Source organism: Chiloscyllium plagiosum, unplaced genomic scaffold (assembly GCF_037043375.1).
Source record: "Chiloscyllium plagiosum isolate Xiang-an unplaced genomic scaffold, Cpla_swu_hap1 HiC_scaffold_26, whole genome shotgun sequence".
NCBI lineage: Eukaryota > Metazoa > Chordata > Chondrichthyes > Orectolobiformes > Hemiscylliidae > Chiloscyllium > Chiloscyllium plagiosum.
In genome coordinates, this window is record NW_028270164.1 from 51,310,000 (window position 1) to 51,859,488 (window position 549,489).

At 44.0% G+C, this 549,489-nt stretch overlaps 4 protein-coding genes across 12 annotated transcripts; all 4 read right to left on the reverse strand.

Annotated features, from left to right (window-relative positions):
- Positions 1-34,319: 34,319 nt before the first annotated feature.
- Positions 34,320-67,747, reverse strand: LOC122563314 (uncharacterized). 5 transcript variants are annotated; one of them, XM_043717031.2, is made up of 6 exons: positions 67,510-67,675; positions 50,945-51,046; positions 46,545-46,613; positions 45,793-46,455; positions 41,093-41,260; positions 34,320-36,172 (listed from the first exon to the last, which is right to left on the reverse strand). In XM_043717031.2, exons 4-6 carry the CDS (start codon positions 46,388-46,390, stop codon positions 35,943-35,945), a joined length of 996 nt encoding a protein of 331 aa, XP_043572966.2. In that variant the 5' UTR covers positions 46,391-46,455; positions 46,545-46,613; positions 50,945-51,046; positions 67,510-67,675; the 3' UTR covers positions 34,320-35,942. The 5 variants fall into 5 exon arrangements, with proteins under 5 accessions (XP_043572966.2, XP_087829846.1, XP_043572968.2 ...); XM_087973720.1 differs by lacking the exon at positions 50,945-51,046; XM_043717033.2 differs by lacking the exon at positions 46,545-46,613.
- Positions 67,748-97,427: 29,680 nt separating this feature from the next.
- Positions 97,428-240,449, reverse strand: LOC122563316 (sodium-coupled monocarboxylate transporter 1-like). Of its 3 annotated transcripts, XM_043717036.2 has the most exons (15): positions 239,073-240,449; positions 229,313-229,378; positions 228,885-228,936; positions 227,463-227,530; positions 213,720-213,874; positions 204,300-204,440; positions 203,451-203,580; positions 178,035-178,123; positions 177,798-177,907; positions 177,121-177,188; positions 174,920-175,006; positions 162,476-162,678; positions 107,382-107,485; positions 102,698-102,792; positions 97,428-98,919 (listed from the first exon to the last, which is right to left on the reverse strand). In XM_043717036.2, exons 1-15 carry the CDS (start codon positions 239,421-239,423, stop codon positions 98,809-98,811), a joined length of 1,830 nt encoding a protein of 609 aa, XP_043572971.2. In that variant the 5' UTR covers positions 239,424-240,449; the 3' UTR covers positions 97,428-98,808. The 3 variants fall into 3 exon arrangements, with proteins under 3 accessions (XP_043572971.2, XP_087829847.1, XP_043572972.2); XM_087973721.1 differs by lacking the exon at positions 107,382-107,485 and having other exon boundaries at positions 239,073-240,448; XM_043717037.2 differs by lacking the exons at positions 102,698-102,792; positions 107,382-107,485 and having other exon boundaries at positions 239,073-240,445.
- A 5,440-nt stretch (positions 240,450-245,889) lies between these two features.
- Positions 245,890-353,897, reverse strand: LOC122563315 (sodium-coupled monocarboxylate transporter 1-like). Of its 2 annotated transcripts, XM_043717034.2 has the most exons (15): positions 352,416-353,897; positions 338,806-338,871; positions 338,384-338,435; positions 336,249-336,316; positions 329,702-329,856; positions 312,944-313,084; positions 303,356-303,485; positions 298,628-298,716; positions 298,390-298,499; positions 292,954-293,021; positions 290,737-290,823; positions 263,602-263,792; positions 254,642-254,745; positions 253,051-253,145; positions 245,890-247,508 (listed from the first exon to the last, which is right to left on the reverse strand). In XM_043717034.2, the coding sequence occupies exons 1-15, from the start codon at positions 352,767-352,769 to the stop codon at positions 247,281-247,283; spliced, it is 1,938 nt and encodes a 645-aa protein (XP_043572969.1). In that variant the 5' UTR covers positions 352,770-353,897; the 3' UTR covers positions 245,890-247,280. The 2 variants fall into 2 exon arrangements, with proteins under 2 accessions (XP_043572969.1, XP_043572970.1); XM_043717035.2 differs by lacking the exon at positions 338,806-338,871.
- An 18,768-nt stretch (positions 353,898-372,665) lies between these two features.
- Positions 372,666-487,602, reverse strand: LOC122563318 (sodium-coupled monocarboxylate transporter 1). Of its 2 annotated transcripts, XM_043717040.2 has the most exons (15): positions 486,953-487,602; positions 459,942-460,007; positions 458,328-458,379; positions 454,721-454,788; positions 452,535-452,689; positions 416,769-416,909; positions 415,691-415,820; positions 406,513-406,601; positions 406,275-406,384; positions 399,341-399,408; positions 396,124-396,210; positions 387,100-387,302; positions 383,343-383,446; positions 380,366-380,460; positions 372,666-375,174 (listed from the first exon to the last, which is right to left on the reverse strand). In XM_043717040.2, the coding sequence occupies exons 1-15, from the start codon at positions 487,304-487,306 to the stop codon at positions 375,049-375,051; spliced, it is 1,848 nt and encodes a 615-aa protein (XP_043572975.2). In that variant the 5' UTR covers positions 487,307-487,602; the 3' UTR covers positions 372,666-375,048. The 2 variants fall into 2 exon arrangements, with proteins under 2 accessions (XP_043572975.2, XP_043572976.2); XM_043717041.2 differs by lacking the exons at positions 372,666-375,174; positions 380,366-380,460; positions 383,343-383,446 and adding an exon at positions 385,375-385,827.
- Between the last annotated feature and the right edge of the window lie 61,887 nt (positions 487,603-549,489).

The window sequence follows — 549,489 nt, forward strand, 5'->3', positions numbered from 1 at the left end:
AACATTAGTCAGCTGTTCAAGATCCAGGGGAATCCATATCCAGATTTTTGACATGATTAAGATGAATGGCAAAGGCATGTGATTTTGGGCTAACCCTGAATGAGGTGCTAAGAGACCATTTGGAATGTTTGATTTGATTTATTGTAGTCACGTACCGAATAAAGGTGAATAGTTTTGCTTTGTGAGCAGTACCGGCAGATCATAGCAAACATGGACACTCAGCTCATTGGGTGTTTAGACAAAATGAGGTATACAAAGTTATGGATGCAAAGGAGGTGCACAAAGCAACATCAGCGAGAGCAATATTGTTTGAAGTTAGAGAGGTTTATTCAGCAGTCTAATAACAGCAAGGAAGAAGATGTTCTTGAACCTGTTGGTGCATATGTCCATACTTCTATATCTTCTACCTGAGGGAAGAGGTTGGAAAAGAGTGTCACCAGGGTGGGAGTGGTATTTGGTGATATTGGCAACCTTTCTGCAGCAATAACAAGTATAAATGGAGTCCATGGATGGGAGGTTGGCTTTTGTGATGGTCTGGGCTGTGCACATAACTTTCTATAGTTTCTTATAGTCCTGAACAGAGCAGTTGCTGTGCCAGGCCATTATACACCTGGATAGAATGCTTTCTATAGTGCATCTGAGAAAGTTCGTGTAGGTCAGTATCAACATGCTGAATTCCCTAAGCTGCCTGAGGAAGAAGAGGCTTAGTGTCTTCTTGACAGTCGTCTCTACATGAGAGGTCCAGGACGGGTCCAGGATGTGGGAGTAAAGGTGTAACCGTGCAAAAGCGCCTACTAACTGGACTTCAAACAGGCACTGCAATTGGCTTTGTCATTAGAAAATGTGTCAAATAAAGCATGGGAGCTATAGAGCATACCATTGGAAGTGGATACCCTCACCTGTCCAACTGAGTTTAGGGAACACCATTTGAGTGTAACCAATTGCAGAGCCTCACGCAGGGGGACTCACGGTCAGCCCACAGCAAAATCCCACAAAGCCAAACCTCGGCTAAATGACTAAAGATTTCTTCAGGATCCAGGCCAGTGAGCTACTGTAGTTGCTGCTGGTATGTGGGCTGGAGACAGCAAAGGAGTTCAATGAGCGCCTGAATTGAGTAAGAGAACTCATATGCCGATATCCAGGAGAGTGCACATCCTGCTAAATATACCTACATGTGATTTGCCACAGTTAAATTGCTTAGCTGAACCAATTAAAATAAATATCTAGTTAAACGGTTTGTCTGGACTCCGACCCATAAGTTTGCGCAAGACCTTGGCCAGACTGAAAACGTACACTGGGGAGCTGTTACAGATTAAGAATACGACTTTGGTTCTGGTCTCCTATGAGAAGCAGTTGGTGGAGTTACACTGATTGTAGTAAGAGGCTCAGACCCAAGCCTATCGGGGCAGAATTGGTTGAGAAATATGCACCTTGACTGACACAACATTTTTTGATTAGAAAATAGCTGCTTGAGTGAAGTCTAATTAAATACCCAGAAGCTTTTCAAGAAGGGCTAGAGACTATCAAAAGGGCCTGGGCCACTCTACATGTTGAACAGGGAACAACTCTGTGATGTTGCAAAGCCCACCCAGTGTCATTTGCTCTACGGGCAAAGGTAGAGGCAGAAATCAGGAGGCTGAAAAATAAAAACATCATCAAACCAGTGCAGTTTGCAAAATGGGCTGCACAGTCATACCGATTGTGAAGCCTGACAGCTCAGTTCGCCTTTGTAGAGTTTAAAGCAAATGGTAAACCGCTTCTTGCAACTGGATTAATACCGAATCCTCGCATAGAGGATCTGTATGCAAAACTGGCGGAGAGTCTGTCCTTCACAAAGCTGAACATGAGCCACACTGACCTGCAATTGACTAAGTGCCACAGTTAATACTCATAAAGGTTTATACCAGTATATAAGACTGACATTTCAGGTATCATTAGCCTGTGGCATTTCCAGCATACAACTGAGAACATTTACTAGGGCTATCTAGTTTGCCATTTATCTAGAATGACATACTAATAACCAAGAAGAACAATAAAGAGTACTTGGAGAACTTAGACATAGTGTTTAAATGTTTCTCTTAGACAGGCACACACCTTCAAAGGGAAAAATGTGTGTTCCATGTGCCCCAAGTGATTTAATTAGACAACAGAGTGAATAAAAGTAGGTTACATCCGTTGGAAGATAAACACTCTCCTTCCAATTGATATCTCTGCTTTGTTTCCTTGCAGCTTTCTTTTTTAAGAATCTTTATCTCTCTATCTTTATCTCTTTAAAGCTCTTCTCTGTGCTTCTACACCTTTATTTATATCTATGCACCTCCACACCTTCACTTCACAGAATCATTTTTATATCTCCATATTTCTATTTCCATTATTTAGTCTCTAAATCATAGAAAATGTACAACACATAGGGAGGCCATTTGATATTTTGGGCAGAATCTTATAGGGGCCGAATGAAGTGGGCTTGGCATAAAACGTGACTGAATTGCACAAGGAGTCCAGTGATTCCTATCAGGAGCAATATGCTGCATCTGTTAATCAAATTCTGGGTGTTGACATGAGAGTCTTGCTGGGGAATTGCATATGAAAGGGAATTATTGCCTGCTAATGATCTTACTAACTGCACATTTCGCAACATTATTATGTAGCTTACCGTCCCACCATCTGCCATGTGCAAACATGATGCTGAGAATTCTCATCATGAAAGTCAAAACAGATACCTGGTGAGTTCAACTCACGAATGACAGCAAAAAGTTTCCATGTTAATCACCATGCAGCAGCACCTCAGGCCATGATGGAAGGGCCCCAGTCACAGACACCCCTCATTCATGGACATTGCCTTTCAGGATCCTATGGCATCTCATTTATTCACTTGCAGGATATATGGAACAGTACAGTCCAGTACAGCCTTTGGCCCACCGTGTCTGTGCCAACCATGATGTCATTCTAAACTAATCCCATCTGCCTACACATGGTTCACATCCCTGCCTATGCATGTGTCTGTCCTAAATAATATCAGCGTCAATCCTCCCTCGGTAGCACATTCTTGGCACATATCGTCCACTTTGTTTAAAAAAAACCTGCCTCACATCTTTAATCTTCAACTGATGAACCTCCATATTTTAAATTTCTGCCCTAGGAAAGCACTCCAACTATCCACCCTATCCCTGACTCTCATAATTTTATGCTCTTCTATCAGGTCACCCTTTCAGCCCTCAACACTCTAGTGAAAGCAGTTCAAGTTTGTCCTGTGACGATGCTGCTCCTTTAAAAAGGTTATATTGTCCTTGGTTTTTTTCAGAACAGTCGTAAAGAAACAGATTCCAGCGTGTCTAGTTTGGATGAGTTTTATGGCCAATTTGTTTATAATTAACAGATGCTGTCTCAGGCAAAAGGCTTTCAAGATTTATATAAAGAAAAACTTGGACAATGAATGGGGAATGGCCAGTTTTCATAGCCCAGCTTTTCTCTGTTTTGCTTTGGTTTGGTTTTAACCAGCACTCAGTATTTTAGGCTGCTGATCAAAGAAACAGAAGAAGGTGTTCTATGCTGAATCTGCCATCTCTCTCTTCTGCCAGGGGGTGTTTATGAAAATTGTTGCAGGAATTTGGAACAGCATCATTAAGTTGGTTTAGTCTGTTGGGTTTTCAAATAGGCTAAGTTATTCTATATCCTGTTCTTTTTTGTTTGGGTTTCATTTGGTACTCTGTAAATAAATTCTGTTTTGTTTAAAATTGAGAGGTTCAGATCAACTGCATCACTCCTGGAATATCCACTCTATACCTGTTCAAAACAACCAGAAAAGCTGGGGTCTGGGCTACCTTCTTGAAATGTTTTGAGGATAACTGAGGCAATAACAGATTGGGGGATATTTGTGGGATTTGTTCTATAGATCCAAATTGGGATTAGAGTTGCTAGACTCAAAGGGTGCGAGTGGAGGTGTTAGTGTCCTTTGTTCTGGGTCTTGATTTTGGTTGGTTTAAAGAGTGCTTGGGATAGCAATGGCTCTTTTAGACACTAAGAGTCTTCTGGGGGTGGAAGAAGTGACTTTGGGGGCTTTACAAAAGATGAACAAGGAAAAGCCGATGAAATAGTGTTAAAGTTTTAGATGGAGAGGAATTTGTTAAGTGCGTACAAGACAATTTTCTGATTCAGTATGTGGATGTACCTACTAGAGAAGGTGCAAAACTTGACCTACTTTTGGGAAATAAGGCAAGGCAAGTGACTGAGGTGTCAGTGGGGGAGCACTTTGGGGCCAGCGACCATAATTCTATTCGTTTTAAAATCGTGATGGAAAAGGATAGACCAGATCTAAAAGTTGAAGTTCTAAATTGCAGAAAGGCCAATTTTGACAGGATTAGGCAAGAGCTTTCGAAAGCTGATTGGAGGCAGATGTTCACAGGTAAAGGGACGACTGGAAAATGGGAAGCCTTGAGAAATGAGATAACGAGAATCCAAAGAAAGTATATTCCAGTCAGGGTGAAAGGGAAGGCTGGTAGGTATAGGGAATGCTAGATGACTAAAGAAATTGAGGGTTTGGTTAAGAAAAAAATGGAAGCATATATCAGGTATAGACAGGATAGATTGAGTGAATCCTTAGAAGAGTATAAAGGAAGTAGGAGTATACTTAAGAGGGAAATCAGGAGGGCAAAAAGGGGACATGAGATAACTTTGGCAAATAGAATTATGGAGAATCCAAAGGGTTTTTACAAATATATTAAGGACAGAAGGATAATTAGGGAGAGAATAGGGCCCCTCAAAGATCAGCAAGGCGGCCTTTGTGTGGAGCCACAGAAAATGGGGGAGATACAAAATAAATATTTTGCATCAGTATTTACTGTGGAAAAGGATATGGAAGATATAGACTGTAGGGAAATAGATGGTGACATCTTGCAAAATGTCCATATTACAGAGGAGTAGGTGCTGGATGTCTTAAAATGGTTAAAGGTGGATAAATCCCCAGGACCTGATCAGATGTACCCGAGAACTCTGTGGGAAGCTAGAGAAGTGATTGCTGGGCCTCTTGCTGAGATACTTGTATCATCGATAGTCACAGGTAAGGTGCCGGAAGACTGGAGGTTGGCAAACGTGGTGCCACTGTTTAAGAAGGGCGGTAAAGACAAGCCAGGGAACTATAGACTGGTGAGCCTGACCTCAGTGGTGGGCAAGTTGTTGGAGGTAATCCTGAGAGACAGGATGTCCATGTATTTGGAAAGGCAAGGAATGATTTGGGATAGTCAACATGGCTTTGTGTGTGGGAAACCATGTCTCACAAACTTGATTGAGATTTTTGAAGAAGTAACAAAGAAGATTGATGAAGGCAGAGCAGTAGATGTGATCTATATGGACTTCAGTAAGGCATTCAACAAGGTTTCCCATGGGAGACTGATTAGCAAGGTTAGATCTCATGGAATAAAGGGAGAACTAGCCATTTGGATACAGAACTGGCTCAAAGGTAGAAGACAGAGGGTGGTGGTGGAGAGTTGTTTTTCAGACTGGAGGCCTGTGACTAGTGGAGTGCCACAAGGATGGGTGCTGGGCCCTCTACTTTTTGTCATTTACATAAATGATTTGGATGCGAGCATAAGAGGTACAGTTAGTAAATTTGCAGATGACACCAAAATTGGAGGTGTAGTGGACAGCGAAGTGGGTTACCTCAGATCACAACAGGATCTGGACCAAATGGGCCAATGGGCTGAGAAGTAGCAGATGGAGTTTAATTCAGATAACTGCGAGGTGCTGCATTTTGGGAAAGCAAATCTTAGCAGAACTTATACACTTAATGGTTAGGTCCGAGGGAGTGTTGCTGAATAAAGAGACCTTGGAGTGCAGGTTCATAGCTCCTTGAAAGTGGAGTTGCAGGTAGATAGGATAGTGAGGAAGGCATTTGGTATGCTTTCCTTTATTGGTCAGCATATTGAGTACAGGAGTTGGGAGGTCATGTTGCGGCTATACAGGACATTGGTTAGGCCACTGTTGGAGTATTGCATGCAATTCTGGTCTCCTTCCTATCGGAAAGATGTTGTGAAACTTGAAAGGGTTCAGAAAAGATTTACAAGGATGTTGCCAGGGTTGGAGGATTTGAGCTATAGGGGGAGGCTGAACAGACTAGGGCTGTTTTCCCTGGAGCGTCGGAGGCTGAGGGGTGACCTTATAGAGGTTTACAAAATTATGAGGGGCATGGATAGGATAAATAGACAAAGTCTTTTCCCTGGGATCGGGGAGTCCAGAACTAGAGGGCATAGGTTTAGGGTGAGAGGGAAAAGATATAAAAGAGACCTAAGAGGCAACTTTTTCACGCAGAGGGTGGTATGTGCATGGAATGAGCTGCCAGAGGATGTGGTGGAGGCTGGTACAATTGCAACATTTAAGAGGCATTTGGATGGGTATATGAATAGGAAGGGTTTGGAGGGATATGGGCCGGGTGCTGGCAGGTGGGACTAGATTAGGTTGGGATATCTGGTCGGCGTGGACAGGTTGGACCGAAGGATCTGTTTCCACACTATACATCTCTATGACTCTAATTGGAGGTCAGGCTGGAGTTGGAACTGTCTCCTTCCATGAGGAAAGGAAAGATAATTACAGCAGTATCTCAGGATTTAGAATTGCTGGAAACACCATCAGAATCATTGGGGATGGCTAAAATTCAATTGAAAATGAAGCAGCTTGAGTTAGAGACAAAAGACAAGGCAAGAGAAAAAAATAAAACTGTTTAAACTATGATTAAAAGCAGAGGATAGAGAAAAAGAACAAATTGCTTTCGCAGAACATAAAGAAAAAGATGAGAATGAAAAGGAGAGAGAGGAAAGGAAGAAAGAGGGAGTCTGAACTTCAGACATTGACACTTAGATGTTGGCACTTAGATGGCCACCAGGACAGAACCCCACTGGTCCTCACCTACCACTCCACCAACCTCCATATATATTGTATCATCCGTCATCATTTCCGCCACCTCCAAACGGACCCCACCACCAGGCATATATTTCCCTCCACTCCCCTATCAGCGTTACGAAAAGACCACTCCCTCCGTGACTCCCTCGTCAGGTCCACACCCCCCACCAACCCAACCTCCACTCCCAGCACCTTCCCCTGCAAACGCAAGAAATGCAAAACTTTTACCCACACACCCTTACTTCCCTCCAAGACCCCAATGGATCCTTCCATATCTGCCACAAATTCACCTGCACCTCCACACACATCATTTACTGCCTCCGCTGCACCCGATGTGGCCTCCTCTATATTGGGGAGATGGGCCGCCTACTTGCACAACATTTCAGAGAACACCTTTGGGACACCCGGACCAACTAACCCAACCACCCTGTGGCTCAACACTTCAACTCCCCCTCCCACTCCACCAAGGACATGCAGGTCCTTGCACTCCTCCATCACCAGACCATAGCAACACGACAGCTGGAGGAAGAGCGCCTCATCTTCCGCCTAGGAACCCTCCAACCACATGGGATGAACTCAGATTTCTCCAGTTTCCTCATTTCCCCTCCCCCCCACCTTGTCTCAATCCCGACCCTCGAACTCAGCACCACCTTCCTAACCTGCAATCTTCTTCCTGACCTCTCCGTCCCCACCCCCACTCCAGCCTATCACCCTCACCTTAACCTCCTTCCACCTATCGCATTTCCAATGCCCCTCCCCCAAGTCCCTCCTCCCTACCTTTTATCTTAGCCTGCTAGGCACACTTTCCTCATTCCTGAAGAAGGGCTCGTGCCTGAAATGTCGATTCTCCTGTTCCTTGGATGCTGCCTGACCTGCTGTGCTTTTCCAGCACACATTTTCAACTTAGATGGAAAAGTCAGCTTAAAAGGACGGAGATGAAGGTTGAGGATGTGCAAACCCATGGTAGCCAAAGGCCTGTTGAGGATCTGTTTAAGAACATTCAAGTATTGCCTAAATTTGATGAGAAGGCTGTAGAAGTCTTTTTCATCTCATTTGAGCACGTGGCTAAACAAATGCAGTGGCCAGTGACCATGTGGGTGTTGCTAATCCAAATGAAACTTGTAGGTAGAAATGGTGAGGTATTTGCATCACTATCAGAGGAGGTATCTGGGGCATATGAGGACGTGTAGAAAGCCATCTTAAGTGTATATGAGCTTGTGCCAGAAGCCTGGAGGCAATGTTTCAGGAATCTAAGGAGGGATCCTGGTCAAACTTATATTGAGTTTGAAAGGATCAAACAAAGTAATTTTGATCAGTGGATAAGGGCATTAAAAATAGAGCAGATCTGTGACACTCTCAGCAGGATGATTATTTTGAAGGAGTTCAAAAATTCATTTCCTGAGGTAATGAGAACTCATGTGGAAGAGCAGTGAGTTAAAATGGCAAGGTTGGCAACTGAGATAGCTGGTGATTATGAGTTGATGCATAAATCAAAGTTTGGCTTCCAAAATCAATTTCAATCTGTGAAGGGCAGAAATTGAGGAAAAGAGAAATCTTCATGTGCAACGGAAAGGTAATCACAGTGAAGATCATAATGATAACTTACCACTACGTAAAAAGGAAACCCTTGAAGGGGAAAGAGAAGTTAAAAAAACTCAAATGTTTTCACTGCATTAAGTAGGCCACTTGAAATCACAGTGTTGGTGGGTTAGGAAAAGCACTGGGAAGCCAGATGTAAGAGAACAGGAACAGCCAGTGAATTTTGTAGGAGTGTACAGGAGTTAGTGAAATTTTTCACTAGATATGGACTATTCACAGAGATACAATCAGATCAAGGGTCAAACTTCACATCAAAATTATTCAAGGAAGTAATGGACAGTTTAGGAACAAAACAATACAAATCTACAGCATTCCATCCAGAATCACAGGGAGCACTAGAAAGATGGCATCAGACATTAAAAACCATGTTGAGGGCTTATAGTCAAGATTTTCCACATGATTCAGATAAAGGAATTCCACTTTTGCTATCAGTGAAGCACCAAATGAATGAACCAAATTCAGTCCATTTGAATTAGTTTTTGACAGCACCGCTAAAATCGATTCAGGAGAAATTGATAAGTCAGAATTCAGAGACCACATATTCAGACTGTGTCAGATTTTAGGGAATGATTAAATAGAATGGGGCAGTTGGCTAGTCAGCACTTAAAAGTATCATAGCATACAATGAAAAGGGAAGCAGACAAGAAATCAAAAACATGCAATTTTGCTATCGGGATAAAGTGTTAATATTACTTCGTTTGATAGGTGAACCTTTAAAAACAGGGTTTAGTGAACCTTATCAAGTTAAAAGGAGATTGAGTGAGGTGAACTATTTGATAAAGATTCCAGACAGAAAGAAATCTCACAGAATGTGTCATGTGACTATGCTCAAAAGGTATTTTGATCGGGAAGGAAAGCAAAAGGAGCATGTGTCATTGGTTACAACACAGAGTGAAGAACCAGTTTCAGAGAGTTATGATTTGGACATTGCCCAATTTAACTTGAGGAATGAGGAAGTTGTCAAAAATTGAGATTAGTTGAGTTTCCTTACAGGGAAAAATCGAAATGACCTAAAAGGGTTATTTCTATCGTATGGAAATATGTGGAAATAAGCTGGGAAGTATTAACTCAATCATATGTGATATAGCTGTAGGAGATGTTGTTCCGATTAAGCAACATCCTTACAGGCATAACCCTCTAAAGTTAGCACAGGTTCAAAAGGAGATTGAACGCATGTTCCAGGATGACATAATCGAGGTGAGTTACAGTGACTGGAGCTCACCCTTAGTAATAGTGCCAAAACCAGATGGTACCCAACAGTTTAGATTAGATTAGATTACTTACAGTGTGGAAACAGACCCTTCGGCCCAACAAGTCCACACCGACCCGCCGAAGTGCAACCCATTCAGACCCATTCCCCTACATTTATTCCTTCACCTAACACAACAGGCAATTTAGCATGGCCAATTCACCTAACCTGCACATTTTTGGACTGTGGGAGGAAACGGGGAGAATGTGCAAACTCCACACAGAGAGTCGCCTGAGGCGGGAATTGAACCCGGGTCTCTGGCGCTGTGAGGCAGCAGTGCTAACCACTGTGCCGCCCACTTTGTGTTTGGATAATCACAAAGTCAGCGTAGTTACAAAGACTGATGCATATCCAATTCCACATCTGCAAGACTGTGTTGAAAAGGTGAGACAAGCAACTTAAATTTTAAGTTGGATTTGCTCAGAGGATACTGACAGGCATCTTTGTCCGAAAGAGCGAAGACAATTTAAGCATTCGTAATGTCAAGTGGACTGTGTCAGTTTAAAGTCATGCTGTTTACTATGAAAAATGTACCAGCCACACTTCAAAGACTAACCAAAAAGGTCATTTGCAGATTACCCAATTGTGTCATATTATAAATGACTGGTGATTTTTAGTCACACATGGAAAGAACATTTGCAACATTATCAGTAATGTTCAATAGACTTCGGGAGGCAGGTTTAGTGATAAACCTAGCTAAAAGTGAATTTGCCAAAGCCCAAGTCACCTTCCTGGGCCATGTTATTGGACATAGACAAATGACCCCACGGAATGCAAAAACAAAGGTAATTAGGGAATTTTCCATACCATCGACAAAAAGAGCAGTACTACAATTTCTGGGATTGAATGGACTTTATTGGAAATTCATACCAAATTTTATTGGTGTGGCTGCTCCACTCACTGAATTATTAATGAAAGGCAAGAAGTTTCAGTGGACAGCAGACTGTCAGAAGGCGTTTGACAGCCTGAAAGCTATGTTAACCACTGCCCCAGTGTTAGCCACAGCTGATTATGCAGTGCCATTCAAGGTGACTATCGATGCAAATGATGTGGGTGTCAGTGCTGTGCTACTACAGGAAGATGATGAGAAGATAGAAAGACCTGTCGAGTATTTCTCCAGGAAATTGAACATTCATCAGCAGAAATATTCGACAGTTTGAGCTTGATGCTGGCATTACAGCATTTCAACATTTATGTTATCGGTAATGTATCTGAGACATTCATATACACTGATCATTACCCATTGAGGTCTGTGGAAAAATGTAAGGACAAAAATTTCAAACTGTTTAGATGGAGCTTGTTGTTACAGCCATTCACTTTGAAAATTATGCAGGTGCAGGATGAGAAAACATGATTGCCAACTTATTGTCAAGACTTGGATGAGAAACAGAAAAGTTCGGTGGCAGGAGTAAATGGACTGAAACAACATGTAGTCGTGCATGTTTGTATGTTTATGGTCGATGTAACGTACATTTGTTGTAGTGTACTAACAGTGTAAAATTAAGGGGTTTTAAAATGAAGCCATCTTTGGATATTGATGGTTCCATTTTTTTAAGGGGGAACGTATGATGCTGCTGCTCCTTTAACAAAGTTATGTTGTCCTTGTTTTTTTTTCAGAGCAGTCATAAAGACACAGTTTCTGGGGTGTCTAGTTTGGAAAGGTTTTAGGGCCGATTTTAGATTACATTACAGTGTGGAAACAGGCCCAACAAGTCCACACCGACCCGCCGAAGCGCAATCCACCCATACCCCTACATTTTCCCCTTACCTAACACTACGGGCAATTTAACTTGGCCAATTCACCTAACCTGCACATCTTTGGACTGTGGGAGGAAACCGGAGCACCCGGAGGAAACCCTAGAACTTCACCCTAGAAAGGCTTTCAAGGTTAAAAAAAAACCTTGTACAATAAAAGGGGAGTGGCAGTTCTCCCAGCTCAGCTTTTCTCTGGTTTGGTATGGTTTTAGCAAGCAGTCAGTTTTTTAGGCTACTGATCAAAGAAACTGAAGAAGGTGGTCCATGCTGAGTCTCTCTGCTATCTCTCTCTTCTGTCAGACCTTGTGTTTGATTCTTACCTTTTTTGCCAAGGGGTATTTATGGCGATTGTTGCAAGAATTTGGAACAGCATCATTAAGTTGGGATAGTCTGTTGGGTTTTCAGATGGGTTAAGTTATTCTGTATTCTGTTCTCTTTTGTTTGGGTTTCATTTGGTACTCTATTAATAAATTCTGGTTTGTTAAAAACTGAGTTTTGACCAGCTGCATCACTCATAGAATATCCATTCCATACCTGCTCAAAACAACTAGAAAAGTTAGGGTCTGGGCTACCTATTTGAAATGTTTTGAGGGGGTCCATAACAGTCCCACTTCTTCTTTATAACTAATGTGCTCCAATCCAGGCAACATCCTGGTAAACCTTTCTTGCACTCTCTCCAAAGTCTCCTCATTCTTCCTTGTGTGGCAACCAGAATTGTACACGATGTTCTAAATGTGGCCTAACTAAAATTTTATACTGTAACATGAATTGCCAACTTTTATACTCAGTGCTCTGCCCAATGAAGGCAAGCATGCCAAACGTCACCAGTGTTGCCACCTGGTGCCACTAGTGTCATCATATCCACTAGTGGAACCACTTTCACAGAACTATGGACTTGCACCCAAAATCCCTCTTTATATTAATTCTCCTAAGGATTCCTTCCTTTACTGTAAACTTTCATTTGATCGTGCAAAATGCATAGCCTCACATTTCTCTGGATTAAAATCCACCTGCCATTTTCCACTCAACTTTACAACTGATCTATATCCTTCTGCTGTCTTTGATAACCTTGCTCACTAGGCAAAACTCCACCAATTTTCATATCATCTGAAAACTTCCTAGTCAGACCACCTACATTTTCATTCAAATCATTTATATATATTTCAAACAAAAGAAGTTCCAGCACTGCTCCTTGCAGATCACCACTGGTCACAGATCTCCAATCAAAAAAGCACCACTCTAACTTATCAATTCACTGTGAATTTCATGTAATTTAATTTTCTGTATCAGCCTATCATTAAGGACCTTGTCAAATGCATTAGGAATGTTCATTTAGATAATAGCCACTGTCCTATCCTCACTAATCATCTTCTCCACTGCCTCAAAAAATTAAATTTGTGAGACAAGACATCCCCAACACAAAGGAGAAAATGAGGAATGCAAATGCTGGAGATCAGAGTCAAAAAGTGTGGCGCTGGAAAATCACAGCAGGTCAGGCAGCATCCAAGAAGCAGGAAAGTCGACATTTCATGCATTCCTGATGAACAGTTTATGCTCAAAATATTGACTTTCTTGTTCCTCGGATGCTGCTGACCTGCTGTGCTTTTCCATCCCTAACACAATGCCATGCTGACTATCCCAAAGAATTCCATTCTTTTCCAAATGTGAGTAAATCCTGTCTCTAAGAATCTTCTCCAGTAATATCCTTACTGCTGATGTAAGGCTAACCATTCTACAATTTTCTGGATTACTCCTGTTGACCTTCTTAAATAAAACAACAACACTGGCAATTCTTCAGTCTTTGGAGACCTCACCTGTGACTGAAGAGCTTACAATGATCTTTGTCAAAGCCACAGCAATTTCCTCCCTTAGTATCATGGAATCGATCCCATCAGGTTCTGGAGACTTACCTATCTTAATGTTTTTCAAAACACCCAAGACTACTCCTTCTTAGTATCAACACATCCCAAAATATCAACATTCTCTTCCCTAATCTTATTATCATCCATGTCCTTGTCCTTGGTGATTAATGATGTGAAATATTCTTTTAAGGATTTCACCCACTCACCTGGCACCTTGCCTGTCACTATTGATGACACAAATATCCCTGTAAGGGGCCCAGCAATCACTTCCCTAGCTTCCCCACAGAGTTCTAGGGTATACCTGATCAGGTTCTGAGGATTTATTCACCTTTATGTGACTTCTTTGGCTCTATATGTGTGTTTCCTCCTTTGGTCCTTCAGTGGACCTATCTTTTCCCTAGTTACTTCCTTGCTCCTAACTTGCCATTTAATTTCTCCAGTTCCTGCATAAGACTGTTGTAATTAGACTTCCTCAAATTTAGCACTTCACCCGAGGGCTAATCTTATCCATAATTGTCTTAACACCAAGAGAATTATGATTACTGTTCCCCAAATGCCAACTCACTGAAATTTCGATCAACTGGCCAAGCTCATTTCCCAATACAAGGCCTAATACTGCTCCTTGGAGAAAGTGAGGACTGCAGACAATGGAGAGTCAAAGAGTTGAAAAATGTTGACTCTCTTGCTCCTTGGATGCTGCCTAACCTGCTGTGCTTTTTCCAGCGCCACACCTTTTGACTCTAATATTGCTCCTTTCCTAATTGACCTATCTAAATACTATTTCAAGATTGCTCTTGGATGCATCTAACAAATTCTGTTCCATCAAAGTCCCTGGCAATAAGGGAGTTAATATTGGTGAAATTAAAATTACCCACATTTTCCAAGATTTGTCTATCACCTGCTGGCTATTAGGAAGGTCACACTATAAGAGTCAAAAAGTATGATGCTGGAAAAGCACAGCCAGTCAGGCAGCATCCGAGGAGCAGGAGAGTCAATGTTTCGGGCATAAGCCCTTCATCAGGAATGTGGGGGGAAAGGTGCCCAAGGGGGCTAAGAGATAATTGGAAGGGGGCTGAGCTTGGAAGGTGACAGGTAAATGAAGGTAGGGGTTGATGGTGATAGGTCAGAGTGGAGGGTGGAACAGATAAGTGGGAAGAAAAAGGACAGTTCAAGAGAGCGGTGACAAGTTGAAGGGTTGGATCTGGGATAAGGTGGGGGGGTGTGGAGATGAGGAAACTGGTGAAATCAGCATTGATCCTGTGTGGTTGGAGGGTCCCAAGGTGGAAGATGAGGTGTTCTTCCTCCAGGCAATGGATGGCTAGAATTTGGAGACCCAGGACTTGCATGTCCTTGGCGGAGTGGGAAGAGAGGTTGAAGTGTTCGGCCACAGGACAGTGGAGTTGATCGGTACATGTGGGGAGTTGCATTTGAAGGGAAATTCTTGTCAGTGGGGCAGCACTTTGGGGGCGGTGTGTACAGGTCTGTTAGTTTTAAAGTAGTGATGGAAAAGGATAGACTGGATTTAAAAGTTAAAGTTCTAAATTGGAGGAAGGCCAATTTTGATGGTATTAGGCAAAAACTTTCAAAAGTTGATTGAGGGCGGACGTTGGCAGGGAAAGGTACAGCTGGAAAATGGGAAGCCTTCAAAAATGAGATAACCAGAGTCCAGAGACAGAATGTTCCTGTTAGAGTGAAGTGCAAGGCAGGTAGGAATGCTGAATGACTAGAGAAATTGAGGTTTTGGTCAAGAAAAAGAAGGAAGCATATGTCAGGTATAGACAGCAGAGTGAATTTTTAGAAGAGTATAAAGACAGTAGCAGTATACTTAAGAGAGAAATCAGGAGGTCAAAAAGGCGACATGAGATAGCTTTGACAAATAGGGTTAATGTGAATCCAAAGGGATTCTCAAATACATTAAGGACAAAAGGGAGAGAGTAGAGCCCCTTAAATATCAGCAAGGCAGCCTACGTGAGGAATTGCAAGAGATGGGGGAAATACTAAATAAGTATTTTGCATCAGTGTTTGTTTGGAGAAGGATATGGAAGATAGAAAATGTGGGGAAATAAATAGTGACATCTTGAAAAATGTCCATATTACAGAGGAGGAGGTGCTGGACATCTTAACATACATAAAGATGAATAAATCCTCAGGACCTGATCAGGTGTACCCTAGAACTCTGTGGGGAAGCTGGGGAAGTGATTGCTGGGCCTCTTACAGGGATATTTGTATCATCAATAGCAACAGGCAAGGTTCCTGAGACTGGAGGTTGGCTAACATGGTGCCACTATTTAAGAAAGGTGCTAAGGAATAGCCAGGGCATATTGATGAGTCTGACATTGATGGTGGATAAGTTGTTGGATAGAATCCTGAGAGACAGGATTTATATGTATTTGGAAAGGCAAGGACTGATTAGGGATAATCAACATAGTTTTATGCATGGGAAATGGTGTCTCACTAATTTGATTGAAGTTTTTGAAGAAGTAACAAAGACGATTGATGAGAGCGCGGTGTACGTGATCTATATGGACTTCTGTAAAGTGTTCAATAAAATTCCTCATGGTAAACTGGTTAGGAAGGTTAGATCACAAGGAATACGGAGAACTAGCTGTTTGGATACAGAACTGGCTCAAAGGTAGAAGACAAAGGGTGGTGGTGGAAGATTGCTTTTCAGACTGGAGGCCTGTGACCAGCGGTATGCCACTAGGATCGGTGTTGGGTCCACTGCTTTTCGTCAATTATATAAATGATCTGGATGTGAACATGTGAGGTATGGTTAGTGCATTTGCAGATGACACCAAAAATGAAGGTGTAGTGGTCAGCAAACAAACTTATCTCAGAGTACAGTAGGTTCTTGATCAGATGGGCCAATAAGCTGAGGAGTGGCAGATGAAGTTTAATTTAGATATATGTGAGGTGCTGCATTTTGGGAAGGCATATCAGGGTAGGGCTTACACATTTAGTGGTAAGGGAGTGTTGGTGAACAAAGAGACCTTGGAGTGCAGGTTCATAGATCCTTGAAAGTAAAGTTGCAGGTAGATAGGATAGTGAAGAGGTGTTTGGTATGCTTGCCTTTATTAGTCATTGTGTATAGGATTTGGAAGGTCATGTTGTGGCTGTATAGGCAATTGGTTCATCCACTATTAGAATACTATGTGCAGTTCTAGTTTCCCTGCTATAGGAAGGATGCTGTGAAACTTGAAAAGGTTCAGAAAAGTTTTACAAGGATGTTGTCAGAATTGGAGGTTTTGAGATCTGGGGAGAAGCTGAATAGATTGGGGCTATTTCCCCTGGACCATCATAAGCTGAGCAGTGACCTTAAAGAGGTTTATAAAATCAAGGATACCATAAATAGACAAAGTCTATTCCTAAGAGTGAGGGAGTCCAAAACTAGACTGCATAGGTTTACATCGAGAGGGGAAAGATTTAAAAGGGACCTAAGGGTAACTTTTTCATGGAGAGGATGATACATGGAATGAGCTGCCAGACAAAGTGGTGGAGCTGGAGCAATTAAAACATTTAAAAGGCATCCAAAATGGCTATATCAATGGGAAGGGTTCAGAGGGATATGGGCCAAATGCTGGCAAATGAGACTAGAATTATTCAGGATTCTGGTCAGCATGGACAAGTTGGACCAAAGAGTCTATTTCCGTGCTGTGTATCTCTATGACTGTATGTCTCTAAGTACATCAAAGGATCCATTAATTCCATTAAACTGCTTCAACGCCAATCCCAAGGGGTACCTTACCACTCCAAAAAGGGAGAAGTATAGAACAATATTGCAGCCTTCATCCATTGCATCACTTCACTACCATACACTCCCAATGTAGTACCCATACTGACCCATGCAACCTAATGTCTTTATCCATTGTCTTGGCCCCTCATACCCTTATGTGCCTAAGATCAGAATCAAAAGAAATAGAAACAGCAGTGTGCTATTTGGTCCCTCGAGCCTGCTCCATAATTCATTAGAATCACGGCTGATCTAACATTCCTCATGTCCAATTTCCTGCCATTTCCCTGCAACTGTTGATTTACCCACTGATCAAAGATCTATCTCACAATGTACACAAAGACTCTGCCCCCAGACTTCTTTGTGGCAATAAGTTCCAAAGACTCACAACACTCTTGAAGAGCAAGTTTTTATTCATGTCAGTCTCAAATTGACACCCCTTCATTCTGGTCCTAGACATCCTCTCAGCATTTATCCTGTCACGTCCTTAAGTATCCTGTATGTTTTTAGTGAGATCACCTCTCATTCCTCTAAACTCCAATGAGTAGACTCCCAGCTGGTTTACCTTTTGCTCATAAGACAATCCTTCCAAACAGAGAACATCCTAATGAACCTTCTCTGAACTGCCTCAAATTAAATAATATCTTTCCTCTAATAAGGGGATCAAAACAGCTCACAGTACTCCGGATGTGGTCTCACCAGTTCCTTGTGCAAGCGCAGTAATTCTTCCCTACTCTTTTACTCCAATATTCTTGAATTAAGTGCCAACATTCCATTAGTCTGTCTGGCAGCTTCTGGATAGAGAAAGCAGAGTTAACAATTTGAATCCAGTGACCATTCTTCAAAACAGAACTTCTTCCGAAGAAGGGTCGCTGGACTCGAAACGTTAATTCTGTCTCCTTTCCACAGATGCTGCCAGACTTGCTACATTTCTCCAGCAATTGTTTTGTGTTCAGATCTCCAGCATCTATAGTTCTTTGTTTTATTCTGTTAGTCTTCCTGATTACCTGCTACTGCTGTGTACTGGCTTTCCATGTTACCTGCAGACATACTCCAAGTCCCTATGTGTTACAACTTTCTGAAGTTTTTCTAAAAGAAGTCAGGAATACTTGCAACTTAATTTCTATTCTCTGAATTTCCAATATATGATAATGAACTTTCAATCTTCATGCTATAGGTTCAACAGCCAAACTCCTTCTCATTAAAAACACAAAACCAAATTCAAATTTCTGTCTCCCTACAAGGTCACAATTACCATTCAACATCTGCCATTTACTGAAGTATAAGGTTTCTCCTAAGCTTGCTGAAACCAGTTCCCAGGTACTGACTTCGTTAATGGCCAGTATCTCCTACCTGTTTATACATAATGCATGCTCCCAGTGATTAACTTTCTGTGGAACTTTTTGATCAAGAACTAACCCGTAATTAACTTCCAGGTGTAGATGCACAAAACAAATCACAAGTTGTTTGTTCTTTTTTTAATACAAGCTGCTGCCCAGAGTCCAAAGATCATTTTCAGCTCACAGTTCTTAATTCACAGCTCCAAACCAGAGTTCATAAAATAAAAATAATGAAAAGTCAATAAGAGTTATAATATAAGCATATCATTTAAATAGATCTATGATCAACATTACCTCTATTTTCTAAGTGCACAGGTTATTTGCTTAAGTGTATGGCCTTTTAGATTTTGTAGGCTCACAATACAATGATTATAAAAGGCCAACTTGTGTCTGAGTGACACAGCAACTTCTAGGTGCTGCATAGCTTCATCTATTAGAGGGAACATTGCTTATAATGTCAATAACCTTTGCATCCTAAGAAATATTTGGATGTTAATTCAAACAGGACTATGGCACCAGACTATTTTGTATAGATTAGAAGAACAAAAGATGATCTCAGTGAAACGTACATGTATAACAAGTGAATTTAGTTGGAAAGTGGACACTGGGATTTTGACAAGTTTTTAATCTCTTTTCAGTTGTTGCAATCTAAGCAGCAGGCTAACTTAATGTTATGCAACCCTAAGTGTGCTGCTGAGTGACTTCACTACCTTTGGGCAGACTGTACCTCCTAAAAATAAGCAGCTGAAGAATCCATGAGTAAGAAGTGGAGTGGAAATGGCTCATTCTTCTTCTTGGTGCATGAGATAGGTACACGAGTATTCAAGATCATTGAACATACTTTTAACAGGCGTATCCTTACAAATGGGTCATTAGCCACACATTCTATTCCATTCATCACACCTCTCTCACAATTCAGACTCCACATTCATAGCCACACCACACCCTTTGTATTCCTCACACCCACAGCTCTCACCTTGCACATACTGCCAGTTTATGAACAATAACTTCTCAAATATTCTTGGATTAATAAGTATAACTATAATATTGTAGCTATTATAGAGACTTGATTGGGAGAGGTACATGATGGCAATTTAACTTTTCGGGATTTAGATGTTTTAGGCACAATAGACAAGGATGTGAAAGAAGTTGAGGTGGGGGTGCAAATACTGATTAGGAAGAATATCACAGCTGTACTGAGGGAGAATACCTTGGAGGGCTCGCCTAGCAAGGCCATATGACTATAGCTCAGGAATAGGAAGCATGTGATCACTTTGATAAGATTGTAATACAGGTCTCCAAACAACCAGCAGTTGGTAGAGGAACAAATATGTGGACAGATTATGGAAAATTTAGAAACAATAGAGTTGTTGTGGATGGTAATTTTAACTTCCCCTATATTGACAGGGACATACTTACTTCCAGGGCCTTAAGACAAGGGAAAATATGTTAGTTGTATCCAGGATATTCTTTTGAAACAATATGTAAATAGTCCTTCTAGGAAAGAGGCTGTATTAGACCTGGTTTTGGGGAATAAATCTGGCCAAACGATTGAAGTTTCAGTGGGTGAGAATTTCAGGAATAGTGACTAAATTTCTGTAAGTTTTAAGTTACTTATAGATAAGGATAAGGGTAGTCCTCTTGTGCAAATACTAAATTGGGGAAAGCTATCGACCATTATAATAGGCAGCACGGTGGCACTGCTGCCTCACAGCGCCGGAGACCCGGGTTCAATTCCCGCCTCAGGCGACTAGCTGTGTGGAGTTTGCACATTCTCCCCATGTCTGCGTGGGTTTCCTCTGGGTGCTCCGGTTTCCTCCCACAATCACAAAGATGTGCAGGTCAGGTGAATTGGCCATGCTAAATTGCCCGTAGTGTTAGGTAAGGGGTAAATGTAGGGGTATGGGTGGGTTGCGCTTCGGCGGGTCGGTGTGGACTTGTTGGGCCGAAGGGCCTGTTTCCACACTGTAATGTAATCTAATGTAATCTAATAGGCAGGAATTTGGGATTGTAGATTGGGCCACCTGTTTGTGGGTAAATTCACATTTCACATGTGGGAGTCTTTAAAGGCTAGGTAATTAGAGTTCAGGACTAACATGTTTCTGTGAAAATAAAGGATAGGGATGGCAAGATTTGGGAACCTTGAATGACGAGAAATTGAGAGCTTAGTCAAAATTTTTAAAAGAGGCATATGTAAGATTTAGGAAACTGAAGACAGACAGAGAATACAAAGATATCAGGAAAGAACTCAAACGAGGAATGAGGAGTACTAAAATGAGCATGAAATGTCTTTGGTAAACAGGATTAAGGAAAATCCCAAGGTGTTTCATACATATATAAGAAGCAAGAGGATAGCTAGGGAATGGGTAGGTCCACGCGAAGGGGGAATTTATGCATGGAGCCACTGGAAGTGGATGAGGTCCTTAATGAATACTTTAACTCACTATTCATAAAAGAGAAGGACATGATGGATGGTGAGTCTCGGATATGTTAATACTCTTGGGCATGTCAATATAAAAAAGAAGTAAGTGTTGGAGGTTTAAAGAAACATTAAGATAGACAAGTTCCCAGGACCTGAGGGGATCTCTCCCAGAATGCTGTCAAGAAACAGGTGAGGTAATTGCCGGGGCCTTGTAAGAAATCTTTGCATCCTCTTTAGTCACAGGTGACTGGAGAATAGTCAATCTTGTTCCTTTGTTGAAGAATGGTAACGGGCATAATCTGGGAAATTATAGGCCAGTGACCCTTACATCAGTGATAGACAAATTATTGGAGAAGATTCTTAAGGATAGGATGCACTCATATTTGGAAAAGTACAGACTTATTAGCAATTATGTGTGGGAAAGGTCATATCTCACAAGCTTAATTGAGTTTTTTGAGGATGTGAGAAAGATAATCAATGAGAGCAGGGCACTAAGATGTCTTTATGGACTTTAGCAAGGCCTTTGACAAGGTCCCTTGTGATAGGCTGATGCAAAAGGTGAAGTCACAAGATCTGCAGTGAGCTGGTAATATCGACACATTGTCATAAAAGACAGAGTAGCAGTGGAAGAGTATTTTTTTGACTGGAGATCTTTGACCACTGGTGTTCCACAGGGATCAGTACTGGGACATCTGATTTCTGTAATATATATGAATCATTTGGAGGAGATTGTAGGTAGCCTGATTAGTAAGTTTGCAGACAACACAAAGGCTAAGGGAGCTGTGAGCAGTGAGGAAGATTGCCAGATAATATGGTAGGATATAGACAGGCTGAAGATGTGGCAGAGAAATAGCAGATAGAGTTTCATCTGGACAAATGCAGCAAGGAAATATATAATAAATGGCAAAACCCTTAGTTGCATTAGCATACAGAGGGATCTAAGCATACATGCCCACAACTCCCTGAAAGTGGCAATACAAACAGATAAGGTGGTCAAGAAGGTGTGCTTATGTTGTAGAACAGAACGACCAAGGAGATTAGCTACATAACTTTTTGAAGCTTGTGTCACATATAGACAGGATGGTAAAAAAGGCATTTGGGATGCTTGCCTTCATTCAGTCCTTTGAGTGTAGGAGTTGGGAAGTCATGTTGAGGTTGCACAGGATATTGGTGAGGCCACTTCTGGAATATTGTGTCCAGTTCTGGTCCCCCAGTTATAGGAAGGATATTATTAAGCTGCAGAGGGTTTGGAAGAGATTTACAGGATGTTGGTAGGGATTGAAGGTTTGAGAAAGACTTGAAAGGACATTTTTTACTGGAGCGTAGGAGGTTAAGAAGCAACCTTATAGAAGTTTACAAAATAATGAGAGACATAGGTAGAGCTAATAGTAGTTCCTTTTTCCATTGGATGGGGATTTCAAGACTTGGAGGCACATTTTTAAGGTGAGAGAAAAGAGATTTTAAATAAGACATAGCAATTTTTTTACACAGAGGGTGGTTTGTGTTTAGAATGAACTTCCAGATGAAGTGGTAGATGCAAGTACAATTACAATGTTTAAAGGACGTTTGGATAAGTCCATGAATAAGAAATGTTTGGAGGGATATGGGCCAGGAGCAGGCAGGTGGTACTAGTATAGTAAGGGATTATATTTGGCATGGACTAGTTGGACCAAAGGGTCTATTTCTGCGCTTAAATACTCCATGACACGATGTTTGCCTTCATCAGTCAAGGCGTAGAGTGCGAGAATTGGTACATCATTTTGTAGCTCATGGAGTTTTAGTGAGGCCACATTTGGAATACGGTTCTGGTCACCGCACTACAAGAAGAAAGCAAGGGCTTCGAAGGGAGTGCAGAAATATTTACCAGAATGTTGCCTGGCTTGGAGGATATTGGTTACGAGGAGTGATTAGACAAACTTGGTTTGTTTTCACTTGAATGTCAAAGAATGAGGGGTGACCTAATAGACATTTATAAAATTATGACTGGCATAGATAGTTGAAATTTTTTCCCCAGGGTGGAAACGCCAATTACTAAGGGACATAGGTTTAAGATAAAAAGGGAAAAGTTTAAATGAGGTGTGAGAGGCAAGTATTTTACACAGAAGTGGTAAGTAGCTGGATTGCACTGCCAGAGGGGGTGGTGGAGGTGGATACAATAACTAATTTTAAGAGGCATCTTGACAGATACATGAATAAACAGGGAACAGACGGATATGGACCCCTAGAGGCAAATAGTTTTTAGTTTGGAATGGCATCACGTGTCAGTGCAGTCTTTATGGGCGAAAGGACCTGTTCCTGTGCTGCACTGTACTAACATCCAAACATGAACTGATGCACTCCTCTTTCTCCAGCAGAGACAGCAATGCCTAATCAACAGGACAAGCAAGTCTACCTTTCATCATCCCAGTGGAGGAGAAGGTGCTGGTTATGTCATAAGTCATGGCCAATAGTGGGATTTAAACAGTAGTTGAAGATGACATCTTGTGCCATACTCCGCACTCATTCCACAGTTCAACACTGCAGATTCAAAAAGCTAAAATTTCTTACTTTTATTTCTTCACTATACCCTTGTGCCTTTCTCCTTTCAAATCACCAAGAACTTTCACCTGTTCAAGATTGATACAGAAATGAGAAGTCTGAAAGGAGTAGGATACTGATAAAGTCAAGTAACAGGTTTTCTTCTTTAACATTAACAGCCAATAGCTCAGGTAATGACATGCGATATACATTAGAGGTTACTGCTTGTGATGAGTGACCAGGCACTCATGGATTACAGTGAGAATATTGGTGCCAGCACCCCACAGACTAGATCACAGATGAGTTCTACTGCAGAAATATGAGATAAAGTGATGGTGATGGGATGAGCTTTTGATAAAGAAGCAACAAGTGTTATGAAGATGTGGGTAAACTAAGATGTGGGAGAGTTAAAAGCTAGCGGGGGGGGAATCCAAGATGGCGGCGACCCAGCAAGTCTGAGTCTACAGTGCTCCTCCAAAGACTTGGGTAAAGTGGGTCACCCACCCCTACCACACTCACCAAATCATTTATAATAGCTGTTTAATTTAATTAGTTGTTTAATATTAAACTTAAACAATCTAATCTTTAGTAAAAATGACTAAAGGGAAGGGAGCCCGCAGCCCTCAGCAAGCAGGAACCCCTCCCCCACCCTCTCCAGCTGCAGCTGAGGCGTCCACAGCCACCCCGGGGGACTTAACTACAGTGACAAGCCTTGTGGAAATGATCTCCAAACTGGATGCGAAGATCGACGCTTTTATCGAGGAGTCCCGAAATCGATGGGACTCACTCTCGGCCGCGCTGCAGAAGCACGACCAAGACATCCAGGAAATCGAGCGCCGAGTTGGAGGGGCAGAGTTAAAGGCCGCGACCTCCGAAACTACAGCGCAGTCGGCCGTGGATCGGGTTCGGACTCTCGAACAGCGAGTCCGGACCTTAGAGAATCACATTGACGACTTCGATAATCGAGGCCGTCGAAAAAATATTCGTTTGCTGGGCCTTCCCGAATGGGAAGAGGAAGGCCAGCTTACAGCATTCCTGGAGCAGTGGCTGCCACAGCTTTTAAATCTGGAGGCTGGATCAGGCCGGGTAAGGGTGGAATGGGCCTACCGGGTCGCAATACGCGGGCCCGGCTCGAACCAGCGCCCACGCCCGGTCCTGTTCCGGCTGCAGAGCTATAAGGAGAGGCAGATATTCCTAGAAGCCTCTAGAAATCTCGGAAAAGACCCCCAAGCTATGATCTATAAAGGATCCAAGACCATGTTATTCCAGGACTTTTCCCCAGCTCTGTCCGAAAGAGGAAGGCATTCAACGAGGCGAAGAAGCGTTTAAGGGACTTAAATGTTCAGTACTCCTTATGCTACCCAGCGACGTTACGCTTTAACCATGAAGGATTCATGCATAACTTGGGATCGCCAGAAAAGGCTAAGGAATTCTTGGACTCTCTTAGATAAACTGTAAGCCATAATGGATGTTGGTTTGCCTTTCCCTCCGCTTTGGTTTATATCCCCCCCTTTTTTTTTCTCTTCTTACCTTTCTGTTTAATATTATTATGGGGGGTGGGGAGAGGGATTTGATATTCTCCCCCCCCTTGGGATTGTTTTCTTTTATTATTTTATGTATATATGAGGGATGTATGTATATGTGTGTGTGTATACGTATATATATATATGTATGTATGTATATATATAAGCTGGGGTGTTTGGTTAATGTTGGTGGGGGGAGGTAGTTACCTTATTCAATTTTACCTCTGTCTTTAGGAGCGGGGTTGTTTCTCCCTTGTTATTTTGTATTAGTATATTTAATTATTATTTGTTGAGGTTGTAATTTTATAGTTATATGTTTATATATGGTATTAACATTACCAAATATATCCAGGTGTTGGTATGGGTGGAAGTAGGGTGCTCACTGTTAACTCTAGCTTTGTATTATATCTGAATTCTCCTCATTTTATTGAGGAGCGCCTGGGTCAAGGGTGGGGCATTGGTTGGGAGAGGATATGATGGACTTTTGGAGAGGAAGTGATACCCCCTGGGAACAAGGGGGATAATCTCCACTTAGATACGTTTTATATTTTTTTTATTTAGAAATAGTTTTTTATTGTATTGTTATGAGTGTATTAGAGAGGCTTTATTTTTGTAAATTTTATATGCTCTACGCTCGGGATCTTCTGGATAGGGTTCCCCCTCCCGAGGGGTCTCGGATTTGCCCAGATGATTATGGTTAATCAGTCGGTTAAGTGGTGCACCTGGAATGTCAAGGGGAGTAATTCGCCAGTCAAAAGGAAGAAAATATTATCAAATCTTAAGAAGAAGAGTTGATATAGCTCTCCTACAGGAGACATATCTGTCGGATAAAGAACACTTGAAGTTACGACAGGGTGGATTTGATCAGGCCTTCTTTTCTTCTTTTAGCTCAAAAAGCAGGGGAGTTGTTATTCTTGTTCGGAAGAATTTCCCTTTCAAAATCCTAAAGCGGATAAAAGACGAATCTGGACGATATATTTTGATTAAAGCCCTCATAAATGGAGAGGAATATGGGATTTTAAATTTGTATTGCCCCCCGGCACACCTCTTTAAATTTATAACGGAAGCCTTTTCAAAATTGATGGCTTTTGGTGCCCGTCATACAATTATAGGGGGAGACTTTAATTGTATTATGGATCCGGAAATAGATAGGATTCCCAAGAGTACTGCAGGAGTATCTCCCAGATCTAGACAATTGGTGGATCTGAACTAAGAATTAGGATTAGTAGATGTATGGAGATGTCTTCATCCACAGGGCAGAGATTTTTCTTTCTACTCCAATCCACATAAATGTCATTCCAGAATTGATATGTTTTTTGGCTCCTCGATTTTTTAAAATTCCATATCATCCTGTAAAATAGGTAGTATAGCAATTTCCGACCACGCTGCTGTATATATGGAAACTAAGGCGAGGAACAATGGGACATCCCCTCGGCATTGGCGTATGGACCCCTTCCTAATGAAAGATAGTAAATTTGTAAAGTACTTCTCTCAAGAATTTAAAACTTTTTTAGAAATTAATTCAGGTACAGCTAGCAACCCATCAATGTGGGAGACCATCAAAGCTTGCATGCGAGGTTTGATCATCTCCTACTCAGCGACCCAGAAGAAATTGAAGGGAGAACAACAGCGTCTGCTTGAAGCTCACTTAAAAGCAGCTGAAACAGCATACACTGATAGACCTTCTATTATTAAATTGCAAAGGATTACGGCCCTTAGGACAGCTCTAAACACCACGCTTACTCAAACGGCTAAGAGGGAAATATTATTTGCAAAACAAAGGTTATATGAATATGGCGACAAACCGGGTAGATACTTAGCATTTCTTGCAAAGAAAAAAAAGGCCCCTCAGACTATTACGTCTATCAAGGAAAGTACGGGTATTTTGACTCATGATAATAAAAAGATTAATGCGATCTTTAGAGAATTTTATTCTGAGTTATATAAATCGCAGGATTGTGAAGATAGGACGAGGAGGATGCAGTCATTTTTTAAAAATTTGACCTTTCCAGGCCTAACTCCGGAACAGGTATCAGTTCTAAATGCTCCTCTAACAGTCCAAGAAATACTTGATGCAATTAGGCAACTTCAGAGTGGTAAGGCACCGGGCCCAGATGGTTTTCAAGCTGAATTCTATAAAGAATTTACAGAAATATTGGCTGGTCCACTTATGGACATGTATAACTATGCATATAGTCAGGGCTGTCTCCCGCCTTCGCTGAAAGAGGCAAATATCTCTCTTATCCTTAAAAAAGGAAAGGATCCAGAAGATTGCACATCATATAGGCCAATATCCTTGCTAAATGTAGATTTTAAAATCCTTTCTAAAACGCTAGCATTGAGACTAGAAAGGGTACTGCCACATATCATAAAGGAGGATTAGACGGGGTTTATTAAGGGCCGTAGATCATCCAATAATATTAGAAGGGTTTTGAATATGATTCAAGCCTGTCATCAGGGAAAGATACCAGGTGTAGTAGTTTCATTAGACGTGGAAAAGGCATTTGATAGGGTTGAATGGTCATATTTGTTTTACACATTGGAAAGGTTTGGCGTTGGACAGGCGTTTACCAAATGGGTCTCAACATTGTATAGTGATCCCAAAACAGTTGTGGTTACCAATGGATTAGGTTCGGATAGCTTCTGTGTGGGTAGGGGCTGCCGTCAGGGATGTCCCCTCTCGCCATTGTTATTTACGCTAATAATTGAACCACTAGCAGAAGCTATATGGGCTGATGCTAATATAACGGCCCCGAGGATTGGTACAGGTAAACATAAAATTACCCTTTATGCAGATGATGTTCTTCTATTCCTCAGTAATCCTCTGATGTCCATACCTCGCCTAATCCAAGTTATTAATACATTTAGCGCATTCTCAGGCTATAAAATTAATTTTTCAAAATCGTAGGCTATGCCAATGGGTGGCCTTGCTATGATACCTCACTTAGTGGACGGATCCCTTTTTCCCTTTCGTTGGTCCCTGGAGGGCTTCTTATATTTAGGCATTTTTATTACCCCAGTATTTGGTCAGTTGTATAAGGCTAATTTTGTGCATTTACTGGAAAGGATAAGGCAGGACCTCCAGCGATGGGGAGACCTTCCAATTTCCTGGTTGGGTAGAATAGCACTAATTAAAATGAATGTCCTGCCCCGTCTCCTATATCCTATGAGAATGGTTCCGGTGATGTTGCCGAGGATGGCTCTACGTAAATTATATGGCTGGTTGGGTTCCTTTATCTGGAATCATAGACGGCCCCTCATTAAGCTGAAGAAGCTACAGCTTCCACAGGCAAGGGGAGGATTGGACTTCCCAGATTTTAGGAAACATCAGTTAAGTTCCCTATTAAGTTACATAGCTGATTGGGTTTTGTCTGATCCACAATCAATCTGGTTGGACATCGAGGTGTCTCAAGTACAGTGGGCGGCACGGTGGCACAGTGGTTAGCACTGCTGCTTCACAGCGCCTGAGACCCGGGTTTAATTCCCGCCTCAGGCGACTAACTGTATGGAGTTTGCACATTCTCCCCGTGTCTGCGTGGGTTTCCTCCGGGTGCTCCGGTTTCCTCCCACAATCCAAAGATGTGCAGGTCAGGTGAATTGATCATGTTAAATTGCCCGTAGTGTTAGGCAATGGGTAAATATAGGGGTATGGGTGGGTTGCGCTTCGGCGGGTCGGTGTGGACCTGTTGGGCCGAAGGGCCTGTTTCCACACTGTAATGTAATCTAATCTAAAATACCCACTTATTAACCTTTTATTTTCAGACAAGAGGAAAATCATTACAGATCACTGTAAAAACCGTATAATACTAAACACAATTAAGGCTTGGAATATAATGCTGCAACATGAGGGTAATTCAAATAAAACATCCCCCATGCACCGATAGTGGGAGCATGGGGATTCCAACCGGGGTTTACAGATGCCACTTTTAAACTCTGGAGATCCAGGGGTATCTCTTGTTTTGGGGATCTATTTAAAGATGGGGTCCTGATGTCTTTTGAACAGCTGGGTCAGTAATTCGGATTACCTAATGGAGACCTCTTTCGATACTTCCAAATTCGAGATTATATACAGAAGAAGACTATGTTATTAGATAGTCTTTATAAATCAGATAGAGAAAGTAGTGTCCTACGACCAGTGGGGGTATCTTCCGTCAGTAATATTTATCATTTACTACATGATGAAGTATCGGGAGATATGGATAATCTGCTTAAAACATGGGATCAGGATTTGGGACTAGAAATCTCTATAGAAATGTGGAATGATATTTGGGAAAACGCTAGAAGAATTACTATCTGTAACAGAACCCAGGCTATCCAGCTGAAGATACTTCATAGGGCCCATATAGCACCGGTTCGACTGGCAAAATTTAAGGCAGGAGCATCTCCAATGTGTCCCAAATGCAAAATAGAGGTGGGTACTCTTGTACATTGCCTATGGACCTGTCAAAAGATCCGTAGATATTGGACTAAAGTAGCAAGTACCCTGACAGAAATTTTAGGAACGGAAATTAAAGTGGACTCTGTATCTCTCCTTTTGGGCTTTTCAAACTTTCCCTCCCTGGACATGTACGGGAAGAGACTATTTTCTATTCTTTCTTTCTGTGCAAGGAAAAATATTTTGGTGAACTGGGTGGCTGAGGGCCCCCCTGGACTTTCAAATTGGCACAGATTAATTATGGAATGTATTCCCCTTGACTTCCTTACAAATATGGTGCACCGAAAGACCAAATTATTTTATAAAATATGGCAGCCCTTCTTGAATTACATAAATACAGATATTTCGGCTATCCTAACAAGGGCTTTTATTTAATTGAGATTACAAACTTGGCTGGTCTGGGGCCCCTTAGGAGAGGAATCCCGCACGAATACGGGTTTTATTACATCTGATGTTAACACATTCTGAGCATGTAAGAGACTTAAATATACACTCTGGTTAGTTGTAGGTTAGATTAGTAGATAGTTGAGTTTTGTTTTTTTTTCTTTTTCTTTTTTTTTCTCTTGTTAAATTTTGGCTATTGTATATTTGATTTAATTGTATATCAATGTTTATATTTGAGAGTTTTGTTTATTTTTGTAAACTTGTAAAAATATTAAATTTCTAATAAAAATATCTATAAAAATAAAAAAAAAGCTAGCAGGGACAGCACCAACTGTTCTCAATAAGACACAAAGTAATATGTGCTTCAGCTACTGGAGTAGCTGATTGCCAGGAAACAAAAAACAGAACTGATTCAAATGAGGCCAATCAGTTTAAAGTATACCCTGAAAAATACCAAATTCCAATCAAGATTGAATTGAGTATATTGACAATCTTAAAAGCTAATGACACAGTCCGGTGCTCTGGGGTTTATGACCGGGGGAAAATTGAACAGTTGGGAGGAGAACTGCCAAGCCCGAGCCTGTAAACAGACTGCCTGAAAAATAGCTCTCTTAAAAGATACGTTTTTTGATCAGCAATCCCTAAGAAGAACAAAAAAAGACACAGGAAGATCCAAAAAGAACTGAAAGCTGCCTGGTTTTGAGATTAAGAAGTGTCATTTTGCAAATCTTAATTGAGAGTTTTATCAGACTAGTATTACAGAAGGGAAGGTAAAAGATAAGTTTGAATAAGGACTTGTTGTTAGTTAATTATTCTCTGGTATACTTTAAGAAATAAAGTTGTTCATTTTTACTTTAAATAATTCTTGGCCACTCAGATTTTTACAGATTACTGCACAGGATAAATCTTCTCTGTGTTGCTGGTTTTAGATTAAGCAGGAGAGTTTATCTCATGTCATAACGCAAGCAACAAAGAAAGGAAACATAGATTATGAATGCAAACTAGCAGAGAATATAAAAACAGGTAGGAAAAGGTTTTAAAAATGTATACAACGGAAATGGATGGCTAAAGTAAAGATTGGTCCCTTGCAGGATGAGAAAGGGGAATTAATATTGGGTAATGCTGAAAAGGCCGAGGCCTTGAATAATTATTTTGTGTCAGTCTTCATGGTGGAAGATGTGTCTAACATGCCAAAGAATGATGGTAAGGATACAATGGGAGGTGAGGACCTCAATTCAATTGTTGATCACTAAAGGGGTAGTGTTGAGCAAACTTGAGGGTCGAAAGATAGATAAGCCCCCTGATCCTGATGGAATGCACCCCAGGGTGTTTTAAGAAATGGCAGAAGTTATCGTAGATATGTTAATGGCAATTTACCAAAATTCACTAGACTCTGGGCAGGTCCCAGTAGACTGGAAGAGAGTGAATGTCATGCTACTGTTTAAAAAAGGGTGTCGGCAAAAGGCAGATAACTATAGGCCAGTTAGTTTAACTTCTGTAGTCAGGAAAATGCTGGAGGCTATCATTAAAGAAGAACTAATGAAACATCTGGATGGAAAGGGTTCCATCAGGCAGATGAGCATGAATTCAGGAAGAGAAGGTCATGTTTGACAAACTTACTGGAATGCTTTGAGGATGTAACAAGCACTGTGAATGGAGGGAACAGGTGGATGTTGTATACTTGGATTTCCAGAAGGCGTTTGGTAAGGTGCTGCATAAAAGATTCATCCATAAGATAACAATGCATGGAGTTATGGGGAATGTACTAGCATGGATAGAGGAGTGGTTAACCAATAGAAAGCAGAGTTGGGGTACATGGGTGTTCCTCAGATTGGAGGTCAGTGGTGAGCAGGTGCCGCAGGGGTCAGTGTTGGGCCCGCAACTGTTCATGATATATATAAATGATTTGGAAGAGGACAGTGAGTGTAACGTATCCAAATTTGCTGAGGACATTAAGTTGAATAGAAAGGAAAACTGCTGAGAATGTGGTGGGTCTGCAGAGAGATTTAGATAGGTTAAGTGAGATGGAGTACAATGTTGGTAAATGTGAGGCTATCCACTTTAGAAGTAAAAATATTTGGTCATAGTATTATTTAAATGGTAAAAGATTGCAGCATGCTGTTGTGCAGAGGGACTTAGGAGAGCTCATGCATGAATCACTAAAAGTTGATTTGCAGGTGCAACAGGTAATCAGGAAGACAAACGGAATATTGGCTTTCATTGCTAGAGGGATTGAATTTAAGAGCAAGGAGGTTCTGCTGCAATTGTACAAAGTGTTGGTGAGGCTGCACCAGGAGTACTATGCACGGTTCTGGTCTCCTTACTTGAGGAATGATATATTGGCTTTGGTGGCAGTGCAGAGGAGGTCCACCAGGTTGATTCCAGAGATGAGGGGTTTACCCTATAGGAGAGATTGAGCTCCCTGGGACTGTACTCACTAGCATTTAGAAGAATGAGATGGGATCTCACAGAAAAATATAAAATTATGAAAGGGATAGATAAGATAGAGGCAAGTGAGTTGTTTACACTAGTGGGTGAAACTAGGACTAGAGAACATGGCCTCAAGATTAGGGGGAGTAGATTTAGAACAGAGATGCGGACAAACTGCTTTCCCAGAGGGTAGTGAATGTGTGGAATTCTCTGCCCAAGAAAGCAGCTTCATTAAATATATTCAAGACACAGTTGGATGGATCTTTGCATGGTAAGGAAATTAAGGGGTATTGGGATAAAGCAGGTCGGAGGAACTGAGACAATGAATAGATCAAACATAATCGTAATGAAGGGCAGAGCAGGCTCGATGGGCCAAATGGCCTACCTCTGCTTCTATTACTATGAAACTATGATATGTATTCTGATGACAGTCAGCCTACGTATATGCCAATTTCTCAAGCTCCTCTGCTTCTGCTGTTGCCCTTCATCTGGTATTCAACATTCCACCGTAACACTGTTTAGTCTTGGCCTGTCCATTCCTTTTGCCACTGAATCCATTTCCTTCTCTGATCGTTACCTCAGAATTCTCCTAATTTTCCAGTTTGACCCTTCTGAAATCCTCTCAGCCTTTCTGACACAAGGACCAGTTACTTCCATCCTGACACATTGACCACCTCTATTTCTGACTCAAGCCCTGTATATCCAAAATTCCTATCTCTGTCTTTGTAACCTCTGGACACGACTATTTCAAAGATCCCCAGTTGGTCTTCTATCCATCGCTGAACTTTTCCTCACTCAGACTCCCCTACCCACATTCTCAACCATTGAGTTCTGATCACCCATTGTTCCTGCTCTTGCTGATTTACTTTGGCTGGCAACCCCTAACCACTTCAACTTTAAAAATCTCATCCATATGTTAAAATCCCTTCATAATTCCTGACTTGTTTTTCCCACAGCCCAACAACTCCAACAAACTCTGATTTCTGAGTCCCTCTGAGTCTGAGTTCTTTTCCAATTCTCTTCCTTTGCCCTTCAGCAAGGACGCCACCTGTTCTAGAATTTTATTCTTTACTCTCTCTCAATCCCTCTACTCCTTTGAAACTCTATGAAATCCACTTGTTTGAGTAAGCTTCTGGTTGCCATTCTTACTAACTCCCTTTTTGGTATCTACATTTTTCTAACTAAAGTTCTTTGAAACATCTTGTGATGTAATTTGACATTACAAGTGATAAATAAAAAATGGAGTGGTCTGCCACAAGAGCAATGGTGAGGGTTTTTTTTTGCTTACTGATGGTCTCATTCATCTTCTTTCAGGCAAGTTAGTCCCAGGTGATAGGATATACATCCAGCAGAATCTAAGGCTTTGAGGTTGCTTTATTATGTTGACTGACCTGATGAGATTAATTAAATATTTCCAGCACTGAATGAAAATTTGTAGTGCATTTGTTGGTATCAGTCTTCACTTCCTCCAAATTTTCTGCATCATTTATCATTCCATAGATACCAAATGACCTTTTTTGTCTTGTCTGCCCATTTATGTATAAACATGACTGATACCATAGGTTTCGAAATCATTGGGCAGTTCAATGTTTAGATCTTCTACAATTGAGATTTAGGATATGGTACTAGTTTTCTCATTCACACAATCACTCTCTTTGCTTTCAAACGTTACCAGGATTCATGCATCATTTCCTATTTGGAAAAAAAAGCATTCCTGGATAAGCGAGGTGGGTATTGAGTGTGTGCTGGTGGAGCAAATCCTGTGGGTCAATCTGCTGATAATGTTCTACAAGATGAAGTACCAGCATGAAGCAGATGGGGGAGCTAAACAGGTAATTCAAGGTAAGGTAAGCATTTTATTTCCTTCTGTGAATCATGGGAAGCAGGTGTGTTAATGTGAAATTGTTGAGGCCTCATACTGCCACAAGTGGTTGAGAAATTGGCTAAGATTGCTTCTTTTTCCCAGCCAGAAATGCCCTTCCACTCCTCATGCTCCATTTTAAAGTATACCTAATCCCACATAGTGTGTGACAATTCCTGTCAGTTAAATAATGAAGAATAGATAGGTGCAGTGAGAGTCTGTGAATCCAGATTATACAAACAGCAGATGGAAGTAGTCAGTAACACTTCCTGAGCATCAAAAGCTCAGAAAGGCCTTTGTACACTACTTGCAATAAAATTTCACACTGAAAATATTTATTCTTTGTTTGTACTTTATCCATAAAACATCTTTGTTGTTTCAAAACTTTTTTTTATTAAGAACAACCTCAAAGGCATCTCCCAATGCATTGCATAGCTAACACTCATACTTATAAATTTTATACATGTTCTTATTGCAGCATTTATTATTAATTTAGCAGAATTGAGATGCAAAAAAAGTAAAAGACTAACCAAACACAAATGCTGTGATAAATTGTGAAAAAGCTTTAACTTTGATAAGTATTCAGGTGAAAGTCATTGATAAATAATTTTATATCCTTGGATGTTTATAAAAAATAAATCTATACAACTTTAAAATAGATTGCAATAGGTTTCAGACCCCAGAGATTTGTTTAAACATTATACCTTTCAGTACAATCAACAATTTAGCCCTTATTCGATAAAAATAAGCATTGCATCAATTACCTGGCCCCTGTGAACCAGCCATATTCCTACATTGTTGCAAGTCATCATATTGTACCTGTAGTTAAGTTAATTTTGGGTAGACCTATAGGAAGTGTAGTTAGCAGGAAATTATTTTGGGAATGAATCTGCAAACAATATCAGAATTGATCAATCCAATTCAAGGCCGACTGTTTATTGTTCACTCAATCCACAATCTTCTGATGTATCAACATTCTTCCATTAATGTGTTTTTGTGACATGGTCAATTTTAATTGTTGAACCCTTGATTTCAGTTTCCTGGATCCCGAGCTCTGGAATTCCCTCCTAACATCCCTCAGCCTCTCTACCTCACTCTTCTCCTTAAAGACATTTGCTGCTCCATGTTATACTTTTTTAACAAAAGGTTTTCAGATGTTTCAGGACAGTAAAAGTAAATTGCTGTTTTGACCTTTAAGGCAGAATAGTCACTGTCTTCATCGTACAAATAGTGTTCAGGCCCAAGCTAAATTTGCTATTCTTCCTCTTAACCAAACCACCAGAGAACTAATGGGTAGCTGGTGAAGGTAACAGGTTGGCGTGGATAAATACTGCAAGCTCCCAAAAACAAGTTTTTTATGTCATGTGCACCAAGAGGTGGAGCAGTTCAGTGATCATATTTTTTAAAAAACAAATTCAAGTACTAATTGAGGACACATGTTGGTGTATTTAAGATATTACTAGTTTTCAAACGTTTTAATGTCTGATTTTCCTGCTGGAAATAAATACATTAGATTGATAAAAATTAAGACTTCCTATACCTGATTCTTAGTCATTTGAAAATTATTTCCCTTGAAACATTGCTCTAAATAATTGAATGCACAGCTTGAGAAAGAAATAATTCTGCATTTTAAGATTTTCTTAACGTCAGGTAAATAAGATTTTTTCTGTTTGATAGCTGAATTTTTCTATTTGCAAATTAGATCATGGTTGTGGTACAAGCAGAATTCGCACATTTATCTAGTTTTGCAAGGCATCTATTGGGAGTCTTGGGTACAAATATACAGAAGCCCACACAGTGCAGAATAGGTACTTAGTTTGGAAGTTTATGGAGGCTTAGGGCTGAAGTATGAAAGTCTACCTAATATTCATTCATTTTATTATCAATGAAAACCTGCACATGAAACTAGAGTGAGTCAGAGTTTGCACAGTAGGTTATAATGAGCTATATTTGTGGTTGAAATGTGTTAAAGGAAGATCCTTGATCTGTGATCTCTCTTTCTTCTGGTAAAAATTCCAGTCTGAATTGGCTGTACTTGGAAGTAAATGCAGGATAGTCACCATGAAACTCATCATCTTCTCCAAGAACACCCATGTTGGGATTATAAACACGTGATTCATCGTAAAGACCTCCTGAAATTACCAATGTGTCATCTGGAATATTGTATCTTCGCCCTGTATTAAAAAAAACAGACATTTACACAACAGAAATAGACAAAACTCTAGTGAGTTTCGCACCTTTTGTTTTTTCTCCTGGATTCATCATGAAAATCTAGAGTTTAGTCTAAGTATTGGAGACCTGAATCATCTTGTAATTTTGCCAATTAAGTGGCTATAGTGTATGACTGCTTCAGGCAGTCAACTGCATTTAAGAAGTAAATCAGTATCTCATAATATCCAAGGGACTATTGTTGCTATTTCAAGTCCAAACTGATCAGAACTTGTACTTTCAACTCTTCAAGCAGTTACACTGGTTATAAAGTTGAGGAAACACCAGATATATAACCACTAAATTATTTCTATGGAACCAAGAGGAGAAATTTCAATTAGTAGGCTATATGTTCTTGATTATTGTGTTCACAGCACTCTGATCTTCACCACCAGAAGTGCTGGTTGACACTCCAAAAAAATTCCATGAGTCAGATTGAACATGACAATTTCTCAACTTCAAAACAGAATAATGTTCCTTCAGTTAAGTCTTTACAGCAATGTTATAAATACGTTCCTAAGAAAAGAAAAGGCTGAATTTTACTACAGAAATTGGCTTGGTGTCGATTTCAGGGAGTTTCAAAAGAAGGCTTCTCACTAGGAGTTCTAGTGAGTTTTCTCATGTTATTCTCCGCAACTTGCCTCATATGCTATGTACCATTTCTCTATGGTGCCCTACTTACACTATCTTCTACTCAGAAATATATTTGCTACTGTTAGAACCACCTGGCATTCCTGGTGATAGCACTACTTTTAAAGCCAGCTGTACAGCAGATCAAGTGTTGCTTGCCATGAGCTGCCCTTCTCATTGCATTAAATAGGAAGGGGCTGAAAAAGAAAACCTTTTGAGGGCACATAGATGATACGGCTGCAAATACATGTGGATATTCATAAATGTGATGCTATTTAACATCATCACCGAACTGATTGACTGTTGGTATCTGCAGCTACAAGAAACATGCTACATAGGCTACTCATCCTTAGAGTCATACCATATTAGGTTAAAAATCACACAACACTAGGTTATAGTCCAACAGGTTTAATTGGAAGCACACTAGCTTTCGGAGCGACGCTCCTTCCGATCGTAACACAGAATTTATAGCAAAACTTTACAGTGTGATGTAACTGAAAGTTTTGCTATAAATTCTGTGTTACGATCAAGCCCTCCACTATCACCTGATGAAGGAGCGTCGCTCTGAAAGCTAGTGTGCTTCCAATTAAACCTGCTGGACTATAACCTGGTGTTGTGTGATTTTTAAACTTTGTACACCCCAGTCCAACACCGGCATCTCCAAATCATGAATACCATATTAGAGCAGTCTAAGGGGTGCTACACTTGCCCTAATGCCCAATGTAACATAACATCTTCTCATTATCCAATGTAGGACCATCAAATACTGGAAAGGCGTCAAGTTGTTGAAAACATCCATTTCTTTCAGACAGTAAAAGTGATAGAAGAGCAAAGAAAATCAGCATTTGCTTCTGGAAACAAACAGGACGGATTGTCTTTTGAGCAGCAACAAACTCACAGTCAATGAAATATTACTGTCCCAGCTCAGATCTATTGGAACCAGGTATCTATTAAGTCCTATTGGATTTCTGTTTTTATCTGGAGAGTCCTTGACACTCATCCAGCTCACTCAGAGCCAGCTCTCAGTGAACAGAACCTTTGACACTCCCATTTATTCCTATTGGATTTATTGCACCTGGCACTATATAATTCTATTATGCTGAAGATGATGATCCTCCTGCTCAATGTCTCTGACTTCCTCTTTGCAAGACTGCTGCTTCATCCACAGCTCTTCAGCATCCATCACATTCCGTTTCCTAGCTCTAATTGTGCAGAGTGCAGAATGCAAGGATTATGCAGCACACTCTATCTGGACCGTTCCACAAGGACTCTGCAGATTGATCCAAACATCATTTCAAGAACACCTATATCTGCTCTATGATGGCCCTGGTAGAAGAATGGGTGGCTTTGTATCATTGCTTAGCCTCATTCAGGGACATGTGTAACAGAGTCATCAGCAATGGTTGCACAGATTAGCCCTTTGACATGGTGAAGATTGCCCATGGCCAGGATTTTGTATCCCACACATTTGGACACTGCATGAATTTTACATACAGGGTATTATGTTTACAGATTTCTTAGACCTGTATCATGTAAAAATTCAATTAAATGCAATTACTGCTTCAAATTGCTCGCGAGTAAAGCTCACATGCTCAGACAGGATAAAATTACTAGCTCTGCCCTCTTGAGTGTGGTCACAGACAATTTCCATTTCCATTGCACATCTATGGTTTGCATGAGAATGGAAGGCAGTGTAAATCACACTTAGCACAGTGAATCGCAGGCTCAGCCTGGTATTCATGCCTCCAACCCCCCCGGCACAAACTTCATTTCTTCCTTGCACTCACTGTTGACTCCATCAATGCTGAGCTACCACACATTCTCACCCAACTCTTTGATTTATATATTTATCATATCCATATTACACTCCAGCCCTACAGCTTAGTTATGTTAACCATAGGGCAGTTGTGACTATTGATGATATATAATTATTGTCCCCTCTGCATTCCAGCATGCTACTTTCAATATCCAGAATTGACTTTCACTGATAACTCCTCCTTCACTTCCTGACCCCAGGACTGACCATGGCCCACTGCCCTGACAAAATTAGACAGACAGCCCCAACTGATAACTGAACAACCCCTGACAGATCTTTGTACAGCTCTCCGACTGACTTATCATGACTTCCTAAGTTATTTGCATTGGACTTACAGGACTATCCATGCCCCTCTCCCTGAGATATAAGAGATACCGAACCCTGAATCTGATTGTCTCAAGTGGTTGAATGACTGTGTCCAAGCTCCTGAACTGGAACTGCACACTGGTTTTGAATGATTGTGCTAGCACTGTCTCACTGTCAGTCATCTCCCTTGACCTGACTGAAGACTATCCCTTCTGAGGTATGGTTATTTGATTGCTGCACATAGTGTGTTGGCTGCATTTGTTACTGATTCCATGCTGTAGTTATAACCTTGGCATAGCAAGGTACAGTGACTTGTCCACCCTCTTGAAGGATCACAGGTGAACTCCAAGTGCAGCACTGAAGTGGAGAACCATATTGTAAGTGGTTTGGAGATGTACCATGATGTTGCAGTGAAGCTGGTACTTGTCTGGTGCCAACCTCAGGGTTGGAGTTGTGGGCAGTTCCCTGTCCAAGGAATGTGTAAGGGACTGCCATCCAAGGTGGAAACCCAGAGGAGGAAACAACAAAAAAATAAAGTTGCTAGGTTCCTGCTCTGACTTTGATGTCAGGAATAGTGTGTTCATCCAGAGCATAGGAGAATAGAAAACCATGTATAAAATAAGATGAGGTTTGATATGAACAGCACACAAATGGGCCTCTCGCTGCTCACGAGCAAGATTCTTGTTTTGCCATACAAAACTTGGTTCCAGTATTGGATTTCTTTTTCCCCCTCTGTGAAGAATCTTATTTCTTCTTATTTTGCTATATTTACTCAACTAATTCACAATTGGCCACATTAGACAGAATCTTCCTAGCCCCTGCACAAAATGGTTTATACTTTTTACCCTGATAAATTGCTCCAAACCTTGTTACTGTATTAAGGTTACTGTAAATATTAATGAGTGAATTACAAAAGCTGAGCTAAAACTTCAATTTACCAAGAAAAGGGTAATGCTTTGAAATATTAGCGTGGAATCTGTGTTTTCAATGATAATGGAGATATGCTTTTAAATACAAGCTTTTGAAAACAATTTCAAGACAATATTAATTTGATTAGAATGATGACAAAGTGATGTTGTATATTCATGCTGCATTGCTGTGGACAGGTTCAGCACTGTTAGTCTCTCCTGTAATTTCTCATGGGATTTGGTAGAGTATTATTTTCCTCCTTAATGGGTGACTGGAGACATAATTGTTATTCAGTGTATTCTATAGTATTTGGCTTACTATTGTTAGAGTTTAGTTATTAAAGTAAGGCAAACCAATAATACCTGCCAACTTTGGTATGATCTGTTACTGAAGGTTCGATCTTCTGCGTCCACCTACCCCTTTCCCATTGGTTAACACGCCCATCCTCACACTAATTTGAAAAAATCTTTATTATCTAATTGGATGTTTTTGACTTCCAGCCAAAACAACCTTTTATTGTACTGCCAATTTTTTAAATTATTAATAAACAAAGGTTTAATTTTAAAATATTTTAATGTTCTTTTGAATTTCTCTCCTGTGGCTTGCCACAATGTTGCAATTAATCTTTAATTTTGGAGACTCGAGGTCAGTCCAGGAGATATGCATGTTTCAGTGTGCTTATGGAAATTGCTGAGAGAGAACATAGCAGCAAGATCTTGGGAAAAATCTAAAACTGTCACACAAATTATAAATATATTTATTACTAAGACCCCAAAGCAATTAATTTCATTAGATGAGATTCCCTACAGTATGGAAACAAGCCCTTCGGCCCAACAAGCCCATACCAACCCTCCGAAGAGTAACCCACCCAGGCCAATTCCCCTACATTTACCTCTGACTAATGCACTTAACCTACACACCCCTGAACACTATGGACAATTTAGCATGGCCAATTCACCAAACCTACACATCTTTGGATTGTGGGGAGGAAACCAGAGCACCCAGAGGAAACCCACACAGACCGTGGGAGAATGTGCAAACTCCACACAGACAGTCGCCCAAGGCAAGGATCGAACCCGGGTTCCTGGCGCTGTGAGGCAGCAGTGCTAACCACTGAGCCACTGTGCCACCCCCTTGATTTAGTTTTATTAAGCAAAGCTGATCTACATGTTTTTCAGCTAGTTATTTCCAGTGGCTTCTGTTTGACTTGTGTTGCTATGCATACCTGGCTCCTCATTTGAAGTGGCATAGAGAGGGCGATGGGTATACTGTGCTCTCCTTCGTTTGCATTTGATGATATTATACATAATAATGGTTAGAATCACAACTCCAAGAATGGTACTTAAGCAGATGGTCAGAATTATTTCTTGTTTTCTCAGATGCATGACTGTACCTGGAAAAACAAAGTTAGAACTATTAGCATCTTCTTTATTTCGCTTTAGTTACAAATTATTAATTTATTAGGTGTTCAACAAAAAAAACTTGACTTTCATACATAATGACTCAGTAGATAAACTCTCCTCGATGATCTCCCTTTCTGCAGCTGTTATGCTATCCCTGATTAGCAATACCATTCCCCCACCTCTTTTACCTCCTTCCCTATTCCTTTTAAACATCTAAACCCCAGAACATCCAACAAACATTCTGCCCCATGATATCCAAGTCTCTGTAATGGCCACAACATCATAATTGATAGTGGTTGACATTAAACATCTTCCAAAAGGTTTAAAGGGGTAAGTCATGGCAAGAGAACTCAAACATTTTGTCTACTTCTCCTGCTTTATGTGGGAAGCCGGGCATTTTTCCAGTACTTGGGACCAGTGCAGGAAGTGTGGACAGTTGCAGCCCCTGGTAGGCCACATTTTGGAGCTGGAGCAATGGCTGGAAACACTATGGAGCATACTCGAATCTGAGAATATTGTGGATAAATCATGTTGAGAGTTGAGGGTAGGGGGGTGTAGTGATAGGGGTGGTGCTGGATTGAAGTTGGCCTCTCAGGTGAAACCAGTACCAACTAGAGTCATGTTACTATGGTTGGTTCTGCTGCACAGGGCATGGTGCGAAGAAATGTGGAAATACAATAGACCTTAGAAGATTCAATTATAGGGGAATAGACAGACATTTCTTTGGCTGCAAACGAGACTCTAGAATGGTAGATTGCCTCCATGGTGCTAGAGTCAAGGATGTCTCAGAGCAGACAGGACATCCTGAAGTGGGGGGGGGGGCGAACATCCAGGTGGTTGTGGTACACATTGGTACCAATGACACAGGTTTCAAAAAAGGCATAAAAGGTCATAAAAACAGAATATTGGAAGTTAGGAAGCAAGCTGAAAAGTAGGATCTCAAAAAAGGTAGCGATGTTAGAATTACTATCAGTGCCACATGCCAGTCAGAGTAGAAACAGCAGGGTATATCGGATCAACATGTGACTAAAAAGATGGCATAAAGGGGAGGATTCCAGATGCCTGGTGCATGAGGACCAGTTTGGGGGAAATGGGACTAGAACAATCTGTACAAGTTACCCCTGAGCAGGACCAGGACTGATGTGCCAGGGGAATATTTGCTAGAGAATGGTTGGAAGGGTTTAAACTAAACTGTGAGGGGGATGGGAACCTATGCAAGGCAGAGGAATGGGAATCAAGAACAATAACAAAACGCAGAAATAGGAATAAGGCAAGTATTATAATAGGCAGAGGAATCAAGGATTCTAACAAGAGCACAGTTTAAAAAAAAAGTTGGAATGGAACAAGGAATGTTAATAACACAATCTTGAACACATGGTGCATTCAAAATAAGATGAACTAATTGATGTAAATGAGTATGATACACATGGATTGAGGCAAGTTAGAAATAGTATCAGATGCAAAAACGACATACAAATTGGCAACAAAAAAAAAGCAAAAGATCTGAGGATTGGGAATAGCTTAGAAGTCAGCAAAGGAGGACCAAGAAATTGATTAAGATGGGGAAAATAGAGTAAGAGAGTAAGCTTGTGGGGAACAGAAGAACTGACTGTAAAAGTTTCTATAGATATGTAAACAAAGGAAGATAGATTAAAAACTGATGCAGGTCCCTTACACTGAGAAACAGGGTATTTTATGATGGGGAAACAGGCTGATGGACTAAATTCATACTTCGCTTCTGGCTTCACAAAGGAGGACACAAATAATGGGGAACTCAGGGTTCTGACATGTGTCAGCCGCCAAAACTTCTCATGGCATATCTCTGATCTATTTACAGAAGCTTCTTCACTTCATCGCTACACCTCAAGCTGCATTTATCATTGTAATCCTGCAGGACAGACACTGTTCTGCTCAGGGACACACACCCAGCTCAAAGACTGGACCAGGCTGCGTAAGGAGTAAGGACCATCTCTGGATTCTTTCACACTGTTATAGTATTCACTCACTCTACACTTGTCTGGATGCTCAAACCATTCCTGTTTTGCCCTCTCTTTTTGTGCTTTGCCCCCTTAGCCAGATATACCAGGCCCACATCACTATGGAGCTCTGAAGAATCATTCTGGACTCAAAATGTTAACACTCTCTCTCTCCCTCCAGATGCTGGCAGACTAGCTAGTTTCTACAGCATGCTGTGTGTTTGTTTCATATTACTTCTGTTTTTGCCTTGCCATTCTGTAATGGAAACATGTCATGCTTCAGTCAGGTCAAAGGGGATAGCCTTTGCTCAGTGGATCCTGGCACAATGAGTCAAGGGCATTTGTCAATACCAGTCCACAAGCTTGGGTATAGTCAGTCAGCCACTTGGGGTGGTCAGAGTCAGGATGCTTCCACGTAAGGAGCAGGATGCTGTATTGTTGGGATGCCCACACCAGGACACTTCTTGCCCAATTGGGTCTGCTTAGGAATGAGGCAAAGACAGGTATTAAGGAAGATGCAAGTGGGGTAACATAACAGCTGTTACTTTTAATGCAGGTGGGGAGGTGACGAAGCAGGAAAAACAAAGGCATGCAGGGATATTAGCATTGGGATAGGTGACAGTTAGGGAAGATGTCACATGGAATAGTTCCAGTGATAGACCATGTGCCAAGATAGGTACAGTAACAGAGTTTGACAGAAAGGTATTAGAGAGAAGATGGTGGTCCTTACTGGCAAAGTGGTAATTGACCTTCTTCCCACAGTGCTGGGCAATCCTCCAGATGGCTGATACTGTACCGACCCAGATGGCAACATTAGACTCCTTGAGGCTTAAAGATAAGAAGTAACCTGACTGAAACACTTAAGATTCTTAGGGGACTTGACAGAGTCATGTTGAGATGCTGTTTTCCATTTGTAGGAAGGCCAAAGGGCATAATGTCAAAGTGTGGGGTTGCTTGTTTATGACAAAAATGAGGGGGAATCTCTTCTCTCAAGAGTGTAGTGAATCTGTGGAATTCTTTACCACAGAGGGCAGGTCATCACTATATTTCAAAGCTGGGATGGACAGATTTTTAAATTAGTAAGGGAATTAAGGACTGTGGGGGAAAAGGCAGGGAAGTGAAGTTGAGAAATATTAGGTCTGTTGTGATCTTATTGAGTCGCAAAAGAGGTTCAAAGGGCCAAATGACCTACTTCTGCCCCTATGTCTTATGATCTACTGGGTCCCTTGATTGGCGTATTGAAGGAGTAATGGATATGTGTCAATAGAAAATGATGCATGTACCCCTAATCTGGACTCTTCTGCTGTTATGGAACACCATAGTCTCCCATGTATTGGCTCCAGGCAAATTAGGTGTGCTATATTCATTCAGTAAATGGTTGCAGAGGCTTGTATTGAGGTACATGGCTGGCGCTCAGCATATGCACCTGGATAAGCGGTCATAGAATTTCTGTATGGACTGTCTGAATTTCTCAATGAGTCAGGTTGGTGTACAGATGAGCCAAGGTCTAAGTTTTTTTTAATTCATTCAAATAAATATATGATGATCGAAACCAGATTTGTCAACTTTCACACTAGAAGGAGATTTGGTAATCATTGCGAAAAAGATGTTAAGATGAACACTAATGATGATATGGGATATATTTTCATTATAGATTACTTCATGCTTTTCCAACTTAGATATCGACCACATTCAGTTTAATACTCACGTTTCCCTTCATCCTGGGTACTGATTCAATCCTTTCAATTAATTTGATGAGGTCAGGCAAGGTTGAATACAAATGATGAACTCCATTTTTCACAACAAAATGAACATGCAGAGCAATATTTATGATCAGACTCAGTTGCTTGAATGGGTACAACATATCCATGTGTAACAATAGAAAATAAAAACTTCTGTAGATGTCCATAACAGTAGTTGTGGTTTATTTAAACAAGAGTTCTTCAATCATTCAGCATTTCTTCACTTTAGCGAAGGGCACACACCTTCTCTTCAACAAACCTGTTTACCCTTTTATTCTCAACTCTCTCTTTCTCTCTGTCTTCCACTGTTTCCACTGTCTACTTCCTCTGTCTGTGCCATAGCCTTAATCTTGAATTTCTTTCCACAGAGGAATCTAAGGCTTTCCAACACTATTGATAATAAATATTTAAATACATATGCAGCTAACTGCATTAAGCATAGTAATTAACTTTCTTTTGCCTTTTCATACTGGAGGATAATCACTGTTTTCAGAAACATTTTTTCCAAATCCTTTCAATGGGAAAAATCAAACAAAGAATTTGTCTTCTTCAATATCACAAAATTACAATAGTGCAGGAGTCATCTATTTGGCCCGTCATATTGCACCAATTCTGAGCATTTTAACTTGTGCCAATCTCCTGACTTTTCCCTGTAACCTCACACATTAGATGAAACAATGCCCTTAAGTCTTTAAATTGAAACTGCTTCCACAACACTTCCAGACAGTGCTTTCCAGAACCTATTTGTATTCACTGTGCAAAAAAAGTTGTTACTCATTCCACTGTATTTCTTTCAAATCTTACCTGAAGTTCTAGTTGTTATGATTGAATACAGTGAACCTGTATTAGGCTGAGTAACACCAGCACTAGTTGGCTGTCTATTTGTTTCAGTGGACCCTGTCTGTGTTAACTTCAGTGCAGTAGTTGCTGTTGACGTTGAGACTTGATGTGTTGCATTAATTTGACTCTCTGTAGCTGTTGAAACAAATGGCGCACTTGTCGAGGATTCAGGCACGTAGTGACTTGAAACATGAGGTGTTGTTGTTTGAAATATTGTTATCCCTGTTTTAGGAGGCTGAGAACTGTCAGGCACAGAAGGCTTCACTAATTTGGTTGACGTGGCAACAGTAATCCCAGGGGCTAAGGCAGTCATGTTGTTACTTGTTGGGCTCAGTTTCACCGTAGAAGGTGTCACTACTCCTTTCTGATTGGATTTAGTTGCGAAAACACTGTTAAAAGATCCAGTTTTATTAAGTTTTCCGGAAGAATTACCCTCATTGCTAAGGAAGTTGGTAATGGCAGAAACTTTTTGCCCTGTTGTATCAGCAGAATTCACAGCTAAGACAGCAAAACATTGAGTAAATAAAATGTAAAATATGGTAGGACGAATCCAGACCCTCATTTTGCTTCCTTTTACTGCTTTTAGTCGACAGTAGTTTGCAATTTTCTTCAATTTTCTAGTTTCTCCTGTAAAATATAAAGAATGGTTAATTGTTTATAGCCCCCAGCAATGAACTCAATGTCAAAAGATGTTACAGACAGAATACAATTGTTACCTTATAAAGGAGGATATGAAGGTATACCATTCATTGCAATTGGACTACCTTTAACAGGCCACTTTCAACCTTTAGCATAGAGATTGCAATAAAACATTATATTAAATGATAGTAAAAATAAAATTTTCATTTCAAATTAATTAAAATTGAACAGAAATTAATCTTTAATCATCAAAGAACAGAAAAGTAAGGTTTTGTTAGTATCTAAACTTGAAATATTTAAATTCTTATTGAAATTATGTCAGCCAGCTTGGTCTCTGTAGTATCTTGTGTCAAATTTCCCTTGTTCTACAGTAAAGCTAGTCTGCAAAATAAATATGCAAAACTAGTTGCACTGGAGATAGACATGATCGAATTAGCTATTGTGAGTGCCCACACAGTGTGCATTTGATTTTGCACCCCTGAAAGAACTGCCTAAAATGTACCATTGTTTTTATTTTGTGATCCTTTCCAGAGCTAATTTATGTGAATTCATCTTCAAGACAATTTGCTGTTAGAAGTGCTTTGCATGATTAGTTAATGATTATTATCCTGCACCTGTTTGAGGAGTGAAATTAAATATAATAGAGTACAAGAACACAGTCAGAATTAATCCAGAGGAAACTGAAGTCTATATGTTCCCGTGAGGGTGAAGGACAAGGTTAGCAGGAATAGGGAATCCTGGATGACAAGAGATATTGAGGCTCTCACCAGAAAAAAAGGGGGCATGGCTCAGGTACAGGCAGCTGGGATTTGGTGTATATAGAGGATACATGAATTTACTGAAGAAGGAAACATGAGGGCAAAAAGGGAGCATGTGGAGATTGGATTCACCCTAATCTTCTCAGCCAAAGAGATTCTTTAGTATATTTAAGGAAAAAAAGAATAATGAGAGAGAGAATAGGACCCCTCAAGGACCAAAGTGGACATGTATGTGTGGAACTGCAAAAGGTGGGCGAGGTCCTCAATGAATATTTCTCCTCGGTGTTTACCATTGAGAAAGACATGAAGACTTGGGAACTTGGGGAAGTTAGTAGTGACATCTTGGGGATAGTCCATATCACAGTAGAGGAGATGTTAGACGTACTAAAATGTATGAAGGTGAATAAACCTCCTGGTCCTGACCAGATATATCCAAGAACCCTGCAAAAGGCGAGGGAAGAAATTGCGGGAGCCCTGGCTGATATATTTGCATCATCGTTAGCCACGGCTGAGGTCCCAGGAGAATGGAGGGCAATGCCATTATTCAAGAAGGGCTGCAAAGAAATACCTGGGTACTATAGACCAGTAAGTCTGACATCTGTTATTTGCTAACATCTGGTAAGTTATTTGAGAAGACGGTTAAGATATAGGTGCTTTTGGAAAGACAGGGTTTCATTAGGAGTAGTCAGCATGGTTTTGTGCATGGGAGATCATGCCTCACAAATTTGTTAGGAGTTATTTGATGAAGTGACCAGGAAGGTTGATGAGGGCAGGGCAGTGGAAGTAGTCTATATGGATTTCTTTAAAGCCTTTGGTACGGTTCCATATAGTAAGCTGATCTGGAAGGTTAAACACATGGAATCCAGGGCAAGCTGACAAATTAGATACACAATCGGCTTGATTGTAGGAAGTGGAGGGTAATAGTGGAGGGATGCTTGTCGGACTGGAAGCCTATGACTAGTGGTGTGCCTCAGGGGTCGGTGTTGGGCCCATTGCTGTTTGTTATCTACATCATTGATTTGGATTTTGGAGTGCTTGGAGTTCAGGTGCACAATTCTTTGAAAGTGGAGTCACAAGTAGATAGGGCAGTGATGAAAGCTTTCGGCACACTCGCCTTCATCAGTCAGGGCATTGAGTAAAGAAGAAGGGAAGTTATGTTGCAGTTGTGCAGGATGTTGGTGAGGCTTCACTTGGAGTAGTGTGTTGAGTTTTGCAATTTGGAAGGATGCTTTAAACTAGTAAGAGTGCAGAAGAAATTTACAAGGATGTTGCCAGGACTGAAGGGGCTGAGTTATAGGGAAGAGGTTGGACAAGCTAGGACTTTTATCTTTACAGCATACGCAACTAAATGGGTAATCTTTAAAGAACTGTGGAAGATCATGAAAAGCATGGATAGGATAAATGCACTCGCTCTTTATCCCAGGGTTGGGGAATCGAGGATTAAAATGCATCAGTTTAAGGTAAGAGGAGAAAGAATAAATGGGAACCTGAGGGGCAACTTTAGTTTTTACATAGTGGGTGGTACGCATATGGAATGAGCTGCCAGCAGAAGTGGTTGAAGCAGGTATATTAACAACATTTAAAAGGCAAATGGACATATACAGAACAACCTCAGTTATCCAAATTTTGGATTATCCGAACAAGATGTCTAGGTCCTGTAAAAATTTTATTAAACTTAATAAGAGCACAGTGAGATCAGGCAGCTTGGGCTGGCGGCAGGATCAGGAACAGGATCGCCACAGGAACCCTGTTCCTACTGTTGCCGCCGCCATGGGAACACTGATCAGTCATCCAAACAAGATATTCCCCACCCGTCTTGTTCGGAGAATCGAGGTAGTTCTGTACATGGATAGGAAATATTTAGAAATATATGAGGCAAGTGCAGGGAAATGCGATGAGTGTGGATGGACATTTTGGTCACATTGGCCAGTTTAGGCCAAAGGGCCTGTCTCTATGCTGTTGGATTCCATGACTCTATCACTCTATGATGTTTGTTGTACTTGCAAAGTCTGAAGAAATCCTTCAAAGGAAGTACAATGGGAACATGCTTATATGTTCATTAAATTCTTGATCAACCACATGAGTAGAAGTAGTCTATTAGTTGCCGGATAAAATTGAATGCCCTTCAAAGCTGCTCAAAATGATTTCCCCTATTCATGACAACTTGAGGGGTTTGTTCAGCAGTGACACAGAATCATTAGACCCTTTGAGATTTGTAGACAGGTCAAACAGATTTGTGTTCTAGCACCAAAATGTTTTGGTACATTCTTCCCTTTGCTGCTATTATGTACCTTCAGGTCATCAGAGTTGCTCTGCACTGATGCCACACTAACATTGTGTACCAAGAAACACTTGTAATGGCACACAGACACATTCTCACACCAGTTAAAAAAATATATAGTTTAGTTTGATCATCAGAAAGACAAATGTCAAGAACCAGGAGGTTACCATATCACCATCTGAGTGAGGAAGCAGTTACGTCAAAAGGAAGCAGATTAATTAATGCAGGAGATGGTTTAAATTAATTTGGCATTGGGAGCATACCAGATTAGCGAGGAGATAGATGGTTGCTGAGAGACAATACGAGAAGTAGGAGTCAGCCAGAGGTCCAAGTACACAACTGAGTGACCGCACACCTCAACAGGGAGCTGATATCCTGTGAGGTGAGCGCCACTTAAACCCAGTCTGCACCTCTTAAATGAAACATATTCTTTCTAACAGCGGCTGGTGCTGGCGTGTTTGGGGGAAGAGTTTGGGTAGGATGTGGGGTGCAAATGGCTGAGAAAGGCAGGGATCATGCCAAAAGTGACCAGAGGACAGACTTTCCAAGGCAGTTTCAGTAGACAAAACTATTGCTGTTCATGCCAAGTATCAGAATGCAGTTCTGCAAATAATTCAATAACCCCATATGAATAATTAAAGTCAGTGGACCTTACAACAAATCCTTGTCTCTCATTGTTTAAATCACTCCACCATCTTTATTCACCCACTGAAATTCTCTGTCAAATGAAACTTACCATATTATTCATAGATTCACTTCACTCTTGCAGCAACGTTAAGTACGGTACATGCACGTCACAGTTTGTGTACTATCAGCTATTGAACTGTGACAGGACATATCACCAAAACAAATTGCATTATAGACCTAGGTGCATTTTAGATTAGATAGATTAGATTCCCTACAGTGTGGAAACAGGCCCTTCGGCCCAACAAGTCCACACCGACCCTCCGAAGAGTAACCCACCCCCCTCTGACTCATGCACCTAACAACTCTGGACAATTTAGCATGGCCAAATCACCTGACCTGAACAGCTTTAGAATGTGGGAGGAAACCGGAGTACCCAGAGGAAACCCACGCAGACACGGGGAAAATGTGGAAACTGCACATAGACAGTCGCCTACGGCTGGAATCGAACCTGGGACCCTGGCGCTGTGAGGCAGCAGTGCTAATCATTGAGCCACCATGCCGCCCTCTTATAAAGTAAAGTGGTCTATAATCAGAGGGAGCAGCAGTTAATGAGTTGGGAACCAAAGATCAATAAAAGCATATAATTTAGGAATGGGATTGAGTTTATTTGCCCCCTTAAGCTTTCTCTGCCATCTGGTAAGATTATGGTGGATCAGATTTCAGCCTCAGTTCCACTTCCCCTTCTATCCCTTCTCATACTCTGACTTCCTTGTCAATCAAGAATCTACGTTAAAATATTAAATTACCTCACCTCCAGGAAAGAATTCTACAGACCAAAAACCAGTGGAAAAAAATTTCCTCTTCTCAATTCCAGATGGGAGACCTTTGTTTTAAAAATGTTCTATTCTAGTAACTAAGGAAATGAGAGAGAAAACTGTAAGGTGAGTGATACTTACACACTTTGTATACTTTTATTTACAAGAGATAAACACTATATATATATGCACCAAATACAAAAATCACAGTTTCAGTCTGTTCCTTTATGTAGGAACTCTCAGTAAATTCAGTTACCCAATTCACAGCCCACTACCCACTTTCCTGGCAGAGTACTTCTTTTGTCAAATGGATCACAGTTCTTATGTCCTTGAAAGAATAGCATCTGTTGTCTTTGATGTGGATGGCAGACTGAGAAATGGTAGAGATGTCACTGCTTCAGTCTGGAAGATTCACCTGATCTAATGTTCAGGTTTGGATTTGAGCAGTGACAGGGTTCTGTAAGCAGCTCCTTCTGTTCACATTATTCATAACTGACAGTTGAAGAGAAATGCTGCTGGAAGACTCTATGAGGATAAAAGCTTTTGCTAGGAGTCATTCCCTCACTGCCACCTTTTCCACCTACTGCACCACTTCCTGAGAGTTTCCTAAAGTCTAAAGCACTCTAAGCCATCAGTCATTTCCATAAACTCAAAACAGAGAAATCAGAAACTAATCAACACCTAAACCGTATGATGATCCCTTAACTAGCACTTCAGGGAGGTGGAAGTGAGTGGGTCTTCCTGCTCCTGAACGCATCTTCAGCACATAACAAAGAAAGCCTACAAACTGCTGCAGCGAGTCTGAAAATGGCAGCATCAGAGTTGGGTCAGCATTAAAGGGCTGACATCACAACCTGTCTATTCTGAATATTTCCCTCAGTGCGTAGCACAGGTGAGAGTCTGGTACCATTTTGCTGAAACAACAGAGTCCAATTTGTGGCCTAAGCATGACAAAGTTGGTAAGCTGAAGATACAAGCCGCCATTTAGGATTATCATAAAATGGCAACACAGACTTGAATTAAGGGGACCTGTGAACACATATTGGGTGCTATTCTTTGCAGGTGTTGGGTTTTCTGTGCATTGGTTGGAAAACTGGCAAAAGCACCACATTGACTCCTTTAGGAAAGGCTATCCATTGTTAGAGGCCAGCAGCATAACTAGGGAGATAGTGATGGCTATTGGCAATGCACCCACCAGACGCCCATGATCAGCAAGGGACCAAGACATCAATGAAAGAGTGTAGGATGGGACAAGGGAGGATGTGGATAAATGGAGTTGATAGGAAAGATAGGGGTGTTATCAACAGGTCCAGATCCCAATGCTGAGTCTTTCAATCAGGCACCAAGTGTGTTTGAATGGGTGACCCCCGTATCAATTATATTTTTTCCCTACTCAACCTATTCAGAGACGTTATGACACACCTCTAGAACAGGTAAGACTTGAATCTTGGTCACCTGGCTCAGGGATAGAGACACTATTATTGTACCACACAGTCCCTTTGAAGCTTAATTGCATATGAATTGTATTTATATGCAGGTGAGAACATTAACTAGAGTTTTACTCCAACACAAAAAAAAGAGAATTAGTGACATACCAGTATTATCTCTGGATTAGTAACTCAGAACTTCAAACTAATGTCGAGAAAGGTGGGTTCAAATTCTATTATAGTAAATGATGAGATTTGAAATCCAATTTTAAAAACATTGAAACGCACAAAGGGTTCTTGTGGTACAGTGATAGTGCCCCTACCTCACAGATAACAGACTTGAGTTCAAGTCTCACCTTTTCGAGAGGTGCATCCGCAGATCTCTAAACAGATTGATATAACAATATCTTAAATGCACAAAAAAAAGAGACATTAAAATTGGTGTGGTTGAGTTGTGAAGTGCAATCTTATAAAGTTCCAATCTGTGAATAGCTGTAAGACTAAGTTAAGAATTGGCTCCAGTATCATCCTTGCCAACAGGCTCTCTGGAAATAATGACATGCTGGTCCTCCTTTAGATTTGGGAGTGCTGCCAGAGAATTGCAAGGTTGCAAATACAATATCCTACTGGTGAAAAGGAGACAGCAACTACATGCTCAACGGCCTAATGTTGCTGATAGGTAAATCTCTAAAGAGAATAAACCAGAACAAAATTAACTGCATTTGGGCAAAAAAAAGGAAATCCAGCATGGACTTGCTCAAGGTAAATTAACGTTGTCTGATATAATGGAGTTCTTTGAGATAATGGAAAGGTGGGATGGGTAAAGCACAATTGTATATGTGAATTTTCAAACATCATTTGCTAAAGTGCCACAAAATAGAATTGTTGGTATTAGCCTGTGTCCCTGACTGTGAACATTGCCACCACGTCAATGTCTTCTCCTGGATTCAACAAGTATCTGTGAAGGCAGTTACCTCTTAAATCTACTATGTCCTGACCAGGACTGAAGTCTGGAGGAACTTTTTCACTCATAGGCTAATGAATCTTTGAAATTCTCTACCCCAGAAGGCTGTAGAAGTCCAGACATTGAGAGCATTTAAGACAAAGATCAGTGAATTATCAGTTGTTATTAACGACAAAGGATTCAGAGATATATCTGAAAAGGAACCTTCCAGCTCAGTGAGCAAACCTACATCCAGAACTCAACCTGAGCTACAGATCTTCTCAAAACTCACTAATAGTGGTATACAGTCAGGAGGGACTTGCTCTGGGAGTCCTCAATATTCACTCTGGACTCCACGAAGTCTTGTGGCTTCAGGTTAAACATGGGCAAGGAAACCTCCTGCTGATTACCACGTACTGTCCTCCCTCAGCTGATGAGCTGGTACTCCTCCATGTTGAATAACACAGTGAAAGTTCTGAGGATTGCAAAGGCACAAAATGCACTCTGGGTGGGGGATTTCAGTGTCCACTATAATACTATTGATCGAGCTGGTCTGGTCCTAAAAGACATAGCTGCTAGACTTGGTCTGTGGCAATTGAGGAGGGAAACAACAAGAGGGAAAAACATACTTGACCTTATCTTACCTGATCAAAGGTTATGAGGAAACAGCAATAAATTGGATGTGAGGCATGTTGCATCAGCCATGATCCTATTGAATGGTGGAGTAGGCTTGAACAGCCTACTGCTGTTCCGATTTCTTATGGTCTTATTAATCAGAACATGGTATGGTGCTGTTTGAGGTCATTATTCTGTAAAATATGTGGCACACGTATGATGGAACTTTTGTACTAGCATACATTGTCGACCTCAACTCTGCTCATATTTTTGATAATTGATTTCTATAACTTGATCCAGTGGTGATACTGTATGCTGTTGAGGAAATCTTTACATTGGACAGAATGCAAAAGATGGAAATGTAATTAAATATTTGGAGGTTTTCTGAACACCTAGCAACAGGTTTTTCTCCCCAACCATGGCAATGTGCCATTACTGAACAGGGAATTATTTTAATGTATTAAAGTCCATGCCCACACCATCCCTAGTTCCATTACACAGGTTCTGGTCCCCTAATTTTACAGAGAAACCATTAACATTGAACTTCGAGCAAACCCCCCAATGATTCTCAAAACTTTCTGCTGGAGCAATGACTGTGCGTCTGTGGTATATTACGAGTTAAACAAACACATGCTCAACTGCAAGCAGCCATTACTGACTTAATTTACATCTCCCCAGTAGAAATTGCAGAGGGGATAATATAACAAAATGCTAATATTTTGCTAGACACTACATTCCCAGCCGAGAATATTGCACTAAAGTAAAATGATTGCAGCCACTTCCATACGATGATACAGCAGAGGACTAATCCACATTCATGGTGCCTCTGCCCACTCTTTAACATCGCTCTTCAATTGGTTCTTCTGCCCTTCTTTTTCTCCACAGCCCTGGGATTTCTCTTTGACTATTTATCCAATACACATTTGAATGTTATAATTAGATCTGTTTCTACTATCCTTTCAGGCAGAACATTTCAGATTGCAACAACTCTGTATAAAACAATGTTACCACACGTCACCTCTGGCTTACTTTGCCCAATAATTTATATTTTAGCAGTTTCAGTCAATGAAAGTATTTTCCTTTTTTATCAGTCTGTTTATGTAGAAATAAGCAAGTGAGACAGAATATTTTTGCTTGACATTAGAACAAGCATTTTATTTTAAGGTCTGGTTAACTTATTTCATTGAGATCAATTGGTAGAAATAGATTCTAATGCTAAGATTTCAAAATCTGATTTCAATGGCAATAATTCTGGGAGAACATTTTGGGGAATTGGAAAAAACTGGAGAAAGTCACGTTACACTGAAAACTGCTTTCTAATATCCACCCGTATCACGGCATGACTTTGAATTAGTTTGCAAAGACAAATATTATTCAGGTACTGGAAACTACCTGTAACGGAATGTATTGTCCTCTATAGTCACTGCAAGGTGAGTTAGTCCATGATAACCTCCTGCTTTGCTTTTCAAAACTATAAACATGAACTAGGTTCAGAATCAATGAAAGTTTGATAAGTTGACCTAGAATCACCTGGATGCAGCAACTTGAGTCTCCCTCAACCTCCTCTAAGAACATATTGAGAACCCTAGGTGTTAATTAAAGAAAATCATTGTAAGTTACAAACATTAGGTGTTCTTATCGTTGGAAAACGTATTCTTTTACACTCTTTTTGATTTTTAAACCAAAGCTGAAGTATTTAACGTTAAGTACAAACAGATTATTTGCAGTTAATTACTGTTCACTGTAAAATGATATAACTGTAATTTATTAAACACCTATGTAAATCTTATTCTGGTGTTAAAGCAAATATTATTGTGGAGCTAAACTAAAACAAAGAACTGCAGATGCTGGAAATCGGAAACAAAAACAGAAAATCATGGAGGAACAGAGGTTTGGCAGCATTTATTCCAGTTCTGAAGGATCTGCCAGATTTGCTGAGTTTCTCCAGCAATTTTTGTTTCCATTATTATTTTGGAGCTACAGGTTCTTATTGTCTTAGGGCTGACAGATTAGCTGAGTGCAGTCAACCAAATATAAGACCAACCAAACATAAGCACAAGTCTGCACAAGTAGTATTTGAATTTATTAGGAATGCATACCCAGGAATTTACTCCTCATCTCTGTCTTTAAAGCATGATCCCTTATTCTGAGATTACATTCTCTGCTCCTAGATTCTCTCACAAGGGCAAACAATTTTTTTGTATATCTACAGTAAGTCCCCTAAGAATCTCGTAAAATTGTCTTTCTTCTAAACTCCATGCGTTCAGGCTCAAATAGTTGGTGAGCAATAGGGCAGCAAATATATAGACAATTCATCGATGTGTATAGGAATAATAATATTAGGGAATTTCAACTTCCTAACATTAATTGGGATAATTATAGTATTAAGGGTTTAAGAGAGGATGGATTCTTTGAAACAGGTAGATGGTCCAACAAGGGATAGTGCATTGTTGGACCTAATTCTTGGGAACAAAATGGAATAGGTGGTCAGGGTGACAGTGGGGAAGCATTTTAATAATAGCAACCACACCACTGTGTGATTTAAGTTGGTTATGGAAAAAGGAAAAGTATTCTGTAATAAAAAAATCTGGATTTGGGAAACAAGGTTTTATTAAAATAATGTAGAATCTGACTAAAGCAGACCACAACCTTCTGGGTAAATCTACAGCAAGCCAGCTGAGGAAATTTAAAAAAAAGAAATGGAGAGACTACAGAACCAACATGTTCTATATAGTGTGAAATGTAGGAGTAACAGGCGCAAAGAATCCTGAATGTCTAAGAATATTCAGGGCCGCATAAGGAAAACAGGCTTTTAACAGGTACAAAACAGAGCAAAGCAGAGTTAACAGTGGAGTACAGAGAGTGGAGGTGAACTTAAGAAAGAAATTAAAGCAAAGAGGGGGCATGAGAAAACACTGGAGGTAAAATTAGCAAGAATCCCCAAGATATTTTGTAAGGATACTAAGGGGAAGAAGATAACCATGAAGAGTATAGAACCCATTAGGGACCAAGAGGGCATGGAGCTGGAGGATATTGTAGAATGTTAAACGAGTATTTCACAACTGTCTTCACTTGGGAGAATGAGGATCAAGGTACAGAACTTGGTCAGAAGGTCTGTGGGGTTATGAGTTCTCAGGGAGAGAGAACATAGTGGAGGTTTTGGCAGGATCAAGTGGACAAATCCCCAGGTCAGAATGTGTCATATCTCAGGCTATTGTAGAAGGTCAGGTCGGAAATTAAAGGTTCTAACCCAATTTTTTAAATTTCTGTCAGGCCACAGGGAAGGCGTCAGAGGAATGGAAAACAGGTAATGTAGTTCGACTTTTCAAGAAAAGTGATAGAGATAAACCAGGGATTACAGACCACGGAGTCTTACATCAGTAGTAGGAAAACTATTGGAGAACATTCTGAAGGAGAGAATAAATCTTCATTTGGAGAGACAAGGTATGATCAGGAAGAGAAGCTGGACAAGCTTAGGTTTTTTTTAAAGCAATGAAGATTGATGGAGAAACCTCACAGAGGTGTGTAAGATTGAGGAGCATGGACAGGGTGAATAGAAAGCAGCTTGTCAGTATGGTGTTGTCAGAGGGAGCTCATACCTAACAAATTTGTTTGAATTTTATGAGGATTATGTAGGTGAGGGTAAATTTGATGTAGTTTATATGGATTTCAGCCTTTGAGAGTTATAAAAAAGATAAAAACACATGGGATTCATGGTAACTTGGCAAGTTGGATCCAAATTTGGCTTAAGACAGGAGACAGAGGGTGATGGTAGAAGGCTGTTTGTGTGACTGGAGCCTAGTGTGCAGTGGCAAACCACAGTAATTGATGCTGGGTTCCTTTACTGTTTATGGTATATATGAACAATATAAATGAGAATGCAGGGTTGATGATAAGTTGATTTGCAGGTGGCACAAAAATTGGCTGTGTGGCAGATTGAATTTAACCCTGAAAGCTGTGATGTGATGCACTTTGGAAGAAGCAACAAGACAGGGGAATACACAAGGAAGCTCACAGAAACAGAGGGATCTTGGGGTATTTGTCCACAGATCCTTGAATGTGACTGGACAGGTTACTAGGGTAGTTAAAAAGGCATATGGGACATGCCTTTAATCAGTCCTGGCATAGATTAGAAGAGCAGGAGGTTCTGTACAGAAGTTTGGCTAGGCCGCAGCTGCAATAGTTAGTGTGCAGCTTTGGTTAACACGTAATAGGCGTGATGTGATTGCACTGGAGGGGGTGTAGTGGAGATTCACTAGGATGTTTCCTAGATGGAGCATTTAAACTATGAAGAGAAGCTGGATCAGCTTAGGTCTTCTCTTTAAAACAATGAAGGCTGATGGGAAAATCTCAGAGGTGTGTAAGATTGAGGAGCATGGACAGGATGAATAAAAAGCAGCTATTCCCCTCAACTGAAAGGTCAGTATGAGGAGGCATAATTTTAAAATGCAGGACAGGAGGTTTGAAGGAAATTTAAGGAAAAGCTTTTCCACTCGGAGGGTGTTGGAAAACTAGAATGCACTGCCAGGGCAGATAGCTGAAAGCAAGAAACCCCATAACCATACAGTATGTGGATGTTGCATAGCTTTGAATATTATTATTATGCTGGAAGGTGGGACTAGTATAGACTCAAAGGCCCTCTTCTGTGTTGTATGAATCTATGACTTTACACTCAACCTTTCATCATAAGGCAGTCCCGCAAAACTCAGGATCAGCCTCGTTAATCTTTTCTGCACTGCCATCAATGTGGGCTGACCAGCACCTTATATAGTTTTATCAAGACATCCTTAAATTTTATACACTATTCCCTTTAAAATAAAGGCTAACATTCCATATGCCTCCTCTATTACCTGCTGAACCTTATTACTGGCTTTTTGTGGTTCATAGAATCCTTACAATATGGAAGTAGGCCATTCTGCCCATAGAGTCCTCAATAACCTTCTGAAGAGTATCCCACCCAAACCCACTCCATCCCTTTAACCGTGCATTTCCATTGGCTAATCCATATAACCTTCACATCCCTGGATACTATGGACAATTTAGCTTGGGCCAATCCACCCAACCTGTACATCTTTGCTGGCTGGAGATGCATTTGTCCTTGACAGTATTAGTGAGAGTTAATATTGCACAGTCCTCCCTCCTTCACACTGAGAATAACCTCCATTGTGTTGTGTGGCACTATTAATATACTAAATGGGACATACTTCAAACAGATTTAGCAATTCAAGACTGGGCATCCATGAGGTGCAGTGGGCCATAAACACCAGTAGAATTGCACTCCAGCACAATCTGTAACCATATGTCCTGACATATCCCCCATTCAACCATTACCATCAAGCCAGGGAATTAATCCTCGTTCAATGGAGAATGCATGAGGGCATGCCAGGAGCAGCACCAGGCATACCTGAAGATGTGGTATCAATCCGGTGAAGCTACCAAACAGTTCTACCTACAAGCCAAACAGCAGAAGCAGCAAATGATAGCGAGCTAAGCAATCCTGCAACAACAGATCAGGATCTAAGCTCTGTAGTCCTGTCACATCCAGTTGTAAATGATGGTGGACAATTAAACAACTCACTGGAGGAGAAGGCTATACAAACATCCCCATCCTCAATGAAGGAGAGGCCCAGCACATCAATAAGAAGATAAGTCTGAATCTTTTGCAGCAATATTTAGCAATATGCTGAGTGGACGATCCATCTCGGCCTCCTCCAGTGGTCCCCAGCATCACAGATACCGGTCTTCAGCCAATTCGATTCATTCAACACAATATCAAGAAATGGTTGGAGACACTGAATACTGCAAAGACAATGGGCCCTGACAACATTCGGCAATAGTACTGAAGATTTGTGTTCCAAAACGTGCTACTGCCCTAGCCAAGCTGTTCCAGCACCAGTATCTACCCAACAATATGGAAAATTACCCAGGTATGTCCTGTACATAAAATGCAGGATAAATCCAACCCAACCAATTACTGCTCCATCAGTCTACTGTCATTTATCAGTAAAGTGATGGAAGGTGTCATCAACAGTGCTGTTAAGCAGCACTGCTCAGCAAAAACCCGTTCACTGATGCCCAGTTTGGGTTCCACCAGGACCATACAGCTCCTGATATCATTACAGCCTTGGTTCAAACATGGACAAAAGAATTCCAGAGAGGAGGTGAGAGTGACAGCCCTTGACAACAAGGCTGCATTCAACAGAGTATGGCATCAAGGAGCCATAGCAAAACTGAAATCAATGTGTATTAGGGGGCAAAATCTCTGGAGTTGGAGTCATACCTGACAAATAGGAAGATGGTTATGATTGTTGGAGGTTAGTCATGTCTGCAGGAGTTCCTCAGGGTAGTGTCCTAGGCCTAACCATCTTCAGTTGCTTCATCAATAACTTTCCCTCCTTCAAAAGGTCAGAAGTGGGATGTTCACCGATGATTGCACCATGTTCAGCACCATTCATGACTCATCAGATACTGAAGCAGTCCATGTTCAAATGCAAAAAGATCTGGACAATATCTAGACCTGGGCTAACAAGTGGCAAGTAACATTCGCACCACACAAATGCCAGGCTATGACCATTACCAATAAGAGACGATCTAATCATCACCTCTCAACATTCCAACGCTGCTACCATCACTGAATCCCCCACTGTCAACATCCTGAGGGTTATCATTGATCAGAAACTAAACTGGACCCACCGTATAAACACAGTGGCTGCAAAAGCAGGTCAGAGGCTAGGAATACTGCGGCGAGTAACTCACCTTACAACTCCTCAAAGCCTGTCGATCATCTACAAGGCTCATGTCAGGAGTGTGAGGAATACTCCTGACATGCCTGGATAAATGCAGCCCCAACAACGCTAAAGAAACTTGACATCATCCAGGACAAAGCAGCCCACTTGACTGGCACTACATCCACAAGCATTCACTCCCTCCATCAATGATGCTTAGTACACACTGCTATCTACAAGATGCACTGCAGAAATTCACCAAAAATCCTCAGAAAGCACCTTCCAAACCCGCAACCACCATCTAGAAGACAAGGCCAGCAAATATATGGGAACACCACCTTCAAGTTCCCGTCCAAGCCACTTACCATCCTGACTTGGAAATATATCACTGTTCCTTCACTGTTGCTGGATCAAAATCCTGGAATTCCCGCCTAATGGCACTGTGGGTCAACCCACAACAGGTGGACTGCAGCAGTTCTAGAAGGCAGCTCACCACCACCTTCTCAAGGGCAACTATGAATAAACAATAAATGCTGGCCAGTCAGCAATACCCATACCCTACAAATGAATAAACTTTTAAAAAGTGACCAACTTAATAACAGGTTGCCATCCTCTTCTCCCTTCAGTAGAAGCAAAGCCCTCAGAGACACAATTGTTTTACCTTCTTTTATTCCAGGCCCTGGAGGGAGAGAGAATGATCGCCTTCGGGTGCACAGAGACACGAGTTCACGACTTTCTCCCGAACAACAGTTTCTCAAATGAATTATATAGTAATTTTACAGGGAGGAGCATCCAGATAAGGCAACTTATTTATTAATAAGGTGACGGTTACAATCAACAAGTATCGATAGCAGAGACCAAGCTCTTAACTGTTATATAAATAGGTGTTCTTAACTTTGTTAACTGGACTCATACAATGGATACTTTTCCTCTTGTTAGCTGACCTTGCACGCTGAATGTTTTCAGTATTTTTAAATGGCTCTACATAATGAATGCTTTTCCACGTTGTTAACCTATTACCCTTGCCTCCAGCACCCCATTGTTAACTGTAAGTACTTATCTGATCTGAGTCATGCTCAGCTGAACTTCTCAGAACTTAACTCTTTCCCCATCTGCGCTCAGTTGAATCTCTTGATTCACAAAACTCAGAACTTAACCCTTTCCCTGCCTGCTTACACCCTATAAATGTTCTCAAGATTAGCTATACAGAGTAAGAAAGGGTTTGCAGATTTACTAAAGTAATACAGGTTGCCTAAGAAAGTGTGGAGTCATAAAATTCTCTCTCCAGTAGAGAAAGCCTATTGGTTAGGTACACCATTCATAGCATAAGATAAGGTGAGTAGGTAGCCTCCATAAATAACCACAAATGGTACAAATTTGAACCTACTTAATATCCTTTATTCTACACCACACCCTGATCATCCACCCAATAGCCACTTGAACATTACCCCAAGAAAATATAGAAACAGGAATGGTTCTTTGTGGAACAAAAAAATTAAGGGGACTTTGATTCTCAAAATCTCAAATTTTCAAACTTTTTCAAGATTTTAGGTATGTAACAAAGGAAAAGTTATTTTGAGAGGAAGGAGGACTATTGACCAGCAGACTTGAACTTAGTGTAATTTTCACTAGAACCAGAGGTGACAAGGAAAAAAAATGCTTCTGCAATGAGTTATGATGAAGTGGAATCTATTGCCTGGAAAATGAAGCAGATTCAAAAGGTAATTGGATAAATAATTGAAAACATTGCTGTATTCTCGGGTAGATGTGACTAATTGAACGGCTCTTCCAAATATCTAGTACAGTGCTGAAGTCTGTGTCAAAGTGTTAACATTCAACTTCTAACCCAGAGGCATGATATCTGTCACTTAGAGTTAATATTATAGCATTATCTTAGAAGCATTTCTGCTATTGATATTTTGCCTGAATTGAATCAGTCATATTAACCTGGATGAATGTCACATTAAAAAATCATTCTTTAGTCTTAGGAGTAATAAACGCTGTAGTGGGCATCTTGAGTTCAGCAACATTTCATTTCAAATCATTGTAGAGAATAGAAGAGTTGGTTTCACTTCATTTCAGGCTTGTTTTGCATCATCAAACAATTGAGCCCAGCCTGTATCAGCCGTTGCCAGGAAACTGAAGAATAAGCTGACTCAGTGTTGAGACTTTTTAATTGATGTGTCTCTCCTCAATTGGAGTACAATGAGAGTGAAAGTCTGTTCTTCCTAGGTGTCCAACTGATAGGGTACAGATGAACTAATTATTTCCAATATTTGCTTGTGCAACAGTATGGTTAGTGGTTAATTGTTTTATACAGAGAGTAAAAACAGAAAGCAGATTCTGTTTTCATTTCATCACCTCTAGATTCATTTTTTATATGTCATGCCCCATTGCTTTGCACCACAAATGTTTTGTCATTTTATGTCTCCTGCCTCCCACCCTATCACGAACCTCTCCTTTTGTTCCTCACTACGTCCACAGGTTTCCCTCCAACCCTAGCCCACTCTTTTCCTCTGTTCTTGCCTAAAACCTGGCACATCTCTTTCTCTAGTTTTGACAAATGGTCATTGACCTATTCATTCTATTTCTGTTGCCTCTGATATTGTCGAACCAGTTCAGGAACCACAGATTTGGGAAGAGCAAAGTGGGATAAAGTGGGAGGTGGGTGGAAAAAGGTGAGGTTATGCAGATGCACTAACCAAGTACTTAAAACACTGTCTAAACATGAACATATTTGCACATAGCCCACTTACTAATGACTTGGAGGAAGGAAGAGAATGTACTGTAGCCAAATTTTCAGATGTCAAATAAATAGGTAGAAAGCTGCAAGCGAGACACAAACTGTTTATGGAGTCTATGTTGATTGGGTAAGTAAGTGAGCAACAAGTTAGCAAATAGAATATAATCTGAGAAAATATGAAGAAGTTAATTTTGAAAGAGAAAACAAAAGAACAGAATATTATTTAAACACAGAAAGCTGCAACGTAAAGGGATTTGGGGATACTTGTGCACAAAACATAGAAAGCTGACACACGGGTGCAGCAGTTAATCTGGAAGGCTGACCCTTATTTCCACACGGTTGGAGTACAAGAGTAGAAAAGTCTTCCTGCCATTGTACAAGGTGCTGGTGAGTCCATTTATGTAGTACTGTCAGAAGTTTTGCTCCCCTTATTTAAAGAATGATATTATTTCATTGGAGGCAGTTCAAAAAAGGTTCGCTAGCATGATCGCTAGGGATTTTCTTATGAACAAAGGTTAAATAGTTTGGGACTCCACTTACTGAGTTTAGAAGAATGAAAGATCTCATTGAAACACTTGGGATTCCTAAGGGTTTTGGAGAAAGTAAGGACTGCAGATGCTGGAGATCAGAGTTGAGAAGTGTGGTTGTGGAAAAGCACAATTTCCAATGAAGGGCTTATGACCAAAATATCGACTCCCCTGCTCCTTGGATGCTCCCTGACCTGCTGTGCCTTTCCAGTGCCACACTTTTCAATTCTTAATGAACTTGACAGGATAAATGCCGGGAGGATATTTCCCCTCATGTGAGAGTCTCAGAAGAAAGGGTTGCCAATTCAAGACTGAGATGAGGAGGAATTATTTTTCTCAGAGGGATGAGTTTCTTTGGAATTCCATTCCACAGCCAGCTGTGGAGACAGAGTCCTCATGTACATTTAAGGTAGGGGCAGTTTCCTGATCAGCAGGAAACCGAAGCACCCGGAGGAAACTCATGCAGACATGAGAGAATGTGCAAAATCTACACATGCAGTCGTCAGAGGTTGGAATAGAATGCGGGTCCCTTGGCACTCTGAAGCAGCAGTACTAACCACAGTGGATGAGGACTCCCAAATTCCTCAGTTCTGCAGTCTTTCTTCCATCTTCTTATAACTCACTTGTAACGATCCAATTTCCAACACTGGAAAACCCTAAGCAGTGTCAAAGGTGACAACTTCCCTGATTGTGAGTGTTGATGTGATTAACAGAGACTATCCTCCTCAATCTTCTTGACCTGTGTACAATCATCAACATGGTGGACCACAGCAAACAGGCTGCAGCGGGGAGACTGAAGATGGGGATAGACACCAGGCTCACAGATACAGAGCCAACGGACTGACCATGACCTACACTCTCAACCACAAAAACAGTGTTTGGTGTCTATTCCCTAAGACTTTAAGATATGGCTGCCTACTTACTGCCACAATGTGTATGTTATGCAAGTTGCTGACACACCGAGCAGGTGAGAGATTTACGTGGCACACTGCTGTACAATAAAACGTCCACTAGCCAGACGCGGGACACTCACTAGTAAGGCAAGCTGCCTGATTGTATAACTTCATTAACAGACACAGCAAGATAAGGCAGGATGCTATGAGCAGGCCAGTAAGCACTATGTGAGTGAGCAAGCGAACAGTCCTGAGATGCAGCTGGTCCAATCTGTGAGCCTGGTATCTATCCCTGTTCCCGCTGCAGCCTTATTGGTACACACTGTAATGTATGGGTGTGCCTCCACAGTACACTGCCTGTACACATTGGAGAAGTGCCAGCATGGTTGTGATGGAATGCCTGATGCCAGTGTCAATGGAGGGGGAAAATTGGAAATTGCTGGAAAAACTCAGCATGTCTGACAGCATCTGTGGAGAGGAAACAGAGTTAAAATTTCAGGTCGAGTGACCCTTCTTCAGAACTACTTTCTCTCCACAGATGCTGACAGACCTGCTGAGTTTTTCCAGCAGTTTCTGATTTTGTTTCAGATTTCCAGCATCGACAGTTCTTAATTTTTTGGAGGAAGATTCTGAGATACTGCCCCGAGATCTTGACACCCAGTGTACAGCATGGAAGTCGACTGGGCAAGCATGGAGCTGAATCCACTGGGTACTAACTCTGGTTTCCTTTGTCAGGTCTTCCTGACATCTAACTTGTTGGGCAGGTTTGGTAAGGTGGGACACTAAATATTAATGAGGTGAGTTGTAGCTTTTTCAAGTTGTTTAACAAGTACCTAATACTCATCAATTGGCATCTTGCCATTGCCTAGCAAGATCTGTCCACACCTCTTGTGAAAAGCAGAAAAGATCAAATGAGATGATCTCACATTGAGATGGGCCTTGCACCACTTGTTGTAAGATTCTGCCATATATCTTGTTAAAAATCACACAACACCAGGTTATAGTCCAACAGGTTTAATTGGAAGCACACTGGCTTTCGGAGCGACGCTCCTTCATCAGGTGAAGCTCCGAAAGCTAGCGTGCTTCCAATTAAACCTGTTGGACTATAACCTGGTGTTGTGTGATTTTTAACTTTGTACACCCCAGTCCAACACCGGCATCTCCGAATCATGGCCATATATCTTGCCACCCTGTAAAACTGTGTCCTATGCATACATTGTACTGATGACATCCAGTGCAACCTCACGTTAAGCTGCATGCCTGACATCTGGTCTTTGATAATCTGCAAGCTACCCCTTATTTCTTTTGCCAAGCTTTTGGTCATCTAATGTCTTTCTTTGACTGTGTTGACATTTAACTAAATACAAAAATGTTGTAAGATATTTCACTGATAAACTATGTTAAAGCTATTTTTACAAAGATATTCCTTAAAAGCCCAGCAACTATATAAGCACAAAGTGGTAACCCAGCACCAACTGCAAGAATCCCACAGGCAACAAGTAACAATTGGTTTGGAAAGAAATAGGGCAGTCAGAGAATCACAAGCAGCATTCTAATAAAACCAGTTACTAATCTGCTGCACACTGTGTACAGTTCCGAATCACAACTTCCAACGACTGTAGAATAACTTTTCTACAATATGTAAAGATCATTTACACTATTTGCTGAAGAATAGATCAAATGAGATAAAATGGCTTGTGAATTCTAAAGCAGTTGCCACGGTAACTCATGTTTTTTTCTGACAATGTCATACTCTGACTGGCTCTGGGTGTGTAGTGTGGTTTGAAGACAAGCCAATTGTTTGCAATAATGCCACTCATATTACAGGTTCAAGAAACTAAAGTGCCTTCACTGATACTCAGCATTAAGGCACTTTATGGCACTCCTGAATTACAGTCTTCAGTTTCCTCATGAGAAAACCACCAAAATCATTGGCCATACAGATTGTACGTTAAGAGAGCTTAAACTCTCTTACAAAATTATTTCAACAGCAAGACACAAATCTCACAAAGTATATGGATGATTCAATTATGTATTGATTCACAGTTCAACATGCTTGAAACAAAGTTTGTTGACATAACACAATGCTTAATTCTAAGATAAAAGTTACATTAAAATTGTACGAAAATAAAAAACAGTGGACAATAATTGCACCACACACTGTGTTTTGGGTTTTCATATAACACTAGATTTACTTGCAGCTCAAAGACTTGTTTTGCTTTTCGCGTAAATCATTAACTGATTTCTGTGGTAATGATACTGCGTACAGTACAGCAAACTGTATGGAATGAAAGTGCGAGGCCTGGATAATATTCCAATAGGGTTGATGGGAACTCTGGTAACTTTCAGCAAAATCATTTTACAAACTGGCCGTCAAACCTTTCAACAAAACTGATTAACACACTATTTGGAAATATTTCCTACTCCCCTCCCCCAGGAGTTACTAGATCTGCCAACGAACGAGCCAAAACAAAAAGTCAACGCGACACAGTTGAATGCTGTAAGCCGCTGATTTTTAAAATTTGAAGTCCTTTATTCTCACATCCTCCAGGTTATTAAATACTCAGCTTAGTTCTCATGGTCACACCTTTAAAAGGTAGATAGCCAGCCAAAGGTTGCCCTTATTTTCTTGTTAATCTAAATACTGACTAGAGTTCTAATTTGAAGTAAATTCCAAAACAAGCTCACCTTAATTACAAAGTTAGTAGAGTTTCAGACAACCCTCTGGTACCCAGTTTTAGGGATTCCGTGAGTATTGAGAAGTTGTTGAAGATTAACGTACCTACGGATTAACTGTAAACTGCACCACCTGGTTTCACTGTGAGAGTGCGAACATGTTGTGCCTTCTTGTCATTTCCGGGGCATTTCATTGTTCTCATTCCCCAGAGGCTGTGACTGGGTACGACAGAGGGAGTGATAGGATTTGAACTAGTTTTACGTAAACAGGAAGGAGGGCCGTGAAATTTGATGTGTTTCACCATGACAACTGCCAAGAGCGACACACCTGAGTTGAAACGTTACACTATTTGGTAAGTCATTTTAACAACCTGGTTTCACTGGTACTTACTGGCTAGAAGAAAAGGAAATCGCATTAAAAACATATATTCACTCGACATCAACTGAATGTTAACTGAATATTTCTTGGGGCAATGAAAACTAGACAGTCAAATAGATAGTTTGGCAAGTTCAATATAAAGAACTGCATGCAAATTACAGAAAGTAGCTCGCATACAAGTCAATCATACAACACTTTGTACTAGTAACTAGTTTGTTGCTGTAAACAATAATTTATGGCTAATTTCCCATTAAAACATTTTTTTAAACTTTCACTTTTTCTCATTTTCTTTTTCTCACTGAACAGGGATGGTGTTAATACCCACTCCCACTCCAGAGATAACTGCATATTTAATTCAGTCAGAGTCATAGAGATGTATGATCAGATATTCCAACCTAATCTAGTCCCATTTGCCAGCACTTGGCCCATATCCCTCTAAACCCTTCATATTCATGTGCCTTTTAAATGCTGTATTATACCAGCCTCTACCACATCCTCTGGCTGCTCATTCCATATATGCACCACTCTCAGAATGAAAGAGTTGCCCCTTGAGTCTCTTTTGTATCTTTCCCTCTCACCTTAAACCTATGCCCTCTTGTTCTGGACTTGCCCGCCCCAGGGAAAATACCTTATCTATTTATCTTATTCATGCCCCTCATGATTTTATAAACCTCTATAAGGTTACTCTGGGGAAAACAGCCCCAGCCTATTCAGCCTCTACCTATAGCTCAAGTATTCCAACCCTGGCAACATCCTTGTAAATCTTTTCTGAACCCTTTAAAGTTTCACAACATCCTTCCGATAGGAAGTAGACCAGAATTGCATGCAATATTCCAATGTCCTATACAGCCACAGAATGATCTCCTAAATCCTATACTCGATGCTCTGACCAAATGCCTTCTCCACTATCCTATCTATCTGCAACTCTACTTTCAAGGAACTATGAACCTACACATCAAGGTCTCTTTGTTCAGCAACACTCTCCAGGACACTCCAGCAACACTCCGTCTGCCATTCCTCAGCCCATTGGCCCATCTGATCAAGAACCTGTTGTACTCTTAAATTTGTCTGGATCTTTTCTCTCCCTCTGCTCTGGGTCTAAGAGACAGGAAAGACACATAATTTTATAGATTCTCAATTAATGCTAGCTTGAGCAGTAACAACAGAGGGAAAGGGAAAGAGATATTTTCTGCCTTTTTATTGTACTTAGGTTAATTTTGGCTGTAAAATTTCAACTTTAAACTAAATGCTAGTTGTCTCATTATTTTCTGTTAAAATTCAACTATGTAAGTTGATTAGTTTAAAGGAGCAGTTTTGTTTAATTGGTGACTTCCTGCTTTCTGAACTGGATTGTTACTCTGAAACCATACAAAATTGATTGATATGGAGTTCTATGTTGTTTCATATGTTGTTCTTAGACTTTGATATTAATTTGAGGCCTCATTCACAGTCTCATGCAGAGATTAAAGGTTGAATGGCTCAACTTACAGAAATCATGGCAATATTCCCTCATTCACTTTGATTCTGATTCTGGGACCTTAATGTGTTCAAAATGGCAGCTACGATTGCCGCTGTCTTTGCCCTTTGTACATGAAGTGGCATGGGAGTTTCTAGCTGATGTAGTAAGTAGCTGGATAAAACATCTTTATTTTTGCAACTGTTGACTCGCCAACAAAACCTCACTTTGTATCATCTTGCTGCTCTGCCTACTGATAGTAGATATTCAAAACTACAATTAAAGGAATAATTCTTGAAGGTAGACCTTGCTGGCATTTAAAAATCACTTCTTTCCTAAGTGCAACTTCTAATTGTTCAATTAATGCTGTGAAACAGTAATATTTCTGTGCTGTATAGGCAATAACCATTTCTCAAACTTGAAATATTTTTATTTTCCATTTCATTAGAATCCAACTGATCCATTCATTTTCAGCCACCATGATTGTTGGTCAGCACATGATGGTATTCAATGACAGGAGAGAAATCTTGTTTGTTACTTCAGGATTATCATTTACATGGGGTTGCATTACAACCATACATTTGGTACAAGAATTTTGAAGAAGACTCATTCTGGACTGTAAATGTTAATTCTGTTTCTCTCTTCACAGGTTCTGCCAGACATACTGAGTTCCGTCAGCATTTTCTATGTTTATTTCAGCATTACAAATGATCTGAAATGAGACACAGCAATCCTTGAGGGTACATACCTTTTTTTTGTCTTCCTATGGACTTGACTTAAATTAAAACTCTTCCCATTTCCACATTCTTTAAGCTTTTTTCAAACTCTGCTGCCTGCACCCTAACTCACGACAAATTCCAGTCCAAACAGTTTCTATGCAACAAACGCTTCTTCATCCTCAGAGAGAACTGAATTGACAATTTCAATGACTTGGTTTCCACCTTAACAATGCAAACATTCACAGATGTCTGGTTCTGGTTAACCCAGTCCCTGTCTGTGGGATATTTTCAATCCTTCAGGATCCTTGAATGTCGATCCTGTCTGTTCTCACTGTCACCTAGGGTAGATCTTAATATAAGTTATATTGGTGACTATTGGTTATTGGGCTAACTTTACATTTTCACAGACTAGATTTTTCAATTAAGCCCACAATTACTACTATACTTGTGAGTTAAATGGTGAGCCATTAATATTGCTGAACAATTCACTGAGCATTGCTTCTGATGTACACTCATGTACATAAAAGCAATATCCTGCTTACAAATAAGCTTGCAAAATTCAAGCCTCTTTATGACATTTTGTAGCTATCTTGGGTATTACTGAAAATTGCATTCACTAAGAATACCATATTCCACTGATGATTTGTTACATCTGTGGGATCATCCCATCATATTCTTACTTCTAATGAAATGAGTAGTTTTTCAAAATATATCCTGCCAATGTCAATTGATTTCAAAATACACTCCATCCATCAGCTGCTTCTTTGTACCTTGGACCTTGAGCCCTCTTATTTGTTTCTCCTTCATGTTTCCATCAAGCTTGCTGTTAAATGCATCAATGCTGTACAAATTGTGACATTGAGGATTCTTACTGAATAACGGTGTAAAGAAATTCTTCTTAACTTCTTTAATTTGTGGTGGCGCTGTCATTGATGATCGCAGAACAGAAGAAGGACCACTGATTATTTTCTGTGTGTAAGCCATAGATAAAATTGTGAACTGAAATGATTTATAGGATTGCTGCATATTTTGAAAAGCAAGTAACCTGACACTCATGGCAAGCATTGTTTAAACAGGTACTTGAACAAGGAATAATTAAAGGTTAGGTTGCAGGTGAACTGGTGTCCGGGCTCTGTAGTCAGATGGACTTTGTTGGTAACAAGAAGTTGATTTGTCTATGGACTATTGACCAGTAATCAATGACAAAGATCTTTTATGTGCCAACTGCTGTGAGATTGATTGTCAAGTAACTGAACAGTTTGGGGAAGGGAAAAAGAGAGAAACAATCAGGAGTTATACCTGCTTGGAGAACTCTTTCCTTTTTTCTGCAGTAGGGCATTTTAAACCTGCAGAAAACTAATTTATCTTTCCTTCACTAATTAGTGTAAGCTATGACTTTTAATTGTTAAGTCAAAGACCTTTTATAAATGAGCCAGCGACACAAAGCCTTTTGCAAATCAGTGGAAGCATTGGGAAAAGAGTTGAGAAGACATCTTTTGATCAGCAAAAAACAAATGAACAGATCTTGTGAACAAAGGTTACTGAATAGTATTCATAGTTTTTCCTCTTACCATATGCTTTATTTTCCTGTATTGTGTAAGGTAGAGTTTTAATGAAAAATTGAGTTTTAGTTAGTTGAGTTATATGCCAATAGTTCATAATTGTTCACCTGCAGCTAAGTCTATTCACTTACAATGCATAGGATTTTTAATAAGTTCAGAAACTTGCTTTCTATCAACTTGGATCTGAAAGACTGGTAATTTGGGTAATTTCATATATTTTTAAAAATCTTTAACTTTTGTGATGACTCCAGGGTGACCTTATAGAGATTTATAAAATCATAAGGGGCGTGGATAGGGTAAATAGACAAGGTAAGTTCCCTGGGGTGGGAGAGTCCAGAACTAGAGGGCATAGGTTTAAGGTGAGAGGGGAAAATTTAAAAGGGACCTAATGGGCAAAGTTTTTGTGCAGTGGGTGATGCATGTATGGAATGAGCTGCCAGTGGAAATGGTGGAGACTGGTACAATTACAATATTTAAAAGACATCTGACGGTTATATGAATAGGATAGGTTTACAGGCCAAGTGCTAGATTAGGTTAGAATATCTAGTCAGCATGAACGAGTTGAACCGAAGATCTGTTTTCTTGCTGTACATGACTCCAGGAATATTGCGACTTGCTATCCCACTGAGGCATGACAATGTTTAGAATATATTTGAAACAGAGGTAACAAGGATTTTAGTGTGATCTCAGTAACTAAAACAGGTGAAGGAAAACATCAGGTTCTGTACTACATTTCAGAGATAGCACTAAAAATAGCAAATTTCCTGCAGGTGAGAGTGGTCTTTGGAAGTCATGAGGGAACTGGCTGATTAACTTTAGCTGGTAAGTTGGAGGTAGCATTGCTTGGCAGATCCAAAACGACAGAGATAAATGAGGTACTAGCATAAGACTTGGGTTTAGAGGAAATAGAAAGGAGCCTAAGTACTTCAAGTAGTGAGATGTTGGAACCAGATGATTTTCGGTTCTAAGAGCACAAGGAGAGAATGAAGAAATGAAAATTGGCAGGATAAGACAAAGAAAAGGAAATAGGATTGAGAAGAATGGTATTGAGAAAACCAGAATTATAACTGCAAGAGAAGATAAAGTGAGGGAATATGAATATAAGCTTAAAAGGAAGGCATTTAGATAGGAGACATCTACCAAGGCATGCACCAGATGTTGGTGCATGCCTTGGTAGAGAGAATCTGTGTCTTAATGTAAAAGCCAGTAAGGAAATACTTACATTTCCATCGGGCCTAATGAAATTTGAGGAAAAGAATGTGAAAGTATTATTTTAAATTTAGAAAATGGCTAGGCAAATTAATTGGGCAAAAGAGTACTGGACTTTGTTCTTTCTGAATAAGTTGACAAGTAAAGCACAGGAAATTGATGCCTCACCTTCACAGCAGGTTTTGCAGGATTATGACACTTTAAAGAAAACTGTATTAGCTGAAAACAATGCATATAGGCAGGTGTTCCAGAAATTAAGGAAGCAGCCAAGATAAGCCTATTTGAATTCAAAGGGTCAAGCAAAGTAATTTTGATAGGTGGATAAGATGGACCAGGCTAGACGCCCTCAAAATATTTTAAGAACATTGCCTAGACCCTAACTTTTTCTTATTTTAAAGGTGAACGTGAAGTGGGTGTTCCAGATGTGATCCAACTGGTCAAACAACTTGGCTTTAAGCAAAACACAAGTTACTTAAGCACTATAGTTACAACACGAGGAAAGGAAAGTGGAATTTAGAATAATTTAACTATTGGCAAACTTAACCGACCTGATACAGTAACTATTACAGTAACTTCCAGTATAATAACAAGCCATAAACACATGCCTTTGCACAAAGGTAAATTCAAACACACTCTTACAGGCAGGATTCCAGTCCAGGAGGGAACAACAACCAGAGAAATTTCAGAGAAAGTCAGTTAGGACTCATTCACTGAAGCTTGCAACCCTTTTGAACTCACACATCTTGTGACTGCTACAGCTAAAAAAACTGGAAGAACCTGATTTGGAGATGCTGGTGTTGGACTGGGGTTACAAAATTAAAAATCACACAACAGCAGGTTATAGCCCAACAGGTTTAATTGAAAGAACTAGCTTTCTGAGCGCTGCTCCTTCATCAGGTGGTTGTCAGGTGGAAGAACCTGAACTGGGAGAACTGGCCACTCCCCTTCCATTGCTGAACTGTCTTAAGAAAAACCTAAAAGTTCTCTAGACTCTTTTGTCCCTCTCTTCAAAACAACACCCAAGACAAAATAACTTTTTAAAGTGACAGCATCATCACACCTCCCTCTTTAACAAAAAATGAACCATCAATTTACAAAAATGGCTTCATTTTAAAACCATTAGTCTTACTGTATTAGTACACTACCATACATATACATTGCATTGACTCTAACCATGCAAACATTCACTACTATATTCTAGTTCAGTCCGTTTACTCCTGCCACCGAATGCCTCCATCTTTCTTCACCAGCAATGTGATAATGCGTCGGCAATTACACTTTCTCATCCTGCCTCGTGTATAATTCTCAAATTGAATGGCAGCATAATATGCTCCATCTAAACAGTCTTGAATTTTTGTGCTTAAATTTCTCCAAAACCTTTAATGGATTATGATCAGTATATACATTTGTCTCAGACACATTATTGGCAATATAAATGTTGGAATGCCAACACCAAACTTAAGGTCTCCTCCTCAATCATGGAATATTTCCATTGATGAATATTCAATTTCCTGGAGAAACAGCCGATAGATCTTTTTATCTTCTCATTGTCTTCCTGTAACAGCAGAGCACTGACACACATATCATTTGCATCAACAGCCACCTTGAATGGCTTTGTGTAATCAGGTGTGGCTAACATTGGGCAGTGGCTAACGCAACCTTCAGGTTGTCAAATGCCTTCTGACAGTCTGCCATCCACTGAAATTTTCTGCACTTCTGCAGTCAGTGGAGCAATCACACTGCTAAAATTTGGTATAAATATCCAATAAAACCCACCCATTCCCAGGATTTGTATTATTGCTGTCTTCATTGATAGTATGGGAAACTCGCCAATAACCTTTGTTTTCACATTCTGTGGGGCCATCTGTCCATGACCGATAACATGGTCCAGGAATGTGACTTGGGCTTTGGTGAATTCACTCTTGGCCAGGTTTATCATCAAGCTCACCTCCCAAACCCAATTGAATAATTCTGATAAGTGCTGCAAACTTTCCTTCCATGTGTGATTAAAAATCACCAGGCTGTTGATGTACACCACACAATTTGGTAATCCAGAAATGACTTTATTGTGGTTAGAGTTTGAAATGTGGCAGGTGCATTTTTCATACCAAATGGCATGACTTTAAATTGGTATAGTCCATTCGGTGTTTAAAAAAAATGAAATTGTCTTTGCTTTTCTGGATAAAAGTACATGCCAGTTCCTCGGAGGAAGTCCAACTTAGAAATGTAAGTTGCATGTCCCACCTTCTCAATACAGTCTTTCAAATATGGAATCGGATATAAATCAGACTTTGTAACTACATTGACTTTGTGATAATGTATACAATTGTTGGGTACCATCTGGTTTTGGCACTATTACGATGGGTGAGCTCCAGTCAGTGCATCTCACTTAAATTATGTTGTCTTGGAGCATGCGTTTAATCTCTTTCGAACCTGTGCCAACCTCAGAGGGTTAAGTCTATAAGAGTGTTGTTTAATTGGAAGAGCATTTCCAATGTCTACATTTGGCATAATTAAATTAGTATTTCCCAGCTTATTTCTACATATTTCCCTGTGCAATAATAATAACTCTTTCAGGTCATTTCAATTTTCCCCTCGAAGGTAAATCAATAATTTATCCCAATTTTTGAGAACTTCCTCATTGTCTAATTTAATCTGAGGAATATTCAATTCAGAATCCTCTGAATTTGGTCCAATAACACATTCTCCTTTTGCTTTCCTTCCCTATCAAATACCTTTTGAGCATTTTCACATGCCACACTCTGTGAGATTTCTTGATATCAAATAATTCACCTCACTCAATTTCCTTTGATTTGATAAGGTCCACTAAACCTTGCTTTTAGAAGTTCATCAATCACTAGAAGTAACACTATCGCTTTATCTCTGATAGCAAAATTGCAATTTTTAAAAATTCCTTGTCTGCTTCCTGTTTTATTATATGCCATAAGTGCTGTCCAGCCAACTCCCACACTCTACTTAATAATTCTCTAAAATTTAACACATAGTCCAAATATGTGGTCTTTGAACTCTGACTCACCAATTTCTCTTTAGTTAATTTCAGTGGTCCTCTCACCCATGCCCAAACACTAATTCAAATGGTCTGATTTTGTTTGAATCATTAGATTCCCTAATGGCAAGAAGTACAAATGGAATTCCTTTATCCCAATTGTCTGGATAGTCTTGACTATAAGCCGTTAACATGGTCTTTAAAGTTTGATGCCACCTTTCTAATCCTCCCTGCGATTTTGATGGTACACATTGGATTTGAATTGTTTTATTCCTAAGCTACCCATAACTTCCTTGAATAATTTTGATGTGGAATTTGACCCTTGATCTGATTGCATCTCTCTGGGTAGTCCGTATCTAGTGAAGAATTTGAGTAACTCTTTTAGCTGAGATATTGTGCAATGGAATGGCATCTGGAAATCTAGTGGACACATCCATTATTGTCAACAAATACTGATTCCCACTTTTTGTTTTAGGGAGGGGTCTTACACAATCAATTAAGACCCTTGTAAAGGTTCCTCACATGAAGGAATGGGTATTAAAGGTGCTGGTTGTATTACTCCGAGGTTTTCCAGTTACTTGGCACATATGACATTTCTGGCAAAAGTCAACTACATCCTTTTGCAGTCGAGGCCAGTAAAAATGTTTTTATATTTTGGTTTGAGTTTTTCTTACTCTCAAATGACCTCCTACTGATAATTCATGTGCTACCTGCAACACCTTTTTATAACCAACTGGTAATACATTTTGATGAACATCTGTCCATTTTACATCTGCCTGAATATGTGATGGTTTCAATTTCCTAACAAGACATCATTTTTAAGATATTAAAATTCGGGAATACACTCAAATTCTTCTTCCGTGTCCACCTTTCAATACAATTGGTTCAGTTTTTTTTATCTTTCTGTAGTATCTCAGTTAATTTCTCTGAACTAAAAATAGCCACTTTGTCCTACACCTGTTCTTGTTTTTTTTCTCAACCATTTGATCAAACATGGTCTCTGATAATTCTACTTTAACTTGCTCATCTGTATTTTTTGATTTCTCCTCCCATTTCAACTAGTGGCCTTGTAACTTTGTAATCACACAGTCAGGAAAAATCCCTGGATATACTTCCTGTAATACCTCAGTTGCCTGATTTTTCCACTGATTTTTCAACCACAGTAGGCAGCACTTCCACCTGTGATCCAGCTATATCATTACCAAGGACAAATTGTATTCCTGGAACTGAGAATTTCTCCAGTACTCCTACTACCGATTCTCCACTTTTCACTGGACACTCCAGCCTCATTCGACACAATGGAGCATTTCTCCTTCATCATGAATTCCACGTACTAGCACTTTTTCTGCTGATAGTCCTTCTGAATTACATATCTCCTTATCTCTCAATATCAAAGACTGATATGATCCTATAGCACTTAATACTGTGATGCCTGCTCCTCCTGGCCTATGCGAGTAAACCTTGCCTTTGCAAATAATTGGTTTAAGAAGAGCTGGTAATTCCTTCTTAACCAACTTCTGAGGCAGCTTTTTAGCCTCCACTGTGATTTCCTTTACCACTTTAACAAAATTCACTGGTTTTTCTTTTTTCTTATATCTGTCTTTTCAGTGCTTTTCCTAAACCACCAACACTGTGACTTCATGTGGCCTACTTTATTGCTGTGAAAACACCTGAGCTTTTTAACTTCTTTTTCTCATTCATGGATTTCTTTTTTAACGGGTGGTAAGCTATCTTTGTTATCCTCATTGAGATCTTCTTTTCCTTTACTAACTGAGGATTTCTCTTTTCCCCAGTTTCTATCCCTCACCGATTGAAATTGATGTTGGAAGCCAAACTTTGATTTGTGAATCAACTCATAATCATCTGCCATTTCAGCTGTCTAACCTTGCAGTTTTAAATCTCTGCTCTTCCACATGAGTTCTCACTTCCTCAGAGAGTGAATTTTTGAACCCTCCAAAACAATCATCTTTCTAAGAGCGTCATATTTTTAATGCCCTTATCCAACTGTTAACATTACTTTGTTTGATCCTTTCAAACTCAATATACATTTGACCAGGGTCCTTCATTAGATTCCTGAAGCTTTGTCTGTAGGCTTCTTGCACAAGCTCTTACACATTTCAGGTGGCTTTCTTCACCAGCTCATACTCCCCTAGATGCCTCCTCTGAAGTTATGTAAATACCTCACTTGGCTATACCAACCAATCTTGTTTGGATTGACAAAACCCATGTCATCAACGACCACTTCATTTGTTTAGCCACTTTCTCACCTTCTACATCCTTCTTGTCAAATTTAGGCAATGCTTGAATATATTTAAATAAATCCCCACCTGGCCTTTGACTACGATGGGTTTGCTCATTCTCACTATCCTCCTTATTAAGCCTACCTTTAACATTTATCTCCATTCTTTTAAATCAATTTCCCTGAACTTCTGAAGTTCAAATTCTCTCTCTTTCCACTTTTCTTCTCTTTTTTCTTTCCTTTTCTCTGCTTTTAATTATAATTCAGACTGTTTCAATTCGTTTTCATGTTCAAGCTGCTTCATCTGCAATTGAATTCTAGCCTTTCCAAAAAGTCAGATAGGAATCATTTTCTGAAACTTCTAACCTTCTGGTGCTCACACATCATGTAACTGCTACAACTGAAAAGAACTAGCAAAACCTGAACTGGAAGAACTGGCCACTCCCCTTCTAATGTTTAACTGTTGTAGCAGTTACATGATGTGTGAGCACCAGAAGGTTAGAAGTTTCAGAAAATGATTCCTAACTGACTTTCTCTGAAATCTCTCTTGATGTTGTTCCTTCCTGCCTATAAGAATATGTGTTTGAATTTACCTTTATGCCAAGAGGTGTGTTTATGGGATGTTACTACATGGGACCAGTTAATAAGTTAAGTTGCTATATCAGGTTAGTTAAGTTTAAAAAAAACCTTAAGGCTCTCTATACTCTTCAGCACCTCTGCCTTTACAACGTCTCATCAAAAAAAGCCCAGGACAGAATAACATTTTTAAAGTGACAACGTTGTCACAAAGGGCATTTGAAGTTGAAAAGCCATGAAGCTCTTAGCAAGGTTGTTCTCTTAGGAATTTAAAAACTCACTACCTTCCATATTAAGGAAGCATGTTGAGAACCAGATTGTTGCAACTGTTAGACCAACAATAGTGACAGTTGACGGTTATGAGCAAATGATTAAAACTAAACCTTTTTCTATCACCCTCCTAATTTTGAAAGAGATCAAAAAGGGAGTGTGAAAGGAAAGTAAGAAACTAAGGTAAAGAATGGACAGAGCAATAGCAAAGCAAAGTTTGTCATCAGAGGTCTTATTGCACAGATCACTGATGGTAGGTTAGCTGAAACTTGGTTGAAGAATGAGCATAATTCAGAAGAAATGCTTGGCATATTTTCATTAATTGAGTTCAGGAAGCAGATCCAGAGTTTAAGTGATTTACCACTTAAGCTGAGGATGAAGAGATCCTGGAGTATTATTAAATTAAAACTGAACAGTGAAGAACAGGCAGATGAACTCAGGGCATGGTTGGAAACATAGGACTGGCATATAATAGTGATTACAGAGGTGTGGCTCTGGGATGGACAGGACTGGCAGCTTAATATTCCAAGGTATAGATGCTATAGGAAGGATAGAAAGAGGGGCAAGAGGGGAGAGGAGGGGCATTTTTGAATATGGATAACATTATGGTTGTACTTAGGGAGAATATTCCTGGGAATACGTCCAGGCAAGTTATTTGGGTGGAACTGAGAAAAAAGAAAGGGATGATTACCTTATTGCGATTGTCATATAGACCAACCCGATAGTCATCAGGAAATTGAGAAACAAACTTGTAAGGAGATCTCAGTAAGAATAAAAGGGTGGTAATGATAGGGGATTTTAACTTTCCAAACATAGATTGAGACTACCATAGTGTTAAAGGTTTGGGTGGAGAGGAATTTGTTCATTGTGTACGAGAAAATTTTGTGATTCAGTATGTGGATCTATCTACTAGAGAAGCTGCAAAACTTGACCTACTCATGGGAAATAAGGCAGGGCAGGTGACTGAGGTGTCAGTGGGGGAGTACTTTGGGGCCAGCGAAGGTATTTCTATTAGTTTTAAAATCATCTTGGAAAAGCATAGACCAGATCTAAAAGTTAAACTTCTAAATTGGAGGAAGATCAACAAAGGCAGTAGAAGTATACTTAAGAGGGAAATCAGGAGGGCAAAAAGGGGACATGAGATAACTGTGGTAAATAGGGGTAAGGAGAATTGAAAGGGATTCTACAAACACATTAAGGATAAAAGAGCAACTAGGGGAAAAATAGGGCCCCTTAAAGATCAGGAAGGACGCATATGCATGGAACTGCTGGAGATGGGGGAGATACTAAATGAGTACTATGTTTACTGTGGAGAAGGATATGGAAGCTAGAGAATGTGGGGAAATAAATAGGGATAACTTGAAAAACGGCATGACCCTCTCTCACTAGCACCCTTACATACACATAAGGAATTACACCACTTCAACTGGGACAACACATCCGTCTTAGGACAAGCCAAAGAGAGACATGCACGAGATTTCCTAGAAGCATGGCAGTCCAACCAGAACTCTATCAACAAACACATCATGGGGGGTGGGGATCCAAGATGGCGGCAACCCAGCAAGTCTGAGTCTACAGTGTTCCTCCCAAGACTTGGGCAAAGTGGGTCATCCGCCCCCACCACACTCACCAAATCTTTTAAAATAGTTTTTACTCAATGTAATTAGTTGTTTGTTATTGAATTTAAACAATTTAATCTCCAGTAAAAATGACTAAAGGGAAGGGAGCCCGCAGTTCTCAGCAAGCAGGAACCCCTCCCCCACCCTCTCTAGCTGCAGCAGAGGTGTCTGCAGCTGCCCCGGGGGACTTACCCACGATGGCAAGCCTTGTGGAAATAATCTCCAAACTCGATGCGAAGATCGACGCTTTTATTGAAGAATCCCGAAGTCGATGGGACTCATTCTCGGCTGCGCTGCAAAAGCACGACTGAGATATCAAGGAAATCGAGCTGGTTGGGAGAGGATACGATGGACTTTTGGAAAGGAAGTGATACCCCCGGGAATAAGGGGGAAAATTTCCATTTAAATACGTTTTTTTAATTTAGAAATAGTTTTTTTATTATACTGATGTGAGTGTATTAGAAAGCCTTTATTTTTGTGAATTTTATATGCTCTATGCTCGGGATGTTCTGGATAGGGTTTCCCCTCCCGAGGGGTCTCGGATTTGCCCGGACGATTATGGTTGATCAGTCGGTTAAGTGGTGCACCTGGAATGTCAAGGGGAGTAATTCGCCAGTCAAAAGGAAGAAAATATTATCAAACCTCAAGAAAGAAAGGATTGATATAGCTCTCCTACAGGAGACATACTTATTGGATAAAGAACATTTGAAATTACGACAGGGTGGATTTGATCAGGCCTTTTTTTCTTCTTTTAGCTCAAAAAATGGGAGTTGTTATTTTTCTTCGGAAGAATTTCCCTTTCAAAATCCTAAATCAGTTAAAAAACGAATCTGGACGATATATTCTGATTAAAGCCCTTATAACTGGAGAGGAAAATGGGATTTTAAATTTGTATTGCCCCCCCGGCACATCCTTTTAAATTTATAATGGAAGCCTTCTCAAAATTGATGGCTCTCGGTGCTTGTCATACAATTATAGGGGGAGACTTTAATTGTATTATGGATCCGGAAATAGATAGGATTCCCAAGAGTACTGCAGGAATATCTCCCAGATGTAGACAGTTGGTAGATTTGAACAAAGAATTAGGATTAGTAGATCTATGGAGATGTCTTCATCCACCGGGCAGCGATTTTTCTTTCTACTCCAATCCACATAAATGTCACACCAGAATCGATATGTTTTTTTGCCCCCTCGATTTTTTAAAAATTCCATATCATTCTGTAAAATAGGCAGTATAGCGATTTCCGATCATGCTGCAGTATATATGGAGATCAAGGCGAGGAACAATGAGACACCCCCCCGGCATTGGCGTATGGACCCCTTCCTGATGAAAGATAGTAAATTTGTAAAGTACTACTCTCAAGAATTTAAAACTTCTTTAGAAATTAATTCGGGTACGGCTAGCAATCCATCAATGATGTGGGAGACCATCACAGCTTATGCGCGAGGTTTGATCATCTCATACTCAGCGACCCAGAAAAAATTAAAGGGAGAACAACAGCGTCTGCTCGAAGCTCACTTAAAAGCGGCTGAAACAGCATATGCTGACTGACCTTCTATTATCAAATTGCAAAGGATTACGGCCCTTAGGACAGCTCTAAACACCACGCTTACCCAAACGGCTAAGAGGGAAATATTATTTGCAAAACAAAGGTTGTATGAATTTGGCGATAAACCTGGTAGATACTTAGCATTTCTTGCAAAGAAAAAGAAGGCCCCTCAAACTATCACGTCTATCAAGGAAAGTACAGGTATTTTGACTCATGATCATAAAAGGATTAACGCAATCTTTAGAAAATTTTATTCTGAGTTATATAAATCGCAGGATTGTGAAGATAGGACGAGGAGGATGCAGTCATTTTTAAAAAATTTGACCTTTCCAGGCCTAACTCCGGAACAGGTATCGGTTCTAAATGCTCCTCTAACAGTCCAAGAAATACTTGATGCAATTAGGCAACTTCAGAGTGGTAAGGCACCGGGCCCAGATGGTTTTCAAGCTGAATTCTATAAAGAATTTACAGGAATATTGGCTGGTCGACTTATGGACATGTATAACTATTCATACAGTCAGAGCTGTCTCCCGCCTTCGCTAAAAGCGGCGAATATCTCTCTTATCCTTAAAAAAGGAAAGGACCCAGAAAGTTGTGTGTCATACAGACCAATATCCTTGCTAAATGTAGATTTTAAAATCCTCTCTAAAACGTTAGCATTGAGGCTAGAAAGGGTATTGCCACATATTATAAAGGAGGATCAGATGGGGTTTATTAAGGGCCGTAGATCATCCAATAATGTTAGAAGGGTTTTGATTGTGATTCAAGCCTGCCATCAGGGAAAGGTACCAGGAGTAGTAGTCTCATTAGTCGCGGAAAAGGCATTCGACAGGTTTGAATGGTCATATTTGTTTTGCACATTGGAAAGGTTTGGCGTTGGAAAGGTGTTTAATAAATGCGTCTCAACCCTGTATAGTGATATCAAGGCAGTTGTGATTACCAATGGGTTAGGCTCGGATAGCTTCAGTGTGGGTAGGTGCTGCCGTCAGGAATGTCCTCTCTCGCCATTGCTATTTATGCTAATAATTGAGCAACTAGCAGAAGCTATCATAACGGCCCCGAGGATTGGTACAGGTAAACATAAAATTACCCTTCATGCAGATGATGTTCTTCTATTTCTCAGTAATCCTTTGTCCGTGCCTCACTTAATCCAAGTTATTAATGTATTTTCAGGCTACAAAATTAATTTCTCAAAATCGGAGGCTATGCCAATGGGTGGCCTTGCTAGTATATCCCACTTATTGGACGGATCCCACTTTCCCCTTTCGGTGGTCCCTGGAGGGTTTTTTATATTTAGGCATTTTTATTACCCCAGTATTTGGTCAGTTATACAAGGCTAACTTTGTGCATTTACTGGAAAGGATAAGGCAGGACCTCCAGCGATAGGGAGACCTTCCAATTTCCTGGCTCGGTCGAATAGCACTAATTAAGATGAATGTCCTGCCCCGTCTCCTATACCCTATGAGAATGCTTCCGGTGATGCTGTCGAGGCTGGCACTACATAAATTATATGGCTGGTTGGGTTCCTTTATCTGGAATCATAGACGGCCCCTCATTAAGCTGAAGAAACTACAGCTTCCACAGGCAAGGGGAGGATTGGACTTCCCAGATTTTAGGAAATATCAGTTAAGTTCCATATTAAGTTACATAGCTGATTGGGTCTTGTCTGACCCACAATCAATCTGGCTGGACATCGAGGCTTCTCAAGTAAAATGCCCACTTATTAACCTTTTATTTTCAGACAAGAGGAAAATCATTACGGACCACTGTAAAAACTCTATAATACTGAACACAATTAAAGCTTGGAATATAATGCAACAAAATGAGGGCACCTCACATAAAACATCCCCCTATGCTCCGATAGTGGGAGCATGGGGATTTCAACTGGGGTTTACGGATGCCACTTTCAAACTCTGGAGATCCAGGGGTATCTCATGTTTAGGGGATCTGTTTAAAGAGGGTCTTGATGTCTTTTGAACAGCTGCGTCAGAAATTTGGATTACCTAATGGAGACCTCTTTCGATACTTCCAAATTCGAGATTACGTACAGAAGAAGACTACGTTATTAGATAGTCTTTATAAATCAGATAGAGAACATAGATTGCTACGGCCAATGGGGGTATCTTCCGTCAGCACTATTTATCATTTATTACATGATGAAGAATCGGGAGATATGGACAATCTGCTTAAAACATGGGATCAGGATTTGGGACTGGAAATCTCTATAGAAACATGGAATGACATTTGGGAAAAAGCCAGAAGAATCACCATCTGTAACAGAACTCAGGCTATTCAGCTGAAGATACTTCATAGGGCCCATATAGCACCGGACCGATTGGCAAAATTTAAGGCAGGTGCATCTCCAATGTGTCCCAGATGTAAAATAGAGGTGGGCACTTTTGTACATTGCTTATGGACCCGTCATAAGATCCGTAGATATTGGACTAAAGTAGCAAGTGCTCTGACAGAAGTCTTAGGAACGGAAATTAGAGTGGACCCTGTATCTCTCCTTTTGGGCTTTTCGAACTTACCCTCCCTGGATATACACAGGAAGAGATTATTTTCTATTCTCTCTTTCTGTGCAAGGAAAAATATTTTGGTAAACTGGGTGGCTGAGGGCCCCCCTGGACTTTCAAATTGGCACAGATTAATTATGGAATGTATTCCCCTTGACCTCCCTTCAAATATGGTGCACCAAAACACCGCATTATTCCATAAAATATGACAGCCCTTCTTGAATTATATAAATACAGATATTTCGGCCATCCTAACAAGGGCTTTTATTTAATTGAGATTACAAACCTGGCTGGTCCGGGGCCCCTTGGGAGAGGAAACCCGCACGAATATGGGTTTTGTTATGATTTGATGTTAATACATTCCGAGCATGTATCTCACTATCCAATTTCTGTGTTATCCGTCGGTTTTTTTTTCACTTATTTGAATAATGTAAGAGACTTAATTATACACTCTGGTTAGTTGCAGGTTAGATTAGTAGTTAGTTGAGTTTTTTTTTCTGTCGGTATTTTTCTTTTGTTAAATTTTGGTTATTATTTATTTAAGATTTAATTGTATATCAATGTTTATACTTGGGTTTTTTTATTTTGTAAACTTGTAAAAATATGTTAAATTTTCAATAAAAAAATCTATAAAAAAACAAACACATTGAGTTAGACCCTATCTACTACCCCGAGAAAAAGAACAGGAAATGACATCACCACAGGAAATGACAACACCAACCCAAAGAAACCCAAACATATACATAGAAAGCAGGAATCATCAGCATTGCTTCGCCCGGAGGCCCACTGAAGATGTTACCCAGTAGGGTGACGTAACGTCTGGAAATGAACCTTCCAGCTCAGCAAGCAAACCTACATCCAGAACCTCAACCTGAGCTACAAATCTTCTCAAAACTCACAGTGAAAAGTGTATAATGTCACCACACATGCTGCCATCTTAGGTACCAAGGTGCAAAAATAGCTTAGTTGCAAAGTAGTATTCAGAGAAAGGACAATGGGAGGGTGTTGTAAGATAGCTGAGAAAGTATGAGTGAATCTGCAGAGATGAATCTGGCTGTATTACATTAGCTAGACATGATGTGGACATAGAAGAGTCAGGATTAATAAAACAATATCCTTATTGGGTGAGTTTTTTTTATAGATTACAGAAAGGTGAATAAGGTCACAAAGATGGATTTGTGCCCAATACCATGATGGAAGACTCCATTTATGGGGTTGGCAGTGTTTCATTTCTTTCTAAGTTTGATCTATGAACGGGTGCTATTGACATCAAGGGTTAAGCAAAATCTACTTCTGTTTGTACTAAAGTCAGATGATGCCATTTGGTTGAAAGAATGTCCAGCTGTACTCCAGAGGCTTATGAAAAAGCTTCTTGAAGTAGCTGCTACTGAGATCATTAAAAGTGAAGGCTCTAGTTGGATTCCTATTCTCCTATTGTTTCCTATTCTATATGCTCCTAAATCTAAACAAAAAAATCATGACGTTTTTAGGAATATGTAATTTGTGTGCATTTTCAGCACAATAATTGTAACTTTACAAAACATTTTCAAGAAACAAGCAAATGTTGTATGGTAAGCAGAATGCCAATCATCTTGTGAGAAACTGAATGCAATCTTAATAAGTGAACCAATGTTAATCGCCCCCTAAGTTTTCTAGACTTTTCAAAATGGCATTTGACTAGAATTGTATGAGAAGGGAATAATAGGCAATCATTCTGTGCAAAGCCCCTTGGGGAACAGTGGCCATAATGTGATATTGACAGTGAGTAGTTAATTTTGAGACTAGGTCCTGAATCTAACTAAAGGAAACAATGTTGTTATGAGGCACACGTTAGCTATGATAAATTGAAGAACATTACTCAAAGGACAGACAGTGGATAGGCATCAGAAATGCCAATGCCGGAATGCAAGACTCCGTCAGTTGAGAGAGAGAGTTTATTTGGAGATGAGGTCAAAACCACGGAAATGGCCCAGCATGAGTAAGAGGCATGGTTGACATGTGATGTATCAAGTTGGTTTATGTGATGGTCCTGAACAAGCACGTGGACCATATGAAAGCTGCAAACTAACAAAGGGTCTGGGAGCAAAATGTGCCTGACTCCTCAACAGCCTTTCCGACAGTTCCAGAATTCATGAGTTCTCCATCTCCATCAAGTGTTGAAGATACCTTTGAATCTGAGATGGACACGGTGGACGTCACCACCTCAATGCCTTCGCCACCTGAAGAGGAGAATTAATTTCTTCAGAGATGCTTTGGGTGCAAGAGGTGAATTACTGTGCATTACATACCACCCGTATCTGAAGCAGAGTTGGGGAAACCTGACCTGGTGCTATAAGACCTGAGGAGGAGCTACAAAAAGAAAAGGAGTGCCCTAAGTCCTTGGACTGTAAGGAGGAGCAATGTAGTGATTGTAATGAGGTCAGCCAGGTGGACCTCATACAATATGAATTCCCTGAATCAGGCAGTTAATCTGTACGAATCAGGCAGTTAATCTGTACTAATCAGGGAGTCCTGGCTGACAGATATAAACAGGAGTGTTGGAGATTCTGTTCATTCTGAGAGCTTGGCACTGAGGGAGCTGGATCAGTGTCAAGGACTTTCCACATGTAAATTAATGGTGACTTGGTTAAAGGGTACCAGCTTCTGGAGTTATTTCATCTTCCTTGGGTGCTCTTTTTCTTTGTATCTATTTGTGAAGCATCTTGAAATGTTCCCATTGAAGGAGGTAAATATATAAATGCTATTGTTGTTTGTCACTTTGCAGAGAATCATCAATCTCTGGAAAGTAAATGGTAAATAAGGCTTTGGTACAGTTCTCTGAGAGCTTCACAAGTTCTGGAGTGAAGGGAGAAATGGTAAGCTGCTTTCAACTGGGGCAATGAGGAGAGGGCTGATTGAACTTCTGAAGTTTTGCTTGATCACCCTGAGACAAATTTCACAGAATTTATTTTGAATTAATCAATAGTTTTTCCTGTTTGTTGCTCTTCAAAGGTACTGCATTACGTATATTCTATGTGGTTTTGCCATTTCTCAATCCAATCATCCCATTAACCTGGTTCTCTTTTCATGGTTTCATAAAGTTATTTAAACATTGTGCTATTGGTGAAACCTTGCTCGGCTTCTGATAAGCTCAAAATCCTAAATGATACATGCACAGAACTGTCCATTGTGTCAAGAATTGCTGACGTGACCCAATTGTAAAATCTGCCCCTGAAGACGACACATCACATTTTTGTGTGGTGGAAGTGGAGCCAAACTGGGTTTTACACATGTGCAATTTATGGAGACTCCTAACCATTTAAATTACCAGTTGCCTCTTGCATCCCTCAGTGTCCACATTAAATCTGTGAACAGCTGGTCTGAACTTAGTGAATTTATTTTAATAACCAGGGTACTGATTTGAAGAGATAATATTCTCCTGTTGATATAGTTTGAAAATGGTTTAGGTTAGATATCAGGTATTTTTGAGGGGAGAGAGTTTGGGTATTCTTGATTGAGGTCAGCTACTGCTGGCAAGAGGAGGGTAAAGGTACATTTGGGATTGTTAACGTAAGAGAAATTATGTGTAAAGGCTGCATAAATGTCTTGGAATTGTAATGTTTCAAATAAATGTTAAGCTTGTTAAAAACTATCAAATAGTGTCAAATCTGTAAAGAACTGTAAAGAAGTATCAAATTTGTCAAGAATATTAAAAGCTGTTAAATATCTTATATGCGAGAGTGTTTTTGTCAATAGGGTGTAGTCTGTAATATGGGAGTCATGAACCTTTATTTTCCTCCTGTGAGCCTGAACACTAGTGGGTTGGCATGGTAAGTGAATGAAGAAAGGTGGAATTATGAGTTGGCAGGCCATGAAACTGACATAAAGGATATGGGGAGCCACTGGGGTGGATTGAGGGACAAAACACTACATAAGCGGCATGACGAACCATGGGGTATCGATGAGATTTTAGAGTGGTATGGGGAGTGTGAGTGGCTATGGGCAATGTATTGGGTGACATAGGTTGTCAAGGGTGACATATAGTGTGCGGGAGTGAGGGGTGTGTGTGTGAGGAGTGAGGGCTGGAGGAATGATTTATATTTTATTATTTTATTTTAGTTATTAGACAGTGTTGGAGAGCCAGGACAGACTCTCCTTGAGCAAAAATGATAAGAGCAGGTGACTATTTTTAAAGGTTGTATTTGCAAGCTCAGTGATCTTTTTTCCACACTTAACTAGGAAATAGAAATTATTTGATCTTTTCCAAATCTGTTGGGCTGTTTGGTTTCAAAGCATTATGTCATTGGGTACAACCATCATTGTGTTCTGGCAGTGGGCCCATTCTTGAGCTACACTGGGTTCAGGCATATGAGGCCAGATTTTCCAATGTTAAAGCAGGGCTGAATTGATTCAGATGGATGTTATAAATTGTGGCTGAGCCCATTTTTGAGATTCTCAGCTCCATTCCTGATGCTGGTAAGTTTCATTTGGCACCCACACCCATCTTGCAACGTTGCTGGTCCACATCAGAAGTGGGTATTTCAGACCTCTTGGAAGTTTCAAGGATATGGACCAATATGTTTCGTACTAGCTCAGATTTTATGAATTATGGGTGAATTATGGTTTGGAATTAGGAACCACATGACCGATATGCCCAAAAGATATTGTTGACTTCAAGCGTCATAATGAAATACTGCATCAGAAACTGTTTTTCTTGATCATCTTGTGAGGTTAAGATGACTGTTTATTAATTGTGGAAAAATTCCTGCCTCCAAGATGGAAGCCCAGACCTGAGTCACACTTATAAACTCTGGCTGTCATTCCTCTCATAAAACTTGTCAGTCTCCCCTTCTTCAGCCTTCAGCAGCTCTCTGCCCTCAAACTACCTTTTGCAAACTTGCCCTGCTAACCTCCATTCTTCATCTTCTCTCAGCATTCCATATCCATCCGATCCAAGCTCAGTTGGCATTATCATGGCTCTCAGTTTAAGTTTTGTCTGTACAGTCTTTTTAAGACTATAAGAAATAGGAACAAGAGTAGGTTGTTTGGCCTTTGAGCCTGCTCCACCATTCAACAGGAGCATGGCTGATCCAAGGACTCAGCCACTATATCTCTGTGGCAAGGAGATCCAAAGACTCAATTCTCTGAGAAAAGACATTCAACCCCATCTCAGTCTTCAATTGGTCCCCCTCAATTCTGACTGTTATTACTTTCAGATGGCATCAAACTTAAAAATATATTCACAGGATATGGGTGTTGCTTGCAAGGCTAACACTTATTGCCTATCCCTAAATTATCTTTACAATTATGTGCACTTGTTTATTTATAATTAATAATTGGTAGGGATATGTTTGTGGCTTATTATAATGACTTACAATTCATTCAAACTATGCATGAATCAAGTGGTCATGTTGGTGACTAATGACTACATATATGGTTAAATAAACTAAACAACTGTATGTGCTAAAGGTCCATTGTTAAGAAACATATTAATCAACAAAATTACACTTTTTAAAGCACCAATTGGAGTGAGTCTCTGAAAACCCAAATCCTGGCAGTGTAGCTGTCAGTAGTTTTCACATGCAGTAAAACCCCAGGCTCTACTGGGTTAACTCTGGCAGAATTCTGGGAGCTATGGTAGCATGTTACAATGCTCAAATTGTCGTTGTATTGAAGAAGACAAATCCCGAGTTTGTCCAATGCATGTAACCTCACAATCTCATTTAAACAGCATTGCTATTAGATTGTGAAGATCTTTTTCAGATATTTCCACTCTGTCAGTTCTATCCCGATAATGCTTCTTGTCAAAGGCACCCAAATAATCTGTGTTTTTGCTTGAGATTCTAATCTTTTATTTTGAATATTTAAGATGTGGAGGTGCCTGTGTTGGACAGGGGTGGACTAAGTTAAAAATCACACAACACTAGGTCATAGTCTAAAGCTTGTCCTTTCAAATAAACCTATTGGACTATAATTTGGTGTTGTGTGATTTTTAACTTCGAGTATTTACTAATCAGAGATTTAAACTTTTACATCTTCAGAATCAGTTCCTTAACTTGCATTTCCCTCTTCCACCCTCACCCACCCCTTGCCCACCATATAGACTTAATGCTGGGAACCATCCACAGAGGCAGCTTGACATCCAGCAATGCCGAATGACTTTGTTACACTTAACTCTCACCAAGGAGACTGTAGCTCTGACACAAGGCTGCAGTTGGACCAGGCAGGCAGGCTGTTTTTGGAAACATCTGTAATGGAATCCAGCCTGACTGAAACAATTGAAGAGAAAGTTAGGGGTGAAGCTAGATCAACAGACTGAAGATGTCAAGAGTTGCAACTTTTTTACCACTCTCCAAGAATACATGTTCTTAATCATTTATAATGGTACAAAGTAGTGTATTTAATTAGATATTCACCAAATTAGATATTATGCTCTAGAAATGTCATTCATGACAAAGTACCTCCTTATAGTATTGAAGTCTCCTTGAGAACTGTAATGCCTAACTTTGACTAAGTTGTGCTTCTAACAACTCTGCAGTGTTCTACAGGGTGTTCACACAATTAAACAGAATAGTAAGCTATACCCTCTGCCTAGTGTCCTCAAGTCTGCAGCCTGCACTTTGTGCCTTGCATCTTGTGTTACGCTCTTTGTGCTATTCCTGTCTACGTTTTGGGATGTTGACTATTACCAGCTTGAGCTTGGAGTAGTTTGCTGCCTCCAGGTGATTTATAATGAGAAGAGGCATTCTTCCTAAAACACTATCAGGAGCAAGTTTCATTACTAAGATAAACACTGTTACAAAGATTATGGGCATAGAGATCTTCATTCTATGAGATTCTTAGCCTTATCCACATGCAAGTCAGAATGACTGCACCAGATTGCTATGATTTCTATAATAACCCTTTCATAACTATACCTTATAAATATCTCTGCCAAAGTGCCTATTTTCCCTATTGTTAACATTGTATGCATTTATGTATATAATTACATTAACCAATCCCATGTATTTTCCCAAATCTCTCGACTGTTTGAATTTGTGAAGTTAGAGATTTCACAGTTGTTCCAAAACTCTGTTTTTAGATTTTGAATATGGTAAATCTTTGGATTGATGACTGTTGACAATCGTGCAATTAAACAAAGAACTGCAGATGCTGAAGATCTGAAATAAAGGAAGAAAGTGTTGGAGAAACTCAGCAGGTCTGGAAGCGTCTGTGGGGAGAAAAACAGAGTTTTGTTTTGAGTCTAGTGATCCTTCATCAGAACTGAAAATGGATGAGGAATCATGGTGTTTATGCTGATGTTTGGGGTTGTGGGTGAGTTGAATAGATGAACATAGTGCTCAGAGACAGAAAGAAAGAGGCAATGGGACTGCTGATGTTAAGCTGGAAGAGAACTAAATGCTGAATGGGTGCCCCCAAAGAAAAGTGGGTAGTTGAAAATGGGTTAGCTGTACAGGGCGCAACCTTACAGAATGGGACCACTATTGTGCAAGTGGGTTATGAACATAGAGGAAGATGTTCATGTTGTAAGGTTGTTAAACTGAATGTAGAGTCCTAAGCACTGTAAGGTACTTAAGTGGAAAATGAGGTGATGTTCCTTCAACTTGTGTTGAGCCTCGTTGGAGCACTGTAGCAGGTCTGAGACAGGAATGTTGGCATGGGAACCGGTAGTGTGTTGAAGTGGCAGGCAGCTGGAAACCTGGGGTCATTTTTATGGACAAAGTGTATTCAATGGCAATCAGAGGTAAATTTCCCCAATGGTTGGAGTCATATCTGGCACAAAGGAAGATGGTTTTGGTTGTTAGAGGTCAGTCATTTCAGCTCCAGAATATCATACAGGAGCTCCTCAGGCTACTATTCTCAGCCAGAGATTAGAATGCTTGTTGACATTTTCTTTATCTTCAGTATTATTCACAACTTCTTAGATATTGCATAAATCCATGCCCAAAAGCGATAGGATACAGATGGAAAGAAATATGACTTCTGTAGGGTATTGGATAAAACTTAATGGCATAATTTGCAGGAATATGTAATAGTCCAAGAACGTTAAAATGGAGATCCTGAGAGACTGGGAATCAATGTAAGTCAGTGAGTTCAGTGTTGGTGGATGAACAAGATTTGGTCTGAGATAGGGCACAGGAAGCAGAGCTTCAAATGAGCTCTAGTTTCTGAAGTTGCAATCTGGAGGATGATCAGGACAACACTGGAACAATTGTGTCTAGTTTTAACAATAGAACTGGTGAGTCACTGGTCTGAGGAAGATATGGAGATTGGGGATAATGGAAGTGGTATTAGATGACATTGATGATGGAGATGTGATAGTATCTGAAATTAGGAATGAGCAGTACTTGTCTAAAGGTATAGTTTAAAAAAAATCAACTCTGTCAAATGGATAACATGGGCTGAACAGTTGGGCTCAACTCAGGTATTGACGAGGCCAGAGAATGGAATTTGTGGATAGTGAACACAGATTGGGATTGGTGCAAAAGCCAATGCATCCATTTCTCTCCAAGATTTAAAAGGCAAGAACAATAGTATAGTTACAAATTGTTTATAGAATTAATAACTAGAAAGACAGACTTCACAAGAACTCCCTAAAGAGCCCGATATGTGATGGTAACCCACCTGAATTACATGAATACAGCTTCAATCCAAAAATGTCACCAACAGTGAGATTTGAATCCATGACCCCAGAGCATTAGCTTGGATTCTACAGTACTTGTTAAGTGACATAACCACTACATCGTCACCTCTGCAAAGACTGAGCCCAATGAGGGGCTGAAAGCCACAATCCCAAAATTAAGAGTATGATGAGACTGAGCTAACTGGCTACACACCGTGGGCAGTGCGCCTTTGCAGCTGCTGTGCCAAAAGGTTGCTAGTGAGGGGCAATGTTGGATTGGCAATATCAAAACCAGAAGTTGCTGGAAAAGCTCAACAGAGCCGGCAGCATTTGTGAAGAGAAATCAAAGTTAATCTTTCGGCTGCGATGATCCTTCCTCAGAACTGGAATTGCTAATGGTTGTCCATGTTCGTAGCAGTTTTTCAGAGATAATGTGGGCTTTGTTGGTATTTCAGCAGGCATCCCTTGAGTGGTGGGTTGTTGTGGGAACAGCACGTGGTTAGATGGGGCAGAAATCACACGAGAGATATAGGACAGGGTAGCTAATAAATGAGTCACGTTTGGTTAAAAAACAAAAACACCTCCTTGGCTTCAGGTGAAAACCTTCTAAAAATTCAATATATATGGACGTAGCCAAAAGAACATAAGATTCAACGTAGAGTTTCAGTTCAGACCAGCATGGGGGCTGTGTTGAGAAGGTCGACACAGCAGAGAAGACAGTAGGGGTGGTTACTTTGGGAGGCCAGTGGGAGCAGGATTGTGGGGGGAGATGGGAGTGTGAATGGGGCAATCACATGGGAGGAAATCACAGTATAGAGATAGGAGGTGATGGTGGCAGCGGGTGTGTGGTGGAATAACTTCACAACTTGAGGAGTGGACGGGAGAGCTTCAAACCTCAGAGAGGAAAAACCCAGAGCATGAAGATAGAGGTAAGCCCTGAGTGTGAAGTATGGGAAGGGACTGATCGGTGTGGTTCCAAGGTATGGGGAGACTGACTGGTGAAGTGAGCTTTGAACCCAAGGAAGGGGAATCAGTGGGTGGGAGTTGTGCTCTGACCCTGATAAAGGTGAAGGTGTTGATTGGTGGGAGTATGTTCCCTGGGATGAAGGGTGGATAGGGAGACTTTGTGTTGCCCCTTAGCACAGTAATCTTAAAACAGAAGCCAAATGATAGGGCTATTAGGGAGAGAGATCTGACATGTTTGACTTTATGATAGTGAAGGAACAGTGATCTATTTCCAAATCAGGATGATGTACGCCTCCGAGAGGAAATCACAACTGGTAGTAGTCCCATGCACCTGACACCCTTGTCCTTCCAGGTGCCAGGTTTGGAAAGTGTGGTATAATGGAGCCTTTGATGAGTGTTGAGTTGCTGTTTTCATCCTATACTTTTAAATTTAAGTCTACTGCAGTGATGTCTCCAATGTTGATCAGAAGGAAGGGTTGCATGCCCATTAAAATGGAGCAGGTGAAGAAAGCTGCTGGGAAAAATATTGAAAATATACAGTAAGATTTGGAGTTTTTTGTTAATATTGCTGCATTTTGTTAAGAAGCTGCATTTGATGCTGTACCCATTCATACACAAATTTAACAAACTGTGATCACTTTCACTTAAAGCAAAAAGTGCTGGAGATCACAGTGGGTCAGCAGACATCCAGGGAGAGAGAGAGAGAGAGCCAGCGAATGTTTCGAGTCTTGGTGACTCTTCATCAGAGCTGACTTGAAGTGTGGAGGGGACAGCATTTATGTAATAGTTGGGGAGGGGGTGGACTGTCTTGAACTGGGGGCGAAAGGGTGATAGTTCAGATTTAAGTGATTGGAATGTGAGAATGGCTGAACAATTGTGTGTTTAATTGCCAGACCTGCAAGTTAAAAATCTCATAACACAAGGTTACAGTCCAACAGGTTTAACTGGAAGCACTAGCTTTCGGAGCGCTGCTCCTTCATCATTAACTTTGTACACCCCAGTCCAACACCAGCATCTCCAAATCACATCTGAAAGAACAGACAGTCCCACTGGGGTGGGGGGAGGGGAGAGAAGACATGGTGACTGAGAATGTATCAAGTAAAGCTAAAAGGGAAGGAATGGGAGTTGGTTCACAATTTGAAGGTCTTGACTTCCAGAAGGTTGTAAAGTGCCTAGTCTGAATGCTTGACTGAATTGGACTAACATTGTCATCTAGAATCAACAGACAAATGTTGGCAGGAATGATAGTGATACTTTATTGATTAACCTGCCTGACTGTGCACAATCCCATGATTAGATGATGAGTAGGATTTTTTTTTGGTAAAGCATTTAACAGCCAAGACTATTGAATACTTCTGCATTGGAAACATGTTAATGAATAATTGTCTGAAAACACTGGGGACAGATCTGCCCTCAGGCCTATATAATTACCTTTGTTTAACTCCAACACATTAGTGCGACTCTCCAGTTTCTTTCCCTCCAACCAAATTGGAAATTCTAGCATGTTAGCATCCCTACAGGCTCCTTTACAATAAGATCATTTTTCGTCCTACCCTTGAGGTCCCATAAGTCTAGAGAAAGGTCACCAGACCTGAAAAGTTAACTCTGATTTCTCTTCACAGGTGCTATCAGATCTGCTGAGTTTTTTTTCCAGCAACTTCTGTCTTTGTTTCTGATTTACAGCATTCACAGTTCTTTCACTTTTTATTCAAGAATAATCAATGTTGTTCTTTTGTTTAAGAAGAGCAGCAAGGATAATCCAGAAAGTTACAGGCTGAGTGGTAGGGAAATTTATTGGAAAAAATTCTTAGAGACCGGAGTTACTTGCATTTTGAATAAAGTGAAATTATCAGGAATGGTCAGCATGGATTTGTGCAGGATGGGTGGAAGTGTTGGGGGGGTGGGAAGGGGTCTTGTCCCAGAAATTTCATTGAGTTTTTCGAGGAGCTGATAAAGATGATTGATTAGGGTCAGCCAGTGGCTGTTATGTACATGGACTTGATTAAATTGCTTGACAGTGTCCATCACAGTAGGTTAATCCAGAAGATTAAGACACATGGGATCCTCAGTGAGTTGGTAAATTGGATACAAAATTGTAAAAAGTGAGGACTGCAGATGCTGGAAATCAAAGTCAAAAAGTGTGGTGTTGGAAAGGTACAGCCGGTCAAGTAGCATCTGAGGAGCAGGAGAGTCAATGTTTGAAGCATAAACTCTTCATTCCTGATGAAGAGGAATGAAGAGTTTATGATCGAAACATTGACTCTCTTGCTCCTTGGATGCTGCCTGACCGACTGTGCTTTTCCAACACCACACTTTTCAACACCAGACCTGACCCGTCAAACATTGTTATGGCATGGGCTACCTGCTTAAAAATCCAAAGATGTGCAAGTTAGGTGAAATGGCCATGCTAAATTATCCATAGTGTTCAGGGATGTGTAGGTTAGGTGCATTAGTCAGGGGAAAATGTAGAGTAATAGGGGAATGGGTCTGGCTGGGTTATTGTTCGGAGGGGCGGTGTGGACTTGCTGGGCTGAAGGGCCTGTTTCCACACTGTCGGGATTCTAAGAAACTTTGCTATTTGTTTTAGATACGTATATAGTGAATATTCCTAGAATGAATCAGCTGGATCAACTGTCAAGTTTTAAACAAACAGAAATTATTTATAAAATTACGGAATGAAACACAACTCTGATTTCCAGCATCTGCAAACCTCACTGTCTCCTAGTGCTTGTTTATAGTTCTATTATTCTCAGTGCCTCTAAGTTCATTGCTCGTCACACCATGGGCAACTGAATGCTCCTTTGAATAAGATGTGTGACAAAAGATCATTCACTTTTTACAATGGATAATGATGTAAAGGAAGTCATTTTACACAAATGTCTAATTTTTATTGCTTTGCCAACTTTTGTTTACTTTCGCAAAAGAAGTAGCTTTGTCCAGTATGAAATATCATGTTTCAGATCCTACCTGTCATGCTGCTTGAGATTCAATCATTTCCAAGTCATCTTCTGACATCAATAGATATGAACTCACCTTAAATGCTGCGACCTGTGTACCAACATTTAGCTCATGCAAATGACCTGAACCCATTTTAACCCCATCCACTGCTTTTCTAAACCACAAAATAATGGATTTGAATATCTTTTTACACTTCAAATTCCTCCATTTCCTCATCGCACCCTCCCTCAACAGCACCCCACACCTTCATTACCACCTCACCCTACCTCAACAGTGTCTAATACCCTCATTTTGTCCTCACACTCAACAGTATCACACTTATTCTCTTAATCAACAACACCTCACACCCTCATTCTTTCCTTAACTTTCATCAACAACAGCTACACCCCCACTCCGGCTTCAACAATATCTAACAGCCTTATTTGTGGCTTTTTGTTAACTCTGCCCTTCCAGTCATTATTCCATCACCCTCTGACACTGCTTCCCAGAATTCCTCATGCTGTAAACTCTCATCCTGCATCAAGATTATTCTGAAGACCCTTTTTCTTGATATTGTCTTCACTGTACCAGTGCATTTCTTGTTCTTTTCCTCTATCTTGTTTGGTGCCAACATTTCCCACCACGCTCTGACTATTCCTGTAAGCATACCCTGTATCCCTTCTGATCAGAATCATTTTCTAATTTATGGCATGTTGGTGTGTTAGAGTTTGTATCAATCTAATTTGTGCAGTGTGAACTGGATTCATAATCTCACCACTTCTAATCTCTAGGAAGTGGCTTGATAGCACATGTATGAGTGGAAGAAAAAAATTGGTATACTTTTAATGCAATTATCAATTAAGTTACACTTTACAGTACATGAACATATTCTGTAATTCAATATAACATCAAGTAAGAAATGATGCTGAGAAAGATAGAATCTAGATAAACAGCTGGGTCGGTCTAACTTGAGAACAGAGTCAGTGGGGAATTTAGTGTGTTTGGGTGGAGAACAGGGTGGGTCTTGATGGGCACAGGGTGCAAATGGACAGAGAATAGGGTGGACGGGCAGCACAATGGGTTTGGATAGGGAGCGGGATGGTCCTTAATTTGTTACATTCTCAGCAGTAACTCTCATGAAGTCAAAGTATTGCTGGCAAATGTTGGACAAAGAGCTAGAAGCTGCACAAAGTTGTGCCAAATCTGATTAAAGTCACTCCAGAATGTAAAACTTGTCTGATTTGCAAATAACAGTCTACAGTCAATCCCCCCACTACCACCAAATATAGCATGTGGAATTTGGAATACAGTCACAGGTTCTGTTTGACTTTGTGATCTTGTCACAGTCACTTGGGGAAACAGACTGAGGGTTGTTAATGGGGGTAAAACATTAACACACTGACCCAAGCAATGCAGCCAGCATCAAAAGTTTTAAAAACACAGACATTAAAATGTTTAAAGCTTATTACCATAAAAACTGTTCAGAATAGTTTCTGCTAATTTGATTTGACTGGAAATGCAGTGAAAAAATAATTTCATTTACACTGCAGTTTGGGAAGAGGAATATTGGGAGGGGGGAGGGAAGAAATTTGTGATATTTCTAGCCCAGCAATCTTTTACACAGATATAAGCCATTGTGTTAGACATCTCCACAGCCTGATGACTTGCTCACTGTACTTCTATTGAAGAAAGCCCACATGTTAATTATACGTTTGTTGTGAATTCCAGATTTTGTTTGTCAGAATCAGGCTCCTGGTCGCTGACTGTATCCTTCCTGTCAGCTATTGCTTCCAGCTCCTCCTTGTCAATTGTGTTCTGTGGGTACAGAAATGACAATGACTAAAGGAACAACTAGAGTCAATACAACACAGTTTCTTCTACTTCTGTGTATGGTAATATCTCTACCCTGCAAATATATATAGCCAGTAGCATCCTCAGGTTCTTCCCTCAAATGATCAACCGTTACGTCAGCATAACTGACTTTTATCAACAAAGTTTTGGTGACCACTTAAAACATACCATGGAAATACTTATTTTAGTTCAGCATTCTTATGATGCGGTCATAATGTCCCTACATTTGGACCAGGATGTCTGGGTTCAAGTCTTACCTGTTCAAGAGATATGTTACAACATGGCTGAGACAGGTTGATTACAGATCCCAGATTTTTCATGCCAATACAAAGAGACCTGCGGCTACAGGTGTATGCTGTCGTTCCTTGAAAGTAGAGTTGCAGGTAGATAGTAGTGAAGAAGGCATGTGGCACGCAGGCCTTCATTAATCAGAACACTGAATATGGTAGTTGAGAGATCATGTTGCAGCTGCACAGGGCATTAATGATGCCACTTTTAGAATACTGTGTACAGTTCTAGTCATCCTGCTATCGGAACAATGTTGTGAAAGGGGAGCGGATGCAGAAAAGATTTACAAGAATATTGCCAGGACTGGAGGGTTTGAGTTATAGGGAGAGTTTGGGGCTTTTTCCCCTTGGAGCATCGGAGGCTGAGGATGACCTTATAAGGATTTATAAAATCATGTGAGACTTTGATAGAGTGAACAGCCATGGTCTTTTCCTAGGGTGGGGAAGTCCAGAACCACGTGAGTATAGGTTTAAGGTAATGGGGGGTAAGATTTAAAAAGAATCTGAGGGATAACATTTTCATGCAGGGTGGTGTATGTATGGTACAAGCTGCCAGAGGAAGTGATGGAGGTTCATACAATTAAAACGTCTAAAAGGCATTTGGATGAGCACATGAATAAGAATGGTTTAGAGGGGGCAGAGGGATTTCCAATTCACACCAGTTCAGAATTCTGTGAGCAGTTGAAAACCATTCCCAGTGCTAGTTTTCCAAGTGATCCATTGGAGTTGAGATCTGCTGTCTCAGAGTGAGAGCTACTCAAAAATATTTAGAGAATAGTGACAAGATTGGAGAAGTTTGAACTTTTCTACCTAGAAATGACAGAGGATTCTTAGTAATTAGTGAAAAATTAACTATTATGTCTACTATAGCCAGAATACTGCTTCAAACTAAAATATTTCAATAGGATAATAAGAAATCAACTCAAATTGAGAATTATTTTTCTCGAGTGCAAAACGTGTAAAATGAACATTTGGGTGGAATTAGAGTCATAGAGCATAGCTGGCATAGCTGGGGAGATTTACTGAGGATATTAATCTTCAAGAATCTTTTTGAACACAGGAATGACTGGACAATTTTGCTTGAAAAGTCAATTGAACACACCAACAGCGGCAGTGTGCAGTTATTATTGTTGTCTGCTATGGGGAATGTTATAAAGTAGTTAGTAAATCACTCTATTCAATAGTCTGTTCACTGTTTGAAACATTATCTACAATCTACATTCCCAGTTCTTCAACTGAACGTCACTCCAGACTATGGAGTAAAGGCCTATTCCAGATCATAAGGGGCACAGTTACGTGAAACCAGTGACACTAAACACAAGAGAATTTGTAATTTGGTCCAAAACGTGCATCAATGCACAAACCACAGTTGAAACAGTATTGTCATTCTCATGTATAAATCCTCAAGACCATAAGATGTAGAAGGAGAAGTAAGTCACTCAGCCCACTGAGTCTGCTTTGCTGTTCTGAGATCATGGCTGATTTAATAATCCTCAAATCCACCTTCCCACTTTATTACCGTAACACTTGATTCCCTTACTGATTAAATATCTGTTTTCAACCATGAGTATACATTTAATGACCCAGCCTCTACAGCTCTCTGTGGTAATGAAATCCATAGATTCTCTCAGGAGAAGAAATTCGTCCTCATCTGTCTTAAACAGGTGATGCCTTAATGTAAAATTATGCCCTCTGATCCCATACTCATTCACCAGGGGAAATACTCTCACCACATCTACACTGTCTAAATTCCTAAGATTCTTAGCATTTTCAATAAGGTTTCATTCTTTTACACTGTAATGAATATAAGCCCAACCTACTCAACTTCTCCTTGTAAGAAAATTCTACCATATTTGTTATTAATGTTTTTCGTAATCTACTCTAATCTACACTAATGTGGGCATCTCTGGCTGGGTCAGCATTTATTGCCCATCTCTTGCCTTTGAGAAGGAGTGTTGACGAGCTGCCTTCTTTACCTACTGCAATGCATGTGCTGCAGGTGGACCCAGAGCAGACTTCCAGGATTATAACCCAGCAACAGTGAAAGAATGCCAATATATTTACAGTTCTGGATGGTGTGTTGCTTGACCTGAAACCTGCAGTTGGTGGCGTTCGCATGAATTGGCTGTCCTTGTCCTCTTAAATGGTAGTGGTTCTGGTCGAGAGTGTGGTGCTAGAAAAGCACAGCAGGTCAGGCAGCATTCTCGGATGCTGCCTGTGCTTTTCTAGCACCACACTCTCAACTCTGATCTCCTGCATTTGCAGTCCTCACTTTCTCCCAGTAATGGTCCTAGGTTTGGAAGATGCTATCTAACTGGCCTTAGTGAATTTCTGAAGTGCATCTTGTAGATGATATACATGTTTGCTACTGAGCATCAGTGGTGGTTACTTTGTCCTTCATAGGGTTCAAGCTTCTTGAATGTTGCTTGAGTTGCAATTATCTCGGCCAGTGGGGATTAATCCATCACGTTTCTGACCTGTGCCTTGCAGATAATGGGCAGGCTTTGGAGAGTCAGGAGATGAGTTTTCGTTCCAGGATTCCTAGCATCTGACCTGCTCTCGTAACCAATGTAATTTTTTTTTAGATTAGATTAGATTACTTTACAGTGTGGAAACAGGCCCTTCGGCCCAACAAGTGCACACCGACCCGCCGAAGCGCAACACACCCAGACCCATTCCCCTACATTTACCCCTGCACCTAACATTATGGGCAATTTAGCACGGCCAATTCACCTGACCTGCACATTTTTGGACTGTGGGAGGAAACCGGAGTACCCGGAGGAAACCCACGCAGACACGGGGAGAATGTGCAAACTCCAGACAGTCAGTCGCCTGAGGCGGGAATTGAACCCGGGTCTCTGGCGCTGTGAGGCAGCAGTGCTAACCACTGTGCCACCGTGCCGCCCACCGTATGGCTAGTCTAGTTTCTGCTCAACCTATTGAACCTTCTCTGATCTGCCTCCAATCCCTTAGATGAGGGGACCAAAACTATTCACAGTATTCTAGTTGTGATCAAGTGCCTAGCACTATTTAGCAAGACCTCCATATTTTTATTTTCCATTCCCTTTGAAATATAGACTAACATTTCATTTGACTTCCCTATTACCTGCTGAACTTGGATGTGATTTTTGTGACTTATGTCACAAACTCCCAAATCTCTAGGCTGCAGCTTTCTATTACTTCCCAGCTTCCCACATTATATTCTATCTGCCAAGATTCTCCTGCACACAACAAGTCTGTATGCCATCATTTGCCTTCCCACCTATTTTTGTGTCCACCACAAACTTGGATTTCCTCATTCAAGTTATTAATATGTATTGCAAACAACTGCAGCCCTAGCACTGATCTCTGGGACACTCCACATGTTCCAGGTGCCTACCTAAAATTGCCCCCTTTATCCTAACTCTCTTTCTTAGCTAGCCCATCCTTTATCTCTTCTAATCATTGTTGAGTACCTCTGAATGAACACTTCTGTTGACATAGATGTTGTAGCATAGCGAATCCTTGTAAGTCATCAGGAGCTTCTTGTCCACCACATTCTTCTTCCCTCCTGTGGGAATTAGTAGTGGATTCAGTGCACATCAATCACATGATAAGAACAACATCTCTGAAAACCTACTGAGATTGGAGAAATGCGAGTGATGTCAGGAGCAAACATCTGATCACAATCACCATCACTAGTGGAGACCAAACAGGGCCTATGGCCATACTAATCTCAAAATGACTAATCTCGGATGCTAAGCAAACTCAGGTCTGGTTAGTACCTGGCTGGGAAACTGCCTGGGAACACCAGGTGCAGTAGGCTTTAGAAGGATCTTGTGGTGCTGTGGTAATGTCCCTACCTCAGAGACAGGAGGCCAGGGTTCAAGTCACACCTGCTCCAGAGGTGTGTGGTCACATTTTTGAAGGGTTTAATTAGAAAATATGTCGAGGCCAAAGGAGGGTTCTTGTGGTACAGTGGTAAATGTCCTTTTAGCATACAGCACCATCTTGACAACAAAACTTTCACAACGTTTGAAGTGTAAAGTCAGCCACAAGAATTGTGCTGTGATGGTCTCCCAGCCAATATAGAAAATGCATCGGCCAACACTTTGATTTTTTAATGAAATTACAGCTTCAGTTAAACTAAGTTTACATTTTCAAAAAGTCTCAGAAAATTCAGTCAATTTCAATTTATGAAGATTAAAATAACCCTGACACAAAAGCAAAATTCAGTAGATACTGAATATCTGTGATGTAAACAGAAAATAGTGGAAATCCTCCGCATCAGCTTACATCATCTATCTAGCAAGAAACAAAATTAACATTTCAGATCAAAAGCTTGTAGATTTGAAATTGACTTTTGCTCAATGTCAGTAACTAGCTTGTCCTCCACTGCATTGTTGGAGGAAACTCTAACTTGTGCTTTGTTTCGTCAGCAATACTTCGTGTCAATGTTGGAAACTGAAATGTGGACCACAAACTAATTTTTATGGGTATTCTGCTGCAAAGTGTGGTCTCACAATCACATTCCTGTGGGGATTAGCCGCAATGTGGTTCCTAACCTAATGCTCACTACAATCTATTGCAAAGTATAGTTCCCCAATCTCATTCCCCTGGCGAACTGGCACAAAGTATAGATCCACAAAGCTCATTCCCATAGAGATCAGCTACACAGTGCAGATCCCCAACCTTTTCCCTGAGGGGTCTGGTGCAAAATGTGGATTCCCAATCTTGTTCCCATGGGGATCTAGTGCAAAGTGTGGATCTACAGTCTCATTCCCAGAGGGATCAGCTGCAGCATAGGTTCCCAAAGTAATTCTCATAGAATCTGCCACAAAAATCTGGATTCCTAACCTAATTTCTGTTGGAATCTCCTGTGAAGTGTGGATGCTCAAAATTCATTCTCCTTCAGGATAGCAGCTCATATTTGGAAATGGCTGTGTAGCAGAACATCCTCTTGGCACCATCTTATTGGTTCTTGGAAATTGATGCTGAAAATGTGTTGCTGGAAAAGTGCAGCAGGTCAGGCAGGATCCAAGGAACAGGAGAATCGACGTTTCGGGCATAAGCCCTTCTTCAGGAATGAGGAAAGTGTGTCCAGCAGGCCAAGATAAAAGGTAGGGAGGAGGGACTTGGGGGAGGGGCGTTGGAATTGCGATAGGTGGAGGGAGGTCAAGGTGAGGGTGATAGGCCGGAGTGGGGTGGGGGTGGAGAGGTCAGGAAGAAGATTGCAGGTTAGGAAGGTGGTGCTGAGTTCGAGGGATTTGACTGAGACAAGGTGGGGGGAGGGGAAATGAGGAAACTGGAAAAATCTGAGTTCATCCCTTGTGGTTGGAGGGTTCCCAGGCGGATGATGAGGCGCTCTTCCTCCAACCGTCGTGTTGCCAGGGACCTGCATATCCTTGGTGGAGTGGGAGTGGGAGGGGGAGTTAAAGTGTTGGGCTATGGGGTGGTTGGGTTGGTTGGTCCGGGTGTCCCAGAGGTGTTCTCTGAAACGTTCCGCAAGTAGGCGGCCTGTCTCCCCAATATAGAGGAGGCCACATCGAGTGCAGCGGATGCAATAGATGATGTGTGTGGAGGTGCAGGTGAATTTGTGGCGGATATGGAAGTGTCTCTTGGGGCCTTGGAGGGAAGTAAGGGGGGAGGTGTGGGCCCAAGTTTTGCATTTCTTGCGGTTGCAGGGGAAGGTGCCGGGAGTGGAGGTTGGGTTAGTGGGGGGTGTGGACCTGACGAGGGAGTCACGGAGGGAGTGTACCCTCTGACAACCTCTTCTCCCGCCTCCAACACACCCCATCCACCTGGACACCCCGTGCTGGCCTCTTACCTGCCCTCGATCTCTTCATAGCCACCAGCCGCCGCGACATTAACCGCCTCAACCTCTCCACCCCTCTCACCCTCGGAACGTGCAGCCCTCCACTCCCTCTGTTCCAACCCCAACCTCACTATCAAACCAGCAGACAAGGGAGGCGCGGTAGTAGTTTGGCGCACCGACCTTTACATCGCTGAGGCTATACGCCAGCTCGCGGACACCTCCTCCTACTGCCCCCTTGACCATGACCCCACCTTCCACCACCAAACCATCGTCTCCCAGACCATCCAGAACCTCATCACCTCAGGGGATCTCCCATCCACCGCCTCTAACCTCATAGTCCCACAACCCCGCACCGCCCGTTTCTACCTCCTGCCCAAAATCCATAAACCTGACTGCCCCGGCCGACCCATTGTCTCAGCCTGCTCCTGCCCCACCGAACTCATCTCGGCATACCTCGACACGGTCCTGTCCCCCTTAGTCCAAGAACTCCCCACCTACGTTCGGGACACCACCCATGCCCTCCACTCCTCCATGATTTTCGCTTCCCCGGTCCCCAACGCCTTATCTTCACCATGGACATCCAGTCCCTGTCCACCTCCATCCCCCATCATGAAGGACTTAACCCGCTTCTTCCTTTCCCGCCGTACCAACCAGTACCCTTCCACCGACACCCTCCTTCAACTGACTGAACTGGTCCTCACCCTGAACAACTTCTCTTTCTAATCCTCCCACTTCCTCCAAACCAAAGGAGTAGCCATGGGCACCCGCATGGGCCCCAGCTATACCTGCCTCTTCATAGGATATGTGGAACAGCTACACTGGCACCACCCCCACCTTTTCCTCCGCTACATCGATGACTGTATCGGTGCTGCCTCGTGCTCCCACGAGGAGGTTGAACAGTTAATCCACTTTACCAACCTTCCACCCCGACCTCAAATTCACCTGGACCGTCTCAGACTCCTCCCTCCCCTTCCTAGACCTTTCCATTTCTATCTCGGGTGACCGAATCAACACGGACATCTACTATAAACCGACCGACTCCCACAGCTACCTAGACTACACCTCCTCCCACTCTGCCCCCTGTAAAAACGCCATCCCATATTCCCAATTCCTTCACCTCCGCCGCATCTGCTCCCAGGAGGACCAGTTCCAAAACCGTACAACCCAGATGGCCTCCTTCTTTTAGGACCGCAATTTCCTGCCAGACGTAGTCGATGATGCCCTCCACCGCATCTCTTCCACTTCCCGCTCCTCCGCCCTTGAGCCCCGCCCCTCCAACCGCCACCAGGACAGAACCCCACTGGTCCTCACCTACCATCCACCAACCTCCATGTACAACGTATCATCCGCCGTCATTTCCGCCACCTCCAAACGGACCCCACCACCAGGGATATATTTCCCTCCCCTCCCCTATCAGCATTCCGAAAAGACCACTCCCTCCGTGACTCCCTCGTCAGGTCCACACTCCCCACCAACCCAACCTCCACTCCCGGCACCTTGCCCTGCAACCGCAAGAAATGCAAAACTTGGGCCCACACCTCCCCCCTTACTTCCCTCCAAGGCCCCAAGGGACACTTCCATATCCGCCACAAATTCACCTGCACCTCCACACACATCATCTATTGCATCCGCTGCACCCGATGTGGATTCCTCTATATTGGGGAGACGGGCTGCCTACTTGCGGAACGTTTCAGAGAACACCTCTGGGACACCCGGACCAACCAATCCAACCACCCCATAGCCCAACACTTTAACTCCCCTCCCACTCCACCAAGGACATGCAGATCCTTGGACTCCTCCATCGCCAGACCATGGCAACACGACGGTTGGAGGAAGAGCGCCTCATCTTCTGCCTGGGAACCCTCCAATCACAAGGGATGAACTCAGATTTCTCCAGTTTCCTCATTTCCCCTCCCCCCACCTCATCTCAGTCAAATCCCTCGAACTCAGCACCGCCTTCCTAACCTGCAATCTTCTTCCTGACCTCTCCGCCCCCACCCCACTCCAGCCTATCACCCTCACCTTGACCTCCCTCCACCTATCGCAATTCCAACGCCCCTCCCCCAAGTCCCTCCTCCCTACCTTTTATCTTAGCCTGCTGGACACACTTTCCTCATTCCTGAAGAAGGGCTTATGCCCGAAACGTCGATTCTCCTGTTCCTTGGATCCTGCCTGACCTGCTGCGCTTTTCCAGCAACACATTTTCAGCTCTGATCTCCAGCATCTGCAGTCCTCACTTTCTCCTCTTGGAAATTGATATCAATGTTTCTTTATGGCTCTTTAAAATACTGTCACCATCTCACCAGCCTATTTAGCCCTGATAAACTCACAGAGGAAGCACCCACCTGTCAGCAAACTGACTATGAGACCAACAACCATGACAGTCAGTGTACCGATTGGGCTCAAGTAAAGGTACGAGATTGAATACAAAGTGTCTGCGATTGCTGGCCTGAAATTGAAGATGAGAAGACAATTAAAGGTTGTCACTAAAATGTTTGGTAGTACAGAACTTAAACACTGCTCAGAGAAAACTACGAATTAAAGCTTTTCTGATGACTGTAAGACAAATAGCTTCAAATTATAATTTCTGTTTAGCAATATTTAAGATTGGTGTTGAAGTATGGCAAAGATCATATGGTGTTTTATTGTGAAATAGACTGTGTTGATAAAAGGGAACTTAGATTGAGGACTGTAATTGTTCATTTACTGATATCCCAAATCCTGAAGTTGGCTCAAGTCCCAGTCAGCCTGATGGTAGAGAAGCCCAACTTCTTGCTGCCTGTACGTTTGCTAAGTGTGGACATTTTCATCCTATAACACCGTCCATGACTAAATTAGTACTCTCAGTAGGTCAATTTTGGGAACTGGAAATGTCATTTGTGGAGTGAATTCTTCAGAAGTTCTAGGATCAAATATTATCTACCATCTTCAACATTCACTGCCTCACCAATGATATATAGTGACTGTTGTACCATGTGCACATTTCACCAATTTGCCAAGGCTCCTTGCTAAAGTATCTTCCAATTTGTGATCTCTTCCACCAAAAGAAAACAGCAGCAGATTCATAGAAAAATCAACTCCTGCACATTCCTCTTTAAAACACACTCCATCCTTACTTGGAACTATATTGCCATTCCTTCAGTGTCACTAGGTCAACATTCTGGAATTCCCTTCCCAATACCACTGTGGATGTCCCTACACCATCAACGTAAGACCATAAGATACAGGATCAGAATTAGGCCATTTGGTCCATCAAGTCTGCTCTGCTATTCAATCATGGCTGATAGGATTCTCAACTCCAACCTCCTTCTTTCTCCCCATCACTCTGACTAATCAAGAACCTATTTATCTCTGTTTTAAAGACACTCAATGACTTGGCCTCCACAGCCCTCTGCGGCAATGACTTCCACAGTTTCACTACCCTCTGGTTGAAGAAATTCCTCCTCATCTCAGTTCTAAAGGGCGTCTCTTCATTCTGAGGTTGTGCCCTCGGCTCCTGGTCTTTCTTATTCGTCGAAACATCTCCTTTATATCCAAGGACTCACAGTATTCTGTAACTTTCAATAAGATTCCCTCCTCATAATTCCAAACTCCATCAAGTACTGACCCAGAGTCCTCAAACACTCCTCATATAAGAAACCCTTCATTCCCAGGATTGTTCTGGTGAGCATCGTTGGTACTCCCTCCAAGGCTGGCACATAATTCCTTAGATACGGGTCCCAATGCTGCTCTCAGTATTCCAAAAGTGGTCTGACCAGAGCCTTACCCAGCCTTAGCAGTACATCCCTACTCTTGCATTCTAGCCCTCTTGAAATGATTGCCAACACTGCACTTGCCTAACAGACAATTAAAACATGCAGTTGACCTTAAGGGAATCCTGAACTCGGCCTCCGAAATCCCTTTGTGCTTCAGATGTTTGAAGCCCAGGATCACAGGTATCTCTGTGGTGTTCAACGTTCCACAGACAGCTGCTCTTGCTGTACCCTGAGATCCACACTCTGTGCCATGCGGTGTCACATACACACTCTCGACATTTCTCTCAAACAGCATTGCAACATGCTGGCTCAGGGCTGTACCACTGCGCAGTTCCACTTCAGCCTCTGGCCATTCACTGTGCTAATAAGAAACTTTTTCTTTTCCTTTCAGGCATCAAGGCTCACAAGATGCAACAACACAGGGATACTCATGGCCTTCTGGAACATTCCTTCCCTCTCCCTCCAACCGGTCCCACAACCCCGCCTCCTGTAGTGTATTCACAATGCCTTCTAACCTTCCGCTCTCCAATGCTGAACGTTCTGTACTCAGCAAAGGTCACAGCTTTATCCCCTGCATCCCCACCTTAATGACCTTTGGGCATGACAAAGAAAGAGTCCTCTCTTCTTTCCCTCAACATTTCCATTTCTATTTCTGGGATAGACCGGCCACTAATATCTACTATAAACCCACTGACTCCCACAGCTAACTGGATTATACATCCTCGCACCCTGTTTCCTGTAAAGACACCATCACATTCTCCCAGATCCTCCGTCTCCATTACATATGTTCTAATGAGGCCAACTTCGACAAGGGAGCCTCCGAAATGTCCACCATCTTCCTCAACTGGAAGATGGTCGGCAGGATCCTCAATCGGGTCCAACCCATCTCCCGCACTTCCACCCTCTTCTCCTCTCTTCCCTCCCTTGTCCTTACCTACTATCCCACCAGCACCCACATCCAGAAGATCATCAGCCGCCATTTCTGCCATCTCCAGCCTGGTGTCACCACCAGACACATATTCCCCTCCCCTCCCCTCCCTTGTCCACATTCTGCAGGGACCATTCCCTCTGGGAAACCCTGGCACACTCTTCCTTTACTCCCAACAAACCAACCGCCCCAGCCCCATGGCAACTTCCCCTGCAACCACCTAAGGTGTAACACCTGCCTATTTGCCTTCTCTCTTCTCAGTATCCAAGGGCCCAAGCATACCTTCCAGCTGAAGCAGCTCTTTACCTGCACTTCTCACAATCTAGTCTACTACATTCACTGCTCACAGTGGTCTCCTCTACATTGGGGAAACAAAGTGCATACTGGATGACTGCTTCACAGAACATCTCTGCTCTGCCTGCAGAACAGATCCTGAGCTTCCAGTCGCCTGCCACCTTAACACCCCACCCTGTTCCCTGACGTCTCAGCCTTGCTGTAGTGCTCCAGCAAAGCTCAGTGCAAGCTGGAAGAACAACATCTCATTTTCTGTTTGGGGACTGCGCAGCCCTCCAGACTTAATAATTTTAGGGCCTGAACTACCCCATGTCCTAGCCCCCTACCACACACACTATGCCTTATCACATAGTCTGCCATTACACACTACCTATTGTTAGCCACTAACAGTCTCCATTAACAACTATTTGCCCTACCAGCCACACTGTTATTGACTCCTTTGTCTGTCTAATGGTTCTTCTCTCTCTTTGGGCTCTATGCCTATGTGTTGTTTGTTCCTTCCCCTTCCCCCTGCCTTATCCTCTGCATATAAACGAATATTTTCCTAGCTACCATCAGTTCTGAGGAAGGGTCACAGGACCTAAAACATTAACTTTGATTTCTCTTCACAGATGTTGTCAGACCTGCTGAGCTTTTTCAGCAACTTCTCTTTCTGTTACCCACCTTCAGACCTTTCAGCTTCCCCTCTACTTCCTGACTCTCTTGAAGTTCGTCATTGCGACCCAATGTGCATTTCCTCCAAAGCTTGCCAGTTTTTCAATTATATCTCAAGAGGGAGGATCCATTTCCTCCCTTAGCTTACACAAATTTTACACTTCTATTGCTCTTTCAACACAATTAACAACCCATTTATATTTTGCACTGGGCTGCCGCACCACCTGTTCCCCTTGCTCCTCCTCCATCACTTTTAAACATATACAAAAAAAATTCTAAACCTCTTCAATTCTGAAGACGTCATACTGGATTCAAAACATGAACACTGTTTTTCTCTCTCCACAGATACTGGCATAGTTGCTGAGTTTCTCCAGAATGTTTTGTTTGTTTCAGATTTCCAGTATCCGCAGCATTTTCTTTTCTCCTCAATAATACTTACTTTCTCACTTGTCAGGCAATGCTATCCCCAATTTACTCTCAATTCAATCAACCTGGGTTTTGAAAGTTCTCTTAAGAATGTTATGAACAACCCTGTCACTTGCAGAAAATCCTTTTTCATTTCTAGTGCCTTGTCTTAAATGCAGGTCAGAACCTGCAGTTTCCTTCCCTTGCTTCATTTGCTAACACCACTCCCAAGTCAAATGTTGCCTTTCTTTCAAATTGACTTCAGACAAGCCCCAAACTTTGTCTTGCCTCAATCGGGCAGCACACAGGAAATTAAGCTCTGCTATCCCTGGAGTCATCACCAAAGTTAAAGATATCAAAGTACGCAAAATTCTCCAATTTACCTTTATTTTCAATCCAGGTTAACCATGACCATGGACTATGTTCCTGTATGCTGTGGTTCTGTTCGCCGAGCTGCAAGTTTTTGTTGCAAACGTTTCATCCCCTGTCTAGGTGACATCCTCAGTGCTTGGGAGCCTCCTGTGAAGCGCTTCTGTGGTGTTTCCTCCGGCATTTATAGTGGCCTGTCCCTGCCGCTTCCGGTTGTCAGTTTCAACTGTCCGCTGTAGTGGCCGGTATATTGGGTCCAGGTCGATGTGTTTGTTGATGGAGTTTGTGGATGAGTGCCATGCTTCTAGGAATTCCCTGGCTGTTCTTTGTTTCGCTTGTCCTATAATGGTAGTGTTGTCCCAGTCAAATTCATGTTGCTTGTCGTCTGCGTGTGTGGCTACTAGGGATAGCTGGTCGTGTCGTTTCGTGGCTAGTTGATGTTCGTGGATGCGGATCGTTAGCTGTCTTCCTGTTTGTCCTATATAGTGTTTTGTGCAGTCCTTGCATGGGATTTTGTACACTACATTAGTTTTGCTCATGCTGGGTATCGGGTCCTTCGTTTTGGTGAACCAACAGCCACTCTCAGACAACATCTCACCAAAACGAAGGACCCGATACCCAGCATGAGCAAAACTAATGTAGTGTACAAAACGTTTGCAACAAAAATAGACAATAGACAATAGACAATAGGTGCAGGAGTAGGCCATTCAGCCCTTCGAGCCTGCACCGCCATTCAATATAATCATGGCTGATCATTCCTAATCAGTATCCTGTTCCTGCCTTATCTCCATAACCCTTGATTCCACTATCTTTGAGAGCTCTATCAACTCCTTCTTAAATGAATCCAGAGAGTGGGCCTCCACTGCCCCCTGTGGCAGAGCATTCCACACAGCCACCACTCTCTGACTTCCAGCTTGGCGAACAGAACCACAACCACGAGCACCCGAGCTACAAATCTTCTCACAAACTTATGTTCCTGTATTTTACTTCTGAATTACTATTTATTATAAATAAACAGATTCTAGCTATACATAAATAAAGATGAATGGTTAACATATATCTCGATTGATTAAAACTCTAACTCTCTTATAAAACATCCCTTACACACATGCAGACAGACACAAAACCAATTGATGTTATGGGAGGAGGGAAAAGCAGGGAAGGCAGTTCAATGATTCATGTTCATAGGGTTTGCTGAGATGATCATTTTGACTTGCCAGAACTTGCTGCTCCTTAAATCTTTCTTTCCAGGTTGTTTCATTGGCTTAGAGGTGACACAGAGCGACTGGTTTACACCTATAAAGTCTCTTATTTTTCAGTTTAGAGTAATAGATTACAGCAACTGGCGAGGGATAATAAATGGGTTTCTTCAGACTTTAAGTGTTCTTCACTGCACAGAAAAGAACACCACCTCCCCTTTTAGACAGCTGAGAGTTTCTGGCTATCTCATTTACATCCACAAGCTTTTCAGCTACCTGGGAGCCAATCACATAGTTGCCAACAAGCAGAAGGCCTTAGCCATCAATAACTGGTGTTCACTGCATAGATCTACCAACTATTTGATAGTCAGCTCAATCAAAATGTGTACACACTCCCTGATGCTGCTTCACTTGCATCTGAACTTCTGCCAGTGGCTGAACAAATACTGTAAACTGCACTTACAATAACTACCAGCAGCTTGCTTTTAAAAAGTACAGCAAACCTTCCATGACCACTGATTTTTAAAAATCCTTTTCTCATTTCAGTCCACAATCAAGAATACAAGAAAACAAAAAGATTTGGTCTTTATATCTCTGAAACAGAAACTGCCACCCTGCTTTTCAAATGGTACCCTGAAAGTCTTGGTGGTGGGTTTACCAGTGGAAGGCCACCTTCTATCCGGTGGACCAACAGATAGGGGAATGGATTACTCTTTGGAGGGTTGGTCATAGAGATGTACAGCATGGAAACAGACCCTTCGGTCTAACCTGTCCAGGCCGACCAGATATCCCAACCCAATCTAGTCCCAGCTGCCAGCACCCGGCCCATATCCCTCCAAACCCTTCCTATTCATATACCCATCCAAATACCTCTTAAATGTTGCAATTGTACCAGCCTTCATCACATCCTCTGGCAGCTCATTCCATACACGTACCACCCTCTGCGTGAAAAGGTTGCCCCTTAGGTCTCTTTTATATCTTTCTCCTCTCACTCTAAACCTATGCCCTCCAGTTCTGGACTCCCCGATCCCAGGGAAAAAAAATTGTCTATTTATCCTATCTATGCCCCTCATAATTTTGTAAACCTCTATAAGGTCAACCCTCAGCCTCCAACACTCCAGGGAAAACAGCCCCATCCTGTTTAGCTTCTCCCTATAGCTCAAATCCTCCAACCCTGGCAACATGCTTGTAAATCTTTTCTGAACTTTTTCAAGTTTCAGAAGGAAACAATGTTAGGCTACAGAGACATTAATACACAAGAAAGAGAATTTTAAAATTTTATTTGTTTGGGAGCCAGTGTAGGGCAGCGAGTAGGGGATGATAACTAAATGGGAAATGATGTCAGTTGAGAAACAGGCAGCAGGGTTGTGGATTATTTCAGATTAATGGAGAGTAGAATGGAAGAGACTCAACAGAATTTGTTTGGATTAAGGGAGTTTAGTGTAATTTAGCAACAGATAAGAGGGGTAAATTTGTCTGAAGCTAAGAGTTAAAAAAATAAGTTGACTTTGTGATGGTGTGATTGTGTTCAGAATCTAAACTTGGGAAAAACTATTTGGCTAGGACATCACATGGACCACAACAGCTTGAGAAGACATCTCATCACCAACTAATTAATGGCAAATGGGTATGGGTAATAAATGCTGGCATAAAGATCAACAATTCAATCCCAACACTTACATGATGAAATAAAAGATCTGGAGATTTTTCTGACACTGATGCTAATGACCATGAGAGATAAGGATCCCGGGATGGGAAGTCAGCACTGATTGGAGGAGTAAGCGAGGTGAGGATTGCAGGATGGGCAGTCAGTATCGATTAGAAAAGTAAGTGAGGAGAGGATCCTGGGATGAGCAGTCAGCACTAATTGGAGGAGTAAGCGAGGTGAGGACCCAGGACAGGCAGTCAGTAACAATTAGAGCAGTGAGCGAGGCGAGGATCCCGGGACGGGCAGTTAGTATCGTTTAGAGCGGTGAGCGAGGCGAGGATCCCGGGACGGACAGTCAGTATTGATTAGAGAAGTGAGTGAGGTGAGGATCCTGGGACGGACAGTCGGGAACAATTAGAGCAGTGAGCGAGGTGAGGATCCCGGGACGGGCAGTCAGTAACGATTAGAGCAGTGAGCGAGGTGAGGATCCCGGGACGGGCAGACAGTATCGATTAGCGCAGTAAGAGAGGTGAGGATCCCGGGACAGGCAGTCAGTATCGATTAGAGCAGTGAGCGAGGTGAGGATCTCGGGACGGACAATCAGTAACGATTAGAGGAGTGAGCGAGGTGAGGATCTCGGGACAGGCAGTCAGTAAGGATGAGAGCAGTGAGAGAGGCGAGGACCCTGGGAGGGACAGTCAGTAACGAGTAGAGGAGGAAGCGTGGTGAGGATCCGGGGACGGGCAGTCAGTATCGATTAGAGCAGTGAGCGAGGTGAGTATCCCGGGACGGGCAGTTAGTATCGATCAGAGCAGTGAGCGAGGCGAGGATCCCGGGACGGGCAGTCAGTATCGATTAGAGGAGTGAGCGAGGTGAAGATCCCGGGACAGGCAGTCAGTATCGATAAGAGCAGTGAGCGAGGCGAGGATCCTGGGACGGCCAGTCAGTATCGATGAGAGGAGCGAGCGAGGTGAGCATCCCAGGACGGGCAGTCAGTATCGATTAGAGGAGTGAGCGACGTGAGGATCCCGGGACGGGCAGTCAGTAGCGATTAGAGCAGTGAGCGAGGCAAGGATCCCGGGACAGGCAGTCAGTATCGATTACAGCATTGAGCGAGGCGAGGATCCTGGGATGGGCAGTCAGTAATGATTAGAGCAGTGAGTGAGGCGAGGATCCCGGCCGGGCAGTCAGTATCGATTAGAGCAGTGAGCGAGATGAGGATCGCGGGACGGACAATCAGTATCAATAAGAGCAGTGAGCGAGGCGAGGATCTTGGGACAGGCAGTCAGTATCGATTAGAGCAGCGAGCGAGGTGAGGATCCCAGGACAGGCAGTCAGTTACGATTAGAGGAGAGAGCGAGGCGAGGATCCCAGGACGGGTAGTCAGTAACGATTAAAGCAGTAAGTGATGCGAGAATCCCGGGAAAGGCAGTCAGTATCGATTAGAGCAGTGAGCGAGGTGAGGATCGCGGGAGGGGCAGTCAGTATCAATTAGAGCAATGAGAAATGTGAGGGTCACGGGACAGGCAGTCAGTATCGACTACAGCAGTGAGCAAGGTGAGGATCTCTGGACTTACAGTCAGTATCGATTAGAGGAGTAAGCAAGGTGAGGATCCCGTGCCAGGCAGTCGGTATCGATTCGAGCAGTGAGCGAGGTGAGATTCCCGGGACAGGCAGTCAGTATCGACAAGAGCAGTGAGCGACGCGAGTATCCTGGGATGGGCAGTCAGTATCGATTAGAGGAGTGAGCGAGGCGAAGATCCCGGGATGGGCAGTCAGTAACAATTAGAGCAGTGAGCGTAGCGAGGATCCCGGGACGGGCAGTCAGTATCGATTAGAGCAGTGAGAAATGTGAGGGTCACGGGACGGGCAGTGAGTATCGATTAGAGGAGTGAGTGAGGCGAGAATCCCGGGACGGGTAGTCAGTAACGATTCATGGAGTGAGCGAGACAGGGATCCCATGACGGTTAGTCAGTAACGATTCGAGCAGTGAGCAAGGCGAGGATCCCAGGACGGGCAGTCAGTAGCGATTAGAGCAGTGAGCGAGGCAAGGATCCCGGGACAGGCAGTCAGTATCGATTACAGCATTGAGCGCGGTGAGGATCCCGGGACGGGCAGTCAGTATCAATTAGAGCAGTGAGTGAGGCGAGGATCCTGGGATGGGCAGTCAGTAATGATTAGAGCAGTGAGTGAGGCGAGGATCCCGGCCGGGCAGTCAGTATCGATTAGAGCAGCGAGCGAGGTGAGGATCCCAGGACAGGCAGTCAGTATCGACTACAGCAGTGAGCGAGTCGAGGATCTCTGGACGTACAGTCAGTAACAATTAGAGCAGTGAGCGAGGCAAGGATCCCGGGCCAGGCAGTCAGTATCAATTAGAGCAGTGAGCGAGGCGTAGACCCCGGGACAGACAGTCAGTATCAATTAGAGCAGTGAGCGTAGCGAGGATCCCTGGACTGGCAGTCACTATCAATTAGAGCAGTGAGCGAGGTGAGAATCCCGGGACAGGCAGTCAGTATCGATTAGAGCAGTGAGCGAGGTGAGCATCCCGGGACGGGCAGTCAGTATCGATTAGAGCAGTAAATAATGCGAGGATCGCGGGACGGGCAGTCTGTATCGATTAGAGCAGTGAGCGAGGTGAGAATCCCAGGACGGGCAGTCAATATCGATTAGAGCAGTTAGAAATGTGAGGGTCACAGGACGGGCAGTCAGTATCGATTGGAGGAGCGAGCGAGGTGAGGATCTCGGGACGGGCCGTGAGTATCCATTAGAGAAGTGAGCGAGGCGAGGATCCCGGGACGGGCAGTCAGTAACGATTCGAGCCGTGAGCGAGGTTAGGATCCCGGGACCGGCAATCAGTAACAATTAGAGCAGTGAGCATAGCGAGGATCCCTGGACGAGCAGTCACTATCGATTAGAGCAGTGAGCGAGGTGAGCATCCCGGGACAGGCAGTCAGTATCGATTAGAGCAGTAAATAATGCGAGGATGCGGGTACGGGCAGTCAGTATCGATGAGAGGAGCGAGCGAGCTGAGGATCCCGGGACAGGCAGTCAGTATCGATCAGAGCAGTGAGCGAGGCAAGGATCCCAGGACGGGCAGTCAGTATCGATCAGAGCAGTGAGCGAGGCGAGGATCCCAGGACGGGCAGTCAGTATCGATTAGAGCAGTGAGCGAGGTGAGCATCCCGGGACGGGCAGTCAGTATCGATTAGAGCAGTAAATAATGCAAGGATCCCGGGACGGGCAGTCAGTATCGATTAGAGCAGTGAGCGAGGTGAGGATCCTGGGACGGGCAGTCAGTAACGATTAGAGCAGTGAGCGAGGCAAGGATCTCGGGATGGGCAGACAGTATTGATTCGAGCAGTGAGCGAGGTGAGAATCCCAGGACGGGCAGTCAGTATCGATTAGAGCAGTTAGAAATGTGAGGGTCACGGGACAGGCAGTCAGTATCGATTAGAGCAGTAAGCGAGGTGAGGATTCGGGGACTGGCTGTCAGTATCGATTAGAGCAGTAAGCGAGGTGAGGATTCGGGGACGGGATGTCAGTATCGATTAGAGTAGTGACCAAGGTGAGGTTCCCAGAACGGGCAGTCAGTCGCGCTTAGAGCAGTGAGTGAGGCGTTGATCCCGGGACGGGCAGTCAGTAACAATTAGAGCAGTGAGTGTAGCGAGGATCCCTGGAAGGGCACTCACTATCGATTAGAGCAGTGAGCGTGGTGAGAATCCCGGGACGGGCAGTCAGTATCGATTAGAGCAGTGAGCGAGGTGAGGATCCCTGGACGTGCAGTCAGTATCGATTAGAGCAGTGAGAAATATGAGTGTCACAGTACGGGCAGTCAGTATCGATCAGAGCAGTGCGCGAGGCGAGGATCCCTGGACGTGCAGTCAGTATCGATTGGAGGAGCAAGCGAGGTGAGGATCCCGGGACAGGCAGTCAGTATCGACAAGAGCAGTGAGCGAGGCAAGGATCCCGGGAAGTCAGTCATAAACGATTAGAGCAGCGAGGTGAGGATCATGGGATGGGCAGTCAGTATCGATTAGAGCAGTGAGCGAGGTGAGGATCCCAGGACAGGCAGTCAGTGTCAATTAGAACAGTGAGTGAGGTGAGGATCCCGGGATGGGCAGTCAGTAACGATTAGAACAGTGAGCGAGGTGAGGATCCCGGGATGGGCAGTCAGTAACGATTAGAGCAGTGAGCGAGGTGAGGATCCCGGGCCGGGCAGTCAGTATCGATTAGAGCAGTGAGCGAGGTGAGGATCCCGGGCCGGGCAGTCAGTATCGATTAGAGGATTGAGCGAGGTGAGGATCCCGGGACAGGCAGTCAGTGTCAATTAGAACAGTGAGTGAGGTGAGGATCCCGGGATGGGCAGTCAGTAACGATTAGAACAGTGAGCGAGGTGAGGATCCCGGGATGGGCAGTCAGTAACGATTAGAGCAGTGAGCGAGGTGAGGATCCCGGGCCGGGCAGTCAGTATCGATTAGAGCAGTGAGCGAGGTGAGGATCCCGGGCCGGGCAGTCAGTATCGATTAGAGGATTGAGCGAGGTGAGGATCCCGGGACAGGCAGTCAGTATCGAATAGAGCAGTAAATAATGCGATGATCCCAGGATGGGCAGTCAGTATCGATTAGAGCAGTGAGCGTGGTGAGAATCCCGGGGTGGGCACTCAGTATCGATTAGAGCAGTGAGCGAGGTGAGGATCCCGGGATGGGCAGTCAGTATCGATTAGAACAGTGAGCGAGGTGAGGATCCCGGGATGGGCAGTCAGTATCGATTAGAACAGTGAGCGAGGTGAGGATCCCGGGATGGGCAGTCAGTAACGATTAGAACAGTGAGCGAGTTGAGGATCCCGGGATGGGCAGTCAGTAACGATTAGAGCAGTGAGCGAGGCGAGGATCCCGGGACAGGCAGTCAGTATCGATTAGAGCAGTGAGCGAGGTGAGGATCCCGGGATGGGCAGTCAGTAACGATTAGAACAGTGAGCGAGGTGAGGATCCTGGGATGGGCAGTCAGTAACGATTAGAACAGTGAGCGAGTTGAGGATCCCGGGATGGGCAGTCAGTAACGATTAGAGCAGTGAGCATGGCGAGGATCCCGGGCCGGGCAGTCAGTATCGATTAGAGGATTGAGCGAGGTGAGGATCCCGGGACAGACAGTCAGTATCGATCAGAGCAGTGAGAGAGGCGATGATCCCGGGAGAGGCAGTCAGTAGTGATTTGAGCAGTGAGCGAAGTGAGGATCCCTGGACGTGCAGTCAGTATCGATTAGAGGAGCAAGCGAGGTGAGGATCCCGGGACAGGCAGTCAGTATCGACAAGAGCAGTGGGCGAGGCAAGGATCCCGGGAAGTCAGTAGTAAACGATTAGAGCAGCGAGGTGAGGATCACGGGATGGGCAGACAGTATCGATTAGAGCAGTGAGCGAGGTGAGGATCCCGGGATGGGCAGTCAGTAACGATTAGAGCAGTAAATAATGCGAGGATCCCGGGACAGGCAGTCAGTATCGATTAGAGCAGAGAGCGAGGCGAGGATCCTGGGATGGGCAGTCAGTAATGATTAGAGCAGTGAGTGAGGCGAGGATCCCGGCCGGGCAGTCAGTATCGATTAGAGCAATGAGCGAGGTGAGGATCGCGGGACGGACAGTCAGTATCGATTAGAGCAGTGAGCGAGGCGAGGATCTTGGGACAGGCAGTCAGTATCGATTAGAGCAGTGAGCGAGGTGAGGAACCCGGGCTGGGCAGTCAGTATCGATTAGAGCAGTAAATAATGCGAGGATCGCGGGACGGACAGTCAGTATCGATTAGAGCAGTGAGCGAGGCGAGGATCTTGGGACAGGCAGTCAGTATCGATTAGAGCAGTAAGCGAGGCGAGGATCCCGGGCCAGGCAGTCAGTATCGATTCGAGCAGTGAGCGAGGTGAGAATCCCAGGACGGGAAGTCAGTATCGATTAGAGGATTGAACGAGGCGTAGATCTCAGAACAGACAGTCAGTAACAATTAGAGCAGTGAGCGTAGCGAGGATCCCTGGACTAGCAGTCAGTATCGATTAGAGCAGTGAGCGAGGTGAGAATCCGGGGACGGGCAGTCAGTATCGATTACAGCAGTGAACGAGGTGAGGATCCCGGGACGGGCAGTCAGTAACGATTAGAGCAGTGAGCGAGGTGAGGATCCCGGGACGGGCAGTCAGTATTGATTAGAGCAGTGAGCGAGGTGAGGATCTCGGGACGGGCAGACAGTATTGATTACAGCAATGAGCGAGGTGAGGATCGCGGGACGGACAGTCAGTATCGATTAGAGCAGTGAGCGAGGCGAGGATCTTGGGACAGGCAGTCAGTATCGATTAGAGCAGTGAGCGAGGTGAGGAACCCGGGCTGGGCAGTCAGTATCGATTAGAGCAGTAAATAATGCGAGGATCCCGGGACGGGCAGTCAATATCGATTAGAGCAGTGAGCGAGGTGAGCATCCCGGGACGGGCAGTCAGTATCGATTAGAGGAGTGAGCGAGGCGAGGATCCCGGGACGGGCAGTCAGTAACGATTAGAGCAGTGAGCGAGGTGAGCATCCCGGGACGGGCAGTAAGTATCGATTAGAGGAGTGAGCGAGGAGAGGATCCCGGGACGGGCAGTCAGTACCGATGAGAGGAGCGAGCGAGGTGAGGATCCCGGGACAGGCAGTCAGTATCGATCAGAGCAGTGAGAGAGGCGATGATCCCGGGAGAGGCAGTCAGTAGTGATTTGAGCAGTGAGCGAGGTGAGGATCCCGGGACGGGCAGTCAGTATCGGTTAGAGCAGTAAGCGAGGTGAGGATTCGGGGACGGGATGTCAGTATCGATTAGAGCAGTGAATGAGGCGTTGATCCCGGGACGGGCAGTCAGTCACAATTAGAGCAGTGAGCGTAGCGAGGATCCCTGGAAGGGCACTCACTGTCGATTAGAGCAGTGAGCGTGGTGAGAATCCTGGGACGGGCAGTCAGTATCGATTAGAGCAGTGAGAAATATGAGTGTCACGGTACGGGCAGTCAGTATCGATCAGAGCAGTGCGCGAGGCGAGGATCCCTGGACGTGCAGTCAGTATCGATTGGAGGAGCAAGCGAGGTGAGGATCCCGGGACAGGCAGTCAGTATCGACAAGAGCAGTGAGCGAGGCAAGGATCCCGGGAAGTCAGTCGTAAACGATTAGAGCAGCGAGGTGAGGATCACGGGATGGGCAGTCAGTATCGATTAGAGCAGTGAGCGAGGTGAGGATCCCAGGACAGGCAGTCAGTATCAATTAGAACAGTGAGGTGAGGTGAGGATCCCGGGATGGGCAGTCAGTAACGATTAGAACAGTGAGCGAGTTGAGGATCCCGGGACGGGCAGTCAGTAATGATTAGAGCAGTGAGTGAGGCGAGGATCCTGGGATGGGCAGTCAGTAATGATTAGAGCAGTGAGTGAGGCGAGGATCCCGGCCAGGCAGTCAGTATCGATTAGAGCAATGAACGAGGTGAGGATCGCAGGACGGACAGTCAGTATCAATAAGAGCAGTGAACGAGGTGAGGATCCCAGGACAGGCAGTCAGTATCGACTACAGCAGTGAGCGAGACGAGGATCTCTGGACGTACAGTCAGTATCGATTAGAGCAGTAAGCGAGGCGAAGATCCCGGGCCAGGCAGTCAGTATCGATTCGAGCAGTGAGAAAGGTGAGGATCCCGGGACGGGCACTCAGTAACAATTACAACATTGAGCGACGCGAGGATCCCGGGACAGGCAGTCAGTATCGATAAGAGCAGTGAGCAAGGTGAGGATTCCGGGACGGGCAGTCAGTATCGATTAGAGCAGTGAGCGAGGTGAGAAATCCCGGGATGGGCAGTCAGTAATGATTAGAGCAGTGAGTGAGGCGAAGATCCCGGCCGGGCAGTCAGTATCGATTTGAGCAGTGAACGAGGCGAGGATCTCGGGACAGGCAGTCAGTATCGATTAGAGCAGTAAGCGAGGCGAGGATCCCGGGCCAGGCAGTCAGTATCGATTCGAGCAGTGAACGAGGCGAGGATCTCGGGACAGGCAGTCAGTATCGATTAGAGCAGTAAGCGAGGCGAGGATCCCGGGCCAGGCAGTCAGTATCGATTCGAGCAGTGAGCGAGGTGAGAATCCCAGGACGGGAAGTCAGTATCGATTAGAGGATTGAACGAGGCGTAGATCTCAGAACAGACAGTCAGTAACAATTAGAGCAGTGAGCGTAGCGAGGATCCCTGGACTAGCAGTCAGTATCGATTAGAGCAGTGAGCGAGGTGAGAATCCGGGGACGGGCAGTCAGTATCGATTACAGCAGTGAACGAGGTGAGGATCCCGGGACGGGCAGTCAGTAACGATTAGAGCAGTGAGCGAGGTGAGGATCCCGGGACGGGCAGTCAGTATTGATTAGAGCAGTGAGCGAGGTGAGGATCTCGGGACGGGCAGACAGTATTGATTCGAGTAGTGAGCGGGATGAGAATCCCAGGACGGGCAGTCAGTATCGATTAGAGCAGTTAGAAATGTGAGGGTCAAGGGACGGGCAGTCAGTATCGATTAGAGGAGCGAGCGAGGTGAGGATCTCGGGACAGGCCATCAGTATCCATGAGAGGAGTGAGCGAGGCAAGGATCCCGGGACGGGCAGTCAGTATCGATGAGAGGAGCGAGCGAGGTGAGGATCCCGGGGCGTGCAGTCAGTATCAATTACAGCCGTGAGCGAGATGAGGATCCCGGGATGGGGCAGTCAGTATCGATTAGAGCCGTGAGCGAGGTGAGGATCCATTAGAACAGTGAGCGAGGCGAGGATCCCGGGACGGGCAGTCACTATCGATTAGAGCAGTGAGCGAGGTGAGGATCCATTAGAACAGTGAGCGAGGCGAGGATCCCGGGACGGGCAGTCAGTATCGATGAGAGGAGCGAGCGAGGTGAGAATCCCGGAACAGGCAGTCAGCTACGATTAGAGGAGTGAGCGAGGTGAGAATCCCGGGACAGGCAGTCAGCTACGATTAGAGGAGTGAGCGAGGCGAGGATCCCGGGACCGGCAATCAGTAACGATTAGAACAGTGAGCGAGGCGAGGATCCCGGGACGGGCAGTCAGTATCGATTAGAGCAGTAAATAATGGGAGGATCCCGGGACGGGCAGTCAGTATCGATCAAAGCAGTGAGCGAGGCGAGGATCCCAGGAAGGGCAGTCAGTATCGATTAGAGCAGTGAGCGAGGCGAGGATCCCGGGACGGGCAGTCACTATCGATTAGAGCAGTAAATAATGCGAGGATCCCGGGACGGGCAGTCACTATCGATTAGAGCAGTAAATAATGCGAGGATCCCGGGACGGGCAGTCAGTATCGATTAGAGCAGTAAATAATGCGAGGATACCGGGACGGACAGTCAGTATCGATTAGAGCAGTAAATAATGCGAGGATCCCGGGACGGGCAGTCAGTATCGATTAGAGCAGTAAATAATGCGAGGATCCCGGGACGGACAGTCAGTATCGATCCGAGCAGTGAGCGAGGCGAAGATCCCGGGACGGGCAGTCAGTATCGATCAGAGCAGTGAGCGAGGTGAGCATCCCGGGACGGACAGTCAGTATCGATTAGAGCAGTGAGCAAGGTGAATATCCCGGGACGTGCAGTCAGTATCAATTACAGCAGTGAGCGAGGCATGGATTCCGAGACGGGCAGTCAGTTACGATTAGAGGAGTGAGCGAGGCGAGGATCCCAGGACGGGTAGTCAGTAACGATTAAAGCAGTAAGTGATGCGAGAATCCCGGGAAAGGCAGTCAGTATCGATTAGAGCAGTGAGCGAGGTGAGGAACGCGGGAGGGGCAGTCAGTATCAATTAGAGCAGTGAGAAATGTGAGGGTCACGGGACAGGCAGTCAGTATCGACTACAGCAGTGAGCAAGGTGAGGATCTCTGGACTTACAGTCAGTATCGATTAGAGGAGTAAGCGAGGCGAATATCCCGGGACAGGCAGTCAGTATCGACAAGAGCAGTGAGCGACGCGAGGATCCTGGGACGGGCAGTCAGTATCGATTAGAGGAGTGAGCGAGGCGAAGATCCCGGGATTGGCAGTCAGTAACAATTAGAGCAGTGAGCGTAGCGAGGATCCCGGGACGGGCAGTCAGTATCGATTAGAGCAGAGAGAAATGTGAGGGTCACGGGACGGGCAGTCAGTATCGATTAGAGGAGTGAGTGAGGCGAGAATCCCGGGATGGGCAGTCAGTAACGATTCATGGAATGAGCGAGACGAGGATCCCATGACGGTTAGTCAGTAACGATTCGAGCAGTGACTGATCCCGGGATGGGCAGTCAGTATCGATTAGAGCAGTGAGCGAGGTGAGCATCCCGGGACGGGCAGTCAGTATCGATTAGAGCAGTAAATCATGCGAGGATCCCGGGACGTGCAGTCAGTATCGATTAGAGCAGTGAGCGAGGTTAGGACCCCGGGACGGGCAGTCAGTATCGATTAGAGCAGTGAGCGAGGTTAGGACCCCGGGACGGGCAGTCAGTATCGATTAGAGCAGTGAGCGAGGTTAGGACCCCGGGACGGGCAGTCAGTATCGATTAGAGCAGTGAGCGAGGTGAGCATCCCGGGACGGGCAGTCAGTATCGATTAGAGCAGTGAGCGAGGTTAGGACCCCGGGACGGGCAGTCAGTATCGATTAGAGCAGTGAGCGAGGTTAGGACCCCGGGACGGGCAGTCAGTATCGATTAGAGCAGTGAGCGAGGTGAGCATCCCGGGACGGGCAGTCAGTATCGATTAGAGGAGTGAGCGAGGCCAGGATCCCGGGATGGACAGTCAGTAATGATCAGAGCAGTGAGCGAGGCGAGGATCCCGGGACGGGCAGTCAGTATCGACTACAGCAGTGAGCGAGGCGAGGATCTCTGGACGGGCAGTCAGTATCGATTAGAGCAGTGAGTGAGGCGTTGATCCCGGGACGGGCAGTCAGTAACAATTAGAGCAGTGAGCGTAGCGAGGATCCCTCGACTGGCAGTCACTATCGTTTAGAGCAGTGAGCGAGGTGAGGATCCCGGGATGGGCAGTCAGTAACGATTAGAGCAGTGAGCGAGGTGAGGATCCCGGGATGGGCAGTCAGTAACGATTAGAGCAGTGAGCAAGGTGAGGATCCTGGGATGGGCAGTCAGTATTGATTAGAGGAGTGAGCGAGGCCAGGATCCCGGGATGGACAGTCAGTAATGATCAGAGCAGTGAGCGAGGCGAGGATCCCGGGACGGGCAGTCAGTATCGACTACAGCAGTGAGCGAGGCGAGGATCTCTGGACGGGCAGTCAGTATCGATTAGAGCAGTGAGTGAGGCGTTGATCCCGGGACGGGCAGTCAGTAACAATTAGAGCAGTGAGCGTAGCGAGGATCCCTCGACTGGCAGTCACTATCGTTTAGAGCAGTGAGCGAGGTGAGGATCCCGGGATGGGCAGTCAGTAACGATTAGAGCAGTGAGCGAGGTGAGGATCCCGGGATGGGCAGTCAGTAACGATTAGAGCAGTGAGCAAGGTGAGGATCCTGGGATGGGCAGTCAGTATTGATTAGAGGAGTGAGCGAGGCCAGGCTCCCGGGATGGACAGTCAGTAATGATCAGAGCAGTGAGTGAGGCGTTGATCCCGGGACGGGCAGTCAGTAACAATTAGAGCAGTGAGCGTAGCGAGGATCCCTCGACTGGCAGTCACTATCGTTTAGAGCCGTGAGCGAGGTGAGGATCCCGGGATGGGCAGTCAGTAACGATTAGAGCAGTGAGCAAGGTGAGGATCCTGGGATGGGCAGTCAGTATCAATTAGAGGATTGAGCGAGGTGAGGATGCTTGGAAGGGCAGTCAGTATTGATTATAGCAGTGAGCGAGGCGAGGATCTCCCGGGACAGGCAGTCAGTATCGACTACAGCAGTAAGCGAGATGAGGATCTCTGGACGTACAGTCAGTATCGATTAGAGCAGTAAGCGAGGCGAGGATCCCGGGCCAGGCTGTCAGTATCGATTCGAGCAGTGAGCAAGGTGAGGATCCCGGGATGGGCACTCAGTAACAATTACAACATTGAGCGAGGCGAGGATCCCGGGACAGGCAGTCAGTATCGGTTAGAGCAGTGAGCGAGGTGAGAATCCCGGGATAGGCAGTCAGTATCAATTGGAGCAGTGAGTGACGTGGGGATCCCGGGACGGGCAGTCAGTAATGATTAGAGCAGTGAGTGAGGCGAAGATCCCGGCCGCGCAGTCAGTATCGATTAGAGCAGTGAGTGAGGCGAGGATCTCGGGACAGGCAGTCAGTATCGATTACAGCAGTAAGCGAGGCGAGGATCCCGGGCCAGGCAGTCAGTATCGATTAGAGCAGTGAGCAAGGTGAGGATCCCGGGACGGGCACTCAGTAACAATTACAACATTGAGCGAGGCGAGGATCCCGTGACAGGCAGTCAGTATCGGTTAGAGCAGTGAGCGAGGTGAGGATCTCAGGACAGGCAGTCAGTAACGATTAGAGCCATGAGCGAGGCGAGGATCCCAGGACGGGCAGTCAGTATCGATTAGAGCAGTGAGTGAGGTGAGAATCCCGGGACAGGCAGTCAGTATCGATTGGAGCACTGAGTGACGTGGGGATCCCGGGACGGGCAGTCAGTAATGATTAGAGCAGTGAGTGAGGCGAAGATCCCGGCCGCGCAGTCAGTATCGATTAGAGCAGTGAGTGAGGTGAAGATAGCGGGACGGACAGTCAGTATCAATAAGAGCAGTGAGTGAGGCGAGGAGCTCGGGACAGGCAGTCAGTATCGATTAGAACAGTAAGCGAGGCAAGGATCCCGGTCCAGGCAGTCAGTATCGATTCAAACAGTGAGCAAGGTGAGAATCCCAGGACGGGCAGTCAGTATCGATTAGAGGATTGAGCGAGGCGTAGATCCCAGGACAGACAGTCAGTAACAATTAGAGCAGTGAGCGTAGCGACGATCGCTGGACTGGCAGTCACTATCGATTAGAGCAGTGAGCGAGGTGAGCATCCCGGGACGGGCAGTCAGTATCGATTAGAGCAGTAAGCGAGGCGAGGATCCCGGGCCAGGCTGTCAGTATCGATTCGAGCAGTTAGAAATGTGAGGGTCACGGGACGGGCCGTCAGTATCGATTAGAGCAGTGAGCGAGGTGAGGATCCCGGGATGGGCAGACAGTATTGATTCGAGCAGTGAGTGAGGTGAGAATCCCAGGACGGGCAGTCAGTATCGATTAGAGCAGTGAACAAGGTGAGGATCCCGGGATGGGCACTCAGTAACAATTACAACATTGAGCGAGGCGAGGATCCCGGGACAGGCAGTCAGTATCGGTTAGAGCAGTGAGCGAGGTGAGAATCCCGGGATAGGCAGTCAGTATCGATTGGAGCAGTGAGTGACGTGGGGATCCCGGGACGGGCAGTCAGTAATGATTAGAGCAGTGAGTGAGGCGAAGATCCCGGCCGCGCAGTCAGTATCGATTAGAGCAGTGAGTGAGGTGAAGATCGCGGGACGGACAGTCAGTATCAATAAGAGCAGTGAGTGAGGCGAGGATCTCGGGACAGGCAGTCAGTATCGATTAGAGCAGTAAGCGAGGCGAGGATCCCGGGCCAGGCAGTCAGTATCGATTAGAGCAGCGAGCAAGGTGAGGATCCCGGGACGGGCAGTCAGGAATGATTAGAGCAGTGAGGGAGGCGAGGATCCTGGGATGGGCAGTCAGTAATGATTAGAGCAGTGAGGGAGGCGAGGATCCCGGCCGGGCAGTCAGTATCGATTAGAGCAGTGAGCGAGGCGAGGATCCCGGGACAGGCAGTCAGTAACGATTAGAGCCATGAGCGAGGCGAGGGTCTCGGGACAGGCAGTCAGTATCGACTACAGCAGTAAGCGAGATGAGGATCTCTGGACGTACAGTCAGTATCGATTAGAGCAGTAAGCGAGGCGAGGATCCCGGGCCAGGCTGTCAGTATCGATTAGAGCAGTGAGCAAGGTGAGGATCCCGGGACGGGCACTCAGTAACAATTACAACATTGAACGAGGCGAGGATCCCGGGACAGGCAGTCAGTATCGGTTAGAGCAGTGAGCGAGGTGAGGATCTCAGGACGGGCAGTCAGTAACGATTAGAGCCATGAGCGAGGCGAGCATCCCAGGACGGGCAGTCAGTATCGATTAGAGCAGTGAGCGAGGTGAGAATCCCGGGACAGGCAGTCAGTATCGATTGGAGCAGTGAGTGACGTGGGGATCCCGGGACGGGCAGTCAGTAATGATTAGAGCAGTGAGAGAGGCGAGGATCCCGGGCCAGGCAGTCAGTATCGATTAGAGCAGCGAGCAAGGTGAGGATCCCGGGACGGGCAGTCAGTATTGATTAGAGGAGTGAGCGAGGCCAGGATCCCGGGATGGACAGTCAGTAATGATCAGAGCAGTGAGTGAGGCGTTGATCCCGGGACGGGCAGTCAGTAACAATTAGAGCAGTGAGCGTAGCGAGGATCCCTCGACTGGCAGTCACTATCGTTTAGAGCCGTGAGCGAGGTGAGGATCCCGGGATGGGCAGTCAGTAACGATTAGAGCAGTGAGCAAGGTGAGGATCCTGGGATGGGCAGTCAGTATCAATTAGAGGATTGAGCGAGGTGAGGATGCTTGGAAGGGCAGTCAGTATTGATTATAGCAGTGAGCGAGGCGAGGATCCCGGGACAGGCAGTCAGTATCGACTACAGCAGTAAGCGAGATGAGGATCTCTGGACGTACAGTCAGTATCGATTAGAGCAGTAAGCGAGGCGAGGATCCCGGGCCAGGCTGTCAGTATCGATTCGAGCAGTGAGCAAGGTGAGGATCCCGGGATGGGCACTCAGTAACAATTACAACATTGAGCGAGGCGAGGATCCCGGGACAGGCAGTCAGTATCGGTTAGAGCAGTGAGCGAGGTGAGAATCCCGGGATAGGCAGTCAGTATCAATTGGAGCAGTGAGTGACGTGGGGATCCCGGGACGGGCAGTCAGTAATGATTAGAGCAGTGAGTGAGGCGAAGATCCCGGCCGCGCAGTCAGTATCGATTAGAGCAGTGAGTGAGGTGAAGATCGCGGGACGGACAGTCAGTATCAATAAGAGCAGTGAGTGAGGCGAGGATCTCGGGACAGGCAGTCAGTATCGATTACAGCAGTAAGCGAGGCGAGGATCCCGGGCCAGGCAGTCAGTATCGATTAGAGCAGTGAGCAAGGTGAGGATCCCGGGACGGGCACTCAGTAACAATTACAACATTGAGCGAGGCGAGGATCCCGTGACAGGCAGTCAGTATCGGTTAGAGCAGTGAGCGAGGTGAGGATCTCAGGACAGGCAGTCAGTAACGATTAGAGCCATGAGCGAGGCGAGGATCCCAGGACGGGCAGTCAGTATCGATTAGAGCAGTGAGTGAGGTGAGAATCCCGGGACAGGCAGTCAGTATCGATTGGAGCACTGAGTGACGTGGGGATCCCGGGACGGGCAGTCAGTAATGATTAGAGCAGTGAGTGAGGCGAAGATCCCGGCCGCGCAGTCAGTATCGATTAGAGCAGTGAGTGAGGTGAAGATAGCGGGACGGACAGTCAGTATCAATAAGAGCAGTGAGTGAGGCGAGGAGCTCGGGACAGGCAGTCAGTATCGATTAGAACAGTAAGCGAGGCAAGGATCCCGGTCCAGGCAGTCAGTATCGATTCAAACAGTGAGCAAGGTGAGAATCCCAGGACGGGCAGTCAGTATCGATTAGAGGATTGAGCGAGGCGTAGATCCCAGGACAGACAGTCAGTAACAATTAGAGCAGTGAGCGTAGCGACGATCGCTGGACTGGCAGTCACTATCGATTAGAGCAGTGAGCGAGGTGAGCATCCCGGGACGGGCAGTCAGTATCGATTAGAGCAGTAAGCGAGGCGAGGATCCCGGGCCAGGCTGTCAGTATCGATTCGAGCAGTGAGCAAGGTGAGGATCCCAGGATGGGCACTCAGTAACAATTACAACATTGAGCGAGGCGAGGATCCCGGGACAGGCAGTCAGTATCGGTTAGAGCAGTGAGCGAGGTGAGAATCCCGGGATAGGCAGTCAGTATCGATTGGAGCAGTGAGTGACGTGGGGATCCCGGGACGGGCAGTCAGTAATGATTAGAGCAGTGAGTGAGGCGAAGATCCCGGCCGCGCAGTCAGTATCGATTAGAGCAGTGAGTGAGGTGAAGATCGCGGGACGGACAGTCAGTATCAATAAGAGCAGTGAGTGAGGCGAGGATCTCGGGACAGGCAGTCAGTATCGATTAGAGCAGTAAGCGAGGCGAGGATCCCGGGCCAGGCAGTCAGTATCGATTAGAGCAGCGAGCAAGGTGAGGATCCCGGGACGGGCACTCAGTAACAATTACAACATTGAGCGAGGCGAGGATCCCGGGACAGGCAGTCAGTATCGGTTAGAGCAGTGAGCGAGGTGAGAATCCCGGGATAGGCAGTCAGTAATGATTAGAGCCATGAGCGAGGCGAGGATCCCAGGACGGGCAGTCAGTATCGATTAGAGCAGTGAGTGAGGTGAGAATCCCGGGACAGGCAGTCAGTATCGATTGGAGCAGTTAGAAATGTGAGGGTCACGGGACGGGCCGTCAGTATCGATTAGAGCAGTGAGCGAGGTGAGGATCCCGGGATGGGCAGACAGTATTGATTCGAGCAGTGAGTGAGGTGAGAATCCCAGGACGGGCAGTCAGTATCGATTAGAGCAGTTAGAAATGTGAGGGTCACGGGACGGGCAGTCAGTATCGATTAGAGGAGCGAGCGAGGTGAGGATCTCGGGACAGGCCGTCAGTATCCATTAGAGGAGTGAGCGAGACGAGGATCCCGGGACGGGCAGTCAGTAACGATTCGAACAGTTAGCGAGGTGAGGATCCCGGGACGGGCAGTCAGTAACAATTAGGTCAGTGAGAGTAGCGAGGATCCCTGGACGGGCAGTGACTATCGATTAGAGCAGTGAGCGAGGTGAGCATCCCGGGACGGGCAGTCAGTATCGATTAGAGTAGTGAGCGAGGCGAGGATTCTGGGATGGGCAGTCAGTAATGATTAGAGCAGTGAGTGAGGCGAGGATCCCGGCCGGGCAGTCAGTATCGATTAGAGCAGTGAGCGAGGCGAGGATCTCGGGACAGGCAGTCAGTATCGATTAGAGCAGTGATCGAGGTGAGCATCCCGGGACGGGCAGTCAGTATCGATTAGAGCAGTAAATAATGCGAGGATCCCGGGAGGGGCCGTCAGTATCGATTAGAGCAGTGAGCGAGGTGAGGATCCCGGGACGGGCAGACAGTATTGATTCGAGCAGTGAGCGAGGTGAGAATCCCAGGACGGGCAGTCAGTATCGATTAGAGCAGTTAGAAATGTGAGGGTCACGGGACGGGCAGTCAGTATCGATTAGAGGAGCGAGCGAGGTGAGGATCTCGGGACAGGCCGTCAGTATCCATTAGAGGAGTGAGCGAGACGAGGATCCCGGGACGGGCAGTCAGTATCGATTAGAGCCGTGAGTGAGGTGAGGATCCCGGGACCGGCAATCAGTAACGATTCGAACAGTGAACGAGGTGAGGATCCCGGGACGGGCAGTCAGTAACAATTAGATCAGTGAGAGTAGCGAGGATCCCGGGACGGGCAGTGACTATCGTTTAGAGCAGTGAGCGAGGTGAGCATCCCGGGACGGGCAGTCAGGAATGATTAGAGCAGTGAGGGAGGCGAGGATCCTGGGATGGGCAGTCAGTAATGATTAGAGCAGTGAGGGAGGCGAGGATCCCGGCCGGGCAGTCAGTATCGATTAGAGCAGTGAGCGAGGCGAGGATCCCGGGACAGGCAGTCAGTAACGATTAGAGCCATGAGCGAGGCGAGGATCCCAGGACGGGCAGTCAGTATCGATTAGAGCAGTGAGTGACGTGGGGATCCCGGGACGGGCAGTCAGTAATGATTAGAGCAGTGAGTGAGGCGAAGATCGCAGTACGGACAGTCAGTATCAATAAGAGCAGTGAGTGAGGCGAGGATCTCGGGACAGGCAGTCAGTATCGATTAGAGCAGTAAGCGAGGCGAGGATCCCGGGCCAGGCAGTCAGTATCGATTCAAACAGTGAGCAAGGTGAGAATCCCAGGACGGGCAGTCAGTATCGATTAGAGGATTGAGCGAGGCGTAGATCCCAGGACAGACAGTCAGTAACAATTAGAGCAGTGAGCGTAGCGACGATCGCTGGACTGGCAGTCACTATCGATTAGAGCAGTGAGCGAGGTGAGCATCCCGGGACGGGCAGTCAGTATTGATTAGAGCAGTAAATAATGCGAGGATCCCAGGACGGGCAGTCAGTATCGATTAGAGCAGTGAGCGAGGTGAGGATCCCGGGATGGGCAGACAGTATTGATTCGAGCAGTGAGTGAGGTGAGAATCCCAGGACGGGCAGTCAGTATCGATTAGAGCAGTTAGAAATGTGAGGGTCACGGGACAGGCAGTCAGTATCGATTAGAGGAGCGAGCGAGGTGAGGATCTCGGGACAGGCCGTCAGTATCCATTAGAGGAGTGAGCGAGACGAGGATCCTGGGACGGGCAGTCAGTAACGATTCGAACAGTTAGCGAGGTGAGGATCCCGGGACGGGCAGTCAGTAACAATTAGGTCAGTGAGAGTAGCGAGGATCCCTGGACGGGCAGTGACTATCGATTAGAGCAGTGAGCGAGGTGAGCATCCCGGGACGGGCAGTCAGTATCGATTAGAGTAGTGAGCGAGGCGAGGATTCTGGGATGGGCAGTCAGTAATGATTAGAGCAGTGAGTGAGGCGAGGATCCCGGCCGGGCAGTCAGTATCGATTAGAGCAGTGAGCGAGGCGAGGATCTCGGGACAGGCAGTCAGTATCGATTAGAGCAGTGAGCGAGGTGAGCATCCCGGGACGGGCAGTCAGTATCGATTAGAGCAGTAAATAATGCGAGGATCCCGGGAGGGGCCGTCAGTATCGATTAGAGCAGTGAGCGAGGTGAGGATCCCGGGACGGGCAGACAGTATTGATTCGAGCAGTGAGCGAGGTGAGAATCCCAGGACGGGCAGTCAGTATCGATTAGAGCAGTTAGAAATGTGAGGGTCACGGGACGGGCAGTCAGTATCGATTAGAGGAGCGAGCGAGGTGAGGATCTCGGGACAGGCCGTCAGTATCCATTAGAGGAGTGAGCGAGACGAGGATCCCGGGACGGGCAGTCAGTATCGATTAGAGCCGTGAGCGAGGTGAGGATCCCGGGACCGGCAATCAGTAACGATTCGAACAGTGAACGAGGTGAGGATCCCGGGACGGGCAGTCAGTAACAATTAGATCAGTGAGAGTAGCGAGGATCCCTGGACGGGCAGTGACTATCGTTTAGAGCAGTGAGCGAGGTAAGCATCCCGGGACGGGCAGTCAGGAATGATTAGAGCAGTGAGGGAGGCGAGGATCCTGGGATGGGCAGTCAGTAATGATTAGAGCAGTGAGGGAGGCGAGGATCCCGGCCGGGCAGTCAGTATCGATTAGAGCAGTGAGCGAGGCGAGGATCCCGGGACAGGCAGTCAGTAACGATTAGAGCCATGAGCGAGGCGAGGGTCTCGGGACAGGCAGTCAGTATCGACTACAGCAGTAAGCGAGATGAGGATCTCTGGACGTACAGTCAGTATCGATTAGAGCAGTAAGCGAGGCGAGGATCCCGGGCCAGGCTGTCAGTATCGATTAGAGCAGTGAGCAAGGTGAGGATCCCGGGACGGGCACTCAGTAACAATTACAACATTGAACGAGGCGAGGATCCCGGGACAGGCAGTCAGTATCGGTTAGAGCAGTGAGCGAGGTGAGGATCTCAGGACGGGCAGTCAGTAACGATTAGAGCCATGAGCGAGGCGAGCATCCCAGGACGGGCAGTCAGTATCGATTAGAGCAGTGAGCGAGGTGAGAATCCCGGGACAGGCAGTCAGTATCGATTGGAGCAGTGAGTGACGTGGGGATCCCGGGACGGGCAGTCAGTAATGATTAGAGCAGTGAGAGAGGCGAGGATCCCGGGCCAGGCAGTCAGTATCGATTAGAGCAGCGAGCAAGGTGAGGATCCCGGGACGGGCACTCAGTAACAATTACAACATTGAGCGAGGCGAGGATCCCGGGACAGGCAGTCAGTATCGGTTAGAGCAGTGAGCGAGGTGAGAATCCCGGGATAGGCAGTCAGTAATGATTAGAGCCATGAGCGAGGCGAGGATCCCAGGACGGGCAGTCAGTATCGATTAGAGCAGTGAGTGAGGTGAGAATCCCGGGACAGGCAGTCAGTATCGATTGGAGCAGTTAGAAATGTGAGGGTCACGGGACGGGCCGTCAGTATCGATTAGAGCAGTGAGCGAGGTGAGGATCCCGGGATGGGCAGACAGTATTGATTCGAGCAGTGAGTGAGGTGAGAATCCCAGGACGGGCAGTCAGTATCGATTAGAGCAGTTAGAAATGTGAGGGTCACGGGACGGGCAGTCAGTATCGATTAGAGGAGCGAGCGAGGTGAGGATCTCGGGACAGGCCGTCAGTATCCATTAGAGGAGTGAGCGAGACGAGGATCCCGGGACGGGCAGTCAGTAACGATTCGAACAGTTAGCGAGGTGAGGATCCCGGGACGGGCAGTCAGTAACAATTAGGTCAGTGAGAGTAGCGAGGATCCCTGGACGGGCAGTGACTATCGATTAGAGCAGTGAGCGAGGTGAGCATCCCGGGACGGGCAGTCAGTATCGATTAGAGTAGTGAGCGAGGCGAGGATTCTGGGATGGGCAGTCAGTAATGATTAGAGCAGTGAGTGAGGCGAGGATCCCGGCCGGGCAGTCAGTATCGATTAGAGCAGTGAGCGAGGCGAGGATCTCGGGACAGGCAGTCAGTATCGATTAGAGCAGTGAGCGAGGTGAGCATCCCGGGACGGGCAGTCAGTATCGATTAGAGCAGTAAATAATGCGAGGATCCCGGGAGGGGCCGTCAGTATCGATTAGAGCAGTGAGCGAGGTGAGGATCCCGGGACGGGCAGACAGTATTGATTCGAGCAGTGAGCGAGGTGAGAATCCCAGGACGGGCAGTCAGTATCGATTAGAGCAGTTAGAAATGTGAGGGTCACGGGACGGGCAGTCAGTATCGATTAGAGGAGCGAGCGAGGTGAGGATCTCGGGACAGGCCGTCAGTATCCATTAGAGGAGTGAGCGAGACGAGGATCCCGGGACGGGCAGTCAGTATCGATTAGAGCCGTGAGCGAGGTGAGGATCCCGGGACCGGCAATCAGTAACGATTCGAACAGTGAACGAGGTGAGGATCCCGGGACGGGCAGTCAGTAACAATTAGATCAGTGAGAGTAGCGAGGATCCCTGGACGGGCAGTGACTATCGTTTAGAGCAGTGAGCGAGGTAAGCATCCCGGGACGGGCAGTCAGGAATGATTAGAGCAGTGAGGGAGGCGAGGATCCTGGGATGGGCAGTCAGTAATGATTAGAGCAGTGAGGGAGGCGAGGATCCCGGCCGGGCAGTCAGTATCGATTAGAGCAGTGAGCGAGGCGAGGATCCCGGGACAGGCAGTCAGTAACGATTAGAGCCATGAGCGAGGCGAGGGTCTCGGGACAGGCAGTCAGTATCGACTACAGCAGTAAGCGAGATGAGGATCTCTGGACGTACAGTCAGTATCGATTAGAGCAGTAAGCGAGGCGAGGATCCCGGGCCAGGCTGTCAGTATCGATTAGAGCAGTGAGCAAGGTGAGGATCCCGGGACGGGCACTCAGTAACAATTACAACATTGAACGAGGCGAGGATCCCGGGACAGGCAGTCAGTATCGGTTAGAGCAGTGAGCGAGGTGAGGATCTCAGGACGGGCAGTCAGTAACGATTAGAGCCATGAGCGAGGCGAGCATCCCAGGACGGGCAGTCAGTATCGATTAGAGCAGTGAGCGAGGTGAGAATCCCGGGACAGGCAGTCAGTATCGATTGGAGCAGTGAGTGACGTGGGGATCCCGGGACGGGCAGTCAGTAATGATTAGAGCAGTGAGAGAGGCGAGGATCCCGGGCCAGGCAGTCAGTATCGATTAGAGCAGCGAGCAAGGTGAGGATCCCGGGACGGGCACTCAGTAACAATTACAACATTGAGCGAGGCGAGGATCCCGGGACAGGCAGTCAGTATCGGTTAGAGCAGTGAGCGAGGTGAGAATCCCGGGATAGGCAGTCAGTAATGATTAGAGCCATGAGCGAGGCGAGGATCCCAGGACGGGCAGTCAGTATCGATTAGAGCAGTGAGTGAGGTGAGAATCCCGGGACAGGCAGTCAGTATCGATTGGAGCAGTTAGAAATGTGAGGGTCACGGGACGGGCCGTCAGTATCGATTAGAGCAGTGAGCGAGGTGAGGATCCCGGGATGGGCAGACAGTATTGATTCGAGCAGTGAGTGAGGTGAGAATCCCAGGACGGGCAGTCAGTATCGATTAGAGCAGTTAGAAATGTGAGGGTCACGGGACGGGCAGTCAGTATCGATTAGAGGAGCGAGCGAGGTGAGGATCTCGGGACAGGCCGTCAGTATCCATTAGAGGAGTGAGCGAGACGAGGATCCCGGGACGGGCAGTCAGTAACGATTCGAACAGTTAGCGAGGTGAGGATCCCGGGACGGGCAGTCAGTAACAATTAGGTCAGTGAGAGTAGCGAGGATCCCTGGACGGGCAGTGACTATCGATTAGAGCAGTGAGCGAGGTGAGCATCCCGGGACGGGCAGTCAGTATCGATTAGAGTAGTGAGCGAGGCGAGGATTCTGGGATGGGCAGTCAGTAATGATTAGAGCAGTGAGTGAGGCGAGGATCCCGGCCGGGCAGTCAGTATCGATTAGAGCAGTGAGCGAGGCGAGGATCTCGGGACAGGCAGTCAGTATCGATTAGAGCAGTGATCGAGGTGAGCATCCCGGGACGGGCAGTCAGTATCGATTAGAGCAGTAAATAATGCGAGGATCCCGGGAGGGGCCGTCAGTATCGATTAGAGCAGTGAGCGAGGTGAGGATCCCGGGACGGGCAGACAGTATTGATTCGAGCAGTGAGCGAGGTGAGAATCCCAGGACGGGCAGTCAGTATCGATTAGAGCAGTTAGAAATGTGAGGGTCACGGGACGGGCAGTCAGTATCGATTAGAGGAGCGAGCGAGGTGAGGATCTCGGGACAGGCCGTCAGTATCCATTAGAGGAGTGAGCGAGACGAGGATCCCGGGACGGGCAGTCAGTATCGATTAGAGCCGTGAGTGAGGTGAGGATCCCGGGACCGGCAATCAGTAACGATTCGAACAGTGAACGAGGTGAGGATCCCGGGACGGGCAGTCAGTAACAATTAGATCAGTGAGAGTAGCGAGGATCCCGGGACGGGCAGTGACTATCGTTTAGAGCAGTGAGCGAGGTGAGCATCCCGGGACGGGCAGTCAGGAATGATTAGAGCAGTGAGGGAGGCGAGGATCCTGGGATGGGCAGTCAGTAATGATTAGAGCAGTGAGGGAGGCGAGGATCCCGGCCGGGCAGTCAGTATCGATTAGAGCAGTGAGCGAGGCGAGGATCCCGGGACAGGCAGTCAGTAACGATTAGAGCCATGAGCGAGGCGAGGATCCCAGGACGGGCAGTCAGTATCGATTAGAGCAGTGAGTGACGTGGGGATCCCGGGACGGGCAGTCAGTAATGATTAGAGCAGTGAGTGAGGCGAAGATCGCAGTACGGACAGTCAGTATCAATAAGAGCAGTGAGTGAGGCGAGGATCTCGGGACAGGCAGTCAGTATCGATTAGAGCAGTAAGCGAGGCGAGGATCCCGGGCCAGGCAGTCAGTATCGATTCAAACAGTGAGCAAGGTGAGAATCCCAGGACGGGCAGTCAGTATCGATTAGAGGATTGAGCGAGGCGTAGATCCCAGGACAGACAGTCAGTAACAATTAGAGCAGTGAGCGTAGCGACGATCGCTGGACTGGCAGTCACTATCGATTAGAGCAGTGAGCGAGGTGAGCATCCCGGGACGGGCAGTCAGTATTGATTAGAGCAGTAAATAATGCGAGGATCCCAGGACGGGCAGTCAGTATCGATTAGAGCAGTGAGCGAGGTGAGGATCCCGGGATGGGCAGACAGTATTGATTCGAGCAGTGAGTGAGGTGAGAATCCCAGGACGGGCAGTCAGTATCGATTCGAGCAGTTAGAAATGTGAGGGTCACGGGACGGGCAGTCAGTATCGATTAGAGGAGCGAGCGAGGTGAGGATCTCGGGACAGGCCGTCAGTATCCATTAGAGGAGTGAGCGAGACGAGGATCCTGGGACGGGCAGTCAGTAACGATTCGAACAGTTAGCGAGGTGAGGATCCCGGGACGGGCAGTCAGTAACAATTAGGTCAGTGAGAGTAGCGAGGATCCCTGGACGGGCAGTGACTATCGATTAGAGCAGTGAGCGAGGTGAGCATCCCGGGACGGGCAGTCAGTATTGATTAGAGTAGTGAGCGAGGCGAGGATTCTGGGATGGGCAGTCAGTAATGATTAGAGCAGTGAGTGAGGCGAGGATCCCGGCCGGGCAGTCAGTATCGATTAGAGCAGTGAGCGAGGCGAGGATCTCGGGACAGGCAGTCAGTATCGATTAGAGCAGTGAGCGAGGTGAGCATCCCGGGACGGGCAGTCAGTATCGATTAGAGCAGTAAATAATGCGAGGATCCCGGGAGGGGCCGTCAGTATCGATTAGAGCAGTGAGCGAGGTGAGGATCCCGGGACGGGCAGACAGTATTGATTCGAGCAGTGAGTGAGGTGAGAATCACAGGACGGGCAGTCAGTATCGATTGGAGCAGTTAGAAATGTGAGGGTCACGGGACGGGCCGTCAGTATCGATTAGAGCAGTGAGCGAGGTGAGGATCCCGGGATGGGCAGACAGTATTGATTCGAGCAGTGAGTGAGGTGAGAATCCCAGGACGGGCAGTCAGTATCGATTAGAGCAGTTAGAAATGTGAGGGTCACGGGACGGGCAGTCAGTATCGATTAGAGGAGCGAGCGAGGTGAGGATCTCGGGACAGGCCGTCAGTATCCATTAGAGGAGTGAGCGAGACGAGGATCCCGGGACGGGCAGTCAGTATCGATTAGAGACGTGAGCGAGGTGAGGATCCCGGGACCGGCAATCAGTAACGATTCGAACAGTGAACGAGGTGAGGATCCCGGGACGGGCAGTCAGTAACAATTAGATCAGTGAGAGTAGCGAGGATCCCTGGACGGGCAGTGACTATCGTTTAGAGCAGTGAGCGAGGTAAGCATCCCGGGACGGGCAGTCAGGAATGATTAGAGCAGTGAGGGAGGCGAGGATCCTGGGATGGGCAGTCAGTAATGATTAGAGCAGTGAGGGAGGCGAGGATCCCGGCCGGGCAGTCAGTATCGATTAGAGCAGTGAGCGAGGCGAGGATCCCGGGACAGGCAGTCAGTAACGATTAGAGCCATGAGCGAGGCGAGGGTCTCGGGACAGGCAGTCAGTATCGACTACAGCAGTAAGCGAGATGAGGATCTCTGGACGTACAGTCAGTATCGATTAGAGCAGTAAGCGAGGCGAGGATCCCGGGCCAGGCTGTCAGTATCGATTAGAGCAGTGAGCAAGGTGAGGATCCCGGGACGGGCACTCAGTAACAATTACAACATTGAACGAGGCGAGGATCCCGGGACAGGCAGTCAGTATCGGTTAGAGCAGTGAGCGAGGTGAGGATCTCAGGACGGGCAGTCAGTAACGATTAGAACCATGAGCGAGGCGAGCATCCCAGGACGGGCAGTCAGTATCGATTAGAGCAGTGAGCGAGGTGAGAATCCCGGGACAGGCAGTCAGTATCGATTGGAGCAGTGAGTGACGTGGGGATCCCGGGACGGGCAGTCAGTAATGATTAGAGCAGTGAGAGAGGCGAAGATCCCGGCCGGGCAGTCAGTATCGATTAGAGCAGTGAGCGAGGCGAGGATCCCGGGACAGGCAGTCAGTATCGATTAGAGCCATGAGCGAGGCGAGGATCCCAGGACGGGCAGTCAGTATCGATTAGAGCAGTGAGTGACGTGGGGATCCCGGGACGGGCAGTCAGTATCGATTAGAGCAGTGAGCGAGGTGAGCATCCCGGGACGGGCAGTCAGTATCGATTAGAGCAGTGAGCGAGGCGAGGATCCCGGGACGGGCAGTCAGTATCAATTAGAGCAGTGAGCAAAGTGAGGATCTCGGGACGGGCAGTCAGTAACGATTAGAGCAGTGAGCGAGGTGAGGATCCCGGGACGGACAGTCAGTATCGATTAGAGCAGTGAGCAAAGTGAGGATCTCGGGACGGGCAGTCAGTAACGATTAGAGCAGTGAGCGAGGTGAGGATCCCGGGACGGACAGTCAGTATCGATCAGAGGATTTAGCGAGGTGAGGATCCTGGGATGGGCCATCAGTATCGATTAGAGCAGTGAGCGAGGTGAGCATTCCGGGACGGGCAGTCAGTATCGATTAGAGCAGTGAGCGAGGTAAGAATCCCGGGACAGGCAGTGAGTTAGATGAGAGCAGTCAGCGAGGCGAGGATCCCAGGACAGGCAGTCAGTATCGATTCGAGCAGTGAGTGAGGGGAGGATCCTGGGATGGACCGTCAGTATCGATTAGAGCAGTGAGCGAGGTGAGCATTCCGGGACGGGCAGTCAGTATCGATTAGAGCAGTGAGCGAGGTGAGAATCCCGGGACGGGCAGTGAGTTAGATTAGAGCAATCAGCGAGGCGAGGATCCCGGGACAGGCAGTCAGTATCGATTAGAGCAGTGAGAAATGTGAGGGTCACGGGACGGGAGTCAGTATCGATAAGAGGATTGAGCAAGGTGAGGATCCCGGGACGGGCAGTCAGTAACAATTACAACATTGAGCGAGGCGAGGATCCCGGGACAGGCAGTCAGTATCGGTTAGAGCAGTGAGCGAGGTGAGGATCTCAGGACAGGCAGTCAGTAATGATTAGAGCCATGAGCGAGGCGAGGATCCCAGGACGGGCAGTCAGTATCGATTAGAGCAGTGAGTGAGGTGAGAATCCCGGGACAGGCAGTCAGTATCGATTGGAGCAGTGAGTGACGTGGGGATCCCGGGACGGGCAGTCAGTAATGATTAGAGCAGTGAGTGAGGCGAAGATCCCGGCCGCGCAGTCAGTATCGATTAGAGCAGTGAGTGAGGTGAAGATCGCGGGACGGACAGTCAGTATCAATAAGAGCAGTGAGTGAGGGGAGGAGCTCGGGACAGGCAGTCAGTATCGATTAGAGCAGTAAGCGAGGCGAGGATCCCGGGCCAGGCAGTCAGTATCGATTCAAACAGTGAGCAAGGTGAGAATCCCAGGACGGGCAGTCAGTATCGATTAGAGGATTGAGCGAGGCGTAGATCCCTGAACAGACAGTCAGTATCGATTAGAGCAGTGAGCGAGGTGAGGATCCCGGGACGGGCAGACAGTATTGATTCGAGCAGTGAGCGAGGTGAGAATCCCAGGACGGGCAGTCAGTATCGATTAGAGCAGTTAGAAATGTGAGGGTCACGGGACGGGCAGTCAGTATCGATTAGAGGAGCGAGCGAGGTGAGGATCTCGGGACAGGCCGTCAGTATCCATTAGAGGAGTGAGCGAGACGAGGATCCCGGGACGGGCAGTCAGTAACAATTAGGTCAGTGAGAGTAGCGAGGATCCCTGGACGGGCAGTGACTATCGATTAGAGCAGTGAGCGAGGTGAGCATCCCGGGACGGGCAGTCAGTATCGATTAGAGTAGTGAGCGAGGCGAGGATTCGGGGATGGGCAGTCAGTAATGATTAGAGCAGTGAGTGAGGCGAGGATCCCGGCCGGGCAGTCAGTATCGATTAGAGCAGTGAGCGAGGCGAGGATCTCGGGACAGGCAGTCAGTATCGATTAGAGCCATGAGCGAGGCGAGGATCCCAGGACGGGCAGTCAGTATCGATTAGAGCAGTGAGTGACGTGGGGATCCCGGGACGGGCAGTCAGTAATGATTAGAGCAGTGAGTGAGGCGAAGATCGCAGGACGGACAGTCAGTATCAATAAGAGCAGTGAGTGAGGCGAGGATCTCGGGACAGGCAGTCAGTATCGATTAGAGCAGTGAGCGAGGCGAGGGTCTCGGGACAGGCAGTCAGTATCGATTAGAGTAGTGAGCGAGGCGAGGATTCGGGGATGGGCAGTCAGTAATGATTAGAGCAGTGAGTGAGGCGAGGATCCCGGCCGGGCAGTCAGTATCGATTAGAGCAGTGAGTGACGTGGGGATCCCGGGACGGGCAGTCAGTAATGATTAGAGCAGTGAGTGAGGCGAAGATCGCAGGACGGACAGTCAGTATCAATAAGAGCAGTGAGTGAGGCGAGGATCTCGGGACAGGCAGTCAGTATCGATTAGAGCAGTGAGCGAGGCGAGGGTCTCGGGACAGGCAGTCAGTATCGACTACAGCAGTAAGCGAGATGAGGATCTCTGGACGTACAGTCAGTATCGATTAGAGCAGTAAGCGAGGCGAGGATCCCGGGCCAGGCTGTCAGTATCGATTAGAGCTGTGAGCAAGGTGAGGATCCCGGGATGGGCACTCAGTAACAATTACAACATTGAGGGAGGCGAGGATCCCGGGACAGGCAGTCAGTATCGGTTAGAGCAGTGAGCGAGGTGAGGATCTCAGGACGGGCAGTCAGTAACGATTAGAGCCATGAGCGAGGCGAGAATCCCAGGACGGGCAGTCAGTATCGATTAGAGCAGTGAGCGAGGTGAGAATCCCGGGACAGGCAGTCAGTATCGATTGGAGCAGTGAGTGACGTGGGGATCCCGGGACGGGCAGTCAGTAATGATTAGAGCAGTGAGTGAGGCGAAGATCCCGGCCGCGCAGTCAGTATTGATTAGAGCAGTGAGCGAGGTGAGGATCCCGGGACAGGCAGTCAGTATCGATTGGAGCAGTGAGTGACGTGGGGATCCCGGGACGGGCAGTCAGTATCGATTAGAGCAGTGAGTGAGGCGAGGATTCGGGGACGGGCAGTCAGTATCGATTAGAGCAGTGAGCGAGGTGAGCATCCCGGAACGGGCAATCAGTATCGATTAGAGCAGTGAGCGAGGTGAGCATCCCGGGACGGGCAGTCAGTATCGATTAGAGCAGTGAGCGAGGCGAGGATACCGGGACGGGCAGTCAGTATCAATTAGAGCAGTGAGCAAAGTGACGATCTCGGGACGGGCAGTCAGTAACGATTAGAGCAGTGAGCGAGGTGAGGATCCCGGGACGGACAGTCAGTATCGATTAGAGCAGTGAGCGAGGTGAGGATCCCGGGACGGACAGTCAGTATCGATTAGAGCAGTGAGCAAAGTGAGGATCTCGGGACGGGCAGTCAGTAACGATTAGAGCAGTGAGTGAGGTGAGGATCCCGGGACGGACAGTCAGTATCGATTAGAGCAGTGAGCAAAGTGAGGATCTCGGGACGGGCAGTCAGTAACGATTAGAGCAGTGAGCGAGGTGAGGATCCCGGGACGGACAGTCAGTATCGATCAGAGGATTTAGCGAGGTGAGGATCCTGGGATGGGCCGTCAGTATCGATTGGAGCAGTGAGCGAGGTGAGCATTCCGGGACGGGCAGTCAGTATCGATTAGAGCAGTGAGCGAGGTAAGAATCCCGGGACAGGCAGTGAGTTAGATGAGAGCAGTCAGCGAGGCGAGGATCCCAGGACAGGCAGTCAGTATCGATTCGTGCAGTGAGTGAGGGGAGGATCCTGGGATGGGCCGTCAGTATCGATTAGAGCAGTGAGCGAGGTGAGAATCCCGGGACGGGCAGTGAGTTAGATTAGAGCAGTCAGCGAGGCGAGGATCCCGGGACAGGCAGTCAGTATCGATTCGAGCAGTGAGAAATGTGAGGGTCACGGGACGGGAGTCAGTATCGATAAGAGGATTGAGTGAGGTGAGGATCCTGGGATGGGCTGTTAGTAACGATTAGAAGAGTGAGAGAGGCGAGGATCCCGGGACGTGCAGTCAGTATCGATTAGAGCAGTGAGTGAGGCAAGGATCCTGGGACAGGCAGTCAGTATCGATTAGAGCAGTGAGCGAGGCGAGGATCCCGGGACAGGCTGTCAGTATCGATTAGAGCAGTGAGCGAGGTGAGGATCCTGAGATGGGCTGTTAGTAACGATTAGAGCAGTGAGCGAGGCGAGGATCCTGGGACAGGCAGTCAGTAACGATTAGAGCTGTGAGCGAGGCGAGGATCCTGGGACAGGCAGTCAATAACGATTAGAGCAGTGAGCGAGGCGAGGATCCTGGGACAGGCAGTCAGTAACGATCAGAGCAGTGAGCGAAGCGAGGATCCCGGGACGTGCAGTCAGTATCGATTAGAGCAGTGATGAGGCGAGGATCCTGGGACGGGCAGTCAGTATTGATTAGAGGAGTGAGTGAGGTGAGGATCCTGACATGGATAGTCAGTATCGATTTGAGGAGCGAGCGAGGTGAGGATCTCGGGACGGGCCATCAGTATCGATTAGAGCAGTGAGTGAGGCCAGGATCCCGGGATGGGCAGTCAGTAAGGATTAGAGGAGTGAGTGATGCTCCTGGGATGGGCAGTCAGTAAGGATTAGAGGAGTGAGTGAGGATCCTAGGATGGGCAGTCAGTATCGATTAAAGCAGTGAGCGAGGCGAGGATCCCAGGACAGGCAGTTAGTAACGATTAGAGCAGTGAGCAAAGTGAGGATCCCGGGACGGGCACTCAGTAACGATACAACATTGAGCCAGGAGAGGATCCCGGGACAGGCAGTCCCTAACGATTAGAGCAGTGAGCAAGACAAGGATCCCGGGGCGGGCAGTCAGTACCGACTACAGCAGTGAGCGAGGTGAGGATCCTGGGAAGGGCAGTCAGTAACGATTAAAGCAGTGAGCGAGGTGAGGATCCCGGGATGGGCAGTCAGTATCGACTAGAGCAGTGAGCGAGGCAAGGATCCCGGACGGGCAGTCAGTAACGATTAGAGCAGTGAGCGAGGTGAGGATCCTGGGACAGGCAGTCAGTAACAATTCGTGAAGTGAGCGAGACGAGGATCCCATGAGTGTCAGTCAGTATCGATCAGAACAGTGAATCCCGGGATGGGCAGTCAGTAACGAATGGAGGAGTGAGTGAGGATCCTGGAATGGGCAGTCAGTATCGATTAGAGCAGTGAGCGAGGTGAGCATCCCGGGACAGGCAGTCAGTATCGATTAGAGTGAGCGTGATGTGGATCCCGGGACGGGCAGTCAGTATTGATTAGAGCAGTAAATAATGCGAGGATCCCGGGACGGGCCGTCAGTATCGATTAGAGCAGTGAGCGAGGTGAGGATCCTGGGATGGGCAGACAGTATTGATTCGAGCAGTGAGTGAGGTGAGAATCCCAGGACGGGCAGTCAGTATCGATTAGAGCAGTTAGAAATGTGAGGGTCACGGGACGGGCAGTCAGTATCGATTAGAGGAGCGAGTGAGGTGAGGATCTCGGGACAGGCCATCAGTATCCATTAGAGGAGCGAGCGAGACGAGGATCCCGGGACGGGCAGTCAGTAACGATTCGAACAGTTAGCGAGGTGAGGATCCCGGGACGGGCAGTCAGTAACAATTAGGTCAGTGAGAGTAGCGAGGATCCCTGGACGGGCAGTGACTATCGATTAGAGCAGTGAGCGAGGTGAGCATCCCGGGACGGGCAGTCAGTATCGATTAGAGTAGTGAGCGAGGCGAGGATTCTGGGATGGGCAGTCAGTAATGATTAGAGCAGTGAGTGAGGCGAGGATCCCGGCCGGGCAGTCAGTATCGATTAGAGCAGTGAGCGAGGCGAGGATCTCGGGACAGGCAGTCAGTATCGATTAGAGCAGTGAGCGAGGCGAGGGTCTCGGGACAGGCAGTCAGTATCGACTACAGCAGTAAGCGAGATGAGGATCTCTGGACGTACAGTCAGTATCGATTAGAGCAGTAAGCGAGGCGAGGATCCCGGGCCAGGCTGTCAGTATCGATTAGAGCAGTGAGCAAGGTGAGGATCCCGGGACGGGCACTCAGTAACAATTACAACATTGAGCGAGTCGAGGATCCCGGGACAGGCAGTCAGTATCAGTTAGAGCAGTGAGCGAGGTGAGGATCTCAGGACGGGCAGTCAGTAACGATTAGAGCCATGAGCGAGGCGAGGATCCCAGGACGGGCAGTCAGTATCGATTAGAGCAGTGAGCGAGGTGAGAATCCCGGGACAGGCAGTCAGTATCGATTGGAGCAGTGAGTGACGTGGGGATCCCGGGACGGGCAGTCAGTAATGATTAGAGCAGTGAGTGAGGCGAAGATCCCGGCCGCGCAGTCAGTATCGATTAGAGCAGTGAGCGAGGTGAGAATCCCGGGACAGGCAGTCAGTATCGATTGGAGCAGTGAGTGACGTGGGGATCCCGGGACGGGCAGTCAGTATCGATTAGAGCAGTGAGTGAGGCGAGGATTCGGGGACGGGCAGTCAGTATCGATTAGAGCAGTGAGCGAGGGGAGGATCCTGGGATGGGCCGTCAGTATCGATTAGAGCAGTGAGCGAGGTGAGCATTCCGGGACGGGCAGTCAGTATCGATTAGAGCAGTGAGCGAGGTGAGAATCCCGGGACGGGCAGTGAGTTAGATTAGAGCAGTCATGGAGGCAAGGATCCCGGGACAGGCAGTCAGTATCGATTAGAGCAGTGAGAAATGTGAGGGTCACGGGACGGGAGTCAGTATCGATAAGAGTATTGAGTGAGGTGAGGATCCTGGGATGGGCTGTTAGTAACGATTAGAAGAGTGAGAGAGGCGAGGATCCCGGGACGTGCAGTCAGTATCGATTAGAGCAGTGAGTGAGGCAAGGATCCCAGGACAGGCAGTCAGTATCGATTAGAGCAGTGAGCGAGGCGAGGATCCCGGGACAGGCTGTCAGTATCGATTAGAGCAGTGAGCGAGGTGAGGATCCTGAGATGGGCTGTTAGTAACGATTAGAGCAGTGAGCGAGGCGAGGATCCTGGGACAGGCAGTCAGTAACGATTAGAGCTGTGAGCGAGGCGAGGATCCTGGGACAGGCAGTCAGTAACGATTAGAGCAGTGAGCGAGGTGAGGATCCCGGGACAGGCAGTCAGTATCGATTAGAGCAGTGAGCGAGGCGAGGATCCTGGGACAGGCAGTCAGTAACGATCAGAGCAGTGAGCGAAGCGAGGATCCCGGGACGTGCAGTCAGTATCGATTAGAGCAGTGATGAGGCGAGGATCCTGGGACGGGCAGTCAGTATTGATTAGAGGAGTGAGTGAGGTGAGGATCCTGACACGGATAGTCAGTATCGATTTGAGGAGCGAGCGAGGTGAGGATCTCGGGACGATCCGTCAGTATCCATTAGAGGAGTGAGCAGGCCGAGGACCCCGCGACTGGCAGTCAGTATCGATTAGAGCAGTGAGTGAGGCCAGGATCCCGGGATGGGCAGTCAGTAAGGATTAGAGGAGTGAGTGAGGCTCCTGGGATGGGCAGTCAGTAATGATTAGAGCAGTGAGTGAGGCGAGGATCCCGGCCGGGCAGTCAGTATCGATTAGAGCAGTGAGCGAGGCGAGGATCTCGGGACAGGCAGTCAGTATCGATTAGAGCAGTGAGCGAGGCGAGGATCCCGGGACGGGCACTCAGTAACGATACAACATTGAGCCAGGAGAGGATCCCGGGACAGGCAGTCAGTAACTATTAGAGCAGTGAGCAAGGCAAGGATCCCGGGACGGGCAGTCAGTACCGACTACAGCAGTGAGCGAGGTGAGGATCCTGGGAAGGGCAGTCAGTAACGAATAAAGCAGTGAGCGAGGTGAGGATCTCGGGATGGGCAGTCAGTATCGATTAGAGCAGTGAGCGAGGCAAGGATCCCGGACGGGCAGTCAGTAACGATTAGAGCAATGAGCGAGGTGAGGATCCTGGGACAGGCAGTCAGTAACAATTCGTGGAGTGAGCGAGACGAGGATCCCATGAGTGTCAGTCAGTATCGATCAGAGCAGTGAATCCCGGGATGGGCAGTCAGTAACGAATGGAGGAGTGAGTGAGGATCTTGGAATGGGCAGTCAGTATCGATTAGAGCAGTGAGAGAGGTGAGCATCCCGGGACAGGCAGTCAGTATCGATTAGAGTGAGCGTGATGTGGATCCCGGGACGGGCAGTCAGTATCGATTAGAGCAGCGAGCATGTTGAGGATCCCGGGACGGGCAGTCAGTATCGATTAGAGCCGTGAGCGAGGTGAGGATCCCGGGACCGGCAATCAGTATCGATTGGAGCAGTGAGTGACGTGGGGATCCCGGGACGGGCAGTCAGTATCGATTAGAGCAGTGGGTGAGGCGAGGATTCGGGGACGGGCAGTCAGTATCGATTAGAGCAGTGAGCGAGGTGAGCATCCCGGGACGGGCAGTCAGTATCGATTAGAGCAGTGAGCGAGGCAAGGATCCCGGGACGGGCAGTCAGTATCGATTAGAGCAGTGAGCAAAGTGAGGATCTCGGGACGGGCAGTCAGTAACGATTAGAGCAGTGAGCGAGGTGAGGATCCCGGGACGGACAGTCAGTATCGATTAGAGCAGTGAGCAAAGTGAGGATCTCGGGACGGGCAGTCAGTAACGATTAGAGCAGTGAGCGAGGTGAGGATCCCGGGACGGACAGTCAGTATCGATCAGAGGATTTAGCGAGGTGAGGATCCTGGGATGGGCCGTCAGTATCGATTAGAGCAGTGAGCGAGGTGAGCATTCCGGGACGGGCAGTCAGTATCGATTAGAGCAGTCAGCGAGGTAAGAATCCCGGGACAGGCAGTGAGTTAGATGAGAGCAGTCAGCGAGGCGAGGATCCCAGGACAGGCAGTCAGTATCGATTCGAGCAGTGAGTGAGGGGAGGATCCTGGGATGGGCCGTCAGTATCGATTAGAGCAGTGAGCGAGGTGAGCATTCCGGGACGGGCAGTCAGTATCGATTAGAGCAGTGAGCGAGGTGAGAATCCCGGGACGGGCAGTGAGTTAGATTAGAGCAGTCAGCGAGGCGAGGATCCCGGGACAGGCAGTCAGTATCGATTAGAGCAGTGAGAAATGTCAGGGTCACGGGACGGGAGTCAGTATCGATAAGAGGATTGAGTGAGGTGAGGATCCTGGGATGGGCTGTTAGTAACGATTAGAAGAGTGAGAGAGGCGAGGATCCCGGGACGTGCAGTCAGTATCGATTAGAGCAGTGAGTGAGGCAAGGATCCCAGGACAGGCAGTCAGTATCGATCAGAGCAGTGAGCGAGGCGAGGTTCCCGGGACAGGCTGTCAGTATCGATTAGAGCAGTGAGCGAGGTGAGGATCCTGAGATGGGCTGTTAGTAACGATTAGAGCAGTGAGCGAGGCGAGGATCCTGGGACAGGCAGTCAGTAACGATTAGAGCTGTGAGCGAGGCGAGGATCCTGGGACAGGCAGTCAGTAACGATTAGAGCAGTGAGCGAGGCGAGGATCCCGGGACAGGCAGTCAGTATCGATTAGAGCAGTGAGCGAGGCGAGGATCCCAGGAGGGGCAGTCAGTAACGATCAGAGCAGTGAGCGAAGCGAGGATCCCGGGACGTGCAGTCAGTATCGATTAGAGCAGTGAGGAGGCGAGGATCCCGGGACGTGCAGTCAGTATCGATTAGAGCAGTGATGAGGCGAGGATCCCGGGACGGGCAGTCAGTATTGATTAGAGCAGTGAGTGAGGCCAGGATCCCGGGATGGGCAGTCAGTAAGGATTAGAGGAGTGAGTGAGGATCCTGGAATGGGCAGTCAGTAAGGATAAGAGGAGTGAGTGAGGATCCTAGGATGGGCAGTCAGTATCGATTAGAGCAGTGAGCGAGGCGAGGATCCCAGGACAGGCAGTTAGTAACGATTAGAGCAGTGAGCAAAGTGAGGATCCCGGGACGGGCACTCAGTAACGATACAACATTGAGCCAGGAGAGGATCCCGGGACAGGCAGTCAGTAACGATTAGAGCAGTGAGCAAGACAAGGATCCCGGGACGGGCAGTCAGTACCGACTACAGCAGTGAGCGAGGTGAGGATCCTGGGAAGGGCAGTCAGTAACGATTAGAGCAGTGAGCGAGGCAAGGATCCCGGACGGGCAGTCAGTAACGATTAGAGCAGTGAGCGAGGTGAGGATCCTGGGACAGGCAGTCAGTAACAATTCGTGGAGTGAGCGAGACGAGGATCCCATGAGTGTCAGTCAGTATCGATCAGAGCAGTGAATCCCGGGATGGGCAGTCAGTAACGAATGGAGGAGTGAGTGAGGATCCTGGAATGGGCAGTCAGTATCGATTAGAGCAGTGAGAGAGGTGAGCATCCCGGGACAGGCAGTCAGTATCGATTAGAGTGAGCGTGATGTGGATCCCGGGACGGGCAGTCAGTATCGATTAGAGCAGCGAGCATGTTGAGGATCCCGGGATGGGCAGTCAGTAACGATTAGAGCAGTAAGCGAGGTGAGGATCCCAGGACGGGCAGTCAGTAACGATTAGAGCACTGAGCGAGGTGAGCATCCTGGGACAGGCAGTCAGTATCGATTAGAGTGAGCGTGATGTGGATCCCGGGACGGGCAGTCAGTAACGATTAGAGCAGTGAGCGAGGCGAGGATCCCAGGACAGGCAGTCAGTATCGATTCGAGCAGTGAGTGAGGGGAGGATCCTGGGATGGGCCGTCAGTATCGATTAGAGCAGTGAGCGAGGTGAGCATTCCGGGACGGGCAGTCAGTATCGATTAGAGCAGTGAGCGAGGTGAGAATCCCGGGACGGGCAGTGAGTTAGATTAGAGCAGTCAGCGAGGCGAGGATCCCGGGACAGGCAGTCAGTATCGATTAGAGCAGTGAGAAATGTCAGGGTCACGGGACGGGAGTCAGTATCGATAAGAGGATTGAGTGAGGTGAGGATCCTGGGATGGGCTGTTAGTAACGATTAGAAGAGTGAGAGAGGTGAGGATCCCGGGACGTGCAGTCAGTATCGATTAGAGCAGTGAGTGAGGCAAGGATCCCAGGACAGGCAGTCAGTATCGATCAGAGCAGTGAGCGAGGCGAGGTTCCCGGGACAGGCTGTCAGTATCGATTAGAGCAGTGAGCGAGGTGAGGATCCTGAGATGGGCTGTTAGTAACGATTAGAGCAGTGAGCGAGGCGAGGATCCTGGGACAGGCAGTCAGTAACGATTAGAGCTGTGAGCGAGGCGAGGATCCTGGGACAGGCAGTCAGTAACGATTAGAGCAGTGAGCGAGGCGAGGATCCCGGGACAGGCAGTCAGTATCGATTAGAGCAGTGAGCGAGGCGAGGATCCCAGGAGGGGCAGTCAGTAACGATCAGAGCAGTGAGCGAAGCGAGGATCCCGGGACGTGCAGTCAGTATCGATTAGAGCAGTGAGGAGGCGAGGATCCCGGGACGTGCAGTCAGTATCGATTAGAGCAGTGATGAGGCGAGGATCCCGGGACGGGCAGTCAGTATTGATTAGAGCAGTGAGTGAGGCCAGGATCCCGGGATGGGCAGTCAGTAAGGATTAGAGGAGTGAGTGAGGATCCTGGGATGGGCAGTCAGTAAGGATTAGAGGAGTGAGTGAGGATCCTAGGATGGGCAGTCAGTATCGATTAGAGCAGTGAGAGAGGTGAGCATCCCGGGACAGGCAGTCAGTATCGATTAGAGTGAGCGTGATGTGGATCCCGGGACGGGCAGTCAGTATCGATTAGAGCAGCGAGCATGTTGAGGATCCCGGGATGGGCAGTCAGTAACGATTAGAGCAGTAAGCGAGGTGAGGATCCCAGGACGGGCAGTCAGTAACGATTAGAGCACTGAGCGAGGTGAGCATCCTGGGACAGGCAGTCAGTATCGATTAGAGTGAGCGTGATGTGGATCCCGGGACGGGCAGTCAGTAACGATTAGAGCAGTGAGCGAGGTGAGGATCCCGGGACGGGCAGTCAGTATCGATTAGAGCAGTGAGCGTGGTGAGGATACCAGGACAAGCAGTCTGTAACGAATAGAGCAGCGTGCATGTTGAGGATCCCGGGACGGGCAGCCAGTAACGATTAGAGCAGTAAGCAAGGTGAGAATTCAAAGTTTGTGCGAAGATTTGTAGCTCGGGTGCTCGTTGTTGTGGTTCTGTTCGCCGAGCTGGAAGTTTTTGTTGCAAACGTTTCGTCCCCTGGCTAGGCAACATCATCAGTGCTTGGGAGCCTCCTGCTTCTTTGATGTTTCCTCCGGTGTTTATAGTGGTCTGTCCCTGCCGCTTCCGGTTGTCAGTTTCAGCTGTCCGCTGTAGTGGTTGGTATATTGGGTCCAGGTCGATGTGTTTGTTGATGGAGTTTGTGGATGAATGCCATGCCTCTAGGAATTCCCTGGCTGTTCTCTGTCTGGCTTGCCCTATGATAGTAGTGTTGTCCCAGTCGAATTCATGTTGCTTGTTGTCTGCGTGTGTGGCTACTAAGGATAGCTGGTCGTGTCGTTTCTTCACGAGAGAAGAAGAAAAGGATAGCCAACTCCCATTCCGAGACGTGATGGTACAGAGAACACCAGACGGAGAATTCACTACAAGAGTATACAGGAAAGCCACACACACAGACCAAGTCCTAAACTATGAAAGTAACCACCCCAACACACACAAACGAAGCTGCATCAGGACACTGTTCAAAAGGACCACCACATACTGCAGTACACCAGGACTGCAAAAAGAGGAAGAGGAACACCTATACAAGGTATTCGCCAAAAAGGGATACCCGCGCAACTTCATCAGCAGATGCCTAAGAGAAAGACAACGGAACGAGGACATACCACAACCAAAAGGACTAGCCACACTACCATACATCAGGAGCATCTCGGAACTGACTGCCAGACTACTGCGACCCCTAGGACTCATAATGGCACACAAACCAACAGCCACGCTCAGACAACTCACCAGAACGAAGGACCCGATACCCAACATGAGCAAGACGAATGTAGTGTACAAAATACCATGCAAGGACTGCACTAAACACTGTATAGGACAAACAGGAAGACAGCTAACAATCTGCATACATGAACATCAACTAGCCACGAAACGACACGACCAGCTATCCTTAGTAGCCACACACGCAGACAACAAGCAACATGAATTCGACTGGGACAACACTACTATCATAGGGCAAGCCAGACAGAGAACAGCCAGGGAATTCCTGGAGGCATGGCATTCATCCACAAACTCCATCAACAAACACATCGACCTGGACCCAATATACCAACCACTACAGCGGACAGCTGAAACTGACAACCGGAAGCGGCAGGGACAGACCACTATAAACACCGGAGGAAACATCAAAGAAGCGCTTCGCAGGAGGCTCCCAAGCACTGATGATGTCACCTAGCCAGGGGACGAAACGTTTGCAACAAAAACTTCCAGCTCGGCGAACAGAACCACAACAAGGTGAGAATCCCAGGATGGGCAGTCAGTATCGATTAGAGCAGTGTGCAAGGCAAGGATCCCAGGACAGGCAATCAGTAACGATTAGTGCAGTAAGCAAGGCGAGGATCCCGGGACGGGATTAGAGGAATGTGCGAGCTGAGGATGCCGGGACGGGCAGTCAGTATCGACTACAGCAGTGAGCAAATCGAGGATCCCTGGACGGGCTGTCTGTATCGATTAGAGCAGTGAGCGAGGTGAGGATCTTGGGACGGGCAGTCAGTAATGATTAGAGGCATGAACGAAGCGTGGATCCCTGGACAGGCAGTCACTATCGATTAGAGCAGTGAGCGAGGTGAGGATCCCGGGACAGGCAGTCAGTATCGATTAGAGCACTAAGTGATGCGAGGATCCCTGGACAGGCAGTCAGTATCGCTTAGAGCAGTGAGCGAGGCGACGATCCCGGGATGGGCAGTCAGTAACGATTAGAGCAGTGAGCGAGGTGAGGATCCCAGGACAGGCAGTCAGTATTGACTACAGCCGTGAGCGAGGCGAGGATCTCGAGACGTACAGTCAGTATCGATTAGAGCAGTGAGCGAGGCGAGGATCCCGGGACGGGCCGTCAGTTACAATTAGAGCAGTGAGCGAGGCGAGGATCCAGGGACGGACAGTAATGTTTAAACGAGTAAGCGAGGTGAGGATTCCGGGACGGGCAATCAGTATAGGTTAGACGAATGAGCGAGGTGAGGAACCCGGGATGGGCAGTCATTATCGATTAGAGGAATGAGTGAGGTGAGGATCCCGGGACGGGCAGTCAGTATCGATTAGAGCAGTGAGCGAGGTGAGGATTCCAGGACGGGAAAACTGTATCAATTAGAGCAGTGAGCGAGGTGAGGTTTCCAGGACGGGCAGTCAGTATCGATTAGAGCAGTAAGCGAGGTGAGGATAACGGGACGAATAGTCAGTATCTCCTGGAGGCATGGTCATAGGTCCTTTTCTGCCCTGTAGATCTCTATAAGCCCATCATGTTGCAGATTGCAACCCTCGGAGTCAAAAACCTCTTCTAAACCTTCTGCCCTTACCTTAAATCTATCCCCCTGCACAGTGATCACAACACCAGAGTATTTAATTTTAATTTGCGCCCTCAACTCATCATCCTTGTCAGACTATTTGTATTAAAATAAATACAATCCAACCTTGCCAAACTCCCTCATGCCTCAAGTGACCCATAATCTGTTTGTCTTGCCAACTCACTTGCTGTCTCTTCTAATTCTGATGTGCAGTGCCAGTCTTGGACTGGTGTGGACAAAATTACAAATCACACAACAACCGTGGCTCAGCGGTTAGCACTGCTGCCTCACAGCGCCAGGGACCTGGGTTTAATTCCTGCCTCGGTCGACTGTCTGTGTGGGTTTGCTCCGGGTGCTCTGGTTTCCTCCCACAGTCCAAAGATGTGCAGGTTAGGTGAATTGGCCATGCTAAAAATTGCCTGTCGTGTTAGGTGCATTAGTCAGGGTTAAATGTAGGGGAATGGGTCTGGGTGGGTTGCTCTTTGGAGGGTTGGTGTGGACTGGTTGGGCCGAAGGGGCTTGTTTCCACACTTTACATCTAAACTAAAACTAGGATGTAGTCCCAACAGGTTTATTTGGAAGCACTAGCTTTCAGAGCACTATTCCTTCATCAGGTGGTTGTGGAGCAATATCATAAGACACAGAATTTATAGCAAAAGATTACAATATCATGCAACTGATACGATATATTGAACAAACCTAGATTGCTGTTAAGTCTTTCATCTTTTAGAATGGATTCCAGATTTCGGTTCATTAATATGTAAATCCCAGAACTCTTTTAAAATACATTCTCGAGATAACTTCAGGTTTTATATTTTTAAAAAGTGACATCTCAGCTCAGACATTGCATTAAAGGTAGGGGTTAGAGTCTGTCTGTATCCCAATCTTGAGTCGGACTGTTTCAACTTACAAAATGTTACATGGATTGACTGCCTGCAGATTGTGTGCTTTTTCAGCAGAGTAGAATGTATCTGCAAACATAATTCTGCAAATGCAAATTCATCCCATAGACTTCTATGTATGTGTGCGTGCATGTGAGTGTGTGCATGTGTGTGTTAGCGCATGTGAATGTGTGTTTGCGTGAGCGTGACGGACTATAAACCTGTGAGAGGGTGTGAGCATGGATGTGAGTGTGTGTGTGTGTGAGAGACAGGGTGTGCATGAGTGTGTATGTAATAGTGTTTTTTGCATGTGTGCATATGTATGTGTGTGTGAGAGAGTGTATAGTATAGTGGATCAAAGTTTTAAAAACTTACACAGAACTCCCCCATTTCCCTGTCTTTCTGAACCAGGTTGACCAAAAGCACAGACCAGATTTCTGTACTTAATGAGAATGACTGTTTATTACAAATCATTCGACTCTAACTATATATAAACAATTGCAAACTGTTGACATAAAGCTTTCCTAGTTAAGACTCTAACCCCCTTATAAACTCCCCTTTCCACACAGATAGAGACAGAAAAGGAACATAGTTAAATGGATCCAAAGAGTAAAGCACAAAGAACCTTACAGGACAGGAACAGGTCCTACAGCCCTCCAGGCCTACGCCGATCCAGATCCTCTATCTAAAACTGCTGCTATTTTGATATCCACCCTGTCTACACCTCTTATGACTTTGTAGGCCTCAGTCAGGTTCCCCCCCCACCAACCTCAGTCTTTCCAATGAAAATATTCCTAATCTACTCAACCTCTCCTCATAGCTAGCACCCTCCACATCAGGCAACATCCTGGTGAACTTCCTGCACCCTCTCCCAAGCATCCACATCCCTTTGGTAATATGGTGACCAGAACTGTACGCAATATTCCAAATGTAGCCAAACCAAAGTCTTATACAACTGTGACATGACCTGCCAACTCTTGCACTCAGTATCCCATCCAATGAAGGAAAGCATGCCATATGCCTTCTTTACCACTCTACTGATCTGCATTGCCACCTTCAGGGAACAATGGACCTGAACGCCCAGATCTCTCTGTACAACAATTTCCCCAGGATTTTTCCACTTACTGTATAGTTTGCTCTTGAATTGGATCTTCCAAAATGCATCACCTCACATTTGTCTGGAATGAAATCCATCTGCCATTTCTGTGCCTAACTCTCCAACATATCTACATTCTGCTGCATTCTCTGACAGTCCCCTTCAATATCCACTACTCCACCAATCTTAGTGTCATCTGCAAACTTGCTAATGAGACAACATACACCTTCCTCCAAATCATTTATGTATATCACAAACAACAGTGTGCCCAGCATGGATCCCTGTGGCACACCACTGGTCACAGGTCTCCATTTTGAGAAGCTCCCTTCCACTATTACTCTCTGTCTCCTGTTGCCCAACTAGTTCTCTATCCACCTAGCTAGTACGCCCTGGACCCCATGCGACTTCACTTTCTCCATCAGCCTACTGTGGGGAACCTTATCAAATGCCTTACTAAAGTCCATGTATATGACATCTACATTCCTTCCCTCATCAATCAACTTTGTCACTTCCTCAAAGAATTCTATTAGGTTTGTAAGACATGACCTTTCCTTGCACAAAACCATGTTGCCTATCACTGATAAGCCCATTTTCTTCCAAATGGGTATATACGCTATCCCTCAGCAGCTTCCCTACCAGTGATGTCAGGCTCACAGGTCTGTAATTACCTGGATTATCCTAGCTACCCTCTTGAACAAGGGGATAACATTAGCAATTCTCCAGTCCTCTGGGACCTCCCCTGTGTTCAAGGATGCTGCAAAGATATCTGTTAAAGCCCCAGCTATTTCCTCTGTCACTTCCCTCAGTTACCTGAGATAGCTCCCATTTGGACCTGGGGATTTGTCCACCTTAATGCCTTTTAGAATACCCAACACTTCCTCCCTCCTTATGCTGACTTGACCTTGAGTAATCAAAGATCTATCCCTAACCTTGACATCTGCCATGTCCATCTCCTCAGTGAATACTAATGCAAAGTAATCATTAAGAATCTCACCCATTTTCTCTGACTCCACGCATATCTTTCCTCATTTGTCCTTGAGTGGGCCACCCTTTCCCTTGTTACCCTCTTGCTCCTTATACAGGCTTTGGGGTTTTCCTTAACCTTGCTCGCTAAGGATATCTCATGACCCATTTTAGCCCTCTTAATTCCTTGTTTCAAATTGGTCTTACAGTCCAGATATTCTTCCAAAGCCTCAACTGTCTTCAGTCGCCTAGACCATATGTACACATCCTTTATCCTCTTATGGCAAGAAAAACTAGAAAGGCTGTTCAGTGGTCTCTGTCCATGTTGATTGCCAAAATGATCTTTGAACTAATCAGAACGCTGCTTCTCTATCTTCTTTCTCCAGATACTCTCAGCTATTTTCAGGAGACAGAGGGCTACTGGTTTCTACTTGTCACAGCTTACAGCAATTGGAATGGGGTAATAAACTGGTTATCTTCAGACCTGAGATGCCTTTCACTACAGTGGAGACAACCTTGCCTTTGTGGCAATCTGGTTGCCTATGACTATCTCATTCACATCCCCAAGCTGTTCATCTGTCTCATATCGATCACATCACTATTTGCCTTTATCATCAATAATTGGTCACTAGTTTAGACACTGGTTAGCTGCATATTGCCAGCTGAAACTTCAATCATACCTATATCCCGGCTCCAGCTTCCATTATTACTTGAACAAGCAGCTGTGTAAAAAGTATTTACAATGACTGTCAGGCTATTTGTTTTTAAAAAGTGTAACAATCCTTCGGTTTTTTAAAAAAAAGTGATTTTCCCATTTCAGTCATATCAGAATTCCCATTAAAGAAAACTAGAAAAGAATTCACAGAGCATCAGGAAGAGGTTTAAAGTAGGGTTTGGAGATGAGGGGGGAGGTGTCAGCTGTAGTGGAAATTTGGTGTATGTCTTCCGTTGCTCCTGTTAACAGTTATTATCATTCCCAGTGTGCTTAGAAACCTGGCCCTTCATGACTCTTGCTCTTCTCTTCCGATGTTAAGACTAAAAGAAATTGTACGAAAGAACCACATATGACACTAAAAATGGAAGCCTCCTTCCTACACAAAGAAGTCAGGAGAATGATAACCTAATCTGAACTAAGGAGAAAGTGAGGTCTGCAGATGCTGGAGATCAGAGCTGAAAATGTGTTGCTGGAAAAGCGCAGCAGGTCAGGCAGCATCCAGGGAACAGGAGAATCGACGTTTCGGGCATAAGCCCTTCTTCAGGAAGAAGAAGGGCTTATGCCCGAAACGTCGATTCTCCTGTTCCCTGGATGCTGCCTGACCTGCTAATCTGAACTAAGGCCAATTAAGAAGTTCAAACTGTCCGCAGGTACCTTGGACGAGTACACCACCATCAAGTGTGTGGAAGCAGCCATATTGAGGAATTCAATCCAGGTGTTCACCAACAGGGAACCCTGGATGAATCAGGACATGCAGAACCTGCTAAAAATCAGGTGTGAGGCCTTCAGATCAGGAGACCCACTCAAGTATAAGGAATCCAAGTATGGCCTTCACAGAGCCATGAAGACAGCCAAGGACCAATACCCATCCAAACTAAAGACCCAGATAGACACCTGGCAACTATGGCAAGGACTGAATGACATCAAAGGTTTTAAAAAGAGACAGTGCAAGATAGCAGACGATAACATAACCTCCCAGATCGTCTCAACGCCTTCTATGCTCGCTTTGAGCAGCATTTCAACGGAGAGGTAACACCTATTCCGACAAGTCCTAACGAACCTATCCCAACAGTCACTGCATCAGAGGTCAGATCAGTTTTCCTTCATGTGAATCCAAGGAAAATGATGGGACCAGATGGAGTACCAGGCCGTGCACTAAGAGCATGCACAGATCAACTGACAGAGGTCTCCTCGAACATCTTCAACCCCTCCCTGCAGCAGGCCACTGTCCCTGCCTGTTTCCAGAGGGGTAACATCATCCCTGTGCCTAAGAAGGCTCATGCAGCATGTCTCAATGACCACCACCCAGTGGCCCTAACTTCGGTGGTCGTGAAGTGCTTTGAAAGGCTGGTCGTGGCATTAATCAACTCCAGGCTCCCCACTACTCTTGACCCAACTTGCCTATTGGATCAACAGATCCACGTCAGATGCCATATCACTTGCATTTCATTCCTCCCTAGAATATCTTGACACCAAGAACAGCTATGTAAGAATCCTACTCATTGACTACAGTTCAGCCTTCAACACTATTATCCTCTCGAAACTAATTACTAACCTCACTGATCTTGGACGAAGCCCCACTCTCTGCAACTGGATCCTCAGTTTCCTGACTGACAGACCACAATCAGTGAAGATTGGGGACAATATTTCATCCTCACTAACACTCAACACTGGTGCCCCCCAGGGGTTCGTACTCAGCCCCCTACTGTACTCACTGTATACCCATGGCCGTGCCACTAAATACCAGACTAATGCCATTTAGAAGTTTGCTCTTGACACCACCATGTCAGTCGAATCTCAGATGGCGACCAAACAGACTACAGATGGGAGGTGGAAGACCTGGAAAAATGGTGCACTGAGAACAACCTTGCTCTCAATGCCAGCAAAACCAAGGAACCCATTGTTGACTTTAGGCAGGATGTTACTCATGCCCTCCTACACATTAACAACACAGAGGTGGTATGAGTGGAGAGTGTCAAGCTCCTGGGAGTGGTCATCCACAACAAGCTTTCTTGGACTCTTCATGTGGACGCACTGGTTACAAAGGCCCAACACTGTCTCTTCTTCCTCAGGCAGCTGAAGAAATTTAGCATGACGGTGAGTACCCTTGGCAACTTTTATAGGTGCGCCATCGAGAGCATTCTGTCTGGATGTATCACTACCTGGTATGGCAACAGTACCATTCAAGATCGAAGATGGTTACAGAGAGTGGTGAACTCGGCCCAGACAATCACAAATGCCAACCTCCCATCTACAGAATCCATCTACCAGGCCCACTGTCAAGGAAAGGCCGCAAACATTCTCAAAGATCCACCCCACACTGGCAATGTTTTTCTACAACCTCTACCACTGGGGAGAAGGTACAGAAGCCTAAACCTGCCAGTTTTGAAACAGTTTCTACCCTACTGTCGGTAGAATATTGAACGGACTCACAAACTCTTAACATTTGCTAAGACCTGTGTTTTTGTTTTTGCCATTGTTTACCTATTATTTACTTATCTATGCTATTTAACTATGTGATCTGCCTGTATTGCTTGCAAGATAAAGCTTTTCACTGTGTCTCTGTACACATGACAATAAATTCAATTCAATTCAATTCAATTCAATTCAATTCATTCATTCAAGTTCCAAGCCTGGGTCAAAGATTGTTAACATTTTTACTCATTTATCTTACCCCTCCCATCCTCCATATTCTGGATCATGGGGACAATAAATGATGTTTCTTCCAATATGAGATCAGAAATGGAAATGTTTGCTGATAATTGCACAATGTTCAGCACTATTCATGATTCCTCAGAGACTGAAACAGTCCATGACCAAATGTGACAAGATCTGGATAATATCCAGGTTTGGGCTGACAAGTGGCAAGTAACGTTCGTGCCACACAGATGCCAGGCAACGACCATCTCCAATAAGAGACAACCTAATCACCATCACTTGATGTTCAATGATGTTACCATCACTGAATCCCTCACTAGCAACATCCTGGGGGTTACCATTAACCAGAAACTCAGCTGGACTCATCACATAAACATAGTGGCTGTAAGAGTAGGTCAGAGGCTAGAAATGCTGTGGTGAATAACTCAACTTACCAAAGCTTGTCCACCATCAATGAGGAACACGTCAGGAGTGTGATGGAATACTCCACACTTGCACGGATGGTACAGCTCCAACAACACTCAAGAAGCTTGACACTATCCAGGTTGAAGCAGCCCACTTGATTGGCACCACATCCACAAACATCCACTTCCTCCATCATCGACACTCAGCAGCATCAGTGTGTACTATTTACATGATTCAATACAGAGATTCACTAAAGATCTTTAGAAAGCACCTTCCAAGACCATGGTAACTTCCATCTGGAAGGACAAGGGCAGTAGATATATGGGAGCTCCATCATCTCCAAGTTTACCTCCAAGCCATTCAACAACCTGATTTGGAAATAAATTGCCATTCTTTCACTGTTGCTGGGTCAAAATCCTGAAATTCTCTACCTAACGGTGTTGTGGGTCAACCTACAACATGTGGACTGCAACAGTTCAAGAAGGCAGCTCACCACCATCTTCTCAGGTAATAAAATGCTGGCCCTGCCAGCAATGTCCACGTCCCACGAGTGAATGAAAAAAAAGAAACCTGAATGCCAGGGGTACCCACTCACCAATATTGCCAATCTCTGCAGCACCCTCTCCCTTTACCTGAATGTGTGAAGTGTCCCCAGTCCTGACAGCCTGCCCACAGTATTAAAACAGAGCAATCTTCACCTGACCCCACATAATTGGGTAATTTCAGTGTTAGGTCACACAGGTGAAGTTGGATGGCACTTACACAGGGACGGTGGTGAATAGGTTTAACAAATTGCCTGACAATTCTGCTTTATTGGTGAAACAGCTCAAGGAGCATAAGCAAGTAAGAACATTTATTGACAATTCTCTGTGTACCAGGGCCAAATGTACAGACAAGATTTGTTGTACTTAGGCCTTTCATAATTTATTCAGTTATTTTAAGAATAAGTGAGACATGTGACCTTAATAAGGAGGAAAAAGGGGTATATCTAAGGGACGCAGACAGTAAAATAGTTAAGATAATTTAACAGAATTACAAATTCCACAGCAGAACCAAACTACAATACTGTAGGAACATGAATATCCACAAACACTTTGTTTAAGGTCTCAGTTATTTTCACTTTACCTGGAAATCAGCTCTTCTGTATGTTGTGTTCCTCCGTAGGAGCCTAGTTTCACTGATGGTGGGGTATCAGTGCCGAGATCAAGACATCCTGCTGTGCTGACGGGTAGCGGTCGAGTCTGAGTAGGTGTTGGGAGATAGACACGCTCGCCAATTCCTATCCACATTGTCAGTATGACACTGACAACAAAGCCAGATAGTGCACCCTGCAATCGAATAGACAGTCATCAGGTCAGTGGCAATGTTTAACATCAGCATTGTAAAACAGTAACAAAACTTAGCCACCAGATTCCACCTTGAGGCCATACCAAAGCACTGTACTGAGAATCATAGTCCTTCTTGATGCTCCTTTAGACAAGGCTTGTGATCTTAGGGTTTTACCCCATATTCTCAAATTCTATTTTAACCCAAAGGAAGCCAGATTTTTCACACCCTCGTGAAAGGCCAGATAGTGGGTCAGATGAACAATAGTTGTCTGCATTTCTTGGAGCCTTCCAATTGCAAATAGCATTTTAGCTGCTCCTCTGTTAGTGACACCAGCATTGCAGGCTGCAGTGGTGATACAGAAGCTGCCTGTCACTGGTCAGCTATCCCTCTCAATCCTCACAGCCTCATGCAGCCAGAGGACAGCTTCCAATGTCATTCCAGGCCGAGGCATGACAGCCTGCCTCCACCACTGACAGTGAAGGAGGAGCACAATACAAAGCATTCAAAGGATCTAAATCTGGCATTTGATGATGGTACTCGGTGATCATAGGAATTAGTGTCTGTTTGAAAACATACACCCAGCACTCCTGTATCTTGGTCCAGTGAACACACAGACCTAGCACTCATAGTATCAGGTCCTAGTGAATACACAAACACAGCACTCACCGCATCACATAAAATGAATGCACCCATCGAGTACTCAATGTAATGGTACTTGGTGATCACATGAATATCTTTATGAAATAGACCTTGAACTTCCTTTTTTATAGAACATCATGATCATGACCATGACTGTCTTGGTGTACTGATATGTTTGTGTAGGTGGCAGTTATTCAGGGCCTGTTTGACAATGAAATCTGCAATGATAGGAGGGACATTTTTGGTCTGTGGATTCACTCAGTAACTGCTCAGTGTGTATTCACTGCAATATAACAGTTGAATACTGGATATGAGTATTTCCTGGGATGTGATACAGTGAACACTGAGTATGTGCATTCCCTGGGATGTATTACAGTGAGTTCACGATATATCTATTCACTGAGATTGAGGGTGTCAGTTATTGCATCACGTTTGGGTTCTACATGCTTGTTGACAGACTTGGTCACACTGGAAAGTATTTGTCCCTAGAGTCATAGAGATGTACAGCACAGAAACAGGCCATTTGGTCCAACCCGTCCATGCCGACCAGATATCCCAACCCAATCTAGTCCTACCTGCCAGCACCAGCCCATATCCCTCCAAACCCTTCCTATTCATATACCCATCCAGATGCTTTTTAATGTTGCAATTGTACCAGCCTCCACCACATCCTCTGGCAGCTCATTCCATACATGTACCACCCTCTGCGTGACAAAGTTGCCTCTTATGTCTCTCTTATATCTTTCCCCTCTCACCCTAAACCTATGCCCTCTAGATCTGGACTCCCCCACTCAAGGGAAAAGACTTTGTATATTTAACCTATCCATGCCTCTTATGATTTTATACACCTCTATAAGGTCACCCCTCAGCCGCCGATGCTCCAGGGAAAACAGCCCCAGCCTATTCAACCTCTCCCTATAGCTCAAATCTTCCAACCCTGGCAACATCCTTGTAAATCTTTTCTGAACCCTTTCAAGTTTCACAACATCTTTCCGATAGGAAGGAGATCAGAATTGCACACAATTCCAACAATGGCCTAACCAATGTCCTGTACTCAATACTCTGACCAATAACGGAAAGCATACCAAAAGCCTTTTTCACTATCCTATCTACCTGCGACTCCACTTTCAAGGAGCTATGAACCTGCACTTCAAGGTCTCTTTGTTCAGCAACACTCCCTAGGACCGTACCATTAAGTGTATAAGTCCTGCTACAATTTGCTTTCACAAAATGCAGCATCTCGCATCTATCTGAATTAAACTCCATCTGCCACTTCTCAGTCCATTGGCCCATCTGGTCAAGATCCTGTTGTAATCTGAAGTAACCCTCTTCGCTGTCCACTACACCTCCAATTTTGGTGTCATCTGCAAACTTACTAACTGTACCTCTTATGCTCACATCCAAATCATTTATCTAAATGACAAAAAGTAGAGGACCCAACACCGATCCTTGTGGCACTCCACTGGTCACAGGCCTCCAGTCTGAAAAACAACCCTCCACCACCACCCTCTGTCTTCTACCTTTGAGCCATTTCTGTATCCAAATAGTTAGTTCTCCCTGTATCCGTGAGATCTAACCTTGCTAATCAGTCTCCCATGGGGAACCTTGTCGAACGTCTTACGGAAATCCATATAGATCGCATCTACCGCTCTGCTCTCATCAATCCTCTTTGTTACTTCTTCAAAAACCTCAATCAAGTTTGTGAGACATGATTTTCCACACACTAAGCCATGTTGACTATCCCCAATGAGTCCTTGTCTTTCCAAATACATATACATCCTGTCCCTCAGGATTCCCTCCAACAACTTGCCCACCACCGACGCCACAAGCTTTGTGCAAAGTCCTACGCATATTGTTGTTGAATTGAATTGAATTTATTGTCACGTGTACCGCGGCACAGTGAAAAGATTTGTCTTGTGAGCAATACAGGCAGATCACACAGTTAAGTAACATAGATAAGTAAATAATAGATAAACAGCAGTAAACCACGAATGCCAATTTTCTGGCAAATTTCCCAAATCATTGGAGTTTTTGTTTCATTTGTCATCAACTTCTTATAAACTGGATTGTGGAAATCCTGATTTGGGTCCTCTCCAATGAAATATGTGTAACTGACAATTTCGCACCACACTGTCTTTACCCCTGCGTTGCTAAAGCACAAATGCCAGAGTCATCCGGCATAGAAACAGGACTTTAGCCTACCATGTATATACTGACCAAGAAACCCCAAAGTACACGAATCCCATTTACCTGCACTTTGTCTAGAGCCTGCTATGCTCCGGAATTTTAAATAAAATCCAGGTGCTTCTTAAATGTTGTGATAGTACCTGCCTTCACCACCCTCTCAGACAGCATGTTCAATATTTCTACCTTCCTCTTGGTTTTTTTTTCAAATCCCCTCTGAACCACTTGCTCCTCATCTTAAACTTGTGCTCTCTGGGTCTTAGACACAGCTGCCAACCATTGGGAAGAAATTCTCACTGTCTATTCTCTATCTCTATCAGAAATTTGTATAGTTCAATTAGATTCCCCTCTCTGCTCCAAGGGACACAAATGCAGTCTTTCCAGTCCCTCCTCATAAGTGAGACTTTTCATCTCAGGCAACATTCTGATGAATCTCCTCTGCACCCTCTCTAGTGCAATCACATCCTTCTGACAGTGTGGTTACCCAGATCCAACCACTGAGGTACTGTGTCACCCACTTATTAGGATTAAATTCTATTTGCTATTGCTCAGCCCAATTTAATCAATATTAGATGGCAGCCTGAGATATCCTCCTTACTATGAACAACACCACCTATTTTCGTGTTCTCTGTAAACTTTCTAATTATACCCTCTACATTCACATTCAAATATTTAATATACATAACAAATAGCAAGGATTCCAAGTTCCTGTGGTACACTGCCGGTCAGAGGCTTCCAATTACAAAAACAGCACTCCACTATTACATTTGACCTCCTATTGGTAAGCCAGTTTTTGGATCCAGTTTGCCAACTCGCCATAGATTCCATGGGCTCTTATCTTTTGGACCAGCTTTCCAAATGGGACCTTGTCAAAGGCCTTAGTGAAGTCCATGTAAACTACATCAACTGCTCATCAATACATTTAGTCACCTTTTAAAAAATCTCAATTAAATTAATCAGACAGGATCTCTCTTGAACAAATCTCTGCTGACTATTCCAAATCCAAATCCAAATATTGATGAATCCTATCCTTCTGAATTTTTCCCAACAATTTCCCTACCACTAACATCAGCCTAACTGGTCTGTAATTCTGTGGTTTATTCCTGCTGCCCTTCTTGAACATTAGCTATCCTCCAGTCATCTGACACTTTATTTTTAAAGTATTCAACATCTCCACCAGGACCCCATTTGTCTCCTCCCTTATGCCCATTGAAATCTGGGATATATCTCATCAGGTCCTGGGCATTTTTACAACTTTATCTGTTAAAATATCTAATACATTCTCCTTATTAATTTTACTATGTTCTAGAACCTCAATATCCCAACTGAAATCCCTAGTAACAATGTCTTTCTTCCTCTGTGAATACACTGGCTCCACAAACAGGTTGCCCCTTTGGTCTCTAATAGATCCCACTTTTTTCCTGGTTATCCTCTTACTCTTAGTATACTTAATAAAAGTTTTGGGGTTTTCCTTGATCCCATCTGTCAAAAATATTTCGAGGCCCCTCATTGCCCTCCTAAGTTGCTTCACACAGTACTTTTGAAAGGCCTCCCCTGTTTTTAATGCAATATACCTGACTTATTTTTTTTATCAAACTTGTGATATCCCTTGACATCCACAGTTCATTGGACCTGCTGCCCTTAACCTTCATTCTTAAAGAAACACACTGGTCCTGAATTCTCAATATACTACTTTTAAAAGACTCCCACTTTCCAAATGTACAGTCACCTGGAAGTAACTGCTGCCCGTCTATCTTTGATAGATCCTGTCTAATGATATTGAAATCAGCCTACCCCCAACTTAGACACTTACCTCTGCACTATCCTTATCCCTTTCCATAATAACTTTGAAACTTACGGAGTTGTGGTCACTAACCCCCAAATATTCACCCACTGAAACTCAACCATTTGATTGGTTTCGTTCCTCAGGATTAGGTCTAGCACTGCTCTGTTTCTAGTTGGATTATCTACGTACTGGCATAAAATTACCTCCTGTATATACTTTAAAAATTCCATCCTGACCAATTCTTTCATATTAAGGCAATCCCAATTAATTTTAGCAAAGCAATCATAAGCTTGTTTCTCTCACACTTTTCTGTGATTTGCCGACATTTCTGCTCTTCTATTTCCCTCTAATTGCTGGGAGACCTGTAGTATGATCCCAGTAAGGTAATTACCCCTTTTTTTTTATTTCTAAGCTCTACCCAGATGGCCTCATTTGAAGACCCTTATAAGATGATGTACCTCATTACTGTAGTGATGGTCTCCTTTATCAATAATGAAATGCCTCAGCTCTCTTACTCTCCCACCAATCGCATGTGAAATTTCTATAGCCTGGAATGTTAAGCTGCCAGTCCTGTACTTCCTTCAACCATGTCTTAATAATTTCAACAATATCATATTCCCACATGTTGATCAATGTTTTAAGTTCATCAGCCTTACCAATCAAACTCCTTGCATTAAAGTAGATACTTCAATTTTCTGGACCTCCCATGTGCCTTAACCAAGCTTTTCCACCTCCTGTTCTGGCATTCCTTCTATGTATGATTGGCCCCTGCTCTCAGCTTTTCATCTACCCTGTCCCTCATCGCCCTGCCAAATTAGTTCAAAAGCTCCCCAACAGCATGAGCAAACCTCCCAGCAGAGATATTGGACCCATTCCAGTTCAGGTACAACCTGCCCAGCTTTTACAGGTCCCACCTAGCCCAGTAACTGTCTCAATGATCTAAAAATCTGAAGCCCTGCTTCCTGCACTACCTCTTAAGCCAAACATTTATCTGTCCTCTCTTTCTATTCCTATACTCAGTAGCACATGGCACTGGAAGTAATTAGGAGATGACCTCGGTTGTCTTCTTCGTCAAACTAATATCTAACTGCCTAAACTCCTGTTACAGGATCTCATTTCCTTTTTATGCATGTTACTGGTACTGACATGAACCACAACTGCTGGCTGTTCACCCTGCGCCTTCAGAATGCCCTGCAGCCTCTCTGAGACATTCCTGACCCGAGTTTCCTATCACAATAGCTCTCCCAGTTTTTTCCCTCCGCTCTTGTGCAGCAGAACCAACCGTGGTGCCACAAACCTGAGACCACCCACCCCAAACGTACCCAAAACAGTATAGCTCTTTGAAAGATGGATGACCACAGGGGACTCCTGCACTGCCTGTGTGTACTTACCAGTCTTCCTCGTAGTCACCCACTTTTCTGCCTGTGTAGCCACTCCTTGTGTGACCAGCTTACTAAACATGCTTTCTAATAAATCTCAGCATAATGAATGGTCCACAGTGAGTCCATCTGCAGCTCCAGCCAGTCCATGCAGTGAATCAGGAGCTGCATCTCAGCACACTTCCTGTATACATGGTCACCATGGACAGTGGAAGTGTCTCTGATTTCCCACATACTTCAGCAGCAGCGTTCCATGGGGGAGAATTTTCCTCCTTGAACTTTCCCAATCAAATTCAATAAACTAGGAACTAATTATTCAAACTTATCCACAACTCACCAAATTCGTAAAGCTGGTTCCTAAACTGCCAATTTTCTTGCCATGTCACTTTATAAAATCTGACATCACCTTTGGAGCTGTCTCTGGATTCAGTGATCCTCTCCACTCTTCTCCTGCTGCTGCTCTGATTGTGCTCCATCTGAGGCCCCTCCTCAGGCTTCTATCTGGAAGCTCTGTTGCCACTGTTCATCCCCAGGTTCATTGCGCTCCACTCCTCTCCTGATAATGCTCCAATTCACTACAGATAGATTTACCGCATCATCGTCAAACAATCCTCGATGCATGAGCTGATAGTTTCACATGTGAAATGAAGCGATGACTTACCTTCATCATTACTGCTTTTTGGTGTTCCTCCATTGTGTATCCTGGTTACAGTTCATAGAACATAGAGCATTACAGTGTGAAACAGGCCCTTCAGTCCTCAATGTTGTGCTGGCCTGTGAAACCAATCTGAAACCCGTCTAACCTACACTACTCCATTATCATCCATATGTTTATCCGATGACCATTTAAATACCCTTAAAGTTGGCGTGTCTACTACTGTCACAGGCAGAGTATTCCACGACTTTACTACTCTCTGAGTAAAGAACCTACCTCTGACATCTGTCCTCCATCTATCACCACTCAACTTAAAGCTATGTCCTCTCATGCAAGCCAACACCATCTGAAGAAAAAGATTCTCACTGTCCACTCTATCTAATCCCCTGATCATCCTGTATGTCTCTATTAAGTCACCTCTCAACTTTCTTCTAACAAAAACAGCCTCAAGTCCCACAGCCTTTCCTCATAAGACTTTTCCTCCATACCAGGCAACATTCTGGTAAATCTCCTCTGAACCCTTTCCAAAGCTTCCACATCCTCCCTATAATGCAGTGACCAGACCTGTATGCAATACTCCAAGTGCGGCCGCACGAGAATTTTGTACAGCTGCAACATGACCTCATGGCTCCAAAACTCAATCCCTCCACCAATAAAAGCTTGTATGTCTTCTTAAAAGCCCTACCAACCTGGGTGGCAACTTTCAGGGATCTATGTACATGGACGCCGAGATCTTTCAGCTCATCCACACTACCAGGAATCTTACCATTAGCCCAGTACTGTGTATTCCTGTTACTCTTCCAAAGTGAATCGCTTCACAATTTTCCACATTAAACTTCATTTGCCACCTCTTAGCCCAGCTCTGCAGGTTATCTATGTCCCTCTATAACCTGCAACGTCCTTTGACACTGTCCACATCTCCACTAATCTTACTATCATCTGCTAATTTACAAAGCCATCCTTCTACACTCTCACCCAGGTCATTTATAAAAATGACAAACAGCAGTGGCCCCAAACAGATCCTTGCAGCACATCACTAGTAACTGAACTCCAGGATGAACATTTCCTATTAACCACCACCCTCTTTTCCTTCAGCTAGTCAATTTCTGATCCAAACTGCTAAATTACCCTCAATCCCATGCCTCTGTATTTTCTGCAATAGCCTACCACGGTGAACCTTATTAAAGGCTTTATTGAAATCCATATACACCACATCAACCACTTTACCCTCATCTGTCTGTTTGGTCACCTTCTCAAAGAACTCAGTAAGGTTTGTGAGGCACAACCTACCCTTTATAAAATCATGTTGACTACCCCTAATCAAATTATTCCTTTCTCGATGATTATAAATCCTATCACTTTTAATTCTTTCCAACACTTTACCCACAACCGAAATAAGGCTCACTGGTCTGTAATTATCAGGGCTGTCTCTACTCCCCTTTTTGAACAAAGGGACAACACTTGCTATCCTCCAGTCTTCTGTCACTATACCTGTAGACAATGACGCTATAAAGATTAAAGCCAAAGGTTCTGCAATCTCCTCCCTAGCTTCCCAGAGGATCCTAGGACTTATCTATTTTCACACTTTCCAGAATTGTTAACACTTCCACCTTATGAACCTCAATCTCGTCTAGTCTAATAGCGTGTATCTCAGTATTCTCTTTGGCAACATTGTCTTTTTCTAGTGTGAATATTGATGAAAAATATTCATTTAGCGCCTTTCCTATCTCCTCGGACTTCATGCACAACTTCCCACTACTGTCCTTGACTGGCCCTAATCTTACTCTAGTCATTCGTTTATCCCTGACAAAACTATAGAAAGCTTTAGGGTTTTCCTTGATCCCACCTGCCAAAGACTTCTTATTTCCCCTCCAGGCTCTCTTTAGGTCTTTCCTGGCTAACTTGTAACTTTCAAGTGCCCTAAATGAGCCTTCATGTCTCAACTTTACAAAAGCCTCCTTATTCCTCTTGCCAAGAGATTCAACTTCTTTAGTAAACCATGACTCCCTCGCTCAACCACTTCCTCCCTGTCTGACAGGTACATACTTATCAAGGACACGCAGTACCTGTTCCTTGAACAAGCTCCACATTTCAATTGTGTCCATTTCCTGCAGTTTCCTTCCCCATCCTATGCATCCTAAATCTTACCTAATTGCATCATAATTGCCTTTCCCCCAGCTATAACTCTTGCCCTGTGGTATATACCTATCCTTTTCCATCGCTAAAGTAAATGTAACCGAATTGTGTTCACTATCAGCAAAGTACTCACCTACCTCCAAATCTAACATCTGGCCCGGTTCATTACCCAGTACCAAATCCAATGTGGCCTTGCCTCTTGTTGGCCTAGCTATGTACTGTGTCAGGAAACCCTCCTGCACACATTGGACAAAAACTGACCCATCTAAAGTACTCAAGCTATAACATTTCTAGTCAATATTTGGAAATTTAAAGATCCCATAACAACTACCCTGTTACTTTCACTCCTATCCAGAATCACCTTTACATTCCTTTCCCCTACATCTCTGGAACTTTTTGGAGACTCTCTGTATGAATGGATACATGGACTAGGACAACGTGAGGAGGAAGGTGAAAACTTGAGAAGAGCACGGGGACATCAGATGTCGTCTGTAAGGGTGAGGTGAAATGGGATTTGAAAAATAGCTAGCATAGTGTGGAAGCTGTTAGCTGTAGGTAAGGCTTGCAGCAGTGCTAAGTGTAGGAAAGTGAAATGAAACATATGAATGATAGGTAGGAGGGTTGACTGATAGAGATGAACCTGACAACTTGTTTCCTTTCATTCATTCATGGGATATAGATATCATTAGCAAAAACAGTGTTTACTGCTCCTCCTTAGTTGCCACAAGTTAATTAAGAGTCAGCCACATCGCTGTGGGTCTGGAATCACATGTACTCCAGACCAGGTAAAGACAGCAGAGTTTTGTCCTTAAAGGGTATTAGTAACCAAATGGGTTTTTTTATGACAACAAACAATGGTTAAGTAACATTGTTATTATTAGGCCAGCTTCTGAATCCAGATTTGTATTGGATTCAAATGTCACCGGAATATTATATTGGGGTTCTGGATTAATAGTCTAGTGACAGTACTACTACAGGCCTGCTTACCCATATAGTGAGGTCAGTATACAAACAGCACACCACTACATCCCCTTGGACAGGGCTGTAACACCTGTCAGTGAACTGTGGTTGTCTTTTCTCACTACACTTTCATTCTTTATCTGTAGGGTATGCTGTCTTCAATGTGGAAATAGAACATCTCTCATCTTTTTCACTTCCTCTTTCAAGATATCCATTACAGTATGAGAAAACCTGGGTGTATGCTCTCAGCCATCATTAGCCACTGCTTTGTTTGTTGCACTATTCAAAATGATCTTGCCACTTCCAGCAGTCACAATGAAACTTCTTTATAAGAGGTGCAGATTAGATTTAAGCAGTGCAGGATACATTTAAGTGTAGGTGAATTTAAAATATCTGTTATCAGACAACACTATTGGGCACTCTGCCGTTGTATGCCTGGCAATCTGGACTAACTGCAACATAGAGTGAGCAAGCAGCACAATGTTTGCAATATGTTCTGTATTCTCTTGACTAATGTGGGTAATTCCACATTGTGATTCTCATGCCTGTTTTTGGGTCTACCTAATTTAACCCTGAGTTAATGAATACCAACTGTATAACTCCACAAAAAACGGCATCCGATTATTTCACTATTTGAGTGCTAAACCTATAATTGCCTGTTTGAATGCCTCCAGACAAATTCCAACAATGCTAATCAACAATGAGGTCCAAAAGTGTATGTTAAATCTATTGTGAAATATAATAGTCCTGTAAAAGTTAATGTTGGAGACTGTATAAAGTTCTAGCCATACAGGCTTGGGTCTGAATAAGACAGAAAATCCTAAATCTTGTGAAGATCCAAACGTTTCTTATACTCTTAGTCTCAATGTTCAAGTAACTTCAGTATTGCTGAGAAGACACATCTTGTCAAAACTTTTTCTCTTGCTAAATCAGGACAATTCACAAGAATACCAAAGTCAAGGGAAATCAATACTTATACTGCTTGACAGAAGAATGCATATTGATTGGCAAGTGCATTCTGATTGGTAGAGGTGCTGCCGTGAACAGTACACGAGATAATGATGGTTAAAGTTAAACCATCAAGCTTTGTTTAAGTTTTAAACCAGACAAGTTGACTCTGACTGGGCCACGTATTGCTTTGAGATATGAACCAGGAAACGATTCTCACCTATTGCATTCTTTCTGTCTGAAAAGAACAGGACTCTGTATATTAATTAAATTTATCTTCCAGTGCTTGCCTCAGTTTATGGTCTGAGAGAGAAACTCAAACTAATTGTCAGCATCATTCTTTGTACAATCAGAATTATGTAACAAATGTTGTCCAATTGCAGAATCATGCCTATGTTGGACACTGCATTGTGAATTTTGGAAGCATGGGCTAGTTGGCTGCAGTCAGCAGTTTGCTTGTTGCTCTTGGGTGCCATCTACCATCTTTGGGATGTGCAGTCTACATACCTAGCATTCATACCAGTGTTGAAATTCATAAATCACATTGGCCTGTGAGAGGCCAACATATCTTTTTCAGCAATACTCAAGTGCTCTACTGCCAAACTACTATTTATCTAATTAATGTAACTCATACCTGATTGATATAATGCAAAAAAGTTATAAGTTGTTTCAGATAAGAGCCTCTTCCTGTTCAAACCCAATAGTGGTTGTATCTTGATCACTGTAAACTGAACTGGCCCTTAGAACCAGTCCAGAAAAAAGAATTGGTAGCAGCATTTTACATACAAATACACCTAAAACCAGGTATCACATTACCATGGGTACATATGAACACAGAAATGGAAGTAAACCATTTCGTTTCTCAGACCTGCTCCACTCCAATTCATTGAGATCATGACTAATCTGAAACCAAATTTCATATAAATAACCTTAACCCTGGTCTAATAAAACTCTAACCGTCAATCTCATTTTTAAAATTTACACCTGATCCAACATCAATTACCATTTATAGAAGAGAAATCCAAATTATCCCATCACGTTTTCTAATTTCACTCGAGAAAGGTTAAAATGGTTGTAAACATTAGGCCATTGTCCCTTGTCCTGACTCTCCAAGCAGCAAAAATAGTTTGTTTCTGTCTTCCCTACCTATACACATTTTGTCATGAAATCTTCAAACAAATTACTCTTTAACTTACTAAATTCTAGAGAACATAACACTATCTTGTATAATTTCACCCTTAGAATTATTTCTGAAAAATCAAAGGTGCAGTCCCTCCAAAGGTGTGGTCCCCAGAACTATTCACAATTATCCGGGTGCAGTTAAACCAAGGCTGTGTATAGGAGACGCCTGGCATATTGCTTTGTATTTTACAACTTCCCTGATTTGCTGTACATTTTATCACTGTTACTTCTTGATGTACCTGGATCTTTTGGGACTTCCATGAATTTTACTTCTTTCCTCCATTTCCCTATTTATTCTTGATCTTTCCACTTTAGTTCCAGAGGACTTGTACAACCCCTTGATGAACCCCTGATGTCTGGCAGGTACTTACAACTGAATTAGCATAACGGAATAGCATGCCTAGAAGGAATACCCCGAGCAATGGACCACCAAGAATCCCAAAAATTGTGAGAGCCGCCTGGAAAACAGAAGAGATAATAGAGGGTTGACATTTGTCTGTGACAGAGCAATGCAAAGCAGTTTTAACAGGACAAATCACTGACACCAGTGACAGTTACCAGATGTATTTTACATTCCTCTGCCTCTCAGTTTAAAATAGGTTTTAACCCTTTGGCTGCGGATGTCACCAGAATAACTAGTTACCTTTGATCCTCAGGTAAATTGTTTGCTCTGATGTCCTGCTGCAGCTCTGGAATTGGAATATTTTAGTGACATTCCCTGTTCTCTATTAAATTTTCTTCCTCCTGAAGGAACTGTCTCTAACAGTCCTGAGTATTAATTTATTGAAAGCCCTGAATCAGAAAATGTTTCTTCATAGATATGCATTTCAATGTAATGTTATAACAATTGGGATTGAACCCAACACAAACCGGCAGCAGATGGAATAAGCAGGGCTTTAACACATTCTGGGGGCAAGAATGCACACAGTTTCATGTCACCAACCAGTGTGCCAGTTTCTTAGCTCCATTCTACGCCAGTGTCAGCCTCCAGGTCTCTGCACGTGGTGAGGGACAGTTCAGCTGTATAGAAACAACCTCCAAACTGCAGACCAGGGATCAACATGCCATGTAGACTTAGAGGCCCCCTGCTCTGCTTGAAGTGCAGCAGCGGGTCTCCCATCACAAGGGTGGCCTGACTGCAGAGACCATTAGGCGAAAGTGATGACTGCAGATGTTGAAGATCAGTGTCTAGATTCGAGTGGTGCTGGGAAAGTACAGCTGGTCAGGCGACATCTGAGGAGCAGGAAAATTGACGTTTTGGGCGGGGCCTTCATCAGGAAACAGCATGATGAAGGGCTTTTGTCCGAAACGTCGATTTCCCTGCTCCTTGGATGCTGCCTGCAGAGGCCATTGCATATTTTAAACATGAAATGTTTGCAGAGAGGATGCCACCACTTTGAAGTGCTCTCTCCATCTCACTTATCTGCAATGTTATTCTGCTACTTTCAAGATGATTAACTTCCTGTTAGCCCACGAGCCTTGAGAGGCACTCATCAATGGGTGGCAAACCCACCTCCTGGGCCAGCAAATGGCCAAATCAGGGAAGATCACAATGAGTAATTATCTCCCACAATGAGTGCAATTCTGACAGCAAAGTTCAGAGGCGAAAGTGAGGACTGCAAATGCTGGAGATTAGAGTTGAGATTAGAGTGGTGCTGGAAATGCACAGCGGGTCAGGCGCATCCGAGGAGCAGGAAAATCGATGTTTTGGGCAGGAGCCTTTCATCATTCCTACCAATAAGATCGCAATAAACACAAGGTACTAAGAAGTAGCATAAAATAATTGCAAACTTCAAATCATGGGGATAAAGGTTCAAACTATTACCAGTTAGGAAATTTCTCAGCACACAGACTGTATCAACTCAAGAAGTCAGCTCACTACCACCTTAAAGGCAATGGTGGATGTACAATAAATGCTGGCCCAGCCAGTGATGCTCACATCCCATTGCTGAATCAAAAAAAACCTTAGCAAACACTAAGTTGAAGGGCCAGTAAGGGATGGGTTTAAAGTCTGACCCAGCCAGTGACACCCATATACCATTAATGTATAACAAATTCACTACTTCTGGTAAATCAGTAAGAGTCTTTTATTCAGCAGTAGGAACACAGAATATTCTCCATCCGTGCAGGAATTCGTATTTGCATGGGTCTTCTGAGGAAGAAAGTGTAATTGGAATTTGCAAACCTGGCGATATTGTCAGCCCAAAGCAGCTCAGATTGATGGAGTTAACAATTTACTTTCTATGGATGTAACAATCTTCTCAGATTTCTCAATTAAGCTTCTCATAAGGCAGACCTGTAGTCCTAAACTGGGAATCTCTGAGAACCTGACCACTGGAGACTGGCATGAGAAACGGAAACTTCACATTGGTACAGTAGGAACCTGAGATGTGAGTGATTAATGTGCATTGTTGGAAAGTACACCATGATTTCTCAGCTAATTTGTGAGCTCGCGAGAATGGCTATTTCAATTAAGAGAATGTTGTATGTGCAACGGCCAGCCATGCTGATGAAGGCTAAAATTCAGCAGAAGTGAAGTCTAGTTACATCTATAAACACAGAAGAATCCTACCTGCAGGACGCCACCCATCACAGAGGTCAATGCAGCCATTGCAATGCAGATGATTCCATACATGAAGCCTATGAAGCAAATGAATAGCTGGTGTAGAAGAGTATATCCCTGTTAAATGCAGCATATCCATGGTCACACACTGTGATTTACGATTTTCTTAATTAAATAGGCTCAATAAGAACCTCTCATGAAGACTGTCCTATACTTGGCAATTTGAAATAATTCACCAATGGTCCATTGTGAATAACAATGAAGGGTCTCATTGAGTTTCCCAGTTGGTCATCTCTAGTGAACCAGGCACATATCACTTACAAGTAAAAGCAGTTTGATGATAAGGATGGCTCAAATGTGTTCTGAAAGTTGATAGTACATAGCACAAACCACTATCAAAGCTATCAAGAGCTGATGCGTTATATCAGGCAGGAACAATTGCAAGATTACATTGATTTTCAGAATGTACAGTTTACGAGTGGAGGGAAAGTCTGAAAGACAAAGACATTTTTAAGGTTTTGAGGTCTCAGGAAAGAATGAATTTGATGCATAAATGCTGAACCTTCAGCACAGATTGGTCTTCATTTCTTACTTGAGAACTGGATCAACTCATACCAGTTCTACTTCCCACTTGGAAGTGATTTCTGCATATATCTGAACATTTGTAGCCATGAAATCACACTTACTGAGCCCCTTTGAGATCCAAGCAAGTTTCATCTCTGACAAATCGGTGAAAGGTTTGATGACGTCTGCCACTGTGACAGCAGCCAATGCATTGATGCTGGAGGAAACCGTACTGGAAAACATCAATAAAATGAGATCAGGACTTTTGATACTAAAGGAACAATATAAGAGAGAGATCAAATGGAAGGGACTTGGATGTTAACATCAAGGATTATTGAATGGAATCAGAGTTACAGTACCTCAAAGTCCCACCGTATGTAGCTGCCACAAAGAGTCCTGGAACACCAGGATAATCCCTCAGAATATCCATCACCAGGTATGGGAGCAACTAAAACACAAGAGTATAACAAACCTGATTTAGTGCACTAAGATCCATTTACAGGGAGCCTTTTCTACCCCTTATTATATGGAGAATTACGAAAGAATACCATCCACTATTCAAGCAAAATCCTACCCAGTTTGCTCAAGCAAGCTCCCGAACAAATACTGTCCAACTCAACCTTTAATTTTTTTGGAGAACAGTCCAGTCTTTGTGAAAGAAAAACTCTCTACCTCAGTCTGTCAAGTGAAAAGCCAAGGGAATGCTGTCGCTCAAGCAAAATCTAGTAAAACCTGGAAATGTCCTGAGACTTCTCCATACTCATCTCGTACACTTGTATCTTCGGTTTGGACCAGTCAGAAGGACAGAAGTGTCCCTTAAATGAGTACTGACTGGGATTCCCCAGGAATACCCCATAATTAGAGACAGACCTGCAGCTCCACCTTATTCTATAGTTATGGGATATTCCTCATGAATCATGTTTGGTACTCACTTAAGACTCTTTACAGGGAATGTCATTTGTCACATGTGAATTTGAGGGATATTTCTGGGATTGTTTTCCATTCAGAGTCTTAGGAATTTCAGTTGGCTCTGATGCGAGGTCAGTTTACTGGTATCCATTGGGGCTGGAAGTAGGAGAAGGGTAACCACAATGGGTGGGACTGGAATGTGGGGACAAGTGTGTGATTTATTTATAAATGAGATACACAGTAATATCATCTACAACAGCAACATTTAGATTTGGCTGGTTACTTTTCTGAAGGGTTTCATTGCTTTGGAAAGAAGAGGTCAGACAGCTTATCAGGAACAATGACTTAATTCAGTATTTGTCAGAGTGGAGTATTCATGGAAGATTGTTTATACTATAATGGTTTCTGACAGAAAGTATAAACATTTAAGGCCATTAGCTTACTTTTGGCTTAGAGTATGGATTGGTTTTAACTTAGAAAACTAAGACAGTTTGACAGAGCGACGAGGAGAGAAGGTGAGGTGAAGCGAGGGCTGCCGGGAAGGGTAAGTTTTCCCGCTTAAAAAGAACTTACCTTGGGAGTCGGGCCTCCATTTCGACATAGCGGCGAGGAGATAAGGTGAGGTGAAGTGAGGGCAGCTGGGAAGGTGAGGGCTTAATTTATATTTGGGCACTGGCTATACCTGAGATACTACACATGTGTTATCTCCCTCCCGCCACCCCCTCCCCTAACCGGTAGAAAAAGACTCTGTAAGGTAAGGCTTTTATTTCTTACTTATCGTTCTTTTTCATATACTTAAGTACATTGTTTGAGTTTAGTTAGTTCACATAAAGCTAAGCTTATAACAGCAGGGGACCTCAGACACATGGCATGTGCCTCTTGTTTGATGTGGGAGAAAAAGACAGATAAAGAGTAAGTAGGCAGTGCAAGTGTCCCCTGTGGTCATCACCCTCCAAAACAGGTATACCGTTTTGGATACTGTTGGGGGAGATGGCTCACCAGGAGAGGGCAGCAGTTGTTAAGATCATGGCACCGTGGCGGGCACTGCTGTTCAGAAAGGCGGGAAAAAGACTCGTAGGGCCATAGTCACAGGGGATTCTATTGTGAGAGGAGTAGATAGGCGGTTCTGTGGCCGAAAACTGGACTCCTGGATGGTATATTGCCTCCCAGGTGCACAGGTCAGGGATGTGACCGATCGGTTGCAGAGCATTCTAAAAGGGGAGGGTGAACAGCCATTCGTCTTGGTGCATATAGGCACCAACGATATAAGTAGAAGGCGAGATGAGGTCCTGAAAGAAGAATTCAGGGAGCTAGGAGAGAAGTTAAAGAGGAAGACCTCAAAGGTAGTGATCTCAGGATTACTACCAGTGCCATGTGCTAGCCAGCGTAGAAGTGAAAAAATAGGCAGGATGAAGACATGGCTTGAGAGATGGTGTAGGAAGGGGGGGTTCAGATTTGTTAGACATTGGGACCGGTTCTGGGGAAGGTGGGACTATTACAAAATGAACGGTCTACATCTGAACCAGACCGGAACCAACATCCTTGGGGAGATTTTGCTACTGCTGCTTTAAACTAATGTGCCAGGGGACTGGGAACCAGAAGAGAAAACAAGTAGGCAGCGAGGTGGAGACTGGAGACTGTAAGAATCATGAAGATAGCATTAATAAAGAGAAGAGTAGGCAGACAGCAGATAAGCGCAAAAGAACTGGTGGCCTGAAATGCATCTACTTTAATGCAAGGAATATAGTGTGTAAGGCAGATGAACTTAGGGCTTGAATTGGTGCCTGGGAGTAAGACGTTATTGCAATCACAGAGACTTGGTTGAAGGAAGGGCATGATGATTGGCAACTAAATGTTGCAGGATATAGACACTTCAGACAGGACAGGGAGGAAAGTAAAAGGGGGGTGGAGTTGCATTGCTGGTCAGGGATGATATCATGGCTGTGCTTAAGGAGGACACTATGGAGGTCATGGGTAGTGAGGCATTGTGGGTGGAGCTGAGAAATAAGAAGAGTGCAGTTACACTGTTGGGGCTGTATTACAGACCTCCCAACAGTGAACGTGAGGTAGAAGAACAAATAGGTAAACAGATTATGGAAAGATGTAGAGGCAATAGGGTAGTGGTGATGGGAGATTTTAATTTTTCCAACATTGACTGGGATACACTAAGTATCAGAGGTCTGGATGGGGTAGAGTTTGTAAGAAGCGTCCAGGAGAGTTTTCTAGAACAGTATGTCAATAGTTTGACGAGGGAAGGGGCCATATTGGACCTGGTACTGGGGAACGAGCCAGGCCAGGTGGTAGAAGTTGCGGTGGGGGATTTCTTTGGGAACAGTGACCACAATTCTGTAAGTTTTAGAATACTCGTAAATAAAGATAAGAGTGGTTCTAAGGGAAGAGTACTAAACTGGGCCAAGGCCAATTATATCAAAATTAGACAGGAGCTGGGAAATGTGGATTGGACACAGCTATTTGAAGGGAAGTCCACATTTGATATGTGATAGGCTTTCAAAGATAGGTTAAAGATAGTGCAGGATAGGCATGTCCCATTGAAGGCAAAGCATAGGAAGGGCAAGATTTGTGAACCGTGGATGACAGGAGAAATTGTACGCTAGCCAAGAGGAAAAGGGAAATGTATATAAAGTCTAGGCAGCTAAAAACAGAACAGGCCCTGGAGGAATATTGGAAGAGTAGGACAAGTCTTAAATGAGGAATCAAGCGGGCTAAAAGGAGTCATGAAATAGCTTTAGCAAGCAGAATTAAGGAGAATCCCAAAGCATTTTATTCTTATATAAGAAGCAAGCGGGTAACTAGAGAAAGGATTGGTTCACTAAAGGATAATGAAGGAAGGCTGTGTCTCGAACCTGAGAGAATGGGTGAGATTCTGAATGATTACTTTGCATCAGTGTTCACTGAGGAGAGGAACATGAATCTTGAGATCAGAGATAGAAGTTTGATTAGTCTGGACCACGTTGGCGTAAGTAAGGAAGATGTGTTGGGTAGGCTAGAGGTTATTAAGGTGGACAAATCCTCAGGACCGGATGGGATCTATCCCAAGTTGCTGAGGGAAGCAAGAGAGGAAGTAGCTGGGGCCCTGATATCTTTGTGGCATTCTTAAATACAGGTGAGGTGTCGGAGGCTGGAAGGTTGCTCATGTTGTCCCCTTTTACAAGAAGGGTAGTAGGGATATTCCGGGTAACTACAGACCAGTGAGCTTGACGTCAGTGGTGTGAAAGTTGCTGGAGTGGGTTCTGAGAAATAGGATCTATTTATATTTAGGAAAGAATGGGCTTATCAGTGATAGGCAACATGGTTTTGTGCGGGGGAAATCGTGCCTTACCAACTTAATAGAGTTCTTTGAGGAAGTGACCAAGTTGGTAGATGAAGGAAGGGCTGTTGATGTCATATACATGGACTTTAGTAAGGTGTTTGATAAGGTTCCCCATGGTAGACTAATGGAGAAAGTGAAGTCACATGGTGTGCAGGGTGTTCTAGCTAGGTGGATAAAGAACTGGTTGAGCAATAGGAGACAGAGAGTAGTAGTTGAAGGGAGTTTCTCGAAATGGAGAAAGGTGACCAGCGGTGTTCCACAGGGGTCAGTGTTGGGGCCACTGTTGTTCATAATATACATAAATGATCTGGAAGAGGGCACTGTTGGTATGATCACCAAGTTTGTAGATGACACGAAGATTGGTGGAGTAGCAGAAAACATAGGGGACTGTCAAAGAATACAAGAGGAAATAAGTAGACTGGAGAGTTGGGTAGAAAAGTGGCAGATGGATTTCAATCCAGACAAATGTGAGGTGATGCATTTAGGCAAGACTAATTCTAGAGCGAATTGAACAATGAAGGGAAGAGCCTTGGGAAAAGTTGATGGGCAGAGAAATCTGGGAGTGCAGGTCCATTGTACCCTGAAGGTTACTGCATATGTGGATAGAGTGGTGAAGAAGGCATGTAGTATGCTTGCCTTCATTGGATGGGGTGTTGAGTATAAGAGCTGGCAAGTCACGTTAAAATGGATGTTGGTTCGGCTGCATTTGGAATACTGTGTACAGTTCTGGTTGCCACATTTCCAAAAGGATGTGGACGCTTTGGAGAGGGTGCAGAGAAGGTTTACAAGGACGTTGCCTGGTATGCAAGGTGCTAGCTATGAAGAGAGGTTGAGTAGGTTAGGTTTATTTTCATTAGAAAAAAGGAGATTGAGGGGGGACCTGATTGAGGTTTACAAATCATGAAGGGTATAGACAGGTGGATAGAGACAAGCTTTTTCCCAGGGTGAAGGATTCCATAATGAGAGGTCATGCTTTCAAGGTGAGAGGTGGAAAGTTTAAGGGGGATACACCACAGCAAGTACTTCACACAGAGGGTGGTGGGCGTTTGGAACGCGTTGCCAGCAGAGGTGGTAGAGGCAGGCACGGTAGATTCATTTCAGATACATCTGGACAGATGCATGAGTAGGTGGGGAGCAGAGGGATACAGATGCTTAGGAATTGACTGACAGGTTTAGACAGTACATTTGGATCGGCGCAGGCTTGAAGGGCCAAAGGGCCTGTTCCTGGGCTGCAAATTTTCTTTTTTCTTATTAAAATATAGGGCAGTTTAGAGACTTGACTAGGGTCAGAAGCAAAATATAGTTTCTCTGCTAGAAAGAAGTTGAGAACAATTCAGGGAAAGTATAATTGTCTTGTAACAGTTCGTTAAACTTTTAGACCAGAAGTGTTTGGTTAGAAATCTGCAGAATATTTAAACGCTGAGGAATCCTATGTTTCAGTTTTAGAGTAATAATGTAAGAAGACTCCACAGTTTACTTGACAGAACTGGGATAATCAAACTTAAAGATTTGATATAGAGGGGTAATTTCCTTGGGATTTGAGTCACTGCAGTGCAGAAGTGCAGGGGGAGCTCAAGAAAGCAATTAGGAGAGCAAAAAGTGGCCATAAAAAAATGCTGACAGGCAAGGTTAAGGAGAACCCCAAGATCTTCTACAAGTATATCAAGGGGAAAAGAATAATCAGAGAAAGAGTAGAGACCACTAGCAACCAAGGAGTCAATCTATGCATGAAAATGAAGGGCATTTGTGAAATGTTAATTGAGTAACTCATATCTGTCTTTACACAGGAGAAAAATAATGCAAATGCAGAATTTCAAAAAATGGATTGTGAAGTTCTTCAGCAGACTGACATAAGAGATATTGGAGGTTGTGACAGATATGAAAGTGGACAAACCCTCAGGTTCCTGATTAAGGGCTTTTGCCTGAAACGTCGATTTTCCTGCTCTTCAGATGCTGCCTGACCTGCTGTGCTTTTCCAGCACCACTCTAATCTTGACGCTAATCTCCAGCATCTGCAGTACCCACTTCTGCCTAATGCAGATAGGTTGTATCCCAGGCTGCTGTGGGAGACAAAAGAGGAAGCAAAAGAGGGTCTGACCCAAATTTTTTAATTATCTCAGGCCTCAATGGATGTGCCAGGGAACTGGACAACAGCTAATGTGGCTCCAATTTACAATAAACCAGAGAACTACAGACCAGTGAATGTAAAATTAGCAGTAGGGAAACAATTAGGAAAAAAAATGAAGGAGAAAATTAATCTCTATTTAGAGATACAAGATTTGATAAGGGAGAGTCAGCATGGCTTTGTGAGAGGGAAGCCGTGCCTAACAAATTCGATTGGAATTTTCGAGAAGGTGACCAAGTGTGTAGATGGCAGTAGCAGGAGACAGGGGGTGGTGCTAGAAGGTTGGTTATGCAATTAAAGGTGGTGTCCCATGGCATTCCACAAGGATCACTGCTGGGATCCATTTTATTTGTGATATTCATAAATTATATAGATGAGAATGTGAGGAAATTGAAAAGTAAGTTTGCAGATGACACAAAGATTGACTGGGTGGCTGACAGTGATCAGGGAAGTCTTAAGTTTCAAGAAGACAAAGGTGGAACTGCCAGGTGGGTAGATGTGTTGCAGATGAAACCTAACTCTGATAAATGTGATAGATGATACAGTTTGGAAGAAGCAACAAAGGAATACTGAATGAAAGACAGGACAACAGCAAGTTCAGAGGGATCTTGTGGTGCTTGCCCGCAAATCCCAGTCTCTCCTTATAAGCCAACCCCTTAAACTCCAGAATCAATCTAGTAAACCTCCTCTGCACCCCCTCGAGTAACAGTACATCCTTTCTCAAGTAAGGAGACCAAAACTGCAGGGTAGGTTTATAGGGGAGTGAAGAAGGCACATGGAATGCTTGCCTTTATCCATTAAGGCACAGATTCTAAGAACATAAGAACTAGGAGCAGGGGTAGGCCATCTGACCCTTGGAACCTGCTCCACCGTTGAGTAAGATCATGGCTGATCTTTTCGTGGACTCAGATCACTTACCCGCCCTCTTACCATATCCCAATTCCTTTATTGTTCAAAGAAAATCTACCTTAGCTTTAAAAATATTTACTGAAGTAGTGTCAAATACTTCACTGGGTAAGGAATTCCTTCAATTTACAACCCTCTGGGTGAAGATATTCCTTCTCACTTCAGTCCTAAACTGCTCCCTCTAATCTGATTAGATTAGATTAGATTCCTGAGGCTATGCCCTCTTGTTCTAGTTTCACCTGCCAGTGGAAAAATCCTCATCATTTCTATCTTATCTATTCCCTTCAGAATTTTATATGTTTCTATAAGATCCCCCCTCATTTTCTGAATTCAAATGAACACAATCCCAGTCTCTCCTTATAAGCCAACCCCTTCAACTCCGGAATCAATCTAGTAAACCTCCTCTGCACCCCCTCCAGTGCCAAAACATCCTTTCTCAAGTAAGGAGACCAAAACTGCACACAATACTCCAGGTGTGGCCTCACCAGCACCTTGTACAGCTGTAACATAACCTCACTGCTTTTAAATTCAAACCCTTCAGCAATGAAAGACAAAGTTCCATGTGTCTTTCTAATTACTTGTTGTAGCTGCAGACCAACCTTCTGTGATTCATGTACAAGGATACCCAGGTCCCTTTGCATAGCAGCATACTGCAACTTTTTACCATTCACGTAATAATCCTTTTTACTTTTACTCCTACCAAAATGGATGATTTCATATTTATTAACATTGTGTTCCCTTGGCCAGACCTTTAACCACTCAAAGTATCTAGGTTCCTCTGCAAAGTTTCATAATCCTCTGAACACTTTGCTCTGCCACTCATTTTAATATAATCTGCAAACTTTGACAGACTACAGGTGGTCATCAACTCCATGTCATCTATATAAATTGTAAATAATTCCAGGCCCAACACCAATCCCTGAGACACACCACTAGGCACTGATTGCCAGCCAGAATAGCACTCATTTATCCCCACTCTAATCCTCTATCCATGCTAACACTTTACCCCAAACACCATGCATCCTTATGCAGCAGCCTCTTTTGTGGCACCTTGTTGAAGGACTTTTGAAAATCTAGGTACAACATATCCACTGGGTCCCCGTTGTCCACCTTGCTCGTGATGTCTTCACAGAATTCCAAAAGATTTGTTAAGCATGACCTGCCCTCATGAACCCATGCTGTGTCTGTCCAACAGGACAATTTCTATTGAGGTGCTTTACTATTTCTTCCTTGGTAATAGACTCAGCATCTTCCCAACCATAGAGGTTAAGCTGGTCTATAATTCCCCATCTTTTGTCTACCTCCCTTTTTAAACAGTAGCGTCACATTTGCTGTTTTCCAATCTGCCCCATAGTCCAGCAAATTTTGGAAAATCATCGCCAATGCACTTGCTATTTCTCCTGCCATCTCTTTTAGTATACTGGGATGCATTCCAGCAGGGCCAGGAGACTTGTCTACCCTTAGCTCCATTAGCTTGCCTAACACTACCTCTTCCATGATAATGATTGTTTCCAGGTCCTTACCTACCTTTGTCTCTTTGTCAATTACTGGCATGTTATTAGTGTCCTCCACTGTGAAAACCGACACAACATACCTGTTCAATGCCTCAGCCATTTCATCATATCCCATAGCTAAACGGGAGAAAGTGAAGATTGCAGATGCTGGAGATAAGAATCGAGAGTGTGGTGCTGGAAAAGCACAGCAGGTCAGGCAGCATCTGAGGAGCAGGAGAATTGACGTTTTGGGCAATAAGCCTTTCATCAGCAACGAGGCTGTGATCCGAGGAGGTGGAGAGATAAATGGGAGGGGTGGTGGGGGTGGAGCTGGGGGAAAGGTGGCTCAGTATACAATAGGTAGATGAAGGTGATAGATTGGAGAGGAGGATGGAGTGGATAGGTGGGAAGGAAGATGGATAGGTAGGACAGGTCATGGGGGCGGTGCTGAGTTGGAAGGTTGGATCTGGGATAAGGTGGGGGAGAGGGAACGAGGAAACTGGTGGAATCCACATTGATGTTGTGTGTGGAGGGTCCTGAGCAGAAGGTGAGGCGTTCTTCCTCCAGGCATCGGGTAGTTAGAGTGTGGCGATGGAGGAGGTCAAGGATATGCATGTCCTCTGTAGAGTGGGAGGGGAAGTTGAAGTGTTCAGCCACGGGGCAGTGGGGTTGATTGGTGCGGGCTTCCCAGAGATGTTTTCTGAAGTGCTCTGCGAGTAGGCACCTTGTCTCCCCAATGTAAGAGGAGACCGCACCGGGAGCCACGAATACAGTAAATGACCTGTGTGGAACTCTGAGGAATGTAGAAGGTTCCTTGGGGCCTTGGATGGAGGTAAGGGGGGAGGTGTGGGTGCAGGTTTTGCATATCTTGCGGTGGCAGGGAAAGGTGCTGGGAGGGGAGGGTGGGTTAGTGTGGGACTGTTCCACATAACTAACAAAGGGACAGGCATAGCAGGGGCCCATGGCTACGCCTTTGGTCTGGAGGAAGTGGGAGGATTTAAAGGAGAAATTATTGAGCGTGAGGACCAGTTCAGCCAAACGAATGAGAGTGCCAGTGGAGGGGTACTGGCGGGGATGCTGTGTGCTTCTTCCTTCCCACCAACCTCTGTATACATTGCATCATCCTCCGACATTTCCGTCACCTACAAACGGACCTTACCACCAGAGATATATTTCCTTCCCAACCCCTATCTGCGTTCCATAAAGACCATTCTCTCCGCCACTCTCTTGTCAGGTCCATGCCCCTTACCAACCCACCCTCCCCTCCTGGCACCTTCCCCGCCACCTCAAAAATTGCAAAACCTGTGCCCACACCTCCCCCCTCACCTCTGTCAAAGGCCCCAAAAGATCCTTCCATATCCATCAGAGTTATATCTGCATTTCCACACGTCATTTACTGTATCCGTTGCTCCCGATGCAGTCTCCTCTACAATGGGGAGACAGGATGCCTACTTGCAGAATGTTTCAGAAAACATCTTTGGGACACCTGCACCAACTAACCACACCGCCCTGTGGTTGAACACTTCAACTGCCCTTCCCAATTCACCAAGGACATGCAGGTGTTCGGCCTCCTCCATCGCCACACCCTAACCCGAAGCTTGGAGGAAGAACGCCTCATCTTCCACCTCAGGACCCTCCAACCATATGGCATCAATGAAGATTTCACCAGTTTCCTTATTTTCCCTACCCCCACCTTATCCTAGATCCAACCTTCCAATTTGGCACTGCCCTCATGACTTATCCTACCTGTCCATCTTCCTTCCCATCTATCTGCTCCACCCTCCTCTCCATCCTATCACCTTCTCCCCCACCTTCATCTACCTAGCACACTCTCAGCTACCTTCTCCCAGCCCCACCCCTCACAGCCTTCTTCCTGATGAAGGGCTTTTACCCAAAATGTCGGTTCTCCTGCTCCTCAGATGCTGCCTGACCTGCTGGGCTTTTCTAGCACCACACTCTTGACTCCCATAACTAAATGCCCCTTCTCAACCTCTAAAGGACCAGCGTTTACTTTAGCCACTCTTTTTCATTTTATATATTTATAGAAACTTTTGCTTTCTGTATTTATATTCTGTGCTAGTTTTTTCTCATGTTCTACCTTACTTTTCTTTAAGGCTCTTTTTGTGACTTTCTATTGACCTTTAAAACTTTCCCAATCTTCAACAATCTTTCAAGCTGTCTTCAGCCACTTAGTATGTTTTTTCTTTCAATTTGATAGCCTCCCTCATTTCCTTAGACATCAATGGTGGATTACCCCTTTTCTGACAGTCCTTCCTTTTCACTGGAATATACTGTTGCTGAGCACTTTGAAAAATTGATTTGAAAGTCCTCCGTTGCTCATTAACTGTCCCACCATAATATCTTTGTTTCCATTCTACTGTAGCCAAGTCCTCCCTCATTCTATTGTAGTCTCCCTTGTTTATGCATAAGACCCTAGTATTGGACTTTATCTTCATATTCTCCATCTGTATTCTAAATTCAACCAGGCTGTAATTGCTCCTTCCAAGAGGATCCCTAATCATAAAGTCATTAATTATTCCTGTCTCATTACACAGGACCAGATCTAAGATTGTTTGCTCCCACGTCAGTTCCATTACATACTATTCAAGAAAACTATCGCGGATACACTCAACAAACTCCTCCTCAAGGCTTATCCTGACTGAGCTGGTTCGACCAATCGACATGTGGATAAAAATTGCCATACCATTTTTACAGGTGTTAGTTATTTCTTTGCGTATTGAACGCCCCAATGTGTTGTTATTATTTGCCATACCATTTTTACAGGTGTTAGTTATTTCTTTGCGTATTGAACGCCCCAATGTGTTGTTATTATTTGGTGGCCTATAGACTATTTTTCTTCTTAGAATTTCTCAGTTCCACCCAAATGGATTCAATCTTATTCTCGATTGAACCTATATCATCTCTCAGCACTGTCCTTGAATATCAGAGCTATACCACGTCCCTTACCTTGCTGTCTGTCCTTCCGAATAGTCTGATACCCCTGGATATTTAACTCCCAGTCATAACCATCCTGTAATCATGTCTCTGTAATGGCTACTACATCATATTCATTCGCAATTATTCATGCCATTACCTCATCAAGCTTATTACTGATGCTATGAGCGAACCTGCTGCTTACCTTTTTATTTACCATCATACCTCCTGTCGTTTTCCCTTTCCCTTCCCCCAACTCACTAGTTTAAAGTCCTAGTGACAAACCTATTTATCCTTTTCTCTAGAACACTGGATCCAGATTGGTTCAGGTGAAGACCATCCCATCAGTACAGATCCTCCCTGAGCCATGTGTTTACTTCCCTAATTTTGTTGTCCTTAAGCAATTTGCACGTGGCTCAGGCCATAATCCAGAGATTATGACCCTTGAGGACCAGTTCTTTAATTTCATTCCCAGTGCTTGATAATCCCCAAATGGGTCCTCCATTCTACCCTTGCCTATGTTGTTAGGCCCGACGTGGACCACAACAATTGGATCTCCCCCTCTAGTATCCTTTCAAGCCAGTCAGAGATGTCCTGTATCCTGGCACTGGGCAGGCAACACACCATGCGGGACTCCCGATCCAGCTTGCAAAGGATACTACCTATCCCCCTAATTATAGAATCCCGTATAACTACCACTTGTCTTTTTGTTCCCCCCCACTTGAATGGCCTTTTGCACCATGGTGCCGTGGTCAGCTCACTCATCTTCTCCGTTACCCTTTTCCTCATCCACATAGGGAGCAGCATCTCATACCTATTGGATAAGATCAAAAGCTGAGTCTCCTCCATTCCTGAACTCAGGATCCTCCTACCATTTCAATCACACCCTGTGATTCACTAACTGAATTTGAATTACTTAATCTACCAAGTGTACTGCCTACTGAAACAAAGCGTCCAAGTAACTCTCCCCCTCCCAGATGTGCAGCAGTGTTTGAAGCTCAGATTGCAGATGATCATCTCTGAGCCGGAGTTCCTCCAGTAACCAACACTTGCTGTAGATGTGGTTACTGCCAATCACCATGGGATCAGCCGGCTCCCACATCATACAGCTACAGCATATCACCTGACCAGCCATCTCTACTTAGTTAATTACTGTATTACTTCATAAAAACTTATGAATTAAATAATTTCTAATACTTCTCTGCAATGCTCTTTTTCAAATAACCAAATGATAGATAAATATAAAAAGTAAATTTTTAACCATTCACATGATACAAATACAATAAGAGCAGGGAGGTTATGTTGGAGCCGTACAGAACTTTGGTTAGGCCACAACTGGAGGACTGCATGCAGTTTTGGTCACCATACAACAGGAAAGATGAGTTCTGAAGAACCATCATTTGACTCGAAACGTTAATTCTGCTTTCTCTCCAAGGATGTTGCAAAACCTGCTGAGTATCTTCAGCAATTCCTGTTTTTGTGAAACACTTTTCAAGTGCAAGGCAGGAGGTTTGCAGAGTACTTCAGGAAAACATGTTTTACAGAGCTGATGGTGGGTACAGAAATGCATTGTCTAGCAGGGTAGTTGAGATGGGAAACCTCACAAACTTTAAAAAAGTATTTAGATTAACAACTGCAGTGTCGTAACACTCAACGCCATGGGCCTAATGTGGGAACGTGGTCCAAGTGTAGGTAGCAGTGTAGTTTTGGCGGTAATGGGCCAGTATACTTGGTACACTCTCCACTGAATTGAACTTGGAGTGGAATATTGAAACAGATGTTAGGATCCTGATTTCCATCTGCAAAGTGGCTCAAGGCAGGTACAGCTGATAGCCCTGGACATATGAAAGTGACCACTTCCCAATAGCAACTGGTACACTACTAGGACAGAACAGGCACAAAAGGGTTGACCCCCACAAAAACTTTCATCCCAACAGTCTACTTCCTTTCACCAAAAATCAACTTCAATTCACATCAATCACCCTCTGCCAACTACACAAAATGGTAGACAGGGAATAGCCACACCTGACCCAATAGGAAGAGGGCTAACTTCAACAGGTTAAGAGGGAATCTATCCAAGGTTACAGGAAATAAGATTTGACATGGAAAGCTGTCATGCAACAATGGTCAATCCTTCTACAAGAGATGTTTCACATACAGATGAGATACATTCCAACAATATACATTCTAATCAAGGCAAAAGGCAAAGAAACCAATGCCAGATCCTGCTTTGATGACATGGGAAATAGAAGATATACTGAAACAACAAAACCAATGTAAGATATATGATGGTAACTTCTTTCAGCAAGAAACAGTCCAAATAGAATAAGTTGGGAGTTACGGTGACAGAGAGAGAATATGAGAATAGAATGACAGTTAACATAAAAGGGAATACAAAAATCTTCTACTAGCATTTACATTATAAGAAATGTAAAAAAAATAGGAGCAGGAGCAGGAGATCTCTTTGGTTCCCATTATAACCTGCCTTGTTTCTAATTATAAGGAACCGACATTTGTCTCCACTAATCTTTTCACTTCACATAACTATAGAGATAAGTACTAAAGAGCAAATTTGGTGCTCTATAAGGACCTTCTTTAAAGTTATCTCTATTTTTGATAGAGAATAAAACAAGAAAAAGATTGTTGAAAGATTTCTGCCATTTTCAAGAGTAAGTGTCCTGACACTCATTATAGCTACTGTTTACACAGCTACATATTCCAAGCAGTAATGGACGCCTGGTTTGCAGATGAGCTGGTCTGAATGATATGTACAAATGGAGTTTTGACTGGCAACAAGTAGCTGATTGCCTAGTGACCAGTCATTGATGATAGAGGCAATGTGCCTGCCAACAACTTTGTGATTGGCTCCCAGGCAGCTGAACACAGTTTGGGGCTATGAATGTTTTGGCAGAAACTGTTGGAGCTTTAAAGGAGGAGGAGCTGTTTTCACTCTGCAGTGAAAAATATTTCAAACCTGAAGACAGCCAGTTTATTTCCCCTTTCCAGTTGCTGTAAGCTCTGACATATAATAATGGTCTTTGACTTGTCAATAAATGAGAACCAGTCACCCTATGCCTCTTGGAAACAAATGAAAGTATCTGGAGAAGGCAGAATGAGAAGAAATGTTTTGATCAACTCAGGAATTACTGAACTAACTTTCCAGTCTTTCCCTCCACCCATAACTCTCTTATCTTTTCCTTGTCTGTGTCTGTCTGAAATAACTGCACACAGGCCTGTATCTCGTCACTGAGTCACCCTTTATTTATTTTTGCTTTGTGGCCAGCCAGCTTGGAGTCAGTCCCTGACTGAGGAGATTCTGAATACTCAGTTTACTTTTTTTTTTCAGAACCTCTGATGCTCCTGTTTATTTTTTTTGTTTTGTTTTCCTTAACTCCCACACTACCGCCTAACTGCGGTAATACTCTGTTTATGTTGGTCACCCAGGACTCCCTGATTGGCCCGGGTCAACAATCCCAGTCAACGAGATCCACCTGGTTGCAATCACTACACTGTCTCTATGTATGGGAGGAGTTTATAAACGGGTTAGAATTTTCACTAGTAGAGTTATATGCTGATAGTTCATAATTGCTTATTGCAATTAAAATATATTTATTTTTAGCAAATCATCATTTTTGTTAAGTGCAGAAACCTGGTCGGTGTTTTTGTTAACATGGATCTAAAGACAGGAAATTTGCAACAGATTATTCCAGCAAGGTACAGCAATGTTTGACAGCTTGAAACACTGGCAATGAGGATTTGGCTGTGATATTCATAATAAAACAGCTGAAAGTAAAACAAAAAAGGTGCTGTCTGATATTTAACACATGACACTGGTAAAGGATTTCTTGCAGTCGACAGAGTTGTCCATGACAGTCTTGAGGAAAATTTCAAAGGTCAGGTTGATTGACTTGGTCTGTAAACTGGAGGTAGATTGCCTAACAGAGGTGGAAAACAAAGATCATTAAAGTATTACATACTCAAGATTAGAGGAAATAGAACAAAGACCAAGTAGTCTGGTTAGCCAAGGGAGTCCCGGCTGACCAATACAAAAGGGGATTTAGTACTAGAATCAGGTAATATTCAGTTTCTGTTAAAGAAGCTTAAGCACAAACACAGGATGAAATAACTGGAGATGGAGTTCCAAATGAAAGACAAAGACAAAAAAAAAGATTCAAAAGAAATGAAAAAATTGAAATGAGAAAATTAGAATTGTAAAGAGATAGAGCAGACAGAGAACATGAATACCAGCTTACAATGATGCCACTGAAACAGGAGATGTCAGATACTGATGCAGATCGTGGTAGAATCTTGAGTTTTAGTTTAAAAATCAGTGAGGAAATCTTCACGTTTGCACAAGCCTAACCAAGAATGTGGACACATTCTTCATGTCATTTGTGAAAACTGCGTCACAGACGAATCAGGGAAAAGAGGACTGGACATTGTTCATGCAGAGGAAGTTAACAGGCAAGCACAGAGAAAGCAAAACACAAGTTTACAGTTCACTATTAGAGAAATTTTCACAGGATTACGAATCTGCAAAGAAAATTATATTAGCTACATATAAGTTAGTGCCCGAGGTATATAAGCAATGGTTCTGCAATTTAAAGAAACACATTTTGAATTCAAAAGGGTGAAGCAAAGTAAATTGATGAGTGAATACAAACAGTAGAAAGTGAAACCATGTATGAAGCTCTTAAAAGAATTTAATAACTTATAATCTTCAGAACCCATGACAGGGACCAACTGCTAAACAGACAGAAATAATGGCTAATGATTATGAGCTAATCCATTAGGCTAAATCTTTTCTCCATCATCCCCTTAAATTCACAAGGGATAGGAAATGGGAGAGTAAAAAAAAAAGCAAGAGTCCAATGTAAGGAGTGGATCGATGAGAATGCCCCAAGGTCTCCTCCTCAGATAAGAAGTTACTGAGGGTGGACTTGCAGAAGTCACTGTAACAAGATGGGACATGTTCACACAGAATGCTGGAATTTATGATGGACTTATTGGAAATTGTAAAAATGAGTCAAAAATAGAAACCCAAGAAGAAAAGACCACAGATCAGATTGTAGCTTTACTACAACTAAGAAATTGGAGGTTAACACTGTTGTGAGTGTGTAAGAATTACTCAGTGTACATCAGAAGTATGAAAGGTTTTGATCTAAAGGAGAGATAATCCTTTTACTTCAAAGGAAGCATCCTTGCCAATAATTATACTAAGAAATACAAGGCTACTCAAACTTGCTGGAAGATTTAATTTTCCCTCCAGAGAATTCAATGACAACCCAATGTGCTGGTAAATGGGAAGGGGACAGAGTGTACCCTTGTTCCATTGAAAAAAGTCCAATTAGAGATAGTCATAGAGATATACAGCATGGAAACAGACCCTTCGTCCAACTTGTCTATGCCAACCAGATATCCCAACCCAATCTAGTCCCACCTACCAGCACCCGGCCGATATCCCTCCAAATCCTTCCAATTCCTATACCCATCCAAATGCCTTTTATAGGTTACAATTGTACCAGCCTCTACCACTTCCTCTGGCTGCTCATTCCATGCACTTACCACCCTGTGTGTGAAAAGGTTGCCCCTTAGGTCTCTTTGATATCTTTCCCCTCTCACCCTCTAGTTCTGCGCACCCCCGCCCCAAGGAAGCGACTTTGTCTATTTATCCTATCCATGCCCCTCATGATTTTATAAACCTCTATAAGGTCACCACTCAGCCTCCGACGCTCCAGGGAAAGTCCATTGAAAAAAGTGTTGGGACTACTGATAGTTGGGACAGTTAAGGAATTACCTGTGAATGGAGTTGATTTATTTCTGGGTAATGTGACAGCAAGAATGATAATACTCATTTACTATTATCGCAGAAAGTCCAGCTGAGGCTGAAGAGATAGAAGTTGCCGTTTTTACAAGTTTTCCATTGTATGTCGGGACCAGTTCAATGGGTAAACAAAATGCATGACCACAGCTCACAGAAATATCATAAGTAGATGGTTGGATATCAGAAAATCTGATTAAGAATGACGGTAATTCAAAAGTGGTGTTTGGTAAGTTTTCATTAATTGAAGCTGAGAGAGAAGATCTAGGGTTGAGTAAGCTGGTACAGCCAACTCACAGTGAAGCTGAGGCTGAAGAAGTTCCAGAATATTATTGTATTCAAAGTGAAGTTCTCATGATGAAGTGGAGAAAAGCCTCACAGACCTGCAGATGACAAATGTTCATCACATTTTGGTACCACTCAGATATTGCAAGGAGACACTGCGAGTACCAGGTGAAATTCTGCTGGAAGGATGTGAATCTGTGGGCATCAATAAATCAGTATTTTACATGGCTAAGACTTCATAAAGGAGAAAGTGAGGTCTGCAGATGCTGGAGATCAGAGCTGAAAATGTGTTGCTGGAACAGCGCAGCAGGTCAGGCAGCATCCAGGGAACAGGAGAATCGACATTTCGGGCATAAGCCCTTCTTCAGGAATGAGGAAAGTGTGTCCAGCAGGCTAAGATAAAAGGTAGGGAGGAGGGACTTGGGGGAGGGGCGTTGGAAATGCGATAGGTGGAAAGAGGTCAAGGTGAGGGTGATAGATCAGACTGGGGTGGGGGCGGAGAGGTCAGGAAGAAGATGTTCGATGGATTTGACTGAGACAAGGTGGGGGGAGGGGAAATGAGGAAACTGGTGAAATCCGAGTTCATCCCCTGTGGTTGGAGGGTTCCTAGGCGGAAGATGAGGCGCTCCTCCTCCAACCGTCGTGTTGTTATGGTCTGGCGATGGAAGAGTCCAAAGACCTGCATATCCTTGGTGGAGTGGGAGGGGGAGTTGAAGTGTTGAGCTACAGGATGGTTGGGTTGGTTGGTCCGGGTGTCCCAGAGGTGTTCCCTGAAACGCTCCGTAAGTAGGCGGCCTGTCTCCCCAATATAGAGGAAGCCACATCGGGTGCAGCGGATGCAATAAATGATGTGTGTGGAGGTGCAGGTGAATTTGTGGCGGATATGGAAGTTTCCTTTGGGGCCTTGGAGGGAGGTGAGGGCGCAAGTCTTGCACCTCCTGCGGTTGCAGGGGATGGTGCCGGGAGTGGAGATTGGGTTGGTGGGGGGTGTGGATCTGACGAGGGAGTCACGGAGGGAGTGGTCTTTATGGAACGCTGATAGGGGAGGGGAGGGAAATATATCCTTGGTGGTGGGGTCCGTTTGGAGGTGGCGGAAATGACGGCGGATGATACGCTGTACATGGAGATTGGTGGGGTGGTAGGTGAGGACCAGTGGGGTTCTGTCCTGGTGGCGGTTGGAGGGGCGGGGCTCAAGGGCGGAGGAGCGGGAAGTGGAAGAGATGCGGTGGAGGGCATCGTCGACCACATCAGGGGGGAAATTGCGGTCCTTGAAGAAGGAGGCCATCTGGGTTGTACGTTTTTGGAACTGGTCCTCCTGGGAGCAGATGCGGCGGAGACGAAGGAATTGGGAGAATGGGATGGCGTTTTTGGTGACATCGAACAATCCTTCCGCCGCCTTCGCCTCCGTGCCTACTTCTTCAACCAAGACTCTCACCCACCCTCTGATGACCCCTTCTCCTGCCTCCAACACACCCCATCCACCTGGACACCCCGTGCTGGCCTCCTACCTGCCCTCGACCTCTTCATAGCCAACTGCCGCCGCGATATTAACCGCCACCTGAACTCCCCCACCCCTCTCACCCACTCCAACCTCTCACCCTCGGAACGCGCAGCCCTCCACTCCCTCTGTTGCAACCCCAACCTCACTATTAAACCAGCAGGCAAGGGAGGCACGGTAGTAGTTTGGCGCACCGACCTTTACACCGCTGAGGCCAAATGCCAGCTCGCGGACACCTCCTCCTACTGCCCCCTTGACCATGACCCCACCTCCTACCACCAAACCATCATCTCCCAGACCATCCAGAACCTCATCACCTCAGGGGATCTCCCATCCACCGCCTCCAACCTCATAGTCCCACAACCCCGCACCGCCCGCTTCTACCTCCTGCCCAAAATCCACAAACCTGACTGCCCCGGCCGACCCATTGTCTCAGCCTGCTCCTGTCCCACCGAACTCATCTCTGCATACCTCAACACAGTCCTGTCCCCCTTAGTCCAAGAGCTCCCCACCTACGTTCGGGACACCACCCATGCCCTCCACCTCCTCCATGATTTTCGCTTCCCCGGTCCCCAACGCCTTATCTTCACCATGGACATCCAGTCCGTGTACACCTCCATCCCCCGTACACCTCCATCCCCTATCACGAAGGACCTCTCAAAGCCCTCCGCTTCTTCCTTTCCCGCCGTACCAACCAGTACCCTTCCACTGACACCCTCCTTCGACTGACTGAACTGGTCCTCACCCTAAACAACTTCTCTTTCCAATCCTCCGACTTCCTCCCAACGAAAGGAGTAGCCATGGGCACCTGACTGGGCCCCAGCTATGCCTGCCTCTTCGTAGGATATGTGGAACAGTCCATCTTCCGCAACTACACTGGCCCCACCCCCCAACTTTTCCTCCGCAACATCAATGACTGTATCGGCGCCGCCTCGTGCTCCCACGAGGAGGTTGAACAGTTTATCCACTTCACCAACACCTTCCACCCCGACCTCAAATTCACCTGGACAGTCTCAGATTCCTCCCTCCCCTTCCTCGACCTTTTTATTTCTTTCTCAGGCGACCGAATCAACACGGACATCTACTACAAACCGACCGACTCCCATGGCTACCTGGACTACACCTCCTCCCACCATGCCCCCTGTAAAAACGCCATCCCATTCTCCCAATTCCTTCGTCTCCGCCGCATCTGCTCCCAGGAGCACCAGTTCCAAAAACTTACAACCCAGATGGCCTTCTTCTTCAAGGACCGCAATTTTCCCCCCGACGTGGTCAACGATGCCCTCCACCGCATCTCTTCCACTTCCCGCTCCTCCGCCCTTGAACCCCGCCCCTCCAACCGCCACCAGGACAGAACCCCACTGGTCCTCACCTACCACCCCACCAATCTCCATGTACAGCGTATCATCCGCCGTCATTTCCGCCACCTCCAAACGGACCCCACCACCAAGGATATATTTCCCTCCCCTCCCCTATCAGCGTTCCATAAAGACCACTCCCTCCGTGACTCCCTCATCAGATCCACACCCCCCACCAACCCAAACTCCACTCCCGGCACCATCCCCTGCAACCGCAGGAGGTGCAAGACTGGCGCCCACACCTCCCCCCTCACCTCCCTCTAAGGCCCCAAAGGAAACTTCCATATCCGTCACAAATTCACCTGCACCTCCACACACATCATCTATTGCATCTTCTGCACCCGATGTGGCCTCCTCTATATTGGGGAGACAGGCCGCCTACTTACGGAGTGTTTCAGGGAACACCTCTGGGACACCCGGACCAACCAACCCAACCACTCTGTAGCTCAACACTTCAACTTCCCCTCCCACTCCACCAAGGATATGCAGGTCTTTGGACTCCTCCATCGCCAGACCACAACAACACGACGGTTGGAGGGGGAGCGCCTCATCCTCCGCCTAGGAACGCTCCAACCACAGGGGATGAACTCAGATTTCACCAGTTTCCTCATTTCTCCTCCCCCCACCTTGTCCCAGTCAAATCCATCGAACATCTTCTTCCTGACCTCTCCGCCCCCACCCCAGTCTGACCTATCGCCCTCACCTTGACCTCTTTCAATCTATCGCATTTCCAATGCCCCTCCCCCAAGTCCCTCCTCCCTACCTTTTATCTTAGCCTGCAGGACACACTTTCCTCATTCCTGAAGAAGGGCTTATGCCCGAAATGTCGATTCTCCTGTTCTCTGGATGCTGCCTGATCTGCTGTGCTGTTCCAGCAACACATTTTCAGCTAAGACTTCATAAAGTCATAGTGTAAAACACATCATACGGTTCATAATTATTTATTTGTAGTTAGAATCTTAGCGTCAATCTGGGTCTGAAAAGAGGTAAATTAGTGAAGCTGTGAATCTTTAAAAATCTTTAACTTTGGTGCTGATCTTGGCAATAGCGGGGGGCTTGATTTCCAGAGCATTACCTCAATGACATGCAACAGATTATTAGCGACAAAGAGTACGTACAGCCACAGGATAGAACGAGGATAATTAGTGAATATATTCAGTATACTGTGGGAATGCTTCGGAAAAAGAAGCTGACAAAATATCAGTAAACATGCAGGATAGTGGCAAAGGATGCAAATTTAGAGTAGTATTAATAGTAAAGGGCATTTATTGGAAGGGCAAGAAAGAATACAGCAAAATCAATAAATCAATATTTTACATGGCCAATATTTCATAAAGTCATAGAGATGTACAGCATGGAAACAGACCCTTCGGTCCAACTTGTCCATGCCAACCAGATATCCCAACCCAATCTAGTCCCACCTACCACAACCCAGCTGATATCCCTCCAAACCCTTCCAATTCATATACCCATCCAGATGCCTTTTATAGGTTACAATTGTGCCAGTCTCCACCACTTCCTCTGGCTGGCCATTCCATGCACATACCACCCTGTGTGTGAAAAAGTTGCCCCTCTCACCCTCTAGTTCTGGGCACCCCCGCCCCAAGGAAGGGACTTTGTCTATTTATCCTATCCATGCCCCTCATGATTTTATAAACCTCTATAAGGTCATCGCTCAGCCTCCGACGCTCCAGGGAAAACAGCCCCAGCCTGTTCAGCCTCTCCCTATAGCTCAAATCCTCCAACCCTGGCAATATCCTTGTAAATCTTTTCTGAACCCATTCAAGTTTCACAACATCTTTCCGATAGGAAGGAGTCCAGAATTGCACGCAATATTCCAACAGTGGCCTAACCATTCTCCTATACAGCTGCAACATGACCTCCCAACTCCTGTACTCAATACTCTGACCAATGAAGGAAAGCATAGCAAACGCCTTCTTCACTATCCTATCTACCTGCGACTCCACTTTCAAGGAGCTATGAACCTGCACTCCAATGTCTCTTTGTTCAGCAACACTCTCTAAGACCTTACAATTAAGTGTATAAGTCTTAATGCAGCACCTCACATTTATCTGAATTAAACTCCATCTGCCACTTCTCAGCCCATCTGATAAAGATCCTATTGTAACCTCAGGTAACCTTCCACTACACCTCCAATTTTGGTGTCATCTGCAAACTTACTAACGATACCTTTTATGCTCACATCCAAATCATTTATATACATGATGAAAAGTAGTGGACCCAGCACCAATCCTTGTGGCACTCCACTGGTCATAGGCCTCCAGTCTGCAAAACAACCCTCCACCACCACCCTCAGTCTTCTACTTTTGAGCCAGTTCTGTATCCAAATGGCTAGTTCTCCCTGTATTCCATGAGATCTAACCTTGCTAATCAGTCTCCCATGTGGAACCTTGTCGACCACCTTACTGAAGTCCATTTAGATCACATCTACCACTCTATCCTCATCAATCCTCTTTATTACTTCTTTAAAAAACTCAATCAAGTTAGTGAGACATGATTTCCCACACATAAAGCCACGTTGACTATCCCTAATCAGTCCTTGCCTTTGCAAATACATGTACATCCTGTCCCTTAAAATTCCGACCAACAACCTGCCCACCACCGACGTCAGGCTCACTGGTCTATAGCTCCCTGGCTTGTCCTTACCACCTTTCTTAAACAGTGGCACCATGTTAGCCAACCTCACCTGTCACTATCGATGACACAAATATCTCAGCAAGAGTCCCAGCAATCACTTCCCTAGCTTCCCACGGAGTTCTAGGGTACACCTGATCACACCCTGGAGATTTATCCACTTTTATGCATTTCAAGATATCCAACACTTTCTCCTCTGTAATTTGGACGTTTTGCAAGGTGTCACCATCTGTTTCCCTCCAGTCTATATCTTCCATATCCTTTTCCACAGTAAATACTAATGCAAAATACTCGTTTAGGATCTCCCCCACTCAAAGGCCACCTTGCTGATCATTGAGGGTCCCTATTCTCTCCCTAGTTACCCGTTTGTCCTTAATATATTTGTAAAAACCCTTTGGATTCTCCTTAACTCTATTTGCCAAAGCTATCTCATGTCCTTTTTTTGCCCTCCTGACTTCCCTCTTAAGTATACTCCTACTGCCTTTATACTTTTCTCAGGATTCACTTGATCTATCCTGTCTATACCTGACATATGCCTCCTTCTTTTTCTGAACCAAACCCTCCATATCTTCAGTCATCCAGCATTCCCTATATCTACCAACCTTTCCTTTCACCCTAACAGGAATATACTTTCTCTGGACTCTCATTATCTCATTTCTGAAGGCTTCCCATTTTCCAGCCATCCCTTTAACTGCAAACATCTGCTGCCACTCAGCTTTTGAAAGTTCTTACCTAATACCGTCAAAATTGGCCTTTCTCCAATTTAGAACTTCAACTTCTAGATCTGGTCTTTCCTTTTCCATCACTATTTTAAAACTAATAAAATTATGGTCAAGCATACTATTCCAGTGAGATCCAACAGATCATTACGGACAAAGCCAAAGGACAGAGCTAGTGTACTTAGTGAGTACATCAATTTTTACAAATAAGATGTGGACAAAATATCAGGAAACACAAACATGGTAGTGGCATAGGCTGAAACTTTGCAATAGGATTTACAGGAAAGGTTGTCGAAGCTTAAAGTCTAAAAGTGGATAAATCACACAGCCCAAATGGCATGCATCTCCCAATACTAGGGAAACATGGGTGCAGATAGTGAAACAACTTGCCATATTCACAGAATTTTTCTCGAGACAAGTGAGGTGTCAATAGATGGAAAGTCCTAAATGTGACAATCTTGCTCAAGAAAATGTATATGTACATTCCTGATAACCTCAGACTGGCCAGCTTAACCATCAGTGCCAGCAAGACGTTAGAAACAATAAACATTGAAAAGAGTAACAGGCACTTTGGAAAGTTTGTTTTGAAGAATCTGGTTGAACCTTTTGATGACGTAACAGAGAATGTGAATGAAGAAAATGCAATGAATTTTGCTTATATGTATGTTATGAAGGCAGCTGACACAGTACCTTATCCAAGCTAAGTTACTTAATTTAATCTCATGCAATTGCGGTCAATATCAGCTTGGATCAAACAAATAGCATAATGATGGAAAGCAGCAAGTCAGGGTGGTAGACAGTGGTGTTCCCAAAAGTCAGTTCCTGTAAAACCACCTTTAAATTTTCAGCCTATGCCACTGTTTGACTTGACATCTGAATACAGAACAAAACGTCACCAAATGCTGACGGTGAAATGGCAAACCATGTGAATGGTACCAATTGACTGCAACACGACTTGCAGAATAGGCAGACTAGGCCAGAAGGAATTTAATGCAGAGAAGTGTGGGGTGATGCATTTTGTCAGAATAGATAGAGAGGGGAAGTGTACACTTACTTAGTGGTACAACTTTAAACAGAGAGCATGGGTAGAAGCGCTTTGCAAGCTATGCTGCAACTGTATTAAATAAAGCCAATAGGATCTTGAGCATCACATACAGAGGTATTGAATTAAAAAGCAGGAACAGTGATGCTGAATCTTTGATATATCTCTGGTCAGACTGCAGTTAAAGTACTATGTCCAGTTCTGGTGTCCATTTGAGAAAAAACGTTAAAGTTTTTGAGAAGTACAGAGGAGATTTACCAGAACTCTCCCAGTCTTGGGAGAGTTTAGCTACAGGGTTAAGTTGGAGAAAGTGGAATTGTCCTCCTTGGAGTAAAGTTGGAAATAGAGGTATAAAGGAGTATGAATGTTTCATAAGATGGATAATGTAAAGCTTTTACCATTAGTTGATGACACCAAGACTGGAGGACACAGTTTTAAGGGCAAGAGGTATTGTGGCAAACTGTTTAATGTACCAAGTGGTAACCATCTGGAATTCACTGCTTCAGAGGAAGATGAAATGATCAATTTCACAACAGAATTAGATGGACTCCTGACAGAGGTAACTAGTAGGATATTGAGTCATGGAGCAGGGGAATACAACTGACTGATTTGCTCTACGGAGACCTGGCATGAACGCAATGTGCCGAATGTCATTTTGAGCTGTAAGGATACTTGATAACCTCAATGCTGACAGCTTACCTGGTCTGAGGCTCTGACTTTCTTTTGAGTTAGGGGATCACATTGGTGATAAACAGCGTACATAGTGAGCCCAGTAAACACTGCGCAGATGGCTATTATCCACAGACCAACCAAATTGAAGTAGAGAGCTCTGAAATAAAGAAAATCTAAGAGTGGCAGCTTCAAGAGACAGGAAGTGAACAACTTACAATTGCTGGAAGACATCCATAAAAATAAAACAAGTCAATATAATTCTGGGGTGGGAATAAGAGTGTCAGCCCTGGACCATTAGTAAGCAGTCCACAGAGGGCAGAGCTTGTGGGAAGTCTGAGTCTGAGAATCAAGCTTATGCAACCAAATTTTCTGATCTTTAACAATCAAAGCACAATAGCAAAATATTTTTTTTCAAAATGCCCCACCGCAAAGAAAGAGTACGAAACAGATGCTGCAGTGATTGCAGTAATGAAAATCTCTGCACACTTGTAACAGTAGAAAATTCTTATTTTTGCTAAGGTGTGTTATACCTAGATTTATCACACCAGTAAATCATGATTAATATATGTGTTGATAGAGTGATTTCAATATCGGATTCTGATTGATCCAACAGTATATATCTGAATTTATAATATAAATCTTGTAGTGATTCGATTAGATTAATCCTTAGGCTGGGGTTTCCTCTGCACTGTATTACAAACAGGATGGTGTTAGGGACAATTGGAGAGGAGCTGGTGCCATGGTGAGGGAATACCTGGCAATTGTGGCTAACATGAAATGGGTTTATTTCTAGCACCCGTAACATAACCACCCCTGCACTACTTGAGCACTGCCACACACTGCAATAGCCCAGGCAACTGTAGAATTGGTACTTACAGCTTAGCCTCAAACTGGCTTCTACAAGAGAGATACCGCTGAACCTGAGACTGATTAATCCCATAAATAGCTGTCCACACAAAAGTTCCACCAACCACGATCGTCCAGAAAGTGTGTCGTCTTACTGGGCTTGGATCAAAGCTGAGAAGAGATATGGAAACAGTGTTGAGGATTCATTGTTCAGTTTGCTGCAGGCATATTGCTGGAGTAACAATGAGAGACAAGCAAAGTGCTACCATTGTGCGCACTAGCACATGCCCATGTGAGCAATGGATCTCAGCTGGCAGTATAGCACAGCGCTGAGGTAGTGCTACCTGTTCAAAAAACTATCTCTTTCATTTTGACATTTACTTGTGGCCCTAGCTACCTGTTCTGACAGTTCTGTTCACGAAATATAAATAACTTGTAGGTTACTATCCAATAAAGTCATACTTTTCAAAGTTTTACCATGTTCCAAATAGCTAATTTCGGACTCTTGAAGTGAACTCTTTTTTGAAAGGTGATGGGATAATTTACGACCACCTGAAAGGGCAGTCAGGACATCAGTTTAATGTTTCTTTTTAAAGGGATCATCCCAGACATTTCAACACTCTCCGACAGCACAGTACCATAATATCGAACTGGAATACAGGTTCAAATCTTTGCAATACATCTTGACAATGTAACACAACTTGAATATGATCAGGAAGATCCTGTGCTAATTATACCATAAAAAATTGATAATTTCCTCTCTGCTATGATCTTGTACAATATTGCTACAATTTGCCAATGTAATGACAGAGATTGTAAATTAATTATGTGTCAAATGTTGTACAAGGTAATGTTTCTAAAGGGGTTCGTGCTCATGTTAGATTAGCTGTACGCAGTCACTGATATCACACTGTATCAGACAATCCCCAGGTTGTGTAAGGGTTCTGTTCTTAAGTACATTCACAAGTCGATTTGTATACAAGTTGGAACATAATGCAGAAGATTATAAAGGAACCAATTTTACATATAGGAAATGTTTGTATGTCAGATTTTTAAAATTACACCCTGTATGAGACCATGTATACAGGATAAACAAAATTCTGCAGAGCAAAACTCCAGATGATAAGGTTGAAAGTAATTTTCTCAGCTTTTTAGATTTTTAAAATGAAGATATGCTGTTGGGTAATAGTTGTTCTTTGATGCAGTGGCTGCTCAGGCCTTGACCTTCTTTAGATTTTTTTTTCTTTTGACTTTAAAGTTTTTCTGTCTTCTTCCCACGCACACACAGACAGAAGAAGAGATCATGTTCACAAGTATTAGTGTTTGTGAGCCCTTGTCTTTTGGTTTTTGGGACTATAAACTCAGGAGATGGGACTGCAGATGCCGGAAAGTCAGAGTCGATAAAGTGTGAAGCTGGAAAATGTACAGCATGTCAAGCAGCATCAGAAGAGCAGGGGAGTCGACTTTTCATGTCTGAAACAACTGATATAACAGAAAGATCGGAAGAGCTTTGCAACTTGAAAATCAAGGGTTGATTATTTTTGAGTTGTGTAAGACAAGGTTGTTTTTTGAAGCAGGAAGAGGGAGAATTCGAGACTGAGCAGCAGCAATAATCTTTCATATTCAGGAAATTTGGCCTGACTATAGCCCTCTGACTGGTTGATTGATATAGTGTTAAAACGCTGTAAGTCTCAGGAACAGCAGAGGAGAAAAAAAATCCAGAATCCACAGTCAGAAAGCACTCATCTCTACTTGTGTGTGTGTGTGGGAAGAAGACAGAAAAGCTTTCGTAGATCAAAAGAAAAATATCTAAACAAATGAAGGCCTGAGCAGCCACTGAGTCAAAGAACTGATGAAATCACTTTCAACTTTATAGTCTGGAGTTTTGTTCTTCAGAAGTTTGTTTAACCTGTATATATTGCTTTCCCACCCACAGTATAATTTAGGCACTTTTCTTTTGTCTGTCTTGCAGAGTTGTAGAGAAGATATCCTTTTTTTCTCTCTGCTCTTGTTGCAGTTAGGTGTGCTTCAACAAATAGTTATTTCACAGATAATGACAAAACCTGCTGTGAATTGCTTTTGTCCTGAGTAGCAGTTAATCAGGCAAGTTGGTCATTTTTGTGGTCTCATTTTGATTTTATACACCTGGTCCGACCTACATGTGACTCCATTGCCACAGCAACGTGATTGACTCACAGTTGCCCACAGAAATGGCCTAGCAAGCCATTCAGTTTTACCAGTTGCTACAAAGCCTCAAAGAAATTAAACAGGATGGATCATCTGGCATCAACCTTGTCACTGGAAAAGACAATGGCAGAAACAATCCTGTCAACCCTGCAAAATCCTCCTCACTAACATCTGGAGGCTCGTGCCAAAATTGGGAGAGCTATCTCACAGACTAGTCAAGCAACTGCCTGACACTGTCTATAAGGAATGTTTCTGTAAGTCTGACTATGTCCCAGTCACCACCATCATCTGCCCTGGATATGTCCTGTCTCACTGGCAGGATAGACCTGGCACAGGTGGCAGCATAGTGGTATACAGCTGGGACAGAGTTGCTCTGGGAGTCCTCAACATTGATTCCTAATCCCATGAAGTCACATAGTTTCAGGTTTAACATGGACAAGGAAACCTCCTGCTGATTATCATGTACTGTCCTTCCTCAGCTGATGAATTGGTACTCCTCCACGTTTAACAACACTTAGCGGAAGCACTGAAGATGGCAAGAATATAAAACATACTCTAGGTGGGGGATTTCAATGTCCACCACCAGGAGTGGCTAGGCAACACTACTACTGATTGAGCTAGTTGGATCCTAAAGAACATAGTTGCTTGACTAGGTTTGTGGCAGTTAGTGAGGGAATCAACTAGAGGGAAAAACATACTTGACCTCATCCTTACCAATCTGCCAGCTACAGATGTCTCTGTCCATGACAGAATCAGTAAAAGTGAACACCCGCACAGTCCTTGTGGAGACGAAGTCCCGCCTTTACATTGAGGAAAAACCTCTTTCATGTTGTGTGGCACTATGACTATGCTACATGGGGCAGACTTTGAATAGATCTAGCAATCCAAGACTGGACATTCATGAGTAGTTGTGGGCCACCAACAGCAACAGAATTGTACTTCAGCACAATCTGTAATCTCATAACCGGGCATATCCCCCCCATTCAACCATTACCATCAAGCTAGGGGATCAACCATGGTTCAATGGAGAGTGCAGGAGGGCCAGCGAAAAGCAGCATCAGGCATACCTGAAGATGAGGTGTCAACCTGGTAAAGCCACCAACAGCACTACCTACATGCTAGGCAGTAGAGGCAGTAAGTGATAGACAGACCTAAGTAATCCCACAACTAATGGATTGGCTCTAAGCTCTGCAGTCCTGCCACATCCAGTTGTGAATATTGGTGTACAATTAAACAACTCACTGGAGGAGGAAGCTCTACAAATATCCCTATCCGTAATGATGGAAGAGGCCAGCACATCAATGCAAAACATAAGGCTAAAGCTTTCACAGCAATCTTCAGCCAGATGCGTCTTTTGGATGATTAATCTTGGTTTCCTCCAATGGTCCCCAACATTACAGATACCAGTATTCAGCCAATTTGATTCACTCCATGTGATAAAAAGAAATGGTTACAGGCACTGGATACTGCAAAGGCTACGCACGCTGACAACACTCCAGCAATAGTCCTGAAGACATGCTCCAGAACCTGCTGCTCCCTGCCAAGCTGTTCCAGTACAGTTACAACACTGGCATCTATCCTACAATATGGAAAATTGCCAAAGTAAGTCCTGTACATAAAACAAAGGTCAAGTCCAGCCCAGCCAATTGATGGAAGGTATCATCATCAGTGCTACTAAGCAGCACCTGCCCAGCAATAGCCTGCTCAGTGACAGCCAATTTGGGTTCCACCAGGGCCATTTAACTCCTGACCTTGTTACAGCTTTGATTCAAACATGGACAAAAGAGCTAAATTCCATAGGTGACAGTGACAGCCCTTGACAGCTCCAGGATATCGTTGCAGGGGTTCCTCAGGGTAGTGTCCCAGGTCTAACCATCTTCAGCTGCTTCCCTCTATCATAAGGTCAGAAGTGGGGAGGTTCGCTAATGATCGCACAATGTTCAGCACCATTCACGACTCCTCAGACACTGAGTGACTAAATGCAACAAGATCTGGACAATATCCAGGCTTGGGTTGACAACAACTCACAGAGCATTTTATAAAACGTCTCTGGGACACATGCACAAAACAACCTCAGCACCCTGTGGCCAACCACTTCAATCCCCACTCCTCCAAGGACATGTAAGTCCTCGGCCTCCTCCACCGCTAAATGAAAGCTCCCCGCCAACTGGAGGAAGAAAACCTCATCTTCCGCCTTGGCACCCTTCAACCACATGGCATCAACATCAACCTCCAGTTTTCAAATCTCCCCTCCCTTCACATCCAACCCTCCAACTCATAACCACCCTTCCTTCCCACCTATCCTCTCGACCCTCCCCACTGACCTATTACAATTAACCCCCAGCTCCAATCCCAAACCCTTATTTATCTCTCATCCCCCTTTGTCTACACATTCCTGATGAAGTGCTTATAAACGAAACGTTAACTCTCCTGCTCCTTGGATGTTGCCTGACCATATGCTGTGCCACCTTTTTCGACCCTGACTCTCCAGCATCTGCAGTCCTCACTTTCTCCTTGGGCTGACGTGTGACAAGTAACATTAGCACCACACAAATTCCAGGCTGTGATCACCACCAATAAGAAACACCGCCCTTTGACATTCAATGGTGTTACCAGCACCAAATCCCCCACTATCAACTTCCTGGGAGTTATCATTGATCAGAAACTCAACTGGGACTCATAAATACAATGGCTACAACAGCAGGCCAGAGGCTAGGAATACTCCAGCAAGTAATTCATTTCCTGACTCCCGAAGGCCTGTCCACCATCTACAAGACACAAGTCTGGTGTGTGATGGAATTCTTCCCACTTGCCTGGATGAGTGCCGCCCCAATAACACTCAAGAAACTTGGACATCATCCAGAACAAAGCAGTCCATTTATTGGCACTACCTCCACAAACATCCACTCCCTCCACCACTGACGCACAGTAACAGCAGTGTGTACTATCTGCAAGTTGAACTGCAGAAATTCAATAAAGATCATCAGACAGCAACTTCCAAGCCCACAACCACTTCCATCTAGAAGGAAAAGGGCAGAAGATATATGGGAACACCACCAGCTTTAAGTTCTGCACCATGCTACTCACTACCCTGACTTGGAAGTACATTGCCGTTCTTTCACTGTCATTGGGTCAAAATGCTGGAATTCCCTTCTTAATGACACTATGGGTCAACCCACAGCAGGTGGACTGCAGCGGTTCAAGGCACCTCACAAACACCTTCTCAAAGGCATTGAGGGACAAGCCCAGCCAGCGAGCAACACCCACACCCTACAAAATGAATAAATAAAAAAAAATCCTGAGACCTGATTCGTTCAGTATTTGTACTTTTTGATCCGAAAACCTTTTTAGCCAAATTCAAAGGTTTGGTCAAGTCAACAATTGGTCCTGTTACTCTCATCATTTTGTTGCCAGTTCCAGTTCACTGGAAAGACATTTAGTTTCTGGTGTTTATAACTTTACTTCTGGATAGTAAATACTTTTGTCATAGGGCTGCCTTAACTAAGTTACCTCTTGACAAAATTGAGTAAAGGTGCTGTCCTTTTTTTTTTAACTTACTACCAGATATTTCTTTTTATTCTTTCCTGGGACGTGGGTGTCGCTGGCTGGGTGAGCATTTATTGCCTGTCCCTAGTTGCCCTTGAGGAAGTAATGGGATCAGAGTGGTGCTGGAAAAGCATAGCAGGTCAGGCAGCATCCGAGGAGCAGGAAAATTGATGTTTCAGGCATCAGGAATAGAGGCAGGAAGCCTCCAGGGTAGAGAAATAAATGCCCCCTCCTCCGCCCCGGTTTCTCTGGCTTCCAGCATCTGCAGTCCTCACTTTTGCCTTGAGAAAGTGATGGTGAGCTTCCTTCTTGAACTGATGTAGTCCATTTGTTATAAGGAGATACACAATATCATTAGGGAGGGAATGCCAAGATTCCGACTCAGTGACACTAAAGGAACAGCAATATATTTCCAAGTCTGGATGTTGAGTGGCTTGGAGAGCAATCTATGATGGCAGCATTTCTATGTATCGGCTGTCCTCGTCTTTCAGATGGTAGTGATCATGGGTTTGGAAGGTATCATCTAAGAAGCCTTGTCCTTGATACACACAACTGCTAATGAGCATCAGTAGTGGACAGACCGTGGATGTGGTGCCAATTGGCCTCAATGGTCTCAAGCTTCTTGCATATTGTTGGAGCTGTACTCATCCAAGCAAGTAGGGAGTATTCCATCATACTCCTGAAGTGAACTGTGTAGATGTTGATAGGTTTTGGGGAGTCAGGAGGTGAGTTAGGTACTGGAAGATTACTCATCTCTGATCTGCCCTTGCAGACACAATAGTTAATTTCCTAGTCCAGTTCAGATTCTGGTCAGTGGTAATCCTACGATGTTGATACTGGGGATTTCAGTGATAGTAGTACAATTGAATGTCAAGGAGCATTGATTAGATTCTGTCTTGCTTGAGACTGCCCTTGTGTGGTGTGAATGTTACTTGTCGCTTCACAACTGAATATTAGATCTTGGTGCATTTGAGCATGGGCTGCAAGATATTGTTGCAGGGGTTCTTCAGGGTAGTGTCCTAGATCCAAGCTAATCTCGACTGCTTCAGTATCTGATGAGTTGCAATTGGTGCTGAATATTGTGCAGTGAATATCCCCATTTATGACCTTATCATGAAGGGTAGATCATTCTTGAAGCTGCTGAAAATGGCTGGGGTGAAGACGCTACCCTGATGAGCTCTTCAGTTGTCCTGGAGCCTCGATGTCTGACCTCCATCACCAAAACCATAAGTCCCCAGGGCCAGACCAGATTTATCCTAGGCTGCTCCGGGAAGCGAGAAAGGAGGTTGCTCAGCCGCTGGCAAAGATCTTTGCCTCCTCACTCTCCACGGGAGTCGTACCGGAGGATTGGAATGAGGCAAATGTTGTTCCTCTTTTCAAGAAGAATAATAGGGAAATCCCTGGCAATTACAGACCAGTCAGTCTTACGTCTCTGGCCAGCAAAGTTTTGGAATGAATTCTGAGGGATAGTATCTATGACTATTTGGCAAAGCATAGCGTGATAAAAGGCAGTCAGTATGGCTTTGTGAGGGGCAAGTCATGCCTCACAAATCTTATTGAATTCTTCGAGGAGGTGACAAGACAGGTCGACGAAGGCCGAGCAGTGGATGTGGTGTATATAGACTTCAGCAAGGCATTTGAAAAGGTTCCCCATGGTAGGCTCATTCATAAAGTGAGGAAGTATGGGATACAGGGAAATTTGGCTATCTGGATTCAGAATTGGTTGGCTGACAGAAGGCAGAGAGTGGTTGTAGATGGAAAGTATTCTGCCTGGAGGTCAGTATTGAGTGGGATCCCGTAGGGCTCTGTACTTGGGCCTCTGCTCTTCATAGTTTTTATAAATGACTTGGACAAGGAGGTTGAGGGGTGGGTTAGTAAATTTGCAGATGACACAAAGGTTGGAGATGCCGTCGATAGTATCAAGGTCTATTGCAGGCTGCAGCGCGACATAGATAGGATGCAGAGCTGGGCTGAGAAATGGCAGATGGAGTTCAACTTGGATAAATGCGAAGTGATGCATTTGGAAGGTTGAACTCGAATGCTGAATATAGGATTAAAGGCAGGATTCTTGATAGTGTGGAGGAACAGAGGGATCTGGGTGTGCAAGTTCATAGGTCCCTCAATGTTGCCACCCAAGTGGATTGGGTTGTTAAGAAAGCATATGGTATTTTGGTTTTCATTAACAGGGAGATCGAGTTTAAGAGCCGCGAGGTTTTGCTACAGCTCTACAAGTTCCTGGTGAGACCACACTTGGAATATTGTGTCCAGTTCTGGTTGCCCTACTATAGGAAAGATACAGAGGCTTTGGAGAGGGTGCAAAGAAGGTTTACCAGGATGCTGCCTGGACTGGAGGGCTTGCCTTATGAAGAAAGGTTGAAAAAGCTCGGACTTTTCTCTCTGAAGAGAAGGAGGAAGAGAGGAGACCTGATCGGGGTATACAAGATAATGAGAGGAATAGATAGAGTCAATAGCCAAAGACTTTTCCCCTGGGCAGGACTGACGGGTACAACGGGTCATAGTTTTAAGATTTTAGGGGAAAGGTTTAGAGGAGACGTCAGAGGTAGGTTCTTTATGCAGAGAGTTGTGAATGCATGGAATGCATTGCCAGTGGTGGTGGTGGAAGCAGAGTCATTAGGACATTTAAGCGACTGATGGACAGGCACAAGGAGAGCAGTGAGTTGAGGGGTACGTAGGTTGTTATTATTTTTTACATTAGGATTAAACCTCGGCACAACAGCGTGGGCCAAAGGGCCTGTTCTGTGCTGTGCTTTTCTATGTTCTATGTTCTAAAACCATCTTTCTTTGTCAAATCTGATTCCAACAAGCAGAATGTTTCTACTGATTTCCATTCCAAGTTCCTTCAAGCCAGACTTGGTTAAATGTGACCTCACCACCGGAACACAACTGTGTTGACCATGTTGAATCAAGACTATGATGAGATCAGGAGCTGAGTGCCCTTATGGATTCCAAGCTGAGCATCACTGAGCAAGTGCTGTTTGATAGCACTATTGATGACATGTTCCGTACTTTATTGATGATCAATATAGACAGTAATTGGCTGTGTTGGATTTGCCCTGCCTCATCTTTTGAATGGTGTGCTGGGCTCACCTATTGAAGATGGGGATATTTGTGAAGCCTGCTCTTCTAATGAGTTGTTTAATTGTCCACCATCATTCACAACCAAATGTGGCAGACGGCAGCATTTAGATCCAGTCGTTAGTTGTGGAATTGCTTAGCTCTGCCATCACTTGCTGCTTATGTTGTTTGGCGAGTAGCCCTATTTCGTAGCTTAACCAGGCTGACACCTTATTTTTTAGGGATGCCTAGCGCTGTTCCTGGCACGACCTCCTGAGTCTTGCAACACAATTAACTCTTTTCACTGTATCACAGTACATGTGACAATGATCAGTCAAATCAAATCATTGAACCAGAGTTTCCCAGGTTTGATGATAATGGTAGAATGGGCAATCTGGCAGGCCAGGAAATTGCAATTGTGTTGGATTGCAATTCTGCTGCTGCTGATAGCCTACATCACCTCATGGTTTCCCAGTGTTGAATTGCTAGATAAGTTCGAAGTCTGTCCCATTTAGCATGATGATAGTGCCACACAACACATAAAAATATCAGTCCAAAATCATCAAGTCCCTGTGAGAAAACCACCCTCTCTACATTGTTAACTTATTCTCAAATCCCCAAAGATAACTGTCAGAGTCTTACTCCCAGAAGTTGAGTCTTCCTCCATGATATGAAATGTTCAAGATCTGGGTAAAACTTCCATAAATTACCACACCTCGGATTATCACTGCTGCGAACCCAATGATCATAACTGTCATCTGGAACACATCAGTCCACACCACAGCTTTCAGACCACCCTAAAAACACAAAAGGCATCATGTTAAAAAATGACACGAAGCTACCTGTTATGGATCAGAGAAGACCCCCTCAAAATATTTTAAGAACATAGCCCAGACCCTAACTTTTTTTTTATTTTAAAGGTAGATTTGAGTCCGTGTTCCAGAAGTGATGAGACTGGTCAAACTACTTGATGTTAAGCAAAATACAATTTATTTAAACACTATAATTACAATTCAAACAAAAGAAAGAGAAATTAAGAAAACCTTAACTATTGGAAAACTTAACTGAAAAATAGATACAGTCCTTATTACTAATTAACTGTTTCAATATAGAAACATCCCATAAATATGCTCCTTGGCAAAAAGACAAATTCAAACACAGATTCTCACATGCAGTTTTCCAATCCAGGAGGAAAAAAAATCAAGAGACAGTTGTAGCTAGGAATCATTGACTAAAGCTGCCAACTTGTCTGAGACCCGAAACAGCTTCTGATGCTACAGCTTAAAAAAACTTAGAAAGCCTAGCCTGTGTTAGCTGGGCTCACCCATTCAGGTTACAAAAGGCCTTACACGTTGTTCACTTACAATTGGTTCTGGTAGACTGCTCAGCACCTCCTCCTTACAATTTCTTTAAAAATAAATCCAAGACAAAATAACCTTTTAAAGTGACAGCATCACCTCACACACAAACAAAGATACAAGAATCGATCACAAAAATTAACCCAGAGTAAATTTTAAGTAGAGTTTTTAAAGAAGAGAGAAATGTAGTGAGGCACAGGTGTGTAGGATGGGAATTCCAGATTTGCAGCTGAAGATATGAGCAATGGGGAGAGATTAATTTTGGAAATGTGCCAGGGACCAAATCAGCACTAACTAGCCACCAAAAAACATGGCCAACTATCACTGGTATCGATACACACAGACAAAGAGAGACAGCAGCTCAACTGGGACCATCCATCCATCCTGGGACAGGCTAAACAAAGACATGAGCGGGAATTTCTAGAGACCTGGCATTCAAACCGAAACTCCGTTAATAAACACACTGATTTGGACCCCATTTACCAACCTCTCAGAAACAGAACCGGAAATGATATCACCTACTGCAATAAACCGAGACAGATGAATAGCAAGCAAGACAGAACACCAATGCTTCCCTGAGGCTCACTGATGATGTTACCTAGCATGGTGATGAAATGTCTTGAGAACAAATCTACCAGCTCAAAAAGCAAATTCACAACTTGATCCACAACCCGAGCTACAAATCTTTTCCAAAATTTCAAACACCTACGGACACAATATGCTCAAATTAGCCTGTAGATAAGAAACCAATGCTATTCAACTGAGCGCCATCTGCCACCAACTGTATTTCTGACATGAATGTCTCAGGAAACAGGTATTACCACAATGTGTCAAATACAAACCACCTCTCAACATCCCACAAGCCAGGAGAACAGCAGAACAAAACAGAACGGCTGCAGAATGCTACGAGAAATGATAAATGATGCCCACAACCAACTCCACAAATACAAACAAGAAATTTTGCGCCAAAAAACTCTGTACACTAACGTGATTGACAAGGAATGGACAATTATGCTAGAATGAGCCATCAACACTAAACAACAGCAGACCAAGACAAAGAAAAGACTAGTCCTACAAGAAAAACTGGCTAAGCTCACACACAGCAATAACACGGACAATTCAGAGACTTGGTAAAGAACCTGTCTGACCGACCACTCACAGACACGGAGAAAGCATTCTAATATGAGAGATGAACCACAGGGACGAGGATAAAAAGGACTTCCTATAAGCACAGGAATCTACCCTGAAAAACGATGGACTTATCAACGAAACCCAGCAGGCCATCAAACAGATGGTGGCATCAGCACTAAGCAGAAAGAAACAAGGAAACACCCTCAACTCAGGGGAAAGGAAAGCACTGGGAGGACTCAGAAAAGACAGAAATATCATTATCCTACTGGCAGACAAAGGGCGCATGAACGTCATCCTGAATAGAGTACAATACAATGTAAAAGCAATCATGCTATGCTACTCGCAGATAGAAAACTGCATTATAGCATCTCTGAGGAAACTATACATGACAGGTGAAATTAACAAGATAGACTCCAAAGAATGAAATCTGAAGGATCCAACACACCCCGTTTCTGCAGACTGCCAAAGATACATAAACAAGGGGTCTCCCTCAGACCCATAGTCTCACTTCCTGGTGCACGACATACAGACTAGCAAAGGAACTGCAACGCAACTGAAACATCTGGTAGAAGACTCAACCCACTCCATCCAGGAATTCCTTAACATCAAAGACACCAAGGTAGAGGACGATGAGGTCATGGTTCCTTCGAAATGACGACCCTATTCGCATCAATAAATATCACCCTAGCCAAAGAAACACTGGCCTCACTGCTAGGCAAACCAAGGACACAAATACCTGACAGCACCAACTCCATCAGCAAGGACAGTATCCTCAAACTATAGACCTGAGCCTCACAACCCACTTCACCTTCAACAATAAGGTCTACAAACAAATCAATGGGACGCTTATGAGATCACCAATTTCAGGACTTTTAGCAGAAGCACTTAGCAGAAGTTAGAACAAATAGCCTTTCCCAGGATCTAGCCCAAGCTTTGGGTCCGCTATGGGGATGACACCTTAGTCATCATGAAACACAACAAATTAGAAGAAACCCACAAACATATAAAAAACATCCTTACCAAGAAGAAGAGAACAATAACAGACTCTTCTTCCTAGACTTCACAGTAGAATGAAGCCAATGGAGAGCTGCAGACCAATGTCAACAGGAAAGCCACACACACAGACCAGATACTCAAATACAGGAGCAATCATCCCAACACCCACAAACGAAGCTACATCAGGACATTATTTAAACGAACCACAATACACTGCAGCACCCAGGAACTAAGAGAAGCCGAGGAAAAACACCTATACAATGTATTCAGGAACAATGGGTACCCAATAAGCGCAGTTCGTTAATTCCTACTCAACAGAAACAAACAAGAAGACACAACACACCCACAGACTCTAGCCGCCCTGCCATACATCAAAGACATCTTGGAGATGACGACCAGATGACTTTGACCCCTTGGCATCATGGTAGCGCACAAACCTTTCACCACACTAAAACAGTTTCTGATGAATTTAAAGGACACTTTACCAACAACCAACAGAACAAATGTCATATACAAAATATCCTGCAATCACTGCAACAAACATTACATCGGACAAATGGGCAGGAAGAAAGCCACCAAGGTACATTGTTACAACGCGGTGGTAAACCCTTCTGCTAATTAAACCAAACCCACAGAAAAGCTCACCTCACCTGGTAATCTGTTAAAGTTATGAGTGACAGAGAACTACCCAAATTTCACTATTTAACAACAAAAAAAAATTCTTTAACTCTAAAAGTGAACATTAAACAACAACTATTTATAACTCTAAGCCTTCCTTCTCTGAAAGATTTGTTATCTACCTCCCACTCTATAATATTATACTTCCAATAAAGCCCCAATTAAATTTACAGCAACTTAATTTCAAAACCAGACAACGGCTATCTTCTCTGATGTCAATCTTCCTCTGTTTGTAGATCTCCCTGGGTCATCTTCTGTTGTAAAGATACCTTTGAGAGAGTGTGTGGTGAATAATAGTCTTTCAATAGCAGTTGGTGCTCTTTCTGGCCACTGTCCAAAATGCGTTTTTTTTATACCCCAAACATCGATCGACTCATTGGTTGCCTGTAGTCAAACCGGTACAATTCAAGTTCGATTGGGTTTTAGTATCTTGGGGCATTATTAAACTGATAGGTTAAATTCAAACTGCTGTGAAAACAACTGAGGTATCAGGGTTACAGTCAAATGTTGCATCTTTGAATTTTACAGCACTCTCTGTGGCTACCAGTCATGCCTTTTTAAAGGTGAGAGAGTGTGATGCTGGAAAAGTACAGCAGGTCAGGCGGCATCCGAGGAGCAGGAGAATCAACATTTCAGGTAAGAGCCCTTGATCAGGAATCATGAGGGGTACTTGCCAGCTTTCACTCTCTCTTAAAGGTACATACACACCTTCAAGATCATAACAACATGAGGAGCAAATAGCCACCAAAAGACATGACCAACTATCACTGGTATCCATACACACAGAAGACAGAAAACCAGTTTGACTGGAACAATACATCCATCCTGGGACAGGCTAAACAAAGACATGCACAGGAATTCCTAGAGGTCTGGTACTCAAACCGGAACTCCAATAATAAACATATAGATTTGGACCCCATTTATCAACCTCTCAGAAACAGAATCGGAAATGATACGTCCTACCACAACAAACCAAGACAGATAAAGAGCAAGCAGGGCAAAACACCAAACGCTCCACCAGAGCCTCACTGATGATGTTACTTACCATGGTGATGAAATGTCTGAGAACAAATCTACAGCTGAGCGAGCAAATTGACAACCTGATCCACCTGAGCTACAAATCTTCTCCAAAATCTCAACCAGATTTAGAAGAATGCAAATATCTCAGAGAGGTATTTGGATGGAGGAGATCACAGAGAATTAGAAGGATTGAGTGCGATATATAATGGAGTGCTGGAGCTATGCTCTTCAAGGAGCTCAGCAAAGGTAGGGAAACAGATGCTTCGTTGCGTTTGCACAAACATTACCAGCCTCCAGGAATTGTTCTTGCTTTGCTGAAAAGGAAGAAACTGGTTAAATCGTGAGTATCCACTAAGTAATTGAGGGATATTCTATTCCTAAGAACATAAAAACATTAGAAACAGGAGCAGAGGTTAGCAATTTGACCCTTCAAATGTCCCCTACCTTTCAACAAGATTATGTCTATAAAAAAACCCAGAGAATTCTGGAGAAACACAGCAGGTGTGACTGCATCTGTGGACACAGAAACAGAGTTGAACTTTTGAGTCTGATGTGACTCTTCTCTCAGACTCAAGAAACAGAAAAATGGAGCAAGGTGAGATGAAGGGAGTTAAAAAAAAATCACGAGGACAAAAAGAAACAAGTACAATAACAACAGATAGGCTGATACAAAGTGAAAAATCACACAACACCAGGTTACAGTCCAACAGGTTTAATTGGAAGCACTAGCTTTCGGAGCGACGCTCCTTCATCAGGTGGTTGTGGACAAACCCACCTGATGCAGTCCACCATCACTTGATGAAGGAGCAGCGCTCAAAAAGCTAGTGCTTCCATTTAAACCTGTTGGACTATAATCTGGTATTGTGTGAGTTTTAACTTTGTACACCCCAGTCCAATGCCGGCATCTCCAAATCAGAAAGGCTGATAATGGAGTTCTTTTATTCCTGGGCATAGTTGTCTCATGATTGCTTTAGCAGAAATTAAATACGAGGGCAGATTTAGAGTACAACAATCCACCCAAACTGGTGACACTCAGAAGGTGAATTCCTTGGATTGAGGAAGAGGGAAGCAGCAGTCAGAAGTTCCCATCAAGCACTTTAGTTAGGCAAGGATATGGCAAATGGAATATGATGTGGAATTATGTAAAGTTGAGGAGAAAGTGAGGTCTGCAGATGCTGGAGATCAGAGCTGGAAATGTGTTGCTGGAAAAGCGCAGCAGGTCAGGCAGCATCCAAGGATATGCAGGTCTTTGGACTCCTCCATCGTCAGACCACAACAAAACGACGGTTGGAGGAAGAACGCCTCATCTTCCGCCTAGGAACCCTCCAACCACAAGGGATGAACTCGGATTTCACCAGTTTCCTCATTTCCCCTCCCCCCACCCTGTCTCAGTCAAATCCATCAAATTCAGCACCGCCTTCCTAACCTGCAATCTTCTTCCCGACCTCTCCGCCCCCACCACAGTCTGACCTTTCACCCTCACCTTGACCTCTTTCCACCTATCACATTTCCGACGCCCCTCCCCCAAGTCCCTCCTCCCTACCTTTTATCTTAGCCTGCTGGACAAACTTTCCTCATTCCTGAAGAAGGGCTTATGCCCGAAACGTCGATTCTCCTGTTCCCTGGATGCTGCCTGACCTGCTGCGCTTTTCCAGCAACACATTTCCAATTATGTAAAGTTGCCCATTTTGGCAGAAGAATATAAAAGCATGTTTTTCTAAATGGTCAGGGACTGCAGAATTCTGAGATGCAGGTGTTTTGAGGTGTCTTTGTACATGGATCACTAAACTGGGCTGAACATGTACTCCTGCTCCTGATTCTTGTTTGCATGTATGTTCATATGCATTCAGAATAAAAATGAGGATTTTAATTACAAAGTGTGAGTTCACCGGGAGACATCATAATCACTTAGCATAAGGGTGATTTAGAGTCATAGAGATGTCCAGCATGGAAACAGATCCTTCGGTCCAACCTGTCCATGCCGACCAGATATCCCAACCCAATCTAGTCCCAACTGCCAGTGCCAGACCCATATCTGCCCAAACCCTTCCTATTCATATACACATCCAGATGCCTTTTAAATGTTGTAATTATACCTGCCTCCATCGCTTCATCTGGCAGCTCATTCCATACACGTACCACCCTCTGAGTGAAAAGTTGCCCCTTAGGTATCTTTTATATCTTTCCCCTCTCACCCTAAACCTATGCCCTCTAGTTCTGGACTCCCCGACCCCAGGGAAAAGACTTTGTCTATTTATCTTATCCATGCCCCTCTTGATTTTGTAAACATCTGTAAGGTCACCCCTCAGCCTCCGACGCTCCAGGGAAAACAACCAAAGCCTATCCAACTTCTCCCTATAGCTCAAATCCTCCAACCCTGGCAACATCTTTCTAAATCTTTTCTGAATGCTTTCAAGATTCACAACATGTTTCCGATAGGAAGGAGACCAGAATTGCAACAATATTCCAACAGTGGCCTAACCAATGTCCTGTACAGCTGTAACATGACCTCCCAACTCCTGTACTCAATACTCTGACCCATAAAGGGAAAGCACACCAAACGCCTTCTTCACTATCCTATCTACTTGTGACTCCACTTTCAAGGAGCTATGTACCTGCATTCCAAGGTCCCTTTGTTTAGCAACATTACCGAGGACCTTACCATTAAGTGTATAAGTCCTGCTAAGATTTGCTTTCCCAAAATGCAGCACCTCGCATTTATCTGAATTAAACTCCATCTGCCACTTCTCAGCCCATTGGCCCATCTGGTCAAGATCCTGCTGTAATCTGAGGTAACCCTCTTCGCTGTCCACTACACCTCCAATTTTGGTGTCATCTGCAAACTTACTAACTGTACCTCTTATGCTCACATTCAAATTATTTATTTAAATGATGAAAAGTAGTGGACCCAGCACTGATCCTTGTGGTACTCCACTGGTCACAGGCCTCCAGTCTGAAAAACAACCCTCCACCACCACTCTCTGTCTTCTACCTTTGAGCCAGTTCTGTATCCAAATGGCTAGTTCTCCCTGTATGCCATGAGATCTAACCTTGCTAACCAGTCTCCTGTGGGGAACCTTGTTGAGGACTGCAGATGCTGTTGAGGCAAAAGTGAGGACTGCAGATGCTGGAAACCAGAGTCCAGATCAGAGTGGTGCTGGAAAAGCACAGCAGGTCAGGCAGTATCCGAGGAGCAGGAAAATCAATGTTTTGGGCAAATGCCCTTCATCAGGAATGGAGGCAGGGAGCCTCCAGGGTGGAGAGATTAATGGGAGGGGGGGCTGGGGAGAAGATAGCAAAGAGTATAATAGGTGAATGGGGGTAGGGATAGAGGTGATAGATCAGAGGGGAGGGTGGAGCAGATGGGTGGGAAGGGAGATTGGCAGGTAGGACAGGTCATGAGGATGGTGTTGAGCTGGAAGTTTGGAACTGGGGTAAGGTGGGGGGGAGGGGAAATGAAGAAACTGATGAAGTCCACCCTCCCCTCTGACCTATCACCTCCATCCCCACCCCCATTCATCTATTGTACTCTTTGCTACCTTCCCCCAGCCTCCCTTTCTATCCTTCCTGTAGCATTTGTATCCTGGAACATTAAGCTGCCAGTCCTGTCCATCCCTGAGCCACGTTTCTGAAACCGCTATGATAACCCAGTCCCAATTCCTAACTGTGCAAGACTTCATCTGCCTTCCCTGTTAGGCCTCTTGCATTGAAATAAATGCAGTTTAATTTATCAGTCCTACCTTGTTCTCTGCTTTGTCCCTGCCTGCCCTCACTGTTTGACTCGCCTTTGTTATCAACTGTACCAGTTTCATTGGGAAAAGCTCTTCTGCAGGGATGAGATGAAGTAGGGGGAGCTGCAGATAAAGATGGAGGGCAGGTTTCGGTGGGGAGAGGGGCAGAATGATGATTGTTGAATGTAAATTAATGAGAGTTTAGGTACATATAGCAGAGTTTTAGAAGACCTGAAAATTAAAGAGGGGAGAACATTGGTGATTGGCCAAGAGTCCATGAGAACAGTCAATTCTGAAGTAAAAAATGAATGACTGAAATATGGGTGGAAGTAAGAAATAAAAAGGGAAAGGGACTCTAGTAGGAGTGGTCCACAGGCCTCATAAAACTAACTATATCGTGGAACAGAGTAAATTAAGAGCAAATAACAAAGGCAGTACATGAAACATGAGTGACTTCAATCACATGTGATTTGGGAAAGGAGCAAGTTTGTCTGTTCATGTGATTAGGAAAATCCAGTTGGCAGAGAAAGCTATGAGGAACAACTCATAAATAGTATTCAGGGTTGTTTCCTAGAACAAGGTAATGTGGAAACAATTAGAGTTTTAGATCTGGTAATATCTAACAAGGCAGATTTAACATAATGATCTGAGTGAAAGATCATCTAAGAAACAGAGATCATCACTTGGGCGAATTTAGAATCTATAGCTAATGGTGCTGCAGAGATCAATGCTGAGCCTGCGATTCTTTACAATGTACATTAATGAATTGGATGAAAAAAGTGAATGTACAATAGCCTTATCCAAGTTTGCAGATGACAAAAAAAGGTCAGACACAAAGAGTTTGCGGAGAGATATAGATAGGTTTAGTGAGTAGTAGACAAGCAGGAGGCTGGAAGAATATAGCAAGCCTGGCAGTATCAAAACATGGAGAAGGCAATGTTTTGGGTACTGTCGTTCTTCAGGGACGGAGGTGAGGTAGGGGGAGCTGCAGATATAGATGGAGGGCAGGTATCGGTGGGGAGAGAGGCAGGATGGTGAGTTACTGATAGATGAACAAAGGTGGTGGGTACAACCTGGTTGATCAATGGAATGAATCTAGTTGATAACTGGAAGGAAGAGTTGATAGGTGGGTGAAAGGGAGGAAGCAGGGCTGGGAGGGAGCCAGGGGGTGGGTGGGAATTGGAGAACTCAATGTTGAGTCCTCTGGACTGTAGGCTGCCAGGCGAAGATAAGGTGTTATTCCTCCAATTTGTTGTCTAATTCACTGTGGCAGTGGAGGAGGTCAAGGGTGGACAATCGGAAAGGGAGTGGGAAGGGGAATTGAAATGGGTGGTGACCAGGAGGTCAGGCTGGCCCTTATGAGCCTGGCTGAGATGCTTGGTGAAACATTCCCAAAGTTTATAGTTAATCTCACCGATTTAGAGATGACCACATTGGGAGCACTGGATGCAGTAAACTAGGCCATATCACCCACACTGTCTATGACCTCATCATCTCCTCCACCGCCTCCAACCTCCTAGTCCCCCAGCTCTGCACTGTCAGGTTCTCTTTGCTCCCCAAGATCCACAAGCCCAATTACCCCACCCAATTCATCATCTCCACATGTTGCTGCACCAATGAACTCATTTCTTTTTACCTCAACTCCATTCTCTCCCCCTTGATCCAGGCGCTTCCCACCTATATTCGGGACACAAGTCACGGTCTCCACCTCTTCAGAAACTTGCAGTTCCCTGGCCCCCAGTGCTTCATCTTCACTTGGATGTGCAGTCCTTATACACGTCCATACCCCACAATGATGGCCTGCAATGGTATTCTTTCTCAGTTTTTCCCTTTCCAACAGACCTATCCAGTCCCCTCCATCAATACCCTCCTCCACCTCACCGAATTAGTCCTCATTCTCAGTAACTTTTCCTTCGACTCGTCCCATTTTCTCCAAATCCAGGGTTTAGCCATGGTCACTTTCATGGCCCTGAGCCATACCTGCCTCTTTGTCAGTTAATTTGAACAGTCCATCTTCAGTACATACAGGTACTGTTCCCCAACTCTTCTGCTGGTACCTCAATGACTGCATCAGTGCTGCATCCTGCACGAAGGCTGAATTGGAGCAGTTCATCGACTACATCAACAATTTCCATCCTGCCCTCAAACTCACTTGGTCCATCCGAAAACATCCCTCCCCTTTCTTGACCAATCCATTTCCATCTCCAATGACAGTTTATGGACTGACATTTACTGTAAACCCACAGACTTCAACCCACAAACACCATCCAATAACTATCCAGACTACACGTCCTCCCAGCCTGTATCCTACAAAAACTTCATTCCGTTTCCCAATTTCTCTGTTTCCATCACATCTGCTCTGAAACGGAGACGTTCCACTCCTAAGCATCCCAGATGTCCACCTATTTTAAACAATGTTCTTTTCCCCCTTCTGTCATCCAGACAGCCCTCCACCACACTGCCTCCATTACCCGGTCCGCTGCTCTAAACCCTCCCCTGCTGCAGACATAATAAAGACAGGTACACTTGGTCCTCACTTTCTACCCCACCAGCCTCCACATCCAATATATCATCCTCAAACACTTTTGCCAACTCCAATTAGACCCCATCACCAAGAACATTTTCCTCTTCCCACCTCTCCCTGTAATCCGCAAGGACTTTTGTCACTCCTTGATTCATGCCACTCTCCCCACCAACACCATCCAATACCTTCCCCTGCAACCATAAAAAATGCAAAACTTGCTGGTACATCACCTCCCTCACCTCCATTCAGGGTCCCAAACAGTCCTTCCAGGTGAAACAAAGATTTACCTGCAACTCCTCCAATCTAGTTTACTGCATCCAGCACGTCCGATGTGGTCTTCTCTACTTCAGTCAGACCAAATGTAAACTTTGGGAATGTTTCGCTTAGCATCTCAGCCGGGCCTGTGAGGGCCAGCCTGACCTCCCAGTCACCACCCATTTCAAATACCCTCCCATTTCCTCTCCAACATGTCCATCTTCGACCTCCTCCATTGCCACAGCAAATCAAACTGCAAATTGGAGGAACGTCTCATCTTCTGCCTGGGCAGCCTACAGCCCAGAGGACCTAGCTTTGAGATCTCCAATTTCAAACAACTTTCCTACCCATCCCCCAACTCCCTTTCCAGGCCAACCTCCTCCCTTCCATTCCACCTTCCGACCCTTCCTTCCAGCCACCAACAGATTCACTCCTCCCATCGACCAATCCTCATCGTATGCATCACGTGTGTCCACCTATCACTGCCTCACCGTTCCGCCCCTCTCTACCACTCAAAACCCTTCCCCCACCCCTCTTTATCTGTAGCTCCTCCTACCCCCACCTCCATTCCTGAAGAAGGATTATACCCAAAACATTGACCTCTCCACATCCTGATGCTGCCTGGCTTGCTGTGCCTTCTGCTTGTCTAGTTTGGATTCCAGCATCTGCAGTTTTGTTGTCTCTAACCCAGGTAAAGTGAGTAGGCAGTATCATGGCAGATGGAATATAAAGTGGGAAAATGTAGGGTCATGCAATTTGGCAAGAAGAGCTGAATATTATTTAAATAGAGGAAGATAGCTGAAAGCTATACACCAGAGGGATTTGCAAGTCCTCAGTTATGAATCATGAAAAGCTAGCATTCAAATTCAGTGGTTAACAGGGAAGATAAATGGAATGTTGGCCTTTATTTGAAGAGGAATGTGGTATATATTTAGGGAGGTGTTGTCAAAACTACACAAGACCCCAGTCAAGCCTCAAATGGAATACTGTGAACAGTTTTTTGAGCACTACATCTACGGAAAGGTAAACTGGCAATGGTGTCAGTCCAAGGAAGGTTTATCTGGCTGATTTATAGGAACTGTTTTATGAGGAGATGTTGAGTTGGCTGTATACTCATTGTAATTTAGATGAATGAGAGGCAACCTTATTAAAATATACAAGATTCTTAAGGGGCTGGACTGTGTAGGCATGGAAAGGTTGTTTCCCCTTGGAAGAGCGTCTCGCATCAGAAGGGCATAATCTCAGAGTAAGAGGTCACACATCTAGGACAGAAATAAGAAAGAATTTTGTGTCTCAGAGGATATGAATCTTTGGTATTCTTTACCAGAAAGCTGTCAAGGTTGGGTTGTTAAGTATGTTGAAGGCTGAGATAGACAGATCTTTAATTATTTAGGGAATCAAGGGTTATGGGGAAAAGGCACGAAAGTAAAGTTGAGAATCATCAGCTCGGCCCCGATCTCACTGAGTTGCACTGCAGATTCCATGGACTGAACGGTCTATTTCTGCTCCTACATCCCATGATCTTATATATGATTGAAAATTTACCTTGGGATCAACTATGACACCATCATTGTAAACAGTCTGGAGCAGCTTCACTAAGTTTCCAAGCAAAGAGGTCTGTTAGGTATAAGGAACACGTTTGTATGTTTGTGTCAGGAACAAAGAAAATGTTCAGTGTGTGAGAAGATTTGTAGCTCGGGTACTCTTTGTTGTGGTTCTGTTCGCCGAGCTGGGAATTTGTGTTGCAGACGTTTCGTCCCCTGTCTAGGTGACATCCTCAGTGCTTGGGAGCCTCCTGTGAAGCGCCTCTGTGTTGTTTCCTCCGGCATTTATAAAAACCACTATAAATACTGAAAGAAACAACACAGAAGAGCTTCACAGGAGGCTCCCAAGCACTGAGGATGTCACCTAGACAGGGGACGAAACATCTGCAACACAAATTCCCAGCTTGGCGAACAGAACCACAACAAAGAAAATGTCTTTGGCAGCCTCAATGTGCATTTGTTTCTGTTTATCTATTACTGGGTAAATAGTCTGACACCTTAGAGAACTCAAGAGGGCTGGTGACACAGAGGTGGATGTCATCAGTGAATATGTAGAAACTGACATCTCGATCTTGGATGATATTGCTGAGGGGCAGGAAGTTTATGAATAATGAGAGGTATTAAGCAGATATCTTTACGAGACACTAGAGGTATTGGGGCAGGAAGGAAAAGAAACCAATACCAGCAATGCAGTGTCTCCAATCAGATAGAAAAGATCAAGAAAGATGAGAAGCTTTGTTATAATGATAGGTGATAATGAACCTGATAGAAGGAACTCAAATGGAGTTGTTGGAAAAATGGACAAGAAATTGACAGACAGCAAATCATTCATGGATTTTAGAAAGGAAAGGGAAGTTAGAAATGGCACTTTAGTTTACAAGGATGCAGGGGTAAAGAGTTTTATACGGTGGAGATAATGGCAGATTTGAAGGAATCTATAATGCCACACCTACATGAAGCCACCTGCACCAATTCACCTGCTTCAGAATCCCTGACTCCTACAAGATCCACAAAAGGTTTGTGCAAACACAGCCAAATGTATTGACTTACCTTTCTGGTCCACCTGCAGCAACAAACAAAGAGAGAGAGAGACACACACATGCACTAACATATATATATATATATAAACAGAACCAAGTTAAACTTACCAGAGTACAGTAAAGGGTGCAGATAAGACCAGTTCCAACGAGTACACCCCAGAGATCAAATCCAGTTACTGATAAAAGCAAACGTTACTCCGGCTTAGCAGAAAAATGAATTTTCTTTTACGTAGTAATAAATTAACTTATAAAACTGTAAATTAAATTTGGAATGAATCAATGCTTATGCCATAGACAGACAGAATGGTAGAGGGCATTTAAATAAATAAATAGATGAGTGGACTGATTTATTTTTGCCTTTATATTACAGAGTGATACAGAGAGATGGTTGGTGACAGTATGATAGAGGTGAGAGAAATATTAAAAGTAAAGTTAAGACATCCTGGAGAGAAAGACACAGACCTGAATGAGACAGAGTTTTACTCCACTGGGGAATGTGAAGGAATGTTAACTGCTTGCGTTATTACAAAGAAGTATTACTTAGCAATACAATTTGGAATGTGATCAACAATCATAGAATCATAGAAACCGTACAGTATGGAAACAGGACATTCAGCCCATCAAATCTGCACCAATCATCTGAACAGTATGCCCCCCACCTTTTTCCCATAACTCCAGATTTATCATGGCTAATCCACCTGACCTGCATTTCCCTGGACAGCACTGGAAAATTTAGCATGGCCAATCTATCTAACCTGCACATCTTTGGATTGTGGGAGGAAAGCAGAGCAGCTAGTAGAAGCCCACACTGACATGGGGAGAAATTCCACACAGTCACCTGAGGCTGGGAATCAAATCAGGGTCGCTGGTACTGTGAGGCAGCAGTGCTAACCAATAGGCCACTGTGCCATTCATGGCATGCAAAATAATTTACACAAAAATAACAAGCAAAATAATCTGGCAGCACTGTAGCAAATTTTGTCACATCGTGTGGCCAACAGCATATTGGAATTTCTCGTCCCAAGTCTTTGCTTTCTAAGAGCTAGAGACTACAGCAATCACTTAACATTGTGCATCATCCAACAGGAGAAGGTGATGCACAATACCAATGCTAACACTGCCATTAGAGACTTCTTGAAATGAATGTCAACCATTGGCTTCAGCACTCTGGAATGGACAACTGGTCACTATCACTTAGTGGGTTTTGTTGAGACTTTATGCTTTCTCTTATGCATTCTTCAGTCCCTTCTCTAACTAGGTATTTTTTAAACAATCTGTTCAGACATGGTGTTACACACCTCTGAAGCAGGTGGGACTTGACCCCAGGCCTCCTAGCTCAGAGGTAGGGATACCACCGCTACACCACAACAGTCTCTTCTTCTTCTAATTACCATATTCCTTAAGAAAATGCAGCTGATTAAGATTGATCACAGGGAGCTAAAGATGTTTCGCCTCAGGGCAACTACATTTGGGGCTTGACTGTACAGTAATGGTTTAATAACTGTGGAAAGAATGTTAACTTGTACTTACCCTGATTCAATGCTAGTGCAGGAGCATAAATGACAATCCCAGTGTACAGCACCTGTAAAATGATCATTAACCAATAACCTCAAGCAGAACCATGTCTGAAATAACATTAATAACTTTATCCAGTTGATGGAATTAGTGAGGTCTCTCTAGCTTACTCCTTAGGTTTAGCGCTGGAGGACGGACAGCTGAATGACAAAATAGGATTTTTCAGTTCAGTTTCTCTCTCAAAGATGTTAATTCAATTTACTGTCTCTTGGTATCTTTAACAAATGACTGATCTTTGTGAATGATAGTACCAAAAGGTGGTTTGTCAAAGATGAGAAGCTTTGGAACCTAGACTGTTTTTTTCCCTCACTAACAAATGATTTAAAACTCAAGTATGTTGGAAATATTTGGACTTTAAGTGCTGTGGAAGATTTGATACTCACTGTTTGAATGATGAAGAAAGAGGTTCCAATGTATCGAACTATTTTGGTGTACCTCATTTGTAAATACTGGAGAGAGAAAGACAGTCAATGTCAAGCAATTTATGTTTACAATAGTTCTGCATGTAATTCAGCAAAGTTAAAGCCATTGGGTTGATTTTGTTTATAACCCTTACATACTGTAGCCATAATAAAATAGAACAGAATCTGGAGCAGACTTCCTTCTTCTGTCAAATGTAACAAAGTATTGATTCAGGTTAGTGAAGAGTCATCCCATCAAACCTATTCACGAGTGGGTGAGCTTACTCCTGGCTTTACCATTTGTCAGCCTAATGAAGAAAGTAGGGACTGACCAATGACGGTGCTACAGACTGACAATTATCTCACACCAAACGCTACATTCACTCATACAACTGCACACATTCTGTCAGGAAGTAAAGAATCTCAAGATAAGGAAACTTAACTGTGGAAACCAGGAAGGAGCAGAAAACTACAACCCTGATGGATATCCTCTTTGACAACTGTGGTAGTATTGTGCAACCATATATGATTGCTGTTGTTACTCAGGAGAAAAGGAAATAAGATCTTTACACCAGATGAGCCAAGAATTAATGCCCAGTTCTGTAAATCTGTCAGCCCTTCTTTGGACCATTCTAAAATAGACCCCGTGTGTGGCTCAAAAGACAAACTGAAGGCCGTGGTGATCTACTCTGCCATGGGTAGTATTATCAGTGATGTACTCATTGTGGTTTTCTACGTTAACCCATGTCACATATACTACAGAATAGGTTCATCTGAGTTATGTACCTGGATGTTTATTAACAAATAATTACATACATTGTCACATCTCAGAACTACATATGCAGTCGAAGTTGTATGCTTCTTAGATTACTGGGATATGGGGGAGCCAGTGTGGACTGGGGAGGACAAAGTTAAAAATTACATAACACCAGGGTTTAGTCCAACAGGTTTATTTGTAAGTACTAGCTTTCAGACCGCTGATCCTTCATCAGGTAGCTGTGCAGCAGGATCATAACACATAGAATTTAAAGCACCAAATTAAAGTATCATGCAACTGAAACAATATGTTGAACAAATCATTTCAGTTGCGTGATACTGTAATCTTGTACTATAAATTGTGTCTTATGATCCTGCTCCACAGCTACCTGATGAAGGAGCAGCGCTCTAAAAACTAGTATTTACAAATAAACCTGTTAGACCTGATGTTCTTAGATTACTGTCATATTGTATACATTGTTGATTAGCTGATGAACTAACTAGCAGACTGCTTGCTTAACTGCTGAGTGACTGAATGAACAAGGAGTAAGAAGGAAACCTCTTATATGACAGCATCACATACATGTCTTAAAGATGTACTGCCTCCTTGAGATTTATGAATAATACAACAAACACCATCTTAGACCTGAGTTGCAGTAGAGTTGTAGCAGACAGCAAAATAAAATAAACAACTAGATACTGACCCAGTTTATGAGGCAGTTTTCCTTGGAACTGGGCTGTTTTAAGTGTTCTCAACTGTACAGCACAACTAATTTCATTCCCTGTTCCTTTTTTTGAAGAAACTTATGAACTGTATTTTCCCTTTGTTAATGTTTGAGAAATACATCTCAATGTATGTTGGAAAATCAAGTAGTATGTCTGATTTCAACATAATTATACAAATTGAAGAAAATTTGTTGGGAGTTGAATAATCAGTTGGGCCAAGGATTGGGAACAGGAATGAATTGCAACACATCGATTACAGTAATGCATTCTGTATAGTTGAGGGTTAGGAACTGGAAGGGATTGGCAACAGCAATCATAGAATCATATGAATTAAGTGTGGTATTGGATTGGGTACAGTTGAGAATTGAGTACAGTAATGGATTGGATAAAGTATGGATTTTTACAATAAAGGACTGACTAATCAATTGGATATAGTAACAGATTATTCATGATACTGAATTAGGTATAAAAATAGATTGGACGCAAGAAATGAATTGAGTATAGTAATGGATTGTTTACTGTAATGGATTTAGTACACTAGCACATCGGGTGTAGCAATGAATGGGTACAGTAATAATTTTTAATTGTGTATTTGGTACAGTATTTGTTTGACTACATGGTTACAATTTCAGGACAGTAATGGATTTGCTACAGTAATAGAGAAGTCAATTGTGATGACTGAAAACAAAAAATTCTGGAAATTATAGCAGGTCAGGCAGCATCTGTGGAGAGGGAGCAAGCTCACATTTCAAGTATAGATGACTCTTCACCACAGCTGATGTGAAATGTGGAGGGGGCAGCATTTATGCTGGTCCAACCCACCGTGATTTCCACCATTTTTTGTTTTCAGTACAGATTCCAGCATCTACAGTAATTTGCTCCTACATTAAAGTCAATAATTGGTTGAGTTCAATAATGCATCAAGTCCGGAAATGTATTTTGTATTATAAAGGGTTAGAGATAGTAATAAATTAGTAAAAGTACAGTTATCTATTGAGTAAAGTAATCAAAGGCTTTGAATCAATTTCAGTTAAAATTTAAGTCATACTGTAAATGTAAGTGGTAACCACAGAAGTACGAAGGAAGGTCAGAAGTATATGAACTGCACAGGTAGGAGTAGTAGGCACCAGCGTCACAAAGAACCAAAGGTGATTCTCTCATTACAGACAGATGACCGGAGGTATGTTTAACCTGAGGGTCATTGCATACAGTCAACAGACAAGTACATGGAAACAGACCCTTCGGTCCAACTTGTCCATGCCGAACAGATGTCACAAACCAATCTAGTCCCATTTGCTACATCTCAAATGAGAGGTGAGGCTGAGGAGGCAGGATGTCATAGTAACCTTAGCGGGTGTGGGATTTGAAGAAGCTACAAAATTAGTAAAATAGAGCTGGCCTTACATAAAATACAGACAACGCCTGTGATCAGCTGTGGGAGAACAGGTTTGCAGATCTGTACATATTAAGAACATTAAGGGTCTTCAGAATGGTGCAGGAAAATGATGTTGAAATTGAAGTTTAGCCATGATCTTACTGAATTGTGAAACAGACATGATAGGCTGAATGGTCTACTTCAGTGTTTCTCAACCATTCTGTATTCAACGCCCCCTTCTTATCCCTGAAATCATGCAACATCCCCAAATCACCAACCAAACAATCATCTGTTTTTGCACATAGAACTGCAATACACTGCAGTGCTGAAAATGGAAAACTTTTTGTGAAATATGTTTTATACACAACAAAAAATAAATGTTATCATTTATTACTGTCTTACTGTCCACCTACTTTTGGCTCACTCTGTATAAAATTTAGTCTGTGGTAGCAAAATAGTCAATGCGATCCTTGTGGTTCATGTTGTCTTGCTAAATCATATACATCTGGTTCAATTTTTGTCAAAAGCAATCTCAGGTCACCACACTGAACAACATCCATGCGATTGCAGGTCTTATCTTGTATTCTGGTGATGGCACTGAATCCTTTCTCAACCAAATAAGAGGTAGGAAATAGTAGTGCAAACCACTTTGCCTCTTCGCTTAATAGCGGGAAATGACATCAGGTGGCATCTTGAATCCAAAAAAGGGACTCACCCATTTGCAAAAACCAAATTTTCATTGCAGTGTCATTTTGGAGCTCTATCATTTCTTCCTGAAGGCAAATGTCCATTTCTTCTGCGCATGAGATAAAGGAGTCAGTCAGCCATGTAGGGATCTCCATCTCGATAAGATCAGCAAATCATATTTTCATATCATCCTGCAGTGCACGAATGTGAGCTGAATAGATAAGTAATTGATCATCAATAACATCCACCGCAATATTGTTTCAACTCGGGAAATGGTAAAACTCATGACGACGGATATTCCGATGAAAGAGATCAAACTTCCCAATAAAAGATGTAACAGCATTCCTTGCTTTTATGAAACGCACATTATCTCCTTGTATCTGCATGATCAGCGAATTGCACTTATCGAATATATCTGCGAGATATGCACGGTCGTGTTTTACGGTTTCGGCTTTCATTATTTCTGCATAGGAATTCGATGATAGAATCGAACATTCATGGAAACGATTGAGGCATTTTCCTTTCGAGAGCCATCTCACTTCTGTGTGTAGCAGCAATTGCAGAAATTCAGCTTCATTATCTTTACAGAGTTGGCGGAGAAGTCGTTCATTCAGAGCATGTCTCTTTATATAATTTACCACATCTATCACCACTTGTAGAGAATGGTTGAGGGCTTCACTAAGTTTCTTTGCAGCCAGATGCTGCCAATGGATAATGCAGTGTACTGTGAAAACATGTGGCACTTCTCTCTTTAATAATGAGACAAATCCCCGATGTTGGCCAGTTATAGCACGTGCGCCATCCGTAGCACAAGCAACAATGTTTTTGAGAGGAACAGACTTTTAATCAAAATAATCCTTGATGCAGTCGAAGATAGTCTTACCTTTGGTATCTGTCGGTAGGTCCAGAACAAAAAGTAGTTCTTCTCATATTTCATTTTTGTCGACGAAATATACAAACCCCCAAAATAAAGCTTGATTTCTGCATATAGTACTTTCAGCAATTTGTAAGGTGATTTCTTTCGATATCAAAAGGGAACATAATTTATCTTCAATATTTGAGGCCATTTCTTCGATGTGCCTTCTCACTGAATCGTTGCTAAGAGGAATAGGCTTGATAGTCATTAATGGTTCCTGATGTAGCACCGTTGATAATATTTCGGCAATAGCTGGAAGCACCAACGATTCATCCACGGAATGAGGTTTACCACATTTTGCAATCAGCTTCGCTATGTTGTATGATGCCACAAGGCCATCCACATTTGTGGCTCCCATCTTTGAAAAAGCAGTGGAAATCATTGGTCGCTGACTGAATTTATTCTTTAATGTTTGAAAATATGCCAAATCTTTGTCCTTTTTGTCACTGTGTTTCTTTTCCAAATGTTTAATAAGACGGGAAGGCTTCATGGCCTCATTGTAAAAACTTTGTTCACAGAGCAAGCAGTGGTAACTGCTTATTAGATGGAGATTGAATAAAGCCATATCGCAAATAGTCCATGCTATAATGCCTGCACTTTTTCTTACTCGATGTCACTCATATACCCTGATGAAATCATGGGTATTATCTTATCATGATAATTTTAAGACGCTCAGACAAGTGGCAAAATTTGATTGGCTAACTAGCTGTAATGTGCATTCATTCTGCCACCCGGTAGAATAGTTGAAAAGCTGTGTTTCGTCTTCCTAAAAGCAACACGAGTTAGGTGATATTGATCTCGGCAGTAGAATCAGTGCCAATTGCGAACGAGTTCAAATGGTTTGCCACTCACAGAGAGGACTATCAATAATAGCGCAGGAACTAATCAGAGCACACGCCTCCAATGGTTCAGGGGAAATAGTGTTATGCAAGGACATGGCAGACTTCCAAGTGATTGGTAAGCTCTTTACAAAGTCATTCAGTGCCCCCCTGCCACCCCCTTTGACTTCAACGCCCACCGAAGGAAGGCAAACGCCCCTCAGGAGGAGCTGCCACCCCGTTGAGAAACACTGGTCTACTTCTTCTCCTGATTCTTATGTTCAACAGTCTGTCCACCTCTCTATTATGTTTAATGTTTATAATGCATCTCTATCATCCCAATAGGTCAGTAGTTCCTCAGATTAAATATTTAGAATCCATTGCCTTGGTTTTCCCAACAAGCTCTGTCCCCTCACCACCAAATCCATTCCTCTATTTAGAAACTGTCTGAGGTTCAACTGGAATTTTCTCTCATTTCCACAATGTCATCTGCCTTTGCAACTGCCTCAGCTCATCTGTCACTGAAATCTCATATCTTTGTTAGAACTATTCTCATGCTGTTCTAAAGGATCTGCCACCTCCCAACTTCCATACAGGAGTTTATACAATTGTCTGTTGTCTGTATCTTAACTCACACCCACTCATCCATCTTCCATCAGCTCACTGAGCTACTTTATTGCTTCCCAATCTGGCAGTAATGCCATTTGAAATTCTTGTTTTCTGATACTTCAATGGCCTCACACCTCCCACTCTCTGGAACTCCTCCAGGCCTGCAACCATACAAGATCTCTGTACTTTTCCAATTCCAGCAACTTGAGCAACCCCAATTTTAGTTGCTCCAGTAGCAGAGACGATGTATTCAGCTACCTAGGTCCTGAGCTCTGGCATTCCCTCTCCACACCCCTCTGTCTCTTGCCTTTCCTTCCAGTCATCCTTAAAAATTATCTCTGATCTAATCATTTGGTCACCTGTTCTAACAATTAATTCTGTGGCTCAGTATCAAATTTTGTTTGGTACAACTTCTTTGAAATGCCTTGTGACTATTTTACGACAAACAGTATGTGCTGTATAGATTCAAGTTATTGTCATGAATTAGTTTCAGAATGGTCTATGTTTTATGTTTGGATAATGGTACAGTATTTGTGAATGAATTCTGTGACTAGAGAATTGAACTAATTAGGGGTCAGTTTCATAATTCTGTCCTCCTCAACTCCCATACCAGTCTGTCCCCATCTCACTGAATGATGTGATACTCACTGGGATGCAGTTAAACAAGTTCTAGGAGCTCCCCAATTCCTCCTCTAAGTGACCATTGTTCACCTACATACATAAATATTAGATGTTGACATTTATTTAACTGTTGCACTTTGGTGTTGAAAGCGCTGATTGACAAATACTACATGGCTTTGTTATTCTATGTTATTCAGATTTGTTCTGTATTTTATGTAAAGATCGATTAATGTTATAACATGGATCAGTTTTAAAGTGTTCTGTGTTTGATCTGTTTTTCTTAAAAATTGCTCTCAACAGGGAGGTTGGGCCAGGAGGATTATTGATTTGAAACAAAATCCAAAATTGCTGGAAAAACTCAGCAGGTCTGGCAGCATTGTGGGGAGAAAGCAGAGTTAATGTTTTGGATCCAGTGACCTTTCTTCAGAACAAGAACTCTGAAGAAGGGTCACTGCTTTCTCTCCATCAATTTTTTTTCTAACTTTCTGATCTTGTACGCCAGTGGTATCTATGGGAATTGACTTTGAAGAAGTTGGTTGCTGGGCCGATGTGACAGCAGTCACTGCAATTCAAAAATATTGCACTGGCTACAAAGCATTTGGAACATACTGAGTCCTGGAGGGCACTATATAAATACTTCTTTCAAAATAAAAGGAATCCTGCACATCGTTATTTAAAATATATCAAGTTATAAAGATGTGCAATTTAAAGAAATTTTGCGGACTCAAGGGTTAAAGGTAACAATATTCAATTTAGAACTCCAGATCATTTTCGTAAGGAGCTATGTCATACAGATGTCAGATCACATGGGGTTGAGACCTGATGGAAAAGGCAACATTAAAGCCCTTCTCTACCATGTTCATGTACATTGTTTCTAGGCAATAAATGGAACAGTTTGCACCAGGCTTGTGTTCAGTGTTACATGCCCTAACCAAAGTTCCCAATTAAAGAACTACAAACATTAGAACAGGTGACTACGTGTCTGGAAGACTGACTTTAAGAAGGAAAGAGAGCAGTGACAAGGTTTGGAACAGAATTTCAAAACCTGGCTTGCTGTGTTCTTTCAGCATCTGCAGTTTTTTTTGTCTCTAATGAAATATCTTTAGCAAACAGGGTTAAAGAAAATCCCAAAGCATTTTATTCATATATAAGGAGCAAGAGGGTAACTACAAAAAGGGTTGGCCCACTCAAGGAAAAAGGAGAGAAGTTATGCATGGAGTCAGATTAAGTGGGTGAGATACTTAATGAGTACTTTGCGTTGCTACTCGCATTGTTTCCAGCATGTACTAGCTACATGGACAGAGAACTGGCTGGGCAAGAGGAGACAGAGTTGTAGTGGAAGGGAGTTTCTCAAAATGGAGAACTGTGACCAGTGGTGTTCCACAGGGATCCGTGCTGGGATCACTGTTGTCTGTGATATACATAAATGATCTGGAGGAAGGTAAAGGTGGTCTGATTTGCACGTTTGCAGATGACACTAAGATTGGTGGAATAGCAGATAGTGAAGGGGACTGTCAGAGAATGCAGCAGAATATAAATAGATTGGAGAGTTGAATGGAGAATTGGCAGATGGAGTTCAATCTGGACAAATGCAAGGTGATATATTTTGGAAGATCCAATTCAAGAATGAACTATTCGTTAAATGGAAAAGCCCTGGGGAAAGATCTGGGTGTTCAGGTCCATTGTAGCCTGGAGGTGGCAACACAGGTCAATAGAGTGATCAAGAAGGCATACGGCATGCTTTCCTTCATCGGACAGGGTACTGAATACAAGAATTGGTAGGTCATATTACAGTTGTATAAGACTTTGGTTCGGCCACATGTGGAATACTGCGTACAGTTCTGGTCGCCACATTACCAAAAGGATGTGGATGCTATGGAGAGGGTGCAGAGGAGGTTCACCAGGATGTTTTTGGTTGGAGAACGAGCTATAAAGAGAGGTTGAGTATATTAGGATTGTTTACATTAGAAAGATGGAGGTTGAGCGAGGACCTGATTGAGGTCTGCAAAGTCATGAGAGGTATAGACAGGGTTGATAGCAAGAAGCTTTTACCCAGCGTGGGGGACTCAATTATTAGTGGTCACAATTTCAAGGTGAGAGGGGAAAAGTTTAAGGGAGTTATGCATAGAAAGTTCTTTACACAGAGGATGGCGGGTGCTTAGAATGAATTGCCAGCAGAGGTGGGCACGATAGCATCATTTAAGATGTATCTAGACAGATACATGAATGGGCAGGGCGCAGAGCAATACAGATCCTTGGAAAACAGGGGAAAGGTTTAGATAGAGCATCTGGATGGGCGCAACCTTGGAGAGCCGAAGAGCCTGTTCCTGTGCTGTAATTTTCTTTGTTCTTGTGGGGCCAAATGGCCTGTTTCCACACTGTATGGATTCTATGATAACTCTTCTCTGAACTCTTCTGAGCTCTGAAGAGTCATATTGGGCTCAAACCATTATGTCAGTAACAGTTGTCCAAACCAAGTCAGGGTGCAGAAGAAGCCAAAGCTGAAGGAGCACCATGATTTCAGATGATGGTATTTTTGGAGGAATGTCATAGAAGCCCTACAGCCTAGAAGCAGGCCATTTAACACATCGAATCCAGATCGAACCTCCAAAGAGCCACTCAGACCCACCTCATTCCTGTAAACCAGCATCATCCATGTCTAATCCATCCAATGCACACATCCCTAGACACTATGGGCAATTTAGCACAGTCAATTCACCTAACCCGCACATCTCTGCAGAAGGAAACAAGATCACCCAGAGAAAACCCACGCAAACACAGACAGAATTTACAAACTCGGCAGAGAGTCACCTGAAGCTGGAATTGAACGCAGGTCCCTGGTGCTTTGAGGCAGCAGTGCTAACCACTGAATGACCATCCTGCCAAGGAGGAGTTAAAGCGATAGAGAAGGTATGTCATAAAATGATTTGAGAACAATTATGAGAACTTGTGAATATGGAGTAGAAGCTAATTTAGATCAATAAACATGGGGATGATGGGTGAACAGGGCTTGTTATGAATTATAACAGAGTGCAGTTTTAGATGACATCAAGTTTATGAATGATGCAATGTAAGAGTCTAGCAAGGACAGCACTAGATTAATCAAGTATAGAGGGAATGAAGGCATGGATAAGGGTTGCAAACGAGCTGAGACAGCTGTGAAAATAATCAATGTTAGGCAATTGGTCTTGAAGACAGACGATTATGGGTTTGGAGATCAAGTTTTGTTCTTACCTCATACGCACTGGTGATATTGAGTCTGTAGAATATAGGCAGGAAGAGTTCAGCAGTGATGGTGATCACGATGGCATATGTTAAGCAGAAAATCAAGAACATGGCCCCAAACCGGTAAACCTCTGCTGGTGTCCCAATCACAGTAATTGCAGACATAAAGCTGGACGCAAGGGACAGAGCCACAGGCAATGCCCTCAGCTCTCTGTTGCCCAGCAGAAACTGGACATTGCTTTGCTGGCCTCTAGCTTTAAAAGCCTGATATATTCCAATGAGTGCAGAAATGAAAAGCATAAGCACAAACACTACATAATCCCCTGCAGTGAACTCACCCATACCAGTTCTAGAAGTCATTTCCAAATAGATTCAAAGTGGGAGCTGTACACTGCAGAGAAATGGAAGGCGTTTGAATAAAAAGTTTAAAAATAAACTTTCTAAAAGTTCTGATTATTAACACAGGTTGACATTACAAACCTTACCAACTTCCAAAAAGTTCTTAAACAAATACCAAGGGAAATTCATCAAATTGTTTTGTGCATTTTATGAAAATGCTAAAAGATGAAGGGAATTTATTACAGATATAATTGGTAGAGATTCCGAGCAAACCAAGCTGGAGCTAGAACAAAGAGACACACAGAAACCTCACCCAATGCATTGATTCTTGGCCTTTCACACAGCAAAGTTCAAAAAGATCTTTGCAATTCACCTAACAGCTGAGTGACAAGTCACCTTACCAAGAAACTGCTGCGTTCCTATTGATTGATTTCAAAAGAACTTCTGAATCTCCCAACTTGAAAAGCCAGCATTGGCTATGTTCGACAATATTTATATTTAAAAGTTAAGTGCAGCCTATTGTTTGTATCAATATGTTTTGCATTTGAATATTTGGATCTGGAATCATAACAAAAGATGTGCTGGCCTTCTCCCTCACATCTTGTCTTCTGTTAACACACTCCTTAGTTGTGTGTCCTTTGAAACTTTACAGCCTCACAGATGAGGCTTCTGTGAGTGAGTGGCTATTTTTCAGCCCTCTCCTCCTCTTCTGGAGGTGGTAGAATTCCCGTTTGTTCGAGGTGTCAACCCACTGATGCCAGTTACCATCCCACCCCTACAGCCTCATCGTCTAACTCCGCACAGACCACCTACTGGGGACAGAATTGAATATTCTCTGGCGAGAGTTGAACTGGGCCGGTGTGGAGGGGGGAGACTGGGGACAATTGTGTGATCAGGTGCGATGTGGGGTGGGGTCGAGGTCCCGCCTATTCTCGCTTCTCTCTAATTAATTACAGGCTGGGAAACCATTAACGGCCTTCATTCTGCCGCGACTAGGATTGGGCGGAGGGAGGAGTTGGCGCCAGAGGATCCTGTCAGGTTTGTTGCCGCCTTCCTCAGGGGGAAATCCAGTCAAGGCGCTGCCGGAAGTTGTCCCCTGTGTTGTCCGGGCGGTGCCCTGTCCCCCCGGGATTACTGTCCCCCTGCCTCCTTCACTGTCCGTTCACTCCTGGTGCCATGACAACCCAATCTGGGCAGTGACCATCAGTAACCAGCCGCAGCTCCTGACCTGCCGTATCCGCCATTACAGTTGTTGCTGTGTTTGGAGATTTCTTCCATTTGGAAGCGGGTCAGTGGAGATTTCCTGCAGATGCATTATATTTCCCCCAGATGGGGTTCATTTCTGTTCTGTATTATAAAGTTCCAAAGCAAAAAGAGGACTATCCTCCTGACAGGTGCATGTCAGTCTTTATCGCAGATTTCAAATCTGCGAGATAACCCATTTCTATTCCTTGTTCACCACCTTGGTCACTGTCTTTTCACGTGTTTTCATCTCACACCATTGGTCGAGAAGGAAAAGTGGAACATTTTCTTCAGTCTTATCTTCAAATTCTTCTGATCCCAGCTGCTTTTTTTCTTATTCATTCAAGGGATGCGGGAATTGCAAGCTGAGCCAACATTCATTGCTTATTCCTAACTGCCCACAGCAGAGTTGGGGGTCAATCATGTTACACTGAACAATTAAGATCCTAGAATAAAATCTAGGTTGATAGATCAAACAGTACATCGTTTATGGTTTTGACCAGGTGATCTTTCACTGAAATGTAAGCATGCATTGTTATGGATTTTGTTTTAACAGTAAAACAAGCACTGCAACTACAGGAAGGAATATGCTCTCTTTAAGTGGTTACCACAGCTAATTTTTTTGGGGGTGGCTCAGTGGTTAGCACTGCTACCTCACACCACTAGAAACCTGGGTTCAATTCCAGTCTCAGGTGACTGCCTGTGTGGAATTTGCATATTCTCCCTGTGTCTGCATGGATTTCCTCCCACAATCCAAAAATGTGCAGGTTAGGTTCAGCTATGTTTTAAGTTAAATGCATTAATTAGGGGAAATGTAAAGTAATAGGGTCAGTATGAACTTGTTGGGCCAAATGGCCTGATTCCACACTGTAAGGATTCTATGATTCCAGTAATAATATATTAAACCAAAAAGAGTTTAAAACACACTGGTGTAAAATTCCATTTATCCCAAAACATTCCTTTGCAAATCCCAAAAGCCCTCCTATACAGTACTCACACCAGTGAAAAAAAATGCTTTATTTGTCATCTGTAATGTGACTTCAATTCACAGTCTGGAAAATCTGATACTCTTTTTGGACCCTTCAAATACATGAGCTTAAATGTTCTCAGCTTAAAATAGACTGTTTGGGATTTTACCCTAACACTTCTGGTCTGGCACTATGACAAAACTACTTCTAAGGTAAAATTTATTGTTAACAAATCTAACAATCTTCTCCTTTTCTCAAATGCAATTGATTTACACATCCATCTTCATCCAAGATTTCTGCACAACGGCCCCAAACTGAAATTAAATGATTGTTTCTGTGCTATTAAAAGTGTTGTGAAGGTGTAGTTGTGTACTGTACCTTTACGAGAGAGAGAGGAAGGGTGCAAGAACTAACTGAAAGATCAGAGTGTGCTGAAATATATTTTTTAAAAACTTAGTTGAAACAAATAGCTGGAGTTCCATTGCCGTGGTACAGAAACAAATTAAAATTCAGCCAATCAGTTTAAATTATGCCACAATTGAATTTGAATTTAAATGTTTTGATGACATCAAACCAATGAAATGATCTGATGTTTTGGGGTATAAAATCAGACATTTTGAACAGTTAGGGGGAGAACAGCAAGAAGCACCAAGAAGTACAGACTGCTAGCCAAATAGCTTTCTGAAAGGTACCTGTCCATGTGAAATTTGTGCAGCAGAAGACTGAAGAAAAGATGATCCAGGAAATACAGGGGAGAATCTACAAAGGAGAATCGACAAAGCTGGCTGGTTTTTGAAATGTGATTTTTTTTTTTGTAAGTATTAATGGGTTTTCTTTCATCTGACCAGTATTGTAGAGTGGAAGTAAAAGACAGGTTTAGATTAGATTAGATTAGATTAGATTCCCTACAGTGTGTTAGGAAACAGGCCCTTCGGCCCAACAAGTCCACACTGACCCTCCGAAGAGTTACCCACCCAGTCCCATTTCCCTCTGACTAATGCACCTAACACTATGGGCAATTTAGAACGGCCAATTCACCTGACCTGCACATCTTTGGACTGTGGGAGGAAACCCACGCAGACACGGGGAGAATGTGCAAACTCCACACAGAGAATCACTGGAAGTTTAAGAGAAAGGAGTTGTAAATAATTGTTGTTTTAATGTCCTCTTTTGGACTTAAATAACATTGTCAGTTTTTACTTTAAATAGTGAGATCTGGGATGGTTCTTTGTCTCTCGAAATTTAACAGATTACAGCGTAAGGTGAACTTCTCTGTGTGACAAGTTTAAATTAGCAGAGGAGTTTATATAACAAAAGTAATTCTCAACCTCCAAAACTGGAGCTTACCTTATTCACTCATAAACTCTCCTAGTACAGACAAAATCCCATTAGTTCTGAAAAGCTATCTCTCTTAACTGTTGGAAAATAAATCACCATGGCTACAGAAATATATATAAGATGATCATTAAACCACCTTTAACACTGGAAAAACTGACATGCCATTGGTTCACAATTGAAAAACCCCAACTTAATAAATTATAGTAAGATACACACACACACCTATTTATATGTATACTTTCTTCTACTGACAGAGGTGTGATGTAGGGTAAATGATCTCTCTCTCTATATATAGTGTGAAAAGGTCACACACCCTACATCACATCTCTGCCGACAGAAGAAAGTATATCTTCAAGACATTTAATTTCTTACCAAAATTATCTTAGTATACTTATATCAGAACACAGAACAAACATGTCAACATTAAATATGTGACTAGTTTGGGGCAATCATTATTTACAAAGGCTCATGGATACCACATAAGTCACCATCCTTTATATGGGTCTTCAATAAAACATGGTTATGAAAGTGTAGGTGTGAGCTACCAAAGACTGACAAAGCATAGAATGTGCTGAACAAGGTAAAAATGTAACACTTGGTTAAAACAAATAGCTGGAGTTGCATTGCCATGGAACAAAAATAAATTCAAATTTGGCCAATCCGTTTATGCCCCAGAAATCAAAATCCAATTTAATTTAAATTTAGTGTTGTGCTGACATCAAACCAATGAAATGATCCAATGTTTTGGGTATAAAATCAGACATTTTAAACATTTGGGGGAGAACTGCCAAGCACCAACAAATAGCTGTTTGAAAGGTACCTGTCTATAAGAGAAATTGTGCAGCAGACCAAAAAGAGACCACCCAAGAAAACCCAGAGGAAAATCTACAAAGCTGACTGGTTTTGAAATGTAATTTTTTTTGTAAATCTTAATCGGGATTTTTTATCGGATCAATATGTAGTGTGGGAGGTAAAAGGTTTAAGAGAAAGCAGTTGTAAATAGTGGATTTAATGTTCTCTGTTGGACTTAAAGAATAAAATTGTTAATTTTTACTTTAAATAGTGAAATCTGGAATAGTTCTTTGCCTCTCGAAATTTCACAGATTACAGTGCAAGGTGAGCTTCTTTGTGTCAGGTTTAAATTACAAATTACCCTGTGTCATACAACACCTACTGCCACATTCTCCTTTCCAAGCACACAAACAATTTTCAGAGTTATACAGCACGGAAATAGATCCTTCAGTCCAGCTTATCCACATCTGCCAGGTATCTTAAACTGACCTTGTAATTGTACTTGCCTCTACCATATCCTCTGGTAGCTCATTCCATATGTGCACCACCCTTTGTGTAAAAAAAGTTTTAAATTAAATTGTCAAAGAATTAAGCTCCATTGAAATAATAGTAAACTCTTGTTCTAAAATCTAAGAATATCAAAGAGTTGTGATCCATGTAAATACTAGTTTTCCTCCATGTTGTTGCTGATGTATATTTCAAAATTATGTAGAGCTAGAACAAGACTTAATCTCTCCTTCTTTGTTGATATTATTCGGTTTCATTGAAAAATAACTGACATCATTCAATCTCCATCTCATCATCTTGCAGCAATCATTCTGATATTGTGGGTATCAACAGCCACTATACTCCCTGGAGTTTAGAAAACTGAGGGAAGATCTCACAGAAACCTATAAAATCCTTATAGGACTAGACCGGGTAAACATAGGAAGAATGTTCCTGATGTCTGGGGAGTTCAGAACCAGGTGTCACAGTCTAAGCATATGGAGTAGGCCATTTAGGACTGAGGTGAGGAGAAATTTGTTCACCCAGAGAGTGGTGTGCCTATGAAATTCTCTGCCACAGAAAACAATCGAGATCAAAATATCGAATATTTACAGGAAGGAGTTGGAAATTCTCCTTAGGGCTAAAGGAAATAAAGGGTATGGGACAACATCAGGGAACAGGGTCCTGAGTTGAAAGATCAGCCATGATCATATTGAATGGTGGAGCAGCCTTGAAAGGCCAAACTCCTGCTCCTATTTTCTATGCGTGAATGGTTTCATACTATTTGATACAACTAAAACTGGTGCAAATGTCAAAACACCTTGTAAGTTTTCAACAGTGCTTTGACATTCTTGCAAGCATTCAAATTTACAGCCAATTTTTACAAGTTTATTAAAGGTTCAGTGATGTTGGTCAGATTTGGGACAAACTTGCGATAAAGTCCACTCATACCAAAAAACATACTGTTGTATTTCATCCAAGGCACAGGGAAATCTGAAACCGCTTCTGGTTTTGCTTTTCTCAGTGCTGCTTGGCCTTGTCCCCCCCTAACAAGTCACCTTTGCACTGGCAAATTCACTGAGACAAATGGAAAACCAAATTGGCTTCTTATAGTTGATCAAACAATTCTGGCAAATGTCCCACATGTTCTTCCCAGGTTTACACAGAAACAAGAAAATGGATGACGGAAACAACACAATTTCAGGGACCTTCAAGTCTTTTGATTCCTTCCTCACACCCTCCAACAATATCTGGCACCTTTAATCTCTACCTCAACACCTTTATTTGTGGCTTTTTGCAAACCCTACCCTTCGCATCAGTATTCTATCACCTTCTGATCCCACTTCCCACAATTCTTCATGTTGTAAACTTTCACCTCGCTTCAAGATTATTCTGAAGAGGCTGTTTCTCAATAATGTCTTCACTGTTCCAAAGCCTTTCTCGTTCATTTTCTCCACCTTGCTTGGTGCCCACACTTCTTCATCACACTTTGACCATTCCTTAAGCAAACCCTGTATCCAATATGATCAGCCTTTTTCTGATTTATGACATGCTAGTGTATTGGAGTTCCTATCAACCTAATCTGTAAGTGTGAACTGGATTCATAAGCTCATTGCTTATTCCAACCTCTGATAAGTGTGCTAACAGCACGTGCATAAGAGTGAAAACAAACTGCTGTATTTTTAATACAATTATGAATTGACAGAAAGCACTTTACAAGTCTGAACATGTTTTGTAACTCAACATAACATCAAATAAGATATGATGCAGAACAAGACAAAAAGTGGATGAACAGCAGGGAAAGGTGGGAAGCCTGGCAGGTCTGGGTGGAGAACAGGGTGGGTAGAGAGCAGGGTGGGTCTGGATAGGAAGGCAGATGGGTCTGGATAGGGACCGGGGTAGGTCTGGGTAGAAATTTTGGAAGGATAGGGAGCACAGTGGGTCTGAGTGGAGAATGGGGTGGGTGTGGTGCGCAATGGATCTGAATAGGGACCAGGATGAGTCTGGAGGGGGGGCAGGTGGATCTGCATGGAGAATCTGAAGGGTAGGGAGTATGGTGCATTTGGATAGGAGCACGATGGGTCTGAGTGGAGACCAGAGTGGATAGGGACTAGGGTGAGTCTGGAATGGGAACAAAGTGATTCTGGATGATGAACAGGATAGGTAGGGAGTGATGTGAGTCTGGATGGGAGAATGGGTCTGGATAGGGAGCAGGGTCAGTTTAGGTGGAGAACAGAGCAGAGTAGGTTTAGATAGGAGCAGAATAGATCTGGGATGGGAGCATGGTGAGTCTGGATGGGAGCACAGTAGATCTGCAATGGGAGCAGGGTGGAATGGGTATGGGGTAGCAGGGTGGATCTGGATGGAGAGCAAGGTGGATGAGGAGCATGTTGAATCTGAATGTGAGAGGCAAGGGCCTTAAATTTATTACGTGGGGAAACATTCTCAGCAGTCACTCTCGTGAAGCCAAAGTACTACTGGCAACAGCTAGACAAAGAGCTAGAAGCTGCACAAGGTTGTGACAAGTCTGATTAAAGTCACTTCAGAATGTGAAATTTTTTTGATCTGCAAACAGCAGTCTACGGTTAATCCCTCCATTCCAAAAAAAATGTAGCTGCAAATCATAAACCAGTAATTTGGAATACAGTCACAGGTTCTCAGTTTGCCTTAGTGATCTTGTCACTGCACTTGGAGAAAGAGAATGAGGGGTGTTTATGGAAGCAGACATTGACCCAAAGAGTGCAGCTAGCATCAAAAGTTTTAAAAACACAGCCATTAAAATCCTTAAAGCTCATGACTGTAAAAAAAATCTTCAGAGCAGATTTTGTTAGTTTGATTTGACTGGAAGTGGAATGGAAAAATTAATCAATTTACACCCTTTTGCGAAGAGGAGCATTGGTGGGATGGGGATAGGTTTATGTTATTTCGAGTCCAGCAATCTTTGAAACAATGTACAGGGTAATTTTACACAGATGTTAAGCAATTATGTTCAGTATCTCCACAATCTGATGATTTGTTCACTGTACGTTAATCAAAGCAAGTCTACAGCTAACTATAAGTCTGTTGTGGATTCCTCATTCTTTTTCTCAGAATCAGGCTCCTGTTCGGTGGCTGGGGGCTCTTGGTCAGTGGATGTGGGTTCTTGGTCAGTGGATGTGGGTTCTTGGTCAGTGATTGTGGGCTCCTGGTCAGTGAACGTGGGGGTGACCTTTTCTGTGTCAGCTATTGCTTCCAGCTCCTCCTCAGCAATCGTATCTTGTTGGTCCTGAGGGGACAATGTCTAAAGGAACAACATCAAGAGTCAAAGCAGCACAAACAGCATCAATTCAGTCTTTCAGAAACAAAAGTTCCATCTAGTTTTCTGTATGGGAATCTATCCTGCAAATATGTATAGCCAATAACTTCCTCAGATTCTTCTCTCAACTGATCAACCATTATGTCAGCACAACTGATTTTTCAATGAAGTTTTGGTGACCACTTCATAGAAGCTCAAGGAAATATAAGTTTTAGTTCAGGGCTCTTATGGGGTGGTGGTAGTGACCCTACATCTGGGCCATGAGATCTGGTTTCAAGTTCCACATGTTCCAGAGGTATTGTAATGTTACGACATTACAAATATCCAGCTGTTTTACATTCCAGGTATTTCATGCCAACATTTCCACCCAAATGTTCATTTCACATGTTGTACACTCCTCATGGGGTAAAGGAATGTCACTTAGAGTTGATATTGTCGTATTGAAATGATTTGGTTTGGAGCAGTGTTCTGGCTATAGTAAACATAACTTAATTTCTCATAATTGATACATTACTTATTAAGAATCCTTTGGTCATTTCTAGGTAGAAAAGCTCAGGCTTTTTCAGTCTTATGGCTGTTCTCCAAATATCCTCGAGTATCTCACACCCTAAGACAGTTGATCTCTGACCTGGGGTCGATTGTAGTTGAAAAGTGGATAATCCACTTGAAATTTGATTTGCTCATGGAGGACACTAACTTTGTTTTTTTTTTTTATGGAAAATTTGGAAAACTAACACTGAGATTGGTTTTCAGCCACTTGCAGAATTCTGAACTGTGTCAATTGGAAAACTTTGTGTCCCCTCGTTATGCAGCTCAATACTCAGGCACAAAGATTCTCTGGTTCCTGTTTAGCCAGAAAGGGACAAACTGAAACTTACATAGCTGGGAAGATTTACTCAGGATATCAATCTTCGAGAATCTTTTTGAACACAGGACTGGCTAGAGAATTTGGCTTGAAAATGCATTTAAAACACCACCAGCAGCAGTATGGAGTATCTTGTTATAGTCTGCTATGGGGAATATTATAAAGTGATTAGTAATTCACTCTATTCATTAGTCTGTTCACTTACTGTTTGAAAATTATCTACAGTAATCATTCCCAATCCTTCAACTGAATGTCACTCCAGACTATGAAGTAAAGGCCTATTCCAGATCATATAGGGCACAGTTGCGTAAAACAAGTGACACTAAACACAAGAGAATTTGTAATTTGGTCCAAAATGTACATCAATGCACAAACCACAGTTGAAACGGTATTGTCATTCTCATGCATAAATCCTCAAGACCATAAGATGTAGAAGGAGAAGTAAGTCACTCAGCCCACTGAGTCTGCTTTGCCGTTCTATGAGATCATGGCTGATTTAATAATCCTCAAATCCACCTTCCCACCATATTACCGTAACACTTGATTCCCTTACTGATTAAATATCTGACTGTTTTCAACCATGTGTATACATTTAATGACCCAGCCTCTACAGCTCTCTATGGTAATGAATCCATAGATTCTCTGCACTCAGGAGAAGAAATTCATCCTCATCTGTCTTAAACGGGTGATGCCTTAATGTAAAATTATGCCCTCTGATCCCATACTCATTTACAAAGGGAAATAATCTCACCACATCTACACTGTCTAAATTCCTAAGAATCTTATAGATTGCAATAAGGTCACCTTTCATTCTTCTAAAACTCTAATTAATATAAGCCCAACCTATTCAACCTGTCCTCATAAGAAAATCCAACCATACTTGGTCTTCACATTTTAAAAAAAAATTACTCATCGTATATGGGTATCTCTGGCTGCTTCAGCATTTATTGCCCGTTTCTTGCTGCCCTTGAGAAGATGATGGTGATAAGCTGTCTACTTTACCCACTGCAATGCATGTGTTGTAGGTAGACACATAATGCTACTGGGGTGGACTGGCATGCAATTCTGATCTCCTACCTAACAGAAAGATGTTGTGAAACTTGAAAGGGTTCAGAAAAGATTTACAAGGATGTTGCCAGGGTTGGAGAAGCTGAGTTAAAGGGGAGGCGGAACAGGTTGGGGCTATTTTCCCTGGAGCGCTGGAGGCTGAGGGGTTACCTTATACAGGTTTACAAAATGATGAGAGGCATGGATAAGGTAAATAAACAAAGTCTTTTCCCTGGGGTCGGGGAGTCCAGAACTAGAGGGCATAGGTTTAGAGTGGGAGGGGAAAGATATTAAAGAGACGTAAAGGGCAACTTTTTCACACAAAAGGTGTTACGTGTATGGAATGAGCTGCCAGAGGAAGTGGTGGAGGCTGGTACAATTGCAACATTTAAAAGGCATTTGGATGGGTATATAAATAGGAAGGGTTTGGAGGGATATGGGCTGGGTGCTGGCAGGTGGGACTAGATTGGGTTGGGATATCTGGTCGGCATGGATTGGGTTGGACCTAAGGGTCTGTTTCCATAGTGTACATCTCTATGACTCTATAACAATGTAGAAATGGCAATATATTTACACTTCTGGATGGTGAGTGGTTTGAAGTGAAACTTGCAAATGGTGGTGTTCCCATGAATTGGCTGCCTTTGTCCTCTTAGATGGTTGTGGTCCTGGGTTTGGAAGGTGAATTTCTACATATAATAGAGTACAAGCTGTTGCCACTGAGCATCATTGATATTTGTGGATATGGTGCCAATCAAACCGGCTACTTTGCCCTGGATGGTGTCAAGCTTCTTGAAGGTATTAGAGGATTTCTAGCATCTGACCTTTTGTAACCACTCCATTTATATTCAAAGTTTGTGAGACGATTTGTAGCTCGGGTGCTCGTTGCTGTGGTTCTGTTCGCCGAGCTGGAAGCTTTTGTTGCAAACGTTTCGTCCCCTGTCTAGGTGACATCCTCAGTGCTTGGGAGCTTCCTGTGAAGCGCTTCTGTGGTGTTTCCTCCGGCATTTATAGTGGCCTGTCCCTGCCGCTTCCGGTTGTCAGTTTCAGTTGTCCGCTGTAGTGGCCGGTATATTGGGTCCAGGTCGATATGTTTGTTGATGGAGTTTGTGGATGAGTGCCATGCCTCTAGGAATTCCCTGGCTGTTCTTTGTTTGGCTTGCCCTATAATGGTAGTGTTGTCCCAGTCAAATTCATGCTGCTTGTTGTCTGCATGTGTGGCTACTAAGGATAGCTGGTCGTGTCGTTTCGTGGCTAGTTGATGTTCGTGGATGCGGATCGTTAGCTGTCTTCCTGTTTGTCCTATATAGTGTTTTGTGCAGTCCTTGCATGGGATTTTGTACACTACATTAGTTTTGCTCATGCTGGGTATCGGGTTCTTCGTTCTGATGAGTTGTTGTCTGAGTGTGGCTGTTGGCTTGTGTGATGTTATAAGTCCTAGTGGTCGCAGTAGTCTGGATGTCAATTCAGAGATGTTCTTGATGTATGGTAGTGTGGCTAGTCCTTTAGGTTGCGGCATGTCCTCGTTCCGTTGTCTTTCCCTTAGGCATCTGTTGATGAAATTGTGAGGATATCCGTTTTTGGCGAATACCTTGTATAGGTGTTCCTCTTCCTCTTTTTGCAGTTCTGGTGTGCTGCAGTGTGTTGTGGCCCTTTTGAATAGTGTCTTGATGCAACTTCGTTTGTGAGTATTGGGGTGGTTGCTTTCATAGTTCAGGACTTGGTCTGTGTGTGTGGCTTTCCTGTGTACCTTAGTGGTGAATTCTCCGTTTGGTGTTCTCTGTACCATCACGTCTAGGAATGGGAGTTGGTTGTCCTTTTCTTCCTCTCTTGTGAATCGGATTCCTGTGAGTGTGGAGTTGATGATCCGGTGTGTTTTCTCTATTTCTGTGCTTTTAATTATTACAAAGGTGTCATCCACATATCTGACCCAGAGTTGGGTTGAATTTGCGGTAAGACTGTTTGTTCTAATCTTTGCATTACTGCTTCTGCTATGAGTCCAGAGATGGGTAAGCCCATGGGTGTGCCGTTGATTTGTTCATATATTTGGTTGTTGAATGTGAAGTGTGTTGTGAGGCACAGGTCCAGTAGTTTGAGTATGCAGTCTTTGTTGATAGGTTCAATGTCCTATTGTCTGTTCTGTATGTCCAGCAGGTTGGCTATTGTTTCTCTGGCTAGGGTTTTGTCGATAGAGGTGAACAGTGCTGTTACATCAAATGAGCCCATGGTTTCTTCCTTGTTTATGTGTATATTTCTGATGACGTCCAAGAATTCCTGTGTTGATTGTATAGAGTGTCTGGATCCGCTGATCAGGTGTTTCAGTTTCTGCTGTAGTTCTTTAGCCAGTTTGTGTGATGGTGTCCCTGGTAGTGATACTATGGGTCTGAGTGGGATGTCTGGTTTGTGCACTTTAGGTAGTCCATAGAATCTGGGGGTGTTGTTGTTTTCAGTTTTCATTCTTTCTAGGTCAAACCTGGTTATCTGTCCGTTGTTTTGTAGGTTCCTCAGTGTGTTGTTTATCCTATTGGTGAGCTGTGGGGTGGGGTCAAACTCCCTCTTTTGGTAGGTGTTGGTATCTGCAAGTAGTTGTTGCACTTTTTGGATGTAGTCTGCTTTGTCCAGGATGACCGTCATTCTGCCTTTGTCTGCTGGTAGTACGATTATGTTCTTATCGTTTCTTAGTGATTTTAGTGCTTCCCTCTCCTTGGTGTTGAGGTTGAACACACTGCAGTACATCAGAACTGCAAAAAGAGGAAGAAGAACACCTATACAATGTATTCGCCAAAAACGGATACCCGCGCAATTTCATCAACAGATGCCTAAGGGAAAGACAACGGAATGAGGACATCCCGCAACCCAAAGGACTAGCCACACCACCATACATCAAGAGCATTTCCAAACTGACAGCCAGACTACTGCGACCACTAGGACTCCTAACAGCACACAAACCAACAGCCACTCTCAGACAACAACTAACCAGAACGAAGGACCCAATACCCAGCATGAGCAAAACCAATGTAGTGTACACAAGCCCATGCAAGGACTGCACAAAACCATATAGGACAAACCGGAAGACAGCTAACGATCCACATCCATGAACACAAACTAGCTACGAAACGACACAACCAGCTGTCCCTTAGTAGCCACACACGCAGATGACAAGCAACATGAATTCGACTGGGACACTACTATTCTAGGACAAGCCAAACAAAGAACAGCCAGGGAATTCCTAGAGGCATGGCACTCATCCACAGATTCAATCAATAAGCACATCGACCTGAACCCAATATACCGGTCACTGCAGCGGACAGCTGGAACTGACAACCGGAAGCGGCAGAGACAAGCCACTACAAATGCCGGAGGAAAGATCACAGAAGCGCTTCACAGGAGGCTCCCAAGCTCTGAGGATGTCACCTAGACAGGGGACGAAACATCTGCAACACAAATTCCCAGCTCGGCAAACAGAACCACAACAATATATTGTAATAATTGCAGCCACAGCACTGATCCCTGTGCTACTCCACTAGTTACAGGTTGCTATCATGAAACAACGCCTTTATCCTAATTCTCTGTCTTCGATTAATAAGCCAATCCTTTATGCTAATCATTGTCGAGTACCAGTGCACGCAGACTTCTGTTGACATAGATGTTGTAGCATAGCGAATCCTTGTAAGTCATCAGGAGCTTCTTGTCCACCATGTTCTTCTTCCCTCCTGTGGGAATCAGTAGTGGATTCAGTGCACATCAATCACATGACAAGAACAACATCTGAAAACCTACTGAGATTGGAGAAATGCGAGTGATGTCAGGACTGATTCTTCTCAGCAAACAGCTGATCACAATCACCATCACTAGTGGAGGCCAAACACGGCCTATGGCCATACTAATCTCAAAATGACTAATCTCGGATGCTAAACAAACTCAGGTCTGGTTAGTACCTGGTTGGGAAACTGCCTGGGAACACCATGTGCAGTAGGCTTTAGAAGGCTCTTGTGGTGCAGTGGTAATGTCCCTACCTCAGGCCAAGAAGCCTGGGTTCAAGTCCCACTTGCTCCAGAAGTGTGTGGTCACATATTTTGAACAGTTTAATTAGAAAATATGTAGAGGCCAAATGAGGAGTCTTGTGGCAGTGACAGTATCCCTGTCTCTGGGCCAAAATGTCCAGCTTCATTGTCCCACCTGTGCCACACACCCGTGTAAACACATGAACTGGCTGATTAAAATATCTAGAGACCAGATGTCAGTTTGATTAAACTATCTAGGGGCGTGAAAAGACTGGCAGAGTCATTCCGTCACACTGTAACAGTCAGCTAAAGGGAAGCTTTGGCAAGCTCTGACCAGGTACTTTCTGTCTTTCAGACAGTGTCATCTTACAACAAAACGTTCACAATGTTTGAAGTTTAAGGATAACCACAGGAATTGAGCTATAATGACTTTTTTAATGAAAGTAAACTAAATTTACATAAATAATGTCTCAGGTTCAGTCAATTTCAATTTGTGAAGATTAAAAAGAACCCTGCAGCAAAAGCAAAGTACAGCTGATACTGTATGTCTGAAATAAAACTAGAAAATGCTGGAAATCTTTGGTATCATCTATGGAGAGAGAAATGAAGTTAATGTTTCAAGCTGAAATAAACCTTTTCACTTGATGTCAGTAGCCAGTTTGACTCCACTGGAGTCAACTCGAGCACTTGCTTGATTTTATCAGCAATACAGTGTGTAAATGCTGAAAATTCAAAGGATGGATCCCCAAACTCATTCTTACAGAGATTCTGCTGTTAAGTGTGAACCTACAATCTCATTGCCATAGGGATCAGCTGCAGTGCAGATTCCCAGAGGGAACAGCTGCAAAGTATGGGTCCCCAAATTCCTTGCCATGGGGATGTGGTGCAAAGTGCGGATCCATAATTTCATTTCCACAGGGATTAACCACAGTGTGGATCCCCAAAACCATTCTGATGGGCATTTGCTGCAAAACATGGATCCCTAAACTCATTTTGTAGGGTCCTGCTGCACAGTGAGGATGCCAAAACGCATTCCTGTTCAGGATGGTCGGTCGCTCATATTTGGACAGAGCTGTGTAAGAGAACATGTTGTTGGCTGATTTATTTTTTATTGCACACAATTAATATTGCTTTATAGCTCTTTAAAATACTGTTACCATCTCACCAGCCTATGAAACCCTGAAACTCATAGAGGAAGCACCCACCTGTCAGAAAACTGACTATGAGACCAACAACCAAAGCAGTCAGTGTACCAATTGGGCTCAAGTAAAGATACGAGATTGAATACAAAGTGTCTGCGATTGCTGGCCTGAAATTGAAGATGAGAAGACAATTAAAGGTTGTCACTAAAATGTTTGGTAGTACAGAATTTAAACAATGCAAAAAGGAAACTGGGAATTAAAGCCTTCTGATAACTACAAGACCAATAGCTTCAAATTCTAGACTCCTTTTAGGAATGCTGAAGTTTAAGGATGGTATTGAAGTATGGCAAAGATCAAATGTGTCTTATTGCAAAGTAGATTATTGATAAAACGGAGCTTAGATTGAGGAGTATAATTGTTCATTTACTGCTGTTCCAAATCTAAAGCCTGATTCTCTGCTGCCTGCATATCTGCTAAGTTGGGATATTTTCAATTTATAACACAGTTCATGACTAAATTGGTATCCTTAATAGAAAACAATAATTTGGGGAACTGAAATGTCACTTGTAGAGTAAAATCTTATGAAGGTAAACTTTTGAGATCAGTCATTATCCACCATCTTCAAAACTCACCACCCTGCCGTTGACACAGAGTGGCTGTTCTATCATGTATACATTTCAGGAACTTGCCAAAGCTCCTTGCTAAAGTACCTTCCAATTTGTGATCTCTTCCACCTAGAAAGACAAGGGCAGCAGATGTGTGGAAAATGATCACCGACATGTTCCCCTTTAAAACACTCTCCATCCTGACTTGGAACTATATTGTCGCTGAATGAAATCCTGGAATTTCCTTCCTAATATCATTGTGGATGTCCAGCTACTACAACATAAGACCATAAAACCAGAAAGTAAAGGAGCAGAATTAGGCCATTAGCCCCATCAAGTCTGCTCCAGTTTTCAATTATGGCCGATACGTTTCTCAACGTTCATAAAAGTTCATAAGTTCATAAGATATAGGAGCAGAAATCGGCCATTTGGCCCACCAAATCTGCTCCGCCATTCTATCCTCACATCCATGTTCCTATCTTCTCTCCATATCCTTTCAACCCATGACCAATTCAATTCCTAATGCCCGAAACGTTGATTCTCCTGTTCCTCAGATGCTTCCTGATCTGTTGTGCTTTTCCAGCACCACAGTCTTGACTCCGATCTCCAGAATTTGCACTCCCCACTTTCTCCCAATTAAAAATCTGTCCAGCTCCTCCTTGAATTTACTCACTGTCCCATCATCCATTGCGATTTGGGGTAGTGAATTACAGATTCACAACCCTTAGGGAGCAATAGTTTCTCCTCAACTGTTTTAAATTTGCTATCTTTTATCCTAAGACTATGACCACTCGTCCTAGAATGCCCCACAAGGAGAAACATCCGCTCCATGTCAGTTTTATCCACACCTTTTATCATCTTCAATATATTAATGTTATCACACCTCATTCTTCTAAATTCTCCTGACTGCTCCCTGTAACTTTTGATCCCTTTACTAATAAAGAACCTGTCTGTCTGAAAGGCTCTCATTGACTTGGTCTCCATTGCCCTCTGTGGCAGAAAGTTCCAAAGATTCACCATCCTCTATGTGAAGAAATTCCTTTTCATCTCAGTTATAAGCAGCCATCCCTTCACTCAGAGGCTGTGTCCTTGGGTACTCATATCTCCTACTATTGAAAACATCTTCTCCTATGAGATAAAAACAATGACTGCAGATGCTGGAAACCAGATTCTGGATTAGTGTGCTGGAAGAGCGCAGCAGTTCAGGCAGCATCCGAGGAGCTTCGAAATCGACATTTCGGGCAAAAGCCCTTCATCAGGAATAAAGGCAGTGAGCCTGAAGCGTGGAGAGATAAGCTAGAGGAGGGTGGGGGTGGGGAGAAAGTAACATAGAATGCAATGGATGAGTGGGGGAGGGGATGAAGGTGATGGACAGGGTGGAGTGGATAGGTGGAAAAGAAGATAGGCAGGTAGGACAAGTCCGGACAAGTCATGGGGACAGTGCTGAGCTGGAAGTTTGGAACTAGGGTGAGGTGGGGGAAGGGGAAATGGGGAAACTGTTGAAGTCCACATTGATGCCCTGGGGTTGAAGTGTTCCGAGGCGGAAGATGAGGCGTTCTTCCTCCAGGCGTCTGGTGGTGAAGGAGCAGCGGTGAAGGAGGCCCAGGACCTCCATGTCCTCAGCAGAGTGGGAGGGGGAGTTGAAATGTTGGGCCACGGGGCAGTGTGGTTGATTCGTGCGGGTGTTCCGGAGATGTTCCCTAAAGCACTCTGCTAGGAGCCGCCCAGTCTCCCCAATGTAGAGGAGACCGCATCAGGAGCAACGGATACAATAAATGATATTGGTGGATGTGCAGGTAAAACTTTGATGGATGTGGAAGGCTCCTTTAGGGCCTTGGATAGAGGTGAGGGAGGAGGTGTAGGCGCAGGTTTTACAGTTCCTGCGGTGGCAGGGGAAAGTGCCAGGATGGGAGGGTGGGTTGTAGGGGGGCGTGGACCTGACCAGGTAGTCACGGAGGGAATGGTCTTTGCGGAAGGCGGAAAGGGGTGGGGAGGGAAATATATTCCTGGTGGTGGGGTCTGTTTAGAGGTGACGGAAATGTCGGTGAATGAATTGGTTTATGCGAAGGTTGGTAGGGTGGAAGGTGAGCACCAGGGACGTTCTGTCCTTGTTACGGTTGGAGGGGTGGGGTCTGAGGGCAGAGGTGCAGGATGTGGACGAGATGCACTGGAGGGCATCTTTAACCACGTGGGAAGGGAAATTGCGGTCTCTAAAGGAGGCCATCCGGTGTGTTCTGTGGTGGAATTGGTCCTTCTGGGAGCAGATACGGCGGAGGCGGAGGAATTGGGAATATGGGATGGCATGTTTGCAAGAGGTATGTCCAGTCTATTCAGGCATCTCCGTATACTGAAAGTTTCAATGAGATCCTTCTCATCCTACTAAACTCAATTAAGTACAGACCCAGAGTCATTAACCACTCCTCCATATGATCCCTCCTTCATTCCCAGGATCACTTTTATGAACCTTCTCTGGATCCCCTCTAATACCAGCATATCATTCCTTAGATATGGGAACAAAACTGTTTGCAATATTCCAAATGTTGTCTGACCGAAACCTTTTCCAGAAGTAAATCCTTGCTCTTACACTAGAGCCCTCTCAAAATAAATGCCAACATTGCATTAGCCTTCCGAACTGCCAACTGATCATGCAGTCTTAATCTTAAGAGAATCCTAAACTAGGACTCCAAACTTGCTTTGTGCTTCAGATTTCTGAAGCCTTTTCACGTTTAGAAAATAATGTTCCTACCAAAGTGCATAACCGCACACTTTTCCACACTGTGTTCCATCTGCCACTTCTGTGCCTACTCTCCTAGCCTGTCTAAGTTCCTCTACAGCCTCTCTGCCTCTATATTACCTGATCCTCCACCTATCTTTGTGTCATCTTCAAACTAAGCAACAATGCTGACAGTTCCTTTGTCATGATCATTAATGTTTAATATGAATAGTTGTGGTCCCAACACTGACATTTGCAGAACTCCACTAGTCACCGGCTGTCATCCTGAAAAAGACTCCCTTATCCTCTTCTTTCTGCCAGTCAGTCAATTCTCTATCCTTGCCCCTAATAACATGGGACCTTATCTTATTTAGCAGTCTCCTATGCAGCAAAAGCCATCTAGAAATCCAAATACATCGTGTCCACTAGCACTCCTTTGCCTAACTTGCTCATTACTCCCTCAAAGAATTCTAATAGATTTGTCAGGCATGATCTTCCCTTGGCGAAACTCTGCTGACTTTATTTTACCATGCACTTTGAAGTTCCCCACAAACAAACGTTGCCAAACTCCCCTGTGCCTTAACTGGTCTATAATGTCTTTGTCTTCCTGACTCACTTGCTGTCTCTTTTAATTTGGGCTGGGCAATTCCTCCTGCTGAACATTCTCTCTGGATTACAGCCCCCTGCTAAATCATTTTCAACCCTCTCATCAGCATCAGCAAACCTCCTCATAAGGATGCTGATCCCATTGTTGTTCAGGTCCAACCCATCTGCCTTGTACAGTCCCACCAAACTCAAAACTCTCCCTCCTGCACTACCTCTCCATTCATCTTTCTAACTTCCTATTTCTCCTCATGAATATGGGGGTTCTGAAGCAATGCACATCTTTTGGTCCTTTTTTTTAAACTTACTTCCTGGCTCCCAAAATTATACTTGCAGCACCTCACACCTATGGTCATTGGTATCAAAATGTACTTCAATCTTTTTGTCCCTCCCCCTTCAGAATGTTTTGCAGCTGTTCAGTGACATCCCTAACCCTGGCAAACAAACCACCTATGGCACCAGAGAGGAACGTACTATTTTGAGTGAGCGAGCTGACAACTCAAGACAATCAGCATCACTGAGAAGAGTCAACAAAGTGATAATCCAGAAGCAGGAAGACCAACAGTGGACCTGTGTGTGCCTCTGGAGCAATGACATTTGGGTTAAAGGGAGCAGCGAGAGCAGAAAGATCCAGAGCAAACAGAATGGAGGCAGAGCTAGTTCAACAAAACTAAATCATGACATCTCATGTGACCAATAGGTAATTGATGGATATTTCTCTCTTTTTAAAAAAAAAAATCAGAACTGTGGGTGCTGTAAATCAGAAACAAAAACAGAAGTTGCTGGAAAAGCTCAGCAAGGCTGGCAGCATCTGTGAAGAGAAATCAGAGGTAACGTTTCAGGTCTGCTGACCCTTCCTCAGAACTGCTAAGGAAGATTCACCAGACCCGAAACATTAACTCTGATTTCTCTGCACAGATGCTGCCAGCCTTGCTGAGCTTTTCCACAACTTCTGTTTTTGGTATTTCTGTTGTTGTGATTGGATATTGATTTAAATTTAGATCATAAATACAGTTTTTAAATCTCACATAGATAATCTTAAAAAGGAAAATGGAAAGCTCAGAGAGTGTATGAGAAAGCATTGGCAGGTAGAATTAAGGAAAACCCAAAGGGTTTTTTTTAAAATACATAAAGAAGAAGAGAATAACTGGGGAAAGAGAAGGTTCTATTGGGAGCAAAGAGACAATGTGTGTGGGGACGTAAAAGGTATGGGCACAGACCTCAATTAATACTTTGTTTGTTTTTATTAATGGAAAAGGATGCTGTCAATATAGATATCAGGGTGATGGAATGTGAAATATCAAAGTAAATCAATATAGGGAGGAGTACAGGTGGTTTTAGCAGTCTTCAATATGTTGGCCTACATAAGATGTTAGCAAGTTTTCTGAAGATTTGTAGTTCAGGTTGAGGTTCTGGGTGTAGGTTTGCTCACTGAGCTGGAAGGTTCATTTTCAGACGTTTTGTCACCCTACTAGGTAACATCTTCAGTGGGCCTCCGGGTAAAGCACTGTTGATAATTCCTGCTTTCTATTTATATGTTTGGGTTTCTTTGGGTTGGTGACATCATTTCCTGTGGTGATGTCATTTCCTGTCCTTTTCTCAGAGGGTGGTAGATGGGGTCTAACTCGATGTGTTTGTTGATAGAGATCTGGTTGGAATGCCATGTTTCTAGGAATTCTCGTGAGTGTTTCTGTTTGGCTTGTACCAGAATGGATGTGTTGTCCCAGCCGAATTGGTGTCCTTCCTCATCTGTATGTAAGCATACTAATGAGAGAGGGTCATATCGTTTTGTGGCTAGTTGATGTTCATATATCCTGGTGTCTAGTTTTCTGCCTGTTTGTCCAATGTAGTGTTTGTTACAGTCCTTGCACGGTATTTTGTAAATGACATTAGTTTTGCTTGTTATCTGTATAGGGTCTTTCAAGTTCATTAGCTTCCCCAACAGCCAATGGGCAACTTCAAACCAGCGTCTACCGGAAATCAACACATACGGACCAAATATTGAACTAGAGAGGCAATCACCCCAACATCCACAAATGAAGCTGCATCAGAACATTATTCCAACGAGCCACCACACACTGCAGCACAGAGGAACTACGCAGAGCAGAGGAAAATCACCTATACAGTGTATTCAAAAAGAACGGGTACCCAATGAACACAGTCCACTGATTTCTCAGCAACCAATCCAAACAAGCAGACAAAATGCAACCAGAAACCCTAGTCACTCTCCCCTAAATCAAAGGCATCTCGGAAATGACTGCTAGACTACTCAGACCCCTTGGCATCATGGTAACCCACAAACCAACCAACACACTAAAACTGAGATAGATAAATCTGAGATAGATAAATTTTTGACAAAGGTATTAAGGGATATGGGCTGAAGGCAAGTACATGTAGTTAATTAGGGGCACAGATCAGTCATGATCTTATTAAATGGTAGAATGCTCAAGGGGCCGAATGGCTCACTCCTGCTCCTATGTTTTGTAAGGTTTTTGGTAAGGTCCCTTGTGGCAGATTAGTCAACAAAACAACAGTTCATATGATTCAGAGCAAAGTTGCGCTTTGAATCCAAAACTAGGTGAATGACAGAAAGCAGAGCATGATTGAAGAGGGATGTTTCCAGTGGGTTCCACAGAGATCTGTGCTACAGCCCTTGCTGTTTGTGGTGTACATTAATGATTTGGAATTAAATGGATGGGGCAGTAGGGATTATGTAGTAAACTGCAGGATGATATCAAGGGACTGGTCAGCTGGACAGAGTTTGGGAAATGGAATTCAACCTGGAAAATTGGGAAGTAATGCACCTAGGGAAGGCGAATAAGTCCAAAGGATTACATTAAAAATGATACAACTCTGGAAAGTAATGAAGATGAAAGGGAATTTTGTGTGTACATGACTGGGCCTTGAGATAGCAGGACAGGAAGTTAAGGTATTATGAAGGCCTTTGGGATACTTGCCTTTATTAGTTGAAGTGCGGAGCATAAGAGCTGGGAGCTTATACTGGAACTTTATGCTGAAACTGTATAAAACACTGGTTAGCTTACAACTAGAGCACTGAATACAGTTCTGGTCAACAGATTATACGAAGGATGTGATTGCACTAGAAAGGGTGCAAAGGAGATCAACCTGGATACTGCCTGGGCTGGGTGGTCTGAGCTATGAAGAAAGATTGGATAAGCTGTGGTTTGTTTTCTGTTGAGCAGTGATGTTTGAGATAAGACTGATAAAGGGGTAACGATTATGAAGGGCATAGACAAGGTGAAGAGGAAATTACCTTTCTAATTATCAGAGGAGTCAATATCCAAGAGACATAAATTTAAGGAAAGAAACACAAGATTAAGATGGAAAACGAGGAGTAACTGAATGGATTTCCTGTAAGGGTGATTGAGTCATTAACTCTCGAAACATTTAAGCAATATTTCGATATTCCCATGCATTGTCATAACCTCTAGTGCTATGGGACAACAGCTGGACAATGGGATCACTGTAGTCAGATCTTCGTTCACTGGTTTAAACATGATGGGCTGACTGGCCACCTTCTATACTATGAATCAGTGAAGAGTCACTGGACATTGTGCATGCCAGCCTTTGTCAAGTAGGCAAAAATGTGTTTTATTCCTTGAACTTTAATTCCTTGTTTTTTGCATTGTTTCTCCAAGGATTCTGCCAAAGATTGAGTTGGATGTCAGAGAAGTTTTACCCCTATGTATTGACCAAAAGTACCCTCAGAGACTCCTTATCAGGGGATTTCAGAGAAATGTTCCGTCCCACGGGGGTAGCACGCAGGCAATTAAGCCCCACTCTTCCTTGACTCATCACAAATGTCAAAGTTTTTAAAATTACACAGAATTCCCTCATTTCCCTGTCTTTCTGAACCATATTGACCAACATTACAGACCAGGTTTCTGCACTTAATGAGAATGACTATTATGAATTACTAGACACTAATAAACAATTGCGAACTGTTGACATAACGCTCTACTAGTTAACACTCTAATCCCCTTATAAACTCCCCTTCTACACACGTGCAGAGAGGAAAAGGAACATAGGAGAAATGGATGGAAGGAAAAACCAGAAAGGCTGCTCTAGTCTCTGTCCACAAGATTTGCTGAAATGATCCTTGAGATGTCTTTTACTGCAGTCAACTGCGTTTGTGGCGATCCAATTGCCCGTGACTATCTCGTTCACACCCCCAAGCTGTTTAGTTGTCTCATATTAATCACATGACTATTGCCAGGCAGAGGACCCTTGCCATCGAAAACTGGCCACTAGTTTAGACACCAATTAGTTGCTTATTACTGCCTAAAACTTCATTTGTACCTATGTCCCCATTCCAGATTTTCACTGTTACTTGAACAAGCTGCTGTATAAACAGCATTTACAATGAGTATCAGGCAATTTGCTTTTAAAAAGTGCAACAACTCTTCGTATTTTAAAAGAAGTGATTTTCTGATTTCAGCCCACAATTAACAATACAGAAAACTAATAAGAATTTACAGAGCATCAAAGAGGTCTGAAATAGGGGTTGGAGTTGAGGTTGGGAGGCAATTATAGAGGGGATTTGGTGCAGTTTTCCATTGCTCCCATCATTAACAGTAATTATCATTCCTAGTGTGCTGAGAAACCTGGGCCTTTTAGAATCTTCCTCTTCTCTTCCCATATTGAGATCAATAAGACTGTTTAAAAAAAAAAAGCCACAAATTAGTCTAGGGATGGAAGCAGCCTTCCCACACAAAAAAGTCAGGAGAATATGTGTTCTTGACCAAGGTCAGAGGCTGCTAAACTAAGTTGAATATGACTGATATATGACTGATGAAACTGCTCAACAAGCAGAAGTAAGTAAGAGAATGTATTGACAATTCTGTCTGTGCCAGGTGCCAAATGTTTGGTCAAGATTTGTTGAACTTATGACTTACCCAATTGTTACATTATGCAAATTTAATAAAAAGGAAGAAGAGGAGGAAGGCAGGGAGGAAGAAAACAAATGGTAAAGGTAATTTAACAGAGTGATATAATTTCCACAGCAGAACCAAACTACAATACTGTAGGAACATGAATACCCATGAACATTTTGTTCAAGGTCACCATTCATTTCACTTTACCTAGACGTCAGGTTTGATGCGGGACGTGTTGTTACTCTTGCTGATTGTGAGGTGTTAATGTTGATATCAATGCAGCCTGCTGTGCTGAGGGGTAACGGTCGACTTTGAACAGGTAGTGGTCGATAGACATGCTCACCAATTCCTATCCACATTGTCAGTATGAAAGCGGCACTAAGGCCAGATAGTGCACCCTGCAATTAAATAGGCAGCCGTTAGGTCAGTGACAATGTTTAAAACAGTAACAAAACTCAGCCACCAGATTCCACATCAAAGCAACTGGCTGAGAACCCTTATCCCTCTTGATGTTCCACGAGTCTTGTGATCTTAGAGTTTTATCCCACATTCTCAAAACTGAATTGTAAATTCCATCTCAACCCAAAGGAAGTTAAATTTTTCACAATCGCCTGAGGGGGCAGACAATGGTTGAGTTTAACATCTCATTCAAAAGAAAGAGTTGCACTCCCACAACCCTGTCCTGCAGTGTCAGACTACAATCAGTGGGTTGATGATTTACATTGTGTTGTGGTGGGTTGTCCAACTGAAAAGCTAATTGAAAATATACCAGACTGTTATTGGCTCAGTATGTTGGTAAAGTAACTAGGAATAATCAGACATTAGATCTTGTGTTTAATATTGAGTCTAATTCGTACTTGCCCTTCATGTAGGGAGCAGGGTGAGGTCTGGAGCAGGGATAGGAACAGGAGATTTAGCAGTGGTGGGAGCAGGCATGTGGACAGGGTTTTGATAGGGGTGAGGCAGGCTGTGACTCAGAACCATGATTCAGTGGCCAGTTTAAAGATTCACCAGCACCGAAAATAGTAGGAAATTTAAAGAGCAGGAAATTTGTGCCTATGGTGAGCTTCTACCAACACAGCAAAAAACATTGTGTGAATTGTCCATCAACTCAAACAAACCCTGTCATTCCAAGATCCCATCTGTCATTGACATACCTTTTTTAGTCAGCCACCTCAAACCATTCCTCTGTCAGCATAATTTACAGATACCTTACTGAACCCTCAATCTCCCTCCCTCTGAAAGACAGTGAGTCCCCTGAAAACTCTCATGGCATTGCACAGAGGAGGATCTGGGTGGTCTCGCAGTTTGCTACATACTCCTTAAAGTTGCTATGTGCTCTTCCATAGTGATCAAAGGAAAAGGCCTTCCCACTGAAACAAATAAAACTGATTAGAGAGAGCAGGATCAACAGCTATGTGCTCACACAGAGAAACTGGATCCAGTGCTACGAGATGCTCGTTAAACTGCTCCACTCTGCTAGGGCAAATAACAAATTTTTATCTACCTTTGGATGCTTGCAAGTAGGGAAGTCATGGCTGTTGGGATCTGACAGCCACTAGAAGGAATGGAGGTTATGACTACAGATCAGTCATAAAGCAGGTGCCTAGCACTTGTGTGATATAGATCCCAGAGGGTGCAGCAAATGTGGTGAGAGAGTGCTGGTCTCTATTGTCAGACCACTGAAACAACTCCCATTGCTCTCCATAAGAGAACATAGCTCAGAATGTGAAGGACAGGACAATGACTGTATCTCGTTCCAGTGAAAACAAAAATCCAGTACTCACTGCATCAGGTCCCATTAAATACAGAAACCCAATACTCAATTGTTTCTGATCCAACTGAATATGCACACAAAGCATCTCATCCCAGTAGATACACCGAGACAGCAAAGAGCTGTGGAATCTCAAAGGGACTGAGAATGTACACATTTTGAATGATTCAGGAGAAGAGTACATGCCAACAAGACTCGCTTGTGGTGATCACAGATAAGTTGAGGGAATGATATTCCTGCTGGTTGAGGAAGACAGGTGGCTGGCAGTTTGGAGCCCTGTTGCCCAAATGTGTTCAGTTAATAGTTCTTTGGACTCTGTGAAATCCAGTCATAATGACAAAGCCGCTGGCTCTCTTGGCTAGACTCGGTTCACTTTATTATACTTGGACTTCCGAAGAGAGTTTTGGAATAGTTGGGTTTATAGTTGAATGTTGGTATGTGTATTCACTGAGACGTGATGCAGTGTGTGAATTTGCTGGGAAAGAAACAGTGAATGCTGGGTATTTACTGAGATGTGGGCTGTGAAGTCATACGGTGAGACTTATACTTATTCATGTACCAGTTTATAATACACTAAGTGCAGGGCATGCAGACACTGGGTCACGATTGCAGGGAGTGCAGGGCTTCTTCTATTCACTGGAACAGGCATATACTGAGTACACAATATATAGAACAATGAATGCTTGGCATGTGTATTCACGGGATGTCTCTGTCCATTGGGAAATTATGCACTGAGTGCAGCATGTGTATTCACTGGGACATGATGCAGTGACTGCTAAGTGTGCATATTCCCTGAGATGTGCTACAGTGAGTGCTGTGTGTATATTAATTGCAATGAGATATTTGAATGCTTGTCATATATTCCCTGGGATGTGATACAGTGAATGCTGAGTGTATGTATTCCCTGGGGATGCATTACAGTGAGTTCACGATATGTCTGTTTACTGGGATTTAGGGTTTAGGTTATTGCATCATGTTTGGGTTCTCCAGGCTTGTTGACAGATCTGGTCATACTGGAAAGTATTTGTGTCAAGCTTTGTGCAAAATCCTATGCCATATCATTGTTGGAGTCTTCCACACCAGTTACATTCCAGTTTTCTGGCAAACTGCCCAAAGCACTAGGGTTCTTGTTGCATTTACACATCAACATTCTGTAAACGTAATCTTGGAAATCCTGATTTGGGTCCTCTCCAATGCAATGTGCATAACTTCACTATCCGACAATTTGGCACCACACTACCCTTGCCCTTGTGTTGCTGCTGCATAGATGTCATACAGCATAGAAATAGGCCCATCTTCCCACCATGTATATACTGACAAATAAACCCCAAATTACACAAATCCTGCTGTGGTTCTGTTCGCCGAGCTGGAAGTTTTTGTTGCAAACGTTTCGGCCCCTGTCTAGGTGACATCCTCTGTGCTTGGGAGCCTCCTGTGAAGCACTTCTGTGGTGTTTCCTCCGGCATTTATAGTGGCCTGTCCCTGCCGCTTCCGGTTGTCAGTTTCAGCTGTCCGCTGTAGTGGCCGGTATATTGGGTCTATGTGTTTGTGATGGAGGTTGTGGATGAGTGCCATGTTTCTAGGAATTCCCTGGCTGTTCTTTGTTTGGCACACCAGAACTGCAAAAAGAGGAAGAGGAACACCTATACAAGGTATTCGCCAAAAACGGATATCCCCGCAATTTCATCAACAGATGCCTAAGGGAAAGACAACAGAACGAGGACATGCCGCAACCCAAAGGACTAGCCACACTACCATACATCAAGAACATCTCTGAACTGACAGCCAGACTACTGCGACCACTGGGACTTATAACAGCACACAAACCAACAGCCACACTCAGACAACAACTCACCAGAACGAAGGACCCGATACCCAGCATGAGCAAAACTAATGTAGTGTACAAAATCCCATGCAAGGACTGCACAAAACACTATATAGGACCAACAGGAAGACAGCTAACGATCCGCATTCATGAACACCAACTCGCCACGATACGACACGACCAGCTATCCCTAGTAGCCACACACGTAGACGACAAGCAACATGAATTCGACTGGGACAACACTACCATTATAGGGCAAGCCAAACAAAGAACAGCCAGGGAATTCCTAGAAGCATGGCACTCATCCACAAACTCCATCAACCAACACATAGACCTGGACCCAATATACCGGCCACTACAGCGGACAGCTGAAACTGACAACCGGAAGCGGCAGGGACAGGCCATTATAAATGCCGGAGGAAACACCACAGAAGCGCTTCACAGGAGGCTCCCAAGCACTGAGGATGTCACCTAGACAGGGGCCGAAACGTTTGCAACAAAAACTTCCAGCTCGGCGAACAGAACCACAGCAACGAGCACCCGAGCTACAAATCTTCTCACAAACTTTACACAAATCCCATTTACCTGTACTTGGTGTAGAGCATGTTATATACTCATCCAGACGCTTCTTACATGTTGCAAGAGTACTTGTCTCTACCACCCTCTCAGGACCCTGAGGTCTTGGGCACATCTGCCAAGGGGAAGAGATTCTCACAATCGATAGTCTGTGCCTCTCATAAATTTGTATCCCTCAATCAGACTCATCCCTCAGCCTCCTCTGCTCCAAGGAAAACAAACCCAGCCAATCCAGTCTCTCCACATAACAGACACCTTTTCACCCAGGCACATCTTGGTGAATCTCCTTGCACCGTCTCCAATGCAATCAAGTCCTTCAGAATGTGTGGTGACCAGAACTGCACACAGGATTCCCACTGTGGCTTAACCAATGTTTATAAACTTGGAACAAGACTTCCTTACTCCTGTAAGAAGAAAGTGAGGACTGCAGATGCTGGAGAGTCAGTCGCAAAGTAGGGAGCTAGAAAAGCACAGCAGGAAAGGCAGCGTCTGAAAAGCAGGAGAGTCGATGTTTTGGGCATAAGCCCTCCATCAGGAATGTGGAGGGGGATAAGGGATGAGCGATATGTAGAGGGGTGGGAGTGGGGCTAGGGGGAAGGAAGGTGGGGAGGCGGTAGATGGATGTGGGTGTTGGCCAGGCTAATTGTGAAAGGCACGGTGGACCAGATTGATGGGAAGGAAGATAGACAGATGGACAGGTCAAGAGGGCGGTGCCAAGTTGGATCTTGGATGAGGTGGAGGGAAAGGAGATTTGGAAACTAGTGAAGTCACTGTTGATACTGTGTGGTTCTAGGGACTGGAGGTAGAAGATGAGGCGTTCTTCCTCAGGCGGCTTTGCTTTGGTGGTCGAAGAGCCCATGGCTTGCATGTCCTTGGGGGTGTGAGAGGGGGAATTGAAGTAGTCCGTCACAGGACGGTGGAGTTGTTTGGTGTATGTCCCAGAGATGTTTCCTGAACTGCTTCGCGAGTTGGCATCCTGTCTCCTCAGTGTAGAGAAGACCAGATCAAGAGCAACAATGCAGCAGATGAGGTAGGTGGATGTGCAGAAAAATCTCCACTGAATGAGAAATTATCCTTTTGCGGCCTTGGATGGAGGTGAAGGGGGAAGTGGTACAGGTCTTAAACCTCATGCGGTGAGAAGAGAAGGTGCCAGTTGTGGAGGATGAGTAGGTGGGGGAGGGGGCGCGGAACTAACAAAGGAGTCATGGAGGGAATGGTCTCTGCAGAACGCAGATAGGAGTGAGGAGGGAAACATATCTTTGATGGTGGGGTCTGACTGTAGGTGGCAGAAATGGCGGAGGATAACACGCTGTGTCTAGAGATTCAAGGGGTGGAAGATGAGGACCGGGGGTTCTATTTGTTGCAGTTAGATGGTTGGAGTTCAAGGGTGGAGCTGCAGGAAGCGGAGGAGATGTGCTGGTGGGCAATGTTGAAGGGGAAATTGCAGACCTTGAAGTAGGAGGCCATCTGAGATGTCCTGGAGTGGAATTGCTCCTCCTGATTTTCCTGCACGTCCACCCACCTCATCTACTGCGTAATCTCCTCTACATCAGGTAGACAAGACATCAACTCGCTGAATAGTTCAGGAAACGTGTCTAGGACACACGCACCAAACAACTGCACAACCCTGTAGCCAACCACTTCAACTCCCCCTCCCACTCCCCCAAGGACATGTAAACCTTGGGCCGCCTCCACTGCCAAATCAAAGCCTCCCGCCAACTGGAGGAAGAATGCCTCATCTTCCACCTTGGATCCTGACAATGACAGCATTGACTTCACTAATTTCCAAATCTCCACCCCCCCCCACCTCAACCCAGACCCAACCCTTCAACTAGTCACGGCTCTCTTGGCCTGTTCTCCCTGTCCACTTTTCTTCCCACCTATCCACTCACCCTTCCCATCAACCTGTCACAATTAACCCCCACCTGCATCCAGCTATTGCCTTCCCACTTATCTCTCAGCTCTTTCCCCCTTCACATTCCAATGAAACGTTAACTCTCCCACGCTTCGGATGCTACCCGAGCTGCTGTGCTTTTCCGGCGCCACACTTTTCAACTCTTCCTTACTCTTATAGTCTACACCATGAAGACAAGCAACCCTTCTTCACTACTCTGTCTATCTGTACTGACATCTTCAGGGATCTATGAATTGTACACCAAGATCCCTATGTTTCTATATGTCTCTAGGGACCTTCCATTCATTGTATATATCCTTCCCTTATTAGAGGTCCCAAAATTTCTCATCTCACACTTGTCGGGATGAAATTTCATTTTCCAGTGCTCTTCCTAATTTACCCAGCTGATCAATATCAGACTGCAGCCTGAGACCATCCTCCTCATTATCAACACTTCCAAGTTTTGTGTTATCTGCCAATTTACTAATTATATTTTCTACATTCACATCCATGTTATTAATGTATATAGCAAACTGCAACTGTCCCAGCATCAATCCCTGTGTTAAACTACTGTTCATGAGCTATTAATCACATAAATAACCCTTCACTATCCTTGGCCACCTAAGTTAAGTCTTTTTATTAAGCTTGCCAATTTGCCATGTATCCCATGGTCTCTTTCCTTTTGAGCCAGTTTTCCATGTGGGACCTTGTCAAAACCCTCACTGAAGACCATGTAAATCACATCAATTGCACTGCGATCATCAGTGTACTTAGTCACCTTTTTCAAAAAACTCAATTAAATTAGTCAGACAAGATCTTCCCCTGCAACCGCAGGAGGTGCAAGACTTGTGCCCACACCTCCCCCCTCACCTCCCACCAAGGCCCCAAAGAAAACTTCCATATCCGCCACAGATTCACCTGCACCTCCACACATATCATCTATTGCATCCTCTGCACCCGATGTGGCCTCCTCTATATTGGGGAGACAGGCCGGCTACTTGCGGAGCGTTTCAGAGAACACCTCTGGGACACCCGGACCAACCAACCCAACCACCCTGTAGCTCAACATTTCAATTCCCCCTCCCACTCCACCAAGGATATGCGGGTCTTTGGACTCCTCCATCGTCAGACCACAACAAAACGACGGTTGGAGGAAGAACACCTCATCTTCCGGCTAGGAACCCTCCAACCACAAGGGATGAACTCTGATTTCACCAGTTTCCTCATTTCCCCTCCCCCCACCCTGTCTCAGTCAAATCCATCAAATTCAGCACCGCCTTCCTAACCTGAGATCTTCTTCCCGACCTCTCCGCCCCCACCCCAGTCTGACCTATCACCCTCACTTTGACCTCTTTCCACCTATCACATTTCCGACGCCCCTCTCCCAAGTCCCTCCTCCCTACCTTTTATCTTAGCCTGCTGGACAAACTTTCCCCATTCCTGAAGAAGGGCTTATGCCCGAAACGTCGATTCTCCTGTTCCCTGGATCCTGCTGCGCTTTTCCAGCAACACATTTCCAGCTAAGATCTCCCTCTAATAAATCCATGCTGATTATCTCTGATCAATCCCTACCTTTCTGGGTACTGATTAATCCAGTTTATCAGAATTTTTTCCAACAACATCCCTACCACTAACGTCAGATTAGGTGGTCTGTAATTAGCTAGACTATCTCTGTTATCATTCTTGAACAAAGGAACCTCGTTAGCCATCCTCCAGTTATCTGGCACTTCATCTGTTGACAGTGGAGTATTAGATATCTCGACGAGAATTTCAGCAATCTCCTCTCTTACTTCTCATAGCAGCCTGTGATTCACTTCATCAGGCCCTGGGGTTTTATGCATCTTTATGCCTGCCAAATATCTAATGCCTCTTCCTCATAAATCTTGATTGAGAACCTCAACATCCCAACTGAAATTCTGGTTACAATGTCTTTCCCTGCTGCGAATACTTATACTGAGAAATATTCACTTAAGACTACACCTACATCCACTGGTTCTATGCACAGGTTGCTACTTTGGTCTCTACACAGTCTGTTTCCCTGGTAATCCTCATACTTTTTCTGTGATTTTGCTATACATCTGCTCCTCTATCTTTCTCTGACTATTGGAGGGCTGTGGTATAATCCCAGCAAGGTAATCACCCCTTCTCCCAAGGTGGCCTTAAATAGAAAGACCCTTTGTGGATATCCTCTCTCATTACTTCAGTGATGGTTTCCTTTATCAATAATGTAATAGCCAACCTCTACTACTCCTTCACTAATCACACACAAAACTTCAAAACTCTGGAATGCTGAGCTGCCTCTCTTGTCCTTCCTTCAGCCGTGTTTCAGTGAATGCAACAGTACCATAGTTCATCCACCTTGCCAGTCAAGCTCCTTGCATTCCCTCTATATTTGATTGAGCAAGGTCCAATGTTACATCTACAGTGTACCGCATTCCCATGCCAAATCAGTTTAAAATCTCCACAGCAGCATGAGAAACCTCCTATACCAACTATTTTAGCCACGCTTTCATCTGATCGATCTTTCTATTCTACTCACTGTGACACTGGAAGTAATCTGGAGGTTACAACCTTAGTAGTCTTCCTCTTTAATCCACTACCAAGATCGTGAAATTCCTGTTGCAGGACCTCATTTTTTCTACTTGTGTCATTGATACCGACAAGTACCACAACCGCTGGGCATTCACCCTCCCTCTTCAGAATGGCCTGCAGCCCCACTGGGGCAATCCTGACTCAGGCACCAGGAAGGCAACATAACATTCAAGAGTCTCATTTCCTGCCACAGAACCACCTGTCAGTTCCCCTTACAATCAAGTTCCCAATCAATACAGGTCTCCAAGACTTTGCTCTCCCCATTGTGCAGCAACACCAAACATGGTACCACAAACCTGAAAGACCATTTACCCCAACAGAACCAACACAGTATAGCTCTTTGAAAGAGGGATGGCCTAGGTGGCCCCTGCACTGCCTGTCTGTACTTATCAGTCTTCCAAGAGGTCACCCACACTCTTCTGCCTGTGTAGTCCTTATTTGTGTGAACAACTTACTAAACTTGCCATCCACAACATTCTCAACATCATGGATGTTCCACAGTGAGTCTATCTGCAGCTCCAGCCACTCCATTCAGGGAATCAAGAGATGCATTTCAGCTTACTTCCTGTATACATGGACACTATGGACACTGAAAGTGTCCCTGCTTTCCTACATATTTCAGGAGCAGCATTCCATAGGGCCAAGTTCTCCTGCCATTGTGAACCTTACCAACTACAAGCAATAAACAAGAAATGAATTACTCAAACTTACACACAACTCACCAAATCAAATTTCTCCTCTCTTTCACTCTTTTTAACAAACTACAAACATAAGGACTTTATACTCTGCGTCCTTCCCGGCATCACTTTCTCAGTCCCAAATGTTATTTCCTAAGCAGCACAGGAAGTGTACCTGGTTTTTTATGCATTGCAGGAGTAGCATTTCACGGGCCAAGTTTACCATTTCCTCCTCTCTCCAAATACTTGGAAGTGTGTAGTAGAATAGGGTAAAGTCAACATGATTTCATCAAGGGGAGGTCATGCCTGCCATATCTATTAGAGTTCTTTGAGGAGGTAACAAGCAGGTTAGACAAAGGAGAGCCAATGGATATCATCTACTTGGACATCCAGAAGGCCTTTGTCAAAGTCCCGCACAGGAGACTGCTGAGTAAGAGCCCATGGTTTTAGAGTCAAAGTACTAGCACGGACAAAAGATTGACTGTTTAGCAGAAAGCAGAGAGTGGGGGTAAAATGGTCCTTGTCAGGATGGCAGCCAAAAACTAGTGGAATTCTGCAAGGTTGTGTTGAGACCACAACTTTTCATTTTATACGTTAATGATTTTGATGAAGGAACTGAGGGCATGCTAGCTATGTTTGCAAATGATACAAACCTAAGTGAACGGGCAGTTAGTATTGAGGATGCAGGGAGGCTGCAGAAATATTTAGACAGGTTAGGAGACTGGATAAAAAGTGGCAGATGGAATACAAAATGGGAAAGTGTGCGGTCATGCATTTTGGTAGGAAGAAACAGGCACAGACTATTTTCTAAAAGGGGAGAAAATTCAGAAATCTGAAGTCCAAAAGGACTTGGAATTACTAGTCCAGGATTCTCTTAAGGTAAACTTGCAGGTTGAGTCATTAGTTTGGAAGGCAAATACAATGCTGGAATTTATTTTGAGAGGACTAGAAGTATAAAAGCAGGGATGTAATTCCAAGGCTTTATAAAGCTATGGTCAGACCACATGTAGAATATTATGAGCAATTTTGGTCCCCACATTACGTCAGGAAGGATGTACTAGCCCTGGAGAGGGTTCACAAGAATAATCCCAAGAATGAAAGGCTTAACATATAAAAAATGTTTGAGAACTCTGGGTCTATACTTGAGGGAGATTAAAAGGATGAGGAGGGGATCTACTTGAAACTGACAGAGTATTGAAAGGCCTGAATACAGTGGATGTTGGGAAGATGTTACCATTCACAGGAGAGATTAGGACCCGGTGGCACAGCCTTTGAGTAAATGGAAGATCCTTTAGAACGGAGATGAGGAGAAACCTCTTCAGCCAGAGAGTGGTGAATCTATGGAATTTGTTACAACAGAAGGCTGTAGAGGCCAGGTCATTGAGTATATTTAAGACTGAAATCAATAGGTTCTTGATTGTTAAGGGAATCGAGGGTTACAGGGAGAAAGGGGTTGAGAAACTTATCAGCAATGATTGAATGGCAGAGTAGGTTCGATGGGCCAAATGGCTTAATTTCTGCTCCTATGTCTCATGGTCTTATGCTCCCGCTCCTGCTTCGAATAAGCCTGGATTTGGGTCCCTTCCTCATATTTATCCAGAAGCTCTGCTGCAACCATCCACCCGTAGGTTCACTCTGCTCCTCTCTCACTGCTGCTCCAACTCAATGTGCTTAATGTTTCACAACAGATAGATTTACCATAAAACCTTCAAAGCTATTCTCTATGTATGATCTGAAAGCTTCATGTGTACAATTAAGTGGTGATATGTTTTCATCATTACTGACTTGGTGTTCCACCATTATTACAGTTCTTCTGGATGTGAATAGATACGAGGATATGGACAATGTGAGAACACCATAGGTACCCCAGCTATAGCCGTGGAGGGGGTCATTAGGGCCGACTGCCTGCTCCTCTTCCGTGGTTACGTTAGAGCCCAGGTGTCCTTGGAGAAGGAGCACGCGGTCTCCACGAACACCCTGGAGTTGTTCAGGGAGAGGTGGGCGCCGCAGGGAGTAGAGTGTATTATTTCCCCCACGAACTCTATTTTGATTTAATCCCTGCCCTCCCCTTCACTGTTTGATCACACAGCATTGCCCTTTTGTGAAGGGCACTGCTTGTCACTGGCCACTCGGGTGTTTCCTTTCTTCCTGGTGGTGGAAATTGAATAAAGATTCGTGCACCTTATGTCTCTCACTGTGTCTCACACCTGCACACACACAACATGGGTGCTGGGGAAAATATAAGCACCACCGCAGTTAGGTGGTAGTGTGGGGGTAAGAAAAAAGGGGAAAAAAAAGTAAGAAAAAAATAATAAACAGGGGATTAACAGGTCCAGGCAGCGGGTGTGGAGGGGATCGTTAGGGCCGCCTGCCTGCCCCTCTTCTGAGGTCACATTAGAGCCCGGGTGTCTCTGGAGAAGGAGCATGCAGTGTCCACCAACACCCTGGAGTTGTTCAGGGAGAGGTGGGCACCGCAGGGAGTGGATTGTATTATTCCCCCCTCCAACTCTATTTTCATTTAATCTCTGTCCTCCCATTCACTATTTGATCATGCAGCATTGCCCTCCGAGAAGGACATTGCTTGTCACTGACCACTTAGGTGTTTCCTTTCTTCCTGGTGGTGGAAATTGAAGAAAGATTTGCACACCTGTTGTCTTTCACTGTGTCTCACACCTGCATACACCCACAATATGGTGCTGGGGAAAATATAAGCACCCCAGCAATTAGACAGTAGTGTAGGGGTAAAATATTAGAAAAAATATTACCAGGAGATTTACAGTCTCCTGAGTTAAGGGAGGAAAAAAAAAGAAAAAAATATATAACTGGGAGATTTTGAATCTCCTCAGTTTAGGGGACGGACTCTGAAAAAAAGAATAAACAGGATTAACAGGTCCAGGCAGCGGGCCGTGGAGGGGATCGTTATGGCTGATGCCTGCTTCTCTTCCACAGTTACATCGAAGCCTGGGTGTCTCTGGAGAAGGAGCATGAGGTGTCTGCCAATTCCCTCGAGCTGTTCAGGGAGAGGTGTGCACCGCAGGGAGTGGAGTGTTTTATTTCCCCCTCCAACTCTATTTTGATTTAATCCCTGCCCCCCACTTCACTATTTGATCATGCAGCATTGCCCTCTGAGAAGTACATTGCTTGGGTTTTTCCCTTCTTCCTGGTGGTGGAAATTGAATAAAGATTTGTACACCTGATGTCTTTCAATGTGTCTCACAACTGCACACACACTGGGGAAAGTATAAGCACTAAAAAAAAAGAGGGTTTGCAATCTTCTCAGCTCAGCAGACTGACTCTGAACTGGCTGGGCCACAGTCAGTGTGTTCCTGCTGCTGTTGATAAAAATAAACAGGGAATTAACAGGTCCAGGCAGCGGGCAGTGGAGGGGGTCATTATGGCCGATTGCCTGCTCCTCTTCCATGGTTACATCTGGCCCGAGTGTCCTTAGAAAAGGAGCACATGGTGTCTACCAACACCTTCGAGGGTTTTAGGGAGAGGTGAGCACTGCAGGGAGTGGAGTGTTTTATTTCCTCCTCCGACTCAATTTTGATTTAGTCCCTGCCCTCCCCTTTCACTTTTTGATCACGTGGCATTGCCCTTTTTCAAGAAGGTCACTGCTTGCCACTCAGGTGTTTCCTTTCTTCCTTGTGGTGGAATTTTATACACTCATTGTTCATCTACTGTGTCTTACACCTGCACACACAATATGGGTGCGAGGAAAAAATAAGCACTACTGCTTCAGGTGGTAGCGCGGGAGTTATATAAAAATAATTTAAAAAGAAAAAGAAAAAAAAAAGGGATTAACAGGTCTAGGCAGGGGGTTATGACTAATATTTGCCCCTCTTCTACTATTACATCCGGACCCGGGTGTCCCTATAGAAGGTGCATACGGCATCTACCAACACACACGAGGTTTTCGGGGAGAGGTGGAGTGTTTTATTTCTCCCTCCAATTCTATTTTGATTTAATCCCTGCCCCCTCCTTCACTTTTTCGATCACTTAGGCATTGCCCTTTGATGAGAAGGGCATTGCTTGTCATTGGCCACTTGGGTGTTTCCTTTCTTCCTGGTGGTGGAATGTCAATAAGGTTTTCTGCACTTATTGTTACTTCACTGTGTCCTATGCCTGCACGCACGTGACATAGGTACTGGGGAAAAGTAAGCACTGCTACAGTTTGGCAGTATTGGATTCCTCCTCTAATTCTATTTTAATTTAGTCCCTACCTTCCCCTTCACTTTTTCAATCATGTAGGCACTGCCCTTGAAGAGATGGGCACTGCTTGTCTTTGGCCACTCAGATGATTTTTCTTCCTGGTGGTGGAATACGAATAAAGTTTTATGCATTCACTGTTTCTTCACTGTATCCTCCATCTACATGCACACGACATGGGTGCTGGGGAGAATAAGCACTACTGCTGTTTGGCATTAGTGTGGGGGATTAATAAAAAAATAATAAACGGGGATTCTTCCTTTAATTCTATTTTGGTTTCATGTAAGCATTGCTCGCTCTGGGCTTATGCTTCTTACTGGTTCTCTGGCCACATGGCCGATTTGTCTTGTGGTGGACTTGTAATAAAGTTATTTATGCTTCATGTTTTCACTGCGTCTTACACATACATATACAGAAAATGGGTGCTGGAAATATAAGCACTTCTGCTAGAAAAAATATATAAATGGGGATTCAGAATTCTCTCACTTCAGGGTGTGACTGAGCTAACAGGCCTGTTGGCCACAGCCAGGGTGTTCCTATTGTTTTTTTTTGAGAACTGATTTCTGAGCATGCTGGCCACATAGCCAGTGTGGTACTGTTCTATTTCAGTTCTCACTAGGGAACTGTTGTTTTGTTGTTTCGCTACTGGTTTTAGCCTGCGTGTTACTTTTTCTGTTTTCTTAAGCAAGGATGATGGTGATTTTGTGGCAGAGCTTAGCCTTTGCGCTATGGTTTGTAGTGTCTGCACTTTCCTTTTTGCACGTTTTCACTTTTTGGTATTTGGACTGAGCCCGTGATATAACTGCACATTTGCAAATCATCCGTATCTCTATGAATGGGTCTGGGCCACTGTAGATGGATCAGACCTCTGCAGAGATTGAACACCTGTGTGTGAGCTGTGAGGTGTGCATTCACTGCCTTTGGGAGTGAACACTGCTTGCTGAAGTGGACTTTGTTTTGGTAACAGACTCAGCTTTTTTGAAGGTCGATTTTATCACCTACACTGTGTCTTGTGTATCCCTGGGTCTGGCAGGCCTTACATTGAGCCGGAAGGTTTGTAGGCTGTCCCGAAAGCTGTCACCCCAAGACTGGAAGGTGGGTATGCCATCCTGTGGACCGTTCAGTGAGTTAGCTGTCCCTTGAGCCGGAAGGTGTGTAGGTCATCCCAATGCCAGCCGCACCAAGAGCCAGAAGATGGATAACCATCCTGAGTTCTGTATTCCCGAGGAATGAATGGCTCAGGCTGTCCTAGATCTGGCCAGAAGGGGTTTAAGGGTGGGCCGAGAGCCCGAAGAGGCATAGGAGCAGGCTACCTTGAGCGGCCGAAAGGTGGGAGGGCGGGCCACTTGCTGGTTTACCAGGCATGTCTGTGTTATGTGTATGTATTTTTATTCAGTTGATAGGATTTGGTCTGTATGTATGTACATCTACTGTGTCCTTTCTTCGATAAATTGTGATGGGATACGTGGTTCATCCTCATTTCCCTGTGAATTGGTTGCATGCTGGGGTTTGGCCACTCCTTTTCCCTGTGAATTGCTGTTTATTGTTACCTGTTGATTGTATTTTTTGTACAGTTTAACAAAAAAAAAGATGGGGCATTCAGAATCTTCTCATTTCAGGGACTGACTGAGCTGGCGACTGACAGCCAGTGCACTATGCACATGTAAATAAAGGGGGACAGTGATGGCACACTGTCCTCTGTGCAGTTATTTCAGTGGGGATGGGAAAAAACAGTACATGCCTGAAGAACAGTCGCTCCCAACAGTCATCTTTGAGTAAGCTTTTTTTCGGGAAGCATGATTTGTTAATCCTGCTGTTGAAGACTGTACACAGTATGTAGAAAGAATGTGATATTTTTTCTGAGCAAATGACATTGGAGCAGATGAAACCAAATAAGTAATCCTTCTGACTACTGCAGACATGAAGTATTTTTGGATATTAGGGGCTTAATGTTCCCAGAGGCACGAGACACTAATACCTTCCAAGAGTTGATGAATTTGGTTAAGGAATATCATGACGCCCAAACCTCCGCCAATTCTGAGACTCTATTTATTTTGTCTGGCTGTTCAATAACCTGGGGAATTGGTATCAGGATTTTTGGCGAGGTTAAGACGATTGATAGAAGCATGTGATTTGGGGTTGACCCTGAATGAAATGCTGAGACCCCTGTTTGTTATGTGGGATTAGTGATGTAACTACACGAAAATGCCTATGAGCTGAAGCCCAACTGGACTTCAAACGGGCACTGCAACTGGCTTTGTGTATAGAAAAGGAGCATGAGAGCAACAGGGTATCCTAATGGAAGTGGACATCTCACCTGTCTGACTGGACTTGGGGAAACACCACCTGAGTGTCAGCTATCACAGAGTCTCATGCAGGCCACATCCTGAGCAGAGGGACCCGAGGGCAGTCAACAGCAAAACCCCACAATAAAGCTGAGCCTCGGCAAAATGGCTGCAAAGCTCTTCAGGGATCATGGTCAGCAAGCCATTGCAGTTGTTGTTGGTATGCAGACTCAAGACAACAAAGGAGTCATAGAGTCCTACAAGGTCTGACTTGAATAGGAAAACACTGGTATCTAGAAGAGTATGCACCCTATAAAGTCCACCTACATGTAGGTTGGAATAGTTAAATGCTTAGGCAAAAGTGAGTACTGCAGATGCTGGAGATTAGAGTCAAGATTGTGGTGCTGGAAAAGCTCAGCAGGTCAGGCAGCATCCCAGGAGCAGGAAAATCGAAGTTTCGGGCAAAAGCCCTTCATCAGGATGAGGCTTGAAGCCTCGGGGTGGAGAGAAACATGGGAGGGGGGTGGGAGGTAAATGAGAGCGCAATAGGTGAATGGAGGTGGAGGGAAATAGGAAGGAAGAGGGACAGGTCATGAGGATGGCTTTACATCTCTGGGACACCCACACCAATCAACCCAACCCCTCCCTGGCTGAACACTTTAACTCCTCCTCCCACTCTGTCGAGGACATGCAGGTCCTGGGCCTCCTGCATCGCCACTCTTTTACCATCTGATTCCTGGAGGAAGAATCATCTCCACCTCAGACCCTTCCAACCCCAGGGCATCAATGTGATTTCACCAGTTTCCTCATTTCCCCTTCCCTCTGCCTTACCCCAGTTCCAACCTTCCCGCTCATCACCGTTCTCATGACCCGTCCCATCTGTCCATCTTCCTTCCCACCTATCTGTTCCACCCTCCTATTTATCTCTCCACCCCCAAGGCTCCCCGCCTCATTCCTGACGAAGGGCTTTTGCCCAAAACGTTGATTTTCCTGCTCTTCAGATGCTGCGTGATCTGCGGTGCTTTTCCAGCACCACACTCTCGACAGTTAAATTGCTTGGCAATATCCAAATCAGATCCCCCAATTAAAACTAATGTTTGGTTAAATGGTCTGATTCTCATGGAGGCCGATACCAGAATCTGTCTTTAACTAGATTTGCTCTAGACTCCAACCCTTATGACTGCACAAGCCCTCAGTCAGACTGAGAACATACACTGGGCAACTGTTACAGTTTAAGGTTACGACTTTGGTTCCATTCTCCTATGACAGGAAGCTGGTACAGTTACCACTTATTACAATAACGGGCTTGGGCCCAACCAGACAGAATTGGTTGACAAAGGTTCACCTTGATTGGCTCAACATGTTTTGATTAGAAATTGGCTGCCTCAGTGAAGTCCTAATGAAATATCCAGGAATTTTTCCAAAAGGTCTAGGGACTATCAAAGGGACTAAAGACACTTTACATGTTGACCAGGAAGAAACCCTGTGATTTTGTAAGGCCCACCCAGTGCCATTTGCCTTGTGGGCAAAAGTAGAGGTGGAAATCAAGAAGCTGGAAAACGATTGAGTCATCAAACCAGTGCAGTTTGCGGAATAGGCAACACCAGTCATACTGACTGTGCAGTCTGATGGCTCAGTTCAAAATCCTTTGTAAGGATTTTAAGGAAATGGTAAACCACTTCTTGCAGCTGCATAAGTACCCAATCCCTTGCAGAGAGGACTTATACACAAAATTGGCGGAGGGGCTGTCCTTCACTAAACTGGACATGAGTTACATTTACCTGCCATTGTAACTAGATGAGGAGTCCCAAATGTATGCTACAATTTCCTGATGAAGGGCTTTTGCCTGAAACATCAATTCTCCTGTTCCTCGTATGCGGCCTGATCTGCTGTGCTTCTCCAGCAACGCACTCTCGACTCATACCAGAATTAATACCTACCTAAAAGAGGTTTTACCAATAAATGAGACTGCCATTTGGGGTACCATCAGCCTGCGCCCTCTCCCAGCAAACAATGGAGAAAACTTTAACAAGGGCTACCCTAAATCTGGATGACATGCTAATAATCAGGAAGACCAATAAACTTGGACATTGTGCTTAAACATTTCTCCCAGACGGGCATATGCCTTAGAAGGGAAACCAGGTTACATCAGTTGGAAGATAAAGTGAGGACAATCAAAGGTGTTCTTGTACATATGTACCAGAACTTAGGAGTTTCCTTGGGTTACTGAATTATTACAGGAAATTCATACATAACCTGGGCTTCATCCTGTCACCTTTACACCTGCTACTGAAAAAGGGTCAGCCTTGGAAATGGTTACATAGCCAAGAAATAGCGTTTAGGGAAATGAAAAAGCAGCTATCATTATCGTAAAGTGTTGGTCTACTTTGATCCTAAGTGAGAGGTGGTACTGGCACATGATGCCTCCCCATACGATATCAGAGTAGTGTTGGCTCACTGATGGCCCAATGGAGAGAGGAGCACCCAATAGTGTATGCTTCCTGGCTTTTGGCTAATGTTGAACATGTATACGCCCAGATAGACATAGATTTGGCAATCATCTTTGGTGTGAGAAAATTTCACCATACCCTTACGGCCATGAATTCATCCATAAAGTGATGGACTACAAATCCTTGCCAGGGTTACTTAAGGAAGACAAGGCAATGTCGCCCATAGCTTTGGGTAGAATTCAGCAGTGGATCCTTATTCTCAGTGCATACAAGTACAAGTTAGAACACATTACTGGAAGCCAAGTAGCTAATGCAGATGTCTTGAATTGCCTCCCCATGTTCCACTGGTGATGCCTTCCCTGGAAGAATCCGTTCTGACTTTAGATTTCCTGGACACCCTCCCAGTCCACTGTTGACAATATCTGTGGACACAAAGATCCTGTCCGGGCAAAACTAAACAGCTGATGGTAAAGCGGGGTGGCGGGGGGGGGGGGGGGGGGGGGGGGGGGGGAGAAACAGACCTGGAGAACCCAGATCACAGTAGGTGATGGCACATTACTATGGGGAGCAAGGGTGATTGTCCTGGTAAAGGTCAACACCAGATACTGGTTAACTCCACAGAATCATCCAGAGTTTTCCAAAATGAAGACGTTGGCAAGAAGTTATGTCTGGTGCCCAGGATTCGATGCTGACATAGCTGTGTTGGCACTCTGGGCACTTTCTACCAACAAGGACAAAACTTGTCACCAGTGGCACCCACACATTCATGTGAATAGCCAAGTAAACCCAAGTCCTTTCATGGGCTCAATGGTCCTGGTCATTGTGGATGCCCATTCAAAGTGGTTGGATGTGCATAAAGATCATTTAGCAAACTCATTTGCAATACAGATTCTGGAAGTACTGATCATGGAGAATGGGACATCATTTACCAGCAGGGAATATGCATATTTCCCAAAGCTGAATCGCATTCAGCACATAAGGACAGCTCCATACCATCTATCGTCCAGTGGTCTGGCAGAAAAAGCTGTCCAAACGTTGAAGGCAAACTGAAAGAAATAGCCTACAGCTTGACTTGGTACCAAATCGTCCAAGTTCTTATTCGATTATAGGACCACTCACATACAACTACAGGGATAACTCCAGAAGAGTTAATGATAGGGAGAAGACTCTGCACCAGGTTAAAGCTGATATTTTGAAACCAGGGATGGAGAAGGAGAATGAAATGGCAGCAGGAATGCCAAGGCTGGCTACATGTTTCCTCTAAGAGAGGCAGACAGTTTGAGTCAGGGGACAAAGTTTGGTGCGAAACCACAGAAATGGCCCTGCATTGGAGGTAAGGTGAGGTCAACGTGAGGTCAGGTCCTGCGACTTACAAAGTTCAGGTGGTTGAAGCGGTCCTGAACAAACATGTAGATCACCTGAAAGCTGCTACCTTACATATGGGCCTGTCGGGAACTGTGGGTTCTCCCCTGCCATCTAATGTCAAGTAAACCTGAGTCAGAGCTGGGTGCAGCTTCGATACCATTATAGCCAGAAGAAGAGAATAAAACTCTCCCATGATGCTCTGGACATAAGAGACTGGATACAGTTTGGTAGATGTCACCTGATGTGTTAGAAGAACCATATCTGGGGTGACAATGTTGCAGAAGAAGCTACCTGAGAAAGATCAGGCCTACATTTCCAGAGTTGAGGCGGCAGGTGGGGAGGTTCCAGTGACTGGAACCAGGTGGGCCTTATTGACTATGAGATCCTTGATTGGGGCTGTTAACCTGGGCCATCAGAGAACCTTGATTAACTAAGATGAACAGGAGGTTCAGAGTTTCCTTACTTCAGGGAGTGATTCCAAGTTGGCTGGCCATAGCCAATTTACCATGTACATGTAAATAAAGGGTGACTTGGTGACAGAATACTGGCCTCTGTAATTATTTCAACATGTGCCTTCTTTGACTGGTTCCGATTGACTCCATGTATACACCTTTCTTGTATAAGAGAGAGAGAATGTAGCTAGTGTGTTGAAACACTTTTGGTTGACCCAAGTGTTGTAGCTGAATAGCTCGCTTACTGTGGAAGCTGTTAGTTGTAGGCATAACGTTGCAGCAGTGCTAAGTGTGGGAAAGTGAAGAGAAACATATGAAGGTTTGATATGAGGACTGACTGATAGAGATCATTGATAAGTCAGTGATTTTGGGAGATAGAAGTTGGGAGAAGGGGGAAATCCTACACTATGAAACTAAGAGTAGAGAACACTGGTGCGTGTTTATCACAGATTAAAAAAGAAGTCCAAGAGTGTGGAAAGGGGGTGAAAGGCCTCAGGTGCTTCCACTGTGGTAAAGTTGGACACATAAAGTCACAGTGCTGGTCATTAAACAAAGGCACTGTGGGAAAAGATGTAATAAAAGAAGCTAAGCCAATGGCATTAGTGAAAATAGTAAAGGAAACCCCAAGAAAAGCTGAGGAGCTGCAGGGGAGTGCACAGCCTGGGCAGGGGCTGGGTATGGAGTTAGTCCCTGGTCTCTGTAAAGAACTTGCCTCTGTGGGTAAACTTTACTCAGAAAGAACAGGGGGAGAAGGGCAAGAAGTTATAATTTTGAGAGATACAGGATCTAGCCAGTATCTAATAGTAAGAGATGAGCGAATTTGCACTCTTTCTGATCTGTTACCCAAGAGTGTGGTAATTTATGGGATAGACAGACAGAAATTTAGCTTTCCCCTACGTAAGAGCAGATTGGAGTACCAACTCAAGACGGGGAAGTAACAATGGGAGTGATTGACAGAGTGTCAGTTCCAGGAATCCAGTTTGATCTTGGGAATGATTTAGCAGGGTCCAAGGTGGGAGTGACACCCCTTGTTGTAGAGAAGCCCAAGGAAGACCAAGAAACTGAGGAGTTAAAAGAAAAATATTCTGGTATTTTCCCAGACTGTATAGTAACAAGATCCCACTGTTATAAGTCACAGCACGAAGCAAAAAGTAAAGAGAAAGATGAAGGAGTTGAGGCTCAGTTAGCAGACCCTGGTTGACGTAAAGATGCAGAAAAAACCTGAACAGGCAGTGGGTCAGACAGAAGTATTCAGTCTTGAAAGGACAAGAGATTTGCAACAGACAGACAAGATGATAAAAGATATATATGTGGATGCATACTCTGAAAAGGAGGCAGAGAGTTTTCCTCAGTGTTATTATCTGAAAGATAGGATTCTAAGACATGGCAGGTTAGTGCAGAGGAGAAATAGGCCTAAGTGCACCAGATTGTGTTGCCAATAGCATACAGACAGGAAGTGTTAAGGGTAGCACATGAACTACTTGTAGGAGGTCACCTAGGTGCACGAAAGACTCAGGCTAAGGTGCAAAAACATCTGTATTGGCCTCGATTGCACAAGAATATGTTGAACTTTTGCCATACGTGTCATACATGCCAAATGGCAGGGAAGCCACAGGTGGTAATAAAACCAGCACCTTTGTTGCCAATTCCCACATTCGAAGAATCTTTCACGCGGGTTATAATTGATTATGTAGGTCCCTTTCTGAGAACTAAAAGTGGGAACTAGTACTTATTAACCATAATGGATGCGTCTACCAGATTTCCCGAGGCAATTCCATTATGGAGTGTTATGGCAAAAAGTATGGCAGAGGAGTTAATAGCTTTCTTCACACGGTATGGGCTACCCAGAGAGATTCAGTCGGACCAAGGGTCTAATTTTACTGCTGGGCTGTTTAAGGATGTCATGAATAGCTTAGGTATATAACACTTCAAATCAAGTGCACATTATCCTGAATCCCAGGGATCTTTAGAAAGGTGGCATCAGACCATGTTGAGAACATACGGTCAGAATTACCCGAATGATTACGATAAAGGTATCCCACTCATATTGTTTACCATTAGAGATACCCCAAAAGGCTCTACTCAGTTTACTCCCTTTGAGTTAATATTCGGTCATGAAGTGAGAGGTCCTTTGTAATTGATTAAATAGAATTTAAAGGACCAAAGTTGGAGATTTCATACTTAGCTTAGTATCGGAGGTGAGGGAGAGATTAAGTCGAGGAAGTGAGTTAGCTAAACAGCACCTAAAGAGGGCATGGCATAAAATGAAGTAGGTGCCAGATAACTCTGAGACTCGGACATTTTCCCGAGGGGATGACGTGTTAGTACTGTTACCAGTAACAGGAGAACCCTTCAAAGCCACGTTTAGTGGGCGGCACGGTGGCACAGTGGTTAGCACTGCTGCCTCACAGCGCCAGAGACCCGGGTTCAATTCCCGCCTCAGGCGACTGACTGTGTGGAGTTTGCACGTTCTCCCCGTGTCTGCGTGGGTTTCCTCCGGGTGCTCCGGTTTCCTCCCACAGTCCAAAGATGTGCAGATTAGGTGAATTGGCCATGCTAAATTGCCTGTAGTGTTAGGTAAGGGGTAAATGTAGGGGTATGGGTGGGTTGCGCTTCGGCGGGGCGGTGTGGACTTGTTGGGCCGAAGGGCCTGTTTCCACACTGTAAGTAATCTAAGTAATCTAAATCTAAGTAATCTAGTGGTCCCTGTCATATTGAGAAAAGGTTGAGTCAGGTGAACTATCCAGTAAAGATGCCAGAGAGAAAAAAACTATAGCATAATTCATGTGAACATGTTGAAACCGTATTATACTGGAGAGAAAGAACTGGAGAAACAGGTGTTAGTTACTGCCGCACAGAATGAGGAATCAAATCCAGATGATGTGGATTTTGATGTGCCTCAAAAAATCTTAAAAGCCCTTGAGGAGTGGGATAGGTCAGTGAACTCTGTGTCAGGAGCAAAGAATAGAGTTGAAAGGTTTGTTACTGCAGAATGAGGACATATGTAGAAATCAGATGGGGACGACTAATGCTATTGTACATGAAGTAGACATAGGGAATGCTGTTCTGATAAACAACATCCCTCAGCTTAATCCTTTCAAAGCCAGACAGATCCAGAGGAGGTGGAGGCCATGCTCAATGTAAATATCATCGAACTGAGCCAGAGCGAGTGGATATGGCCAATCATCTTAGTTCCCAAACCTGATGGGACTCGATGATTTTGCATGGATTATCGGAAGATCAAAATCAGACTCCTATCCAATTCTGAGATTGGAGGACTGTATCGAGAAAGTTGGACAAGCCAGTTACATCACCAAATTGGACTACAGGTTATTGGCAGGTACCTTTATCATAGAAGGCGGAAGAAAGTTTTGTGTTCGTAACCCCAAATGGGCTATATGAATTTAAAGTGATGCCTTTGGAATGAAGAACTCACCCGCCACATTCCAAAGACTCACGAACAAAGTTGAGGCTGGGTTAACAAGCTGTGAAGTCTATTTGGACGATGTAGTGTATCTTTAATTATGCTGGCAAGATGACATGGTAGAGTTGGCAGAGCTCTTTGAACAACTGCAAAACCTGTAATAAACTTAAACAAAACTGAATTCACGACAGCAGAGGTGACGTTCTTGAGACATAACATCAGTCATGGAAAGGTGACCCCATGGAATGTAACGACGACGGTCATCAAGGAATTTGAAACTTCAGCAGTGTAGCAGCACCGTTAACAGATTTTCTGAAGAAGAACACAGTTTCAGTGGACAGAACAATGCCAGAGGCATTTAACCATTTGAAAGCAATATTAACCACCTCACCAGTTTTAGCTACACCAAACTTTTTGAAACCCCTGAAAGTTGCCATCGATGCTAGGGACAAAGGAGTTAGAACTGTACTGCTACAGGAAGATGAGGATGGGTTTGAACTGCCAGTTGGTTACTTTTCAAAGAAACACAACATCCACCAGAGGAAATAGTCCACAACTGAAAAAGAACTATTGAGTTTGGTATGGGCCTTATAACATTTTAATGCACATGTCACAAACATTGTGTCGGAGACGGCTGTGTCCACGGATCACAATCCTTTTACATTCTTGGAATGCTTTAAAGACAAGAATATGAGACTATTTCATTGGAGTGTTATGCTACAGACTTTTAATTTTAAAATCATACATGTTGCAGGTTGTAAGCATGTAATCGCAAATGCGTTATTGCAGATTTAACTGATAATGTTTAGATGAGATTGGTATCTATCCAATGTTGTACATATATGGAAACAAGTTAAGATGAACTTAGATTAAAGTTAGATGTGTGTCATGGTGATGTGGTTAAGGAATAGGAATAAAAAGCCACTTTTTCATTATGATGGTTCTTTTTTTTTCTTAAGGGGGGAGGTGTCATGAAGGTAGGTGCATATTGTACCTTTAAGACAGTGGAAGCTGGCACAGGCTTAAGGAGGCACAGAGTGTGTGTTGACAAATTTTAAAATGTAACATTTGGTTGAAACAAATACCTGGTTTTGCGTTGCCATGGTACAAAAACAAATTCAAATTCGGCCAATCAGTTTAAATTATGCTCCAGATGCCAAAATCCAATTGAATTTGAATCTTACTGTTTTGAATGGCATCAAACCAATGAAATGATCCGATGTTTTGGGGTATAAAATTGGACATTTTGAATTGTTATAGAGAACAGCGAAGAGTAGCCAAGCAAGCAACAACTGCCAGCAGAATAGCTCTCTGAAAGGTGTCTGTCCATAAAAAGTTTGTGCATCAGAATAACGAAGCCGACCTAGAGAAACCTACAGAGAAAGTTTGATATCCGAAGAGGGACAACTGGCTTTGAAATTGATTTGCCGTAAATTTAAGAGGGAATTTATCGGACCAATATTGTAGAGTGGGGAATGGGGCAAAAATAGGTTGAAGAAAAAGGAGTTGGTAAATGGTTGTTGTTTAATGTTTTCTTTTAGACTTAGAGAATAAAATTGTTATTTGTTTCTTTAAATAATGAAATCTGGGATAGTTCTTTGCCTCTAGAAATTTAACAAATTATGGTGCGAGGTGAGCTTTTCTGTGTGTTGTGTTTAAATTAGCAGTGGGGTGTACCCCATGTCGTAACAGAGTACCTCCAGGCTAATTTAAATGATGCTCATCAGCAATGAGGCTCAAAAGTGTATGTTAAATCTATTGTATAATAGTTCTGAAAGGGTTACTGCTGGAGATTGCATAAAGTCTGCAAGAGAATGCCATACAGACTTAGGTCTGAATAAGGCAGAAAATCCTGAGTCTTGTGAAGAGTCACAATGTTCATTTAACTTTAGTATTGTAGAGAAGACACATTTTGTCAAAACCTTTCCTTTTGCTAAATCAGGACAATTCACTAGAATACGATATTCAAGGGAAATCAAGATTTATACTGCATGATAGGAGAATGCTTATTGATTGGCAAGTAAATTCTAATTGGTAGAGGTGCTGCCATGGACAGTGCACAAGATAATGATGGCTAAGGATTAACCGTCAAGCTTTGTTCAAGTTTTAAACCAGACAAGTTGACTTTGACTGGGCCACGTATTGCCTTGAGATATGAACCAGGAAACGATTCTCACCTATTGTTTTCTTTCCGTCTGAAAAGAACAGTACTCTGTATATTAACAAATGTATCTTCCAGTACACACCTTAATTTGAAGCCGGAGAGAGGAACCCAAATTAATTGTCAGCATAATTCTTTATAAAATCAAGATTATGTAACAAATGTTGTCCAACTGTAGAATCATGCCTAATGTTGGACATTATGAGTTTTGGAAGCATGGGCTAGTTGGCTGCAGTCAGTAGATTGCTCTTTGATGCCATCCACCATCTTTGGGATGTGTAATCTACATTCCTATCATCACCCAGTGTTGAAATTCATATACAACATTAGTCATTTGTCCAATAGGTCAATGTATCTTTTTCAGCAATACTCAAGTACCATACTGTCAGACTACTGTTTATCTAACTAATGTAACTTGTACCTGATTGACACCATGCAAAAAAAATTATTTGTTTAAGATAACGGGCGGCACGGTGGCACAGTGGTTAGCACTGCTGCCTCACAGCGCCAGAGAACCGGGTTCAATTCCCACCTCAGGCAACTATCTGTGTGGAATTTGCACATTCTCCCCGTGTCTGCGTGGGTTTCCTCCGAGTGCTCCGGTTTCCTCCCACAGTCCAAAAATGTGCAGGTTAGGTGAATTGGCCATACTAAATTGCCCGTAGTGTTAGGTGAAGGGGTAAAGGTAGGAGAATGGGTCTGGGTGGGTTGCTCTTCGGAGGGTCGATGTGGACTTGTTGGGCCGAAGGGCATGTTTCCACACTGTAAATAATCTAATCTAATCTTAAGAGTGTCTTCCTGTTCAAACACAATAATGTAAACTGAGCTGGTCCTTAGAACCAGTCCAGAAAAGAGGAATGGTGGGGCAAATATCCACAAAACCAGGCATCATATTGCCTTGGGTACATACAAACACGGAAACGGAAGTAAATCAGAAGGTGTTCCACTACCATTCATTGAGATCATGACTGATCTCTAATCAAATTTCATGTAAGTATCTTTGTCCAATTTCTCCTAATCCTGGTCTTATAAAACTTGAATCAGTCAATCTCATCTTTAAAATTTACATCTGATCCAACATCAATCAACATTTGTGGAAGAGAAATCCAAATTATCGCATTTTATATCCCTTTGTGTTTTCTACTTTCACTCCGGAATGATTAAGTTCTAACTCTTAGGCTATGCTGCTTATTCTGACTCCCCAGCCAGCAGAAACATTTATTTCTATCTCCTGTACCTATTCACGTTTTATCATGAAAATTTTAATAAAATAATCCCTTACACCACTCCTTAACCTACTATATTCCTGAGGACACAATACTATTTTGCAAAATTTAAATCTTGGAATTATTTCTGGAAAATCAAAGTTCCAATCTCCCTGAGGCTAATAATCGCTCTAAAGATGTGGTACCCAAAACTGTTCACAATTATCCAGGTGCAGTTCAACCAAGGCCCTGTACAGTAGAAGCCTGGCACATCCCCTTTTTGTTCTATAACTTTCCTGACTTTTTGTACATTTTGTCACTTGTAACTGTTGAGGTTCCTGGATCTCTGTGGCCTTCCATTAATTCTTGTAATGTTCCCCATTTCCTCTCAAAACAATCCATTTAGTTCCAGAGCACTTTGCACAACCCCTTCATGAACTGTCAGGTACTTACAATAGAATTAGCACAACGGAATGTCATGCCTAGAAAGAACATTCCAAGCAATGGACCACCAAGAATCCCAAAAATAGTGAGGGCAGCCTGGAAAACAGAGGAGATAGTGGAGGGCTTATTTGTATGATGTCTCGGACAGAGAGATGCAAAGCAGTTTTAAAAGGACAAATCATTGACACCAGTGAAAATCACCAGTTTATTTTACATTCCTCTGACTCTCAGTCAAAAATAAGTTTTAACCTTTCGGCTGTGGATGTCACCAGAATAACTAGCTACCTTTGATCCTCAGGTAAATTGTTTGCTCTGATGTTCTGCTGCAGCTCTGGAATTGGAAGATTTTAGTGACATTTCCTGTTCTCTATTAAACTTTCTTCACCCTGAAGGAACTGTCTTTAAACAGTCCAAAATATTAATTGTTTGAAAGCTCTGAATCAGAAAATGTTTCTTAATAGATATGCATTTCAATGTAATGCTATAACAATTGGGGTTGAATCCAACACAAACTGGCAGATGGAATAAGCAGGGCTTTCAGCACATTCTTCGGCTAGGAATAAAAGTCGGCACACAGTTTCATGTCACTGACCTGTGTGCCAATTTCCCAGCTCTGTTCTGCACCAGCATCAGCCTCCAGGTGCTTGCATGTGGCGAGGGACAGTTCAGCTGCAGAGAAACAACCTCCAAACAGCAGACCAGGGATCAATATGCCAGGTAGACTTAGAGGCCTCCTGGTCTGCTTGAATTGCAGCAGCAGGTCTCCCATCACAAGGGTGGCCTGACTGCAGAGGCCATTGCATATTTTAAACATGAAATGTTTCTAGAGAGAATGCCACCATTTTGAAGTGCCCTCTCCATCTCACTTATCTGCAATGTTATTCTGCTACTTTCAAGATGATTAACTTCCTGTTAGCCCTCGAGCCTTGAGAGGCACTCATCAATGGATGGCAACCCACCTCCTGGGCCAGCAAATGGCCAAATCATGGAAGATCACAATGAGTAATTATCTCCCACAATGAGTGCATTTCTGATCCCCATTTGAGCCTAACAGCAAAGTTCAGAGGTCCACAGGAAATATCCTGCCAATAAGATCGCAATAAACACAATGTACAAAGAAGTAGCATAACTTGGGGTGGCACGGTTAGCACTGCTGCCTCACAGCGCCAGGGTCCCAGGTTTAATTCCGGCCTTGGGCGACTGTCTGTGTGGAGTTTGCACATTCTCCCCGTGTCTGTATGTGTTTCCTCCGGGTGCTCCGGTTTCTTCCCACGTTCCAAAGATGTGCAGGTCAGGTGAATTGCTAAATTGTCCGTAGTGTTTGGTACATTAGTCAGAGGGAGGGTCGGTGTGGACTTGTTGAGCCGAAGGGCCAGTTTCCACACTGTAGGGAATCTAATCTAATCATAATTGCAAACTTCAAATCATGGGGATAAAGGTTCAGACTGTTATCCATTAGGAAATTTCTAAGCACACAGACTATATCAAGAAGACAGCTCACTACCACCTTAAGGACAACTACAAATGTGCAATAAATGCTGGCCCATGCAGTGATGCTCACATCCTATCAGTGAATAAAAAAGTCCTTAGCAAGTGCTTAGTTGAAGGGCCAGTAAGGGATGGGTATAAAGTCTGACCCAGCCAGTGACACTCACATACCATGAATTTATAACGAATCTACTATTGCTGGTGAATCAGTAAGAGTGTTTTATTCTGTAGTAGTAACACAGTATGGTCTCCATTCGTGCAGGAATTCCTCCTTGTATGGATGTTCTGAGGTAGAAAGTGTAATTGGAATATGCAATCTGGCAACACTGTAAGCTCAAACCTCTTTTAACTAGAAAATTGCGTTCCAAATGCAGCTCAGACTAATAGAATTAACAATTTACTATCTCTGGATGTAAAGATCTTTTAGGGTTTCTCAATTAAGCTTCTAGTAGGATAGGCCTGTAGTGCTAAACTGGCAATCTTTGAGAATCTGATCACTGGAGAGTGGCATGAGAAATGGAAACCTCACATTGGTACAGTAGGAAAAGTTGATGTGAGTGATTAATGTGCATTGTTGGAGAGTAGATCATGATTTCTCAGCAAAGTTGTATTCTCGAGAGTAGTTATTTAAAATGACAGAATGCTGAATTTGTAAGAGCAGGCCATTTTGATGAAGGCTAAAATTCAGCAGGAGTGAAGACACATTACGTTACATTTGTAAACAGAGGTGCATCCTACCTGCAGTACACCACCCATCACAGAGGTCAATGCAGCAATTGCAATGCAGGTGATTCCAAATGCGAAGCCTATGAAACAAACAAGATACTATTGTAGAACAGTACATCCTTGTTAAATGCAGCAAATCCATGGCCAAATACAGTGATTTACAATTCTTTTTGACAAACAGATGGTCTTCATTCCACTGGCACATCTTGAAATTCAATGTGTTTAAAAGTGAAATTTGAATTAACATTACTAGAGACCAGTTCAACAGAATACGAAGACAGAATACTAAACTTGGGAATATGGTGAGTCAATCTCTTTTTAAAATCTAGTGAAGAGTTGCATTAAGCCTTTAAGTTAACTTTAATGTTGACTTTTTTTTCCCAGTTTTCATCAATGGAAAAATGCTACCTGTCTTAAGCTGCAACATCTTGTGTGGCTGTTTGAAGCTAGTTTTCAAGGCATCAGGTCTAATTTAAGTGTTTGGAATTTCAGCCACAATAAATACAAGATTTTGCTCATGAAAGAAGAGCTCAACAGAGTGCAGCTTCAAGAGAATGCTGGACCTGAGTGAGGGTATTTAGTACATTGAGTAAGGAGCTGCTTTTCTGGTCTTTTGCATAACCAGGTGTGGGTGGACAGAGGATGCAAGGGACAGCAAGATCTGAGAACTGAAATCCAGAAGCGTTAATTAGGTAAGTGATGGGTTGATGAGTTTAAATGTAATTTTCTTTCTCTAAACTGGGGCAGTGGTTCACTATACTATCACTCATTCATGTTCTGTTGAATTTAGAGCGTAACTGGTTGCTTGCTCATCAATAGAACTGCACATTGCTGTTGAGTGATATTTCAAAACTTGAAATGCTAATCAATTTAACAAAGTACAACAAAATTATTTGGGAAAGTGTTGTTTCAAGTGGGGTTACTCACAATAAACAATGCAATACATCAGAGGTGAGCTTAGAACAGAATACAATGATTAGAAATAAAATATGTTGACTGATCAATTTACTTTAGAAGATGAATATTGTGAAACATTGTTTAGTATGGCTGTCTCTGAGTTGACAATTATATCATTTAAGATGTTGATGGTGTCCACAGTATAGAAGATGTTGGTGGTGTCTATCCATGTTATGGAAAAGATAATGAAGTCACTTCATTACAGTAGACAGTACAGGGCGACTCCCATATCTGCGGAATCATTTTCTGAGATTTGAGTTACCCGTGGTTTACCGCAGCCCAAACATATTACAGGGAACCTTCTAGAACCAGGAGGCTGCTGGGAAGGTAAATGTTCCAATTAAAAGAATGGGCTGGCTCCTAGCCACGGTTTCAGGCTTCCGCAGCAGGTTTAGGAACGTATACCCCATAGGTAAGGGGGTCTACTGTATTAGAAGATTTTGATAACATCTATTTGTCTGATGCTTCTCACCAGATGGCATTGGAGGTTTATCTGTCAAAACCACAGATCAATGTCATCATAATATATGGGGCCACATACTGAGCAGAACAGAAACATGTCTGTGGACCTTGCAATTTATAGTGAGGCCATAAGAAATTGTGACTAGTCATATGGAAATGTAACTTCTGTATTATAACACCTCATTTCTCCCTGGATCTCCATGACATACTGAATTACTCTGACATATTATGCAGCATTCCACAGTGATTTAAAGAGTGTGTCGAGAACTGTTCAAGCTGTTTTAGGAACATAGGAACAGGAGGAGGATATTTAGCCCTTGAGCCCGTTCCATCATTCAATAAAATCATGGTTGATCTGTGGCCGAACACCATATCCTTGCCCTCAGCCCATATGCCTTAATACCTTTGCTTAACAAAAAGTTACTTATCTCAGATTTAACATTAACAAGTGATCTAGCACCAATCATTTGTGGAAGGGAGTTCCAAAGATATATCACTCTTTGTGTGTAGAAGTGCTTTCTAACATCTCTCATGAGCAGCCTGGCCCTAATTCTCAGACTATGTTCCTTAGTTCTAGAATCCCCAATCAGTGGAAACAGTTTATCTCCACCTGCTCCGTCTTTTCCTGTAAATTTCGTGAGGACTTCCATCAGATCACCCTTAATCTTCTAAGTTCTAGAGAAAAATGCCTAACTTGTATAATCTCTCCTCAAAACTTAACCCCTGAAGTCCAGGCATTATTCTTGTAAATCTAGGTTGTACTCTCTCCAAGACCAAGATAGCTTTCATAAGGTACGGAGCCCAGATCTGCTTGCAGTGTTCCAAGTGGAATCTAACTTGGGGCGGCACAGTAGCACAGTGGTTAGTACTGCTGCCTCACAGCGCCAGAGACCCGGGTTCAATTCCCGCCTCAGGCAACTGTCTGTGTGGAGTTTGCACATTCTCCTCGTGGGTTTCCTCCAGGTGCTCCGGTTTCCTCCCACAGTCCAATAATGTGCAGGTTAGATGAATTGGCCATGCTAAATTGCCCGTAGTGTTAGGTGAAGGGGTAAATGTAGGAGAATGGGTCTTGGTAGGTTGCTCTTCGGAGGGTCGGTGTGGACTTGTTGGGCCAAAGGGCCTGTTTCCACACTGTAAGTAATCTAAATCTAATCTGAATCTAAATCTAACCCAGATTTTATATAATTGTTGCATAACTTCTGCATCCGTATACTCCACTCTCTTTGAAAAAAAGGTGCAACGTTTCACTAGACTTCTGGATTATTTTCTGTACCTGTTCATGGCATCTTAAAAGATCTATGGTTCCTGTATCCCCAAGTCTCTTTGGATATCCATTGTAATTAACTTTATACCATCTAGAAACTGACCTGATCTATTCTTTTTCGAAGTCAGAAGTCACACAACACCAGGTTATAGTCCAACCAGTTTATTTAAGATCACAAGCTTTTGGAACGCTGCTCCTTCGTCCACCTGATGAAGGAACAATACTCCAAAAGCTAGTGAGTTTAAATAAACCTGTTGGACTACAACCTGGTGTCGTGTGACTACTGACTTTGTCCACTCCAGTCCAACACCCGCATCGCCACATCATATCTTTTCTCAGTCCAAAATAGATAACCTCATACTTGCTTAATTGAACACCATCTGCCACAGTTCTTCCATTCAACTAGTTTATCAATATCTCTTTGTAATTTTATGCTATCATCTACACTGTTGCAATGCTGCCTAACTTTGTTTCATCAGCAAATTTTGATATATGGCTTTCTATGCCATTAGAGACACAAGAAAACTGCAGATGCTAGAATCCAAGAAGACATGCAGGAGACTGGAAGAACCCAGCAAGCCAGGCAGCATCAGGAGGTGCAGAAGTGAATGCTTCGGGTGTAACCCTTCTTCAGGACTGAGGGTGGATGTGGGGGGACCTGCAGATAAATGGGGAGGTGGGGGCCTACCCATCCCCTGACTCCTTTCTCAGCCCCTCCCCCCCCCGCCAACAACCGAATTCATTCCTCCCATTGACCAACCGAGGTGTACCCTCTACTTGTCTTCACCTATCCCCTGTTTACCACCAGCCCCCATCTACCACTTTATCTTTACCTGCAGCTTCCCCCCAACACCCACCCGCAGGTCTGAAGAAGGGTTACACCCGAAACATCGACTTCTGCACCTCCTGATGGGGCCTGGCTTGCTGTGTTCTTCCAGCCACCTACCTGTCTTTCTATGCCATTATTCAGTTGTTAATAAACAATGTGAATAATTAAGGTCCAAACACAGATCCTTTTGGAATACCATTGGTCACATCCTGGCAATCTGAGTACCCACATATTATCTCTATTTTCTGTTGCCTGCCACTCAAACAATTTCCCAACCACTTCAATACTTTGCCCTCAATTCTGTGTGCTCCAACCTTATCGAACAGTCTCTTATATGAGACTTTATTAAATGCCTTCTGGAACACCATTTAAACCACATTTTCAGACGCTTCTCTGTCAACTACCACAGTCAGTCAACTTTTCAAAAAATCCAATGAGATTTGTCAGACATGATCCACCTATCATGAATCCATGGTCGACTCTTGCTGATTAACTGAAAATGTTTGAGGTGTTCAGTTACCACAGCCTTGATTATAAATTCAAACAATATCCCCACCACAGATGTTAGGCTAATTAAGCTATAATTCCCTGGTTTTCTTCTTTTGTCCTTCTTAAATAAAAGAGTAATATGTCTAATTTTCCACTCCAGAGGGGCAATTCCTGTATGCAGGGAGCTCTGAAAGATTATAGTTAGGGTGTCTACTGGAATCCTTATTACTGATGTTTACTTCTATTAATATTATTCAGTCCATGTTCCCAAATCCACTATTAATTTCTTTGGAACTTCCAGCAAATTACTCCTCTTTTCTACTGTAAACACTGAGACAAAGTTATTATTCAACATGTCTGCCACTTCCCCATAGTCATTGACAAGATTCCCACTTTCAGTCTTTCGTGAGTTAACCTTGCTCCTGACTATGCTCTATACCTTTATGTAACTATAAAATTTCTTCTTCTTGATTTTGATATCCCTTGTAAACTCCTGTCATGATACCTCTTATTACTCTTACAAGCTGCTCTGCCTTTGCAGGTCTTTGTAATATGTCCTATTCAAAAGGATCAGTGCTTTTTTGTGTGTTTTTGTAAACCTTTATAAGCTGTCCCTTACCTCTTTTGTTACCTGTGGCTGTTGTTTTCTGCGAGGTCCAGCTTTTCCCTCTCAGGGGCATAAACTGTCTTTGAGTTAAATGTTTCTTTAAGCATCCTCTACAACCCTTCTGTTGTGTTACTCATTAGCAGATTTTCCCAAATTACTGAGGACAGTCTCTGCCTCATCTCATTAAATTTGCCCTAACCTAAACTCTAATAGCTCATTCATTCTTTTCACATTCAAACCCTATCATTTTATCATCACTAATCATTTTGTAATCAACCTGCTTAAAGATTTTATTTCATATCTCTGAAGCAGGTGGACTTGAACACAGGTCTTCTGGCTCAGAAATATGTACATTACCACTGAGCCACCAGAGCCTCTCATCAGGACTGTGCTACACTAATGGTCCATTGTGAATAAAAATGATAGGACTCCTTGACACAATGTTCAGTTTCCCAATGGAAAAGGGCTCATATCACTTGCAGGTAAGAGCAGTTGGTAGCTCAAAACAGGTTCTGAAAATCTGAACGTAGATTGTGCAGATGGCCACCAAAAACGTCTAGCACCGGTAAGTTACATCAGACAGGAACAATTTCATGATTACATTGATTTTTAGGGTTTACAGCTTACATACTGCAGTAAAGCCAGAGACAAAAACAGTTTCACAGTTTTAAGATCCTAGTGAAGAATGAATTTGATGTATAAATGCTAAGTTACCAACACAGATTAGTCTTCTTTTCCCACCTAAGAACTCGATCAACTAGTACCAGTTCTGCTGAAATTCCAACTTGGAAGTGGTTTCAACATGTATCTGAACATTTGTAGCCATGAAATCCAACTTACTGAGTCCCTTTGTGACCCAAGCAAGTTTCTCCTCCGATAAACTGATGAAAGGTTTGATGAAGTCCTCCACTGTGACAGCAGCCAATGCATTGATGCTAGAGGAAACCGTACTGGAAAAAGATGAATGAAAGAGAAGCAGGGCGTCAATACAGAAGGAAACAGCATTAGAAAGATATCAACTGAAAGGGGCTAGAATGTTAACATTGAGGATTATTGGATGGAATCAGATAGTCAGTACCTCAAAGTTCCACTGTATGCGGCTGCCACAAAGAGTCCTGGAACACCAGGATAATCCCTCAGAATATCCATCACCAGGTATGGGAGCAACTAAAACACAAGAGTATAACAAACCTGATTTAGCACATTAAGATCCACTTACAAGGAGCCTTTTCTACCCCTTATTATATGGGGAATTACGAAAGAATACTATCCACTATTGAAGCAAAATCCTACCCAATTTGCTCAAGCAAGATCCCTAATACTGTCCAACTTGAAATAACTTCACAGAAACCGGTATCCCGTTACCATGTCACCCTTTATTCACACATAGAGAATCACTGACACTGATCCAGCTCACTCATGGCCAGCTCTTAGTGTGAACATATCCTCTGATATTGCTGTTTATATCTAGCAGCTAGGGATTCCTGACTTATCCAGATTAACATCCCCAATCAGGGGACTCATCTTCAATAACTGACCTTATTATAATCAGGACATCCTATAATCCTATAATCAAATAAGAACTCGGACAGTTTGGTATCTAATGAAGCTCCTGACTGTTTCCTTAAGCCTGCTTCAAAGTTTGGACTACTCTTTCTGCCAGCTGGATGATATTGAGCTGTCTTTATATAACAAATACATTTCAACTTTAGGAAATAGTCAAATTCCCTGTTAATAAGCCTGTCTGTGATCAACACTTAACGGTAGATGGGAAGATACTGAGGGTGGACTTGCAGAAGCCGAAGTGTTTCTACTGTAACATGATGAGACACATTAACACAGACTGCTGGAATTTGTGAGGGAAATCAATGGGACTTATTGGAGATTGTAAGAATGAGTGAGATAGAAATTCAGGAGTGAAAAGTCACAATCTCAGATTGTAGTTTTACTATAACTAAAAAACTGAAGGAAAACAATGCTATGAGTTTAGATGAATTACGTAGGATAGATGAGAAATATGAAAGTTTTTGATCTAAAGGGGAGATAGCCCTTTTTCTTCAAAGGAAGCATCCAAGCCAGTAACTATACTAAGAGACACAGAGGCCATTCAACCTTGCAGGAGGAGGATTTAATTTTCTCTCCAGAGAATTCAACGAAAACCAAAATGTTGGTGAATGGGATGGGGGCAGAGCTTATCCTTGTTCCATTGAACAAAGTCCAATTGGAGTTGACTTGCTGTCGGGACCTGTGATAGTCTGGTTAGTTAAGGAAGTACCTGTGGGCAGAATTGATTTACTTCTGGGAAATGGGTGAGGAAGTTGTAGCTTTGACTATTATCACAGAATTTGGAGATAGTGAGAACTGCAGATGCTGGAGAGTCAGAGTGGATACAGTAGGGAGTTGGGTAAAGCACAAGTAAAGCAGCGTCAGCGAAGAAGGGGAGTCAACATTTCAGATCAGCACCTTTTATCAGAACTTTATTGTTTCAGGTTGTGCTTGAAGAGGTTCAGGGTGAAGGAGTGATCAGGCATTTACAGTGGGAGAGAGACCCACTGAGGGAGGAGGAAAACTTCTTCAAGTTTGGCATCCCTCGTAGAGAATTCGGAGTATGGCTTTCAGTAACTTGGAGATAGTGAGAACTGTAGATGCTGAAGAGTCAGAGTGGATAGAGAGTAGAATCAGAAAAAGTGCAGCAGGTCAAGCAGCATCAGAGGAGAAGGGGAGTTGACATTTCAGGTTTGAACCTTTCAACAGTCTTAATGAAAGGTTCCAACCTGAAGCATTGACTCCCTTTTCTTCTGATGTTGCTTGACCTGCTGTCCTTTTTCCAGCTGCACTATTTATCTACTCTATTATCATAAAATGTCCAGTTGAGGCTAAAAAGATAGAACATTTGAAATATTTGCTAAAAAGACAGAACAATAGCTTTCCAGATCAATGGCTAAACACAGTGCATGACCAGAGCTCAGATATACCCTAAGCAGATGGTTGGATATAAGAAAATCTGATTAAGAATGACAGTAATTCAGATGAGCTGTTTGGCACGTTTTCATTAATTGAAGCTGAGAGAGAAGATCTAGGGTTGATTAAGCTGGGACAGCCAACTCACAGTGAAGCTGAGGCTGAAGGAGTTCCAGAATATTATTGTATTCAAAGTGGAGTTCTCATGACGAAGTGGAGAAAAGCCTCACAGACCTGCAAATGACAAATGTTCATCACATTTTGGTACCAGTCAGATACTGCAAGGAGACACTGCGAGTACCAGGTGAAATTCTGCTGGAAGGATGTGAATCTGTGAACATCAATAAATCAGTACTCTACATGGCTAAGACTTCATAAAGTCATAGTGTAGCTCTGTAAAACACATCATACGGTTCATAATTATTTATTTGTAGTTTAGAATCTTAACGTCAATCTGGGTCTGAAAACAGGTAAATTAGTGAAGCTGTGAACTTTTAAGATTCTTTAACTTTGGTTCTGATCTTGGTGATGGAGGGCTTGATTTCCAGAGCATTACCACAATGACATGCAATAGACTATTAGCGACAAAGAGTACTTACAGCCACAGGATGGAACTAGGATAATTAGTGAATTAGTACATTATATAATTGCTTAGAAAGAAGATGCTGACAAAACATTTGTAAACAGACATGGTAGTGGGAAAAGAGACAAAAACAACTGCAGACGCTGGATTCCAAAGCAGACAGTAGGAGGCTGCAAGAACACAGCAAGCCAGGCAGCATTAGGTAGTGGAGAAGTCGACAGTTTGGGTGTAATCCATTACATCCAAAACATCGACTTCTCCACCTCCTGATGCTGCCACTGTAGTGGTAAAGGCTAGAAATTTAAAGTGGTATTTATAGGAGAAGTTGTCAAAACTTTAAAGTCTGAGAGTGGATAGATCACACAGCCCAAATGGCAAGAATTTCAGGTTACTGGAGAAGCATGGCTGCAGATAGCAAAACAACTTGCCATATTCACAGAATTTTGTTTTGAGACAAAGGAGGTGTCAAAGATGGAAAGTCATAAATGTGCCAATCGAGTTAAAGTTTTTATGTACATTCCTGATAACCACAGACTGGCCAGCTTATCATCACTGGTCAGCAAGATATTAGAATCAATAAACACTGAAAAAAGTGACAGGCGCTTTGGAACATTTGTTTTGACGAATCTGGTTGAACCTTTTGTATGAAGTAACAGAGAATGTGAATGAACAAAATGCAGTGGAACTTCCTCATATAGATGTATAAAAAGCAATTGATAGAGTTCCATAAGTTACATAACTTAACCTCACACAATAGTGGTCAATATCAATATCAATTGAATAAAACAAATGGTGTAAAGATAGAAAACAACCAGTCACAAATGGTTAACAAAATCAGAAATTGCTGATCTGGCAGCATGTGTGGAGAGAAAGCAGAGTTAACATTGTGTTTGGTGACCCTACTTCAGAATGAACCCACAACGTTAACTCTGCTTTCTCTCCACACGTGCTGCCAGGCATGTTGAGTTTTTCCAGCAATTTCAGGTTTTGATTCTGATTTCCAGCATCCATAATTCTTTGTTTTTTTAGTCATTAATGGTTATTTCTCAGACTCAATAGTGGTGGACAATGGTGTTCTCCAACAGTCAGTTCCAGATTCACTATTCGACTTTATATTTGAGCAAAACTTCACCAAGTGCTGAAGATAGCACACTTGGAACAACGGCAAACAATGTGAATGATATCAATTGATTGCAACATGATTTACAGAAAAGGCACACTGGGCCAGAAGAAATTTGATACTCAGAAATGTGAGGTGATGCATTTTGTCAGAACATATGGAGAGAGTAAATGTACACTTACTTGCTGGTGTAATTTTAAAGAGAGGACATGGATAGAAGGACCTAGAAAGTTCTTGTGCAATAATTTTGAGTGCTGGCAAGATATGCTAAAACTGTATTAACTAAAGCAAGTGGGATCTTGAGCTTCATACAGAGGCATTTAATTAAAAAGGAGGAATGATTATGTTGATCTTTAATATATCTCTGTTCAGAGTATTATGTCCAGATTAGATTAGATTACATTACTTAGATTAGATTACTTACAGTGTGGAAACAGGCCCTTCGGCCCAACAAGTCCACACCGACCCGCCGAAGCGCAAACCACCCATACCCCTACATTATCCCTTTAACCTAACACTACGGGCAATTTAGCATGGCCAATTCACCTGACCCGCACATCTTTGGACTGTGGGAGGAAACCGGAGCACCCAGAGGAAACCCACGCAGACACGGGGAGAATGTGCAAACTCCACACAGTCAGTCGCCTGAGTCGGGAATTGAACCCGGGTCTCCGGCGCTGTGAGGCAGCAGTGCTAACCACTGTGCCACCGTTCCGCCCACCAGTTTTGGTCTCCACACTTTGAGCAATACAGAGGAGATTTACTAGAATTCACCAGAGATGAGGGAATTTAGCTCCAGGGTTAAATTGGAGAAAGTGGAATTGGAGTATGGTTGGAGTTAAAGGAGTATGGATGTTTAATAAGGTGGACATCCGTTGATGACAGCAAAACTTGAGGACATCGATTTAAGGCAAGAATATTGGGGCAAACTATTTACTATACCAAGTGATAACTACCAGAATTTAATGTTTCAGAGGAAGGTATGATGATCAATGATTTTACAAAAGACTGATTAGTCATTTGACAGAGGTAACTTTTAGGATATTTGATCATGGAGCTGGGGAATACAACTAACTGAATTGCTCTACAGAGATCTGGCATGAACCCGATGTGCCGCACGTTTTCCTGAGCTGTCAGCTTACCTGGTCTGAGGCTCTGACTTTATTTTGAGTTAGGGGATCACATTGGTGATAAATAGCGTACATAGTGAGCCCAGTAAAGACTGCACAGATGGCTATTATCCACAGACCAACCAAATTGAGGTAGAGAGATCTGAAATAAAGAAAATCTGAGAATGGCAGCTTCAAGGGACTGGAAGTGAACAACTTATAATTGCTGGGAGACATTCATAAAAATAAAACAAGTCAATATAGCTCTGTGGAGAAAATAAAAGGGACTCTCAGTCCTGGACCATTAGTAGGCAGTGCACAGTCCAATCTAAGACTGAGAATCAAGCTTATGCAACCAGCTTTTCAGTCCTCCAGGTGGCACAGTGCAATTTCAAAGATTTTTTAAAAAAACACCCTCATAACAAAGGAAGAATAAAAGACACAGACACTGCGATGATTGCAATAATGAAAAGCTCTGTACACTTGTAATGGTAGAAAATCCATATCAGATGTGCCAGAGTTAGATCTATCACATTAGTACATAGAACATAGAAGACGACAGCGCAGTACAGGCCCTTTGGCCCTCGATGTTGCGCCGATCCAAGCCCACCTAACCTATACTAACCCACTATCCTCCATATACCTATCCAATGCCCGCTTAAATGCCCATAAAGAGGGAGAGTCCACCACTGCTACTGGCAGGGCATTCCATGAACTTACGACTCGCTGAGTGAAGAACCTACCCCTAACTTCAGTCCTATATCTACCCCCCCTTAATTTAAAGCTATGCCCCCTTGTAATACCCGACTCCATACGCGGGAAAAGGCTCACACTGTCAACCCTATCTAACCCCCTAATCATCTTGTACACCTCAATCAAGTCACCCCTAAACCTTCTTTTCTCTAATGAAAACAGCCCCAAGTGTCTCAGTCTTTCCTCATACGATCTTCCTTCCATACCAGGCAACATCCTGGTAAACCTCCTCTGCACCCGTTCCAGTGCCTCCACATCCTTCCTATAGTATGGCGACCAAAACTGCACACAATATTCCAGATGCGGCCGCACCAGAGTCTTCTACAACTGCATCATGACCTCAGGACTCCAGAACTCAATTCCTCTACCAATAAAAGCCAGTACGCCATATGCCTCTTCACTGCACTATTTACCTGGGTGGCAACTTTCAGAGATCTGTGTACATGGACACCAAGATCCCTCTGCTCATCCACACTACCAAGTATCCGACCATTAGCCCAGTACCCCGTCTTTTTGTTATTCTTCCCAAAGTGAATCACCTCACACTTAGCTACATTGAATTCCATTTGCCACCTTTCTGCCCAGCTCTGCAGCTTCTCTATATCCTGCTGTAACCTGCCACATCCTTCTTCACTGTCAACAACTCCTCCGACTTTCGTATCATCCGCAAACTTGCTCACCCAACCTTCTAACCCCTCTTCCAGGTCATTCATAAAAATGACAAACAGCAATGGTCCCAAAACTGATCCTTGCGGAACACCGCTAGTGACGGCACTCCATGAAGAAACTTTGCCATCAACTACTACCCTCTGTCTTCTTCCATCCAGCCAATTCCTAATCCAAACCTCCAACTCACCCTCAATGCCATATCTCCGTATTTTCTGCAGTAGCCTACCATGGGGAACCTTATCAAACGCCTTACTAAAATCCATATATACCACATCTACCACTTTCCCCTCATCAACCTCCTTCGTCACCTTTTCAAAGAATTCAATAAGGTTTGTGAGGCACGACCTGCCCTTCACAAAACCATGCTGACTATCCTTGATCACATTATTCCTATCCAGATGTGCATAAATCCTATCCAGATGTGCATAAATCCTATCCCTTACAATTCTCTCTAAGACTTTGCCCACAACAGAAGTGAGACTCACCGGCCTATAGTTACTAGGGTTATCCCTACTCCCCTTTTTGAACAAGGGAACCACATTTGCTATCCTCCAGTCTTCTGGCACTACTCCTGTAGACAAAGAGGACATAAAAATCAAGGCCAATGGCTCTGCAATCTCCTCCCTTGCTTCCCAGAGAATCCTAGGATAAATGCCATCAGGCCCAGGGGACTTATCTATTTTCACCTTTTCCAGGATTTCCAACACCTCTTCTCTACATACCTCAAAGCCATCCATTCTACTTATTTGTGACTCAGTATTCACATCGACGACAATGCCCTGTTCCTGAGTAAATACTGAAGAAAAGTATTCATTCAGTGTCTCCCCAATCTCTTCCGCCTCCACACACAACTTCCCACTACTATCCTTGACTGGACCTATTCCTACCCTAGTCATTCTTTTATTCCTAACATACCTATAGAAAGCCTTAGGGTTTTCCCTAATCCTACCGACTAAGGACCTTTCATGTCCCCTCCTTGCTGCTCTTAGCTCTCTCTTCAGGTCCTTCCTGGCTACCCTATACCTCTCAATCGCCACAATTGAACCTTCACGTCTCATCTTGAGATAGGCCGCCCTCTTCCATTTAACAAGGGATTCCAATTCCTTATTAAACCACGGCTCCCTCGCACGACCCTTTCCTCCCTGCCTGACAGGTACATAATTATCAAGGACACTCAATAGTTGCTCCTTGAACAAGCTCCACATATCATTTACACTATTGCCTTGGAGTCTACTTTTCCAAGCCACACATCCTAAGTCATGCCTCACCGCATCATAATTTCCCTGACCCCAGCTATAACTCTTGCCTTGTAGTACACACTTATCCCTCTCCATCACGAGAGTAAAAATCACCGAATTATGGTCACTATCCCCAAAGTGCTCACCTACCTCTAATTCTAACACCTGGCCTGGTTCGTTACCCAGAACCAAATCCAGTATGGCCTCACCTCTTGTTGGCCTGTCTACATATTGTGTCAGGAAACTCTCCTGCACACATTGAACAAACACTGACCCATCTAACGAACTTGAGCTATAGCTTTCCCAATCAATATCAGGAAAGTTAAAGTCCCCCATAACAACCACCCTATTACTGTCACTCATCTCCTGAATCACCTTCCCTATCCTTTCTTCAATGATTCTAGGACCAATAGGAGGCCTGTAAAAGACTCCTAACAGGGTGACCTCACCTTTCCTATTCCTAACCTCAGCCCAAACTACCTCAGATGGCAAGTCCTCATCCATCGTCCTTTCCACCACTGTAATACTATCTTTGACAAGCAATGCCACACCTCCCCCTCTTTTACCCCCACCTCTGACCCTACTAAAACATTTAAATCCTGGAACCTGCAACAGCCAATCCTGTCCCTGTTCTAGCCATGTCTCCGTAATAGCCACAACATCGAAGTCCCAGGTACCAACCCACGCTGCAAGTTCACCTACCTTATTTCGTATACTTCTTGCATTGAAGTATACACACTTCAAGCCACTTTCCTGTTTACAGGCACCCTCCTTGGAAATTGAGGCCATGTTCCTAACCTCCCTACACTCCAGGCCCTGCACCCTGAAGCTACAATCTGGGTTCCCATGCCCCTGCAGAGTTAGTTTAAACCCCCCCCAAGAGCACTAGCAAACCTCCCCCCAAGGATACTGGTGCCCCTCAGGTTCAGGTGTAGACCATCCTGTTTATAGAGGTCCCACCGTCCCCAGAAAGAACCCCAGTTATCCAAAAACCGGAATCCCTCCCTCCTGCACCATCCCTGTAGCCACGCATTTAAGTGTTCTCTTTCCCTATTCCTCGAATCTCTATCACGTGGCACGGGTAACAAACCAGAGACAACAACTCTGTTCGTTCTAACTCTGAGCTTCCAACCTAGCTCCCTGAAAGCCTGTCTAACATCCTCGGCACTCCTCCTACCTATGTCATTGGTGCCAATATGGACCACGACTTCGGGCTGCTCCCCCTCCCCCTCCAGGACCCGGAAAACACGATCAGAGACATCACGTACCCTTGCACCTGGGAGGCAACATACCAAACGTGACCAATATATCTATTTTTTGGGCTATTACAATATCGAATTCTAATTGATCCTACAATGTATTTCTGAATATATAATTCTTGTGGTGATTATTATGTTTGTGGTTCACTGGATCCAGAAAGAGTACACAAAGTAAACATAGTATAAACATTAACAGGCTGTTATGGACCAGACCAGACCCACTCAAAATATTTTAAGAAGGTAGCGTAGACCATAACTTCTTTTAAAGGTCAGTGTGAAGTGCATGTTCCAGATGTGATGCAATTGCTCAAAAACTCCATGCTAAGCAAAACACAATTTATTTTAACATTTTAGTTAAAATACAAACAAAAGAAAGAATAATTTAGAATAACTTAAATTTTGGAAAACTTATCTGAATATTAGATACTATGTAACTGTTCCAATATACATCCCATAAACAGACAACTTGGCAAAAAAGTAAATTTAGACACTAATTCTTACATGCTGTTTTCCAATCCGGGAGAAAACAACATCAAGAGAGATTTCAGAGAAAGCAGCAGTTAAGAATCCATTACTGAGGCTTCCTACTCCACTGGGACCCAGCTTCTAACTGCTACAACTCAAAAAAACTAGAAGGCTTGATCTGTGAGAACTGGCTATTGCCCTTCCATTGTTACAACTGTTCTAAAGAAAACCTAAAGGCCTACTCTGATTGCTGACTTAGGTGGTCTCCCATAGCCACGTCAGCAACTCTGCCTTTACAATCACTCTTCAAAAGAAAATCCGGGACAAAATAACATTTTTATAATAACAGTCTTATCACACAGGGAATACTTTATTGTATGTCCTCTCAGCTTCACTGTCAGTTCTCAGATAGCTGCTCCTAGCTTCTACACAAGTTCACCTGACCCACTCTCTTAAAGGAGCAACACACACTCAATTACATTCACAATATCCCAACCCCCTTTATTTCAATACTGCCTTTAACAATACATAGATCCAACAGATATAACTGTTGTGCAAGCATTGCAGCTAACATACGTACGTTGTCAGGAATATTTACAAAAAAACGGAAGATAAAAATAACCATTCCATAGTCTACATTGACTTAATCAGTTTCTCAGTGGGATAGTGATCCCGAGAAAACTTCTCTGAAACCTTTTCTAATATAGGGTGGAAGCTTAGAGCTAGAACAAACAGAGCTGTTATCTCTGATCTGTAACCCATGCCACATGCTAGTGAGATAAGGAACAGGGACAGAGAAGAGTTCAACATGTGGCTGCAGGAATGGTGCAGGAGGGAGGGTTTCAGATACCTGGATAACTGGGGCTCTTTCTGGGGTAGGTGGGACCACTACAAACAGGATGGTCTACACCTGAACCAGAGGGGTACCAATATCCTGGGGGGAGATTTGCTAATGCTTGTCAGGAGGGTTGAAACTAATTCAGCAGGGGGATGGAACCTGAATTGTAGCTCCAGTGTACAGAAGGTTGAGAGTAATGAGGTCATAAATAAGGTTTCAAAGTTACAAGAGTGTGCCGGCAGGTTGGAAGCTGGTTTGAAGTGCACCTCCAGAATAACGTGGATGAACTTGCAGCATGGGTTAGTATCTTGGACTTCAATATTGTGGCCATTTCTAAGATATGGATAGAGCAGGGACAGGAATGGTTCTTGCAGGTTCCGGGGTTTAGATGTTTCAGTAAGAACAAGGAAGGTGGTGGAAGAGGGGGAGATGTGGCATTGTTAATCAAGGACAGTATTACAGTAGCAGAAAGGACTCGTTGACTGAGGTAGTATGGGCTGAGGTTAGAATCAGGAAAGGAAAGGACACCCTGTTGAGAGTTTTGTGTAGGCCTCCAAAAAGTTCCAGAAATGTAGAGGAAAGGATTGCAAAGATGATTCTGGATCGGAGCAAAAGTAACAGGGTAGTTGTTATGGGGCACTTTAACTTTCCAAATGTTGACTGGAAAAGTTTGAGTACTTTAGATTGGTCAGTTTTTGTCCAATGTGTGCATGAGGGTTTCCTGACACAGTATGTTGACAGGCCAACAAGAGGCGAGGCCAGATTGGATTTGGTACTGGGTAATGAACTGGGCCAGGTGTTAGATTTGGAGGTAGGTGAGCACTTTGGTGATAGTGATCACAATTCGGTTATGTTAACTTTAGTGATGGAAAGAGGTAGGTATATACTGCAGGGCAAGAGATATTGCTGGGGGAAAGGCAATTATGATGCAATTAGGCAAGATTTAGAGTGCATTGGATGGGGAAGGACTCTGCAGAGGATGGGCACAATTGAAATGGAGCTTATTCAAGGTACAGCTGCTGCCTGTCCTTGATACGTATGTACCTGTTCAAGCTAGGGAGCTGTGGTTTACTAAAGTTGAATCTCTTGTCAAGAGGAAGAAGGCGGCTTATGTTAAAGACCAGATGTGAAGGTTCAATTAGGGCACTTGAGAGTTACAAATTAGCCAGGAAGGACCTAAACAGAGAGGTAAGAAGAGCTAGGAGGGGACATGAGACGTCTTTGCCAGGTAGGATCAAGGAAAACCCTAAAGCTTTCTATAGATATGTCAGAAATAAAAGAATGACTAGAGTAAGATTGGGGCCAGACAAGGACAGTAGTGGGAAGTTGTGCGTTGGTGAAAGGAGATAGGAGAGGTGCTAAGTGAATAGTTTTCATCAGTATTCACACTGGAAAATGACAATGTTGTTGAGGAGAATACTGAGATACAGGCTATTAGACTAGATGGGATTGAGGCTCATAAGGAAGAGGTGTTAGCAATTCTGGATAATGTGAAAATAGATAAGTCACCTCAGCCGAATGGGATTTATCCTAGGATTCTGTGGGAAGCTAGGGAGGATACTGCAGAGCCTTTGGCTTTGTTCTTTATGTCGTCATAGTCTATGGGAATAGTGCCAGAAGACTGGAGGATAGCAAAAGTGGTCCCTTTGTTCAAGAAGGGGAGTACAGACAACCCTAGACCAGTGAGCCTTACTTTGGTTGGATTATAAGAGATAGGATATATGATAATCTAGAAATGAACTGTTTGATTAGGGACAGTCAACACGGTTTTGTGAAGGATAGGTCGTGCCTCACAAGCCTTATTGAGTTCTTTGAGAAGGTGACCAAGCAGGTGGATGAAGGTAAAGTGGTTGATGTGGTGTATATAGATTTCAGTAAAGTGTTTGTTAAGGTTCCCCCCAGTAGTCTATTGCAGAAAATACAGTGGCACGGGATTGAGGGTGAGTTAGCAGTTTGGATCAGAAATTGGCTAGCTGAAAGAAGACAGAGAGTGGTGGTTGATGGGAAATGCTCATCCTGGAGTTCAGTTACTAGTAGTGTGCCATAAGGATCTGTTTTAGGGCCACTGCTGTTTGTCATTTCTATAAATTAAATGAATGCAGGCGTAGAAGGATGGATTAGTAAATTTGTAGGTGACACTAAGGTCAGTGGAGTTGTTGACAGTGCCAAAGGATGTTGCAGGTTACAGAGATACATAGATAAGCTGCAGAGCTGGGCTGAGAGGTGGCAATGGAGTTTAATGTGATAAAGTGTGAGGTGATTCACTATGGAAGGAGTAACAGGAATAAAAAGAGTACTGGGCTAATGGAAAGATTCTTGGTAGTGTGGATGAGAAGATAGATCTCAGTGTCCATTTACATAGATCCCTGAAAGTTGCCATCCAGATCGATAGGGTTGTTAAGAAGACACACAGTGTGTCAGCTTTCATTGGTAGAGGGATTGAGTTTCGGGGTCATGTTGCAGCTGCACAAATCTCTGCTGCGGCCGCACTTGGAGTATTGCGTACAGTTCTGGTTGCCACATTATAGGAAGGATGTGGTAACATTGGAAAGGGTGCAGAGGAGATTTACCAGGATGTTGCCTGATATGGAGGAAAGGACTTATGAGGAAAGGCTGAGAGACTTAAGGCTGTTTTCGTTACAGAGAAGAAGGTTGAGAGGAGATTTAATGGAGACATACAAGGTGATCAGAGGATTAGATAGGGTGGACAGTGAGACTCTTTTCCCTTGGATGGTGATGGCTAGCATGAGGGGACATAGCTTTAAGTTGAGGGGTAATAGATATAGGACAGATGTCAGAGGTAGTTTCTTTACTCAGAGTGTAGTAGGGACGTGGAATGTCCAGTTTGCAACAGTAGTAGACTTGCCAACATTCAGGGCATTTAAATGCTCACTGGATAAACACAATGGAATAGTGTAGATTAGATGGGCTTCAGATTGGTTTCACAGGTCAGTGCAACATCGAGGGCTGAAGGGCCTGTACTGCGCTTAATGTTCTACCTTCTATCATCTCTCAGGCTTCCAGAAGCTCCCTCTCTGATTGACTGTTGCTGCCCTGTAATGTTGCTGTTGTCTTCTCCATGGTTTTGGCCAACCCTGGCTTGGAGACACATGACTCAGTTAACACCACTGGTCCCATCTGGACCGGCTTTGTATTTTGAGGTTTGCTCTCCCCCAACCCTCCACCCCCTCCATTGGGGAGGTGCAGCAACCAGGTGGTCGACATTTCTCCGCCAGACCAAGTCATCCCTAGACTGCACTGTATATGAGAACAGCCCTACTGAGCCACCACTACTGATTAGAACCATTTCTCCCTAGATGTATTATTCTGAGCAGGAATACCCTGAACTATAGGTTCCCATCTTTCTGACAATCTATCCTTCCTGATTTCGCTCTACCACCTGTCTGGTCTCTTCTGGCCGCAATAAGTAAACATGGTTCTCAGCTGGTAGTTGAATATGAAGGATGCCGCCAAACTCTGGGTTGTCGCATGTGATATGTTGCTGTACGTGCTAAGGAACCTGCTGAGTCACTGTTCTAGTGAACCCTCCCTTTGTGAAGCCTTTAAGGCTTGCTTTAAGATTTATAAAAATCTCTCCACCTGTCCATTTGTCGCAGATTGATACAGAGTCAATCACATATGTCTGACTGTGATTTTCCAGGTACTCTTCAAACTCTTGCACCACAAACTGAGGAGCATTATCACTCATGACTTGCTTGTGGTTCCTGACCCTGGCAAATATTTCATCTAGTCGGTCTATCGTTGCCTCTGCTGATATCAAGACCACCATCTCAGATCACTTCGGAGTGGGTATCCATGACCGCTAGTAACACCCGCCCCTCCACTGGAGATAGGTGGACTGGACATACTAAATTGCCCATACTGGCCACAGGTTAGGTGGACTGGCCATGGGAATTGCAGAGATTAGGTAGGGAGGCACATCTAGGTTGGATGCTCAGACGCCACAAACAGAATAGTCCCGCAAGACATCTAGAACAATAAATAGAATACAAGGGAGATGGAGGACATACTTGAACAGAGAATACTTCATTGCGTCCTCTCAGCTCCAGTGACCTTTCAGACAACCTCCCCTAACTCCAGCTTCTGGGTGACCTGACCTGACCTGCTCTTTTGAAGGGGCAACATACACCCAATGATGTACATGACAGCAGTTTGATGAATTATTCTCTAAGGTAGAATTTCCTTTGCACTATATTACAAACAAGATAATGATTGAGACAACTGAAGAGGAGCTGGTGCCAAGATGAGGGAATACCTGGAGGTTGTAGGCAACATGAAGTGGGTTTATTTAACTATCAATATATAACTACCAATGAACTATTTGAGTACTATGCCACACACTTCAATAGATCAAAGCAACTGCAGAGCTGGTACTTACAGCTTAGCCTCAAACTGGCTTCTACAAGAGAGATACCGCTGAACCTGAGACTGATTAATGCCATAAATAGCTGTCCACACAAAAGTTCCACCAACCACGATCGTCCAGAAGGTGTGTCGTCTTACTGGGCTTGGATCAAAGCTGAGAAGAGACAAGGAAACAGTGGTGAGGATTCATTGTTCAGTTTGCTGTAGGCTTATTGCTGGAGTAACTATGGGACATGAAAGACAAGCAAAATGCTACCATCGTGCGCACTAGCACATGCCCATGTGAGCACTGGATCTCAGCTGGCAGTATAGCACAGCGCTGAGGTAGTGCTACCTGTTCAAAAGACTATCTCTTTCATTTTGGCATTTACTTGTGGCCCTAGCTGCCTGTTCTGACAGTTATAGAATCATATAGCACAGAACAGACCCTTTGGTCCAACTCATCTGTGCCGACCAGACTTCCCAACCTGACTCAGTCCCATTTGCCAGCATTTGGCCCATATTCCTCTCAAGCCTTTGTATTCGTGTACCCGTCCAGGTGGCTTTTAAACATTGTGATTATATTTGCTTCCACCACTTCCTCTGGCAGCTCGTTCCAGATACGCACCACCCTCTGCATGAAAAGGTTATCCCTCAGCTCCCTTTTTATATTTTTCCCCTCTCACATTAAACCCATGTCCTCTAATTTTGGACTCCATCACCCGAGATAAAAGACCTTGGCTATCAATCCTATCCATAGTTAAAAATCACACAACACCAGGTTATAGTCCAACAGGTTTAATTGGAAGCACACTAGCTTTCGGAGCGACGCTCCTTCATCAGGTGATTGTGGAGGGCTCGATCGTAACACAGAATTTATAGCAAAAATTTGCAGTGTGATGTAACTGAAATTATACATTGAAGAACTGATTGTCTGTTAAGCCTTTCATCTGTTAGAATACAGTGATAGTTTCACTTCTTTCATGTGTAAAACACAAAACCCTTTTTTTTAAAGTTGCATTCTCAGGTTAGCTGTTAACAATGGTGATAGTCTATTGTCAACTTATCGGACCACACCCTTCGACCAGAAGAGATTGAAGTCCTGAGTAGGGTTCTCAACTTCTGCCCCACCATCAAAATGGACCCGTTGGTTCTGGCAGCAGACACAGAGGAGTTCATCAGACGAATGAGACTCCAGGAATTCTTTCAAGGTGCTGGCAGTGATCCCAATGAGCCCACTGATGAACTAGAACAGTCATCACAGGGATCTGTAGAGGAGCGACCAAAGAAGGTGTCAACTTGGACCCCAGCAGAGGGCCGCTGCCCTGGGCTTGACATGTATGCTCAACCTGTCAGGAAATATATAAATGCCAGATTCATCAGCCGTACCCATAAGGTAGAGCAAAACATCACCAGTTCCCAACGCAATGCCATCCAGGCTCTCAAAACCAATCACAACATTGTCATCAAACCAGCAGATAAAGGAGGAGCCGTTGTCATTCAGAATAGAACAGATTACTGCAAGGAAGTGTACCGACAACTGAACAACCAGGAACACTACAGGCAACTACCAGCTGATCCGACCAAAGAACACACCCGAGAATTAAACACACTGATCAGAACTTTGGATCCAGTCCTTCAGAGTTCCCTACGCGCCCTCATCCCACGTACTTCTCGTATAGGCGACTTCTACTGCCTTCCAAAGGAACACAAAGCCAACACACCGGGACGTCCCATCGTGTCGGGAAATGGGACCCTATGTGAGAATCTCTCTGGCTATGTGGAAGGTATCTTGAAACCTATTGTACAGGGGATCCCCAGCTTCTGTCGCGACACTACGGATTTCTTACAGAAACTCAGCACCCATGGACCAGTCAAACCGGGAAAATTCCTCGTCACAATGGACGTTTCCGCACTCTACACCAGCATCCCCCACAATGATGGCATCGTAGCAACAGCCTCAGTACTCAACACCAACAACTGCCAATCTTCAAACACCATCCTATAACTCATCCGCTTTATCCTCGATCATAACGTCTTCACCTTTGACAACCAATTCTTCATCCAGACACACGGAACAACCATGGGGACCAAATTTTCACTCCAATATGCTAACATTTTTATGCACAGGTTCGAACAAGATTTCTTCTCTATGCAGGATCTCCAACCGACATTGTACACCAGGTACATTGATGACATTTTCTTCCTCTGGACCCATGGCGAGGAGTCACTGATAAAACTACACAGTGACATCAACAAGTTTCATCCCACCATCAAACTCACCATGGACTACTCTCGACTGTCGACTGTCTGTCTCATTCTTGGAGACGTGCATCTCCATCAAGGACGGACACCTCAGCACCACACTCTACCGCAAACCCACAGACAACCTCACAATGCTACACTTCTCCAGCTTCCACCCAAAACATATTAAAACAGCCATTCCCTATGGACAAGCCCTACACATACACCGGATCTGCTCAGATGAGGAGGAACGTGACGGACACCTGGAAGTACTCAAAGATGCCCTCACAAGAACAGGGTATGATGTTCAACTCATTGACCGCCAGTTTCGACGTGCCACAGCAAGGAACCGTAATGACCTCCTCAGGAGACAGACACGTGCTGCAACTGACAGGGTACCCTTCGTTGTTCAGTATTTCCCAGGGGCAGAAAAATTACGCCATGTTCTTCGTGACCTGCAACACATTATCAATGAGGATGAGCACCTCACCAAGACCTTCCCCACACCTCCACTACTTGCCTTTAAACAACCGCCAAACCTCAAACAGATCATTGTTCGTAGCAAACTGCCTGGCTCTCAGGACAACTCCATACAACCCTGTCATGGTGGACGCTGCAAAACGTGTCAGATTGTGGACATAGAAACCACTATTACGCGTGGGAACACCTCCCACCGTGTACATGGCAGGTACTCATGTGACTCAGCCAACATCTTATACGTTGCAGGCAGGGATGCCTGGAGGCTTGGTACATTGGGGAAACCGAGCAAAGGCTACGACAACGGATGAATGGACACCACACAACAATCAACAGACAGGAGGGTTCCCTCCCAGTTGGGGAACACTTCAGTGGTCCAGGACATTCGGCCTCGGACTTTCGGGTGACCATCCTCCAAGGTGGACTTTGGGACAGGCAGCAGAGGAAAGTGGCTGAGCAGAGGCTGATAGCTAAGTTCGGTACCCATAGGGAGGGCCTCAACCGGGACCTTGGGTTCATGTCACATTACAGGTGATCACCATTGCACTACACACACACAGATATTCCTACACACACACACTCTCACATACACATGGACACAGATACACACAGACGTGCACACAGACACCCACACATACACCCCCTCACAGACTTAAGACACTCTGCACTCACTACACACACACACTCACACCCACAACCCCCACCCCAGACAGACACACATACAGACAGACAAAGACCCACTTGCACACATATATTTTGTGTGATGAATTTTTTTGGTACTTTCAGAGTTACATTGCACTTTGCTCAAAAACCACATACATTCATGTAGAACTCTGAGCTCAAAATCTGCATGAATTTATGTAAAACTCTGTTATCTCACTTTTTAGATTGGAATCAATCTAAACATCAGGTCATAGACAGAGAACACAGGGGGCTAACACATTCAACATATTGTCTAGCTATCACCATTGTTAACAGCTAACCTGAGAATGCAACTTTAAAAAAAAGGGTTTTGTGATTTACACATGAAAGATGTGAAACTATCACGGTATTCTAACAGATGAAAGGCTTAACAGACAATCAATTCTTCAATGTATAATTTCAGTTACATAACACTGCAAATTTTTGCTATAAATTCTGTGTTACGATCGATCCCTCCACAATCACCTGATGAAGGAGCGTCGCTCCGAAAGCTAGTGTGCTTCCAATTAAACCTGGTGTTGTGTGATTTTTAACTTTGTACACCCCAGTCCAACACCGGCATCTCCGAATTATGAATCCTATCCATGCCTCTCATGATTTTATAAACTTCCATAAGGTCTCTGATGTGCCAGGAAAATTAGCCCAACCTATTCAGCCTCTCCCTATAGTTCAAACCTCCAGTCCTGACAACATTCTTGTAAATCTTTTCTGCATTCTCTCAGGTTTAACAACATCCTTCCTATAGAAGGACTACCAGAATTGTTTGCAATATTTGAAAAATGGCCTCACCAATGTCCTGTACAATCGCAACATGAAATCACAACTCCTATACTCAATGTTATGAAGGCAAGTGCACCAAATATCTTCTTCATTACTTTGTCTACCTGCAGCTCCACTTTAAAGGAACTATGCACCTGCATGTTCAGGAAATATTGTATGTTACCATACAATAATACAACACTTCTCAAAATGTCATTATGTCCCAAATAGCTAATTACACACACTTGAACTGAACCCCACTGCTCTTTTTTGAGTTGGGATCATTTACAGCCACCTGAGAGGGCAGACTGGGCATCAGTTTAATGTCTCCCTTAAAAGTCAATCTCCCTGACTTTTCTGCACAACCCCTGCACAGCACCAAAATATCAACCTGGAGTGTGAGATCAAATCTCTGCAATAAGTCTGACAATGTAACACAACTTGACTATGATCAGGAAGTTCCTTTGGTGACAATACGCCACAAAAAATGATCATTTCCTTTCTTCTGTAATCTTATACAACATTTGCCAAAGTAGTAACAGAGATTGTATATTAAATTAATTCTGTGTGAAATGTAGTATAAGTTGATGGTTCTGATGGAGTTCATGTTTGTGTTATATTGGCTGTATGGCTGTCCCCATTTACTGATGTCACACTCTAAGAGACTATGTATAGTCCCTGGGCTGTGTAAGGGTTCTGTTCTGGAGTTTAGTCATAATTGATTTGTACAAAAGTTGGAACAAAGTCAGGACATTATAAAGGAACTGTTTATCAGTACAGGACATGTTTGTACATTGGATTTTGAAAATTACACGCTGAATGAGATCGGGTTCATGAGTACGAGTGTTTGCAAGTTGGACGTTCGTAAATCGGAGACCCTTTGTATTTCCTTTTCTGGGATAGTAAACTGAAACAGAAGCTGGACCAATTTAACAGAAAAGCCAGAAGAGTTTGCAACTTGGCAATCGAGTATTGTATAGTTCTGAGGTGTGCAATACAATGTTTCTTTTTAAAGCAGTAAGTGGGAGAATCTGAGATTGAGCAGCAGAAAGAATATTTCAAATTAAGGAAATTTGGCTGACAACATGCTCTTGGATTATTGACCTGCTGAGTCTTAAAATGCTATTAAGTGCCACGAACAGCACAGGAGAAAAAAGAATGACCAGAACTCTCACTGAGAAAGCATCCATCTCTGTTTGTGTGTGTGTGTCTGTGAGAGTGTGAGAGATTGTGTGTGTGCTTTTTTTGTGAAAAAGACAGTAAAACCATGATAGTTTAAAAGGAAAAAAATCAAAAACAAGACGCAGGTCGATGTGAACTACCACCAACTTAATGAACAACCATAACCCTACAGCCAACAGTACACCTTCACTACAAAAATCTAAAGGGCTGAGAAAATCACTTGGAGTTTTCTCTTCAGAATTTTGGTTATCCTGTATACATATTGTTTTCCCACCCGCTGTACATGTTAAGCCATTTTTTCTTTTGTGTGTCTTAATCATGATTGAATGTATATGTATTTGGGGGTTTTGAAAGGTTGCAGAATCCTTTTTTCTCTCTGCTCTTGTTGTAATTTGGTGTCCTGCAATAATTAGTTAATTCACAGTTACTGATGAAACCTGCTGTGAATTGTTTTTATCCAGAGTAGCAGTCAGTCAAGCAAATTGGTCATTTTTGTGGCCTCATTGTATTTAATACATTATGTATGGTGGAACAGTGGGGGACAATTGCCAATGCAATCTTCCCAGTTAAGATGTGACGACACAGACTGTGGGTGGAAATCAGTACGTGGACTTTAGCTTTCGAAGCAAATTGATATATCTGCTCTCTGGGTTCTAATCATTATGAATGACTAACTCTGGTGTACTTATAGCTAACATGCAATAACTTTCTTGTTTTCTGTTAACAGTATCTCTTCTGTACCCTACAGGAGTGTATCCTCTGTGAGTAATCACGACATTTGCCAAAGACAAAGGGGCATTGGTGGCAATAAACAACTTTATACAACCCTTTCCCAGTACCTCAAAATGGTAGAAGTGGCAAATAACTACAAGGTGCCAGCAATGGTCACCTGCAAAAAGACCACAAATCCGTCAATACAAAGTCCCACATCTTAGAATGAAGGATGCCAGCAACATTAAATGACACAGAATATAAAAAGGACCCAACGATTTAGAGGTTCTCACTTTGTACATTATAATTCAGAGGCTGAAAGAATGGATATGTTTAAGTTGAATTTAAAAGTCTAATTTACAAGGTGTAGTAATGGATAATTGGGACTAATATGGCTAGTTTTGTGTGAGGCTGCATTACTGTCAGCCACTTAGTCTCTGTGTGGTGTAACTTGTGACACATTTGATTTAAAGTTTGTGCATGACAAGGGGCAATAATCAACCCGGTAAAACAATGACTGCAGATGCTGGAAACCAGAGTCTAGATTAGAATGGTGCTGGAAAAGCACAGCAGTTCAGGCAGCATCCGAGGACCAGTAAAATCGACGTTTCCGGGAAAAGCCCATAATCAACCCAAAGGAGCCTTCCACATCCATCAAAATTCCACTTGCACATCCACCAATGTCATTTATTGTATCCGTTGCTCCCGATGCGGTCTCCTCTACATTGGGGAAACTGGACGCCTCCTAGCAGAGCGCTTTAGGAAACATCTCCAGAACATCCGCACCAATCAACATCCACCCCATGGCCCAACATTTCAACTCCCCCTCCCACTCTGCCGAGGACATGCAGGTCCTGGGCCTCCTCCACTGCCACTCCCTCATCACCCGGACGCCTGGAGGAAGAATGCCTCATCTTCCACCTCGAGAAACTTCAACCCCAGGGCATCAATGTGGACTTCACCAGTTTCTTCATTCCCCCTCCCCCCACCTTACTCCAGTTATAACCTTCCAGCTCAGCACCATCCTCATGACCTGTCCTACCTGCCAATCTTCCTTCCCACCTATCTGCTCCACCCTCCACTCTGACTTGTCACCTTCATCCCGACCTCCATCCACCTATCATACTCTTGGCTACCTACTCCCCAGCCCCACTTCCCCCCACCATTTATCTCTCCAACCTGGACGCTCCCTGCCTTCATTCCTGATAAAGGGCTTTTGCCTGAAACATAATTTTCCTGCTCCTCTGATGCTGCCTGACCTGCTGTGCTTTTCTAGCACTACTCTAATCTTGCCACACTGTAACAATACTATGGCTTTAAGAGGTGCATTTTGTCATTTTTTTCTTGAACCAAGGTTTTAAGACAGAGGTGCTGAGGTGTCTATTGAATCCAATAAAGTTAACAGCAGGTGAGGCATTGGGATTTTTTAAAAGTTGAAACAATAAAAGCAGCTTAAACGGGTGGGATCAAGCTCCACCACAGCTAGGATATTTAGTTTTTCAACAATTGTTGCTGGGGTCTTAAAACTAGGTTTCAAAGCCTCAGTACAATTCTTTATGTGATTCTCTCTCAGTTTTCTCTCGACGTTTTTTGCCTCCTGAATTGGAGAATTGCCTGTGAGACAATCTATTTTACTGAATTTGCCTTTGCCAAGGATGTGTTCGTCGGCTGTTTCTATATTGGAACAGTTCATAAGTTCATCAGATATAGGAACAGAATTAGACCATTCGATCATGGCTGATATGCTCCTTACCCCCACTTACCTGCCTTCTCTCCATATCCCTTCAAACCATTACCAATCAAAAAAAATCTAACTCCTCCTCAAATTTACTCACTATCCCTGTAGTCATCACATTTTGGGGTAGCGAATTCTACAGATTCACAACCCTTTGGGAGAAGTAGTTTCTCCTTAACTCTGTTTTAAATTTGCTAGCCTTTACCCTGAGACTGTTACCTCTCATCCTAGAATACCCCGCAAGATGAAGCATTCGCTCCACATCTATTTTATCCACTCCTTTTATTATCTTGAATACCTCAATTTGATCTCCCTTCATTCTTCTAAATTCCGGACACTATAGGCTTAAACTGTTCAATGTCTCTTCATACGACAAATCTCTCAGCTCTGGGATTAATCTAGTGAACCTCCTCTGACCTGTCTCTAATGCCACTACATCTTTGCACAAATAAGGGGGCCAAAACTGTCCATGTGGTCTCATTAATACATTCCTGACAAAGGGCTTATGCCCAAAGCATCAACTCTGGTGCTCCTGGGATGCTGCCTGAACTGCTACACTTTTCCAGTGTCACACTTTTTGACTCATCAATACCTTGTCTAGTTGCAACAAAAATTTCTTACATTTATATTCTATTCCTTCAGCAATGAAAGCCAACATTCCATTCACTTTCTTAATTATCTGCTGTACCTGAATGCTAGTTTCCTGTGACTCATGAATGAGTACACCGAGATCCCTCTGCACAAGAGCACCCCAAAGTCTCTCTCCATTAATAGGTTGCCTCCCCATTGTTTTGACCCAAATGCATAACCTCACACTTATCCACGATAAACTCCATCTGCCACATTTTGGCCCACTCTCCTAACCTATCCAAATCCACTTGTAAGAATCTGATTTCCTCATTGCAATTTACCCTCCCACCTACTTTTGCGTCATCTGCAAATATGACTATACAGCCTTCTATCCCTGTGTACAAGTCGTTAATGTAAATGGTCCAAGGACCGAACCCTGTTACCATATAGTAGCTAAAATAATCTATTATTCTGTTAAGTTTTCCAATTGAGTTAAGCTATACATTTTCTTCTTATTTTTGTTGCATTTTAACTATGGTGTATGAATAAAACGGTTTTTGCTTCAAGACTGGTAATTTGACCAATCGTTGCATCCAACATACAACACCTGGCACTTGCCTTTAAAATAAGAAAAGGTTATTCCTTCATGGTATGTTTCGAGAAGATTTGGTCTGGCCCATAACAACATAACTACGGTAACTACTGATTCCCCAAAGCTTCTCCATGGGGACAAGTTCCCCACAAGAGTTTTGTACAACGTACAAGTCAGGAGTGCCTAGGAAGGTGCAGCTCCTACAGTCCTCAAGAACATTTGAGAAGAATTGAGAAGATTAAGAGGGTTCGTCTGGAAGCTCACTGAGGATATTACCTAGTATGGTGATGAAATGTCTGAAAATGAACCTTCCAGCTCAGTCAGCAAACCTACATCCAGTCCTCAGAAGCTTGACAGCAACAAGAATATAGCAATCCACTTGACTGGCACCACATTTGCAGCATCCACTGCCTCCACTTCATATGCTTAGTTGAGATGTACTGCAGAAATTGACCAAAGGTCCTCAAACAGCGTCTTCCAAAACCAGGAAGTGGGAGGATTGGAAAGAGAAGTTGTTCTGAGTTCAGAAGTTGTTCCTCCCACCAAACCAAAGGAGTAGCCATGGGCACCCACATGGGCCCCAGCTATGCCTGCCTCTTCTTAGGATATCTGGAACAGTCCATCTTCTGCGGCTACACTGGCACCACCCCCCACCTTTTCCTCTGCTACATCGATGACTGTATCGGCGCCGCCTCGTGCTCCCACGATGAGGTTGAACAGTTCATCCACTTTACCAACACCTTCCACCCCGACCTCAAATTTACCTGGACCGTCTCAGACTCCTCCCTCCTATTCCTAGACCTCTCCATTTCTATCTCGGGCGACCGTATCAACACGGACATTTACTATAAACCGACCGACTCCCACAGCTACCTAGATTACACCTCCTCCCACCCTGCCCTCTGTAAGAACGCCATCCCATATTCCCAATTCATTTGTCTCCGCCGCATCTGCTCCCAGGAGGACCAGTTCCAATACCGAACAACCCAGATGGCCTCCTTCTTTAAAGACCGCAATCTCCCCTCAGACGTGATTGACGATGCTCTCCACCGCATCTCCTCCACTTCCCGTTCCTCCGCCCTTGAGCCCCTGCCCCTCCAATCACCACCAGGACAGAACCCCACTGGTCCTCACCTATCACCCCACCAACCTCCATATACATCGCATCATCCGTCGTCATTTCTGCCACCTCCAAACGGACCCCACCACCAGGGATATATTTCCCTCCCCTATCAGCGTTCCGAAAAGACCACTCCCTCCATGACTCCCTTGTCAGGTCCACACCCCCCACCAACCCAACCTCCACTCTCAGCACCTTCCCCTGCAACCGCAAGAAATGCAAAACTTGTGCCCACACCTCCCCCCTTACTTCTCTCCAAGGCCCCAAGGGATCCTTCCATATCCACCACAAATTCACCTGCACTTCCACACACATCATTTACTGCATCCGCTGCACCCGATGTGGCCTCCTCTATATTGGGGAGACAGGCCACCTACTTGCGCAACGTTTCAGAGAACAGCTCTGGGACACCCGGACCAACCAACCCAACCACCCCGTGGCTCAACACTTCAACTCCCCCTCCCACTCCACCAAGGACATGCAGGTCCTTGGACTCCTCCATCGCCAGACCATAGCAACACGACGGCTCGAGGAAGAGCACCTCATCTTCCGCCTAGGAACCCTTCAACCAGAAAGGATGAACTCAAACTTCTCCAGTTTCCTCATTTCCCCTCCCCCCATCTTGTCTCAGTCCCAACCCTCGAACTCAGCACCACCTTCCTAACCTGCAATCTTCTTCCTGACCTCTCCACCCCCACCCCCACTCCGGGCTATCACCCTCACCTTAACCTCCTTCCACCGTCCCTCTCCCAAGTCCCTCCTCCCTACCTTTCATCTTAGCCTGCTTGGCACACTTTCCTCATTCCTGAAGAAGGGCTCATGCCTGAAACGTCGATTCTCCTGCTCCTTGGATGCTGCCTGACCTGCTGTGCTTTTCCAGCAACACATTTTCAGCTCTGATCTCCAGCATCTGCAGTCCTCACTTTCTCCTAGAAGCTCCTTCACTGTCACTGGCTTAATAACTTGAATTGCCTCCCTAACAACATGTCGGACAACTGGCAGCAGATAGAATGCAGCAGTTCAAAAAGGCAGCTCACCATTACCTTCTCAAGGGCAACTAGGGACAGGGAAATAAATGCTGGCCAGCCAGCAACGCCTGCATTCCACAAATGAATGAAAAAGGCAGGGAACAGAGGAATACAGAACACATAGAGACGAAAGATTTTTAGAAACACATCACGTATCAGCACAGTCTTGATTGATTGAATAGCCTGTTCCTGTGATGTACTGTTCTTAATAACAAAGTATACCCAGTTATTTCTCAGAAATTTGATCGGGCTTTTCCCCTTAGAAAAATCAGCATCATCTGGGGACATTAGTTTGTGAGTTATGTTTTCAGGACGCTCTGAAAGGAAATGCAAGGCAGAGGGATGATTAGGTTCAGGGAGGAAATTCCAGCCTGCAGCCATGGAATAAAGGAAAGTAGGGGATACTCGAGAAGCCAGGGCTAGAAAGCAGCAGGCTATTTGGAGGGTTTTGGAGCTGAAGCAGAAATAGAGAAGGGAAAGTATTATGGAATGAGTATTTAAAAACTGGGGCACTGTTTGAGGATCTTTGGTCAATTTCTGCAGTGCATCTTGTATACACTGTTAATACTAAGCATCGGTGGTGGAGGATGTGGATGTGGTACCAGTCAAGGACTGCTATATCCTTGTTCCTGTCAAGATTGCTGGGTAGGACCACAACGTAGGTCAATGACTTTAGGGTAATAGATGGGTAGTTATCAGATGATGCAGGAAGTACAGGAGTCTTTTCTATCTCCAGATTTAGTTTCCATGCCACTACTGTTAGGAAGTCTGTACATAGCTTCTTTAAAAGGTTTTTTTTTACTTTTAGAATTTCTCCATGACTGACAGATACTATTCCTTCCAACAGTTTATCACTTCTTGCCATTAATTTAGTTTAATTTCTTACTAACAAGGTAACCTAACTCCCTCTGCTCATGTGCCTTTGGTCTTGATTGGATGTGTATCCTTGGATATTTAGTTCCCAGCCCTGATCCTTTTGCAGCCAAGTCTCTGTGACACCCACAACAACCTATCAGCCAATTTCAATCTGTGCTGCAAGGCCATCATCATCAATTTGTTTATTCTTTTCCTGGTGACAAGTGTAAGCAAAAGTAAACATCTTAAACTGCCTTTTAAACTCCCCCAAATTACTTTCAAAAGCAGTCAGGAGATAGGGGCTCTTGGCCATTCCAGGTGGGTTGGCAAGTCTCATCTATCAATTAGGCATGAAACACCTTTTACATCCAGCACTGAGTCCAACTATTTCACTCCATGATCTGCCCCATTTTGTTTTCTTTTTCTACCTTTACATTTATTTTTCTTGCAATTCACCGCTAACCTCCTCCAGGATTGTATTTTGTTTCATTCTAGCTCCATGTCCATTCCCGTTGACCCTTTCCTGCCTTCCACCCTAACTCAGTCCTTCATTTTGTCCTTGCCCCACCCACCCCTTGTTATAACACTACTTTTCCCCAGTGCTGATGAAACATCACAGATCTGAAACATTTAACAGGCTGGGTTTTCGCCTCCTGAGTACTGACAAGGCAAATGGCAGGATGAGCAAATAATGGGGTGAACAGCTTCTGGAGACACCGCCACACCCCTCGAAAACAGCCAAGTAAGAATCTCAACCTGCCACCAACACGACTTCTTGACTTCCTGACAAGTGAAAAAAAGTGGCTGCCTTGCCAACCGGAAACCAGACAACCTGCCTGCATGGTTGAGGAGCCACCATGTGTTCAATCTGAGGATAACTGAGGGCATGGATAAGGAGGCAGGGAAGAGGCTTCAACTGAATACCACCCCTCGTCCTTTACCATTGAAATCGTCAACTCTTATAACCCACCTCTGCCCAAGACCCGTATCCCTCAATCCACCCAAAAAAAAAACACATTTCTTGGCAGATAAGTGCAGATCTCTGTGTTTGCACAGCCTAAGCATTCATCAACCCTATTCAGGTCTCAGGAGCTGGTAGGCTTTGATTTTTTGGCAATTTTAGGCAGAGTGGGACTTCACTGGCAAAGCACTTGATAGGCTGAGAAGCCTGCCAGTCAGTGCTGAAGTGTCTGGTTGATGCTTGACCCAGCATGCTTTCTCACTAATAGCAGCCAATGTTTCTCATTTTTGAAGTGACCCAGCATCACACAAAAAAGGGACAACCACTAGTAAAGGAGGGGCACTCTGAAAGCTAATGCTTCCAAATAAACTTGTTGACCTATAACCTGGTGTTATGTGATTTTTAACTTTGCTTTAAATCTGTTACTCTCCCTATACTGATGCTGCTGAATAATTTTGATTTTTATTTGAGATTTCCAACATCCACAGTATACTTTTCCTTTGATATCAATGTTTGACTAAAGCAATCCTTTATAATTCTATTGTAAATTGGACATTGATTCTAGATTTACCTTTTTCATTTGCTGTTTAATATGTAATGCAGTTCAGTGAAGCTTCATCTCAACTGTCTCCTATCAATAAATCTGATGAAAATGTGAAGTAGATTACAGTGTTAGAGTGTCATATTGTGGAATTAGCTCCACGTCCTTTTGATCAGCAACAGCACAGCAACGTTCATGAAGAATTCTGGGCAACTTCCTATGAGACCATGACTCAAACATGTTGCTATTTTGATTCTTAAAAAGCAGAAATTGGAACCTCAGCATCCTTAGACCTGTAATTGTAGTTTCTAACCCCAAACCCTTTTTAACCAAAAGCAAAGATTTAGACAAGTCAACACTTAATCCTTTTATTCTCAGTCATTTTGTTGCCAGTTCCAGTTCACCGGAAAGACATTAAGCTTCTGATGTTTATAACTTTTTCTCTGGACAGTAAATATTGTTGTCAGAGGTAAAAACCAAAACAAAAAACTCCAGATGCTATAAATCAGAAAGAAAAACAGAAGTTGCTGGAAAATCTCAGCATGTCTGGCAGCATCCTCAGATTCTGAGGAAGCAACACCGGGCCCAAAACATTAACTCTTGTGTTTCTTCGTGACTGCTGAGCACTTCCAGCAACTTCTGTTTTGATTATTTTTGTCATAGGGCTGCCTGAGCCAAGTTACTTCTGGACAACTCTAAGTAAAGGCACTGCTCTTTTTTCTAACTTACTACTAAATACATGTTTTTATTTCTTCCTGGGATATGGGCATTTCTGACTGGGCCAGCATTTATTGCCCATCCCTAGCTGCCCTTGAGAAGTTAGTGGTGAGCTGCCTTTGTGAACCACTGCAGTCCATTTGCTCTAAGGAGACACACAATGCCATTAGGAAGGGACTGTCAGGATTTTGACTCAACAGCACTGAAGGAACAGCAATATATTTGCAGGTCAGGATATTCAGTGGTTTTGAGGGGAAGCTGCGGTTGTCAGTGTTCCCATATATATATGTTGCTCTTGTCCTTCAGATGGTAGTGTCATGGATTTGGAAGGTATTGTCTAAGGAGCCTTGGTGACTTTCTGAGAAGCACCTTGGAGATGGTACACACAACTGCTCCTGAGCATCAGAAGTGGAGAGTCTGACTGCTTGTGGATCAGTGCCAATCACATGGGCTACTTTGGCCTATATGTTCACAAAGTTCTTGAGCATTGTTGGAACTGCACTCATCCAGGCAAGTCGAGGTAGTCCATCATACTCCTGACTTCTTTCTGTAGATATTCATAACTTTTGGGGAATCAGGTGGTGAGTTATGTGTTGCAAGATTCCTAGCCTCTGATCTGTTCTTGCAGCAACAGCTGTATCCATTTCATATTCTGGTCAATTGTGACTTTCAGAATGTTGATTCTGGGGATTGTGGTGGTAGTGCCATTAAATGTCAAGGAGTGATGATTAGATTCCTTCTTGCTGGAGATAGTCATTGAATGGCACTGGTGTGGTGTGAATGTTACTTGCCACTTGTTGGTCCAAACTGCAAATTGTTCAGCACACACTGCATTTAAGATTGGACTATTTCAGTATCTCAGCAGTTGTGATTAGTGCTGAACATTGTGCAATGATAGCATTGTTGAATCCCTACAGTGCAGAGAGAGGCCATTCAGTCCAACGATTCTACACTGATCCTCTAAAATGCAACATCACCCAGATATAGCCTCTTTCTCTATCCCCACATTTACCATGGCTATTCTGCCTTGCCTGCATGTCCCCAGCTACTATGGATGATTTAACTTGGCCAATCTACCTAATCTGTAAATCTTTGGACTGTGGGAGGCAACTGGAGAACTAGAGGAAATCCACGCAGACATGGGGAGAATGTGCAAACTTCACACGGACAGTCATCCAAAGCTGACTGAATGAGTTAACGAATGAGTGAATGAATGAGTAGAATCCCTGGAATCGAACTTGGGGACATCCTTGATGCTGTGGGGCAGCAGTGCTAACTACTAAACCACAATCCTGCCCTTATAGTGATCCACCTTTCAATAAACATCACAAATGAACATCCCTACTTCTAACCTTATCATGAACAGAATATCATTTATGAAGCAACTGAACATGCTTAGGGCAAGGACACTACCCTGAGGAACTCCTGAGTTGCCTTGGAACCTAGATGTCTGACCTCAATCACCAAAACCACCTTCCTATATGACAGGTATGATTCCAACAAGCAGAATATTTACACTGGTTATTAATTCCAGGCTTCTTGATGTCACGTGCAGTCATTCTGGCACCTCACCTCTGGGATACAGCTCTTTTGGTCATGTTTGAACTAAGACTGTAATGAGATCAGAAGCTGAGCGGCACTGGTGGAACCTCCTGTTTCCACACTGTAAGTAATCTAATCTAATCTAATCTAAATTGAGCATGAGTTAGCATTGTTAAGCAAGTGTCGCTTAATATTACAATTGATGATATGTTCCATCACTTTACTGATGGAACAGAACAGAACAGACTGACAGGACAGTAATTGGACAGGGTGAATTTGTCCTGCCTTTTGTGTACAGGACATATCTGGCCAACTTTTCATATTGTTGGGTAGATTGTTACTGTTTTGGACCAGCTTGGCTAGAGGCACAGAAAGTTCTAGAGCACAAATGTTCAGTACTACCACCAGAATGTTGTCAGGGTCAACAGCTTTCGCAGTATCTGGTGATACTTTTGATATCACATGTAGTGAATTGAATTGGCTGAAGACTGGCAGCTGTGACACTGGGTCATCCACTTGGCACTTCTGGCTGAAGAGTTTTGGGAATGCTTCCGCTTTATCTTTTACAGGTATGTTGGCCTCTTCCATCATTCCGGATTTGTAGAACCTCTTCTTCCAGTGAGTTATTTAATTTTCCACCACCATTCACAACCAGATGTGACAGATGGCAGAACTTCAGTCTGATCCATTGGTTGTGGGATCACTTAACTCTATCTATCATTTATGCCATTTTGCAAGCAAGCAGCCCAGTTTTCTTTGGGCTTCATCAGGTTGACACCTCATTTTTATGTATGCCTGGTGCTGCTCCTGGCATGCTGTCTTCATTGAACAAGGGGTTTTGCTGGCTTGATGATAATGGTTGAGTGTAGATCTGCCAGGCCACGTTGGAGTGTGATTCTGCTGATGCTGATGGCCTACATCACCTCGTGGAATCCCAGTGTTGAACTGCTAAATCTGTTCAATGTCTGTCCAAACATCAAACCCCTATGAGAAAACCACCCTCCCTACATTGTTAACTTATTCTCATATGCCCAAAGGTAAGTGTCAGAGTCTTACTCCCAGAAGTTGAGTCTTCCTCCATGATATGAAATATTCAAGACCTTGGCAAAGCCTCCATGAATTACCGCACCTCGGATTATCACTGCAACGAACCCAATGATCATAACTGTCATCTGGAACACATCAGTCCACACCACAGCTTTCAGACCACCCTAAAAACACAAGAGGCATCATGTTAAAAAATGACACAAAGCTACCTAGGAAGTTATGAGAGTAGATCACATAAACAACCCGTGGGTAGGTTTTAAGAATGTCTTAAAGGAGAAGGGAAAGGGAGAGAGGCGGAGGTGTGTAGGATTGGAATTCCAGATTTGCAACTGAAGGCATGGCGCTGGGGGAGAGATTAGTTTTGGAAATGTGCCAGGGGCTAGATTTAGATGAATGGCAGATTGGAACGATGCTCTTTCGGGACCTAAGCAAAGGTAGGGAAAGAGGTGTTTTGTTGCGTTTGCAAAAACGTGATCTGCCTCCAGGAATTGTTCTTGCTTTTCTGCAAAAGAAGAAACTGGTCAATTGGTGAGTATCCGCTAAGTGATTAAGGGGTAGTCTATTCCTAAGAACATAAAAACATAAGAAACAGGAGCAGGGATAGGCCATTTGACCCTTCAACCTTGCCCTCGCACTCAACAAGATCATATCTGAAATAAATGCAGAGAATGCTGGGAAACTCAACAGGTGGGACTGTGGACAGAGAAACAGAGTTGAATTTCAAATCTGGAATGGCTGTTCTTCAGAGCAGTTCTGAAGAGTCATACCAAACTCGAAATGTTAATTTTGTTCACAAATAGTCTCTAACTTTTCTGAATGATGGATGTTAGGCTAACGAACATGAAGTTTCCTGTTCTCTTTGTCCCTCCCTTCATGAGCAAGGATTTCATATTCACAGTTTTCTAATCTGCTCTCAGATTCTGCTAAGTTCTGGGATATTTCAACCAGTATTTTCACTAGTTCTAAAGCCACTTCCTTTAAAACTCTCAGATGGAAACCATCAGGTCCTGGTCTGCCTTGATTCCTAGTAGTTTGTCACATACTTTTTCCTCCATGCTCAAGACCGTAACACAATACTTCCTCCCAATAGAACTTTGCATATCTACTCCACTATGAAGACAAATGCAAACTATTGGTTTAAACTATTTGCTGTTTCCTGTTCCCCATTACTAATGCCCCAGTTGCATCCTCCAAGGATCTCTCACTTACTTTAGCTACTCTTTTCATACATCATTGAAGCTCTTGATGTTTAATTTTATATTCTTTATCAGTTTACTTTCACGATCAGCTTTCTCCCTGTTTATTAACTTATGAGCTGACGTTTTTTTTAAACTCCTGGGATGTGCATGTTGCTAGCTATTGCCCATCCTTAGTTACACTTGAGAAAGTGATAGTGAGCTACTTTCTTGAACTGCTGCACTCCGTGTGTTGTAGATTGACCCACAATGCCCTGAGGGAGAGAATTCCAGCACTGAAGACGGTGAGAGAGTGTCAGCCAACAGATAAAACTAAAATTTACAAACAGAATGAAAGAATAAAATTAAAGGCTTTGTATCTAAATGTACATAACATCAAAACAAAAATGATGAACTGAGAAAACAGATAGAAATGAATAGTTATGATCTGGTAGCCACTAGAGATACATGATTGCAAGATAATAGGATTAGGACCTGAATCTAGAAGGACACAGGACACCTAGGAATGCTTGGTCAGTAGGAAAAGATAAAGAAAGGCTCTGTTACATAATGATGTGTTAATACAAAAGAGAGTAAAAGCCTACTTCCAGGAAACCAAGATCTATAAATAGTTTGGGTAGAGAAGGCAAGATGGGAGTAGTGCACTGATTACTAACAATAACAGCACAGTAGGGTGGACAGCGTAAAAGAAGAGATAGTGAGAGCTTGTCAGAATGACACAGTGATAACCTTTGGAGATATGAATCAACGTATCAATTTGGCAAGTCAGATGGGCAAAGCTAGCCTAGATGAGTATGATGGCACTGTGTCTTTAAGAGAGATGTGTTGCTTTTGCAGAGAGATGTTGCCTGAATGTCTCCTTCAGACAAACAGTTGGTAAACAGCTTGGAATTAACCCTGGGTGATTCTTTTAAATGAGACAAAATAATAATGAGTGGGAGGCATCAGGGTTCACACAGTCCCAGGTAGGTTTTCAGTTTTGCTTTCAATTGGTGAGAAAGTTTCTGCTCGCTGACTGCTGGAACTAACAGCTAGAGTTCTCTCTCTCTGCTGCTAAAGTGAGAAGACAGCCTGTGGAAGTAAAACTGTTTTGCTAAATTACATTACCAGGGATGTGATTATGGGATGCTGCATATATTGGAACAGTTGATAATTATTATCTTGTTAAGTATTTCAATAGAATTAAAGTTATGCCAGTTCTTCTTTTCATTTGTAGTTTAACTATGTTGTAAGAATAAAGTGTATTTAGATTAAAACACAGTGGTGGACCAAGCAAGTCACATCAGGAACGCAGCATTTCACATTTGCTTTTAAATAATATAAAAGTTAGGGTCTTGACAATACTTACATACATGGCCATGGCAGGGAAGGATTGGGGGGTTGTTGTTGTGGCAATCTGGTCTGTTCATAACATGAGTTCAAAACTGTTTTCAGGATGGAATTTTTGGAACAACATGGAGCCAACTAGACACTAGGTTACAATGAAACTGGTGTTAATGACCTCACAGTGAAGGTAGCATTGAATGCAATATGATTGAATGTTACATTCAGTTTAAGGCTGAGAGGATTGGGCCCAAGATTCTTTTCATAAAATCTAATTAAGGCCAATTAAGGCCAGTTGCTATACTGAACTGGCAAAGTAGATTGAAGGATAATTTAACAGTGATACAATGATAGACATTTAAGGAGATATTTCAGAGTACGCTGAATAGATACATTCCAATAAGTAAGAAAAATTCCAAAGGACAGACGCACCAACCACGGTTAATTGGAAGTGTTAAAGATAGTATCAAACTGTAGTGATTGGACCCAGGGCAAGCTGGATCTCATTGACTATGAGATTCATGACTAGGGCTGTGAGCCCTGGCCAATTTGGGAGCACTGGCTGACAGATATAAAACAGGGGATTCAGAGAGTCTCCTGATACTTGGGGCTGGCTCTGAGCTGGCTGATCAGAGCCCATGTAAATAAAGGGTGACTTGGTGATGGGAAACTGGCCTCTGTGCTGTTATTTCAGAAACAAAAAGAAAAATCAGATAATTATGTAAAGAGAGGTGGCACATCAGAAGATTAGAGAATGTAAAAACAGTAGAGAATATCCAAAAGATAACAAAGAGGAGAAATTATAAATATAAAAGGCTAGCCAGAAATATAAAAAATGTTAAGAATGTCCTTAAATATTTAAAAAAGTTAGCAAAGTGAGCATTGGTCCTATAGAAACATAGAAGATAGGAGCAGAAGAAAGCCAATCGGCCCTTAAGCCTGCTCCATCATTCATCAGGTCATGGCTGATCATCCAACTCAATAGCTTAATCCTGTTTTCTCATTACTTTTGATCACATTTGCCCCAAATGCTATATCTAGCCACCTCTTGAATACATTCAATGTTTTGGCATCAACTTCCTGTGATAATGAATTCTACAGGCTCATCACTCTTTGGGTGAAAAAAATGGCTCCTCATCTCCATCCTAAATGGTCTCTCCTGAATCCGCAGACTTTGACCCTGGTTCTGGTGACACCCACCATCAGGAACATCGTCCCTGCATCTATCTGTCTAGTCCTGTTAGAATTTCATAAGTCTGAGATCCCCCCGTCATTCACCTGAATTTCAGTGAAAACAATCCTAACCTAATCAAACTTTCCTCATAAGTCAGTCCCGCCATACCCAGAATTAGCCTGGTAAATCTTCGCTGCGCTCCCTTGAGAGCAAGAGCACTCTTCCCAAATGGAACAGATGAATTGATGATGGAAATGGTAAATCTGCTGAACAGATATTTTGCATCAATCTTCACATTCAAGGATATAAATAACATCCCAGAAGCAGTGATTAATCAAGAAATGGGTGGGATGAGGAATTCAGGAGAATAATAATCATGAGACAGGGGATATTGAGTCAATTGCTGGAGTTGTGGGCTGACAAGTGCCCAGGTTCTAATGGACTTCATTTCAGAGTCTTAAAAAAATGGCTGGTCATAGGTATTGGTTTTAGTGTGCCGAAATTCCCTTGATTCAGGGATGATCTCATTAGATTGGAAGATAGTGAATGAAACTCCTCAATTCAAAACGGAATAATTCAAAAAGCAGGAAACTACACAGCAGTTAGCTTAACATCTGTCACAAGAAATATGTTCAAAACTATGATTAACAAAGTTATAACAGAGCGCTTGGATAAGCTCAAGGTAATCAAGAAAAGCCAACATGGTTTTGCAAAAGAGACAGTATGTTTGACCTACCTCTTGGAGGTAAATGAGGGTGTGACATGTGCTGTGCATACAAGGAACCAATGGTTGCACTGTCCTTTTTCCAGAAGGCATTTAATAAGGTGCCATATCAAAGAATATTGCAGAACATAAAATCTTGTGATGTAGCAAGTAACATCCTGGCATGGATAAATCTTTGATTAATAGGAAGCAGACCAGGTAAAAACAGATCTTCTTCAGTTTGGCAAAATGTAACAAGTGGGATATCATAGGGATTGGTGCTGGAACTCAACTATTTATATAACGGTGTTTGCCAAATTTGCTGTAAACACAAAGATAGGTAGTTCATTAAGTAGCAAAGAGGAAAAATGGTTACAGAAAGGAGTAGGTAAGGATACGGCAAATGGAGAATAATATGGGAAAACATAAAGTTATCCATTTTGGCAAGAGAGTATTATCTAAATGGTGAGTACTGCAGAGTTCTAAGATGCACAGAGACTGCGGTGCATGACTTGCAAAATGGTTAAATAACAGAGCAGGCTATTGGCCCACTCCTGCTCCTGATTCATATATTTGTATTCAAAATGAAAATGAGAATTTTAATATCAAGGCTTCAGTTTACTGGGAGACATTATAGATCAGCGAGCATAGGGTGATTGTGGAATGGAGATTAGTGTGAGTTCAGGCAAGCACAGCAGAGTATTGCATGACCTGAAATTTACAGTTGGGGGGGGGGGGGTGCAGGGAGTGTGGACATTGGCCAGAAATACATGAGAACAGTCAATTCTGATGGGACAAAAATAATGATTATTTCAACCAAAGATCAGCTGAAATCAGCTTTTAGGTCTCATATCTAAAGGAAGATAAACGGGCAATAGTGGCCATCCAAGGCAGGTGCTCAAAACTGACATCAGATATGGAGGGACTGTCTTATGAGGAGAGGTACAATAGGGTGAGTGTGTGTTCATTAGAATTTAGAAAAATGAAAGGCAACCTTATTAAAACATACAAGATTCTTCGTGAACTTGACAGGGTAGATGCGGAAAGGTTGTTTCTACTTCTGGGAGAGTCTACGACCAGACGGCATAATATCAGAGTAAATGAGGAGGAATTTTCTCTCTCAGAGGGTATGAATCTTTGATAGTTTTCACAGCAGACTCAATGGTCTGGAAGGCCTATTTCTGCACCTACGTTTTATGGTCTTAAAGGTAATTGAAAATTAATCATGGGATTAAATATGACACCAAAGTTGCAAACAGTCTGGAGCTGCTTCCTTAGGTTGCCATACAGAGAGATCAGTTGATGAAGGATACAGGGTTGTGGCAGGAACAAAGAAAATGTCTCAGTCGCCTCAGTGTGTAATTGTTTCTGTTTATCCATTATTGGATCTTGGATAAACAGTCTGACAATTTAGAGATGCAGAAATTGAGAGGGTTAATGATGTAAACCTTGTTGACATCACTGAATACGCGGAAATTGACGTCACAATCTTGGATGTTATTGCTGAGAGGTAGAAGGTTGATGATGAACATTGCATGCATCCTTAGGAGACTCAAGAGGTAATGGAGCAGGCACAGGGAAAAACAATCCCAATACAGGCAATGTAGTGTCTCTAATCAGGTAGCAAAGGATGAGACTAGGTGGGCAGAGTCCCACACAGCTGGGAGCAATGGAGAGACATCAGGAGGAGTTGGTGTGATCAGCTGTGTCAAAGGCTTGAGGCAGGTCAAGATAGATGATAAGCGTCACAGAATAAAGGTGGACATCTGGTTGCAGGGTCTCAAACTTGAGAGTTATGAGGAAAATGGGCAGGCAATTGGGAGATGACAATTCATTCATGGACTTTAGAGAGAAAAGGGATGTTAGATATGGAATAGTAGTAAGCAAGGATATATGGGTGAGCAGTTTATACTGTGGGGATAGTGGCAGATTTGAAGATATCCATAATGACACACCTACATGAATCCATCTGTACCAATTCACCTGCTTCAAGATCTGTTTCCCCACACCTGGTTTACAATTTGCATCAAGATACATTCCCAGAAAGATTTTGTACAAACACAGCCAAATTTATCCACGTAGTCTACCTGCAGCAATACACAGAGAGACATAGACACTAGCATACATATATAAATGTAAATATAACCAGATTAAACTTACCAGGGTACAGTAAACGGTGCAGACAAGACCAGTTGCAACAAGAACACCCCAGAGATCAAATCCAGTTACTGATAAAAGCAAAAGTTATTCCAATTTAAGTGGAAAAAATGAATGTTCTTTTACACAGGAATAATTTAACGTATAAAAGTATAAATGACCTTATAAATTAAATATAGTTCCAAAAGTAGGAATGAATCAGAGCCTATGCCAAAGGCCACAAGAAAGGTAGCGGGGCATTTAAGTAAATTAATGCCGATGAGTGGATTAAGAGGAAAATGACATTGATTTCCTATCTTTGCGCTTTGATTACAGAGTGATACAGAGACATGGATCGTGACAGAACAAAAGAGAGAGGTGAAAGAAATATTATGTGAAGCACATTGAAAGATTAGTAATGCAGATATGTTGAAAGAAGCAAGCAGCAAGATGGTATACAGTATGATACAGAAATAGATGGAAAACAAAAAGCAAATTGAAACTGATATAGAAACAGGAAAAAAAGAGCAAGGCAGGGTGAAAGGGCTAAAACAAATAAAATCGTGAAAGAAAAAAAAGGACAAAAAAAATTGAAGAGGAACAAGGATGCTGAATTCCTTGGATAGAGAGAGGGAGAGAGAGAGAGAGAGAGAGAGAGAGAGAGAGAGCGAGCAGTCAGAAGCAAGGGCAGGGGTGTGGATCACAGCTAAAAGCTGCCTGAGTGCCATCCAGTCCCTAAATCAAGCACTTAATTTAAATTGAGAAAAATCCCCATCCCTGTCACAAGCTTTGCAAAGGGTAGCAATGATTATGTACCCCACATGGTGACTGCCATACTCACAGCTGGGTTAATTTTAAGATAGTGGACTAAAGCCTGAAATGTGCTGTTAAATGGCCTTTGAAAGGTCTTAATCAGTGGCAGACTGGAAGGCTGACTCTAGGCTTTCCCTTCCAAACTTTCATTCTGATGGAAGGAAGAAGGAGCAGGGTGTGAGTATGATACCACTCTGCTTAACAAACTCCCCTTCCCACATCCAAGCTCATCACCTCTGGGAGCAGAAGATTCTGTCCAACATGATAACAGAGGAAGCAAAAGTTGCAGAAATGGAAATATAACAGAATCTTATCTTAAACTCTTTAATGATAATCTGACCCACAATTTTAATTTTACCTTAATAACTAATATTTAATTGCTATTATAAAGCACAGATAAATTACTGAAGGTGGTATTCATCTTGGTTGTATATCAGACTTTGCGAATATGTAGTGATGTTAAAACTTGCTGGAGAGAAAGGCAGATTTGAATGAGACAGAATTTTATTACATTGGGGAGTGTGAATGAATGTCAATTGCTTGTGCAATTATAAGGAAATACTACTTTACTATAGCAGCTGGATGTAATTAACAAGCAAATGTTGTCATATCATGTGGCCACCAGCATATTGAAATTTCTCATCCAAATTCTTTCAATCCTAATGCAGTCCAGGAGCTGGAGACTGCAGCAACCACTAAACACTGGGCATCCTCCCACAGGAGATGATGATGCACATTACCAGGGAATGGTAGATGTTGACAAGGAGGAACCAACATCTGGCATTTGAGGCTTCTTGAAATGAATAACAATCATTGGCTTCAGCTCTCCAAAATGGACAACTGGTCACTGTCGTTTAAGTGGATTTCTTGCAACCCTATACATTCCATTATGAATTCTTCAGTCCCTCCTTTAACTAATTAACTACTTTTAATTTAAGTGTTTTCTAATCAACGGATTCATGGCTATTATGACACATCTCTGGAGCAGATAAGATTTGAACCCAGGCTTCTTGATTCAGAAGGAAACACACTGCCATTACACGACAACAGCCCCCTCAGTGCTTGCACTGACAAAATATTTTCCAGTTTGACCTGTTCAGAAGTGTTATTACACACCTCTGGAACAAGTGGAAATTGAACCCAGGCCTCCTAGCTCAGAGGCAGGGACACCATCACTATACTGCAAGAGCCTCTTCCTCCTCTAACTACCGCATTCTTCATAAGAGAAAGCAGTTGATTTAAGATAGATCACAGGGAGATAAAATGTTTGTCTGCAGGGAAAATTTAGGGCTTGACTGTACAGTACTGGTTTAATAACTGTGGAAGGAATGTTAACTTGTACTTACCCTGATTCAATGCTAGTGCAGGAGCATAAATGACAATCCCAGTGTACAACACCTGTCAAAAAAACTATATCATTAATCAATAATGTTAAGCACATCCATATTTGATATTAAATTAACAACTTCACGCAGTTGATGAAATTAGTTAAGTCTCCTTGCTTGTGCTTTAGGCTCAGTGCTGGAGGTGAGAGACTTGAAATATGAATATGTTTATGTCCAGTTTCTCACTGTAAGATGCTAATCCAATCTATCAGTCTCTTGGTATATTAAACAAATTGTTGATCTTTGTGAATGAACCTTCACAGTGTCCATAGGCTATTAGATAAAGACAGGAAGTTTTGGAACCTCAGTTGGAGTTTTTTTTCTTCACTAACAAACAACGGAAAACTCAAGTATCTTGGTATGGTGAAAGATTTGATACTCACAGTTTGAGTGACGAAGAAAGAGGTCCCAATGTATCGTGCTATTTTGTTGTATCTCAAATTTAAATACTGGAGAGAGAAAAACAGTCAGTGTCGAGTAACTTACATTTACAATGGTTCTGTATTTCATCCAGGATCTTACATATTGCTGCCATAGAGAGAGAGAATGGGATCCGCAGGAAATTTCCCTCTTCTGTCAAATATAACCAAGTCCTGACTCATGATTATGAAGAGTTTTCCCTTCAAACCTACTCATGAATGAGTGAGCTTACTCCTGGCTTTATCATTTGCCAACCTAATGGAGAAAGTAGGGACTGACCAATGATGGTGCTGCAGACTGACACTTATCTCACACCAAACATTGTACACACCAGCATAATTACACAGATTCTGACTGTCAGGAAATAAAGAATCTCAATTTATAGAAGGAGACCTAATTATGGAGGCCAAGAAAACTACAGCTCTGATGGATATCCTCTTTGACAATTGTGGTAGTACTGAGTGACTTTGTGGGGTTGCTCTTGTTATTCAGGGGAAAGGGAAATAAAATCTTTATACTAGCTGAGCTAGGAATCAATGCCCAGCTCTGTAAATCTGCGAGCCCTTCTTTGGAAAATTCCAAAATCAACCCAATACTTGGCTCAAAAGAAAGTTCCAGCAAAAAAGTTGAGAGCTCCTGTAATCTTCTCTGCTGTGGGCAGCATCATCACTGATGTGCTCCTTGTGGTTTTCTATATGGTAGCCAATGTAACATACCACAGAGTAGGTTCATATTGAGTTATATATCTGGAAGCTTATTAATAAATAATGACATAGACTGTGACATCTCAGAATTCTACAACCAGTCTAAGTTGAATGCTTCTTAGATAACTATTATATTGTATACATTGTTAATTAGCTGACAAATTAACTAGCAGACTGGCTGACTGCTTAATTGCTGAGTGAATGAACAGAGAGTAAAAAGTAGACCTCTTACATGAGAACATCACATGCTTAAAGGTGTAGTGCCTTCTTGAGAATATTGAATAATACAACAAACACCATCTTAGACCTGAGCTGCATTGAAGTTGACTTGACAGAATACTGGCCTACATATTATTATCAACTTCCCATGATTTTATCTCCCAATCGTTATTTTGACCATGCTGTGAGCTTAGCAAATAAAAAAAAATCAAATGAACACAAAGAAATTAAAGTTAAAACCTATTAGCAAAAATGAAAAGACAGTAAGGACTAATTTAAAGAATTCCTGGATGAAGGCCTTTCAGCCCATTGAGGCTGTACCGACTGTCTGAAGAGCATCCCACCCAGACCCACCCCATCCCTGAACCCCATAGTTCCCATGCCTAATGCACCTAGCCTGCACATCCCTGGATACTACATGGCAACTTACCATAGCCAATCCACCTAACCTGCACATCATGGATCCACATTTTTCACTTTAGATTATAGGGTAAATCATTTCAATCACCTAAGTTGTCTTTTCCAGTCACATCTATTCTTTGGACATTAACTGACTTGTTTCTTGGCGTTGAGCTCAATTAGAAATAACAAGCAGTCGATCTTTTCCCAATAAGCTCTTTTCCCTCACCATGAACTCCATTCCTCTTCCTGAAAGCTGTCTGAGATTGAACTGGAATTTTCTTTCCATTATCAATACTTTGTAGTTTCATTTCCACAATGTCATCTGTCTTTTTAACTTCCTCACCTCATCTTTGTCATCTCATCTCATATCTTTGTCAGCTCTAGACTGTACAATTCCAATACTGTTCTAAAAGGTCTGCCTTTCAACTTCCATACAGGAATTTATACCATTGTCTGCTGCCATTTTTTTTTAATTCACACCCATTCATCCACCTTCCTTCTGCTCATTGAGCTACCTTATTGGTTTCCAATTGGCGGTGATGCCATTTGAAATTCTTGTTTGCTGATATTTCCAATGGTCTCATATCTCCCAATCTCTGGAACTCCTCCGCACCTGCAACCATACAAGATCTCTATATTTCTCCAATTCCAGCCACTTCAGCAACCCCAATTTTAGTTGGTCCAATACTAGTGACTGGAGCTGCCTAGGTCCCATGCTGTGGAATTCCCTCTTTACACCCCTCAATCTGTCATCTTTCCTTCCAGTCATCCTTAAAACCTATCACTTTGATCTAAGCATCTTATCACCTATCCTAAAAACTAATTCTGTGGCTTGATATCAAATTTTGTATGGGACAGCTTCTTTGAAATATGTTGTGACTTGTTTTACAACAAACAGTCTGTGCTGTATAAATCCAAGCTATTGTCATGAATTGGCTTCAGAATGAATATCCGTTTTATGTTTGGCTAAAGTTGGTGATCTTTAATGGCACATTATTTGTGAATTAATTCGATGACCAGAGAATTGAGCTGATTGGAGTTCAGTTTCATAATTTCCTTCCACTCAATTTCTGCGACCATTTATCCTCACTGAAGGATGTAATATTTATTGGAAAGAAATTAAACAAGTTCTAGATACTCCCCAATTCCTCCTCTAAGTGACCAGTGTTCACCTATATACATAAATTCAGTGGACTTCACCACTGAAAGCACAGACTGACAATATAAAGTATTTGTTCACTCTGAGTATTTCAGATTTCAAAGTCATACTGATGCACAGCATGGAAACAGACCCTCAGTCCAACTCATCCATGCCGATCAGATATCCTAAATTAATCTAGTCCCATTTGCCAGCAATTGGCTCACATCTCTCTAAACCCTTCCTATTCATACAACCATCCAGATACCTTTGAAATGTTGTAATTGTACCAGCTGCCACTATTTCACTGGCTGCTCATTCCATACACTCACCACCTTCAGCGTGAAAAGAGTTGTCCCTCTCACCTTAAACCTATGTCCTCAAGTCTGGACTCCCCCATCCCAGGGAAAACACCTTGTCCATTTACCCTATCCATGGCACTCATAATTTTAAAAACCTCTGTAAGGTCACCTCTCAGCCTCCAACCTTCTAGTGAAAACAGCTCCAGTGTATTCAGCTATTGCTCAAATCCTCCACCCCTTGGCAACATCTCTGTAAACCTTTTCTGAACCTTCTCAAGTTTCACAACATCCTTCCTATATCAGGGAGACCAGAATTGCATGCAATACTCCAAAAATGGTGTAACCTACGTCCTGTACAGCCACAATATGACCTCCCAACTCTGGTACTCAATATTCTGACCAATAAAGGAACGCCTTCTTCGCTATCCTATTTACCTGCGACTTCACTTTCAAGGAACTATGAACCTGCACTCCAAGGTCTCTCTGTTCAGCAACACTCCCCATGTCCTGACCATGAAGTATATAAGTCCTGCCCTGATTTGCCTTTCCAAAATGGAGCACTACACATTTATCTAAATTAAACTCTATCTGCCACTCCTGTATCCATTGGCCCATCTGATCAAGATCCCATTGTAGTCTGAGGTAACCTTCTTCCTTTTCACAGCAGAGAGCGGCGCGAGCTGGGCAGAAGTGAGGTTGGAGCGCAGAGCTAGTCGGGAAGGTAAGTGATTGATATTTGAGTGGGTGTGTTCTAGACCCCAGGCCTACATAGTAGGGCCTCCCTCCCATCCTCCTCCTCTAACCTAATTTTAAAGTCCAAAGGTAAGCTACTCAGTGTTCTTGTTTTCGGAGACGAGCTGTAGAGTAATGGCAGTGCAGGCAGGGGAATGTTCCTCCTGCAGGATGTTCGAGGTAGGGGTGACCACCGATACTCCTGCCGACTTCATCTGCAGGAAATGCAATCAGATTCTGCTCCTCACAGGACTGATAAGCTAGAGGAGATACTTGTTAGGAAGGAAGATGTGTTGGACATTTTGAAAAACTTGAGGATAGACAAGTCCCCCAGGCCTGATGGGATATATCCTAGGATTATGTGGGAAGCAAGAGAGGAAATTGCAGTACCGTTGACAATGATCTTTTCGTCTTCACTGTCAACGGGGGTGGTACCAGGGGACTGGAGAGTGGCAAATGTTGTGCCCCTGTTCAAAAAAGGGAATAGAAATAACCCCGGGAATTACAGACCAGTTAGTCTTACTTCCGTGGTAGGCAAAGTAATGGAAAGGGTACTGACGGATAGGATTTATGAGTATCTGGAAAGACACTGCTTGATTAGGGACAGCCAGCACGGATTTGTGAGGGGTAGGTCTTGCCTTACAAGTCTTATTGAATTCTTTGAGGAGGCGACCAAGCATGTGGATGAGGGTAGAGCAGTGAATGTAGTATACATGGATTTTAGTAAGGCATTTGATAAGGTTCCCCATGGTAGGCTTATGCAGAAAGTCAGGAGGCATGGGATAGAGGGAAATTTGGCCAATTGGATAGAGAACTGGCTAACCGGTCGAAGTCAGAGAGTGGTGGTAGATGGCAAATATTCAGCCTGGAGCCCAGTTACAAGTGGAGTTCCGCAAGGATCAGTTCTGGGTCCTCTGCTGTTTGTAATTTTTATTAATGACTTGGAAGAGGGAGTCGAAGGGTGGGTCAGTAAATTTGCAGCTAATACGAAGATTGGTGGAGTTGTGGATAGTGAGGAGGGCTGTTGTCGGCTGCAAAGGGACTTAGATATGATGCAGAGCTGGGCTGAGGAGTGGCAGATGGAGTTCAACCCTGTCAAGTGTGAGGTTGTCCATTTTGGAAGGACAAATAAGAATGCGGAATACAGGGTTAACGGTAGGGTTCTTAGTGAGGTGGAGGAACAGAGGGATCTTGGGGTCTATGTTCATAGATCTTTGAAAGTTGCCACTCAGGTGGATAGCTGCTGAAAATGTGTTGCTGGAAAAGTGCAGCAGGTCAGGCAGCATCCAGGGAACAGGAGCTTATGCCCGAAACGTCGATTCTCCTGTTCCCTGGATGCTACCTGACCTGCTGCGCTTTTCCAGCAACACATTTTCAGCTCTGATCTCCAGCATCTGCAGTCCTCACTTTCTCCACTCAGGTGGATAGAGCTTGTAAGAAGGCCTATGGTGTATTAGCGTTCATTAGCAGAGGGATTGAATTCAAAAGTCGTGAGGTGATGTTGCAACTGTACAGGACTTTGGTTAGGCCACATTTGGAGTACTGTGTGCTGTTCTGGTCGCCCCACTTTAGGAAAGATGTGGATGCTTTGGAGAGGGTGCAGAGAAGATTTACCAGGATGTTGCCTGGAATGGAGAATAGGTCGTACGAAGATAGGTTGAGAGTGCTAGGCCTTTTCTCGTTGGAACGGCGAAGGATGAGGGGTGACTTGATAAAGGTTTATAAGATGATCAGTGGAATAGATCGAGTAGACAGTCAGAGACTTTTTCCCCGGGTACAACAGAGTGTTAGAAGGGGACATAAATTTAAGGTGAAGGGTGGAAGGTATAGGGGAGATGTTAGGGGTGGGTTCTTTACCCAGAGAGTGGTGGGGGCATGGAATGCGCTGCCTGTGGGAGTGGTAGAGTCAGAATCTTTGGTGACCTTTAAGCGGCAATTGGATAGGTACATGGATGGGTGCTTAAGCTAGGACAAATGTTCGGCACAACATTGTGGACCGAAGGGCCTGTATTGTTCTATGTTCACTGTCCACCACATCTCCAATTTTCATTTCACCTGCAAACGTACTAGATGTACCTCCTATCTTCACATCCAAATTATTTATATAAATGATGAAAAGCAGTGGACCCAGCATCGAACCTAGTGACACTCTACTGGTCACAGGCCTCCAGTCTGAAAAGCAACCCTCCACCACCATTCTCTGTCTTCTACCTTCAAGCCAGTTCTGTATCCGAATGGCTAGTTCTCCATGTGATCTAACATTGTTAACCAGCCTATCATGAGTAACCTTGCAGAACTCCTTACTGAAGTCTATTTAGGTCACATCCATAAAACCATAAGACATAGGAGCAGAAATTAAGACATTTGGCCCATCGAGATCATGGCTAATAGCCTTTTGAACCCCATTTTCCTGCTTTCTTCCCATAATCTTTGATCTCATTGGCAATCAAGAACTTATCTATCGCTGTTTCAAATATAGTCAATGTCCTGGCCTCCACCACTCTCTGCCGAAAGAAGTTTCTCCTTATCTCCATTCTAAAAGGTCTTCCCTTTACTCGAAGGCTGTGCCCTCGAGTCCTCATCGCACCTGCCAATGGAAACATCTTTCCAACGTCCACTGCATCCAAGTTGTTCAATGCTCAAAGTTTCAATCAGATCCCCCTTCATCTTTCTAAATTCCATTGAGTATAGTGCCAGAGTCCGCATGCGTTCCTCATATGTTAAGCTTTTCACTCCTGGGATCATTTTTGTGAACCTGCTCCAGGGTCAATACATGCTTCCTGAGGTATAGGGCCCAAAATTGCTCACAATACTCGTAAATGTAGTCTGACTCGAACCTTTTAAAGCCTCAGAAGTACATCCCCTGCATTTATATTCTAGTCCTCTCGAGATGAATGACGACATTGCATTTGCCTTCCGAACTACCAACTCAACCTGCAAGTTTGCCTGAAGGGAATCCTGGACTAGGACTCCCAAGTTCTTTTAGCACTTGAGATTTCTGAATTTTCTTCCCATTTAGAAAATAGTCCATGCCTCTATTCTTCCCACCAAAATGTATGACTTCATACTTTCCATGTTGCATTTCATCTGCCATTGCTTTGCCCACTCTCCTAACCTGTCCAAATTTTTCTGCAGCCTCCCCAATATGACCTGCCCCTCCAATTATCTGTGTGTCATCTGCAAACTTTGCCAGGATGTCCTCAGTTCCTTCATCCAGACCATTAATGTATAAAGTGAAAAGTTGTAGTCCCAACACCAACCCTTGTGAAACACCACTAGTTACTGACTTCCATCCTGAGACGGACCCTTTTATCCCTATTCTCTGCTTTGTGCCAGACAGCCAATCTTCTATCCAAGCTAGTACCTGGCCTCTAACACCATGGGCCCTTCTCTTACTCAGTAGCCTCCTGTGCAGCACCTTATTAAAGGCCTTCAGGAAGTCCAGATAAATAACGTCCATTAGCTTTCCTTGGTCTAACCTGCTTGTTACCTCCACAAAGAATTCTAACAGATTTGTCAGGCATGACCTCCCCTTAATGAGACCTATTTTACCATCCATTTCCAAGTATTCAGAATCTCAACCTTCACAATGGACTTCAAAATCTTACCAATGACTGAGGTCAGGCTAATCGGCCTATAATTTCCCATTTTTTTGTCTTGATCCCTTCTTAAACAAGGGTTAAATCAGTGATTTTGAAGTCCTCTGGGACCCTCCCTGACTCCAGTGATACCTGAAAGATCTTACTAAAGCCTCCACTATCTCTTCAGCTATCTCCTTCAGAACTCTCGGTGTAGCCTGTTTGGTCCAGTCAATTTATCCACTTGCCTTAGCACTCTAGCACCTTCCCCTTAGTGATGGTCACTATACTCACCTCTGCCACCTGAATCTCTTAAATTTTGGGGATATTACTTATGTCTTCCACTGTGAAGGCTGACAAAGTACATATTCAGTTCCTCAGCCATGTCTTTACTCCCCATTATTACTAATCCAGCATCATTTTCCAGTGGCCCAATGTCTACTTTTGCCTCTCTTTTGCCCACAGCTCCGTCCTCACCAATCCACAGCGGTACTTCCTCAAAAAAACTCAATCAAATTAGTGAGACACAATTTGCCACAAACAAAGCCATGTTGACTATTCCTAATTAGTCCTTGCCTTTCTAAATACTCAGGATTCCCTCCAACAACTTGCCCACCACTGATGTTAGGCTCACCGGTCTATAGTTCCCTGGCTTTTCCTTATCACCTTTTTTAAAAATAGTGGCACCACGTTAGCCAGCCTTCAGTCTTCTGGCACTTCACCTGTGATTATCGATGATACAAGTATGTTGGCAAAGGGCCAGCAATCGCTTCCCTAGCTTCCCACGGAATTCCGGGGTACACCTGATCAGGTCCCGGGGATTTATCCAACTTTGTGTGTTTCAAGATGTCCAGCAACACCTCGAAGGTAATATCAACATTTTTAAAGATGTCACAATGTATTTACTCAAGTTTTATATCTTCTAAATCCTTCTCCCGAGTAAACACTGATGCAAAGTACTCATTTCGTATCTCCCCCATCCACACACAGGCTGCCTTGCTGATCCTTGAAGGATCCTATTCTCTCCCTAGTTACCCTTTTGTCCTTAATGTATTTATAAAGTCTCTTTGGATTTTCCTTTTTTGCCAAAGCTATCTCATGTCCCATTTTTGCCCTCCTGATTCCTCTCTTAAGTATACTCCTACAGCCTTTCTAGTCTTCTAGGCATTTACTCGATCTCTGCTGTCTACACCTGACATAGGCTTCCTTCTTTATCTTGACCGAAACCCTCAATTTCTCTAGTTACTCAGCATTCCCTACACCTACCAGCCTTGCCCTTCACCCTAACAGGAACATGCTGTGCCTGGACTCTTATTATCTCATTTTTGAAGTCTTCCCATTATCCGGTTGTCCCTTCACCTGTGAATATCTGCCAACTACCCACACCCCGCCCTCACATGAACTTTTGAAAATTCTTGCCTAATATTGTCAAAATTGGCCTTCCTCCAATTTGTTCCTGACTGTTTGCTCCTTTTCCCAACTGTACCAGTCTCAGACTGATCTCTTTTGTCACTATTTCCCCAGCCCCCTTTACTACTCTAAATCCTCCTGGGCAGCTCTAGCAAATCTACCTGCCAGTATATTAGTCCTATTCCAAATCAGGTGCAATCTTCCAATGATCCAAAAATGTGAATCCTTCTCCCCTGCACCAGCTCCTCAACCACGCATACATCTGCTCTATCCTCCTATTCCTACCCTCACTCGCTTGTGGCAGTGGGAGTAATCCAGTTATTACTATCCTCAAGGACTTCCTTTCTCCTACATTGCCTAACTTCCTATATTCTCTCCACAGAATCTCATCCCTTTCTCCACCTATGTCATTAGTTCCAATGTGTATAATAACTTCTGCTGGTCCTTCTCCCCTTTGCGAATGTTCTGCACCATCTCAAAGATATCCTAGATCCTGTCACCAGGGCCACAACATACCATTCCGATGCCTCATTATCGTCCGCAGAAATATCTATCTGTGCTTCTGACTACAATCCCCTATCACAATTAATCGTTTGAAGCCTGACATACCTGCTGTTACATTAGAGCCTGTCTCGGTACTAGAAACCTAGCTGCTAGTTCGATGTTCCCCTGAGAGTCCATCACTCCCTACATTTTCCAAAACAGCGTATTTGTTTGAGATGAGGATAGCCATATGACACTCCTGCATGATCTGACTCTTTCTCCTACCTTTCCTGGATGTAACCCATCTACCTGACTTGTATCTTTAGTTTATCTTTGGTCATCCATCACATCCCCTGGTTCCTGTAAATTCCCTATTGCCTCTAACTGCCACTCCAATCAATCCATGCGTTCTGATAAGTTTCGCAGCTAAACGCACTTCATGCAGACATTATCAGTAACATGGAAACTTTCCCAAATCTCCCACATCCAACAGGAAGAACACATCACTCTACCAAAGACCATTTTTGAACCTGAACAATATACAGACCCAGAAAATAGCAGTCTTACTACCTGAAAAAAAGCTAACATAGTACCTATGTTTTATATTTTTAAAGTTTAATCAAGAGACAGATCTCAACAAAACATGTAATAAAGAAAGAACCCACTCTACTTGTAGATTTACAAAAAAAAGACACTTGAGAAAGCCACTTAGCTCCTCCTTTTCTGTGAGCTCCAATACACAGGTTTCTCTAAAGTCAGCTATGAATTTCATTGTTTGTTAATTTTTCTTAGACAAACTCTGATGTCCAGAGATACTTGAAACCAAACAGCAAAACAGCAGCCATGCAGATTCACTGCTGGATCAGATAGCAGTGTAGTTTATTTCTCCATTTGATTCACTTCCTGTGGTCACTGCCTTTGTTCGTCTTCCTCCTTTTCAAAGTGCTGTTGATCTTTTTTCCCCCTGAAGTTCCAAAACAATGCAACAGCTTATAAAAGTAATTACTGCTCCTAGAATTCGAGGAAATCAAAAAAGGAGCAGCATTTACAGCCACACTGCCCATTTTGTTCTGTATTTTATGTAAAAATTGAAGAATGTTATAATGTTATAACATTGATCAATTTCAAAGTGTTTTGTGTTCAGCAGGTCTGACCTTTTTTTTTAACTGGATACTGCTTTCAATAGGGAAACAGAGCATGCACAGAATTAATGACAGTGCATTATCGAAGAGAATTGCTCTGATGATTTTACTGGTCTAAGAATTAGCATGGATTTTTATGGCATCTATATGTACATAAAATACATGCTGGGAAAGCACAGGTACATCAAATAATGTTTTCCTCAGCAGAAATTTCTGATCTCCCCCTCATAGAAAACTTCCGTATTTTGTCTTTTGTATCATCTGACACAGAATCCCTAGATTCCCTACAGTGTGGAAACAGGCCCTTCAGTCCAAGAAGTCCACACTGACCCTCCAAACAGTAACCCATCCAGATCCATTCCCCCTACCCTATATTGACCCCTGACTAATGCACCTAACCTACACATCCCTGAACACTATGAGCAGTTTACCATGGCCAATTCACCTAATCTGCACATTTTTGGACTGTGGGAAGAAACTGGAACACCCAGAGGAAACCCACACAGACACGGAGAGAACGTGCAAACTTCACACATACAGTCACTTGAGGCTGAAATCAAACCCAGGTCCCTGGCGCTGTGAGGTGGCAGTGCTAATCACTGAGCCACAGTGCTGCCCTCCTGTATTTACCCTCGACTACACATCCCTGAACACAATGGGCAATTTAGCATTGCCAATTCACCTAACCTGCACATTTTTGGATTGTGGGATGAAACCGGAGCACCCGGAATACCTTGTTAATTGTAAGGTTATGATGCGTTGTTTTGAACTCCCCAACAATGGAAATGGCTTCTTTTTATCTTCCTATCTGTTTTTTTTTAAACTTTTTGATCATGTACGCCATTGGTGTTTGTGGGAATTTATTGTGAAGAACTTGGCTGCGAAGTCAGCACAACAGCAGTGACTACAACTCAAAAATATTAAATTGGCTACAAAATAGGTTGGAGCATACTGAAGTCCTGGCTTCTATACAAACACTTCTTTTGAAATAAAAGGAATCCTGCTCATCTTTATTTAAAACTTATGTTATAGAATGTACTGCATGCTTCACAGAATCATCATCAGAAAAGGATTGAACGCAAATTTAAAGAAATGTTGCAGACTAAGGGGTTAAATGTAACAATAATCAATTTAGAGCCCAAGATCATTTTCATAAGGAGCTATGTCATGATGACATCAGATCACATGGGATTGAGACCTGATGGAAGAAGGCAACCGTGAAGCCCTTCTCTACAATGTTTACATACATAATTTCTAGGAGAAAATAAGGACTGCAGATGCTGGAGATCAGAGCTGAAAAATGTGTTGCTGGAAAAGCACAGCAGGTCAGGCAGCATCCAAGGAGCAGGAGAATCGACGTTTCGGGCATAAGCCCTTCTTCAGGAATGAGGAAGGTGTACCAAGCAGGCTAAGATAAAAGGTAGGGAGGAGGGACTTGGGAGAGGGGCACTGGGAATGCGATAGGTAGAAGGAGGTTAAGGTGAGGGTGATAGGCCAGAGAGGGGGTGGGGGCGGAGAGTTCAGGAAGAAGATTGCAGGCAAGGAGGTGGTGCTGAGTCCGAGGGTTAGGACTGACACAAGGTAGGGGGAGGGGAAATGAGGAAGCTGGAGAAATCTACATTCATCCCTTGTGGTTGGAGGGTTCCTAGGCGGAAGATGAGGCGGTCTTCCTCCAGGCATCCTGTTGCCATGGTCTGGCGATGGAGGAGGCCAAGGACCTGCATGTCCTTGGCAGAGTGGGAGGGGGAGTTAAAGTGTTCAGCTACGGTTGGGTTGGTTGGTGCGGGTGTCCCAGAGGTGTTCTCTGAAACGTTCCGCAAATAGGCGGGCTGTCTCCCCAATGTAGAGGAGGCCACATCGGGTGCAGCGGATGCAGTAAATGATGTGTGTGGAGGTGCAGGTGAATTTGTGACGGATATGGAAGGATCCCTTGGGGCCTTGGAGGAAAGTGAGGGGAGAGGTGTGGGCGCAAGTTTTGCATTTCTTGCGGTTGCAGGGGTAGGTGCCGGGAGTGGAGGTTGGGTTGGTGGGGGATGTGAACCTGACAAGGGAGTTGCGGAGGGAGTGGTCTTTCCGGAATGCTCTTAGGGGAGGAGAGGGAAATATATCCTTGGTGGTGGGGTCTGTTTGGAGGTGGCGGAAATGACGGCGGATGATACGATGTATCTGGAGGTTGGTGGGGTGGTAGGTGAGGACCAGTGGGGTTCTGTCCTAGTGGCGATTGGAGGGGCGGGGTTCATGGGCGGAGGAGTGGGAAGTGGAGGAGATGCGGTGGAGCGCATCGTCAACCACGTCTGAGGGGAAATTGCGGTCTTTGAAGAAGAAGGCCATCTGGGTTGTTCGGTATTGGAATTGGTCCTCCTGGGAGCAGATGTGGCGGAGGCGAAGGAACTGGGAATATGGGATGGCGTTTTTACATAATGTCTAGGCAATAAATGTTAACAATTTCCACTAGCTTTGTGTTCACTGGTTATATATCCTAACCCAAGTTCCCAATTAAAGTCCTACAAGCATCAGAATAAGTGAATACGTGTCTGAAAAGCTAACTCAAAGGAGAGAGTGCAGTGACAAGGTTTCGGGATGGAATTTAAAAACTTGGGAACTAGATATCTGAAAGCACTGCCAGCATAAAAGCAAAATGCTGGAGGTCTGAAATATAAACAGAAACTGCTGGGAAACTCACCACGTCTGGCAGAATCTGCAGAGACAGAAACAAAGCTCAAGTGTGGTAGAACTCTTCTTTGGACCCTTCTGAGTTCTAAATTTCATACTGGATTCAAAACATTATGTTCGCCTCACCGCCTGACCTCCTGCATTTCTCCAACATGTTCTGTTTCTCTGCCACTAATAATTAATTACACCAGTTCAGGGTGCACAAGAAGTCAAAGCCAAAGGAGTGCAGGGATTGTAGATGATGGTATTTTTGGAAGAATTAAAGAAGTAGAGAAGTGATCATAGAATCAGTGTAGAAACCGGTCATTTGATCCAACAAGTCCATACTAACCCTCCAAAATGTAACCCACCCAGACCTATTCCCCTACCTTAGTAATCCACATTTCCCCGGACCGATGCATCTAACCTACGCATGCCTCAACATGATGGGCAATTTAGCTTGGCCAATTCATGGAAGGATTTGAAAACAATTATGAGAACTTGTGAATATGGAACAGTTACAGGACCAGAAGCTAATTTAGATCAGTGTGTATTTGGATGATGGGTGAACAAGGCTTGTTATGAGTTATGACACAGAAAGTCCAGTTTTAGATTATGTCAAATTTATGAAGGATGCAATGTAAGAATCTAGCAAGGAGAGCACAAGAGATTATTCAAGTATAGAGGGAATGAAGGCAAGGCATGAATTAAGGTTTCAAAGGAGCTGAGACAGCTGTGGAGATAAACAACATTATGCAGTTAGTCTTGAAGACAGAGCATTATGGGTTTGGAAATCAGTTTTTGTTCTTACCTCATACGCACTGGTGATATTGAGTCTGTAGAATATAGGCAGGAAGAGTTCAGCAGTGATGGTGATCACGATGGCATATGTTAAGCAGAAAATCAAGAACATGGCCCCAAACCGGTAAACCTCTGCTGGTGTCCCAATTACAGTAATTGCAGACATAAAGCTGGATGCAAGGGACAGAGCCACAGGCAATGCCCTCAGCTCTCTGTTGCCCAGCAGAAACTGGACATTGCTTTGCTGGCCTCTAGCTTTAAAAGCCTGATATATTCCAATGAGTGCAGAAACTATCAGCATTAACACAAACACTACATAATCCCACACAGTGAACTCACCCACACCAGTTTTAGGAGTAGACATTTTCAAACAGATTCAAAGTGGGAGTTGTGCACTTCAGAGAAATGGAAGGCGTTTGAATAAAAAGTTTAAAAGTAAACTTTCAGAAAGTTTTACTTCTCAACATAAGTTGACAGTACGAAATTTAACTTCTGAAAAAAATCAAGAAAATGCCAAGTGAAATTTGCTAAACTGTTTTTGCATTTCATTAAAGTGATAAATGATGAAGGGAACTATAAGATATGATTTTGGTAGCAATCACAGGTAAATGTAAGCTGTAGCTAGAGCAAAGAGAAACAGAAAACTCATGGCACACATTGGTTCTTGGCCTCTCAAACAGCACAGCTGAAAAAAATCTTTGCACAGCACCTAACAGATTGAATGACAAGTCACCTTACCTCCCTATTCACAAAGAAACTACTGACTTATTATTGATTAACTCATTTCAAATGAAGCTTCTGAACTCCCAACTTGAAAAGCCAGCATTGGCTATGTTCGACAATATTTATATTTAAAAGTGAAGTGCAGCCTATTGTTTGTATCAATATGTTTTGCATTTGAATATTTGGATCTGGAATCATAACAAAAGATGTGCTGGCCTTCTCCCTCACATCTTGTCTTCTGTTAACACACTCCTTAGTTGTGTGTCCTTTGAAACTTTACAGCCTCACAGATGAGGCTTCTGTGAGTGAGTGGCTATTTTTCAGCCCTCTCCTCCTCTTCTGGAGGTGGTAGAATTCCCGTTTGTTCGAGATATCAACCCACTGATGCCAGTTACCATCCCACCCCTACAGCCTCATCGTCTAACTCCGCACAGACCACCTACTGGGGACAGAATTGAATATTCTCTGGCGAGAGTTGAACTGGGCCGGTGTGGAGGGGGGAGACTGGGGACAATTGTGTGATCAGGTGCGATGTGGGGTGGGGTCGAGGTCCCGCCTATTCTCGCTTCTCTCTAATTAATTACAGGCTGGGAAACCATTAACGGCCTTCATTCTGCCGCGACTAGGATTGGGCGGAGGGAGGAGTTGGCGCCAGAGGATCCTGTCAGGTTTGTTGCCGCCTTCCTCAGGGGGAAATCCAGTCAAGGCGCTGCCGGAAGTTGTCCCCTGTGTTGTCCGGGCGGTGCCCTGTCCCCCCGGGATTACTGTCCCCCTGCCTCCTTCACTGTCCGTGCACTCCTGGTGCCATGACAACCCAATCTGGGCAGTGACCATCAGTAACCAGCCGCAGCTCCTGACCTGCCGTATCCGCCATTACAGTTGTTGCTGTGTTTGGAGATTTCTTCCATTTGGAAGCGGGTCAGTGGAGATTTCCTGCAGATGCATTATATTTCCCCCAGATGGGGTTCATTTCTGTTCTGTATTATAAAGTTCCAAAGCAAAAAGAGGACTATCCTCCTGACAGGTGCATGTCAGTCTTTATCCTTGTGTTTTACTTAAACAATTGGTCAATGTGAAGGCGAAGTCAAGGATTTTCTTCAGACTTATCTTCAAACTATTCTTATCCCAGTTGTTTTATTTTTAGTTAATTCAATGCTGAACCAGCATTTATTGCATATCCCGAGGAGTCCACACACTATCACTAGACAATTCAGATCCCAATCTGAAATCTGGTTTGTTATTGTTTTGGTTTTAACAAGGTCCATCTTTCACGGAAACATAAACATGCAATGTTACGGATTTGGTTTTAAAACTTAAAAGAGTTTGAAACACGTAGTAGAGTAGAATCCAGTTTATCCCAAAACAATGCCATATGGTACACAGCAGTGAAAAATGTGGTCTCTGTCACCTGCTTAATTTAACGGTGGCATCAACATCCAGTCTGGATAATCTGACAGACTCTAACTGAACCCTTCAAATACACGAGCTAAGGTTTTGCACTAAAACTTCTGGTTTGGCATTATGACTAAGTTCCTCATTCTAAAGCAAAATGGTTTGTTAATAAATCTAACTCTTCTCCATTTCTCAGGGAGCAATTGGTTTAAACATCCATTTTCATTCAAGACTTCTGCACAACTGCCCCAACTAAAATGAAAATAATTATTTTCCAACCTGTGGATGTTTGCCCTAATCAAAAAAAATTCCAACCTCCAAAACTAGAGGGTATTACACCAATGTTTACCTTGTTCGCTCATAAATTCTTCTTGTGCACATCAAAAACCATTAGTCCTGGAAAGTTATCTCTCAAACTATGTGAAAATAAATCACCATGGCTACAGAAAAATGGACAAGATAATTGTTAAACCACATCAGACACACATAGAAACTGACATGCCATTGGCTCAAAATGCAAAATCCTAACTCAAATATAAATGTTATTAAGGCATCTTTAAATCACACACCCGACATTATGCCTCTCCCCATGGAAGGAAGAAAATATATCTATAAGAGACATTTCCTTACTCCTCATAAATTCTCTTAACACTATTTTTATGTCACATGACACAGGATTATTATGCCAACATTAAATATACAATTAGTTCGCAGGCAATCATAAGTTGCATAGGTTTTTTGGTTTTACATCACATGTGCTCTCAATAAAGCATCTGCAATCACATTTTCTTTTACAAGCACATGAACAAAGATCAATAATAATGCTGGAGAATTATGCACCGTTGAAATAATTGTGAAATCCTGTCTCCAAATGTTTCCCAAAATGTAAAAGAGCTGTGATCCATATAAGTTTCAAGTTGTTGCTGATATCTATTTGAAAATGACATTGAGCAAGCATGAGACTTGTAGAGTCATAGAGATGTACAGCACGGAAACAGACCCTTCGGTCCAACCCGTCCTGGCCGACCAGATGTCCCATCCCGACCTAGTCCCACCTGCCAGCACCCAGCCCATATCCCTCCAAACTATTCCTATTCATATACCCATCCAAATGTCTCTTAAATATTGAAATTGTACCAGCCTCCACCACATCCTCTGGCAGCTCATTCCATACACGTACCACCCTCTGCGTGAAAAAGTTGCCCCTTAGGGTTCTTTTATATCTTTCTCCTCTTACCCTAAACCTATGCCCTCTAGTTCTGGACTCCCCAGGGAAAAGATTTGTCTATTTATCCTATCCATGTCCCTCATAATTTTGTAAACCTCTATCAGGTTCATCCCTCAGCCTCCGACGCTCCAGGGAAAACAACTCCAGCCTGTTCAGCCTCTCTCTATAGCTCAAATCCTCCAACCCTGGCAACATCCTTGTAAATCTTTTCTGAACCCTTTCAAGTTTCACAATATCTTTCCAATAGGAAGGAGACCAGAATTGCATGCAATATTCCAACAGTGGCCTAACCAATGTCCTGTACAGCCGCAACATGACCTCCCAACTCCTGTACTCAGTACTCTGACCAGTAAAGGAAAGTGTACCAAACGCCTTCTTCACTATCCTATCTACCTGCAACTCCACTTTCAAGGAGCTATGAACCTGCATTCCAAGGTCTCTTTGTTCAGCAACACTTAATGTCTCCTCAATTGTGGAATATTTTTGTTGATGTAAATTCAGTTTCATTGAAAAATACCTGAGGTTGTTTAATCCCCATCTTGTCATCTTCAGTAAAACAGCCCCCATGCTGATGTTGGTATCAACAGCCACTATATTCACTTGAGCTGAGAAGAATGAGGGACGATCTCACAGAGACCTATCAGATTATTATAGAACTGGGCAGGAGGATGGCTTGAAAATCCAGAAACAAGTATCACACACTAAGGATACAGGATAGGCCCTTTTGAACTGAGATGAGGAGAAATTTCTTCACTCACAGAGTGGTAAGCTTGTGGAATTCTCTGCCACAGAAAGTAATTGAGGACAAAATATTGAATGTTTACAAAGAGTTGGAAAAATCACTTGGAGCTAAGGGAAATAAAGGGCATGGGGCAAAATGAGGAACAGGGTGCTGAGCTGAATGATCATATTTAATGGTGGAGCCTTGAAGGGTTGAATGGCCTGTTCCTGCTTTTATTTTCTATGTTTGAATGGTTTCACACTATTCGGTACAACTAAATCTGGTACTGATGTCAAAACAGCTTTTAAAATTTCAACAGCACTTTGACACTTTCATCCATTCAAATTTTCAGCCAGTTTTTACAAATTTATTAAAGGTACAGTGATAGTGCTGAGGTTTGGGACACTCACACCAACAAAACAATTTTCATCCAAGTTGCAGGAAAATCTAAAATAGCCCATTCTTTCGCTTCTCTCAGGGCTACTTGGCCTTGTCCCACATTATGGCCCAAATAAATCTCCTCTGCCTTGGCAAATACACTCCTTGCCAAATGTATAACCAAATTGATTTTTTTATAGCTGATAAAACAGTTCAGGCAAATGTCGTAAATTTCTCCCAGTTTAGTTGAAATGCAAGCAAATCATGAATGTAAACAGCACAATTAAAGGTTTCTTCAAAGACTTTATTGGTTATTCAGTGAACTATTGCTGGTGCATTTTTCATTCCAAACAGCAAGGCTTTACACTGATAAAGAGCATTTGGTGTAAAAAAAGGGTGATTTTTTTTCGTTGAACAGTTATCAGAATTTACCAATACCCTTTTAGAAAGTAACTTGTCGTGACAAATTGTGTATGTCCAATTCGATCAATGCAGTGCTGCAGTCTAGGGCGAGGTTATGAGTCTGCTTTTGTTACCACATTGTCACTAAGATAATTCAGAATCTTTGTGGCCCGTCCAGTTTGCACCACCACAAGAGGTGAGCTCCATTACTTTAACCTCTTCCCTCACATGTTCTTTTTCTCAGGGGGTGGTCAATGGGATCCAAGTCAATGTGTTTGACTGGGACAATACATCCACCCTAGGACAAGCCAAATAGTGACATGCGTAAGAATTCCTAGAAGCATGGCATTCCAACTGGAACTCTACCAATAAACACATTAACTTGGATCCTATTTACCGCCCCAAGAAAAAGAACAGGAAATTACATTACCACAGCAAATAACATCCCCACAGGAAATGATATCGCCGCCCAAGAAAACTTAAACACAAATAGAAAGCCGCCATGTCACCTGTGCTTCATCCAGAGGCTCACTAATGATGTTACCTAGTTGGGTTATGAAATGTCTGAAAACGAACCTTCCAGCTCAGCGAGCAAACCTACACCCAGAACCTCAACTTGAACTCCAAATCTTCTCAAAACTCACTAATTGTATAAGACTTTTATTAGGGTTGCATAACAATGGATGGATGTAAATCTCATGTGTTGTAGACCATGTGTCTAAAGCCTTGCAGTCAAATATAATCGAGTTCCAGCTATCCTAAAGTGAAAGCATATAATGACCACTTCTGCTATTCTGGGCTGTGGACTAAAAATAGGAAAAGTTGTTGCTTTAAACCAAGAAACTGGAAGAAAAAGTTTGCATTCTTAAAAAAAAGAGTTAGTGGAATGCATAGAGTGTTGTATTTACAATATTGCCTTATTCAAGCAACCTGAGGGATTGAATGTGAGACAGCCCAGCTTCACGAGCCCTTGTTCAGTGCAGCTTTGCCCAGATACAGTTTTTTGATTCTCTTATTTTTCAATAAGGACCAGTTGAGTTTGTTCATAGAACATAGAACAATACAGCACAAAACAGGCCCTTTGGCCCACGATGTTGTGCTGAACATTTGTCCTAGCTTAAGCACCTATCCATATACCTATCCAATTGCCGCTTAAAGGTCACCAATGATTCTGACTCTGCCACTCCCACAGGCAGCGCATTCCATGCCCCCACCACTCTCTGGGTAAAGAACCCACCCTGACATCCCCCCTATACTTTCCATCCTTCACCTTAAATTTATGTCCCCTTCTAACACTCTGTTGTACCCGGGGAAAAAGTCTCTGACTGTCTACTCGATCTATTCCACTGATCATCTTATAAACCTTTATCAAGTCACCCCTCATCCTTCGCCGTTCCAATGAGAAAAGGCCTAGCACTCTCAGCCTATCCTCGTATGACCTATTCTCCATTCCAGGCAACATCCTGGTAAGTCTCCTCTGCACCCTCTCCAATCATCCACATCTTTCCTAAAGTGAGGCGACCAGAACTGCACACAGTACTCTAAATGTGGCCTTACCAAGGTCCTGTACAGCTGCAACATCACCTCACGACTCTTGAATTCAATCCCTCTGCTAATGAATGCTAATACACCATAGGCCTTCTTACAAGCTCTATCCACCTGAGTGGCAACTTTCAAAGATCTATGAACATAGACCCCAAGATCCCTCTGCTCCTCCACCTTACTAAGAACCCTACTGTTAACCCTGTATTCCGCATTCTTATTTGTCCTTCCAAAATGGACAACCTCACACTTGACAGGGTTGAACTCCATCTGCCACTCCTCAGCCCAGCTCTGCATCATATCTAAGTCCCTTTGCAGCCGACAACAGCCCTCCTCACTATCCACAACTCCACCAATCTTCGTATTAGCTGCAAATTTACTGACTCACCCTTCGACTCCCTCTTCCAAGTCATTAATAAAAATTACAAACAGCAGAGGACCCAGAACTGATCCTTGCGGAACTCCACTTGTAACTGGGCTCCAGGCTGAATATTTACCATCTACCACCACTCTCTGACTTCGACCGGTTAGCCAGTTCTCTATCCAACTGGCCAAATTTCCCACTATCCCATGCCTCCTGACTTTCCGCATAAGCCTACCATGGGGAACCTTATCAAATGCCTTATTAAAATCCATGTACACTACATCTGCTGCTCTACCCTCATCCACATGCTTGGTCACTTCCTCAAAGAATTCAATAAGACTTGTAAGGCAAGACCTACCCCTCACAAATCCATGCTGGCTGTCCCTAATCAAGCAGTGTCTTTCCAGATACTCATAAATCCTATCCGTCAGTACCCTTTCCATTACTTTGCCTACCACTGAAGTAAGACTAACTGGTCTGTAATTCCCGGGGTTATTTCTATTCCCTTTTTTGAACAGGGGCACAACATTTGCCACTCTCCAGTCCCCTGGTACCACCCCCATTGACAGTGAAGACGAAAAGATCATTGCCAACGGCTCTGCAATTTTCTCTCTTGCTTCCCACATAATCCTAGGATATATCCCGTCAGGCCCGGGGGACTTGTCTATCCTCAAGTTTTTCAAAATGTCCAACCCATCTTCCTTCCTAACAAGTATCTCCTCTAGCTTACCAGTCCATTTCATACTCCTCTTCAACAATACGGTCCCTCTCATTTGTAAATACTGAAGAAAAGTACTCATTCAAGACCTCTCCTATCTCTTCCGACTCAATACACAATCTCCCACTACTGTCCTTGATCGGACCTACTCTCGTTCTCGTCATTCTCATGTTTCTCCCATATGCATAAAAGGCCTTGGGGTTATCCTTGATCCTACCCGCCAAAGATTTTTCATGCCCTCTCTTAACTCTCCTAATCCCTTTCTTCAACTCCCTCCTGGCTATCCTGTATCCCTCCAACGCTCTGTCTGAACCTTGTTTCCTCAGCCTTATGTAAGTCTCATTCTTCCTCTTTACTAGATATTCAACCTCCCTCGTCAACCAAGGTTCCCTCACACAACCATCTCTTTCCTGCCTGACAGGCACATACATATCAAGGACACGTTGTTTCTGTTCCTTGAAAAAGTTCCACATTTCAATGACATTCTTCCCTGACAGCCTATGTTCCAAACTTATGCTCCTCAGATCCTGTCTTGCAGCATCGTATTTACCCTTCCCCCAATTGTAAAACCTACCCTGTTGCACGCACCTATCTCTCTCCATAACCAAGGTGAAAGTCACAGAATTGTGGTCACCATCACCAAAATGTTCACCCACTTACAAGCCCATCACTTGTCCCAGTTCGTTACCAAGTACCAAATCCAATATGGCCTTCCCTCTGGTCGGACAATCTACATACTGAGTTAGAAAAGCTTCCTGGACACACTGCACAAACACCGCCCCGTCCAATCTACTTGATCTAAAGAGCTTCCAATCAATATTTGGGAAGTTGAAATCGCCCATGACGACTACTCTTTGGCTTCTGCACCTTTCCAAATTTGTTTCCCAATCTGTTTCTCCACATCTCTGCTGCTATTGGGGGGCCTATAGTAAACACCCAACAAGGTGACTGCTCCTTTCCTATTTCTGACTTCAGCCCATACTACCTCCAAAGGCACATCCCCCTCGAACTGCCTTTCTGCAGCCATTATACCATTTCTAATTAGCAACGCCACACTCCCTCCTTTTTTACCACCCTCCCTAATCTTACTGAAACATCTGTAACTAGGAACCTCCAACAACCATTCCTGTCACTCTTCTATCCACGTTTCCGTGATGGCCACAACATCGTAGTCCCAAGTACCAATCCACGTCTTAAGTTCACCACCTTATTTCTGATACTCCTTGCATTGAAGTATACACACTTGAACTGATCTCTGTGTCTGCAAGTATTCCCTGTCAGTGCTACCTTCTCCACAGCCTCCCTACATTCTTGTACATCCTGAAAAACAACTTGCTGGACTACAAGTCTGGATCCCATCCCCCTGCCAAATTAGTTTAAACCCCCCCGAAGAGTGCTAGCAAACCTACCTCCCAGGATATTGGTGCCCTTCTGGTTCAGGTGCAACCCGTCCTGCTTGTACAGGTCCCACCTTTCCCAGAATGCAGTCCAATTGTCCAAATACCTGAAGCCCTCCCTCCTACACCATCCTTGCAGCCATGTGTTCAACTGCACTGTCTCCCTATTCCTTGCCTCACTGTCACGTGGCACCGGCAACAACCCAGAGATGACGTCTCTGTCCGTCCTAGCTTTTAGTTTCCAGCCTAACTCCCTGAGCTCCTGAATGACCTCCCCACCCCTCTTCCTACCTATGTCGTTGGTGCCAATGTGCCCCATGACTTCTGGCTGCACACCCTCCCCCTTAAGGATTCTGAAGACACGGTCCGAGACGTCTCAGACCCTAGCACCCGGGAGGCAACAAACCAACCGAGAGTCTCGCCCATGTCCACAGAACCGCCTGTCTGTCCCTCTAACTATAGAGTCTCCTATAACTAGTGCTCTCCTCCTCTCCCCCTTTCCCTTCTGAGCCTCAGAGCCAGACTTCGTGCCAGAGATCCGGTCACTGCAGCTTACCCCTGCTAGGCCATCCCCCCCAACAGTATCCAAAGCAGTATACTTATTGTTGAGGGGAACGACCCCCAGGGGATCCCTGCACTGCCTGCTTCCTCCCCTTCCCACATCTAACTGTTACCCAGCTACCTCTGTTCTCTGAAGTAACTATGTCCCTGTAGCTTCTATCTATCCGCCTCTCAGCCTCTCGAATAATTCTCAGTTCATCCAACTCCAGCTCCAGTTCGTTGGTGTTCAGCATAACAAGAACCTGTTGATTACCACCTGGGAAAATTTAACTGCTTAGTCTCCAGCAATTTCTGTTTTCATTTTGGAAATTTTGCATTTGGTTCCTACATATGGATTCTGGGTAATCCAAGGTGGAAGATGGGAAGAATTTCTGGCTGTAACAGTTGCTCCTTTTTTGAGGTATTTTAGGTGCTGGAGGTGATTTCCTCGAATTCCAGGAGCTGCAATTACTGTTTTAGATGCTGTTGCATTGTTTTGGAACATTGGAAAAAACAGTCAAAACAACAGCAGTTTTAAAAGGGAGACAAAGGAAGCACATGGTGAGGACAGTGCAGGAGAGAGAGAGAGAGCAAGAACCTGCACAGTTACTGCCTTTGCTGTTTGAATTCGTGTATCGCTGGACATCGGAGTGCGTCTGGGAAAATTAACAAACAGTGAAATTCACAACTAATCTTAGAGGAACCTGTTTGGGCAAAGTTCACAGCACAGAATCACATACGTTAATCGTTGTTTTAAGTGTGTCCAACAAAAAGGCTGCAGTAGTGATTAGAGTGGGTTCTTTCTTGATTATATGTTTTTGGAGATATGTCTCTTGATTAAACTTAAAATATAAGCCATAACTATTAGTTTAAACTGGGGCAGTGTTTTGTAGAGGAATAAGACGGTGTTATTTTCTCGATCTGTAGATTGTAAAGGAGCAAAAATGGCCTTTGGGACAGTGATATGTACTTCTTGTCAGATGTGGGAATTTAAAGAGAGTTTAAAGGTTACTGCAGATTATATCTGTCATAAATGCTGTTGGATGCGAATCTTATCAGATTGAATGGATCGGTTGGAGAGACAGATAGAAGCAATGAGGAATTTGCAACAGTATGTGGTGGATGGCAATTATAGGAATGGGGGAAAGTCTCAGATACAGTCACATAGATGGGTTAACTCCAGGAAGGGTAAAGGAGGTAGGCAGCTAGTGCAGGAGTCTTTTGTGGATATACCCATTTCAAACAGGTATGCTGATCTGGAAAATGTAGCGAGTGATGGATTCTCAGGGGAACGTAGCATGAACAGCCAAGTTTCTGGTATTGATACTGGCTCTAATGCAACGAGGGGTACGTCGGCTTTCAAGAGATCAATTATGTTAGGGGATTCTCTAGTCTGAGGTACAGACAAATGTTTTTGTGGCCAACAGCGAAAAAGCAGAATGGTGTGTTGCTTCCCTGGTGCCAGGATCAAGGATTTCTCAGAGACGGTGCAGAATGTTCTCACGGGGGAGGGGGCCCAGCAAGAGGTCTTTGTCCACATTGGAACCAATGACATAGGAAGGGAAAAGGTTGAGATTGTGAAGGGAGATTACAGAGAGTTAGGCAGAACTGTAAAAAGGAGGTCCTCAAGGGTAGTAATATCTGGATTACTCCCAGTACTATGAGCTAGTGAGGGCAGGAATGAGAGGATAGAGCAAATGAATGCATGACTGAGGAGCTGGTATATGGGAGAAGGATTCACATTTTTGGATCATTGGAATTTCTTTTGGGGTAGAAGTGACCTACTCAAGGAGGACAGATTGCACCTAAATTGGAAGGGGACTAATATACTGGCAGGGAAATTTGCTAGAGCTGCTGGGGAGGCTTTAAACTCGTAAGGTGGAGGGGTGGGACCCAGGGAGATAGTGAGGAAAGAGATCATTCTGAGACTGGTACAGTTGAGAACAGAAGTGAGTCAAACAGTCAGGGCAGGCAGGGACGAGGTAGGACTAATAAATTAAACTGCATTTATTTCAATGCAAGGGGCCTAACAGGGAAGGCAGATGAACTCAGGGCATGGTTAGGAACATGGGACTGGGATATCATGGCAATTACAGAAACGTGGCTCAGGGATGGGCAGGACTGGCAGCTGAATGTTCCAGGATACAAATGCTACAGGAAGGATAGAAAGGAGAGGCAAGAGAGGAGGGGGAGTGGCATTTTTGATAAGGGATAGCATTACAGCTGTGCTGAGGGAAGATATTCCCCGAAATACATCCGTGGAAGTTATTTGGGTGGAACTGAGAAATAAGAAAGGGATGATCATCTTATTGGGATTGTATTATAAACCCCCTAATAGCCAGGGGGAAATTGAGAAACAAACTTGTAAGGCGATCTCAGCTATCTGTAAGAATAATAGGGTAGTTATGGTCGGGATTTTAACTTTCCAAACATAGACTGGGACTGCCATAGTGTGAAAGTTTTAGGTGGAGAGGAATTTGTTAAGTGCGTACAAGACAATTTTCTGATTCAGTATGTGGATGTACCCACTAGAGAAGGTGCAAAACTTGACCTACTCTTGGGGAATAAGGCAGGGCAAGTGACTGAGGTGTCAGTGGCGGAGCACTTTGGGGCCAGCGACCATAATTCTATTCATTTTAAAATAGTGATGGAAAAGAATTGACCAGATCTAAAAGTTGAAGTTCTAAATTGGAGAAAGGCCAATTTTGACGGTATTAGGTAAGAACTTTCGAAAGCTGATTGGAGGCAGAAGTTTGCAGGTAAAGGGACATCTGGAAAATGGGAAGCCTTCAGAAATGAGAGAATGGGAATCCCAAGAAAGTATATTCCTGTCAGGGTGAAAGGGAAGGCTGGTAGGTATAGGGAATGCTGGATGACTAAAGAAATTGAGGGTTTGGTTAAGAAAAAGAAGGAAACATATGTCCGGTATAGACAGGATAGATCGAGTGACTCCTTAGAAGAGTATAAAGGAAGTAGAAGTATACTTAAGAGGGAAATCAGGAGGGCAAAAGGGGACATGAGATAGCTTTGGCAAATAGAGTTAAGAAGAATCCAAAGGGTTTTTACAAATACATTAAGGACAAAAGGGTAACTAGGGAGAGAATAGGGCCCCTCAAAGATCAGCAAGGCGGCTTTTGTGTGGAGCTGTAGAAAATGGGGGAGATACTAAATGAGTATTTTGCATCAGTATTTACTGTGAAAAAGGATATGGAAGATATAGACTGCAGGGAAATAGATGGTGACATCTTGCAAATGTCCATATTACAGTGGAGGAAGTGCTGGATGTCTTGAAACGGGTAAAGGTGGATAAATCACCAGGATCTGATCAGGTGTACCCTAGAACTCTGTGGGAAGCTAGAGAAGTGATTGCTGGGCCTCTTGCTGAGATATTTGTATCAACAATAGTCACAGGTGAGGTGCCGGAAGACTGGAGGTTGGCAAACTGTTTAAGAAGGATGGTAAGGACAAGCCAGAGAACTATAGACCAGTGAGGCTGACCTCGGTGGTGGGCAAGTTATTGGAGGGAATCCTGAGGGACAGGATATCCATGTATTTGGAAAGGCAAGGACTGATTAGGGATAGTTAACATGGCTTTGTGCATGGGAAATCATGTCTCACAAACTTGATTGAGTTTATGGAAGAAGTAACAAAGAGGATTGATGAGGGCAGAGCAGTAGATGTGATCTATATGGACTTCAGTAAGGCGTTCGACAAGGTTCCCCATGGGAGACTGATTAGCAAGATTAGATCTCATGGAATGCAGGGAGAACTAGCTATTTTGATACAGAACTGGTTCAAAGGTAGAAGACAGAGGGTGGTGGTGGAGAGTTGTTTTTCAGACTGGAGGCCTGTGACCAGTGGAGTGCCACAAGGATCGGTGCTGGGCCCTCTACTTTTTGTCATTTAAATAAATGATTTCGATGCGAGCATAAGAGGCACAGTTAGTAAGTTTGCAGATGACACCAAAATTGGAGGTGTAGTGGACAGCAAAGAGGGTTACCTCAGATTACAACAAAATCTTGACCAGATGGGCCAATGGACTGAGAAGTGGCAGATGGAGATTAATTCAGATAAATGCGAGGTGCTGCATTTTGGCAAAGCAAATCTTAGCAGGACTTATACATTTAATGGTATGGTCCTAGGGAGTGTTGCTGAACAAAGAGACCTTGGAGTGCAGGTTCATAGCTCCTTGAAAGTGGAGTCGCAGGTAGATAGGATAGTGAAGAAGGCGTTTGGTATGCTTTCCTTTATTGGTCAGAGTATTGAGTACAGGAGTTGGCAGGTTATATTGCGGCTGTACAGGACATTGGTTAGGTCACTGTTGGAATATTGTGTGCAATTCTGGTCTCCTTCTCATCGGAAAGATGTTGTGGAACTTGAAAGGGCTCAGAAAAGATTTACAAGGATATTGCCACGGTTGGAAGATTTGACCTGTCGGGAGAGGCTGAACAGGCTGGGGCTGTTTTCCCTGGAGCGTCGGAGGCTGAGGGGTGACCTTATGGAGATGTACAAATTTATCAGGGGCATGGATAGGGTAAATAATCAAAGTCTTTTCCCTGGGGTCGGGCAGTCCAGAACTGAGGGCATAGGTTTAGGGTGAGAGGGGAAAGATATAAAAGGGACCTACGAGACACAGAGGGTGGTATAGGTATGGAATGAGCTGTTAGAGGAAGTGGTGGAGGCTGGAACAATTGCAACATTTAAGAGGCATTTGGATGGGTGTATGAATAGGAAGGGTTTGGAGGGATATGGGCCGGGTGCTGGCAGGTGGGACTAGATCGGGTTGGGATATCTGGTCGGCATAGAGGGATTGGACCAAAGGGTCTGTTTCCATGCTGTACACCTCTATAACTCTATTTAGGCCCTTTATTTATTTGAGGAGAAAGTGAGGACTGCAGATGCTGGAGATCAGAGCTGAAAATTTGTTGCTGGAAAAGCGCAGCAGGTCAGGCAGCATCCAAGGAGCAGGAGAATCGACGTTTTGGGCATGTGCCCTTCTTCAGGAATGAGGAAAATGTGCCGAGCAGGCTAAGATAAAAGATAGGGAGGAGGGACTTGGGGGAGGGGAGTTGGAAATGCGATAGGTGGAAGGAGGTTAAGGTGAGGGTCATAGGCTAGAGTGGGGGTGGGAGGGAGAGGTCAAGAAGAAGATTGCAGGTTAGGAAGGTGGTTCTGAGTTCGAGGGTTGGGACTGAGACAAGGTGGGGGAAGGGGAAATGAGGAAACTGGAGAAGTCTGAGTTCATCCCTTGTGGTTGGATGGTTCCTTGGCGGAAGATGAGGCGCTCTTCCTCGAGCCGTCGTGTTGCTATGGTCTGGCGATGGAGGAGTCCAAGGACCTGCATGTCCTTGGTGGAGTGGGAGGGGGAGTTGAAGTGTTGAGCCACGGGGTAGTTGGGTTGGTTGGTCCGGGTGTCCCAGAGGGGTTCTCTGAAACGTTGCGCAAGTAGGCGGCCTGTCTCCCCAATATAGAGGAGGCCACACCGGGTGCAGCGGATGCAATAAATTATGTGTGTGGAGGTGCAGGTGAATTTGTGGCGGATATGGAAGGATTCCTTGGTGCCTTGGAGGGAAGTAAGGGGGGAGGTGTGGGCGCAAGTTTTGCATTTCTTGCGGTTGCAGGGGAAGGTGCCGGGAGTGGAGGTTGGGTTGGTGGGGGGTGTGGACCTGACAAGGGAGTCACGGAGGGAGTGGTCTTTTCGGAATGCTGATAGGGGAGGGGAGGGAAATATATGCCTGGTGGTGGGGTCCATTTGGAGGTGGTGGAAATGGCGACGGATGATACGATGTATATGGAGGTTGGAGGGATGGTAGGTGAGGACCAGTGGGGTTCTGTCCTGGTGACGATTGGAGGGGCGGGGTTCAAGGGCAGCGGAGTGGGAATTCGAGATGCCGGGGAGAGCATCGTCGATCACGTCTGAGGGGAAATTGCGGTCTTTGAAGAAGGAGGCCATCTGGGTTGTTCGGTATTGGAACTAGTCCTCCTGGGAGCAGATGCGGTGGAGACGAAGGAATTGGGAATATGGGATGGCGTTTTTTCCGGGGGCAGAGTGGGAGGAGGTGTAGTCTAGGTAGCTGTGGGTTTATAGTAAATGTCCGTGTTGATTCGGTTGCCCAAGATAGAAATGGAGAGGGCTAGGAAGGGGAGAGAGGAGTCTGAGACGGTCCAGGTAAATTTGAGGTTGGGGTGGAAGGTGTTGGTAAAGTGGATGAACTGTTCAACCTCCTCGTGGGAGCACGAGGCAGCGCCAATACAGTCATCGATGTAGCGGAGGAAAAGGTGGGGGGTGGTGCCAGTGTAGCTGCGGAAGATGGACTGTTCCACATATCCTACGAAGAGGCAGGCATAGCTGGGGCCCATGTGGGTGCCCATGGCTACTCCTTTGGTTTGGAGGAAGTGGGAGGATTGGAAAGAAAAGTTGTTCAGATTGAGGACCAGTTCAGTCAGTCGAAGGAGGGTGTCAGTGGAAGGGTACTGGTTGGGAAAGGAAGAAGTGGAGGGCTTTGAGTCCTTCGTGATGGGGGATGGAGGTGTACAGGGACTGGATGTCCATGGTGAAGATAAGGCATTGAGGACCGGGGAAGCGAAAATCATGGAGGAGGTGGAGGGCGTGGGTGGTGTTCCGAACGTAGGTGGGGAGTTCTTGGACTAAGGGGGACAGGACCGTGTTGAGGTATGCAGAGATGAGTTTGGTGGAGCAGGAGCAGGCTGAGACAATGGGTCGGCCGGGGCAGTCAGGTTTGTGGATTTTGAGCAGGAGGTAGAAACGGGTGGTGCGGGGTTGTGGGACTATGAGGTTGGAGGCGGTGGATGGGAGATCCCCTGAGGTGATGAGGTTATGAATGGTCTGGGAGATGATGGTTTGGCCCCCTTGACCATGACCCCACCTCCCACCACCAAACCATTACAGTGAAAACGCTTGAGGCCTTTCACCTCCTTTTCACCCCCTTAGGCTTCTTTTTTCACCTGTGGTAAACTAGTCCCAGTGTGATCTATTCTTGGTTTTGTAGTGAAGGATCTCCCCTTCTCCCAATCGCTATCCCTCACAGGATGAAATTCCTGTTGGAAGCTAAATTTCACCTTATGCACCAATGCAGATTCATTTGCCAACTGTGCCACCCTTCTCACTTCTTGAACTTTCTGTTCATCCATAGAAGTTCTTATTATTTCTGGAAATGAGTTTTTAAACTCCTCCAGCAGAATGATCTCTCTTAGAGCCTCATGTGCCTTATCTATTTGTAAGGCCTGCACCCATCTATCAAAATTACTATGTTTAATTCTTTGGAACTCAACATCAGTCTGACCTGGTTCTTTATGTTTCTGAACCACTGTCTATATACTTCCGGTACCAATTCATAAGCTCTCAAAATAGCCTGTTTGACATCTGCATAATCTCTTGACCCCTCATCTGACAGCACTGCAAATACCTCACTAGCTCTGCCTGAACTGACATTACCCATAAGTTCTCTGGCCACCCCATTTGTCTAGCCAATTTTTCAAATGAAATAAAAATGGCTTTGACAACTTTCTCATCGAAACGTGGCAATGTTTTAACATATTTGTCTCCATCCCTACCTTCTCCCTTCATTCTCCATCCTGTTAACTTGACTTTTCTGACTAATTCACAACTTCTGAAGTTCAAATTCTCTCTCCCTTTCTCTTTCTTTTCTCTCTCTTTCTCTTTCTGCTCAGCTAAGAACCTTTTCTTCCTTTCTTTATCTTCTAACTTCAGTTGCCTCATTTGCAATTTAAGTTTTTCTAACTCCACTGCACTTGTCTGTTTCTCTGATATACCTAAGAGCTTGACCAACTCCATTACAATTTCAGCTTTCCTTTTTCTGGTTAAACCCAATTCTAACCTGTTTGCTAATTCTAAACGTGTCCTTCCTCTGTCTTTCTAAACTTTCTTGGCAATTTTGGGAAGCATGTTCAAACCCCAAAACCTTTTTTAGCAATGTTAAGAGCCATTTCCCTCACTGTTATTTTAACCAACCACAAGTAACCGAAATTAAACAAATTTTCTCACCTAAGTTTTACTTAAAGATCTAGAATACAAATCACCAAGTATTTAAATCTGCTGGGATCTTTCGTACCCCAAAACTGTTCAAATCTGAATCCCGGACGACGAGCCCCCAAACTTTTACGACATGGAGGTCAAACCCTTCTGTTAATTAAAACCAAACATTCAGAAAAGCTCGTCTCGCTTCATAATCTGTTAAAATGTGAGTGACAAAGAACTTCTAACTTCCACTTTTAAAGAAAAATAATAATTTATTTTCCTAACTTTAATAGTGAACATTAAACAAAAGCTATTCACAAATCAACATCCCCTTTTTCTTAACTACTCATTGGCTAACCCAAATTCTATAAAAAATAGCTGTTCCAATAACACATTTATAAAACATTACATTAACTGAATCTCAAGACCACACAGTCTTTGTCTTCTCTGTTGTCTTCAATCTTCTGTCTGCTGATCTTTTTTATTGTGAGAATGTTTTACATTAAAAGGTACCTTTCATAGAGTGTTTTCTAATTTTTTGACAGCAAGATGTTAAATTGTTAGCTCTATGGCAGTTGCTCTCTCCCTAATTTTCAAAATGCCAAGTTTATATACCCCAAATGACACATTAAATTCTTATATTTCCAATGGTTTCTAGGTGTCAAAACAATAACATTCAAATTCCATTGGCTTTGGTATCCTGGGCATAATTTATACTAATTGGTTAAATTTGAACTACTGTCAAAACAGCAACTAAAACTCAGGTATCCAATTAACAGCCATTTGCTACATGATTCTATTTTGGAACAGTTCATCTCCCAGCTTTTTCAATTGAGCAGCTGAGCCTGCACTTTATGTTTACTTCAATATTCAGAAAACACTTCCTTATTTTAAAGTGAACATGCGTATTTTCAGCTTCACAACAGATAGTGTATTGCAAATCATCAAGACTGTTCCTAGGTGCTGACTCAGATTTGTTCAAGTTATTCTTATCATTAGGCAATAGAAATTTGTGTCTTAACTCAATTGCCTGAATATTGAAAGTGGTTAAAATATTTAGCTGTAAAACATTGGCAGGGAAATAATTTGTGCCACTGTAAATCAGCAGCTAAGTTGATTGTATATTCTGATGTCCAGCTACGTGAAGATATAGACAATTGTGAAGCAGCTCATTTGGAATCTAAAGTCATTTTTATGATATTGGTACAGTCGCACATTGTGAGCCATGAATACAGAAAGTGAATTTTGAAAATTTGAGCCATTTACTCATTTGGCACAGATTACATTGTGCACTCGGAGTATGCAGGATACAGGGTGAGACGGCGGATACAGATCTAATATAGTTTGAGCAGTGGCAGTTTGCAATACAGCCTGCTGTCTGTACTTTCGAGTTACCAAGCAAATCAATGCAATTTCCCCTGTGAGACTGCCTCTGGCACAGATCAGAAAACCATTTAGCCCAATTTGAGGAGGTTGCCATTGCATATGGAACTTGTAAGTTGCTATCAATGGAAAATATATCAGCAACACACACCAGATAATATCATTGGACAACCTTTTAAGTTTGTCACATAATCACAAGAGAACTTGTAATTAATGATAGATTTTCCAGTTTAAAAATAAACCCCACAGTGAAATGTCCCCTTGGTACAATAATGTTTCTCACAACCACTGGCATGCTGCACATTTGCTTCTTTGTCTCGCAGTTAGGTCAATTAAACACCTTGAGATGTTTTGTTTTATGAAAGACAATAAAAGTAAGACATTATTGCAGCTTTAAGGGCTCAATCTGTGAGGAAAACCGACATACACAACAGATTTGGGGCTGTTCAAGAAGAGCCTATTTCACCAATCTGTTTATGACTAAAAGGGTAGGAATCCTAAAATAGAAAGAGTCGGTGAGTAACGTGTGAAGGGTGATCACTGAGAACCGGTGAAGGATGATGCAAGAATAACCAGTGAAGAATAATGAATGATGAACTAGTAAGGATGATCAGGAGTAAACAATGACAGGTGAGAAGAGAGTAAGTACTGAAAGATGATGAGTTCAAAGTTTGTGAGAAGATTTGTAGCTCGGGTGCTCGTTGTTGTGGTTCTGTTTGCTGAGCTGGGAATTTGTGTTGCAGACGTTTCGTCCCCTGTCTCGGTGACATCCTCAGTGTTTGGGAGCCTCCTGTGAAGCGCTTCTGTGATGTTTCCTCTGGCATTTATAGTGATTTGTATCTGCCGCTTCCGGTTGTCAGTTCCAGCTGTCCACTGCAGTGGCCGGTATATTGGCTCCAGGTCGATGTGCTTATTGATTGAATCTGTGGATGAATGCCATGCCTCTAGGAATTCCCTGGCTGTTCTCTGTTTGGCTTGTCCTATAATAGTAGTGTTGTCCCAGTCGAACTCATATTGCTTGCCATCTGAGTGTGTGGCTACTAAGGATAGCTGGTCGTGTCGTTTCGTGGCTAGTTGGTGTTCATGGATGCGGATCATTAGCTGTCTTCCTGTTTGTCTTATGTAGTGTTTTGTGCAGTCCTTGCATGGGATTTTGTACAAACAGGACAAACAGGAAGACAGCTAATGATCCGCATCCATGAACACCAACTAGCCACGAAACGACACGACCAGCTATCCTTAGTAGCCACACACTCAGATGACAAGCAACATGAGTTCGACTGGGACAACACTACTATTATAGGACAAGTCAAACAGAGAACAGCCAGGGAATTCCTAGAGGCATGCCATTCATCCACAGATTCAATCAATAAGCACATTGAACTGGACCCAATATACCGGCCACTGCAGTGGACAGCTGGAACTGACAACTGGAAGCGGCAGAGACAAATCACTACAAATGCCGGAGGAAACATGACAGAAATGCTTCACAAGAGGCTTCCAAGCACTGAGGATGTCACCTAGACAGGAGACGAAACGTCTGCAACACAAATTCCCAGCTTGGCGAACAGGTGATCAGTGATTGATCAGTGATGGGAGTTCAATGAGTAACCAGTTACAAATGATTAGTGAGTAACCAATGAAGGTGATCAGAAAATAACCAGTGATTGGTTGATCAATGAGTAACCAGCGAAAGAAGATCAGTGAATAACTAGTGATGGGTGGGAAGCATAGTGGGTCTGGCTGGGAGAGGCATGGGCCTTAATTTATTACATGGGGAAACGTTCACAGCAGTCACTGTCATAAAGCCAATGTACTGCTGGCAACATCTGGACAAAGAGCTAGAAGCTGTACAAAGTTGTCCCAGTGTTTTCCCTGGAGCATCAGAGGCTGAGGGGTGACCTTAGAGGTTTATAAAATCACGAGGGGCATGGATAGAATATATAGAGAAGGTCTTTTCCCTGAAGTGGGGGAGTCTAGAACTAGAGGGCATAGGTTTAGGGTGAGAGGGGAAAGATTAAAAAGGGACCTAAGGGTCAACGTTTTCACGCAGAGGGTGGTGCGTGTATGGAATAAGCTGCCAGAGGAAGTGGTGGAGGCTGGTACGATTACAACATTTAAAAGGCATCTGGATGGGTATATGAATAGGAAGGGTTTAGAGGGATATGGGTCGAGTGCTGACAAATGGGACTACATTAATTTAGGGTATAGGTCAGCATTGATGAGTTGGACCAAAGGGTCCATTTCCATGCTATACATCTCTTTACTCTGAGTTTGATTGAAGTCACTCGAGAATGTGAAACTTTCCTGATCTGCAGTCAGCAGTCTCTGTCAATCCCTCCACTCCAAACAAATATGGCATCGGCTGTAATTTATTCATCAGTACTTTGGAATAAGTCCCAAGTTCTCAGTTTGGTTTTGGGATTTTGTCACAGTCACTTGGAGAAAAAGAATGAGAGTTGTTTATAGGAGTAGATGTTGATACTGGCCCAAGTAATGCATCAGTTTAAAAAACAAAGCACTTCCCCAGAATTTCCTTTATATTGTTCTTGGTCTTTTGGAAAAGGAAGATTTGAATTTATATAGGAATTTTTACAGTAACTGGAGGTCTCAACACGCTTTGCTGTCAATTAAGTTCTTTTGAAATACAATTGCAGTTGTAACATACAATTCATCAGAAATCTGACAATAAGTGGAAGAGCTTGAAGAATTTCCTGCAGAAATTATATCCAACATAAATCATAATTTCTGGGATCTTTTGTATACATTTAAGAAAGTGCCGTGCTATAAAATGACCCCATCCACTGACCTGATCATATTCCATAGCTTAAGTAAATGGGTAAACAGTTAATATTTCTTCTCTTGAGATGGTTGAGAGTCTTTGGAACTGCTTGTAAAAAGAGCTGTTGGTGCAAAGTCCTTGTGTGTATTTAAGGCTGAAATAGATTCTTGTTCAGAAGGGGAAGCAAGAGTTCGCGAGGTTGGACGTGAGGGATGTTAGATCAGCCATGATTCTATTGAATAGTGAAGCTTGAGAGGCCGAATGACGTACTGCTGTTCCTATTTCTTATGGGCCCTGATCAAATTAATTACACTTTTAGACTTTTAGAATGGTAAAAATTAAGACATTTTTAAACTCTAAGAACACTAATGGGCATTTTTAAAGTGCTTAAGTAAATGCTTAATTAGCTCTAAAATTCTGCTGGATTGCACTGATTAGCAGAGTTTATGTTAGCCAGTATGCAAGTTTGAGCAGAAAAACAAAGCAAACACTTTTAAAAGCTAAACAATTTTGAGCAGAAGTTTTAGTCAGATAGCCCGTTGCTCTCAAAACTGTAGGCCAAATTTCTGTCACGAAACCCTCATAAATATCTTTACTGCTCAAACAGAAACATTAGATTAAAAAAAAACAAAGAACAGTGGATGCTGGAAGTCAGAAATTGCTCAGCAGGTCTAGCAGCATCTGTGAAGAGAAAGCAGAGTTAATGTTTCAGGTCAGAGAAGAAGGATCACTAGACCTGAAATATTAAATCTGCTCTCTTTATAGATGCTGCCAGATTTGCTGAGTTTTTGCAGACATTAGAATGTTTAAAGCTAATGTCTGGAAGAAGTGTTAGAGCAGCTGCTGCTAGTTTGATTTGACTGGAAGTGCAATATAAAAATCGATCCATTCACACTGCAGTTCAGAAATAGTAGTACTGGGATAGGAGGGAAGGGGCCTGAGTTATTTATTGTCCTGTGATCTTTGGAACAATGTACAGGACAATTTTACACAGACACAAGCCATTGTGTTAGACCTCTCCAAAGCCTGATGAATTGTTCACTGTACTTTTATTCAAGAAAGTCCACATGCTAACTATAAATACGTTGTAGATATAATATGATCCTGCTTCTCAGGATTGTTGAGTTCCTGTTCAGTGAATGTGGGGTTGACCTTTCCTGTGTCAGCTGGTCCTTCCAGCTCATCCTTGGTAATCGTCTTCTGTGGGTACAGAGAGGAAGAGTGTCGAAATGAACAACATCAAGAGTCATTCCAGCACATACAGTTTCAATTCAAGTCTTTCAGAAGCAAATGTGCCATCTAGTTTTGTGTATAGGAATTTGACCCACGAATATATGTAGCCAGTAACATCCTTACATTCTTCTCTCAACTGACTAACTGCGATGTCAGTGCAACTGATTTTTTCAGTGAAGTTCTGGTGAAATATCTATATAAGGAAATACTTATTTTCAGTTCAGGGCTTTTGTAGTGCAGTGGTATTGTCCCTTCATCTGGGTATGGGTTCAAGTCTCACCTGATCCAGTTTGTGTCACAGCATGTCTGAGACAGATTGTTTAAAAATAACATACGATATTTCAGTTTGCAGAACAATCTGCAGTACCACTTTGGGTGGCAGCACCAGAAATCATTCATTTGTGTTCTCAGCAGCTGGGTACATGGTGCTACTACAGCTCCATCACATTCATTCTGGAGCCAGTTCTTGTATTCATTCTCAGGATGTGGGTGTTGCTGGCCAACATTTATTGTCCATCCCTAATTTGTCCAGAGGATAGCTTATCCTCTCGGATTGCAGAAGACTGGACACTAGGAGACATCTCAACATCTCAGATCACATGATAATTTTAAGTCAGGAAGGTCCCTTGGCCTCTGTATTTGCATCAAATCAGATAGCCTACTCACCCAAACAAGTTCTCACTGTCAGCCCTACTGTTTCACATTCCAGTTATTTTGTGTCCACAGTTCATTTCATGTGTTGTACAATCCAACAGTTCATTTCATGTGTTGTACAATCCTCATAGGTAAAGTGAGTTCACAATTTGAGTTGATGCCTCATCGTCCTATTATTATGATTTGGTTTGGAGCTGTATTTGAGCTATAGTAACATAACAGTTAATTTCTAACTAGTTAATACATTATTTAGTGAGAACCCCTCTCTCATTTCTCGACAGAAAAGCCAAGTTTTTCCAGTCTTGTGGCTGTCCTCTAAATATCCTGGAGTATCCTGAGGCAGCAGATCTCTGGCCTGGGACTGATTGCAGATGGGGAGTAGTTATTCCACTCAACATTTAATTAGCTAGTGGAGGACACCAACTTTGCTTTGCTAATTTTGCTGATGCACCATTTGGGAAAACTAACAGTGAATTGCTTTTCAGCCACACCCTGAATTCTGAGTTGGTGTTATTGGAAAGCCTTGTGTTCCCAGATGTGCAGCTCATTACTCAGGCACAGAGATTTTCTGGTTCCTGTTCAGCCAGGACGGGACAAACTGAAACTTATACAGCTGGGGAGATTTACTAAAGATATCAGTTTTGGAGAATGAAGATCTTTTTAAACATAGGACTGACTGGCGAATTTTGCTTGAAAATTAGATCTAACACACCACAAGCAGCATGTGGAGTATCTTGTAATTGTTTGCTATGAGGAGTTTAGTAATTTACTCTATGTATTAGTCTGTTCACTTACAGCTTGAAAGTTACCTAGAATGCCCCATTCCCAGTCCTTCACCTGAATGCCACTTCTGACCATGCTGTGTTATAACTGGCGGAAAAGCAGGAGCACAGTTATGTGACACAAAACATGAAAGAATTTCTAATTTAGAACATAGAACAGTATGGGCCCTTTGGCCCTCGATGTTGTGCTGACTTTTTATCCTACTCTAAGATCAAACTAACCTACATACCTTTCACTTTACAGTCATCCATGTGCCTATCCAAGTGTCACAATGTCCCTAAAGTACCTGACTCAATCACCACTGCTGGCGGTGCATTCCATGCACCCACCACTCTATGTGTAAAGAATCTACCTCTGACATCTCCCTTAACCCTTCCTCCAATCATCTTAAAGTTATGCCCCCTCATGATAGCCATTTCTGCCCTTGGAAAAAGTCTCTGGCTATCCACTCTATCTATGCCTCTCATCAATATGTACATCTCTATCAAGTCACCTCTCATCCTTCTTGCTCTAATGAGAAAAATCCAAACTCCCTCAACCTTTCTTCATAAGACATGCCCCCTAGTCCAGGCAGTATCCTGATAAATCTCCTCTGCGCCCTCTCTAAAGCTTCCACATCTTTCCTATAATGAGGAGAACAGAACTGAACACAATATTCCAAGTGTGGTCTCACCAGGACTCTTTAGAACTGCAGCATAACCTGGCAGCTTTTAAAGTCAATCTCCCACTAATGAAAGCCAACATACCGTACAGTTTCTTAACAACCCTATTAACTTGGGTGGCATCTTTGAGAGATCTATGGATGTGGACCCCAAGATCCCTCTGTTCTTCCACACTGCCAAGAATCCTGCTTTTAACCCTGTAATCTGCATTCAAGTTTGACCTTCCAAAGTGAATCACTTCACATTTCTCCAGGTTGACCTCCATCTGACACTTCTCAGCCCAGCTCTACATCGTGCCACTTTGCAACCTGCAACAGCCCTCCACACTATCCACAACTCCACCAACCTTTGTGCCATTGGCTAACTTACTATCCCATCCTTCCACTTCCTCGTCCAAGTCTTTTGTAAAAATCACAAAATGCAGAAATCCCAGAACAGAGCTTTATGGAACTCCACTGGTCACCAAGCTCCAGGCTGAATACTTTCCATCTACCACCACCCTCTGTCTTCTACAGACCAACCAATTCTGTATCCAGACAGCCAAATTTCCCCGTATGCCATGCCTCCTTACTTTTTGAATGAACCTATAATGGGGAACCTTTTCAAACTCCTTGCTAGAATACAGACACATCACACCCACTGCTCTCCCTTCATCAGTGCGTTTTGTCACATCCTCAAAGAATTCAGTAAGGCTTGTGAGGCATGAACTGCCCCTCACAAAGCCATGCTGAATCTCTTTAATCAAACTATCGTTATCCAAATAATCATAAATCCTGTCTCTCAGAAACCTCTCCAATAATTTGCCCTCCACCGACATAAGACTGACTGGTCTGTAATTCCCAGGGTTATCCCTATTCCCTTTCTTGAACAAGGGAATAACATTTGCCACTCTCCAATCACCGAGCACTACTTCAGTGGACAGTGAGGACGCAAAGATCATCGCCAAAGGCACAGCAATCTCTTTCCTTGCTTTCTGTAGTAACCTTGGGTATGAAAGTCAATGAAAGCAAGCAAGCAGGTACAGCAGGCAGTGAAGAAAGCTAATGGCATGCTGGCCTTCATAACAAGAAGATTTGAGTATAGGAGCAAGGAGGTCCTTCTGCAGCTATACAGGGCCCTGGTGAGACCGCTCCTGAAGTATTGTGTGCAGTTTTGGTCTCCACATTTGAGGAAGGACATTCTAGCTATTGAGGGAGTGCAATGAGGTCAATTCCCGGAATGGCGGGACTATTATATGTTGAAAGATTGAAGTGACTGGGCTTCTATACCCTTGAGTTTAGAAGGATGAGAGGGGATCTGACTGAGATGTATAAGATTATCAAAGGGTTGGATACTCTGGAGCTAGGAAGCATGTTTCTGCTGATGGGTGAGTCCAGAACCGGAGGACACAGTTTTTTAAAAAAGGGTAGGCCATTTAGAACAGAGTTGAGGAGAAACTTCTTCACCTCGAGAGTGGTGGATATATGGAATGCTCTGCCCCAAGTCTTTGAATAGTTTCAAGGAAGAGATGGATAGAGCCCTTGAAGATAGTGGAATCAAGGGTTATGGGGTTAAGGCAGGAACAGGATACTGATTGTGGATGATCAGCCATGATCATAATGAATGGTGGTGCTGGCTTGAAGGGCCGAATGGCTACTCTTGCACCTATTGTCTATTGTATATCTGTCTGGCATAGGGGACTTAACAATCCTCATAGTTTTCAAAATTTCTAGTACACCCTCCTTCTTAACATCAACCTGTTTGAGTGTATCAGCCTGTTTCACGCTGTCCTCAGAAACGTCAAGGACCCTCTCAGTCGGGAATAGTAAAGCAAAGTAATTCATTAAGGACCTCCTCTACCTACTCCAACTCCAGGCACAGGTTCCTCCACTATTCCTGATTGGTACTACCCTCACTCTGGCCATCCTGTTGTTCCTCACATAACTGTAGAATGCCTTAGGATTTTCCTTAATCCTACCCACCAAGGCTTTTTCATACCCCTTCTAGCTCTCCTAAGTCCATTCTTCAGTTCCTTCCTCGCTACCTTGTAACTCACTAGAGCCCTGTCTGATCCTTGCTTTTTCAACCTTAATTAAGCTTCCTTCGTCCTCTTGACTGGATGTTCCACATCTCTTGTCATCCAAGCTTCCTTCACCTGACCAAATCTTCCTTGCCTCAGTGGGACAAACCTATCCAGAACTTGCACAAAGTGCTCCCTAAACAACCTCCACATTTCTGTCGTGCAAATCCTTGAGAATACTGTTCCCAATTTATGCTCCATAGTTCCTGCCATTGTAATTCCCCCTCTCCCAATTAAATATTTACCCATGCCATCTGCTCTGACCCCTCTTCATGATTGTAGTAAAGGTTAGGGAGCTGTGATCACTATCACCAAAACGCTGCGCCACTGAGAGATCTGACACCTGACCTGATTTGTTACCAAGCACCAAATCCAATATGGCCTCCCCTCTAGTCGGCCTATCTACATATTGAGTCAGAAATCCTTTCTGAACACACCTGACAAAATTTGTTCCATCCAAACTATTTGCACTAAGGAGGTTCTAATCAATATTAGGGAAGTTGAAGTCCCCCATGACAACAACCCTGTTAATTCTGCACTTTTCCAAAATCTGTCTCCCAATCTGCTCCTCCGTGTCTCTGTTGCTATTTGGCGATCTATAGAAAACTTCCAATAAAGTGACTGCTCCTTTCCTGTTTCTGACTTCCACTCATAATGACTCAGCAGACAAGCCATCCTCAATGACCTTCCCTTTCTGCAGCTGTGATACTAACCCTGATTAGCAATGCCACTCCCCCACCTCTTTTACCTCCCTCCCTGTTCTCTTTGAAATATCTAACCCCTGGAACATGCAACAACCAATCCTGCCCTTGTGATCTCCAAGTTTCCGTAATGGCCACAACATCGTACCTTCAAGTACTGATCCATGCTCTATTTTTATTACCTTTATTCCTGATGTTTCTTGTGTTAAAATAGACACTTTAAACAAACATATTTGATTTAAAACATCCATGAAAGTACAAAACACAATTTAAACTGTGCTATCACTCTCATCAAGTACCTGTGAGTGAACACTTCTGTTGGCAAGGTAAGTGTGGCATAGCATATCCCTGTATGTGAACAAGAGCTTCACGTCCACCGTGTTCCTCTTCCCTCCTGTGGGAATCAGTAGCGGGTTTAGTGCACATCAATCACATGACAAGAACAACAGCTCTGAACGTAATTGAAGAAATGCTATGTTATTTCAGAACTAATTCTGCTCAGAGCAAACTGCTGATCACAATCATCATTATTAGTCGGGTTCAAACGGGGCTTATAGCCACACAGATCTCAAAATGACTGATCTTGGATGCTTAACAAATTCAGCTTTGGTTAGGACCTGGATGGGAGACTTCCTGGGAATATCAGGTGCCATAAGCTTTAAACGGCTCTTGATGTCCCTACCTCGGAGCCTGGAGTCCTGGGTTCAAGACCCATCAGCTCCAGAGATCAAAACCTTGTGGGCCTGAAATAAACCTTTGCTGTTGATGTTAGCAGCCACTAAATGTGGGGTTGTGTTCAGTGGCTACTGACATCAATAGGAAAGGTGTATTTCAGATCTTCGAGCCCCCACGAGTCACCTGTGGATGCTGTAACTCATAAAATTATGAGTCTGCTGAAAAGTGTAGATCTCAAGCTCACTTAGCTGTGGAAAAGCCTGATTAGGTCCCATGTGGATTATAGTGAGCAAATCTGGACACTACACATTAGGAAAGATATACTGACAATGGAGAGACTAGAATTTAGGTTTGCAAGAATGATAACCTGGATTCCAGGGATTGTTAGGAGGAAAGATTATACAAAACTTTTATTTTCTCTGGGAGTTAGAAGGCTACGGGGTGATCTAAATTAGTATTTAAGACATTAACAGGAAAAGATAGGATAAATTATTTCCATTGGTTAGGGATTCCATAAGTAGGGGGTATAGTATAGCCAGGAGGAGAAAGTGAGGTCTGCAGACGCTGGAGATCAAAGCTGAAACTTTATTGCTGGAACAGCACAGCAGGTCAGGCAGCATCTAGGGAACAGAAGATTCAACGTTTCGGGCACATGCCCTTCTTCAGGAATGAGCAGAGAGTGTTCAGCAGGAGAAGATAAAAGGTAGGGAGGAGGGACTTGGAGGAGGGGCGTTGGAAATGTGATAGGTGGAAAGAGGTCAAGGTGAGGGTGATAGGTCGGAGTAGGGTGGAGGCGGAGAGGTCAAGAAGAAGACTGCAGGTCAGGAAGGCGGTGCCGGGCTGGAGGGATTCGGCTGAGACAAGGTGGGGGGAGGGGGGATGAAGAAACTGGTGAAGTCCAAGTTCATCCCCTGTGGTTGGAGGGTTCCCAGTCGGAAGATAAGACGCTCCTCCTCCGACCGTCGCGTTGTTGTGGTTTGGCGGTGGATGAGTCCAATGATCTGCATATCCTCGGTGGAGTGGGAGGGGGAGTTGAAATGCTGTGCTACAGGGTGATTGGGTTGGTTCGTCCGGGTGGCCCAGAGGTGCTCTCTGAATCGCTCCGCAAGTAGGCGGCCTGTCTCCCCAATATAGAGGAGGCCACACCGGCTGCAGCGGATGCAGTAGATAATGTGGGTGGAGGTGCAGGTGAATCTGTGGCGGATATGGAAGTTTCCTTTGGGGCCTTGGAGAGAAGTGAGGGGGGAGGTGTGGGCGCAAGTGTTGCACCTCCTGCGGTTGCAAGGGAAGGTGCCGGGAGTGGAGGTTGGGTTGGTGGGGGGTATGGATCTGACAAGGGAGTCGCGGAGGGAGTGGTCTCTACGGAAAGCTGATAGAGGAGGGGAGGGAAATATATCCTTGGTGGTGGTGGTGGTGGTATAGTATAGCCAGAGCATTTAGATGAGATGTCAGGAATGCACTAAGGTTGGTAGGTGTTTGGATTGTCTTTCACATGTGGCAGTTGATGGGAGTTCAGTTATTAGTTTTAATTCTGAGGTTTATAAACTGTTCTTAAGCACAGATTTTAAGGGATATGAGCCAAAAGCAAGTATATGGAGTTTAGTCACAGATCATCCATGATCTTATTGAGTGATGAAACAGGTTTGGGGCCTCAATGTCCTATTCCCCTTACTATGGTAATTCCCATTGGGATCTGCCATAAAGTGTAAATCCCTATACTCATCCCTGTAGGGATCTGGTGCAAAGTGCCGACCCTAAACCCCGTTCACATAGGAATCTGTGGTAAGGTATTTATCACAAACTCACTCCTGTGAGGATCTATTGAAAAGTGGGATCCCAAGCTCATTCCAATCTTGATCTGCTACAAGGTGTCAATTCCCAAACTTATTCCATAGAAATCTGCTGCAAAGTTTGGTCCCATAACTCATTGCCTTCGGGACCTGCTGCAAAGTGTGGATTCCCAAACCCATTCCCATAGGGATCTGCTACAAAGTGCAAATTCCAAAACTCATTGCTCCCAGGATCTGATGCAATGTGTGTGTACCCAAACCCATTCCCACAAGGATCTTGTGGATTTGGTGCAAGGTGTGGATCCCTGATCTGGTTCCTGTGGGAATTTACTGCAAAGTGTGGACTCCCAAACTCATTGCCATAGGCAACTGCTGCAAAGTGTGGTTCCTAACTCATTCCCATGGGATCTGCTGCAAAGTTTGATTCCCCTAACTCACTGCTGTAAGTCTGGATCCCCAAATTGTATCTCTGTAGTGATATGCTGCAGATAATGGATCCCAAACTCATTACCATCATGAACCTACTGTAAAGTGCAAACTCCCAAATACATTGCCAGAGGGATATGCTGCAAAGTTTCTCTCCCTAACTCATTCCTATGGGGATCTGCTGCAAAATGTGGATCCCAACAACTTATTCCTATTCATAATGGACGGCAGCTATATTTGGACGGAGTTGTGTAAGAGAATCTTGGCTCTATCTGATTTGTTTTATTGCATAGAAATTGATATCAATACTTCTTTATGCCTCTTCAAAACAATGTTATTACCTGCCTTGCCTAATAAACTTGATAACGTAAGAGAAAGCACTAACCTGTCAGCAAACTGATAATGAGACCAAGGACCAATACAGTCATAGTTCCTATTGGGCTCAAGTAAAGATACGAGATTGAATACAAAGTGTCTGCAATTACTGGTCTGAAATTGAAGAAGAGAACATATTTTAAGATTGGTGTTGATATACAATAAAGACCATGTTGTGTTACGCTGTGAAATAGACCGAATAGATGCGTTGGTAAAGGGGAACTCGGTAAGAATGAGGCGAATAATCTGTCGATTTACTGTTGCTTGAAATCTTGAAATTGGGTTTAAATCCCAGCCAGCCTGGTGAGATAGAAACCTAACTTCCTGCAGTCTGCATGTTGGCTATGTATGGATATGTTCACCTGATAGCACTGCTCATGACTAAATTGGTAACCACAGAAGGAATCATTTTTTATAGGAATTGAAAATGTCACTGGTAAAATTAAATCTTCTGTTCTGAAGGTGGAGTTTTTGATATTACAAATTTAGATATAATAATTCACCTTCAGACTCCACAGATCCTGCCCACTATCTATAAGGGACAGGTCAGGAATGTGTTGGAATACCCTTACATGACTGAATGAGTGCAGGTCCAAAAACATTCACATATCTAAGCACAATCCAAGAAAAAGCAGTTTGCTTGATTTGCAACCCATCCACCATCTTCAGTGTTCACTGCCTTGCTAGCAACACAGTAGCTATTGTACCATTTGTGCATTTCAGCAACTTGCCAAGGCTCCTTGCTAAAGTTGTGATCTCTTCCATCTAGAAAGACAATGGCAGCAGATGCATGGGAACACCATTACTTGCAGTTCCCATTGAAACCACACTCCATCCTGACTTGGAACTATGCTGCTGTTCTTTCAGTTTCTCTTGGACAAAATCATGGAACTTCCTTCCTCACATCAGTGTGGGTGTTCTTCCATCATGGTATCACATCAAGTTATATTTATATAAGTATTGGGCGAATTGTAGGGAATAAATTTCAGATCTTTGAGCATAAGTAATTAATGGCACAACCACCAATCGTGAATTGATTTTAAATCAGGAAAGCTCAAAAGGCCAAAACTGGTGTAGTGTAGAGACCTCAGAGGATTGCAAGGCTGGAGATGATTGCACAGTTAGGGAAGTGTGAGGCCACAGCAAGGTTTATAAACAAGGAAGAGAATTGACTGGGAGCCAGTGCAGGTCAGTGAGCAGAGGGATGATAAGTAGATTGGAGATGATGTCAGTTGAGAAACACGCAGCAGGGTTTTGGATGACTTCAGGTTAATGGAGGGTAAAATGTGGGTGACTCGTCAGAATTCTATTGGAATAAAGGAGTCTAGTGTGATTTAGCAGCACACGAGAGAACTGTTTTTGCCCGAGGTTAAGAATTAACAATATGTTGATGTTGTGATGGTGTTGATATGTGATCAAAAGCACATCTTGGGATGATATATGTAACCAACGGCAGCACTTGGATCACAACAGTTTGTGAATATGACTCACCACCAACTTATCAAGGATATGGATATGGGTAATAAATGCTGACCTAACCAGCAATGCTCCCATCCCATACATGAATAAATAAAAGTTTGAGAGATTGTTCTGATATTGACACGATAACACTCAACTCTGTAATGTTGCTACTTTGCAGAAGGGGAGTGAGAGAGATGAGGACCCCAAACTAGGCAATCAGCATCACCTAGAGGACCCTGAGACAGGTAGTCAGCATTACCAAGAAGAATGAGTCAAGTGACGATCCTGAGACAAGTAATCAGCAAGAGCTGGTGAGCTGAGAACCCAGAAGCAGATAGACTCGTGGTGAACCTGTGTGGCTGTCTGGAGCAGTGGCAGTTGGGTTAAAGGGAACAGAGAAGTTCCAGAAGCAGATAGACCAGCAGCAGGACTGCTTCAACAAAACAGGAGTGTGATGTTTCAGGAGACCAAGTAGGCCAATTGATGAGTATTTCTGTCTTGTCTGTCTGACTGATCTTAACTCAACATCCATGAATACAGTTTAGGAACATTACAGAGTAATTTGTAATTTAGAACTTCACAAAAAAATTTAATAGAGTTGAGGGGTTCTGCTTGTTTAACATAATCAAGAGTAACATTTCTCTTGTCTAGTTAAGTCAGAGTAAAGGTAAGTTAAAAGCATAGGTCCATAGACTAGGAGAAAGTGAGGATTGCTGATGCTGGAGATCAGAGTCAAAACGTGTGGCGCTGGAAAAACACAGCAGGTCAGGTAGCATCCAAGGAGCAGAAGAGTCGATGTTTTGGGCATAAGCTCTTCATCAGTCCATAGACTGTTTAGTTGTGATGTGTCTTGGGAGCTCAGGCCCTTGATTTGCTCTTCGTGCACTATGAGAAATCGTAGACTCTTCTGGTGGTCTAGATGACTGAGAGTGTAGGAGGTCTATCTGTCTGGAGAACTTGATTAGGCAGCTGGGTGATCACAATTTATCCATGAGGCTGAGAGCTTTGTTGATTGCATGTTTCTGACGTATTTCCTGTACACAAAAAGCAGGATAAATCCAACCTGGCCAAATGCCACATCACCGGTCTACTCTCAACATCAGTTACGTGATGGAAATTGCCATCAATCGTGCCATGAAGCAGTACTTGCTTTGCAGTGCACTTGTTTAGGAATTACCTGCCTGCTCATGTTCAGTTTGGGTTCAGTCAGGCACTCAGCTCCTAACTTCTTTACAAACATGGACAAAAAAGCTGAACAACTAAAGGTGAGGTGGACATGACTGCCTTTGACTCCAGGGCTGCACTTCACTGAGTGTGGTATCAAGGAGCTCTAGCAAAACTAGATGAGAATTGTGAGAAATCTGTCTGCTGGTTGCTGTCATTTCTGACATGAAGGAAGAGGGCTATGGTTGTTGGAAGTCAGTCATTTCAGTTCCAGAACATTCTTGCAGGAGTTTTGTAGGATATTGGAAGATCTTCTCTACTCTTCATCATCCTATTAAGCATGTTAAGATTGTGCAAAGGAGCTGAAATTGGGCTAGGACGTGAAGCCTCCTTCCTGCACTGAAAAATAAGGCCGCAGCAGAATTGGTGCTTTGACCAAGGATAGTGGCTACTAAACTGAGTGAGTAACACCATGTAGTGAAGCTGAGGCCCACCAGAGCTCCAAGCCTGTGTCAAATGTTGGTGATATTTTTCCTCCTTAATTATATACCATTCCTTGCCCTCCCCTCCACTCTTTGATAATGGGGCCAGTGGAAAACCTCTCTGTCAGTGGATACCATTTACCAGTATTCCCAGTCTCTCCAGCACTCTGTCCCTTTTCCTGAATGTGTGAAATGGCTCCATTCATGAGAGCCTGTCTGTGATCTGAAAACAAAGCAATCCCTACCTGATATTTGAGAGATCATAGTGTTAGATCACACTGGTGAAGGTAGATGGCTCTTTCACAGGGAGAGTGGTGAAAGGGTCCAACAAATTGCCTGACAATTTTGCTTTATTGGTGAACTGCTCAAAGAGCATAAGAAAGTAAGAAATTTTATTGACGATTCTCTGTGAACCGGACGCCAAATGTATAGATAGGATTTGTTGAAATAACTTATCCAGTTGTTACTTTAAGAATAATTAAGAAACATGTAACCTTAATAAGGAGGAGAAGGAAGAATATCTAACGCAAGGAGAAAGAAAGATAAAATGATAAATGTAATTTAACAATATGATTTCCACAGCAGAACCAGATTTTAACACTTTAGGAACATGAATATCCATGAACACTTTGTTCAAGGCTACATTTCTTCTTGCTTTACCTGGAAGTCATCTCTGTAGTTTGGTTTATTGTTGTCCAGGGGCTTCCTGTCACTGGCTGTGTAGTGTCAGTGGTGTTAAAGAAGCATCCTGCTGTATTGAGGACTAGTGGTCGGGTTTGGTCAGGTAGTGGTTGATAAACTTGTCCACCGATTCCTATCCACAGTGTCAATATGAAACTGACAGCAAGGCCAGATAGTGCACCCTGGGATCAAATAGGCAGTTATCAGGTTTAGTGAGAACGTTTAACACCAGCATTGTAAAACAGTAACAAAGTCGCCTCCAGCTTCCATCTTGAGACCAGCACTCACCCTGGTCCCTCGTGTTGCTTGTGATCTGAGGGTTTTACCCCCACACTCTCAAAATAAATTCCAAATTCCATCTAAACCCAAAGGAAGCCAAACATTTGCAAAATTCATTTCAACTTGTACCTGAAGTTGGAAAGATTCAAACAATTTTGCCTAGACTTTTCCCTAATAATATGGATATTATGAATAGGAAACGTTTCTTCTAAACCTTGATCGTATAATTTGACACTGTTAGACACAGTCCATTTTGTACATCGCTCTTACAGTGGAGTGGTGGAGGCTTTGATGGGTTTAATGAGCAGAAGAGGTATAGACTTTCAAGGAATCATAAGGACTTAGGTGAAATAGGCCTAGTCAGGATAAGATTTAGGTCCTTGATAGTCCAAGTAGTGCTCTCAGTCTGCCTCAGCACGGGTGACAGATTGCAGTTGTCTGCTGTGCCTTGGCACTACAGAGAGTGAGGCTCTGGCTGTGGATGAAATCCAGGATTGTGAGCTTTCCTTTGGTAAGGATAGTGATAAGGAAGCTGAGGAGAGGCCTAAGTATCCATATCATTTGCTGTGCCACTCAGATACCATCATGCTTTTGGAGCCAAGGACTGTCAAGAGCTGTCATCCTGGATTGCATCAAGCCAGTCTTTGGGCCCAAACATCCTTGTTACAGTCTCGATATAATGTATAACAATTCAAGTATCAGTATCTACAATGTCTTTTACAATGGTCTCTCCCATCATCAGATTTCATTATCAAGTAGACCCTGAATCACTACTGCCTACACACACATCAGTACTCTAAGTCAGTCATTGGTATGATGTCCTTTTAAAAAAAAAAGAAGTTCACACAGGTATACATGTGATCACAAGTACCATTTGACCTGGCTTATCCCCCATTCAAATATCATTGTCAACCACGGTTCAATGGAAAGTACAGAGACATACCGGGAGCAACACCAAGCATACTTAAAAATGAGCTGTCAACTTGGTGTAGCTAACAAACAGGACTACTTACATGTCAAACAGCATAAGCAGCAAATGATAGTTGGAGCTAAGTGATCCCAGAACCAATAGATCAGATCTAAGCTGCCAACACAATTATGTATAATGGCGGACAGTTAAACAAGTCACTGGAGGAGGAGGCTCTACCAAATCCCAATTGTTAGTGATGGAAGAGCCCAGCACCTCAGTGTAAACGATAAGGCTGAAGCTGTTGCACCAATCTTCAGCCAGAGGTTCTGAGTGAATGATCCATCTTGGCCTTCTCCGTTGGTCCTCAGCATCACAGATGCCAGTTTTCAGCCAATTTGATTCACTTCATTTGATATCAAGAAATTGTTGGAGGTACTAGATATTGCAAAGGCAATGGACCCTGACAGCATTCCACAACAGTATTGAAAATGTGTGCTGCAGAACTTGTCACACCCTTAGCCAATCGACCTGACAATGTGGAATATTGTCCAGCATGTCCTGTACAAAGAAAGCAAGACAAATTTAACCCACCCAATTATCACCCCATTAGTCTACTCTCAACCATCAGTAAAGTGAAGGAAGGTAACATCAACAGCGCTATCAAGTAGTACCTACTTAGCAATGACCTGCTCACTGATGCCTGGTTTTACATTCTGCCAGGGCCACTCAGCTCCTGGTTCAAACATAAACAAAAGAGTTGAATTTCAGAGGTGAGATGAAAGTGACAGAGTGGTTGCATTTGAGAAGATGTGACATCAGGAGCTCTAGCAATCATGGGCCAAACTCTCCTCTGGTTGGAGTCATACCTGGCACATAGAAAGATGGTTGTTGTTGTCAGAGGTCAGTCATCTCAGCTCCAGGACATCTCTGCAGGAGCTCCTCATGGTTGCCCAACCATCTTCAGCTGCTTCATCAATGACCTTCCCTCCATCATGAGAAGTGGAGATGTTTGCTGATGACTGCACAATGTTTACCACGATTTGCAACTCCTCAGATACTGAAGTAGTCCATGTTCAGATGCAATAAGATTTGTACAATATCCAGACTTGGGCTGACAAGTGGCAAGTAACATTGTCGTCACACAAATACCAGGCCATGATTATTTCCAATACGAAACAATCTAACCATTGCCTCTTGATTTTCAATGGTGTGGCTATCAATGAATCCCCCACTATCAATATCTTGGCAGTTATCATTGACTAGAAACTGAACTGGACTCATCACATAAATACAATAGCTACAAGAGCAGTTCAGATGCTAGAAACTACAATTAGTAACACAGCTCCTGACTCCTCAAAGTCTGTCTACCATCTATAGGGCACAAGTCAGGAGTATGATGGAATTGCCTGGATGGGTTCAGCTCCAGCAACACGAAAGAAGCTTGAAACCATCCTGGACATGGTAGCCCACTTGATTGGCATCAAATCCATAAGCATTCATTCCCCCCCCCCCACCAGTTAAGCTCAGTAGCAACTATGTGTACTACCTATAAGACGCAGCGAAGAAATTCACCAAAGATGCTTAGATAGCATCTTCCAAACCCATGACCACTTCCATCGAGATGGACAAGGGCAACAGATGCATGGGAACACCACCACCTGCAAGTTTCTCTCCAAGCTGCTTACCATCCTGACTTGGAACTATATTGCTGTGCCTTCATTATCGCTGGATCAAAATCCTGGAATTCTGTCCCTCAGGAAAAGATTGTAGTGGCTCAAGGAAGCAGCTCATCACCACCTTCTCAAGGGCAACTAGGAATGGGAAATACAAATACCGGCCTGCCGGCAATGTCTATGTCCCACGTGTGACTAAAGAAAAAACGTACACTTTTTATACTACCTTCTGCACTACGACCACTGAACACCAGTTTTCTTTTTTTTTATCTAAAACATGTCTTGTTTCTAAAGTGGAAATAGAAATCAACTTTTTGCTTCTCCACTTCGAAGATTTCCGTTACAGCACTAGAAAACTTTTTTGCATGCTCTCTTTGCCATTGCTTTGATTCTTGCACAATCAAAATGATCTTGTCACCTCCAGCAGTTACAGTGTTCCTTCTGTTTAAGAGATGCAGGTTGGATTTAAGCAACGCAGGTGAGATTTAAATAGTGTAAATTAGATTTAAGCAGTTTGGATGGGTATATGAATAGGAATAGGAATATGAATAGAGTGATATAGGCAAAATGCTGGTAAATGGGACTCAGTCAGATTGGGATGTCAGGTTGGTGTGGAGAAGTTGGACCGAAGGGTCTCTTTCTGTGTTCTATGACTCTTTGATTCAGTGCAGGTTAGATTTAAGTAATTCAAGTTAGACTGAATGGGAATTGGGGGCCCTCTTGTAGTACAGTGCTAGTGTCCCTGCCCCTGGTCTGAAAGACCTAGGTTCAAGTCCTACCTGCTCTAGAGGTGTGCAGTAACCTCGGAACATGTTTATTCGAAAAATAGGTTTGAAAAAAATGAATGAGAACAGGTTAGATTTAAACAGTGTAGATTACATTTGATGAGATCAAGATGGATTTAAGCAAAGTAGGCTAGATTTAGCTAGAGCAGGTTAGATTTAAATCAAGCAGGTTAGTTTTAAGTAAGTGTTAACAATATTGCGCACTCTGCTAATGCATGCATTGTAATTAGTCCTGGCAACCTGGAGCTATCGTTGCATTGAGCAATAAGCACAAAGTTGACTGTCTGCATTCTCTTTGACTGATGCGGGGTAATTTCACATGATTCTCAAGCTGTTTTTGGGGTTATCTAACTTAACCCTGAGTTAGTGAATCCTAAAGATGTTAACCCATAAAACAAACTATCTAATCACTTTATTACTTGAGTGTTACACCTGTAACTGCCTACCAACATCTAGTTAAGTTCAAACTATGGTAATTGGCTTTGAAATCCGAAAGTGCCTGTTTAAGTGTTGTGTAAAGTAATTGCTTTGAAAGGTTTAATATTGGACATTGCATTAAATTCAAGCAAGTCTAAAGGTTCATACAAGTTTGGATCGGCATAAGGTTGAACATCTTAGGATCTTGTGAAGTACAGGTGCAGAGGTCTCCTCATAATTGAGTCACAAATGTCTGTCTCATTTGAGTATTACTCAGAAAAGACATTTTGTTGAAGTTTCTTCTCTTGCACCCAGCAAGTCAATTTACAAGAAATACTAATGTCTTGGGAAGACCATTTAAACTATATGAGAGGAGATTGCTGATTTGTTGGCATTAGGGTCTGATTGGTAGAGGAGCTGCCATGAGAATGCATCAGTTAATAATTGCTGACAGTTAACTATCAAGCTTTATTTAAATTTAAGAAGTTTGACACTGACTAGTCAAGGCATTGACCTGAGAAATGAACCAGGGAATGACTTTAACTTATTTTGTTACATACTTTTTGTCTGCAAAGAACAGGGCCTTAAGCAGTAATAAATGTGGCTTTCAGTGTGCACCTTAATTACAGCCCAATAGACAAACCTTAACCAATATCACTTTGTTCAAGATACAAGAGCCACCTGTTGTTCAGTCACTAATGGTTGTGCCTCTATCATTGTAAACTAAATAGACCCTTCGAAATATTTCAGGCGAGAGGAATGGGCAACATTCTACAGATAAATACCCCTAAAAGCAGGTGCCACATTAGCATGGGGATGTGATAATCCCTACAAGGCCCATGAGTAATCACTAATTGATCTCTTTGTGGATTTAAAAAAAAGGATGTTTTAATGCTGGTGGTCAGTAGGATAAAAAAAAGCAAAAAAATAGTCAGTGATTTTGGTGGTGGGGAAGGTTGCTCAATCATGTGTGTTTGCACTTCCGGGTATAAAGAGAAGGAAAAAAAGAAATAAAGCAGACACAGCCATCTGAGGGCTCTTGTGATACAGTCCTGATGTCCCTACTTCTGTGCCAGGACACCCAGGTTCAAACCCCACCTACTCCTAAGATGTGTAAAAAAATCTTGTGAGTAGGTTGATTCGTTTAAAAAAAGCAGACCCAGTTCTTTATTTCCCCATCCAACTTCCTTTTGATGTAGCCCCATCCTGCTCTCTCTAACTAACCCTCCCCTCACTTTTAATGGGTTGTGTTTCCACAATAGGCTTGGCATGTAAATTTCTAATTGGCTGCATGGGTGATTATTGGTGATCTTTAATAGTTTAAAAACAAACCAAAAAAAAGGTCATTGTGATTTGGTGGTAGGAAAGTCATTCGTTTATGTCTGATAACATTTACAGAATATATAAAAAGCAGGTTCATGGATGGGTCTAACCAGCCTATGTATGCTCTGATTAGTTTGGTGTTCACTATTTTGGTATTTAGCAAGAAATGATGTCCAGTTATGCTTCCTGAGTTATTACAGGGAACACATGAAAACAGAGACAGAAGTAAACCATTTTGTCCTTCAGTTTGTTCCACTACCATGCACAGTAACTCCAAGATGGCAGCAGCTGAGGGTTTCAGAGGCTGAGTTCATCCAGTCCGATCATTTTCTGTTCTTCTTTTCTCAATTTTTTTCTCGTTTTGTTGGTTTTTCTGTACTTACCATCCGGAGGGAGCTTGTTTGTAGAGGTGATGACAGCAGTGGCTGGGGCCTTGAGTGGTTGGCTGTGAGGTGGTTGGTGTGGGCGGGCAGAACTCTGGTGGTCAGTGGCACTGTGGCTTCTTCTCAGTGAGGAACGCGGAAGCAGCCAGGGGGTGGAGGAGTGCTAGAGCAGGCTGCCCGGTATGGCTGGTAACGAGGGTGGGAATAGGCAGCTCTGGGTGATCAGAGCAGGAGCGGACAGCCGAGAAGGCCGGCAGTGACACTGGGAGCAGGCAGCTCAGGGCCAGAGAGAGTGGGAGCAGGCATCTCAGGGGCAGTGACAGTGCGAGCAGGCAGTCCAGAGGCAGAGACAGTGGGAGCAGGCAGCTCCGGTACAGTGACAGCGGGAGCAGGCAGTCCAGAGGCAGAGACAGTGGGAGCAGGCAGCTCCGGTACAGTGAGAGCGGGAGCAGGCAGCTCAGGGCCAGAGAGAGTGGGAGCAGGCAGCTCAGGGGCAGTGACAGTGGGAGCAGGCATCTCAGAGGCAGTGACAGAGGGAGCAGGCAGCTCAGGGACAGTGATAGTGGGAGCAGGCACCTCAGGGGCAGTGACAGTGGGAGCAGGCATCTCAGAGGCAGTGACAGAGGGAGCAGGGATCTCAGAGGCAGTGACAGAGGGAGCAGGCAGCTCAGGAGAAGTGACAGAGGGAGCAGGCAGCTCAGTGACAGTGGGAGCAGGCAGCCCAGTGACAGTGAGAGCAGGCAGCCCAGGGGCAGTGACAGTGGGAGCATGCAGCTCAGGAGCAGAGACATGGAAGCAGGCAGCCCAGTGACAGTGAGAGCAGGCAGCCCAGGGGCAGAGACAGTGGGAGCAGGCAGCTCAGGGACAGTGACAGTGGGAGCAGGCAGCTCAGGGACAGTGACAGTGGGAGCAGGCAGCTCAGGGACAGTGACAGTGGGAGCAGGCAGCTAATGGACAGAGACAGAGGGAGCAGGCAGCTCAGGGGCAGAAACAGTGGGAACAGGAAGCTCAGGGACAGTGACAGTGGGAGCAGGCAGCCCAGGGGCAGTGACAGTGGGAGCAGGCAGCCCAGGGGCAGTGACAGTGAGAGCAGGCAGCCCAGGGGCAGTGACAGTGGGAGCAGGCATCTCAGAGGCAGTGACAGTGGGAGCAGGCATCTCAGGGGCAGTGACAGTGGGAGCAGGCAGCCCAGGGGCAGTGACAGTGGGAGCAGGCAGCCCAGGGGCAGTGACAGTGGGAGCAGGCAGCCCAGGGGCAGTGACACTGGGAGCAGGCAGCCCAGGGGCAGTGACAGTGGGAGCAGGCAGCCCAGGGGCAGAGACACTGGGAGCAGGCAGCTAATGGACAGAGACAGTGGGAGCAGGCAGCCCAGGGGCAGTGACAGTGGGAGCAGGCAGCTAATGGACAGAGACAGTGGGAGCAGGCAGCCCAGGGGCAGAGACACTGGGAGCAGGCAGCCCAGGGGCAGTGACAGTGGGAGCAGGCAGCCCAGGGGCAGTGACAGTGGGAGCAGGCAGCCCAGGGGCAGAGATAGTGGGAGCAGGCAGCCCAGGGGCAGAGATAGTGGGAGCAGGCAGCCCAGGGGCAGAGACAGTGGGAGCAGGCAGCCCAGGGGCAGAGATAGTGGGAGCAGGCAGCCCAGGGGCAGAGATAGTGGGAGCAGGCAGCCCAGGGGCAGAGATAGTGGGAGCAGGCAGCCCAGGGGCAGAGACAGTGGGAGCAGGCAGCCCAGGGGCAGGGATAGTGAGAGCAGGCAGCTCAGGGACAGTGACAGAGGGAGCAGGCAGCTCAGGGACAGTGACAATGGGGAGCAGGCAGCTCAGGGAAAGTGACAATGGGAGCAGGCAGCTCAGGGACAGTGACAGAGGGAGCAGACAGCTCAGGAGCAGTGACAGAGGGAGCAGGCAGCTCAGGGACAGTGACAGAGGGAGCAGGCAGCTAAAGGGCAGTGACAGTGGGAGCAGGCAGCTCAGGGACAGTGACAGAGGGAGCAGGCAGCTCAGGGACAGTGACAGAGGGAGCAGGCAGGTCAAGGGCAGTGACAGAGGGAGCAGGCAGCTCAGGGACTTTGACAATGGGAGCAGGCAGTCCAGGGGCAGCTAATGACAAGAGCTGGAGCAGGCAGCTCATGGCAGCGATGGGAGTTGGGAGAGACTTCCTGTGACAGCAAAGGTAGTTGGAACAGGCTGCAAGGTGGCGGGAACATGTAGCCCACATGGTGGCAGGATGGAGGATGGGGTGGGGTGGGTGTGTGATGTGTGGGGTGATGTGGTAGGGGTGGCTGAGATTGATCTGAAGTGCAGAATGTCTAGCTCTTGTGGGGAGTGCGAGCACAGCATTACCAAGCACTTTTGGGCTGTGGTGTTGTACTGTTAACTGTGTTTCCTTGTTCTTCTGCTTTTTAGTAAGAAAGACTGTAACATCCAACGTCTTAATTTTGTTTTCCTTCATTCTCTGCTTTGTATATAAGATTCTATACCTAGGTACCTTTGCACCTAAGATGGTATCGTAAGTGCCGACTTGTAAACATTTCACTGTACTCAAGTGAATACATGTGACAATAAACCGAATTCATTTCAGTTCAATTCAATTCACTTCATTTATTGAGATCATAGCTAATCTCTGACCAAATCTCATCAGCTTTGACCCATATCCTTTTAACAGCTGATCTAATAAAACTCTCTCAGTGAATCCCGTCTTTAAAATTTACTCTTGAACCAACATCAGTTGCCATTTGTGGAGAAGAAATCCAAGCTATTACACTTTACATCCTTCAGTGTTTTCTAATTTCATTTCTGAAAGTTTGAGCTCTAATGTTTAGGCTATGCTCCTTATTCCAACCCCCCAACTAGCGGGAACACCTACCCTATTCACATTTTTCCATGAAAACTTCAATCAAGTACCCCTTAATCTATTAAATTCCAGAGAATAAAATACCAGTTTGTGTGATCTCTTCTTACAGATAACTCTTGGAGTTATTCTGGAAAAGTAAAGCTTCACTCCTCCTGAGGCTAAAAATTCTTCAGGTGCCATCAATCCAAAGCTCTCTCAGGTGGAAACTTGGCCTATCCCTTGTATTCTTTAGCATTCTTGATTTTCTGTACATTTTTGTCATTTTTTAATGATTGATGTACCCAGTCTACCAAATCTCTTTGGACCTCCACATATTCCAGATTTTCCCCCAGTTTTGTCATTACCCTTTCATCAGTGTCTGATGTCTGTCAGGTACTTACAATTGAACTAGCACAAGGGAATATCATGCCAAGCAGGAACAAGCCAAGCAATGGACCACCAACAATCCCAAATATAGTGAGGGCAGCCTGGAAGACAGAGGAAAAAAATGGAGGGCTGTTACTTTTGTATAATGTCTGTCTGGAAAGGCCAAAAACTGACATCAATGAAAATCACCAGATGTATTTTACATTCCTCTGCCTCTCAGTTTAAAATAGGTTTTAATCTTTTCACTGCTGATGTCACCAGAATAACTAGTTACCTTGAATCCTTAAGCTGCATGTTGTAAAGTCCTGCTGCAGCTTTGGAATTGACATATTTTAGTGAAATTTCCTGTTCTCTATTAAACTTTCTTTCTCCTGGAGGAACTGTCTCTAATAGTCCAAAATATTAATTGATTGAAAGCTCTGAATCAGAAAATATTTCTTAATAGATATGCATTTTAATGTAATGCTATAACAATTGGGGTTGAACCCAACACAAACTGGCAGCAGATGGAATAAGCCAGGGCTTTCAGCACATTCTTCGGCTAGGAATAAAGGTGGGCACGCAGTTTCATGTCACCGACCAGTGTGCCAATTTCCCAGCTCCTATCTGCACCAGCGTCAATCTCTGGGTCCTTGCATGTGGCGAGGGACAGGTCCGCTGCAGAGAAACAACTTCCAAACAGCAGACCAGGGATCAATATGCCAGGTAGACTTAGAGGCCTCCTGGTCTGCTTGAAGTGCAGCAGCAGGTCTCCCATCACAATGGTGGCCTGACTGTAGAGGCCATTGCATATTTTAAACATGAAATGTTTGCAGAGAGGATGCCACCATTTTGAAGTGCCTTCTCCTTCTCCCTTACCATATTCTGTACTGTTTTCAAGATAAGTGGCTTCCTGTTAGCCCTCAAGCCTTGAGAAGCACTTGTCAATGGGTGGCAAACCCACCTCTGGCATCTAAATCACAATGAGTAATTCTATCCCACACAGCTGACGTCTGATCCCCATTTGAACCTGATAGCAGGTTTCAGAAATCCACAGGGAATATTTTGTCTAACAAAATCACAAGTAAATACAAGGTACAAAAACGTAGTCCATACTAAATTGCCCGTAGTGTTAGGTAAGGGGTAAATGTAGGGGTATGGGTGGGTCGGTGTGAACTTGTTGGGCCGAAGGGCCTGTTTCCACACTGTAATGTAATCTAATCTAATCAAAATGCATTACCTCGCATTTATCTGAATTAAACTCCATCTGCCACTGCTCAGCCCATTGGCCCATCTGGTCCAGATCCTGTTGTAATCTGAGGTAACGCTTTTCGCTGTCCACTACACCTCCAATTTTGGTGTCATCTGCAAACTAACTAACTGTATCTCTTATGTTCGCATCCAAATCAATTATGTAAATGACAAAAAGTAGAGGACCCAGCACCGATCCTTGTGGCACTCCACTGGTCACAGGCCCCCAGTCTGAAAATCAACAGACCACCACCACCATCTGTCTTCTACCTTTGAGCCAGTTCTGTATCCAAATGGCTAGTTCTCCCTGTATTCCATGAGATCTAACCTTGCTAATCAGGCTCCCATGGGGAGCCTTGTCAAACGCCTTACTGAAGTCCATATAGATCACATCTACTGCTCTGCCCTCATCAATCTTCTTTGTTACTTCTTCAAAAAACTCAATCAAGTTTGTGAGACATGTTTTCCCACGCACAAAGCCATGTTGACTATCCCTAATCAGTCCTTACCTTTCCAGATACATGTATATCCTGTCTCGCAGGATTCCCTCCAACAACTTGCCAACCACTGAAGTCAGGCTCACCAGACTATCGTTCTCTGGCTTGTCTTTACCGCCCTTCTTAAACAGTGACACCACATTTGCCAACCTCCAGTCTTTCGGCACCTCACCTGTGACTATCGATGATACAAATATCTCAGCAAGAGGCCCAGCAATCACTTCTCTAGCTTCCCACAGAGTTCTCGGGTACACCTGATCAGGTCCTTGGGGATTTATTCACCTTTAACCATTTCAAGACATCCAGCACTTCCTCCTCTGTAATCTGGACATTTTGCAAGATGTCACCGTCTATATCCTCCATATCCTTTTCCACAGTAAATACTGATGCAAAATATTCATTTAGTATCTCCCCCATTTTCTGTGGCTCCGCAAAAAGGCCACCTTGCTGATCTTTGAGGGACCCTATTATCTCCCTAGTTACCCTTTTGTCCTTAATATATTTGTAAAAACCCTTTGGATTCTCCATAATTCTATTTGTAAAGCTATCTCATGTCCCCTTTTTGCCCTCCTGTTTTCCCTCTTAAGTATACTCCTACTTCCTTTATACTCTTCTCAGGATTCACTTGATCTATCCTGTCTATACCTGACATATGCTTCCTTCTTTTTCTTAACCAAACCCTCAATTTCTTTAGTCATCCAGCATTCCCTACACCTACCAGCCTTCCCTTTCACCCTGACAGGAATATACTTTCTCTGGATTCTCGTTATCCCATTTCTGAAGGCTTCCCATTTTCCAGCCATCCCTTTACCTGCGAACATTTGCCTCCAATCAGCTTTTGAGAGTTCTTGCCTAGTACCATCAAAAATGTTTAAATCAAACTGATAGATGTGATTGAGATCTCGCTCTGGTATTTAAGTGCTTTAAAGTGATGTTGGAATAGGTTGGATTTAATTTTGATGTGTTCAAAATCTTTCAAATTATGTTCTATGTAAGTAACTTGGTTTGTTCCTTTTTTTTTCAGGTAATAAACTTGTGTTTTATTTTTAAAACCAAATTGGCAGATTGGCAGTTTTGCAGCTTATGTTTCAGTGAATGGCCGCCACAACAATTTAAAAAAGACATGTTCTATCAAGCTAGATTTCGGTCTGGAGTCAGGCTTGGCCAGTTCTGGGATTATAACACCAGTTTCTAAATCTCCTTACAAGGAGGGTAAAGCTGTAGTCCTAAACTGGTAACCTTTGACAATCTGAGCATGGGAGGATTGCCATGAGAAGTTGAAATGTCACAGTCATGCAGTAGGAATGGTTGGGGTGAGTGACAAATGTGCATTGCTAGAGAGTTGACTAATTATCATTCCTCAGCTAGATGTGTTAACCCAGCAGTGGATGATTAAAATGAGAGAAATTTGTATTTATGGGCCTGAGCACTGGATATGCTGATGAAGAGTAAAATTCAGCAAAAGTGAAGTCCAGTTACATCTATTAGCACAAGTGAATCCTACCTGCAGAACGCTTCCCATCAGAGAGGATAATGCAGCCATTCCAATGCAGATGATTCCAAACATTAAGCCTATAAAACAAATGAGTATAGAAGAGTATATCCCTTTTAAATGCAGCATATTCATAGCCAAACACAGTGATTTACAGTTATTTCAGAAAAATAGAAAGTCTTCATTCTACTGGCAAAACTTTTGAATCCAATAAATTTAGAAAAATGACATTTGAGTTAACACAGCTGGAGGGTAGTTCACAGAAATAGAAATAGAATACTCGACTCAGGAATTTGGTCAATTGAACTCTTTATTTTCAAAGCTGCTCAAATATTTAGTATTTAATTTAGTTTAGTTTCTTCCACTCTTAGTCAGTGGTAACAAGCTATCTGTTATTGAGAGCTACATAAGTTAATAAAGTGCATATTTGAAGTTGATTCCCTAGCCAGCAAGGCCTAATTTGGGTAACAATTTGGATTTCTAGCTGCAATACATACAGGAGGTCTTTGCTCATGCATGGAGTGGATAGGCCAGCCAGATGGTCTTCAGCTTCAGCAGTGTACTGAACCTGGTGACTGAGGGTATTTAGAGAAGCTGCTGTTCTAAGTTTTGAAAGAAAGTCATCTGAGAGAGGTTGTGAGGGACAGCGAGACATGAGGACTGCAGTTCAGAAGCATTAATTAGATAAGTGATTGGTTGCTGAGTTTTAAGGTTCTTTTTCCTTTCTCTAATCTTGGGCAATCATTCCAGCGCCAAAGAAATATTAGATGTGAAGCTGGAAAAGCACAGCAGGTCAAACTGCAGGAAAGTCAACATTTCGGGCCAAAACCCTTCGCCAGGACTGGGAAGAGGGAGGAAACTCATAAGTATATTGGGGGAAGGGGATGGAGCTGGGAAAAGGGTAGGTGGGATGGTGATATGTGAATGCGGGTAGGGGGTTATTGTGATTGATCAGTGGAAAGGGTGGAGTGGATAGGTGAGTAGGAAGATGGACAGACCAGGGAGGTGAGAAGGGAGTGGGGCGAGACATGGGATAAGGCTAGGGGAGGAGGGACTTTGAAGCTGGTGAAGTCGATGTTGAGGCCATTGGCCTGTAAGCTTCCCAGGTGATATATAAGGTATTGTTCCTCCAGTTTCTGTTTGGCCTCACTCTGACAGTGGAGTCCAAGGATGGACATGTCGCCGGAGGGGTGGGAGGGGGAATTAAAGTAGATGGCAACTGAAAAGTCAGGTTGGTGCAGGGCACAAATGCTTTGTGAACCGGTCTCCGAATCTGCATTTGGTCTCCTTGATACAGAGGAGACCACGTCGGGAGCACAGATACAATAGATGATGTTGGATGACGTGCAAGTGAATCTCTGTCAGATCTGGAAGGATTATTTGGGGGCTTGGATGGAGATGAGAGGGGAGATATGGAGGCAGGTGTTACACTTCTTGTGGTTGCAGGGAAAGATATTGGATGTGGTGGAGAAGTTGGTGGGGAGTGTAAAGTTGATGAGGGAGTCGTGGAGTGAAAGGTCCCTGTGGAAAGTGCACAGGGGTGGGGAAGGAACTTCATTTTTGGTAGCGGGATCTGATTGTAGGTGGCAGAAATGTCAGAGAATGATGCTTTGGATTTGGAGGTTGGTAGGGTGCTATGTGAAGACTAAGGGGACTTATCCTTACTGTTGTTGGGGGAAGGGGTTAAAGGGCAGAAGTGTGAGAAATGGAGGAGATGCTGTTGAGGGCATCCTTAATTCCCGAGGAGGAGAAATTATGGTTCCTAAAGTAGGAGGATATCTGGGATGTCCTGGAGCGGAATGCTTTATCCTGGGAGCAAATGCAGCAGAGGCAGAGGAATTGGGAGTATGGGATAGCATTTTTTTCGGGAGAGTGGGTAAGAGGAGGTGTAGTTGAGGTAGTTGAGGTAGTTGTGGGAGTCAGTGGGTTTGAAATGGATATCAGTGATGAGTCAGTTTCTGGAGGTGGAAACAGAGAGATCAGGAAGGCGAGGGAGGTGTTGGAAATGGTCCAGGTGAATTTGAGGGCGGGATGGAAGGTATTGGTGGAGTTAATGAACTGCTTAAGCTCCTTGTGGGAGCACAAGGCAGCACTGATACAGTCATCAATGTAGTGGAGGAAGAGGTGAGGGATGGTGCTGGTGTAGTTTTGGAAAAGGGAATGTACCATGAATCCTACAAAGAGGCAGGATTAGCTCATGCCCATGCGAGTGCCCATGGCTACGGCTTTGGTTTATAGGAAGTGGGATGAACCAAATGAAAAACTGTTGAGGGTGAGGACCCTAGTTCTGCCAGGCGGATGAGAATGTCAGTAGAGGGGAACCAGTTAGGCCTATGAGAGAGGAAGAAATGGAGGGCTTCCAGGCCCTCTGTGTGGGGAATATGGGTGTAAATGATCTGTACATCAATGGTGAAGGTGAGGTGTTAGGGACTGGGGTATTGAACATTTTGGAAGAGGTGAAGGGTGTGGGTTGTGTCTTGAATGTAGGTAGGGAGTTCCTGCACCAAAGGGAAAAACAGGAAGTCGAGATAGGAAAAGATGGGCTCGGTGGGGCCGGAGCAGGCAGAGACAATCAGTCGACTGGGGCAATCACAGGTATGGATTTGGGTAGGAGATTGAAACGGGTGGTGCAGGGTTGGGGAACTATCAGGTTGGAGGCTATAGTGGATGGATTCTCTTCAGGTCTCTTTTCAAGAAAGAAACAGGGAGCTTTCAGACCATCCTGATAGGCAATGAACATGTAGAGGGATCTCCCGAACTGATGGTCTGGGAGATAATGGCTTGGTGATCAGAGGTGGGGTCATAGTCGAGGGGACGGTAAACGGAGGTGCCAGAGAGTTGGTGTCTGGCCTCGGCAATATAGAGGTCAGTTTGCCATAATATCACCAACACCCCCACCACCCCTCCCTCTCCCCTCATCCTTATCAGCAGGTTCAATAGTGAGGTTGGGCTTGGAGCTGCCAGCTCTTCAACATAGATGTATAATCCCTCTACATGTTGATTGCCCAACAGGATGGTTAGAAGGCTCTCTGTATCTTACTTGAAAACAAATCTGGAGAGTATCCATCCACTACCAGCTTTTTTTTTGCATAGTGTATGTGGAACATTTATTACTTCAGTCTATCCTAGGCCTCTACTCAACCGTTTATGCAATAGGTTGATTACATCATTGGAGCTGCTTCCTGCTGTAATCCGGAATTGGAAAAACTTATCAGTTTGCTTCTAATTTCCATATTTCTTTTGCCTTTCTCTGGCTCATCTCTGACTTTTCCCTTTTTTCCTCAAATTCACTTTTTTCCATTTCTGGGGACAGGGTGTCCACCAATATCCATTACAAACCCATTGAATCCCACAGTTACCTTGACTACACTTCCTCACAACCTGCTTCCAGCAAGGACACAATTCCATTTTTCCAGTTTCTCTGTCTTTGTCACATCTGCACTTTCCACTGGGGTGCATCAAACACGTTATCCTTTTACATCAGTCAAGGAAGCTGTCTCCACCCTGGCTTACCGGGCTCTTGGCCTTGTCCATCATATTTCCTGCACTTTTAGAACCTTGCACCCCACCATTCTCTGCATTAAAAGGATCAGCCTATGCCATTTCTACCACATCCAGCAGATGGCACCACCAAGCAAATCTTCCCCTCCGCACTGCTGTCACCATTTTGCAGAGACTGTTCCCTCCGCCACATCCTGTGCCACTTCTCCATTGCTCCTAATAAACTCTCACTCCCCATGGCACCTTCCCATGCAATCACAGAAGATGTGACATTTGCCCTTTCACCTCTTTCTTCCTCACGTCTCCAAGGCATCAACCACTTCATCCAGATGAAGCACTATTTAGCTTGAATTTCTTTCAATCTAGTCTGTTGTATTTGCTGCTCACAATGCAACCTCTTTCACATTGGAGAAAGTGAGGGCTGCAGATGCTGGAGATCAGAGCTGAAAATATGTTGCTGGAAAAGCGCAGCAGGTCAGGCAGTATCCAAGGAACAGGAGAATCGACGTTATGCCCGAAACGTCGATTCTCCTGTTCCTTGGATGCTGCCTGACCTGCTGCGCTTTTCCAGCAACACATTTTCAACCTCTTTCACATTGCCAAGATTAAATACACACTGGGTGAACACTTTGAGAAACTCCTCTGCCTGTCCATAAGAATGACCCCAACCTTCCAGTTGCTTATCATCCTATGCAAGCATTTCTGTTTTGAGCTTCCTACAGTCTTCCAGTGAAACAGGAATCCTGTGTTTTTGAGGTGGAGGAACAACACCTCATCTTCCCCTTTGGAAGTTTGCAGTCTTAGGGAGTTCAACAGCCAACAACATTAGAGCATGATTTTGATCATAATCCCCTTTCCTCTTCCTCTCCCCTCCATCCCCAACAGCATCTTTTCACACCTATCATTTACATCTACTTTACGTATGTGTATCCCCTACATCACCATTAGCACTTCCTTTGTCTTTTGCTGTGGCTATCTATTCCATTTGGTCCTCATACCTTCTGTTTAAGCATAAACCCAACAATTTTCCAGCTCCTTTCAGCTCTGAAGAAGATTCATATTGGACCTGAAATGAAACTCTGTTTCTTTCACCATAGATGCTGTCAGACCTCCTGAGTTTCCCCAGCACTCTCTGTTCTTATTTAAGAATTCCAGCATCTTCAATATTTTATTTTTATTTGACACTAGGAATTTATTAGATTAGATTCCATACAGCGTGGAAATAGGCCCTTTGGCCCAGCAAGTCCACACTGACCATCCGAAGAGTAACCTACCTCGACCCATTTCTGTCTGACTAATGCATCTAAAACGATGTGTAATTTAGCATGGCCAACCTAACCTAACATCTTTGGAGTGTGGGAGGAAACTGGAGCACCCGGAGGAAACCCACGCAGACAATGTGCAAACTCCACACAGATAGTCACTCAAGGCTGGAAGCGAACCTGGGTCCCTGGTGCTGTGAGGTAGCAGTGCTAACCACTGAGCCACTGTGCTGCCCCAGACAGATTTTTCTGTCAGAGCCGCACACAGATGTCATCCCCATATCAAAGCACCGCCTACTCGTTATAGTATGTCGGGCCACATACTGAGCGGATCTGTGGATCATCCTGCCTTCAACAGTGAGAAATTGTAAACAAACACAGAAGTTCTGGAAAGGCTCAGCAAGCCTGGCAGCCTCTCTGAAGAGAAATCAGAGTTAATGCTTTGGGTCTAGTGACCCTTCCTTAGAACTGATGATAGCTGGGAATTGTCGAGTTATTGGAAATTGTAGCTAATCATATGAAAGAGTAATCCTGCATGTAAGCTCTCGAGTACAACACCTCATTTTTCCTTGCGTCTCCTTGGCTTGCTGAATTCCTTTGACATATTATGCAACATTCCATGGTGATCTCAAGAGTTTTGGCAGTACTGAGTTCTGCCTTCAATATTTTTTAATCAACCTGTTTGGAGATTAGATTCTATACCTAAGACCATAGACCATAAGACATAGGAGTGGAAGTGAGGCCATTCGACCTATCGAGTCCATTCTGCCATGTAATCGTAGGTGCTGAGCATTTCAACTCCACTTACCCACACTCTCCCTGTAGCCCTTAATTCTTTGCGAGGTGAAGAATTTATCAATCTCTGCCACTGTAAATTCCACAGTCTCACCGCAAACTGAGTAAAGAACTTCTTCTGAATTCCTTACTTGGTTGCTGCTAATTTTCCAGTTCCCGCTTAGAGGCACTCCCTCTGTATTTACACTATCAAAGTCTTTTGAAGACCTCCACTAAACCCCCCCACTCAGCCTTCTCTCTTCAAGATAAAAAGACTGAACCTGCAGCCCTATTGCCATGCTCTTGATAATTGCTGCAAATTTGTTAAAACAGATCTTGAAGCTAAAAATATGTTTTGACACATTAAAAAAAATCAAAGAACTGTGGACGCTGGAAATCTGAAGCAAAAATAGAAATTGCTGGAGAAACTCAGCAGGTCTAGTAGCATCTGTGGAGAGAAAGCTGGCTCAACATTTCGAGTCCAGTCACCCTTCAGAACACATTTTGATACTTCATTTCTACTGGGACAAACACAGTAACTGGAACAGAGCAATGTGTGTGGTTTTGTTCTGTTTTATCATTGCAAAACCAATTTGTTAAAGCCATATCCTCAACAAGATGTTAATACGTGCAGCACAACACACAACTATTAGCTGTAAATACAGGTTATAAAGTTAAGCAGTAATTTCAAAATCTTAGGATAAGGTAAGAGGGGCCTCTCTAAATGGTTTGAGGCCTAGTATTCCTGATGCTTTGTTTTAATTGCAACACACCAGAAAGGCACTTAAATTCGATTCTGTTGATACAGCGCTTACAATGTAATTTAATGTAAATTTACCACTCCATTTGGCGCTGTCAGGACAAACAGCAGAAACAGAACCAGAGACCATGTAGGTATTACGTACAGGGGCTATACCTGCTCCATGCCTCTGGAGCAGGTGTAACTTGAGCCCAGGTCTTTTATTTCAGAGGTAGGGGCACTACCACTGAGCCATTATATCTCCTCATAAGGGTTGTCCTACACTGGAATGTTGAATTAATTAACCAGTAGTCCATTGTCAATAACATTGAGTTAATGTTGAGTTCATCTAGCGTTCAAGTAAAAGCAGCATCAAAACTGTCAAGAACTGATTAGTGGCATCAGGCAAGAACAATTAGAAGATTACATTGATTTTCAGAGTTTACAGGTTACAAGTGGAGGGTAAGTCTGATAGACAAAAAGTTAGATTGTCTTGAGATCTTGGTAAAGAATGAGCTGCTGTATAAATGCTGAGCTACCATTGGCCCACAGATTGGCTTTCATTTCCCAACTGACAACTGGATCAACTAGTACCGGTTCTACGGAAATTCCAACTTGGAAGTGGTTTCTACATGTATCTGAACATTTGTAGCCATGAAATCCAACTTACTGAGTCCCTTTGTGACCCAAGCAAGTTTCTGCTCCGATAAACTGGTGAAAGGTTTGATGACGTCCTCCACTGTGACAGCAGCCAATGCATTGATGCTGGAGGAAACCGTACTGGAAAAAGATGAATGAAAGAGAATCAGGACTTCAATACTGAAGGAAACGGCATTACAAAGAGATGATTTGGAAGGAACAAGGACGTTAACACTGAGCATGATTGAATGGAATCAGATATTCAGTACCTCAAAGTCCCACTGTATGCGGCTGCAACAAAGAGTCCTGGAACACCAGGATAATCCCTCAGAATATCCATCACCAGGTATGGGAGCAACTGAAACACAAGAGTATAACAAACCTGATTTAGCACATTAAGACCTACTTAGAAGGAGATTTTTCTGCTTCGTATGATGTGACAAATTACTAAGGAATACTGTGCATTGCAGTCCATTCAAGCAAAATCCTTGGCAAACATTACCCTTCCCAGTTTGCTGAAGCAAGAACACTAACAAAAAATGCCCATCCCAATTTTTATACTCTATACTCTATTATGTTTCAGTCTTCCTGAAAAATGCTATCTGTCTCTGTCCATTCAAGTGAGATTCTGTCAGAATCCTGTCACTGAAGCAAAATCCAGGCAACAAAGATAAAAGTTGCTGAAGTAACTCAGCATGGCTGGCATTTCTGGACAATTAATTGTAGCTAGGAAAAGCTGAAGATTGGGTAGGGGAAGGGGGAAGTGGGCAGGAGTAAATGTTAGGTGGAGGTGGAGCCCAGAGAGAGAGAGAACGGCAGTTGGATAGATAGGTGAATGGGTAACAATCACTCTGGGAAAATCAGAGCTGCTAATGAGGATCATTGGGCTAGTTGTGGTACCACCTTACATGTGTGGATTGAGATAAAGGCAAGGCAGAAGGTGCTCAGGATCTAAAATTATTAAACTCAATATTGAGTCCTGAGAGCTGCAGGGTTCCAAGCAGAAAATGAGATGCTGTTCTTTCTGCTTGTGCTGATCATTGCAGGAGCACTGTAGAAAACCCTGAGACAGAGATGTTGGCCAGGGAACACAGTGGTTCATTGATGTGGCAGGCAGCAGGAAGCTCAGAGTCATTTTTGAGGACAATATGTAGGTGTTCTATAAAGCTCAGTCTGTGTTTCATCTCCCCAGTGTACAGGAGACCACATTGTGAGCATCAAGTACAGTAGACCAGATTGAGTGAAATGCAGGGTAAGTCGCTGCTTCACCTGGAAGGTGTGTCTGGGACCATGCATAGTGAGGAGGGAAAAACTAAATAGGCAGATGTTACATGTCATGCGATTGCATGGGAAGGTGTTGGGTGGTCTGTGGAGGTGTTGAGAGTGGAAGACAAGTGAATCAAAGTGTCCCTGCAGAAGGCTGACAAAGGAAGGGAATATAAGGGAGGAAAATCTTTTCAAAATTCAGTCTGGTGGTGACATGCTGCTGGAGATGATGTATGTGGAAACTTGTATGGTGGTAAGTGAAGACCAGGGGAACCCTATCACTGTTGTCAAAGGGAAGAGAAAGCATGAGGGCCAAAGTGCAGGAGATAAGATGGACATGGCTGAAGGCTCTGTCTACCATGATGGTGGGGAATCCTCAGTTGAGAAAGAAGATGGACATTTCGAAGTCCACCCTCCCCCACCCCCCTCCTTGTAGAAGCTGACATCATCAGGACAGAAGGCAGAGAAACTGAGAGTCTTTACAGGAAGTGATTTTTGAGGATGCATAGTGTAGGTAACTGTGGGAGTCAATGGGTTTTGTGGTGGATATTGGTGGCCAGCCTATCCCCAGAAATGAAGACAGAAATGTTGAGAGGGGGAGGGGAGAGGAGGAGTCAGTGACAAAATCCAGTAAAACCTGGAAATGACCTGGGAGTTCTCCAGAGTAATTTTGAATATCTGTAACTTTAGTTTTGACCCGTCAGAAGGGACAGAAGTGTACACCGAATGTGTACTGTTTGGGATTCCCCAGGAATATACCAGATGTATTCTACAGTTATGAAATAATCTTGGGTAATCCCCAAATGGTACTCACTCAAGGCACTTTCCTGGGAAATATTATCTATTCTGTACTTGAGAGATATTTCTGGGATTGTTATGATTTAGAGTCTTGAAAATTTCACCCAGCTCTGATACAAAGACAGTGTGCAGGTGATTTTTTTCCCCAGAGAGTGGTGAACCTGAGCAGTTCTCTTCCATAAATTGCATTTGAGGCCAAAATATGCTTTCAAGAAGGAATGCAATATGGTTTTTAGTGTTAAAGGGATCAAAGGGCACTGAGTTGCATGGTTAGCCATGATCATACTGAATGTCAGAGCAAATGACCTACTCCAGTTCCTGTTTACAAATAAGTGGGTACTAAACAGAGTTTCATAGAATCCCTCCAAAAAGTAACCCATCCAGACCCATTCCCTTACCCTATTACTCTACATTTCTCCTGACGAATGCACCTAACCAGCACATCCCTGAACACTATTGGCAATTTTTGCATGGTCAAATCACCTGCCCTGCACATCTTTGGACTGTGGGAGGAAACCCATGCAGATGCAGGGAGAATGTGCAAACTCCACACATACTCCGCAAACACAGTTACCTGAGGCTGGAATCGAACCCAAGTCCCTGGAGCTGTGAGGCAGCAGTGCTAACCTGAAGTAATGGATTGTTGGAATAGTGTGACAAATGTTATCTATGTATATAGTATCACTTTTAGCATTTGAATTTCAAAATTGTGGCATATAGGTAGATCATTTGTGAGAAAGACTTTGCAAAAAATAAATTTAGGTTTAACGGTCCTTCCAGTGACTTAGTCCAGTATTTGTCAGAGCAGAGAGGCATTGGAGTATGAATGGAAGATTGTCTATACTATGCTGCTTTATGCAAGAGAATACAGACATTGAAGACCAGTGGATTCTTTTTGGCTCAGAATAATTGAAGTTTGATTTTAGCTTTGAAAACTCAGAGAATGATTAGGCTTCAGCACTTTGGAGGAGACAAAATGAGGATTGAAAAACATTTAGTTTCTCTCCAAGTAAAGAAGTATAGGATCGTTTTAGGGAAAGCAGTTACCTCAGTATAAAAGTTTAGTTTGCGAAACTTCCAGACCAGATGTGTTTGGTTGTAAATCTGCAGATTATAAAAAGACTGAGAAAGTCTAAACACTTAATTTTGTGAGTATTCCTGAAAGAAAACTTCACAACTCATAGAACAGAATTGGGGAGAATCAATTAAGTTGAACTGGTAGATTTGATACAGTGGGCTAATATATCTGGATTTGAGTCTTTGTGATAGATATTATCAGTAAATGGGATGAGAGTTCATTTTACTGTGTGTTTCAAATTTGTTTAAATAGCAGAGTTTAGTCTTCTTCTGTCTTTACAGATAGAAGAAATTGACTATATTTCAACTTCAATTAAGATATACAATTATTCTATAAAGCCAACTTTCTTTCTGAAATTCTGACCTGTCCTGTAGTACATATCTGGGATAATAACAGCAGTAATAGGCTAGCAGTAATCCACAGTGAGTATGGTTTTCCTCTAACATTATCTTAAAGGGCTAGTGAAGTCATGGTTTAAATGGGAAGAGTGTGCTTGGTATATTCTCCGCAGAATGGTGGATGAAATCAGAGTGGGATGTTAAAGAAGATGTTAGGACCCTGGTTTCCATGTGCATACTGTCTCACAGCAGGTACAGCTCAGAGCCTTGGACATATGAAAGTGACCACTTCCCAACAGCAACTGGTACACTACTCGAACACAACAGACACAAGAGGGCTGACGACTAAAATTCTCGAACAAAACTCTTTCACTAAGAAAACAGCTTCAATTTTTCCTTAATCCCCCTCAGCCATCATTAAAGGATGATAGATAGTGAATAGCCAGACCTGGCCCAACAGTAAGAGAGCTAACTTCAATAGGATAAGAAAGGATTTAGCCCGGATTACAGGAAATTAAATTGTGACATAAAAAACTGTCATGACACAATAGTTAGCCTTTATAGAAGAATGTTTCACACACAGGTGAGATACAATTCAACAAGGACAAAAGGCAGAGGAACAAAAACCATCCTCTGCTTTGATAACATGAGAAATAGGCAAGATATTCAAACAAAAGGCAACTTGATAGAAGTTTATAAAATACTGAGAGGTATGGATAGAGTTTATGGTAGTTGCCTTTTCCCTAAGATGGGGAATTTCAAGACGAGGGGGCACATTTTTAAGGTGAGGGGAGTGACATTTAAAAACAACATAAGAGACAAATCTTTTACACAGAGAGTGGTTCGCATGTGGAATGAACTCCCCGAGGAAGTGGTAGATGCAGGTACATTTACAACTTTTAAAAGACATTTGGATGCATGCTTGAATAGAACCATAGAAACGTCATGAAAAGGTTTGGAGGGATATGGACCAAGAGCTGGCAGGTGGGACTAGTTTAGTTTGGGATTATGTTCTGTGTATACTGATTGGACCAGAGGTCTGTTTCTATGTGTATGACTCTATGAATTTATGAAGAAAAGAAAGTATAAGATGTATGAAGCTGAATTATTCATGAATGAATCCAGTCAAATACAAAAAAATTGATAGGGAAGTGAAGAGGAAAGTAAGAGTGGCAAAGAGAAAATAACAATAGAATTGCCAGACAGAATTCAAAGATCTTCCATTGACATTTAAATAGTAAATGGGTAGTAAGGAGTGGCTGTGAGCTTACTAGAAATAAAGAGGATGATACAAAGTTAATGCCACAGGGCAAAGTTAGGTTATTTAGTGAGTACATTGTATAAGTGTTTACTGAGAAGGTCAGAGTCATAGGGTACAGCATGGAAACAGACCCTTCGGTCCAACTCATCCATACGGACCAGATATCCTAACCCAATCTAGTCCCATTTGCCAGCGCTTAGCCCATATCTCTCTCAACCCTTCCTATTCATATCCATCCAGATGCTTTTTAAATGTTCTAATTGTACCAACCTCCAACACTTCCTCTGGCAGCTCATTCCATATACGCACCGCCTTCTGCATTAAAAAGTTGCCCCTTAGGTCCCTTTTAAATTTTTCCTCTCACACCCTTAACCTATGCCCTCTAGTTCTGGACTCACCCACCCTGTGGAAAAGTCCATGCCTATTTACTCTATCCATGTCCCAAATGATTTTATAAACCTCTATAGGTCACCCCTCGGCCTCCAATGCTCTAGAGAAAGTAGCCCCAACCAATTCATCCTCTTCCTGAAGCTCAACCCTCCAACCCTGGCATCATCCTTGTAAATCTTTTCCGGTTTCACAACAACCTTCCTGTAGGAGGGAGACCAGAATTGCACACACTATTCCAAAAGTGGCCTAACTAATGTCCTATACAGCCACAACATAACCTCCTAATTCCAATTCTCAATGGTTTGACCCATAAAGGAAATCATACCAAACAACTTCTTCTCTATCCTATCTACCTATGACTACCTGTGATTCCACTTTCAAGGAACTATGAACCTGCACTCCAAGGTCTCGATTCAGCAATGCTATCCAGGACCTTACCATTAAGTGTATAAGCCCTGTCCTGATTTGCCTTTCCAAAATGCAACACCTCACATTTATCTAAATTAACCTCCATCTGCCACTCCTCAGCCCATTGGCACATCTGATCAAGATCCCGCTGTACTCTGAGATAACCATCTTCTCTGTCCACTCCACCTCCAATTTTGGTGTCATCTGCAAACTTACTAACTGTGCCTCTTATGCTCGCATCCAAATCATTTATGTAAATGACAAACAGTAGAGGGTGTAAATGACAAACAGTAGAGGGCCCAGCACTGATCCTTATGGCACTCCACTGGTCACAGGCCTCCAGTCTGAAAAACAACCCTCCACCACCACCCTCTGTCTTCTACCTGTGAGCCAGTTCTGTATCCAAATGGCTACTTCTCCCTGTATTCCATGAGATCTAACCTTGCCAACTGGTCTACCATGAGGAACCTTTTTGAACACCTTACTGAAGTCCATATAGATCGTGTCCACCACTCTGTCCTCATCAATCCTCTTTGTTACTTCTTCAAAAAACTCAATCAAGTTAGTGAGACATGATTTCCCATACACAAGGCCATGTTGACTATCTCTAATCAGATCTCGCCTTTTCAAATACATCTGAATCCTGTCCCTCAGGATTCCCTCCAACAACTTGCCCACCACCGATGTTAGGCTCACTGATCTGTAGTTCCCAGGCTTTTCCTTACCACCCTTCTTAAATAGTGGCACCATGTCAGCCAGCCTCCAGTCTTCTGGCACCTCACCAATGACTATCACAAAATATCAGAGCTGAAAATGTGTTGCTGGAAAAGCGCAGCAGGTCAGGTAGCATCCAAGGAACAGGAGAATCGACATTTCGGGCATAAGCCCTTCTTCAGGAAATATCACAAAATATCAGCAAAAGCAGAGATGGTAGTGGCACGGGTTAAATTCAAAGTAGGATTTACTGGGGAGGTTGTCTAAAATTAGAGTCTTAGAATTGTAAGAGACCACCTTTTTTTTCTTTTATGGCTATCGATGAAAAATCTGATATGTAGTCTCTGCTTTAAATATGCAGAATGTATAAGGAATTGTTTACAACTTTATAAAATCAAGAGGAGCTAACTTATGAACAATGTTATTATTTGGGGACATAAAATCTGGACGAAGTTGGCACCATTCATTTTGGTTCAGGACATTTCAGCATAGCAACAAGCCTCATGGTCATGGTGCTTAGCAGTTTCTTCAAGGAGTGAAAAAGAGAGAAGCAAGAAGTCCTCCAAAAGTGAACTGTGAGGATTTTTCCCCTCCCCTTTCTTTGTAAAGTTGCTCTCTCTAATATACTGTTGAAAAAGCAGAAAATTACATTCAGAGATCCTGAAAAATAATTCTAAACTTAACGACAATCAGAAAGACCCCAAGTCCAACCAAGCAAACTGTGAAGTACAGCCTGATAATACCATGGCATCATTGAAGAATCAAAAGATTGTGAAATCAACTCATCCAGTTTGTCATTTTGACTGATACTACAGAACTGTGGTCTTCTGATTACTTTTCCCCTCCATCCATAATATTTGTGTTCAGTTTGTTTGATTTCTTTGTGTGCCTGTGTGTTGAAAGCTTTTAAAAGGGATAATTTTGAAAATAGATAAACTAGAAATTATTTTCTTCTTGTTGTTAGAGTTAAGAATGTTACAATATATTGCTCTTTTTTCTATTGCTACTGCAGGACCCTGGTGTCCCTTGTTTATATCCCCAGTAGCTGTAAACCAGGCAAATTTGGATTCATGGTAGTTTCTTCAAATCTTCACATTTCTGGTGACTGCTGGAATGGTGTGCCTTGATTTCTAACACACTATTCTATTTGCTTGTGACAAAGCTTTGGGGCTTGTTGGGGTTTTTTTTTGAACAAGGACAATGTAAGCTTGGATCTGGACTTAGTGTAAGTAATATAGGATAAAAAGGACAGAAGTCAGTCTTTTGCTTTAAGAAATATGTTGGCACCAGAAGCGGCGCAAAACTTACTACATGTGGAAAAGATGTCTCCATTGAACTTGGGAATGATCACAAAAATCAGATTAATTGAATTAGCAAGTAAATTGGAAGTATAATTTTCTGTCAGAGCTAAGAAGGCAGAAAGAATTAGAGAACTAGCACCATAACTAGGCTTGACAGAGATCTAAGAGAGACTAGGTTCTACAACAAGGAAACATTGGAATGGAGATGAGAATGTTGTGGGGATGATATGTAAGTTTGCAGGGGACACAAAAATTGGCCCAGGTGGTTGGCAAAGAGGAGAAAGGTGCTAGGTTACAGGAGGAAATAAATAGATTAGTCATATGGCCAGATCAGTGGCAGATGGAATTTAACCCTATGTAAGGGTACAAGGGATAAATGTGGGGTGATATATTTGTGAAGGAGGAATAAAATAAGGAAGTGCTCAATGAAAGACAGGACCCTAGGAAGCTCAGAAAAACAGGAATCTTGGTATGCTTGTCCACAGATCCCTGAAAGCGTTAAGACAGATTAATAGGACAGTTAAGAAGGTATATGGGATGCTGTTCTTTATCAATTGTAGCATAGTTTATAAGAGCAAGGGGCTCATGTTAGAGCTGTGCAAAATCTTGGTTACGCCACAGCTGGAATACTGTGTGTAGTTCTGATTACTGAACAATAGGAAGGATGTCATGGCTTTAGTGGGATGCAAAGGAGGTTGACTTTTCAGCAATGAAGAGAGACTTGGAGGGAAACTTGCAGGCGCTGTTTCCATGTATCTACTGTATTTGTCCTTCAAGTTTGTATTGGCCATGGATTTGGAATAAACTGTCTAAGGGGTCTTGATGAATGTATGCAGTGCAGCTTGTAGATGGTACAGACTGCTGCCACTGAATGTCAGTGGCGCAGGAAGTGAATGCTTGTGGTTGTGGTGACAATTAAGAGGACTGTTTGCCCTGGATAGTGTTAAGCTTCTTGAGTGTTGTTGGAGCTGTGCTCATTCAGGCAAGTGTGGAGTATTCTGTTATACTATTGACTCGTGTCTTGTAAATAGTGGATAGGCTTTGGGGGGATAGGGGATGAGTTATTTGTAGCATGCTTGCCTGCCATTCTTTTATTTTTGTTTGTGATTACAGAGAAGAGTAAGGTGATGCATTTTGTCAGAAAGGACATGGAGGGGAAATGTATACTTACTTAGTAATACAATTTTAAAGAGAGGAAATGAATAGAATGATGTGGGGTGTTCATGTGTATTACTTTTTACTGGTGGCAGGAAATGTTAATCAAAGTATATCAAACCTTGAGCTTCATATTACAGAGATATTGAATTGAAAAGCAGGAAAAAATATTTTGAACTTTAATATAGCTCATGTCAGACTGCACTTAAAACAGTATGTCCAGTTCTGGTCTCCATGCTTGAGGAAAGATATTAAAGTATTTGAGAAGTGCAGAGGAGATCTCCAAGAAGTCTCCCAAAGGTGGGGGAGTTTAGCTGCAGGGTTAACTTGGAGGAAGTATGATTGTTCTCTGTGGAGTAAAGTTGGAGAATGCTTGGAGATCTGTTAGAGGAAAATATGAACGTTTAATTAGTTGGACACAGGAAAGTTGTTGCCATGAGTTTATGGTACCAAAACTGAAGGACACAGATTTAACAGCAAGAGACATGGGGACAAACTGTTTAATGCAGTGGGTGGTAATCTCCTGGAGATCACTGTTTCTGATGAAGCCGAGATAATCATTGATTTCACAGGATATTTGGATAGATTGTTGATGGAGATAAACTTGCAGAATATTTGATCATGGAGCAGGGGAATATGACTGACTGAATTACTCAGTAGCAAGCTGGCAAGAAGCCAATGGGGTGCATGTCCTGCAGAGCTGAAAAGATATTTGATGACTCACTGTTGACAGCTTACCTGGTCTGGTGCTCTGATTTTCTTCTGAGTCAGAGGATCACATTGATGATAAATAGAGTACATAGTGAGCCCAGTAAACACTGCACAGAATGCTGTTATCCACAGACCAACCAAATTGAGGTAGAGAGATCTGAAATAAAGAAAATCTGAGAATGGCAGCTTAAAGGGGCTGGAAGTGAAAAGATCACAACTTATTTACATCTATTTGTAAAATTAAAAATCATAGCATAGCCTAGAGGGGCGTTAAGACAGAGTCTCAGCTGTGGACCATTTATAAGTGGTCCACAAATACCAATTTTTCAGAGCTTGTGACATGTCTGAGTCTGATCAGTTATCACAGCACAATGGTAAAATCTTACTTTAAAAGCCCTCAACACAGAAAGAATAAAAGACAAAGATATTGCAGTGATTGCACAAATGCACTTATAATGGAAGAAAATCCATATTCTTTTTCAGGTGCGTTGTTCCTGGACCTATCATATCAAATCAGTGAACCCTGATCAATATGTTGTAGAGTTATTACAATATTCCAAGGGCAGTACAGCAGCTCAGTGTTAACACTGCTGCCTCACAGTGTCAGATACCTGGATGCGATTCCACCCTCGGATGACTGTCTGTCAGAAGTTTGCACATTCTCCCTGTGTCTGCATAGGTTGCCTCCTGGTGATCAGGTTTCCTCCCATAGTCCAAAAATGTGCGGGTTCAGATTGGCCATGAGAACTGGACAGTTACAGTGAGAGGGTCTGGGTGCGATGCTTTTCAGAAGGCAGAGTGGATTTGATGGGCAGAATGGCCTGCTTCCATGCTATAGGGTTTCTATGATTCTATCAAATTCTGATTGATACTACAATATATTTCTGAATTGAAAACCTTGTGGTGGTTTGATTAGATTAATCCTTTGGCTGGGGTTTCCTCTGCACTGTATTACAAACACCATGGTGGTTGGAACAAGTGGAGAGGAGCTGGTGCCATGGTGGGGGAATACCTGGAAATTGTTTATTTGTAACCACCGCTGAGCTACTTGACCACTATGTCACACACTGCAATAGATTCAGGCAACTATAGAGCTCATACTTACAGCTTAGCCTCAAACAGGTTTTTACATGCGATATACCGCTGAACCTGAGACTGATTGATGCCATAAATAGCTGTCCACATAAAACTTCCACCAACCACGATCGTCCAGAAGCTGTGTCGCCTTAATGGGTTTGGATCAAAACTGAAAGGAGACAAGGGAATGGTGATGAGGATCCATTGTTCAATTTACTGTTGGGTTATTGTTGGACTAACGATGAGACATTAGAGACAAGCACTAGCACATGCCCATATGAGCACATGATCTCAACTAGCAGTACAGCACTGAGGGAGGGCTACCTTGTTGTGGTTCTGTTCGCCGAGCTGGAAATCTTTGTTGCAAACGTTTCGTCCCCTGTCTAGGTGACATCCTCAGTGCTTGGGAGTCTCCTGTGAAGCGCTTCTGTGGTGTTTCCTCCGGCATTTATAGTGGCCTGTCCCTGCCGCTTCCGGTTGTCAGTTTCAGCTGTCCGCTGTAGTGGCTGGTATATTGGGTCCAGGTTGATGTGTTTGTTGATGGAGTTTGTGGATGAGTGCCATGCTTTTAGGAATTCCCTGACTGTTTTGGTTTGGCTTGCCCTATAATGGTAGTGTTGTCCCAGTCGAATTCATGTTGCTTGTCATCTGCGTGTGTGGCTACTAAGGCTAGCTGGTCGTGGCGTTTCGTGGCTAGTTGATGTTCATGGACGCGGATCGTTAGCTGTCTTCCTGTTTGTCCTATTTAGTGTTTTGTGCAGTCCTTGCATGGGATTTTGTACACTACATTAGTTTTGCTCATGCTGGTGAGTTGTTGTCTGAGTGTGGCTGTTGGTTTGTGTGCTGTTATAAGTCCTAGTGGTCGCAGTAGTCTGGCTGTCAGTTCTGAAATGCTCCTGATGTATGGTAGTGTGGCTAGTCCTTTGGGTTGCGGCATGTCCTCTGGTGCACACCAGAACTGCAAAAAGAGGAAGAGGAACACCTGTACAAGGTATTCGCCAAAAACGGATACCCGCGCAATTTCATCAACAGATGCCTAAGAGAAAGACAACGGAATGAGGACATGCCGCAACCCAAAGAAACTGACAACCGGAAGCGGCAAGGACAGGCCACTATAAATGCCGGAGGAAACACCACAGAAGCGCTTCACAGGAGGCTCCCAAGCACTGAGGATGTCACCTAGACAGGGGCCGAAATGTTTGCAACAAAAAATTCCAGCTCGGCGAACAGAACCACAACAACGAGCACCCGAGCTACAAATCTTCACCCAAACTTTGGAGTGCTACCTGTTCAAAACATGATCCCTTTGACCGTGAATGGAATGAGCTGCCAGAGGAAGTGATGGAGGCTGGTACAATTACAATATTTAAAAGGCATCTGGATTTGTATATGAATACAAAGTGTTTAGAGGAATATGGGTCAAATGCTGGCAGATAGGACTAGATTAATTTAGGATATCTAGTCAAATGGATGAGTTGGACCAAAGGGTCTGTTTCCATCTGTACAGCTCTATGATTCTGTACTGGCTCTTATTATTTGTGGCTCTAGCTGCCTGACCAGACAGTTCTGTTCCGGAAATGTAAATAACTTGTATGTTGTTGTCCAATAACACAACACTTGTCAACATTTCACAATACTCAATTAGTTAATTCTGTGCTCTTGAAGTGAACTCCACTGCTCTTTTTTGAATTCTGTGATGGGATAATTTATGGCCACCTGAGAGGGCAAACAGGGCATCTATTTAATGTCTCCTTTAAAAGGCAACATCCCTAATAATTCAGTAATCTTCCAAAATATCAACCAGGAGTATCGGCTCGAATCTCTGCAATAGGTTTGGCAATGTAACCCAACTTGAGTATCATCAGGGAGATCTTGTGCTGACTATGTCACAAAAGAATTTGCCTACAACGGTAGTAGATTCGCCAACTTTAAGTACATTTAAGTCGTCATTGGACAAGCATATGGACGTACATGGAATAGTGTAGGTTAGATGGGCTTCAGATTGGTATGACAGGTCGGCGCAACATCGAAGGCCGAAGGGCCTGTACTGCGCTGTAATTATATTAGATTTAGATTACTTTACAGTGTGGAAACAGGCCCTTCGGCCCAACAAGTCCACACCGACCCGCCGAAGCGTAACCCACCCCTACCCCTACCTCTACCCCTACCCCTACCCCTACATTTACCCCTTACCTAACACTACGGACAATTTAGCATGGCCAATTCACCTGACCTGCACATCTTTGGACTGTGGGAGGAAACCGGAGCACCCGGAGGAAACCCACGCAGACACGGGGAGAACGTGCAAACTCCACACAGTCAGTCGCCTGAGGCGGGAATTGAACCCGGGTCTCTGGCGCTGCGAGGCAGCAGTGCTAACCACTGTGCCACCGTGCCGCCCATGTTCTATGTTCTATGATCATGAGTTGGACATTCATAAATTGGGCACCACCATTTTTTCTTTTTTGTGATTATAAACTGAAACAGAAATTGAAATGATATAATAGAAAAACCAAAGAGTTTTGCAATTTGAAAATCAGGTGTTGCATATTTTTGAGCTATGCAATACAGTGTTGTTTTTTGAAGCCGTAAGAGGGAGGTTTCGAAATTAAACAGCTCAGGAATCCTTCAAGTTAATGAAATTCTGTCTGACAACAACCTTCTTGTTGAGCTGCAGTATTAAAAAGTTGTAAGTGCCAGCACTAGCAGAACATGAAATGTCCAAAACCCACAGTAAGAAAGCATTCATCTCTACCTCATTGTCTCCCTCTGTGTGGGAGGGAGACATAAAAACCTCAACAGCTTAAAAGAAAGAATTGTAAAAGAATTATTAAAAGATAACCATCACCCTACAGACAGCAGCATATCTTCATTGCAAAATCAAAGGACTGAGAAAATCATTTTCTACCTTTTGGTCAGGCCATTTGCTCATCAGAATTTTGTTTAAATTGTACATATTTTCCAGTCACAGTATACGTTGTAAGCCATTTTTCTTTTGTCTCTGTTAATCATGATTCAATGTGTATATATCTGGGGTTTTTGAAGGGATATAGAGTCATAGAGTTGTACAGCATGGAAACAGACCCTTCGGTCCAACCCGTCCATACTGACCAGATGTCCCAACCCAATCTAGTCCCACCGGCCAGCACCTGGCCCATATCCCTCCAAACCCTAGGAATTCTTTCGTCTCTCTACTATTGTCAAAGGTATGTTGTAATAAAAAGCTACTTTACAGTTACTGACAAAACCTGATGTGAATTGCTTTTGTCCTGTAGTAGTAATTAGTTAGGAAAATTACTTTACTAGCTCATTTGGATTTTATTCATTTATATATTTTGTGATGGCTTGTTGAACAATGGGATATGATTATCAATATATTCTTCTTAATTAGTTTGTGACAGTGCAAAGTCTGTGGGTGAAGATGTATCTGCTCTAAAGATCTTAATTATTAGGGTGGAATGGTGGCTCAGTGGTTAGCACTGCTGCCTCACATTGCGAGGGGTGTGGGTTAGATTTCAGCCTCAGGCAACTGTCTGTGTGGAGTTTGCACATTCTCCCCATGTCTGCGTGGGTTTCCTCCAGGTTCTCCGGTTTTCTCCCACAATCCAAAGATGTGCAGTTTACGTGAATTGGCCATTCTAAATTGCCCATAGTGTTCAGGGGTGTGTGGGTTAAATGCATTAGTCAGGGGAAATGTAAGCAGTAGGGAAAGGGTCTGGGTGGGTTACGTTTTGGAGGTCAGTGTGGACTTGTTGGGCCAAATAGCCTGTGTCCACACTATAGGGATTCTATGATTATGACTGACCAAATGTCGTTGTTGTTATTGCTACCATGCGTTAGCCTTCTTGATATCTTGGAACAGTGCCTCTTCTGTATTCTACGGTGGTACATCCTCCATCACTAAGATATGTTCAAGTCATATGTTCAAAATCTAATATGTGAATGAATGAAGGAAGGAAGGAAGTAAAGCCTAAACTGTTTAGCCATTCTTGATAAGTTCAACCTTTATTTCGATGAATTAGCCAAATGAAACTTTTCTGAATAACCTCAAATCCCAGTACATCCCTCTTAAGTACAAGGACCAAAACTGGACACAGCTTCCCAGGTCTAGCCTCACCAACATTTCTGCACTGGTAATATGTCTTCTTTGTTTTTAAAGTCTAACCCCCTTGTAATAAACGCTATTGCCTGCTTGTTTTTGTATTTTTTAGCAGTTTATTTTCATGACCAGGTTTTGTCATTGGCCACTGGTTCCTAAAAAAAACTTCCAATCCTCTGGCCTATCACTAGTTTTTACCGTTTTGTAAACCTTGGCTTTTCATTAGATACTCTCCTTGTTAACTTTGTTTACCAGGGATGGTTCATACAGTGTGGAAACGGGCCATTTGGCCCAACAAGTCCACACCAACCCTCCGAAGAGTATCCCAACCAGGCCAATTACCCTACCCTTCATTTCCCCTGACTAATGAACCTAATCTACACATCCCTGAATATTACAAGCAATTTAGCTTGGCTAATTCATCTAACTCGCACATCCTTGGACTGTGGGAGGAAACTGGAGCACCCTGAGGAAACCCACGCAGACACGGGGAGAATGTGCAAACTCGACACAGACAGCCACCCAAGGCTGGAATTGAACCTGGGACCCCTAGTGCTTGAGGCAGCAGTGCTAAACACTGAGCCACCGTGCCACCGGTTTAACCTTCTCTTTTCGTCCAGAATATTTTTGCTGAGTATTATGAAATATCTTCTGAAATATCTCCCACTGCTTATCCACTAATTTTCCCCTCAGTCTACTTTCCCAACTCTCTTTATCCAAATCTTTCTTCATACGCTGCAACTGCCCTTGTTAAAGTTTAGGACAGTTGTTCGGCCACCATATTGATCTCCCTCAAAGTGAATTTGAAATTTGACCATTCTGTAATCATTATCCTCAGGATGATCCTTAAGCTGAAGATTGTCTACTAATCCTGCCTCATTATTCCTTACTATAACGTAAATGGCCTGTTCCCAGGCAGGTTGTATAGTGTACCACTCTAAGAAATAATCCCTGATGAAATCTACAAACTTGGCTTCCATGTTACTTTTGCCCATCTGATATTCACAGTCAAAATACAATCACCCATGACAATTGTAGTGCCCTTCTGACATGCTTCTATTACTTTCCTACTTATACTTTGTCTTACAGGGAGGCAACTCTTTGAGAATCTATAGACAATTCCTACCTGTGATTTATTTCAGTTGCCCTTTCTTATTTCCACTCAGGATTGAGAATTATTCAGTAAAACAATGATTAAAGCAGGAATCATTTATTACTGTTGCAGACTGTGAGACTTATGCAGCAAAACTGCAAAAAGGATGGAAATTTTCAATTTTACCCCCAAATGGCTAGAATCTTCTGTTTTAACCACTGAACAGAATAAAACACTCAAGAACAGCTGCAGTGGAGAATCAATGGCCAAGTGACATCACGAGACTATTACTTCAGAAACTCAGCTAATATACTGGGGAGGTAAAAACAATGACTGCAGATGCTGGAAACCAGATTCTGGATTAGTGGTGCTGGAAGAGCACAGCAGTTCAGGCAGCATCCAAAGAGCAGCGAAATCCTTTATTCCTGATGAAGGGCTTTTGCCCGAAACGTCGATTTCGATGCTCTTTGGATGCTGCCTGAACTGCTGTGCTCTTCCAGCACCACTAATCCATAATATACTGGGGATGTGGGTTCAAATGCTGCCATGGTAGATGGTGGAAATTTAATTCAGAGGAATCTCGATTATTCAAACAACACAGGTGAAGTGTATTTTGTTTGGATAATCGAATGCCGGATAACACAGATTAGCCAACCATCGGGATCTTGAGATCTTGCCGGATAATCCGAAATTCGGATAATCGAATGCCAGATAATCGAGGTTCCTCTCTCTCTGCAATTAAGAATCTAATGGTGACTATGGGACTGCTTTTGGTTGTCAGAAAAATGCATCTGATTCACAATCATCTGCTGGGTCTTCTTCCAAATATTATTCAAAATGGAGTACGGATTCATCAGTTGAGGGAGGATGGTATTCAAGTAGAATGTTTCTTTGCTCATGTTTAACCTGATGACATCAATCTTTATGGGGTGCAAAGTCAATACTGAGGACACCCAGAGCAACTCCCTCCCAACTCTACACCACAATGCTTCCTTAGCTGGTCTCTCTGACATAAGGTTCCAGATCCACAGCAATGTGATTGACCTTCTGCTCTCTGAAATGGCTTTACAAATCACTCAATTGTATCAATTGCTACAAAGTCTCAAAAGATAAATGAAACTACACACACCGCCTGGCATCAACCTACACACTGGAAACAACAATTTCATAAACAACACTGCAAAGTCCTCCTTACTAACATCTGCGATTGAGTGCCAAAATTCAGAGAGCTATCTCACGGACTAGTCAAGCAACAATCTGACAGAATCACACTCACAGAATCATACCTTACAGACAATATCCCAGACATCACCATCACTGAATATGTCCTTTCCCACTGCAAAATAGATCTACCAGAGGTGGCAGGACAGTTGAGAGAGTTATTATAACATAAAGTTGGGAAGGATTTACTGTGGGAGTCCTCAACATTGACTCTAGACTTAATGAAATTTCATAGCATCAGCTTAAATGTGGGTAAGGAAATGTCCTACTGATTACCACAAACTGACCTCTCTCAGCTGGTGAACAGTGTTCCTCTGTTTTTTTCCCCCCATTCATTCATGGGTTGAGGGCATTGCTGACTAGGCTGGCATTTATTGCCCATCCATAATTACCCAGAGAGCAGTAAGGGTTACATGGCAGCAGTATCCTTCCCTCCAGGGCAAAAAGAAGCCAGATGGGTTTTTACAACAATTCTAAATGGATTCATGGTCATCATGAGATTCTTAATTCCAGATCTTTATTGAATTCAAATTCTACCATCAGCTGTGGCAGCATTTGAACCTTGGTCTCCAGAACATTATCCAGGTCTCTGTTATAACAGTCTAGTGATAATACCACTCGGCTGTTGCCTCCACTATTACAGCAATAGTACTGAAGACTTGTGCTCCAGAACTTGCTGCACTCATAACCACATTGTTCCAGGTCCGATACAAATTTGGCATCCACCCAACAGTGTGGAACACTGCTCGGATATGCACAAAAAGCAGGGCAAATCCAACCTGGCAAATTACTGCCCCATTAGTCTACTCTTGATCATCAGTAAATTGATGGAAGGTGACATCAACAATGCTAGCAAGCAGCATCTTCTCAGCAATAACCTGCTCAGTGACGCCCAGTTTGGGTTCCACCAGGGCCATTTAGCCCCTGACTTCATGACAGCCTTGGTTCAAACATGAACAAAAGAATTCCAGAGGTGAGGTGAGAATGACAGCGTTGACATCAAGGCTGCTTTGGACTGAATGTGGCATCAAGGCTTTCTAGCAAAATTGGAATCAATGTGAATCAGGGGGCAAACTCTCCACTGGTTGGACTCATACCTGGCACATAGGAAGATGGTGTGATTTTTGGAGGTCAGTCATCTCAGCTCCAGGACATCTCTGCAGGAGTTCCTGTGGGTAGCATCCTAGGCCAATAACTTTCAGCTGCTTCATTAATTACCTTCCCTCCATCATAAAGTCAGAAGTGGGTATGTTCGTCGATGATTGCTCAGTGTTCAACACCATTCACGATTCCTTAAACACTGAAGATGTCCATGTTCAAATGCAACAAGACCTGGATCTTACCCAAACTTGGGCTAACAAGTGGTAAGTAACATGCATGCCACACAATACCAGGCAATGATCATCTCCAATAAGACCATCTAACCACTGCTCTTTGACATTCAATGGCAATGCAATAATTGATTCCCTCATTATCAACATCCTTGAAACTTAACTAGCCTCCCTGTACAGATACAGTGGCTACAAGAGAAGGCTAGGAATACTGCAGTGAGCAACTCACACCTTGATCCCCCCCCAAAGCCTGTCCAATATCTACAAGGCACAAGTCAGAAGTGTGGACTGGAAGAGTGTAGCTTCACTAATAATCAAAGCTTGTTTTAAAATTCATTTATGGAATGTTGGTATTGTTGGCTGGGCCAACATTTATTGCCCATCCCTAATTGTCCAGAAGACAATTAAGAGTTAACTTCATTGCTGTGGGTCTGGAGTCACACAAAGGTAAGAATGGCAGGTTCTTTCCCTAAAGGCCATGAGTGAACCAGATGTGTTTTACTAACAATTGGCAAATGTTACAGGGTCATCATTAGATTCCTAATTCCAGATTTTTAAAAAGTGAATTCAAATTCCACCAACTGCTCTGGCAGGGTTTGTAGTGGGAATTTCGATAATAACAATGATACCAGTGGGCCATCACCCCTCCTCGTCCAGTACATAGTTAAAAATCACACAACAGCAGGTTATAGTCCAACAGGTTTATTTGGAAGCACTAGCTTTCTGAGTGCTGCTCATTAATATTAATGAACCGAAACCTATAACCCATTCTAAAAGATGAAAAACTTAACAGCAATCTAGGCTTGTTCAGTACATCATTTCAGCTGCATGACATTGTAATCTTTTGCTATAAATTCTCTGTCTAATGGTCCTGCATCACAGCCACCTGATGAAGGAGCAGCGCTCCGAAAGCTAGTGCTTCCAAATAAACCTGTTGAATTATAACCTGGTGTTGTGTGATTTTTAACCTTGTCCACTCCAGTCCAACACCAGCTCCTCCACATCATGGCATCCAGTACATGCTAGCTCGCTTCATTGGCACCACATCCTCAAACATCTACTTCCTCCACCACTGATGCTCAGTAGCAGTAGTATGTACAAAAGATCACTTCAATCTAGAAGGACAAGGGCAACAGATAAGTGGGAACACCACCATCTGCAAGTTACCCTCCAAGCCACTCACTGTTCTGCCACTCTTTCAGTGTTACTGGGTTAAAATCCTGGAATTCCCCAGCTAACAGCATTGTGAGTCCAGCTACATCACATGAAGTGCAGTGGTTCAAGAAGGCAACTCCCCACCACCTTCTCAAGGGCAACATGAGTTACCAATAAATGTTGGCCCAGCTAGCTAGGTTCATGTCCCATGAGTAAATTTTTAAAAAAGCAGAACTTTGTATCACTGTGAAATCAACATATTTTAAGCAAGCAAAATATATGGAGTTCAACCCTGCCAAGTGTGAGGTTGTCCATTTTGGAAGAACAAATAAGAATGCGGAATACAGGGTTCATGGTAGGGTTCTTAGTCAGGTGGAGGAACAGAGGGATCTTGGGGTCTATGTACATAGATCTTTGAAGGTTGCCACTCAGGTGGATAGAGTTTGTAAGAAGGCCTATGGAGTATTATCGTTCATTAGCAGAGGGATTGAATTCAAGAGTCGTGAAGTGATGTTGCAGCTGTACAGGACTTTGGTTAGGCCACAGTTGGAGTACTGTGTGCAGTTCTGGTCGCCTCACTTTAGAAAAGATGTGGAAGCTTTGGAGAGGGTGCAGAGAAGATTTACCAGGATGTTGCCTGGAATGGAGAGGAAGTCGTACGAGGATAGGTTGAGAGTTCTCGGCCTTTTCTCGTTGGAACGGCGTAGGATGAGGGGTGACTTGATAGAGGTTTATAAGATGATCAGAGAAATAGATAGAGTAGACAGTCAGAAACTTTTTCCCCGGGTACAACAGAGTGTTACAAGGGGACATAAATTTAAGGTGAAGGGTGGAAGGTATAGGGGAGATGTCAGGGGTGGGTTCTTTACCCAGAGAGTGGTGGGGGCATGGAATGCGCTGCCCGTGGGAGTGGTAGAGTCGGAATCATTGGCGACCTTTAAGCGGCATTTGGATAGGTACATGGATGGGTACTTAATCTAGGTTAGAAGTTCGGCACAACATCGTGGGCCGAAGGGCCTGTTCTGTGCTGTATTGTTCTATGTTCTATGTTCTATATAATTATATGGGGAAGACATTGCATGAAAAGTAATGTTACTAAGAAGACTTATTTGCAGAGATGACAAAATTGGACATCTTGAATAAAATAATTTCCAAGATTCAGAATAGCTTCCAAATTAGATATCAAGACCACAAGAACATAAGACATAGGACCAAAGGCATATTCCAAATATGGTTTGACCAAAGTCTTATATAGCCTCAGCAGTACATTTCTGCTCTTGTTTTCTTGCCCTCTTGAAATTAATGTTAACATTATATTTGCCTTCCTAACTGCTAACTGAAAGTTTAGAAAATTGTCTATGCCTCTATTCTTCCTACCAATGTGCGTAATCGCACTTTCCCAAATAGTATTCCTTCTGTAACTCCTTTGTCCACTCTCCTATACTGTCCACATTGTTCTGCAGCCTCCCCACTTCAACATACCTGCCCCTCCACCTATCTATGTGGCATCTGCAAACTTAGCAACAATGTCTTCAGTTTCTTCATCTTGATCATTAATGTAGAATGTGAATAGTTGTGGTCCCAACACTGACACCTATGGAACTCCAAAGGTCACTGGCTGCCATCCTGTAAAAGATCTCTTTCTCCCTATTCTCTGCCTTCTGCCAATCAGCCAATCCTCTATTCATGCCTGTACCTTGCTCCTAACATCATGCACTCTTATCTTATTTAACAGCCTCCTGTGCAGCACCTTATTAAAGGTCTTCTGGAAGTCCAAATAGATCATATTCACTGGCTGTACTTTGTCTAACTTGCTCATTATCTGTTCAAAGAATTTGAATAGATTTGACCCGCAACCTCCCTTTGACAAGCCACATTGACTCAACCCTGTTTTACTGTACACTTTGAACATAGAACAGTGCAGCACAGTACAGGCCCTTTGGCCGACCTTTTGTCCTAAGATCAGACTTACCTACATACCCTTTATTGTACTATCACCCATGTGCCTATCCAAGAGTCGCTTAAATGTCCCTAATATATCTGAATCTGCTACCACTGCTGGCAGTGCATTCCATGTACCTACCACTTTCTGTGTAAGGAGCCTACCACTAACATCTCCCTTAAAATTTCCTCCAATCACCTTAAAATTATGCCCCCTCGTGATAGCCATTTCCGCCCTGGGTAAAAGTCTGATGATTCACTCTATCTATGCCTCATCATCTTGTGCAGCTCTATCAAGTCACCTCTCATCTGTCTTTGCTCCAGTGAGAAAAGCCCTAGCTCCCTCAACTTTTCTTCATAAGATATGCCCTCCAATCCAGGCAGCATCCTGGTAAATTGCCACTGCACCCTCTCTAAAGCTTCCACAAATTTTCTATAATGAGGCAACCAGACCTAAATATAGTATTCTAAGTGTGGTCTAACCAGGGCTTTATAGAGTTGCAGTATAACCTCGTGGCTCTTAAACTCAATACCCCTGCTAATGAAAGCCAATACACCATACGTCTTCTTGACAGCCCTATCAACTTGGATGGCAATTTTGTGGAATCTATGGATGTGGACACCAAGATCCCTTTGTTCCTCCACACTGCTGAGAAGCCTGCCTTTAACCTGCAATCTGCATTCAAATTTGACCTTCCAAAATGAATCACTTCACATTTTTCCAGGTTGAATTCCATCTGCCACTTCTCAGCCCAGCTCTGCATCCTGTCAATGTCTTGTTGCAGCCTACAACAGCCCTCCACACTATCCACAACTCCACCAACCTGTGTGTCATAGGCAAACGTACTAACGCACCCTTCCACTTCCTCATCCAAGTCATTTATAAAAAGCAGAAAGAGTAGAGGTCCCAGAACAGATTCCTGTGGAACACCACTGGTGACCGAGCTCCAGGCTGAATGCTTTCCATCTACTACCACCCTCTGTCTTCTATGGGACAGCCAATTCTGTATCCAGACAGCCAAATTTCCCTGTATCCCATGCATCCTTACTTTCTGACTGAGTCTTCCATGGGGAACCTGATCAAACATCTTGCTACAAATAAATGTACACCACACCCACTGCTCTCCCTTCATCAATGTGTTTTGACACATCCTCAGATAATTCAGTGACGTTTGTGAGGCATGAGCTGACCCTCACAAAGCCATGCTGACTATCTGTAATGAAACTATGCTTTTCCAAATAATCATAATTATGTCTCTCAGAACCCTCTCCAATAATTTGCCCACCACCAATGTAAAACTGACTGATCTGTAATTCCCAGGATTCTCCCTATTCCCTTTCTTGAACAAGGGAATAACATTTGCCACTCTCCAAACATCTGGTACTACTCCAGTGGACAGTGAGGATGCAAAGATCATTACCAAAGACACAGCAATCTCTTCCATCACTTCCCATGGTAAACTTGGATATATTTGGTCTGGCCCAAGGTAGATATCTATCCTCGTGTTTTTCAAAATTTCCAGCACATCCTCCTTCTTAACACCAACCTGTTCGAGTGTACCAGTCTGTTCCTCACTGTCCTCACAAATGACAATGTCCCTCTCAGTAGTGAATACTGAAGCATAGTAGTCATTAAGGATCTCCCCTACCTCCTCCAACTCCAGGTACAAGTTCCCTCCACTATCCCTGATCAGCCCTAGCCTCACTCTGGCCATCCGCTTGTTCCTCATTTAAGTGTAGAATTCCTTTGGGTTTTCCTTAATCCTACTCACCAAGGCTTTTCCATGCCCCCTTCTAGCTGTCTTCATCGATTCTTCAGTTCCTTCCTGGCTACCTTGTAACCCTCTAGACCCCTGTCTGATCCTTGCTTCCTCAACCAAATGTAAGCTTCCTTCTTCCTCTTGACTAGACGTTCCACATCTCTTGTCATCCAAGGTTCCTTCACCCGACCATCCCTTCCTTGCCTCAGTGTGACAAGGAAGTGTTCCCTCAGGTAGCAAGTGCTCCTTAAACAGCCTCCACATTTCTGTCATGCATTTCCTTGAGAATATGAGTTCCCAATTTATGCTCCACAGTTCCTGCATTGTAGTATGGAGGAATAGCATTGTAACTCCCCCTCCCCTAATTAAGTCCTTTCCCATACCATCTGCTCCTATCCCTCTCCATGACTGTAGTAAAGGTAGTAAAGTGACCAAGCACTAAGTCCAATATGGCCTCCCCTCTAGTTGGACTATCTACATACTGAGTCAAAATCTGCCCCATCCAAACTATTTGCACAAAGGAGGTTCAAGTTGAAGTTACTGCTGCAAGTACTCCGCAATCTTCTTCTTAATAGTGGACTCTAAAACCTTACTAATGACTGAGGTTAGGCCAACTGGCCTATAGTTTCCGATTTTCGGCCCCCTCTGTTTTTCAACAGTTTGGCCATTTTCCAGTCCACTGAGACCCTTGCTGACTCCAGTTATTTCTGAAAAATCACCACCGATGTCTTTCCAATCTCCTCAGCCATCTCCTTGAGAACTCTGCAATGCAGTCTGTCTGGTCAAGTTAATTTATTCGTCTGGTCCAGGTAATTTATCCATCTGGTCTGGATGATTTACCTCTTTAATCTTGTTGACCCTGTGCCATTTTGCTCATGGTTGAGGTAGTAATCTAAAGATTATTACCTTTTTGGTTCTGCTGTGTAATTTGGCCCGTCACTGTTTCATACTCCCTCAGCAGAACCTTTTTCCTCCTTCTGCCTATATCATTGGTACCTATGTGGAGCACAACAACTGGATATTTCCCCTCTACTCCAGGTTTCTCTGCAGCCTAGATGAGGTATCCTGAACCCAGGCACCAGGCAGGCAATACAGCCTTTGGAACTCTTGGTCCTGGCCACAGAGAACAGTATCTATTCTCCTGACTAAGCTATCCCCAAATATAGCCCCTCTTGAACGGCTCTCTGGCCCCACCCCCCATCTTTTTCTTCGCTACATTGATGACTGTATCGGCGCTACCTCGTGCTCCCACGAGGAGGTTGAACAGTTCATCCACTACACCAACACCTTCCACCCCGACCTCAAATTCACCTGGACAGTCTCGGACTCCTCCCTCCCCTTCCTAGACCTTTCTGTTTCTATCTCAGGCGACCGAATCAACACGGACATCTACTACAAACCTACCGACTCCCACAGCTACCTGGACTACACCTCCTCCCATCCTGCCCCCTGTAAAAACGCCATCCCATTCTCCCAATTCCTTCGTCTCCGCCGCATCTGCTCCCAGGAGGACCAGTTCAAAATACGTACAACACAGATGGCCTCCTTCTTCAAGGACCGCAATTTCCCCCCCGACGTGGTCGACGGTGCCCTCCACCGCATCTCCTCCACTTCCCGCTCCTCCGCCCTTGAGCCCCGCCCCTCCAACCGCCACCAGGACAGAACCCCACTGGTCCTCACCTACCACCCCACCAATCTCCATGTACAGCGCATCATCCGCCGTCACTTCCGCCACCTCCAAACAGACCCCAGCACCAAGGATATATTTCCCTCCCCTCCCCTATCAGCTTTCCGTAGAGACCACTCCCTCCGCGACTCCCTTGTCAGATCCACACCCCCCACCGACCCAACCACCACTCCCGGCACCTTCCCTTGCAACCGCAGGAGGTGCAACACTTGCGCCCACACCTCCCCCCTCACTTCTCTCCAAGGCCCCAAGGGAAACTTCCATATCCGCCACAGATTCACCTGCACCTCCACCCACATCATCTACTGCATCCGCTGCAGCCGGTGTGGCCTCCTCTATATTGGGGAGACAGGCCGCCTACTTGCGGAGCGATTCAGAGAGCACCTCTGGGCCACCCGGACGAACCAACCCAACCAACCTGTGGCACAGCATTTCGACTCCCCCTCCCACTCCACCGAGGATATGCAGGTCATTGGACTCATCCACCGCCAAACCACAACAACCCGACGGTCGGAGGAGGAGCGTCTTATCTTCCGACTGGGAACCCTCCAACCGCAGGGGATGAACTTGGACTTCACCAGTTTCTTCATCCCCCCTCCCCCCACCTTGTCTCAGCCGGATCCTTCCAGCCCGGCACCGCCTTCCTGACCTGCAGTCTTCTTCTTGACCTCTCCGCCTCCACCCTACTCCGACCTATCACCCTCACCTTGACCTCTTTCCACCTATCACATTTCCAACTCCCCTCCTCCAAGTCCCTCCTCCCTACCTTTTATCTTCTCCTGCTGAACACTCTCTGCTCATTCCTGAAGAAGGGCCTGTGCCCGAAACGTCGAATCTCCTGTTCCCTGGATGCTGCCTGACCTGCTGTGCTGTTCCAGCAATAAAGTTTCAACTTTGATCTCCAGCATCTGCAGACCTCACTTTCTCCTCGAAGATTTCAACCTACTGCGAATCCTCTTACAAGGATGCCTTCCTTGAAGAAGCTCTCTGCCTCTCTCTACAAAGATTTCAGTGAGTCCCTCTCTCACTGCACACCCCAGGTCATCTCCTCTGCACAGAAGCTCTTCAGCCATATTCTGAAGCAGACTCGTTACCACAGCCATATCTCCTTCCTCAGCACCTGCCTACGGAACCGACTGATCCCCCATGGACTCCAGATCACCTTCCGACCAACACAATTTGGACCCAACCAGGACTACCAGTACCTGCAACAAATCCGCAGCCTCCAGCAACGGACCTCCCTCCGGATCCTCCGCTCCACGCTTGCAGCCATGCGCCGGTACCTACACTCCCTGCAGCTCGACCTACCCCAGCTCAGGACAACTCTCTCACAGACCTGTAAAGGACCTCTACTGTTCTTCATTTACAGAAGAATCCATAGACTGAACAAACAGTTCTTTCTAGCCATTTCGGAAATTAAAGGCAGTAAGTACCAAAAACTTTCATGCACTTACCCCCAAACTCCGGATTCCTCAACCGTTCCAGAAACTTCCATCGGCCTCCGAAACCAGTCCGGCGCCATTACACACGCGGCCGCTACAGCGCCCGCGGCAATAGCCGCAGACGCCGCCGACGATGACGTCACTTCCGCCCCCACCGACCTCGCAACCTTCATGATCGCGGCCCAAACAACCGCCTCCGGGATCGCCGCACAGACAACCTGCTCTGCGATCGTCATGAAGACAATCACCAACAGATTGGCGACCTCCGCGGCTACGGGGAAGAACTCTGTCTGCGTGGTCGCCGCAGCTACTTCCGCCCCCAGTGACGTCAGCAATCTACGTTTGGACCACATCGCCGCATGTGTCTCCGCCCCCCCCGCCGCGTTCCGTCACCACGCCTAACCCCGCCCCCCCGCCGCGTTCCGCCACCACGCCTAACTCCGCCCCCCGGCCGAGTTCCGTCACCGCGCCTAACCCCGCCCCCAAGCCGCGTTCCGCCACCACGCCTAACTCCGCCCCCCGGCCGAGTTCCGTCACCACGCCTAACCCCGCCCCCCCGCCGCGTCCCGCCACCACGCCTAACTCCGCCCCCCGGCCGAGTTCCGTCACCGCGCCTAACCCCGCCCCCACGCCGCGTTCCGTCACCGCGCCTAACTCCGCCCCCCGGCCGAGTTCCGTCACCGCGACTAACCCCGCCCCCCCGCCGGTCTCTATCACCATGTCCAACTCCGCCCCCAAGCCGACCTCTGTCCCCGCCCCCAGGCCTAACCCCGCCCCCACATCCAGCTCCAGCCCCACACCAGGTCCTAGCTCCCAGCCCTGCCGTGTGTTCACCATCCCTCCAGACTTGCCCCTCTCTGAGGATGAAAGATCAGTCCTCAGCAGAGGTCTCACCTTCGTTCCCACACGTTCTCGGGTCAATGAATTCAATACACGGAGTGACACCGAACAATTCTTCCGCCGCCTTCGCCTCCGTGCCTTCTTCTTCAATCAAGATTCTCGCCCACCCTCTGACGACCCCTTCTCCCACCTCCAACACACCCCGTCCACCTGGACACCCCGTGCTGGCCTCCTACCTGCCCTCGACCTCTTCATAGCAAACTGCCGCCGCGATATTAACCGCTACTTGAACTCCCACACTCCCCCCACCCACTCCAACCTCTCACCCTCGGAACGCGCAGCCCTCCACTCCCTCCGTTCCAACCCCAACCTCACCATCAAACCAGCTGACAAGGGAGGCGCAGTAGTAGTTTGGCGCACTGACCTTTACACCGCTGAGGCCAAACGCCAGCTCGCAGATACCTCCTCCTACCGTCCCCTTGACCATGACCCCACCCCCCACCACCAAACCATCATCTCCCAGACCGTCCATAACCTCATCACCTCAGGGGACCTCCCATCCACCGCCTCCAACCTCATAGTCCCACAACCCCGAACCGCCCGTTTCTACCTCCTGCCCAAAATCCACAAACCTGACTGCCCCGGACGACCCATCGTCTCAGCCTGCTCCTGCCCAACCGAACTCATCTCGGCATACCTCGACACGGTCCTGTCCCCATTAGTCCAAGAACTCCCCACCTACGTTCGTGACACCACCCACGCCCTCCACCTCCTCCAGGATTTCCGCTTCCCCGGTCCCCAACGCCTCATCTTCACCATGGACATCCAGTCCCTGTACACCTCCATCCCCCATCACGAAGGACTCAAAGCACTCCGCTTCTTCCTTTCCCGCCGTACCACCCAGTACCCTTCCACCGACACCCTCCTTCGACTGACCGAACTGGTCCTCACCCTGAACAACTTTTCTTTCCAATCCTCCCACTTTCTCCAAACAAAAGGAGTAGCCATGGGCACCCGCATGGGCCCCAGCTATGCCTGCCTCTTCGTAGGGTATGTGGAACAATCCATCTTCCGCAACTACACTGGCCCCACCCCCCATCTTTTTCTTCGCTACATTGATGACTGTATCGGCGCTACCTCGTGCTCCCACGAGGAGGTTGAACAGTTCATCCACTACACCAACACCTTCCACCCCGACCTCAAATTCACCTGGACAGTCTCGGACTCCTCCCTCCCCTTCCTAGACCTTTCTGTTTCTATCTCAGGCGACCGAATCAACACGGACATCTACTACAAACCTACCGACTCCCACAGCTACCTGGACTACACCTCCTCCCATCCTGCCCCCTGTAAAAACGCCATCCCATTCTCCCAATTCCTTCGTCTCCGCCGCATCTGCTCCCAGGAGGACCAGTTCAAAATACGTACAACACAGATGGCCTCCTTCTTCAAGGACCGCAATTTCCCCCCCGACGTGGTCGACGGTGCCCTCCACCGCATCTCCTCCACTTCCCGCTCCTCCGCCCTTGAGCCCCGCCCCTCCAACCGCCACCAGGACAGAACCCCACTGGTCCTCACCTACCACCCCACCAATCTCCATGTACAGCGCATCATCCGCCGTCACTTCCGCCACCTCCAAACAGACCCCAGCACCAAGGATATATTTCCCTCCCCTCCCCTATCAGCTTTCCGTAGAGACCACTCCCTCCGCGACTCCCTTGTCAGATCCACACCCCCCACCGACCCAACCACCACTCCCGGCACCTTCCCTTGCAACCGCAGGAGGTGCAACACTTGCGCCCACACCTCCCCCCTCACTTCTCTCCAAGGCCCCAAGGGAAACTTCCATATCCGCCACAGATTCACCTGCACCTCCACCCACATCATCTACTGCATCCGCTGCAGCCGGTGTGGCCTCCTCTATATTGGGGAGACAGGCCGCCTACTTGCGGAGCGATTCAGAGAGCACCTCTGGGCCACCCGGACGAACCAACCCAACCAACCTGTGGCACAGCATTTCAACTCCCCCTCCCACTCCACCGAGGATATGCAGGTCATTGGACTCATCCACCGCCAAACCACAACAACCCGACGGTCGGAGGAGGAGCGTCTTATCTTCCGACTGGGAACCCTCCAACCGCAGGGGATGAACTTGGACTTCACCAGTTTCTTCATCCCCCCTCCCCCCACCTTGTCTCAGCCGGATCCTTCAAGCCCGGCACCGCCTTCCTGACCTGCAGTCTTCTTCTTGACCTCTCCGCCTCCACCCTACTCCGACCTATCACCCTCACCTTGACCTCTTTCCACCTATCACATTTCCAACTCCCCTCCTCCAAGTCCCTCCTCCCTACCTTTTATCTTCTCCTGCTGAACACTCTCTGCTCATTCCTGAAGAAGGGCCTGTGCCCGAAACGTCGAATCTCCTGTTCCCTGGATGCTGCCTGACCTGCTGTGCTGTTCCAGCAATAAAGTTTCAACTTTGATCTCCAGCATCTGCAGACCTCACTTTCTCCTCGAAGATTTCAACCTACTGCGAATCCTCTTACAAGGATGCCTTCCTTGAAGAAGCTCTCTGCCTCTCTCTACAAAGATTTCAGTGAGTCCCTCTCTCACTGCACACCCCAGGTCATCTCCTCTGCACAGAAGCTCTTCAGCCATATTCTGAAGCAGACTCGTTACCACAGCCATATCTCCTTCCTCAGCACCTGCCTACGGAACCGACTGATCCCCCATGGACTCCAGATCACCTTCCGACCAACACAATTTGGACCCAACCAGGACTACCAGTACCTGCAACAAATCCGCAGCCTCCAGCAACGGACCTCCCTCCGGATCCTCCGCTCCACGCTTGCAGCCATGCGCCGGTACCTACACTCCCTGCAGCTCGACCTACCCCAGCTCAGGACAACTCTCTCACAGACCTGTAAAGGACCTCTACTGTTCTTCATTTACAGAAGAATCCATAGACTGAACAAACAGTTCTTTCTAGCCATTTCGGAAATTAAAGGCAGTAAGTACCAAAAACTTTCATGCACTTACCCCCAAACTCCGGATTCCTCAACCGTTCCAGAAACTTCCATCGGCCTCCGAAACCAGTCCGGCGCCATTACACACGCGGCCGCTACAGCGCCCGCGGCAATAGCCGCAGACGCCGCCGACGATGCCGTCACTTCCGCCCCCACCGACCTCGCAACCTTCATGATCGCGGCCCAAACAACCGCCTCCGGGATCGCCGCACAGACAACCTGCTCTGCGATCGTCATGAAGACAATCACCAACAGATTGGCGACCTCCGCGGCTACGGGGAAGAACTCTGTCTGCGTGGTCGCCGCAGCTACTTCCGCCCCCAGTGACGTCAGCAATCTACGTTTGGACCACATCGCCGCATGTGTCTCCGCCCCCCCGCCGCGTTCCGTCACCACGCCTAACCCCGCCCCCCCGCCGCGTTCCGTCACCACGCCTAACCCCGCCCCCCCGCCGCGTTCCGCCACCACGCCTAACTCCGCCCCCCCGGCCGAGTTCCGTCACCGCGCCTAACCCCGCCCCCAAGCCGCGTTCCGCCACCACGCCTAACTCCGCCCCCCGGCCGAGTTCCGTCACCGCGCCTAACCCCGCCCCCAAGCCGCGTTCCGCCACCACGCCTAACTCCGCCCCCCGGCCGAGTTCCGTCACCGCGCCTAACCCCGCCCCCACGCCGCGTTCCGTCACCGCGCCTAACTCCGCCCCCCGGCCGAGTTCCGTCACCGCGACTAACCCCGCCCCCACGCCGCGTTCCGTCACCACGCCTAACTCCGCTCCCCGGCCGAGTTCCGTCACCGCGCCTAACCCCGCCCCCACGCCGCGTTCCGTCACCGCGCCTAACTCCGCCCCCCGGCCGAGTTCCGTCACCGCGACTAACCCCGCCTCCCCGCCGGTCTCTATCACCATGTCCAACTCCGCCCCCAAGCCGACCTCTGTCCCCGCCCCCAGGCCTAACCCCGCCCCCACATCCAGCTCCAGCCCCACACCAGGTCCTAGCTCCCAGCCCTGCCGTGTGTTCACCATCCCTCCAGACTTGCCCCTCTCTGAGGATGAAAGATCAGTCCTCAGCAGAGGTCTCACCTTCGTTCCCACACGTTCTCGGGTCAATGAATTCAATACACGGAGTGACACCGAACAATTCTTCCGCCGCCTTCGCCTCCGTGCCTTCTTCTTCAATCAAGATTCTCGCCCACCCTCTGACGACCCCTTCTCCCACCTCCAACACACCCCGTCCACCTGGACACCCCGTGCTGGCCTCCTACCTGCCCTCGACCTCTTCATAGCAAACTGCCGCCGCGATATTAACCGCTACTTGAACTCCCACACTCCCCCCACCCACTCCAACCTCTCACCCTCGGAACGCGCAGCCCTCCACTCCCTCCGTTCCAACCCCAACCTCACCATCAAACCAGCTGACAAGGGAGGCGCAGTAGTAGTTTGGCGCACTGACCTTTACACCGCTGAGGCCAAACGCCAGCTCGCAGATACCTCCTCCTACCGTCCCCTTGACCATGACCCCACCACCAAACCATCATCTCCCAGACCGTCCATAACCTCATCACCTCAGGGGACCTCCCATCCACCGCCTCCAACCTCATAGTCCCACAACCCCGAACCGCCCGTTTCTACCTCCTGCCCAAAATCCACAAACCTGACTGCCCCGGACGACCCATCGTCTCAGCCTGCTCCTGCCCAACCGAACTCATCTCGGCATACCTCGACACGGTCCTGTCCCCATTAGTCCAAGAACTCCCCACCTACGTTCGTGACACCACCCACGCCCTCCACCTCCTCCAGGATTTCCGCTTCCCCGGTCCCCAACGCCTCATCTTCACCATGGACATCCAGTCCCTGTACACCTCCATCCCCCATCACGAAGGACTCAAAGCACTCCGCTTCTTCCTTTCCCGCCGTACCACCCAGTACCCTTCCACCGACACCCTCCTTCGACTGACCGAACTGGTCCTCACCCTGAACAACTTTTCTTTCCAATCCTCCCACTTTCTCCAAACAAAAGGAGTAGCCATGGGCACCCGCATGGGCCCCAGCTATGCCTGCCTCTTCGTAGGGTATGTGGAACAATCCATCTTCCGCAACTACACTGGCCCCACCCCCCATCTTTTTCTTCGCTACATTGATGACTGTATCGGCGCTACCTCGTGCTCCCACGAGGAGGTTGAACAGTTCATCCACTACACCAACACCTTCCACCCCGACCTCAAATTCACCTGGACAGTCTCGGACTCCTCCCTCCCCTTCCTAGACCTTTCTGTTTCTATCTCAGGCGACCGAATCAACACGGACATCTACTACAAACCTACCGACTCCCACAGCTACCTGGACTACACCTCCTCCCATCCTGCCCCCTGTAAAAACGCCATCCCATTCTCCCAATTCCTTCGTCTCCGCCGCATCTGCTCCCAGGAGGACCAGTTCAAAATACGTACAACACAGATGGCCTCCTTCTTCAAGGACCGCAATTTCCCCCCCGACGTGGTCGACGGTGCCCTCCACCGCATCTCCTCCACTTCCCGCTCCTCCGCCCTTGAGCCCCGCCCCTCCAACCGCCACCAGGACAGAACCCCACTGGTCCTCACCTACCACCCCACCAATCTCCATGTACAGCGCATCATCCGCCGTCACTTCCGCCACCTCCAAACAGACCCCAGCACCAAGGATATATTTCCCTCCCCTCCCCTATCAGCTTTCCGTAGAGACCACTCCCTCCGCGACTCCCTTGTCAGATCCACACCCCCCACCGACCCAACCACCACTCCCGGCACCTTCCCTTGCAACCGCAGGAGGTGCAACACTTGCGCCCACACCTCCCCCCTCACTTCTCTCCAAGGCCCCAAGGGAAACTTCCATATCCGCCACAGATTCACCTGCACCTCCACCCACATCATCTACTGCATCCGCTGCAGCCGGTGTGGCCTCCTCTATATTGGGGAGACAGGCCGCCTACTTGCGGAGCGATTCAGAGAGCACCTCTGGGCCACCCGGACGAACCAACCCAACCAACCTGTGGCACAGCATTTCGACTCCCCCTCCCACTCCACCGAGGATATGCAGGTCATTGGACTCATCCACCGCCAAACCACAACAACCCGACGGTCGGAGGAGGAGCGTCTTATCTTCCGACTGGGAACCCTCCAACCGCAGGGGATGAACTTGGACTTCACCAGTTTCTTCATCCCCCCTCCCCCCACCTTGTCTCAGCCGGATCCTTCCAGCCCGGCACCGCCTTCCTGACCTGCAGTCTTCTTCTTGACCTCTCCGCCTCCACCCTACTCCGACCTATCACCCTCACCTTGACCTCTTTCCACCTATCACATTTCCAACTCCCCTCCTCCAAGTCCCTCCTCCCTACCTTTTATCTTCTCCTGCTGAACACTCTCTGCTCATTCCTGAAGAAGGGCCTGTGCCCGAAACGTCGAATCTCCTGTTCCCTGGATGCTGCCTGACCTGCTGTGCTGTTCCAGCAATAAAGTTTCAACTTTGATCTCCAGCATCTGCAGACCTCACTTTCTCCTACAGTGTTATGGCTAGTTTGTTCATCCTCCCTACAGCTCCCCCAGTCTCATCCAGACAGGAATCTCAAACCTGTTTGACAAGTTGAAGGGCTGAGGCTTTTTCAGCACAACCTCCTAGATTCCTCTACCTAGTAATGACATCCTCCTGTGCCTGACCGAATTCGAGATAGTTCATTTAAGGGGTGTGACTGCCTCATGAAACACAGTGTCCAGGTAACTCCCCCTCCCTGATGTTAAAAGTCCCACCACACCAGGTTACAGTACAATAGGTATATTTGAAAGTGTAAGCTTTTGGAGCACTCCTCCTTCGTCAGGCCTCCCTGATGTGAAATAGTGTTTGAAACTCAGATGCCAGCTCATGCATTGTGAGCTGGAGTTCCTCAAGCAAGCAACATTTGTCACAGATGTGGTGACTATGAACCACAGTGACTCCACAGTTACAACATGCCCAGAATCTCTACTTTAATTACTTCATTTGTAATTTGATTTTTCAAAATTTTGTTCTCATCTCTTAGGTTGTAGCCTGTAAATATTTGAGGAGAAAGTGAGGACTGCAGATGCTGGAGATCAGAGCTGAAAATGTGTTGCTGGAAAAGCGCAGCAGGTCAGGCAGCATCCAAGGAACAGGAGAATCGACGTTTCGGGCATAAAACGTTGATTCTCCTGTTCCTTGGATGCTGCCTGACCTGCTGAGCCTGTAAATATTTCCCCTATTTACCTTTAGTCTGAAATTAACCTATAATAGCCATTATTAGCTATCACCAGTTAGCAAATTTACCTCTGATGCCACTGTTTTGTGCTGGGCCCCTGATCCTGGGATTCAACTTAGAGTCATAGAGTCACAGAGATGAACAGCATGGGAGCAGACCCTTCGGTCCAACCCGTCCATGCCGACCAGATATCCCAACCCAATCTAGTCCCACCTGCTAGCACCCAGCCCATATCCCTCCAAACCTTTCCTATTTATATACCCATCCAAATGCCTTTTAAATGCTGCAATTGTACCAGCCTCCACCATTCCATACACCTATCACCCTTTGCGTGAAAAAGTTGCCCCTTAGGTCCCTTTTATATCTTTTCCCTCTCACCCTAAACCTATGCCCTCTAGTTCTGGACTCCCCCCAACCCAGGGAAAAGACTTTGTCTATTTATCCTATCCATGCCCCACATAATTTTGTAAACCTCTATAAGGTCACCCCTCAGCTTCCGACACTCCAGGGAAAACAGTCCCAGCCTGTTTAGCCTCTCCCTGTAGCTCAAATCCTCCAACCCTGGCAACATCCTTGTAAATCTTTTCTGAACCCTTTCAAATTTCACAACATCTTTCCAATAGGAAGGAGATCAGAATTGCACACAATATTCCAACAGTGGCCTAACCAATCTCCTGTACAGTCGCAACATGACCTGCCAACTCCAGTACTCAATACTCTGATCAATAAATGCCTTCTTCACTATCCTATCTACCTGCGACTCCACTTTCAAGGAGCTTTGAACCTGCACTCCAAGGTCTCTTTGTTCAGCAACATTCCCTAGGACCTTACCATTAAGTGTATAAGTCCTGCTAAGATTTGCTTTCCCAAAATCCAGCATCTCGCATTTTTCTGAATTAAACTCCATCTGCCACTTCTCAGCCCATTGGCCTATCTGGTCAAGATCCTGTTGTAAATCTGAGGTAACCATCTTCGCTGTCCACTACACCTCTAATTTTGGTGTCATCTGCAAATTTACTAACTGTACCTCTTATGCTAGCATCCAAATCATTTAGGTAAATGACAAAAAGTAGAGGACCCAGCACCGATCCTTGTGGCACTCCACTGGTCACAGGCCTCCAGTCTGAAAATCAACCCACCACCACCACCCTCTGTCTTCTACCTTTGAGCCAGTTCTGTATCTGAATGGCTTATCCTGTTAAAAAAAACTTACCCATCATAAGCCAAAAAAACCCAAAAAAAACCTTGTTCCCTACTGCAGCGAATTCCCACACTGCCTCCAAATTCCCCAAAGTACTTATTCATTCAGACTGTGTCTCACTCTGGTTGTGATCTCTCATTCTGGAAACTCACTGATACCAAATCAGAAGCTGAACATATCAATACACAGTTGGTCATATCGCCAATGAAGTTATTGCTCACCAAAGGGTAAAAGAAATATGACGTATTGAAAGCCTTGGAAAATTATTTCAACATCAGAACTAATAAAATTCTTGCAAGGACCAGATTTAATAGAATAATTCAGTATCTAGAGGTTCCAAAGTTGATGTAATTAATGACTTCGGCAAATTAGTGGCCTATAGGAAGAATGTTGTGAAACTTGAAAGGGTTCAGAAAAGATTTACAAGGATGTAGCTAGGGTTGGAGGGTTTGAGTTATAGGGAGAGGCTGAATAGGCTGGGGCTCTTTTCCCTGGAGAATTGAAGGCTAAGGTTATAGAGGTTTATAAAATCATGAGGGGCACAGATAGAGTAAATAGACAATGTCTTTCCCCTGGGTTGGGGGAGTCCAGAACTAGAGGGCATAGATTTAGGGTGAGAAGGGAAGGATTTAAAAGGGACTTAAGGGGCAACGTTTTCACATAGAGGGTGGTACGTGTATGGAATGAACTGCCATGGGAAGTGATAGAGGCAGATACAATTACAACATGTAAAAGGCATCTGGATGGGTATATGAATAGAAAGGGTTTAGGGGGATATGGACCAAGTGCTGGCAAATGGGACGAGATTAATTTAGGATATCTGGTCGGCGTGGATGAGTTGGACTGAAGGATCTGTTTCTGTGCTGTACATCTGTATGAGCTCTATAAATGCAACTATGATCACTTATTATTGGAATGCATGAGTTAGATTTATTATAGTCCAATGAAGACCTAACTCTTGAGAGAGCGATTCAGATGGTAAGTGAAGCAGATGTCCCAAAGCAGCATATATCCATCCTAAATGGAGAACTCCAACCTTGGCATTGGAGGTCAGCAGAGTCCATTCCATTCTTAATAGTAAAAAACTGCGAACAACGCATGCATGCATGCAACCAGTGCAATGAATAGGACAGGTATTAGTCATTAAGATATCCTCATCAACACCGGGGAGCAAAGAAACCTCACAGGCAAAGAATTCTCATCTATGAAAAGCAAACGTTTGATCTGCCTTTTTCAAAAAACATGCAGATGTGGGATACTGTTTCCAAAAATGCAAGAAAATGAATTGCTACCCAGAGAAAAATGGCAATGTGGTAAAAGAGTCTGCAGTAGAATATGTACCTAAAGTTTTCTTAACAGAACTAGGTGATCTAGAATTACATTTTGGCAAGATAATATTTACACCAATGGTTATCTCAGAAATGTAAGTTAAAAATCACTCCATTGTCAGGTAGTGATCCCTGGTTAACAAAATGCTGTATACTAAAAACAGTGTGACAATATGTTTCAGGAGATGTAGCACTTAAGATGAAAGGGTTTATCCAAGCAACTCTCCAGTGTAGTGACATTGATTAATAGAAAACCGAGACATGCTTCAGGATCAAAAATTCTTACTGTGAGTCGTATGCTCTTGTCTTGACCTCAGCCTTATTGAAAAGGTAGAAGAGGCTATAAGCAGAAAGTAAAGATTCCCACTGATCAGGGCTTTCTAAATTAGTTAAGCTGGTAGGGAAGCTGAATACTAAATACAACATTATGCTGCAAGAAGATGCTAAACTCTGTGTCTGCATATGCGCAGAAAGATTCCATATCCTGTAATGGAGCAAGAAATGACAAGATTGAGTGGCATTTCCCAGTCACAAAGTTAATCGACTGGTGCTCTGCATCAGACATGAATAGTAATGTTTAAACTTTTGTTGACCTTACATTACTTGACAAGACAGTCACAAGAGAAATCTGTGCCAAACTGTCTAGATATAGAGTTTTCATAAAATCTGATGTAAACAGAGGATTCAGGCAAATGCTATTGGACAAGCAAACACATTTACTATATTTATGACTCAGTTTGTGATATTTTATTTCAACTGATTACCATTTATTATCGGGTTCTGGATTAGTGGTGCTGGAAGAGCACAGCAGTTCAGGCAGCATCCAAGGAGCAGCGAAATCGACGTTTCGGGCAAAGGCCCAAACTTCCAGCTCAGCACTGTCCCCATGACCTGTCCGGACTTGTCCTACCTGCCTATGTCCTTTTCCACCTATCCACTCCCCCTCTCCTCCCTGACCTATCACCTTCATCCCCTCCCCCACTCACCTATTGTACTCTATGCTACTTTCTCCCCACCCCCACCCTCCTCTAGCTTATCTCTCCACGCTTCAGGCTCTCTGCCTTTATTCCTGATGAAGGGCTTTTGCCCGAAATGTCGATTTCGTTGCTGCTCCTTGAATGCTGCCTGAACTGCTGTGCTCTTCCAGCACCACTAATCCAGAATCTGGTTTCCAGCATCTGCAGTCATTGTTTTCACACCATTTAGGATCGTCTTAGCTCCACCAGACATGGGTCCATGTGTGCACAGATCTATTTGTTCTTTATGGAAAGTTGTCACTGGTTCTTTGTCACAATGGATAAAACTTAAGAAGTTGTATAACCATGGCCAAGTGTGTGTTTATCCGTGTCTTACATGGGATATCTACAATGTATGATTTCCCTGATGTGATTGTTTAGGGCAGTTTGCTAATCGGTTAATTTGCAGCCAGTGCCAGATTTGAGCATGTCACAAACTTCCCCAAATGGGGAAGTCAAGCATGGAGTGGGGATAGTTAAATGCTCTTGAAGAATTATACTGTTTTGCTTCATTATTAATCAACTCCACTCCAATGTAGTGCTCTACTAGTCCATGAGAATTACTAATGAGCAGAAAATGAAAACTCAGCTCTCTATTCTGTTCCATTTAGAACAGGAACAAAGATGTGGATTCGGAATCTGAACAAGACAGGCATGGGTCATCCAAGGGCCTACAGATAAGCAGAAATGGTATGATATTTATATTGTTGAATGGGTCATACGATCGAACTGCAAAAACTTCCTAGGTGAATTGTCCAGCATGAGACAATACAAGTAATTAATTGGAACAAGCCCAATTGATTACTTGATAATGTGAGGGACCTACGAATCTCAGATTGTCAGGAACAGAATCAAATTCAATGTTCTTCAACCCAGCAAATCACTAGTCTTTGAAATCGTAAGAGAATATAATCCAGGAGAATCGTAAAACCTCCAGATACCTGAATTGGTCAAGTCAGAGACTTTTGGGGACTTGATAAATATAATTATATGCATGAACATATAACATTAATAATGAGAAATGAAAGCTTGGAGATGAATATGGGTCAGAAGGGGTTAATGCTGAAAATGTGTTGCTGGAAAAGCGCAGCAGGTCAGGCAGCATCCAAGGAACAGGAGAATCGACGTTTCAGGCATAAGCCCTTCTTCAGTACGTTTCGGGCTTATGCCCGAAACGTCGATTCTCCTGTTCCTTGGATGCTGCCTGACCTGCTGCGCTTTTCCAGCAACACATTTTCAGCTCTGATCTCCAGCATCTGCAGCCCTCACTTTCTCTCAGAAGGGGTTAATGCTTAGAATTGCCATAAGCATTACCCACTGTAATTATACCCTCTGAACTTGTTGTTAGAACAGTTCCTTCTCAAGATCTCTTGTGACAATGTCTATCTTATCAATGTAAGATAACGTGCAATAAATTATGTTTTGTCAACACAACAGACTCTTCTATCAAATCAGGAAGTGATTTTTCTTCTACCACGGTACACCTAACAGACTCTGCACTTTTGTACTTTTAAAGAGAATGGTAACAGCAGCCTTCACCATGGGCATCAGCTCAGATAATAGGATGAACTGCTATGCCCGTGCAACACAGGTTCCCCAGGCAGGTGCTCCACTCCCAGCTCTAAAATGGCAGGCAAGCACCAGGTGGAGAGAGGAAGCTCTTCATTGATACCCTCAAGGCCTCACTGGCAAAGTTTGGCATTCCCTCAGAGACCTGGGAATCACTGGCCAAAGACCACCCAAAGTGGAGGAGGAGCATCCGGCAAGCCAGGCGAAAACAGCGAAAGCAGCGCACTACCAACCAAGACCTCACCCACCCCTTCCCATGACCACCTTCTTCCCCAGGTGTAACGCAGCCTGTGGTATTTGCATTGGTCTGTACAGCCACCTACAGTCACCCTGAGAGTGGAAGAGAGTCATCTCATCTGTGAGGGGCTGCCAATGAATGGACAGCACAAATAACTGACATACAAGATTGCTTGGGGAAGTAGGGGTGCAGATACTAGAAGGGCTCATCATATTCTTCCATCTTCCCTTGAAATTAGGGGAAATGCTACAATATTGGAGGGTGCCAAATGTATTGAGCTTATTAAAGAAAGGGTTTAGGATATTTCTAGTGACTATAGGTCAGTTAATATCAGTGACAGGCAAGGTTTTAGAAACAACAATCAGTGAAAAACTTAACAGGCACTTGTTTATATGAGCTTGATTGTATGCTGTTGTTTATATGAACATTAAGGACATGTTTGAGAAAATATCAATACAAGGCTATTAGTGAAATCTAGGCTCATGGTGTAGGAAGGTCACTGTTCAGAAACAGCCTGTTGGTTGTTTTTCCGACTGAAGGATGATAATGATTTTCCCCAAGTCTCAGTGTGAGGTCCACACGGTTTTTGTTATAAATAAATAACTTGAAAATTGCAATACAGAGTAAAATTTCAAAATTTATCAATGATACAACAGCAAAGATGACACTAAACACCTGAAACAGGACACAGAAAAGCAAGCAGGATGGACTGACAAGTTGAAAGATGGAATTTAATACAAACACATTTGAACAAAAGAACAAAAGAGAAGTACAGCAGAGGAACAGGCCCTACGGCCCTCCAAGCCTGTGCCGATCATCATGTCCTAATTAAACTAAAAAACAAACCTTCTGCCCTGATTTGGTCCCTGTTCCTCTACTCCCTCCCTATTCATGTAACTATCCAGATGCCTCTTAAATGTTGCCAACACACCTACTTCTACCTCCTCTTCTGGCAGTTTGTTCTAGACTCTTCTCACTCTCTGCGTGACATTCTTCCCTCACACAGCTCCCTTAAATATTTCCCATTCTCACCTTGACCCTGTGCCCCTTGTAACTGACACTTCAACCCTCGGGAAAAGCCTCTGACTATCCACCCTATCTATGCTTCTCATAACTTTGTAGACCTCTATCAGGTCTCCTCTCAGCCACCGTCTTTTCCGTGAAAACAATCCTAGTCTTTTTTATCTTTCTTCACAGCCAATGCCATCACCAAAGCTTCCACATCCTTCTCGTAGTGTGGCAACCAAAACTGCACACAGTACTGCAAATGCAGCCGAATAAGTGTTTTACATAGCTGCAATATGGTTTGCCAACTCTTGTATCCCATACCCCAGCCGATGAACGTAAGCATGCCATATGCCTTCTTAATCACTTGGCCACTTGTGTTGCCACTTTTAGGGAGCTGTGGACCTGAATGTTAATGTTCCTAATGGTTCTGCCAAGGTTTGAGTTGAGGTAGGTTAAAACAAGGACTGCAGATGCTGGAAACCAGATTCTAGATTAGAGTGGTGCTGGAAAAGCACAGCAGTTCAGGCAGCATCCGAGGAGCAGGAAAATCGATGTTTTGGGCAAAAGCCCACCATCAGGATGAAGGGCCCTCGATCACCAGGGGAATGTCCTCACTGCCACAGCCCTCGATCACCGGTAGAATCTCCTCACTGCCACAGCCCTGATCACCGGGCGAATCTCCTCACTGCCACAGCCCCTGATCACCGGGAGAATCTCCTCACTGCCACAGCCCTCGATCACCGGGGGAATGTCCTCACTGCCACAGCCCTCGATCACCGGTAGAATCTCCTCACTGCCACAGCCCCCGATCACCGGGAGAATCTCCTCACTGCCACAGCCCCCAATCACCGGGGAAATGTCCTCACTGCCACAGCCCTCGATCACCGGGGGAATGTCCTCACTGCCACAGCACCTTATCACCGGGAGAATGTTCTCAATGCCACAGCCCTTGATCACCGGGCGAATCTCCTCACTGCCACAGCCCTCGATCACCGGGAGAATCTCCTCACTGCCACAGCCCTCGATCACCGGGAGAATCTCCTCACTGCCACAGCCCTCGATCACCGGGAGAATCTCCTCACTGCCACAGCCCCCGATCACCGGGGGAATGTCCTCACTGCCACAGCCCCCAATCACCGGGGGAATCTCCTCACTGCCACAGCCCCTGATCACCGGGGGAATGTCCTCACTGCCACAGCCCCCAATCACCGGGAGAATCTCCTCACTGCCACAGCCCCCGATCACCGGGGGAATGTCCTCACTGCCACAGCCCCCGATCACCGGGGGAATGTCCTCACTGCCACAGCCCCCCATCACCAGGGGAATGTCCTCACTGCCACAGCCCCCGATCACCGGGGGAATGTCCTCACTGCTACAGCCCCCGATCACCGGGGGAATGTCCTCACTGCCACAGCCCCCAATCACCGGGGGAATGTCCTCACTGCCACAGCCCTCGATCACCGGGGGAATCTCCTCACTGCCACAGCCCCCGATCACCGGGCGAATCTCCTCACTGCCACAGCCCCTGATCACTGGGGGAATGTCCTCACTGCCACAGCCCTCGATCACCGGGAGAATCTCCTCACTGCCACAGCCCCGATCACCGGGAGAATGTCCTCTCTGCCACAGCCCCTGATCACCGGGAGAATGTCCTCACTGCCACAGCCCCGATCTCCAGGAGATTGTCCTCACTGCCACAGCCCCCAATCACCGGGGGAATGTCCTCACTGCCACAGCCCTCGATCACCGGGGGAATCTCCTCACTGCCACAGCCCTCGATCACCGGGAGAATCTCCTCACTGCCACAGCCCCGATCACCGGGAGAATGTCCTCTCTGCCACAGCCCTGATCACCGGGAGAATGTCCTCACTGCCACAGCCCCGATCACCAGGAGATTGTCCTCACTGCCACAGCCCCCAATCACCGGGCGAATCTCCTCACTGCCACAGCCCCTGATCACCGGGGGAATGTCCTCACTGCCACAGCCCTCGATCACCGGGAGAATGTCCTCACTGCCACAGCCCTGATCACCGGGTGAATGTCCTCACTGCCACAGCACCTTATCACCGGGAGAATGTCCTCACTGCCACAGCCCCTGATCACCGGGAGAATGTCCTCACTGCTACAGCCCTGATCACAGGGAGATTGTCCTCACTGCCACAGCCCCTGATCACTGGGAGAATGACCTCTCTGCCACAGCCCCTGATCACTGGGAGAATGACCTCAGTGCCACAGCCCCTGATCACCGGGAGAATTTCCTCACTGCCACAGCCCAGAATCATAATTTTGTAAACCTCTATAAGGTCACCCTCAGCCTCCGACACTCCAGGGAAAACAGCCCCAGCCTGTTTAGCCTCTCTCTAAAGTTCAAATCCTCCAACCCTGGCAACATCCTTGTAAATCTTTTCTGAACCCTTTCAAGTTTTACATCTTTCCACTAGGAAGTAGACCAAAACTGCACTCAATATTCCAACAGTGGCCTAATCAATGTCCTGTACACCTGTAACATGACCTCCCCACTCCTGTACTCAATACTCTGACCAACAAAAGAAAGTATACCAAACGCCTTCTTCACTATCGTATCTACTTGTGACTCCACTTTCAAGGAGCTTTGAACCTGCACTCCAAGATCTCCTTGTTCAGCAACACTCCCTAGGACCTTGCCATTAAGTGTATAAGTCCTGCTAAGATTTGCTTTCCCAAAATGCAGCACCTCGCATTTATCTGAATTAAACTCCATCTGCCACTTCTCAGCCCATTGGCCCATCTGATCAAGATCCTGTAGTAATCTGAGGTAACCCTTTTCGCTGTCCACTACACCTCCACTTTTGGTGTCATCTGCAAACTTACTAACTGCACCTCTTATTCTCACATCCAAATCATTTATGTAAATGACAAAAAGTAGAGGACCCAGCACCGATCCTTGTGGCATACCACTGGTCACAGTCCTCCAATCTGAAAAACAACCCTCCACCACCACCCTCAGTCTTCTACCTTTGAGCCAGTTCTGTATCCAAATGGCTAGTTCTCCCTGTATTCCGTTAGATTGAACCTTGCTAATTAGTCTCCCATGGGGAACCTTGTCAAACGCCTTACTGAAGTCCATATAGATCACATCTACCGCTCTGCCCTCATCAATCCTTTTTGTTACTTCCTCAAAAAACTCAATCAAGTTTGTGAGACATGATTTCCCATGCACAAAGCCATGTTGACTATCCCTAATCAGTCCTTGCCTTTCCAAATGCATGTACATCCTGTCCCTCAGGATTCCCACCATCAACTTGCCGACCACCGACATAAGGCTCACTGGTCTATAGTTCCCTGGCTTGTCTTTATCACCCTTCTTAAACAGTTAGCCAACCTCCAGCCTTCTGGCACCTCACCTGTGACTATCGATGATACAAATATCTCAGCAAGAGGCCCAGCAATCACTTCTCTAGCTTCCCACAGAGTTCTCGGGTACACCTGATCAGGTCCTGGGGATTTAGCCACCTTTATCCATTTCAAGACATCCAGTACTTTCTCCTGTGTAATCTGGACATTTTGCAAGATGTCACCATCTATTTCCCTGCAGTCTATATCTTCCATATCCTTTTCCACAGTAAATACTAATGCAAAATATTCATTTGGTATCTCCCCTATTTTCTGCGGCTCCACACAAAGGCCACCTTGCTGATCTTTGAGGGGCCCTATTTTCTCCCTAGTTACCCTTTTGTCCTTAATGTATTTGTAAAAACTCTTTGGATTCTCCTTAATTCTATTTGCCAAAGCTATCTCATTTCCCCTCTTTGCCCTCCTGATTTCCCTCTTAAGTATACTCCTACTTCGTTTATACTCTTCTAAGGATTCACTCGCTCTATCCTGTCTATACCTGACATATGCTTCCTTCTTTTTCTTAACCAAATTCTCAATTTCTTCAATCATCCAGCATTCCCTATTCCTACCAGCCTTTCCTTTCACCCGAACAGGAATATACTTTCTCTGGATTCTCGCGATCTCATTCCTGAAGGCTTCCCATTTTCCAGCCATCCCTTTGCCTGCGAACATCTGCCCTCACTCAGCTTTCGAAAACTCTTGCCTAATACCGTCAAAATTGGCCTTTCTCCAATTTAGAACTTCAAATTTTAGATCTGGTCGATCCTTTTCCATCACTATTTTAAATCTAATAGAATTATGGTCACTGACCCCAAAGTGCTCCCCCACTGACACCTCAGTCACCTGCCCTGCCTTATTTCCCAAGAGTAGGTCAAGTTTTGCACCTTCCCTAGTAGGTACGTCCACATACTGAATCAGAAAATTTTCTTGTACACACTTAACAAATTCCTCCCCATCTAAACCCTTGACACTGTGGCAGTCCCAGTCTGTTTGGAAAGTTACAATCCCCTACCATAACCACCCTATTAATCTGACAGATAGCTGAGATCTCCTTACAAGTTTGTTTCTCAATTTCCCTCTGACTATTAGGGGATCTATAATACAATCCCAATAAGGTGATCATCCCTTTCTTATTTCTCAGTTCCACCCAAATAACTTCCCTGGACGTATTTCCGGGAATATCCTCCCTCAGCACAGCTGTAATGCTATCCCTTTTCCCTTATCCACCTCCCGCATCGCACCCCCCCCCCGTCTCTTGCCTCCCTTTCTGTCCTTCCTGTAGCATTTGTATCCTGGAACAATAAGCTGCCAGTACTGCCCATCCCTGAGCCATGATCCTGCAATTGCTATGATATCCCAGTCCCATGTTCCTAACCATGCCCTGTGTTCTTCTGCCTTCCCTGTTAGGCCCCTTGCATTGAAATAAATGCAATTTAATTTATTAGAGCTACCTTATCCCTGCTGCCCTGACTGTTTGACTCGCTTCTGTTCTCAACTGTACCAGTTGTGATTGGTTCGGTGCCTGTACTTCCCATACTGACCCTGGTGAGACATTAGGTCCTGTGGTGATAATCTCACCGTGTGTCCAGCCAGTGTGAAGTAGCTATCCAATCTCAAGGTCAGCCAGGTCCTGCTAAGGTCTGATTGAGTCCGTACATGGGGGTGAAAGGTCAGGGAGGAGATTAGCTCCATGTCCTTTGGATCAGCAATATCACAACAAAATTCATGAAGAGTTCTGGGCAACTTCCTCTTAGAGGCACCGCTTGAATGTGTGGCCATTTGGTGTCTGAAATGGCCATAAATGTGATATCTACGTTTTTATACCTGCTGAGTTCAACATTTGTAGTGTCTGACCCTGAATGCTAGTTTCTGACCCTGAATGCTAGTTTCTGACCCTGGAGTCTTTTTGTCTGATTTGAGGTTTGGACAGGTCAGCATCTGATCCTTCACCTCTCAGTCATTTTTGCTGCCAATTCCAGTTCATTGGAAAGACATTCAGCTTTTGATGTTTCTAACTTTATGTCTGTATTGTAAATGCTTTCCTCGTAGGGCTACCTGTGAGGAAGCTACTTCCGGACAAGTCCAAGTAATGGCATTGCCCATTTTCACTTATTTTCAGACAGGTAAAAACTTGATTACACAATAATCAAGTCCCAGTGAGAAAACCACCCTCCAAACATTGCCAAATAATTCTCATATCCCCAAAGACAAGTGTCAGATTCTTACTCCCAGAAGTTGAGTCTTCCTCCATGATATGAAATATTCCAGATGCGTTCAAAACTTCCTTGGATTACTACACCTCGGATTATCACCGCCAAAAATCCAGATATCATAATCCCCATCTGGAAGACATCAGTCCAAACCACGGCTTTTAGACCACCCTGAAAATACAAGAGGTACCAAACATAACATTTGGAATCTAACCAAAAGGAACAAATGTTTATATCTGCCACATCCAAAAAAATTATTTCAAGGAACTTCACCTGGGCATTATGATTTTAAAAAATGACACAAAGCCCCATAAGAAGATATGAGAGTAGATTACAAAACCTTTGTCAAAGGAGTAGGTTTTAAGGAGTGCCTTAAAGGAGGAGAGTGCATTAGAGAGGTGGAGGTGTATAAGATGGGAATCCCAGAGTTGCAACTGAAGGCATGGGCAACAGGGGACAGATTAATTTTTGGACTATGCAAGGAAACAGAAGAGAGGACTGCAGATATCTCTGAGTGGTGATTGGCTGGATGAGATTGCAAAAGATGTGGAGGGATTGAAAATGATTTACAACAGAGTGCTGGAGCTAAGTGGTTCATGGAGATAAGCAAAGGAAGGCAAAGAGGTGTCCTGTTGATTTTACTTTTGCATAAATGTATTCAGCTTCCAGGAATTCTTGCTCTACTACAAGAGAAAAAACTGATTAATCAAGTAAATTATTAAAGGTTATTCTATTCCTAAGGGTCAAAATAATACAGCATCTAGTAGTAAGGTTAAGAAAGTATATAAAAACTTAATAAATGTAAAAGTAAATTGAATTTTTAAGTCATTCCTTAGAATATATTATGGACAACAGGATAGTTGATGTGTTACAGTTGCAGTATGTGGGAGTTCCTGGAGACCAATTTGGTCCAGAACAAACACGTACATGGCAAGTGTTTGAGGTTTGAGCAGCTTTGGCTTAGACTTGATGAGATGAAGGCAGAACTGCAGACACTGTGGTGCATCTGGAAATGGGAATGTTACTTGGATTCTTTGGATCAGGAGACAATCACACCTCTTAGGGTTGTAGTATGATTTTGTTAGTGTTCAGGAACAGGATCGGTGAATGAGGTAGGTAAGAGGACCGAGAGGGCAGGAGCCAGGTTCCTCAGCCCTTGCTAATGCGAACAGATTTGTCGTTCCTTCAGCTTGTCAAGAGGAGAGCGAAGGCTGTAGGATGGAGGAGCTAACTGACCATAGCACCTTGGTGCATGAAGTCACTCAAGGAGGGAAAGAGGAATGTAATTGTAGCCATGATGTGATGGTGCCGGCGTTGGACTGGAGTGGACAAAGTCAGAGGTCACATGACACCAAGTTATAGTCTGAACATCACCTGACCTAGAAGCAGTGCTCTGAAAGCTTGTGATTTCAAATAAATCATATGGTTTATAACCTGGTGTCATGTGACTTCTGATTTTGTCCAGTCAGGTAGAAAAGTAAGAGATTGGATGATCAGAGTCCCACACAGCTTGGCAACAATGGAGAAATATCAGAAGAGGATGGAGAAAGTGAGGACTGCAGATGCTGGGGATCAGAGTCAAGAGTGTGGTGCTGGAAAAGCACAGTAGGTTAGGCAGCATCCGACGAGCAGCAGAATCGACATTTCGGGCATAAGCCCTTCATCAGGAATGGGGCTTGTGGGCTGGGTTGGGGTCACATATCTACCTATTGCACATACCTACCTGTCCTCAGAAGAGGATGGTGTGATCAACTGTGTCAAAGGCTATAGGCAAGAAAGATGAGAAGCATTGTTACAGAGCAAGGGTGGACACCTGATTGGAGGGACTGAAACTTAGAGTTGTGGGGAAAATGGGCAATTCAATTGGGAGATACCAATACATTCATGACTTTAGAGAGAAAAGGGAAGTTGGATTTGGAATGATAGTTTGCAAGGATCAGGAGTTTTATATGGTGGGGATAGTGGCAGATTTGAAGATATTCATAATGCCACACCTACATGAATCCATCTGTAGAAATGCACCTGCTTCAGGATCTTTTTCCTATACCTCATTTACACATTGGCGTCAAGATATATGCCCAGAAAAAATTTGTACAAACATAGGTGAATGTATCCACGTACCTTTCTGTCCACCTGCAGCAATACACAGTGAGACATGTGCATTAACACACATATATGCAAATATAACCAGATTAAACTTACCAGGGTACAGTAAAAGGTGCAGACAAGACCAGTTGCAACAAGAACGCCCCAGAGATCAAGTCCAGTTACTGGTAAAAGCAAGAGTTGTTCCAACTTAGTGGAAAATAAATTTTCTTTTATATTAACAGTTTAACTTATAAAAGTATAAACAACCTTATAAATTAAATATAGTTCAAAAAGTTTTTGTTGCAAATGTTTCGTCCCGTCTAGGTGACATCATCAGTGCTTGGGAGCCTCCTGTGAAGCGCTTCTGTGGTGTTTCCTCCGGCATTTATAGTGGCCTGTCCCTGCCGCTTCCGGTTGTCAGTTTCAGCTGTCCGCTGTAGTGGCCGGTATATTGGGTCCAGGTCGATGTGTTTGTTGATGGAGTTTGTGGATGAGTGCCATGCTTCTAGGAATTCCCTGGCTGTTCTTTGTTTGGCTTGCCCTATAATGGTAGTGTTGTCCCAGTCGAATTAGACCACTAGGACTTATAACAGCACACAAACCAACAGCCACACTCAGACAACAACTCACCAGAACGAAGGACCCAATACCCAGCATGAGCAAAACTAATGTAGTGTACAAAATCCCATGCAAGGACTGCACAAAACACTATATAGGACCAACAGGAAGACAGCTAACGATCCGCGTCCATGAACACCAACTAGCCACGAAACGACATGACCAGCTATCCCTAGTAGCCACACACGCAGACGACAAGCAACATGAATTTGACTGGGACAACACTACCATTATAGGGCAAGCCAAACAAAGAACAGCCAGGGAATTCCTAGAAGCATGGCACTCATCCACAAACTCCATCAACAAACACATCGACCTGGACCCAATATACCGGCCACTACAGCGGACAACTGAAACTGACAACCGGAAGCGGCAGGGACAGGCCACTATAAATGCCGGAGGAAACTCCACAGAAGCGCTTCACAGGAAGCTCCCAAGCACTGAGGATGTCACCTAGACAGGGGACGAAACGTTTGCAACAAAAGCTTCCAGCTCGGCGAACAGAACCACAGCAACGAGCACCCGAGCTACAAACCTTCTCGCAAACTTTGAATAGTTCAAAAAGGAATGAATCAGTGCTTATGCCAGAGGCTGAGAGAGAAAAATTTGGACATTTAAATAAATAAATGCAGATGAGTGAACTGATAGTCATAGACTCATAGAGTTGTACAGCATGGAATCAGATCCTTTGGTCCACCACGTCCATGCCAACCAGATATCCTAAATTAATCTAGTCCAATTTGCCAGATTTTGCCCATATCCTTCTAATCCCTTTCTATTCATGTACCCGTCCAGATGTGTTTTAAGTGTTGTAATTGTATCAGCCTCCACCACTTCTCTGGCAGCTCATTCTATATATGCACAACCCTCTATGTGAAATGTTTGCCCCTTACGTCGCTTTTAGATCTTTCTCCTCTCACCTTAAATTACACCCTGAGGTTTTGGACTCCCCCACCCTGGGGAAAAGACCTTTGCTATTCATGCGCCTCAATTTTATAAACTTTTATAAGATCACCCCTCAGCTGTCGACCCTCCAGGGAAAACAGCCCCAGTCTATTCCACCTCTCCCTATATTTCAAACCCTCCAACCCTGGCAAAACCCTTGTAAATCTTTTCTGAACCCTTTCATGTTGAACAACATCCTTCCTATAGCAGGGAGACCAGAATTGAACGCAATATTTCAAAAGTGGCCTAACCAATGTCCTGTACAGTCACAGCATGACCTCCCAATTCCTACACACAATGCATTGACCAAAAAAGGTAATCATACAAAGCATCTTCTTCACTATCCTGTCTCTTTGTGATTCCACTTTTAAGGAACTATGAACCTGCAATCAAATGTCTCTTTGTTCAGCAACACTCGTGAGGACTTTACTATTAAGTGTATAAGTCCTTCCCTGATTAGCCTTTCCAAAATACAGCACCTCACATTTATCTAAATTAAACTCCACCTGCCACTCCTTGGCCTATTGGCCCATCTGCTCAAGATCCCATTGTGCTCTGAGTTAACCTTCTTTGCTGTCCACTACACCTCCAATTTTGGTGTAATCTGCAAACTTACTAAGTATACCTCATATGCTCACTTCCAAATCATTTATATAAGTGATGAAAAGCAGTGGACCCAGCACTGATCCTTAAGGCACTCCATTGGTCACAGGCCTCCAATCTGAAAAGCATCCCTGCACCACCACCCTCTGTCTTCTACCTTTGAGCCAGTTCTGTATCCAAATGGCTAGTTCTCCCTGTGTTCCATGTGATCAAACCTTGCTAATCAGTCCCCCATGGGGAACCTTGTTGAACGCCTTACTGAAGTCCATATAGATCACATCTACCGCTCTGCCTTCATGAATCCTCTTTGTTACTTCTTCAAAAAACTCAATCAAATTAGTGAGACATGATTTCCCACACACAAAGCCATGTTGACTATCCCTAAACAGTCCTTGCCTTTCCAAATACATGTACATCCTGTCCTTCAGGATTCCCTCAACAGCTTGCCCACCACCGAGGTCAGGCTCACTGGTCTATAGTTCCCTGGCTTGTCCTTACCACTTAAATAGTGACACCACATTAGCCAACCTCCAGTCTTCTGGCACCTCACCTGTGACTATCGATGATACAAATATCTCAGCAAGAGGCCCAACAATCACTTCCCTAGCTTCCCACAGAGTTCGAGGGTACACCTGATCATGTCCTGGAGATTTATCCACTTTTAAGCATCTTAAGACATCCATCACCTCCTCCTGTGTAATTTTTCAAGGTGTTGCAATTTATTTCCCCAAGTTCTCTATCTTCCATATCCTTCTCTGTAGTAAACACTGGGGAAAACAATATTGATTTCCCATCTTTGCCCTTTGATTACAAAGTGACATAGAGAGATAGATAGTGATAGAATGATAGAGAGGGGTGAGAGAAGTATTGTCTGAAGCACAATGAAAGATAAAGTAACACAAATATGTTTAAAATCACACAACACCAGGTTATAGTCCAATAGGTTTATTTGGAAGCTCTATTTGGACAACCACCTGATGAAGGAGCAGCAATCCAAAAGCTAGTGCTTCCAAATAAACCTGTTGGACTATAACCTGGTGTTGTGTGATTTTTAACTTTGTCCATCCTAGTCTAGCACTGGCACCTCCAAATCACGGATATATTGAGTTAATCAAGCTGAAAGATGATAATGAGTGTGATATAGAGATGGATGGAAATCAAAAGGCTAGTAGAAACTGATATAGAAACAGGAATAAAATAGAGCAAGGTTGGGTGAGGGGGCTACAAACAATAGTGAGATTGTGAAAGCAAAAGGAGGACATAAAGGACAAAGAGAATAGAACAGAGATGCTAGTAATGTTTTTTTATTCCTAGTCATTAGTGGTTGCCTTGTTGTTTCCGAGGAGATGAAGGATGAGGACAGACATAGAGTACAATAATCCACCCAAACTGGTGACACTCAGTCACTGAATTCCTTGGATTGAGGCTCACACAGACAGAGATAGATACTTCGGTCAGAAACAAGGTTCTGTTTCTCCTCAGGGCAGCAACATTTAGGGCTTGACTGTACAGTAATTGGTTAATAGATGTGTAAGTAATGTTAACTTGCACTTACCCTGATTCAGTGCTAGTGCAGGAGCGTAAATGACAATCCCAGTGTATAGAACCTGTAAAAAGATCTCCTATATCATTAATCAATAATCTCAATCAGAACCATGTCTGGTACTAAATTAATAACTTGACCAAGTGATTAAATTAGTGAGGTCGCTCTAGCTTATTACTTAGGCTCAGTGCTGAAGGTGGGAAAGCTGAATGGGAAACATTTTGTACACTACCATGTTTCCTCTTAAGTTGCTCACTGGAAGAGGTGAATACAATTTACCTGTCTGCTTGTATCTTAAACATCCGATCGGTCCTTGTGAATGAAGCTGGACAGTATTCACAGACATTTAGAATAAGACAGAAAGCTTTTGAACTTTGTTTGATTATCCCCTCATTAACGGGCAGTTTAAAACTCAAGTATCTTGGATATAATTGGAATTTAAATAGACAGTAGACAATCGGTGCAGGAGTAGGCCATTCTGCCCTTCGAGCCTGCACCACCATTCATTATGATCATGGCTGATCATCCTCAGTCAGTATCCTGTTCCTGCCTTATCTCCATAACCCTTGATTCCACTATCCTTGAGAGCTCTAGTCAACTCTTTCTTAAACGAATCCAAAGACTGGGCCTCCACAGCCTTCTGGGGCAGAGCATTCCACACAGCCACCACTCTCTGGGTGAAGAAGTTTCTCCTCATCTCTGTCCTAAATGGCCTACCCCTTATTTTTAAGCTGTGTCCTTTGGTTCGGGACTCATCCATCAGCGGAAACATGTTTCCTGCCTCCAGAGTGTCCAATCCTTTAATAATCTTATACGTCTCAATCAGATCCCCTCTCAGCCTTCTAAACTCAGGGGTATACAAGCCCAGTCGCTCCAATCTTTCAACGTAAGATAGTCCCGCCATTCCAGGAATTGACCTTGTGAACCTACGCTGCACTCCCTCAATAGCCAGAATGTCTTTCCTCAAATTTGGAGACCAGAACTGCACACAATTTTCCAGGTGCGGTCTCACCAGGGCCCTGTACAGCTGCAGAAGAACCTCTTTGCTTCTATACTCAATCCCTCTTGTTATGAAAGCCAGCATGCTATTAGCTTTCTTCTCTACCTGCTGTACCTGCATGCTTGCTTTCATTGACTGGTGTACATGAACACCCAGATCTCTTTGTGCTGCCCCTTTACCTAACTTGACTCCATTTAGGTAGTAATCTGCCTTCCTGTTCTTGTCACCAAAGTAGATAACCACACATTTATCCACATTAAACTGCATCTGCCAGGCATCTGCCCACTCACCTAACCTGTCCAGGTCACTCTGTAATCTCCTAACATCCTCCTCACATTTCACCCTGCCACCCAGCTTTGTATCATTAGCAAATTTGCTAATGTTACTATTAATACCATCTTCTATATCATTAATATAGATTGTAAAAAGCTGCGGTCCCAGCACTGATCCCTGCGGTACCCTACTGGTCACTGCCTGACATTCCGAAAGGGATCCGTTTATCACTACTGTTTGCTTCCTGTCAGCCAACCAATTTTCAATCCAAGTCAGTATTTTGCCCCCAATAAGATGCGCCCTAATTTTGCTCACTAACCTCCTGTATGTGCTGTAGGTGATTTGATACTCACTGTTTGAATAATGTAGAAAATGGTCCCAGTGTATCGAGCTAGTTTGTTGAACCTCAGATCTAAATACTGCAGAGAGAAAAACAGTCAGTGTCAAATAACTTACATTTACAATGGTTTAGCTTGTAATCCATGAAAGTTAAATTCATTTAGTCGATTCTTTTTTAACTCTTACATATTGTTGCTATAACAAGAGATAACAGGATCGAGAGCAGATATCCCTCTTCTGTCAAAAGCATCAAAGTCCTGACTCATGATAGTAAAGAGTCTTCCTTTCGAACCTACTCAACAATGGGTGAGCTTACTGCAAGCCTAATGGAGAAAGTGGGGACTGACCAATGATGGTGCTGCAAACAGATACTTATCTCACACTAAATATTGCACGCACCAGCACAAATACACACTTTCTGTCCGGAAGTGAAGAACCTCGATTCACAGGAAAAGGAGACTTAATCATGGAGGCCAGGGTGCAGAAGAAAGCTATTCTAGTACAATTGCAATGTTTAAAAGGCATCTGGATGGGCATATGAATAAGAAGGGTTTGGAAGGATATGGACCGGGTGCCTGCAGTTGGGACTAGATTGTGTTGAGATATCTGGTCGAGATGGACAAGTTGGACCGAAGTGTCTGTTTCCATGCTGTACATCTCTATGACTCTATCTCTATTGCCTGGATGGATATCATCTTTGACAATTGTTGTTTTATTGAGTGACTGTGTCAGATTGCTATTCAGGAGAAAGGGAAATAAAATTGCTGAGCTAGGAATCAATCAACAACTGTGTATGTGCTCTTCTTTGTGAAATCCTGAAGTAGACCCCTATCCTGACTCGAAAGAAAGCCCTCGCAGAAAAGTTAAGGGCCAAGGTGATTTTATTAGATGTGGGCAGTGTCAGCACTGATGTGCTCCTTATGGTTTTCTGAATGGCAGCCCATGTAACATATACCACAGAGGGTTAGGTTCATAATCAGTCAGATATCTGGAAGTTTATTAACAAATAACTCCGTAAGTGATGTGACATCTCAGAATTACATACACAGTCTAAGTTATATGTTAACCTAGATTACTGATACATAAATTATTGCTTAACTGATGAATTTACTTAACTGCTCAGTGGCTAAATGAATGGAGAGTGAGAACAGAACATTTCATATTAAAGTGTTCAATGCATGATGCATAAAGGTATAGTACAGGTATTCGATCCTTTATCCAAAACGCTCGGGACCAGCTGGTTTTAGGAAGTTGGAATTTTTCCAATTTCGGAATAAGTGACACTTTGATGGTGAAATGTTTAGAAATCTTACCGAACAGCAGCCTCACAGTGAGTACAATGCGTCCTGAAACAGAATTGAGGCCAGTGCTGGGCCACACCTATCCACGTTGCATCTTTCTGAGATTTGTGAAATAATACAACAGATGCTATCTTAGACCTGAGTTGTAGCTGACAGCAAAAGAAAATAACTGACCAGTTGCTGACCCACAGTTTGTTGAGTTGGATTTCCTCGAGTTGGGTTGGTGTAAGTGCACTCCAACTGTCCAATGAAATCTGTTTTATAACCTCTGTTTTTGCTGATTTCTTGTACAGTTATCAAGTGGACAGGCTGTTGGCATTTTACCATTCATTTTCTATATTTTCATTTCCAAGGGATTGTTTTGACCTTATTCTGAAGTCCCCAAAAATGCCAAATAAATACACATAACCAAACCTGAAAACTAAAACCTACTAGCCGTAATTAAAAGGCATTCAAAAGTTGTTTAAAATCTCTCTTATTTTAAAATTCCTTCACACACTTTGTTTATCCATTTCAGCTTCAAGACTACATTGACAGATGAAGTCAGTAACCTAAGTAGGAAATCGTATCCAGGTTATTGATATTACATGTGTTGCTTCTGGGTTTTAAGCCCAATTGAAAAATTACACTGTGCTGAACCTTTGACTTTGGCCAAGTGTAAGCTTAGTCAAGATGATTGCTGTGAGACAGAGACTTAAACCCGCCTCATTAATGACCCAGTGCACCACTAAAGTGCTCTCTCACCTGATTCTAGTCCCATCCTCCCACCCACTGTTCACAGAACAACTAGATATCTGCAGGAAGACCAGCACTTCGAGCATCTGCATCATCATAAAAAGACTATTGTGCAACCAGGAAAGCATTGACAACCTGACATTGCCCCTCACTGACAACATAATGGTAATTCAGCCATAAAACGACTTTGCTCATGGCACATAGTTGCCATGTAGACTCTCCCTCGCATATGCAAACCCATTCTCTCACTTCAGTTATTCTTTAATTACAAGACTGCATAGTTAACTTGTCCTTAGGTTCATCCTATCAAAACTAAACACTGCGTCACAGATCAAGTGCCCACTTATCAATGTCCATTGAGGAACATTAGGTATAGGAAAGCAAGCAAACAGTTCCAAAGATCATCTTTTATTTACAGAATGTGAAACTGAATGAACGCAACATGAACCAAATGCTGGTAATTTGACCAATAACTCTGTCACATTCTGGATGGTCAGCTGTACCCTGCTCACATCGACTGGAACCAGGTGTCAGTCAGCTCGTGTCGGTTTGGAGCACCCAATGCAGCTGAACGCTGTCATGGACAAAGAGAGCTTTCTCTAACTCAGTCCGCCCCTTCCTTCTCCTCCTCTAGCACCTCTCCCTTCTCTTCCTCCTTAGAAGACTGCTCCCATACTGTCACTTCCTCATCATCTTTTGTTGTCTGCTCCAGGGCACATCATACTCAGACAATATGACAAACTCTGTCTGAATGATACTGGACAGACACCCAGACCAGTCCAAGCAGCAGAGCCACATCTTCAGCAGCCCTATTTTTCCCTGGAGCATTGGAAGCTGAGGGGTGACCTTAAAGAGGTTTATAAAATTATGAGGGGCATAGACAAGGTCTTTTCCTTGGGGTGGGGGAGTCCAGAACTAGAAGGCATAGGGTTTAGGGTGAGAGGGGAAAGATATAAAAGGGACCTAAGTGGCAACTTTTTCACTCAGTGATGCGTGTGTGGGATGAGCTGCCAGAGGAAGTGGTGGAGGTTAGTACAATTGCAGCATTTCAAAGGTATCTGGATGGTATATGAATAGGAAGGGTTTAGAGGGATATGGGGAGAAAGTGAGGTCTGCAGATGCTGGAGATCAGGGCTGAAAATGTGTTGCTGGAAAAGCGCAGCAGGTCAGGCAGCATCCAGGGAACAAGAGAATCGACGTTTCGGGCATAAGCCCTGAAGAAGGGCTTATGCCCGAAACGTCGATTGTCCTGTTCCCTGGATGCTGCCTGACCTGCTGCGCTTTTCCAGCAACACATTTTCAGCTTAGAGGGATATGGGCCAAGTGCTGACAAGTGGGACTAGATTAGGTTAGGATATCTGGTTGACATCGATGAGTTGGACCCAACGGTCTGTTTCCGTACTGTACACCTCTATGACTCTATGACCGTATTGTCTGCTCCACCATGGCCTTGGTCGAAGCATAGGCAGCATCATGTCTGCATCATTTGGTGGTTACGCAGTGGTGGCAATATCCATATTGACAGTGGGTGGTCCCTGTCATCCAGTAACCTGTCTTAGAAGGCACCTGGTCCCTCAAAAGCACAAGAGTGCTCCAGGATGGAGGAAAGGTGGCATCTGCCAGTGTAGTGGGTACACTCTTCCGGTGTTATGGACCAGGCCAGACTCCCTCAAAACATTTCAAGAAGGGAGCCCAGACGCTAACTTTGCTAGTTGTTTTAAGCGGGTCTTAAGTGGATATTCCAGGAGTGAAGCAACTGGTCCAACCACTCAGTTTTAAACAAAACAGTATTTACTTACACATGGACAAAAGAAAACTGAATTTAGAATAACACGACTACTTAAAAACTCAATTAACTCTATGACAACTTAATGATACAGTTCCAAATATTTGCAACATCCCCATAAACAGTCTTTAGATTAGATTACATTACCTTACAGTGTGGAAACAGGCCCTTCGGCCCAACAAGTCCACACCGACCCGCCGAAGCGCAACCCACCCATACCCCTACATTTACCCCTTACCTAATACTACGGGCAATTTAGCATGGCCAATTCTCCTAACCTGCACATCCTTGGACTGTGGGAGGAAACCGGAGCACCCGGAGGAAACCCACACAGCCACAGTCTTTTGGCAGAAAAGGTAAAATTGAACACCTGTGTTTACAGGAGAGATGTCACAGAGAGAGGATCAGCATGGATCTGTTTCCTTGACCAGCAGCCTCAAAAAACAGACAGACTGCTAAACCAAACCAAACCAGAGAAAAGCTGAGCTGAGAGAACTGGCCACATCCCTTTCATTGTACAAGTTTTTTTTTTAACTTTAAAGCCTTTTGGCTGAGACAATATCTGTTAGCTATAATCAAACTGGCCCCAAAATCCATCCAAACCAGACACATCGGAACGTCTGCGTTTATGACCCCCCTCAAAAAAAACCAAAGACAACCTAACCTTGTTAAAGGAGCAGCATCGTAACGTCAGGAAGTGATAGTAGTGATCATAGATCTCCTCAACATGAATGGAACAGAAGCCCTTCTTGCCGATGAATTCCACAACATTATGTTACTGTGTTTTCAATGTCACGTGTGTGAAGTCGATGGCACCCAGTACCTGGGGGAAGCCAGTTATGTTTCTGAACCCTATTGCCGGGCTGCAACACTAATTCCATCTTGATAGATTGAAATGAACTGATATGATCTTGTACAGATGTTATCAGTAACTGTCCTGATGTATTTGTTGGTGCATTACTGAGAGATCCTATGCAGCTCACTATCGCTTCCTAGAGGGAGCCAGTCACACAGACATTCAAAGCAGCTATCCCCTTCACAGTCACCAGGAGAGTATGGCCTATCCTTTCTGCAGGTCCCTCTCCAGCATCTGGCACAGTTCCATCACAGTGTCATCGGATGCACAGAACCTGCGTGACACTGCAACTCACTCCTTCCCAGAAATAGAGTCAGGGACGAACAACACTGGGCCTCTTGCAGATCCCAAGCACCTGGGGATGCTACAGCAGCAACCTCTCCCTGATGCGCGTGCGCAGTGAGGCCTGCTGGTGTTGCTGGGCTTGCTGTCAGCTCTGGCCCTCCTGGGTCTGCCTTCACCTCCTTAGGAAGGCAACCACAGCATCTCTCCAGTGGCTGGGTGCAGGACTCTTGATGGAAATGACTGAGATTGGGAATATAAAGAGTAAACAGGTTCTTAGCTCTGAGAAGATTCAGATGAGGCTGAGCCCACTCCTCCACACAGTGAGACATGCTGTGCTCTGAGAACAAGGAACACGCCTCTATCACTCATTCAGCTGCAGCTTGGGGCTGCACGAGCTGAGTGACCAATATATTACAAAAAGAGACTGCTAGGTGGACACTGACATCTTCCATCCCATCAACCATGAAACCTCTCATGCATTCAGTGGAACCGAGCATAATGCTTCCATGACAGACAATGAAGTGATCATCTCCACCTCCATCATCACCCTTACAAGTTACACAAGGTATGAATTGCTTTTGGCCAGCATTCATCACTTTTTAAGTCGTTGTTGCTAATTTGTGATTCATTGAGATGCCAAAATATAGTTTGAAAGCAGCAATGGGGTGATGCAAATTACCTTTGACCAACATTTTAATCCTCAACATGTGAACTCTGCATTGCAAATGGATGATGAAATTATTGTAAACTAAATGAAAATGCAATTTGCAAGCACATGCTTCATGTATTTGCCCCTGCAAAATCATCATGTCCAGTCAACATGAACCACAAGCTTTCACCCATCAAACTGACACTGTCTCTGTCCACCTTGGCCATTGTCCACCTCAGTTATGAGTTCAGTTAGCATTTAGTGAACTGCAAGTGATGTTATGGAACACAGTCCCTAGTAATAACAACACTATCAGCATCAGGTTCTGCCTTATTGCCAGGTACCTTCCAAGCCCAGTTTTCCCTTGCAGTAGCTTGATAGCCCATTTCTGCCACCTTTGCTTCCAACATTCCCCCTTGCCTCTTGAGTTCTAACACTACCATTTATCAAGGAGGTACTGTGGTCCTGTCGGCTGTCCCTGTGGAGACCACAATTGTGATCACTCCAAATAATACTATCCTCCTATAGCCTTCATATCCTCTAATGCTTTTCAGTGTAACCTGACTTGTATTTTAACTTAAACCCTCACACTACTGCCATCCTCTCCCTACCTCAACACATGCCTCTGCTCTCTCCTCAGCCTTGAATGCCCACCCAATTTGAAAATGTGCTTCCCTTTACCCCTCTATCCAATCTATATACATTCTGCTGCATTCTCTGACAGTCCCCTTCACTCTCTGCTCATGGATCAATGCATGGAACATGTGCAGGGAGGGTCAGTTTTGTGCAGGGAAGGTCATGTCTTACCAACTTAACAGAATTCTTTGAGGGAGTGGCAAAGTTAATTGATGAGGGAAGGGCTGTAGATGCCACATGCATGGACTTCAACAAAGCATTTGATAAGGTTCCATGGTAGGCTGATGGAGAAAGTGAAGTTGCATGGGGTCCAGGGTGTACTAGCTAGGTGGATAGAGAACTGGGCAACAGGAGACAGAGAATAGTAGTGGAAGGGAGTTTCTCAAAATGGAGACCTGTGATCAGTGGTGTTCCACAGGGATCTGTGCTGGGACCACTGTTGTTTGTGATATACATAAATGTTTGGAAGCAGGCATAGATGGTCTGATTAGTAAGTTTGCAGATAAGACTAAGATTGGTGGAATAGCAGATAGTGAAGGGGACTGTCAGAGAATACAGCAGAATGTATATAGATTGGAGAGTTGGGCAAAGAAATGGCAGATGGAGCTCAATCCGAGAAAATGCGAGGTGATGCATTTTAGAAGATCCAATTCAAGAGCAAACTATACGGTAAATGGAAAGGTCCTGGAAAATTTTATGTATACAGAGATCTGGGTGTTAAAGTCCATTGCACCTTGAAGGTGGCAACACAGGTTGATAGAGTGGTCAAGAAGGCATATGGCATGCTTTCCTTCATCGGACAGGGTTTTGAGTACAAGAGTTGGCAGGTCATGTTACAGTTGTATAAGACTTTGGTTCGACTCCATTTGCAATACTGTGTACAATTCTGATCACCACATTACCGAAAGGAAGTGGATACTTTGGAGAGGGTACAGAGGAGGTTCACATGGATGTTGCCTGGCATGGAGGGCGCTAGCTATGAACAGAAGTTGAGTAGATTAAGATTATTTTCATTAGGAAGATAGAGGTTGAGTGGGGACCTGATTGAGGTCTACAAAATCATGAGAGGTGTAGACAGGGTGGATAGCAAGAAGCTTTATCCCAGAGAGGGACTCAATTACTAGGGGTCACGAGTTCAAGGTGAGAGAAGAAAAGTTTAAGGGAGATTTACGTGGAAAGTTCTTTATGCAGAAGGTGGTGTGTGCTTGGAGTGCATTGCCAGTGGAGGTGGTAGAAGTGGGCACAATAGTGTCGTTTAAGATGAATCTAGACAAATACATGAATGGGCAGGGAGCAGAGGGATACAGATAATTGGAAATAGGCAACAGGTTTAGATAGAGGATCTGAATCAGCACAGGCTTGACAGATCCTCCTGTCAAGCGGGATTTGTTGTTAGTTGGGAGTTTCTGGTATGGTCAATGATGAGTGTGGTTGACATACAGTTCAAGGGTTTGGCCAAGGTCAGTCAACCACTCGGGGCCGGGCACATCAAGTCATATCACAGGCAGCCAGGGGAATCGTGTATCATCAATCAGAAGCTGCAAAGAACGTGAGCAGGAGTCTTTTCCGTCATGTCTAGGAGCTGCTAATCAAGGTCAGTCAGAGGTCAGAGTAAATGCATTCAAGTGGTTCTAACAAAGAACAAAAAAAATTACAGCACAGGAACTGGCCAGTGGAAGTGGTTGTTGCAGGTACATTAACAACATTGAAAAGGCATTTTGACAAATACATGGATAGGAGGAGTTTAAAAGGATATGAGCCAAGTGCAGGGAAGTGGGGTTAAGATGAATGGACATTTTTGGTTGGCATGGACCAGTTTGGGCCAAAGGGCTTGTCTCCGTGCTGTAGAACTCTGTGACTCTATGACTCCAATGGATGGGATACATTAATGAATTGACTATACTAATGAATTGGGTACAGTTGAATTTTGGTGATAGTTAAGGATTGGTACAATAACTGGTTTGGGCATATTAACTGAGTTGCTGAGCCATTGAGTATTACAACATGGAAATAGACCGCTTAGACCATCATGTCCACATTGGTCATCAAGCACCTATCTACCGTTATTATATCTCCCAGCACTTGGACTGTATATTTATAAGCTAAGGCTTTTCTTGTATTCATCTAAATGCTTATTAAATGTTGTAATGGTCCCAATTTTAATTATCCTTTCAGGCAGTGAGATGCAGTTACCCACTGCCCCCTGGATGAAAATACATTTCTCAAAATCTCCTCTGAACAACCTGCCTCTCATTGTAAATCTATGCCCCCTGGTTATTGACCTCTGCAGACCGTTGAAGACTGAGGGGGAACCTTGTAGAGGTTTATAAAATCAAGAAGAGCATAGGTAGGATGAATAGCCAAGGTTTTTTTCTCAGCATAGAGGAATGCAATTCTAGAGAACATAGACTTAAGGTGAGAGGGGAATGAGTTAAAAGGAAACTGATGGGCAGCTTTCTCATGCAGATAGTTGAGCACGTATGGAACGAGCTACCAGAGGAAGAGGTGGAGGCAGATACAATTACAATACTTAAAAGGCTGATGATTCATGCTTTCTATTTATATGTTTGTGTTTCTTTGGGTTGGTGATGTCATTTCCTATGGTGATGTCATTTCTATTCTTTTTCTCAGGGGGTAATAAATCAGGTCCAAGTCAATGTGTTTGTTGATAGAGTTCCGGTTGGAATGCCACGCTTCTAGGAATTCGTCCGGAGGCTCACTGAGGATGTTACCTAATATGGTGACAAAACGTCTGAAAATGAACCTTGGTTGAGGAGAGAGGTTGAATGTCTTGTAAAGAGGAAGAAGGGGGCTTACATAAGGTTGAGGAAACAAGGTTCAGACAGAGCATTGGAGGGATACAGGATAGCCAGAAGGGAGCTGAAGAAAGGGATTAGGAGAGCTAAGAGAGGGCATGAAAAATCTTTGGCGGATAGGATCAAGGATAACCCCAAGGCATTTTATGCGTATGTGAGAAACATGAGAATGACGAGAACGAGGGTAGGTCCGATCAAGGACAGTAGTGGGAGACTGTGTATTGAGTCGGAAGAGATAAGTGAGGTCTTGAATGAGTACTTTTCTTCAGTATTTACAAACGAGAGGGACCGTATTGTTGAAGCGGAGAGTGTGAAATGGACTGGTAAGCTAGAGGAGATACTTGTTAGGAAGGAAGATGTGTTGGACATTTTGAATAACTTGAGGATAGACAAGTCCCCCGGGCCTGACGGGATATATCCTAGGATTATGTGAGAAGCAAGAGAGGAAATTACAGAGCCGTTGGCAATGATCTTTTCGTCTTCACTGTCAACAGGGGTGGTACCAGGGGACTGGAGAGTGGCGAATGTTGTGCCCCTGTTCAAAAAAGGGAATAGGGATAACCCCGGGAATTACAGGCCAGTTAGTCTTACTTCAGTGGTAGGCAAAGTAATGGAAAGGGTACTGACGGATAGGATTTATGAGTATCTGGAAAGACACTGCTTGATTAGGGACAGCCAGCACGGATTTGTGAAGGGTAGGTCTTGCCTTACAAGTCTTATTGAATTCTTTGAGGAGGTGACCAAGCATGTGGATGAGGGTAGAGCAGTGGATGTAGTATACATGGATTTTAGTAAGGCATTTGATAAGGTTCCCCATGGAAGGCTTATGCGGAAAGTCAGGAGGCATGGGATAGTGGGAAATTTGGCCAGTTGGATAGAAAACTGGCTAACTGGTCGAAGTCAGAGAGTGGTGGTAGATGGTAAATATTCAGCCTGAAGCCCAGTTACAAGTGGAGTTCCGCAGGGATCAGTTCTGGGTCCTCTGCTGTTTGTAATTTTTATTATTGACTTGGAAGAGGGAGTCGACGGGTGGGTCAGTAAATTTGCAGATGATACGAAGATTGGTGGAGTTGTGGATAGTGAGGAGGGCTGTTGTGGGCTGCAAAGGGACTTAGATATGATGCAGAGCTGGGCTGAGGAGTGGCAGATGGAGTTCAACCCTGCCAAGTGTGAGGTTGTCCATTTTGGAAGGACAAATAAGAATGCGGAATACAGGGTTAACGTAGGGTTCTTAGTAAGGCGGAGGAGCAGAGGGATCTTGGGGTGTATGTTCATAGATCTTTGAAAGTTGCCACTCAGGTGGATAGAGCTTGTAAGAAGGCCTATGGTGTATTAGCGTTCATTAGCAGAGGGATTGAATTCAAGAGTTGTGAAGTGATGTTACAGCTGTACAGGACTTTGGTTAGGCCACATTTGGAGTACTGTGTGCAGTTCTGGTCGCCTCACTTTAGGAAAGATGTGGAAGCTTTGGAGAGGGTGCAGAGAAGATTTACCAGGATGTTGCCTGGAATGGAGAATAGGTCGTACGAGGATAGGTTGAGCGTGCTAGGCCTTTTCTCATTGGAACGGAGAAGGATGAGCGGTGACTTGATAGAGGTTTATAAGATGATCAGAGGAATAGATAGAGTAGACAGTCAGAAACTTTTTCCCCGGGTACAACAGAGTTACAAGGGGACATAAATTTAAGGTGAAGGGTGGAAGGTATAGGGGAGATGTCAGGGGTAGGTTCTTTACCCAGAGAGTGGTGGGGGCATGGAATGCGCTGCCTGTGGGAGTGGCAGAGTCAGAATCATTGGCGAACTTTAAGTGGTAATTGGATAGGTACATGGATGGGTGCTGGGTGCTTAAGCTAGGACAAATGTTCGACACAACATCGTGGGCCGAAGGGCCTGTTCTGTGCTGTATTGTTCTATGTTCTATGTTCTACATCCAGAACCTCAACCTGAGCTACAAATCTTCTCAAAACTCGTTAGTGTTATCACTAAAGTTACTGATCAAAAAATGGTCTAGATATACACTGGATACACTAACCAAATGAGTTCAGTAATAACGTACAATTGAAATTGTATGCAGGAATAAATTGTGATAGTAAGAGATTGCTTACTGTAATGGATTTAGTACCCTAATGCATTGGGGCCAGTAGTAGGTTCTAGTAGAAAATCTGGTACAGTACTAGATTGGTTACAGTTGATTGCAATAATTTGAATACAGCAAATGATTTGATTATAGTAAGAAACAGAATTCAGTAATGAGAAGAGGCTATGGTCTTGCAGTATTATCACTAGACTATTAATCCAGAGACCCAGGTAATGCTATGGGCACCTGGATTTGAATGCTGCAGTAGAATGAAATTTGAATTCAATAAAAATCTGGAGTGAGGAATGGAATGATGCCTGTGAAGCTATTGTCAGTCGTTAGGAAAACCTATCTGGTTCATGATTTGAAATTGCCATACTCGCCTGATCTGGCCCACATGTAACTCCAGATTAGAGATGGACAAGAGATGCTAACTAGCCAACGTCCCATCAATGATTTTCTTTTTTAAATTGTAATGATTGAACCAGCCTGGTAAGGTATTGCAACAGTTTGCATACAGATTGTTTACAGTAAGGTATTGGAGGAAGTAATGGGATCGATTAAAGCAATATTCAGTCAAGGTTTGTGTGCAAATTTATTGGTACTAAAATAGATTTAGTACAGCAATAAGTTGTGTATTATAATTAATTCAGTATAATGACAGACTGGCTACAACAAACAATTGAGTACAGAAATAGATCAAGTTCAGAAATTAATTATGCATTGTAATGGACCGAGGACAATAATGGATCATTGCAATAATGTATTGTTTAATATGAAATAAAGTACAGCTATAAACTGAGTATAATAATGAATTGGCATAAAGTTGGTTGCAGTAGTTGATTGAGAAAAGTAATAGATTGAATACAATAAATTGTAATATAAAGACAAAACACTGCAGATGCTACAGCTCTGAACTCAAAGCAGAAAATGCTAAAGATCCACAACAGATCTTGCAGCACCTGTGAAGGGAGAAACAGAGTTAACAATACACACACTCAATGAGGACTAAATTTGCAGAGTAGAATCGAAAGGAGTAGAAATAGGACAGGTCTCCAGAGGAGATGTGAATGGTTGATAATGAACATGTGTCACAGGAACAGAAGAGATAGCAGCAGGAGTAGACCATGTGGCCTTGCTGCACCTTTCAATATGATTATGGCTGATCATGGGCTTCAACTTCATTCCCTGCTCACTCCTCATATTTCTGATGCTCGAAGAGGCCAAATATCTGTCACTCCCAGCCTTAAATATATTCAATGGTGGAGCATCCTCAATTATCATAGGTGGTGAATCCCAAAGATTCACAATTCTTTAAGTAAAAGAAATTCTCCTTATCTCAGTACCAAATGATTGGCCTTTACCCTAAGACAATGGCCCTATGTTGTAGATTTCCCAGCAACGACTCAGTATCTATCCTTTATACCCCTTCAGAACTTTGTGAGCAATGAATGCAAAATACTAAACTGAAAGAAATAACTGTTTCGCCTGGAGGGAGGATTTGAGAAAAGTAATAGATTGAAAACAATAAATTGTAATATAAAGACAAAACACTGCAGATGCTACAGCTCTGAGGCTGTAGCATCAGGCTGTAAGAAGAGAGAAGGTGAAAGCAGAAGAACAGTATCTTCTGCTCTGTGGCAAGGTGAAGTGGGTACATTAATACATGATTATTAATGGATTGGGCCAAGTAACAGATTGGACACAATAATAGATTGGGTGCATGAATGGATTGAATATATTTCAGATTTAGGTATGTTAATGGATTAAGTACAGGTATGGGTAAGGTATGATAATGGATTGGTTACATTGGGTGCTGCAAGTGTGGTCTAACCAGGGCTTCGTAGAGCTGTAGCATAACCTCGCAGCTCTTAAACTCAATCCCCTTGCTAATGAAAGCCACACACCATTCGTCTTCTTAACAACCCTATCATCTTGGATGACAACTTTAAGGGATCTATGCACATGGATCCCAAGATACCTCTGTTCCCCAACACTGCCAAGACTCCTGCCTTTAAGCCAGTATTGTGGATTCAAATTTGACCATCCAAAATGAATCAATTTGAACACCAGGTTGAACACCATCTAGCACTCATCAGTTCAGTTCTGCATCCTGTCAATGTTCCGTTGCAACCTACAACAGCCCTCCACACTAACCACAACTCCACCAACCTTTGTGTTATCAGCAAACTTACTAGCCCATCCTTCCACTTCTTCATCCAAGCTATTTATAATAATCACAAAGAGCAGAGGTCCCAGAACAGATCCCTGCGGATCACCACTGGTCATCGAGCTCCAGGCTGAATACTTTCCATCTACCACCAGCTTCTATGGGCCAGTCAATTCTGTATCCAGACAGCCAGATTTCCCTATATCCTGTGCCTCCTTACTTTCTGAATGAGTCTATCATGGGGAACCGAATCAAACGCTTAATTAAAATCCATGTGCACCACATCCACTGCTCTACATTCACTGAAGAGTTTTGTCACATCCTCAAAGAATTCTGTAATGCCCGAATGCTTATGCCCGAAACGTCGATTCCCCTGTTCCTTGGATGCTGCCTGACCTGCTGCGCTTTTCCAGCAACCTATTCATTAAGGATCTCTGCTATCTCCTCTGACTCCAGGTGCAAGTTCCCTCCACTATCGCTGATCTGCCCTACCCTCAGCTTTTATTAAATGCTGCTTTTTTTGTTCCTCACATAACTGTGGAATGCCTTGGGGTTTTCCTTAGTCTTACCCACTAAAGCTTTTTCATGTCCCCTTCTCGCTCTTCTAAGTCCATTCTTCAGTTCCTTACTGGCTACCTTGTAACCCTCTAGAGCCCTGTCTGACTCTTGCCTCCTCAACCTTAAGTAAGCTTCTCCACAGTAAAAACTGATGCAAAATATATGTTTGGTATCGCTCCTGTCTCCTGTAGTTCTATATATAGACACCCTCATTGATCTTTAAAGGACCCTATTATCTCACTAGTTGTTCTTTTGCTCCTAATGTACTTGTGGCTCACAGTACTTCTGTCTTGCTCTTCTGTTTACTGCTGATGCAAAACTCGGGAGCATGTCATGGTTGTCAGAAGTCGTCCATCAAGTCAAGGGACACAACCTTCAATAAGGGGATCCTGGCACAATTAGTCAAGGGCAGCTTCATATCAGTCCAGAGGTTTGTGAACGGTCAATCAGCCAGTTGTAATGATCAAAGTCAGGATCCTTTCTTCATAGGATGCTGGTCGAATGTTGGTCAGCCCACCTTGCTCTTACTGCACTTTTGTGGCTCTTTTCTCTTAGGGTGAGAGAAAGGGTTGAGTTGAATGAGAGGACAATGGATGGCATAGCTGTTATTGTACGTGCTCATGGATAAATGTGATGTGATGTCCTGAGTGAGAAAAAAGGCAGCTCAAAGCCATGCAAGGTGAGGATGATGAGTGTTTGGGGTGGCTGACAGTGAGGGAGAGAAGGTATTACAGGCAATAATGAGGGTGATAGACTGTGAGCCTTGATGGGCTGTGGATGATGGGAGAAAAATGGAAACAAAATTGGCTTGGTCATAGAAGACAGAGGGTAGCAGTGGAAGGGTGTTTTCAGAATGGAGTCTGACAACTAGTGGAGTTCCGCAGAGAGCAGTCTTAGGTCTTCTGTTGTTTATAGTATATATAAGTGATCTGGAGGAAAATGTGGGTGGTCTGATTAGTAAGTTTGCAGATGACAGAAGATTTGTGGAGTGATAGTGCTGGCAACTGTGAAAGGATACAACAGGATATCAATAGATTGGTGACTTGGCCACAGGAATGGCAGATGGCGTTTAATCCAGACACATGTGAGGTGATGCATTTTGGAGGATCAAATTTAGATGTGAATTACACTGTAAATGACAGAACCCTTAGTACATTAGCATACAGGCAGATCTGGGCATGCAGGTCCATAGTTCCCTAACACGTGGCAATATAGGTAGCCAAGGTGATTTAGGAGATATATGGCATGTTTGCCTTCATCGGCCAGGGCATGGAGTATAAGAGTTAGCAAACCATGTTGCAGCTATATAAAACTCTCATTAGGCCACATTTGGAGTACTATGTGCAGTTTTGGTCACCACACTACCAGAAGGATGTGGAAGCTTTGGAGAGAGTGCAGAGAAGGTTCACCAAGATGGTGCCTGCTCTTGAGAGCATTGGCTGTGAGGAAAGGTTAAAAAGGCTAGGATTGTTTTCCCTGTAAAGATGGTGGCTGAGAAGAGACCTGATGGAGGTGTGCAAAATTATGAGAGGCGTTGAGAGGATGGGTGGTCAGAGACTTTTTCCTGAGATTGAAGTTTCAGTTACGAGGGGGGAGATGTGAGAGGGAATTGTTTTCACACAGAGAGTGGTAGGAGCCTGGAACACACTGCCAGAAGAGATGACATTTAAGGGGCATCTGGTTGGTTACATGAATAGGGAGGGAGAAGAGGGAGACAGGCTGAATAAGGGCAGAAGATTTGTTTTTTGAGTTTGATGGTCAGCGCAGGCTTGGAAGACTAAAGGACCTGTTCCTGTGTTGTACTTCTCTTTTGTTCTTTTGTTCTCTTAAATCTGTCACATCCAGGGTAAATGTGACAAACCGTGCAGGTCAACTCCAGACTGACAGCACAATCGCCAATTGAAGACGGCTTCAGCCCCAGTGATGTTGATTTATCTTGGCAGTGATGCATTCTTCCAGGTTCGGCAGTTCGGAGAATCATGCTGGCATTGATGTGAGGGGCACCATGGGAGGATAGGAAGTTATTTGGGTTAAGTTTGGATGATGGTGCAAAGAGTCTCTTTGGGTTTCACTGAGAGAAACTGTTCATGAAACTCAACAAATCAGCTTCAGAAAGATTTGTCTATGTTTTATACTTGGGTAAAATTGATGATCTTTAATGACACATTATGAACGAGTGAATTCTGTGACTAGAGAATTTAGCTGATTAGTGTTCAGATTCATAATTTGCTTGCCTTGAACTAACGTGCCAATTTATCCCCACCTCGCTGAAGAATGTGATACTGGAATGCAGTTAAACAAGTTTGAGGAACACTGCAGTTACACATCTAAGCAACTATTGTTCACCAGTATACATAAATATCTAGTGTCGACATTTATTTAACTGTTGTACCACCCTTTTGAATTCACTGACTAAAAATAAATGTCTTTGTTTACTCTGAATGATTCAGAGTTTTTTCTAAATTTTATGTAAAGATTGATGAAAACAGTGATCAGTTTCAAAATGCTCTGTATTCAGCAGGTTTGATCTGTGCTTTTATTAAATGCTGCTCTCAATATGAATGTAGGACAGGGAGAGGAGGAAAGAGTTGTTCTATAAAACCATAAGACATAGAGTCATAGAGATGTACAGCATGGAAACAGACCCTTCCATCCAACCCGTCCATGCCGACCAGATATCCCAACCCAATTTAGTCTCACCTGCCAGCACCCGGCCCATATCCCTCCAAACCCTTCCTATTCATATACCCATCCAAATGCCTCTTAAATGTTGCAATTGTACCAGCCTCCATCACATCCTCTGGCAGCTCATTCCATACATGCACCACCCTCTGCGTGAAAACATTGCCCCTTAGGTCTCTTTTACATCTTTCCCCTCTCACCTTAAACCTATGCCCTCTAGTTCTGGACTCCCTGATCCCAGGGAAAAGACTTTGCCTATTTATCCTATCCATGCCCCTCATAATTTTGTAAATCTCTATAAGGTCACCCCTCAGCCTCCGATGCTCCAGGGAAAACAGTCCCAGCCTGTTCAGCCTCTCCCTGTAGCTTAGATCCTCCAACCCTGGCAACATCCTTGTAAATCTTTTCTGAACTCTTTCAAGTTTCACAACATTTTTCTGATAGAAGGAGACCAGAATTGCACGCAATATTCCAACAGTGGCCTAACCAATCTCCTGTACAGCTGCAACATGACCTGCCCACTCCTGTACTCAATACTCTGACCAATAAAGGAAAGCATATCAAACGCCGCCTTCACTATCCTATCTACCTGCGACTCCACTTTCAAGGAGCTATGAACCTGCACTCCAAGGTCTCTTTGTTCAGCAACACTCCCTAGGACCTTACCATTAAATGTATAAATCCTGCTACAATTTGCTTTCCCAAAATGCAGCATCTCGCATCTATCTGAATTAATCTCCATCTGCCACTTCTCAGCCCATTGACCCATCTGGTCCAGATCCTGTTGTAATCTGAGGTAACCCACTTCGCTGCCCACTACACCTCCAATTTTGGTGTCATCTGCAAACTTACTAACTGTGCCTCTTATGCTTGCATCCAAATCATTTATGTAAATGACAAAAAGTAGAGGGCTCAGTACCGATCCTTAAGGCACTCCACTGGTCACAGGCCTCCAATCTGAAAAACAACCCTCCACCACCACCCTCTGTCTTCTACCTTTGAGCCAGTTCTGTATCCAAATGGCTAGTTCTCCCTGTATTCCATGAGATCTAACCTTGCTAATCAGTCTCCCATAAGGAACCTTGTCGAACGCCTTACTGAAGTCCAAATAGATCACATCTACTGCTCTGTCCTCATCAATCTTCTTTGTTACTTCTTCAAAAACCTCAATCAAGTTTGAGAGACATGATTTCCCATGCACAAAGCCATGTTGACTATCCTGAATCAGTCCTTGCCTTTCCAATTACATGTACATCTTGTCCCTCAGGATTCCCTCCAACAATTTGCCCACTACCGAGGTCAGGCTCACTGGTCTATAGTTCCCTGGCTTGTCTTTACCGCCCTTCTTAAACAGTGGCACCACGTTTGCCAACCTCCAGTCTTCCGGCACCTCACCTGTGACTATCGATGATACAAATATCTCAGCAAGAGGCCCAGCAATCAATTCTCTAGCTTCCCACAGAGTTCTCGGGTACACCTGATCAGGTCCTGGGGTTTTATCCACTTTTAACCATTTCAAGACATCCAGCACTTCCTCCTATGTAATCTGGACATTTTGCAAGATGTCACCATCTATTTCCCTACAGTCTACATCTTCCATATCCTTTTCCACAGTAAATACTGGTGCAAAATATTCATTTAGTATCTCTCCCATTTTCTGTGGCTCCACACAAAGGCCGCCTTGCTGATCTTTGAGGGGCCCTATTCTCTCCCTAGTTACCCTTTTGTCCTGAATATATTTGTAAAACCCTTTGGATTCTCATTAATTCTATTTGCCAAAGCTATCTCATGTCCCCATTTTGCCCTCCTGATTTCTGTCTTAAGCATACTCCTACTTTCGTTATACTCTTCTAAGGATTCACTCGCTCTATCCTGTCTATACCTGACATATGCTTCCTTCTTTTTCTTAACCAAATCCTCAATTTCTTTAGTCATCCAGCATTCCCTATACCTACCAGACTTCCCTTTCAGCCTGACAGGAATATACTTTCTCTGGATTCTCGTTATCTCATTTCTGAGGGCTTCCCATTTTCCAGCCGTCCCTTTACCTGCGAACATCTGCCCCCAATCAGCTTTCGAAAACTCTTGCCTAATACCGTCAAAATTGGCCTTTCTTCAATTTAGAACTTCAGCTTTTAGATCTGGTCAATCCTCTTCCATCACTATTTTAAAATGAATAGAATTATGGTCGCTGGCCCCAAAGTGCTCCCCCACTGACACCTCAGTCACCTGCCCTGCCTTATTTCCCAAGAGTAGGTCAAGTTTTGCACCTTCTCTAGTAGGTACGTCCACATACTGAATCAGAAAATTGTCTTGTACACACATAAGAAATTCCTCTCCATCTAAACCTTTAACACTATGGCAGTCCCAGTAGATGTTTGGAAAATTAAAATCCCCTCCCATAACTACCCTATTATTCTTACAGATAGCTGAGATCTCCTTACAAGTTTGTTTCTCAATTTCTTACAGATAGCTGAGATCTCCTTACAAGTTTGTTTCTCAATAGACTATTGGGGGGCCTATAATACAATCCCAATAAGGTGATCATCCCTTTCATATTTCTCAGTTCCACCCAAATAACTCCCCTGGATGTATTTCCGGGAATATCCTCCCTCAGCATAGCTGTAATGCTATCCCTTATCAAAAATGCCACTCCCCCTCCTCTCTTGCCTCCCTTTCTATCCTTCCTGTAGCATTAAGCTGCCAGTCCTGCCCATCCCTGAGCCATATTTCCATACTTGCTATGATATCCCAGTCCCATGTTCCTAACCGTGCCCTCAGTTCATCTGCCTTCCCTGTTAGGCCCCTTGCATTGAAATAGATGCAGTTTAATTTATTAGTCCTACCTTGTCCCTGCCTGCCCTGACTGTTTGACTCACTTCTGTTCTCAGCTGTACCCGTCTCAGATCGATCTCTTTCCTCACTATCTCCCTGGGTCCCAGCCCCCCCCACCTTACTAGTTTAAATCCTCCCAAGCAGTTCTAGCAAATTTCCCTGCCAGTGTTTAGTCCCTTTCCAATTTAGGTGCAATCCGTCCTTCTTGTACAGGTCACTTCTACCCCAAAAGAGATTCCAATGATCCAAAAAAGTGAATCCTTCTCCCATACACTAGCTCCTCAGCCATGCATTCATCTGCTCTATCCTCCTATTCCTGCCCTCACTAGCTCGTAGCACTGGGAGTAATCCAGATATTACTACCCTTGAGAACCTCCTTTTTAAATTTCTGCCTAACTCTCTGTAATCTCCCTTCCGAATCTCAACCTTTTCCCTTCCTATGGCATTGGTTCCAATGTGGACAATGACCTCTTGCTGGCCCCTCTCCCCCGTGAGAACATTCTGTACCCTCTCTGAGACATCCTTGATCCTGGCACCAGGAAAACAACACACCATTCTGCTTTTTCTCTGCTGGCCACAGAAACATCTGTCTGTACCTCTGACTACAGAATCCCCTAACACAATTGATCTCTTGGAAGCCAACGTACCGATCGTTGCATTAGAGCCAGTCTCAATACCAGAAACTTGGCTGTTCATGCTGTGTTCCCCTGAGAATCCATCATCCCCTACATTTTCCAAAACAGCATACCTGTTTGAAATGGGTATATCCACAAAAGACTCCTGCCCTAGGTGCCGACCTCTCTCACCCTTCCTGGAGTTAACCCATCTATGTGACTGTATCTGAGACTTTCCCCCCTTCCTATAACTGCCATCCATCACATACTGTTGCTGTTGCAAATTCCTCATCGCTTCTATCTGTCTCTCCAGATCCACTTGATCTGATAAGATTCACATCCAACAGCATTTATGGCAGATATAATCCGCAGTGACCCTTAAACTCTCTTTAAACTCCCACATCTGACAAGAAGTACATATTACTGCAAAGGCCATTTTTGCTCCTTCACAATCTACAGACCCAGAAAATAACACCATTTTATTCCTCTACAAGGTTAAATTAATAACTATGGCTTATATTTTAAGTTTAATCAAGAGACTTATCTCCAAAAACATATAATCAAGAAAGAGCTCACAATACTCACTACTGCAGCCTTTATCTTGGACAGACTTAAAACAACAATTAACTTATCTGATTCTGTGCTGTGAACTTCACCCAACAGTTCCTCCAAGATGTGCATTTCACTGTTTGGTAATTTTCCCAGATGCACTCCGATGTCCAGCAATACACGAATTCAAACAGCAAAGGTGGTAACTGTGCAGGTTCTCTCTCTCTCTCTCCTGCACAGTCCTCACCACGTGCTTCCTTTGTCTGGTCTTCTCCCTTTTAAAACTGCTGTTGTTTTGACTTTTTTTTTCCAAAATTCCAAAACAATGCAACAGCATATAAAACAGTAATTGCTGCTCCTAGAATTCGAGGAAATCACCTCCAGCACCTAAAATACCTCAAAAAAAGGAGCAGCTGTTACGGCCAGAAATTTTTCCCGTCCTCCATCTTGGATTACCCAGAATCCATTATAGGAACAAAAATTAGGCCATTCGGTCCATTGAATCTGATCCACCAATCAATCATGGCTGACAGGTTTTTCAACTCCATTCTCCCGCTTTCTCCCCATAATGTTTGATCCCCTTGGCAACCCAGAGCTTACCTAACTCTCTTTTAAATATACACAATGGCCTGGCCTCCATAGCCTTCTGTGGTAATAAATTCCACAGATTCACCACTGTCTGGCTAAAGAGGTTTCCCTTTATCTCCGTTTAGAATGTCTTCCATTTACTCTAAGGCTGTGTTCTCAGGTCCTCGTCCCACCTACCAGTGGAAACATCTTCCCAATATCTTCTCTGTCCAGACTGTTCAATACTCTGAAAGTTTCAATCAGACGCCCCCTCATCTTTCTACCCTCCATCAAATATAGTCAAAGAGTCGTCAAATGTTCCTCATATGTTAAACTTTTCATTCCTGGGATCATTCTCGTAAACCTCCCCTAGACTCACGCCAGGGTCAATATATCCTTCCTGAGGTATGATACCCAAAATTACTCACAGTATTCTAAATGTGGGCTGACCAGACCCTTATAAAGCCTCAAAAGTACATCCCTGCTTTTATATTCTAGTTCTCGTGAGATGAATGACGACATAGTGTTTGCCTTCCTAACTACTGACTCAACCTGCAAGTTTACCTTAAGAGAAACCTGGACTAGAACTCCCAAGTCCCTTTGCACTTCAGATTTCTGAATTTTCTCCCCATTTAGAAAATAGACCATGCCTCTATTCTTCCTACCAAAGTGCATGACCACACACTTGCCCACATTGTATTCCATCTGCCACTTCTTTGCCCACTCTCCAAACCTGTCCAAATCCTTCTGAAATCTCCCTGCTTCCTCTTTACTACCTGTCCTCCATCTATCTTTGTATCATCAGCAAACTTAGCCAGAATGCCCTCAGTTCCTTCGTCCAGATCATTAATGTATAAAGTGAAAATTTGTGGTCCCAACACTCACCCTTGTGGAACACCACTGGCTTCCATCCTGAGAAGGACACTTTTATCCCCATTCTCTGCCTTCTGTCAGACAGCCAAGCTTCTATCCAAACTATCACCTGGTCTCTAACATCAAGGGCCCTTACCTTACTCAGCAGCCTCCTGTGCGGCACCTTATCAAAGGCCTTCAGGAAGTCCAGATAAATAACATCGATGGTCTAACCTGCTTTTTACCTCCTCAAAGAATTCTAACAGATTTGTCAGGCATGACCTCTCCTTGATAAAATTTATTTTACAATGCACTTCCAAGTATTCAGAAATCTCTTCCTTTACGTGGACTCCAAAATCTTAGCAATGACCGGGGTCAGGCTAACCGGCCTATAATTTCCCATTTTTTGCCTTGCTCCCTTCTTAAGCAGGGCAGTTACATAAGCTATTTTCCAGTTTTCTAGGACCCTTCCAGACCCCAGTGATACCTGAAAGATCACTACTAAAGCCTCCACTACCACTTCAGCTATCTCCTTCAGAATTCTAGGGTGTAGTCCATCTGATCCAGGTAATTTATCCACTCTCAGACCTTTCAGTTTTTCTAGCACCTTCTCCTTGGTGATAGCCACTCTGCTCCCTGACACTCTTGAATTTTTGGGATATTACTCATGTCTTCCACTGTGAAGACTGACACAAAGTACTTATTCAGTTTCTCAGCCTTTTCTTTGCTCCCCATGACTACTTCTCTGGGAAGCAAGGGAGGAGATTGCAGAGCCATTGGCCTTGATTTTTATGTCCTCGTTGTCTACAGGAGTAGTGCCAGAAGATTGGAGGCTAGCAAATGTGGTTCCCTTGTTCAAGAAGGGGAGTAGGAATAACCCTAGTAACTATAGGCCGGTGAGTCTCACTTCTGTTGTGGGCAAAGTCTTAGAGAGAATTGTAAGGGATAGGATTTATGAACATCTGGATAGGAATAATGTGATCAAGGATAGTCAGCATGGTTTTGTGAAGGGCAGGTCGTGCCTCACAAACCTTATTGAATTCTTTGAGAAGGTGACTAAGGAGGTGGACGAGGGGAAAGCGGTAGATGTGGTGTATATGGATTTTAGTAAGGTGTTTGATAAGGTTCCCCATAGTAGGCTACTTCAAAAAATACGGAGGTATGGCATTGAAGGTGAGTTGGAGGTTTGGATTAGGAGTTGGCTGGCCGGAAGAAGACAGAGGGTAGTAGTTGATGGCAAAGGTTCATCTTGGAGTGCCGTCACTAGCGGTGTTCCGCAAGGATCTGTTTTGGGACCATTGCTGTTTGTCATTTTTATAAATGACCTGGAGGAGGGGTTAGAAGGTTGGGTGAGCAAGTTTGCAGATGATACGAAAGTTGGAGGAGTTGTAGATAGTGAGGAAGGACGTGGCAGGTTACAGCGGGATATAGATAAGCTGCAGAACTGGGCAGAAAGGTGGCAAATGGAGTTCAATGTAGCTAAGTGTGAGGTGATTCACTTTGGTAAGAGTAACAAAAAGGTGGGGTACTGGGCTAATGGTCGGATACTTGGTAGTGTGGATGAGCAGAGGGATCTTGGTGTCCATGTACACAGATCTTTGAAAGTTGCCACCCAGGTAAATAGTGCGGTGAAGAAGGCATATGGCGTCCTAGAATTGAGTTCCGGAGTACTGAGGTCATGTTGCAGTTGTATAAGACTCTGGTGCGGCTGCATCTGGAGTATTGTGTGCAGTTTTGGTCGCCATACTATAGGAAGGATGTGGAGGCACTGGAACGGGTGCAGAGGAGGTTTACCAGGATGTTGCCTGGTATGGTAGAAAGATCGTATGAGGAAAGGCTGAGGCACTTGGGGTTGTTTTCATTGGAGAAAAAAAGGTTTAGGGTGACTTGATAGAGGTGTACAAGATGATTAGGGGTTTAGATAGGGTTGACAGTGAGAATCTTTTTCCACGTATGGAGTCAGCTATTACAAGGGGGCATAGCTTTAAATTAAGGGGGGGGTAGGTATAGGACAGATGTTAGGGGTAGGTTCTTTACTCAGCGAGTCGTGAGTTCGTGGAATGCCCTGCCAGTAGCAGTGGTGGACTCTCCCTCATTATGGGCATTTAAGCGGGCATTGGATAGGCATATGGAGGATAGTGGGCTAGTGTAGGTTAGGTGGGCTTGGATCGGCGCAACATCGAGGGTCGAAGGGCCTGTACTGCGCTGTATTCTTCTATGTTCTATGTTCTATGTTCTATCATTTTCCAACGGCTCAATGTCCGGTTTTGCCTCCCTTTTGCTCTTTATATATCTAAAGAAACTCTGGTAATCTTACCTAAAATTACCGGCTCTCTGATAGTTTTACTGCTCTAAGAGTCAGGTAGGATATCTATCCCCCCCCTCAGTAGAAATACCTGATCTCCTCCACAGCTTACATCATTGCTGAATAGGTCAAAGTGAGGACTGCAGATGCTGGGGAACAGAGTCGTGTGGTGCTGGAAAATGCACAGTTAGTCAGGCAGTATCTGAGGAGCAGGAGAATTGATGTTTCAGGCATTCCTGATGAAAGGCTTATTCCTGAAATGTCAATTCTCCTGCTCCTCGGATGCTGCCTGGTTGCTGAATAGCTTGTTGTTAATTGTAAGATTATGATGCTTTGTTCTGAATTCCCCAACAAAGGAAAAGAGTTCCACTTTAACTTCTCTTTCAGTTCATTTCCACACTGTAAGTAATCTAATCTAATCTAATTATAACTTTATGATCTTGTACATCAGTTATGTTTGTGGGAACATACTATGAAGAGGTTGGCTGCAAGGTCAACAGCAGTGACTACACTTCAGAAATATTACATTGGCTACAAAGCATTTTGGAACATACTTAGGTCCCGGAGGGCACAAAATAAACACTTCCTTCGACATAAACAAACACAGTTCATATTTATTTAAGACCTATCATATTATAGGATGTACTGAGGTGCTTCAGAGAAACGTCATCACACAAGGATTGAACACAAATTTAAAGACATTTTGCAGACTAAAAGGTTAAATATAACAAAATTCAATTTGGAACTCCAAATCATTTTTGTAAGGAGCTATGTCATGGAAGAAGGCAATAGTAAGCCCATGTTTATGGACATTGCTTCTGGCAATAAATGCTATCAGTTTGCACTAGGCTTGTGTTACTGGTTACATGCCCGAACCCTAACCCTAATCCAAGTTCTTAATGAAAGTCCGACAGATATTAGAACAGGTGACCAAGTGTCTGGAAGACTGAGAGCAGTGACCAGTTTAGGGACAGAATTCCAAAACTTGGGGACAAGATAGCTGAAAGCACTGCCACCACCAGTTGAATAAAAGCAAAATAATTCAATGCTGGAGATCTCATAGAGTCATAGAGATGTACAGCATGGAAACAGACCCTTCAGTCCAACTTGTCCATGCTGACCAGATATCCTAATCTCATCTAGTCCCATTGGCCCATATCCCTCTAAACCCTTCCTATTCATATACCCATTCAGATGTCTTTTAAATGCTGTAATTGTACTGGCCTCCGCCATTTCCTCTAGCAACTCATTCCAAACACGCACCACCCTCTGTGTGAAACAATTACCCTTTAGGTCTCTTTTATATCTGTCCCCTCTTACCCTAAACCTATGCCCGTTAGTTCCGGTCTTCCCCCACCCCAGGGAAAATACCTTGTCTACTTATCCTATCTATGCCCCTCATGATTTTATAAACTGTATAAGGTCACCCCTCAGCTTCCGACGCTCCAGGGAAAACAGCCCCAGCCTATTCAGCCTGTCCCTATAGCTCAAATCCTCCAACCCTGGCAACATCCTTGTAGATCTTTTCTGAACCCTTTTAAGTTTCACAACATCCTTCCGATAAGAAAGAGACCGGAATTGCATGCAATATTCCAACAGTGGCCTAACCAATGTCCTGTAAGCCGCAATATGACCTCCCAACTCCAGTACTCAATGTTCTAACCAATAAAAGAAAGCATACCAAGCACCTTCACTAACCTATCCATCTGCGACCCTACTTTCAGGGAACTATGAACCTGCACTCCAATGTCTGTTTGTTCAGCAACACTAACCAGGACCTTACCATTAAGTGTGTAAGTCCTGCTCTGATTTGCCTTTCCAAAATGCAGCACCTCACATCTATCTAAATTAAACTCCACTCCTCAGCCCATTGACCCATCTGATCAAGATCCCATTGTATCCTGACATAAATTTCTTTGCTGTCCACTACACCTTTAATTTTGGCGTCATCTGCAAACTTACTGACTATACCTCCTCTGTTCACATCCAAATCGTTCATATAAATGAAGAAAAGCAGTGGACCCCGCACCAATCCTTGTGGCACACCACTACAGAAAGTGCTGGAGAACTCAGCATGTCTGGCAGAATCTGTGGAGAAAGAAACAAACGTCAAGCCTAATATGACTCATTTTTGGATTTTTCTGTGTTCTGAAGAGTCATATTGGACTTAAAACATTATCTCTGTTTCTCACTGCATGGACACTGTCAGACCTGCATTTCTCCACCACCTTTTGTAGATCTAATGTAATTGTAATTGTACTTTCTAATGTAGATCAGTGAGCACAGGTATAATGGTTGAACCGGCCTTGATATGAATTAACATCCAGAAAGTGGAGTTTTGGATGATGTCGAGTATATGAAGGATGCTATGTAGGAGTCTATCATGAAGACAACTAGATTAATCAAGTATAGAGGAAGTGAAGGCAAGGCATGAATGAGGAGTTTCAGACAAGTTGGAGATGAATAATATTACATTGATATTGGTCTTGAGAATCGAGGATTATGGGTTTGGAGATCATTTCGGAGTCGAATAGAATGCCAAGGCTGTAAATGGTCTTGTTCATGTTGGGAAATTACCAAGGAAAGGAATGAAGCTGGTGGCTAGGAAATGGAGTTCATCGTAAGGATCAAAGAAAACTTACTTCATTCTTCACCACATACAGTTAAAAGAAATTCTAGCTCATGTAATATTGGTTATTGGTTAAGCATAGTTTGTACTTTAAGATTTACAAATGATTATTTTCAGTTCTTACCTCATAAGTACTGGTGATGTTGAGTCTGTAGAATACAGGCAGGAAGAATTCAGCACTGACGATGGTCACTATGGCATAGCTAATGCAGAAAATCAAGAACATAGCCCCAAACTGGTAAACCTCTGCTGGTGTCCCAATCACTGTCACTGCAGACATAAAGCTGGCAGTAAGGGACATAGCCACAGGCAATGCCCTCAACTGTCTGTCTCCAAGCAAAAACTGGCTGTTGGATTGCTGGCCCCTTGCTTTAATTGCATGATAGACTCCAATGGATGCAGAAACAAGCAGCATGATCACGAACACCACATAATCCCACACTGTGAACGCACCCACGGTTGTGTGATGAGTAGACATTTCGAAATAGATTCAAAGTAGGAGCTGTTCTCTTCAAAGAAGTGAAAGTTGCTTGAAGAAAACATTTAAAAATAAACTTTCCCCAAGTTTTAATTATCAACTCAAGTTCGTAAAACAAACCTCATGTTCTCCGGAAAAATGTCATTGGGAACAGAAGAACAAAATTGCCAAAAAGGAAAATTTGTCGAAACATTCTGTACATTAACGGAGGTGCTACATGATGAAGGGACTTTGCAACAGGTATAATTGACTTACTGCGAGCAAGTGCAAGTCAGAGCAAAGACAAAGAGACTCAGAAAGCCCGTCCCACACCTTGGTTCTTGCCTCTCACACAGCATAGCTCAAAGAAACCTTTGTACTGCACCTCACAGATTGAGTCACAAATCACCTTACCTCCCACTAGAAGTGTTTCTAAAGAAACCACTGGCTACACTAGTGATTTGTAACCATTCCCAAATTATATAATTGCCTGAACTCTGATTTAGGAGTGTCAATAATTAACTATAGCAAACAGTTTTTACTGTTATAATTGAACTCTCAGCTTTTGACCAAATCAATGTTTTGCTGTATGTAAGCATTTTTAGTATATGGATCCAGAATCACAATACAAGATATACTGGCCTTCTCCCTCCCTGCTTGTCCTCTGTTAACACATTCCTTAGCTGTGTGTCCTTTGCATCTTGACATCTCCGATGAGTGGCAGCCTATTTTTCTGCTCTCCCCTTCTCTTCAGGAGGTGGTAGAAATTTCTGTTCATTACAGATCTCAACCCATTGATGTCAGATACAGTGCTACCCCTACTGCCCAAGAAAGTTTGTCTTACTCTGTGCAGACTGCCTACTGGAGACAGATTTGAATACTCTCTGGTGGGAGTCGAAATGCCGGTAGGGGGAATTGTGCATGAGATGTGATGGTAGGGGTCAAGATCTGGCTACATCCTTCTGCTGAGTATTTAGATGATGGTATTAAAAGTAATATTAGCTAATTTGCTGATGATACAAAGCTGGGTGGCAGGGTGAAATGTGAGGAGGATGTTGGGAGGTTACAGGGTGACCTGGACAGGCTAGATGAGTGGACGGATGCATGGCAGATGCAGTTTAATGTGGATAAATGTGTGGTTAACCACTTTGGTGGCAAGATTAGGAAGGCAGATTACTACCTAAATGGAGTCAAGTTAGGTAAAGGGGCAGTACAAAGAGATCTGGGTGTTCTTGTACATCAGTCACTGAAAGCAAGCATGCAGGTACAGCAGGTAGTGAAGAAAGCTAATAGCATGCTGGCCTTCATAACAAGAGCAATTGAGTATAGAAGCGAAGAGATTCTTCTGCAGCTGTATAGGGTCCTGGTGAGACCACACCTGGAGTACTGTGTGCAGTTCTGGTCTCCAAATTTGAGGAAAGACATTCTGGCTATTGAGGGAGTGCAGCGTAGGTTCACGAGGTCAATTCCCGGAATGGCGGGACTATCTTAAGTTGAAAGATTGGAGCGACTGGGCTTCTATACCCTTGAGTTTAGAAGGCTGAGAGGGGATCTGATTGAGAGGTGTAAGATTATTAAAGGATTGGACACTCTGGAGGCAGGAATCATGTTTCCGCTGATGGGTGAGTCCCGAACCAGAGGACACAGTTTAAAAATAAGGGGTAGGCCATTTAGAACAGAGTTGAGGAGAAACCTCTTCACCCAGAGAGTGGTGGGTGTGTGGACTGCTCTGCCCCATAAGAATATGGTGACAGATACTAGGCAAACTAATTGAAGACCATCTGGAAATGGAAATGAAAGAATTTGGATAATCAGCAGGATCAACTTCTGTGAGTAGAAACAGCAAAGGAGATCTCTGGATAAAGTATTGACTAGCCAGAAGGCAGAACTAATTTCCATTTTGTTACAATCTAAGTTCCTTATGGTCCTGAGCATAAATTATCTTGTTTGCCATTGCCAAGGAGAGTCTTCATAGAATTAATATATCTGGTCTTTCCATAATTAGCAGAAAGATCCACGAAAGATCTGTACGGTTCTCAATGACCAAATCAAGCTAAGAATTAATTTCAGGAAAAACAGACACCAGCTCATGTCATATAGGCATCCACCTCAAGTATCTATTGACCAGTTTGTTAGACGATAGCATAACAAAAAGGGTATAAGTGTAACTTTGCAAAGAATAACTCTTTCGGAGAAGGTCATTGAATTAGTTATTGCCTCAACGTCAATTAAACCTTTAGTGAAAGGGCCACACCACTGACACATTACTTGAGATGGATACTAGTATGAAGCTGCAGTGGCAGAATGGCAATTACAACTAATGGTATTGCTCCTATCTGCAAGTGCACCTGACAACAAAATCCATAACAGATACAGGTTGTCACAGCTTTCCAAATGTTGTCCAGCTTTTGTTGATATCTGTAAAGCATGTGGCACCAAGGGACATTGGATATGCACATGTGAAGCCAAAAGCACGGGTGACCAACAAGATGTTACAATACTATAACAGTGGCAGCACAGAAAATGTTAAGAAGATATGCAAATGCAAACATGTTGCTGACATTCAGAGTCAACCAAACAAAAGGCAATTTTCAGATGATGACCAAACCTTTCATGTTGCTAGCCTCACACACTTTGTCAACATTATAAGGTAATCAGAAATATTTACTCTCATTAATATTAGATATTCTGAAAAGGCAAGGTGACGCACACTAAAAGCTAAAATCCATACAGGAGCTGGTGCCAATGTATTACCACTCTGTATCCTGAAAGACATGTACCTCATCCAGTGGTGTTCCATCAAACAGCCAACAAGACATTGCCTCACAGTGTATATTGGATCACCAATTCCATGCATTGACAGAATATGCCAGCTCATCTTAGCTTCCTGATTTTTTATTTAATCTAGATACCAACAGTCCAGTTTTGGCAGGACAACATTCTGCACAGATCTTGATTTCATCACAATTCATAGATTCACTCCACACCCACTGTGCTGGGACAAACTGCATGTGACAAAATCAAGTGTGTTTTCCAAGGATATGACTTTGAAGTGAGGTATTAGACAGATAACAATCACACTAAGTGGAATACTAAATTGAAACAAAGATGTTCCTTTTAATCCACATATTGATGCACTTGAAGTGAAAGATATTCTCAAGTTTGAACTCTCACAGTATTGTGAACTGCTGCAAATGAGCAACAAAGGAATTGCAGAAGTTCATTATCCAGGATTTGAAGAGGCCGGTGTTGAACTAGGGTGTACAAAGTTAAAAATCACACAACAGCAGGTTATAGTCCAACAGGTTTATTTGGAAGCACTAGCTTTCGGAGCGCTGCACCTTCATCAGGTGTTTGTGGAGTATAAGATCGTAAGACACAGAATATATAGCAAAAGTTTACAGTTTACTGAAATTATGTACCGAAAAAGACCTCTCATCTTTTAGAATTACTATGTTTCAGTTCTTTCATATGTAAATCGTAAAACTTTTTGAAAAGTTACATAAAAGTCTCTATTTGATGCTAAAAAGGATCCCATTGAAATATGGAAAAATGCAGTTGAATACCCACCTCTACATCAACATGCTCATCAAATGCTGTCTTATTTTAGCACACCCTACTGTTGTAAATCAATATTTTCATATGTGACACAAATTAAAATCCGCTTGAGATATCAGGTGATGGATATTCACCTGGAGGGCCATTTAAAGCTACAGTCAACAATGTTGGAACCAAATAGCCAATTCCTAACTCACAATAAGCAATCACAAAAAAGTCATTAAATGGTTTGTTGTCTAAGCTTTTCACTTATTATTAGTTTTATTGTCAACTCTGCCAAACAAATAAATAAGTCTTTGCTGAATTTTTATTTTGTTTAAAGTCCTCACATAATAGCAGGCTTTAATGAAAATTAGTAAATATGTCAATAAAATATAACATTTTGATGTATATGTTAAATTCTCAGCATGCGGCCTAATAGGATCTTAGTTAAATAAAATGTGGCCTTCCAATGTAAGAAGGTTTTCCATCCCTGTTTTAACACATAAAAATTAGTACTACTAGTAACACTAACTTATCGTGAACTGAACACAGTAACAGGTCCTGTGTGAACATATTTGCCCTTCCATACTAAAAGAAATTATCAATTTGATTTATTTGTTTAATGATCTGGCACTTTCAACTGGGACTCAGACTAAAATTTGTCTGTATTCTTTCTTCTGTTGCCCTTGCTAAACAATCAGATTTATAAGTGGGACTTTGAAAAATTCTGATGAGTCTTTCCCTCCTTTGATCACATCTAGGCCAACGTTATAGCCAACATTTATCCCTCATTATCATCATCCAAGCAGTTTATTCTGTCGTTTATCACATTGCTGTTTGAAGGAGCTTGCTGCGTATTTTGTTAGCTGTGAAGTGTTTTGGATGATTCAGAAATTGTGAATGGCACTGTCTTAATTCAAACTTTTCTCCTTTGATATGAGTCCTCATACAGTGTACAGTGTAATGTTGCACACTGATTCCAAAGTGTTTTTGGGAGGGGCTATTAGACTCACTGCAGCTTTACCTGGGAGGCGGATCTGGGGGCTTGGACAGTGAGGAGGGAGCAAGTAAATGAGCAAGTGTTGCACCTTCTGCAATTGCATGGGAAGGTGGTATGGAATGGAGGAGAAGTGGTCCTCAAGAGAAGGAAGCAGTGCCGCTGATGTCATCAATGTACCAAAGAAAGAGTGGGGGCCCAGGTTGGACTGGAACAAGGAATGCTCAATGTACTGCAATACGAGACAGACATAATTAGGTTCCAATGCTGGTTCCCATGCCACACCTTTGTTGAAGGAAGTGAGAAGAAACAAAGAAGTTTTTAAATACGAGAACAATGCTTAGCCCAGCAGAGGAGGTAGTGGAGGATGGGGATAGTTTGGGCCTATTTTTCAAGAAGGAGTGGAGAGCCCTAACACCATCCTGATGAGCAATAGATGTCTAAAAAGATTGCACGACCATGGTGAAAAGAAGACAGCTGTTATCCACAAACTGGAAATGTTGAAACTGGTGTAAAGCATCTGAAGAATTGTGGATGTATATGTGAAGGGACCAGACGAGGGGAGAAACAAATTGAGTTGAGGTAGAAAGAGCTAAGTTGCATGGGGTAGGAATAGGCAGAAACAATGGGTCTTCCCCAAGCAGTCCTGTTGTGGACTTTAGGAAGAAGGTGGAAGCAACCTGTTTTGAGTTGGGGAACTATGAGCTGGTGGGCTGTAGAGAGAAGATCTCCGGATGAGATAGCATTAATGACAATCGTGGACACAGAAGCCTGATGTTCAATGTTAGGATCATGATGTGTGGGGAGACAGGAGGAGGTGTCCAAGAACTGGCACTCAACCTTCTTGAACTACTGATGTAGGGATACTCACAATGCTGTTAAGGATACAATTCCAAGATTTTGACCAAGTGACAGTGAAGAAATGGTGATGTGAATGTCCCTTATGGAGTGAAATCTGCCATTTTCACTTAGTCTGGCTTAGCCTACATGTGACTCCAGACCAACAGCAACGTTGTTGGCTGTTAACTACATGCTGAATTGGCCAAGCAATTGTATCAAATGTTATAAAGTCTATAGATATATGGTTGCAATATTGATCTTATCGTCAGAGGTGACCTTGTATACTGAAATTGGCTTATTGAGAATGATTACAAGATATGCACCATAAATCCTGTGAGCATTATAAGTTGTAAAAAAAAACCTGAACATTGCATCCCAATAAAGACAACATAACTTCATCTTGATTTGGCAATTCATTACTTTAATGTGCTTACAGTGTAGATTACAATTGATAGCTCGCTTCAGAGATAGTAAATTAGAAAATAAATCTTTATTGCAGGGAGTAAAGGTCAAGGCTTCATGCGAATTCATTTTTGATGGGCCATGATTATTTTCTCACAATGGAACAGTTTCTCTTAAATAAGTTAAAAATCACACAACGCCAGGTTATAGTCCAACAGGTTTATTTGGAAGCACTAGCTTTTGGAGCACTGCTCCTTCGTCAACAGCCACCTGATGAAAGCTAATGCTCCCAAATAAGCCTGTTGGCTATAACTTGGGATTGTGTGATTTTTAACTTTATACACCCCAGTCCAACACCGGCACCTCAAAATCACTCTTGAAGAAATACAATATTTATATCATGTCTTTCACTAGCTCGGGATTTTACAGTACTTTTACAACCATAAGTGATAGTCATAGAGATATACAGCATTGAAACAGTTTAAGGGTTTTTGAAGTGTAGGCCTTGTTACAAACATAGCACTCAATTTTCACTTATCAAGTTCCCAGCAACATGATACTGACACAAGTAGGTTGAAGGATAAATAACCCTGAAGGAACTTTTAGTTCTGCTGAAGAAGAAGACAGCATACCTGCTTCATGTCTTATCTCAATGACAGCATCACTGAAAGTAGCATTTTCTTTCAGTCCTAAACTGAAGTGCCCCCAAGACTAGGGATCGAATTTTCACAACCAAGGTGGCTGTCTCAAATACAGAAACTTTTTGACTCCAAAGACCCAACTTGGTTTAAAAGGCTCAATTTGACCTAGTTTTTGCTCTGTGGAAGCAGGCTGCCCAATCCTGGAAGTCAATACTGGGTAGCCACAGAAGCAAGTGAATATCAAGGTAGAAGGCCCATATTCTAAATTGGCAGATGACACAAAGATAGGTAAGTAAATATGTTGTGAAGAAGACATAAGTACATTAGAGATCAAATTAGATGAGTTGAGTAAAAGGGCATCAATCTGGCAGATACAGTATAATGTGGAAAAATATGTTATTATTCACTTTGGTAGGAAGAATTTTTTAAAAAAAGCTAAATGGAAAATGACTGCTGAAATCTGAACTACATTACACATTTGTTTAGAAGGTACTTGGTGCACAAGCCCTCACCTCTCACACCCACCCATACTTCCCACTCAACCATTGGTTGACAAATTACCCATTTATTTCACTCATTGCCATTTCACATTGAATCCAATACCTCACCAACCCGATAACCCTACATACTCTGAATGACACCTCCATAACCACTCATCCAGTACCCTCCATGGTCGAGCTATAGGAGGTATATGAGATTAGAAGAAACCCTCTAACAATCTAAAGCTACTCTCACTTATACAGATCGTAAAAACAATCTATCATTTAATTTTTTTAAATTTCCTGAAATTTCAAAAAAATAGTTCTGTTTGGACTCCACATCAAAGAAAACTGATCCTGTAATAACTGTTTAAACAATCACTCAATCTGTGAATTCAAAACTCTTTGCTGAGGTAATTTTAGCTTTTGAAATTCAGGCAAGCATTCATAATAACAATGCTACTAGACCTTGGGAAATGTCAACAAACCGTTATTAAGGCTGCACAAACTGACATCACATAGCTTGTCAACAACAGTAGTCTGCCAGATTTTCTTTAACTCTCACTGAAAGCTTAAACCTTTTTACAAATTTAGATCTAGTGCTGGGACTTTTAAAAATTTCAGATCAAGACACTTAAATAGATCTTATCCAAGCTTCTAAAGTGTTTATACCTACCCTAAAAATTTGTGACCTCCACATCTGAATTTCAACTCAGTAGTAACTTCTGTTTTTCTGCCAGTACAATGACATCACCATTCTATATGTGCCATTAAAAAAAGTATCAGTCAGAAATTAGAATAAGACTTTTAACATCCAGGTTCTGCCTGCTATTTTGAGCAGTCCATCACATCTTCCTAACTCTACAAAAGTTCTACTGTTAGATCTCTAGAGTAGCAGGGTATGGGGACAATTTGAACCTACAACCTTTCAATGCAGTGCCTCGGAAGGGAACCTGCAACAAATTTATATTTTCCCTTCACGACTAAGACCAAAACAGCACACAGTATTTGAAATGTGGTCTCACCAATTCCCTGTATAACTAAGGCATGTAATTCTTATTGTTATGTACAATCTCTTTTGTAATAAAATATTCCATTAGCCTTCTTGATTATTTGCTCTAGCAGTGAACTAACATATTGAAATTTGTGCACTATAGTACCTAAATCCCTCTGTAGCTCAGATTTCAGCAGTCATTTTCCATTCAGCTGTTTTTTTTTATTCTTCCTACCAAAGTGAATAATAACACATTTTTCCACATTATACTATATCTGCCAGATTGATGCCCTTTTACTCAACTCATCTAATTTGATCTCTAATGTACTTATGTCTTCTTCACAACATATTTACTACCTATCTTTGTGTCATCTGCCAATTTAGTTACTCTCTTTCACTCACCTCATCTAAGAAATACACTGTAAACAGCTGAGGGCCCACCACCCTACTTGTCACAACCAGCCAATCAGAAAAAGACCCTTTTATACATTCTCTCTGGTTTTTGCCATTCTTACTAGTATGTTACCCATTACACCACATGCTCCTACTTTGCATGATAACCTTTGATGTGGTGTCTTTTCAAATGCCTTCGAGAAATCCAGGTACAGAATATCAATGGGCTCCCTTTTATCCACAGCATGTGTTGTTCCTTCAAAGCTCACCAATAAATTTATTAATCATGATTTCCTTTGATTGAACCAAACTGACTCTTTGTGATTCCCTCGAATCTTTCTAAGCGCCCCCAGTTATAAGCTCCCTAATGATCGATTCTAACACCTACCCTGCAACAGTCACCCTATAGTTTCCTTTCTTCTGCCTCCCTGTATTCTTAAATAAAGCAGCCATGAGAGATGGTGGTGTGATGGTGCTGTCACTCGGTAAATAATTCGGAGCTGAAGGCTAATTCGGTAAAATTAAATTAATTCAATATAAATCTGGAATAAAAATCTAGACTAATAGCTACCATGTAAGCCTTTTGACTGTTCTAAAAATCCAACTGGTTCTCTAATTTCCTTTAGAAAAGAAAATCTGCTATTCCTATCTGGTCTGGCATACACGTGACTCCACATCCACAGGAACTGCCCTCTGACCAATTACAGATGGGCCATACATATTGGCCCAGCTAAAGACACCCATATCCTATCATTTTTTATTAATTGCTACTTTCCAGGCTGATGGAAGCTTTCCAGAACTATGCAAACTTTGGAAAATTAAGACCAACACATCCACTACAGTAATTCTAATTCCTCATTTATGGAGCAACTTAGCTAAATCTTTTCTGAGCTCCCGACAAAACCTTCACATCTTTTGGTGCCCAGATCTGAAAACATAGTGGGGTCAAATGGTTTTATCTAGGTTCAGCAAAACCTCATTGGTTTTGCACTCAGTGTCTTCATTTATATAATCCACCAAGAACTCGGGTTTCAATATGATACCATTATAAGCACTTAATTCTCAGACGGTTACACACAGCTTGGTATGCAACTAGCCCCACCTCTTTGAACCTGGCTCTGTGCAATATTCAGACACAACATCCAATTGACTTGAACCTCACAAGCACTGCAAACAATAACCCCATATACAAATCAGAATATCTTGAACTCAGTGACATATTCTTGGGGCGGCACAGTGGATCAGTGGTTAGCACTGCTACCTCACGACGCCAGAGACCTGGGTTCAATTCCAGTCTTGGGTGACTGTCTGTGTAGAGTCTGCACATTCTTCCCATGTCTGTGTGGGTTTTCTCTGTGTGCTCCAATTTCCTCCCACAGTCCAAAGATGTGCAGGTTAGGTGGATTAGCCATTCTAAATTGCCCATAGTGTCTGGGGACATGTAAGTTAGATGGATTAGCCATGGAAAATGCAGAGATAGGGGGTTGAGTCTGGGGTGGGATGCTCTTCAGAGAGTCGGTGTGGACTTGTTGGGCTGTTTCCACCCTGGAGGAATCCTATTCTGTTCATATTAAATTAGCATATGGTGGGACCAAGATGGCGGGAGCATGGAGGAACTGCACTTGGGACGGAGGCATTTGGAGCTGCTGCCTGGCCAAGCTGGGGCCCATGCTCCTGGCACCATCCTGCCAGTCCACCATAGTGTGGCCATAGGTCTATGACACAATGTACAATCCATCCACTGTAACCATGGCAACAGACCAGTATTACAGTCCGAAGAGGCTCCAGGAAAGCCAATCCCACAGCGTCCAGAGTACATTCCACAACCAAGACTCCAATGGGAAAGATTGGCCTTGCCTGGTTAATTGGTTTGCCATCTGGCATCTTCACCTTTTTCCTTGACAAACAAGAAGTGGATAAAAACTGTCTGAAACAGTTGAAGATCAGGCAGAGGATGAAAAATGCCAATGAGGACGGATACCAGAGTGAACAATACCAGCCCACAAACAGCAGATCATTGCCTCACAAAGTAAGCCATAGAATCCTGGCTTGTGGTTCAAATCCCCAGCACCTCTCATTTCCCACTCACCTTCAGGGAGGCTGCCAGCTTTCAGTTCTCCCACTCACAAACAATTGAAAGAACTCAGAGGACGAACTGTCAGTTGGGGACTTAGTTTCTTCCACAATCTGGGAATATTCCTGTTGGTGGCAGTGTTGGGATGGAGGAGAAAAGTTCACTTTTGTATTGACCTAGAGCTTGATTATCAGACAACCTGATTTCTGTGTAAGTGTGCAGGAAGACAGCTCTATAACTTTAATGATCGCTGTTTATATTCTGAGATTTCACTTTGTTTTCTATAGCATAACTAATAAAAGTGTATATGATTCATATTCATAAAAAAACTAGCATATGGCTCTTAGTTTCCTTCCAAGTCTGAAAATGGGAAAATCTTCCACAAAGTTAGCATCAACCAATTCACTTGTAATAATTTGCAAATGCTATCCACACAAATGGGCTTTAAAATCAGAACTTTGCATTGAGTGATAAATGTATTTCCACTTCAAATTAAAACCAAATGTTCATCTCCTTCCTTCACCATCAGTCCTGCTGGATTTACTAAACTATCCTTGCCTACTTGAACATGTTTATCTGCAGGGAGTAACACAGATTCCCATTTCGCTCTACGGCTATCTGATGCTGCCTTTCATTACAGTCCTGTCTGCTATAATGCGATAGGTGCGTTCTTGTGTGACCTCGCACTATAGAAAATCGTGCAATAAATATAACAGGGCTTTGAGGAAAAAATAGGGTTGGGCAGACCACCAAAAATATTACTCAAAATCAAACAAATATAGTAGTTACCCTAACACAAAGAATAGCACAAGAGTTTAGATCAGAGTGGTGTTGGAAAAGCACAGCAGGTCAGGCAGCATCCAAGAAGCAGGAAAATCGATGTTTCGGGCAAAAGCACTTCATCAGGAATAGAGGCAGGAAGCCTCTTGAAAAGCACTTCAAAATAAAGCATGAAAGTCAACTGGACATGTGATGTCGACACAGAGACTCTTTTGGCGTAAACATCATATTCCTCTGCGCACCGCAACACTTGAGGATGGAATCATGTAATAGCCAACACATGTTTGCGAAAGTTCACATTCTACAAATGGCGTTACAGCCAATTTGTGTTGACAAAACACACGTAAAAGCAGAAACCACTTCATGCTGTGCTATTTATCCAGTAGGTCATAGAGTCATTGAGTGATAGAGATGTACAGCACAGAAACAGACCCTTCGGTCCAACTCGTCCATGCCCGTCAGATATCCTAACCTAGTCCCATTTGCCAGCACTTGGCCCATATCCCTCTTATCCCTCCATATTCATACCCATCCAGGTGCCTTTTAAATGTTGTAATTGTACCAACCTCCACCACTTCCCCGGCAGCTCATTCCATACATGCATCACCCTCTGTGTGAAAATGTTGCCCCTTAGGTCCCTTTTACAACTTTCCACTCTCACCCTAAACCTATGCCCTGTAGTTGTGTACATGATTGAAATCTGTTTTTCAGTGCAATATTTCCTCTCTTTTGTACTAGTCTAATTTTGACTAGTCCCAGGATTCTTGCACCTTTATGCAGTATCCCAATACCACGCCACACATTCTTGATTCTTGTATGGTCTTATCAAAAAGATCTGAGATTTCACTTGCCTCTTCACACATGGTCTCAATGCTTTGGGTGGTGGCTTGGTTATCAAATGCAGTTCTCTTTAAAAAGAGACAAGGACACATACACCTCTAAACAAAAGCTATCAATTTAGTGCTCTAATCTATATTTCCCTTTGACTGGAATGCATGTTAACTTCAACTGCTGTTACAATCCATTATTCAACTTTTTTTTTGTGTTTTCTATCATCACTTTCCATTCTCATCCAATTTTGCAATTCAGCTATTACAACCCTATCTAAGCCCAGATCCCTGGAGATATTTGCAGTCCAATGAAACATATTCTTGTAATATCTTAAAACAAAAATCAAACTTTTCTATCTGAGTCAAGCAAAGCCATACTTTATTCATTCTTTCTCTGAGATGACTTTTTAAAAAATTACTTGACAATCTACTCTAGATATTTGATATATCTTACATAAACTTGTCCAAATTCAATATTTCATTTAGTACTGTAAAACACTAACAATCTTCCTTCCATGCATTAAAACCACTATGTTCATGTGTTTTATTACTTTCCATAATTCCTTTAAATTTCAGGATTTGGAGGTGCCGGTGTTGCACTGGGGCAGACAAAGTTGAAAATCACACAACACCATGTTATAGCCCAGCAGGTTTAATTGGAAACACTAGCTTTTGGAACCTTATGGTCCTGCTCCCACAACTACCTGAGCAGTGCTTCAAAAGCTAGTGCTTCCAAATAAACCTGTTGGGCTATAACCTGCTGTGTGATTTTTTTAACTTTAAATTTCAGATAATTGTTCCCCTTTAAATGATATTGAATACCATATCAGATGACTCTTAATATAATTTCTTATTGTGATGCGCTTGAAAGTGGTTTTGAAATGCCTGATACTCAATAAATTTGGTGTTTTCATAGTAGTTCTCTATTACTGAGATACATTGTTAGTGAGTAGCCTGATGGTTTGAGGATGGCTCATTCCTCCCAATATTGTGATGTTGAAAGTCTGCAGTCAAGTTCAGAACTTCGAAGCTGTTTGCAAAACCCTTCTGTATCTTCAGTTGTCTAAAAAACATTCCACTTCAAGCAGAATGGATTAACTAGTGAGAGTTTACTGCTAATGTAAATATATGGGCGAAGGTCATTGAGTGTAATTGCATCAACAGCCACTCTTTTTCTGATACAAAAATAAGAGCCATGTGTTATAGTCCATTTCCAAACAATGGGCGAGTCTACAGAGAAACCTCAATTATCCAGCATTCGATTATCCGAATATCGAATTATCCTGCAAGATTGCAAGGTCCCGATGCTTGGCTAAACTGTTTTATCAAGCATCTGATTATCTGGCATTCAATTAACTGAATGAAATACTCCCCGCCCGTGTTCTTCTGTTAATCGAGGTTCCTCTGTATATCCTTCATTAAGTTTTACATGTCTTTCAAACTCTTTGAGTTCAAATTTCTCACATTTTAAAACATATCATCAGATAACTTTCTTCAAAGCAACTTACTTTTCCAAAATTCCAAGTTCCTGATTTCTTAAAGCACCACTCCACACCAATGAATATTTAAATGAGCAAATCTTATCATCTGGAATTAAAGATTTAATCATGGTCACAATAATATTCGCAAATTCACTCTGGCCAGGAAATGAAATTCCAAGCATGATAATTCAATCATAAAGATTCTGAGTTAAACATTCACCCAGGACTCTTTCCTCAAACTAAACAAAACACAGATAGTACATTATTTTAAGGAAGGAGGAAATAAGTTGTCTTTTGACTTAATTTTCTTTTTCAATTAATTATAATTGACTGTAACCAATTCCAAGGGAGAATTTTTTACCATGCTTTACATGGCCATGGCTAGTTCCTTAAAGTGACATCATCTTAAAGTGACATCATACTATACATGTTCCAAACAGATGCAGACACACACCATGCTTTCAAATCATCATACCTTCCCAAAATACAAACTAAACCCAAAGTATCCCCAGATTTCGAATTCCAGGGAACACAAACACACAACTTACATAAGACAATATTTAATGAACGACAAACAAAGATGCGTGCAAACCAGGTCAAAAAGAGTTAAGGGCAAGACTAGAGTGTTGCTGGAAAAGCACAGCAGGTCAGGCAGCATCTGAGGAGCAAGAAAATCGACATTTTGGCCAGGACCCCTTCATCAGGGATGGAGATGAAGGGCTTTTGCCAGAAATGTCAATTTTCCTGCTCCTCGGATGTTGCCTGACCTGCTGTGCTTTTCCAGCAACATTCTAATCCCTGACTCTAATCGCCAGCATCCACAGTATCCACTTTCGCCACAAAACATTAACTCTTAGTTCAGGGACCATGGCACAAAAAGCTAGTCTCTCTCTCTCTCTCTCTCTCTCTTTTACAACTTGTAAACACTTTCTTACTATCTTTCAGTTCCAGTTATAACATTGTGCTCAAAATACTAATAATAAGACTTGTCTTCTTTGATACTTTTTTAACCATTCTCTTTGCAAAAGAGGTGGCTTCATAGGGTTCAATTAGCTTAACCTTTTGGTCGATTCATTCAATAACTTTGCGTCTCTGCTGGGATGAAAGGTTCTAACTTAACTTCCTCCCTCTCCTGTAGATACGCCTCTTCTCCAAATTTTAACTACAGCCTACATTAGCACCATAGGCTCGGGTTTTTCTGATTGTTTGGGTGGTAGGTCATTGCTTATTATTGTCTCTATGTTCTTACACAAACGCTTCATCACCTAACCTGTTCCAGTCAACGTCATTGTCCTTGCTGCCCTTTGAGTAGAGTGGGGCACTAGGGACCTTCCCTACTGTGGCCACCATCTGGCCTTATGGCTTTTGATCTCTCATGTCTGCGAGCCACCACCCTCACTGTTCCCATTTATCACTGGCCATATTTCTTACGAAGGCTGTCAGATTTACAACCACCTTCTTATATCTATCTTTTTCTTGTTCCTCCTACCTAGCTTTCTGCTCTGATATTAGGGTATCCTTACTGATCATCTTCCTGATCAGCTTCTAGCACATCTTGTACCAATTACCCCTCTGGGCTCCATATTGTTTTCCCTTCATTCTTAAACACAATCTGTTCTGGATCCCTTACGGCTGCTATGGTCTTGTTCCTCCCTTAACATGTCTTTCCACCTAGGCATCCGGCTGTGGGGCTCAACACCTCCCAGGTGCGGACTCTCCTTGGACTTTATCTGTTCTGCTGCGGGGTACAACCTCCTTTTTCTCACTGAGTTCTTTTCATAGTGCAACATACTGCCAGGATTGCCTATGGGGTTTACCTTCTACTTAAAGGGTGGTAATATAAAGCATACTCACCTGATTAGGACTCACATTGCCAATAATGAACTGATGCAGCACCTTGCTCACAGCTCCAATTGTTGTAGAGAGAAATAATCAGAGAGGAGTCTTGAGGTCTGTGTTCTGTAGTACAAACAATCTTTGTTCAGAACTCTATTACCACATATGGGAGAGACTAGAGACAACACCGCATCTGAATTTCATGTGGGGCCTACTTGCCCTTTTAATTAGAGCTCAGATCAGAGGTCAATGATGCTCTGAGTTCCTCAGTGCATCATAATATTTTTACACTTTTTGCACTTTTTCTAACCTGCATGTCATTGTTAGCCACATCCCCCTAATTTATGCATTCAAACCAGTAAACACGTGATCAATGATGGACAACACTATAGATAGCCGTAGGTCCTCATATAATCTCATGAGGTATACCAGATAGCACCATCATCTGTCTTTGGGATCTTACAATACTTCTGACACTTTATTCCATCCCAGACATTTGCCAGCTGCACTATATTGTTTACTAATAACCTAACTATTCGCTTTTCACTAAGAAGGCTTCCAACTAACTTTAGTATGGTAGATTAGGAAGGATATTAACCTCTACAAATTGTTATAAAATCTTTAAAATCAACTCTAATATAAAGTTACAAAAATTCTGTTATACAGCTGACAAATTGGGAACAACCCCTCTCTCATTTAGCCCGAGACATCCAAGTCCTACTAACTTGCAACTGCAGCTTACGCCCCCTACTATTTGCATGTTATAAATTAATTTTAAACCAAAGTTTAATTTTTAAATCATGAGGGGCATGGATAAGGTGAATAGTCAAGGCCGTTTCCCCAGGGTCCAGGAGTCCAAAACTAGAGGGCATAGGTTTAAAGTGAGAGGGTAAAGACTTAAAAGGAACTGAAGGGGCCACTTTTTCACACAGAGGGTGGTACGTGTATGGAATGAGCTGCCAGAGGAAGTGATGGAGGCTGGTACAATTACAACATTTAAAAGGCATCTGTATGGGTATATGATAGGAAGAGTTTAGGGGGATATGGGCCAAATGCTGGCAAATGAGACTAGATTAATTTAGGATATCTGGTTGGCATCTATGAGTTGGATTGAAGGGTCTATTTCTGTGCTATACATCTCTACGACTCTAAATAAATCTTTAATGTTTTTACTCTTCTACTCTTTAATGTTTCTACACTTTCCATTAATAATTAGCTTTTCTTAATAAAAAGCAGCTATTTGAATTCCACTGATGACACTCAATCACTTCACAACTTTACCAAGCCATTAAATAAAACTTGTTTAGATTCCACAAATAATTAGAAGGCCTAACCGCACCTTTACTTTCTTGTATTTTTGTAATCTATGTCTGTCACTCTTGGCTTGATCTTTGGATGTAAGAATTTGTTCAAGTTATCTACATCTGCACTTAAGTTTTAATTGTTTATCTCCCCCCAGTTTACAACCTTCCTTTGCCCTCCTCCTGTGCCAATTTTTTGGAGGCGGTTTGTGTTTGCACCGTTTATCACTTTATCTTCCTTAATAATGCAATAGGTCTCTTTGCTGTTGACAAACGTTTGCTCAAGGAATGCAGCTAACCTTTTCACACTAATTTGTTGTTTGCCTTTCTAATTCTACAATTACCTAAACAGTTCAGAATGCTGTAGGATCAGACTTTTCCTTCTACTTGTTACTAAATAGCAAGCTTGGGACTGTGACTAAACTAGGCCTTTCAAAAATGCCACTTATTAAAATATTTATATGTTTAGAGCTGCCTGTTTACAGAAGCCTGATTAACTTCCCTAATGTTTCTTCTGACGGAGAATCTCATCTTATCCAATATATCTGTATGGAGACCACTGAAGTCTAGCTTTGAACATAAGTAACTGTCAATCTCTTTTGATCATCTTGTGTTAGCTGAAAAAAACCCCAAACAGCCATTTTGTCAATTTGAGGTCATGGGCCACTGCAACATCAAGTTGACAACTGTAGTGATTCTAACAACATTAGACAGCTGGACATTGTTGAAGATGAGTTCCTTGATTGGTGGTGTTAATTTTCTCGTCGGAGGGTTGATGTGGACACGATGGGCCGAATGGCCTGCTGCCGCATTGTGGAGATTCTAGGATTCTGTAAATCTGAATGAGAGTATGAAAGTCAAGGATTGTTCACGTATAAATAAAAAGTGACTTGGTGACAGGATACTGGCCACTGTGGAATTATTTCAGAGGTGATGAGAATAAAGCATGATCCTGGAGAAACTTGCTCTCAACAGATGCCTTGGAGTTGCAGTAAGCATTTCTTACATCATGCATTTGTTTGAGAAGCTTGACTTGTTCTATCCCACCATCAACGACTGGGCCCACTATGAGGAAAGAGTGCGTTACTTTTTCCAGGAAAACAACATTGTGAAAAGTCACGAGTCATTCTTCTGACAGCCTGAAGTGCTGCAACTTTTTCTGTCACAAGGAGCCTACCTTTCCCCGAGGCACCAGATACTAAAACCTTTCAAGAATTGATGTACATAGTTAAGGAATTTTATGACCCCAGCCACTTCTAATTTTGAGATGCTATCATTTTTAATCAGCAATTCAAAAACCAGGAGAATCTGTGTCTGGAATTTTGACTAGGTTAAGGTGGCTAGCAGAAGCTGTCACTTTGGTTTAACCCTGAATGAGATGCTTAGAAACTGTCTGGTCTGTGGCATGGGTGATGTTACTATGCAAAAAAGCCGACTAGTTGAAGCCCAATTGGACTTCAAACAGACATTTTGAGTGGCTTTATCATTGGAAAATGCAGCAAATGGAGCATATGAGTTGCAGGGCATTCCAGTGGAAGTGGACACCCTCACCAGTCCAACTGAGCTTGGGGAACACCACCTGAGTGCAGGCAATTGCATGACCTCACTCAGGACATGTCCTGTCTGTAGGGATTCGCAGCTGTACAGGAAGTTGATTAGGCTATTTTTGTAATATTGCATGAAGTACTGGTCTCTTTTCTATTGGAAGAATGTGAAACATGAAAGGGTTCAGAAAAGATTGGGTTGGAGGATTTGAGCTATAGAAAGAGACTGAATAGGATGGGGCTATTTTCTCTAGAGCGTTGAAGGCTGAGGGGTGACCTTATAGAGGTTTATAAAACCATGAGGGGCATGGATAGGGTAAATAGACAAAGTCTTTTCCCTGGGGCATAGGTTTAGGGTGAGAGGGGAAAGATATAAAAGGGACCTAAGGGGCAACTTTTTCACGCAGAAGGTGGTGTGTGTATGGAATGAGCTGCCAGAGGAAGTGGTGGAGGCTGATACAATTACAACATTTAAAAGGCATCTGGATGGATATATGAATAGGAAGAGTGTAAAGAGATATGGGCTAAGTGCTGGCAAATGGGACTAGATTAGGTTAGGATATCTGATCAGCAAGGATGAGTTGGACTGAGGGGACTGTTTCCATGCCATATATCTCTATGATTCTATGACTCTATGACTCCAGATAGCTCACAGTAAAACCCCAAAGGAAAGCCAAGCCTCAGCCAAATGATTAAAATTTCATCAGGACCCAGGCCATCTAGCTATTGTAGTTGTTGCTGGTAATCAGACTTGAGACAGCAAGAGAGTCCGACCAGGCTTAACTTGAGTAAGATAACTCATAGGGTGGTATCCAGGAGGGTATCCAGGGGAGTTCATACTCTGGAAGGCCCACCTGCACCTGATTTGGAACCAATCAAGTTAAACATCTGTTCAAAAAGTCATCAAGTTTAATGGAGGTTGATACCGGGACGGCCGTATCAATGATCGCAGATCAATTAAATTCATTCTGAACTCCAGCCTTTAACTTTTTGCACACCTCAGCTAGGGTGAGGATCTATACTGAGCAACCTTTACATATTAAAGGCACAACTTTGGATCTGGTCTGTTCTGAGAAGCAGCTGGTTCAGTTACCTGTAATTATAGTAAAAAGTTCGGGCCTAAGCTTAATGGGGTGAAACTGGTTGAGAAAGATTGACCCAGACTGGCTCGATATTTTTCAATTAGAAATTGTCTACCAGAGTGAAGTCCTAATTAAATATCCGGAAATCTTGCAAAAAGGTATAGGGACAATCAGAGGAACATTGGCCTACTTGCGTGTTGACCAGGAAGCAATTCCATGATTCGCAAAGCCCGCCCAGTGCCATTTGCCTTCCAGGCAAAAGTAGAGACAGAAATCAGACGCTGGTCAGTGAAGGAATCATCAAACCAGTCCAATTCGTGGAATGGGCAGCACCAGTCATTCCGATTTTGAAGCCTGACAGTTTGGTTCACCTCGGTGGGGATTTTAAACAAACAGTAAACCACATAGAGCATTTATAAGCAATGCTGGCAGGGCGTTGGCCTTCATGAAGCTGGATATGAGCCACACTTGCAATTGTGTTTAGACTAGGATTCCCAGAAGTATGTTACAATTAATACCCATAAGAGCTTGTACCAAAATGCGAGACTGCTTTTGGGGTATCATCAGCCTGCTCAAGTTTTCAGCAGATGATGGAAAACATTTTGTAAGGTTTGCCATTTACTTAAATGACAGATAAAAATAATAAGGACCTCTAGGAGAAATTGGATATTCCTAAGGCATTTTCCATGGCAGGTCTATGTCTTAGAAGGAAAGATGTGTGTTCCAGGTGATCGACTTGGGCTACAGAGTTGACAAGACCAGGTTATACCCATTGGTGGCTAAAGTGAGGGCAATCAAAGGTTCCCCACCTCCTACTTATGTCCATGAGCTTCAGTCATTTCTTAGGCTGACATTATTATGGAAAGTTCATACATAGCCTGGTATCCCTCCTGGCATCTTTGCATCAACTCCTAAAAAAGGGTCAGCTTTGGGAATGGTCAGAGATAATGGGCCATCGTTTATCAGCAAAGAATGTGGTCATTTCTTAGTCAAATGGGATTTGACTTATAAAGGCAGCTCCATAACATTCATCATCTATTGGTCTGTCAGAAAAAGCAACCCAAAATTTAAAAGCCTGGCTGAATGCCAAACTGATCCAGTTCCTGTTTAATTATTAAACTGCCCCACATGTTACTGCAAGGATAGCATTGGCAGAGTCGCTAATGCATCGAAGACTGCACCAGGTTAAATCTGATCTTCCCGTACCTGGGAGCAGAGTGACTTAAGACTTTGCCAAGCAAGAGACTGTTTGATACTGGGAATGAAGTTTGCTGTAAGAATCATGGAAATGACCCTGCGAGGTTAGGATAAGTGACATATAAAGTTTGGGTCGATGCAGTGGTCCTGAATTAGCTTGTGGACCATATGAAAACCGCAATTTCTCAAATGCTGCAGAGCAAAACATACTGTGCCCCTCGGAACAATTGGAAATGCTGCTGAAACCCTTGGTTTCACCTCTGTGTTGAGCAATGTCAAGTCCTCTGAATCAGAGATGGACGTGATGGAAGTCCTTTTGTCGCCGGAAGAAGAGGGTGAAATTCTACTGAGGCATTCCATGAATTACAAGCTGCCCCTATCAGATGCCGAGTTGAAAGAACAGAATCCGGTACTAAAATGATCCGAGACTCTCCAAGAGAAAGGACCAGGTAAAAACAATGACTGCAGATGCTGGAAACCGGATTCTGGATTAGTGGTGCTGGAAGAGCACAGCAGTTCAGGCAGCATCCGAGTAGCAGTAAAATCAAAGTTTCGGGCAAAAACCCTTCATCAGGAATACAGGCAGAGAGCCTGAACGGTGGAGAGATAAGTGAGAGGAGGGTGGGGGTGGGGAGAAAGTAGCATAGAGTACAATAGGTGAGTGGGGGAGGGGATGAAGGTGATAGGTCGGGGGGGGAGGGTGGAGTGGATAGGTGGAAAAGAAGATAGGCAGGTAGGACAAGTCATGGGGACAGTGCTGAGCTGGAAGTTTGGAACTGGGGTGAGGTGGGGGAAGGGGAAATAAGGAAACTGTTGAAGTCCACATTGATGCCCTGGGCTTGAAGTGTTCCGAGGCGGAAGATGAAGCATTCTTCCTCCAGGCGTCTGGTGGTGAGGGAGCAGCGGTGAAGGAGGCCCAGGACCTCCATGTCCTCGGCAGAGTGGGAGGGGGAATTGAAATGTTGGGCCACAGGGCGGTGTGGTTGATTGGTGCGGGTGTCCCGGAGATGTTCCCTAAAGCGCTCTGCTAGGATGCGTCCAGTCTCCCCAATGTAGAGGAGACTGCATCGGGAGCAACGGATACAATAAATGATATTGGTGAATGTGCAGGTAAAACTTTGATGGATGTGGAAGGCTCCTTTAGGGCCTTGGATGGAGGTGAGGGAGGAGGTGTGGGCGCAGGTTTTACAGTTCCTGCGGTGGCAGGGGGAGGTGCCAGGATGGGGGGTGGGTTGTAGGGGAGCGTGGACCTGACCAAGTAGTCATGGAGGGAACGGTCTTTGCGGAAGGTGGAAAGGGGTGGGGAGGGAAATATATCCCTGGTGGTGAGGTCTGTTTGGAGGTGGCAGAAATGTCGGCAGATGATTTGGTTTATGCGAAGGTTGGTAGGGTGGAAGGTGAGCACCAGGAGTGTTCTGTCCTTGTTACGGTTGGAGGGGTGGGGTCTGAGGGCGGAGGTGCGGTATGTGGACGAGATGCGTTGGAGGGCATGTTTAACCACGTGGGAAGGGAAATTGCGGTCTCTAAAGAAGGAGGCCATCTGGTGTGTTCTGTGGTGGAACTGGTCCTCCTGGGAGCAGATACAGCGGAGACAGAGGAATTGGGAATACGGGATGGCATTTTTGCAGGAGGTAGGGTGGGAAGAGGTGTAATCCAGGGAGTCGGTGGGTTTGTAAAAAATGTCGGTGTCAAGTCGGTCGTGGAGATGGAGAGGTCCAGGAAGGAGAGGGAGGTGTCAGAGATGGTCCAGGTAAATGTAAGGTCAGGGTGGAATGTGTTGGTGAAGTTGATGAATTGCTCAGCCTCCTCGCAGGAGCACGAGGTGGCGCCAATGCAGTCATCAATGTAGTGGAGGAAGAAGTGGGGAGTGGTGCCGGTGTAATTATGGAAGATCGACTGTTCTTTGTAGCCAACAAAGAGACAGGCATAGCTGGGGCCCATACGTGTGCCCATGGCTACCCCTTTAGTCTGGAGGAAGTGGGAGGATTCGAAGAAGAAATTGTTAAGGGTAAGGACCAGTTCGACCAAACGAATGAGAGTGTCGGTGGAAGGGTACTGTTGGGGACGTCGGGAGAGGAAGAAACAGAGGGCTTGGAGGCCCTGGTCATGGCGGATGGAGGTGTAGTGGGATTGGATATCCAGGGTGAAGATGAGGCATTGGAGGCCGGGGAAACGGAAATCTTGGAGGAGGTGGAGGGCATGGGTGGTGTCTCGAACGTATGTGGGGAATTCCTGGACTGGGGGGATAGGACAGTGTCGAGGTAGGTTAGAAATGAGTTCAGTGGGGCAGGAGCATGCTGAGACAATGGGTCGGTCAGGGTCGTCAGGCTTGTAGATCTTGGGAAGGAGGTAGAACCGGGCAGTGCGGGGTTCCCGGACTATGAGTTTTGAAGCTGTGGGTGGGAGATCTCCTGAGGTGATGAGGTTCTATATGATCTGGGAGATGATGGTTTGGTGATGGGGGGTGGGGTCATGGTTGAGGGGGCAGTAGGAAGAGGTGTCCTCAAGTTGGCGTTTGGCTTCAGCAGTGTAGAGGTCAGTGCGCCAGACTACCACTTTATCTGCTGGCTTGATGGTGAGGTCGGGATTGGTGCAGAAGGATTGGAGGGCTGCGCGTTGTGAAGGTGAGAGGTTGGAGTGGGGGAGAGGGGTAGACAGGTTCAGGTGGTTAATGTCCTGGCGGCTGTTGGAAATGAAGAGGTCGAGGGCGGGTAATAGGCCAGCACGAGGTGTCCAGGTGGATGCAGTGTGTTGGAGGTGGGCGAAGAGATCCTCGGAAGGTGGGCAATCATGTCTCATTGGTCAGGCACCACTGACTTCAATGAGTGCTTTGAGCTTAAAAGTCTGAGTGGACTGATTCCAGTTCTACATTTTAGAATCTCCAGATAGGTTTTGATCTTGATAATTGCCATTCAGCCTCAAATGGTGGGCTAAATGTTAAAGTGAAAACAATACATTTTACTGTCAGTGCACCTGTTTCATGTCTATTGCCACTGTTTACTGAAGATATCCACGTTTCTGCAGTGGGTGAAAGGAACTCAGAATCAAGTTCAAGTCTGAGTGAAAATTAATGGAGACTGCTATACATGTAGAATCTTTAACTTTAATTAAAATACTTTACTAGTTAATAGCAAGACAAAAATAACATTGCTGCATTGTTGGTAATATTTCTGATTTGTTCATTTCTAAACAGTAACATATGCAGTGGCTTCACATTGCTATGTCAGTCAACAAAGTTCAGCTGGTCTGATTGTGATCTGAAATCAACTTTAATCACTTGACTTCTTTAATTAGAAAATCTGTCTACCTCAGCTTTGATATATTGTTTTTGAGACCATCAGATCCAAGGATCTCTCAGCGTTTAATCCCATTGCCATTCCCATTACTTTTCTTCAATGAATATTGATTAATCAAAGTTCTTCCCTCCCTTTTGCCTCTTTTCAGTCACACTTGGGGTTTTTTTGTCTTCCCCTGTGATGACAGATACAAAATTCTTGTTTCAAAGCTTCTGTCGTTTCCTTATTTCCCAACATTAATTTCCTTTTTTGGTCTTGAAGGTATTATTGAAGTGACATGTTCTCAAGGCGAAGCCATACACTTCAGCAGAACGCTAACAGAGGATGATAACTGACTACTTGCTGTTTGAAAAAAATGCAGTAAATCTCAGTGACCCAGCTACAGAAAACAATAGTGCCCAAGGTCATTGAGTTTTCACTGTTTGATTCGAATGTTAATGCGGTGTTAGGAGATGTACTGTAGAAAGCCAAGATCTTGAGAATGTGACCAGATTTAAACACACAATTACGTCTTTTGTAACTGAACTATACAAAAAAGTACAGTGAAATGGTGATTGGATTAAATCAGTTTACATCGGCTTTGGTGAGTAAAACAAGAGATTCATAGAGCATAGAAATGGCAATTTGTTTTTAATCGCCTGCATTAACAGATGTGACAATGCTTGAGGCATAACCAAGAAGAGTTATTTAGATATAATGCTTTCTACTCGGTATGAATTGGGCTTTGATACTGGTGCTCAAACATTAACATCGAGAGTGTGGTGCTGAAAAAGCACAGCAGGTCAGACAGCACCCGAGGAGCAGGAGAATCGACATTTTGGGCAAAAACCCTTCATCAGAAATGAGGCTGGGAGCCTAGGGAGTGGAGAGATAAATGGGAGGGGGTGGGGCTGGTCAGAAGGTAGCTAAGAATGCGATAGATGGATAGAGGTGGAGATAATGGTGATAGGTCGGAGGGGAGGATGGAGTGGATAGGTGGGGAGGAAGATTGGCAGCTAGGACAAGTCCTGAGGGCGGTGCTGAGTTGGAAGGTTGGAACTGGGATAAGGTGGGGGGAGGGCGGTGCTGAGCTGGAAGGTTGGAACTGGGATAAGGTGGGGAAAGGGAAATGAGGAAACTGGTGAGATCCACATTGATGTCGTGTGGTTAGAGGGTCCCGAGGCGGAAGATGAGGCACTCATCCTCCAAGCGTCGGACTGTTACCCGCCCTTGACCTCTTTAGGAACATTGACCACCTCAACCTGTCCATCCCCCTCCCTCACTCCAACCTCCCACCTTCACAATATGCAGCCCTGCACTCCCTCTGCTTCACCCTGTAGCAGCACAGTGGCTCAGTGGTTAGCACTGCTGCCTCACAACACCAGGGTCCCAGGTTCGATTCCAGCCTCAGGCGACCGTCTGTATGGAGTTTGCACGTTCTCCCTGTGTCTGCGTGGGTTTCCTCCAGATGCTCCGATTTCTTCCCACAATCCAAAGATGCGCAGGTCAGGTGAATTGACCATAATAAATTGCCCATAGTGTTAGGTGCATTAGTCAGAGGGAAATGGGTCTGGGTGGGTTACTCTTCGGAGGGTCGGTGTGGACTGGTTGGGCTGAAGGGTCTGTTTCCACACTATAGGGAATCTAATCTAAACCCCAACCTCACTATCAAACCAGCAGACAAGGGGGGTTGCATTGGCCGTTTGGCACACTGACCTCTACACCGCTGAAGCCAGGCGCCAACTTGAAGACACCTCCTCCTACTGCCCCCTCGACCACGACGTCACCTCCCATCACCAAACCATCATCTCCCAGACCATACACAACCTCACCACCTCAGGGGATCTCCCACCCACAGCTTCCAACCTCATATTTAGGGAACCCCGCACCATGCAGTTCTACCTCCTACCCAAGATCCACAAGCCTGCTTACCCCTGCTGACCCATCATCTCAGCCTGCTCCTGTCCCATCGAATTCATCTCCACATACCTCAATACTGTCCTATCCCCGGGTCCAGGAACTGCCCCATACATTTGGGACACCTTCCATGCCCTCCACCTTCCATGCCCTCCACCTCCTCCAATCCTCCATCCGCCATGACCAGGGCCTCCAACCCCTCCGTTTCTTCCTCTCCCAACGTCCCCACCACTACCCTTTCAATAACACTCTTATTTGTTTGACTGAACTGGTCCTCACCTTCAATAATTTCTCCTTTGAATTCTCCCACTTCCTCCCGACGAAGAGGTAGCCATGGGCACCCACATGGGCCCCAGCTATGCCTGTCTCTTTGTCGGCTATGTGGAGCATTCTATCTTCCACAGTTACACTGGCACCTTTTCCTCCGCTACATTGATGACTGCATCAGCACGACCTCATGCTCCCACAAGGAGGTTGAACAGTTCATCAACTTCACCAATGCCTTCCACCCTGACCCTAAGTTAACCTGTACCATCCCAGACAACTCCCTCCCCTTCCTGGCCTCTCCACCTCCATCAACAGTGACCGACTCAACACGGATATCTTCTACAAACCCACCCACTCCCATAGCTACCTGGATTACACCTCCTCCCACCCTGCCTCCTCGAAAAATACTATCCCTTATTCCCAATTCCTCCACCTCTGCTGGACCAGTTCCACCACAGGAAACACCTCCTCTTCAAAGACTGCAATTTCCCCTCCCATGTGATTGATGATGCACTCCAGCGCATCTCATCCACTTCTCGCACTTCCGCCCTCAAATCTCACCCCTCCAACTGCAACAAGGACAGACTCCACCCCGGTCCTCACCTTCCACCCCACCAACCTCCGTATATATCACATCGTCCTCCGCCATTTCTGCCACCAACAAACGGACCCCACCAGCAGAGGTATATTTCCCTCCCCACTCCTATCCGTTTTCCATAAAGACTGTTTCCTTCATGACTCTCTCGTCAGGTCCATGCCCCCCACCAATGCACTGTCCCCTCACAGCACCTTCCCCTGCCACCACAGGAATTGCAAAACCTGCGCCCACACCCTTTCCCTTACCTCCCAAAGCCCCAAACGAGGCTTCCACATCCATCAAAGTTTTACCTATTCATCCCACCTTTCCATCTCCTTTCCCACCTATCCGCTCCATCCTCCTCTCCGACCTATCACCTTTCCCCTCACCTCCATCTACCGAGTGCACTCTCAGCTACCTTACCCCCAGTCCCACCCCCCTCCCCTTTATCTCTCCACCCCCTAGGCTCCCAGCCTCATTCCTGATGAAGGTCTTTTGCCCAAAACATCGATTTTCCTGCTCCTCGGTTGTTGTCTGACCTGCTGGGCTTTTCCAGCACCACACTGTCGACTCTAATCTCCAGCATCTGCAGTCCTCACTTTTGCCTCAAACATTAACATTTCAGACCTTACTTGTACTCAATAAAATATAAAAATATATCAACAAAGGTTAACTCTTCCAATCATTTTAGAGTTTAGTAAAAGTGGAAAATGGAATAATTGACTCAAATTCCAACATTGCTTATCTTTTCCGAACAAATTTCTGCCTCAGCCCTGAAACAGCTCCATATCCTACGTCGAGGATATTGTTAAATTATAAGGAGAAAGTGAGGTCTGCAGATGCTGGAGATCAAAGTTGAAACTTTATTGCTGGAACAGCACAGCAGGTCAGGCAGCATCCAGGGAACAGGAGATTCGACATTTCGGGCACAGGCCCTTCTTCAGGAATCTGAAGAAGGGCCTGTGCCCGAAACGTCGAATCTCCTGTTCCCTGGATGCTGCCTGACCTGCTGTGCTGTTCCAGCAATAAAGTTTCAACTGTTAAATTATAAGACCATCCCCGAAATTGAATTGAACAGAATGAGAGAAGAAATGTTAAGGGCGAGTGGAACTTGCTATGTTCCTCATGCAAAGAACTGGCACTGAAACAACAGGTTGAATAACCTTCTGTGCTGTAGCCATTTTGATTTTGTGTTATATAATAAACTTGCTTAAGAGTGAAAAATCTAACTATTGGAATTGTTTTCAGAAATTCTTGAATACACAGCTATTTCTCAATAGAATGGAGGCATAAATGCTCCTGGATGTTTGAATTGAATGTATTAATGACAGGGCAAAGAGTAATATTTAAATAATTGAAAGCTAAAGTTGCAAAAGTATGGTCACTCTTGGGGAAATTACAACACTGGGCATGCCCAAGCAGATCAGCAGCCAAACTGGCAGATGCACTGGGTACTTTGCCAATTTTGGGAGAAAGCAATAGTCAACCGACTTATTTTTTTTTAAAACTATAACATTTAAATTGGATGTGCTAGAAATGTTACTAATGACTTTTAATTTATTACTTAAACATTTTATTAGACTATGTACAGAGGAACCTCAATCATCCGACATTTGATTATCCGAACAAAATACTCCCCGCCCGTGTCATACAGTGGGTTAGGTTTCATTCGTAGAGGGATTGAGTTCTGGAGCCGCAATATCATGCTGCCACTATACAAAAGTCTGGTGCGGCCACACTTGGAATATTGTGTATAGTTCTGGTCCCCATATTTCGGGAAGGATGTGGAAGCATTGGAAAAGGTGCAAAGGAGATTTACCAGGATGTTGCCTGGTCTGGAGGGAAGGTCTTATGAGGAAAGGCTGAGGGACTAGGGTCTGTTCTCATTGGCAAGAAGAAGGCTAAGAGGGGATTTGATAGAGACATACAAGATGATCAGAGGATTAGATAAGTTAGACAGTGAAAGACTTTTTCTTAGGATGATGATGTCAGTGTGTACAAGGGGGCATAACTACAAATTGTGGGGTGATAGATTTAAGACAGATGTCAGAGGCAAGTTATTTACACAGAGAGTGGTAAGGATGTGGAATGCCCTACCTGCTAATGTAGCCAACTCAGCCACATTAGGGAGATTTAAACAATCCTTAGATAAGCACATGGATGATTTTGGGATAGTGTAGGGGGTCGAGCTGAGAATAGTTCACAGGTTGGTGCAACATCGAGGGCCGAAGGGCCTGTTCTGCGCTGTATTGTTCTGTGTTCTATGTTCTAATCGAGGTTCCTCTGTGTATGACATTGGCGTTTTGATTCTGTACCTTCTGTATATGTCAGGAAACTGGGGACCTGGGATATGGCCTCCTGTAAACAGGCAGTAAACCTAATTTGAAAGAAGAATTGTGAGAAAATATGTAAATTATTAATTAAAGAATGGAAGGATTAAGCCATTAGTAAATGGAAATATACCTTTCTGTGCAGTTGGAGGAATTATGCATGTGATAGGGGAATAGAGGTATGTACAGCAGATGGAACTCCGAAAAGATGGAAGATGTTAAAAGCTGAGTGTGAAGGCGTAGATGGGAGGCGAGAAAGGGAACAGGAGAAACAGTGTAATGACACTAAGGCTGAGGAAGATTAAAAAAAGGGTTAAAGCAACAGCGCTGTAAAATGAATCTTATTTCTCCTTGAGATCCCGAGCCTATGCCTGGCATACTGACACTATTTGAGGATGCAGATGACACTGATAGGGATGAGGGATAGGGATTTTATCCCAGGATACCCACTGAGCCCCTAACATCTCCTGATAGTCCCCAGCACATCCCCTATTCTAAACCTCCCACTTACTCTGAAGAAGAAGGGTCCGGTATTGGTCACTGACTTCATAGCTGACATCATGGGAACGAGCGGCCTGGACCATCCTCAACCAAGGGCCATCCCGGGGAACAGAATAATGTTGATGAACCAAGCCCCTGACCACAAGGAGAAACCGGCCCATTTTGCTCAATATATTCGAAGGACAATACAGATGTATAGTGCACTTCTCAAGAATAGTTTGCTCTTTGCTGTATGATCCTGTCCCCTGAAGAAATTACCTAGTGGCAAGGATAGATGGGCCAGGATGGTGCAGGGCCTATCTGCAGTTCCGAGGACTTGAAGGAGAGATTCCCTAACAATGATGCCCAGGTGGATCACTTCATCCAGTCGTTACAATGAGCCTGACAACAACAAGCTGTAAAACATTAATGATGTACTGGAATGGGGAGCCGGGAGGTGATTATTGGGAACAGTTTGTTGCCTGATACGGAACATTTGCACGTGATCAACCTTTAATCAAGAAGCTGACTCACCTTTGTGTAACACTATGCTTTTACTGTGTATTCCTTCTGGTGTCACTGATATGATCTGGACAAATAATATGAACTGGTCCAAGAATTCCTGGTCTCAAATGAAATGAGCGGTGGTCTTCTACTGGGATGGCCAGAACGAGCCTAAACCATGATCCAAGTTACAGGTAAAAACCCAAATATGTCCAGCGCCCTCGCAATCTCTATACTCTGTGCGCCAACCCAATGAGGTTGATTGGGACCAGGATACCCAATGGTGCCGGAACCTATCTCAGATGCTCGCCCAGTGACCACTGCTAAGCAACCTATTCCTGAGGGGACCCTGGGGAAAGGGAGTACTACACCTTTGGGACTGGCAACAAGACAGTGAAAGCCCCCAGGAGTAAATGGCAGGCCCTTGCAGCAAGTAATACACTTCCTGACTTCACAATGCCTTTCCACCATCAACAAGGCATATCCCATGAGTGAATAAAAAAAATCACAAGAGACATTCTCAAGAACTAAGATTGTGACTGGCCCTAGATGTTATCTCACTATTCCCTTTTTAACTCCTGCCAATTTGGTCATATGTCCTTTTATCTCCATTTTGTTTGGTATCAACCTTTGCTGAACAACAAAATTGTGAATTGTTTTGTAACTCTAAAAGTGCTCCTTAAATGCAAGCGTCATTCCTCTAGGCCTGTGTGAATGCCTTTGACTAGTTCCAGTCATTACCTGAGAATTATCTGCAATAGCTCTTTTCCTGCTCCATTACCTAAGGTGTCCTCAGGGGCTGTATCCTTAGTGTCTTCAGATTTCTCACCTATACGTAGCTTCTCAGTGAAATCAGCTGGAAACATAAGGTTACGTTTCACACGCACACTGAGTACAGTGTCGAAAAGTGTGGCTCTGGAAAAGCACAGCAGGTCAGGCAGCATCCGAGGAGCAGGAGAGTCGATGTTTAGGGCATAAGCCCTTCATCAAAAATGGCTTATGAACGGCTTATGCCCGAAATATCGATTCTCTTGCTCTTCAGATGCTGTCTGTCCTGCTGTGCTTTTCCAGCGTCACACTTTTCAACCCTAATCTCCTGCATCTGCAGTCCTCACTTTCTCCTCCTCACACTGAGTATACCCTGCTCAACCTCAATGCTCCACTGTCTCCAAGATGTTTCTAAGTTATCACTACTTGCTTGACAACCAGCCCTGGGTGAACACAAACCATGTCCAATTTAATATAGGGAAGATTGAAGCCATTGTCTTTGGTCTTCATTCATAACTCAATTCCCTCAGCAACCAGGATCACAGCAACAGAGGCCTTATGTCAAGCGATTGATGCCACATGAGTTTCAGTTCAGGACAGACTGCTCAAAGAGAAGACAAAGACAAAGGCAGTCTCCTCTTAAGTTAGCCCCTTGTTCAGCGACTGTTTCCTCCGAAGTTTGGTTCTAGTTTATCCAGGCCAGTTCTGTTCTTGCCCCTTTTGAAGTCCACACTCTGCCAGTTGTTTGTTCCTACTCTGGATTGACCAAAGTTATTTTCCACAGTCATCCTAAACTTTATGATATATTGATCACTGTTCTCTGAATGTTCCCCCACTGACACTTGATCTCTTGGCCTACCTCATTCCCAAGAACCAGGTCAAGTGTGTGCTTCCTTTCTTGTTGGTTTAGACACCTACAACTGAAGAAAAGTCTCCTTCACACAACCTCAGAACACTTGCTGTTCACTACCCTTTATACTATCACTATTCCAGCTGAGGTATGGTTAATTCAGGTCCTCTATTTTAACTACTCTGTCTTGTTCACACCTCATTGTAATGTGCTTCCCAATTTGTTCTTCAATATCCTTTCCACCAGCTGATGGTCTGTATATAATGTTAATGAATGTAACTAGAATGTTTCTTAATCCTTAGCTCTTGTGAAATCAATTCTGTCCTTGAACCCTCTGAAGTTTCAAGCTGAATTGTTCTAGAAATTGGTAAGTTTCAGTTTCAGGGAATTTCACCAAGGGTTTCATTCGGTGAGCCCTCCTGTGTTTTCTCACAGTATTCTCCACATCTCACCTCATAAGCTATGGACTACACCTCTCTGGTACTCTATGGACTGCACCTCTCTGGTACTCTATGGACTGCACCTCTCTGGTACTCTATGCACTGCACCTCTATGGTGCTCAATGCACTGCACCTCTATGGTACTCTATGCACTACACCTCTATGGTACTCTATGCACTACACCTCTATGGTACTCTATGCACTACACCTCTATGGTACTTTGTGAACTACACCTCTATGGTACTCCGTGCACTACACCTCTATGGTACTCTATGCACTACACCCCTATGGTGCTCAATGCACTGCACCTCTATAATTCTCTATGCACTGCACCTCTATGGTGCTCAATGCACTACACCTCTATGGAACTCCATGCAGTACACCTCTCTGGTACTCCATGCAGTGCACCTCTCTGGTACTCCATGCAGTGCACCTCTCTGGTACTCCATGCAGTACACCTCTATGGCACTGTACACACTACGCCTCTTTGGTACTCCATGCAGTACACCTCTCTGGTACTCCATGCAGTACACCTCTATGGTACTGTACGCACTACACCTCTCTGGTAGTCCATGCAGTACACCTATCTTGTACTCTGCACATGCTCTCATTTGCTTAGTAATGACTGAGGTACACATGGGATTCCCGGTGCTGACACCACTTTTGGAGCCCAGCTATGTACCAAATCCAGTGCTGCCGGCTAGGAGCTGCCCTTCTTAGTGAATGTAGAGGGAATGGTATGAAAAAAAACCTTTCTGAGGACACACAGGGCCAATGTATTATTGTCAGTACAATTGCATGTTGCTGAAATGTATTGCCGTTTTCTACCACCACCTCTTTGATCGATAATCATTGTTAATGCAGTCACAAGAATCAAATGACACAGGGTCCCTGTACTTGGCATCATCCCATTTTGTCTAAAAGAGGCCTACTCTTTCCCTAATGCCCATCGTAACCTAATATCTTCTCATTGTTCAATGTGAGACCATCACATACAGGAAAGACTTCAGTTAAAAACAAGCACTTTTATTCAACAACAGAAGAAGTGAAAGTAAAACAGACAAAGCAACGCTGCATTTACTTCTGGAAACAGACAGGGACTGTTTGCCTTTTGAGCAGTAACGAATTTACAGTCAATGAATGATCAGTGCACCCAGCTCACTTCATTCAGAATGAGATGCCTGTCTGACTTGTTGCACCTGATGCTGCATTGCTCTGTAAAGCTGAAAGTGATGCCCCTCCTACTCAACATCTTGTCTTTGTTCCAGGAAGCGTCTGGAACTCTCCAAGCTCCTCAGTATCCATCAAATCTCCTCTTTGTCTGCTCCAACTGGATAAATACTGGGATTATGCAGCACACTCTGGGGTGTAATGCAAACCCTGCTCGCCCTCTCACAGACCTATCTAAGCATTAACAACATCTTCCTCAGCAGATCCATGCCCTGGTGGAAGGATGGGCAATTTTGAGCTATGTTCTGCCTCGAATAGGTGTTGCATATTAGAGCTACCAGCCATGGTTTGGAGAGGGAGTTGTCAGTTATGGTTTGGTGAGGGAGCTACCAGCCATGGTTTGGAGAGGGAGTTGTCAGTTATGGTTTGGTGAGGGAGCTACCAACCATGGTTTGGAGAGGGAGCTACCAGCCATGGTTTGGAGAGGGAGTAGTCAGTTATGGTTTGGTGAGGGAGCTACCAGCCATGGTTTGGAGAGGGAGCTACCAGCTATGGTTTGGAGAGGGAGCTACCAGCCATGGTTTGGAGAGGGAGTAGTCAGTTATGGTTTGGTGAGGGAGCTACCAGCCATGGTTTGGAGAGGGAGTAGTCAGTTATGGTTTGGTGAGGGAGCTACCAGCCATGGTTTGGAGAGGGAGTAGTCAGTTATGGTTTGGTGAGGGAGCTACTAGCCATGGTTTGGAGAGGGAGCTACCAGCCATGGTTTGGAGAGGGAGTAGTCAGTTATGGTTTGGTGAGGGAGCTACCAGCCATGGTTTGGAGAGGGAGCTACCAGCCATGGTTTGGAGAGGGAGTTGTCAGTTATGGCTTGGTGAGGGAGCTACCAGCAATGGTTTGGAGAGGGAGCTACCAGCCATGGTTTGGAGAGGGAGCTACTAGCCATGGTTTGAAGAGGGAGTTGTCAGCCATAGTTTGGAGAGGGAGGTATTAGGCATGGTTTGGAGAGGGAGGTATCAGGCATGGTTTGGAGACAGGGCTATCAGTTTTGGTTTGGTGAGGGAACTATCAGTTGAAAAATGTGGTGCTGGAAAAACACAGCAGGCCAGGCAGCATTCGAAGAGCAGGAGAATCGACGTTTCGGGCATAAGCCCTTCTTCAGGAATTCCTGCTCCTCGGATGCTGCCAGGCCTGCTGTGTTTTTCCAGCACCACATTTTTCAACTCTGGTCTCCAGCATCTGCAGTCCTCACTCAATCCTGAGGGAGTTATCAGTCATGGTTTGGAGAGGAAGGTATCAGCCATGGTTTGGAGAGAGAGGTATCAGTTTTGGTTTGGAGAGGGAGGTATCAGCCATAGTTTGGAGAGGGAGGTATCAGTCATGGTTTGGAGAAGGAGCTATCAGCCATGGTTTGGAGAGGATTGCCCTTCTCTCCTAATTAGCATCTTTGTAAGCATCTGTTCCTTAAAATGAAACAGGAATGTAGGTGTCTGAAGGATATAGGCACCATGGCAGGGTACTGAGTACAGATATGTAAAAAATGGTAATGTGGATGGCTTCGGCAATGATGGAAGCATTTTGTGTTGATGAAGTCAGCTGAGTTATGATACTGTGGTCTCAATGTGACAGTTTATTGCACTCACCCCTGGGGAAAGTCAAATTTGTTGCCACAGCACTGCCCTCATCATGGGCAAACAAGACACAGCAGTATGATCTGGCACAGTTGTAGCAGGTAGCAACCTTGACCCATCATTTGTGGGTCAAGGATTGACAGATCCCAAGCAGGTCCTCAGTGGAATCCAAATACTTGAGATAATCAAGAGGCAAAACGTGGAAAGGTAATAAACACAATAACTAACCGTAGAGAAAGCTCCAAGGGAAACCATTAGGTCTAAAAGTCAATAAGTCCCCAGTGCTGATTAGATGAAATTAAAGAAAGTAGCTACAATGTTATATGAGTCCCTAGTAGTAATCTTCCACAAATCCACAGAAAGTGACTGGCCCAGATGGAGATCCCAGCCATCACTCAAATCCTGTGCAGACCAGTTGGTGAGAGTATTTGCTGACATCTTTAACTCTCCTTACTCCCAGCTGGAGTGTGATTCTGCTTCAGGAGGACCACCATCATCCCGGTGCCAAAGAAAAATCATGCAGTGTGTCTCAATGACTCAATAACTCTGTCCTCCATAATTATGAAGGGCTTCGACAGGTTGGTCATGGCTCACACCAACTCCAACCTCCAAGATTGCCTTGATCACTTACAATTCGCTACTGTCGCAGTAGGTCCCTGGCAGATTCCTCCTTCACTCCCTCCTGGAACATTTGGATAACAACGATACCCTACGTCAGACTCCGGCTTATTGACTACAGCTCCACCTCCAACCAAACTAATTTCCAAACTCCGGATTGTCGACTTCCTGACCCACAGTAAGGATAGGCAACAACATGTCCTCCACGATAATCCTCATCACCTCTGCCCCACAAAGCTGCATACTCAGCCACTTACTATACTCCCTGTATACTCATGACTGTGTTGCCAAATTTTGTCCTAACTCCTTCTATAAGTTCGATGATGACACAACCATTGAGGGCTGGATCTCAAACAATGATGAGGCTGGACACGTGGAAGAGTGCAGCAGCTCAGCAGCATGGTGTAAAAACAGCAATCTCTCCATCAAAATCACCAAACTGAAGGATGCTGGTCATTGTCTTCAGAAAGAAGAGTGAAGAGCATGCCCCTGTCTGCATCGGTGGTGCTGAGGTGGAGATGGTTGTGAGTGTTAAGTTCCTAGAAGTAACAATCACCAACAATCTTTCCTGGTCCACCCATGCTGATGTGATGTTCAAGAAAGCACAACAATGCCTCTACTCACTCAGAAAGTTAAGGAAATTTGGCAAGTCTGTAAAGACTCTTACCAATTTTTATAGATGAACCATAGAAAGCATTCCATCCAGATGCATCATGGCTTGGTTTGGTAACTGCTGTTCCCAGGACCATAGGAAAATACAGAGAGTTGTGAACACAGTCCAGTCTATCATGCAAGCCAATCTTCCATCCATTGACACCATCTATACTCTTGCTGCCTCAGGGAGGCAACCAACATCATTAAAGACCCCTCCCACTTGGGTTATAATTCCTTCCATCCTCTCCCTTTGGGCAAAAGATTCAAAAGCTTAAATACGCATATGAACAGGTTCAAGAACAGCTTCTTCCCAGCTGTCATTAGACTTCTGAATGGACCTCTCAAATCTTAAATTTAATGTTGAACTCGCTGTTTGTGCACCTTCTCTGCACCTGTAACATTGTATTCATTTTGTTGTGTTTATTATCTTAATGTATGGTATGATCTGCCTGTACTGCAGGCAAAACAAAACGTTTCACTGTACCTAGGTATATGTGACAATAACAAATCAAATCAAATCCTTCGATTTTGGAAAAGTTCCAGAGGATTGGAAAACTACCAAAGTGAAACCATTATTCAAAGGAGGAGGGAGACAAACACAAGTAATTATAGGACCAGTTAGCAGAATGCCTGTTACTGGGAACATGTTGATGTCTTTTGTAAAGGGTGTAATAGCAAAGCATTTAGAAAAACATTATATCATCAAGCAGAAAGGGCTTGTGTGGTTCAGTGGTAATGTCCCTGACTCTAAACTAGAAGCACATGGTTCAAACCCTCCTCTCCCAGAGGAGTGTATTGGCATGTCTGAGCAATTTGACTAGAAATAACTACTAGGACGGCACAGAGGATCAGTGCCTAGCACTGATGCATCACAGTGCCAGGGACCCCGGTTTGATTCCAGACTTGGGCGATCGTCTGTGTAGAGTTTGCGCATTCTCCCCGTGTCTGCGTGGGTTTTCTCTGGGTGCTCTGGTTTCCTCCCACAGTCCAAAGATGTGCTGGTCAGGTGAATTGCCCAGGCTAAATTATCCATAGTGTCCAGGGATGTGTAGGTTAGGTGCATTAGTCAGGGGAACTATAGGGTAGGGGAATAGGTCTAGGAGGGATACTCTTTGGAGGGTCAGTGTGGCCTTGTTAGGCTGAATGGTCTGTTCCCACACTATAGGGATTCTACGATAATCAAGCAGAGTCAGCATGGCTTTGTGAACAGGAAAGCATGCCTGACAAATTTATCTGAATTCTTTGGAGAGTTAACAGACAGTATAGATAAAGGAAAACCAGGAGAAGCAATTTATTTAAAACTTCCAAAAGGCATTCAATAAGGTACTGCTCATTAGACTACTTAACAAGAGCTTATGATATTGGAGATAGTGTATTAACATGGAGAGAAGATTGGCTAACTAATAGAAGCAGAGAGTTGGAGTAATAGGGGAATTTTCAGGATGACAATCTGTAACTAGTGGAATCCCATGGGGATTAGTACCAGGACCATAATTGTTTATAATGTAAATTAATGACTTTGATGAATAATTGAAGGTACAAATGCCAACTTTGTGAATGACACACAAGTAGGTGAAAAGGCAAATAGTGAGGATGACACAAAAAATCAGTGGAGGGATACAGGTAGTTTACAGGAGTAAGCCAAAAATTGCCAGACAGCATATTAAATGGGAATATATGAGGCTATGCACTTCATCAGGAAGAATAGAGGAGCTAAATATTATTTAACTGTGGAAAGGCTGCAGCAAACATGATCCTTGTTCACGTGTCACCAAAAGGTAGTCACCATGTTCAGAAGGCATAGGGAAGGCAAATAGATGACCTGTGTTATAAAAACAGGGATGTTTTGTTAAAACTGTACAAGTCACTAGTTAGACCACACCTGAACAGTTTTGTTCCATTATATAAGGAAAGGTACACTGGCATTTAGGGCATTCCAGAGAAGGTTCACGAGGTGAACCTATGGAATCCTTTCCCACAGAGGGATATCGAGGATATGTCATTAAGTATATTCAAGGCTGAGACTGACAGATATTTAATCAGTCAGGGAACCAAGGGTTATGGGGATAAAGCAGGAAAGTGAAGTTGAGAACTATCTGTTCATCAATAATCTGACTGAATGGCAGAGCAGGCTTAGTGGGCTGAATGGCCTACTTCTGCTCCTAGGTCTTACGGTCCACCATCACCTTAGAAGTACTTTGGAGCTTTAAGTTCTGAATGAGTTTGCAAAATACAAAAAGGCAAAACATGTCATAAACATCCAAGTAGGCACAAAATGGGCAAGTCCTAAGAGAGCAAGCAAGAAGCCATGGTCCAGTCCGTGAGATGGGTGCTTGACCCTGCCTACATGATATCCTGACATTATGATGAAAGGTACCGCTGTGCTCTGAAGTTCACGAGTGAAGGAGAGAACTGTACTATAAGTGAGTCAAAGATATCCCAGGAGGATGCAGAGAGTCCACTCCAAGTCTAATACCAACATCTGTGGATGGGGTGTGCAGACAGTCACTGCCTATGGAGCATGCCCTGAGTTGTTGGGGACTGCTGCCCGAGAAGTAATGAGGGCTGTAATATGCTGTCATTAGCAAATGCTGCACTGTCCATTGAACAGTTCAAAGGTCCTCTACAGTATATAGCATGGAGAGAAATTATCATCTTTATTGATTCAGGGGAAAAAAAGAGTATCTCATTTTCCTATTTACAAATCCAAATGAGAAGAGTTCTAAAATCTAGCTACCTCAACCCTGACTGAATGATCATTGATCTCTGTGTTTAGCATTAAATGCAAGGGACAGTGCATTGATTAAGTGAGACATAGGTGTTCTCCTGACAGTCTGTAAGATCTAAAACTTCTGAGACAGAGGGGGAGGCAGTGTCATTGTGGTAATGCCATTGGACTAACAATCCAGAATGCCAGACTAACATTCTGCGGACATGAATTCAAATTCAATGTGGCAGATGGCCATATTTGTATTCAATAAAAATCTGGAATAAAGAGCTGGTCTAATCATAACAATGTAAATACTATCGATTGTCCACAATGGAAGGAAATCTACCATTCTTACGTGGTCGTTTTTTTTGGATATGTAATGACCTGATTAGATCATTGCTTGTCCAGTGAGCAGTGTGACAAACAATTTTCTGAACTGGGCATCAGTATAACATTGGTAATACTTGTCCATGGATCCAGAATGTCGAAATGTGTTTTCTGATCCATAAGTTGGAAGATCAGAAACAAGAGACATGGTTTTTTCCCAATGGCAAACAAGTAGATGCTCTTTGTTAGTGGTGGGAGTGGGGGAATAGCCAGTCTTGCAGAGACTGAAGGTGGTAGCAGATGTCGAATGTGCATGGGTAAAGACTGGACAGCATCCAACAGAGCAATTCATACAACTGGTGATCAAATAGTAAAGAAGTTGCATCAAGACACTATTCAAAAGGGCCACAACACACTGCAGCAACCTGAACTGCAAAAAGAGGAAGAAGAACACCTCTACAATGTATTCGCCAAAAACGGATACCCCCGCAATTTCATCAACAGATGCCTAAGGGAAAGACAACGGAATGAGGGCATGCCGCAACCCAAAGGACTAGCCACACTACCATACATCAAAAACATTTCTGAACTGACAGCCAGACTACTACGACCACTAGGACTCATAACAGCACACAAACCAACAGCCACTCTCAGACAACAACTCACCAGGACAAAGGACCCGAGACCCAGCATGAGCAAAACCAATGTAGAGTACAAAATTCTATGCAAGGACTGCACAAAACACGACATAGGACAAACAGGAAGACAGCTAACGATCCGCATCCACGAACATCAATTAGCCACGAAACGACACGACCAGCTATCCTTAGTAGCCACACACACAGATGACAAGCAACATGAGTTCGACTGGGACAACACTACTATTATAGGACAAGCCAAACAGAGAACAGCCAGGGAATTCCTAGAGGCATGGCACTCACCCACAGTGTCTTGACAGATTCTATCAACAAACACATCAACCTGAACCCAATATACCGGCCACTGCAGCGGACAGCTGGAACTGATAACCGGAAGCGGCAGATTCAAACCACTACAAATGCCGGAGGAAAGATCATAGAAGCACTTCACAGGAAGCTCCCAAGCACTGAGGATGTCACCTAGACAGGGGACGAAACGTCTGCATCACAAATTCCCAGCTCGGTGAACGGAACCACAAAAACCAGTTTTCTCTCTCTCTTTTGCTCTCTGTCTCATGTGAGAGTAGCTGTAAGATAATCTGGGTCTTTGGAAACTTTATTTAATTCAGTATTTAAAATCACACCTACTTGGAGTTCAGATTCATAGTTCCTTGAAAGTGGAGTCACAGTTAGACAGGGTAGTGATGAAGGCGCTTGGTACGCTTGCCTTTATCGATCAATGTTGAAAAGTGTGGCACTGGAAAAGCACAGCAGGTCAAGCAGCATCCGAGGAGCAGGAGAGTATACAGCATAAGTCAGGGCTTATGCCCGAAACGTTGACTCTCCTGCTCCTTGAGTGCTGCCTGACTTGCTGTGCTTTTCTAGTGCCACACTTTTTGAGACGGATCTCCAGCATCTGCAATCCTCACTTTCTCCTTTATTAGTCAGTGCATTGAGTATACGATTTGAGAGGTCATGTTGCGGCTGTACAGGACATTGGTTAGGCCACTTTTGGAATACTGCATCAATTTGGACCCCCCGTTATAGAATAAATGTTGTTGAACTTGAAAGGATTTTACAAGAATGTTGGAGGGTTTTAGCTATAGGAAGGGGGTGAAAAGGTTGTGGTTGTTTTCCCTGGAGTTTCGGAGGCAGAGGGCTGACCTTATAGACGTTTATAAAAATCTTGAGGGACATGGATAGGTCTTTTCCCCTAGGTAGGGGAGTTCAAAACTGGAGGGCATAGGATTAAGGTGAGAGGGGAAAGATTTAAAAGGGACCTAAGGGGCAACCTTTTCATGCAGAGGGTGATACATGTATAGAACAAGCTGCCAAAGGAAGTGGTGGAGGCTCGTACAATTACAACATTTAAAAGACATTTAATGATAGGAAGGGTTTAGAGGAAAAATGGCCAAATACTGGCAAATGGGGCGAGGTTAATTTCGGACATCTGGTGGACATGGATGATTTGGACAGATGGGTCTGTTTCCATGCTGTAAATCTCTTTGATTCTGTGACTCTCGTGAGGCCTGGAGGAGCAAGCAGTGAGATGGAGTTGCCAGGTATGTACTTTGGCTTTCATATCAGGAAACGTCGCCATCTAGTTTCTATTCAGCACATGGAAGAATAGAAACTACATTTCAGTGAGGTGAGATTTGGGACTAATGGCATGCATATGCATTTGTTGCTCACTAGCAAGATTTTTGTCTCAACCGTCAAAATATAATAACAGAATTGGACTTTTACTCCTCGAAGTTGAGAATTTTACTTCTGTTCATCTTGCAATATTGTCCAAAATTATGTCAAATTCATTAAGAGACCCAGATGATTCCATGTATTCTGTTTCTCCAATACTACAATGCTCCTCTTAACCAAAACACTGTTCCTCTGACTTATTTTCCTTTTCTATCTTTTCTGAATATCTTCTAATCAGAAATACTTACCACCCAAACCTTTTCTTTCTTAAGCTAGACTGCTATCATTACTAGGAGGAGAAAGTGAGGTCTGCAGATGCTGGAGATCAGAGCTGGAAATGTGTTGCTGGAAAAGCGCAGCAGGTCAGACAGAATCCAGGGAACAGGAGAATCGACGTTTCGGGCATAAGCCCTTCTTCAGGAATGAGGAAAGTTTGTCCAGCAGGCTAAGATAAAAGGTAGGGAGGAGGGACTTGGGGGAGGGGCGTCGGAAATGTGATAGGTGGAAAGAGGTCAAGGTGAGGGTGATAGGTCAGACTGGGGTGGGGGCGGAGAGGTCGGGAAGAAGATTGCAGGTTAGGAAGGCGGTGCTGAATTCAATGGATTTGACTGAGACAGGGTGGGGGGAGGGGAAATGAGGAAACTGGTGAAATCCGAGTTCATCCCTTGTGATTGGAGGGTTCCTAGGCGGAAGATGAGGCGTTCTTCCTCCAACCGTTGTTTTGTTGTGGTCTGACGATGGAGGAGTCCAAAGACCTGCATATCCTTGGTGGAGTGGGAGGGGGAATTGAAATGTTGAGCTACAGGGTGGTTGGGTTGGTTGGTCCGGGTGTCCCAGAGGTGTTCTCTGAAACGCTCCGCAAGTAGCCGGCCTGTCTCCCCAATATAGAGGAGGCCACATCGGGTGCAGAGGATACAATAGATGATGTGTGTGGAGGTGCAGGTGAATCTGTGGCGGATATGGAAGTTTCCTTTGGGGCCTTGGAGGGAGGTGAGGGGGGAGGTGTGGGCGCAAGACTTGCACCTCCTGCGGTTGCAGGGTAAGGTGCCGGGAGTGGAGGTTGGGTTGGTGGGGGGTGTGGATCTGACGAGGGAGTCACGGAGGGAGTGGTCTTTACGGAATGCCGATAGGGGAGGGGAGAGAAATATATCCTTGGTGGTGGGGTCCGTTTGGAGGTAGCGGAAATGACGGCGGATGATGCGCTGTACATGGAGATTGGTGGGATGGTAGGTGAGGACCAGTGGGGTTCTGTCCTGGTGGCGGTTGGAGGGGCGGGGGTCAAGGGCGGAGGAGCGGGAAGTGGAAGAGATGCGGTGGAGAGCATCGTCGACCACGTCGGGGGGGAAATTGCGGTCCTTGAAGAAGGAGGCCATCTGGGTTGTGCGTTTTTGGAACTGGTCCTCCTGGGAGCAGATGCGGCGGAGTCGAAGGAATTGGGAGAATGGGTTGGCGTTTTTATAGGGGGCAGGATGGGAGGAGGTGTAGTCCAGGTAGCTGTGGGAGTTGGTCGGTTTTTAGTAGTCTTTGGACTCCTCCATCGTCAGACCACAACAAAACGACGGTTGGAGGAAGAACGCCTCATCTTCCGCCTAGGAACCCTCCAACCACAAGGGATGAACTCGGATTTCACCAGTTTCCTCATTTCCCCTCCCCCCACCCTGTCTCAGTCAAATCCATCGAATTCAGCACCGCCTTCCTAACCTGCAATCTTCTTCCCGACCTCTCCGCCCCCACCCCAGTCTGACCTATCACCCTCACCTTGACCTCTTTCCACCTATCACATTTCCGACGCCCCTCCCCCAAGTCCCTCCTCCCTACCTTTTATCTTAGCCTGCTGGACAAACTTTCCTCATTCCTGAAGAAGGGCTTATGCCCGAAACGTCGATTCTCCTGTTCCCTGGATGCCGCCTGACCTGCTGCGCTTTTCCAGCAACACATTTCCAGCTGCTATCATTACTAGAATGGCACCATCCCACAAGGCAATCTGTGTCTGTACCTCTAATTTTATTAACTGTATATTGTGCATTTGCCCAGTTTCTGTTTGTGTTGTGATTATCACATTTGTCTTCCATACAATAGGTCTCCAGTTCAAAGCCAGGCTGAAACATTGTTCATGGACAAGTGCTGGCATATGAGAGAAGATAGCTGGCGCATTCACTTCTTGAGTATGGCTGAATGGTCAGAGATGATAGGTTTATGTTCCAGTTGTCTCTGTGGAGGCGAGAGTTAAAATCCCACTTCTGCTACATGTAATATTTGCATATCACTCAGATACTTTGGGCGACCACGTTTCATTCTATTCAGTCTTGTGGTAAAGTGGTAGTGTCCCAATGTCTGGGCAGGAAGGTCTGGCTTCCAATCAGAACTGTCCTACAGATGTGTCTGTACTATATCTGAGCAGGTTGATTAAAGTAACGACGGCCTGCATTCACATCTGTGCAGTGTAACCTTGATGTAGACTTCCATTTACTATACTTGTTCCATTCATCGTTGATTGAGAATTGTCATTTTAGTATCAACATTGGAAGTTTTAACACTCCACTGTTTCAATGTTAAAATTACATTTGCTTTTACTAATATGTCTGCTTCATGGAGATGATATTCCCTTTCCAAGACAGATCATGCATTAACAAATGATACATGGGTAGAATTTCCTCAAAGTGGCACCATTGGATAAAATTCAAAGTGTTGAATCTTATTACTTTTTGGCAAAGCACAAGTCCTGTTGACTTTGGTGGAGTGCTTCTCGCTGTGATGCTGAGCGAGTTATCTCTTACCAAACTTGGCACGTCAATTGCAATTCCCACTCCAATGGCAATTATCATGACCGATTTCCACCCCACCCCTTACCATGTACTGTTCCCACAACAACTCACCACTCACTGGATATCCACCCAAAGACCAACATCCCTTGCATCAGGGCCACATCTGATAAGCTGCTGCACATCTGGAGGAGTGTCTGCCTCATGTAGTTGCCCTGCTTGTTGTTGGGACTGAGGAGACCTGGTGAGGGTTAGGGCTAAGGTTAGTGGTGCAGAGGAGAGGGCTCCACTTCCTGAAAGACCAGCAAAGGAAGCCGCGACACCACATCATGCCCAGCATGGATGGAGTTCGCCACCCAGGTCAGTGCAGTCGCCAGGCTGCGGAGACCGGGCTGCGGTGCGTGACCTTCCCTGCTTCAACAGGCTGTGTGCCATACTCTTCTCTCTGCCACCTCACACTCAGTCTATCTCTGCCACTGCAACCCCCTCCCCCAAGGCTAATGCTCTGATACCCAGTCCCCACGTCTGCTCTATGCAGAACCTTCCTTCAGTTGCTCTAATCATCCCCTCCCCCTTACCACTATCCCTGCATCCCCTGTACAAAGAACATCTCAACACCTCACCCCCCCCATTCTTCAGGACCAACTTGCACCTTACTCATTCACCCCCTTCCTGTTGTCATATGAGAAGCCATCCCATGCCAGAGCAGAGCAATGCCATCCAGGTGGGAGGGTGCCTGATTTCCATGCCCTAAGTCTGTACAAGGAGAGGATCCTTGCTCTTGCAGGTAAAGACCAGATCCTGTGGGAAACCGGCAATCGAGCAAGCCCCACTAATTATTGCACGGAGATGCTGACATTAACCAGCTACTCCGTCCTGTATCGGGTACCACTGTAACCACTGTCGAGAGTATGTTGCTGGAAAAGCACAGCAGGTCAGGCAGCATCCGAGGAGCAGGAGAATCGACATTTCGGGCATAAGACCTTCTTCAGCCACTTAACCACTGGCTGCCACACCTTCCATCTGTTGTGTCTTAGAAGTATACCAGTGGTCCAGGTACCTGAGTGGAGAGCTGCCTATCTCTTCCAGAGGGTACATCCTCTACCGTGGTGTCCAGTGCCTGCAGGAAATTTCAGCAAGGCTGCTTCCTGGATCGCCGACCATTTCGATAGGGAAATGCCGGTGGACTGAATAGATGCTTCACAATGGCGGTTACAGCAGATGATCCTCTGCCACTGGCTTTCAGCTGCTGAAATACTTGACATCACTGTCTCCTTCCTTGGTGTCCATTCTGTGATTCCATGGACTTCTCATTTCATGACACATGACACTGTGATCTTATGCTACAAATTCTGCGTCTTATGATCCGCCCCACCAGTTACCTGATGAAGGAGCAGTGTTCTGAAAGCTAGTGCTTCCAAATAAGCCTTTTGGACGATAAACTGGTGTTTTGTGATTTTTAACTTTGTCTACCCCAGTCCAAATGTGGCACCTTCACATCTTAGAATGGGACAGAATGGGAAACAAAAGGGGTGGGGAGTTGCATTGCTGATTAGGGAAAACATCGCAGCTGTGTTAAGGGAGGACCCATCGGAGGGATCCTGCAGTGAGGCGTTATAGGTAGAGCTCAGGAATAGGAAGGGTGAAATCACAATGTTTGTAGTTTCCTATAGACTTCCCAACAGCTTACGGGAGACAGCGGAGCAGATACTGGAAAGGTGTGAAAAACGCAGGGTAGATGTGGTAGGTGACTTCAGCTTGCCCCTTATTGACTGAGACTCCCTCAAAGCCATGGGATCAGGTGGAGAGCTATTTGTTAAATGTGTCCAGAGGGCTTTTGAGACAGTATGTTGACAATCCAACCAAAGAGGTGACCATACTAGTCTTGGTATTAGGGAATCCAGGGTAAGTGATCAATGTTTCAATAGAGGACCATTTTAAGCTTAGTGACTATAACTCTGTAAGATTTTGAATAACCATGAACTAGGACAAGAGTGGCCCTTGGTAAAAATCACACAACACCAGGTTATAGTCCAACAGGTTTAATTGGAAGCACTAGTTTTCAGAGTGCTGCTCCTTCATCAGGTGGTTATGGAGTATAAGATTGTAAGACACAGAATTTAGAGCAAAAGTTTACAGTGTGAAGTAACTGAAATTATACATTGAAAAATACCTCGATTGTTTGTTAAGTCTCTCATCTGTTAGAGTGACCATGCTGGTTTCAGTTCTTTTATATCTAAATTGCAAATTTTTTTTTTAAAAGTTAAATTCTCAAGTGAATTTTAATAATTGGTGACTTTCAGCCCAGATAATGTATTGAAGATGTGAGCTCCCCTGTGTGATACTGTCTGTGTCACAATGTTTTTTTCTCTGATTCTAATCTAAAAAAAAATTAATTTACACAATCTTACATGGATTTATGCAGTTTATGAGTGAAGTAAAATATGACTCTGCAAGTATAAATTCACCCCACAAACTTATATGTGTATATGTACATGTGGGTATGTGTGTGTTGAGGAGGTGGGGCATGGCGTGGGGTTGTGAGTGTCTGTGAGAGAGTGTGTGCATGTGTGTGAGTCTGAGTATAATTGGGTACAAGTCTGTGAGAGGGTGCATTTGTGTGTGGGGGTGTGTGTTTGTGTCTGTGTGTGTGTATAGGCGTATGTGTGTGTGCACGGCACTGGTGCATGGACCCATTTCTGTTAGGGGATAGCAAATTTGTTGAGTATATCAGAAGAGAGTTCAGGGCCTTCTGGGATATCAACTCAGGTACGGCCAGTAAGGCATATTTACAAGGCCTGATCATTTCGTATTCTGCGACTAGAAGGAGACAGAGGGAGGAGCAACAACTGATGCTGGAGGCCCGGCTGCAGATAGCTGAGGAAGCATATTATAATAGGCCCTCTTTGGAAGTTGGAACGGGTCATGGCCCTCCGGGCGGCTCTCGACTCATTGCACACACAAGTGGCTACAAAAGAGGTCTCCTTTTCTAAACAAAGACTGTTTGAATTTGGAGATAAGACAGGTAGATATCTGGCATACTTGGCGAGGAGGAAAAAAGCTTCCCAATCTATTACATCTGTTAGGGAGAAGGCTGGCACAAATACCCATGGGTAGAAGACGGTCAATGTTAGATTTGGGGAATACTTCGCAGAGCTATATCAGTCGGAGGGAGGCGAACACAGCGCAGCCCATTTTTGAGAGCCTGGACCTTCCCAGTATAAACACGGAACAGGCTTCCCTATTGAATATGCCTATAATGGTACAGGAGCTGCAGGAAGCAATAAAGCATCTCAAGGGTGACAGAGCACCAGGACCAGATGGATTCCCGAGTGCATTCTATAAGGAATTCTTAAATGTGTTGGTGGAGCCACTTCTGGGGATGTATAGCTATTCACACACACAGGATTGTCTGCCGCCCTCTCTTAGAGAGGCTAATATCTCCCTCATTTTAAAGAAGGGGAAAGAGCCCAAAGAATGTGCTTCATACAGACTAATTTCACTATTGAATGTAGATTTTAAAATTCTATCCAAGATGCTGGCCGTCAGGTTGGAAAAGGTATTGCCCCATATTATAAAAGAAGATCAGACAGGTTATGTTAAGGGCCATGCTCCTCTAACAATATCAGAAGGCTACTGAACACAGTGCAGCTATGCCAACAAAGATTGATCCCAGGTTTGGTGGTCTCCCTAGATGCAGAAAAGGCGTTTGATCAGATAGAATGACTGTATCTGTTCAAGGTAAGAGAGCGCTTTGGTCTGGGGGGAGCCTTTGCCAGATGGGTGGTGGTATTGTATAATGATCCTAAGGCGGCAGTCATTACAAACGGTGCTAAGTCAGGTAACTTTAATATTGGGAGAGGTAGTCGACAGGGGTGTCCTCTCTCACTGCTGTTATTCACCTTGGAAATTGAGCCATTAGCTAAGGCTGTCAGGAGGGATCCTGAAATAGTAGCGCCAAGGGTGGGAATGGGGGAGCATAACATCACTCAAATGCTGACAACGTCCTTTTGTTCTTGGCCAATCTGGAGAAGTCTGTTCCTCGATTGATTCAAACAATTAATTTATTTGATGATTTCTCGGGCTACAGGATCACCTTTACAAAATCGGAAGCCATGCCAGTGGGGGGATTAACGGAGGTGCCTGATCTGAAGGATGGAATGCAGTTCCCATTTAAAAGGTTTATTGCATTTGGGAATTCCTTCCTCCAACTGTGTAAAGCTAACTATGTTCAACTATTGGAGAGGATAAAACAGGATTTGCAGCGGTAGGAGGGAGGGAGGGATTACCGTTATCATGGTTGGGCCAAATAGTCCTGATTAAAATGAATGTTCTTCCCCGTCTGCTGTATCCCATGAGAATGCTCCCATTATTGCTCCCCAGACGGGTGTTACAGAGGCTCAATGGTTGGCTAGGATCCTTTATTTGGTGCCACTGATGCCCTCTAATTAAATTCACTAAATTGCAGCTCTCGCAGGGTGAGGGAGGGGTGGATCTTTCGGATTTGAAGAAATATTAAATAAGCACCCTGTTGGCATATGTTGGTGACTGGATACGGGGGAAATCAGAGTCAATTTGGCTTGATGTTGAAGCCTCGCAGTCGAGATGTCCTCTAGTTAATTTATTAATTATAGATAAGATGAAAGCCGTGACCGAGCAGTGTAAGAATCCAATCATTTTAAATACGGTGAAAGCCTGGAGGATAATGAGGCAAGACGAGGGCAGTTAGTCTAAGACCTCGCCTTTTACCCCATTGATGGGAGCTCAAGAATTTAAAGCTGGGGTACTGAACTCCAGCTTTGAGTTATGGGAGAATAAAGGAATCTCATGCCTGGGAGATTTCTTCAAGGAGGAGATCTTGATGTCACCTAATCAGTTAAATCAGAAATATGGACTGTCTAATAGGGACCTTTTCTGCTACTTTCAGATAAGGGATTATATACAGAGGAAGACCATGCTCCTGGCTCAGTATTACAAGTCAGACGTGGAGAAAAGAATACTCCGGTGTACGGGTGCTCTTTCATTCAGTACTTTCATTTACAGAAAGGTCGTGCCTTGGAGGAGGTGGAAGGACTCTGTAGGATTTGGAATCGAGGGCTAGGAGAGGATATTTCTTCAGAGGTATGGGAAGATATATGGGGAAATGTAAGGAAAATTTCAGTATGTAACAGAGTGCAGACCATGCAATTGAAGATCTTACACAGGGCTCATATGACGCAAGAGATGCTAGCTAAGTTCAAGAGAGGAACATCACCAGGGCATCCCAAATGTAACATTAGTATAGGCACTCTTACACGCTGTTGTTGTAAGATCCAGAGATACTGGGATGCTATAGTAAAGGAACTAATTAACGTGGATCCGGTATTTCTCCTTTTGGGGTTGCTAAATTTGCCCTGTCTGGGGGAACATGGGAAGAGATTGTGTAGCATTCTTGTGCGAGGAAGAACATTCTAGTGAATTGGACATCGGAAAAACCATCAGGTCTTATGGGGTGGCGTAGACTGGTGATGGAGTATCTCCCCCAAGCCTACCTTACAAATATGGTGCACCACAAAACGGAACAATTTTATAAGACGTGACTGCCCTTTTTAAATTATATTGACGCACATTTATCAGCAATATTAATTAAGGCCGTGGTATAGCCATAGGAATCAGTATGGGTGCCCATGGGGCCCTGGGAGGGGAAGGTTGGGGGATAAAGAATATGGGTACTGTAGATGGTGCTCCCAGGGCTGGGAGCCTCAGTGGAGGTGTGATGAGTGAAATAGAATAAAATAGTGAGATAGAATTTTACTTAAGTTATTTGAATTTAGTTTAATTTAATATTTATTTAATTTGTAGTTTAGTTTAAGTTAAGCAGATATGTTTGTTCTGGTAGAATAGTAGATTGTTCATTATTAATAGTATCGCGTTATGAATTTGTTGTACTGCCTCTATTTTTCTGTTTTTTGGTGTTATTCCTTTTTTGTATATAGATATTTTGTAAAAGATATAAAAAGGTCTTTAATAAGAATATTTATATTAAAAAAAAGACAGAGGTCAAACTAGCCATTTAGGGCCAGGCAATGATGCTCGATAAAATAGTCACAACGTTTATGTTTGGTCTCCCCGGTATACAGAAAACCACACCGGGAGCACCAGATGCAGTAAACTAGGTTGGAGGAGAGGCAGGCAAACCTCTGCTTCACCTGGAAGGACTGGTGAGAGAGGTGGTGTATGGGCAGGTGTTACATCTTTTCCAGTTACAATGGAAGGTGCCAGAGGGGTTGGAGGGCTTGGGTGGGGAGAGTGGCGCAAACCAAGGAGTGGCAAGGAGAATGCTCCTTGCAGAAGGCAGAGAGGGGTCAGGCGGGGAAGATGTTCTTGGTGGTAGGGTCTAATTGGAGTTGGCGGAAGTGTTTGAGGAAGATACGTTGGATGAGGAGGCTGGTGGGGTGGTAAGTGTCTTTATTTTATTTTACTGAGGAGATTCTAAATCTCCTGTTTTTTTTAAAATATATTTTATTCTTTCTTGAGAGTCAGTCCCCTGAACTGAGGACATTCTATGCTCCTGCTTTATATATATATACTTTTTTCAGAGTCAGTCCTCAACTGAGGAGATTCTAATCTCCTGGTTATATTTTTTAATCTTGTTTTGGTTTCTCTTACCCCCCACACTGCCACTTAACTGCAGTAGTGCTTATTTTTTCCTCAGCACCCATGATGTGTGTGCAGGTGTAGGACACAGTGAAGAACAACAAGTGTTTAGATCTTTATTTGTTTTCCACCACCAGGAAAAAGGAAAAAGGAAACTCCCAAATGGCCAGTGACAAGCAATGCCCTTCTCATCAAAGGGCAATGCTGCATGATCAAACAGTAAAGGGGAGGAAATGGACTAAATTAAATAGGATTGGAGGGGGGAATTAAACACTCCACTCCCTGCGGTGCCCACCTCTCCCTGAACAACCCCAGGGTGTTGGTGGAGACCGTGTGCTCCTTCTCCAGAGACACCCAGGCTCAGATGCAACCATGGAAGAGGGGCAGGCAATAGGTCCTAACGATCCCCTCCACGGCCCGCTGCCTGGATCTGTTTATGGCCAGTTTGGCCAGGTCCAGGAGCAGACCCACGAGGAGGTCTTCAGACCTGCCCTCCCCCCTTTGTACCAGGTGCCCAAAATTCAGGAGTGTGAGGCTGAAGTGCAGCCAAAGGCAGAAGAGAAGGTTCTCTAGAAAACTAAAAAGGAGTGCAAGCACCCACACCCCATATTTACAAGGTCCACGGACTCCACAGCACCACAGAACAAGCACTTGGGCTGGGTGTCCATGAACCACCACAATCTGCGGTTGCAGGGGACTGCTGCGTGCAGCACCCTCCACTCCAGATCCCAGTGAGAAAGGGGGAGGACTCCCACGTAGGGAACCCTCCACTGGGGATCCCCACTGCCCGGTGGAAAATGGGCATGCCAAGGCGTAGCCCGGCCGTGAATGAGGGAAAAGAGGTGGACAGTGTGCAGCAGCAGTCAGTACAGGATCCGTCGTGATACCTCTCTGAGCGGGACAAAACTAACATTCCAGAGGTGGCTCAGGTTGTGGGGCACAGGGTCCCACAGGAAGTACGGGACCTTGGGGCCAATGTGAAATTCCGTCCGGACAGGGGTAAGAGCAGACGGAATTCCACCGCACACCTGAGCATCTCCAACGGCTGTGCGATGTCGGGTCTGAGCACCGCCGTTATGATTAGATTAGACTAGATTCCCTGTAGTGTAGAAACAGGCCCTTCAGCCCAACAAGTCCACACCGGCCCTCCGAAGAGTAACCCACCCAGACCCATTTCCCACTGACTAAGGCACCTAACACTACGGGCAATTTAGCATGGCCAATTCACCTAACCTGCACATCTTTGGACTGTGGGAGGAAACCGGAGTACCTGGAGGAAACCCATGCAGACACAGGGAGAATGTGCAAACTCCACACAGTCACCCGAGGCTAGAATTGAACCCGGGACCCTGGCACTGTGAGGCAACAGTGCTAATCACTGAGCCATCGTGCCGCCCCAAGGCATAAGACATCGAATGGCAGTGGCCACAATCGGGACATCTAGCGCTGCCCTGCTGGGAACCTGTATTTATTATGTTTGGGGGGTGGCGGGGGAGGTTTAGAGCAGTGGAGCAGGGAATGGAGGAGGTGCGGTGGAAGACGGGGGAAAAGAACATTGTTGAAAATGAGAGGACATCTGGGATGTGTGGGAGTAGAACATCTCATCAGAGCAAATGTGACAGAGACAGAGGAGTTGGGAAAACAGAATGGAGCTTTTGGAGGATCGAGGATGGGAGGAGGTGTAGTCTGGGTAGTGTTGGAAGTCTGTGGGTATATAGTAAATGTCAGTCCATAAGCTGTCCCTGGAAATGGAAGTGGAGAGGTCAAGAAAGGGAAGGGAGCTATCTGCGATGGACCAAGTGAATTTGAGGGCGGAATGGAGTGAAGTTGATGAACTGCTCCAGTTCAACCTGGGTGCAAGATGCAGGACCGATGCGTCATCGATGTGACTGCGGAAGAGCTGGGGAACAGTACCGGTGTCCATACTGAAGAGGGAGCATTTGAAATGACAGACAAAAAGGCAGGCATCGCAAAGGCCCATGTGAGTGCCCATGGCTACCTCTGGATTTGGAGGACTTGGAAAGAATTGAAAGAAAAGTTATCAAGGATGTGGACAAATTCAATGAGGTGGAGGAGGGTATTGTGGGAACTTCTGGATGGGTCTGTTGGAGAGGAAAAAGCTGAGGCCCTGCAGGCCGCCATTGCGTGGTATGGATGTGTATAAGGACTGCATGTCCATAATGAAGATGAAGCTCTAGGGGCCAGGGAACTGGAAGTTTTGGAGGAGCGGGAGGGCATGATATGTGTCCCAGATATAGGTGGGAAGTGTCTGGACCAAGGCAGAGAGAATGGAGTCGAGGTAAGAGGAAATAAGTTCGATGGGGCAGGCCCTTGCAAAGACAGTTAGAACCAGGCAGTGCAGGGTCATTGAGGTTCGAGGTGGTGGAGGGGAGATCACTAGAGATGATGAGGTCACAGACAGTGTAAGAGATAGTAGCTTGATGGGCCATGGTGGAGTCGTGATCATGAGGGAGATAGGGCTTGGTGTCAGAGAGCTGGTGTTCGGCCTCTGTGACATCAAGGTCTGACCTCCAGATTAGCACCGCCTGCCTTTGTCAGCGAGTTTGATAGTCAAATAAGGATTGGTGTGGAGAGAGAGGAGTGCTGCACATTCGGAGGGGGTGAGGTTGGAGTGGGTGATGGGGGTGGAGAAATCAAGGTGGTTGATGTCAACAATAAGGAGGTCTGGGATGGTTAAGAGGCCTGGTTGGAATGTCCAACAGGAGGAGGAAAGTTGGAGGTTGGAGAAGAGGCTGCCAGAGTATGGTTGGGAAGAGGAAGGAGAGATGGAGTGGGAGACGGCAGCAGAAGAGCTCAATGTCCTGTTGGGGATGAAATTCGTTGAGGTGGGACGAAGGGTCTCGAATGTGAGCACTTTACTAAGGACAGACTGTTCAGCCTCCGAGAATTCGAGGTTGGGGGGGATGGTGAACATGTGGCAAGGCTGGGGGTAGGGTTTTGGGGGCAGTCCAGAGGAGGATAAAGCAGGGGTGGTGGGAATTGGGATAACGTGACGGGTGAGGGTTGGATGCGGTGTGGTGGGGGGAATTAGTTGTGGGACAGTGGTCGGCTGGGGAATGGGATGAAGGATTGAATGTGGGGAGGGTTGTGGGGGGAGATGAGGCAAAGAGGAGGGAGGAAAGGAGGAGGGGTAGGTTATATTATGGGGGTGGACAGATGAGGAGGGAGAAGTGTGCTGGCTAGTTGCAGGTGGGCAGTAGGACCCCGACGTGACTCTGGGGATCAGAGTCCATATCTTGATTGGAGAGTGGGTGGAGTCAGGAGTGGAGTCGGAAGTTGCAGGAAGGTTGAGGCAAATCCCAGTCCTTTCATCAGCAGAATTTGGGGCAGCATTCGAGGTGTTGTCCGGAGAGGAGTCAGGGGTTGAAGGTGAGTTCCTGTGGGTCCTGGTTGATGGTTTATGGGAAAATAGGGTGTCTTGACCTCAGAAGGAATGACAACCCACCTTTAAATGGAAGTGACCAAAGGTCATCTTGTGACCCTTTGACTGAAGGGTGGGTCCCTTGACTTGACTGAGGATTTCTGTCTTAAAGTAATACAGCATGGAAACAAACTCTTCGATTCAAAGAGTCCATGCTGAACATAATCCGAGACGAGACTAGCGCCACCTGCTTGCTCCTGACCCATATCCCTCCAAACCTTTCCTATTCATGTACTTATCCAAATGTCTTTTTAATGTTGTAGTTGTACCCATATATTTATGTCTTCTATATTTATTTATACAGGTCGCTCTCCTATCATGCGACAATTGTGTTCCTCTGTACCTTCGTGCTATAGCAAATTGTGCTATGGAAACCTGCTATATAAAATCGCATTGTAGAAGATTACTAATAGAAAGTCACTACACCCATTCAGCAGAGTGTATATTTAAGTCTCTCACATGCTCGGGATGTGTTAACATCAAATGTAATAAAACCCGTATTCGTGCGGGATTCCTCTCCTAAGGGGCCCCGGACCAGCCAGGTCTGTAGTCTCAATTAAATAAAAGCCCTTGTTAGGATGGCCGAAATATCTGTATTTATGTAATTCAAGAAGGGCTGCCATATTTTATAAAATAATTTGGTCTTTCGGTGCACCATATTTGTAAGGAAGTCAAGGGGAATACATTCCATAATTAATCTGTGCCAATTTGAAAGTCCAGGGGGGCCCTCAGCCACCCAGTTCACCAAAATATTTTTCCTTGCACAGAAAGAGAGAATACAAAATAGTCTCTTCCCGTACATGTCCAGGGAGGGAAAGTTCGAAAAGCCCAAAAGGAGAGATACAGGGTCCACTTTAATTTCCGTTCCTAAAATTTCTGTCAGGGTACTTGCTACTTTCGTCCAATATCTACGGATCTTATGACAGCTCCATAGGCAATGTACAAGAGTGCCCACCTCTATTTTACATTTGAGACTCATTGGAGATGCTCCTGCCTTAAATTTTGCCAATCGAACCGGTGCTATATGGGCCCTATGAAGTATCTTCAGCTGGATAGCCTGGGTTCTGTTACAGATAGTAATTCTTCTCCCGTTTTCCCAAATGTCATTCTACGTTTCTATAGAGATTTCTAGTCCAAATCCAGATCCCATGTTTTAAGCAGATTATCCATATCTCCCGATACTTCATCATGTAGTAAATGATAAATAGTACTGACGGAAGATACCCCCACTGGTCATAGGACACTACATTCTCTATCTGATTTATAAAGATTATCTAATAACGTAGTCTTCTTCTGTATATAGTCTCAAATTTGGAAGTATCGAAAGAGGTCTCCATTAGGTAATCCGAATTTCTGACGCAGCTGTTCAAAAGACATCAGGACCCCATCTTTAAATAAATCCCCTAGACATGAGATATCCCTGGATCTCCAGAGTTTAAAAGTGGCATCTGTAAACCCTGGTTGGAATCCCCATGCTCCCACTATCGGTGCATAGGGGGATGTTTTATGTGAATTACCCTCATTTTACCGCATTATATTCCAAGCCTTAATTGTGTTTAGTATTATAGGGTTTTTACAGTGATCTGTAATGATTTTCCTCTTGTCTGAGAATAAAAGGTTAATAAGTGGGTATTTTACTTGAGAGGCCTCAATGTCCAACCAGATTGATTGTGGATCAGACAAGACCCAATCAGCTATGTAACTTAATAGGGAACTTAACTGATATTTCCTAAAATCTGGGAAGTCCAATCCTCCCCTTGCCTGTGGAAGCTGTAGCTTCTTCAGCTTAATGAGGGGCCGTCTATGATTCCAGATAAAGGAACCCAGCCAGCCATATAATTTATGTAGAGCCAGCCTCGGTAGCATCACTGGAAGCATTCTCATAGGATATAGGAGACGGGGCAGGACATTCATTTTAATTAGTGCTATTCTACCCAACCAGGAAATTGGAAGGTCTCCCCATCGCTGGAGGTCCTGCCTTATCCTTTCCAGTAAATGCACAAAATTAGCCTTATACAACTGACCAAATACTGGGGTAAAATAATGCCAAAATATAAGAAGCCCTCCAGGGACCAACGAAAGGGAAAAAGGGATCCGTCCACTAAGTGGGGTATCATAGCAAGGCCACCCATTGGCATAGCCTCCGATTTTGAAAAATTAATTTTATAGCCTGAGAATGCGCTAAATGTATCAATAACTTGGATTACGCGAGGTACGGACATCAGAGGATTACTGAGGAATAGAAGAACATCATCTGCATAAAGGGTAATTTTATGTTTACCTGTACCAATCCTCGGGGCCGTTATATTAGGATCAGCTCGTATAGCTTCTGCTAGTGGTTCAATTATTAGCGTAAATAACAATGGCGAGAGGGGACATCCCTGACGGCAGCCCCTACCCACACCGAAGCTATCCGAATCTAATCCATTGGTAACCACAACTGCTTTGGGATCACTATACAATGTTGAGACCCATTTGGTAAACACCTGTCCAACGCCAAACCTTTCCAATGTGTAAAACAAATATGACCATTCAACCCTATCAAATGCCTTTTCCGCGACTAATGAAACTACTACTCCTGGTATCTTTCCCTGATGACAGGCTTGAATCATATTCAAAACCCTTCTAATATTATTGGATGATCTACGGCCCTTAATAAACCCCGTCTGATCCTCCTTGATAATATGTGGATGTACCCTTTCTAGTCTCAATGCTAGCGTTTTAGAAAGGATTTTAAAATCCACATTTAGCAAGGATATTGGCCTATATGACATACAATCTTCTGGATCCTTTCCTTTTTTAAAGATAAGAGAGATATTTGCCTCTTTCAGCGAAGGCGGGAGACAGCCCTGACTATATGCATAGTTATACATGTCCATGAGTGGACCAGCCAATATTTCTGTGAATTCTTTATAGAATTCAGCTTGAAAACCATCTGGGCCCGGGACCTTACCGCTCTGAAGTTGCCTAATTGCATCAAGTATTTCTTGGACTGTTAGAGAAGCATTTAGGACCGATACCTGTTCCGGAGTTAGGCCTGGAAAGGTCAAATTTTTAAAAAATGACTGCATCCTCCTAGTCGTATCTTCACAATCCTGCGATTTATATAACTCAGAATAAAATTCTCTAAAGATCGCATTAATCTTTTTATGATCATGAGTCAAAATACCCGTACTTTCCTTGATAGACGTAATAGTCTGAGGGGCCTTTTTTCTCTTTGCAAGAAATACTAAGTATCTACCCGGTTTGTCGCCGTATTCATATCACCTTTGTTTTGCAAATAATATTTCCCTCTTAGCCGTTCGAGTAAGCGTAGTGTTTAGAGCTGTCCTAAGAGCCATAATCCTTTGCAATTTAATAATAGAAGGTCTATCAGTGTATGCTGTTTCAGCTGCTTTTAAGCGAGCTTCAAGCAGATGCTGTTGTTCTCCCTTCAATTTTTTCTGGGTCGCTGAGTAGGAGATGATCATACCACGCGTGTAAGCTTTGATGGTCTCCCACAATATTGATGGGTTGCTAGCTGTACCTGAATTAATTTCTAAAAAAGTTTAAATTCTTGAGAGAAGTACTTTACAAATTTACTATCTTTCATTAGGAAGGGGTCCATACGCCAATGCCGAGGGGATGACCCATTGTTCCTCGCCTTAGTTTCCATATATACAGCAGCGTGGTCGGAAATTGCTATACTACCTATTTTACAGGATGATATGGAATTTTAAAAAATCGAGGGGGCAAAAAACATATCAATTCTGGTATGACATTTATGTGGATTAGAGTAGAAAGAAAAATCTCTACCCTGTGGATGAAGACATCTCCATACATCTACTAATCCTAATTCTTTGTTCAGATCCACCAGTTGTCTAGATCTGGGAGATACTTCTGCAGTACTCTTGGGAATCCTATCTATTTCCGGATCCATAATACAATTAAAGTCTTCCCCTATAATTGTATGACGGGCACCAAAAGCCATCAATTTTGAAAAGGCTTCCGTTATAAATTTAAAGGGGTGTGCCAGGGGGCAGTACAAATTTAAAATCCCATATTCCTCTCCATTTATGAGGGCTTTAATCAAAATATATCGTTCAGATTCGTCTTTTATCTGATTTAGGATTTTGAAAGGGAAATTCTTCCAAACAAGAATAACAACTCCCCTGCTTTTTGAGCTAAAAGAAGAAAAAAAGGCCTGATCAAATCCACCCTGTCGTAATTTCAAGTGTTCTTTATCCGACAGATATGTCTCCTGTAGGAGAGCTACATCAACTCTTCTTCTTAAGATTTGATAATATTTTCTTCCTTTTGAATGGCGAATTACTCCCCTTGACATTCCAGGTGCACCACTTAACCGACTGATCAACCATAATCATCTGGGCAAATCCGAGACCCCTCGGGAGGGGAAACCCTCCCACAGAACATCCCGAACATAGAGCATATAAAATTTACAAAAATAAAGGCTCTCTAATACACTCACAACAGTATAATAAAAAACTATTTTTAAATAACAAAAAAAATATAAAATGTATTTAAGTGGAGATTTTCCCCCTTGTTCCCAGGGGGTGTCACTTCCTTTCCAAAAGTCCATCATATCCTCTCCCAACCAATGCCCACCCTTGACCCAGGCGCTCCTCAATAAAATGAGGAGAATTCAGATATAATACAAAGCTAGAGTTAACAGTGAGCACCCTACTCCCACCCATACCAACACCTGGATATATTTGGTAATGTTAATACCATATATAAACATATAACTATAAAATTACAACCTCAACAAATAATAATTAAATATAATAATACAAAATAACAAGGGAGAAACAACCCAACTCCTAAAGACAGTGGTAAAATAGAATAAGGTAACCACCTCCCCCCATCAACATTAACCAAACCCCCCCCGGCTTGCTTATATATATATATACATACATACACACACACACATATATATATATATATATAAATACACACACACATATACATACATCCCACATATATACATAAAATAATAAAAGAAAACAACCCCAAGAGGGGAGAGAAAATTAAATCCCTCTTCCCACCTCCCATGATTATATTGAACAGTAAGGTAAGACAAAAGCAAAAAAAGGGGGGGGTATATAAATCAAAGTGGGGGGAAAGGCAAACCAATATCCATTATCTTTTACAGTTTATCTAAGAGAGTCCAAAAATTCCTTAGCCTTTTCTGGCGATCCGAAGTCATACACGGATCCTTCATGGTTAAAGCGTAGCGTCGTTGGGTAGCGTAAGGAGTACTGAATATTTAAGTCCCTTAAACGCTTCTTCGCCTCGTCGAATGCCTTCCTCTTTCGGACAAGAACTGGGGAAAAGTCCTGGAATAACATGGTCTTTTCCAAGATTTCTGGAAGCTTCTAGGAGTATCTGCCTCTCCCTATAGCTCTGCAGCCGGAACAGGACCGGGCGTGGGCGCTGCTTCGAGCCGGGCCCACGTATTGTGACCCGGTAGGCCCATTCCACCCTGACCCGGCCTGATCCAGCCTCCAGATTTAAAAGCTGTGGCAGCCACTGCTCGAGGAATGCTGTAAGCTGGCCTTCCTCTTCCCGTTCGGGAAGGCCCAGCAAACGAATATTTTTTCGACGACCTCGATTATCGAGGTCATCAATGTGATTCTCTAAGGTCCGGACTCGCTGTTCGAGAGTCCGAACCCGATCCACGGCCAACTGCGCTGTAGTTTCGGAGGTCGCGGCCTTTATCTCTGCCCCTCCAACTCGGCGCTCGATTTCCTGGATGTCTTGGTCATGCTTCTGCAGCGCGGCCGAGAGTGAGTCCCATCGATTTCGGGACTCCTCGATAAAAACGTCGATCTTCGCATCCAGTTTGGAGATCATCTCCACAAGGCTTGTCACCGTAGGTAAGTCCCCCGGGGCGGCTGCGGACGCCTCTGCTGCAGCTGGAGAGGGTGGGGGAGGGGTTCCTGCTTGCTGAGAGCTGCCGGCTCCCTTCCCTTTGGTCATTTTTACTAAATATTAGATTGTTTAAATTTAATACTAAGCAACTAATTAAATTAAACAGCTATTATAAATGATTTAGTGAGTGTGATGGGGGTGGGTGACCCACTTTACCCAAGTCTTGGGAGGAGCACTATAGACTCAGACTTGCTGGGTCGCCGCCATCTTGGATCCCCCATCAACACACTCTTAAACATAGAATATACAACCAGAGGAGTATAGCATGGTACGGGCCCTCAATGTTGTGCCGACCTTTTATACTTCTCTACGATTAAACTAACAGACATACCCTTCATTTTACTATCATCCATGTGCCTATACAAGAGTCACTTAAATGTCCCTAATGTCTCTGACTCTACTGCTATCGCTGGCAGTGCATCCCACCACTCTGTGTAAAGAACCTACCTCTGACATCTCCCCTAAACCTTCCTACAATCACCTAAAATTTATGCCCTCTCGTGATAGGCATTTCCGCCCTGGGATAAAGTCTGTGACAATTCACTCTATCTATGCCTCTCGTCATCTTATACACCTCTATCAAGTCACCTCACATTCTTCTTCACTCCAATGAAAAAAGCCCTAGCTCCCTCAACCTTTCTTCATAAGACATGCCCTCCAATCCAGGCAGTATCCTGGTAAATCTCCTCTGCATCCTCTCTAAAGCTTCCACATCCCTCCTATAATGAGGCGACTAGAATTGGACACTATATCCCAAGTGTGGTCTAACCAGGGCCCTGTAGAGCTGCAGCATAACCTCGCGGCTTTTAAACTCAATTCCCCTGCTAATGAAAGCCAACACACCATGTGCCTTCTTAACAACCCTATCAACCTGGGTGGCAACTTTGAGGGATCTATGGACCTGGACCCTAAAATCCCTCTTCTTCCACACTGCAAGAATCCTGCCTTTAATCTTGTATTCTGTATTCAAATTCGAACTTCTAAAATGAATCACTTCACACTTTTCCAGGTTAAATTCAATCTCCCACTTCTCAGCCCAGTTCTGCATCCTGTCAATGTCTCGTTGCAACCTTGAACAGCCCTCCACATTACCTACCACTCTACCAACCCTTGTGTCATCAGCAAACTTACTCACCCACCTTTCACTTCCTCATCCAAGTCATTTATAAAAATCACAAAGAACTGTGGTCCCACAACCGATCCATGCAGAACACCACTGGTCACCGAGCTCCAGGCTGAATATTTTCCATCTACCACCACCCATCTGTCTTCTATGAGCCAGCCAGATTTCCCTGTATCCGATGCCTCCTTACTTTCTGAATAAGCCTACCATGGGGAACCTTATCAAACAACTTGCTAAAATCCATGTACACCATATCCACTGCTGTACCTTCATTATTGTATTTTATCAGATCCTCAAAGACTTCAGTAAGGCTTGTGAGGCAAGACCTGTCCCTCACAAAGCCATTCTGACAATTTCTAATCAAACTATGGTTTTCCAAGTAATCCTGTCTCTCAGAATCCTCTCCAATTATTTGTCTACCACCGACATAAAACTGACTGCTCTGTAATTCCCAGGATTATTTCTAACCCCTTTCTTGAACAAGGGAATTACACTTGTCACCCTAAAATCATCTGACACTACTCCAGTGAACAGTGAGGATGCAAAGATCATTGTCAAAGGTGCAGCAATCTCTTCCCTGACTTCCAGTATGAACCTGGGGAATATCCCGTCTGGTCCAGGGGACTGATCTATCCTTCTGTTTTTCAAAATTTCCAGCACATCCACCTGCTCAAGCATATCAGCCTGTTTCATGCTGTCCTCACAAATGTCAAGGTCCCTCTCAGTAGTGAATACTGAAGCAAAGTATTCATTAAGGACCTCCCCTACCTCCTCCAACTCCGTCCATAAGTTCCGTCCATTATCCCTGATCAGCCCTACAGTCACTCTGGCCATCCTGTTATTCCTCACAAAAGTGTAGAATGCCTTAAGATTTTCCTTAATCTACCAGCTAAAACTTTTTCATGCTCCCTCCTAGCTGTCCTAAGTCCATTCTTCAGTTCCTTTCTGGCTACCTTGTAACCCTCTAAATCCTTGTCCAACCCTTGCCTCCTCAACCTTAAGTAAGCTTCCTTCTTCCTCTTGACTCCATATTCCACATCCCTTGTCACCC

Bases quoted from the DNA above. Each gene is read 5' to 3' on its own strand.
- LOC122563314 (XM_043717032.2), bottom strand. From the start codon at position 46,390: ATGAGGGTCTGGATTCGTCCTACCATATTTTACATTTTATTTACTCAA. The intron at 41,261-45,792 runs GTAAGATTTGAA...TTGTTTTTCCAG, and splicing joins CATAACAACTAGAACTTCAG to GTACAGTCATGCATCTGAGA. The intron at 36,173-41,092 runs GTATGCATAGCA...TTTTTAATACAG, and splicing joins CACTTCAAATGAGGAGCCAG to GGCGAAGATACAATATTCCA.
- LOC122563315 (XM_043717034.2), bottom strand. From the start codon at position 352,769: ATGTCTACTCCTAAAACTGGTGTGGGTGAGTTCACTGTGTGGGATTAT. The intron at 290,824-292,953 runs GTAGGATGCACC...TCTGTTTTCCAG, and splicing joins TGATGGGTGGTGTACTGCAG to GCTGCCCTCACTATTTTTGG. The intron at 247,509-253,050 runs GTACTCGACAAT...TTGTTCCTTTAG, and splicing joins ACAGAAGTCTGCGTGCACTG to ACATTGTCCCCTCAGGACCA.
- LOC122563316 (XM_043717036.2), bottom strand. From the start codon at position 239,423: ATGACTTCTAGAACTGGTATGGGTGAGTTCACTGCAGGGGATTATGTA. The intron at 229,379-239,072 runs GTAAGAACAAAA...TTCTCTCTCCAG, and splicing joins ATATCACCAGTGCGTATGAG to TATTTACAAATGAGGTACAC. The intron at 175,007-177,120 runs GTAGGATTCTTC...TCTGTTTTCCAG, and splicing joins TGATGGGTGGCGTCCTGCAG to GCGGCTCTCACAATTTTTGG.
- LOC122563318 (XM_043717040.2), bottom strand. From the start codon at position 487,306: ATGTCTACTCATCACACAACCGTGGGTGCGTTCACAGTGTGGGATTAT. The intron at 458,380-459,941 runs GTGAGTATCAAA...ATCTTTTTACAG, and splicing joins TTTTCTACATTATTCAAACA to GTTCTATACACTGGGATTGT. The intron at 454,789-458,327 runs GTAAGTGCAAGT...TGCTTTTACCAG, and splicing joins TGCACTAGCACTGAATCAGG to TAACTGGACTTGATCTCTGG.